The sequence below is a fragment of the Phyllobates terribilis genome, unplaced genomic scaffold, assembly GCF_046119375.1.
Source record: "Phyllobates terribilis strain yellow unplaced genomic scaffold, ASM4611937v1 Scaffold_4__5_contigs__length_816908805, whole genome shotgun sequence".
NCBI classification, from domain to species: Eukaryota; Metazoa; Chordata; class Amphibia; order Anura; family Dendrobatidae; genus Phyllobates; species Phyllobates terribilis.
Genome location: NW_027362764.1, coordinates 408,681,236 through 409,257,951, shown reverse-complemented (window position 1 = coordinate 409,257,951; position 576,716 = coordinate 408,681,236). Strand labels below are relative to the sequence as shown.

General features: G+C 44.7%; 2 protein-coding genes across 4 annotated transcripts; one reads left to right on the top strand and one right to left on the bottom strand.

Moving 5' to 3' along the window:
* Positions 1-114,312: 114,312 nt before the first annotated feature.
* On the top strand, positions 114,313-365,187 carry CTNNAL1 (catenin alpha like 1). Its single transcript, XM_073678608.1, has 19 exons — positions 114,313-114,662; positions 245,423-245,612; positions 254,807-254,994; positions 258,333-258,452; positions 260,713-260,802; positions 263,899-264,069; positions 265,989-266,189; positions 276,602-276,688; positions 287,418-287,576; positions 291,538-291,630; positions 293,135-293,285; positions 302,811-302,848; positions 315,957-316,007; positions 336,838-336,992; positions 356,947-356,995; positions 358,527-358,583; positions 359,403-359,522; positions 363,073-363,156; positions 364,195-365,187. The coding sequence occupies exons 1-19, from the start codon at positions 114,537-114,539 to the stop codon at positions 364,357-364,359; spliced, it is 2,295 nt and encodes a 764-aa protein (XP_073534709.1). The 5' UTR covers positions 114,313-114,536; the 3' UTR covers positions 364,360-365,187.
* Positions 365,188-368,090: 2,903 nt separating this feature from the next.
* Positions 368,091-444,490, bottom strand: ABITRAM (actin binding transcription modulator). Of its 3 annotated transcripts, none has more exons than XM_073678606.1 (7): positions 444,445-444,490; positions 424,079-424,171; positions 385,156-385,207; positions 373,899-374,028; positions 372,282-372,358; positions 371,958-372,027; positions 368,091-370,325 (listed from the first exon to the last, which is right to left on the bottom strand). In XM_073678606.1, exons 2-7 carry the CDS (start codon positions 424,143-424,145, stop codon positions 370,194-370,196), a joined length of 528 nt encoding a protein of 175 aa, XP_073534707.1. In that variant the 5' UTR covers positions 424,146-424,171; positions 444,445-444,490; the 3' UTR covers positions 368,091-370,193. The 3 variants fall into 3 exon arrangements, with proteins under 3 accessions (XP_073534707.1, XP_073534708.1, XP_073534706.1); XM_073678607.1 differs by lacking the exon at positions 444,445-444,490 and adding an exon at positions 427,751-428,185; XM_073678605.1 differs by lacking the exon at positions 444,445-444,490 and adding an exon at positions 428,193-428,340 and having other exon boundaries at positions 368,092-370,325.
* Positions 444,491-576,716: the final 132,226 nt, after the last annotated feature.

Here is a 576,716-nt window from a genome sequence, read left to right as displayed (position 1 = left end):
ACGAGTAGGGTCAGGAAAGCCTTAAAAGGTTTTACCATATAGAGGCCCAAGGGAACCGGACAAAGGTGGATCCCTGGTGGGGATGGCCGGAGAGAGAGAGAGAGAGAGGGGAGCTCAGGACCACGTTCCGGAATTGCCTGGGGGTTGGCCGAGTCCCGCACCTGGTGGACGCAGCACGGCTCGGGTGGTCACTCCCGGCCGAAGTGACTGAAGCAACACCAGTGAGTAAAAACCCTGAAACTGCATCCCACGTCTCTGTGCCTCCTTACCGCACCATCACAACCCCCATCATCTACACCTGCTGCCCTGAGGCCATACCCCTCCCGTTGGGGGTTATACCATCCCCGCTGCACCATCCTTCCACCAGCCTCAGCGGTCTGCTCTGCAGTGGCAGCTCCAAAGCTGCATTCAACGGGTGGCATAGTCATCCAACATCTACTGCTAATAGACTCGCCACTTAGTTTGACTCCCTGGGCACGGACCGGGTCACCGCCACGAGACTACTACCCCCATCTGATCCGGCTCCGGGTAAGCCCCCGTGCGCGCGATGCCGCACGACACAGAAGGCCCAGGGGCGCGTCAGTACCATCCAAGGCTACTGGTATGTTTACACAGCCAACATCCAGCCTCTGCCTTTCAGGCTTCACCAGGCCTCTCCAGGCTAATGGTGTCCCACACGGGAACAGGCCTCACGCCTTACACCTGTCTCAAAACTACCAGGGTTTATATATCTTCCAATGCACACACAGGACCTGTGCTGATGTCACAGTCATGTGATCAGACCTTCTGTGTGCACAGAACCTGTGCGATGTCACAGTCATGTGACCAGTCACCTGAGGGAAGTACATGGTCGGCCAAAACACACCCTGGACCATTACAGTAATGCCGCAACCGCTGCATTACATATTCCCCCCCTCTGTTCAAACTTGTGGGGTTGAACACTAATATACACAATCATATCATAACCCACCATTCATACAGAGACCATGTACTTGACCATTGCGCTGTTCAGCCCTTGGAACATTAGTCAATGACATGAGCCCATTCCTTAGGGACCTACCATCTGTCATTGTCACTGACTTCGTCAAGTCACATTTCCGGGTCGTAACCTTATAAGACCTCCCCCGCTCCCAGCGGTCAGTCGTAACCTTGTCAGACCTCCCCCGCTCCCAGCTGTCAATACAGCAGTGTGACTCACATGCCCTTGTATCAAAAGTCCGGTTCGAATCTGTGCTGTCCCGTCCTCTATTGGGTCGTTTGTATGGGCCACTCAAACCTGAGTTACTGGAGGTCTCACTACCTCTAAACCCACGCCCACTACTCTCAGGACATCTTGAAAGGTCCCTAACTTCAGCTGTAGCTGTTCTGTTATTTAGGGGGCCCTTTCTCTGTCTGGTCTCACAATTTCTAGACGGCTGCCACCTTCTGCTGCTCAGGCGATGCTGCCTTTCCATTTGCAGTCTGGCGAGATTCAACTGTTCTACCTCTCGCAGGTAGGTCACTCGGTACTCCATCAGCATGCGCATATATTCCAGGCATTCCTCCGTTCCTACAGCGGAGAATGACACCATGCCGTCTTCATCTGGTATCCAGTCCTGACGATCACGTGGACTGCTTACTTTCATCACACCAGACTTCTTTACCATCATCTGCATGGCTCGGCCATTTCTCCCAATAAGCTTTCTCACCAGAACATGAGGCACCCGGATGACCTCTTCCTGCAGACTGTGAGCTTTTCTCATAAGCTCCAGTTGTCTAAAGGCTTGTTCCGTCTTCAACCGGAGAAACCGCTTCGTGCGAATACATCGCCAGTGCATGTCAGTTAGGATCGCCACCCTCTTCACGGTGACTTCGGTCGTGGACAAGACCACCAGCTGTTTAGCTTCTGAGGTCGAGTACACCTTACAGGCTCCAACGGCCTTCTTAAACTCTTCATGCACGGACTCACTGGTGCATTCTTCTCTTAAATCCTCAGATACATCTATGAGGCACTTGTACCGAGACGTTTCTGTCTCACCAGTGGTCTCCAAATGATCATCTGGCTCAGGGTTCAGGGGCAACTGACTTTCAGCTTCTTCACCCTGTATGCTTCCCCTGAGCTGACTCATAGCTACAAATTCACGAACTTTCGTCTTGACCACTTCCATTTCATATTTTTCTTCTGTTAACACTCTCTTAGCTCTCCTCAGGTCCACCTTTTCATGGCATAGGGGAGTGAGTGCAACTTGTTTGCCCTTTTCCTTCTCCAAGGAGGCCTCGTTCACTGAGTGATACTTTGCCAGGCAACCTTTGAGCTCGAAAACTTCTTCCTCTAGCTCGGCTACTCGCCTCTCAGCAGCCCATCTCTGAAGCTTTTCCTGCTTCTGACTCGCCCCCTGGGCCGTGGGGCACTCGGAGCCGGGCGATAGGGAAACGATGGGGGTAGTGGTGGCAACCCGGTTCCGTGGCTCAGGGTGGTCAGACCAATGGTAGTCTGCTATGTGCTGTTGATAATGTCCGACTACGCCACCCGTGGATTGCGGCTATTATTAACCGCCGCTGCAAGGTAATCCCCTGAGGCTGATGGTGTGTGCAGCTGAGATTGGATAACTCCCCACGGGAAGAGTGTAGCCCCAGGGCAGTGCAATGGATGGTGGGGGGGACGGTGCAGGGAGTCCCAGTACCGGTAGTGCTGGAGGAGCGAGAAAGTACACAGACAACGTACTGCAGTCCAATGTCTTTTACTCACAGTTCATGTGCTCCGGGTCACTTCGGCACCAGTAGTGACCACCCGAGCCGTGCTGCGTCCACCAGGTGTGGGGCTTGGTCAACTCCCAAGCAATTCAGAAGTCTGGCTCAGGACCCCCTTTTATCCTTTCTCTGGCCTGCCTCACCAGTGACCCACTTTTGTCCAGCTGCCGCAGATCTGCGCGGGTAAACGTGGGCCCCGTTCCCCGCTGTCCTATATGGTGCCTTCCTAGCAGGTTTGATGAGGTGTCGCACCAATAAATGATCACGACCTCCGGTCTTTGGCTGAGGGTTGTTTCTCCTCCACCAACTTGGGATCCGGTACCCTTAATCTGCCTGACCCTTCACCCTGTATTCTCATGAGTTCTTAGGGTCCCTTCCACCTTCTTGTTTCTGAGCCTTTCCACACTTTGGATACTTCTCTTTCTGTTTCTGTTCCTTGCTGTTCCTTTCTGTTCCTTTCTTCTACTCCGGCTGCACTCTAGGCCTGTCTCATGGAGCTGGGCCGAGGCTGAGCCACAGCTCCCTGTCACATCTCCACTCTGCTTCTTCTCTGACTGAACTGACTTCTTCTACTCCCAGAACTAAGATGGTGCCCACCTTATATACCCTTCCCTAGTGTGAGAGCTCAGGTGACCAGCAACCAATGAGCTCCTTCCTATGCTCAGAAACCAACCCCTATCTGCTCCTACACCACTGGGTATTCCTCCCCCCTCCCCACTCCACCCAGGGACATGGTCTGTCGTGCCTGCATTTCTGTCTAATGGGAGCACCGTTGAACTGTCCCTCGGAGATGGAGTGAGTGTGCTGTATGCAGCTAACTGAGCCCTGGTCCACACTCCATCCTTACCCGGGAGTGGACTATCACACCTCTTGCAGAGGTGCAATACCGCTGTAGCGGCCGAGCCCTCCGGGCGCTACACTTCAACTGCTCCTTTAACAGTAGAGTTCTCTCAGGCCTCTCTGTCTCCAATGTGCTCACTCAGCTCTCAACAGCCAGTCTCTCAAGCTTCTCTTGCTTCAAATAGGCTTGTAGCGACTCCTTGAGCTCCTTGATCTCGGCTCTTACATCCACAGAATCATCCGAGCTCACATTATTCATACCTCCCATCTTCAGTGGCCAACTCCTCGCCCTGGTCTGTGGTTTCTCCGATAGACTCCTCCATCTTTTTCCGCTCAGCTTCCATCTTGCTTATTCTTTCCTTAAGGCACGTCTCTGCCCTCTGGAGATTATCACAGAACGTCTGCAGCTCCTTCACCTGAGCTTCCAGACCTAGGGTCTTCCTCCGGAGATCATCATTTTCATCACGGGTGTCCTGCAGGGTGATCTCAACCACTTGGCGCGTGTGCTCTGCATCCGCCTTATCATCCTCTAGTTTTTCTTTAACCCTGATGAGATCCTCATAGTCTCTCTTAATTTGTTGCAGTTCCCGACTGTGTTCACCATATTCCTTCATGGATTCACACAGCTCCCGGTTGAACTGTTTGCGCAGTCGTTCTAGATTTTGTTCACGCCCAGAAACTTCATCCTGCCATGCCTCCTTCTCAAGCTTCAACTACAAAACCTCCTCCTTGGTTTTGCGGCGGTCCTCCTTAATTTCCTGGAACATTTCCTTCCATTGGTTAACTTCCTCGCTGCTTTCTTCCAGTTCTCACTGCAAGTTCCTTACAACCTGGTTTATTTTCTGCCGTTCAGACTCCAGGCTCCGCTGGTCTGAGGACACATTCCCCAGGTTTTCCCTTTGTTGCTGAACGTCACTCTGATACTGCTGCCTGATAGGCTCCAGCTCTTGGTCATGACTGGCCGTCTCCTCTTTCAGGGCTGTCAGATCCAGATCCTTCCATCTCAGTACTGTACCGGAGGTTGCTACTGGCAATGTCACCTCCTCTTCTGCCTATGAAGAAGGATCCACACTTGGAACAAAGGCATACAGCATTATATTTTCTGTATTCTCACTTTCAGCAAAGACTACAGGAGCAACCTTTTTGTGGCCCTTGCGCTGTCGACGACGAGAGGGGGACTCTCTCCCCTCGTCTAGCCCCTCCTGACTGACCCCTCTTTCTACTTTCATAGTGTCACCGTCAGTTGTGGGGTCTGTGTCACTCCCCATGGTGTCGTGGACCAAATCACCTCCCACCTTGACTTCAACCCCCTCCACTGGAGTCACCCTGTTATCAACGGTCAAATTGTCATTTTTAGGGGGTAACAACCCACAACTAGTAACAAATTTTGGTTTTCTATACTCCACGCTCTTGTGAAAATCCGCCCCTTTTTTAGACTCCGCCCCCTTCTGAACAACCACACTGGTAGGGGAATTTTTACACAAAAAATCAGCAATATTCTTAGGACTCAGTTCACAACATCTCTTACCACCTCCCCGGGCACTCTGGGACAATACTGGCGCCCCCGGAGAGTTCACAGAATGATCCACTGCTGCCATTCTATACGGTGCAAACAGCTCCTGCTGCTCTTGCACCATGTCCTATTGCTGTATTTTCTCAAATGCCTGCTGCTGTGCTTTTGACAGGCACTTTAATCGCTCAATAGCTTCAGACTCATTTGCTGCTCCTTTCACAGCCATCTTTATCAGCTCCTGCATTTCTTCAGGACACTCCATCATGCCTAAGAGCGATTGCACTCGGTCACCCAACCACTTCTCCATTCCGTCTGGAGATACTGCTCCATTCATAGTCATCGTGGTACACTGTCCACACTAGACACTTCACCCCGCTCTCCCCGGAAAAAAATTTCGTGGCTCCCCCGAGCCACAGCAAACTAGGTTTGAGTGCGAGGACAATTTTCGTAATCCCACCGAGTTACAGCTAGATGCTTTAATTTTCGTGACCGCGCCGAGCCACAGCAAGATGCCTGTATCCACATTCGTCGTCCTGTGCCGTTGCCCCTAGCAACCGGGCTGCAGTTGCCCCTAGCAACCGGGCTGCCGTTGCCCGCATTCTCGAACCACATGTAAGGCAGTGCTCAATATCATGTTGGGGGACACTCGCTGCACCGGGGCAATTAAAGCACGCCAGTCACGTTTTTCCAGTTTTCACGCTCCAGCAGTTTATTGCACTTCATAACTGCTTATCACCCAGTCCATCTTAGCGGCTCACCGGCAAATTACACACATAACATTCGGGAGCCTTTCAATTGGCAGACAGGCCCACTTGGCTCCAGTTACCGCCTTCAGCAAAGACACTTATATCAATGTCCATATAAGTCCGTGTTTTTACCTTTGCCGGGTTGTAGCTGCTTCAGGTTTATTCTGCCACCGCTGTGGCCTTTACGGCTTCCCAGATGGGGGTCTCCAGCCCTCGTACCATCCAAGGCTACTGGTATGTTTACATAGCCGACATCTAGCCTCTGCCTGTCAGGCTTCACCAGGCCTCTCCAGGCTAATGGTGTCCCACCCAGGAACAGACCTCACGCTTTACACCTGTCTCAAAACTACCAGGGTTTATATATCTTCCAATGCACACACAGGACCTGTGCTGATGTCACAGTCATGTGATCAGACCTTCTGTGTGCACAGGACCTGTGCCATGTCACAGTCATGTGACCAGTCACCTGAGGGAGGTACATGGTCGGCCAAAACACACCCTGGACCATTACAGTAATGCCGCAACCGCTGCATTACAACGCACACAACCATCACAGGTGAGTGCACTGGCACTTTTTAATTTATATAAATAGCCCTGTGAGTCTACACATGCGCCCTTTCCCTTTTCTTTTTGCTCTTTTAAGGGGCGGCTTGGATTCCGGCAGTACCTGCCCAGTAAGAGGGCAAGGTACGGGATCAAGCTGTATAAACTTTGTGAGAGTACCTCAGGGTACACTCACAAGTTTAGAGTTTATGAAGGAAAGGACTCCCGGATTTAACCCCCTGAATGCCCCCCTGTTCTGGGAGTGAATGGGAAAATTGTGTGGGACTTGGTGCACCCACTGCGGGATAAAGGTTATCACCTGTACGTGGATAACTTTTGTACAAGTATCCCGTTCTTCAAGTCCCTCTCTGTGCGACGTACCGCAGCCTGCGGTACTGTCCACAAAAATAAGAGAGGCTTCCCAAAGACGCTAATTGGGCAGCTGCTCAGAAGGGGTGAGAGCAGAGCCCAATGTAGCGACCACCTGCTGGTGGTCAAGTACAAGGACAAGAGGGATGTCCTTTTCTTGACCACGATACATGGTGATGGCAGCACCCTCAGCACTGTACGAGGTTCCACTACACAGGTCTCCAAACCAGACTGTGTAGTGGGGTACAACAAGTACATGGGAGGAGTTGATCTCTCTGATCAAGTCCTCCAGCCGTACAGTGCTTTGAGAAAGGCCAAGGTATGGTATAAGAAGCTTGCCGTGCACATTGTACAGATGGCAATGCACAACGCTTTCCTTCTGTCACAATGTGCAGGCTAGACTTTTTACGCTGTATCTTCACTTCCAGGAGACAGTTATCAAGGCCCTGATACTTGGCAGCGGTGACGGAGCAGGCCCCAGTACTTCCGGAACTGAAGGACCTCGAATTGTACCGGGCCAGCATTTCCCGGGGCAGATCTCTCACAGCGGAAAAAAAGGTAAGTCACAAAAGAGGTGCCGAGTGTGTTATAAAAGGGGAATACGCAAGGACACCATTTATCAATGTGACACCTGCCTCGACAAACCTGGCCTGTGCATGAAAGACTGCTTCAAAAGTTACCATACTTCCATGGACTATTAAATTAATTTCTGACGTATGACAACCTGACGAACACTACACAGCTGACGTCAGGTTGTCATACGTCAGTTGTGTAGTGTTCGTCAGGTTGTCCTACACAACTGATGTATGACACTACATTATAAAATTCAAAAATCAGCTACCACTTCCAAAAAGGGGGCACTTGTTGGGCATTTCCACTGTTTAGGCACATCAGGGGCTGTGAGAAAGTGACATGACGCCCGCAGACCGTTCCATCAAAGTCTGCATTCCAAAGCGTCACTCCTTCCCTTCCGAGCCCTGATATGCGCCCAAACAGTAGTTTTCTCCAACACATGGGGTATCTCTGTACTCAGGAGAAATTGCACAACAACTCTTGCTGTCCAATTTCTCCTAGTACCCTCATGAAAATAAAAATATTGCGGCTAAAAGATCGTTTTTGTGGAAAAAAAAAGATTTTTTTTTTCACGGCTCTACGTCATAAACCTTTGCAAAACACTTGCGGGTTCAAAGTGCTCACCACACATCTAAATAAGTTCCCTGAGGGGTCTAGTTTCCAAAATGGGGTCACTTGTGGGGGGTTTCCACTGTTTAGGCACATCAGGGGCTCTCCAAACGCAACATGGGGTCCGCTGTCAATTCCAGGGAGCTTTGCATTGAAAATGTCAAAAGGTGCTCCTTCCCTTCTGAGCCCTGCCGTGCGCCCAAACAATGGCTTTCCCCCACATATGGGGTATCAGCGTACTCAGGAGAAATTGCAGAACAATTTTTGGTGTCCAATTTCTCCTGGTACCCTTGTGAAAATAAGAATATTGCGGCTAAAAGATCGTTTTTGTGGAAAAAAAAATATTTTGGCTCTACGTCGTAAACTTTTGCAAAACACTTGGGGGATCAAAGTGCTCACCACACATCTAAATAAGTTCCTTAAAGGGTCTAGTTTCCAAAATGGGGTCACTTGTGGGGGGTTTCCACTGTTTATGCACATCAAGGGCTCTACAAACGCAACATGGGGTCCGCTGTCAATTCCAGCGAGTTTTACATTGAAAACGTCAATTGGCACTCCTTCCCTTCCGAGCCCTGCCGTGCGCCCAAACAATGGCTTACCTCCACATATGAGGTATTGGCGTACTCAGTAGAAATTGCACAACAAGTTTTGGAATCCAATTTCTCTTAGTACCCTCGTGAAAATAAAAATATTGCGGCTAAAAGATTGTTTTTGTGGGAAAAAAAAACATTTTTTTTTTTCACGGCTCTACGTCATAAACCTTTGCAAAACATTTGGGGGTTCAAAGTGCTCACCACACATCTAAATAAGTTCCTTAAGGGGTCTAGTTTCCAAAATCGTATCACTTGTGGGGGGTTTCCACTGTTTAGGCACATCAGGGGCTCTCCAAACCCGACATGGGGTCCGCTGTCAATTCCAGCAAGTTTTACATTGAAAACGTCAATTGGCGCTCCTTCCCTTCCGAGCCCTGCTGTGCGCTCAAACAATGGCTTTCCCCCACATATGAGATATTGGCCTACTCAGTAGAAATTGCACAACAACTTTAAGTGTCCAATTTCTCCTGGTACCCTAGTAAAAATAAAAAAATTGGGGTCTAAATAAAATTTTTGTGAAAAAAAGTTAAATGTTAATTTTTTCCTTTCACGTTCAATTAATTGGTGTGAAGCGCCTGAAGGGTTAATAAAATTCTTGAATGTGGTTTTGAGCACCTTGAGGGGTGCAGTTTTTAGAATGGTGTCACTTTTGGGTATTTTCTGTCATAAAGACCCCTCAAAGTGACTTCAAATGTGATGTGGTCCCTAAAATAAATGGTTTTGTAAATTTTGTTGAAAAATGAGAAATCGCTGGTCAACTTTTAACTCTTATAGCTCCCTAATAAAAAAAATTTTGGTTCCAAAATGGTGTGGATGTAAAGTAGACATGTGGGAAATGTTATTTATTAACTATTTTGTGTGACATATCTCTCTGATTTAAGGGCATAAAAATTCAAATTTTGAAAATTGCAAAATTTTCAAAATTTTCGCCAAATTTCTGATTTTTTTGCAAATAAATGCAAGTGATATCAAAAAAATTTTACCACAATCATGAAGTACAATATCTTACGAAAAAAACAGTCTCAGAATCATGCGGATCCGTTGAAGCGTTCCAGAGTTATTACCGCATAAAGTGACAGTGGTCAGAATTGTAAAAATTGGCCTGGTCATTAACGTGCAAACCACCTTGATTTGTAAAGGGGTTAATTAAAGCTTGAACTTTCACCACAGATATTAAGGACCGAACATAATCTTGATCTGTCTGAGGAGGCTTTGATAATGTTAATCAGTCTGGTGAGATACCAGTAGAAACGCTTTGAGAAGCCTTGTGCTATACCAATGACTGTCGCCATAAAGTAGCTACAACCCCAATTTCCAAAACTTTGAGGTGGTGTGTAAAATGAAAAGAAATCAAGAATAGAATAATTTTTAAATCTCTTATAGCATATTATATTCACAACATAACATAGAACACATATTAGAAGTTGAAAGTTAGATATTTTTCCATTTCATTTGAAAAAATTAGCTAATTTCGAAATTGATGGCAGCAACACATCTCAAAAAGTTGGGGCAGCACTAACAAAAGGCTAGAAAAGTAAGTGATACTAATGAAAAACAGAGGGATATTCATTTTCCAACTAAGTCACATGACTGTGTATAAAAAGAGCATGTTAGAGAGGCAGAGTCTCTGAGAAGCAAAGATGGTCAGAGGTTTACAATTTGTGAACAACTGCATCTAAAAATTGTGAAACAAATTAGGAAAAATGTTCATCAATAATAATTTTTATTCCTATAGCGCCAAAATATTCCACAGCACTTTATCAATGTAAAGTTGCAAAGACTTTGATTATCCCATCATCTACAGTAATATCATCAAAAGCTTCAGAGATTCTGGAGAAATCAATGTGCAAAAAGGACAAGATCATTGGTCAATACTGGATTCTCCTGATCTATGGGCCATCAGATGGCACTGCATTAAAAACAGGTACGATTCAGTCGTGCAATTCAGTACATGGGTTCAAATACAGCTTTTAGAACAACATATGCTCCAATACAGACAAAGTCTATTTTAGGGATGGCATTGCATATTTCAGTAAGATAATACTAAATGCTAAATCACATACTGCATCCATCACAACAGCATGGATTCACGGAAGAAGAGTTCAGATGTTGAACTGGCCAGCTGCAGAAAAAAAATTGGTGCATTATGAAACAAAAAATCCAGCAAGGAAGACTCAGGACTGTTGAGCAGCTGAAATCCTACATCAGACAAGAATGGGGCAAGATTCCTCTCCCAAACTCCAGCAGTTGGTCTCCTCACTTCCCAAACATTTTCAGACTGTTGTAAAAAGAAGAGGGCATGCCACACAATGGTAGACATGGTCCTGTCCCAACTTTTTGAGATGTGTTGCTGAAATCAGCATATTAATTTTTTCAAATAAATTGGAAAATTTTTTAACTTTGAACTTCTGATATGTGTTATATGTTCTTCATAAAATATGACAATAAGAGATTTCCAAATCATTGCATTATTGTTTTCTTTGAATCTTACACAGTGTCACAATTTTTTGGGACTTGGAGTTGTAGATCAACACCCATATTTACATTTATAGAGCCCCTGTTTAGAAAGAATTAGCAGTGCTTTCCTGTAATTTCGGGAAACAGGTATCAGACTGTGACATTTCAGAATAATGAGCCTAAAATCTATATAACAGTTCTGAAGAACGATTGTTGAATTTTTAATGCAAAGTTCCTCTATAATAAAACAACAAAATAACACAATCTCTGACTCTCCATTCTTTAAAATAAGGTTGACCTTTAGAAATAAGACCTAATAATGTTTTTCTGTTGGCAATGGAAAGATTACATAGTCATTCTGAACAAAGAATAAGACACCGGATATTGAGAGGGACCTGGATATCTTCCATCTCAGAGAAAATAAGTACTGCATCAGATTGCTATATTAAAACACAGCTCTAGATAGCCTAAAAAGAAAGCACTAGGTAATTTTTAAATTATAGAGAGAAGTTAGGAAAGCAGAATGGTCATCACCAACATATAACAGTAAGGGTATGTTCATAGGAACGTACACTGCTCAAAAAATAAAGGGAACACTTAAACAACAGAACATAACTCCAAGTAAATCAAACTTCTGTGAAATCAAACTGTCCACTTAGGAGGCAACACTGATTGACAATCAATTTCACATGCTGTTGTGCAAATGGAATAGACAATAGATGGAAATTATTGGCAATTATCAAGACACCCTCAATAAAGGAGTGGTTCTGCAGGTGGGGACCACAGACCACATCTCAGTACCAATGCTTTCTGGCTGATGTTTTGGTCACTTTTGAATGTTGGTTGTGCTTTCACACTCGTGGTAGCATGAGATGGACTCTACAACCCACAGAAGTTGCTCAGGTAGTGCAGTTCACCCAGGATGGCACATCAATGCGAGCTGTGGCAAGAACGTTTGCTGTGTCTGTCAGCATAGTGTCCAGAGGCTGGAGGTACTACCAGGAGACAGGCCAGTACACCAGGAGACATGGAGGGGGCCGTAGGAGGGCAACAACCCAGCAGCAGGACCGCTACCTCCGCCTTTGTGCAAGGAGGAACAGTAGGAGCACTGCCAGAGCCCTGCAAAATGACCAGCAGGCCACAAATGTGCATGTGTCTGCACAAACGGTTAGAAACCGACTCTATGAGGGTGGTATGAGGGCCCGATGTCCACAGATAGGGGTTGTGCTCACAGCCCAACACTGTGCAGGACGCTTTGCATTTGCCACAGAACACCAGGATTGGCAAAGTCGCCACTAGCGCCCTGTGCTCTTCACAGATGAAAGCAGTTTCACACTGAGCACATGTGACAGACGTGACACTCTAGAGACGCCGTGGAGAGCGATCTGCTGCCTGCAACATCCTTCAGCATGACCTGTTTGGCAATGAGTTAGTAATGGTGTGGGGTGGCATTTCTTTGGAGGGCCGCAAAGCCCTCCATGTGCTCACCAGAGGTAGCCTGACTGCTATTAGGTACCGAGATGAGATCCTCAGACCCCTTGTGAGACCATATGCTGGTGCGGTTGGCCCTGGGTTCCTCCTAATGCAGGACAATGCCAGACATCATGTGGCTGGAGTGTGTCAGCAGTTCCTGCAAGATGAAGGCATTGAAGCTATGGACTGGCCCGCCCGTTCTCCAGACCTGAATCCAACTGAGCACATCTGGGACATCATGTCTCGCTCCATCCACCAACGTCACATTGCACCACAGACTGTCCAGGAGTTGGCGGATGCTTTAGTCCAGGTCTGGGAGGAAATCCCACAGGAGACCATCCGCAACCTCATCAGGAGCATGCCCAGGCATTGTAGGGAGGTCATACAGGCACGTGGAGGCCACACACAATACAGAGCCTCATTTTGACTTGTTTTAAGGACATTGCATCAAAGTTGGATCAGCCTGTAGTGTGTTTTTCCACTTTAATTTTGGGGGTGACTCCAAATCCAGGCCTCCATTGGTTAATGAATTTGATTTCCATTGATGATTTTTGTGTGATTTTGTTGTCAGCACACTTTGCACAGAACAAAGTATTCAATGAGAATATTTCATTCATTCAGATCTAGGATGTGTTATTTGACTGTTCCCTTTATTTTTTTGAGCAGTGTATTTTCACTGACATCACACAGACAGCACTTGGGCCAATGTGATTCAATTGGGTGGTTTCATTTCTTTCACACAGGCCGAAGGTCTGCGTGAAAAAAATCACAGCATGCAGTAGTATCTTCCGTATTTTGGAATAAGGAATACTAGTCTATGGGAGTTGTTAAAAATCGGAACCCATGTGGATCAACTGTATAGCATTGGATTTCTATGGATGCACTGCAATTTTTAACAATGGAAACTGTATTTGATCTTGTAAGCTTTATTAACTGCTGATGTATAAAAACCGATGCCATACAAATGTAAGAAATAGACATACGGATCCCATAAGGTTGACAATACAGATGAAAAATTGTCTGTTTTTTATGGATAAAAATAGGCTATTTTTTTATAAACTCGGGTAAACTTATGTTATGACTAAGAACCAGGGAGTTCAAAGGTTCGAAACCCGTAATAACTCATATGTCTTATAGACTTCTTGCCTATTTTTTTTTATGGAAAATACACTGATGATGTTTTTAACAATTTTGGAATTAAAATTTATTTTTCCTACTCTGTCCTCTCAACCCCTGATTTGTCAGTTTTGTCACAATTGCCCAGTCCACACCGCAGTTTCCAGAGCACCTCTCCTAATCACTGCTCTAAATTCCCAAGCCATGTGCTTCTTCAAAGGACCTGTTTAAGTATATATGCAAATATATTGATAACAGTGTAGACTTTAGAACAAGCACTGACAGACTTTAGTGTGTCACAGTAGCAGTATAAGCAGAGCAGAAAGACAAAGCTACTGACCAGTACTGTCACTCAAGGGGGAGTGCCCGTGGGCTGATAACACCTCCTGAGCTGCTAGTAAGCACACTCATCCATTCTGATTGGCTGGCTGGTACCAGAGGTCCTAGCTCTACAGGTGTCCATGGCTGGACAGCGCTATCACCATCCAGTGGTATTGGCCAAGATGCCTCCTCAATAACCAGTGCTGCCTACAGTATAATTACAGTTTCTGGTGACAAAAGTAAACAATGCTGGATTTGAGTTTATGTTACGCTGCTATTATTTGGTGGTGTTGAGAAGTCTGGCCCGATCCAGCCCTTGTTCATTTTTATAAGAGTCAGCCTGTCAGCATTTTCAGTTGACAGATGGATGCACTTATCAGTTATAATTCCACCAGCAGCACCAAAAACCTGCTCTGATAAAACACTGGCAGCAGGGCAGGCCAGGACCTCCAAGGCATAGAGAGCCAGTTCATTCCACATATCTAGCTTGGATACCCAATAATTATAAGGCACAGAGGAATCACGGAGGACGTTGGGACAGTTGGCAAGGTACACCCTCAGCATCTTCCCAAACTTTGCACTCGCCCCGCGCCTCAGGGCTTGTGCGATGGGAGGGGCTGAGAAAATTCTCCCAGAACATTGACAGTGTTCTCCTGACTCTGCTGGATTGAAGTTGTGTCTCTCTCGCCTGTACTCCTTGGTTGTCTAGCGAACTGTGACCTCTGCCGCCAGCGTTTTCAGATGGGAATTTTTTTAATAGTTCCGCAAAAAGGACCTTCTGGTACAGCCCCATTTTTGTAGACCTGTCCATCTCAGGAATAAGAGATAAAAAGTTCTCCTTCTAGTGTGGGTCTAGAAGTGTCAGCAACCAGTAATGACTGTCACCCAAAATTTTGAGAACGCGAGGGTCATAGGAAAGGCAGCGTAACATAAACTCAGCCATGCGTGCCAGACTACTAACAGGCAAGACTTCCGTGTCCTCACCAAGAGGATGACTGACCATGCTCTCCTCCTCCTCTATGTCCTCTGGCGGTATGACAGCTGTGCAGGTAGTACTGTCTATAGTGCATGAAACTAGCTCCTGTCCTTCCTCCTTCTCTTCCTCATTGTCACACAATCCACGTTGGGATGAGATGAGGCTGGGCTGTGTGTAATCACCCTCTATGGTTCCTTGCGCCATCTCATCTTGCTCCGCCTGCAATGCATCCTCTTTGATTGTGAGCAGAGATCATTTCAGAAGACTGAGAAGCGGGATGGTGATGCTAATTATGGCGCCATCACCGCTCATCATCTTGGTGGAGTCATCAAAGTTTTGGAGGATGGTACATATGTCTGACATCCATGTCCACTACTGAGGTCTTATGTGTGGAGTCTGAACTGAATACCGATGGCCTTGTTGATGCTGGTACTCAACAACTGCCCTCTTCTGCTCACAAATCCTTCCCAACATCTGCAATGCAGAGTTCCAACACGTGGGGACATCACACACCAGTCTGTGAGCTGGAAGCTGCAAACGTTGCTGAAACACGGCAATGGTGGTGGAAGCTGTAGGTGACTTTCTAAAATGGGCACACAGGCGGCGTACTTTAACAAGCAGATCTGGCAACTCTGGGTAGGATTTGAGAAACTGCTGAACCACGAGGTTAAGTACATGGGCCAGGCATGGTATGTGTGTGAGCTCGCCTTGCTTCAGAGCCGCCACCAGGTTCAGCCCATTGTCACACACGACCATGCCTGGCTGTAGGTTCAGCGGTGTGAGCCACAGATCTGCCTGCTCTTTCAGAGCTATTCATAACGCTTCAGCCTTGTGCAGTTTGTCACCTAAGCATATTAGCTTCAGCACAGCCTGTTGTCGCTTGGCCCAGGCAGTGCTGCAGTGCTTCCAGCTTGTGACTGATGTGGTCATTTCGGAGATGGAGGCTGAAGACGAGGAGGAGGCTGAGGTGCAGGAGCTGTAGACTGTGGGGGCAACCCTGATTGACCAAGGGCCCGCAATCCTTGGCATCGGGAAAACATGTTCCGTCCCAAGGTCCGACTGGGTCCCAGCTTCCACTATGTTAACGCAGTGTGCCATCAGCGAGATGTACCGTCCCTACCCACAAACACTTGTCTACGTGTCCGTGGTTAGGTGGACTTTACCGGTAACTGCGTTGTTGAGGGCACGGCTAATGTTTTGGGACACGTGCTTGTGTAATGAGGGGACGGCACACCGGGAGAAATAGTGCCGGCTGGGGACTGAATACCGAGGGATGGCCGCCACCATCAGGTTGCGAATTGCTTCCGTCTCCACGAGCCTAAAATGCAACATTTCGAGCGCAAGCAGTCGTGAAATGTGGGAATTTAGTAGTGTGGCCTGTGGGGCATTGGCTGCGTATTTGCGCTTGCGTTCCAAGGACTGGAGTATGGACAACTGAACGATGCGCTGGGACAAGGACGTGGACGTGCTTCCTGATGCTGCTACTTGAGAGTGTGCAATGACAGGTGCAGGGCAGGAGGGATCTGTTATGTTCTGCTACCAAAGCTAAGGAAAGAGAGGAGATCTGTCCCTACTATGAGACTCAGCTGAATCCCTACGATGTAACAGGGAACCTGATCCTGCGATCAGACCTGCTAAAGTCCTAATCTAGTCTGTACGAAGACCTATAGATGTGGGGAGGGAATCCCTACAAGTACTAAGGACTGGGAGGAATATGGGACACCTCCTAACAGAAATAGTAGCAGACAGACGAACAAACAAAATAGATAGAACATAGAGGTCCGTAGACCAAGCAAACTAACAGAGTTAGATACAGAGCACAGGCTAGCTAGAAAGTAGATATACAATGAAGTCCAGCAAAGCCAGAAGGGCGGAGCAGGACTAAATAGGCCAACAAGGTCATGTGACCAGCAAAGGAAAAAAAACCTAACAGCAAGGTTCTAACAGTACCCCCCCTTCTAAGAGGATCCTCCGGATCCCCTAGGACCAGGCTTATCAGGAAATCTCCTGTGAAACGCTCTGATAAGTCTGGACGCGGAAACATCATCTGACCTCACCCAAGAGTTATCCTCGGGTCCGAAACCTTTCCAGGCCACAAGATACTGCAAACTACCTCTATACCGTCTAGAGTCAAGGATGCGAGAAATTTCATATTCCCCGTCCTCCACCACTGGAGGAACAGAGGCAGAGGCGTCACCATCCGACACAACAGCTTTTTTTAACAGAGAGACATGAAAGACCGGATTAATTCTCCAGGAGGTAGGAACCTCCAACCTAACAGCAGATTGGTTGACAACCTGAAGCACCTTAAAGGGCCCTACAAACTTGGGACCCAATTTCTTAGAAGGAATCCTCAACCGCAGATTCCTAGAGGACAACCAAACCATGTCACCAACAGCGAACAAAACCTCCTGTCGTTTCCTATCAAAGTAGTCTTTAGATTTTCTGTTGGCCTCCTGAAGATTACCACGCACATCCGTCCAAACTCTTTCCAAATCACCGGAAAAATTCTCCTCCTCAGGCACGGCAGATCCCAACTTGGAGAACGACCCAAACGACGGATGTCTCCCAGAACAACAAAAAAAAGGCGAACAACCAGCAGAAGAAGATGTATGATTGTTCAGAGCAAATTCGGCAAGTGGCAGAAACTCAGACCACCCCTCTTGATTGTCTGCCACAAAACAACGCAAGAACTGCTCAACATCCTGGTTTTTCCTTTCTGTCTGGCCATTAGATTCAGGATGATATCCGGACGAAAACGACAAATGAATTCCCAACCTGTCACAAAAGGCACGCCAAAAACGAGCCACGAACTGAGGACCCCTATCAGAAACAATGTCAGTAGGAACGCCATGAAGTCTGACAATTTCCTTGACAAAGGCCTTAGCGAGAGTTTTAGCGCAGGGCAGTTTGACGAAGGGAACCAAGTGACACATCTTGCTAAAGCGGTCCACGACCACCCAGATGACAGTAAAACCCTCAGAGGGGGGAAGGTCAGTTATAAAGTCCATAGCCAAATGTGTCCAAGGAGCACTGGGGACCTCCAAAGGACAAAGCAACCCCGCAGCAGGAGTATGTGAGGACTTAGATCTAGCACATATAGTACATTGGCGCACCCACTTAATGACTTCCTTCTGCCATCCAGGCCACCAAAAACTGCGACCCACCAGTCTCTTGGTCTCAGAGATTCCGGGATGACCTGCCAACCGAGATTCGTGACACTCAACAAACAAATCTCTCCTAAAGGTCTCAGGCACAAACAACCTCCCATGAGGAGTGTTAGATGGGGCATTCTCCTGAGCTTTAAGAATCTCATCTTCCAAAACGGAGTCTAAAGCAGCTATCACAACACCTTCTTGTAAAATGTTTTCCTCTTTCTCAGCACCGACTATGGGAGAAAAACTGCGAGACAAGGCATCCGCCTTAACATTCTTAGTACCAGGGATGTAAGTAACGGAGAAATTAAACCGCGAGAAAAACAGTGCCCACCTAGCCTGACGGGCATTCAGGCGCTTGGCAGCATCAAGATATATCAGATTTTTATGATCCGTAAGAACCTGAACGGGAAATTCCGCACCTTCCAAGAAGTGGCGCCAGTGTTCAAATGCGAGTTTAATAGCCAATAATTCCCGATTACCAATATCGTAATTCAATTCAGTCTCCGAAAATTTTTTTTGAAAAAAAGGCACAGGGATGTAATCCATCCCCGTTATCCTGAGACAATACTGCGCCAACCCCCACAGAGGAAGCATCAACCTCAACCAAAAACGGCCTAGTAACATCAGGCTGCATAAGGATGGGAGCAGAGGTGAACCTCTCCTTGAGATACACAAAAGCTTCAATGGCCTCAGAAGACCACTGAACCGCATCAGCACCTTTCCTGGTGAGATCAGTCAGAGGTTTGACAATACTAGAAAAAATTTTTATGAACTTTCTATAGTAATTGGCGAAACCCAAAAACCTCTGTATCGATTTCAAACCAATAGGCCTAGGCCATTCCTGCACAGCCTGAACCTTAACCGGATCCATCTCAAAACCTTTGCTGGAGATAATGTAGCCCAAAAAACTAATTCTCTGTACAGCGAACTCACATTTCTCCAGCTTAGCAAAAAGCGAATTGTCCATTAATAACTGTAATACCTCACGCACGCTCCGCCAATGAGACTCCAGATCTGGCGAATAAATCAAAATGTCATCCAAATACACAACCACATTTTTACCGATCAAAGGTCTAAGGATGTCATTAATCAGATTCTGAAAAAATGCAGGAGCATTAGTGAGACCAAAAGGCATAACCAGATTCTCAAAATGACCCACAGGAGTGTTAAAAGCAGTCTTCCATTCATCACCCTCCTTCATGCGCAACAGATTGTATGCCCCCTTAAGGTCAATTTTAGAGAACCACTTGGCCCCCAATAACTGGTTAAACAGATCAGGAATCAATGGCAGTGGGTAAGGATTGCGTACCGTAATTTTGTTAATCTCACGAAAATCCAGACAAGGACGTAAACCGCCGTCCTTTTTTTTTACAAAAAAAAATCCAACCGCCACAGGAGACTTAGAGGGCCTAATGTGACCGGCGGCCAAGCTTGTCTGTATGTATTCCTCCAAAGCCTTCCTCTCAGGAATAGTAAGGTTAAATAAACGACTCTTAGGAAGAGTCGCTCCAGGGACAAATTCAATAGAACAATCATAGTCTCTATGGGGAGGCAAAACCTGCGATTCCTTCTCAGAAAAAACTCTCCAAAAATCCTGAATAGGAACAGGCAATTCTCCCCTATCCAAAGCTGCAATACGCCCGTTACAACACTTGTCATAACATTTATGGCTCCAGGATTTAATTTCACTGGTAGACCAATCCAGTACAGGATTGTGAAATTTTAACCAGGGCAAACCCAATATTACTGGAGAAGGCAAGTTATTCAACACTACCAAATCCAATTTCTCATGGTGAACACCATTAATAGTGAGAGGAAATTCACTGACCTTGAGAGTAATATTCTTCAAAGGGGAGCCATCCACAGAAACCACAGCAATGGGGGATGACAAAGGTTCAGGTTTTAAATTGAGTTTTTCCACGAATCCCCCATCAATTACATTCAGTGTAGACCCGCAATCAACAAACACCCGAAATTCCATTAATTTTTCCTGAGCAATCCTGGAAGCAGCTAAAAATATACCCTTGGAATTTAAACAGGCAATACGGACGTGACTGACCATTTTTTTTTCTTTCTTCATACGAAGCTCACAGCCTTTAATCAAATGACCAGATTTTCCGCAGTAGAAACACAAGCCTTGCGAAAAACGACGGTCTTTTTCTTGAGAGCGAGGTGCCACCGATCCAATCTCCATCGGTTCACCACTGTTAGTACACACATTATCATAACCAGAAACTGACATAGCAGAGGATTTGCTCTCATTAACCCTAGCACGCAGTCTTCCATCCACCCGTATAGCTAATTGCATAGCCTGTTGCAAATCTTCAGGTGTAGGATAAGCAGTTAGCAGGTCTTTAACCCTTTCACTGAGCCCAGCAAGAAATAGACTTTTCAGAGCAGAATCGTTCCACCCTGTTTGAGTGGACCAACGACGAAAATGTGTACAATATTTTTCCACATTACCCGATCCTTGTTTTAGACGTCTCAACTCAGTCTCAGCTGATGCAACACGGTCAGGATCATCATATAATAGTCCCAAAGCAGAAAAAAAACTATCCACTGATCTGAAGCATGAATCACTAGGTTGCAAAGAAAAAGCCCACTCCTGAGGCTCTTTGCGCAAAAGTGACATTATGAACCCTACGCGCTGGGATTCATCCCCAGAGGACTTAGGTCTCAAACGAAAATACAATAAGCAAGCATTTTTAAATGAAAAAAATTCTCGGTGTTGACCAAAAAACAAATCCGGCAAACATACCTTAGGCTCCAAGAAATGTGCTCCAGGACAGTTACTCACGTGCTGACGGAGCTCGGCCACCTCCAGAGAGAGTCCCTGCAGGCGATGAGCCAAATCCTGAACCGACACCATGATGGAACAGAAAAATCTTTCCTTAGAGAATTTGCTGGCTGGACTTACTGTTATGTTCTGCTACCAAAGCTAAGGAAAGAGAGGAGATCTGTCCCTACTATGAGACTCAGCTGAATCCCTACGATGTAACAGGGAACCTGATCCTGCGATCAGACCTGCTAAAGTCCTAATCTAGTCTGTACGAAGACCTATAGATGTGGGGAGGGAATCCCTACAAGTACTAAGGACTGGGAGGAATATGGGACACCTCCTAACAGAAATAGTAGCAGACAGACGAACAAACAAAATAGATAGAACATAGAGGTCCGTAGACCAAGCAAACTAACAGAGTTAGATACAGAGCACAGGCTAGCTAGAAAGTAGATATACAATGAAGTCCAGCAAAGCCAGAAGGGCGGAGCAGGACTAAATAGGCCAACAAGGTCATGTGACCAGTAAAGGAAAAAAAACCTAACAGCAAGGTTCTAACAGGATCTTTGCATGCACCATGGACAGGGGATTGGCTTGCATGCACAACAGCGGAAGAAGCAATGGTGCCACCCGCAGACACTGTTCCTGGAGCCTGGGGTTCGGCCCACAAAGTTGGGTGCTTTGCTGCCATGTGCCTGATCATGCTGGTGGTGGTCAGGCTGCTAGTTTAGCCACCCCTGCTGATGCTGGCCTGGCAGGTGGTGCAAATGGCCTTTTTGGGGTTATCGACAGAGTCTTTAAAAAACAACCAGACTCGGGAAGACCTAACAGTTGTACTGGCAACTTCCTTCATGTTGGTGTTACGGGGAGCAGTTGCCTGCCTTCTGTCTGCGGCCACCACACTGCTTCTTCATGCCTGTTGGAATGCTCTGCCTCCCTCCCTCTGTGTGCTGCTGTCCTCGCACTGCATGTCCTCCTGCCAGGTTTGGTCAGTTACTATATCATCCACCACTTCGTCTTCCACTTCCGCACCCTGGTCCTCCTCTTGACTTTCAGACAATTGTTTCTCATCATCGTCCACCTCTTGTGACACTTTCCCACCGTCACCTTCGTGTGACCGTGGCTGCTCAAATATTTGGGCATCACTACATGCGATCTCCCCTTGTCCCGCTTCAAGTGGACCGGGCAAGAGGCCCGAATCTATAAATGGAAAAGTGAACAGCTCTTCAGAGTGTCCAAGTGTTGGATCAGTTGTCTCCGGGCACTCGGCAGGTTGGGAGGAAGGAGGATCAGGGTGAGGAATATGCGGTTCAGACTCACGACTACTGAGACTTGACTGTGTGGAAGACAGGGTGGTGGTGGTGGTGGTGGTGGCTAAGTGACTGGAAACATTATCCGCTATCCAACCAACAACCTTTTGACACTGCTCTGGGTTCAATAGTGGTGTGCTGCGGTCCCCTAGGAATTGGGACAGGAAGGTCGGGCAAGAAGATGTGGGTGTTTGTTGTGGCACAATTTCAGCTTGCCCACGGCCTCGGCCTCTGCATGCATCATCACCATCACGTCCAGTTCCCCGTCCCTTGCCATGCGCCTTGCCCATTTTAAATGGAGGACAATATCTTCCACGCTCACTACAAATGGCTGAATTTGCAGCGAAGTTATATGTAATCCATGTGATGGAGAAACCACAGTTTTAAATACCTGGCCTGTAGATAATGTAAGGCAGCGCTAGTCATCATGCTGAGGGGCACTCGCTTCACCGGGTCAACTAAAGCACACATGCAACGTCTTTCCGGTATTTCACAATCCAGCAGTTTATTACACTTCATAACTGCTTATAACCGAGTCCATCTCAGTGGCTCGCCGACATATTACACATATAATGTTCAAGAGCCTTTACACTGACAGATATGTCCACTCGGCTCCAGATACAGCCTTCAGCAAGGTAACAATATAAATGTCCACATCAAACAGCGTTTTTACCTTTACCAGGTTTTAGCTGCTTCAGTCAGTTCGGTACTGCCACAGCTGTGGCTCCACGGCTTCCCAGATGGGGCCTCCGGGCCTCGTACCTTCAAAAGTTACTGGTATCTCAAAAACACAGGGGAGATCCAGCCTCTGTCTTCCAGGCTAGCGAAGTCCCACACTGGGACCAGGCCTCTCGCCCTACAAGGCTACTGGCATCCTAAACACAGGGGGAGCCAGCCTTTGCCTTCCAGGCTTCACCAGGACCCTCTTTCTAGGCCTCACCAGGCCAACGGTGTCCCACACACAGGGAACAGGCCTCATGGTTTTTTTCACACCTGTTTCAAAACTACTAGGGTTTATATATCTTCCAGTGCACACAGGACCTGTGCTGATGTCACAGTCATGTGATCAGACCTTCTGTCTGCACAGGACCTGTGCTGATGTCACAGTCATGTGATCAGTCACCAGAGGGGGAGGTACATGGTCGGCCAAAACACACCCTGGACCATTACAGTAATGCCGCAACCGCTGCATTACATATCCCCCCCCACTCTGTTCAAACTTTTGGGGTTGAACACATAATATATACAATCACAATATAACCCACAGTACACACCGAGACCATGTACTTGACAATTGCGCTGCTCAGCCCCTGAAACATTAGTCATCGACATTAACCCATTCCTTAGGGACCTACTATCTGTCATTGTCATTGTCAAGTCACCTTTCCGGGTTGTAACCTTGTCAGACCTCCCCCGCTCCCAGCGGTCAGTCGTAACCTTGTCAGACCTTCCCCGCTCCCAGTTGTCAATACAGCAGTGCGACTCACATGCCCTTGTATCTAAGGTCCGGTTAGACTCCGTACTGTCCCGTACTCTATTGGGTCCTTTGTATGGGCCACTCAAACCTGAGTTACTGGAGGTCTCACTACCTCTAAACCCACGCCCACTACTCTCAGGACATCTTGAAAGGTCCCTAACTTCAGCTGTAGCTGTTCTGTTATTTAGGGGGCCCTTTCTCTGTCTGGTCTCACAATTTCTAGACGGCTGCCACCTTCTGCTGCTCAGGCGATGCTGCCTTTCCATTTGCAGTCTGGCGAGATTCAACTGTTCTACCTCTCGCAGGTAGGTCACTCGGTACTCCATCAGCATGCATATATATGCAAGATTTTCTTCCTTTCCTACAGCGGAGATTGACACCATGCCGTCTTCATCTGGTATCCAGTCCTGACGATCACGTGGACTGCTTACTTTCATCACACCAGACTTCTTTACCATCATTTGCATAGCTTGGCCATTTCTCCCAATGAGGTTTCTCACCAGAACATGAGGCACCCGGATGACCTCTTCCCGCAGACTGTGAGCTTTTCTCATAAGCTCCAGTTGTCTAATGGCTTGTTCTGTCTTCAACCGGACAAACCGCTTTGTGGGAATACATCGCCAGTGCATGTCACTTAGGATAGCCACGCTCTTCACTGTGACTTTGGTTGTGGACAGGACCACCAGTTGTTTAGCTTCTGAGGTCGAGTACACCCTGCAGGCTCCCACGGCCTTCTTAAACTTTTCATGCACGGACTCACTGGTGCATTCTTCTCTCAAATCCTCGGGTACATCTATGAGGCACTTGTACCGAGACATTTCTATCTCACCAGTGGTTTCCAGACTATCAACCGGCTCAGGTTTCAGGGACAACTGACTTTCAGCTTCTTCACCCTGTATGCTTCCCCTGAGCTGACTCACAGCTACAAATTCAAGAATTTTCATCTTGACAACTTCCATCTCATACTTATCTTCTGTTAACACTCTCTTAGCTCTCCTCAGGTCCACCTTCTCATGGTATAAAGGAGTAAATGCAACTTTTTTCTCCTTTTCCTTCTCCAAGGAGGCCGCGTTCACTGAGTGATACTTTGCCAGGCGACCGTTGAGCTCGAAAACTTCTTCCTCTAGCTCAGCTACTTGCCTCTCAGCAGCCCATCTCTGAAGCTCTTCTTGCTTCAACTGCTCCTTTAACAGTAGAGTTCTCTCAGACCTCTCAGTCTCCAATGCGCCCACTCAGCTCTCGACAGCCAGTCTCTCAAGCTTCTCTTGCTTCAAATGGGCTTGTAGCGTCTCCTTGAGCTCCTTGATCTCGGCTCTTAGATCCACCACCGAATCATCCGAGCTCGCATTATTCAAGGAGGTATTTGCTTTATACCTCCCATCTCCAGTGGCCAACTCCTGGCCCTGGTCTGTGGCTTCTCCGATAGACTCCTCCATCTTTTTCTGCTCAGCTTCCATCTTGCTGATTCTTTCCTTAAGGCACATCTCTGCCCTCTGGAGATTATCACAGAACGTCTGCAGCTCCTTCACCTGAGCTTCCAGACCTAGGGTCTTTCTGCGGAGATCATCATTTTCATCACAGGTGTCCTGCAGAGTGGTCTCAACCACTTGGCGCATGTGGTCTGCATCCGCCTTATCATCCTCTAGCTTTTCCTTAACCTTGAGGAGATCCTCATAGTCTCTCTTAATTTGTTGCAGTTCCCCACTGAGTTCACCATACTCCTTCTTGGATTCACACAGCTCTTTCTTCACTTGGTACAGCTCTAACTGTACCAGGGTGAAACGATCTTTCACCTCGCACAACTCATCTTCATACTCCGCTTTGTCAATCTCCAATTGAAAACCCTCCTCCTTGGTTTTGCGGCGGTCCTCCTTAATTTCCTGGAACATTTCCTTCCATTGGTTAACTTCCTTGCTGCTTCCCTCCAGTTCTCGCTGTAAGTTCCTCACAACCTGGTATATTTTCTGCCGTTCAGACTCCAGGCTCCGCTGGTCTGAGGACACGTTCCCCAGGTTTTCCCATAGTTGCTGAACGTCACTCTGACACTACTGCCTGATAGGCTCCAGCTCTTGGTCATGACTGGCCACCTCCTCTTTCAGGGCTGTCAGATCCTGATCCTGCTGTCTCAGTACTGTACCGGAGGTTGCTACTGGCAACGTCACCTCCTCTTCTGCCTCTAAAGGAGGATCCACACTTGGAACAAAGGCACACAGCATTTTATTTTTTTCATTTTCACTTTCAGCAAAGACTACAGGAGCAACCTTTTTGTGGCCCTTGCGCTGTCGACGACGAGAGGGGGACTTTCTCCCCTCGTCTAGCCCCTCCTGACTGAACTCTCCTTCTACTTTCATAGTGTCACCGTCAGCTACGGGGTCTGTGTCACTCCCCATGGTTTTGTGGACTAACAGGTCACCTCCCACTTTAACGTCAACCCCTTCTACTGGAGCTACCCCGTTATCAATGGTCAAATTGTCATTTTTAGGCGGTACCAACCCACAACCTGTAACAAATTTTGGTTTTCTATACTCCATGTTCTTTTGAAAATCAGCCCCCTTTTGAGACTCCGCCCCCTTTTGGACACCCACACCTGTAGGGGGATTTTTACAAAAAAAATCAGCAATAGTCTTAGGACCCAGTTCACAACATCTCTTGCCACCTCCCCGGGCACTCTTGGACAATACTGGCGCCCCCGGAGAGTTCACCGAATGGTCCACTGCTGCCATTCTATATGGTGCCAACAGCTCCTGCCGTTCCTGCACCATGTCTTGTAGACGTTTCTCAAATACCTACTGCGGTTTTAACCAGCACTTTAATCGCTCAATAGCTTCAGTTTCATTTGCTGCTCCGTTCACAGCCATAGCGCCGGCCGCGACCAATCAGCGAACCGTGTTAGTGAGGACCGGGGAGCGGCGCTGCCTGTGCGGGTACTTCCACTACGAGCAGCGGCGCTGCCTGTGCGGGTACTTCCACTACGAGCAGCCAAGAGATGACCGGCTAGCGCCGGTCATCTCTCGGCTGCATTGCCGCTGTCCTCCATGCGGCTACCGTCGGGAGATCAGCGGCAAGTGTGAAGGGAGGACGACCAATCAGCAAACCGTGTTAGTGAGGACCGGGGAGCGGCGCTGCCTGTGCGGGTACTTCCGCAGACCTCCGTGCGGTAGATGAGCCGCTAACGGCCGCCATCTTGTTCTGAAATCCCCTGTCGCTGATTGGCCGCGGCCGGACCAATCAGTGACGCGGGATTTCCTGGACGGACAGACAAACGGGATAAGCCGATTATATAGTAGATGTGATCCATGTGACGGAGAAACCACAGTTTTAAATACGTGGCCTGTAGGTAACTATTTTGAACAGCAAACTGGTGTAAAAAACTTTGCTGACACAATGAAAAAAAATTGGAATGGAGGCCAAAAATGGCAGTATTTTCAGTGCAATTACATGTGAATGTGATCCGTGTGACGGAGAAACCACAGTTTTAAATAACTGGCCTGTAGGTAACTATTTTGAACAGCAAACTGGTGTCAAAAGCTTTGGTGACACAATGAAAAAAAATTGGAATGGAGGCCAAAAATGGCAGTATTTTCAGCACAATTATATGTGATCTGTGTGACGGACAAACCACAGTTTTAAATAGCTAGATTTTAGCACTGTAATATGGAAAGGACTTGGCTGTATTCTGCAGTGCCAACAAGCAAATGGCGCAGAAAAACGGTGTTCTCTGGATTGCTTTTTAAGCAAATAATGAGGATTAAGATCTAAAAAAAATTATTCCTGGCCCCTGAGACCTGGGCCTTTGTCTAGAAATATCTAACAGCAGCAGAAGGCAGAACTGGAATGGAGCCTCTTGTGCTATATGCACTGCAGTGTGCTATATACACTGCCTGCCTGCCTATATAGACTGCCTGCCTGATATCTCTGCAGATGGATTAGTCCTCAGAAGGACTGTTTGTTGAGATGGATATGTGTAATGTACTTGTTTTCTCCCTACACTACCTAATACACAAGCAAATCTCTCCCTAGCTCAGCAGCACCTCTCCCTACACTGCCTGATTGCGGAGTAGACTGACGAGCACAGCGGTGCCAGGTCTGATATAGACCTGATGACGCTGTGCGGCCAGCCAATCACTGTAATGCCACAACCAACATGGCTGCGGCATTACAGTGAGTGGTAGGCAATCCCTGCATGTTGATTGGCGCTCTAAATAGCGCCAAACATGCAGGGAGGGGACCCGAGCATCCGCCCGAGCATCTTGCAAGTACTCGGCAAGCTCCGAGCATCTCGAGTACTGAGATGCTGGGGCGAGTACCGAGTACTTGCGAGTATGCTCGCTCATCACTATTAACTACCTAGCATCTCTCTGATGTGGAAATACCTTAAGCACTGGTGCATCTTACATCTTTGTTAATATGATTATGTGAGTTACGCCTAAGTTGTACCAGATATCGATTTACGTACCTCGCCTGATGTTGAATGACTGGGACATCATACGGGTTTTTTTCAGCATGCTAATAGCAACATGACTGTCTGTATCATCAATATTTGATACTTTTCTCTATATATGTGTGTATTTTTGTTTAGGGGTAAGAAGGGTTATTGAGGGTAATCCGACGTGTAGAGGGGCGCCAAGTTGAATATATCATTTAAAAGTTAATTTTTAATGGGTTTCTTTTGTTTTTCCTTTGGTTTTTGGTTCTAATCTGTTTCCCTAAAGTTCTTTCTGACTTCAGACCAGATAAGCTTTACATTATCTAAACATTTACTATTGAGAATGATACACAAAATGACAGAAAAAATAAAGATTTTTGATGGATTATTGATATTATTAACGACAAACTCAGCCAACTGTAAATATTCCACACAGTCTATGATCTGAGACATGACACTGAAGATATTGCTTGAGTGTCTGATTAAAATGTTCTGTCTGACCATTGATCTATAAATGGCACACAGGAGAAAAAGACGACTCAATATTGACTTATAGTGTGCATCTCACATTTTGGAAATACATTGAGTACCCTGAGGAATACCATGCAGACATACAATATTTCTGATGAATAACTTACAAAAGGATTGGGAATTAGGTAATCTGGAAAATGGAACAAAGTACAACTGTTTACTAAAAGTGTTCCCAATACCCAAATAACTGTTTTCCTGTTAGAAGATGATGGATCAGTAATAAAGTCCACAAACTGATGGATCCAGGACTCTTAGGAATGGGCAAGGGATAAAGTTGCCCGGCAAGACGGGATGGGGGTATTTTGTCTCAAGTCTAGATTCCACCGGTGAGCACATATTTACTACAGTCTCTAGCCATGGTCAACCACCAAAAATATCTGGCTTCAAGTTGAATTGTTATTTATTCAAAGGTGACCAGCAAATACTGTATCATCGGACTTCTGTAGGACTCCTACATAAAAACTGTTTGTTTCTCATTAGCTTTATGTCGGTATATTATATGGAGCTATGTTTTCAGCCTTGATCTAGGAACAGGAGACACAACTATACCCTAAACATGAATCGGAACCTGTGCAGAGACTTCAGTCTGAGAAAGACAGAACGTTTGGGAGAGAGCGTCTGCTTTTACGTTTTTACTAACAGGTCTAATAGTCACCACAAAATCAAATCTAGAAAAAACACGTTCCATCCAGCTTGTATAGGGTTTAATCTCTTGGCTAATTCTAAAAAAAAGTCAGGTTTTTGTGCACTGTGATTTTATTTGATTACCAACAATTCAGGTTTACCGATATTGATGGAAGACAATTTTCATAAAAAGTAGACACACTGAGCTGAGTAAGTGATGGTGTACCTTGTAATGATACTGCTCTAACTCTAATCTCTGAGGCATCTACATCCACTAAAAAAGGACTTACTAGGTTAGATGAACCAATAAAGCGTCAGATGAGAAGCCTTTCTTTAAGGTTACATTCACACATCAGTGTTATTTTTATCATCCATAAGAAATTAATTTTTTCTTCCCAGGTGTTATTTTATTTGCATCCATGTGGTGACTGTTTTTCCTCATCCATTTTTTTTCACTGAAGGAGTGTCTTTGTTCCTAAGCCAATAAAAAAACACCGGAAGGTCAGTTTTTTAATCATATTTATCACTAAGCAATAGATTTGTGAGCCACAAATGCAGATCTGTAGCTTTCCAATTTGCATCCATGTTTCACGGATAAACATAGACTTGTATGACCTATTCTAATCTACAAACAGGGAGAAACATAGGACCTGATCTGATTCAGGTTTCCAGTTGACCACATCAGCCTACTTCATCATCAATAACATAAAAATGGAGATAAAAAGACAGGATATACAGTGGCATGTAAAAGTTTGGGCACCCCTGGTCAAAATTACTGTTATTGTGAATGGTTATGCAAGCTGAAAATGAAATTATGTCTAAAAGGCATTACAATGCCTTTTACAAAAAATATATACTGTATATTGTCATTTTTTACATTTTAAAAATTACAAAAAGGAAAATGGGCCGATGCAAAAGTTTGGGCACCTTTGGAGATTTGTGTGCTCAGATAACTTTGACCAAGGTTTCAGACCTTAATTTGCCTGTTAGGGTTATAGCTTGTTTACTATCATCGTAAAGGCCAGGTGATGCAAATTTCCCATGTTTATAAAAACCCAGTCTGCTCTAACCTTGTGACAAAAATCAGCAGCCATGGGTTCTTCTAAACAGCTGCCTAGCACTCTGAAAATGGTGGAGGCCCACAAAGCAGGAGAAGGCCACAAGAAGATAGCAAAGCATTTTACAGTTGCTCTTTCCTCAGTTTGAAATGTAATTAAAAAATGGCAGCTAAAAGAAATAGTGGAGGTCAAGATAAGATCTGGAAGACCAAGCTAAATTTCAGTGAGAGCTTCTCATAGGATTGCTAGAGAGGCAAATTAGAAAGACCGTGACCTACACTCACTCTCTGAATCCATTCTCCCTCTTACAGGCATAAATTCCTTACATGATGCAGATGTTGCTGCTGCTTTATATAACACCACAACAGCTGCAGCTCTCGATTCGGTTGCCCCTCTGACAAATACCAAAGCTCGCACACTCAATAGGCAACCCTGGCATACCAACCTGACTAAGGAACTGTGAAGAACCTCCAGGGTTGCTGAGCAGAGATGGAAAAGATTACACTCCAAAGAGCATTTCATCGCATTCAAAGAATCCCTCGCTATTTTCAAGTCCACACTCACAGCAGCAAAACAAACATACTTCTCATCTCTCATATCCTCGCTTTCTCACAACCTCAAACAGCTATTCAACACTTTCAATTCTCTCCTCCATCCCCGCCTCCTCACCCTCCTCTCATCTCAGCCGAAGAGTTTGCCTCATTCTTCAAGCAGAAGATTGACACCATCAGAAAAGGCTTTTGCCTAAAGTCTCCACAGCCCCTCCTCATATCTACTCAACCTTCCTCCTCCAAAACCATCTTCTCCACCATTGCAGAAAATCAAGTTTCCTCTTTACTCTCCAAATCACACCTCACCTCCTGCGAACTTAACCCAATCCTGTCCCACCACATCCCTAACCTTACCACAGTCTTCATCCCAACCCTAACCCACCTCTTCAACCTGTCACTAACAACCGGCGTCTTCCCCTCATGTTTCAAACATGCCTCAATAACACCCATCCTCAAAAAGCCCTCCCTTGACTCACCCTCTCTGACTAGCTATCGCCCCATATCACTTCTCCCCTATGCCTCAAAACCACCTTGAACTGTCCTCCCACCTCTCCTCGTGCTACCTCTTTGACTCCTTACAATCTGGCTTCCGACCGAATCACTCAACTGAAACTGCCCTGACTAAAGTCACCAATAACCTACTAACCGCCAAATCCAAGCGACACTACTCCGTCCTCCTACTCCTGGAGCTGTCATCTGCCTTTGACACAGTGGACCATTCCCTCTTACTTCAGACTTTCTCATCTCTTGGCATCACGGACTTGGTCCTATCTTGGATCTCTTCATACCTAACAGACCGGACATTTAGCGTCTCCCACTCACACACCACCTCCTTATCTTGCCCCTATCTGTCCGTGTCCCCCAAGGCTCAGTTCTAGGGTCCCTGCTCTTCTCCATCTACATCCTCGGCCTGGGACAGCTCATAGAGTCTCACGGCTTTCAGTATCACCTCTATGATGATGACACACAGATCTACCTCTCTGGACCCGATATCAACTCCTTACTAACCAGAATCCCACAATGTCTGTTCACTATTTCATCCTTCTTCTCTGCTAGGCTTCTAAAACTCAACATAGATAAAACTGAATTCATCATCTTCTCCCCACCTCACTCAACCCCCCCCCCATCTGACTTATCCATCAAAGTTAATGGCTGCCCACTCTCCCCAGTCCCACAAGCTCTCTGCCTTGGGGTAACCCTGGACTCTGACCTCTCCTTCAAACCACATATTCAAACCCTTTCCACTTCCTGCCGACTCCAACTCAAAAATATCTCCAGGATCAGCACATTCCTCAGCAAAGAATCTGCAAAAACACTAGTGCATGCCTTCATCATCTCCTGCCTCGACTACTGCAACCTCATGCTTTATGGCCTCCCTTCTAACACTCTCACACCCCTCCAATCTATCCTAAACTCTGCTGCCCGACTAATCCACCTGTCCCCCCGCTACTCCCTGGCCTCTCCCCTCTGTCAATCCCTTCACTGGCTCACCATTGCCCAGAGACTCAAGTTCAAGACCCTAACCCTGGCATACAAAGCCATCCACAACCTGTCTCCCCCATACATCTGTGACCTAGTCTCCCGGTACTTACCTACACGCAACCTCCGATCCTCACAAGATCTTCTTCTCTACTCTCCTCTTATCTCTTCTTCCCACTATCGAGTACAAGATTTCTCCAGTGCATCCCCCCCTAATCTGGAACTCTCTACCCCAACATATCAGACTCTCAACTACTGTGGAAACCTTCAAAAGGAACCTGAAGACCCACCTCTTCCGACAAGCCTACAACCTGCAGTAACCACTGCTCCACCATACCGCTGCACGACCAGCTTTACCCTCACCTACTGTATCCTCGCCCATCCCTTGTAGATTGTGAGCCCTCGCGAGCAGGGTCCTCTATCCTCCTGTAACAGTCGCTGACTCATTTTGTTCAAGATTATTGTAAGTGTTTCTGCTATGTATACCCCTTTTTCACATGTAAAGTGCCATAAAATAAATGGCACTATAATAATAAATAATAATAATTTAGCAGACTCTGAAGTTTTGAAGTTGTTGTTTTATTGTTCAGAGACACCTACACAAAGATGGCCTTCATGAAAGAGTCATCAGGAGAAAACCTGTGTCCTCACCATAAAATTCAGAGTCAGAAGTATGCATAAAAACATCTATATATGCCTGATGCATTTTGGAAACAAGTCCTGTGGACCGATGAGGTTAAAATAGAACTCTTTGGCCACAATTATCAAAGGTATATGTAAAGAAAAAAGGCCACAGAATTTTAGGAAAATAACATCTCGCCAACCGTTAAGCATGGCGGTGGATTAATCATGCTTTGGTGTTGTGTTGCAGCCAATGGCACAGAGAACTTTTCATGGGTAGAGGGAAGAATGGATTCAATAAAATTTCAACAAATTCTTGATGCAAACCTAATACCATCTGTAAAAAAGCTGAAGTTGAAAAGAGGATGGCTTCTACAAATGGATAATGTTCCTAAACACACATCAAAATCCACAATAGACTACCTCAAAAGGCGCAAGCTGAAGGTTTTACAATGGCCCTCACAGCCCCCTGATCTGAACATCATTGAAAATCTGTGCCTAGACCTCAAAATGCAAAAAAAACAGGAATCTCACAGAACTGGAAAAATTTTCCAAGGAAGAATGGATGAAAATCCCTCAAACAAGAATTGAAAGACTCTTGGCTGGCTACAAAAAGCGTTTACAAGCTGTGATACTTTCAAAAAAGGTGCTACAAGGTATTAACCATGCAGGGTGCTCAAACTTTTACATCGGCCCATTTTCCTTTTTGTAATTTTTAAAATGTAAAAGATGAAAATATATACATTTTTGTCTAAAATACAAAGCAAATGTGTCATCTTTAACTTTAGCCCTTTCAGAGATCATTTTATCTTTACCTTGCTTAACTGTTCACAATAACAATAATTTTGACCAGGGGTTCCCAAATTTTTACATGCCACTGTATGCTTTTAAAGACAGGAGATAGAATTATGAAATGACAGTGGTCGTTTTATAAAAATGATAGGAGCTCACTAGTGATGAGCGAACGTGCTCTGTGATACTCGGGTATTCCTCGAGTATCTGGGTGCTCAGATGAGCTCGGCACTTGTCGAGCATTGGCTGGTGCTCAGATTTAATGCTTGAATCCCCGCCCAGCATGTTTGGCACCTGTTACATGGCCAATAAACATGCGGTGATTGCCTGCCAGTCACTGTAACGCCGTAGCCATATTGGTAGTGGCATTACTGTGATTGGCTGGCTGCATTACTTCATCAGAGGTTAGAAAAGGACCGGCGCTGCCAGGCTCGGCACACTAATGCCATTGCACAGTTCAGGGACAGTTCTGATTGGAGTGAGAGAGTAGTTTTCCAGGCCTGTGTGCACAGTTTCATGAATCAGACTCCTCTAGTGGTGGTACTATTGCTCAACCAAGATACTGTTGCCTTCTAAGGGATATCCTTGTGTTTGCTGTTTCTATGCGATACATTCTTCATTTAGCCTAGGGACAGCAGCAGGAGCAGTGAGAGTGAAAACAGCCTCTAGGCAGGGCTTAGGGCTTCGCAACCCATTGCTAAATATATAGGGGTCGCAGGTGATCACATTTTTTTTCTTGGGCAAAAAAATTGACTGTATTGTCATCCATATAGTTTAACCTGCTTTGTGTTAAATTACAGTGGTATTCAACAAGAAAAATACCCTTCAAAAAGATTTAGTGTATTGAATTTGTCATCCATACAGTTTAACATGCTTTGTGTTAAATTATATTGATTTTAAAGTAAAAAAAAATCCGCTTTGCCTGCAGCAGGTGACCAAATTTTTTTTTTATTATCATTTTTTATTTTCAATTAATCAAGGAAACTTGTTAGAGACCTATCAATTAAAAAATGTGTAAGTCGTGCAGCAAGGGACATGGAAGTGCTGATGATGGTGCACATAGATGCCAAGGACGTGGGGCAGGTGTGACGGCGCCTGTGGCTGGAGCACAAGAAACATGCCAATCCACGACACATAGCTTCCTGTCCCACTTTGCAGGGAGTCAAGAGACACCACTTGAACAGGTGGTCGGTTGGATAGCAGATAATGCTTCCAGCATGCTTGCCAGCACCATACATGTCTTCCACTCAGTCCAGTCTCACCAGCCAAGAGTCTGGATCACTTAATCCTCCCCTGATCCTCCTTCCTCCCACCATGTCGAGTCCCAGGAGACCAGTGACCCCACACTAGGACACTCCGGGGAGCTCTTTACATCATCATTTGTTGATTGTGGCCTTTCACCCTGCATGTTCCAAGAGGGACAGGAGGACATGCTGTTTAGTGATGCACAAAACTTAGAGCAGCCACGGCCACAAGGAGATGATGGTATTGTTAGAACCCTCCTGTTAGTTTTTGCTATCTTGTGTTTTGCGGTCATGTGACCATCTGCCTATTTATTCCAGCTCCGTCCTTCTGGCTTTGCTGGACTTCAGTGTTGTTTGACTGTCTCTCTAGCCAGGTGTTTCGGTGCCTATCTCTGTCTAGTTCGCTTGGTCCTCTGGGACCTCTAGTACGTTTTGTCTGTTTGTCTTTTGTGCTCTGCATCTACTTCTGTTTAGGAGGTGTCCCATTTTTGTCCCAGTCCTTAGTTCTTTTAGGGACCCCTCCCTTAACTCTATAGGTCTTCGTTCAGACTAGCCCGAGGACTAAGGCGGGTCTGTTCACAAGGAACAAGCAGCCTGCTACATCGTAGGGATTCAGCTTAGTCTTACTATAGGGACAGCTTTCCCCTATCTTTCCTTAGTTTATGTTGCAGATCATAACAGTAAGTCCAGCCCAAAAAAAAAAAAACTGAAAGGAAAGAAATTCGGGAATCAGTATGGTTTCCATCCAGGAGTTGGCTCAACGCCTGCAGGGATTGTCTCTGGAGGTGGTCGAGCTTCAGCAACACGTGAGTAGCTGTTCTGGAGTGCATTTTGTTGAACCCAAGGTAGGACTGCCTGATTTTTTTTATGGTAAACAGCAAGATTTTTTTTCCTTTAAAAATGCTTGTTTGTTATATTTTCGTTTGAGACCAAGATCCTCTGGGAATGAATCACAGCGTATTGGTTTTATTATGCCACTTTTGCGCAAAGAACCACAGGGTTGGGCCTTTTCTCTCCAGCCTAATGATCCATGTTTAAGTTCTGTTGAAGAATTTTTTTCTGCTATGGGGCTATTATATGACGATCCTGATCGAATCTCATCTGCTGAATCAGAACTTAGACGTTTGAATCAGGGTCAGATGATGTTGAAAATTATTGCACACACTTCAGGAGATGGGCTTCAGAAGTTAAATGGAATGATTCTGTGCTAAGATGTTTATTTCTTGCTGGTCTGAGTGAAAGGGTTAAGGATTTGCTAATTGCATTCCCTGCACCTGAGACTCTGCAGGAAGCTATGCAGTTAGCTGTGGACAGGAGACTGAGGTCCAGGGTTAATGATGTAAAAACTCCTGTAACTTCAGGTCCTAGTTCCCAGAAAATCTGCTCTGACAGCGGAGAACCAATGGAGGTTGGGGCAATGTCACTCCGCTCTCAGGAAAGAGATCGGAGATTCGCCGAAGGTTTGTGTCTTTATTGTGGTAAAGATGATCATTTGATTAAGTATTGTGAGCGTCGTTTAAGTAAAGAAAAAAAAAAGGTCAGCTACGCCCGTATAGATCGTTTACGCTCTGCAGGAGTGTTTCTTTCTGGGAGTACTACTCTGCAGGGAGATTTGATTGAATTTCAGGTATTTGTGGATTGTGGTTCAACACTTAATGTGATTGATAAAGGGTTTTTGGAAAACCTTAAATTGAAATGCAAACCTTTGTCATCACCTATTTCTGTGGTTGCAATTGATAACACTCCTTTGAAAGGTATTACTCACAAGACTGCTGCATTTCCTCTCACTATCAATGGAGATTGCCAAGAAATTTTGGACTTGGTTGTTTTGGATAATTTGCCCTCTCCAGTTGTTCTAGGATTGCCTTGGTTAAGACTGCACAATCCTTTATTGGACTGGTCTACTAATGTGATTAAGTCTTGGAGTCCGAAGTGCTATGATAAATGTTGTAATGGTCGCATTGCGGCTGTGGAAAAGGGAGAATTACCTGTACCTATTCAAGATTTTTGGAGGGTTTTTTCTGAGGAGGAGTCGCAAGTTTTACCTCCTCATAGGGATTATGATTGCGCCATTGAGTTTGTTCCGGGTGCTACTCTTCCCAAAAGTCGCTTGTTTAATCTGACTATCCCTGAAAGAAAGGCCTTGGAGGAGTACATATAGACTAGCCTGGCTGCTGGTCACATTAGACATTCTAAGTCACCTGTGGCAGTTGGATTCTTCTTTGTTAAAAAAAAGGACGGCGGTTTACGTCCATGTCTGGATTTTCGTGAAATTAATAAGATTACCGTACGCAATTCCTACCCATTGCCGTTAATTCCTGACTTGTTTAACCAGTTAGTGGGGGCCAAGTGGTTCTCCAAAATTGATCTCCGGGGTGCATACAATTTGTTACGTGTGAAGGAGGGTGATGAATGGAAAACTGCTTTTAACACTCCGGTAGGTCACTTTGAGAGTCTGGTGATGCCTTTTGGTCTTACCAATGCACCTGCATTTTTTCAGAACCTTATTAATGACATCCTGAGACCTTTGATTTGTAAGAATGTGGTTGTGTATTTAGATGACATTTTGATTTATTCACCAGATCTCGTGTCCCATTGGCAGAGTGTACGTGAAGTTTTGCAGTTATTGAGTGATAATTCACTCTTTGCTAAACTGGAGAAATGTGAATTCGCTGTGCAGAAAATTAGTTTTTTGGGCTACATTGTCTCCAGCGAGGGCTTTGAGATGGACCCTGTGAAGGTTCAGGCTGTGCAGGAATGGCCTAGGCCTATTGGTTTGAAATCTATACAGAGATTTTTGAGTTTTGCCAATTATTACAGGAAATTCATTAAGAATTTTTCTGTAATTGTTAAACCTCTAACCGATCTCACCAGGAAAGGTGCAAATACGGCCCAGTGGACTACTGAGGCCATTGAAGCATTTGAGTATCTCAAAGAGAGGTTCAGTTCTGCCCCTATCCTTATGCAGCCTGATGAGACCAAGCCTTTTTTTGGTAGAGGTCGATGCTTCATCAGTGGGGGTCGGAGCAGTTTTGTCTCAGGAGATCAAGGGTGGAGTACATTCTTGTGCCTTTTTTTCAAAAAATTTTTCGGAAACCGAACTGAATTATGATGTTGGAAATCGGGAGTTGCTGGCTATTAAACTTACGTTTGAACACTGGCATCATTTTTTGGAAGGCGCTAGATTTCCTATTCAGGTTTTCACAGATCATAAGAATTTGATCTATCTGGATGCTGCCAAGCGTTTGAATGCCAGTCAAGCTAGGTGGGCACTTTTGTTTTCTCGGTTTCATTTTTCTGTTACCTATATCCCTGGTACTAAGAATGTTAAAGCCGATGCTTTATCTCGCAGCTTCTCTCCTACGGTCGGTGCCGAGGAGGAGGAGAGCATTTTGCAGAAAGGAGTTGTGGTGGCGGCTTTGGACTCCGTTTTGGAGAATGGGATTCTGAATGCTCAAGATGATGCTCCATCTAACACTCCCCATGGGAGGTTGTTTGTGCCTAGAGCCTTTAGGAGAGATTTGTTTGTGGAGGGTCATGAGTCTCGGTTGACTGGTCATCCAGGAGTTTTGGAGACTAAGAGACTTATCAGTCGCAGTTTTTGGTGGCCTGGATGGCAGAAGGAAGTCATCAAGTGGGTGCGTCAGTGTACTGTGTGTGCTAGGTCAAAGGCTTCACATACTCCTGCTGCGGGGTTGCTTTCTGATAGAGGACCTCAGTTTGTGGCTCGCTTTTGGCGTGCTTTTTGTGACAGGTTGGGAGTCCATTTGTCATTTTCGTCTGGTTATCATCCTGAGTCGAATGGACAGACTGAAAGAAAGAACCAGGATGTAGAACAGTTTTTGCGTTGTTTTGTGGCGGACAATCAAGAGGTGTGGTCTGAGCTTCTGCCTCTCGCACAATTTGCTCTTAACAATCATACATCCTCCTCTGCTGGGTATTCTCCTTTTTTTTGTTGTACTGGGAGACATCCATCTTTTGGTTCATTCTCCAAATTGGGGTCGGCGGTGCCGGAGGAGGAGAATTTTTCCGGTGATTTGGAGAGAGTTTGGACTAATGTACGTTGTAACCTGCAAGAGGCTAACAAGAAGTCCAAGAAGTATTTTGACAGGAAACGTAAAGAGGTTTTGTTTACTGTGGGTGACATGGTTTGGTTGTCCTCGAAGAACCTGCAGTTGAGGATTCCCTCTAAAAAACTGGGTCCTAAGTTTGTGGGTCCATTTAAAGTGCTTCAGGTTGTTAACCAGTCTGCTGTGAGGTTGGATGTCCCTACTTCCTGGAAGATTAATCCTGTGTTTCATGTTTCCTTGTTGAAAAAGGCTGACGTATCTAATAGGGACGCCACTGTCACAGTTCCTCCTGTGGTGGAAGACGGCGAATATGAAATTTCTCGTATTTTGAATTCTAGATGGCATAGAGGGAAATTAAGGTATCTTTTCTCCTGGAAGGGTTTCAGTCCCGAAGACAACTCCTGGGTAAGGACGGATGATGTCTCTGCTCCTAGGCTTGTTAAAGCTTTCCACAGGAGGTTTCCTGATAGGCCTGGGGCTGGAGGATCCGGAGGATCCTCATAGAAGCGGGGGTACTCTTAGAACCCTCCTGTTAGTTTTTGCTATCTTGTGTTTTGCGGTCACGTGACCATCTGCCTATTTATTCCGGCTCCGCCCTTCTGGCTTTGCTGGACTTCAGTGTTGTTTGACTGTCTCTCTAGCCAGGTGCTTCGGTGCCTATCTCTGTCTAGTTCGCTTGGTCCTCTGAGACCTCTAGTACATTTTGTCTGTTTGTCTTTTGTGCTCCGCATCTACTTCTGTTTAGGAGGTGTCCCATTTTTGTCCCAGTCCTTAGTTCTTTTAGGGACCACTCCCTTAACTCTATAGGTCTTCGTTCAGACTAGCCGAGGACTAAGGCGGGTCTGTTCACAAGGAACAGGCAGCCTGCTACATCGTAGGGATTCAGCTTAGTCTTACTGTAGGGACAGCTTTCCCCTATCTTTCCTTAGTTTATATTGCAGATCATAACAGGTATGACAAATTTTGTCTAAGGACATAGATGATGAGACACCGTTGCTGATAAGTCATGTTGTTGATAAGTCACCAAGTCAGGAGAACCAGGGTGAGGCAGTGAAAGACGAGGTGGTGGATGACGAAGTCACTGACCCAACCTGGGAAGCTGGCATGCAGTGCGAGGACAGCAGCTCTGAGGGGGAGGGATTGGCATCACTGAAAAAGGCAGGAAGAGGCATTGGGGTGACCAGAGGGAGAAGGAGGGCAACTAATCCCAGGGGGGTCCAAAACTCATGAATTTCTCCGTCAAAGAGTTAGGTGTTCCCCAGTCTGGGACTTTTTTAAAGAGAGTTCTGAGACAAAAAAAATGGTCATTTGCAACCTGTGCCATGCCAAGATCAGCAGGGGCCTGACCACTAAGAGCATAACCACCACCAGCATGATCAGGTACATGTCATCTACGTACCCACCTTGGTGGGCCGAACGCCTGGGTCCACAATTGGGGCCAAAGAGTGACACCTGAACTGTCCCTGAACTGTGATGCCTCTTCCACTGTGCTAAGTGCTTGCCAATCCCCTGTCCATGACACTGGCGCAAATGCCTCCGGCCGTGCACCTGTCTTTGCACATTCTGAGGCACCATGAACAGGTACTTCCAAATCTTTGTCCCAGCACAGCAGTAAGCTGTCCCTACATCAGACCTTGGAACGAAAAAGAAAGTTCCCAGCCACCCACCCATAGGCCCAAATGCTAAATAGGTACATTTCCAGGCTGCTTGCCATGGAAATGTTTCCATTTAGGCTTGTGGACACAGAGGATTTCTGCCTATTCATGGCAGCAGCCGATCCTCGGTACTCGGTCCCCAGCCGCCACTATTTCTCCTGGTGTGGTGTCCCCACCTGTACCAGGAACATCACCTGTGCCCTTACCAACGCAGTTACTGGGATTTTCCACTTACCAACACGTGGACAAACGGTTGTGAACGCTACAATTCCCAGACGGCACAAGGAGCGAACCTTGTGGAGGCTGGGGATGAGTCCCACCCTGTCACGGCACATGTGCTACCGACGCCCAGGATTGCTGGCCCTACTTCTATCAGGTTTCCTCCACCTCACACACCAATTCCTGTGCCCCCTGCTGCTCCTTCTCATGCTCCATCTCCAATTTATCTCAGAGCATGTCGTCCACATCAGCCGGAAGCTCTGCAGCACTGCCTCAGGTCTCTTGTCGCTGAAACTACAACCAGGCATGGCCGTGTGTGATAATGGCCTTAACCGTGCGGCAGCTATGAAGCTTGCAAAGCTCACACACGTACCATGCTTGGCCCACGTGCTCAACTTAGTGGTTCCACGGTTTCTGAAAAGCTACCTAGATTTGCCAGAGATACTTGTCAAGGTGTGCTGCATGAACATCCATTTCCGCAAGTCAGCTGCCGCCGCTCAGGCAGTGCTTCACCAGCGCATGCAAGTGCCAGCTCGACTGGTGTGTGATGTGACCACGCGCTGGAACTCCACATTGCACATGCTGGCAAGGTTTTGTGAGCAGCAAAGGCCAGTTATTGAATACCAGCTCCAACACGCCCGTCGGTATTCTGTTAATCCTTTGCACATAACAACTGAAGAGTGGGCATGGATGTCTGACATTTGTGCGGTTCTCTAAGACTTTGAGGACTCCACAAAAATGGTGAGTGGCGATGACGTCATAATCAGCGCAAAGATCCCACTTCTGTGCCTACTTAAACAGTCGCTGCTCACAATTAAACATGAAGCTTTGCACGCAGACCAGATGGAGATGGAGGAAGACATGAGACAGGGAAATACTATTCAGCCTAGCCTCATCTCATCTGCTCAGCGCGGATTGGGTAACAATGAGGAGTAGGAGGAACATGAGCTGGCTGCTAGCACAACAGAGCCTAGTACCCATACAAGCTTCAGTCCATCTCTCCTACGTGGATGGAGTGAGGAGGTGAATGAGGAAGAAGAGAGGGAGAAGGAGGAGGAGATGGAGAGTTGTCATCATGGTGGAGAAAGGGAAGTGTCGGCTGTAAGGAGCTTGGCACATATGGCCAACTTTATGTACCGCTGCCTTTCCCAAGACCCTCGCGTTATATTCATCTTGGCCAAAAAAAAGAGTACTGGTTGTTCACCCTGCTAGACTCATGCTACAAGGAGAACTTTGCATCTCTCCTTCTTAAGGCAGAGAGGTCTACTAAAATGGTGCTGTACCAGAAGGCCATTGTGGAAAATATATTGAAAAATTCCCATCAGACAATGCTAGAGGCAGGGGGCAAGCTTAGTTTTCCAACCATGGAGGAGAGGCGAAGGAGACACATACCAAGTACAGCAGAGGCACAGTTACACTGTCAAAGGCCTGGGCCAATTTCATGACACCATCCCAGCATCCAGGCCCTGATGACCTGGTCTTTTTGACAAGGAGGGAAAAGTTTTTAAACATGGTCAAGCAATACCTGGCCGACCAAACCAGCTTACTCCCTAATTCCTCTGCGACCTTCAAGTATTGGGACCTTCAGCTGAACATCTGACATGAGCTGTCCCTTTATGCCTTGGAAGTGTTGTGCTGCCCCGTCGCTAGCGTCTTGTCTGAGCGTTTTTTTAGTGCCACCGGGGGATGTCATAACAGACAGGCGCTTTCGGAAGTCAACAAAAAAAAGTTGATAGGCTCACTCTGATAAAAATGAACAGTCTGGATAAGCCCCGACTTTGCTCTGTGTGCAGTGCCTTTATGAGTATAGGAGTATCACAACTACACTGTCTTAATATTTCAATGAGGCCTTCCAGTTGTTGCCTTCAAGGGTCTATGGATGACCATGCTTATATTTTTTTCTGGCTTTGCACTGTGTGCAGAGCCTTTCTGAGTGTAGGAGTACCACAACTACATTTTGTTCACAATATTTGAATGAGGCCCTCCAGTAGTTGCCTTCAAGGGTGTATGGCTGACCCTGCTTGTAATTTTTTGCTTATAATTTTTTTCTGGCTTTGCATTGTGCGCAGAGCCTTTGTAAGTGTAAAAGTATCACAACTACACTGTCTTAATATTTGAATGAGGACCTCCAGTTGCTGCCTTCAAGGGTCTATGGATGACCCTGCTTATAATGTGTATGAGGCCCTCCTTTATGTCTAATACAGAGTGTATCTGAGTCCCTCTTCCATCTAATTTTTTGGCAGTTCTTGCTTCCTTCATAAATTACACTGAAATTTCCAATTTTTTTAATAAAAATTTCAATTTGGTTTACTTAAATTATTATTTTTTTTAAATCCTTTTTAAATTTTGCCTTATATACAAGTCATTATACAGGAAAGAATGTTTCTTAACATTTTTTTTCCTGTAAAATCCAATTTCTCTGCAATTTTGAATGTTTTATTGTCAGTCCTTCAAGTGGAGTAAAAGTGTGACACCATTGTTCTTAGCAGCAGTCTGGGAGGCCAAGATGCTTCCAGCGGTCTTCCCCATTATGTTCTCCTTCCCATCATCACTTTTTCCATCCATTTCAACATTTTCCCTGCTTCCCAGACCTCCTTGTTGGGTCTGCAGGAAAAATGCTCAGATTTCACATTGACTTCCATTATACTCGTTACTCGAAACAAGCATCCGAGCATTAGGAATTGCTCGGTTCGAGTAACGAGAATCCGAGCATTTTATTGCTCACTCATCACTAGAGCTCACCTCTGACCGCAGTATTCTTTATGAGTGGAGACTCCTACAGCTCTTCCTAAAGAGGTACAGTGGGGAAAAAATGTATTTAGTCAGCCACCAATTGTGCAAGTTTTTCCACTTAAAAAGATGAGAGAGGCCTGTAATTGACATCACAGGTAGACCTCAATTATGAGAGACAAAATGAAAAAACAAATCCTGAAAATCACATTGTCTTATTTGTAAAGAAATTTTTTTCAAATTTTGGTGGAAAATAAGTCACCTGCAAAAGTTAATCTCAATACTTTGTTATTAGTGTTGAGCGAGCATGGCCGACACTGCTCGGTACTCGCCCAAGCATCACGCTACTTGGGATGTTCGGCGAGCACCGAGCATTTCCGGGTTACTCGGGCGGGAGCTCGAGTCTCCGCCCTGCATGTTTGGCGCTCTTTACAGAGCCAATGAACATGCAGGGATTGCCAGCCAGTCACTGTAATGCTGCAGCCATGTTGTTTGTGGGCATTACAGTGATTGGCTGGCCGCACAGCATCACCTCGAGTATTTAAAACCGGGCGCCGCCATCTTGGACACAGACGCTCCGGATCAGACAGTGTAGGGACAGCGCTGCTGAGCTAGGGAGAGATTTTTGCTGCGAAATAGTTAGTGTAGGGTCTGTAAAGGCTGCCAGTACAAACAAACAGTCCTTCTCAGAACTAATATCCATCCTAGATATCAGGCAGGCAGGCAGGCTGTATAGGAGACGCAGTGGTTATACCAGCAAACGCTGCATTACAGTCCTGTGTGCTCCGGTTTCTGAAATTGCTGGACTTAGCTGCAGGTCTCGGGGGCCAGTAAAAATCCTTTTTTTTCATCTAAATCCTCTTTTTTTTTTCCTCCTACACACTGTACAAATACCCGCCTTATTAACCTATTGGTGTCTCCCCCCCCCCCCCCCCCCAAAAAAAAAGTGTGTCTCTCATTTTTCAGACACAAATATATCTGTTGAAAAGAGTCTGGTATAGGCCACAGAAACAGAAGTGTGGTTTTGCAGTCCAACGGGTAAAATCTGTGTAGTATCCAGTTTTGGGCCTTTGGTATGTAAAAAAAAAAACAGTTTGAGTGTGTCGCTCACTGTTCAGCCGCAAATCTATATATTTTAAAAAGTCTGGTATACACCAGTAAACAATAACTGTGGTTTTGCCATTCCACGGTAAAAAATCTCTATTATTCAGGTTTTGGTATTTTTTCCGTAAGGAAAAACAGTAATAGTTTATCCCTGATTGTTCTGATTGTTTAAAAGAGTCGGGTGTAGGCCAGAGAAATAGAACTGTGGTTTTCTCTTCCACGGTTCTAATCTACTTTTTATTACCCTTTTTCCATTGATAGTGTGAGTGTAAGCTATTTTACTTCCTTTACAATGGGCAAGAAGCATGGCAAGGGACGTGGAACTGGACGTTCTGGTGATTGTTATGAACTGCTACAAGCACCTGGCTAGCTTAAGAGTAAAAGTAACACTGAAGTCCAGCAAGGCCAGGAGGGCGGAGCTGGATTATATAGGCAAAAAGTCATGTGACCAGCAAAAAGAAAAAACTAACAGGAGGGTTCTAACAGTACCCCCTCTTCTATGAGGATCCTCCGGATCCTCCAGGCCCAGGTCTATCAGGAAACCTCCTGTGAAACGCTCCGACAAATCTAGGGGCAGAGACATCCTCCGCCCTTACCCAGGAGTTATCCTCGGGACCGAAACCTTTCCAAGCGACGAGATACTGCAATCTCCCTCTATGCCATCTAGAATTAAGAAAGCGAGAAATTTCATATTCACCGTCTTCCTCCACCGGAGGAACAGAGACAGTGGCGTCCCTATCAGAAACATCAGTTTTTTTCAATAAGGAAACATGAAACACCGGATTAATCTTCCAGGAGGTAGGAACCTCCAACCTAACAGCAGATTGGTTAACTACCTGAAGCACCTTAAACGGACCTACAAACTTCGGGCCCAATTTCTTAGAAGGAATCCTCAACCGCAGATTCCTAGAGGACAACCAAACCATGTCACCAACAGTAAACAAAACCTCTCGACGTTTCCTGTCAAAGTACCTCTTGGATTTTTTGTTATCCTCTTGAAGGTTATGACGTACATCAGTCCAAACTCTCTCCAAATCACCGGAAAAATTCTCCTCCTCCGGCACAGCCGATACCAATTTGGAGAATGACCCAAACGATGGATGTCTCCCAGTACAACAAAAAAAAGGAGAACACCCAGCAGAAGAGGATGTATGGTTGTTAAGAGCAAATTCAGCCAGTGGCAGAAACTCAGACCACCCCTCTTGATTGTCAGCCACAAAACAACGCAAAAACTGTTCAACATCCTGGTTCTTTCTTTCTGTCTGTCCATTAGACTCAGGATGATAACCAGACGAAAATGACAAATGGACTCCCAACCTGTCACAAAAGGCACGCCAAAAATGAGCCACGAACTGAGGTCCCCTATCGGAAACAATGTCGGTAGGAACGCCATGGAGCCTGACAATTTCTTTAACAAAAGTCTTAGCGAGTGTCTTGGCGCAGGGCAGTTTGATGAAGGGAACCAAGTGACACATCTTGCTAAAATGGTCCACGACCACCCAGATAACAGTGAAACCCTCAGAGGCAGGAAGGTCAGTAATAAAATCCATAGCAAGATGCGTCCAAGGAGCACTAGGAACCTCCAGAGGGCAAAGCAACCCCGCAGCAGGAGCATGTGAAGACTTAGATCTAGCACACACAGTACATTGACGCACCCACTTAATGACTTCCTTCTGCCACCCAGGCCACCAAAAACTGCGACCTACAAGTCTCTTAGTCTCCGAAATTCCTGGATGACCTGCCAACCGAGACTCATGACACTCCACAAACAAATCTCTCCTAAAGTTCCTAGGCACAAACAACCTCCTATGGGGAGTGTTACATGGGGCATCCTCCTGGGCTTTCAGAATTCCATCTTCCAAAATGGAGTCCAATGCTGCTATCACAACACCTTCCTGTAAAATGCTCTCCTCCTCCTCGGTACCAACCATGGGAGAAAAACTGCGAGATAAAGCATTCGCTTTTACATTCTTGGTACCCGGGATGTAAGTAACAGAAAAATTAAACCGCGAAAAAAAAAGTGCCCACCTAGCTTGACGGGCATTCAAGTGCTTGGCAGCATCAAGATAGATCAGATTCTTATGATCAGTAAAAACCTGAATGGGAAATTTAGCACCTTCCAAGAGATGACGCCAATGTTCAAATGCGAGTTTAATCACCAGCAATTCCCGATTACCGACATCGTAATTAAGTTCGGTCTCAGAAAATTTTTTTGAAAAAAAAGCACAGGGATGTACTCCATCCTTGTTTTCCTGAGACAAAACCGCACCGACTCCCACCGAAGAAGCATCAACCTCGACCAAAAAAGGCTTGGTCTCATCAGGCTGCATAAGGATGGGGGCAGAACTGAACCTCTCCTTGAGATACACAAAAGCTTCAATGGCCTCAGTAGTCCACTGGACCGTATTCGCACCTTTCCTGGTGAGATCGGTCAGCGGCTTAACAATTATAGAAAAATTCTTAATGAATTTTCAGTAATAATTGGCGAAACCCAAAAATCTCTGTATTGGTTTCAAACCAATAGGCCTAGGCCTTTCCTGCACCGCCTGAACCTTCACCGGGTCCATCTCAAAGCCCTCGCTGGAGATAATGTAGCCCAAAAAACAAATTCTCTGCACAGCGAACTCACATTTCTCCAGCTTAGCAAAAAGTGAATTGTCGCTTAACAACTGCAATACCTCACGTACGCTCTGCCAATGAGACTCCAGATCCGGCGCAAAAATCAAAATGTCATACAAATACACCACCACATTCTTACCGATCAACGGTCTTAGGATGTCATTAATAAGGTTCTGAAAAAACGCTGGTGGTAAGACCAAAGGGCATAACCAGATTCTCAAAATGACCCACTGGAGTGTTAAAAGCAGTTTTCCACTCATCACGTTCCTTCATACGTAACAAATTGTATGCCACCCGGAGATCAATTTTAGAGAACCACTTGGCCCCACTAACTGGTTGAACAAGTCAGGAATTAATGGCAGTGGGTAGGAATTGCGTACTGTAATTTTATTAATTTCGCGAAAGTCCAGACATGGACATAAACCGCCGTCCTTTTTTTTTACAAAAAAAAATTCAACAGCCACAGGTGACTTAGAAGGTCTAATGTGACTGGCGGCCAAGCTTGTCTGTATGTATTCCTCCAAGGCCTTTCTCTCAGGGATAGTAAGATTAAACAAGCGACTCTTGGGAAGAGTAGCTCCAGGGACAAACTCAATAGTACAATCATAGTCCCTATGAGGAGGCAAAACTTGCGACTCCTCCTCAGAAAAAACCTTCCAAAAATCCTGAATAGTTACAGGCAATTCCCCTCTTTCCACAGCAGCAATGCGACCGTTACAACATCTATCAGAACACTTAGGACTCCAAGACTTAATTTCATTGGTAGACCAGTCCAGTACAGGATTGTGCAATTTTAACCAAGGTAACCCCAAAACCACTGGAGCAGGCAAATTATTTAATACCGCCAAATCCAAATTCTCTTGGTGGATACCATTAATGGTGAGGGGAAATTCAAAAACCTTGTGAGTAATACCTTTCAAGGGAGAGCCATCAACAGCAACCACAGAAATAGGAGATGACAAAAGTTTGGATTCAAATTTAAATTTTTCCAAAAATCCCTCATCAATCACATTGAGTGTAGAACCACAATCCACAAATACCCGAAATTCAATCAACTCCTCCTGGAATGAGGTGCTTCCAGAAAGAAATACTCCTTTTGAGTTTAAACACGCTATGCGGGCGTAACTGACCTCTTTTTTTTTTCTTTGTTCAAACGAAGCACACAGTTCTTAATAAAGTGGTCAGATTTACCGCAATAAAAACACAATCCTTTAGCAAACCTGCGGTCTTTTTCCTGAGAGTGGGGTGACATCGCCCCAATCTCCATCGGTTCTCCACCCTCCGAACAGACCCTCTGAAAACTAGGAGCTGCCATAGCAATAGATTTCTCTTCATTACTCCTAGCACGCAGTCTCCTGTCCACACGTATGGCTAATTGCATTGCCTCCTGCAAGGTTCCAGGTTTTGGGAAGGTAATCAGCAGATCCTTAACCCCTTCACCTAGAGCATCAAGAAACAAACATTTTAATGCTGAGTCATTCCATTCCACTTCAGCCGACCATCTTCTGAAGTATGTACAATAACTTTCCACATCACCTGATCTCTGCTTCAAACGTCTTAATTCAGTTTCAGCAGATGAGACTCGATCAGGATCATCATACAACAACCCCATAGCAGAAAAAAAATCCTCAACAGATCTAAAACACGGATCATTAGGTTGAAGAGAAAAGGCTCATCCTTGTGGTTCTTTGCGCAAAAGTGACATTATAAACCCAATGAGCTGTGATTCATTCCCCGAGGATCTGGGTCTTAAACAAAAATATAATAAACAAGCGTTCTAAAGGAAAAAAAATCTTGCCGTTTACCATAAAAAAAATCTGGAAGTCCTACCTTCGGTTCAACAAAATGCGCTCCAGGACAGCTACTCACGTTTTGCTGGAGCTTGGCCACCTCCAAAGACAGTCCCTGCAGGCGTTGAGCCAACTCCTGAACCGACACCATGCTGAAATCAGGATTTCTTTCCTTAGAGTGTTTTATTTTTGGGCTGGACTAACTGTTATGAACTGCTACAAACACTAAGGAAAGATAGGAAAACTGTCCCTACAATAGGACTAAGCTGATTCCCTACGATGCAGCGGGGGACCTGTTCCTTGTGAACAGACCCGCCTAAGTTCTCGGCTAGTCTGAACGCAGACCTATAGATATAAGGGAGGGGTCCCTACAAGAACTAAGGACTGGGATATAGTTGGACACCTCCTAGCAGAAATTGTAGCAGAGCAAAGACAAACAAAAAAACAGATGAACTAGTGGTCAAAAGACCAAGCGAACTACAGAGTAAGGTACAAAGCACCTGGCTAGCTTAAGAGTAAAAGTAACACTGAAGTCCAGCAAAGCCAGGAGGGCGGAGCTGGATTATATAGGCAAAAAGTCATGTGACCAGCAAAAAGAAAAAACTAACAGGAGGGTTCTAACAGTGATGGTGCGTGCAGAGGCCAAGGTGAAAATGTGCCACAACCAACAGCCACATCTTCTCGCTCCCACTTCTTGACCGAACTACTAGGGAAGCACAGAACAACACCAGTATTGCGAACTGATCAGTGTGAACAGGCTATTAATTGGATAGCAGATAATACTTCCAGTTACCTGGGCACCACCACCTCCGGTCTGTCTTCCACACGGTCAACTCTTAGTAGCCGTGAATCTCGATCGCATACTCCTCCTCACCCTGATGCTCCTTCCTCGCACCATGCCGAGTGTCGTCAGACAGCAATTGATCCCACACTTGGACACTCTGAAGAGCTGTTCACTGGTCCATTTCCATATTTATGCCCCTCGCGTGCTACGCTTGAAGTGGTGGAAGAGGAGATCCCATGTAGCGATGCCCAAATATTTGAATTGCCACGGCCACAGGAAGTCGACGCTGGCAATTTGTCACAAGAGGTGGACAATGACGAGACACAATTGCCAGGAAGTGAGGAGGAGCATCGTGGTGCGCAAGTGGAAGTGGAGGAGGTGGTGGATGATCTAGTAACTGACCCAACGTGGCAGGAGGACAAGCAGAGTGAGGCCAGCAGCACACAGGGGGAGGGAGGCAGAGTACCCCAACAGGCAGGAAGAAGCAGTGTGGTGGCCGCAGACAGAAGGCGGGCAACTGTTCCCCGTAACACCAACACGAGGGACGTTGCCAGTACAAGCGGTAGGTCTTCCAGAGTCTGGAATTTTTTTAAAGACTCTGCTGATAAGGCCATTTGTACCACCTGCCATGCCAGCGTCAGCAGGGGTGACAAAACTACCAGCCTGACCACCTCCAGCATGATCAGGCACATGGCAGCAAAGCACCCGACTTTGTGGGGCGAACCCAAGGGTCCACGACCAGTGTCAGCGGGTGTCACCACTGCTTCTTCCGCTGTTGTGCGTGCAATAGAACCCCCTGTTGTGTGTGCAAGGCAATCCCCTGTCCATACTGCATGTAAAGATGCCCCCTCCTCTCAGTCTTCACTTGTTATGGCAGTTTCTCAAGAAACAGCATCAACGTCCACGTCCCACCGCAGCGTTCAATTGTCCATATTCCAGACCTTTGAACGAAAGTGGAAATTGGCAGCTAACGCCCCATAGGCCACAGGCCTAAATTCACACATTTCACGACTGCTTGCGTTGGAAATGCTGCCTTTTAGGCTGGTGGAGACGGAATCCTTCCGCAACCTTATGGCGGTGGCCGTCCCTCGGTACTCGGTCCCAAGCCGTAACTATTTTGCCCGGTGTGCCATCCCCGCACTACACAAGCACGTGTCCCAAAACATCTGCCGTGCCCTCAACAACGCAGTTACCGGGAGAGTCCACCTGACAACGGACATGTGGACAAGTGCTTGTGGCCAGGGACGGTACATCTCCCTGACGGCACACTGGGTAAACATAGTGGAAGCCGGGACCCAGTCGGACCTTGGGACGGAACACATCCTCCCCACACCGAGGATTGCGGGCCCTATGTCAGTCAGAGTTGCCCCCACAGTGTACAGCTCCTGCGCATCATCCTCCTCCTCCTCCTCCTCATGTTCAGCCTCCATCTCAGATATCACCACATCAGTTACAAGCTGGAAGCACTGCAGTACTGCATCCGCCAAGCGGCAACAGGCTGTGCTGAAACTCATAAGCTTAGGTGATAAACCTCACACTGCTTGTAAGTTGTGGACAGCTGTGAAAGAGCAGGCAGATCTGTGGCTGAGACCGCTGAACCTACATCCAGGCATGGTCGTGTGTGACAATGGCCGTAACCTGGTGGCGGCTCTGAGGCGAGGCGAGATCACACACGTACCATGCCTGGCTCATGTGCTTAACCTCATGGTTCAGCGGTTTCTTAAATCATACCCCGAGTTGCCAGATCTGCTCGTGAAAGTACGCCGCCTGTCAGCTCATTTTCGCAAGTCGGCTACAGCTTCCGCCGCCCTTGCTGTGTTGCAGCAGCGTTCGCAGCTTCCGGCACACCGACTGGTGTGTGATGTCCCCACATGTTGGAACTCTACCCTCCACATGTTGCAAAGGATTTGTGAGCAGAAGAGAGCAGTTGTGGAGTACCAGCTGCAACAAGGCCGTCGATATTCAGGTCAGACTCCACACATAAGACCTCATGAGTGGACCTGGTTGTCTGACATATGTACCTTCCTGACAAACTTTAAGGAGGCCACCAAGATGGTGAGTGGCGATGACGCCATCATTAGTGTCAGCATCCCACTTGTCTGTATTTTGCAACGCTCTCTGCAGAGAATTAAAGAGGAGGCATTGCAGCCAGAGTATGATGAGATGGATCAAGAAGCCGTAGTGGGCGATTACACACAGCCCAGCCTCATCTCATCCCAACGTGCATTGGGGGACAATGAGGGAGAGGAGGAGGAGGAGGAAGAACAGGAGCTGTTATCATGCGCTGTAAAACGGTAGTACCTGTACAAGTGTCATACCGTTGGTTCAGCGTGGGTGGCCTGAGGACAGGGGGGAGGAGGAGGAGGAGAGCATGGTCAGTGGTCATCTTGGTGAGGACAGGGAAATCTTGCCTGTTACCAGTCTAGCACGCATGGCTGACTTTATGTTACGCTGCCTTAACCGTGACCCTCGCGTTGTCAAAATGTTGGGTGACAGTCATTACTGGTTGGTGACACTTGTAGACACCCGCTACAAGGAGAACTTTCACTCTCTTATTCCTGAGGTGGAGAGGTCTGCAAAAATGGGCCAGTACCAGAAGGCCCTTGCTGCAGAACTGTTAAAAAAATTCCCATCTGAACACGCTAACGGCAGAGGTCACAGTTCGTTGACCAACCAAAGCGTACAAGCGAGAGAGAGGCAACTCCAATCCAGCAGAGGCAGGGGAACACTGTCAACGTTCTGGGACAGTTTTCTCAGACACTCCCTTCGGATAGACCCTGAGGCGCGGGGTACTCTCACAAGGAGTGGAAAGTTTCAAAAGATGGTGAGGGAGTACCTTGCTGACTGTACCAGCGTCCTCCGTGATTCCTCTGTGCCTTTTAATTATTGGGTATCCAAGCTGGACACTTGGAATGAACTCGCTCTGTACGCCTTGGAGGTCCTGGCCTGCCCTGCTGCTAGCGTGTTATCGGAGCGTGTTTTTAGTGCCGCAGGGGGAATTATAACTGATAAGAGCACTCACCTGTCAACTGACAATGCTGACAAGCTGACCCTTATCAAAATGAACAAGGGCTGGATTGGGCCAGACTTCTCATCACCACCAAATGACAGCAGAGTAACATAAAGTCAAATCCACTGTGTTATTTCGGGAGGTGTATTCACATGCACCGCTTCACACCCACACATGGGTATACGCTTCCTCATTTCGGCTGTTTTATGTTCTTCTCCTTATCCTCAGCCTCCACCACCACTATACCACCAGGGTGACCGTGGTCCGTGTTGCCATTATTGAAAGTTCCTCGGTCCTTAGTTTTGTCAGCTTTTGCTTGGAAGGCAAAAGCAAAGACTGTGGGAGACCCACTCCCCAATAATGGGAATAATATTTTTAAGATGCTGTAATGTATGGCTCTTTTAAGGGGCATTAAAAGCGTCTTGTTATACCACTCTGACCTCCACGTCTCTTCTGAGGGGCATTAAAAGTGTCTTGTTATACCACTCTGACCTCCACGTCTCTTCTGAGGGGCATTAAAAGCGTCTTGTTATACCACTCTGACCTCCACGTCTCTTGTAAGGGGCATTAAAAGCATCTTGTTATACCACTCTGACCTCCACGTCTCTTCTGAGGGGCATTAAAAGCATCTTGTTATACCACTCTGACCTCCACGTCTCTTGTAAGGGGCATTAAAAGCGTCTTGTTATACCACTCTGACCTCAACGTCTTTTCTGAGGGGCATTAAAAGCGTCTTGTTATACCACTCTGACCTCCACATCTCTTGTAAGGGGCATTAAAAGAGTCTTGTTATACCACTCTGACCTCCACGTCTCTTCTGAGGGGCATTAAAAGCATCTTGTTATACCACTCTGACCTCCACGTCTCTTGTAAGGGGCATTAAAAGCGTCTTGTTATACCACTCTGACCTCCACGTCTCTTCTGAGGGGCATTAAAAGCGTCTAGTTATACCACTCTGACCTCCACGTCTCTTTTAAGAGGCAGTAAAAGCGTCTTGTTATACCACTCTGACCTCCACGTCTCTTCTGAGGGGCATTAAAAGCGTCTTGTTATACCACTCTGACCTCCACGTCTCTTGTAAAGGGCATTAAAAGCATCTTGTTATACCACTCTGACCTCCACGTCTCTTCTGAGGGGCATTAAAAGCGTCTTGTTATACCACTCTGACCTCCACGTCTCTTCTGAGGGGCATTAAAAGCGTCTTCTTATACCACTCTGACCTCCATGTCTCTTGTAAAGGGCATTAAAAGCATCTTGTTATACCACTCTGACCTCCATGTCTCTTCTGAGGGGCATTAAAAGCGTCTTGTTATACCACTCTGACCTCCACGTCTCTTGTAAGGGGCATTAAAAGCGTCTTGTTATACCACTCTAACCTCCACGTCTCTTGTAAGGGGCATTAAAAGCATCTTGTTATACCACTCTGACCTCTACGTCTCTTCTGAGGGGCATTAAAAGAGTCTTGTTATACCACTCTGACCTCCACGTCTCTTCTGAGGGGCATTAAAAATGTCTTGTTATACCACTCTGACCTCCACGTCTCTTGTAAGGGGCATTAAAACTGTCTTGTTAAGCTACTGGGACCTCCACAAGTCTTCGAACGGGCACTGCATTTCCTCCTAATTTTTTGAAGCTTTTGCTTGGAAGGCATAAGCAAATACTATGGGAGACCCACTCCCCAATAATGGGACTTATGTTTGTAATATGCTGTACTGCATGGCTCTTGTAAGGGGCATTGCAAGTTCCTTATAATTTTTGGAAAGCTTTCCATTCACTGCTTAGGCTAACAGTGTACAGGAGACCCAGTTGGTATAAATGGAAAAAAAGGTTTAGTTAAGGCCCTCTGACCTCCATGTCATTTCCAAGGGGCATTGGAGTGCCTCAAAATTTTTGGTAGGCATTGCATTCACTGTATGCCTTATAACTGTGTAGCCGAACCGCTCCTTTTGTTACAGAAACATATCCTACAAGACATATGTGGTTGACTGGCCTGATATTGATGTGAATGGTCCCTGTTCCTCCTGCTCTTTCTCCTTTGCCACTACCTCATCCATCATTTATCACCTGAAGCTTTGTTTTAACGGGAGTCATAGAACTGGGATAGTAGAAGGAAAACATCCAGCAATCCTCGGAGGAGGTAGGATATGCGCCAAAACGCTGACCACATCAGGCCTAGCCGCTACTACATACATGCGCTTGCATTCCAAGAAAACAAAGCAGATGCTAACTTCTATCATCATCATCATGCTCCTCACCTTGGCACTCTCAACTCCCCTGATGGAGAAGCCAGGGCCCACCAGAGGAGTCTGGTTCTCTGGTGGTCTCGTCCAATGCTGCCCTAAAGCAGGCCGGGCTAAGAAAAGTGCGTGGGGGGAAGTTGACAGGAGAAATACGGGCGGCTGGGGACCATTTATGGACACCCGGCTGCCCCCAGGCGGCTGGGGATTGTGTGTGGACACCCGGCCGAGGGACGGCTGGGGACCGAGTATGGACGCCCGGCCGCCCCCTGGCGGCTGGGGACCGAGTGTGGACACCCGACACCGGGCGGCTGGGGACTGAGTATGGATTCCAGGCCGCCAACACAGCCATGACGTGGTGGCCAGATTCCGCCTCCACATGCCTGAAAGGCCAAATTTCAAGTGCAAGCAAGCAAGCAGTATGGTATTGCAGCCTGGGGGTGGGTGGGTGTCAGGCTGCATACTTGCGCTTGCATTGCAAGGAATGGGAGAGGTGCAATTGAACACTGCCCTGGGACAAGGACTTCAACGGGGATAGTTGCAAGTCTGCAACGACAGGTGCAGGGTGGGAGGCATCTTCGCATGTACCATGAACAGGGGTTTGGCATGCACACACTACAGCGGAATAGTCTGTCCTTCCCACTAAATACATTGGGGAGGGCAAAGGTAATGTTTTGGTATACGCGCTTAATCTTATGTATAAGGCACACCGGGACAAATAGGGGCAGTTAGGGACTGAGTATGGATACCTCGCTGCCGAAGCAGCCATGTGGTAGTGGCCAGCTTCGGCCTCCTCCAAACTAAAAGGCCCCATTTCAAGTGCAAGCTAGCAGTATGGCATTGCAGCCTGGGGATGGGTGGGTGGCAGGCTGCACACTTATGCTTGCATTAAAAGAAAACAAAGCAGATGCTAACTTCTATCATCATCATCATGCTCCTCACCTTGGCACTCTCAACTCCCCTGATGGAGAAGCCAGGGCCCACCAGAAGAGTCTGGTTCTCTGGTGGTCTCGTCCAATGCTGCCCTAAAGCAGGCCGGGCTAAGAAAAGTGCGTGGGGGGAAGTTGACAGGAGAAATAGGGGCGGCTGGGGACCGTTTATGGACACCCGGCTGCCCCCAGGTGGCTGGGGACCGTGTGTGGACACCCGGCCGCGAGGCAGCTGGGGACCGAGTATGGACACCCGGCCGTACCCTGGCGGCTGGGGACCGAGTGTGGATTCCAGTCCACCAACACAGCCATGACGTGGTGGCCAGATTCTGCCTCCACATGCCTAAAAGGCCCAATTTCAAGTGCAAGCAAGCAGTATGGTATTGCAGCCTGGGGGCAGGTGGGTGGCAGGCTGCATACTTGCGCTTGCCTTGCAAGGAATGGGGGAGGTACAATTGAACAGTGCCCTGGGTCAAGAACTTGCACAGGGATAGTTGCAAGTCTGCACCTTCTGATGCGGCAAGGATGACTTCTGATGGGCACACTTTTAGGCAGTGACCTGGGTGTCAGAGATGCTTCCAGGGGTCTTCCCCATGCTGTTCCCATGTCTTTTCAGCACTGTATGCATGTGTCACACAGCACATGGCCAGATAAGGTTGTAAAATGTTAAAATGACATTTCCCGGTGAATGCATTTGTCACGGTTGAAAGCAATACAAAAGTGCAAAAACGCATAAAAAATGCTACTTGTTAACATAGCCCAAGGTGTGGAGGAGTATTTTTTGGGGGGGGTTATTTATTTTACCTTATACACAAGTCTTTACCCTGGAAAGGCAGTTCCTTAACATATTTCACAGGAAAGCAGTTTCAGTTTCGTTTTTGAACGTTTTATTGTGAGCCCTTAAAAGTGGCTTAATACCTCTGACCACATTGTTGACAGCAGTGACCTGGGCGTCAGAAATGCTTCCTGGGGCGATCCCCATGCTGTCCCCATGTCATTTGAGCACTGTCACTATCGTTTTGGGCACTTTTTAGGCTTTTAAAAGACTGCCGGGGGTGCCGCCGCAAAAATGCTCGAGTCTCCCATAGTCTAACATTGGGCTCGTTGCTCGGGTCGAGCACCCAAGTATCACGGCGAGCTCGGCTCGAGCTTCGAGCACCCGAGAATTTTAGTGCTCGATCAACACTATTTGTTATATATCCTTTGTTGGCAATGACAGAGGTCAAACGTTTTCTGTAATTCTTGAAAGCAGAATGAAAAGAGTAATGGGCTTAATAGTTTACAACCTTTGAGGATTCTGTAGCTACAAACTTCCTGGCTTTTATCAGTTTGTAACCAAAATTGGATCACAAAACCCATAATAGATTTCTACTACAAAATTCAAACACTAGAAAGCACCAATAAATATGCAATATCATACAAATTGCAATTACTGTCAAGCCCAAAACAGTTATAATAGAATGTCAAAGACCATAAATTCATATTTATGCAAAAATACAAGCTTTTATAATACAAACATTACACACAATTGTCAAAACAAATATATTAAAAACACTCCATTAAAAACCCATTAAGGAATTGTGGTCGCTGGTCACATATAGTATCCAAACAGCATGATACAATAGCTGTACACAACAAATATATCATTAAATCAGTGGGTACAAAATATTAAAAACTACACAAAACAATTACAACAGTCATGATATTACCGATTAGAAATGCATTATTTTACTGGCAAAATATGAACCATAAACCATAGAACCATTTAATATAATACCAATCTGACATACAGTACAGACCAAAAGTTTGGACACACCTTCTCATTTAAAGATTTTTCTGTATTTTCATGACTATGGAAATTGTACATTCACACTGAAGGCATCAAATCTATGAATTAACACACATGGAATTATATACTTCACAAAAAAGTGTGAAACAACTGAAAATATGTCTTATATTCTAGGTTCTTCAAAGTAGCCACCTTTTGCTTTGATGACTGCTTTGCACACTCTTGTCATTTTCTTGATGAGCTTCAAGAGGTAGTCACCGGAAATGGTTTTCACTTCACAGGTGTGCCCTGTCAGGTTTAATAAGTGGGATTTCTTGCCTTATAAATGGGGTTGGGACCATCAGTTATGTTGTGCAGAAGTCAGGTGGATACACAGCTGATAGTCCTACTGAATAGACTGTTAGAATTTGTATTATGGCAAGAAAAAAGAAGCTAAGTAAAGAAAAACGAGTGGCCATCATTACTTTAAGAAATGAAGGTCAGTCAGTCCGAAAAATTGGGCAAACTTTGAATGTGTCCCCAAGTGCAGTTGCAAAAACCATCAAGCGCTACAAAGAAACTGGCTCACATGAGGACCGCCCCAGGAAAGGAAGACTAAGAGTCAACTCTGCTTCTGAGGATAAGTTTATCCGAGTCACCAGCCTCAGAAATCGCAGGTTAACAGCAGCTCAGATTAGAGACCAGGTCAATGCCACACAGAGTTCTAGCAGCAGACACATTTCTACAACAACTGTTAAGAGGAGACTTTGTGCAGCAGGCCTTCATGGTAAAATAGCTGCTAGGAAACCACTGCTAAGGACAGGCAACAAGCAGAAGAGACTTGTTTGGGCTAAAGAACACAAGGAATGGATATTAGACCAGTAGAAATCTGTGCTTTGGTCTGATGAGTCCAAATTTGAGATCTTTGGTTCCAACCACCGTGTCTTTGTGCGATGCAGAAAAGGTGAAAGGATGGACTCTACATGCCTGGCTCCCACCATGAAGCATGGAGGAGGAGGTGTGATGGTGTGGGGGTGCTTTGCTGGTGACACAGTTGGGGATTTATTCAAAATTTAAGGCATACTGAACCAGCATGGCTACCACAGCATCTTGCAGCGGCATGCTATTCCATCCGGTTAGCGTTTAGTTGGACCATCATTTATTTTTTAACAGGACAATGACCCCAAACACACCTCCAGGCCGCGTAAGGGCTTTTTGACCAAGAAGGAGAGTGATGGGGTGCTACGCCAGATGACCTGGCCTCCACAGTCACCAGACCTGAACCCAATCGAGATGGTTTGGGGTGAGCTGGACCGCAGAGTGAAGGCAAAAGGGCTGCATCTCTGGGAACTCCTTCAAGATTGTTGGAAGACCATTTCCGGTGACTACCTCTTGAAGCTCATCAAGAGAATGCCAAGAGTGTGCAAAGCAGTCATCAAAGCAAAAGGTGGCTACTTTGAAGAACCTAGAATATAAGACATATTTTCAGTTGCTTCACACTTTTTTGTTAAGTATATAATTCCACATGTGTTAATTCATAGTTCTGATGCCTTCAGTGTGAATGTACAATTTTCATAGTCATGAAAATAAGAAAAATCTTTAAATGAGAAAGTGTGTCCAAACTTTTGGTCTGTACTGTACATAATTAAGGAATAAAAAAAATGTATCAAAATTAATAATTTCAATACCTCAGCATTTGTAAGCCAAAACCAGGAGTGGAACAGTCAGAAGAAAAGTATAATAGAAACAAGTCAACACTTCTGTATTTTTTACCCATTCCTGGTTTTGGCTTACAAATTCTGAAGTAAAAAAATCACCAAATATTAAATGTGTGCACATGGCTGAAGATTACATGATTATATTGCAGCTTCCCAATTGCACTCATTACTAGTAAACCATTGTGTAGACTATGGGGTCAATTCATCAAAGTGTTTTTTATGGATTGCTGGCATAAAACACTTTGAAAAGTTGCAACAATATTGCGCAATATGGAGTTGTGCAAAAATGTTGCTATTTTCACATGAGTTTGAAGCAGCTCCACCGAAATTGGCGGACTTGGTGATGAGCCTAAGGGGTGTGTCAGCATTTTGCACTCCAGAAATGTCACTCTAGTCCTTGACTGGAGTGACATTTCTGGCAAAATACAAGGAAGTACATGCCACTGAGAAGATGCTCAAATTCATTAAGTGGTGTGCGCCTCTTAATGAATTTGGTGCATTGTGAGCCCTTCAAAAAACTGGTGTGCACAATGCCAATCTTAATGAATTGGCCACTATAAGTCAAAAGAAATATTGCATACAGTGCTGCTCAACATAATTGGTACCCCTTCATTTTTTCATAGACTGTACAATATCTTCAGAAATAAATGTAAATGTACCAAAGTTATATCCTCAGGATTTTTTAATTACCATATTTTTCGGACTATAATACGCACCCCAAATTTTGGGGTGGAAAATAGGAAAAAAAATATTTTTTAGAAGATGGGGGTCCATCTTATAATCTGAATAGGTATCTTACCTGGGGGGGCGGTGGAGCGGGAGTCACAGGAGGCAGGGTCCGTCAGGAAGCTGACGGAAGTAGATGAATGCTGCGGACCCTGGATGCGAGAAGCCGGTACTCCAGCAGCGGGGAATAGTGGTGGAGCAGGATCATAGGGCCCTCAGTTCTCTCTCTCAGGAACCTGGCGGCTGCAGCAGAAGAGGTGAGATGCTGCGGGGCCGGGGCCTGTAGTGGGGCCAGGGCCTGTGGTGGGGCCTGGGGTGGTTCCTGGGCCTGTGATGGGGCCTGGGCCTGTGGTCTGGCTGGGCCCTGTGGTGGGGCCTGTGGTCTGGCTAGGGCCTGTGGTGGGGCCGGGACCTGTGGTTGGGCTGGAGCCTGGCTAGGGCCTGTGGTGAGGCTGGAGCCCGGCTGGGGCCTGTGGTGGGGCTGGAGCCTGGCTGGGGCCTGTGGTGGGGCTGGAGCCTGGGCCTGTGGTCTGGCTGGGGCCCGGGCCTGTGAGCGGCATGCGCTGCTGTCCGGTGACCACAGCTGTGCAGCGGTGCGGCTTTCTGGTGGCAGCGGCCATCTTCATGAAGCTGTGATCCACAGAAAAGTGGCCGCCCGAGCTCCCACACGGAGCATGTGACTCGCCCCCTGGGCCGTGGGGCACTCGGATCCGGGCAGTAGGGGAGCGATGGGAGTAGTAGTGGCAACCCGGTTCCGTGGCTCAGGGTGGTCAGGCCAGTGGTAGTCCGTTATGTGCTGTTGATTATGTCCGACTACGCCACCCGTGGATTTGCGGTCATTAGGAACCGTCGCTGCAAGGCAGACCGCTGGGGCTGATGATGTATGCAGCTGGGATGGTGTGACTCCCCACGGGAAGAGTGCGGCCCCAGGGCAGTGTAGTGGATGGTGGGAGTGATGGTAGTGAGAGTCCCAGTGCTGATAGTGCTGGAGGAGCAAGGAGCACGCAGACAACAGGTTGCAGTCCAGGGTCTTTACTAGAACAGGTAAATTGACCCACAAACAGTCCCAGCTAGGAGGGGACCTGGATGTCTGAGAGCAACGGGGAAATTGGCCCTGGTAAGGGTGAGGGTGTAGGCCTACCGTGCTTTCTGTGCTCCTTCTGGCTATCTCCTCGTTATAGGGTAACAGCCCACGTTTCCGAGCTTTCCGTGTATTCTCGCCTGTATGGCCTGCGACGTGGGTTCCTTTCTGCTCCCAGCCTGGTACGGCTGTGCTGGTCCCTTCTGTTGTGGCAGGGCCTCCAGGCTTCTTAGGCCAAGGAATATACAGTCCCCTGCGGACTGGTTATCTGCTGTAGGATGTGGAATCCTCCCAGCCTCAGACACCAAAGTCTGGTAAACTAAGTCCGTTATCTACCAAGACAGGCTCACTTCGCCTCTTGTCTCTGGCTTGTGGCTCTCCTCCTGCCACACTTCCTCTTAGGTGCAATACCACTTTCTGTCCCTGCTCTGCTCCGGGACACGTCTCAGTGCTGAGACAGGCCATCCAGTTCTCCCTAACCCTGCCCCCAGTACCAGCTTTTATAGGGGCAGCCTGCTCCCCCTACTAGCCTGAGACAGGAGGTACTGCATGCTAATGTTCCCCTGACTAGAGAACCTCCCCCTTGCTCTCAGACACAGCTTTATTACATTTTGTGGCATCCAGGCCAGGGTGACACACATGCACTGGCTTGGGCGGCCATTTTCCTGTATAATCACGCCGCACAGCCGCTCTGCCTCGCTGCCGCACCCACCGCCGCTCTGCCTCACAGTTGCACCGCCGCTCTGCTGCATCGGCCCTGCAATCCTGCTACACCACCACCGCAAGTATCCGGTAAGGTTCGGACCATAAGACACACTCCCCATTTTCCTCCAAAATTTGGGGGAAAAAAAGTGCGTCTTATGGTCCGAAAAATACAGTAGTGGTCCAAAGTAATACAACAATAAAACATTATTTTTCAACTTCCATGTTGCAATTTCAAAGAAGAAACAGAGTAAACAGCATGTGCAGCAATAAAGGCACTCCTAATTAATACTTGGCTGCACAACCTTTGCCATTGATGACAGCCTCCAAATGTTTCTTGTAGCCATCTATAAGCTTCTTGCACTTCTCAGCTGGAGTTTTCTCCCACTCTTCCTTTGCAGTTTTTTCAAGCTATTGAATGTTTGCAGGGTTCATTTTCCGAATGGCAGATTTCAGCTCACCCCGAAGATTTTCAATGGGATTGAAATCAGGACTCATTGCTGACCATTTTAAAACAGTCCATTTTTTCTTTTTCAACCATTCCTATGTACTTTTGGATGTGTACTTTGAGGCATTGTCTTACTGGAGGACCCATGATCTCTGACTCAAACCAAGATTTCTTACACTTTTTTAGGACATTTCGCCCTAAAATCTCTTGATAATTCTCTGATTTCATGATTCCTGTGATACGATCAAGGCCTCCAGTACCAGACGCAGCAAAACAACCCAACAGCATTATGGATCCTCCATCATGCTTAATTGTTGGTAAGCTGTTCTTTTCCTTATAAGCTTCATTGCGCTGTCTGTAAACAAACTGTTGCTTTGCATTTCCAAAAGCTCTATTTTTGTTTCATCTATCCACAGAACATTTTTCCAGAAGTGTTGTGGTTTGTCAAGGTACTTTTTGGCAAAAATCAGTCATTCCTCTTTAGGTCTTTTTTTCAGCAATGGTTTCTTCCTTGGCCTTCGCCCATAAAGCTATGCTTGGTTTAGTTTGTGGCGTATGGTACTTGTTGAAACCATTACCCCACACTGTTACAGGTTAGCCTTCAGGTCTTTGGATGTTTGACGTGTTTTTTCAACCATTTGCACCAATCTTTGAAGACATCTCTTGTCAATTTTCCTTTTTCCCCAACGTCCAGGGATGTTCTTAACCGTTCAATGCTTGGCAAACTTCTTAATAACATTGCGCACTGTTGAAACTGGGATACCAATGTCTTTGGAGATGACTTTATAACCTTTGGAAGTCTTGTGTTTGCTAATAATAGCAGTTCTGACGTCCTCAGACAGCTCAATTGTCTTCACCAACGTGACAAAGGAACAGGGTGTAACAAGTGGCTTTTTAAAACACTGAAGTCATCATTTATTGGCTAATTCATGTCACATGGGCACCGACAATTAATCACAGGAGGATCTGTTTTGTGATTTACCACAGGCGAGTCGAAATATGTTTCCATACTAAATGTGAAAGGTGCCAATACCAGTGACACAGCAACCTTTAGGTTTATCTGTTTTTCCCTCCCATTGTTTTTTGTTTTAAATTATTGTTTATCATTTGCTCTTTTGTATTTAACACGAGTGCTCTATACAAAAAAACAGTTTCACTTGATTCATTTTTTTCAGGAGATATTTCACATTTTATACTTAAACTTCATGGGTGCCAATATCGATGAACAGGACTGTATGCTACCCATTGCCAGTGGATAAACTGACATACATTGCCGAGTACCATGAGATGCGTTTTGTGTATAGCTTTGTCAGGGGGTCTACTATTTTCAAAATTTTGCTGAAACTAGAGGTGAGATTTAATTAAGCTGTAAAATGCAAGACATACCAAGACCAACAGACACACCATTACTGCGGGGCTCACCTGATGAAGTAGATCCACTAATCCACAGGTCAGGGTGGACACATGGACATCGGCATAGCAGGTTGTCAGGCACGTGGTACGATGACAACTCGAATAACTGGAAATGCGAATAGCAGACAATCTGGGAATGCAGAACACACTGGAAGCCATTGACGCAGCAGGACAGAATTAGGAAAATAGCAGGTCTGAAGCCGGAGCACAGGTGAAGGTAATGCAAACCACCTCCAATAACAGTTCAGGATGTTCAAAGCAGGGAGTGAGTTACATGGCCGCAGGCGCAGGTATTGCAAACAGACTTCAATAATAGGTCAAGAAGCAAATTGCAAAGGATGAGTTAGCCTGCTGCAATGATGAAGTGTTTGAAGAAGACTTGAGAAGACAACAGGAACCGAGGACTTGGATAAAGTCAGAGACCAAAACACAAGTCTGTAGAACAGAGTTCTGATTTAATGTTCAGACACAGGGGTATGTCCAAACAGTTGCACGCCAGGACACTTGTAAAACTCCAGGTGGAGAACAACAGAGAACAGCTGCCATAGAGGAAGGAGGTGGAGCACTGGCAAGTCGAGACAGATACGTACCAATTACATTTTATTTTAGGAGAGTTTTGTTCGCTTGGGCAAAACTACAGTATATAAATTTGATAGCAGAGTGAAAAGAGTGATGGGATAAACAGTTTACAACATTTGAAGCTTCTGTAGCTACAGCTTCCTGGCTTTTATCAGTTTGAGTCATATTCCTTTTTTAAAAGAATTTTAAAAGATACTCTAAGCTATACTATTTTAAGGTGTTCATTGTAAATTTCATTTGTTACTATAAGATCTGTATTGAGTCTTTTCAGACTCAGTGGCTATAATTAAATAAGAAATCCATGGTGATAATGTAATTGATCAAAAGTAGTTGAGACTATAACAAGCTGTGGCAACACTGTATCCAATTTATTCAGTGTGCATGCAATTCTTATGGACTATAAAAACATAGTACATTAGGAACAGAATTAAAAAGAAAGACCAATACAAAGTATAGCTATTTAACAAATATAAGTAGTAGTATTCATAAAGTCAGTGTCATTCAATAATTTTGTACTGTGCTAAAATAACAACATTACTAAGTGCTTCAATAATAAACAATCTTGTGTCCAAACAACAGTGCCATAAAAAGCTCTAATAATACTGTCATATACTGTACATTGCGTTCTAAATTATTATTCAAATTGAATGTAAGTTTCATATATATTACATTTTTTGTTTTTCATATAAACTCATGGATGGCATTGTGTCTCAAGGCTCTTTGGATCACTGAAATCAATCTCAAATAGCTGTTGTGGTAATGATACTCACTTGGCTGCTACTGAGGTAGACACAGAAACACTTGAGGTTAAAGTCCGTGGCTTGTTTATTCATAAACCAGTGAAAACAAAATAGTAACAAAAAACGGCCCTCCCTGACATAACTGAAAATAAACAGCAGGTAGGAAGTCTTTTCCAATGTGGCTCCAGCCTTGTGGGAAACAACAAATTGCAACTCACACTTGAGCTCCAGACGGGAAACTCTCTTCCTCCCAACACACAGACTTCCTCTCTATTTAAATCAACTCAGTGGCCGAACATTTACCTCCCGAAACCACACACTTGGGGTGGAGATATGGTGAGTAGCCGTCCCACCCATCTCTTACAGCTGCTTAGAAAAAAAACAGCCCTGTCGTGGCCGAGTAACCCCTCAGCACATAACATGCTGGAGAGAAACTTCTGGGTTTCAAACCATGGAAGATAGCAACTGTTATGATCTGCTACAAGCACTAAGGAAAGACAGAAGATCTGTCCCTACAATAGAACTAAACTGGGTCCCTACGATGTAACGGGGAACCTGATCCTGCGATCAGACCCGCTAAAGTCCTCGGCTAGTCTGTACGAAGACCTATAGATGCAAGGGAGGGATCCCTACAAGAACTAGGGACTGGGATAAAGTTGGACACCTCCTAGCAGAAATTGTAGCAGTCAAAGACAAACACACAACAAAGAACATAGAGGTCCGAAGACCTAGCAAAACTAACAGAGAACGGTAACAGAGCACCAAGCTAGCTCAAGAGTAGTAAATACAATGAAGTCCAGCAAGGCCAGGAGGGTGGAGCCGGATTAAATAGGCAAAAATGGTCATGTGACCAGCAAACTAGAAAAAACCTAACAGGAGAGTTCTAACAGTACCCCCTCTTCTAAGAGGATCCTCCGGATCCCCTAGGACCGGGCTTATCAGGAAACCTCCTGTGAAATGCTCTGACAAGTCTGGAAGCAGAAACATCATCCGCCCTCACCCATGAGTTATCCTCGGGTCCGAAACCCTTCCAAGCGACGAGATACTGCAAACTCCCTCTATACCGTCTAGAATTTAGGATACGGGAAATTTCATATTCCCCGTCCTCCACCACCGGAGGAACAGTGGCAGAGGCGTCACCAACCGACACATCAGCTTTTTTCAACAGAGAAACATGAAACACCGGATTAATCTTCCAGGAGGTAGGAACCTCCAACCTAACAGCAGATTGGTTAACTATCTGAAGCACCTTAAAGGGCCCTACAAACTTGGGACCCAATTTTTTCGAAGGAATCCTCAATCGCAGATTCTTAGAGGACAACCAAACCATGTCACCAATAGCAAATGAAACCTCTTGCCGTTTCCTATCAAAGTACCTCTTAGATTTTTTGTTAGCCTCCTGAAGATAATCACGCACATCCGTCCAAACTCTCTCCAAATCACCAGAAAAACTCTCCTCCTCCGGCACAGCCGATACCAATTTGGAGAATGACCCAAAAGACGGATGTCTCCCAGTACAACAAAAAAAAGGCGAACACCCAGCAGAAGAGGATGTATGGTTGTTAAGAGCAAATTCAGCAAGTGGCAGAAACTCAGACCACCCCTCTTGATTGTCTGCCACAAAACAACGCAAGAACTGCTCAACATCCTGGTTCTTTCTTTCTGTCTGGCCATTAGACTCAGGATGATATCCGGATGAAAACAACAAATGAACTCCCAACCTGTCACAAAAGGCACGCCAAAAATGAGCCACGAACTGAGGTCCCCTATCAGAAACAATGTCAGTAGGAACGCCATGTAGTCTGACAATTTCCTTGACAAAGGCCTTAGCGAGTGTCTTAGCGCAAGGCAGTTTGATGAAGGGAACCAAGTGACACATCTTGCAAAAACGGTCCACGACCACCCAGATGACCGTGAAACCTTCAGAGGGGGGAAGGTCAGTAATAAGGTCCATAGCCAGATGTGTCCAAGGTGCACTAGGAACCTCCAGAGGGCAAAGCAACCCCGCAGCAGGAGCATGCGAAGACTTAGATCTAGCACACACAGTACATTGACGCACCCACTTAATGACTTCCTTCTGCCATCCAGGCCACCAAAAACTGCGACCCACAAGTCTCTTGGTCTCAGAAATTCCTGGATGACCTGCCAACCGAGACTCATGACACTCAACAAACAAATCTCTCCTAAAGGTCCTAGGCACAAACAACCTCCCATGGGGAGTGTTAGATGGGGCATTCTCCTGAGCTTTAAGAATCTCATCCTCCAAAACGGAGTACAAAGCAGCAATCACAACACCTTCTTGTAAAATGCTCTCCTCCTCCTCCTCAGCACTGACCATGGGAGAAAAGCTGCGAGACAAAGCATGCGCTTTAACATTCTTGGTACCCGGGATGTAAGTAACGGAAAAATTAAACCGCGAGAAAAAAAGTGCCTTGGCAGCATCAAGATAGATCAGATTTTTATGATCAGTGAAAATCTGAATGGGAAATTCAGCACCTTCCAAGAGATGACGCCAGTGTTCAAATGCGAGTTTAATAGCCAGCAATTCCCGATTACCAATATCGTAATTAAGTTCAGTCTCAGAAAATTTTTTTGAAAAAAAGGCACAGGGATGTACTCCATCCTTCCTTTCCTGAGACAACACCGCACCAACCCCCACAGAAGAAGCATCAACCTCAACCAAAAACGGCTTAGTCACATCAGGCTGCATAAGGATGGGAGCAGAGGTGAACGTCTCCTTTAGAAACACAAAAGCTTCAATGGCCTCAGAAGTCCACTGAACCGCATTAGCACCTTTCCTAGTGAGATCGGTCAGCGGTTTGACAATAATAGAAATTTTTTTTATGAATTTTCTGTAATAATTGGCGAAACCCAAAAACCTCTGCATCGATTTCAAACCAATAGGCCTAGGCCATTCCTGCACAGCTTGAACTTTAACCAGGTCCATCTCAAAACCTTCACTGGAGATAATGTAACCCAAAAAACTAATTCTCTGTACAGCGAACTCACATTTCTCTAGCTTAGCAAAAAGTGAATTGTCCATTAATAGCTGTAAAACCTCGCATACGCTCCGCCAATGAGACTCCAGATCAGGCGAATAAATCAGAATGTCATCCAAATACACAACCACATTTTTGCCGATCAAAGGTCTAAGGATGTCATTAATAAGATTCTGAAAAAATGCTGGAGCATTGGTAAGACCAAAAGGCATAACCAGATTCTCAAAATGACCCACAGGAGTGTTAAAAGCAGTCTTCCATTCATCACCCTCCTTCATGCGCAACAAATTGTATGCCCCCCGGAGATCAATTTTAAAGAGAACCACTTGGCCCCCACTAACTGGTTAAACAAATCAGGAATCAATGGCAGTGGGTAAGGATTGCGTACAGTAATTTTATTAATCTCACGAAAGTCCGGACAAGGACGTAAACCGCCATCTTTTTTTTTAACAAAAAAAAATCCAACAGCCACAGGAGACTTGGAAGGCCTAATGTGACCGGCGGCCAAGCTTGTCTGTATGTATTCCTCCAAAGCCTTTCTCTCAGGAATAGTAAGATTAAATAAACGATTTTTAGGAAGAGTCGCTCCAGGGACAAATTCAATGGTACAATCATAGTCTCTATGGGGAGGCAAAATTTGTGACTCCTCCTCAGAAAAAACTCTCCAAAAATCCTGAATAGGTACAGGTAATTCCCCTTTTTCCACCACAGCAATACGTCCGTTACAACACTTGTCATAACATTTAGGGCTCCAGGACTTAATTTCATTGGTAGACCAATCCAGTACAGGATTATGCAATTTTAACCAGGGCAACCCCAATATTACTGGAGAAGGCAAATTATTCAATACTACCAAATCCAAATTCTCTTGATGAACACCATTAATAGTGAGGGGAAACTCACAGACCTTGTGAGTAACACTCTTCAAGGGAGAGCCATCAACAGAAACCACAGCAATAGGGGATGACAAAGGTTTAGGTTTTAATGTAAGTTTTTCCAAGAATCCCCCATCAATCACATTCAGAGTAGAACCACAATCCACAAATACCCGAAATTCAATTAATTCATCCTGAGCAGCGGTAGTAGCAGATAGGAATACTCCCTTTGTATTTAAACAGGCAATACGGGCGTAACTGACCATTTTTTTTTCTTTGTTCATGCGAAGCACACAGTTCTTAATAAAATGACCAGAATTTCCGCAATAGAAGCACAAACCTTCAGAAAGCCTGCGGTCTTTTTCCTGAGAGCGGGGTGTCATCGCCCCAATCTCCATCGGCTCTCCTTTGTCAGCACAGACCCTCTCAAGACTCGGAGCTGACATAGCAGAGGATTTGCTCTCATTAACCCTTGCACGCAGTCTCCTGTCCACCCGTATAGCTAATTGCATAGCCTCCTGCAAGTTTCCAGGTGTGGGATAAGCAATCAGCAAATCTTTAACCCTTTCACCTAGCCCCGCAAGAAACAAACTTTTCAAAGCTGAATCGCTCCACCCCACCTGGGCAGACCACCGACGGAAGTGAGAACAATACTTTTCCACATTACCTGATCCCTGCCTCAAACGTCTCAATTCAGACTCAGCAGATGAGACACGATCAGGAACATCGTACAACAAACCCAAAGCAGAAAAAAAACTATCCACAGATCTAAAGCACGGATCACTAGGTTGGAGAGAAAAAGCCCATCCCTGAGGATCCTTGCGCAAAAGTGACATTATGAACCTGTTATAGCAGAAGATGGAGTCCCTCAAGTTTAAAGACCCCATCTATGCTATATAAGTCTGACAGTTATTTTAGGTAAAAAAACAGCAAGCTGAAATGTTCCTTCTTGTATCAATAGCGTGTCCTTGCTAAAAAGATAACATGTACTCCCTGGCCAGATATTTCATCTTGTAGCAATAATGTGTTCTTGCAAGAAGATAAAATGGCCTTGCTAACCAGATAAGTCTAATTAAATATTTTAAAACATACAGAAACTAGCTTTTTTCGCTTGTTCAGCTAAACTGTATAATCGAACCATATATGGCAAATCCGTTTCCTGCCTTCAGGGTGTATATTAGCCCTGTGTTTTGTAATAAAGGTTAGAGTATGTTTAGACACAAACATCCTGTCCTGTGTCTTCTTCTCTCCGATATCGTAATCCAAAGGATAGAAGACCAAGAATGCAGTGACGACAGCTGGCGCCTCGAACAGGGACCTTGAGTTAATCTACCCAGGGGTGCTCGACCGGTCCGAGACGTGGGACGAGTGAAGCTCTCTGTTGGTGATATATACAGCACTGAGGTAAGAATAACTGTTACATTCTACCTACTTATATCACTGCATAGAAGAGACTCCCTCACCCCCGAGCGGTCGGCTCCCCAGGTAATTCACAGATTGTTGTCTGGCTCAGGTCCCTTTGAACCAGTAGAATCCCCTCAGATCAGTCCTGCCTTCTATCCTTTGGAGAATTTAAGAATGAAAGTATGGATCCGATGATTGTGTTGTGGATGTGTCCCGGGATTGATGTTTTTGGTCTGTTTTTCTGGCTGGCGTATAAGTCCTAGAGAGGCTAGTAGTGGAATGGTTCAGAAACCTTTGTGGCCCATTGTCTAAGTGACCATTGTCTAAGTGACTGAGGAGTCTCTTCTAGGTGAGGAGAACCGAAAAAAATGGGGAACCAAAATGCCAAGGAAGGCATTATAGCCAAAGACTTAGTAGTACGCAGAGAAGGGAAACAGGCACTGATTGGAATTGACAAAATATTGTGTAAAGCGGGAATGAATGAAAATGGAGAGATGGAGAGAAATGGAAATCCTTCTTTAACTCCTATCATGGATGGCTGAAAGATAAGGGTCTGTTAGGAACAGTAGATGTATGGATGAATGCATGCGCTTATTTTGAAGGAAAGATTGAAAAATTAGGAGACGGACGTTACAGACTGACAAAAACCGGAATGACAGATTTTCCTCCCTGTCCGCTCCCGACGTCACCCCCACCCAAGTACCAGAATTCCCAGGAACCTAAATGTTGGGTTTGCCCCAGATGTGGACAGCAGAACCCCTTGACAGTAGACATCTGTGTGGCATGTGGAGGACCGAGACCCCACCCAGCTAGACAATTCCCAATGAGGATGGTAGTTGTGCCAGGAGCACCGGGAGCAGCAGCAGCAGCAGGGGGGGATGCAGTGGTTCCAGGTCAGGAAGCTCGTACAATGTTAATGTATAGACCATGGAGTCCTTCAGAGCAGTTGGCACTGATCTCCCAGCTGCCAGACCCATCCCAGTCCCCTATGGGTTTCGCTAGAATGATCACCACCATACAGGATACGTACAATGCCACTAGAATAGATCTGCAGGGGGTAATTAAGGGAAAATTGGCAGATGAAGCCCGCTATGATAGGTTGATAGATGAGACAAAAAAACAGTATGCCAATAGGACCGGACCCGTAGATGCAGAATCTAATGATGCAGCAGCTGGAGTCCTATTCGCAGCACCGTTGGTAAAAGCATGTCAAGACAGGCAAGCAGAAAAGCAAGTTACACTAGAAGATAGAGTGCAGGGGAAGGAGGAAGATCCTAAGGATTATTTCTATGCACTAAAGAAAACCTGGTCAGAAATGGGGTTCAACCCCGGGAATAAGACTAGTGAGAGGGTATTAGCAAGTGCTTTCATGAATGGACTAAAGAAAGAGATTGCAGAGAAGGTAAAAGGAAGTAGACCGGACTGGAGATCAGTGAAGGCAGAAGATTTAGCTAGAATAGCTCAGGGGGCACAGCATGACATAGCGCAGGCAAAAAGAGCTGCCAGAATACATATAGTAGAGACGACCCCCAGAAACAACAGAGGCAGAGGACGGACTGAAGGAGGAGGACAGAAACTGTGTTACGGATGTAAAAAGCCAGGACATTTTAGAAAGAACTGTAGGACCAACCCGTATCCAAATGCTCAGAGTACGGGTCCTCCAGCCGACCAAACAACGCCCCCATAGGATGAGGGTAGCTTGCACATGAACCCCCTCATCTCCTTACCCCCAACTCCCAGTTGTATAGTGCAGGTGAACCTACCAGGGGGACATGAAATCGATTTCCAAGTAGATACGGGGGCCGACAATTCAGTAATTACGCAAGGTGATTGGCCATATACTGACACTGATTTTTCACATCATGTCATTGCCACCCCCTTCAATTCCCCGTCTGTCCTGCTTCCTGTCACCAAGAAAATTCCCCTGCAAATTCAAGGAGCTACTGTACATAGCCAGCTCATGGTATCGCCCCGAGGCCAATGTAATCTATTGGGAAATGATGTGTTGTCCCAATTACAAGCACATATTGAGTATCATCCCGATGGCACTGTCACCATGACCCCAGGTTTAAAACCAAGTACCCTTTGCAAAATTATGTCACTAGATATTGCCAGCATAGAAGAGACAAATGAGTTTCCCCCGATATTAGAGCATGTTTTACCACATGATTTTTGGGCCTCAGACAAAACAGATGTTGGTAGGTTAAGAGTTCAACCAGTAATGGTAAAATTAAAACCAGGAGCAATCTTACCTCAACAGAGGCAGTATCCCCTTAGCTCGGCTCAGGAGAATGCCATAGCCCAGCAAGTCCAAAAATTACTACAGAGAGGAGTCCTAGTCAAAACCCAGTCCCCTTGCAACACTCCCCTGTTCCCAGTAAAGAAAAAGAGCGTGCCAGGACAACCAGCCGCATATAGAATGGTCCATGACCTCCGGTTGGTTAACAAAGCCACAGAACTTCTAACACCAGTTGTGCCCAACCCGCATACTCTTCTGTCACAGATACCTTCTAACTCTCTTTGTTTTTCAGTGGTCGATTTGGCAAATGCATTTTTCAGTGTACCATTACATCCTGACTGCCAGTACTTGTTTGCTTCACATTCCAGGGTAGTCAATATACATGGACAGTGTTGCCACAGGGTGCCCAGAATTCACCCACAATGTACACTGCAAGTCTGCAGGAAATACTGGAGGGATGGTCTGAACCACATATCGTTGTTTTGCAATATGTCGATGACCTGCTCATTTGTGCCCCCTCCAGGAAACAATGTCATAGTGCAACTATATCGCTTATGTTGTTTCTCTATCGCGCTGGCTGCAAGGCATCGAAAGATAAGCTTCAGTTTTGTAAATCTTCAGTCACCTTTTTGGGACATTGCATTACACAAGGAGTTCGTCATTTAACAAATGCACGTAAACAAGCAGTACAGGCATTCACCGTCCCCATTAATGTTGCAGCCCTCAGAACTTTTCTTGGACTGGTCTCCTATTGCAGACAGTGGATTCATGCCGTCTCTGTTTTAATGCAGCCCCTCTATGACTGTCTTACTCCAACACCTTTTGTACTAACATCAGAGGCAATAGACTGTTTTTATTCTCTCAAAAACCGTATTTTGGCTGCTCCAGCTTTGGGTACCCCTAATTATGAGCTCCCATTTACTCTGTACCTTCATGAACAAGCTGGACATGCAGCAGGAGTTTTAACTCAAACACACGGTGATAATCAGAGACCTGTTGCCTATTTTAGTGGCAGATTAGACGCGGTAGCCAGAGGTGCACCATCCTGCGTACGTGCTCTGCATGCTGTTGGACTATTACTCCATAAATCCGCAGACATTGTTCTAGATCACCCGCTCACCGTTCTAACACCTCATGATGTCTATACTATATTGAATCAAGTGCAACCCGCTCACCTCTCAGCAGCACGTCATCTTAGGTTACAATGTGCACTGTTAATGTCTCCCAATGTTTCTTTACAGAGGTGTACTACCCTGAATCCAGCAACTTTGTTATCTCTCTCGGATCTAAAGGAGGAGTCAGGTACTGTGCTTTTTAAGGAAGATCCAAGAGAGGAAGTTCCTCATGACTGTGTACAAATGATGGCACAAGAAACGGCAGGTTTACCTACTGTATTTGAACATGAATTACAAAATGCAGATTTTGAATTTTTTGTAGATGGATCCCGTCACCAGGACGATTCAGGTACTTTCCATACTGGATATGCAGTTGTCTCCCTCAATGTAGTAATCAAGGCAGAACCAATGCTCCCACACCAATCGGCTCAAGAAGCTAAACTTAGGGCCCTAACCGAGGCCTGTAAACTAGCGGAAGGTAGTATTGTTAACATTTACACAGATTCTAGGTACGCATTCGGTATATCGCATGATTTTGGTCCCATATGGAAGTCAAGAGGTTTCCTGATGGCAGCAGGACACCCCATTAAGAATGCTGATGCGGTCCAGCAGTTAATTGATGCGCTACAACTACCCAAACAAGTAGCTGTCATAAAGGTAAGAGGACATACCAGACGCAGCGACCAGGTAAGCGGAGGAAACGCGATGGCAGATGCAGCGGCAAAAACAGCAGCCTGTAAGCCGCAACAAGGGTCAACAGTATGTCAGTTAAGTGCCCCTAAAAACCCCTTTGTGTCGGAGGACATCTTATCCCAAATGCAGGCTCAGGCTCAAAAGGAGGAGGTTGATAAGTGGTTAAAGGAAGGTGCATGCCTGAATGAAGCAAATGGGATATGGGGGAAAGGGACACAACGATGCCTTCCAAGGGCACTGTACCCAGCAGCTGCCCAGATACTACATGGGCCGACACACCAATCTAAAACGGGTGTGATGAGTGTGATGCAGAAACATTGGGTGGCACCAGGATTCTCCACCTGTATTGAAAACCTGGTACAAGGGTGCATGATATGTGCTACACATAATCAGGGTAGAGTAGTTAAAACACCACCCAAAAACACCCCCCGGCCCTCTATCCATTCCAGAGACTGCAAATTGATTATATTTAGCTGCCAAAGTCAGGATCATGGGAATATGTGTTGGTCTGTATTGATTTGTTCTCAGGATGGCCAGAGGCTTTCCCGATTGCCAAAGCCACGGCTGCGGCAACCGCAAAGAAACTGCTTGCGGAGGTGGTCTGCAGGTATGGGGTACCAGAGGTAATTGAGAGTGACAGAGGTACACACTTCACAGGTGAAATAATGAATGAAGTCATGTCAGCTCTAGGAATTCAACAAGCATTCCACACCCCATATCACCCACAAAGTAGTGGTAAAGTGGAAAGACTGAATGGGACATTGAAATTAAAAATTCAGAAAGCCATGGCTGAGACAGGAAAACCATGGCTGGACTGTTTACCGCTTGCTCTGTTTTCAGTAAGATACACGCCTAATAAAAAGACTGGACTCTCTCCATATGAGAAATTGTTTGGCAACGTACCCAGCCTAGGGTGTTTCTATCCGCAAGCATTAGAAATGAGCAACCATGTGCTAAGTTCCTACGTGAGGGCTTTACACAAAAAGATTAAGCAAGTACATGATAATGTCTTCAGTTCTCTTCCAGATCCAGATCAAGACTCTAGCAGCCATACGCTGCAACCTGGAGACTGGGTGGTTATAAAAAGACACGTGAGGAAAAGCCTAGATCCACGGTTTGACGGACCCTTTCAAGTTCTGCTGACCACAAGTACAGCCGTTAAGCTAGAGGGAAAAGAGACCTGGATCCACGCGTCCCATAGCAAAAAGATACTAGGAGAACCAGCGGACAAAGAATGATGACATTGTTTATACTTACCTGCATACTTGCGACCACAGGCGCATGGACTAGATTGAGCGCCACAGATGGAGACGACAATAGATTCATTAAACACCATCTTGCTCTAATCGATGGACTAAAGGAGCAAAACCAGACCATTGCTAATTGTTGGATATGTACACATGCCCCTGTGACGTCCACTAGCATACCCTTTCTCGCTGTTCCAGTCTCATGGGAAGAGATAAACTTTTGGGAGACCTGTTCAGATACTTTGGCCAATAATTCCACACAGAGATTTTCCTTTCTAAATCCCGCAAATTGGTTTAAAGGTATCGGTGGGTGGTTGGCTGGTATAGTGCAAGCTATTTTACAGGTTTTGCTAATGTGTCTTGCGGTTTATTTGGTTTTTAAGCTTTTTCTAATGTGTATTCAGCGTTGTACTAAAAGAAAACATAGAGATTCGTATTGATAAATGAAGGAACAAAAGGATGGAATGTTATAGCAGAAGATGGAGTCCCTCAAGTTTAAAGACCCCATCTATGCTATATAAGTCTGACAGTTATTTTAGGTAAAAAAACAGCAAGCTGAAATGTTCCTTCTTGTATCAATAGCGTGTCCTTGCTAAAAAGATAACATGTACTCCCTGGCCAGATATTTCATCTTGTAGCAATAATGTGTTCTTGCAAGAAGATAAAATGGCCTTGCTAACCAGATAAGTCTAATTAAATATTTTAAAACATACAGAAACTAGCTTTTTTCGCTTGTTCAGCTAAACTGTATAATCGAACCATATATGGCAAATCCGTTTCCTGCCTTCAGGGTGTATATTAGCCCTGTGTTTTGTAATAAAGGTTAGAGTATGTTTAGACACAAACATCCTGTCCTGTGTCTTCTTCTCTCCGATATCGTAATCCAAAGGATAGAAGACCAAGAATGCAGTGACGACAAACCCTATGTGCTGTGATTCATCACCAGAGGATCCGGGTCTTAAACGAAAATACAATAAACAAGCATTTTTAAAAGAAAAAAAATCTTGTTGTTCACCAAAAAATAGATCAGGCAGACGTACCTTTGGCTCTACCAAATGTGCTCCAGAACAGCTACTCACGTGTTGTTGGAGCTCGGCCACCTCCAGAGAGAGTCCCTGCAAGCGTTGAGCCAAATCTTGAACCGAGACCATGATGGAAACTGGAGGTCTTTCCTTAGAGAAATTTTTTAGGCTGGACTTACTGTTATGATCTGCTACAAGCACTAAGGAAAGACAGGAGATCTGTCCCTACAATAGAACTAAACTGGGTCCCTACGATGTAACGGGGAACCTGATCCTGCGATCAGACCCGCTAAAGTCCTCGGCTAGTCTGTACGAAGACCTATAGATGCAAGGGAGGGATCCCTACAAGAACTAGGGACTGGGATAAAGTTGGACACCTCCTAGCAGAAATTGTAGCAGTTAAAGACAAACACACAACAAAGAACATAGAGGTCCAAAGACCTAGCAAAACTAACAGAGAACGGTAACAGAGCACCAAGCTAGCTCAAGAGTAGTAAATACAATGAAGTCCAGCAAGGCCAGGAGGGCGGAGCCGGATTAAATAGGCAAAAATGGTCATGTGACCAGCAAACTAGAAAAAAACTAACAGGAGAGTTCTAACAGCAACCTTTGTGACACATATCTCCCCTCAAATACACTGCCAGTAACCCTGTCACACTGTGATAATTAGTTTGCCAGGGGAGCCTAATTAAAGGAAAACAACTTAAAAAGGACATTCCATATTATTAGGCGGGCCACAGGTTTCAAGCGATATGGGAAAGAAAAAGGATCTTTCTGCTGCCAAAAAGTAACAAATAGTGCAATGTCTTGGACAAGGTATGCAAACAGTAGATATTTCACGAAAACTTAAGTTATCATCGTACTGTGAAGAGATTTGTGGCTGATAGAGATCACAGATGGGTTCATGCAGATAAAGCCATAATTAGGAAGGTTTTTGCCCAATTCATTGGATTAGGAGAGCATCTATTAAAAAATCATTACAAAGCAGCAAACAGGTTTTTAAAGCTGCTGGTGCCTCTGGAGTGCCGCAAACCTCAAGGTGTAGGATCCTCCAGAGGCTTGTAGTTGTGTAAAACCTACTATTCAGCCACCTCTAAACAATGCTCACAAGCAGAAACGATTGCAGTGGGCTCAGGCATACATGAAGACTAATTTTTAAACAGTCTTCTTTATTGATGAGTGCCGTGCAACCCTGGATGGTCCAGATGGATGGAGTATCAGATGGTTGGTGGATGGCCACCATGTGCCAACAAGGTTGCAAAGTCAACAGGAAGGTGTCTGAGTCATGTTTTCAGCCAAAATAATGGCCTTGTAGGGCTGATAGGCCTTTTTAGGGTCCTTGAATGTGAGAAAATGTCCTCGGCAAAGTATATAGAGTTTCTGACTAAACACTTACTTCCATGGTACAAAAACAAGAACTGTGCCATCCATAGAAAAATCATCTTCATGAATGACAATGCACCATCTCATGCTGCAAAGAATACTTCTGAGTCATTGGCAACTATTGGCATAAAAAGAGATAAATGAATGGTGTGGCCAACGTTCTCCTCTGACCTTGACTTTTTGAGAATCTTTGAAGTATCCTCAAGCAAAAGATCTATGAGGGTGGGAGGCAGTTCACATCAAAACAGCAAAGAAATTCAAGGAGAAGCTATTGAAAAACTCACAAGTTTAACTGATGCAAAAATTGTGAAGATGATAGCAAAGAAGGGGTCCTATGTTAAAATGTCACTTTATCAGTTGAGATGTTTGCGATTGAAAAAGCTTGTGATTTCAGTAAATGTGACCTCTTAATGCTGCAAATTCAACAAATGACCATTTCAGTTGTTTACAACCTATAAAATGTTTCGAAACTCTGTTGAGCATAATATTTGGAACAGTGCATTTTGAGTTTTTTAGAGTTTGAAAAAAATATCGTTCGGAGGTTTGTCCAATAAAATTTGATTTATACTCTAATGGTTGATCATTTGAACATTATACTTACTCACTTGCATCAACAATTTAGTAAAATCAGAGAAAAAATAGCATTTGCATACTAATTTGGAACGCGGTGTAGTGTTAACACTGTATATTAGTGACAAACAGAGCATAAACAACGGTTCCATATAGTAGCCAAAACAATGATGCATTGTGCAAAAATGACAAGGTTCTGTATAATAATATTATGCATAAGAAATAATGTAAAAATGAAAGACTTAATTTATGTAGAAAAGGTGATGCCAAGTAACAGACTGAGTGTGGACACACAGGATATAATAATGGAGAATTAAGTAACATCATGTTGGATGAAAATCAGTGGATTAATTCCTATAGCAACTGCAAATATGCCGAGTTGTGAGAGAATTATCTGTTATTAGTGCTAAGTAAGACAAAAATTTGTCACACATTAATGGGGGAACTTCTCTTTTGCCTACACCTATGTTCTTCATTCTTTATGGGATTTTTTTGCAGTGTCACGTCTACCAAAGTCATTTTTCCCTGTTGATGCATTCAGTTGATCAGTAAAGCTGATTCCATTTGCATATCATACAGCCCAGGCTATAGACAGATAGTATTCCGGCACTTACTGTTTTATAGTGTGTTACATATTGTTTTTTTTAACAATTATGGAAGCACTTGTTCTTTCTGCCTATGTAAGCTAAAACAACTAATCATATTTAAAAGCTGGTCAGAAAACAGGAGAACATCGACTGTATACAAAGTTGATATTGTGCCTGGAAAAGTATCATATCCACAGATTATTTTTTCTGTCAATTGACATTTGCACTTAATTGTTTTTAAAGATGATAATAATAATAAGATCTGAAACCAGTGGCCACCCTAAAGAGACTTCACCAGAGACACAAGAGCAAGCCCACCAGCCCTTACATTAAAGCCGCATTTACACTGAAAGAATATCATGAACAAGAATTCTTATTGCTCGATAATCTTCCAGTATAAATAAGCTTCCAATCACCCGATGAATGAGTAAAATGCTTGTTCGGGTGAAAAAAGTGCAAAAGATCATTGTTCTTGGGGGTGCATTTTCCTGTGGTAGCCTATGCGTAATAAATGATCTATTATAGATCACTCATTGCAGATTGTTTACCTTGGTCAGCCTGTGTGAACAGGATATTAAACGAACACTGATCAGTAAATATTTACCAATCGGCAGTATTCGTTTAGTGTTGCAGGTCAGTCCATGTAAAGGGACTCTAATGGTATGTGTCCACGATGCAGATTTGAAGCAGAAATTTCCTGACCGTTTTTGTCTCTCCCTGGCAGAGAAAAACTCATGCGGATTTACATGCGTTTTTTGAAGCGTTTTTGAGCATCAATGAATGATTTTTGGAGCTAAATAAAGTTAGTGGTGTTAAGGGGACGGTTGCAGACAACTTTATTATAATGGAACGCAACCGAACTCGGGGTCCGCGATGCAGCCTGATGGACTGCTGCCAAACACCTTCTGGGTGTGAAGGAAAAACTAACTGAATAACAACCCCTCCGTGTTACAGCACACTGGAACGGGTATAGGAATTCGCACTATCTCCGTTAGCAGCGCGAAAGATATGCGGTAAAAAACTATTTGTAGTCCTGTTACAGCACAGGGACTACACTGACGGTGCTAGGATGCGTGTGTGACTACGCCGACGGATACACGTGCCTCCAGCCGGCGTGCTACCGGACTGAAGGGTACTACTCCACGTGGCTGACAGGCGATAACCGTAGATAGGACGTCTGCAGGCTGCTCGGGGTGTTAGGTGACCCCTTTGGCAGAGCCAGACTGCTAGACGAAGCTACCTGCCTATTTCCACTAGCCTGCCTATTTCCACTACACCTGCATATGGAAACTACACGTGGAACACAGTCGTCCATACAACAGCATCACTGCTCAATGATCAGAGCGCGCCGCCATGTTTGTGGGCGGGTCTTTTAAAGACTAAGCCCTGCCCACCTTCGCACTGTTGGTGGCGTCACCCGCGACCAATCAGGCGGTGCCAGGTCACCGGATCAGCTGATTCCCAAACCACCAATCACGGTCCGCCATGTCACGGGCATCCTCAGTAGAGATGAGCGTTGTTCTACTCGAACTGTTCGCCAATCTCAAATTCGAGCTGTTTTGGGCGGTGTTCGAGCCGTTCGGCGAACACGAACGATTTGAGAAAAATTCGGCTGTTCGAGGTTATGTTCGATAACTGTTCGTGCACCAAAATCATAACTGGATTTTTTCTCAGTAATGATGAAAATTAATGTTAATACGCAGTTTGAGTGTACAGCGGGGTGGGGGGAGGGGCAGGGGATGGATCTCTGCAGGAATAATGAAGAACTCCATTTTTTTTTCTCTTTCCCGCATTTACAGTGGGGAGGTGCAATCTGTCAGCCTATCAGCAGCGCACACACGGAGCGAAGTGCTTGTTTTCACACAAGCAAGGGCATGTGTCATTGGCAGTGTATGTCACATGTCCTTGCCCTATAAGACCAAGCCATTTTCCCCGTCGCCACCATTTTCTCACTGCTGCAGCTGCGTGTTAGACGGCACCGCTGTTGCTGTGTGCGCTATACCTTGTTAATTTCAAGCCAATTTTCGCACAAATCTACAGATAGCTTGGGAGTAGGGAATAGTTGTGATTGCAGTCCTTTTAAGGACTAGGTTACAGCATTTCCTACGACTTTTATCAGGCAGGTCTGTGCTCTTAAATAGATAGATTGTGGGAGTAAAGACTAATTGTAATTGCAGTCCTTTTCAGGACTAGGTTACATCAGTTCCTATCAGTTTTTGCCAGGCAGGTCTGTGCCAGTGCTGTGCAAGTTTTTTTCACAGCATTTGGCTGAATCTAGCAAAGCTAATCCTTTTTGGCCTATTGCAGAGTGTGTTAGTCAGTGGAGTAGCCTATCTGTGTTGCAAGACATACCACCTATGTATAGAATACCAATTTTTTTACTGCACCTAGTGAAGTAAAATCTTTTGGGCATAGCATCATTCTATTAGTCCATCTATACTGACCTCCATCAGGTTGCAAATTGAATATAATTTTTTTCTGCATCTAGCTCTGAAAAAATATTTGGGCTTCTAGCAGTGTGTGGGTCTTGGTCTATTAGTCCATCTATACTGACCTCCATCAGGTTGCAAATTGAATATCATTTTTTTCTGCATCTAGCTCTGAAAAAATATTTGGGCTTCTAGCAGTGAGTGGAACTTGTTCTATTAGTCCATCTATACTGACCTCCATCAGGCTGCAAATTGAATATAATTTTTTTCTGCATCTAGCTCTGAAAAAATATTTGGGCTTCTAGCAGTGTGTGGGACTGGGTCTATTAGTTCATCTATACTGACCTCCATCAGGTTGCAAATTAAAAATAATTTTTATCTGCATCTAGCTCTGAAAAAATATTTGGGCTTCTAGCAGTGTGTGGGACTCATTGTATTAGGCCATCTATACCAAGCTCCACCAGCTTTGAAATTAATAATAATTTTTAGCTGCATCTAGCCCTGAAAATAATTTTTCCCAATAGTGGTAGCAATAGAAATATGGGGCGCGAGCCTGGCTAACAAAAATATACGCTTCATAACACAAAACACCAGCCTAGCGCACTGCATTAATAAGATGGCATCATCGTCTCTCCCAGTGCTAGGCCTACTACGCAGGCTAGCATTCCTGTGCCTAAAACACAATGTATGGGTCCGCGCTAGCCACTATGCTGAGGGGTATAAAGCTGCTGCTAACGCTTTATAACAATTCAATTGGCAAATTTTCACAGAGCTCTTCCACAACGCCCACCCATCGGGCAACAGTTGCCCACCCTCCCTATGGGATCTAGTGGCGAATAGTTGATGCCATTAATCAGAGCGTCAGTTGCCCCGTCAACGTGGCAAGCATACGGTAAGGCATGGGAAGAGTGGACACGACTAGTAGCAGGCAGACGGGTTGACCAATGTGAACAAGCCAGATCACAAGTCACCATAGAATTTCTCCACCAGCTAATGATGAGGGGCATATCAGGAGCGTCAGCGCAGCGGTGTCTGACCGGAGTAGCATTTCACTTCCAACTACTGAATTGGGGAGATGTGACAAAGATTCATCATCAGACAATCCATAAAAGGGTGGAAAAGGGGTCAGCCAAGTCAGGAATGTAGACGTCCCGTCCCATGTCACTAAAACTGATTTCTCACATCATATCCCTAACACCATTAACATGACACTCACAATTTGAAGCAACACTAATGTCTACTGCATTTGTGATCGCCTTCTTCGGGGCGCTATGTATAAGCGAATTAGTCCCTCAATCCAAAATTACCACCAGTGGAGGCTTATTACACCAGGACGTAGTCATAGCCAATAATGCAATACGTCTACGCATACACCAATCGAAAACGGTTCCAGCGGGCAGGGGTACTTGGGTACTTCTACAACCCACAAACGGTACACTGAGTCGGGTAACAATAGTAAAAACATATCTAACCATCAGATCACAAAGTAATTTCTTCCTATCACACATTGATGGAACGCCATTATCAAGATACCTGTTCCAAGCTATATTTAATAAATGCATAACATCGGCAGGGAACCACCCCAAAGATTACGGGACACACTCATTCCGCATAGGTGCGGCCACGGATGCAGCAAGAGCAGGACTGTCAGAAACGGAAGTTCAGAGGATAGGGAGATGGCGATCCACGTGTTTGGCGAGATACATAAGACCGGACTTGTTATCCTAACGTGGTTTGTTTCTTTTACAGGTGACGCTAAGCCAACAGTGTGAGTGATAGGCCACTCGTATATATATTGGGCACAAAAAATGGCGAAAGTCCACCCAGGGGGGAGGAAATTAGAGTTTCATAACACATATTTCAACTGGAGAGGTATTAGAGGCCTGCTATGGCCACAGGTACTAATGGAGGTAATCAAGGTAGGGAGAGAGGCAAGAGGTCCGGTCATCTTAGTTATACAGGCCGGGGGAAACAACCTAGGTCATCACAAGAGCGCATAACTAATGGCAATAATGAAACTAGACACTGAGCGCTTCAGAGAATTTTTCACAAAATTAGCTATAGTATGGTCAGAGATTGTGCCGATAGCGGTATGGCAAGGTGCGCGAGACATCATGGCCATCGAATGGACAAGGCGGGTAATAAATATTCGGATGGCAAAATTTAGAAGAGACAGAGGCGGTGTAGTGATACGACACCGACAACTGGAAGGAGATAAAGCAGGCCTCATACGGCCCGACGGTGTTCACTTAATAGATATTGGACTGGACATATTCCTGTCAGGACTCCAGGACGGAGTGGAACAAGCGTTAAGAGTGATGGGTGGGGGTCAGAGTCCTGCATACGAGTACGCTGGATCCTCCGTGGCCTGGAAATAGAAAGGACATGTTGGAGAGTTACACTTGTTGGCCAACTTGCCGGAGTGGGGACCCAGGGCATGCTGCAACAAGCTGAATTATTTTAGAAATAAAATGCCTTTCTAATGGAATGAGTATAAAGAGTTAATAAAGCTGTGACCGATCCTCACCCATCCAGTTGTAAGAGTTACATTATTGTATTGTCCATGAAAGGGGGGCGGTAGGGGGGCTGAGCGTCTGGGTTTGGTTGGGGGTCCCCACAGTCTGCCTAGGCTAGATTCATTTAAAAATTCTTATTAGATACACAGGCGGTGCAGCTTGCTTCGCAGCTGGGCTACTACGCCCAAAGTATTGCCTAGGCTAGATGCAGTTAAAAATTCTACGCTGACTAGCAGACACTGAAGATTTGGAGCAGACCTCTGAGTAAACAGCTCTTCAGACTCAACCATCTGTGTTACCCCAAGCCATAGTGTATGTAGTTTCTTACAGTTAAAAGGGGGGGGTGCGACCCAACCCACCTGGAATTGACGATGCCAACGTCACGTAAGACACAGCAAGGGGACTCCCAAAATTGTGGCACAGACACCACTTAACCCTAGAACGCATACCTGTGGCCTTGCAGGCCCGCCCAGTTAATTGTTTTCTATTTTCTGCAAGATTACTTTAGTTAGAATTTTGAAACTCTAGGTATTCTTCATGTATATAGTTGTTTGTCATTTGAGTTTGAGTTATTCCATGTTATTTGCACACGGGCCTAAAGGGCCCCAGGTATGTGAAAGTGTAGATTTTTATGGTCATGCGTTCTAGGGTTAAGTGGCATCAATTGCCCCACTGTTGCTTAAAACGGTTGGTGAGGTGATTTTACCAAATCCCCAAGCTTTTAGTCTCCCAAGGATGACACAGGGGTAGAAATGTCCTTGCGAATCCATGATTTGTTCATCTTTATGAACGTGAGTCTGTCTACATTCTCAGTGGACAGCCGCGTGCGCTTATCTGTCAGCACACCACCAGCAGCGCTGAACACACGTTCAGAGAGAACGCTGGCTGCATGGCATGACAAGATCTCCAAGGCGTGAGTGGCGAGCTCCGGCGATTATTCCAGATTGGAATACCAAAATGAGCAAGGGTCCAGTGACACAGTCATGGCTTCGATGTTCACTTGGAGATTCTCCTGTACCATCCTCTCTAGGCATTGACTATGTGTCAGACTTCTTGTCTCCTGTGGCCTTGCAAAGGATGGTCTAAAAAAGTGGTGAAACGATTCCACAAAATTGCTGTTACCAGCAGATACTGTGTTACTGTTACTGTTTGAGTGATGAAGACTCGACAGTCCCACCGTTGGCAAGTTAGAACTGTGAGATTCACTACGTGCACCACTGGTGTTTTGTGGAAAAGCACATGTAAGATTCTGCAACAACGTCTGCAGATACTCCTGCATTCGTCAATACCTTTTTATGGCAGGAATTATTTCGGCAAATATACTTTTGTACCGGGGATCTAAGAGTGTGGCAACCCAGTAGTCGGGATTACTTCGAATTCTGACAATCCGGGGGTCATGTTGCAGGTAGTGCAGCAAGAAGGCACTCATGTGTCTTGCGCATCTAGAAGTACCAAGTCCTTGTTGTGTTGGTAGCGAGGTAAGAATCATGCTTCCTTCCTCTGCCCTCTCCCTCCAACCTCGCACAACAGAAATGTGATCAAGGTCTCCCTCATCTGATGAGTCTTCCATGCCCATCGCCAGTTCGTCCTCCACTTCTTCCTCGGCTCCTGCACCTTCCTCAACAGTTTGGCTGCTACCATGCGCCCTGGTTAATCCCTCTCCCCCACCCTCCCATGCCTGCCGCCTTGGTGCTGCCAACCGTCTGGACCTTGGAGATGTTATGCCTTCCGCATACGACTCCTCCTCTACTTCCTCCACCTCCTCTTGTCCCACCACCTGACTCTGAATTCTGTTTAATGTGTGCTCCAGCATGTAAATCACCGGAATAGTCATGCTGATAATGGCATCGTCGTCAGCACTAAACATCTTCGTCGCCATTTCAAAACTGTGCAGAAGGGTGTGTGGCGCCCCTGAGGGTTCAGTCGCCACAGAGTTACTGCATCTCACCCAGAGGTGTGGTATCTCACCCTCAGGTAAGGAAGGCGTATGGCTCGGGACCCTGACTCCTGCATCCAACACATACCCGCAGTGGGGGTAGGGCGAGATTGCTCCTAAGGGAGAGCACAGTCCCAGGTCCCTAGCTGGTTTGAGGGTCCTATGTAGTGGGTGCTTAGGGGAGCAACTTAGGGGAGCACATGACAAGGAGAGTATAAATAGGAAGCCATCTTAGAAAGAGCAAGCCAGACAGAGGAGGAAAAGTGACAGGAGCAGAGACTAGGCATGAGCTCTGCTCCGGAGGCGGGCCTAGCCTGGGAGGCCCAGGACTGAAGGAGAGAAGACAGGAGTGGGAGCTGGAAGGCTCCAGGAACCGAAGGGACCCTACGGCTACGGGCCGTGCAGAAGCCCACCCGTACTCCCGCTGCTACCAGGAGGTAGAGGGGTCAGGCCAGATAAGGGGAACCGGTCCCTCAACTAGCGGAGAAACAGCAAGGCTCAACTAGAAGCCGGAGGCTGCTGCATTTCATGTACTGCAGGCCAAAGTCCACACCAGTCTCACTAAGAAGGTAGCCACATAGGACCCAGGGGACGGAACACACGTCACCCGCCAAGGCCCGAGGATACCGGATAGAAGTGTCACTGGGTGTGAGGTGCAGGGAGAAGGCCAGAGAAAGGACACACAGAAGGGGGTCCTGCTAAGTACTCCGGAGCTATCTGGGGGTGGACTGAGCCCCTCACTGAGTATGCACAGCACGACGGGGGAGATTGCTCTGGTACCTGTAATCTGGACTACAACAACTGTGAGTAATATCTTGAGACGGCATCACACGGACTCTGTGTTCATTACTGACTCCCTGCACTACAACCACCATCATCCACCCACACTGCCCTGAAGCTACACTCTTCCTGTGGTGAGTAATAATACCGTTGCTGCAAAACCACCAGCTTCAGAGGACTGTTCCGCAGCGACGGCCCCTTTGGCCGCACTCCACAGGTGGCGCAGTCAGACATTATAAAACCCATATATACAAATTACCCTTGGATTGACCGCCCTGGGTCACGGACTGGGTCACCGCCACAGTGACTACAACTCCCAGCATCTACCGGCTCGGCTCAGGGTACCCCATGGCCCAGGGGGCGCGTCAACTTCATAGGTCCCTGATCTGAGACCACTCCTGCAGTGTGATTTGCCCCACCTCTGGATCTCGTTGGCCCAGGCTATACGTCAGAACGTATTGCACCAGGGCTTTTCGGTGCTGCCACAGTCGCTGCAACATGTGCAGAGTTGAATTCCACCGTGTCGGCACATCGCATTTCAGCCGGTGAACTGGCAGGCCCAACGACTTCTGTAGAGATGTAAGTCGTTGAACTGCGGGATGCGAACGGCGGAAGTGAGCACACAGCGACCGTGCCCTCTGCAGAAGGCCATCTAGTCCGGGATAGTGGGCTAAAAATTGCTGGACAACCAGGTTCAACACGTGAGCCATACAAGGCACGTGTTGTAACGGGTCTGGGAGGCGGAACCTCTGAGCTACTATACAAGGGGGCGGCCCTTGTAAGGGAGCGGGTGGCAGTCTCTGGATGAACGGACAGGGAGATACGGCAAGTGATCAGGGCAGTCTCTGGGTAAAGGGTAGGTACGACCTGTGATGGCAGAGCCTCCGGGTAGGCTAGCAGGCAGATGGTAGATGTGTGCTCCCAGGTGAGCAAGCGAGAGTCTCTGGAATAGCAGGTGGTCACGGCACGTGACGGCGGAACCTCCGGGCTGGCAAGCAGGCAGGTAACGGAGAAGCGCTCCCAGGTGAGCGGACAAGAGTCTGAAGTAGCTGATGGTCACAGCACGTGACAACGGAGCCTCCGGGCAGGCAAGCAGGCAGGTAACGGAGAAGCGCTCCCAGGTGAGCGGGCAAGAGTCTGGAATAGCTGGTGGTCACAGCACGTGACAACGGAGCCTCCGGGCTGGCAAGCAGGCAGGTAACGGAGAAGCGCTCCCAGGTGAGCGGGCAAGCTGGTCCATAGACAGACTGACCGGAGTTGTAAGGCAGACCGTCGGACCTCAGGAAAGCAGGCAGGTAGCTGATGTGCGCTCCCAGGTGAGCGGGCAGGCTGGTCCTTTAGACAGACTGACAGGAATAGTAAGGCAGACCGTCGGACCTCAGACTGGCAGACAGGTAACAAGTATTCAGGCAGGAATCAGGCAGGTAACTGGCAGGAAACTGGCAGGTAACTGGCAGCGGGACCTGAGGGCTGAAGCACAGGTGAGACACAGGTGCAAACAACATTGCTCGGGCACCTCCATTTTGGAGGAGGTGCCTTATATATGATGAAGTCCTCCGGCCATTGGCCGGGGACTCCTTAGGACGGCGCGCGCGGCCCCTTTAAGAGGAGGGGAGCGCGCGCGCGCGCGCCCTAAGCACAGGGGCCGGGAAGGAGCGCGCGCTGAGAGCAGAGCGGGAGGAGGACGCCGGGAAGGAGCGCGCGCTGACAGCAGAGCGGGGAGAGGACGCCGGGCACGGAGCAGAGCGGTGAGGGGAGCAGCGTCCCTGCCTAGCAGAGGGCAGGGACGCCAGCGCTACAGTACCCCCCCCTTTAGGCCCCCCCTTTTTTAGGCCAGACAGAAATTTAGCTAGGATGAGAGGGGCATGGATGTTCTCCCGGGGCTCCCACGTTCTCTCCTCAGGACCAAACCCCCTCCAATCTACCAGAAAAAAGGTCTTTCCTCTTACCCTTTTGGCGGCAAGAATGTTCTCTACCTCAAACTCGTCCTCAGCAGAAACCGGAGCAGGAGGCGTACCTGTAGACTTGGAAAAAGAGTTAAGTACCACAGGTTTGAGGAGAGATACATGGAAGGAGTTAGGGATCCGTAAGTTGGCCGGGAGTTTCAATTTATAGGCCACCGGGTTGATCTGACTGATGACCTCCAGTGGGCCGATGAACCGAGGCCCTAACTTATAGGAAGGGATCTTGAGTCGGACATATTTGGACGAGAGCCAGACTTTATCCCCAGGACGGAATTGAGGAGGGTCCAGACGTTTTTTGTCAGCGTGTCTTTTCATACGCTCGGAAGACTGAAGGAGTGCGGATCGGGTACTCTCCCAAATGGAGGAAAATTTGCTAACGAGAGATTCCGCAGCCGGGTTGTCCACCGAGGTGGAGACAGGAAAAGGAATCCGAGGATGCTGACCAAAGACTACAAAAAACGGGGATTTGGAGGAAGATTCGCTCTCGTGATTATTGTAAGAGAACTCGGCCCATGGTAGGAGATCCACCCAGTCAGAATGGTGGGCATTAACGAAGTGCCGGAGGTAACTGGTCAGGTTCTGATTGATCCGCTCCACTTGACCATTGGACTGTGGGTGGTAAGCGGAAGAGAAGTCCAGGGTGACGTCTAGTAGTTTACAAGTGGCTCTCCAGAAGCCTGAGGTGAACTGTACCCCACGATCCGACACGATGTGGAGGGGCAGGCCATGAAGACGGAAGATGTGACGAATAAAGTCTCTAGCTAGCTCGGGTGCAGACGGGAGGCCTGGCAGGGGAACGAAATGAGCCATCTTGGAGAAGCGGTCAGCGACCACCCAAATGACCGTACAACCGGCAGAGAGTGGGAGGTCAGTTATGAAGTCCATTGCAATATGCTGCCAGGGGGCAGCAGGTACTGGGAGCGGAAGGAGGCGACCGGCTGGCAGATGTCTCGGAACCTTGTTGCGGGCGCAGGACACACAGGCAGAAACAAAGTCTATTACATCCTTGTGCAGGGTAGGCCACCAGTAGTGCCGGGAAATAAGCTGGAGGGTCTTCTTCTGACCAGCGTGACCAGCCAGTTTAGACGAGTGACCCCAGTGAAGGATCTTCTCCCGATCAGGTACTGATACGAACGTCTTTCCGGGAGGGAGACGATTTAGACTCACGGGAGCCACCTGTATTACTCTGGCGGGATCGATGATGTGTTTTGGATCTTCCTCGAGATCAGATACCAGAAAGGATCGAGACAAGGCGTCCGCCTTGACGTTTTTGTCAGCCGGGCGAAAATGAAGGACAAAATCAAAACGAGCAAAAAACAAGGACCACCGGGCTTGGCGCGGGTTAAGTCTCTGGGCATGCTGGAGGTAAGCCAAGTTCTTGTGGTCAGTGTAAATTATTACCGGGTGAAGAGCCCCCTCAAGCAGGTAACGCCACTCCTCCAATGCCAGTTTGATGGCCAATAACTCTCGATCTCCTATGGAATAATTGCGCTCTGAGGAGGAGAAGAGTTTAGAGAAGAAGCCGCAAGTTACCATCCTCCCGGAAGAAGATTTTTGAGTAAGTACCGCTCCAGCTCCAGAGGAGGAGGCGTCCACTTCCAGGAAGAACTGCTTGTTGCCGTCCGGGCGATGCAGCACCGGGGCGGAAGAGAAGGCCTGTTTTAAGGAAAGAAAGGCTTCTTCTGCTTCGGGCGGCCACTCTTTGGGATTAGTGCCCTTACGGGTGAGCGCGGAAATTGGGGCAGTCCGGGAAGAGAAGTGTGGTATGAAGAGGCGGTAGTAGTTGGCGAAGCCCAGGAACCGCTGAATGGCCTTCAGCCCCTCCGGTCGAGGCCATTTCTCGATGGCAGACAGTTTCTCTGGATCCATTCGTAGGCCGGTCTGAGAAATAATGTAGCCCAAAAACGGAAGCGAGGACTGCTCAAAGAGGCACTTCTCGTATTTAGCGAAGAGGTGATTCTGCCTGAGCCTGAGCAGAACCTGACGAACGTCCCTCCGGTGAGTCTGGAGATCCGGAGAGAAGACCAAGATGTCGTCCAGGTACACCACTACGCAGGAGTAGAGAAGGTCCCGGAAGATGTCATTGACCAACTCTTGAAAAACGGCAGGAGCGTTACAGAGACCAAAGGGCATTACCAGGTATTCATAGTGGCCGTCCCGGGTGTTGAATGCCGTCTTCCATTCATCCCCTTGACGGATACGAACCAGGTTGTACGCCCCACGGAGGTCTAGTTTGGTGAAGATTCTAGCCCCCCTCAGACGATCAAATAATTCTGGAATGAGCGGAAGGGGATACTTATTCTTCACCGTGATCTGGTTTAGGCCTCTATAGTCTATACAGGGACGGAGAGAGCCGTCCTTCTTTTTGACGAAAAAGAAGCCCCCTCCCGCCGGGGAGGTAGATTTCCGGATGAATCCCCTGGCCAGATTCTCCTCAATATATTCGGACATCGACCGGGTCTCAGCAGCGGATAAAGGATAAATACGCCCACGGGGAGGAGTAGTACCGGGTAACAGGTCGATGGGACAGTCGTATGGTCTATGAGGGGGTAATGTCTCTGCCTCCTTTTTATTAAAGACATCAGCATAAGACCAATAAGGAATTGGAAGTCCAGGTAGATTAGCTGGGGTAGGAGAGGGACGGACGGGATGGACGGGAACCAGGCAGGTCTTATGACAGTCTTGTCCCCAGCGAAGGACTTCTCCGGTTTGCCAGTCAAGCACGGGTGCATGTTTCTGGAGCCAAGGCAGACCTAGCAAGAGGGCGTGAGAGAGTCCAGGCAGAACATGAAAGGAGATACTCTCAGAATGTAGCATTCCCACCTGCAGAGTAATGGATTCGGTGATGAGTTGGATGGGGCGTGGTAAGAGCCCCCCATCCACGGCAGCCACAGACAAGGGTACAGCCAGAGGTTTGGTGGGGATGCGGTATTTCTCTACCAGGGACTGTGAAATAAGAATCCCGGCTGCTCCAGAGTCCAGTTGGGCTAGTTCGAAATAACGGTTCTCCCCATAGACGATTGAAACTGACAACAGCAGGGATGGAGAGGATTTATTCTTGTCTAGGTGGACCTCTCTGAGCGAACCTAGACACAGGCGTTTCCCGACCTCTCCGGGCAGGCACGGATCCGGTGCTCCTTACTGCCACAGTAGAAGCAGGTCCCCTCGGCACGGCGTAAGTCCTGACGGGTCTTGACAATCTTGGTCTGGTCGACCTGCATAGGCTCAGGAGGGTGTACCTGGTTAGAGACAGAAGGAGTGACGGGTTTCTGAAAAGTAGGAGCTAGACGTGGTAACCTCCTCTCACGGGTGACCTCTCTGGCACGCTCCTGGAACCGTAGGTCAATCCGGGTGGCAAGAGTTATTAAGTCATCGAGAGTGGTAGGAATGTCCCGACCGGCAAGTTCATCTTTAATACGGCCGGACAGACCCTCCCAGAAGACGGAAACCAGAGCGTCGTTATCCCAGGCCAGCTCCGAGGCAAGGGTACGGAACCGTATGGCATATTGGCCCACGGTGAGACTCCCCTGACGGAGGCGTAGCAACGATGATGCAGATGAGGTCTTCCGTCCGGGTTCGTCGAAGACTTTCCGGAAAGCCGTGAGAAAAGCAGGCAAGTTGGACACCAGGGGGTCTCCTCTCTCCCATAGAGGATTCAGCCAGGCCAGGGCCTCCCCGGTGAGATGGGACATGATGAAGGCAATTTTGGCCCGGTCGGAGTTAAACTGGTAGGACAAAAGTTCAAAATGCAGGGTGCACTGATTTAAGAAGCCCCGAGCCTGGACGGGGTCGCCTCCGAAGCGAGGAGGTGCAGAAAGCCGGGGTCCGGGGTAGGATACCATAGTATTAGTGGGCAGCGGAGCTGCCGGATTGCAAGATATGGCACTGGCGGAGGTTGTTGGTGGATCAGACAGAGTGTTCAGGCGAGTATTAACATTCCGCAGGTGACCCAGGATGGCCTCCTGTTGGGACCTCTGACGGGACAGTTCAAGACAGAGGTCCGAGAGCGAGGGAGCTTGGGTGCCACCGGGTTCCATGGCCCGAGCAAACTGTAACGGGTCTGGGAGGCGGAACCTCTGAGCTACTATACAAGGGGGCGGCCCTTGTAAGGGAGCGGGTGGCAGTCTCTGGATGAACGGACAGGGAGATACGGCAAGTGATCAGGGCAGTCTCTGGGTAAAGGGTAGGTACGACCTGTGATGGCAGAGCCTCCGGGTAGACTAGCAGGCAGATGGTAGATGTGTGCTCCCAGGTGAGCAAGCGAGAGTCTCTGGAATAGCAGGTGGTCACGGCACGTGACGGCGGAACCTCCGGGCTGGCAAGCAGGCAGGTAACGGAGAAGCGCTCCCAGGTGAGCGGACAAGAGTCTGAAGTAGCTGATGGTCACAGCACGTGACAACGGAGCCTCCGGGCAGGCAAGCAGGCAGGTAACGGAGAAGCGCTCCCAGGTGAGCGGGCAAGAGTCTGGAATAGCTGGTGGTCACAGCACGTGACAACGGAGCCTCCGGGCTGGCAAGCAGGCAGGTAACGGAGAAGCGCTCCCAGGTGAGCGGGCAAGCTGGTCCATAGACAGACTGACCGGAGTTGTAAGGCAGACCGTCGGACCTCAGGAAAGCAGGCAGGTAGCTGATGTGCGCTCCCAGGTGAGCGGGCAGGCTGGTCCTTTAGACAGACTGACAGGAGTAGTAAGGCAGACCGTCGGACCTCAGACTGGCAGACAGGTAACAAGTATTCAGGCAGGAATCAGGCAGGTAACTGGCAGGAAACTGGCAGGTAACTGGCAGCGGGACCTGAGGGCTGAAGCACAGGTGAGACACAGGTGCAAACAACATTGCTCGGGCACCTCCATTTTGGAGGAGGTGCCTTATATATGATGAAGTCCTCCGGCCATTGGCCGGGGACTCCTTAGGACGGCGCGCGCGGCCCCTTTAAGAGGAGGGGAGCGCGCGCGCGCGCGCCCTAAGCACAGGGGCCGGGAAGGAGCGCGCACTGAGAGCAGAGCGGGAGGAGGACGCCGGGAAGGAGCGCGCGCTGACAGCAGAGCGGGGAGAGGACGCCGGGCACGGAGCAGAGCGGTGAGGGGAGCAGCGTCCCTGCCTAGCAGAGGGCAGGGACACCAGCGCTACACGTGTGTGACATTGCCCCGGCGAAGTGCCGCACCCAGGTTTGCAGCATTGTCGCACATGGCCTTCCCTGGTTGCAGGTCCAGTGGAGACAACCTTTCATGAAACTGGGTCTCCAGAGCTGACCACAACTCCTCAGCTGTGTGACTCACATTTCCCAGACATTTCAAAGTAAACACTGATGCTGTTGAGCCCTGCTGCCAGCATAGTAAGGAGGTGTGCAGGATTCCTTCTGTGCAGTTAGAAAGCAGGTGGCATTACCAGACAGGCTTTGGGTGCAGGTGGAGGACCGAGAGGAGGTTGAGGAGGCAGAAGCAGTGGAGGAACTTCGAGATAAAGAGGATTGACGCACAACTCGTGGGGACGGTAAGACTTGGACAGCAGCCCCTTGTCCTGCTGTCACCATAGTTACCCAGTGCCCAGTCAGCGACATGTAACGCCCCTGTCCATGCCTTCTCGTCCAAGTGTCTGTGGTGAAGTGCACCCTGTCACACACAGAGTTTCTCAAAGAAGCGGTGATGTTGTGTGCGACATGCTAGTGGAGCGCAGGCACACCTTTCTTTGAGAAGTAGTGCCGACTGGGCATCTGGTACTGGTGCACTGTGACGGACATAAGGTCTTGAAAATCCTCTGTGTCCTCCAGGTGGAAAGGCAGCATTTCTGTAGCCAACAGCTTGCAGATGGTGAAATTCAACCTCTTAGCTTACTCATGGCTAGGAGGAAATGGTCTTTTACTTTTCCACATCTGAAGGACCGAGGGCTGGCTGTTGTGCTTAGACGGTGTTGAGTAGGGTGTCCCCGGCAAACTGCCGGTCTGTGAGGAAGATGCAGGCGGACATGTTAGGTTGCCTTGATCCAAAGGTGGTGCTCTCGATGTCGGAGAGCGCTCAACACTAGCAGGTGTTTCCACTTCCCAATGAACTGACGACCTGCCAATCACACTGGCTGTTGCGGGTAAAGAGGTGGCAGGTCTGCGTCCAAAAACATGTGTGACTGCTGTCCCCCCAGTCACAGAGGATGAAGAGGCTGCGGATGCACAAGATGGGGCAGACGGTGGTTGGCCCAGCCGGCTAGGCCGCATTGTAGCACAGTGAGCTTCCCACTGCAACTTATGCTTCATATCCATGTGACGGTACATGCATGAAGTACTCAAACTATGGATTTTTTGGCCTCTACTTAGCTTTTGCTGACAAATATTACAGATAACACGAGTTGGGTCATCCTTATCGATCTGAATAAATGCCCAGGCTATGCAAGGCTTAGAGCCCATGTGACCTGAAGAGCCACTACGACTTGGGGTCAGAGGCAGAGTTGTGGTTGAGGATGCAGTTGTTGACGTGCTTCCAGTACTCCGTCTCTGTTCAGGAAGGCGCAACCTAACCTCGTCGTCAATAGCATCTGTGATGCCCCGCTGCGCTTGGTATCACAGATCCTAGAAGAGTGCATTGATGGAATCCTCCACAAGAGGCCCCCATAAACATTCACACATCTCCACCTTCCACCTCAGACCAGCAGAGGGAGCCCGTTAGGGATATAAATAGGGAAGGTGGAGCTAGGCAGTTCAGTTCATCTGAAGAGTTCCTGCAGTAGAGAAGCCTAAGAGAGGTCAGTCTGCAGTGGAGCTCAGTCTAGTCTAGAGAACGCAGTTAATAGTTCAGCAGTGGAGCACGAGGCTCCTGCTTGCTAGATTCAGGGAGCCCAGATAGAGCTTAAGGTGTGCCGGTGCCGTAAGATCAGTGAAGAGCGGCAAGCTGCCGTTAGTGTGTATAGCCTAGTGAGGGCCCGAGTAGACCGAAGGCGAGTGGCGAGTTAGTACATAAGGGGCAGAGGAGCTTAACCAGCTCACCCCGAAGCATTTACCGGACACAGGATCCGAGCTTACTGGTATCTCTATGACCCAGTAAGGCATAACCGGAATCCATGGAGAACTACAAGTCCCAGGATCGCTAAGGTGCTGATATGTAACAGAGCCAGGAGACGCTTAGGCCCCGCATACTGGGAGCGTGAACTCCAAGAGAAGGCCCTACCACAAGGTCAGCCAGCGCAGGACAGAGACAAAGTTAGGCCTAGCTCCAGGCAGGTCAGAAACTTACTACGCAGAGGCAAGAAACAGGAGGCCCTACAGCCGCTCATTGGGGAGGATCCTGATATGCACCCTTCACCCTACAGTGCTCCGGGATGTGCCTGAATTTCCACCAGTAAAAGGTACTGAAGTGACTACCGTGTCCGTTCCCGTTCTTGCTCTGACCCAGCTGGGTCTCGCCTGTCCTGCATTCCCCCTGCATACGCTGCCCTGAGACCTAGGTCCACCTGTGGGGAGCTATACCATCGAGCTGCCTTATCACCGGCCTCAGTGGACTGCTGCAGCGCTGGTGCTTGTCACCAGATACCACAGGTGGCGTCATGAACTCTTATAAAATTAACAATTATCCACCCTTTTAAAGAGAGACCCCAGGGTACGGGCCAGGAAGCCGACCACCGCGACATCCCCAAGGCCAGGTAAATGCCCGAGTACCGAGTCATCCCCATCCCCAGGGCTAGTCACATCCTCCTCCACCTCCTCTGCTGACCTCATCGACTGGCTGACTGTGGGTTGACAGTAAGTGGGATCTCCAACCTCGTCATCATCACCCTGTATGTTATCACACCCGTCGTCCTCAGAGCCAACCTCTTCCTGCCCTGACCGAAAAGTCAAGTTGTCGCTCCAATCAGGTATTTGAGTCCCATCATCGTCTTCATCATTGTCTCCACCAACAGGAGTTACAGTTTGGGAACAAGGGTCTACATTATGCTCAGAACCTTCTTCATCTGGTCCTGGATCCGACTTATAAAGATTCTGGGCATCAGATCAGATCATTTCCTCATCTGGATTAACAGAAGCTCTGGAGCAGACCTCCGTTTCCCAGGCTATAGTATGAGTAAACAGCTGTGCAGACTCAACCATCTGTGCTACCCCATACTCAGACGGGCAGCTGGAGACTTGGGAGCTGTGAGGAAGCAAGTGCGATTGGGGTGACACCTCTGAGGACTGGAGTATTTGTGATGTTGAAATTGAGGTGATGGAGAGCCCACTTGAAGGAGCACTTGATATCCGTTGAAGCACCTGCTGTTTTTGTGCCTCATTTAGAATTTGTAGCAATAGGCGTGTCCGTAAGAATGGGATCGTATCACATTGTCCACGAAAAGAAGTCGACATCTTAGTTTGGCTGGAAGATGGTCTTTCTTCTGCAGATGTTACTCCCCCCCCCACCGTGGGGGGCCTCATACCCACCGGCGGACAGGCACCAGTATTGGGATAGGGGGGCTGGCCGTCAGGGTCCACCGCGGCTCTGGCACAAACCCGGCGACACAGAGGTGGCACGGGCAGGAACGGACTGGCCGTGTCGGCTTCTCACTTTTTGGATTTTAGAAGGGCATGACATGCCTATATCTGTGTCTCCCCCTCCTTTTACTCCTCCACCTCTTTTCTTTTCGCATGACTATATGTACTTGTCACTTTTCCATGTGTTAGTTGTGTCTTCTGAGCAGTTTGTCAGCTTTTGGACACCTTTGAAGGTGTTTTCTATGTGTTTCTATGTGTTTTTGTTTGCCTGCCATTGGTTTTAACGGTGTTCGAAGGTGTTCGACGAACAGTTCGACGAACAGTTCGGCGAACACACGGGTGTTCGACGAACCGAACCGAACTCGAACACTACGGGGGTGGCTCAACACTAATCCTCAGTACCGAGAATCCTGGACTTAGGCCCCAACAGCCCTGTCTCCCTCCGCAACCTATGCTTAACATTGTTAGGCACAAACACCCAAGAGACAATCTGTACATCTCGTGGACCAGCTAGGCGTTGGGGCTGATGACGATGCTGAGCACCATCAGCCCTGGCTCGACTGGAATGGGAAACCACAGAAGGCTCTGGACACATTTCGAATCCAGCAACAGCCCGACACCTAACAGGTGGGACATTGCTTAAGCCCTTGGATTACCATAAGAGCTGGGGTGAGTATATTGGACTCTTTAAATGATTAAAGAATGTGTCTGTTGCATTTCAGATAAAGTCTTTACTTTGTTTGGTCATGAAAAGGTCTGATTGACACCTTGACATCACCAAACGAAAGAGCTGGGTGTCAGCTAGTCCCATTCACCCAATCTTCATTAGCATTTATATTCACGTAATTTATGCGACTGCTGTGAGATGTTTTTTCTTAGCCTGGGAAGGTGCCATTAAGCAAACATTTCCCTGGCCATAATTAACATCTCACAGCTGGTTCGTTAGCCACTACATCCCCCTATCAGCACTCAGCAGCGCTTTGGACACAACGTATTTATGTTGCATCCAAAATTCTGTGTTCTAATGCCGCACTTTTGTTGTCGTTACATGTGAATCCACCACATATAATGAAACTTCAATCGGTCAAAATCTGCAGCGGAGACTAGTGTGTCCGCTACAGAAATTGATGCGCTGCGGGTGAGTTTGGGTACGTGGCCACGGTCAGGAGCTGCTGCAGGTTTGACGCTGCGTGTATATACAGCGTCACACCCGCAGCGTCCAGATGTTACAGCATAGTGGATGGGATCTCTAGAAATCCCATGTCTGCTATGCATGCATCAGAGGCTGCGAATCACCCGTGGACACTGACATGCCGCGCGTCTTTCAGGACCGCAGCATGTCAATTTTTCTTGTGGGGTCACTAGTCTCCGCAACAGAAATTTGACCACTAGAAAGTATTGAATGCGGCAAATACACATGGTTCAGTGAACACATGTGGATTTACCTGCGTTCAATAGAATGCAATGTTTTGGACGCAGCAAAAATTGGTGTCCAAAGCACTGCCACGTCTGAATTATGGGCACAAAGACTAAAATTAAAGAAAAAAAATGGCATGGGCTCCCGCGTCACTTTTATAACCAACAGAGGGAAAGCTGACCGCTGGGGGCTGATCTTAGTAGCTGCGGAAGGGACCATTAGCCAACAATGTTCCCTGGCTATTAATATCAGCCCACAGCTGTTTGTTTAGCCTTTACTGGCTAGATTACAGGGGGACCCCAGAAAAAAATTGATGTGGAGTCCCCCTATAAAATCTAGCCAGCAAAGGCTAAACTAAACAGGTGCGGGCTGATATTAATAGCCAAGGAAGGGGCCATGAATACTAGCCCCCTCTGCGGCTATTAATCTCACCCCTCAGCAGTTCCAGAAATGACGGATCCATAAGATGCGCCAAATCTGGCGCCTAGCCTTGCTCTTCCATGCTGCCATGTAGCAGTGGCAGGTGGTAATGGGGTTGGGGTTCATATCAGCCTTGTATTGGCGGCTGACGTGAAGCCCAGGTTAATAATGGAGGACATCTATAAGACGCCCCCATTACTAACCGCATAGTAAAATGGTCGGCACATTTTCAATAAAAGACACGGCCAGAATAAAGAATTTTAATGAAATAAAATAGACACGGTTCTACAATTTTTTTATTACCCTCCTCCGCGAAGCCCTCGATCTCCTGAAAAAAAGTAAAAAAACAAACAACAATATTCCTCACCTGTCCGCTGTCAACGACAAAATCCACATAACGCCAAGGTCCCACGATGATCCGGATCATTTCTACAGCTGTGACATCAGCAATCACTGCTTCTATTTGACACAACGTAAACTCACCAGCGGCACAGCTTTACGAGCCACAGCATGTCAATTTCTGTTGCGGAGACGCTAGTCTCTGCAACAGAAATGTCCTCAGTTGAATGTACAGGGTGCGGTAACTCCGCATGTGTGTGATCGGACGCAGCGCTTTGGACACAGCAAAAATAGGCTGCGTCCAAAGCGCTGCTATAGTCTGATCGTGGGCACATAGCCTGAGAGTCAGGTTGGTTTTCAAACAATTCGAGACAATCTAACTTGGCTGACGGAATATCCAAATAGATTACTGGTATGTTGCAATTTTAAAATATGCTTGATTGGAGAATAACAGCATAAACATATGAATAAGGAATTATCTAACACAAAGGTATAATAACTCTATGAAACCATAGGAATTTGTTATAAACTAAATTGAGGGTGGTGCTAGGGGGAAGTGGAATAGGCTTGTTTAAATACAAAGGAAAGTTGATGCAGGGACTTACCTGATTTATGAATGTTAGTAGTCAACCTCAAGATTAAAGAGTGTTGCTATCCAATTTACAGATCGACAAAAAATGCTCCAAATGCACTGATAGTCTTGATGAACTTGAAAAGTTAATCATTACTTTTCCGAGAACAAAATGGTCTCAATTTCTTTAATTTTTGGGGTATTAGAATGCACTGATTCAATTTATTACTTGCTTGCTCGCTTTTTGAATGTGCTCAAGCCTACTAAGTTTTTCTTTTTGCACTGGTGGCCAAAATTACACACAATTCTCTACATGGGGTCCAACTGGGACTCTTTTCATGGGCATATATACCTCTTTTGGTGCAGCCCACCTTCTTATATATCTTAACAGCAGCTGACTGATTCTGGATGCTGCAGTTAAAGAGGATCTTTCACCAAACTTTTCATGTTGATCTGGACACACTATAAATAGGCGATACAGAACACAATAAACATTTTTTTGTTTGTTTTATTTCACCTCCCTGTTGTGGAGATATTAGCAATCAAAGTATTTGGCACCTAAACAATTATTTTTTTTAGTCCAACTGGGGATTACCCGAGAGATTTAACTGGGGGTGTATACTTCTTCTGTTTCCTAACAATGACCAATCATAGGTAGGCAGCAACACACTGGGGAAAGAAGAGTACACCTCCACAAACATTGAGACTCGTCTCTGCAGCACTAGCCCCTCCACTCACACGAACTGCCAGTGATGAGAGTTTAAAGTAGTATTCCCAGCTCCAAGATCCTATCCCAATAAGTAAGGGTAGGTATCCGTGTTTACTCATATAGTGAGTTAGTTAGTGGCTAGTGGTCGTTGTCTCGGGTATACCGCGACAGAGAGGGGCCAGAAGACCGCGGTGACTGGTTTCACGTACTCCTGCACTGGTTAGAAGCACTTCACCATCGTATTAAACAGTGCAGTTTTTTTCCTCCCTAGCTGCAAGAGTTAATCTGTTCTGTTGAAAGCTCCTGGAAATTTCCTGCTTAGATGGTATCAGCTGTTTAGTGTTGGTCACTCCCCTCTGCTATATATTCTCACCTCTGTCACTTAGGGATTGCCAATGTTAGTTCATTCTGCCTGGTTCTGGAGTTGGAAGTGTAGTTTGTAATTGGAGGTGGCGTTTGGAGATTTGTTCAGAAGATTATTGCTTGGAGTTTTTGTGTGCACATCCTCATCCTCTCCTATTTGGCTTCTCCTTCCTTTAACTCCCTGGTGTTCCACTCTGTTGTTTTGTGAGTGCATTTTTTATGATTGGTATTTTTATTTATCCCTGTCTGTCTTCCCTTGTTTGTCTGGTTAGTGTATTCCTATACACTTGAGCTTGCCACCTCCCTGGGTAGGGAAGGGGGCAGATAAGGGTTGATATAGGAGCATAGCAAGGCATGTAACCCCGGAGTCTTCACCATCAGAAGTAATCCGGGGGACAGGGATAGACTAGGTTGCCCCCTAGCTTGAGGGATAGGGAAGGAGCCCCTTTTCCCTGAGAAATCCTGCAACAGTGCCATGACAGTTGTAACCATGTATACCTGAGTTACTGCAATGCCCTGAACATGGGGTAAGTGATATAATGAATCAAAAGAACTATACTACATTTCTAATTGGAGGTAATTGCTATTGTTATTATTATTACTACACCTACTACATATTGGGATAGAATCTTGGAGATGGGTATATGCTTTTAAAGCCATCAGTCAATCACACTCAGCTGTGCTGTGCTCCAACACATCATCACAGTGAAGCAGTGTGCCCCGCCAGTCAAGTGAAATATAAATAAAATAAAATTTTTATTCTGCTCTCAAGTGGCAATTACATTGGTTAAAGGTCCTCTTTAATTTATTAAACATTAAAATTCTTAAGTCCTTTTTTGGTTCAATTTTACTCAGTATTTTCCCATTTCCTAAGTGATTTTGGCATGTATTTTCCCTTCCCATGTGCATAACATTGCATTAATTGATTTTGAAGAGAATCTGTCATGTGAAAAAACACTATTAACCAGCAGATACGAGGATAATCTGCAGGTTAATAGCGTTCTGAACATGCCTGGCGCCGGCACTTAGACCCCTGCTACTGGGAGGAAATTAACTTTATTCCTCTTGGTAGCATTCAGATTTCAGTCACAGGGGGTGGCACTGGCACGGGTTCAGTCACTGCTGTGTATAAAGAGCTGTGGCTATAGCCGCGCCCCAGCAGTGACTGACAGCAGCTCAGGGCACCGAGGGAGCAGTTACAGCTGCCGCTTTTTAAACAAAGAGCAGTGAGGGAACCACCGCCGGTGGCAACCGCTTGACTGAAACAACGCTTCCAGGAGGAATAAAGTTAATTTCCTCTAGGCAGCTGGGGTCTAAGTGCAGGCGCTGGGCAGGTCCAGAACGCTATTAAACTGCAGATTAACCCTATATCTGCAGGTTAATAGAGTTTTTTCAAGTGACAAGTTCCCTTTAACCCTTCTTTGCAGCACTTCTGTCTTACTCTCCAACTTATCTAAACCACAAAAAAGTTTTGCTATCTTTTATTACTTTATGCAGTTTAGTGTCATCCGCAAATTATATTTTGATAACTTGATATCTTATTATGCAAACGCTCTTACAGGACCAACACAGACCCATGTGGTGCCATTAGTAACTTTTACTTGATATGAGTATGTTGACCCTAATCTGAATATAAAATAATGGCACAAGAGAAACAATGGCTTTCAGCTAAGTTTTCCTTTAACAATGAAGATGACCAAACACATTAGATAGATGTTGATGGTGGAACAACCACTAAGTGACCAACTGTTAATCACTTGCACCTATACACACTTTAGTTCATGTTTACCATTACATGTATTCAAACTTGACATATATGTTCAATGAAAAAAGAAAAGTCTGAAAATTGTCTGAAAATTCAAACACATTCAACTTTATTTTAGACAACGATGATCAGATAAAGCAATTGTTTGTTGGTAAATTTCATCTGTAATTATGGTTAAAATAATCAATCAACTTTATTCTAATGTGTAAAAGGCCTCATGGATACCTATGCTTGAAGATACATACCCTGCCCTCACATACTGAATTGTCACAGTGGCAAATAGAAGATAGATTTTAATAATTTCCTTTGAGAAAAATACAGAAAACTAAACAAGATTTTCTCAACATGTTAGAAAATATCCTTATGAATTACTTAGGTCTTCTGATCAGTAAAATATGTTTCACACCATAGATCGTGCAAATCACAGAAACATTTCATTATGTATAGCCAGTGTAAGGCATTGTTTAGTCTCGCCCTTAGTCAGTCACCTCGAAGTGAGGAACTCGTGTGCAAAGCTGAATAAAGCATTCCTCAAATCCTTTCTACTTGGACACAATTTCAAAGCACATACACAATTTTCCTTTCTAGTATGCGTTGTATTTTACCCAATATAACGGTATGAGCCATTCAAACAGAGGACTACATTTCATGTTAACATTCAGAGTAACGATCTGTCTTAATAATACAACCAAATGTGGATAAGCATTTTTAGTCTTAAAGGGGTGGAGTAATGATCTGTTTTACTAAAAACCACCAAACGTGGATAAATATGTTTACTCTAAGGCTAAGGATTTGATGCAGAAATTTCTGCAGCGTTTCTGCATCTCCTTTGCAGGAAAAGCGCTGCGGAAAAAACATGCGGTTTTGCAGCGTTTTTTTAAGCATTTTTTTACATCAATGAATGCTATTTGGAGCTAAAAAAAGTTAATTTGGTTGGACATTGCTTTAACCCTTGGATTACCGTCATAACTGGGGTGAGAATATTGGTTAATTTAAATGATTAAAGAATGTGTCTGTTGTATTTCAAATAAAGTGTTTACTCTGTGTCTGTGTGTTTATTTAACTCTTTACTTTACTTTAATTAGGTTTGGTGATGAAAGGGTCTGATTGACACCTTGTCATCACCAAACAAAAGAGCTAGGTGTCAGCTAATCCCATTCACCCAATCTTCATTAGCATTCCCATTCATGCAATTTCTGGGGCAGCTGTGAGCTACTATTTATAGCCTAGGAAGGTGCCATTAGGCAAACATGGTCCCTGGCTATTATTAACAGCTTGCAGCTGTTTCGTTAGCCGCTATGTCCCCATAAACACCAACAAGCAGCGCTTTGGACGCAGCGTATTTTTGCTACGGACAAAAAGCTGTGTTCTAATGCCGCACTTGTGTTGTCGGTACATGTGAATCCACCACATATAATGAAACTTCAATCGGTCATAATCTGCAGCGGAGACTGGCTTGTCCGCTACAGAAATTGACATACTGCAAGTGAGTTTGGGTACATGACCACGATCAGGAGCCGCTGCAAGTTTGACGCCGCGCTTTTATACAGCGTTAAACCCGCAGCAGCCAGATGTTACAGCATAGTGAATAGGATTTCTAGAAATCCCATGTCCACTATGCGTGCATCAGAGGCTGCGAATCACCCATGGACACTGACATGCGGAGAGTCTTTCAGGATCGCAGCATGTCAAATTCTCTTGTGGAGTCATTAGTCTCCGCAACAGAAATTTGACCGCTAGAAAGTATTGAATGTGATAAATCCGCATGGTTCAGTCAACACATGCAGATTTACCTGCGTTCAATAGAATGCAATGTTTTGGACGCAGCAAAAATATACGTCCAAATCGCTGCTACGTCCGGATCGTGGGCAAAGAGCCTAAAATTTTAAAAAAAAAGTGGCGTGGGCTCCCGCGTCATTTTAATAACCAGCAGAGGGAAAGCCGACCGCTGTGGGCTGATATTAGCAGCCGGGGAAGGGGCCATTAGCCAACATTGTTCCCTGGCTATTAATATCAGCCCACAGCTGTTTGTTTACCCCAAATTTTTTTTACGTAGGTTCCCCTATAAAATCTAACAATAACAGGCAGCTGTGGGCTGATATTAATAACTAGGAAAGGGGCCATGGCTACTAGCCCCCTCCGCGGCTAATAATATCCCCCCTCAGCAGTCCTCGAAATGAGACATCCATAAGATGAGCCAAAGCTGGCGCTTAGCCTCCGCTGTTCCCACTGCCCTGTACTGGTGGCGAGTGGGGTAATGGGGTTGGGGTTCATGTCAGCCTTGTATTGGCGGCTTACGTGAAGCCCAGGTTAGTAATGGAGGGCGTCTATAAGACGCCCCCATTACTAACCGCGTAGTAAAGTTGTCACCGCTTTTTCAATAAATACACGACCAGAATAAAGTATTTTAATTAAATAAAATGACACACGGTTTTAATTTTCTTTTTATTGTATGCTCAGTCCCCGAATTCCTCGTCTCCTGAAAAAAAAGTAAAATAAAAAACAACCATATCCCTCACCTGTCCGCCGTCACGACGTAGTCCATGATAACCACAGTCACGATTGTCCCTAGGCGATCCGGGTCACTTCTACAGCAGTGACATCAGCAATCACTGATGTCACTGCTGTAGAAGACAGCAATGTATACTGACAGGAGTGTAAAATTACTCCTGGGCGTATGCACCGACGGGGCAATACACTATAGTAGTACAGACAGAGCGAAAGTGTGCTCTGTAGTGCATAATTTTCGGCGTGTACGCCTACAGGAGACGGGCATTCAGATGGAGTAGAATGGGTGTTGGTTTATCTCAGTGCCCAGGGAACATCTTCAAATGGACTAGTGGCTGACAACTAGCCATCTGTAATCACTAGAGAGTGGCTTTCTGCCTCATAGAGTCATACTAGACTTAGCCTACATTATCCAGATTCATCTCCAGTTGTAATTTTGCAGAAGTAGCTGAGGACTTAAAGAATTGTCCACTACTTTTACATTGATGCCCCATCCGTAGGAGAGGGCATCAATGTCTGATCGGCCGGGGTCCTGCACCCGGTACCCCAGCTGATCAGCTGTTATCGGTGCCGGCGGCGGCCAGAAGTGCTTACTTGCGCAGCTTGGCCGTGAAGTTGTAGTGGCCACCGAGGGGTACTGCACGTCTGCCTTCAATTTAATTCAATTCAATGGGAGACTGAACTGCAGTACCCCACGGCGGCCACTACAATTAGACGGCCAAGCGCCGCAAGTAAGTACTTCCGGTCGGCGGCCGCCGCTGACACCAATAACAGCTGATCGTCGGGGATGCCAATAGCAGCACAGAGGAATAACGTCACTGCCAGCTGCAGAGTAGCTGGCAGCTGAACACATTCAGAGCCAGCTATGGTGTGACTGCCGGCTGCAGACACTTGGAAAGCTGTAACAGCTGACTTTGCCATTAATATTACCATCCTTTAGCGTTTCAATGTGACACGCATATCATATTGTCTCTGCCTACCTCGGCACTATGCTTTGATACGTCACTTCCGGCATCGCGTTCTAGCGTGACACGCACGCTGCCCCATACATGAACCTGTATAGGAAGTGGTATTACGTGTCCCCGTACATCATTTCCAGTGGTGCAGTCCATCTTGACATGCACGATCTACAATATCCAGGGATTTCCTCTACTCCTATCCTCATGTCTTCACCATTTAGTGGAGGTAATTATGTCTTAGGCTTGCATGTCTTGCATATTGCCTATATACAGTGCTGGCCAAAAGTATTGGCACCCCTACAATTCTGTCAGATAACACTCAGTTTCTTCCTGAAAATGATTGCAATCACAAATTCTTTGGTATTATTCTCTTCATTTAATTTGCTTGCAAGGAAAAAACACAAAAGAGAATGAAGCAAAAATCAAATCATTGATCATTTCACACAAAACTCAAAAAAAGGGCCGGACAAAAGTATTGGCACCCTCAGCCTAATACTTGGTTGCACAACCTTTAGCCAAAATAACTGCGAACAACAGCTTCCGGTAACCATCAATGAGTTTCTTACAATGCTCTGCTGGAATTGTAGACCATTCTTCTTTGGTAAACTGCTACAGGTCCCTGATATTTGAAGGGTGCCTTCTCAAAACTGCCATTTTGAGATCTCTCCACAGGTGTTCTATGGGATTTAGGTCTGGACTCATTGCTGGCCACCTTAGAAGTCTCCAGTGCTTTCTCTAAAACCATTTTATAGTGCTTTTGGAAGTGTGTTTTGGGTCATTGTCCTGCTGGAAGACCCATGACCACTGAGGGAGACCCAGCTTTCTCACACTGGGCACTACATTATGCTGCAAAATTTGTTGGTAGTCTTCAGACTTCATAATGCCATGCACACAGTCAAGCAGTCCAGTGCCAGAGGCAGCAAAGCAGCCCCAAAACATCAGGGAACCTCCACCATGTTTGACTGTAGGGACCGTGTTCTTTTCTTTGAATGCCTCTTTTTTTTTTCCTCTACACTCTATGTTGATGCTTTTTCCCAAAAAGCTCTACTTTTGTCTCATCTGACCAGAGAACATTCTTCCAAAATATTTTAGGCTTTCTCAGGTAAGTTTTGGCAAACTCCAGCCTGGCTTTTTTATGTCTCGGGGTAAGAAGTGGGGTCTTCCTTGGTATCTTACCATACAGTCCTTTTTCATTCAGACGTCGACGGATAGTACGGGTTGACACTGTTGTACCCTCAGACTGCAGGGCAGCTTGAACTTGTTTGGATGTTAGTTGAGGTTCTTTATCCACCATCCGCACAATCTTGCGTTGAAATCTCTCGTCAATTTTTATTTTCCGTCCACATCTAGGGAGGTTAGCCACAGTGCCATGGGCTTTAAACTTCTTGATGACACTGCGCACGGAAGACACAGGAACATTCAGGTCTTTGGAGATGGACTTGTAGCCTTGAGATTGCTCATGCTTCCTCACAATTTGGTTTCTCAAGTCCTCAGACAGTTCTTTGGTCTTCTTTCTCTTCTCCATGCTCAATGTGGTACACACAAGGACACAGGACAGAGGTTGAGTCAACTTTAATCCATGTTAACTGGCTGCAAGTGTGATTTAGTTATTGCCAACACCTGTTAGGTGCCACAGGTAAGTTACAGGTGCTGTTAATTACACGAATTAGAGAAGCATCACATGATTTTTCAAAGGGTGCCAATACTTTTGTCCACCCCCTTTTTTAGGTTTGGTGTGGAATTATATCCAATTTGGCTTTAGGACAATTCTTTTTGTGTTTTTTTCATTGAAGACAAATTAAATGAAGAGAATAATACCAAAGAATTTGTGATTGCAATCATTTTCAGGAAGAAACTGAGTGTTATCTGACAGAATTGCAGGGGTGCCAATACTTTTGGCCAGCACTGTATACTGGATTTTCATTCTGCACTAGCATTTTACCCGTGAGGAAGCCACATTTTTGTGGCATAACGCGTGCAGCCTCTGACTTTCTCCCATTCTCATCTCCTATTGGGTTGCGCACCTCGTGGTTCACACATGCATTCAGGATTTTATATTCTTTTGGGTATTTACTTTATTGACATATTTCTTTATCCTGTTTTTGTTTCACTAAGTTTATTTCATTAGTATCTTTTGCTATACAGAGGTATCCTAGTATATTTAATACTTTATTTATATTGCCTTTATGTTTGGATCAACTATTATCATCTTTGCATATTTTATGTGCAATTTTGTTCTTAGCTACCTTGGTTTATTTATTTGTACTAAGTTATTTAGCAGATTGTCTTTTTCTTCATTTTTATTGTAATATGGAGATTGCCATCTTAACAAAAAGTATCCCCCTACTTTTTGTTTTTTAATTGATTTTATGTCTGTTCTTGTGCACTTTGAAGGATTAAAAAGAATATTTTTCATTTTTGACATTACTGAAAGCATTAGTTTATTCTGGGTGCCAGATATGACTGACTTTTTGGTGTATGGCACAGAACCCTTATTTACTTATTTGCAGTGCCGATCCATTCCTCTGCTTTTTACATTTGGGGAAGTTTTTTCTTCCCGTTTTGGGATGAAGGCATGCAAAATATATGATTCCTCTTTAATTTGATTTTTAAATATAAATTTTTTCTATTTTAGTTCTCCAATATGGTGTTTGACTTTGAGGCCAAAGAGGATCTCTGGAGAAATCAGGTCTCTTCAATCTTCCAAACTTCAGCCCCTATGCAAAATTATCTATCATTTCTAGGGATCTACGTGTACAAATCTTCTCTGCTTGGGAGGTAGACCAACAGTTTAAAGAGCCCTGGGAAAGAGGTTTGATACAATGTTCTCAAATTATTTTAAGAATGTTAGCTTGACAGTGTCTTATTGTCACAAATCAAGGAACAGATAAAAATGTTATCTAAAGTTGAATTCTTTTGACAAAACCACTCTGGTTCAACCTTTCTCCACCAAACTTAAGGACACCATTGACCACTAAGAAAGAGATCTAAGGCTATGTGCCCACGATGCAGAAATGCTGCATATTTTTTACGCTTCTCCCTGGCAGGAAAAACGCATGTGGATTTTACATGCGTTTTTCCCGCCAGGTAGAAGCGTTTGTCAAGCGTTTTTGCATGCATTTCTGCATGAAGGTTATCAAGCGCTTTTTCAAGCGATTTTAGCATCACTTGGAAAAGTGCTTAACAACTTGGTCACACTACATAAATCCATGCAACCGGCATGGATTTATATAGTGTGACCAAGTAATAGTTAAAAAAAAAAGAATAAGAATGGTGAAAAATAACAAATAAAGATTATACTTACCTTCCGATGGCCCCCGGTCTCCTTCTCCGCTCCGTCCAGTCTTCCCAATGTCTCGCGGTGGTGTGAAGGACCTGCGATGACGTCATTGAGTCATGTGACAGGTCACGCGACCGCCGACGTGACCTGTCACATGACTCAATGACGTCATGTCAGGTCCTCACACAACCGTGAGTCGCCCAACAACACCACACGCATCGCTGAGGAGGCCGGGGGACATCGGAAGGTAAGTATAATCTTTATTTTTTATTTTAAATTCTTTTTTTTACAGTTTCTATGGTACCCAGGTCTGGATGAGAGTCTCCTCTTCTCCAGGCCTGGGTACCATCCGCACATTGAATCGCTTCATATCCGCGTGTGCACATGTATTGATGTGGATATGATGTGTTTCAATGCAAGTCAATGGCGGCAATTACGCTGCGTGTCCGCAAAATTAATGGACATATACGTTTTTTTCCGCAATGATAATCCGCAGCGGAAATTTCTGAAGCATGTGCACAGCTCATGCGGATTACCATTGGGGACCATGGGGCACGTATTACCAAGCCTTTTTTAAGGGTTTTCGCTGCGTAAATTCTGCGGCAAAAACGCTTGAAAAATGCATAGTGGGCACACAGCCTAATTGCAGGCAAGAAGTATAAATTCCAAAGGGACAGATGGAACTTCGATAACCAGAAAGCCTTTTAGTAGATTAATTCAGTCAATAAGAGGACACGTTTATCTACGGCAAAACGGGTGCTTATTCAAATGATGGCAAAGCCACTTCCAGCGATTTTTTGTCAACAGATACGAGCGACCAAGAAGGTGCACCAGACGTGGGGGTCGCAGGCCAAAGAAACATAAGGAAACCCAGACACAGAACTTTCTCCCCACCATACAATCGTCTCAAGAACAAGAACAAACGACACTGTGGATAGTTTGAAGGATATGCAGATTATCCATCTATCTTCTTATACATAATCAAACGCAGAAACTTCAGTTCTTGAAAAGGGTCTGACTTTTTCTCCTATGCAAACTATAGACAAGTTCACCTTCATCAAAGTGCTGTATAATATGATGATTGCAATATATTAAGAGGATAAATATCTTGATGGGAGTGCTTCTTTAATCTAAAAAGTACACACTTTGGACAGAAATTGGTTAAAAACATTCTATAGATTTTTGTCAGATGCAGTCATTAGCAACAATAAAATGCTTTTCATGTTTAAACATCTCAGATTACATTTTTGCATTGATTTTCGTGAAGACGTGCAAAATGTTAGTTTCATCCTATAATTTTACCCAAATTTATACAAACACACACAATTCAACCACAAAGTGTGGATATTTCTCGCCTGGAAGACTAAATAGCATAAAACGTTTTTGTCCAAAATTAAAACCTTCACAGACCAACAAGGAGGGCGTACGGGGTACTGTTGCCTTTTTCTTCACAAGGTGTATCTCAGGTGAGGTGTCTTTCTTTCCCTCAGCCGTGTTTCCGTAAGAGCAGCAAGAGCTATGCCACCCCTATGGGCAGGGAGAGCAGAGAAATAATGATCACTTTCTCCCTGCCCTACCACTCAGCGTTCTTTAGGACACATGCTGCTTTAGACCTGCAGCCTACAGAATGGTAGGTACATACACACACCACCAAAGTCATGGCGCAGGTGGTGTGATGACATCACAGCTCCACTCCTCCTGCTTGGGGACACAAGCTGTGTGAGCTGACTAGCCAGGATCTGGGGTTATGAGAGTATATTGTGTTTAGTTTAGCACTTGTAGGGATCTTTTGTGCCATCATACTGTTTCATGGAGACGACTGTGAAGCCATCATACTGTGTGGGGAAATCTACTGTGGGGGCATGTACTGTGGTAGAATCACAGTGTGCGGAAATGTGCTGTGGGGACATTATACTGTTTGTGGGTGACTAAGGGGTCATCACACTGTATGTGTGTAGTTAATGTACTTTTAAAGACTGTGGCTTGGAAGGAGGAGAATAGTGTCAGTCACTCACACCGCTCAGCACTCTCTCTGCCTGTGCTCGCGCTGTCGCTCCCTTCCTACATTCAATTGTATTCGTATCTGTAAGATGGTTATGAATAAGTCACCAGAACAATCATCACTACATGAATATGTCACCAGAACCACCATCAGTACAGGAATATGGCACCAGATCCACCATCAGTACAGGAATACGGCACTAGAACAATCATCACTACATGAATACGTCAAAAGAACCACCTTCCGTACATGAATATGTCACCAGAACCACCATCAGTACAGAATATGGCACCAGAACCACAATCAGTTTTGTTGCAAACTGTATTTGTCCATGACAGACGTAAAAACCATCATATGTATCCCTTTATCTAAATGGGGTCTGTTTAGTTTCCAGTAGCAATGCTGCACCTTAATTGAAACCAAACAGCTCCCAATATTAGAAAAATACAAGAAAAAAACTCACCTTGTAATATGCCGTATAGTTGCTCTCATTAAATTTGCCTAGCTCCAAATCCGTTGACCATCGCTAACGGATAAGAAGAAAAAAGGATCCGCATAGCAAAGTCATAAAAAGTATTCCATGACTATGGGCTTCGGCCAGAAAGGAATCAGAGAATGGGCACGGTTTTTAACTCTCTTGGATATCCCATCTTTTAATCACATGGAATAAAGATTATACTTTTTATGACTTTGCCATGCGGATCCTTTTTTCCTTCTTATGAGCCCCCATTATAGTTAAGCTATATACGATAAGTTTTCATGACCGTCCTTGGATCGGACATATAAAATATAGGATGTCAGGGATGGATATCGCTATTTGTCCCTTGTATTGTGTAAATGGTATACAAACAATGAATGATTCTATATCTAACTCTGAGATATATCCCTGTTGAGCCTCACCCCTAAAGTACACCACTTTTTTTTTTTTTTACTTTTGCTGGTATTCTTGGGTGAAAAAGCTAAAAATTCTAGTGGAAGTGGTCGTCAGAGCTTGGTACTCCACCCACTGGAAGATGGGGCGTTAGGGGACCAATTACTTTAGTCTCTGACTCATTCCTTTACTTGTAGGCCAGGGGTTCATTGGGGGAGGGGGGGACCATTGACTTCATCAGCCTAGGGCATAGAAATTCCTTGCCTCGACCCTGGTGAGGGGAGCATCATACTGTTTGGGGGTGGCTATGGGGTCATCAGTGTGTGGGCCCATGCGCACTGTGATGTCATTACAAGACACCATCACATCTGGAAAATGAGTGTTGGGTTACCCCGGGAACATCTTCCAGGGGACTAGTGACTGACACCTGCCAATCTGTAATCACTGGTGACCTGCTGACCCCAGGCCTGAAATAAGCCCCATAGTCATACTAGACTTAGCCTACATTACCCAGGCTCCTCTCCAGTGGTGATTTCGCAGAAGTAGATGAGGACTTAAACGGAGTAATATGATTTCTCTATAAAACATACACAGGAACACAACTATATGTCAGCAGCACAGAGGAATAACGGCGCTGCTGGCTGTACAGTGACCGCCGGTTGCAGACACTTGGACAGGGCTGCACAGTGACAGCCAGCTGCAGACACTTGGACGGGGCTGCACAGTGACCGCCAGCTGCAGACACTTGGACGGGGCTGCACAGTGACCGCCAGCTGCAGACACTCGGCCAGGGCTGCACAGTGACCGCCTGATGCAGACACTCGGACAGGGCAGCACAGTGACCGCCGGCTGCAGAGATTCGGACAGAGCTGCACAGTGACCGCCGGCTGCAGAGATTCGGACAGAGCTGCACAGTGACCGCCGGCCGCAGACACCTGGACAGGGCTGCACAGTGACCGCCGGCTGCAGACACTCGGACAGGGCTGCACAGTGACCGCCAGCTGCAGACACCTGGACAGGGCTGCATAGTGACCGCCGGCTGCAGACACTCGGACAGGGCTGCACAGTGACCGCCGGTTACAGACACTCGGACGGGGATGTACAGTGACCGCCGGCTGCAGACACTCGGACAGGGCTGCACAGTGACCGCCGGCTGCAGACACTCGGACAGGGCTGCACAGTGACCGCCGGTTGCAGACACTCGGACAGGGCTGCACAGTGACCGCCGGTTGCAGACACTCGGACAGGGCTGCAGAGTGAAGGCCGGCTGCAGACACTCGGACAGGGCTGCACAGTGACCGCCGGTTGCAGACACTCGGACGGGGATGCACAGTGACCGCCGGCTGCAGACACTTGGACGGGGCTGCACAGTGACCGCTGGCTGCAGACACTCGGACAGAGCTGCACAGTGACCGCCGGTTGCAGACACTTGGACGGGGATGCACAGTGACCGCCGGCTGCAGACACTTGGACGGGGCTGCACAGTGACCGCCGGCTGCAGACACTCGGACAGAGCTGCACAGTGACCGCCGGTTGCAGACACTTGGACGGGGATGCACAGTGACCGCCGGCTGCACGGAACCTGCTTTGTATTATCTGACATAAGAATTGGAGAAGAGTGAGAAAGTTGGCGGCTCACAGTCGGTTTTCCCGGGGGGCGGGGATCCGGGCGGGGCTTTGGCGGGAAGGCGGAGTGCAGTGTGGAGGGCGCTCCTCCGCAGCGTGGATCTGTGGCGGGGATGTCTCTAGTCCTGGACTTGTAGTTTGGAGCCTCTCGTCATTACCGAGGTGCTCTGCTGAGCCGGACGTCCATCGGGAGCTGCGAGCAGACGGACAGTAGGGACATAGTGACTGCAGCACAGAGAGGACAACGCACGGACTGCTGGCCCTCCGAGTCATGGCTACTTCTCCGTGCAGCAGCAGTGGGGTCTCCTCGTCCTCCTCCTCGGGCTTCAGCATGGACGGCGGACTGGAAATCAAGACCAAATCAGTGGAGCAGACCCTCGTCCCCCTCATCTCTCAGGTATTGTGCACACTACAAACTGCGGAGAGCGGCTGTGCTGCTGATCCCCGAGGGGAAAGTCTCCGCGCATTGTGTCCTGTGCTGGGGACTCCGGAGAGCTGAGCGTGTGCGAGGAGGCACTCCACACAGCCCCCGATATACCGCGCTGTGTGCTGTAGTGATGTCTCTATGGCATAGTATACAGTCAGTGCCCTGATATACAGCTGTATGTGTGTAGTGATGTCTCTATGGCATAGTATACAGTCAGTGTAGTGATATACAGCTGTATGTGTGCTGTAGTGATGTCACTATAACATAGTATACAGTCATTGCCCTGATATACAGCTGTGTGTGTACTATAGTGATGTCTCTATGGCATAGTACATAGTCAGCCCCTGATATACAGCGGTGTGTGCTGTAGTGATGTCACTATGACATAGTATACACAGCCTGTTCCCTGGTATACAGCTGTATGTGTGCTGTAGTGATGTCACTATGACATAATATACAGTCAGTGCCCTGATATACAGGATACACTGTCAGTCCCCTGGTATACAGCAGTATGTGTACTGTGCTGATGTCACTATGCCATAGTATACAGTCAGTCCCCTGATATACCGCTGTGTGTGTACTATAGTGATGTCACTATGATATAGTATATTCTGTCAGTCCCCTGTTATACAGCTGTCTGGGTAGAAGGGGCATGTCACTATGGCATAGTATATACCAGCAGTCCCGTTACACATCTGTTTATCAGTGTGGTAGTATGCTGATATATCACATACTTAGGACCCGCAGTTGGTTCTCTGTTACCCTGTTATACAGCAGTATATATGATATAGATGGATAATGTGTATAACAGGGCACTGGCAGTAAATTCTATCTATCTATCTATATGACATGCATACGATAATGTTTGTATCATGGTGATATTACTTTATGACCTAAATACGCTCTACCCGCATGCCCAGTGATAAAGAAGTGTGTATATACGTAGCAGTCTGTAGTCTGGGGATGCCATGGTGTGACATTGGTAGAATTTACTGTCAGTTATCAGCTGTTTTGTATTACTATTTGCAGCATGGTAATATTACTCTACAACATATGTAGGTCCCAAAGACCCCTGTTATACAGCTGTGTATGTGTAGTGTGGGGATGTTACAGTATGAATTACATAAACTATACACGCAGAAAAGAATCCTGCACTCCAAAATCAAAGAAAATCTTGAATTTCTTGTGTACAATCCAGTATTGTGCATGTGTGTGTGATGTTTCGGTCAGTCAGACCTTTCTCAAACTTGCACAAGGTAGCTGGAATAAAGGGAGTCGATTATAATCAAAAGCGCAACAGGAATGCGACAGCGTCGCTGCGGGTATGCACAATGCTGGATTGGACACAGTACATTCAAGATTTTCTTTGGTTTTGGAGTGCCGGATTGTTTTCTGCGTATATTACAGGGTTGGACCCTATCCGAGCGCCCTCCTGATTTTGGAGTGCTATACTTGCCCGTTGTATTCCTAGTCTATACAGTCAGTCCCCTGTTATACAGCTGTATGTGTAGTATGAATGCATAGGATATACAATCAATACGGTATATCCCACCTAGGATCTCTTGTCCGCCCCCTGTTATACAGCGGTGTATATGTGCAGTACTGTGGGGGGCTGTGTGATGTGAGCGAATATCATATGCAGGCTCTCTATTCACAAGCTACATGGACTCGGCCCCCTTATGCTCTACTAATGCAAATTTCGTACCACTCTCTTTCACATATGAGAAATTTGTCTGAGGTGCCAGAAGTCTTGGATGAGGTGGGGTCTACATGACTTATGGAATAGGATGTCTTCACTATCAATCTGTAGTAGCTAAAGGACCACACACAAGACCCCTGCACTGCTGTTCCCCCATGATGAGAACCATGCTTCTATCAGCCGGTAACCTGCAAACACCACAAGAAGCAGTTATGTTGGCAGCATGACAATTGGTCTATGATGTAACACAGTATGGTGTCTGTAGTGCTACAGTTGTCTGTATGTGGTCCAAGCCTAATGATACGGCCTGTATAATATGGGGCATGGTCTGTTCCCTTCTGGTGGGTTTGTGCCCTGCTTGAGGAGACCATATACACATACAGTATGTGTCCGCTACATGCTTTTATATTCCTGCATAGTTCAAACATTCAAGCAAAGTGGATGTGATGTCATGAAAGCTGTTGAATTGTGTATTTTTGGTGCGTGTTTTCCCTATAGGCTTCTATATAGAGACCGAAAACGCACATGTAAAAGACAAAGTTACAGTGTTGGGTGGAGAAACCCATTACTACTGCTATAAATAAACAAAAAAAATGAAACAAAAGCTTCTTCAATTCTGCAGTAAAAACATATTAAAAAGGGAAAATGCATTAAACGCTGCAATGATCAGAGCAGATTACTAACGTATTTTGGTGCTGACACCTAGGGGGAAGAAGCTGTGTGTTTGCACGTGGATACATGGCTTAAGTCATGTATTTCGTTATTTGCACTGAAGTTTACTGGTAGCAGTTTTCATACACTTTTCCAAATAGCCAAACCATCATGTTTTATAAAGCTGTTTTTTATTTAGTTAACGGATAAATGTGCATAAAGCAAACGCAGACTGGCATAATGTAAAACATTCGGTGCAAGAAGTAACTCGTGATCCAGCTCTATAGATTTAATTTCTTAGAAATTGTGCAATCCTTTCATTGTTCTCAGTTCCCCGTTATCTGTAATAAACAATGACTGTATCCACGTTTCCTGACATGGAGAAGGGATGCTGAAATATAGTTATATTAGCAGTCTAGCCAGTATTTTATGCAATAACTTAATGGTAAGTCACATTTTGTATATACTATTATATAGAAGAAGTGTTAACTTAATTATTGTGATACTTAGGCTATGTGCCCACGTTGCGGAAATGAAGCAGAAAATTTCTGCTTCATTTCCACATGTCCTCTCCCGGAAAAACGCATGCTTAATTCCGCGCGCGTTTATCGCGCCTTTTCGACATGCGGAATTGCCTTGCGTTTTTTCATGCATTGAATAAGGCAATTCCGCATGCGGAAACGCAAAATTAATGAACATGCTGCGGATTTTTGAACGCAGCATAAACGCTGTGGAAAAATCCGCAGCATGGGCATAGGACTTGCGGATTCTCATTGGGACCATGGGTGCTTATTAACAAGCGTTTACGCTGCGGAAAATCCGCATCAAAAACGCTTGTAATCCGCAACGTGGGCACGCAGCCTCAGTAGTATTTTATTGCTACAAGGCTGAGCTCTGCCACACTTAAAGGGGTATTACCATCTTGGACATTTATGCCATAAATGTCTGATAATGCAGGACGAACCTAGATGTGAAGATTAGTGGTCCCCAAGTCATGGATGTGCCTGTTGAGGGGGCCAATGGTGTCCTCCCATTAGAAAATAAATGTAGGGGTGGTCCCATTCTTTACATAGATCTGGGTATCAGAGGATGGACGTGGATCTTTCAGACATAATATATATCTGTAGGATATGCCTTAGGGAATACTTGTCAAACTCTGGCCCACGGGCCAAATCTGGCCCTAAGGGTGATTTATATTTGGCCCGTGACACCATATGGAGGACTATGTGGGGCAACTATACTGTGTGGAGGGCTGTGTGGGGATCACAGTTGGGGCATCCTACTGTATTGGGGTTACATACTTTGCCAGGTGAGTTGAGGGGGGGTACAGAAGCCTCATCATACCGTGCGCGTGTGGAGAGTACTGTGGAAGAATTAACTCTGGGAGTATCATACTGTGTTTGGAGCATTTTTGTTGGCATCATACTTCATGGGGGCAATGAAAGAACGATCTACGGGCTTCAATAGGAGGAAAATTACTTTGTAAGAGCTGCAAAGTTGTGAGATATGCTCTTCTTTGACCCCACCGAATCTTACGTTTTTTTTTTTTTTTTTTTTTTGGCGGGGCCCAATTAAAACTTCTGCTATGGGACGCCATGATTTCTTTGTGCGTCCCTGACCACAAGGAAATACTCAATGCTACTATCATGTGGTCTGGCTCTCAAGATTTATTAATTAAAATGTACTTTGTTTGTGGGACAGCCCCTTTTAAATTTGTTTCCATAACAGATAAGGAAATATGTCCTCAATTGTAGACATTCTTTTAAATAAATATCAAGGTTGGCCCTCCACTCTGTCCAAGTTTTTAATTTTGTCCCTCTGTGTATTTGAGTTTGACATCCCTGCCTTAGAGGGTCATGTGCAGGATATGCCCTTACTGACTGGTAATGAGAGTCCCACCTCTGTGACCTGCTCCTATCTAGAGTATGGGGGTCACCGACCCCTGGCTGACAATTGCTGTCACACTTGTGGCGATCTCCTTTTGCTTCTTTAGGAGTTCTGTAAATAGCCGGCTGTTTTTTGAAAACTGCCATAGAAGTGAATAGAGAGAGACATGCTTGCATGTCCACCTTTTTTTCACAACGGTCATGAGATAATGATTCCGGGTGTCCTTTTTTATTTATAGTTGTGGGTCTTCTAACTATATGAAGAACAGGACTTCTTGAGTTGAACAACCTAGAGGTTGGATCTGCATGTTTCAGACATTTATGGCTTCTCCACATGACATGCCACAAATATCTGATAGGTGCAGATCCCTGAATGTCTGACATGGGAATAAACTTTTTTTTTTTTTTTTTTCAACTTTTGCATTCTCAGTCCATTTTCCCCAAACTGAATACAGTGATATTTAGAGACTGCTGAATACACAATTTTATTCTTGAGGAAACTTGAGGCACTCTTTCTGGTTTTGGGAGAAAAATAGAAAACCTCTCTTATGTAATGTGGGAGAAATGTGGCTTAATTAGTTAATGTTTTCATTAAGAAAGGAATAGCTGGCAGGTTTGTGAAAAATGGCTTCCTTGTAACTGGCGCTTGTAATAAAAATGCATATTTCCTACTTAAATCTTGCATAAAGCTTTTATTGCAGAACTATCTTGCAGTTAAATCACACTGTAATGGGCTTTAAATGACATTCCCTTCAGGACAAGGGTTGCCTGGAAGAAGTGTTGTGGATCTGTAGGGTGTGTGAAGGAACTTTGTGCTATAGCTGCTTTTCAGAGGCAATCACTGATTAACAGGTTCACACACTGAAGCAGTCACATCTTAGGTCTCACACTTGTGTCTGAGACGAGACAGAACCTATAAACTAGGAAAGGATAACTGTCCTTATGCTTATAAATGGAACGAGGGCTCGGTGTGAATATTTAGGCGAGCATACCCAAAATAGGAAAGAGGGACGTAATAAATTCTGGGATGCTGTATATCAAAACCTTCTTGCTACCATGTATAGAAATCTTTCTATTGGTTACTTTATTCATAGATACAATCATGATTTTGTGGGAACTGGTTCCTTAAATTCAAAGCCATTTAGAGGAAATGAAAATGAAGGAGGATTTCCTTCCTGAGGTTGTGTTATACACTGATAATGGCCAGAGAAAGAATGACACAGTTTATGATGTTGTGATAAGGTATAATACTTAATACTACACGTATGCTATAAGCTCAGCCAAAGTCTATAGATCTTTAGTGAACGAGTGAAATGTGCAAGTCCTTCCTTTCTCTTGATTGTCTCTTCAGAGAGGAAGGGGACTTGAACTGTAGTGCCACCTATAGGAAGTAGCAATCCTAAAAGTCAATAGTGACCCTTTAATGAGCCATGTCACATGACTTCGGATAAAAGCCTGAACCAGAATCTCATTTTGCAGACATTGTGTTTCATGGTACTGCCCCTCATCAGTGCAAAGTGTGAGTTCTGGTTTGGCTGAGTGAGAGGCGTCAGATCGGAATCCAAGGGGTAACGTTTCTCCTTGACGAGAGTGACATGTTAATTTGAGGAACAATCAGTGAATGTGAATAGCGGTATCAGAGCGCCAATAACAGCAAAAATTTAATTAAAATGACTGATTTATTAACGCACACAACGCGTTTCGGTGGACAAGGCCACCTTCATCAGGTCCCACTGCAGGGAGTGGTGGTGAAGCTGGGCGTCCATCTCGGCGGAATGCGCAACTAACCTGATCACATGACTCACCATCGCGAGATCAGGATTTGTGAACACCGCTGAAAGCAGATGACAGCCACGAAAGGAGCGCAGCCTGTGGAGCTTTACACTGGGGTTGTGCAGAGGTGCACAACTCCATAAGGTTAGTAGCCATTCCCACACCCCTCTACATATTTTATTACTGAGTCACCCATTGTGCCCTGTTCTCCTTTTTTTTACATGTTAAGGTGAGGAGACTTTTAAGCCACAATGCTCCTCTGGGAAATATGCAAATTGTCTCTTCAGAGAGGAGGAGGACTATAACTCTAGTGCCACCTATAGAAAGTATCAATCTTTATTGAGGAGAAATTCACAATTGTTTGTGCAGAGTATATATTTATACTTTACACATCCAAACTGGGCTTCCTGTCTGACTATAAAGAGGTTTATTGACTCTTCAAGAAGTTGTATCAACTTGATAACTAGGGTTTGTAGGCACTATTGGTAAAAAATACTTCTTTGATGTGATCTTATGCATAGCTTAGAGGGGTATTCCCATATCCAAGATCCTATCCCAATATGTAGTAGGTGTAATAATAATATTAGCAAATACATCCACTTAGAAATGTAGTATAGTTCTCCTGATTCGCTATGTCGCTTAACCCATGTGCAGGGCATTGCAGTAGCTTAGGTATCCATGGTTACTCATATAGTGACAGTTAGATAGCTGTTAGTGGTTTTAACCATGGATACCTAAGCTACTGCAATACCCTGCACATGGGTTAAGCGACATAGCGAATCAGGAGAACTATACTACATTTCTAATTGGAGGTATTTGCTAATATTATTATTATTACACCTACTGGATCTTGGAGATGGAAATACTCCTTTTAAATTAGTGCTGTTGTCCAATTGCATGTGACTGCGGATGTTACTTCTTTACCCCATATATGTTGTATTGTACTATTAATTTACTACAATCATCTCCAGTTGTACCACAATTGCATAATACAATTCTGTGTAGACAGAATCCTAATATAGTACTGTTCAGCGGTAATCCTGAGTATTACCTGAAACATGCTGATTAACCTTTCTATAGAAAAGATGTGAATGATCAACGCTGTGCTGACATCCCAGAAGATAAAATCAGATAGGCAGTGGTGAAACCTTTGGCCTGAGGACTTACGAATCCTTGTTCGATGGATTTATAAAAAAGCATCCATAGAAATCTGTAGACCCATACTTACCTGATTGCAGAAAATATAATAAAATAAAAACCCCTCTGCTCACCTTCTAAATTGTAAATGCGATGTCGCTCCGGAGGTCCCCATTGGTTTTGGTAGTGACAAACAAAGGAGTTAAGGTGGCGTGCTGTTGGGAGGTTACTAGTGACAATGATGGGAATGTTATTGTGTGACGAGACCCACTTGCCTTATCTATGAACTGCTGCACTTTCCCCCTTCCTGGTCATGTAACTGATCAGGTTTGGATGAATGGATTGCTGGTGTGCTGGTATAACATGCTTGCGTTGGGCAGCGCACGTGTTATTCCAGCAATCCATGCCCTGATTTTGGTGGCTGGCTGGTGACCAGCTCATGCAGCTTTGAATTAACTACACTCCTCTTGTTGGAATTGTTGAAATATGTTACACCGTATTGTCTGATATTGTTTGTTCATGTGCCCCCTTAAAGGGAATCTGTCAGTAAGACCCTGCGGGTCTCTGAAAACTAAATCCATTGTCAACTTTATATCTTCTATCTGTCGCTGCATTTCCAAGAAATCTGTGACCTCACAAATGGTGGGATCTATCATTTCTATACACCTTCCCATCTGCTTGTTTCTCCCTTTTTCTCTACCCTTCTCTGACTATGAATTTAGAGCTGTCAATCAAAGTCGAGGGGGTGGATATTGAGGGAAAACAAGGTGTTAAGGTGGATTTAAATTATTGGCCCCACTGTGAAGCACGGAGCGGTGGGACTTAGTTTGAACAGTCATCCTGTGCTGACAGTCCCTTTAATTAAGAAAAAATCCAAATATAATCAGTCAAGTCACATTAAACTGACATTGAAGTATATGGAAAATGAGTTGTGCGTGACCATTAAAAAAATTTGGAAACATTTGCAGGTAGCAATATGACCCCATAAGTAACAACTAGATGCAATGTTGCTATATGATACAGTGATTTTAATGTTACATGACACACATTGCCATGTAGTCCCATCCTTCATGTTTTGTGAAACGCTCTTTTTTTACAGTGTTGGTAATGTATCAGCAATCATTGCAGTTATTAAGTTGCGCTAAACAACTGCAAAGTGGATCGTCTTGTAGTGTAACTGCCTGAATTCATATGGTTATCGGAACTATGTCATCATTGTCTATTGTAGTGTGGCGGTGTTCACACTGTGTGGTAATGAGGCAGGGACCCATGGAAAGTTCAACTTAAATGTCTTTATTTGCAAAACTCACAACTCAAATTCAAAAGCTGTCCTCCGGATCGCAGCCAGGTGATCCAAACAGTCCGTGTAAACCTGTTACCGTGGGAGACTAAGGCGCCGTTTTAGTTGACGTGCGCCAGTTACGTTGCCTTCACAGTCCTGTGTTATGCCTTCACACAGGCTTGCAGTGCACAGAGCCTCCTGCTCTGCAGCTACCAAACATACCACTGACACACCCAAACCTTTTCTGCAGGTTTTTAAATGAGAACTGTGGACATGAGCCACTTGTAAGACCCAGCTGGAGGGAGTGAACCGGCCCACTGCTATCCTGTAGATAGCTCCAAAAATAAAAGCCCATGCCGGGTTTTCTTAATCCGACTTGTTCCAATGGATTGACCAAGTCCAAACTTACTTTTATTTTGCACTGCAACCACAGCTATGTCTGTGATCGCAATGCACTTCAGCGGGTTCAGTAATCTTCTATGCGCATCCTGGGGGATACATACCATCCCTCGAATATGATCTCCCTCACTGCCTCACACTAGTGGTAGTTTTATTAAGGGAGCATTTTTCCTTTTTTATGGAACTCTGCTTAGTAACATTATGTGTGCGTATGTACTTATGGCCTTTTTTCTGTGTTCTATTTTTGCTGACTTCCTCATCAATATGCTTGTTCCTGTGTGTATTATATAAACATAGTATTACTAAGCCCTCCATTGTAGGATCTAGGTGCTGCATGGAATCCACCACTATGATCTTCATATGGCATAGGTTGTCCTCATCAAATAACCTCCTTAATATGAATTTGCCTAAATCAGTAGGATTCCATGAAATGTTGTATTTCTCCCCACAATTCTAGTAACTAAGTGACATTTCTTTTTTTTTTTTTTTTTTGCAACGCGGACAATGTAAAATGGTCATTTTGACAATATGACTTCTATAAACTGCTCAACCCTATAATTGGTTATGTAGGGGAGGAACACTTTTGGCCTTCACACACTGCAGATTTGATCAGTAATTTTCAATTAGTAGTTTGAAGCCAAATTGAGGAGTAGATGCACAGAATAGAAAAGGTAGTAGTCTTTCTATTGTATTGCCCTATGTTTAGTATCCATTAGTATCCACGCCTGGAGTTTGCTTATAAAAAAAACCTTCACACATGCTGTATTTTTGCATTAGTATTGTATGTGGATGTGATTATTTAGGTTCTGCTGTTATGGGTAATATCTTATTAATATTGTCTTTGATGCCATAGGTTTCCGTTCCGTTTGAGGCCTGTAGTATAGTATGTAAGCTGTACATTCTTATTCTGGATACAGCAGCCCTATAAGATATCACTTGCTATACCCTAGATCAGAGGTCCCCAACCGCCGGTCCGCGGACCAGGACCGGGCCGTTGGGGTTTTTCAGCCGGTCCGCGGGGAGAGGGGGCCCCTCCAGCCTCCAGCAGGGCCGCCATCAGGGCATGACTGCCCTGACTCCAGTATGGGGCCCGGCCGGTAGGAGCCCCCTCGGAGCCCCCCTCTTGTGCGTCTCTCTCCTCATGGGGCCCCCGGCCGCATGCTAAGCGCCGGGTCCGGGACATCTTAGCGCTGCGCTGCTGCGGCAGCACCTTCATGATTCCCCTGACTTCCGGTCATGTGACGGCGCCGTCACATGGCCGGAAGTCAGGAGAACCTGGTGTCAGCGATTTGTACGAGCGCCAGGATTCTGCAGGGATCGCATGGGGGTAAGTATAACAAGTTTTATTTTTTTTTAAATACAATTAACTAGGAGTGGGGGGAATGGGAGATGCACAAGGGGGAGGGGAGAGATGAGAGATCCACATGGGGGGGAGGGGAGAGATGAGAGATGCACATGGGAGGGAGGGGAGAGATGAGAGAAGCACATGGGAGGGAGGGGAGAGATGAGAGATGCACATGGGAGGGAGGGGAGAGATGAGAGATGCACATGGGAGGGAGGGGAGAGATGAGAGATGCACATGGGAGGGAGGGGAGAGATGAGAGATGCACATGGGAGGGAGGGGAGAGATGAGAGATGCACATGGGGGGAGGGGAGAGATGAGAGATGCACATGGGAGGGAGGGGAGAGATGAGAGATGCACATGGGAGGGTGGATGAGAGATGCACGGGGGGTGGATGAGAGATGCACGGGGGGTGGATGAGAGATGCACGGGGGGTGGATGAGAGATGCACGGGGGGTGGATGAGAGATGCACGGGGGGTGGATGAGAGATGCACGGGGGGTGGATGAGAGATGCACGGGGGGTGGATGAGAGATGCACGGGGGGGTGGATGAGAGATGCACGGGGGGGTGGATGAGAGATGCACGGGGGGGTGGATGAGAGATGCACGGGGGGGTGGATGAGAGATGCACGGGGGGTGGATGAGAGATGCACGGGGGGGTGGATGAGAGATGCACGGGGGGGTGGATGAGAGATGCACGGGGGGGTGGATGAGAGATGCACGGGGGGGTGGATGAGAGATGCACGGGGGGGTGGATGAGAGATGCACGGGGGGGTGGATGAGAGATGCACGGGGGGTGGATGAGAGATGCACGGGGGGTGGATGAGAGATGCACGGAGGGGGATGAGAGATGCACGGGGGTGAGCTGCACATGGGGGGGTGAGAGATGCACATGGGGGGGTTATGTTTACATAACTTTGTTGCCTTATGAAGGGCGGGGGGGGCCCCCAAAAATTTCTTGCACAGGGGCCCACTACAGTCTGTGTCCGCCCCTGGGATGAAGTAAATGCAGCTGAACAGCAGCTGTCAGGACAGCTGCCCTGTCCTGCTGCAGGGCGTGATGGGGCCTCAGTGATGCGGCTCCTGGCACAGCACATTATGTGGGGCTCCTGGCATAGCTCCTGGAGGGGACCTGGTCTACACTATATGATAAGTATGCACTAAACTCCAAATCCCTCCATTACCCCGCCCCCATATGACCAAAGCCCCGCCCACCCCAACCCCTCCTTGCTGGGCCATGGAAAAATGATCTTGCTTCAAGCCGGTCCCTGGTGCAAAAAAGGTTGGGGACCACTGCCCTAGATCACAGGATATCCCCAGGCCAGTGGCCATGACCGGCACTAGTTATATTGTGGAGGCTAGATTAGTAATGGTTCTAGCTTGTCCATGAAGAGTTCTGACATCTCCAGTGCCATGATACATCTTCCATGTCTCTGGATCGTCTCTCTGCTCCTTGTGATAGTGAAGCATTAGTATGATTTTTGAGGAGTGAGAGATCACAAAGCTGAAGGCCTTTTTATTTCTATAATACATGTACTTCTTACCTTCAGATCGCTCTCCTGATTGGATGACGTCTTCTCCGGTGCATGTAACGCCTATACTTAGGGTGTTACTATTACTGAGGGCTATCAGGTTGTCAGAGGAATGTTCTGCAGGCACCTAGCACACTGAGCCTGTACTAAATATGCTTTATGGGCTGCTTCTGAAAGCTTTTTTCAGAGGGAATTTGTGTAGTTAGTGGGATATGTGCACATTTTAGAGCTAGAAGCTTATAAATAAATGGCAGGTTGTATTTCTGAGCTGGTCCGATGCTGCTGACGTGACCATGCAGACTGTAAATAATCCTCACCAATGTTCTTAAGTGCTGCAATGCTTATTTACTACCGTCGTGCTGGATGCCTTCCATAACTATATCCGTTTTAGACCCAGTATCTGGTTTACACTTCCACAGGTATAGTAATAACTAGGGGAAAGCAATTTGTCAGTGCTCATTGTCATTGGTTATTATCTAAAAAGCAACAGGAAAAGCCAAGGTTTCGGCTAGATGCCTAGGTATAATGTACACAATGTACCTCTTGTAGCTAGTAATATGTGATATTAATGGATGTGATGGGCAGTCTACAGAGCCTCTTCATACCTGTTTTTATGTTTTTCAGAGCCCTGGTATCCAGATCAATGGGGGGGCCAGTGGTCAGACCCCCAGTGATCAGTAAGTTATCCCTATCGTATGGAAAGGGGAAAAACAATTAACCCTGATAAACCCATTTTAAAGGGGTTGTCTGTTACTTTAAAAAAAAATGCCACAGTGTTTTAATGATAAATACAACCTTCTTTCTAATTACCATGCACTGCTGATACTGCCTGTGAGCGGCGCTATCGGTGGCCGCTCACAGGCATCATGTGACCCCCCCCGCTGACGTCACGACAAGTGAGGCACGACTCAGCGCTGGGGTCCCTGCGGTGGCTTCTGGGTTGTGGGCGGGGCTACCCTGCGCATCACACCCGGCATCCACCATGCGCTTTCCCAATGAATGGGGACAGGGAGAGCATGCGTTGGATGCCGGGTGTGACGCGCAGGGTAACCCCGCCCACAACCCAGTAGCTACCGGTGGAACGTGGAAGAGGGACCCCTGGCTAAAGCCGCAACTTGTCGTGACGTCAGTGGATGTCAGCGCCCTCTTCAGCCGGGGGTCACGTGATGCCTGTGATTGGCCACCGATAGCGCTGCTCACAGGCAGAAGCAGCACCAGGAGGTAATTAGAAAGAAGCTTCTATTTATCATTAAAACACACAGCCATTTTTTTTAAAAAACACTAGACAACCCTGTTAAGAATTCTATATTTTAAGCACCATTATACATGAAAGACTTAGGAGAAAGTGAGTGGGTTTAGCACTAGAACTACTGATGGAGTCATTTTGACTCCTTTCGTTTTTTATTTCTCTTCTGTGACTACATTTTTCAGAATTCCGGCTTGAAACTCGGTGACTTTTCCTCAAATATGATGTGAAAAAAGATTTTGTGAGAATAAATAATTTTGGTGAAAAATTTGCGCGTTTTTTTCAAAATTTACCAAGAACTACTGAAGGGAGTCATTTTGACTCCCTACTATATTTTGAGGTCCTTTTGTCACTAAATGTTGCTATAAAGTTTTGTGCATAATTTTTTCACTCTGTCTTATTTATCCTGATGTTCATATAGATGTAGTTCAATTTACATGTCAACTTTTCACATTTTCCTTGTGTTTTACCTGCTTGTATTACTGTGTAATGCTGAACAAACTCTATCTGATGAGGAGCTAGATGCATTCATTGCGATATTCTATGCTCGTGGAATATCTGGCACGAACCGTCACTCGATTAGCAGTATTTGGTGTAATGACTGGGGAATACCGTTTTGCAAAGCGACAATGTCTAGGGACCACTTTGTTGAAATTATGAGGTTTCTCAGATTTGATGAGAAATCTACTCGATCGGAGAGACTGCAAACGGACAAGTTTGCTCTATTTTCTACTGTGTGGGACAGGTTTATTGAAAATTGTATTGCGTGTTACAAACCTGGCCCATACATAATGGTGGATGAGCAACTTTTCCCAAGCAAAACTAGGTGTCCATTCACGCAGTACATGCCTTCCAAACCAGATAAATATGGCCACAAATATTGGCTAGCTGTTGATAAGAGGAGCAAATATCTGGCAAATGGCTTCCCTTATCTAGGCAAAGATGACACACGCCGTGCTGAGGACCGTTTAGCTGACCATGTGGTAATGAAGTTATTGGACCCGTTTTTGAAAAAAGGTCGCAATGTTACAACCAATAATTATTTTACTTCAGTAAAATTAGCTAAACAGCTAAAAAGCAAAGGAACAACCATCGTGGGAACACTGAACAAGATAAGGCGAGAAGTGCCTAAAGAAATAAAATCCATGAAAGAGGAATTGTACAACACTAAATTGTTTAGAAATGAAGACAATTTTACACTTACAGTATATCAAGGAAAGCCCAACAAAAATGTTGTCATTTTGAGTTCCGTCCATCCAGATGTTGTTGTTGCATCTGATTCCGCTAAAAAAACTCCAGAAACGGTAAAGTTTTACAATGAAACAAAATATGGAGTAGATGTAGTGGATCAGATGGCACGAAAATATACCACACGAACATGCACAAGGAGATGGCCTGTTCATGCATTTGAAAATGCCTTAGACTTTGCGGGTATAAATGCATGGATAATATTCAAGGAGATTACCCACCAAAAAATGTCACGCAAGGCATTTTTGCAAACGCTTGTGAGAGAGTTGAGTGGTCCTTATGTCACAGATAGGGAAAAGGGTTCCACGTCCCAAGTTTCTACATGCTCAGAAGTGATGGTTCAAACAAAATTTTGCCAGATCAAAGAAAAGTGCAAGAAAAATAGATCTGTCGGAAATTGTAAGACTTGTGGTAAGTCTTTGTGTGGGCAATGTACTGCCATAAATCAAAGGCAATGCCTAAAATGCGAAACACCAAATGTTTAGAAGGTGAATTCTGCGCCATATTTTAATTTTTATGCTCCTCCACCTACATTTTCTCTGCTTTTTGTTCTTCAGTTGTTGTTTATATGTGTGCACTTGAATAAAAAAAAATGTTTGAAAAACGTCTATTATAATTATTGTTATTTTCTGTAGAAAAATAAGAAAAGCAGAAAAAAAACAATCAAAAGCATTACTGTTGGATCTCACAATAATAATACATTACAAAAAATATAATTATTAATAAATAACCACAAATGAAACTCTAAAAATAAACGAAAACAAGCAAGGAGTCAAAATGACTCCTTTCAGTAGTTCTAGGCGTGGTCACGAGTCCAGTAGTCCTAGTGTTAAAGCCAGGCTTCTAAAGCAATAGTTAAAATGGGTGAACTACAGTACCCAGAAAGATTTATTCAGTTTAGAAATAATAAAATGTAGGCTGTGCCGGACCTAATAACTGTGGTCACATGTATCAAAGATCAATACAGATTTGTGATTGTTTTTCTTTTTATAACTTGTGATTGGAAGCTGCCTGGAGAATGGTCAGGTCGCTTCTTTTAACCCCTTAATAACATCTGACGTACTAATACGCGTCTGTGCCCTGGGACTTAAGAGCCAGACCCGTATTAGTACGTCATCGCGATCGCGCACGCACACAGGCTGTGCGGGCGCGATCGCCGCCGGGTGTCAGCTGATTGTCACAGCTGACACCCGGTACTATGTGCAGGGAGCGGTCACGCACCGCTCCCAGCACATTAACCCCCGCGATGCTGCGATCGAAGTCGATCGCGGCATTGCGGGGGAAGGGGAGGTGATCGGCGATACTCACCTCCTCTTCCTGCTTCCAGCGCAGTCTGCAAAGGCTTCCCGGGTGTTGCCATGACGACCCGATGTCGTCATGACAACATCCGGGTCACCAGAGAGCAGGAAGATTGCTTGGACATGCGCAGTGCATCTCCAAGCAATCTTCACACTGTGCACTTCTGACAGCCTTCATGGCATAGGGATGGTGCTCCATTCCTGTGCCATGCAGGCGATCAGAAAAAAAAAAGTGAAAGTCCCAGAGTGGGACAAAGTAATAAAGTGTATAAACTGTGTGAAAGTGGAAAAAAAAAAAAAAAAAAAATGTGCAAAAATATTATAAAAAAATAAAAAAAATAATACACCAAAAATAAAAATATAATGTACCCATCAATAAATATTACTATAAAAAAAATAAAAAAAAACAATAAAAGTACACATATTTGGTATCGCCGCGTCCGGAACAACCTGACCTATAAAACTGTCCCACTAGTTAACCCCTTCAGTGAACACGGTGTAAAAAAAAAAAAAAAAAAACAAGCAAAAAACAATGCTTTATCACCATACCGCCAAACAAAAAGTGGAATAACACGCGATCAAAAAGACGCATATAAATAAAAATGATACCGCTGAAAACGTCATCTCGTCCCGCAAAAAACAAGCCGCCATATAGCTCCATCAGCCGAAAAATAAAAAAGTTATAGCTCTCAGAATAAAGCGATACTAAAAAATATTTTTTTCTATAAAATAGCTTTTATTGTGTATAAGCGCCAAAACATAGAAAAATGATACAAATGTGGTAACGCTGTAAACGTACTGACCCGAAGAGTAAAGCTGCCTCATCAATTTTACCACACGCGGAACAGAATAAAAAAAAAAAAAAAAAAAACAATTCCTGAATTGTTGGTTTTTGTTTATTCTGCCTCCCAAAAATCGGAATAGAAAGCGATCAAAAAATGTCACGTGCCTGAAAATGGCACCAATAACAACGTCAAGTCATCCCGCAAAAAACGAGCCATCACATGACTGTCTGCCAAAATCTGGAAAAATTATAGCTCTCAAAATATGGCGATGCAAAAACTAGATTTTACAAAAAATGCGTCTTTTAGTGTGTGACAGCTGTCAGTCATAAAAACCCCATATGATTCTGGCATTGCTGTAATCACACCGACCCGAAGAATAAAGTCGTCTAATCACTTATACCGCACAAGGAACGGCGTCAAAAATAAACTCTTGGGTTAGGATTGGGCTAGGGTTAGGGCTGGGTTTGGGGCTAGGGTTGTGCTGGGGCTAGGGTTGTGCTGGGGCTAGGGTTGTGCTGGGGCTAGGGTTGTGCTGGGGCTAGGGTTGTGCTGGGGCTAGGGTTGTGCTGGGGCTAGGGTTGTGCTGGGGCTAGGGTTGTGCTGGGGCTAGGGTTGTGCTGGGGCTAGGGTTGTGCTGGGGCTAGGGTTGTGCTGGGGCTAGGGTTGTGCTGGGGCTAGGGTTGTGCTGGGGCTAGGGTTGTGCTAGGGTTAGGGCTGGGGTTGGGATTTTTTTCAAAAGTAAGAAAAAAAAGATGACGATATGGCGACTAGTGTTGAGAGCAAGTGCTCGCTACTTGAGTTTGCATCGGGTGCTCTGGTATGCATTTAGTATCGTGGGTATTTGAGTGACATGCTCGAGTCTCTGCCCCATATGCTTCGCGGCCAAAAAACTTTACGGGGATTGCCTGCCATGCACGAGCGATCCCCGCATGTTTTTTTTGGGTGTATAATAACCGTGAAACATGCGGAGCAGGGACTCGAGCATGTCACTCGAGCACACGCTGTACATGGTGCATACCTGAGTACCCGATGCAAACTCAAGTAGCGAGCACTTGCGCTCAAGAATAATGACAACTTATTCAATATAATGACCTAATGTAAACAAATAATGTGCCGTACCTCTGGGTTCAAAATGTTCACTATACACCTTAATAAAATCTTTGAGGGGTATAGTTTCCAAAATGGGGACACTTGTGGGGGAGCTCCACTGTTTAGGCACATCACGGGCTCTCCAAACGCGACATGGTGTCCGCTAACAAATTGAATGGAAAATCGGCTCAAATTGTTAGCGGACGCCATGTTGCGTTTGGAGAGCCCCTGTGTGCCCAAATATTGGAGCTCCCCCACAAGTGACCCCATTTTGGAAACTAGACCCCCCAAGGCACCTATCTAGATGCATTGTGAGCACTTGGAACCCTCAGGTGCTTCACAAATTGATTCATAAAAATGAAAAAGTGTTTTTTTTTTTCACTTTTTCATTTTTAGAATGGTGTCACTTTTGGGTATTTTCTGTCATAAAGACCTCTCAAAGTGACTTCAAATGTGATGTGGTCCCTAAAAAAATGGTTTTGTAAATTTTGTTGGAAAAATGAGAAATCGCTGGTCAACTTTTAACCCTTATAGCTCCCTAACAAAAAAAAATTTTGGTTCCAAAATTGTGCTGATGTAAAGTAGACATGTGGGAAATGTTATTTATTAACTCTTTTGTGTGACATATCGCTCTGATTTCAGGGCTTAAAAATTCAAATTTTGAAAATTGCAAAATTTTCAAAATTTTCGCCAAATTTCCGTTTTTTTCACAAATAAACGCAAGAGATACCGAAGAAATTTTTCCACAATCATGAAGTACAATATGTCACGAAAAAACAATCTCAGAATCAGGGGGATCCGTTGAAGCGTTCCAGAGTAATTACCTCATAAAGTGACAGTGGTCAGAATTGTAAAAATTGGCCCGGTCATTAACGTGCAAACCACCCACGGGGCTTAAGGGGTTAACCAATCATGTTTGTAAAGCAATAAAGACTGCACATAGGCCCAGCAAGCTGTGTTTAGGTTTCAGTGCATGTGTTCATTCTTTTTCATGACTAGTAAGCTCTTTTTCAGGCTGGTTATGGAGCGTACACGCCGTGTGCACAAACCTTTTAGATGTTCAAAAGTATATGAAAAAATCACTTTTGCCTCATAGGGGTTTTTGCATTCCTCTTGATCAATATTGCAGAAATTTCGGATATACTGGATGAATTTGTATCTATTTTCAGCCTTCCAATTTAGTGCATAGTTATATTACTTGCAATGGCATCACTATATATGTTAAGACTTATGCCAAGAAATGGTATAGTATGTCATCATTTTCACCATGTTTAATACATTTGGTACAGTTAGTCCCAAATTAAATAGGTTGCTTGCCTTTATACAAAAGTAGTGAAGTTACAAACTTATCTTTTTTGGCTATTGATGGTTTCCTTAAGAAGGAATTGTTTAATAAGGAGATTTTGTTCCCATCTTTCCTGACAATATGGTCATTTCCTGTAGATCCTGATTGGACATGGTTTGGCAGCACAGGTTGTCTATTTTATAGCCATACAATATTCATTACAGTAAGAGGTTAAAGGGGTTGTCCGGTCACAATGTAATGATGACCTACCCCATGGATAAGTCATCGATTTGTTGTGACCAGACTTTCCCTTTAAGTGTGGCTTGCCAACTGTAATACTCCATAGATTTGCTGTGAATGGATCTGGTTACTATTTATATGACCATATTCTAATTTGTGTGATGTTTATCATTATTTTCATATAAAAAAAAAAAAGGGCTTCAGTAAAGTTGAAAATAAAGCCAGTGTCAACAGGATTTCTATATATTGCATGTTTACTATTTGCTTTTCTCCCATTGATGTTAAAGGGGTATTCCCATCTAAAAGATCCTATTCCCAATATGTAGTAGGAATAATAATAATATAATATTTATTATTAATAATATTTATTATCAAATACTTTCAATTAGAAATGTAGTGTAGTTTTTCTGATTCGCTATGTCACTTACCCCATGTGCAGGGCATTGCAGTAGCTTAGGTATCCATGGATATGACCACTAACCGCTAACTAACTGTTACTATGAGTGGTCGTAACCATAAATACCTAAGCTACTGCAATGCCCTGCATGAGGTAAGCAACATATTATTATTATTATTATTAATAATACATAGTTAGTAAGTAAAGCCGAATAAAGACTTGCGTCCATCAAGTTCGACCTGTTAGTTCTGTAATTGCTAAAGTTGATCCAGAGGAGGGCAAAAACCCCAAATGATTTAGCCAATCTTCACCTGAGGAAAAATTCCCTCCCGACTCTGAAACCAGCAGTCAGAATAAATCCCTGTATCAACCTACTATTTTATTTTATTTTTAAGTATATGCAGAAATCTGCCTGGTATCTAGAAATGCATCCAGTCCCCGCTTGAACTGGTTTAGTGAATCCGACATTACCGTCTCCTCACTCAGTGAATTCCATATTCTCACTGCTCTTACCGTAAAGAACCCCTTCCTATGCTGGTGCTGAAACCTTTTCTCTTCCAGTCTTAGTGAGTGCCCTCTTGTTACCGTAATATTCCTCCTTTTGAACAAATCCCGGCCAAGGTCTCTATACTGTCCCCTAACATATTTGTACACATTTATTATGTCCCCCCTCAACCTTCTCTTTTCCAGGCTGAATAGTCCTAGTTTTGCCAACCTCTCTGGGTATTGCAGTCCCTCCATTCCCTTTATTAATTTTGTTGCCCTCCTTTGTACCTTTTCAAGCTCATTTATATCCTTTCTATATAGTGGGGCCCATAACTGAGCACAGTATTCCAAGTGTGGTCTGACCAGTGCTTTGTACAGTGGAAGAACAATGTTCTCATCCTTTGCAGCTATACCTCTTCTGATACATCCCATTAACCTGTTTGCCCTTACAGCAGCCGCCTGACTTTGGGCACTCCAATTTAGTTTGCTATCAATCAAGATGCCCAAGTCCTTCTCCATATCTGAATTCCCCAATGATTTCCCATTCAGTGAGTACTGGTGACTTCCATTTTTCCTTCCCATATGTATGACCTTACATTTCTCCTCGTTAAACCTCATTTGCCATTTAATGCTCCACCTACCCAGCTTATCCAAATCCCTCTGTAGGTCTGCACTGTCCTCTTTTGTATTAATTGTTTTACATAACTTTGTGTCATCTGCAAATATTGATATTTTACTATTTATCCCGTTGACTATGTCGTTAATAAAGATATTAAATAACATTGGGCCTAGTACAGACCCCTGTGGTACCCCACTAGTGACGCTTACCCAATCTGAGTATATTCCATTTATAACCACCCTCTGCCTTCTATCCTTTAGCCAGTTAGCTACCCACTTGCAGACATTTTCCCCCAGCCCCATCATTCTCATTTTGTATACCAACCTATTATGTGGCACGCTATCGAACGCTTTTGAGAAGTCGAGATACACGACATCCACTGGTTCCCCCTGATCTACTCGAGAGCTAACCTCCTCGTAGAAGTCAATCAGGTTTGTTTGGCAGGAGCGATTCCTCATGAATCCATGTTGGTTCGGGATTAAAAGATTATTAGCATCAAGATGCTCCGTAATTGCCTCTTTAATGAAGCTTTCAAAAATTTTGCCCACAACGGACGTCAGACTCACCGGCCGATAGTTTCCGGCGTCACTTTTCGCTCCCTTTTTGAATATTGGCACTACATTCGCCTGTCGCCAATCAAGTGGCACAGACCCAGTCTCAACAGAGTCCTTAAATATAAGATATAAGGGTCTGTCTATCACATTACATAGTTCCCTTAGTACCCGTGGGTGTATGCCATCAGGTCCTGGTGATTTGTTTATTTTAATGTTACTGAGGCGTTTCTGTACCCCAGCTTGGGTTAGATTTGTCATACTTAGTGGAGGATTAAGTTTGTCACTTCTCATTTCGCCTGTTCGTTCTTTTTCCTTTGTGAAAGTTGACGAAAAAAATTTATTTAATAGATTAGCTTTATCCTCATCTTTCTCTATGATTTTGCCTTCATCACTTTTTATCGGTCCAATATTATTCGATTTAATCCTTTTACTATTTATATACGTAAAGAACAGTTTGGGATTTGATCTACTTTCCCTAGCAATACGTCTCTCTGTTTCCTCCTTTGCTATTTTTATTTGTTTTTTGCAGGTTCTCGTTTTTTCCTTGTAACACATTAGTGCCTCCTTGCTGTTTTCCTGTTTTAATCTCTTGAATGCCTCTATTTTGCTATTTAATGCCCCTTTTACGTTCTTGTTCAACCATATTGGTTTCCTCTTATTTCTGGCCCTTTTATTCCCATACGGTATATACCTCTCGCACTGAGTATTCAGAATTCTTTTGAAGGTTTCCCATTTACTATTCGTATTTCCTTGATTAAGAACTTTGTCCCAGTCTATAAGTTGAAGGTTTTCTTTCAGCTGATCAAACTTCGCCCTCCTAAAGTTTAATGTTTTAGTTGTTCCCTTATTGATAACCCTACTGAAGGGCATTTTGAAATTGATAATATTATGATCACTATTACCTAGGTGCCCCCCTATCTGTACCTCAGTTATTCTATCAGGCCTATTAGTCAATATTAAGTCCAACACTGCCTTCCTTCTCGTTGGTTCCTGCACTAGTTGGGAGAGATAATTATCCTTGATATTTGTCAAGAACCTTTTTCCTTTCTGCGATCTACAGGTTTCTGTTTCCCAGTCAATATCCGGGTAGTTGAAGTCCCCCATTACAATCACCTCATTATGTTTTGCTACTTTGTCTATTTGTCCTAATAGCAGTTTCTCATTCTCCTCTGTTATATTGGGTGGCTTATAGCAGACCCCCAGTAATATTTTATTATTATTTTTTGCCCCCTCTATCTCTACCCACATGGACTCGACCCCCTCTTCTCCCTCTCCTATATCTTCCCTTAGTCTGGGCTTTAGACGTGACTTTACATATAAGCAGACTCCTCCGCCCTTCCCCTGTTTCCGGTCCCTTCTAAATAAACTATAATCTGTTAAATTTACCGTCCAGTCGTAGCTATCGTCTAGCCAAGTCTCTGTTATACCTACGATGTCATACCTCTCCTCCGATATAAGCGCCTGCAGCTCATCCGCCTTATTGGTCAGTCTTCTTGCGTTGGTCAGCATGCAAGATAAAACTTTGGGGTTATTTAGCATCCTATTCTTCTCTAACGATCTAACTGTACTATCCCCACCCCCCTCTCCACCCTCATTATATTCACTTCTCCCCTTCCCCCTTGCTTGCCTCACATCCCACCTATTTCCTTGGTTTCCCCCCCCCCCCGTCTCTAGTTTAAAAACTCCTCCAACCTATTAGCCATCTTCTTCCCCAGCACCGCTGCACCCTCCCCATTGAGGTGCAGCCCGTCCCTACGGTAGAGCCTGTAGCCGACAGCGAAGTCGGCCCAGTTCTCCATGAACCCAAACCCTTCTGCCTTGCACCAACTCTTTAGCCACTTATTCACCTCCCTAACCTCCCGTTGGCGCTCCTGTGTGGCTCGCGGGATTGGTAGTATTTCTGAGAAAACTACCTTGGAGGTCCTTGCCCTAAGCTTCCTACCTAGATCCCTGAAATCATTTTTAAGGACCCTCCATCTACCACTCACTTTGTCATTGGTGCCAATGTGGACCATGACCGCTGGGTCTTCGCCAGCCCCACCCAGTAACCTGTCAACCCGATCCGCGATGTGCCGGACTCGAGCGCCAGGGAGGCAGCACACCGTTCGGCGATCCCGGTCTTTGTGACAGATTGTAATAAGTAGGTGTAATAATAATATTACACCTACTACATATTGGGATAGGTTCTTGGAGATGGGAAACCCCTTTAATTGTGGTTCTGTACAGTGCTGTATATATAAATCCCATTGACCTAAATTGGAGAAACAGAATAGCACAGCATCCTGTCCGACCCTTGTGTGACCGCCACATGGAGATATTTATAAGCCATAATGGACCCTCCAAAGGCTGAACAAACGCTGAGATAATACCAGTGAGTAACCTTTACATCTAAATGTCGCTATAAGGACCACCATTTGTAGAAGCAAAAGCTGTTCTGCTCTTTAAAATGGTTTTCTGTTTAAGCTTTGTGACTTATTTTGTTATAGCACTGCAGCAAATCCCTTCAGACATGTAGTTTGTATTGCAGTGTGAATCCAATGTTATCACCGCGCAGTGGTTAGCACTGCAGCCTTGCAGCGCTGGGGTCCTGGGTTCAAATCCCACCAAGGAAAACATCTGCAAGGAGTTTGTATGTTCTCCCCGTGTTTTGCGTGGGTTTCCTCCGGGTTCTCCGGTTTCCTCCCACACTCCAAAGACATACTGATAGGGAATCTAGATTGTGAGCCCCGAAGGGGACAGCGACGATAATGTATGTAAAGCGCTGCGGAATATGTTAGCGCTATATAAAAATAAAGATTATAGATTATATATACTTTGTGCTTTTCATGAATATATCACCTGGTAAGTCTATTCTACTGTAACTTCTGTACAGTAATGTCATTCACTGTCCAGCTGCAAATCTGATTTAATGACTATAGGCCCAAATCTTCAAGACAGACGATGTACCTTCCAGCCTTGATGAGGTGACGTGGTGGAGTCAGAGGCAAATGCGTTAATAAATCAAGATGTTCTGGGCCCCTCGCCAGAAATCTTATTCCTGTCAAACTGGTGTGTAAAAGACACCAAAAGTCGCACCATTTTATTTCACAACCTCGAGTTGCACAAAAAAATATGCCACTTTTCAAAGTGTTTTGCACCAGAAATCTGGCATAAGCCCAGGGCATTTGTGTCTGTTTGCTACCAATAGTATTCCTACAGGTTGGCAGTTTGAGCAATCTTCAGCTTCCTTCATCTTAAGGGATTTGCTGCTTACCATGGGGGTACTTGGCTTTTTGTGTCATGACAGTTTGTCACTATGCTTTTTTTCTTGTGTGGGTGTGGGTGGTCTCATTCAGATGTCCGTGTTTCTGCACTTGCACAAAAACAATTAGTGTCGTCAGTGTTTCATCAGTGATTTTCACATATGGATGAATGAATAAATTGCAAATGTTTCTCCTCTACTTTGTAGTGTTAATCATGGACTACACATGGTGTGTACACAGATGCCATCCGTGATTTTCATTTACCCATAGACTTGTATTGGTATTTTTCACCTGTGATGCCAGTAAAGACCAGGCATGTCACCATGATTCCTGCACGTATACACGGTCTGCAAAGAAGCAAGGTCATGTCATCAGCCCCATAGACTCTAGTGAGAACGTTTCCTATGCGAGAAAATCACTAATAGAACACGTGCTTGAGAAACAGATGTCTAAATGAGGCCTTAAAAACAGAGTTGCGCAAAAAAGGTTTACAGGAGTCTGGTCCAGTAGCCACGTCAATAGTCTGCAGCCTCCGGGCCACAGCCCTGCAAAACTTCTCATGCCTGCCCACATACCCAATCTTCTCATTAGTAGATGTGATGTCATGTGTGCCACAATGATGGCCTGCCAGGCTTACTAGATACAAGCTAAACATTGTATGAGCTGCGCTTATAACAAAACAGAAACCTAACTACTATATACCATTGTGAAATTTCTGTGCCACATGCATTTATATGTGCGGGAAATATATTTATCCCAATGCATTATTAATTTAATCCATGCTTGACAAATCTGTGGCCAGCTTGCCTGCAAGAGGAGTATGCCGTGCATGAAGCCGTGCCCTCTTTTAGGCCATGCTCCTCATTAGTCTCTCTGCACCAGTATGGATGACATGACTGGGTACTCTGCACTTATACTGAACAGTTTAGTAACTGGTCACGTGATCCTTTTCCATTAATGCTCTGCAGTCACACACTGCTTAACACTCCGCGTGCGCCCTTACGAACCCCAAGTCGAAAGCTTGGTTGTACACGTAAGGGGACCTTCAGATCCCCTCTCCTGCTGTCTTCATCAAGCTCAACACCATAATCGCCCTGTATGCTGGCAGTGGGCAGAAGAGAAGGTTGTGCTGGCCGGGCACCACACCATGTACTACAATCTTTTCATCTCAATCTAAAGACTGTTATTGAGCAGAGCTGTAAAATCTGCGCGGCAGCAATGGTTTCTAGGGAGGCAGCTGCATTTTAGATTTCTTCTGCAGAAAGACAAATTGTCTGTGTTTTTCCAGTACTAATAGATGAGACAACTTGTAACACCAGTCAGACCAAATTATCTCTAGACATTTCTTCTGCTTTGCATTTTTTTTTCTTGTCTTTTTCATTCTAGCCAGCTTTATTTTGTACATGGGTGTGGAACAAATGCCAATGTATACCCTTGTCTGTCAGACTTATTTAGTTTTGTATTTCCGAGCGGTTTCTCCTATAAGATGTGTGATTGCTTGTCTTTTCTTATTTCACGTGTGTCCCCTAGCATGACTATGTATATAAAATGATTATTCTGAGGATTTTACGTATTGATGTAAAAGCTATGTAAACTACTACACATGAAAAGTCAAGCAGATGAAGCAAAGGATCTCCTGTAAGAATATTGCATGGGGAATGTGTCTGAATGTTCTCTTCTACATCTACTTGGTCCATGAAGGAATTAATCCTATGTAATGGAGATTACTTTATGTTGTAGAAACACCACGCACTAGAGGTTTATACCTGAATAACCAGATATGGTTCAGTATCCACAATCTTTCCTTGGCCAGTATGTCCAATTTCCATTTCCCTGTTTAGTTGTTGGTCAACATACTCCCATTTGACAGCTACTTCTTCCAGAATACTCTGGTTCATTACAGTCAGTTGCTCGTATATTTGCGTCAGGGCTGCGGAGTCGTAAGCCAAACCACCAACTCCGACTCCTCAATTTCCCTGACTGACTCCACAGCACTGCCTCACTACTGAGCGTGTACATAAAGTGCAGCACAGATTCATCTCAACTAAAAGCCGACATCCTTAGATCAGGAATAGAACAGACATTTATAGGACATTTCATAACTTTCCTAAATTCTTATGAAAACATTTACAGCACATACTGCATTGTACTGCTGTACCCAATTTATTATATATTTTAGAAGTCAGTCCATTTTATACCGACTGCAAAAAAAAGTACACGGACTCTGACTACACAGCCCTGATTTGCATATATTTTTTTAATTGTCAAAAATATTAACTCCATTTTCTTTCCGGTAGAAGAGAGCTATTTACATTCATTGTAATAAAAATTACTTTTCATTTTCTTCATGTTGAGCATCCTGATGTTTTCACACTCTTCATAGAGGCCATACAATGAGTCATTGACTATTGCACTCCTTTAGGCCTCATTTAGACGTCCGTGTGTCACATATGATACATGTCCTATCCATATATATATAATGCGCACTTGGCTATTAATTTGTCTATTTTTTGTTTAAAACTGCGTGTCTGCAAAGAAATCACAGAGACATGTCAGTTTTCGAGCCTCAAAATCACCCGTACATGTCTGGGTCTGTGAAAATCATGGCCAGCACATGGATGCCATGCCTGTTTTTAACATTGTAATGGGTGGGAAAAACGTCACAAATTATTTATTTATTTTTTATTGGCAAGCAAGAAAATCACCAATGGTAAAAACAAACATACTGACCAAACACTGAGGATGGATATCGGATATAGCACACTGATAGCCGTTATGTTTTTCTTGTATGTGAGAAAAAATGGATGGTTCTCTCTTGTATAAGCGGAAAAACTGAAGCTTTAATTGTATTTCCTAAAGTAACCTTGAATAATACCTCTGTATTTAATGTGCCCAGCTTTGTAGGTTGTTAAAGCCTAACCCAGATACTATGCAAGATGTCTCCATCTTTGGGAAGGCTCATTCTAAATATGGAAGTTGCGCTTTAGTCCTGGCACTTTATTTATGTGCAATGATGGCACAATTTGTGGTCTTGTTGCTTCTCTTCTGTTTGTGATCTGTCTGTCAATAAACTTTGTAAATTTCAGCTATGAATGAGCCTGGCATGCGTTTTAAATGGCACCCTGTTCTCTCCTTACAAGCATGTTACTGATGCAGTAAAGAACCTCTGGCCAACTGTGGTATATGCTGTGTATAATTATCCTCTGTGTTATGTCTAAAATAAGGTGTCAGTAAAAACATTCTTGAGATCTAACCTTTAAAGCTTGATTTTATTAGCATGCAATGTTACTGAAAGTGTTTGTAGATGTGCGGGTGTTATCCTTTTAAAGGAGTTATCTGGTACTTTGTTTTTTTATGGCTATGGAGCTAAGAACTTACCGGTAGTTGCTAAGTACCTGCTTGTTCTGCCCTTCGACGGTCTGTTCCCACTCAAAGCTGTCAAAGACTAATTGTGTGGAGCCTGTTGTCAATCGGCATGACGTCGGCAGAGACACATCGTCGATAGCAACACGTCGTCGATAGAGCAGAAAGTGAAAATGCTGCTCTGTTTACGTGAGGTCAGATTAAGCCAGGTAATCCCAGTTGAGCCAAAGCACAACGTTGCAGGGCAGAACAGGCAGGGAGTTAGCAATTACCTGCTGGTAAGTTCTTAGCCCTATAGCCAAAATACCCCAAAGTCCCTTTAACCATGGCTTTATCTATTGTATTTCTATTCAATGATATATAATTAAGGAGGGTATTTCAAGAATAGGCAAACTGTAGGAAGTTCTTCCACACAAACTTTGTCACACACTCTTCACTGAAATTCTGCTCTTGTATTTAAAAGAAAAATCCTGGTTTATTGTCAGTTTTTATATACATTCTTTATTTTTGAATGATGTCATTTTTTTATTAAGACAATTGGCTCATTAGGTAGATTAGCCACATAATGAAAGAAATGTCATCTCATCTGGATCCTAAAACTGGGACTGCAGGCGCTTGAGATTAATTGCTAACATATTTACAACTGAAATTAAAGATATTTGCTCAAGTCAGCCAAAATTGTAGTCGTCAATGATGTTTCCATGAATTTAAGGTGTTTTGAGGATGATGAAGCCAAAAATATAATTAGTATTACTTAAAGGGACCGTCCTAAGGCAAAGTATTTTTTCTAATAACTCCTTATCTATTTGATGGCATAATCTAAGCTATTTTCTAATATATTTGTATTAAAAATTCCTTACTATTCCCTAAATACGCTATCTAACAGCTATTCTATTTTTTGTCTATTTTAGGTCTGATGACTATTCGTTTGAGTACCCCAGTGTATGCTGGGATACTCAAAGGAAGTGTCATCAGGGGGCAGAGGCTGCTGTCACTCCCGCAGCCCATGCCCAGTCATCAGTGATGCTTGTTTCTGGGGCTGCACCGTCCTTGCTGTGTTCCTGCTGTGCCTCATCTGTGCACAGCATCCAGTCTGTTGTCAGCTTAGATGAATAGTTATAATCCGACAGCAGAGCAGTGACGTCACCTGAGGTGGTGGCACTAGTCTCCTGCACCGCTGGTATAGTGACACCGCTCTGTTGCCTGCTTAGTACTATTCATCTAAGCCGACAACAGACCGGACTTTCAAGGCGAAACACGACTACCGTATATGTGCAGAGAACATCAAAAATACACCATTGATTGATGGGAAAAACCTCATTCACTATTATTCCATAAAATGCTGGGACTGATAACATTAAAATACATAAAAATGGTTTAACATTAAGATTGCTTCACTTATATTTTTAGATCATTCTCTGGACTGACTATTGAAAACTAACATGTTCAATCTATGATTTAAGCTTCACATATTACGAAAGATGTTGCAGTTTCATGCCAGCCTTAATGAGGGGGAGTGCTGGAGTCATACACTCCTGATTCATTAAGAGACGCATGTCTTTTAAAGGGTACCTGTCATGTCCTAGCTACTATGTACACTGCCCCCATTACGCTGTTAGTGATGCAATATGCATCACGAACACTCTTTTTTCATTAAAATTGGTGCAAAGATAATAAGTATGGTATATAACATTTTTATGTACTTATAATCATAGGTGTGTGATCCTCGTATTCAGTCATGGGTAGCACGGCATTCAGTCAGGGCTGGCGCCGCCCACATATTTGAATTTTGCTCCAAGCGAGCGCTGAAGTCATGTGGCGCTTGCGCAGTATGGCACAGCCGGCAGTGAAGCTTGCGGCGCCGGCAGTAAAGCTTTCGGCGCTGGGAGCCGCACATGCGCTGTGATGAGCTGCCCCCCGCATGTGCGCAGTGTAGTTCCCAGCTTCACTGTGTGCGGTCGGAGCCACTCGTCACAGCGCATGCGCGGCTCCCAGCGCCGTAAGCTTTACTGCCAGTCCTATCATACTGCACAAGCGCCAGATAACTTAAGCGCTCTCCGGGAGCAAAATTCAAATACGCCCTGACTGATGTGGCGCCACCCATGACTGAATACGAGGATCACACCCCTATGACTGAACGAGCAGGTATGATTATAAGTATATAAAATGTTATATGCTTATTATATTTGCACAAATTTCAATGAAAAGAACGTGTTAGTGATGCACATTGCATCACTAACAACGCAATGGGGGCAGTGTAGATAGTAGCTAGGACGTGACAGGTTCCCTTTAATGAATACGGAGCATTGGATAAGTGGCATGCACTCACCACACATCCTACTACAGTTTCTGCTGGAATGGAATAAAATTTGTGGCACAGGCAATGCCACTGCTCGTCATGAATTTGAATGATGTGAGAACCCCAAAAGTCGCAAAAATTTTACCTCTGCTTTGAGTTGATGGCACATGTTGGCTGGCTACTATTGAACTATTATTTGTGATTATCTAAATTAGCTTACTTTGTTATTCTCTTTTTGTGCCTAATACAGCACCATTGATTGTTTTGATGTTGTCTTTTTTATGAGTAGAGAAAATATCCACGTAATTTGTGAATAGGGCATGCCTGAATCAGAAATATTTCACCATATTTGATGTTTCATGGTTAATCTCAATTTTTCAAGCCAGTTTAGCATAACTAGTGCCATATTCGGAATTGGCACTACGAAGTTACCCTAAAACACTGTAATATGAGTAACACTAAAGTTGCTGATAAAGTAGAAAAAAAAAGTTGTGATAAATACAGTACACATGAACACATGGTCAGAAAAACCTGGAAACAAATACTTGAAATATCCTTTTTCTGTGTTCATTTTTCTGTTTACCACAGCAGTTTTTATTATTTTGGCTAAAAAATGTTACATGATTCAGCAGTGATGTAGCAGACATGTGAAGTGTACAGTAATTTGTCACATCGTGAATTCATTTTCAGGGACTCAATATTCACAGTAAAAACCAAAAAGACACAACAGATGCTATATACTATGACTAAGCTAACTGCCACCCAATAACTAGATCTTTCTGTTTTTAGTTATCACATAAATTATATAGTATTGAGAAGAGTGTGCACTTCTCATCAGATGTCAGTAGTGACCCATCCAATTCACACAGGCAAAGATTAGATGTCCATAAATTAAAGAGAATCTCAAAGCAGGATTTATCACTATAAAGTAAAGACATGGCTATAATGAGGCTGTTATACTGATTAAACTGATACCTTTGGTGAAGAAAACCAAAATCTGGTTCTTGTTTAATTAACATTACACGAAAACTTTAGAGGCTATCTGTGGGCTTCGGGGCGAGACTGGAGGTAGGGTCTTCTTCTGCTCCTCCTCCCCACCAGCTACCTTCAGTCATATGCCTCCTTTTTTGCATTCCGCGCTTCCGCTTTGATTTGGATGGGTGCCGCTTGCGCAGTGGGATTGCACGGCCGGCTTTCAGGTCTTCAATAAAATGTCACCAGAGGTGGCGCAGGCGCAGATTGAGATCTTCTCTCAATAATGTCTTCATTCATAATCTTATTTCATATTTCTAAATCCTGTTGACAGGTTCTTTTTAAGTTATGTGTAATAATGAGAAATGACACAGGGAAAAAGTATTGAACATGCTTACTTAAATGTAATAGTTGTACAAAAGCCTTTGTTGGTGATGACAGCTTCAAGATGTCTCCTGTATGGAGAAACAAGTATTATGCATTGCACAGGTGTGATTTTTGGTCCATTCTTTCACACAAACACTCTTCAAATCCTAAAGGTCCGTGGGCTCCTTCTTTGAATGCTTTAGTTTGTTCCATAAATTTTCTATTGGGTTCCGGTCAGGAGATTGGCTGGGCCACCCTAGCAGCTTTATTTTCTTTCTCTGAAACCAATTGCTTTTCCTTGGCTGTGTGTTTGGGATCATTGTCTTGCTGAAATTTCCACCCTCAATTCATCTTCATCATCCTGGTAGATGGCAGCAGATTTTTATCAAGAATGTCATGGTACATTTGTCCATTCATCCTTCCTTCAATTATATGAGGTTTACCAGTGCTGTATGCTGAAAAACAGCCCTGCACCATGATGATCCCACCGCCGAACTTCACTGTTGGAATGGAATTTTTGGGTTGATATGCAATGCAGGTTGAGCAAACTTTAAACGCGCTTGGAACATGCTTTTTGTTCAGCAATGGAGTTTTGCTTGGTGAGCGTGCATACAGGCCATGGAGATTGAGGGCAGTACTTTCTTTGAAAGAATTGTACCTGCTGTTTCCAGGGCTTTCTGTCGCTCTCCACGGTTGGTCATTGGCTCTTTGACAGCTCTTCTGATAATTCTTCTAAGGCCACGGCCCCACTATTAGTATTTGATCAGTATTCAATCAGTAATTTTTCTCAGGAGTGGGAGCCAAAGCCAGGAGTGGGTGATAAATGCAGAATTGGTGCACTTATTTCTATTATACCTTTTCTCTGATTGTTCCTCATCTGGTTTTGGCTCCCACTCCAGCGAAAAAATACTAACTGAATACTGACCAAATACTGATAGTGGGGCCGTGGCCTAACTCCTCTGTCTGAAATCTTAGGGGGAGCACCTGGTTTGGGCTGGTTTATGGTGAAATTATATTCTTTCCATTTCTGGATTATGGCCCCAACAGTGCTCACTGGAACCTTCAGTAGTTTAAAATTCTTCTATAACCAATGCCTTCAGTATGTTTTGCAACAATAAGGTTGCGAAGGTCTTGAGATAGTTAATTGGTTTTACCCATTATGAAATGTTTCTTGTATGGCACCTTGGTAATGAGAAACCTTTATATTGGCTAAGTGGCAGGATTGCTTTCTAATTACTGATAGATGTCAGCTGTTGTCATGACTTTCCATGGCATTTTGCACCTCTTTCTTCATGTGGTTAAATTCTTTTTTTCTCTTTGTCATTTCTTATTATTACACATAACTTAATTTATGGACATCTATGGTTTGCTTTCTTTGCCTGTGTGGATTGGATGGGTTGTTACTGACATCTTGTAAGAACTTCATGTCAATAGCACCTTTAGAAATAAATGTACTTAGAAAATTGGTGACGTGTAAAATACTTATTTTACCTATATTATATCTGTGTTTAATTTACAATATCTTGGATAGTCTTTTGTAATGACTAACTATCAGTGACCAATGCTATTCTAACTTTTACGTGGATGCGGTCACCATTATTATTATTATTATTATTTATTAATTTATATAGCACCATTGATTCCATGGTGCTGTACATAAGAAGGGGTTACATACAAAATACAGATATCACTTACAGTAACAAATAAACAATGATAGACTGGTACAGTGGGAAGAGGACCCTGTCCTTGCGGGCTTACGTTCTATAGAATGAAAGGGAAGGAGACAGTGGGTTGGGGGGGTTGCAGAGCTCTGGTGGTGGTGAGGCGCAGATCTGGTGTTGGTAAGGCAGCAGCTCCAGTGGTGTTGAGGAGGCAGCGTTGTCATGGAAGGCCGTAAGCTTTCTTGAAGAGATGAGTTTTCATGTTCCGTCTGAAGGATCCGAATGTGGCGGATAATCGGACTTGCTGAGGCACAGAATTCCAGAGGATGGGGGATATTCGGGAGAAGTTTTGGAGGCGATTAGGTGAGGAACAAATAAGTGTGGAGGAGAGGAGGTGGTCTTGGGAGGACCGGAGAGTACGTGAGGGAATATATCAGGAGATTAGTTCAGAGATGTACGGAGGAGAAAGGTTATGGATGGCTTTATAGGTCAGTGTTAGCAGTTTAAACTGGATACGCTGGGCAATTGGAAGCCAGTGAAGAGATTTGCAGAGGGGGGGGGGGGTAGCAGAGGAGTAGTGAGGAGAGAGATGAACTAGCCGGACGGCAGAGTTAAGGACAGACTGGAGAGGGGCAAGAGTGTTAGCAGGTGGGCCACAGAGGAGGATGTTGCAGGCGGGAGATGATGAGGGCATGCACAAGCCGTTTAGTAGATTGGGGGTTGAGGAAAGGACGGATTCTGGAAATACTTTTGAGATGGTGGCGACAGGAAGTGGCAAGGGCTTGGATGTGTGGTTTGAAGGACAGAGCAGAGTCGAGGGTTACTCCGAGGCAGCGGATTTCTGGTACAGGGGAAAGAGTGATGTCATCTATTGTGATAGATGGATCAGATGGAGAAGATACACGAGATGGAGGAAAGATGATGAGTTCAGATTTGTCCACATTGAGTTTGAGGAGGATATGGCTGATAGACACGCTGGGATTCTGGACAGCAGAGAGGTGACGTCTGGGCCAGAGAGAGAGATCTTACATAACTTCAGGGGAGAAAAACAACATCAGAAGTTATTTACGATATATTGCTACTATTTTACAGAATAGCACAGAGGAAAAAAAACAGCCTTACCAACACCAGGTCAGATTACCAATGCACTAGCATGATGCAGCAGACCCCCACGATAAAGGCAGGGGCAGCACAGGTGCAAAATACTGATGCAAACAGACCTACCATTTCATGCAGGGGGTGGCATTTTGCAGGATGCAGCCAGACCCTTTAGTGTTGGTTGGATAAATTGGGGCGTTTCTCTTGTGGGGTGCACTTATATATTACTGGCCAGCCTGCCTGATCTAATAGTATGTATACTGTGCATCACAAGTATCTGTGTGACTGGCGTCCTATGCAAGCCTCATCTGTGTGCATTTTTAATACTACACAACCACCTCCTCCATGAACTGGTAGGTCTGTGAGTGGCTGTTTGCATCAGTATTTTGCACCTGTGCTGCCCCCGCCTTTATCATGGGGGGACCTGCTGCAGTAAGGCTGTTTTTTTTTTTTTTTACTCCATGATGTTTTTTTGAATCTGTTGTCTAGTTAGCCATTTTTTATTTTACAGAATAGCTAATATATAAGTACTTCTATTCAGGGCTTCGGAGTCGGTATAAAATGGACTGACTCCGACTCCTAAAATAATAAATTGGGTGCAGTAGATCAATGCAGTTTGTGGGGAATATTTTTTCATAGGAATTTGGGAAAGTTATGAAATGTCCTATGAATGGCTGTTCTATTCCTGATCTTAGGCTGCGTGCCCACGATGCTTTTTTCATGCGTTTCCGCTGCGGAATTTCCGCAGCGGAAACGCATCAAAAACGCTTGGTAATCCGCACCCCATGGTCCCCAATGGCATTCCGCAATGTCAATGCACATGCTGCGGATTTTTCCGCAGCGTTTCTGCAGCGCTCATAAATCCGCAGCATGTTCATTAATTTTGCAGAAGCGCAGCGGAAGCGCCGCCATTGACTTGCATTGAGACGCATAATATCCGTGTCTGTACATTTGTACACGTGGATAATATGCGTTTCAGTGTGCGGATGGTACCCAATTCTGGAGGAGAGGAGACTCTCATCCAGACCTGGGTACCATTGTACCTGTGAAAAAAAAGAATAAAATAATAAATAAAGTTTATATTCACCTGTCCGGCGGCCCCTGCAGCGCTTCTCCTTCCAGGACCTGAGAGGACATCGCGGTCATGTGACTGCAGGCTGTCTCGCGAGAGCCCGGCAACCAGGAAGAAGCCAGGACGAGCACAACAGCACACGCGGCGGGGCATCGGAGGTGAGTATAGCTTTATTTTTTTATTTTTACGGTCACACTATATAAATCCATGCCGTTTGCATGGATTTATATAGTGTGACCTAGTTGTCAAGCACTTTCCAAGTGATGCTATCGCCTGGAAAGTGCTTGTCAGTCCACATGCGGAAACGCATGTGGAAACGCATGTGAATCCGCATGTTTTCGCATGTATTCTGCAGGAAAAACGCATGCACAATCTGCATGCATTTTTTCTGCCAGGGAGATGCAGAAATTTTCTGCTTAATTTCTGCATCGTGGGCACATAGCCTAAGGCTACATTCACACACAGCGTTTTTGCTGCGTTTTTTTGAGTATACGTTTTTCAGCTGCAAAAGCAGATCAGCTTTTTAAAAAACCGCATCACCTGAAAGTTTTTTGAGCTCATAGATAATGTTTTCAATAGCAAAAGCAGATTAGAAAAACGCCGAACAAACTGACATGCTCATTCTTTGTGAGGATCCGTTTTTGAGCCCAAAAACGGATCCTCACAAAACGATGTGTCTGTCATATCTTGAAACCCATTGACTTTGCTGGGATGCCCAGAGACACTGAATTTTACTGCAAAAAATGGATCTGCAAAAACGGTGTGTGTGAATCATGGCCATAGCCAGCGAGGGGCAGGGGGGCAGCTGCCCCCCCCCTAGAAGCAGGGGCACGCACCTATCAAAACTCCAGACTGCAGATGGCAATCTCCCCTCCTCTGTCCTGTCTTCTGCCGTCTTCACCAGAGAGAGGAGGGGAGGGGTGCCTGCCCTGCACAGGATCTGATTCCTGGGCCCCGAGCTGGAGAAAGTGAAAGTACTACTGCTCATCTCTGTCACAGGAAGGTAACTAATGCTAATATTGTAGGTGATTATTATGTGCTCTCTGTACAATGTGTGTGAACTATATGTGCGATATGTGCAATGTACTATTTGCTGTCTGTAGCTGTCCTCTCTCTATCCCCTCCACTCATCTATCCCCTCTACCTAAATATCTTGATTATTGTATCATAAAAATGATTAAATGTCTGATGTTCACATTGTACTACAATAAATTTTTCACTTAAATATAAGCAATATATGTCGGAGTCGGTGTAAGGGAAATTGAGGAGTCGGAGTCGCTGGTTTGGCTTACCGACTCCACAGCCCTGCTTCTATTATCATGTCCTATAAATCCATTGGTTTAGTTTTGCGAAGCTTCTATCAAAATAATATTATCCAGTTATCTGTACAGCATTATTTTAAAACCATTGCAAGTGTTTAAAGTGAGTCTCTCAGCACAAACCAAGTACAGGCGCTCAATGCATGGCATGGCCAAACATTGCCCACCTTCTTGTTTTCCCTCTATTGTCACCCACCCCCAGCTATTTTGACTTGACAGCTCTGCCCTTATAGAGTCAGAGAAGGTTGGAGATAGGTGGAAAGGTGCCCTTAAAAAAATAAAATAAATACTCTTTATTTCATAAATCAGTAGTACCCATGATTATCATAGAAATCTGCTTCTTACTCCTCCTGGACTAATTATTAATTTTCAAAATGCTCAGTTCACGGGTAAAATCCAATTCAGATTCTTATATACTGAGATCCCTTTCTGTCAGTAGCATTTTAGTGGTTTCATCCAGAGGGTGTCTGTTATGGTAAGCACCTTTAGCAAAAATTATATGAGGGGCTTAATAAACAACGACAACCATAAGAGAAAAGCCCCCTAAAAAATAACTTTTAATAATTTAATATAAAAAGGACTAAACAATCCATAAACAAACAGTGATACTCCTAATGGTAGGACACCAAAGTCAGGTAGTACACCGACAGGGAGGGAATACAGATTAATCCTGTCCCTATTTTATCCCTAATTCCTCTCCCTTCCTCACAGAGGAGGTTGGCACCCTAATTTGTACTTTGTGGTGCCCCCGCTCCACGTCGTTGTCCCTTATGTCCCTACAAAAACCCTTATCTTAATATTAACAAAATCACAATGGTGAGAAAGGGTAGAAAAAACTGAACGTATAAGTTAAGAAGCCGATCGTCAATCGTCAAAATTCGGTAAAAGTGCGGGAAATTATTTCATTGCCACTAAAGTATTTCTATCACTTAAGGCTAGGATAGTAGTGGTGTATGATGAGCGAGGGGAATGTGTTTGATGAGAGGAGGGGGTTGGGAGAGCTCAGAGGCGCAACGTGCTTGTAATCTTTTTTTCTTTCCTATGTGTGTAAATTGCAGCTAGCCAATCAGGGAGCAGGAACCATCCACAATGTCCAGACACAAGGGCTTGTATCATTGGCTGCTGAAATCACATGTCTGCTCTTTATATAGAGAGGGACATGTTCTTTTAGCGCCATTTTGTGACTAGGAGCAGACCAGGATCTGCTCCTGGATTCATTAGAGATTTTAGCTAGTTGGCTAGGCGGTTGCTTCTAAGTCAGATAGTTTAGATAGCTAGTGTCCTGTGTGGCTGTGAAATTGACCAAAGATTTTTTTTCTTGTGCAATTAGTGAGGTCCAGACAAAGACAGCAGGGCGCATTTCAGCATAGAACTCTGTTGTGCACTGTCAGGGCTGTGGATTTGGTAAGCCAAACCTCCGACTCCAAGTCTGACTCCTCAATTTCCATGACTCCGACTCCCTCATACATGGCTCATGTTTAAGTGATTAAATTTATTGTAGCACATATTCATCTCTGCTAAAAGTCTAGACCCTTAGATCAGGAATAGGACAGACATTTATAGGACATTTCATAACTTTCAGGGCTGTGGAGTCGGAATTGGAGTCTTTATAAAATGGACCGACTCCTAAAATATATAATAAATTGGGTACAGTAGTTAAATGCAGTTTATGGGGAATATTTTTTTCATAAGAATTTGGGAAAGTTATGAAATGTCCTACTCCTGATCTAAGGGTCTAGACTATTAGCGGAGATGAATCTGTTCTACAGTAAATTTATCACTTTAACATGAGCCATGTATGAGGGAGTCGGAGTCGTGGAGTTGGAGTCAGTGTCATGGAAATTGAGGAGTCAGAGTCGGAGGTTTGGCTTACCGACTCCACAGCCCTCATAACTTTCCCAAATTCTTATGAAAAAAACATTCCCCACAAACTGCATTTAACTACTGTACCCAATTTATTATATATTTTAGGAGTTGGAGTCGGTCCATTTCATACTGACTCCGACTCCACAGCCCTGGCACCGCTGCTATTGTACTACATGAACTAGTACACCTTTAAAAAATCTATTTTTTTTCTGTTGCTACGTGATACAGCACGCCATATCTCATTTTGTAGCGCTGAAATTAAGCTGTATGCAGAGCAAAAAATAAATAATTTTTTTTCTGTTACAGCAGGCTAGATCTCAGTTTTTTTTAATTTCTTGGAGCATTATTCTATTGTATACAGGCCTAATCCACAGTAAAAAAATAAAAAATACTTTTTTCTGTTACTAAGGTGATACAGTAGGGGAGATCTCAGTTTGAAATCGTTAGGAGCATATATTGTATGTTATACAGGCCTCATCCGGAGTAAAAAAAAAAAAAAAAAACGACTTCTGTTAGTAACGTCATACCGCAGGCCAAATATACGCAGGTCATTGCCCAAAGAACACCATCAACACAGGAAAACATGGTGGCGGCAGCATCATGTTGTGGGGTTTTTTTTTGGCAGCAGGGACAGGGAAAATGATTGAGTCGAGGGGAAGATGGATCATGCGATATACAGGGTTATTCTTGAGCAAAACCTGTTTCATTGTGTCAGTGATTTGAGACTGGGACCAGAGGTTCACCTTCCAACAAGACAATGGCCCAAAGCAGACTTGAAGATTGCTGTTCACTAGAGGAAACCATCTAACTTGAAGGAGCTGAAGCAATTTTACCTTGAGGAATTGGCAAAAATCCCAGTGGCAAGATGTGGAATGCTCATAGAGATTTATTCAAAGTGACTTGCAGCTGTAATTGCCGTAAAATGAAGCTCTACAAAGTACTGACTTTAGGGCACACTGAAGTTTTCAGTTATTTTGTCCTGTTTGTTGTTTGCTTCACAATAAAATGAAAATCAAATGTTCACAGTTGTAGACATGTTCTTTACTTGAACTAATGCAAACCCTCAAAAAAAACAGTGAAATTCCAGGTTGTGAGGTAGCTAAGCACGAAAAATTGCCTAGGGAGTGATTACTTTTGCAAGCCTTTGTATTGCTCTCTCTGGCACTAGCAAAAACAAAACATGAAAAATGCCTAGGGTGTGAATACTTTTGCAAGCCACTGTATTGCTGTCTCTGGTACTAGCAGATACACAAGTATTCTGTATAAGGCTATGTGCCCACGATGCAGATTTGAAGCAGACATTTCCTGAGCATTTCTGCATCTCCTTGGCAGAAAAAACGCATGCGGATTTTACATGCGTTTTTTCAAGAGGTTTTCCAAGCGATTTTGAGCATCACTTGGTCACATAATATAAATCCATGCAACTGGCATGGATTTATATTGTGTGACCAACTTATGAGATTTTTGCTTCAAATCGTGCATCTAGTGTAAATAAAAATAATTAAAAAGTAAAAAGAAAAAAAACACCTTATACTCACCTCTCCAACGGCACCCTGATGGTCACGTGACCGCTGACGTCAGTGGTCAGCTGATCGTTGCGTGACCATCAGCTGACTAAATGACGTCACCGCAGGTCCTGCCAGTACGCCATGGGCCGCCGAGGAGAGAGGATGCGGCCGGGAGGAGACCGGGGGCCGTGGGAGAGGCGAGTATGAATATTTTTTTTTTTTAATTTTTACTTTATAATTCTTTTTTAATTAGCAGGTACGATGGTACCCGGGTCGGATGAGAGTCTCCTCTTCTTCCAACCCGGGTACCATCCGTGCATTGAACCGCATAACATCCGCATGTATACATGCGGATGTTATGCGGTTCAATGCAAGTGAATGGGCGCGATTTCGCCGCGAAATCACGCTCAAATTGGTTGTGATGCGGATTTTTCCGCAATGATAATCCGCAGCGGGAATTTCCGCAGCATGTGCATAGCACATGCGGATTATCATTGGGAAACATGGCAGACAACTTAACAGGCGATTTAAATGCGTTAAATCGTAGGCACACAACCTAAAGCTAGTTAAAGCATATCTGCCTTGTAATCAGTCATTGACAGGTTGAAATCACATTAGTCCACTGTTTATTCATCTTGTATTGAAGTCATCAAAAGCCTGTGTTATTGACCTTTCTACTGTTATTAACTGACAGTTTATTTTATCTGCATGTATAGTCGTGGGCTTTATGGGAAGTAGTTGGCTTAGAAGATCTCCTTAATAATGCACATGAAGAGTTCTTGAACAAGAAAATAGTTGCTATTACAGTGGAAAGCTTCAGGAGTACGAAGTCTCACATTTCCACGTGTCATATTGCTGCTGCTTGGCAACCTAGGAAAAATATTCCACCTGATTCTTCTTCTGAATTAAGGGGAAAGCAACCAACAACAAAAAAGATGCAAAATCTATCTTTTATTTGAAAGATAATCTTTTTAAACTTTCACGTTGTAGGTATAAGATTATTTTTCTAATATGATAGATTTTTCTGTGCAAGGCTATAAATCCACAATTATTTATGCTCCGCATTAAAAGATTGCTTACATTTTTTGACAGCAGGGATGTGTTTAAAAAAATAAAACACTAAATCAGACTTTGCTTCTCTAACTCTCACCACAAACAGCACTGTCCGCTCCCACATTCAGCATTGGAAAAAAAAGCAATCATGACCTTTCCCTCGATTGCCTGAGGCCTGTGATTGCTTGCAGTGGTCAGGTGATGGCAACGATGCATCATCAGAGGCTGCCACCTGACTGTTGCAGCCAATCACAGACCTCAGTTGGTGAGATGACTGGCCAGTGTTGGATCCTGCGGGTTAGAGTAAGTATGACTGACTGGTTTTTATTATTTTCAAATCCTCCCTGCCACAGGTAAATTTTGTGTAGAGGATAAGGCTGTGTTCACATCTGTGTATGAGGCAACACTGATCATTATATGCTTATCAGAAAAAATAGCTCAACATGCTCCTTTTATTTTAATAGGTAAAATCCAACAATTCTAGTGAATAGGGTCTGTACAGAGTCGTTAGTGTCATGTGAAGGATCTCCATAAGCAATTCCAGTGTGATCCTTGTGTGGACCAATATATTAATTAACCTGTGATTTATTTAAACAGAAGAAAAATGATACATCTACAGTACAGACCAAAATTTTGGACTCACCTTCTCATTTAAAGATTTTTCTGTATTTTCATGACTATGAAAATTGTACATTCACACTGAAGGCTTCAAAACTATGAATTAACACATGTGGAATTATATACTTAACAAAAAAGTGTGAAACAACTGAAGATATGTCTTTATATTCTAGGTTGTTCAAAGTAGCCACCTTTTCCTTTGATGACTGCTTTGAACACTCTTGGCATTCTCTTGATGAGCTTCAAGAGGTAGTCACCGGAAATGGTCTTCCGACAATCTTGAAGGAGTTCCCAGAGATGCTTAGCACTTGTTGGCCCTTTTGCCTTCACTCTGCGGCCCAGCTCACCCCAAACCATCTTGATTGGGTTCAGGTCTGGTGACTGTGGAGGCCAGGTAATCTGGCGTAGCACCCCATCACTCTCCTACTTGGTCAAATAGCCCTTACACAGCCTGGAGGTGTGTTTGGGGTCATTGTCCTGTTGAAAAATAAATGATGGTCCAACTAAACGCAAACCGGATGGAATAGCATGCCGCTGCAAGATGCTGTGGTAGCAGTATGCCTTCAATTTTGAATAAATCCCCAACAGTGTCACCAGCAAAGCACCCCCACACCATCACATCTCCTCCTCCATGCTTCACGGTGGGAACCAGGCATGTAGAGTCCATCCGTTCACCTTTTCTGCGTTGCACAAAGACACGGTGGTTGGAACCAAAGATCTCAAATTTGGAGTCATCAGACCAAAGCACAGATTTCCACTGGTCTAATGTCCATTTCTTGTGTTCTTTAGCCCAAACAAGTCTCTTCTGCTTGTTGCCTGTCCTTAGCAGTGGTTTCCTAGCAGCTATTTTACCATGAAGGCCTGCTGCACAAAGTCTCCTCTTAACAGTTGTTGAAGAGATGTGTCTGCTGCTAGAACTATTTGTGGCATTGACCTGGTCTCTAATCTGAGCTGCTGTTAACCTGCGATTTCTGAGGCTGGTGACTCGGATAAACTTATCCTCAGAAGCAGAGGTGACTCTTGGTCTTCCTTTCCTGGGGCGGTCCTCATGTGAGCCAGTTTCTTTGTAGCACTTGATGGTTTTTGCAACTGCACTTGGGGACACTTTCAAAGTTTGCCCAATTTTTCAGAATGACTGACCTTCATTTCTTAAAGTTATGATGGCCACTCGTTTTTCTTTACTTAGCTGCTTTTTTTTGCCATAATACAATTTCTACCAGTCTATTCAGTAGGACTATCAGCTGTGTATCCACCAGACTTCTGCACAACACAACTGATGGTCCCAACCCCATTTATAAGGCAAGAAATCCCACTTATTAAACCTGACAGGGCACACCTGTGAAGTGAAAATCATTTCCGGTGACTACCTCTTGAAGCTCATCAAGAGAATACCAAGAGTGTGCAAAGCAGTCATCAAAGCAAAAGGTGGCTACTTTGAAAAACCTAGAATATAAGACATATTTTCAGTTGTTTCACACTTTTTTGTTAAGTATATAATTCCACATGTGTTAATTCATAGTTTTGATGCCTTCAGTGTGAATGTACAATTTTCATAGTCATGAAAATAGAGAAAAATCTTTAAATGAGAAGGTGTGTCCAAACTTTTGGTCTGTACTGTAGGTATAAATAAAGAAGAATATTAAATTCTCTCTGAATAACAGATATTCATCCAGATGTTTCCTTTCATAGAATACTATTGCTATTGTTTTACCTAATGCATTTGGCATCCAATGTGTAATATAGTATGTGAAGTGTAGCAGACTTTATTCTTGTTTACTCATTTTGTGTTAAAGCTCTAACAATTTTGGCATGAAAACCAATGCTATGTAGTACCCAGCTGAAGTGGGTTGTACAGCTTAAATCACGTGATTCAATTTTACACAATTCAATATTCCTTTTGCCTTACAGTGACAGTTTCCATTGAATTCTATAAGGTGCGTTTAGTAGCAGTGACAGCTGTGTCCTATGGACACAGTCGGGAGACTTTGGGCTCTGCGATGTCTTGATGGCAGCGAATGTTGTAAAATGAGCATTTGGCCTTCAGTCTTTGAATTGTGCCTTCCTGTTATGTAGTTAGGCTGATGATGTCCTCTGAGTGTTGTTCTAAGCTCTGTTCACCCCTTTGAAAACATTTCATTAAATCCTCTCTTACTTTCTGCTTTGCCTCCAGCGCTTTTAATTGTACCTAGTTTACTTTGAAGAACCATTGAGCATTCTGTGCTCATCTGAACAGATCTGGACACCTGTTGAATCCATAAAATGATGTAAGCTATAGATTCTCTAGGACTATATTTTAAATTTCCCTGTGTTTCATTTAAATTAATCAAACTCATTTGAGAATTGTTGCAATAACTAATTTACTACATTATGTAACATTTTCCACTTTGATCATGTAATTTTACAGGTACACGCATTGTACGGAATGTTACTAATCCCATATCCTGAGGTCTGGTTTTATGTACCACGTATATGTCAAACACTTCTACTGCATCCACCAATATAAGCACAGTTCATGTTCTAAGCTCTCCCGGTGAGGTGAATTCTTTAAGTCCTATGTCTGGGTGAGCAGCACGGACTGAATGCAATGGTGCCTTGAAGCAGGTCTTGCCAGATGGCATGTGTTTTAGTGAAGACCAAGACAGCAAGGTATGCATGATGGCTGACAAACAAGCTGATCAGGTAGGACAGATGAGGTAAAGCCAGGTGTATGGATACAACCAGGAACCGTAACGATTTAGAGAACTGCTATCTTCCGGCAGAGAGACAGTTAATCATAGGAGTAACAAAGGAGATGATGTAGTTTGACATCTTCCAGCAGGGCAATGGCTAATAGAAGCAATGTATGCGAACTGCGACTAGTTAAAGGAATTGGTTAACTGCAGGAAATCTGTGAAGTATATACAAACTCGAGACACTCTTCAAGTGATATTACCTTGTTGTAACGGCCAAGTTTGAACAGGCCTGAGAACAATTGTGAGAATTTGATAACTTGCATGCTGAGAAGTGAGCGTATACAACACGTATCAAGAGGTTCTGATTTTGGAAATAACACTTGTTGTATAACGAAAGTCAGAAGTAGCATAGTTGGATGATTAGCCTGGCTGCAGGTGAGCCAAGTGAAGCAAGAGCAAAACTCCTGATAAACTTGATGAATCTGTGAACAATGCTACTTAATATTCAAGTACCTGACCTCTGCCTTAGCCAGCCTAGTGTAGTCATATCATAAGAGTTCACAGGTTACTTGAGAAACCCAGCGTGGACTACTGCAAAGGCCATGGGAGAAAGAAGAAAGGCCTGGTGCTGGTGCTCAAAACAGGTGAATAACCAGTTCATTCCTATTCTTATTCCTTAAAGGGAATCTGTGAGCAGGTTTTTGCTACCTCATCTGACAGTAGCGTAACGTAGGTAAAGAGAAGCTGAATCCAACGATGTATCACTTAGATTACTGGGTGCAACAGTGCTGACACAATCAGAGCTTTTATATTTAGTATAAAGCAGAGCTGAGAAGGCTAACCCCACCCCCACCAGGCTCTCAGTGTACATAGCTATAGACCGTGAGGTGCTTAATCTCTTAGTGATAAATCCTTCAGTTAGTAATCAACAGCACTTTGACAAGTGACACATCCCTGAATTCTGTGTTTCAGCTTCTATTTCCGGCTGCCTTCACATTTAAGGGAATCCTTACCCCCTGTGACTTTTCAGACCTCTAATATGGACATACAGGTGATAGAAATGTACAGTGCCTTGTGAAAGTATTTGGCCCCTTGAACTTTTCTACCTTTTGCCACATTTCTGGCTTCAAACATAAAGATATAAAATTCTAATTTTTTGGGGAAGAATCAACAAGTGGGACACAATCGTGAAGTGGAACGAAATTTATTGGATATTTTAAACTTTTTTAACAAATTAAAAACTGAAAAGTGGGGCGTGCAATATTATTTGGCCCCTTTACTTTCAGTGCAGCAAACTCACTCCAGAAGTTCAGTGAGGATCTCTGAATAATCCAATGTTGTCCTAAATGACTGGTAATGATAAATAGAATCCACCTGTGTGTAATCAAGTCTCCGTATAAATGCACCTGCTCTGTGATACTCTCAGGGTTCTGTTTCAAGTGCAGAGAGCATCATGAAGACCAAGGAACACACCAGGCAGGTCCGAGATACTATTGTGATGAAGTTTAAAACCGGATTTGGATACAAAAAGATTTCCCAAGTTTTAAACCTCTCAAGGAGCACTGTGCAAGCGATCATATTGAAATGAAAGGAGTATCCGACCACTGCAAATCTACCAAGACCCTGCCGTCCCTCTAAACTTTCATCTCGAACAAGGAGAAGACTGATCAGAGATGCAGCAAAAAGGCCCATGATCACTCTGGATGACGTGCAGAGATCTACAGCTGAGGTTGGAGAGTCTGTCCATAGGACAACAATCAGTCGTACACTGCACAAATCTGGCAGAGTATGTGCTCTGTACGATATGTTTGGCTTAAAAGCAACACAGCTAATCACCCTCAAAACACCATCCCCACTGTCAAACATGGTGGTGTCAGCATCATGGTGTGGGCCTGCTTTTCTTCAGCAGGGACAGGGAAGATGGTTAAAATTGATGGGAAGATGGACGGAGCCAAATACAGGATCATTCTGGAAGAAAACCTGTTGGAGTCTGCAAAAGACCTGAGACTGCAAAAGACCTGAATCCAATCGAGAATCTGTGGAAAGAGCTGAAAACTGCTGTTCACAAACGCCCTCCATCCAACCTCAACGAGTTAGACCTGTTTTGCAAGGAAGAATGGGCAAGAATTTCAGCCTCTCGATGTGCAAAACTGCTAGAGACATGCCCCAAGAGACTTGCAGCAGTAATCGCAGCAAAAGATGATGCTACAAAGTATTAACTCAAGGGGGGGGAATAATATTGCACGCCCCACTTTTCAGTTTTTAATTTGTTAAAAAAGCTTAAAATATCCAATAAATTTCTTTCCACTTCACGATTGAGTCCCACTTGTTGATTCTTCCCCAAAAAATTAGAATTTTATATCTTTGTTTGAAGCCAGAAATGTGGCAAAAGGTAAAAAAGTTCAAGGGGGCCAAATGCTTTCACAATGCACTGTGAATGTATTCATACCTGTATGTCCCATATTAGAGGTTTGATTGCTTTCAAATTGCTTTTTATTAAAAAATTTTTGACTTGCTTCCCGTCCGGGGGATGCGAAGAAATCTCTGCCTATTAACTTAAATTTCCATATCTCCCCCTCCTGCACATCACAGTGCCCTATGGCGTGCAGTTCCCATGGCCGGATCCCGTGCCTGCTCAATTTACCTTGTATGGAACGCGCAGTAATCCCTGCCATCTGTGTAGCCTTGTGGAGTAGGAAACATGTTTGCAGGCGCTGGTGAGTCACTCTGCCTTCCTGGCGCCTGCGCACAAGTTTCCTGCTCCACAAGGCTACACAGACTGCAGGGATTACTGCGCCTTGCTTACAAGATAAATTGCGCTGGATCCGGCCACAGGAACTGCCTTGCAGAACGTCACGTAGGTGTAGAGAGCAGGTCCGTAGTACGTGCTCCATCTGACGTAATGTGACGCCAGGCGGGAGGCGGGGGTGTGGATCCATCATAAGTGGTGGCAACAGCGAGATTCTGCGGGGTCTCCCTGTTGCCGTTTCTTCACAACTTCTATATTTACAGGATCCATAAGGGATATAACAGATACGTTGTGATCCACCAAGGCTGGGTCAATGAGCTGTGTTTCCTTTTTATAACCAAATAGAATAACATTCCTTACACATTCAATGGAAAAGAACAGAACCATAGCCCTTCCTTTCATACTTGCTAAAACTGCTCTGTGTTAAGGCCAGTACAATTTTTGCTATTCTCACTTTAGGTAGATGACTCGATTTCCTGGGAATATTCTTTGTTGGCTCATGACACCTAGCTCCTGCTATACCAGGAACAGCCACTATTAAAATACAGCGCTAAGTCTAGTGAACACAAAGCCAGCACTCAATTGATGGACCCCTTATTGAAGTAACATTTCTGGCCAGATAAACGGTGACATTCCAGTATTAAGATGCACCTAGCCATTAAGTGGCAAGCGTCTAGTAATGATTTAGGCGCGTATTACTCGTGCACCTTCAGTCTTAATAAATTGGTCCTATCCTCCCTGGCAGGCTTTCCACAGTATGTGTACCCTGAAATGTCACGGATTCAGAGTAAAAAGTATTTGGCTGTAAGTGAACAGAGCGACTGATTCCTGCTGTCTTTGGTTCAGGGGGCATTAATCTGATAACATTTTAAGGGTACAGTCACTGTTTTTCCCAAGCAGACTTTGCATCAAAATTTATGTCAAAACCATATTCAAAATGAACTCCTAGAATCATAGAATGGTAGAGTTGGAGGGGACCTCCTGGGTCATCTGGTCCAACCCCCTGCTCAAAGCAGGATTCACTAAATCATCTCAGACGGAGATATCTGTCCAGCCTCCTTTTGTTTTCAATGGAATGTCCATATTGCTGCAAAATTGGAAACCATTTCAGTCTCTCCTAGTAAAGCAGTTTCCATTTGGAAATCACGTAGGATTAGCCCCTTTTGGCTTAGCCCCAATGCAGTTAATTTTTGTGCTGACCCACAAATTGACATTAGAAATCTGAGATCATCCAACATAAAAGGTCTCTTTCTACCACTCTATATTTCTGTAAATAGGATTTCTCATGTCTTGATACAGCACAGTCCATCACTATATACTCCCAGTATATCAAAATCTAGTTTTTTCAAGATGCAATTAACTCTGTGATTAACTCTTGATTAAATAAAGATCTAGTTTTAATTGATAAAGCTGTAATCAAGTGATGTTTTCACTACATGGGAGAGAGGCAATGATGCCTGTGTACAGTGGAGTTTTGGCTGCCTGTTATGCCCTCAGGCTATAAGCTTTGGTGGTCCCCATTAGAGCGTTAAGCTCTCCAGCATTGCTTATTTGTATGCCATGCATCTCTGAAAAACACTAGGCGGCTGACATCTTTGCTTCACATAATAACCAACTAAATCAAATGCCTGTTTAGTCCCTTTCTTATGTTAATAATCATGAACCAAGATGACTGTAAAAGGTCATATGATCCAAGCAATGAATTATAGTCTCCCATGTTTCCATTGTCTAAGAATAATATTAGCTGCTTAGATTTTACAAACCATGAAGCTGTTGAATCCATATTACTGTGTTATTAAAGGGGACCTGTCGGCACCTTATTACTTATGGATATAGTGGTATGGCTGCATAGACACTTTTTCTTCAATAAAAATTATACATTTTGTGATCCAGTATGTCAGGAATGAGAAATCTAGCATAAAACCATATGCAAATCAGGCTGGGGGTTCCCTTGGGGAGTGTCTGTGCACTTGAAGCAGACCTAATGCACTTTCAGCCTGATTTGCATATGGCTTCTATGCTAGATTTCTCGTTACTAGAAAATCTCTACAAAAAATATATAACTTTTATTGGGGGCTATACCACTCTATCCATATGTAAAATGCAGGGCTGTGGAGTCGGAATCAGAGTCAGTATAAAATGGACCGACTCAGACTCCTAAAATATATAATAAATTGGGTACAGTAGTTCAATGCAGTTTGAGTGGAATATTTTTTCATAAGAATTTGGGAACGTTATGAAATGTCCTATAAATGTCTGCCCTATTCCTGATCTAAGGGTCTAGACTTTTAGCTGAGATGAATCTGTTCTACAGTAAATTTATCACTTAAACATGAGGCATGTATGAGGGAGTCGTGGAAATTGAGGAGTCGGAGGTTTGGCTTACAGACTCCACAGCCCTGGTAAAATGTGCTCACAGGTTTCCTTTACGTTTGATCCTGAACATTCTTTATGTATTTAGTATGGAATTCAGCTTCCGTAAGAAATCTGTGTAAGATCTGACCAACAGGTCCACCAGCAAGGCCTAACCCTAATTTCAGTCATTTCTAGTTAGCATTTAAAAATGACAGTTATAATTCCTGGTCCACTTCAATGCAAATATGATAGAAGTGTTGGGTAAATGTAAGATCAAGATTTTGTAGGTCTCATTCTATGAAATGTATAGGTTTGGAACACAGAGCTCATACAAGTTGATTGTTCACTCATTCATTGCCTGAGGCTGAAGCAAATGTGACATAATTATTAAATCCATTGAATTGGACCACTGTATGACTGGCAAAAATTGTTCCTAAGCCAATTGTTGTGGTTGGCGAGGTATTCTGGGACATATTTTTTATCAGTCCTAGATATAATAATTGTACTTGTAGATGTAATACTTATAATTCTGCTTGTAAATGCAGAACTCAGACTGACATTCAGATAGTAATCTGTAAAAGCATCTTATTGATCAAGGTTTGTTAACCTGTAAAATGTGTAACCCCCACTAGTTTAACATCACTTTGCTCTAGGATATCTGATTTATATCTGAAGGAAGCTTTAAAGTGAACCTGTCACCAGAAATAAACCTGCAGGTATTCTGTTAGTCTGCAGTTTAACAGTGTTATTATGCTGCCCGACGCCTGCACACAGCCAAATGCTGCGGGGAGAAAATGAACTTTTTTCTCCCACCAGCATTCAGGTTCTGTCACCGCTCGAAGTATACAGAGTGGCAGCTGTAACCGCAACCCCGGCCCTGCCTGACACTCCATTGGGGCTGGCTGTCGGTCAAGGCGCGTATTCTCAAAGCGTTGATTGAACCCGCGGTGCCCCGGCCCCCATAACTGAAACTGAAATGCTTGTAGGGAGAATAAAGTTAATTTTCTCCCTGCTGCAGTCAGCAGGCGCCGGGCAGCGTAATAACGCTGTTAACCTGCAGATTAACCCTATATCTGCAGGTTCATAGAGTTATTTCTGGTGGCAGGTTCCCTTTAATTGTGTACTGGTACTATATGCTTTATGAGAGTCTGAGCCTTTTTAAAAAAAAAAAAAAGTGTAAATAGACAACCCCAGAAAGGTGGCAATACAGACTAGACTAATGTCGGTTAAACCTGCTCGGCCTGGACTGGCATATATATGTGTTAAATGTTTTGTTTTTTTTGATTGATCAGAAAATGTCTTTCTGTTTTTCCTGTGCTCTCAGGGAAAATAAGCTGCCCCCAGAATTGATTACTACAAGGTTCCAGACCTCCTCTGGTATTAACATCAGAATAAAAATTGTGCACAAGATGCTTCGTGGCATGAGTTTCCATTGGTGAGAAATTGCATGCAAGCCTTACATCACCAAGCACAATGCCAAGAAATCGGCTTTATGTAAAGCACACTGCCACAGAACTCTAGAGCAGTGGAAATGTGTTCTGTGAAGTGACGAATTTCACTTTTCTATCTTGCAGTCTAATAGCCAAGTCTGGGTTTGGCGAATGTCAGGAGAACATGACCTACCTGACTGCATTGTGTAAAGTTTGGTGGGTAAGGAATAAGACAGTGGGGTTGTTTTTCAATGGTTGGCTTAGGCCCCATAGTGAAGGGAAATCTTAATGCTTCAGCATGCTCAGACATGCGAAGACATTGAGGACAATTGTTCACTTCCAACTTTGTGGGAACAGTTTGGAGAAGGCCTTTTTTGATCCAGCATTATTGTGCCCCATAATGACATTGTTGGATGAGTTTGGGTTGGTAACACTTTACTTGCCAGCCTCTAAGCCCTAAGCTCATTACAATCAATCATCTTTGTGATGAACGACAATGGAAATTGTGACTCTTCTGTATAATTAAAAAAAATCCCACAGAAACACTGCAAGATCTCATAGAAAGCTATTCCAGAAGCTTGAAAGGTGTTCTGCATAAATGTCTATGGATGTAAAATAGGATGTCATCAACGTTCCCATAGGTGTCACAATACTTTTGTCCATATAATGTATTTGGTCACTTATTACGCATTGGCTGTTTATAGGACATAGAAGTTTTATTGCTTTTAAATATTCGATTTCCAATTGTCTAATGATGTAGGTGATAATCGCACCTATATATTTTTTTAAAAATTACGTTTTTATTATGGATGATTATGAATTGTAAAAGAAATGTTTCGATGAACTATGTCCATTGTGCATAAAATTGTCAGTTTTACATCTTCATTTTGATGTGGCCGTAAAATTAACCACACTGTCATTTTAATAAATGAAAGATTATGACATTTGGTCTTTCGGTTATTGAGAAGCACTGACCCGTGGTGACACGACTGTCCAGGTCTGGGGTAGAATTTATCAGCCATCACATGACAGCAGAGAATGGCAAAGATCTGACCTACACCAGGCATTTCAAAAATGTGTCGTGGGAAAGCCGACCTTGGCAAGTGATAAGAGCCAGCATTTCTCCCTACGTAAGACCAGAGCTTTGCTTGGTAATTTGTTTGTCCCAAGACAAGGGACTAGAAGAAGTGCTTTGTCAGACCTAGTGACTCTTGTAAATTTGCTATTGTTCTCTCCGGGTTGCTGGCTGAACTCCTATTTTATTGTCATGTAGCAATGCTGATTATTTGTATGTCTTTTTCACATGACTTGCAGCACTAACAATGTGTATAAGGTCAGAGGAGTGCAGATGTACACTAGGAATAATGGAAAGATTCACACCTTGTAGCCCCTCCACATTCCCATGTATGGTTCCCATGTACTGCTCAGTTTTACCATTCTGCAGCCAGGAAGCTTATTTAACACAAATTTGACAGATGCACTTTGGGCTTGGAGTTGACCTGTTAATTATTTGCCCACTTTGAGCCTTTAAGATAAAAATTTTATTTTTCTCCTTGTCACTTCTCAATATTTTTATATTTTCATCGTCATATGTCTATATGGGCTTGATTTTTTTTTTACGGATAAGTAGTATTTTTCGCTGGCAGCATTTTGGGGCACATATAACTTATTACCTAACTTTTTATTGTGAGAAATGGAAAAGAAAAAACATAAGTTGTGTTGATTTTATTTTTAAAATTTCCACTATTAATGTGATACACAAAAATTGTGTTAACTTTATTCTGTGGGTCACCATTATTATGGCCATGCCAAATTGATGTCCTTTTATCTTACTACTTTAAAATATGTTTTAAAGTTTTTGTGCCGCCATAGTCTGTCATATGATTTGCAATTTGATATCAATGGAACTGTATGAATGTGTGCCTGTTTTTCCCACCTGCAAAGTATGGAGAGGTCTGCCAATTTTTTATCGTAGGTACACTTCACCTTTGATAGGCAGAATCTAAAAATAAAATCCAGAAAATTACATTGTATAATTTTTTACATTACTAAAATAAATAAATAAATAAATATATATACAGAGTGGTCCAAAAGTAGGTGGCCAGAAAATAATAACATTTATTTTGATTTATATATAAAATTATATTTTACTAACACAAGCATAACATTGACAATTAAATTTTATTCTGAACAATAATACAAAAGCCCTTAAATTTTATCAACACAGGTGCTCAAACTGTTTTCCATTACAGTTTGCACAGCTTTGAAGTCGCCTCTTACGCTTCAACAAACTTTTTCGCACAAGTCTCTTTGGGTATTAATTTCTTGAAATGCATCTCTTATGTAATTTTTCAAATCACTGACCCTTTTTGGTTTTTGACTATAAATTTGTCCTTGAGTACTCCCCAAAAGAAAAAATCCATTGGTGTAAAGTCTGGTGAACGTGCCAGCTAATCAAGTGGGCCTCTTCGGTCAATCCATTTATTGGGAAATGTTTCATCAAGATACTCGCGGACCACTTTTGAATAATGTGGAGGGGCCCCATCTTGTTGGAAATAAAGGTCATTTGAATTAGGCTGTTGCTGTAACTGGGGAACAACTTGATTCATTAGAATTTCGAGATACTTATCTCCTGTGACTGTTCCATCAAAAAATATTGGTCCTAAAACATCAAAACTTGAAATACCACCCCAAACATTGACACCAGGCTCATTTAGTTGTTGCTCTAATGTTAAATGTATGTTCTCATTATACCAGTAAATACAATTATGTCTGTTAATATGGCCGGATAATTTGAAAGAAGCTTCATCACTCCACATAATGTTATGTAAAATTACTGGATTTTCTTCAATTTCGTTAAGCATAACCTCACTAAATTGCAGCCGCCTGTCCGGATCATCCTCCAATAAACCATGAATTAGACGTGGACGATAAGCTTTCCACCCAATAGATTTCAGGATTCGCATGATAGAAGCTCGTGAAATTCCCAATTCCAAAGAGGCTCTTCTGGTGGACTTGTGAGGAATGAAAAGTGGAATCTGGTTGCTAAGGGCAACTGAGCCAGTTTCACTTTACACCACGTTTGATAAACACTTAACCCCTTAAGCCCCGCGGGTGGTTTGCACGTTAATGACCGGGCCAATTTTTACAATTCTGACCACTGTCACTTTATGAGGTAATTACTCTGGAACGCTTCAACGGATCCCCCTGATTCTGAGATTGTTTTTTCGTGACATATTGTACTTCATGATTGTGGAAAAATTTCTTCGATATCACTTGCGTTTATTTGTGAAAAAAACGGAAATTTGGCGAAAATTTTGAAAATTTTGCAATTTTCAAAATTTGAATTTTTGAGCCCTGAAATCAGAGCGATATGTCACACAAAAGAGTTAATAAATAACATTTCCCACATGTCTACTTTACATCAGCACAATTTTGGAACCAAAATTTTCTTTTGTTAGGGAGCTATAAGGGTTAAAAGTTGACCAGCGATTTCTCATTTTTCCAACAAAATTTACAAAAACATTTTTTTAGGGACCATATCATATTTGAAGTCACTTTGAGAGGTCTTTATGACAGAAAATACCCAAAAGTGACACCATTCTAAAAACTGCACCCCTCAAGGTGCTCAAAACCACATTCAAGAACTTTATTAACCCTTCAGGTGCTTCACAGGAATTTTTGGAATGTGGAAGAAAAAAATGAACATTTAACTTTTTTCACAAAAATGTTACTTTAGACCCAATTTTTTTTATTTTCACAGGGGTAACCAGAAAAAATGGACCCCAAAATTTGTTGTGCAATTTCCCCTGGGCACGCAGATACCCAATATTTGGGGAAAAAACACTGTTTGGGCGCACGGCAGGGCTCGGAAGGGAAGGAGCGCCATTTGACTTTTTGATTGTAAAATTTGCTTGAATAATTAGCGGACGCCATGTTGTGTTTGGAGAGCCCATGTGTGCCCAAACTTTGGAGCTCCCCCACAAGTGACCCCATTTTGGAAACTAGACCCCCCAAGGCACCTTTCTAGATGCATAGTGAGCACTTGGAACCCCCAGGTGCTTCACAAATTGATTCGTAACAATGAAAAAGTGAAAAAAAAAACACTTTTTCATTTTTATAAATCAATTTGTGAAGCACCTGAGGGTTCCAAGTGCTCACAATGCATCTAGATAGGTGCCTGGGGGGTCTAGTTTCCAAAATGGGGTCACTTGTGGGGGAGCTCCAATGTTTGGGCACACAGCGGCTCTCCAAACGCAACATGGTGTCGCTAACAATTTGAGCCGATTTTCCGTTAAATTTGTTAGAGGACACCATGTTGCATTTAGAGAGTCCCTGTGTGCCCAAACATTGGAGCTCCCCCACAAGTGACCCCATTTTGGAAACTAGACCCCCCAAGGCACCTTTCTAGATGCATAGTGAGCACTTGGAACCCCCAGGTGCTTCACAAATTGATTCGTAACAATGAAAAAGTGAAAAAAAAAACACTTTTTCATTTTTATGAATCAATTTGTGAAGCACCTGAGGGTTCCAAGTGCTCACTATGCATCTAGATAGGTGCCTTGGGTGGTCTAGTTTCCAAAATGGGGTCACTTGTGGGGGAGCTCCAATATTTGGGCACACAGCAGCTCTCTAAATGCAACATGGTGTCCGCTAACAAATTTAACGCAAAATTGGCTCAAATTGTTAGCGACACCATGTTGCGTTTGGAGAGCCGCTGTGTGCCCAAACATTGGAGCTCCCCCACAAGTGACCCCATTTTGGAAACTAGACCCCCCAAGGCACCTATCTAGATGCATAGTGAGCACTTGGAACCCCCAGGTGCTTCACAAATTGATTCGTAACAATGAAAAAGTGAAAAAAAAAACACTTTTTCATTTTTATGAATCAATTTGTGAAGCACCTGAGGGTTCCAAGTGCTCACTATGCATCTAGATAGGTGCCTTGGGTGGTCTAGTTTCCAAAATGGGGTCACTTGTGGGGGAGCTCCAATATTTGGGCACACAGCGGCTCTCTAAATGCAACATGGTGTCCGCTAACAAATTTAACGCAAAATTGGCTCAAATTGTTAGCGACACCATGTTGCGTTTGGAGAGCCGCTGTGTGCCCAAACATTGGAGCTCCCCCACAAGTGACCCCATTTTGGAAACTAGACCCCCCAAGGCACCTATCTAGATGCATAGTGAGCACTTTGAACCCCCAGGTGCTTCACAAATTGATTCGTAACAATGAAAAAGTGAAAAAAAAAACACTTTTTCATTTTTATGAATCAATTTGTGAAGCATCTGAGGGTTCCAAGTGCTCACAATGCATCTAGATAGGTGCCTTGGGGGGTCTAGTTTCCAAAATGGGGTCACTTGTGGGGGAGCTCCAATGTTTGGGCACACAGCGGCTCTCCAAACGCAACATGGTGTCGCTAACAATTTGAGCCGATTTTCCGTTAAATTTGTTAGCGGACACCATGTTGCATTTAGAGAGTCCCTGTGTGCCCAAACATTGGAGCTCCCCCACAAGTCACCCCATTTTGGAAACTAGACCCCCCAAGGCACCTATCTAGATGCATAGTGAGCACTTGGAACCCCCAGGTGCTTCACAAATTGATTCGTAACAATGAAAAAGTGAAAAAAAAAACACTTTTTCATTTTTATGAATCAATTTGTGAAGCACCTGAGGGTTCCAAGTGCTCACTATGCATCTAGATAGGTGCCTTGGGTGGTCTAGTTTCCAAAATGGGGTCACTTGTGGGGGAGCTCCAATATTTGGGCACACAGCGGCTCTCTAAATGCAACATGGTGTCCGCTAACAAATTTAACGCAAAATTGGCTCAAATTGTTAGCGACACCATGTTGCGTTTGGAGAGCCGCTGTGTGCCCAAACATTGGAGCTCCCCCACAAGTGACCCCATTTTGGAAACTAGACCCCCCAAGGCACCTATCTAGATGCATAGTGAGCACTTGGAACCCCCAGGTGCTTCACAAATTGATTCGTAACAATGAAAAAGTGAAAAAAAAAACACTTTTTCATTTTTATGAATCAATTTGTGAAGCACCTGAGGGTTCCAAGTGCTCACTATGCATCTAGATAGGTGCCTTGGGTGGTCTAGTTTCCAAAATGGGGTCACTTGTGGGGGAGCTCCAATATTTGGGCACACAGCGGCTCTCTAAATGCAACATGGTGTCCGCTAACAAATTTAACGCAAAATTGGCTCAAATTGTTAGCGACACCATGTTGCGTTTGGAGAGCCGCTGTGTGCCCAAACATTGGAGCTCCCCCACAAGTGACCCCATTTTGGAAACTAGACCCCCCAAGGCACCTATCTAGATGCATAGTGAGCACTTTGAACCCCCAGGTGCTTCACAAATTGATTCGTAACAATGAAAAAGTGAAAAAAAAAACACTTTTTCATTTTTATGAATCAATTTGTGAAGCATCTGAGGGTTCCAAGTGCTCACAATGCATCTAGATAGGTGCCTTGGGGGGTCTAGTTTCCAAAATGGGGTCACTTGTGGGGGAGCTCCAATGTTTGGGCACACAGCGGCTCTCCAAACGCAACATGGTGTCGCTAACAATTTGAGCCGATTTTCCGTTAAATTTGTTAGAGGACACCATGTTGCATTTAGAGAGTCCCTGTGTGCCCAAACATTGGAGCTCCCCCACAAGTGACCCCATTTTGGAAACTAGACCCCCCAAGGCACCTTTCTAGATGCATAGTGAGCACTTGGAACCCCCAGGTGCTTCACAAATTGATCCATAACAATGAAAAAGTGTTTTTTTTTCACTTATTCAATTTTACGAATCCATTTGTGAAGCACCTGGGGGTTCCAAGTGCTCATTATGCATCTAGATAGGTGCCTTGGGGGGTCTAGTTTCCAAAATGGGGTCACTTGTGGGGGAGCTCCAATGTTTGGGCACACAGGGACTCTTCAAATGCAACATGGTATCCGCTAACAATTTGAGCCGACAATTTGTTAGCGAATACCATGTTGCATTTGAAGAGTCCCTGTGTGCCCAAACATTGGAGCTCCCACACAAGTGACCCCATTTTGGAAACTAGACCCCCCAAGGCACCTATCTAGATGCATAATGAGCACTTGGAACCCCCAGGTGCTTCACAAATTGATTCGTAAAATTGAATAAGTGAAAAAAAAACACTTTTTCATTGTTATGGATCAATTTGTGAAGCACCTGGGGGTTCCAAGTGCTCACTATGCATCTAGAAAGGTGCCTTGGGGGGTCTAGTTTCCAAAATGGGGTCACTTGTGGGGGAGCTCCAATGTTTAGACACACAGGATCTCTCCAAACGCGACATGGTTCCAATTTGTTAGCGGACACCATGTTGCGTTTCGAGAGCCCCTGTGTGTCTAAACATTGGAGCTCCCCCACAAGTGACCCCATTTTGGAAACTAGACCCCCCAGGGAACTTATATAGATGTGTGGTGAGCCCATTGAACCCCCAGGTGCCTCTCAGAAAATCATAATGTTGACTTGTGAAAATAAAAAAAAAACATTTTTTCCACAAAAATGCAAAAAAAAATATTTTCACAAGGGTACTAGGAGAAATTGCACCCCATAAGTTGTTGTGCAATTTCTCCTGAGTACTCATATACCCCATGTGTTGGAAAAAAACTACTGTTTGGGCGCATGTAAGGGCTCGGAAGGGAAGGAGTGACGCTTTTGAACGCAGACTTTGATGGAATGGTCTGCGGGCGTCATGTCATGTTCTCAGAGCCCTTGATGTGCCTAAACAGTGAAATGCCTAACAAGTGCCCCCTTTTTGGTAGTGTTAGTTGATTTTTGAATTTTGTAATGTAATGTTATACATCAGTTGTGTAGGACAATCTGACGAACACTACACAACTGATGTATGACAACCTGACGAACACTACGTCAGCTGTGAAGTGTTCGTCAGGTTGTTATACTTCAGAAATTAATTCAATAGTCCATCGAAGTATGGTACCTTTTGAAGCAGTCTTTCATACACAGGCCAGGTTTGTCAGGGCAGGTGTCACATTGATAAATGGTGTCCTTGCGTATTCCACTTTTATAACACACTCGGCACCTCTTTTGTGACTTTCCTTTTTTTCCGCTGTGAGGGATCTGCCCTGGGAAATGCTGGCCTGGTACAATCCTTGGTCCTTCAATTCCAGAAGTACTGGGGCCCTCTCTGTCACCGCTGCCAAATATCAGGGCCTTGATAACTGTTTCCTGAAACTGAAGGTACGACGCAGAAGTCTGGCCTGCACATTGTGACAGAAGGAAAGCATTGTGCATTGCCATCTGTACAATGTGCACGGCCAGCTTCTTGTACCACACTCTGGACTTTCTCAAAGCACTGTATGGCTGGAGGACTTGATCAGAGAGATCAACTCCCCCCATGTACTTGTTGTACCCCACTACACAGTCTGGTTTGACGACCTGTGTAGTGGAACCTCGTACAGTGCTGAGTGTGCTGCCATCACCATGTATGGTGGTCAAGAAAAGGACATCCCTTTTGTCCTTGTACTTGACCATCAACAGGTGGTCGCTACATTGGGCTCTGCTCTCACCCCTCTTGAGCAGCTGCCCAATTAGCGTCTTTGGGAGGCCTTTCTGAATTTTGCGGACAGTACCGCAGGCTGCGGTACGTCGCGCAGAGAGGGACTGGAAGAGCGGGATACTTGTATAAAAGTTATCCACGTAGAGGTGATAACCTTTATCAAGCAGTGGGTGCACCAAGTCCCACACAATTTTCCCACTCACTCCCAGAACAGGGGGGCATTCAGGGGGTTCAATCCGGGAGTCCTTCCCTTCATAAACTCTAAACTTGTGAGTGTATCCTGAGGTACTCTCACAAAGTTTATACAGCTTGATCCCGTACCTTGCCCTCTTACTGGGCAGGTACTGCCGGAATCCAAGCCGCCCCTTAAAAGAAATTAAGGACTCATCCACACAAATGTCCCTTTGGGGCACGTACACTTCACCAAACTTGTTGTTGAAGTGTTCGATGACCGGCCGAACTTTGAAAAGACGATCAAAGTTCGGGTCATCGCGTGCAGGACACCTTGCATTATCTTGGTAATGCAAGAACTTGTAGATGGCCTGAAAACGTGTCCGGGGCATGACCATTCGGAACACTGGAGTGTTATACAAAACGTCAACACTCCAGTATTGCCGAAGCTCGGGCTTCTTCAAGATCCCCATAAGAAGGACCAGGCCCCAAAACTTCATCATTTCTACTGCGTCTACAGGAGACCAGTTAGAAAATGATGAAGAGGGGTTTTGTTCTAAAAATTGATGAGCGTATAAATTAGTTTGGCCCACCATGAGGTTTATAAAATCCTCAGAGAAAAAGACTTTGAAAAAGTCTATTTCTGTGAGGCCGGTGGTGTCAAACTTGATTCCTGATTCCGCTACGAAATCAGGAATCAGCGGCTCATAATTTTCAGGGGGCGAAGTCCATATAGGCTCAGTAGTGGGGGGCGCTGGAACATCTCTCCTGCGACGACGGCGGGGCGGGCCAGCAGAACCTGAGGAAGAGGAGGAAGAAGAGAAGGAGGAAGACGACGAGGAGTCGGAAAAACAAAGAAATGTGGGATCCTCACCCTCACTGTCAGTGTCGGAGGCAAGAATAGCGTATGCCTCCTCCGCTGAATAATGAGTTTGGGATGAGCTGGACATTGTTTGTTATGTATGTGCTGCGTGTGTGTCAATTCTTTGAGAGTGTGTGTGTGTCAGTACTTTATTTAGAGTGTGTGGAAAAAGGAAATACTGTATGTGGTGCAAACAGCGAGCACGAGTGTGGATTGGTGAACTATGCCACCGATCAATACTCGGCGGCTGCTGGATGTGCGCACAAATGTGTGGGGAGTGGGAAGAGGGGAATTAGGTTGGATGAGGGGAGATCAGATTACTTACCAAAGTCCTCTCTGTTCTTTCAGGACCGGGAGCCCGTAGCAGGAGCCCGGCGCTGGTGACCGGGAGCCCGGCGCAGGAGACCGGGGGCCCGGAGCAGGAGACCGGGGGCCCGGAGCAGGAGACCGGGGGCCCGGAGCAGGAGACCGGGAGCCCGGAGCAGGAGACCGGGGGCCCGGAGCAGGAGACCGGGGGCCCGGAGCAGGAGACCGGCGCTGGTGACCGGGAGCCCGGAGCAGGAGACCGGGAGCCCGGAGCAGGAGACCGGGGGCCCGGAGCAGGAGACCGGGAGCCCGGAGCAGGAGACCGGGGGCCCGGAGCAGGAGACCGGCGCTGGTGACCGGGAGCCCGGAGCAGGAGACCGGGAGCCCGGAGCAGGAGACCGGGGGCCCGGAGCAGGAGACCGGGGGCCCGGAGCAGGAGACCGGCGCTGGTGACCGGGAGCCCGGAGCAGGAGACCGGGAGCCCGGAGCAGGAGACCGGGAGCCCGGAGCAGGAGACCGGAGCAGGAGACCGGGAGCCCGGAGCAGGAGACCGGGAGCCCGGAGCAGGAGACCGGGAGCCCGGAGCAGGAGACCGGGAGCCCGGAGCAGGAGACCGGCGCTGGTGACCGGGAGCCCGGAGCAGGAGACCGGTGGCCCGGAGCAGGAAGACGGGAGCCCGGAGCAGGAGACCAGGAGCACGGAGCAGGAAGACGGGAGCCCGGAGCAGGAGACCAGGAGCACGGAGCAGGAGACTGGTACTGGAGCTGGAGATCAGAAGCAAAAGAATTAACAGGGACACTGGGGTGAGGCGGATTGGGATGGGAAGGAGGGTAAAAAGACAGGGGAGTGGGAAGAGGGGTAAAAAGACAGGAGAGTGGGAAGAGGGGGATTGGGGTGGATGAGGGGAGATCAGAGATGGACTTACCAAAGGGTCAGCAGGACTGGAACAGAAGACCCAGAGCAGGAGCCCGGGAGCCTGGAGCAGGAGACCAGGAACCCGGAGCAGGAGACCAGGAGCCCGGTGCAGGAGACCAGGAGCCCGGTGCAGGAGACCAGGAGCCCGGTGCAGGAGACCAGGAACCCGGAGCAGGAGACCAGGAGCCCGGTGCAGGAGACCAGGAGCCCGGTGCAGGAGACCAGGAGCCCGGTGCAGGAGACCAGGAGCCCGGTGCAGGAGACCAGGAGCCCGGTGCAGGAGACCAGGAGCCCGGTGCTGGAGCTGGAGATCAGAAGCAAAAGAATTAACAGGGACACTGGGGTGGGAAGGGGGGTTAAAAGACAGGGGAGTGGGAAGAGGGGGAAGAGGGGGATTGGGGTGGATGAGGGGAGATCAGAGATGGACTTACCAAAGGGTCAGCAGGACTGGAACAGAAGACCCAGAGCAGGAGACCAGGAGCCCGGAGCAGGAGACCAGGAGCCCGGAGCAGGAGACCAGGAGCCCGGAGCAGGAGACCAGGAGCCCGGAGCAGGAGACCAGGAGCCCGGTGCAGGAGACCAGGAGCCCGGTGCAGGAGACCAGGAGCCCGGTGCAGGAGACTGGTACTGGAGCTGGAGATCAGAAGCAAAAGAATTAACAGGGACACTGGGGTGAGGCGGATTGGGATGGGAAGGAGGGTAAAAAGACAGGGGAGTGGGAAGAGGGGTAAAAAGACAGGAGAGTGGGAAGAGGGGGATTGGGGTGGATGAGGGGAGATCAGAGATGGACTTACCAAAGGGTCAGCAGGACTGGAACAGAAGACCCAGAGCAGGAGCCCGGAGCAGGAGACCAGGAGCCCGGTGCAGGAGACCAGGAGCCCGGTGCAGGAGACCAGGAGCCCGGTGCAGGAGACCAGGAGCCCGGTGCAGGAGACCAGGAGCCCGGTGCAGGAGACCAGGAGCCCGGCGCAGGAGACCAGGAGCCCGGCGCAGGAGACCAGGAGCCCGGCGCAGGAGACCAGGAGCCCGGCGCAGGAGACCAGGAGCCCGGCGCTGGTGACCAGGAGCCCGGCGCTGGTGACCAGGAGCCCGGCGCTGGTGACCGGGAGTGGAGCTGGAGACTCGGACCAGAGCTGGAGACCGCTGCAGGACGCAGAAAAAAAAGGTAAGGGGGGGTAAAAAGAGGGGGGAGGGGGGATTGGGGTGGATGAGGGGAGAACAGACTTACCAAAGTCTTCTCTGCAGGATCAGCAGCAGGCTCTGGAGCAGGAATCACAGCAGGTCAGGAGCAGAAGATCCAGGACGCAGGAACAGAAGATCCAGGACGCAGGAACAGAAGATCCAGGACGCAGGAACAGAAGATCCAGGACGCAGGAACAGAAGATCCAGGAGCAGCGGCAGCAGCAGCAGCGACTGGAACAGTGAGAATATTCTGTGGCACTACAAGGCCCAGAACAGACACATCAGATGTGATCGCTCTGTAGAAATCCTCACCAAATGTGAGGGTCTGCAGGGCGGTCACAGGGTGATGATGGGGTGGTGACAGGTGGAGGTAATCTGATTGGAGCAATCATTGATGACATCGATCGCTCCAATCAGAGTACCTGAATACAGGTGACCAGGCGGTCACAGGGAGGTGTCACCCCTCTGTGACCCCCTGTGGTGCATGTTGTGCCCCAGCCATCTGATTGGTGACACTGATTGCACCAATCAGACATGGCTGGAGCAGAGCACGCACCACAGGGGGTCACAGAGGGGTGACACCTCCCTGTGACCGCCTGGTCACCTGTATTCAGGTACTCTGATTGGAGCGATCGATGTCATCATTGATCGCTCCAATCAGAGCAGTCTGGGGGCTTGAGTCACATTACAGGGGGTCATGGGGCGGTGACAGGCAGGTCACAAGCCGGTCACCGCCCCATGACCGCCCTGTCACCGCGCGGTCGCGCTACGATCGGTGCGATCGATGTGATCGGCGATCGCACCGATCATAGCAGTCCGGGGCCAGGGCTGGGGTGTCCTAGCAACAGTCTAGGATCGGTGCTCATAGGAGCACCGATCCTAGGCTGCAGATCACTGTTTCTGGCAATCACATTGCCGGAAACAGTGAGAAATGCTGTGATTGGCTGTTCAGATTTGAACAGCCAATCACAGCGATCGCTGGTGCGGGGGGGCGGCGACAGCCCCCGGGATGATGACGCCATCTACCAGGAAGTAGGATGGCACCGTAACTTTAATGCTGTCACCGCGACTTAAGTCGCGGTGCCGCATTAAAGATATGACGTACTAATACGGGTCTGGCTCTTAAGTCCCAGGGCACAGACGCGTATTAGTACGTCAGATGTTATTAAGGGGTTAATGTCCACCTACTTTTGGGCCTCCCGGTGCATGCATGTGTGTGTGTGTATGTATGTATATATATGTATATATATATATATATATATATATATATATATATGTATATATATATGTATATATATATATATATATATATATATATATATATATATATATATATATATATATATATATATATATATATATATATATATATATATATATATATATATATATATATATACGCGCACACACACACTACAGACCAGAAGTTTGTACACACCTCATTTAAAGATTTTTCTGTATTTTCTTTTCTATGAAAACTGTACATTCACACTGAAGGCATCAAAACTATGAATTTACACATGTGGAATTATATACTTAACAAAAAAGTGTGAAACAACTGAAAATATGTCTTATATTCTAGGTTCTTCAAAGTAGCCACCTTTTGCTTTGATGACTGCTTTGCACACTCTTGGCATTCTCTTGATGAGCTTCAAGCGGTAGTCACCGGAAATGGTCTTCCAACAATCTTGAAGGAGTTCCCAGAGATGCTTAGCACTTGTTGGCCCTTTTACCTTCACTCTGCGGTCCAGCTCACCCCAAACCATCTCGATTGGGTTCAGGTCTGGTGACTATGGAGGCCAGGTCATCTGGCGTAGCACCCCATCACTCTCCTTCTTGGTCAAATAGCCCTTACACAGCCTGAAGGTGTGTTTGGGGTCATTGTCCTGTTGAAAAATAAATGATGGTCCAACTAAACACAAACCGGATGGAATAGCATGCCGCTGCAAGATGCTGTGGTAGCAGTATGCCTTCAATTTTGAATAAATCCCCAACAGTGTCACCAGCAAAGCACCCCCACACCCTCACACCTCCTCCTCCATGCTTCACGGTGGGAACCAGGCATGTAGAGTCCATCCGTTCTAGTGTTGAGCCACCCCCGTAGTGTTCGAGTTCGGTTCGGTTCGTCGAACACCCGTGTGTTCGCCGAACTGTTCGTCGAACTGTTCGTCGAACACCTTCGAACACCGTTAAAACCAATGGCAGGCAAACAAAAACACATAGAAACACATAGAAAACACCTTCAAAGGTGTCCAAAAGCTGACAAACTGCTCAGAAGACACAACTAACACATGGAAAAGTGACAAGTACATATAGTCATGCGAAAAGAAAAGAGGTGGAGGAGTAAAAGGAGGGGGAGACACAGATATAGGCATGTCATGCCCTTCTAAAATCCAAAAAGTGAGAAGCCGAGACGGCCAGTCCGCTCCTGCCCGTGCCACCTCCGTGTCGCCGGGTTTGTGCCAGAGCCGCGGTGAACCCTGACGGCCAGCCCCCCTCTCCCAATACTGGTGCCTGTCCGCTGGTGGGTCGAGAGAGCCCCCCTGTGGTGGAGGCAGCTCTAAGCTTTTTAATTTAAATTGTCCCTCTAATTTGAATGAATACACTTTAAATCCATTTACAAGGATCTATTGGAGGGCAAGTCTCATGCCAGCAGCCGCGTAATTCCAGCTCCAGTATCGTCCACTAAAGCTGCTGCAGTTAAAAAGCTTTTATAAGGATCGAGCTCGGCTGTCCACCGCAAGGCATCCTAGTGCCAGTCCCAGCCCCTATGCCTTGGGGTGCCTCCTGATGCTCTTCACTGAGTATCCCGTGGTCCCGAAGCATTTCCTTTGAAAAAATTAAGTGTCCAAACTACAGGTGGTGTAGCTTGCTTAACAGCCGGGATAATCCGCTGACTAGCAGACACTGCTACTAGGCACAAAGTATTTCCTGGGCTAGATGCAGTTAAAAATTTGTAAGTAGATACTCTCGTTGGATGCTGAGAAAGCATTCCATAGAGTCTCCTGGCACGCCATATATGATTCTCTTAAAAAGCTTGGGGTAGGGGTCTAGGGGACCCTTTTATAGCCAAAATCACGGCCCTGTATCACAATACGTCACCTAGGCTGAAGATAAATGGAACTGTAGCACCGAGGGCTCGGTTGCTACAGACGTATTGCACCTCACCCAGAGGTGTGATATCTCACTCTCAGATAAGGATGGAGTGTGGATCAGGACCCGACACCTGCATGCATTACACCACATTGCCGTGGGGCAGGGTGACCAATATGCCCCTGAGATGGGCACGACAGTCCCTGTCCCTGGCTGGAGTGGGGGGAGGGAACACTGAGGAAGGGGAACCCTGCAGTGCAGGAGCAGGGAGGAAGCAGTTCCTGGGTGCATTGAGAAGGGAGTATAAAAGGTGGGCACCATCTTAGTTCAGTGCAGAGAAGTCTGAGCAGAAGTGGCAGGGAGCAGGGGCTCTGCATGAGCTCTGCTCCGGAGGCGGGCCTAGTAACAGAGGCCCAGGCCTGCAAGAGGGAGAAGGAAGGAAGAGGAGCGGAGAAGGCTCCAGGAACGAGGAATGAAGGGATCCCAGGGGTGCGGACGGGCGAGTCGCCACCGCACGCCCGAATCCACCTGCGTGGAGGGGTCAGGCCAAAGGGGGAGACCGGTCCCCGAACTAGTGGAGGCAGGAAACGACCCTCAGCTAGAAACCGGAGGCTCTGACATTTTATGTGGCGCAGCCCCTTGCTCCACCCGCTAGGAAGGCACCACATAGGGTCAGGGAAACTGGCGCCAAGTTTACCAAGAGGAGGCCCGAGGCAGCCGGACAGAAGTGTTGGTAAGAAAGGCCAGACAAAGGACACACAAAGGGGGTCCTGTGAAGCGCTCCAAAGTTATCTGGGAGTTGTCTGAGCCCCTCACCTGGTGAGCACAGTACGACGTGGGCAGCCGTTACCTGCAGACGTGGTCTGGATAATAAGAACTGTGAGTAAAGGCCCTGAACTGCATCACTGACTCCGTGTCGTTACTGCTGCTGCCCTGCACCATCACCCCCATCCTCCGCATACACTGCCCTGAGGCTATACTCCTCCCGTGGGGAGTTATGCTACGCTCTGCTGCACCCACAACACCAGCCTTAGCGGTCTGCCCTGTAGCGGCGGTTCACTCTGACCGCAATCCACGGGTGGCGTAGTCGGACATTTAAACATCAAAACCACATAAATAGTTCCGCCACTGGTTTGACCGCCCTGAGCCACGGAACCGGATCGCCGCCACGAAGACTACAACCACCAGCATCCACCAAAAAGGGTCCGGCTCCGGGTGTCCCAAGGCCCAGGGGGTGCGTCAGAACATTTTCATCACCTTTCACAATCACCAATGGGACAAGGCAGGGATGTCCTCTGTCCCCTCTCTTATACATCCTAGTGACGGAGCACCTGCTCTCATCAATTCGCCATAACCCCAATATTAGGTGGATTGAGGTGGGAGGCACCGAGTACAAGTGCTCTCTATTTGCTGATGATGTCCTAGTATATATCACTCAATCACATATATCCATCCCTGCTGTTATGGCTGAAATAGATCACTTTGTTACATGGTAAAATTTTAAAATCAATGCAGCGAAGTCTGAGGCCCTCGATGTCTCCCTCCCCAAATCCATATAGGATTCCATCCAGTCCAACTTTCCCTTTGCCTGGCCCTCACAGGGTATCAAATACTTAGGAATTCCTATTCATAGAGACCTCTCCCATCTATGTTATCTTAATTTTGGGCCCTTTATTGAACAATTCCATACATACCACGGTTGGCAAGTTAGAACTGTAAGATTCACTACGTGAACCACTGGTGTTTTGTGGAAAAGCACATGTACACCGCGTTCCAAATTATTATGCAAAAAGTGTTTAGGAGTGATAAGGGAAGAATTTTTGTTTGTCAGTTAAACTCATTGATGGTGATGTGTGTCAGGGCTCTTTATATCACTGTAAGCAATTGCAGACACTTGTGCTAATTAGTTTGGCAGGTGTGTCCAATGAAAGGCAAGACTACTTAAGAAGGCTCTCTCACATTATTAAGCAGCCTACATTTTCTGCCAAAATGGGAAAGAAAAAGGATGTGTCGGCTGCTGAGAAGCAACAAATTGTGGAGTGTTTAGGTCAAGGCATGACTACAATCAACATTGTGCGATGATCAGGATGAAGTGTCTTGGCAATCAAGAAGTATGTAGCTGATTCACAGTACACACGTGTGCGTGCTGATAAGGGCAAATTGAGGACTCTTTCCTACAGGCAATTACGTCAGGTTGAAAGAGCAGCGGCAAAAAAGCCTTGTCATAGCAGCAGACAAGTTTTTGAAGCTGCTTGTGCCTCCAACGTCCCCCGAACAACAAGATGCAGGGTCCTTCAGAGGTTTGCAGCTGTGCATACGCCATCCTGTCGACCTCCTCTATCCACTTCACACAAGCAGAAACGGCTCCAGTGGGCCAAACATTACATGAAGACTGATTTCAAAACTGTTTTGTTCACGGATGAGTGCCGTGCAGCGCTCGATGGTCCAGATGAATGGAGTGGAGGATGGCTGGTTGATGGACACCCCACGCAAACACGGCTACAGCGCCAACAAGGAGGAGGTGGAGTAATGTTTTGGGCTGGAATCATGGGGAGAGAGATTGTCGGCCCCTTTAGGATCCCTGAAGGCGCTAAAGATGAACTCCATAATGTATGTGGATTTTCTCAAACAGCACTTCCTGCCATGGTTCAAGAAGAAGAACCGTGTATTTCACAGCAAGATCATTTTTCTGCATGATAATGCACCATCTCATGCTGCACATAAAACATCTGCATCTCTGGCTGATATGGGCATAAAAGGGGACAAACTTATGGTGTGACCCCCATGCTCCCCTGACCTCTACCCCATTTAGAACCTTTGGAGCATCATTAAAAGGAGTGTCTATGATGGCGGGAGGCAGTTCACATCTAAGCAACAGCTCTGGGAGGGTATTCTGTCCTCATGCAAAACAATTGAAGCAGAAACCATCCAAAACCTGACAAATTCAATGGACGAGAGAGTTCAGAAGCTCCTTTCGAACAAGGGGTCCTATGTGAAAATGTAACATCACCTAGAATAAAGTTTTGAGTTGAAAACTGTTTGATTTCAGTTTCTAACAACCTGCTAATGCTTATAATTTCAAAAATGACCATTTTTTTGGTCTTTATTAAAATGAAAAGGTTGATCGAAAAGTTTGGGGGATCTAAGAGTGTGGCAACCCAGTAGTCATGATTACTTCGAATTCTGACAATATGAGGGTCATGCTGCAGGTAGTGCAGCAAGAAGGCACTTATGTGTCTTGCGCATCTCGGAGCCCCAAAATTATTTTCCGGGCTAGATGCAGCTAAAAATTATTTTTAATTTTATATCTGGTGAAGCTTATTATAGATGGCCTAATAGGATCAGTGCTGCACACTGCTACAAAGCCCAAATTATTTTCCAGTCAAGATACAGATAAACATGATTAGTAATTTGAAAGCTTAAAACGGTTGGTAGGGTGATTTTAACCAATCATCAAGCTTTTACTCTCCCCAGGATGACACACGGGTAGAAAAGTCGTTTCGGATCCATGATTTGTTCATCTTTATGAACGTGAGTCTGTCTACATTATCAGTGGAGAGCCGCGTGCGCTTATCTGTCAGCACACCACCAGCAGCGCTGAACACACGTTCAGACAGAACGCTGGCTGCGGGGCATGACAAGATCTCCAAGGCGTAAGTGGCTAGCTCCGGCCATTTATCCAGATTGGAAGCCCAAAAAGAGCAAGGGTCCAGTGACACAGTCGTGGCTTCAATGTTTACTTGGAGATACTCCTGTACCATCGTCTCTAGGCGTTGACTATGTGTCAGACTTCTTGTCTCCTGTGGCCTTGCAAAGGATGGGCTAAAAAAGTGGTGAAATGATTCCGCAAAATTGATGTTACCAGCAGATACTGTGGTTCTGTTACGGTTTGAGTGCTGAACACTTGACGGTCCCACGGTTGGCAAGTTGGAACTGTGAGATTCACTACGTGCACCACTGGTATTTTGTGGAAAAGCACATGTAAGATTCTGCAACAGTCTCTGCTGATACTCCTGCATGCGTGCATCCCTTTCTATGGCAGGAATAATTTCTGCAAATTTACTTTTGTACCGGGGATCTAACAGTGTGGCAACCCAGTAGTCAGGATTATTTCTAATTCTCACAATTCGAGGGTCATGTTGCAGGTAGTGCAACAAGAAGGCACTCATGTGTGTTGCGCATCCAGGAGCACCAAGTCCCTGTTGTGTTGGTGGCGAGGTAACAATCATGCTTCCTTCCTCTGTCCTCTCCCCCCAACCTCGCACAACAGAAATGTGATCAAGGTCTCCCTCATCTGATGAGTCTTCCATCAGTTCGTCCTCCACTTCTTCCTGGGCTCCTGCACCTTCCTCACTAGTTTGGCTGCTACCATGCGCCCTGGTAAAATCATCTCCCCCACCCTCACATGCCTGCCGCCTTGGTGCTGCCGACCGTCTGGACCTTGCAGATGTTAGCCCTTCCGCATACAACTCCTCCTCCTCTACTTCCTCCACCTCCTCTTGTGCCACCACCTGACTCCGAATTCTGTTTAACATGTGCTCCAGCATGTAAATCACCGGAATAGTCATGCTGATAATGGCATCGTCAGCACTAAACATCTTCGTCGCCATTTCAAAACTGTGCAGAAGGGTGCATAGGTCCCTGATCTGAGACCACTCCTCCAGCGTGATTTGCCCCACCTCTGAATCTCGTTGGCCCAGGCTATACGTTAGAACGTATTGCACCAGGGCTTGTCGGTGCTGCCACAGTCGCTGCAACATGTGCAGAGTTGAATTCCACCGGGTAGGCACATCGCATTTTAGCCGGTGAAGTGGCAGGCCCAACGACTTCTGTAGAGATGTAAGTCGCTGAGCTGCGGGATGCGAACGGCGGAAGTGAGCACACAGCGACCGTGCCTTCTGCAGAAGGCCATCTAGTCTGGGATAGTGGGCTAAAAATTGCTGGACAACCAGGTTCAACACGTGAGCCATACAAGGCACGTGTGTGACATTGCCCGGCGAAGGACCGCACCCAGGTTTGCAGCATTGTCGCACACGGCCTTCCCTGGTTTCAGGTCCAGTGGAGACAACCATTCATGAAACTGGTTCTCCAGAGCTGACCACAACTCCTCAGCTGTGTGACTCACATTTCCCAGACATTTCAAAGTAAAAACCGCCTGATGACGTTGAGCCCTGCTGCCAGCATAGTAAGGAGGTGTGCAGGATCCCTTCTGCGCAGTTAGAAAGCGGGTGGCATGACCAGACAGGCTTTGGGTGCAGGTGGAGGACCGAGAGGAGGTTGCGAAGGCAGAAGCAGTGGAGGAACTTTGAAATAAAGAGGATTGACGCACAACTCGTGGGGATGGCAAGACTTGGACAGCGCCCCTTGTCCTGCTGTCACCATAGTTACCCAGTGCCCCGTCGGCGACATGTAACGTCCCTGTCCATGCCTACTCGTCCAAGTGTCTGTGGTGAAATGCACCCTGTCACACACAGTTTCTCAAAGAAGCGGTGATGTTGTGTGCGACATGCTGGTGGAGCGCAGGCACACCTTTCTTTGAGAAGTAGTGCCGACTGGGCATCTGGTAGTGGGGCACTGCGACGGACATAAGGTCTCGAAAATCCTCTGTGTCCACCAGGCGGAAAGGCAGCATTTCTGTAGCCAAGAGCTTGCAGATGGTGAAATTCAACCTCTTAGCTTTCTCATGGCTAGGAGGAAATGGTCTTTTACTTGTCCACATCTGAGGGACCGAGGGCTGGCTATTGTGCTTAGACGGGGTTGATAAGGGTGTCCCCGGCAAACTGCCGGTCTGTGAAGAAGATGCAGGCGGACATGTTAGGTTGCCTTGATCCAAAGGTGGTGCTATCGATGTCGGACAGCGCTCAAGACCAGCTGGTGTTACCACCTCCAAAGAAAATGATGACCTGCCAATCACGCTGGCTGTTGCGGGTAAAGAGGTGGCAGGTCTGCGCCCCAAAACAGGTGTGACTGCTGTCCCCCCAGTCACAGAGGATGAAGAGGCCGCGGATGCACAAGATATGGCAGACGGTGGTTGGCCCGGCCGGCTAGGCCGCATTGTAGCACACTGAGCTTCCCACTGCAACTTATGCTTCATGTCCATGTGCCGGTTCATGCATGAAGTACTCAAACTATGTATTTTTTGGCCTCTACTTAGCTTTTGCTGACAAATGTTACAGATAACACGAGTTGGGTCATCTTTATCGATCTGAAAAAATGCCCAGGCTATGCAAGGCTTAGCACCCATGCGACCTGAAGAGCCACCACGACTTGTGGTGAGAGGCAGAGTTGTGTTTGAGGATGCAGTTGTTGACGTGCTTCCAGTACTACGTCTCTGTCCAGGAAGGCGCAACCTGACCTCGTCGTCACTAGCATCTTCCTCCACCTCCTCTGCTGACCTCATCTCTTGGCTGACTGTGGGTTGACAGTAAGTGGGATCTCCGACCTCATCATCATCACCCTTTGCGTTATCACACCCGTCGTCCTCAGAGCCAACCTGTTCCTGCCCTGACAAAAAACTAAAGTTGTCGCTCCAATCAGGTATTTGAGTCTTATCGTCTTCCTCATTGTCTCCACCAACAGGAGTTACAGTTTGGGAATGAGGGTCTACATTATGGTCAGAACCTTCTGCGTCTGGTCCTGGATCCGACTCATAAAGATTCTGGGCATCAGTGCAGATCATTTCCTCGTCTGGATTCACAGAAGCGCTGGAGTCGACCTCTGATTCCCAGGCTATAGTATGAGTAAACAGCTCTGCAGACTCAACCATCTGTTCTACCTCATACTCAGACGGGCAGCTGGAGATTTGGGAGCTGTGAGGAAGCAAGTGCGATTTGGGTGACACCTTTGAGGACTGGAGTATTTGTGATGTTGAAGTTGATGTGGAGGAGAGCCCACTTAAAGGAGCACTTGATATCCGTTGAAGCACCTGCTGTTTTTGTGCCTCATCTGGAATTTGTAGCGATTGGCATGGCCGTAAGAAAGGGATCTTATCACATTGTCCGCTAAAAGAAGTAGACATTTTAGTTTGGCTGGAAGATGGTCTTTCTTCTGCAGATGTTACTGTTGCTTTAACACCTACCCCACGGACACAACCTTTTTTCCCCTTCCCAACACGCCTATTCCCCTTTCCACCAGCAGCAGGCCTTTTTCCACTCATTCTGGTGGTTAACTAATTCACAACTCTGGAGTTGTTTGCACAAAAAAACAATGGATGGGAACCGAGCAGAGCTGAGTGGCCAAACTGTGGTATTAGGCCAAAACTATTGGCTGGGTTAGATGCAGAAAAAAATTATATTCAATTTGCAACCTGATGGAGGTCAGTATAGATGGACTAATAGACCAAGTCCCACACACTGCTAGAAGCCCAAATATTTTTTCAGAGCTAAATGAAGAAAAAAAATTTTTAATTTGCAACCTGATGGAGGTCAGTATAGATGGACTAATAGACCAAGTCCCACACACTGCTAGAAGCCCAAATATTTTTTCAGAGCTAGATGCAGAAAAAAATTATTTTTAATTTGCAACCTGATGGAGGTCAGTATAGATGGACTAATAGAATGATGCTATGCCCAAAAGATTTTACTTCACTAGGTGCAGTAAAAAAATTGGTATTCTATACACAGGTGGTATATCTTGCAACACAGATAGGCTACTCCACTGACTAACACACTCTGCAATAGGCCAAAAAGGATTAGCTTTGCTAGATTCAGCCAAATGCTGTGAAAAAAACTTGCACAGCACTGGCACAGACCTGCCTGGCAAAAACTGATAGGAACTGTTGTAACCTAGTCCTGAAAAGGACTCCAATTACAATTAGTCTTTACTCCCACAATCTATCTATTTAAGAGCACAGACCTCCCTGATAAAAGTCGTAGGAAATGCTGTAACCTAGTCCTTAAAAGGACTGCAATCACAACTATTCCCTACTCCCAAGCTATCTGTATATTTGTGCGAAAATTGGCTTGAAATTAACAAGGTATAGCGCACACAGCAACAGCGGTGCCGTCTAACACGCAGCTGCAGCAGTGAGAAAATGGTGGCGACGGGGAAAATGGCTTGGTCTTATAGGGCAAGGACATGTGACATACACTGCCAATCACACATGCCCTTGCTTGTGTGAAAAAAAGCACTTCGCTCCGTGTGTGCGCTGCTGATAGGCTGACAGATTGCACCTCCCCACTGCAAATGCGGGAAAGAGAAAAAAAAATGGAGATCTTCATTGTTCCTGCAGAGATCCATCCCCTGCCCCTCCCCCCGCCCCGCTGTACACTCAAACTGCGTATTAACATTAATTTTCATCATTACTGAGAAAAAATCCAGTTATGATTTTGGTGCACGAACAGTTATCGAACATAACCTCGAACAGCCGAATTTTTCTCAAATTGTTCGTGTTCGCCGACCGGCTCGAACACCGCCCAAAACAGCTCGAATTTGAGATTGGCGAACAGTTCGAGTAGAACAACGCTCATCTCTAATCCGTTCACCTATTCTGCGTCGCACAAAGACACGGTGGTTGGAACCAAAGATCTCAAATTTGGACTCATCAGACCAAAGCACAGATTTCCACTGGTCTAATGTCCATTCCTTGTGTTCTTTAGCCCAAACAAGTCTCTTCTGCTTGTTGCCTGTCCTTAGCAGTGGTTTCCTAGCAGCTATTTTACCATGAAGGCCTGCTGCTTAAAGTCTCCACTTAACAGTTGTTGAAGAGATGTGTCTGCTGCTAGAACTATTTGTGGCATTGACCTGGTCTCTAATCTGAGCTGCTGTTAACCTGCGATTTCTGAGGTTGGTGACTCGGATAAACTTATCCTCAGAAGCAGAGGTGACTCTTGGTCTTCCTTTCCTGGGGCGGTCCTCATGTGAGCCAGTTTCTTTGTAGCGCTTCATGGTTTTTGCAGCTGCACTTGGGGACACTTTCAAAGTTTGCCCAATTTTTCGCACTGACTGACCTTCATTTCTTAAAGTAATGATGGCCACTCGTTTTTCTTTACTTAGCTTCTTTTTTCTTGCCATAATACAAATTCTAACAGTCTATTCAGTAGGACTGTCAGCTGTGTATCCACCAGACTTCTGCACAACTCAACTGATGGTCCCAACCCCATTTATAAGGCAAGAAATCCCACTTATTAAACCTGACAGGGCACACCTGTGAAGTGAAAACCATTTCCGGTGACTACCTCTGTAAGCTCATCAAGAGAATGCCAAGAGTGCGCAAAGCAGTCATCAAAGCAAAAGGTGGCTGCTTTGAAGAACCTAGAATATAAGACATATTTTCAGTTGTTTCACACTTTTTTGTGAAGTATATAATTCCACATGTGTTAATTCATAGTTTTGATGCCTTCAGTGTGAATGTACAATTTTCATAGTCATGAAAATACAGAAAAATCTTTAAATGAGGTGTGTCCAAACTTTTGGTCTGTACTGTGTGTATATATGTATATGTATGTATGTATGTATATATATGTATGTGTATATATATATATATGTATGTGTGTATATATATATATATATATATGTATATATATATATATATATATATATATATATATATATATATATATATATATATATATATATATATATATATATATATACACATATATATTATAAAAAAAAAAGCTTTATTATTATATATTTTTACTATTGAAAAAAAAAAAAGATCTTTTTGGGTGTTCACCATATACCAAGAACCCAAACTGCTTTATTTGTTTTATTAACAGACTTGTTTGAGGACTTTTTTTTTGCAGGACAAGTTGTATTTTTGACTGGTACTGGTATTTTTAGGTACACCTTTTTGATCACTTTTTTTCTTATTTAATTTTTTTTGAGAGGCTGGATGAGAAAAATCCTGAAATTCTGGTATTTTTTTTTTTTTTCTTATGGAATAAATAATTGACACAGTTTTAATGTACAGGTCAATATGATTACAGTGAAATCCAATGTATTTTACTACAAAAAAAAAATAATTTCAACAAAAATATATTGTTTGCATCATGTCCAGAGAGCCATACCTTTTTTTATTTTATTTTTTTTCATTTACAAGGTTGTATGTGAACTTGTTTTTTACATAACCAGTTGTAGTGTTTGTTGGTAATATATTCAGATATGTAGAACTTTTGGGTCACTTTTTATTTATTTATTTTTGTGTGTTGTGGGATAATTAAAAAATTGTAATTAAGACGTTGTCTTTTCTAAATTTGTAAGCGATAAACATTTGTCGTCATGGATAGACGGTTTTTGTGCTACATATACTATTTTTCTGGATTAAACAATTTTTTTAACTTAAAAAACTGGGATTTGTGGAACGGTGTTTAATTTATTATATTTTTTAACACTTGAAACAATATTTATATGTTACATTTTTCCAATATTAATCCTAAATGGGACATTAAGATGAGATCTTAAGATCGTATTAATAATACACAGCACTACTTGAGTCTTGAGATGTATACAATTCCTCAGGCTACCTATCAGTCAAGGACTATGGTCCGGGCTCTGATAGGCTGTAGAGTATGGCAGACCCCAAGGCATTTTTGTCGGGCCCGTGATGACCATAGTAAGCCACCAGCACCTTGCGATCATGCTAGAAATATAAAAATGAACGTAAAAAAAAAAATAATAATCCAATTTATGAAAGAAAACCGCACCAACACATCATCAGTTAAAGAGAATATCTGTTTAAGAGCATACCTGCGCAATTATTCAAACGGTGGTGCAAGAAAAAAATTCACAAATTCATATGATCGATAGATAAATCGGCACTCACCATTTAATTTAAAATAGTGTCCTTTATTTCATGTGGCAGGACAGTCTTTTTAGAAAAGCATAGGGAGCGGGGAGATGGATCAGAACAACAAGTTTCCCGCCACATGAAATAAAGGACACTATTTGTAATTAAATGGTGAGTGCCGATTTATCTATTTTTGCTATTGATCATTTAAAAAAAATTAAACTGTAATTGGTTCCTGAAAGCGGCATCGCTAAAAGCAAGCCATTACTGCAAGATAGGCCTTTTGGCAAAGAGAGAGAAACCCACCAGTAATTAAGTGGTTCATTTGAAATCCCAATACATAGCAAAATTCACATGTACTTTAAGCAAAATGGACCCCATACACTTGCAGGCCTGTAAGATAACAAAGCCAGATAGTAGTCAACCACTCTTGCGTCGGCTCTCTGCTGCTGCTCCAGTCTGTGTTTTTGGCTTTCGTGAAGTGTTGTATTTCCACTGCAGCCAGTCACTGAGCTGAGCAGCTTCTTCAATGTAGATGCAATGAGCCACTGAACTCAGTGATTGACTGCAGTGATGATGCTTAATGTCGTTGCAGTGTTTTCACTGCAGCCAAAACACAAAGTCCAGAGCAGCAATGGAGAACCAGCGAGGGAGAGGGTGATTACCATCTGGTTGTATTTTCCAGATCTGCAAGCATTAGGGGTCTACTTTGCTGATAATGGAAAATCCTTTAATTTAGTTGTGCTGCAGTTTCCCGGCCAAACTGGGTACCCGGAAGTGTTACCATGCAAGAAAAACAATGGAGGGGGCACTGCACTAAACTACCACTGGGTCCCAAGTGTCCAACCCCACCAATCATTAAGGGATGGAAAAATGCTGAACTTTCCCACTATAGTGTTAGACCATAAACGCCTCGTGCTAAAATGCCTTCATCTTACATGATGGGAATAACTTAGATTTCATTAAAGTGCAGTACAGTAAAGTGCAGCTCTGAGATAGTGATGTCCTCACCACAGTGGATAGTAATGCTACTTTATACAAATGGTTAATGCTATTACATTTTGTTCAAAACTTGGGCATGCAGTTAGTGCATTTCTTAGATCAACCATTAGATTGGGCAAGAATGGAAAATCCTCCTTTTAAGTCCTGTTCGGAAGGACCATTAATTTTTTATGTCCCTCTAGCTAGCACACTGTCAAAGCATTATGTTCTCTGCCCATCCATCAATGTAATTAAGGCATATGGAGTATCGCATTATTTTCTTTCCTACATCTGTGCATCCCTGGCCCTGTAATTTTCACTAGCTCAGGTGACTGGAATGTATGTATATTTTATGTTCCTTCCTCTAGTTCTCTTGTGTCACTGATCTGGGAACATTTAACTCCTTCACCACTGCACAGATGACTACAATTTCTTTTTATCAATATTTTGCTTTTAGCCAATGTATTATTTGGCTCTAGCTTTGCGGTATATAATGTGAATGTACAGTGCTGGAAATGTAAACTTAGGACCCAGCACAGAACATGGCTGGACCAGGCTAAAAAGTGAGTCCGAAAAGCAAGTATAGTCCAGGCGCCTACAATTTATTAATTTATTACCTACAGTTATGCTGTAAAACTATTAGAGGTGCAAGGCTGAACAGTTTATGTATCTCATCTATATTTTTCATTGTTTAATTCTGAAGCGAGTGCAAGAAAGAGAAGAGGTATGATTAATTCCTTTTTATTTTATATTTAATATCTATTCTTGATTTTGGCTGAAAAAGGTGGCACTTTATCCAGAGGAGTTTGAATAAAAAGGTGGTCATACAGGTGCACAAAGCCCTTTTCCTGATCTTTAGATCTAACAATGATAGCGGAGCTCCAGACTCGTGCATGACTCATTTCCATTATAATTCCTATGTCATGTAGCCTGTTCTAGTAATTTTTTGTGGTGGGGTGGGAGGTAGGTGGTAGAGGGGAGCAGTGTTCATACAGTTATCACCTAGTGACTGAGGCCAGTCTTGCTCTTTTATTTGGGCTGATTTTCAGCAGTGTGGCAGATCACATCTTCAGCAGTGTTCGGTCAGTGTCTCCATTCTTCCCATCAGTATTTTATAATTTTTTCTTTTTTTTTCTTATACAAAAAATCATTTCAATCTTCTCCTAGCCAACAGTCAATGAAAAACGGCCAGCACTAAGATGCCATCAGTATGCTGTCTGGGTTTTACATGGACCCATAGGCTTGTAGATGAGAAAGACCTGTGATTAACCCCCATTTATTGGGTACATCTTTTATACAGTGAGCACATATGAAAAAAATTAGAAGTGTGAAAGGGGCCTAAGTCACATTTTTTGCTCACTCTCCGTTATAGGTCTGAATTGGCATAAGTCACATATAAATGTCTCTGCACATAAGCCCATTTTTTTTGTGTGGAGAAAATATTTTTTATAGAAATTTTAGCAATAAATCAGCTGTATTTGAACATACTCTTCAAGAAACTGCAGTGACAGATAAAACCATCTGCATAGGTGTGAACAAGTAAATTGAGTACACTGTGTCTGCTGAACTGTTGGTTTTACTAGTAGTCTGGTCTTATTTAATTCTTGCATGTGTTGCTTAGACAATTAAGAAAATATTTTCTTAACTGCGCTTTTACAGACTTGGATTCCTAGAATTCCTTTTTGCGAGGTCTCATTGACAAATAGGTTCGGAGATCTATAGAAAAATCAGAACAAATGCTATGTTTCACAGGAGTTTTGTGATTTGCGGCAATTTTAATTTAAAGAAACTCTTAGTAAAATGTATCTTTAGCAACCGTATCTGCAGTTTAGCTTCTTTTTTTTTTAATCTCCCATTGGAGTTTGGAGGGTAAAGCACACAAGTTTCCAATGCTTTTTCTGATTCAGTAATTACAGAGCCTCCAAACCTCTTCTGGCGTAAACCTCAGCCATAACCTTGTGTTCCGGGAGTTTTATGGCATGGGTTTCCATGGCCAAGCGACTGCGTGCAAGCCTTTCATCACCAAACACAATGCCAAGCTTCGGATGGAGTGGTGTAAAGCACACTGCCACTGGGTAATGGAGTAGTGGAAACCTTTTATATTAAGTGACAGTTCGCTTTGCGTTTTTATATCTGGTGAACCCGGCTGGGTTTGGCGAATGTCAGGAGAATATTACTTGCTTTGTTTGTAAGAGGAGGTATAATGCTATGGGGTTTATTTTCAGGGGTTGGCTGAAGCCCCTTATTTCTAGTGAATGGAAATCTTAATACTTCTGTATACCACAACATTTTGGACAATTCTATGATTCCATCTTTGTGGCAACAATTGGAATGCACTTTTCTGTTCCAGATTGACTGTGCCCCCCAGTGCACACAGTAAAGCCCATAAAAGCATGGCTGGGTGAATTTTTAGTGTGGAAAAACTTGACTGGCCTACACTGAGTCCTGACCACTCCATAGAACACCTTTGGGATGAATTACTATGGAGATTGTGAGCTAGGTCATCTCTTCCAATATCAGTTTCTGAATGAATGGATATAAAATTCCCAGACAAACTAAAATATCTTGTAGAAATTATTCCCAGAAAAGTAGAAGCTGTTGTAACTGGAAAGTGGAGACTATCTCTGTAAGGCTACGGCCCCACTATCTGTATTCGGTCAGTATTTTTTTTTCTGGAGTAGGAGCCAAAACCAGGTGAGGAACAATCAGAGAAAACGTATAATAGAAACTAGTGCACCAATTCTGCATTTATCACCCACTCCTGGTTTTGGCTCCCACTCCTAAGAAAAAATACTGACCGAATACTGACCAAATACTGATAGCGGGGCCGTGGCCTAATTACGACTCTTCAGTAGCTGCCCCACAATGTCAGAAATGTCTGACTTTCTGACATGTATACGTACTGTTTAATACATTGAAGAAGTATGGTTTATAAAGCTGGTTGCAGTGTAGTGAAAGCTGTGTTACATGCTGTACATTTTGCATTGTCTCTTTAATTTCTCCCACGGTTGAGTGTGTTTCATTGAATTAGATGCAAAAGACACATAATGTGGCATTTGTTGACTGCGCAGGAAAATGTCAAGAAATTATAACTGACATAAAGCAACCACAAAAGACTGATTAGTGATTAGTGAAACTGATTATGACCGCAGCCCATTTTTACAACATATTAGGATGATGAAGAAGTGATTCTTCCCCCCAGGGCTTTCATACTGTGGCTCATTAACTGCAGATTCAGGGTACTGTATTTGCTGATTTTACAGTGTTCCATAAATGGAGCAGCGCTTAAATAGTGCTATAATAACTTAATAACAATGCTGCAATGTTCTGTCTTTTACATATAGAGAAGTCCTAATCTGTCTATAGGTTACAGGGTATATATGAAACAATTTGAGTCCTTTTGCTATTTTATTAGTCAGACTAGAAGCATTTTTCGTTTGTGTTTTTCTCTCTAATAGCTGGTACAGGTCCTAGGGAAGAATAAAAAAATTCTACTAAATATTGATTACTCCAAATTCTGAGTTTTAAAAGACATTAAGGGTGTAATCCACTACTGGACAACCCCTGCATACTCACCATTCACAATGGCACATGTCCTGTAATGTCAATGACGAAATTCCAGGGATGTGCAATTTAATGTTCCAGAGGGGCCACATGAGAGACCATGACTGTTGTGGAGGGCCGAACCAATAGGCTTAAATTAATTACATTCAATATGAATATCAATATATTTATTGTAATTATTATATCACTTAATATTCAGCAGAATTAAGTATGCTGACAAACTGCTATATACCGTTTGAACTCGAATACAGCCACCTCTATATATCGTATTAGCCCCCCCCACAGTGCCTTATTTACCATAAGAGGCCCCACACAGCCTCCCCATATCCAGCAGGAGAGCCCCACACAGCCTCCCCATGTCCAGCAGGAGAGCCCCACACGGCCTCCCCATGTCCAGCAGGAGAGCCCCACACGGCCTCCCCATGTCCAGCAGGAGAGCCCCACACGGCCTCCCCATGTCCAGCAGGAGAGCCCCACACGGCCTCCCCATGTCCAGCAGGAGAGCCCCACACGGCCTCCCCATGTCCAGCAGGAGAGCCCCACACGGCCTCCCCATGTCCAGCAGGAGAGCCCCACACGGCCTCCCCATGTCCAGCAGGAGAGCCCCACACGGCCTCCCCATGTCCAGCAGGAGAGCCCCACACGGCCTCCCCATGTCCAGCAGAAGAGCCCCACACGGCCTCCCCATGTCCAAAGAAAATGCTACAAAAAATATTCATGGGCAAATGAACTCTATGCATCAAACTTTTAAAAGTGCTCTAGGAAATTAAAAGTTCCCAAAGGAGGAGCGTTTTTTTTAAGTGGTTTTCACAAGAAAATGTATTGTTTTTGACAGCCTAAAAAAACAAACAAACATGTGTGCACATACCCCATTTCAAGTGCTTTAAGGCTGTGTGCACATGTTGCAGATTTCCATGTAGATTTGCTAGCAAAACCTGAAACTATCCTGATGACCGCAAGGTGAATGAGAAACCTAAAGTATCATGCACACGTTGAGTAATTTTGACTTGCAGATTTTGTGCAGAACACAATCTGCAGCATGTCAATTCTCTGTGTATTTTTGCCTGAGTTTTTCACCCACCGAGTGCACTGAAAAAACACAGGCAAAATCGCTGCAAAAACGCAACGTTTTTGAGGCTGCGTCTTCCTGCCAAGAGATGCAGAAATGGTGCGGAAATTTTTGCACACAAAATACTCAACGTGTGCACATACCCCATAACAATTATCTATAATATACTTGCCTTGTAATGTCTTCACATCCTATTCCGTCCAGATGTGTCCGGATCCCAGAATTCCAAGCGGCGGAAGTTTGTTGACCGCCATATTGGGAACCCAAGTGATGGGTGTCTCAATATGGAAACCGCGGGTGGTTCCAGCCTCTTGTGCGGTACCACAAGCGGAACACAGTCGCGCACACGCCGCCGCCGGGATCAGGCGAATGATTCACTGACCGCCGCCATCTTTGTACAGGAGGAACGCATGCGCAGTTTTAATGTGACCGCTGTTATCTGCCTGCACAAAGATGGCGGCAGTCTGATTTATGGACCGGGGAGACAGCTAAAACTAGAGAACACATGAGGGAAGAAGACAGAACAGGGGTGGAGAGAGACAGCAGACAAGAGGGAGCGCACATGGGGTACACAGGTCAAAGATCACATGAGCGGAGAATCAAGCATCGGGGGGAGAGAGAGACAGAGCACAGGGGGGAGACAGCTTATACTGGACATCACATGAGGGGAGAACACAGCACAGGAAAGAGAGAGACAGCAGACAGGTCAAAGAAGAGAGCACAGACGGGAGAAGTCAGCTCATGGGGGAGAGAGAGGTGGTTTCCACAATTGGATAAGGTTCTTAAATCATGCCTTGTTTAACAATGTGCTATGTCGCACAAATTTTTAACAATTTTTACCCCTTTGATTCCCAAAATGTATGTACTTATGTGTTGAAACATCTTTCAGGGAACAACTAGTAATTTGTATTACTAAGGTCCTATGCCCGTCACAGTATACACCACATGTTGGTGGTACAGGTACTTCTCACAAAATTAGAATATCATCAAAAAGTTAATTTATTTCAGTTCTTCAATCCAGAAACTCATTTATAGAGTCATTACAAACAGAGTGGTCTATTTCAAGTGTTTATTTCTGTTAAGTATGATTATGGCTTACAGCCTATGAAAACACAAAAGTCATTATCTCCATAAATTAGAATAATTAACAAAAAACACCTGCAAAGGCTTCAGATACTTTTAAAAAGGTCCCTTAGTCTGTTTCAGTAAGCTCCACAATCATGAGGAAGACTGCTGACTTGACAGATGTCCAGAAGGCAGTCATTGACACACTCCACAAGGAGGGTAAGCCACAAAATGTCTTTGCTAAAGAAGCTGTCTGTTCAGAGTGCTGTATCCAAACATATTAATGGAAAGTTGAGTGGAAGGAAAAAGTGTGGTAGAAAAAGGTGCACAAGCAACCGGGATAACCGCAGCCTTGAAAGGATTGCTAAGAAAAGGCCATTCAAAAATTTGGAGGAGATTCACAAGGAGTGGACTGCTGCTGGAGTCATTGCTTCAAGAGCCACCACACACAGACATATCCAGGACATTGGCTACAAGTGTTGCATTCCTTGTGTCAATCCACTCATGACCAATAGACAACACCAGAAGTGTCTTACCTGGGCCAAGGAGAAAAAGCCCTGGACTGTTGATCAGTGGTCCAAGGTGTTGTTTTCAGATGAAAGATGATTTTACATTTCATTTGGAAATCGAGGTCCTAGAGTCTGGAGGAAGAGTGGAGAGGCACACAATCCAAGTTGCTTGAGGTCTAGTGTGAAGTTTCCACAATCAGTGATGGTTTGGGGAGCCATGTCATCTGCTGGTGTTGGGTCCACTGTGTTTTATCAAGACCAAAGTCAATGCAGCCGTCTACCAGGAAATTTTAGAGCACTTCATGCTTCCCTCTGCCGACAAGCTTTTTGGAGATGGATATTTCATTCTCCCGCTGGACTTGGCACCTGTCCACACTTCCAAAAGTACCAATACTGGTTTAAAAACAACAGTATCTCTGTACTTGATTGACCAGCAAACTCGCCTGACCTTAACCTCCTAGAGAATCTGTGTCACGCCTGGTGTGGGAAAGACTTAGTGCAACACAGAGGGAAAGGGGGAAGTGGAGACCTAGTATGGTCTAGTGTCACCCTGTCTCAACTACTGTCCCTATATTGACTCTTCAACAATCGCTGCACTCATTCCTCGCCCTGACTTTCCCTGGTTTATGGCTAAGGTTAGGGAAGGAAGGAGATGAGCACTAGTCGATCTCCACTAAACTCTATAGACAACAAGGGTAGACAAACTGGGAAATTGCTTAGCTTTAGACGACTCCAGACAAATGCGCACACCGCCTCAAACTCCAGAGAGGACTAAGTACTGCTCTTGATAAAGCCTCACAAGTAGTGTTGAGCAAATTTGTTCGGCATTTCAAATTCGTGTTCGGGGTTCCGACTTGTTCGCGCCAAAAGTGGGATTGGAGCCTACTCTTTCCATATGTGCATATGAGCCTGTAAGTTCGGTTGGGAGACCCAAAGTTTCATCATTGCATTGTAGACCATGCAATAGGCTAGTGTGAACCTGGCTAAAAGAAAGACATTTTCTTTTAAAAACATCCTAAATATCACATTTATCTTATTTAACTTGGAAATCTATCTCGAACCTCCTTAAACCTTGAACCCATACTCTTCTTATCTATCCTGGTGTGATTAAATTGGGGTTCGGAAGAAAAGGTAAGTGGTCTGCTAGTGTCTGCCTACTGGAGTATGATGCACCAGGAGATAGACTGCAAAGGCTGTAATGTTCCATAGAGCTTAGCCTTTACTCACTGAGAGGACACATTCAGACGTCTGTGCAAGTCGGTCCGAGATTGGACTGCAATGCATTGGCTGGCTGTGGGTCACCCGAACACTACAGCTTCATTTATTTCCATAGAGCTGTCACGCTCAATTTGCATGTATGCCTGAATGTGCCCAGAGGTTCAGTGCTTGGCTGTTACACAATTCAGGTTCAAACTCTTGGTCTTGCAATTATTATGCATAGTTACGTAAAATTGCTATAGCCGTTTAGGTTGATGCTAAAGGTGGTGGTGGCTAAAAAGGCAAATTCTAAACTTTAAGCCTCATTCACACATACGTATTCTATCCATGTTTTTCACAGGTAGAAACACATACCCATTTAGTCTGTTGAGCTGTTCACATGTCCATATTTTTTGCGGAGCATATGTCCACTAAAATAACTGATCCAAAACACTGATGTACAATGGTCCATGTTATGTAAAAGTCACAGACGTCTGAATACATTTTTGAATCATTTTAATTATGCTAATCTACAAAAAAGAATGCCGACGCCACAATATTGTAAATGCTCTAAAAACTAAACTCTCCTAACTGTGGCAAATTAGCTTTTTTCTGTATGTGCAGTGCACCCCCTTTAAAACAAAAAAATAAAAATAAGCCCTTATGCTTCTGCATTAATGACATAGTTCATGGTTCTTTGTGTCCTAAACGCCTAAAATAGCCTCATACTCTAGTTATAAAGTTCTAAAAGCTTTAAAATAAAAACACTTTATGCTCTCACATTAATATAAAAGCAGTGTTCCGTGTTAAAACCCTCCCCAAACATCTGCAGAAGTTGGCGTTAGAACTTTGTGCCTATAATTGTGCCTTCTTTTCTTGGCCAGGATGCGTTGTAGAGCGATGGAATTTCGCAGCTATTACATTTCTTTACAGGAGTGATTCACATCTGCATTAATAAAACATAAGAAGGAATACATTTTGTGTTCTGCAAGCATGTTATCATTTATTTGATCTCCTGCCGTGTGTTGTAATTTGGTTGGATGGGTACTGAACATTGTATGGACTAAGGAAATTCTTACCGTTTTCCTGCCCCAATATTGGCTTTTTTGAAGATCATGGCCCTTAATGCAAAAAATTTACAATATTTTTCCACATTAATTCACCATGTGTTCGCATCATTAATAACTTACATTTCTTATCTCTGTTCCTGTGTTGGGGCTTGTTAATCGGTTATTCCTATTTTCAGAAAGGGTAAACTGAATAAAATGTTGTGTGTTCTGTATGGATCACGGTATCCTCCTTTTATCTTAGGGAGATCTTGAGTTTGATTTATAATAGTAATTTTTTTTTTTGGTGGGGTTCATGTAAAAATATGTTTAAAGGAGCGACAAAAGAAAACTTCACAAAATACAATCTTAGCTGTTTCTTCTTTCATTTCCTCCTTTTTTGTCTTAATCCTATTTTCTTATACACTAAAATGAAATGTTACTGCAGCAGGAGTCTCCCCCCTCTGCCCTCTCCGCAGTAGTACACAGATTGGTAAGCATTCCCTGTTTTGTTAGTCCCGCTCCTTGGGTTTTCACCCGCCATAAATTGAAGAGATCAGCAGGAAGCCACCCTATTTTTGCTGCAGGATTTCTTCAAGACTGTAGCAAGTACATATAGAAAATCTCCCAGACTCACATGTACGTTTTTCTGGTGTCTTAACTTCATCATTCATTTTTAGGGTTACTTCTATTTACCATCAAGTACGTTTTCAGATTAAGCAGTCGTGTGTACGTGTGGAAAACCTTTATCAATGGCCTTTACATGACTTATATCCTGCATGTTTACCAGTTTTCCCTACACAAATTCTAAGATATAAGATAAAAATAGGAGCTCTCCATAGTGTAAAACTTATGGTGCAAAAATTTGTATTAACAAGCGATTATTGCACTTGCTTAATGAGTTGTGCAAGGAATAGGCAAAGCCTGGTAATGGTATGACTAGGAAAAGTCCACACTGCTGCACCACCCTTTCATCCCCAAAAAAACTCCCAACAGATGGGAGGTGAAAAAGAAAAAAACAACAGTTAATACCTGGCCAGTCTATCGAACTGCAAGAGCCATCAAGTGGAGATGAAAAAAGTAGTATCGTTTTTTGGAAAAGTAACGTTTTTCTAAGTCAGTCTGACTTCTTCATGAGAGATGGTAAACTGGACAATTGCACAACTTTTTAAAGATTGCAATGATGTACCAATCACTTAATCATTATCAATAAAAATTGATTAAATAGCAACATGAAGCATACAGCTCTCAACATAAATAGCACGTGAAATGTGAACAACTATGTAGCATTAAAATTTCAAACATATTTTATGTGGAATTGTTTAGCAAAACCAAAAAAGGGAGAAGTCCTGGATGAGGGGATTCCCAAACAATTCAGTTTATTCACTGAAATATATAATTAAAGAAGCACTCCTCCCATCAAAGTTTTTATCCTCTTATCATATTATACAGCGTTGTGTTCCTACAATTGCTCATTTTGCCTTTCTACCCAGATAACTATTCTCTTTTCTCTCTGCTCTTTGTAGAAACAGGAAGTCTTTTTTTTCCCCTACAAAAATCATTCCCCTCTTCAACTCTTGACCCAGCTGCTCAGCTCCTCCCTCCTGCCAGAGACTTTTGCAGGGAAAACTGACCTCCTGTTTCTACCTAGAGACTAGAAGGAATTCAGCTAGTCAGTTTAAAAATCACGTGATGTCGTAGACGTAATGGAAAACAGAAGATTTAACTAGGTAGAAGTGCCAAATGAGCAATTGTAAAAAATTGTAATTGTTCACACTAGACTTTTTTTTATGCAAATTTTCAGCTGTGTTTTACAGTATCTGCTAAGTCTGAGATTTCAGAAATCTCATGCACACATTGTTTTTTTTGTCATCAGTATTTTGTGCTTTGCATGGTTTTCTGCACAATAGAGCATGTTGCTTCTTTCAGCATTTTTTTTTCTGCGTTTTTTCAGCGATTTTCACCCATTGATAGTAATAGGTGGTGAAAAATGCTGAAAAAAACTCCGGCATCAGGTTTTGCAGCGTTTTTTGTGCCAAAACCTCATTAAATTGAATAGGCCATTTTTATTGTTACTAAACTTTATCAGCATGCATGAAGAGACAAATGGACAGTGACAAAAACGCAGCAAAAAAAAAAAAAAGCAAAATTGCTTTTTTTGAGGCACAAACTTTACTGCAAAGAGATCAGGTTTTGCAGCAGAAAAAAAACCCTGAAAAATGCCTAGTGTGAACATACCTTAAGTACACAGTGCTATATAATATGATGACTGCAATGTATTAAGAGGATAAAAACTTTGGTGGGAGGAGGAGTGCTTTAATGGCCAAATAGAATGTTTTATTTAATGTGTGTTTTCAGCTATCTCATTTAACTCAGGAGCAAAGGTGCATAATTTAAAAATCCAATAGGACTTGCTATTAATTTTTGTTCCAATATATTTTTGATTTCAAACAGCAACGGGTTTTATTATATTCAAAATAATGTTTTTATATTGTCTATTGCTTATTCATCATCTTTCTCATATCCTGAATAGATTTCCCAAAATATTGCAATTTGCAACTACATTTTATCAAACCAAAAAAGACTAGCCACAATTAAAACAAAAAAAAAAAAAGAAAAAAAGATCAATATAAAATACATTTTCAGTAACAAAAGAACAAAAACTGTTGTATCCATGTAAAATCATAGCAAAACACTGACATTTAGAGACCACGCATTTAAAACAACCCCCTCAAATTTGGGAATGGTGACAAATTAATCATTTAGTTTGAGATCTTTTTCCCCTCGTTTTTGATTCAATACGTTCAGGTTGCAAATACATTTTTAAGGTCTTTTATAGGCAATACCCTTTTTTGCAGTAATTTTAATTAAAATGGGATCACTATAAATAATAAACTATTGTTTCAATAAAAATTTTCTAGTGAGTTTGGTGTATATATTCCCGTTAAGAGGTTACTTTTTCTTTTTATCTGGATCCGTTCATAGTTAAAGCAACCTTTGAAGCTTTCTCACTGGCTCCTAATTTTACAGTATGATGCCAGTCATGATATACTTTTCATTGGTATCATCAATGAAAATCTGCATTGAATGTGTTGAATCTAATGGTACAAAATGCTATATAAACTATTGTGCACAGTATTTTTTACTTTTCTAGTGAGTACACAGAAATTGTATTTTTAGAAGTAACTCAGGGCAAACACATTATCTGAGCTTTAAGGCTATGTGCCAATGATGCAGAAATGCTCCGGATTTTTTCCTGACCATTTCTGCATCTCCCCTGGCAGAAAAAACGCATGCGGATTGTACATGCGGATTGTACATGCGTTTTCCTGCCAGAGACAATCGGAAGTGAAGCGTTCTTCACATGCATTTCCGCATGCGGGTTGTCAAGCGATTTTAGCATAACTTGGAAAGTGCTTGACAACTTGGTCACACTATATAAATCCATGCAACCGGCATGGATTTATATAGTGTGACCAAGTTGGTTAAAAAATAAATAAAAAAAAAAATGGTAAAAAAAAAACCAACAACAACAATATACTCCCCTTTCGATGGTCCCCGGTCTCCCCGGTGTCTCGCGGTGGTGTAAAAGGACCTTCCATGACGTCATTTAGTCATGTGAAAGGTCATGCGACCGCCGACGTCAGTGGTCGCGTGACCCGTCACATGACTAAATGACGTCATGGAAGGTCCTTTTAGACCATCACGAGCTGCCGGAGAGCCAGGACGCATCATATAAATAGGAGACCGGGGGCCATCAGAAGGTAAGTATAATGTTTTTTTTTTTCTATTTTAAATTCTTTTTTTTTCACAGGTACTATGGTACCCGGGTCTGGAGGAGAGTCTTACGCAAAATAATTGGTAGTGCTGCGGATTTTTCCGCAATGATAATCCGCAGCGGAAATTTCCGCAGCATGTTCACAGCACATGCGGATTATCATTGGGGAACATGGCAGGCCTTCTACCAAGCGTTTTTTAAGCGTTTCTGCAGCGGAAGTGCCGCTGTGGAAACGCTTAAACGCATCGTGGGCGCACAGCCTTACTGTAAATGAATTTACTGTAGTGGCTTCTTAGCTCACGGCACAAGTATTTGCCTACATTGTCTGTTACTGATTTGTGAAAGGCTGTTATGTTGAGGAAAGATGCAAATTTGAATAGATTTCATAAAGAAGGGGACTTTAATAAAAACGGGAGAAAAATGCTCACTGCAGTGAGCATATAAACAACGAAGCGGTTTTATTATAGAAATTAATAGGTAGAGTATTTCAAGCATTTTGTGAGTGTTTTTATTCGAGTTTTTAAAGTGGATCTGCTAAAAAAAAAAAAAAAAAAAAAAACCTCAGAAAACTGTATGCATGTAACCTTATACTGGCAAATGCAGCCTGCTAGCACTGTGGAAGCCCCCGCAGTCATGGAGTCACGCTGTGTTGAATGTGAATATGAAGGCATATTTTGAGTAGCAAGGCTGCAGTTTTCACATTGTTGCCTTGCTTCTAAAAGGTCCACACTTGTCTTCTTTATTATGCAACTGAGAGCTGTTTCACTATGAAATGTTTATTTCCCAGCTCAATGGAATTGTCTACTTGTATGATCCTTAAATTACTAATATTTCTAGTTTATTTTCTCTCACTGACATTTGCAATTTACGTGTCTCTTCTGCCACTGTTAAGTCAATCAATTTTAGAAAAGCATTTTTCTGTATGTTTTAGGACATTTGTTATATGGATGTGGATTTGTATTTGGTGCACAGAATTATTTGCAGATTCCTTTTCTTTTTATGGCCATTATAGGGAATTTCTCAGCATGATTTCATCCGTTTAAACTATTTAGTTGCGCTTGTAGCTCTTTCAAACACAAGCCCAGCAATACCTTTACATGGCCAGTCCATTTCTCCGTTAAATGAGATCTGTAGATCTGAAGCCTCCGTCACTGCAGCTCTATTCTCCACACATAGCTCCGACTCCTTCTACTTGACTGCCCTCTCCTTTCCCTGAAGTCATTCAGAGCTACTTGTGCATACAAATTGTTTGGTGTATACCAGGGGTGGGGAACCGTTTTTTCTGCCGGGGGCCATTTGGATATTTATACCATCCTTTTGGAGGCCGTACAAATCGTGTGCTAACTCCGCCCACAAAGTACGTTCTGATGCTGGCACTGGTGTCAGGGCGTAATCTTTCACTGCACATGCCTCAGCATGCACTGCGTGCATGTGCTCACAGAACAAGAAGCAATTAAAGGGACGACAGCCATCAAAACACAGCTGCCGGCCCAAGCACTGTGGTCCTGAGAATCTGCCCAGGGGCCGGAGAAAAGGTAATTGAGGGCCGTAAATGGCAGCGGGCCTGAGGTTCACCAGCCCTGGTGTATAGGGTGAAATCCTGCTGACGCATTCTCTTTAAGTGTTCTGCTGTATGCTTGTTTTGTCTGTAAAGCGCTGTGGAATTAGTGGCGCTATATAAGTGAGTAAAATAAATGTATATTTTATGAGTATTCAATGTAAGTAGTGGCCATGTCTATCTTCTGGCTGTGATCTATCTTCTGCGGAGAGCAGCAATGAGTGCATATATGGTACATGCCAACTACACACTTCTCAGCACGTGATGTGGGGTGCTACTACAAGGTCAATTTATCTCCTCTGACTTAATCTTGTACTTAGCCTCTATTATAGGCTGCAAAGTGAGCATAAATCACACACCCCGGATACACAACACTCTGCTATCATTCATCAAACACATGGAGTGCTAAGTCCCCAAAATATATACTGCTGCTTGACAGTCAAAAGGCCTCACACACTCTAAAAGGCTATGGATTCTTTAGATAATACAAGAACTAAATTTATTAAAGTTTTAAGCTTTAATATAAAAAATACAGTGCTTGCAAGAAAAGGTAAAAGGCTATGTGCACACAATGCTGTTTTAATGCTTTTTCACGGCTGTTTTTCCACTGCGGAAAAGCATTAAAACCGCTTAATAGGTCTGCCATGTATAGAAATGGTAATCCGGATGTGCTGTGCACATGATGTGGAAATTTCCGCTCTGGATTACCATTGCGGCAAAAACCGCAGCATTACCATTGTTTGGGCATTTGCGCCACGAATTCGCTCCCATTGACTTGCATTCAATTGCAGCAAACTTGAAGGTATAATATCTATACTTGCGGATTTGCTGTGTTTCAATGAAAGTCAATGGGTGCGAATTCGCATCAGAAACGCGCTGCAGGTGGTACCCGGGTCAGGAGAGGAGGCTATTACTCCACTCATCTGACTGCCGCTCTGGCTGATAACAGCGAGAGCGGCGTGGATGGTGGGAGCAGTAGTTTGCTCTTCCTTCCCCGCAGTAAAAATAAAAAAATAAACCTCTATACTCACCTGTCCGGCGGCCCTCGGTGTCCTCCTGGTCCCCAGCGGTGTTGTCTTCAGCCCGATGGCCAGCTCTACACTGTATACTGTGCTTCCAGGACCTGCGCTGACGTCAGCGATCAGCTGATGGTCGCGTGGTCATCAGCTGATCGGTGATGTAACCGATCAGTTCATGCTCACCTGACCCTGGGAACATTCGCAAGAATGTTCCCAGGGTGGTAAGTTCACCGGGCTGATCAGCTGATCTTCAGCTGATCAACCCCAGTGACCTCCTGCACAGCAATATACACTGACCAGGGTGATTTTACACCCCTGTCAGTATACAGTGCTGTATTCTACAGCTGTGACATCAGTGATGGCTGATGTCACTGCTGTAGAAGTAACCCAGTTCGTCGTGGGACACTCGGTGGTACGTGGACTGCATCGTTGATGTTAACAGGTGAGGAATATGGTTGTTTGTTATTTTACGTTTTTTTTTTCAGGAGATTGAGGGCTTCGTGGAGGCATACTATAAAAAAAAAATTAAAAACAGTGTTTTTTATTTAATTAAAATACTTTATTCTGGCATTGTTTTTATTGAAAAGGTGGCGACTATTTTATCACACGGTTAGTAATGGGGACTTCTTATAGACGAACTCCATTACTAACCTGGGCTTCACGTTAGCCGCCAATACAAGGCTGACGTGAACCCCAACCCCATTACCCCACTCTCCACCACTACAGGGCAGTGGGAAGAGCGGAGGCTAAACACCAGGAGAGTGGAGGCTAAGCGCCAGATTTGGCGCATTTTACGGATGCGCCATTTCTGGGACTGCTGAGGGGTGATATTAATAGCCACGGAGGGGGCTAGTATCCATGGCCCCTTCCATGGCTATAAATATCAGCCTGCAGCTGTCTAGGTTAGCCTTTGCTAGCTAGATTTTATAGGGGGGCCCCACGTCAAATTTTTTTCGGGGGTCCCCCTGTAATCTAGCCAGCTGTGGGCTGATATTAATAGCCAGGGAACATTGTTGGCTAATGGCACCTTCCCCGGCTACTAATATCGGCCCCCAGCGGTCTGCTTTTCCTCTGCTGGTTATAAAAATGACGCGGGAGCCCACAGCATTTTTTTTTTAATTTTAGCCTCTATGCCCATAATTCAGACTAAGCAGCTCTTTGAACGCATATTTTTTCTGCATCCAAAATGTTGCATTCTATTGAACGCAGGTAAATCCACATGTGTTCACTGAACCATGATTATTTACCGCATTCAATACTTTCTAGTGGTCAAATTTCTGTTGCGGAGACTAGCGACTCCGCAACAGAATTTGTCAATTTCTGTAGCGGACACGCTAGTCTCCGCTGCAGATTTTGACCGATTTGAAGTGTCATTATATGCGGTGGATTCACATGTACCGACAACAAAAGTGCTGCATTAGAACTTTACGTTTTGGACGCAACAAAAATACGTTGTGTCCAAAGCGCTGTTGAGTGCTGATCGGGGGGACTTAGCAGCTAACGAACCAGCTGTGAGATGTTAATTATGGCCAGGGACCATGTTTGGGCACCTTTCTAGGCTAAATATAGCCGCTCACAGCTGCTGCACAAATTACATGAATAGAAATGCTAATGAAGATTGGGCGAATGGGACTAGCTGGCACCCAGCTCTTTTGTTTGGTGATGACAAGGTGTCAATCAGACTTTTTCCTGACCAAACTTAATTAAAGTAAAGAGATAAATAAACACACACACAGTGTAAACACTTTATTTGAAATACAGCATACATATTATTTAATAATTTAAATGAACCAATATACTCACCCTAGTTCTTATGGTAATCCAATGGTTTAAGCAATGTCCCACCAAATAACTTTATTTAGCTCCAAAAAGCATTCATTGATGTACAAAAACGCATCAAAAATACATGTAAAATCCGCATGCGTTTTTTCTGCAAGGGAGAGGCAAAAACGCTCAGGAAATTTCTACTTCAAATCCGCATTGTGCGCACATAGCCTAAAAAAGAGAAAAATAAAGCAACAAGCAAATATTTTAAAATAAAAGTGGAAAAATAGCAGAAATGCATAAACATTTCTCTTTAAAGTTGTTATTCTTCAGTTTCCTTGAGGGTAGGTGAAAGTGTTTATGGATCACATTCAGCTCAGGCTGACCCCCACATGCAAACACCTTTCCATTGAATTGTAAAGCGCTGCGGAATGTATTGGCGCTATATAAATAAAAAGATTTATTATTATTTTGTAGCCCATCTTGTGTATGCCAGGTCCTGGGCTCAAGTTTGCATGCCTGCCTAGATTGTAATGTTGAAACCTATGTCTATAACTTGACCGTGGGCTAATTGGGGGCGAACACTTTCCATATTAAACGCCTTCTTTCTTCCAGTCACCCCCCTACCTATAGTGAATTGGAAATTTCCAGCCTGGCTCAATACTGTTTGTTTTGTTAATGTATGTTATATTAGTATATTGAAAGTACACATTCCCTCTTCTCAGAAAACCAATTTGTATATCTAGGGATTTACATTGGTAACTCTGAAATCCTGCTTTACATTCCTACTGGAGAAACATTCAAAATAAATGTTTATTTCAACATTTTTTTCCCATTTAGCTAATTGATTTAGTTAATGATGCTTTTCAAACCGTTTTGCAATGATATGTTTTATAATGAGCTGCAGCAATAATCCTAATGACCTCAAGCAAGTCTCTAGTGTGTACCCTTTCATTACAAATTGTAATGCTTTCCGCCACTGATCATTACCAGTATGCTCTGTACAACCACTACATGTCATGGTCTTTTAGAAGTACAGAAGGAAATATTGAGAAGTAACCAACAGATTCAAATGTTCCTGAAAATCTGTTATTAGTGAAGAACAACGTAATGGACATGGATTATGAGTGTACAATGCTGTAAAAAAACAAAAACTTAAGTTGTGATGTATTTTTTGTACCAAGGTACATTGATATGTGGAAGAGGTCATGTGATGTCACACAAGCTCAATGTGTGTCAGACTGATCACAGGATTCTAAACTTGTAGGAATGGATGATCTACAGAAACAAAGTAGTTTTTCCTCCAGAAAGTTTTTAAGCTCACTATAATGAATACATGACCCAATATTATGTATTACAGACCACATTTCACAAATTTATGACTAATCAGATTTCTGTTAACGTTATTAGTTCTAAGAAACGGATGTTTTTTTCTTTCAATTTTTTTATAGAGGTCAAGACAGTTATTGTCTATATGACTTATTAGAGCATATGGGTGTCCGAAATGGGCTACTCAAGACTATTAGACAGTAAATGAGAGAGATGCCCTACTAGTGGTTTTGGCTACTTGTTATATGATTAGCGCTTATAAATAATAAACTTTTTTGTGTTTTTTTTTTTGTTTTTTTTAACTCTAGAGAATACCCATATTAAAGCCCCTAATGCTGAATTATTAATCCACATACCTGACATCAACTCAGTAAGGGACAGAAGAATATCTGTAACATAATTACAACACTCCATACGTCATAATACTGCTCTCTTTTAGGAAAAGGCATATATACCATTGAAGAAATTGATACAAATTTTATATAGAGCTGCTCTTCCAGTTTTCACTTATTTTTATGCTCCTATTTAAAACCAAAAACTAATTTAAATTGATCCAGTTAACTGATCATTTCTTAATTTCTCCAGAATTGTAACTGATCCCAAAGAGCTGAAAGAAGACCTGTCAAAAGTGACTAGGTTTTGTTCTTATTTTATTCTCGCCGATGCCCTAAGTATGCCATTCTTTTCATCCTCCATACTCAGCCACAAAAAAATTGGGCTTTTTCGTTCTGTGCTAACTTTTAAAGTCTTAAATAAGGGGGTGTTGCTCACAGGATCCTCTGGGGTGCATGTCTTCAGAGTGTTTTGCATTATTACCCTGTGAGTCATGCCCCCTTGATAAAAAATGAGCACATAAGAGTCCATATGTGTGAAACCAAATGGCGGATTTAAAAAAAAAAAAAAAAACTTCACATAAGGGAGAAGCAGGAATAAATTTAGAAAAAAAATTTGTCACTTTTGACCTAGTGACATCTTATTTAAAGGGTAGCTACTTTCAAGTAACTTTTTTGAATAAACTATTTTTTAAATAAACTGTTTTGTGTATGTATATGAGGAATAACACTATCTTTTGCCACTATATTACTTGTAGCCTACATTTTCACAAATTTCCCCTTCAAATTTATTAATTTGAAATGGACTCTGAGCTGGTAGGTGTAGAGTGGTCTTTGTGGTCTCTCTCATACAAAGAACAACACACAGGGATGGATTACATGATCTTTCCTTTTTAGAACACCTAGAAGCAGCAGCAGCAGCTGATGATGTCATATAATAGCGCTAAGCAGCTCTGCGATGAGGTAAAAGACTTGTTACAAAGCTCAGCAGAATATTTCTGTGTCTCACTCTCCCTGTTTTCACTCTCTACTCACATCTTCTCCCTCCTCACCTCTCCATAGAGTGTAATGGGCTGTAACTGACTGCACAGGGAACTGACAATCCATCTTTTCTGAACAAAATGGAGTTGAACTGTTTTTTTTTTGTTTGTTTTTTTTAAAGGGTTATTGTTATTTTAAGGGGGAATGAAGTGGCTAGTAAGTGAGTAAAGAAATTAATTTCTCTGAGATACATTACAAAGTTTCTTATATTCTCTTTTACTATTGATTAGGCAAAGTTTATTTTAACCCTCAACTGAGGTGGGGTTTTTGTCACACAACTGGTGATGTGGGGTTTTCTGTACCCCAGTGTTTAGAAATCCCTTACTTTTACAGAAAATGCAAAGATCACGTTTGTTTTAATCGTTTTCTTATTGGCAATTGATTACACATGAGTATAACAAATATTTTTGACACCCACAAATGAATGGAAGCTAGTGAGACACGTATCCTCATACCAGCATTTTTCAAAGAATGGCAGCCGAACAAAAAATCCCTGGGGTGTGGCAAACCCCACCTCACCAGTTGAGGGTTAAAGTACATCTCCCATTTAACTTTTCATTAGCTTTTATACGCCTATGCACTAGTTGTTATCAGTTCTATTGGGTCTTTTTTTTCTTTCTTACATTGTTATACTTTTGTTTTTTATATGAATTTATATTAAATATGTTGCTATTTTATTGAGCAAGCAATACAATAAATAGGAGAATGATTTAACAGTCGCAAGATGTCATTTCTTTAGGGTTCCTTTAGGTTAAAACAATGTTAGTGTAACATACCTGGCGGCGTCCTTGCATAGTGGTCCATCTCCCACTGTGCAAGAGCGCGCACTTGATCTCCTGTCCAGAATGTCTCTCTGGCTTCCCTCCATGCTGTCTTTGTGTCTGTTTCTGCTGCTTAAGGGCGGCGCCCGATCACTTCCTGCTTTTTGTACCTGCTGTGGGTCACACCCCTTGTGCGTCCTCAGCCTATTGCTGTCTGTCACCTGGTATATAGCTCAGCTGCCCAATCATTCCCTGCCTGAGCATAGTGTTTCATTCAGTGTGTGCTTGCACTCTGAAGGTGCCAGGTCCCATTCTTGTCTCCTGCCTTGCGGTATCAGTTCCCGTGTCTGAACTGAGTCCTGTCTTTGTCTCCTGCCTTGCGGTATCAGTTCCCGTGTCTGAACTGAGTCCTGTCTATGTCTCCTGCCTTGCGGTATCAGTTCCCGTGTCTGAACTGAGTCCTGTCTTTGTCTCCTGCCTTGCGGTATCAGTTCCCGTGTCTGAACTGAGTCCTGTCTGTGTTCTCTTGTCTGCCTATCCTGGAGGCTGTATTTCCAGGCCTGTCTGAACACGCTCCTAGCCTGTTCCTCCCGCCTTCTAGGGGCCGATTACCTAGACCCGCTCCTGTATCTTGTCTGTCCTTTTTGAACACGCTCCTTGCCTGTTCGTCCTGCCTCTCTGGGGGCCGTATTCCCAGACCCGCTCCTGTATTCCGCTGCAGTGTCGGTCTCCTCCGTACACTCAGTTCCAGTCTGAACTCTCTCCTATCCTTTACCTGTTTTGCCTCTATGTCCGTTCCCTTCCTTTTTCTGCAGAGTCTGAACTCGTACCTTACTCCTGCTTGTTGTCTCTGTACTCCCGTTTGTGAGTTTGTGGTCCACTCGCTACTTCACTGCAAGTACCCTGTGGGTATCTGGCTCTGCCTTTCCCTTCCTGTCTGTTCCGTGTGAACAGAGCCCTGTCCCCCCTGCTCAGCCTTGCCTGCTCTGACTCCTTTGCTCACCGCTCCGGCGGTTCTAGCCTGCTCTTACTCCTTTGCTTACCGCTCCGGCGGTTCTAGCCTGCTCTGACTCCTTTGCTCGCTGCTCCGGCAGCCTTGCTCCGCTCTGACCCTTTTGCTCACTGCTCCGGCAGTCTCGCTCCGCTCTTATCCTTTTGCTCACTGCTCCGGCAGTCTTGCTCCACTCTTGCTCACCGCTCCAGGCGGTCTCGTCCTGCTTTACTCTTGCTCACTGCTCCGGCAGTCTCGCTCAGCTCTGACCCTTTGCTCACCGCTCCTGGCGGCCTTGTCCTGCTCTACTCTTGCTCACCGCTCCTGGCGGCCTTGTCCTGCTCTACTCTTGCTCACCGCTCCAGGCAGGCCTTGTCCTGCCCTGTTCTCGCTCACCTGTCTGGGCGGCCTCACTCTGCTGTGTTTGTCCGCCACATCTGTGGTTCTGTTCCTGAGTCCCAGTGTGTACTGGGTTCTATCCCGCCAGTGTCCCTACCTGCTAGTGCCTTCCTTTCTGTACTCTAGCTGTGCTCGCCTGTACCCCTCTGCCTGTATTGTTCCTGAGTCCCAGTGTGTACTGGGTCCTATCCCGCCTGTGTTCCTACCTGCTCGTGCCTCCCTGTCTGCACTCTAGCTGTGCTTGCCTGTACCCCCCTGCCTGCATACCCGCCTGCCTGCATACCAGTCGTGCCTGCCTATACCCACCAGTCTGTGCGCCAGCCTAACCAGTCTGTTCCTGTATTCCCCTGTGTGGGTCAACAGCCGTGTCCGGGGTCTGTCCTGGAGTAGCACCTGGTCCCTCTGCTCGGTTCCTCCTTGGTGCACTGGCGTCGTATGCCGTCGTGCGACCCTGGTCGGATCGGGTGAATACCTAGTTACGCCCCTCCAGGCATTCACTCTCCGGCACGGTCCAGTGGAATCACACGCACACGCCGCTCAGCCCGGGCGTGTGCATTACAGCTAGAATGTGGCTTTCTGAGAAGTTTTATAGAGCAGTGCTTGGCCATTTCCCAGTGCCTATACTTGATTATCAAGATCTGAACTTCATCGTAGGATTGCGTCCAGTGGTATAATGCCATGCTCTGCTTGACATCGTTCATGCCACTTTTATCAGCCTATTTACTCGGTCTTGAACATGGACTCAGTCTTTACAGTACAGGTGAATTTGCCCTATTAACAAATGTGCAGAAATAAAACTTTCCTGGGTTCTTGCATCTCCCCTACACTATATTCATGTTTATTCTGCTGCAGCCGTGCTTACTGAATGATGTAACCATTTTTAAGTTTTCAAAGTGTTCTTTAATGAGTTGCAGCAGTTTCTAGCTTAAGCACACCAGTCCCTCGCTGCATCTTCTAATTTCCATTACTGATGGAATAATCTACTCACTAGAGCAATATGTTCTTGCTGCTATCTGACTAGATTCTAGGATCACAATATACTCCTGTTTTACTTAACTGCTTAATTGTGAACTGATAATGAAGAACTAAGAATAATCATCAAAGGACAATATTCTATTGGGACTCTTCTGGATATTGTATATTTTAAATTAGAAATGGCTTGTTTTAATGATCTGCATAACAATACTTGGGCAGATTTACTAAATGAGTTTGCCGGGGAATATAAATTATTTTTAATGGCTTCAGCCTGCTTAAAAACAAAAGGTGCTTCCATGAAGTTCCCAATCCAGAGCTTGGCTGGTCTGTGGTGCTTCCTGGTTCCATTCTTGACACATAGGAAATAGCTGTGGATACTTGCTCACCCAGCCACTATTTGAGCTTGGTCATAGCTGCAGCCATTGATGAGATGAGTGGCTGTTTCTTATTTGTCAAGGTTGATATAAGGAAGTATAGACTATCAGGGACTGGGTAGTAGGGTGCTGGGATAGGTGATGCCGAGTATCTTTTATTTATTTTTTAAGCATTCTCAGGCATCTGAAAAAACATTTCTATCCCTTGAAATTACTTGAGTAAATGAGGTCCTGAAAACTTGATCCATGTTCATCAAATGGCTTAAGCAGAAAAGTACTTTTATGATATTATTAATTTCATCCTTCAAAAAGGGAAGAGTCTAAGTTAAAGCATAGTTGTCATTTCAAGGCAACTTTTCCAAATAAGCTCTGTGTGATCATAAGGAATAACCCTATTTTTGGCCATTATGACTTGCATCTCGCATTTTTTTTTCATTAGTTTTCCTCCTTTGTAGGCTCTATCTCTAATTTTCAGGTTTCTCTGAACTAGAGGGTGGAGCTGCTCTGATATCTCCAATATACAGTACACAGAAACTGAGGGTTCCAATTCTGTCTGTTTAAGACGTGTTCAAAAGTTGCAAAAGCATTGAGAATGAGAAGAATGTTGTAGCAGGTATATTATGTATGTATGCTTGTATGTAAATATAATGCACCGGTCTACTCTACATTGGAGATTCAGTGAGTTCTTAAATAATTTTTTTGAATGCCTTCCGAGCTCTTTGATACCATACTTTTGATCATTCACTTAGGGATATTACACAGCCATTGGATTATTTGACATAAACAGCATTGTCAGATGTTGTTAGAATAGCACTAATTCTGGAAAACTGTGCACATTAATATGGATTGCAGAGAGGTAGAGCTGGGAATGAGTTGGTATATGCCAGATAGGATCAAAACATAGATCATATTCCAGTTATTTAATCTGGTCCTTGCTAACGCCTATTGGCTTGTGTTCTACTAGTACACTGTAGAAAAGTTGAAAACGTTTTTCAGTGTTTTTATCTAGGGGATTGTTGCTTATAGATCAGCAATATTTTTTTTTAGATCGTTCATTTATTCTTCATGCTATGTCGGTCAATTACCAGCGCCTTCTGCAATATGCAATATACATGCGGTAGCCGTTATTAAATATCAATATTCATTTTCTTTTCTCCTGGGCTGCGGTTGTTGTATTGTGCGAGCTGCATGGTGCTTTGTGATTGATTGCTGTTCTTCATGTTCTGCTTCTGTTTCTTCCCTTTTTGTACCAGCAAGAGCCATCTGCTCAGGCTAATGCAATAAATATTTTCCAAGCAGCCAACCTGTTGCTGGGTTTCCTTGTTGACAATGATTGTACATTAACCTGAAGTTGACAAGTAGTTGTATAGAGGACAATGGAAGTAGTCCTCTTAGCTGTGATATTGCAAATTGTTCCTTAAAGAATGCAATGTGATGGACACATGTGATAGGAAGACTATGTATACAAGGCTTGTATTTGCATAGTGCATAAAATTACATTTGTGTGACATTCCTAGGAGACGTTGTCCACAGCTGTCTGTGCCTTCTTCAATTTAGAATGGAATTGATTAGTTTAATTAAACCCATGATCCACCAATGCTGCTATTGTTTTTTCCCGAAATTAAAATAACACGATCAATACTTGCCTTAAGGATTGGCTTTTCAAATCTTGACAATAAAACAATAACCAAAATAAAAAATGTACATTAAGAAAATGTAAAACCTATTAGAATCTTCTTTCCTAACTTTTATAACGTAAGCATAAAGAATCTCCATAATTGGTGTTATTAGGAGTATCTTCAAGTTGAATAAAGTAATTCACATGGGGAAAGATGACACCGCACACGGGTTTTAAAACACTTCAGTAGCCACTTCATGTTAAACTATGTAGGCACATCGGCCAGGGGCAGAAAAACGTAATTGTTGGTTTGCAAATATAGCTTAAAAGGAGTTTCAAATAATTCAGTGGTCATACTGAATAAATTATAGTGCTAAGTGAGAGGAAGGCTGATTGCTCATTTCAGTAGCGAAGTCCATGCCCCTTCTAAGTTCTGACTGATGCACAGACCAAGAAGGAGACTGGCTTAGCTATTGGTAGTTATTGAAATAAGCCAGTCAACCTTTGTCGATCCCACACAGCTCTTATGACATGCAGTATCGGGATACTGACCAATGTTGAGCACAGTGCCAGAACTATGGTTTCCAAACCTAGGACCAGAGCCGATAGCTAAAATTTGGAAAACTTGTAATAATAAAAACTTGTATATTACTTACTATTTTAAGCAGACTTATAGGGAATATGTCAGTAGGATCAGTCCTCCTAAACAGTCTACATGGGCAAGTAGGTCATAAGAAGTTGAATAAAATGATACTTTGATATCTATCTTCTGAATGCTTATTCCAGAGAAATCCATTTTTTTCCCTATATATAAATGGGCTGGACATTGATCTGCATGAGAATCCGTCTCCAGAGGTTATTTTAAATGAAAGTGGGCATCACCAGTGTGTCATCACAGAATAGTAGAACTGAACTTTGTCTTTTTACAAACACATTTGCTGCCGCTCTCACAGCTCTGCTGTACTGCAACCCTGTCTGCCTGTGAGCTGGAAGCTGAACCTGCAGATGTCAGGTATAACCACACACCGCTCTGCAGTGAGATCAGGAAAGCGGCCAGTACATCACACTGGTAACACCTCCTTATATTAAAAAAAAAGAAAAATAAGCTCTGGAGGCAGACATGCAGGGAGATCAGTGTCCGACCCATAGACCTTAACAGCTCATTTACATATAAGAAAATGTGGTATAAGACATTTGATTTGACATGTTATAAGATATTCGATCACAGACATCGAGGTATCCTATTCAACTTTCTATGTCATGCATGCCAACATAGACTGTTTAGGAGGGTTGTTTCTGTTGACAGATGCCCTTTAAGTAGTCTGATTCTGCAATCATTTTGTTCTTGATTTATCCCTTACTGTTTGCTAACCTACCTAATGTATGCTATAAAGTAGTCGTAACCAACTTATTGCAGTATCAAACTACTGTACATAGTTTCATAGATTTGCATATGAACAGTAGATCCAAATGATAGCAGATTTTTTTGACTGTTTGCAAAGTTGCCTAATTTTCAGTGCATTTTTATATTAAATAAAAATTGATTTTAGAGGTAGGCCTTCACCATGAATACATCACATCAGCTGGCACTGCACAGACGTAAAACTCTTGCCTACCTATAAATATTTCTGCACTTTTGCTGCCTGTCTGCACTAATGTATTTTTTTTATTTTCTTGTTACTACATTTAGTGCAGCCAACAGATGGCTTTAAACTGATTAGGAGACACTAAGTTCCCCAGAGGCAAAATTATGAATAAATTATTACAAATAGCACTAATCAAGAGTTCATTAAACTGCAATCTGCAAAAAATGAACTCTGGCATCAGAACTTGTTTGTGTTTATTACATTGGCATTTTGTAATAAAATGTTCATTGCTTATTAGACTGTATATGCTTAAATGACAGTTTTTTTGTGTCCTAGTATTTGTATTATTCTGTTTAGCAACTTGTAATGCTAGTTATTTATAAAATATTGGAAAGACTTCCTTAAAAGGGTGGCTGGCACCTAAAATGTATTTCCTAACTATCTATACTTACAACCTAACCACTTTTATTATTTGCTTTATTACACAATACCCTACACTTTTCCCTATTTAGCTAATGCCTAAATATGATTTTTTTTACTGTACTTCCTGTGACGATTCATTTGAGAGCAGTCTTATTGTGAGCAACATGGTGGCTCACTGGTTAGTACTTCAAATCCCTCCAACATCTGCAAGGAATTTGTATGTTCTCAGCATGTTTGCGTGGGCTTCCTTCGGGTTCTCCAGTTTCCTCCCACACTCCAAAGACCTACTTGTAAGGAATGTAGATTGCGAGCCCTATTGGGGAAAGGGGTGCAGATGTCTGTAAAGTGCTGTGAAATATGATGGCTCTATATTTATTTTACTCACTTATATATCACCATTAATTGCTCAGCCTTTACAGACCTTATTGAATAAATAAATGAGTCTCAAACATGAGGTCACAGGAGGTTGGATTTGCACTCACTCCCTGCAGCATCCATTGCCCTTCCTGGAACAGGACGTCAGCGCTGCAGTCACTCACTAATTAATTTCATTGTCACCCTCTGAAGACATTCTGGGTGATGGATGCTGTGGGAGATGTGAGTGCAGCAATGACTCACTGCTTCCATCGCTGCCGCCATAACTTCTGTAAAAGAAGACCTCATCAAGGGCCAGATAAAGAAGCCTTGAATGACACCAGCGCCGCCCCACAGCTTCTAGCACTACCCTGAAACGATTAGTCATCAAGGGATGGTAATAGAAGCAGTGAGTGATGCCAGCATTGCCCTCAAATGAATAATCACCAGGGGGTGGCCCTTGTGTCATTCACTGCTTTTATCTCCACCCCCTGATGACATCTTTTAAAAAAGCTATGACAGCCGATATAGAAGTAGAGAGCCGGCGCTGCACTCACATCTGCCAGAGTCCTTCAACCAGGATGGCTTCAGAGGGTGGCGATGCAAGAAACTAGTGAGTAACTGCAGCATTGCCCCCTGATGATGACCTGTTTCAAAAGAAGTGATGGACGCTGCAGGGAGTGCAGCCCCAGCCTCCTGTGATGTCACGTTTGAGACTCCTCCTCCTCCTCCTAGAGTTCGAAAAGACATATAACAGCATAATGAGTGTGCTTTATATTATACTATACTTTACTGTTCAGTTCTGTCTGCTAATATAGCACTAAAAATACCCATTTGAGATGTCCAAATCAGAACAGGAATAAACATTGTTTTTTACTGAAAAAAAAAAAAATCTATTTAGATTATAGTGAGGGAATCCATGCAATAATAGGGACATGAGTACCCTTCTTCCTGGTTAATGTGTTTTCTCAGCTTTATTTATGTTTCATGGTGATATACAGTGCTGCTCACCATTTTTTTCATAGACTGTATCTTCAGAAATAAGTGGAAATGTACCAAAGTTATATCCTCAGGATTTTTTAATTAGTGGTCTAAAGTAATACAACAATAAAACATTGTTTTTCAACTTCCATGTTGAAAATTTCAAAGAAGAAACTGAATAAACAGCATGTGCAGCAATAAAGGCACCCCTAATTAATACTTGGTTGCTCACCCTTTGGCATTGATGACCGCCTCCAAATGTTTCTTGTAGCCCTCTATAAGCTTCTTGCACTTCTCAGCTGGAATTGTCTCCCACTCTTCCTTTACAGTTTGTTGAAGCTCTTGAATTTTTGCAGGGTTCTATTTCCCAATGGCAGATTTCAGCTCACCCCAAAGATTTTCAATGGGATTGAGGTCAGGACTCCTTGCTGGCCATTTTAAAACAGTCCATTTTTTTATTTTTCAACCATTCCTGTGTACTTTTTTGCAGTGTGCTTTGGGTCATTGTCTTGCTGGGGGGACCCATGATCTTTGACTCAAACCAAGTTTTCTTACACTGGGTGGGACATTTCACTCTAAAATCTCTTAATTATTCTGATTTCTTGATTCCTGTGATAAGCTCAAGCCCTCGAGTACTGGATGCAGCTAAGTAACCCCACAGCATTCTGGATCCTTCACCTTGCATAACATTTGGTAAGATCTTCTTTTCCTTATAGGATTCATTGTGCCGTCAGTAAAGAAACTGTTGCTTTGCATTGCCAAAAAGCTCTATTTTTGTTTGTTCGGTCCACAGAACATTTGCCCAGAAGGATTGTGGTTTGTCAAGGTACTCTTTGGCAAAGATCAGTATTTTCTTTTTATGTCTTTTCTTCAGCAATGGTTTCTTTCTTGGCCTTCGCCCATAAAGCTCTGGATGTTTTAGTGTACGGCGTATGGTACATGATGAAACAATGACCCCAGACTGTTCCAGTTTTGCCTTCAGGTCTTTGGATGTTTGATGTGATGTTTTTTTCCACCAACCTTCGAAGACAACTCTTGTCGACTTTCCCACATCCTGGGAGGTTCTTGACCGTTTCATGCTTGGCAAACTTCTTAATAACATTGCACTCTGTTGAAACAGGGATACCAATGTCTTTGGAGATGGCCTTATACTCTTTGAAAGTCTTGTGTTTGCTAATAATAGCAGTTCTGATGTCCTCAGACAGCTCATTTGTTTTCACCATTGTGACAAAGGAACAGGGCCTACCATGTAGCTTTTTAAAACACCGAAGTCATCATTCATTGACTTAATTCATGTCACATGGGTACCGAGTATCACAGGTGAATCTCTTTTGTGATTTACCACAGACGAGTCAAAATATGTTTCCATACTAAATTAATGTAAAGGGTGCCCATACGTGTGACACAGCAAGCTTTAGGTTTTTCTATTTTTCCCTCCCATTGGTTTTTGTTTTAAATTATTGTTTATCATTTTCTCTTTTGTATTTAACACTAGTGCTCTATACAGAAAAACTGTTTCACTTGATTATTTTTTTTATGGATATATTCCACATTATGTACTTAAACTCCATGGGTGCCAATAATGATGAGCAGAACTGTACACATTTTCAACATTTGTTTAATTGGTTAGTTTATTTTTTAACCGCTTGGGATTGATTTATTAATATTTTGTAAGTAAAGTTTTGAAGATTCCTTTCATTAAATATTTTTTCCCATGAACTCCTCTCTGGAGCCATTCTCTGTACATAATGGTCCAGGTCCAGCATTAATATAACCCGACTGTATGTTGTGCATTAGTATGCCGCCCTCTGTGCTCTGCATTCCCTTTTTTACCATTCATTTCTGTGTGTTCTGTTTAAGGCAATAGAAGTCTTTGGATATGGAGCATGCAGAGTAATATACAGAGCACATCTCAGCAAGTTGAAAGACTTCCTTCTAGGCATGTGCAGAACTTGACGCTCCAGCTACTTTTGTATTTCAGATCCTAAAATATGTTTAATTAAATTGTGGGAAATTTACACTACAAAAATTAACTTCCTAAAAAGAAACTTTATTAAAGCCATTTATGCTAATAGAACACTAAAGTATAAAATAACTTTGTCCTTGTTAAGATAATTTCCAATCAGTCTTATGCTGCAGAGCTATGAGCAACAAGGTCTATGCTGCTGTAGAAGGATATGTGCATACAATATCTTCTAAATGCTGGCGTACCCACATAGTTTTTGAAGCAGAAGATCCTTCAGGAAAACGCTGGTGGTGGTTTTTCTGAAGCATTTTGTTTGCTATCTTTTCAGTTGTTTTTGCGACTTTTTTTTATATTATATATGTAGTGGTGGCTTCCAAATGGAAGCTGCCTGAAGAATGCTCATGTCACTTCTTTTAGCTGCTTTCGAAGAATGACGTGCTTAAAAGAAATACGGAACATGTGCACTGCAACTTATTTTGACATTGCAGTGTATGTGTTCATCGTTTTTAATGTTTAAGTGTTTTTCTCAGGCAGGTTTCACCTGTAAACACACCTGAAAAAGCAATGTACCCATACCCCAATAGCACTGTAATTAACGGATTTAGAAAATAAGGATGTTCACTCTAAGGCTGTGTTCTGACATGTTGTATTTTGCTGCATATTTGGCAGCAGATTTTTATGCAAATTTTCAGCTGCGTTTTGCAGTACCAGCAAAAGTATATGAGAAACCAGAATTCTCTGTTCACACATGTTGCTTTTTGTTTGCTGCGTATTTTTTGCCTTGCTTACATTTTTGGAAAATAGAGCAATGTCACTTCTTTCAGCGTTTTTTCACCCATAGGAAGTAATGGGTGGTGAAAAAAACACAGTGAAAAAAGTTTTTTGCAGAGTTTTTGATGGCAAAATAGAACGGGGTTGTTTTTTTTCACAGAACTTTATGTACATGCCTAAATAGAGACAGAAGAACAGTGAAAAAAACACATAATGCTGCAAAACCTGCATTTTTTGACGCAGCTGTTTTCCGGTCAGAGAAAAGTTGTCAGCAGATTTGGCTGCAGAGAAAAACACGTGTGTGAACATAGCCTGAAGAGAACATGTCATTAGGTTTGTGCTATCAGAACCACAAGCAGAATGAATAGGACCCTGGCTGTGCGATTGTAGCCAGGTATGTTTTTATTTTGAAATGCTGCCGTGATCCAGAGAAAACAGTTGAAAAATATAGGGAGAAACCGAGCTAGTGTCCTGCCTCCTTCCTGCCTCCTTCCTGCCTCCTTCCTGCCTCCTTCCTGCCTCCTTCCTGCCTCCTTCCTGCCTCCTTCCTGCTGCACTTCAGTTAATTGACTGGTCTCTCCCTAAATTCACATATGTGAGAGACCTGTTGACTGGAGCAGGGTGAGGAGAAGCTGGATGGGGACTGCGTTGGACTAGTCAGGTCTTTTCCTACAGTTCCCAGTCAGCTTTTGAAACTGTTTTAGCTGAAACGCTTCTTTTTTTCATCGCAAAACTGGCTGCAATCACGCAGCTTATGTCCGTGGGATAGGTATCATAAATCTAATGACAAGTTTCCTTTAAGCCGTTTTACTGAAGCCTAAATCCTATATAGTGCCTGTATGGAGTATTCAGTCTGCTTATTTACACCTAGCGTTGCTGAATTTCCTAATCCTTACCACTTCAGTTAAGAAATTGGTGTATTTTTTTTAATACTTTAATGTTCTTATTTTCTTAGCTAATTATCATGTTCATAGTTTATTTTGCAGCTTCTTTTACTATGATTTTTGAGTTCATAGACTTGATGTCTAAAGTAAAGTGTTATCATCATTCTAGGACTACCTATTATGGAATTACTTAGATTTCAATGTCTCTCTTATTTTTTTAATTATTCAGCTATTTTTCCTCACATTTTCAGCATATGCAGAATCTTTTATTATTCCCTAAAGCATGGTGAGTTAGATTTAACAGTACAGAGACAAATTCTAGTTCTGTATAAAAGCTTTCATTTCATCACCGGCTATGCCATATTAAAGATTTTTTAACGTAGCTTTGCCCCTTTTTGTTTTGTTTTGGTGTATATAAACCGTATACAATAAACTCCCTCCAGTGGTGGCCCCATTCAGCTCACATTTTATTATTTAACAATATATGCTTAAATATAAGATATGACATTCCGTGTTACAATAATGGAGTTATTGTGGCCATTTTTATTATAGAGTAAATCACCACATTTTTAGTCTGTTTCTGGTGCTCATGGTAAGATATTCACTTCAGGCATCTCTACCTCTACAAGTACGGTAATTCATTTCTGCTTTCTTATGATCCAAAATACTTCTTAAACTGGCCTCAACTTCTGGTTCCCTCAACACTGGAATTAAAGAATTCTGTATTACTTGAAATGACCAGTTTCATGTTACCTTAGTACACTGTTTGTATACAATCTGTTTTAATAATGGGTTCAATTCCCTTAGAGGAATAGACTTGTATGGTTAAGGGTCTCTGTGGACCGTGTGGAGTAATTTGGCTGATCAGTCACCCAGAAGAGGCTTTCCATTGACTCTTCTCGAGTGGATCAATCAGTGCAATATTACTGAGCATTTGTAAATCTTCATTAGTCACAGGTCTGATCTGCACACTTTGCCCAGAACTGTCCTGAAGGAGCTCTAATAAAAACTGCATGATTCGGTTTCTTTAAAGTGGTTTGTCCTGAAGGCAAATGGCAATGAAAGCATGGTTATCGTTAAATTTGCCCAATCATTTCACCTGTAGCAAGCAATCATTTACAATGGACGTTGTGTTGTAAAGCGGATGCTCTGTTCGCGTTCAGTCGGCAGTATGATGGGAAGTGATGTACACTCCTGAGGCTTGTAATAAACACTTACCCAAGCCTAGAAACAGATGTGGGATTCTGCATCATTTTCCTCGTTCTGAGTTACTAAGGCAAACTTTGCAATATTTAAAGGACTGCATTCTTCCTTTCTTTTGGTATTAATAACATTTTAAGCCTCCTCCTGTATTATTTATAACAAGCCGTTTTGTGGATTTTGATGTAGTAGTTTCAAACCAATATACTGTAGGCGGCAGCCTTATATCAGAGGATGGGCTGGTCATCTTACAGTGATTTTAGGGTACCTGTTGGTTATGTCTGTTTTTAATACAGTTACTTGATCTATATATTGACTGCTATTAAAAGGACTGATCCTAAATGTTGTGAAAGCGGATGTCATATGTGAGCTCTTCTCCCTGTAGCGACTTCTAGAAATCATTCCCAACTTGCTAATACTTTGGGAACAGATAATGCAACATGCAACATAAATTCAAGTGTGAAGATAGAAACTAAAATCATGGAAACCTTGATAGGTCTTCTGCATCAATGGAGGAGAAATCAGGCATACATCCAGTCTTGGGTACATAGAAATGAAATTATTATTCTTATTTTATAGTGCCAGCATATTCTGCAGCACTTTACAATTCAGAGGGTACATGTACAGATATTACAGAGTAATATATAGTTTTACAATTTAAATAAGAAGAGTGAAGGCCCTGCTCACAAGAACATACAATCTATAAAGAGGTATGGATATCACAGAAGGTAAAAAGTGCTTGTATTGTATGGCCCAGCCATCATTATAATAAATAAGGGTATTCAAGTAGAGCTGCATGAGCCGGTCATCAGCCACTGTCTTATATGTCCAGATACAAAGTACTAATGGGTGCATGAAGGGTGTGGTATAGCAAAGAGGACCATATTCTGAGGAATATTTAGGAAAGGAAAGCAGTTAGTGAGATAATGTGACAGGCTTGTCTAAAGAAATGGTGTAATAGAACACAGTTAAAACTGTTGGTACTGGGAATTAAGCAGATTGTCCAGAATAATGCATTCCAGAGACCTGGGGCAGCACAAGAAAGGTTTTGGAGACTGAAGTGGGAAGATTGGATTATGGAGCGTTAACCTTAGAGCAGTAGCAGAGAGCACAAAGGCAGGGTAATTTAGTCGACATAAATAAGGATATCGATGTAATGCACTGCAGAGATGTGTGAGCTTTTTGTGCGAGTGTGGTAAGTTTACGTTGTGTTCTGTAGCTAATGAGCAATCAGTACAAAGACTAACTGAGGGTAGAGGTATTGGTGTAGTAGCTGTACGGACATACGACTCTGGCTTCTTCATTCTGGATAAATTAGAGATGGTAGTGGTAGAGGTTTGGCAAAAGGGAGACTGATCAGTAAAGAGTTGCAGTAGTCCAAACAAGAATAAATAAGAGCAACAGTGTTTTTGTCTTTTCAAAGGTAAGAAAAGGTCAGATTTGAAGTATGTATTTGAAATGCAGGTAACATACTGTCAATCTGGTCAAAGCTTTTCATAAGCTCACTAATGATAGACCATGTTTTTCTGTAAAATAGTTTTCAATTCCCCTTTTATCTATATTGAACGCCCTTCTGGAAAATTATTTTCTACAGCAACTTTAGATGCTCATCTCTAAGGTTATTTATTTGTAACATAGGGTAAGCATCAAAGGGGTAGATTAGGTTATTAAATGGTCTAGCAGTGGCCACGATTATTTTGGATAGTGCCACAATTTTCTAATGTATCTTCTTTACACCCGTGTAATGTAATTTTTCATAAGAAATTCTAAATGTGGTCTTAAATGGAAACTTTCACTAGATTCACATTGAACCACGAGCTGCTTTAACTCTGCAGCGTATCCGAGTAAGCACACTTTGAAAAGCTGGTAGCAGACTGTGTGTTGGCTGACTAGTCTAAGGCCGGTCCCCATTCTGTCTTCTCCCTGCCCTGTTCCATTGACTGACCGGTCTCTCCCTATGAACATACAGTGGGGAAAATAATTATTTGATATGCTACCGATTTTTCCCACCTACAAAGAATGGAGAGGTCTGTAATTTTTTATTGTAGGTACACTTCAACTGTGAGAGACAGAATCTAAAAATAAATACCACAGAATCATATTGTATTTTTAAATTGAATTTTATTGCATGAAATAAGTATTTGATCACCTACCAACCAGCAAAAATTCTGCCTCTCACAGGCCTGTTAATTTTTCTTTAAGAAGCCCTCCTACTCTTTCATTACCTGTATTAATTGCACCTGTTTGAACTTCTTACCTGTATAAATGACACCTATCCACACACTCAATCAATCACACTCCAACCTCTCCACCATGGCCAAGACCAAAGAGCTGCTTAAGGACAACCGGGACAAAATTGTAGACCTGCACAAGGCTGGGGTGGGCTACAGGAAAATAGGCAAACAGCTTGGTGAGAAGGCAACAACTGTTGGTGCAATTATTAGAAAATGGAAGAAACACAAGATGACTGTCAACCTTCCTCTGTCTGGGGCGCCATGCAAGATCTCACCTTGTGGGGTAAGGATGATTCTGAGAAAGGTCAGGAATCAGCCCAGAACTACACGGGATGACTTGGTCAATGACGTGAATAGAGTTTGGACCACAGTCTCAAACATTTCTGCTATGTTATGATATTAAAATCCTGCAGGGCACGCAAAGTCCCCTTGCTCACGCCAGAACATTTCCAGGCCCTTTTGAAGTTCGCTAATGACCATCTGGATGAAACCTGAGGAGGCGTGGGAGAAGGTTGTGGTCAGATGAGACCAAAATACAACTTTGTGGTATCAACTCTACTCACCATATTTGGAAGAAGGGTGAGTAAAACCCAAGAACACCCCAACTGTGAAGCTTGGTGGGGGAAACCTCTTACTTTGGGGGTGCTTTTCTGCAACGGAGACTGGACAACTGCACCGTATTGAAGGGAGGATGGATGGGTTTCTGTATCGCGAGATTTTGGCCAACAACCTCCTTCCCTCAATAAGAGCATTGAAGATGGGTCATGGCTGGGTCTTCCAGTATGACAATGACCTGAAACACACAGCCAAGGCAACTAAGGAGTGGCTGTGTAAGAAGCATTTCAAGGTCCTGGAGTGGCCTAGCCAGTCTCCAGACCTGAACCCAATAGAAAATCTTTGAAGGAAGCTGAAACTCTATGTTGTCCATCGACAGCCCCGAAACATGAAAGATCTGGAGAAGATCTGTATGGAGGAGTGGGCCAAAATCCCTGCTCCAGTGTGGGCAAACTTGGTCAAGAACTACAGGAAATGTCTGACCTCTGTAATTGCAAACAAAGGTTTCTGTACCAAATATTAAGCTCTGTTTTTCTATTGCATCAAATACTTTTTTCATGAATAAAATTCAAATTAATTATGAAAAAATCATACAATGTGATTTTCTGAATTTTTTTAAGATTCTGTCTCTCATAGTTGAAGTGTGCCTACAATAAAAATGACAGACCTCAATATTACAGAAACCAATATTTACTAGTGCTAGAAGGATGGGAAGAGAACAGAGTGAAGAAGGAATGATCTGAGCAGATGCTGTCAAACTGATAGGACAGTACATAAGGATAAAATTTACCCCAATAGTAACCCAAGAGCTTCTTCGTGTAATGGAATAGTGTTCAGTAATAGTTCCTTGACCTCAGTCTGGTCATCACTGCAATCACATCTTGAGATCTTTTGTTTCAAATGCATTTTCTGGTTTACAGATGCGAAATTAGGACTTGGTGACTCCAAAAACCGAATCCTTTTTCTGTAATAATAAAATGCGATATTATCCTAATTTTCCCAGTATAGTGTGCTAGTGCAGTTACATGGAAAGCCTCCTGTGTGGTATCCTCAGGCCTCTTCAGTGACATACTGTACATGTGAGTTTACTATAATTAGAGTAATTCTCCCGGTCTTACACCATGTAACGCTCTCCTGTGGATATACACGTGTTCTAATAAAAGGAGTCGTTCACACCTTTTGGTGAGTGCTGTATCATCTATTTTTCTATAATATACATGTAAGATTGCTACAATTGCAGTAACTTAATACACAGCTGTATGTTACTTCTTACCATATGGCTTATGTTAGACATTTCCATGTGTGTAAAGCCACCCTTCCTGCTGAAACGCTGCCATCACTCAGAACCCTGATGTGTATGAGACCTGGTTAGCGCATGGAAACGTTCCAGTTGTAACAAGTGCCAGTTTTCATTACCTTCCCTGTCACACTCTGCGCTTTTTACTGACAATCTGTTCTTCTGCAAACACGTCTATTTTTATTAGAAGCTGTTGACAACAAGTGTAATGCTGTCCATGCCTGAGCAAATAGAGAAGGGGATAGCGGTCCGTAGAGATTCCTAAACTTCATCTTGCAGAAATCAAGTTCATAACTGTTGGTGAAACAGCATTAGTGGAAGGACAAGTGAAAGGCATACCCGGATAAGTTTCCGAGACTTCCTCTGTTTGCTTTAACTGTTTACATACCGATCTTTTCTTCCTTTTAGCCTTACATCTTTGCTGCAATTGTTTTGATTTTCATGCCTGCAAAAATATTTGCTGTTCCAAAACCTTCTGACTGAACTTGGTGGGGGGGATTTTAATCGTTTTTTTTTTTTTTATCTTCACATAAAGCATTTGTACTGATCGTTGATAGCTATAAAAAGTTTGGTTTGATCATTCTCCTTAAACATTTCCTATTGTTGGAAATACGCTATAAGAGCAAAGTATCTATAGGCCTAAATCAAGTTTTTTTTGTTACATGAATTAAACAAAAAAAAAAAATCTTTATTAAAAAATAAGATTTGTAATCTTGCAATTTTCACACTGGTCACCGAGCCTGTTTTAGACTTCTGTGCTTTAAGGAAGAGTTTTCAGCAGGCTCCATATTACCAGAGACAGAATTGCAATGACAGCTGAAAATGCTGGATCCACCAATCACTATGTGATGTCACAGCTGACCTGCTCCCCCTCCCTTCACAATAAGCTTTGCACACGCTCATTAGATGCTTCAATACAAAAGATAAGGTCAGAGGCAGTCTATGGCTTTTTATGTACGTGTTATTTCCTTACGCAACAACAAGTTATAGTCTAAAAAATCCCCAGTGGCCAGTGTGAGAATTACAAGATTTCTGGTTTTAATAAAAAATTTGTGATTTGTTGTAAAAAAAAAAAAAAAAAAATACATTTATGACGAAAACCTGGTTTAAACAATGTTATTTTTGATGACCCATTCCCTTTAATTTTACCTGATGAATGCATGTGTAGTATGTGCTTTGCATAAACATACGATAAATGTTAGCATTTCTTGCTGTTTGAAGCATCAGTGTCTGGCAGCTGCCCCTTCCTCTTTCATACCCATTGATAGTAAAAAAAAAAAAAAGAATAAATTAAAATATCATTTCTAGCATAATTTGACAAAGTGAAAAAAAGATAAAATTCTGCTGAAAGTTATCTATGTTCATCACTGATTAAGTCGACAGAAACTCCTGTCAGGGTGCTTTCTATAGGCCTTGATTCATTTTGTAGTGAAGTGCGCTGTACGCAGCAGGTGCATGTTCTGGTGGATGGAGATGGAGCGGATGTTGGGCCATATACATAGTATTATGTTTTTGAGTGGAAGCAGCTGCTTGGAGATCTGGGATTGCTGCACTTGTGGAGAGGCAGAAATATTTAACATGAACCGTTATTGACAAGACTGTTTATTTTGGATAAGTAGTTATGTTAGGTTCTCCTACTTATGTTAGGTGTTTGCTCTACAAGCTACTGATTGATTTTAGAAGTCTACATGTTGCATCTAAAACGGTTTATCGAGCTGTATAAAAAATTCTTAAATCATCATAGAGAATTCTAAAATAAAATAAAAAATCCTACATGATTCCCTGTGGACCCATGAGGCAGGGACTGGTAAGGTGCGTGTGACAACTTTTTTTTAATACTCTTATTTTCTAACACTAAGCCGTTTTCAGATTTTTTTTAATGGTTGGACAACTTTAAGATGTTTGTTCTGAGGGTGAATATGTATGAATACATTAAAAGTTAACATGTAACAAAATGTGTTGTTTTTTTTTGTTTGTCAGGTACTAGATGGGGGCCCGATTCTAACGCATCGGGTATTCTAGAATATGTATGCGGCCGACCGGGCGCAATCAGCAAAGCAGTGTTTTAATTTGGCACCAATATTGCTGATTGGTCGCGACCGCTGATCTCCCGACGGTAGCCGCATGGAGATCAGCGGCGCCGCTGGTCGGGGTCCTTCTGCTGTGAGCAGCCGGGAGATGACCGGCTAGCGCCGGTCATCTCCCGGCTGCATCGCCGCTGACCTCCGTGCGGCAGATGAGCCGCTAACGGCCGCCATCTTTTTCTGAAATCCCGCTTCGCTGATTGGCCGCGGCCGGACCAATCTGCGACGCGGGATTTCCTGGACAGACTGACAGACAGACACACAGACTGACGGGATAAGACGATTATATATATTAGATGACAGATAATGTCGAACACTTTGAATACAAATTCCTGATCGTTTTGTTCTCTTAGAAGATAAGCTGCTGCCTGATGATGACAATTTCTCTTCACTCCCCTTTGAAAATGTATGAATGTTCATCCGAGCGTGCATGTGTATGATGTGGCCAGGAGAGATGGCTATATAATCCTAACCCCTTTCTGACTTTAAATCCCATTCCCGAAGTGTGAAATAAGAGTACGACACACGTCGGATGTCGCTGTATGGAACTGGCTCAGGAGCTAAGCCCATCAGTTGTGATTGCGATGTGCTAATAGGAGGTCTTGGCAGCCAGGTGCATACAGAGCACTTCCATGGCTGTCAGCTGTGGCTGGGATTCATATAAGAATGTCATTTTGGAGGGACATGGCTAGCTTATGGTGGGGTAAAACACCCACACTCGGAGCTCCATGCCTGATTCACCCCTAGAGCCACTCTAAATCTGAGATATCGCTCCAAAACATCCATGGGCAAGACCAGAAGACTTACCAAGTCTAGCACAGATGCGGGAGGTGACCCAAACCGCATAGACTTCAGACCAAAATCCAGCGAGTGAGGAGACTCCAGCGATGTGGTGTAATTAAAATTTCCATTTATTTGAAGAATGATAGTTCCATAAAAAATGCACTTACAAAAAGAGCCCATTCACACCATGTGGGCAAACAGAGTAAAAAAATCGCATAGACTGTTTCCTGGCCTCAAACACTCCTCCCCGACTCTGGAACACAAGGCCTAAAATGTCGCTGGCTGAGCAGCCAGATATCTCGCCGGATATCAAGCAACCCTCATTGTACACTGCCTGATAACTCTAGTGAGGACAGCGAAGACTCATAGGATTTGAATCTTCATGATCTAAGCAAGCACCTTAGAGCACTACCTAACAGGAAGGACTTTGAAAGATTTGCATGGCGCTTGAAGACACATGCAAGCGTGAATTCCAAACGTGCAAATCAGAGTCCACTACCAGGGTGGAGGATGTCGAAAAAACACAGGATTCTGTTGTACAAGAACTCTAATCACACAGAGAAGTCATTCTCTACCTTTCTATCAAGCTGGAGGAGAAAGCCTCAGGGATTGAGGATCTTGGGAATCGCAACAGATGAAATGACATCGGTATTCATGGATTACCATTAACCCATCTGAATTGGACCCTACCACACAAGCTCTTCTTACAAAACTTTTATAGAGTCAGACCTTATAGAGCTAGATCGTATCCATAGATCCCTGGGCCCGAAACTTACCACCGCAATGCATCCTAGAGATGTAATATGCAGAGTCCATTTTTTTTAAAGCTCAAGAATCTATCATGGCTGCTGCAATGCAAAGAGAGATTATTGACTTTTCAAGGTTCTCAAATATTGCTTACAGCTGAGGAGGGCATTGAGGCCTATATTGTCGCTTTTGAAGGAGAAAGACCTCACTTACAAATTCCCCTTTCTACTAATTGCATCAAAAGACGAATTCAGTGATCTTCCGTAAACTGGGAGACCTTGCCAACTTCTTGGGAACTTACAAACTCCAGGCGGTAGACTTACTGGAATAGCCGAGAACACGTCACCTCTCAATCGCACCTCCTAGGTGGCAATATGCCTCGCGTCTGAAGAAACAGAAGTGTGCCGGTGTACAAACTAAAAACACTTGAGAAGTCTTTGGCATGTTTTAGTTCTGCTTTCCTGGCCTTCGCTACATAGACGATAGAATCTGAGTATATCTGGTCCTATAATGATAGTTACGACGCTATTGCTAATTATATACTACCTAGCCCCCTACTTACCCATGGGGCTCTCATATTACGTGATACACACATTTTCTTGATAATATGGTATGTGTGGGGGGTCCCCCCCCTCCCTTTCTATTATACCTTGGAGTACTGTGTTATAATTGGTTCTAGGGTTTAGGGTGGACAACAGGGGGCTCTTTCCTGCTATTAGTTTTTACCCTTCACCCTGGTGCAAGCGTTAGTCACCATTTAATTATGCACATACGACTTACGGGGTGTTAAACCCCATATATTTCTCTCCTGCTTAACCTTCTACTCCTTTTATTTCTCACTCCTTTTCTTCTCCACCTCTCACCTAGAATGGTTTACCACTCTCCACTTCCTTTCCAGCTGATCCAAGACCAATATAGATAAGCTCAAGTTTTGCTCCTTTATTGTAAAGGGACTCGACCTACCAGAAAAAAATGGGGCAAATTGCATACTCCAATCACAAACAACGAGTTTCAGTTCTAATGATCCAAGAGACTCATTTTCGATCTGACTCTGTTCCTAAGGTTATGTGCACACGATCTGTACAAGCAGCTCCTTGAACGCAGCATGCTTTATGCTGCATCCAAAGGGCTGCGTTATATGCACGCAGGTGAATCCGCATATGTTCATTGAACCATGTAGATTCACCATATTCAATACATTGTAATGATCTAATTTCTCTTGCGGAGACTAGCGACTCCACAAGAGAAATTGACATGCTGCGGTCTGGAAAAACGCGCCGCCTGTCCTTGTCTGCGGGGGATCCGCAGGTGCATGGAGACGCATAGTGGACATGGGATTTCTACAAATCCCATCCACTATGCTGTAACATCTGGCCGCAGTGGGTTTGCCGCTGCATAACATGCAGCGTCAAACCCGCTTCGGCTCCTGACCTTATGCACATCCCCTAATTGTATCTCCAAATATAATCCGACCTGATTCCACAGTACCAACCCTGATTCCAAATTTAAAAGGGTGCCAATGGCTCTCCACAAATCCTTTTTTCCTGTAGTTCTAAATTATCTCATTGATGGGCAGATATGTCTTTCTACAAGTATCCTGGGCCTCCCATAGTTTTCTGATTGCTAACGTGTATTTTCCCAATCTGGGTCAACAGAAATTTAGCTCTGACTGCCAGAAATCACTGGAGGAGTTTGCCTGTTCCTCTCCTGTGATATTGGGCGGCGATTTAAATTTCCCTATTAACCCATCAATTGTATCTACAGGTAAGTCCTCTCATCCTGTCTCTTCCATACAAGAAATCAAAAGACAGTTATGCAGCATGAGGTTGGTTGATGTGTGGAGGATCTTTCATCCAGAGACTAAGGACTATAATTTCTGTTCACCAGCCCATTGTGTATACAGCAGAATAAACTATTTCTTAATTTCCCATTCATTTCTTGACCTCCAGGTGGAGATGGAGATGGTCTATACTATGGTCGGATCATGCCCCTATACATTTCTCAAAGCAGCTTGGCTCTCATGTGAGACCCAGCTACACATGGTGCCTAAACGAGAACCTTCTCCAAGATACTCTCTGCCTCGCAAAACTTAAGCAATCTCTCCTGAACTTTGTATCTGACCATGAAGGCGACCCTACTTCTCCCTGGGAGGTGCTTAAGAGTGTCCTGGATATGTCACACGCCTTAAGGAGGAAAGCGCTGCAGAGATAACTGCACTCTCTTCTCAAATTACTCTATTAGAGCACCAACATAAGTGTCATCCCTTCCCTATATCTATGCTAAACTCTCTACCACCTGTCATAAACTCCTGACCATTCTAGATAAAAAAACAAAAACCTGATGCCTTAAAGAATGCATTAGAAGTCGCTTTGACCATTTAAGTAGCAAAAGCACTGCACCAGCATACTTTAATCACTTACATCCCCCTTATTAACTCAGAAGGGAAAAAAAGTACATAGTGCTCAAGATATTCTGTCTAGCTTCAGTGACTGTTATAAATCCCTCTACAATATTAGGAATCTCTATACGATCTCCCCATACCTCAACTTCGGGAGAAAAAAAGATCTTAGCTGCTCACGCATAAGCTCCTCCCTTGCTGTCAGAGGTACTGATGAGTCTCAAAGATGATTTAGCCTTCGAGAAGGTGACTGCAGTCATTGGAGAGAGAAAATCTGGAGAAAGCCCAGGCCCAGATGGTTATACAGCTGGATTTTATAAATTATCTTCAGACTCCGAGTCCACTACTATTATCAATGTGTAACCATATTTCTTCAGGGGGCTCATTCCCACCCCAAGCTCTTATGGCACATATTACAGTTCTCCTCAAACCTGGGAAGGATCCCTCACTCTGTAGCAGCTATTGCCCGCTATCTCTAATCAACACTGAGTTATATGCAAAGCTAATTAAGGCTGCGGTCCCTCTTGCTCATGGTGATAAACCAAGACTAGGTAGGGTTTGTACCTGGCCGTGAAGCCAGAGATAACACAATTCGAACTATATCTCTCATAGATGGAACCAGGACATCTGGCCTTCCCATGTGCATCCTGTCGATTGATGCTGAGAAAACCTTTGACATAGTGCACTGGGAATTTGTTTCAGGCTCTTCGGAGCTTTGGTTTGCAAGGGATCATGCTAATAGAATATCCGCCATCTATACTTCCACCTCAGCCCAAGTCACAGTCAATGTTTCACTTTCAAATACTTTCCAAATACATAATGGCACTCGCTAGGGATGTCCTCTATCCCCTTTTTTGTACTTGCTGATTATGGAACATCTGGCAGTGGCCCTTCGCAATAACACCTCAATCGAAAGGCATCCCAATACGAACAAAAGAATATAAACTTGCTTTATTCACGGATGACCTTCTTCTCTACATATATTCCCCTATTACTAGCTTTCCAAACTTATCTGAACTACATCAATTTGGTTTCAAGATAAGTTCCCACAAATCTGAAATGCTCAATATCTCATTTCCCTCAACATTAGTTGCTCAGTTGCATTCTTTGTTTCTCCTTTGCTGGCAAATAGACTCCCTTACCTCCGAACCTATATAAGTATTAAAATAACCCCAGATCCCTCTATCTCTCTAGCACCAACCTTCTTTGCCCATTACGCAAAGTTGAGTCGAATCTCGAAAAATGGAATAAGCTCTAGTTATCATGGTTCGGAAGAATCTAAGCTATTATACTTTTTCCAAACCATACCCCTTTACTTACCCGCCTCTTTTTCTCCCATCTTAAAACCGCAATAACTAGATTCATGTGGCCTTACCTTAAAAGTGAAAATAAACTATTATATTTTTCCTCTACTCTACGTCCTCTGACTACCCTTTATGATAATCCCTTGTTTCCACGTGGCCTCAATAGACCAACCTTTCTGAAACCGAAAGACCAACGTCTTATCTTGCATGATTTCCTGACCTATCCCTGTACTTGACCCTTACATACTTTTTTTTCCCTAATTACCCCAGACTCGCTGTTTTTCTATGAGCAACTAAGGAGCTTTATAAAATCTGTCTGCACAAGCCAACCTTTTTAGACCACTCACCTCCTTTGAAGATTTCTGCCTATTGAAGAATCCTCCAGACCACACCTTCTCGCTACTGTATGGGATTTTTCAGGACTACCAGACTTCTAATGCAGATACCGACCCTCATTTTTCGCTAAATGGGAGGAAGAGCTAGGAAGACCCCTTTCATCAGAGGAATGTTCCAAAATACTTGCGCATAAATCCTCACTTTGTTAATTGTCACAGGAGAGAAACTACAAAATCCTATCTAGATGGTACAGCTCCTTGGCTATCCACACAATATTTCCCTCAGCCACATGTTGGAGATGTCTCAGTAAGGCTGGTTCTTATGGTCATTCCCCATTAGAAGTATTTTGGGGAAACCGTGTTTGAACTGTTCAATAAAATCTTTATAAGCCTGTGTGCCCACTATGCATTTTTTAAGTGTTCCCGGAGTGGCAATTCCGCTGCAGAAACGCTTAAACGCTTGGTAGAAGGTCTGCCATGTTCCCCAATGATAATCCGCATGTGCTGTGCACATGCTGCAGAAATTTCCGCTGCGGATTATCATTGCGGAAAAATCCGCAGCACTACGAATTATTTTGCGGAAGCGCTGCGTTTTCGCCGCCATTGACTTGCATTGGAACGCATGGAATCCGCATCACTGCATCTGTACATGCGGATTCCATGCGTTTCAATGTGCGGATGGTACCCGGGTTTGGAGAAGAGGAGACTCTCCTTCGGACCCGGGTACCCTAGTACCTGTAAAAAAAAGAATAAAATAAATAAATATTATACTTGCCTTCTGGCGGCCCCCGGTGTCCTTGTCTCGGCTTGTCGGCAGCTCGCGGTAGACTAAAGGACCTGCGGTGACGTCATTTAGTCATGTGACGTGTCACGCGACCGCTGACGTCGGCAGGTTCTTTAGTCTACCACGAGTCTACACAGACACCAGGGGCCATCAGAAGGTTAGTATAATATTTATTTTTTACCATTCTTTCGGTCACACTATATAAATCCATGCCGGTTGCACGGATTTATATAGTGTGATCAAGTTGACAAGTACTTTCCAAGTGATGCTAAAATCTCTTGAAAAGCGCTTGTCAACCCGCATGCGGAAATGCATGTGAAGAACGCTTCACTTCCGCTTGTCCCTGGCAGGAAAAACGCATGTACAATCCGCATGTACAATCCGCATGCTTTTTTTTTGCCAGGGAGATGCAGAAACACTCAGGAAAAAATCCGGAGCATTTCTGCATCGCGGGCACTTAGCCTAACTAAGGTACAGTTATCTATGTCCTCAGCCCTTCTATCACTTGGCGATATTCTGGCTACTGGCTTTAAAAAGGGTCTGTTAAGACACTTCCTGTTGGCAGCTAGGAGATTGATCCCTAGACATTGGAAAGAAAAGGAACCCCCTACTCATGCAGAATTTGTGATGGAACTAAATGATACCCTTAGAATGGAGGAATTAATTGCTCAATTCTCTGGTACGGTGGACCAAGTTTTAGGCACTTGGGCACCTTGGATCATGATCAGAGAGTAACAGGAATTAACAACTTGGTTGACTCCTACATAAGGTCTTCTGCCTCCATATCATGTTACACTTTCCTTTTCATACAAATAATAGACTGGTAAACATCTATGTGAGAATCCCTTTTTCCCCACCCACCCAACTCCTTATTTAGAATTTCACCAAATCTGACCTTCCTCCCCCTTCCATTTTCCCCCTTTTTCCCATTGCTCTTATTTCTTCTTCCACTCTCCTTTTATATTTGGTCAGGACGCAAAGTTCAATAAGATTGTTTGAGATAGTTGTTATGAATGTATAATGGGAACTCTACATTGTACAACTGTTTTTATTATTGCACTTTATCACCTCACTTTGCTGTTTTGATCTACCATGTAAAACTCAATAAAACTTCAATTTACCCAATGAATGTAATTTCAACTATATTGACGATATACTGCAAAGCCTCCTTAACCGTCTAAAAACAAAAGTAAAAGCTAAAAAAAACATCATTTAAAAAATATATAAAAGCATAAAACCTCAAATCGCCTTCCTTTTCACCCTTTAAACATGTTTGGCATCTCTACATCCATAAAACTTAGATCTATCAGAACAAAAAATGACTTAAAATTAAAAAATGTCAAAATTTAGGTTGTTATTCCTCCCTAAAAGAATAAACTAAAAAGCGATCAAAATGTAGGTATGTGCCCCAAAATGTGTCAGAGACACTGCCTAGGAGCAATTGAACAGTGCGCAAAGAATCGAGTATCTGTCTTATTGTCACTGTATGTGTGTGCCCAGTGAAAGATTGGGCAAGAGACAAGTAAAGTGACACTTTAAATAAGTGAATGTTTTCAATTTTTTAAGTCTCCTAATAAAAATCAATTGACAAACGTGTTTACATGGGAAAATGTGAATGGATATTAATATTGTCCTGGTACTGTCTGTCATATATTCCTGAGCCTGGTACCCATTTTCCTGCTTTGTTCTGCAAGAATTCAGCCTAGTTCTTGGCATGAAATAATAAGTTACCCATCAATACTAGACGAGAAGACTGACTCATGCAGACCGACAAGTAATGGTTGAGAAGAAGCTGGATAATTGTAAACTGCTGTATGCTTGCAGTACAAAGAATAACAATGGGCTCTTTCTTGGACTTTATCTACTCTATGACTAAATGTCTGGATACACACTTCTGAACATACCCACTGTTGAATATAATAGTGTAATACACCTTTCTGTTGTGAAAACTAAACTATGCCCTTATTATAGGAAATGAAGTAAAGAGGAAATTTGAAGAAAACTACAAAATAGATCAAAGTTGATTTTATTTTAAAAGTTAGTTTGACAGAGAGTGCATCGGATACAGTAATAAACCTACGGTAAATGTGAACAAATGGTCATATATAATTATCTGACAGCACGCAGTCTAATGTTTCACCCACCTTGAGTACATGCCGGGCATTAGCCATGCGCAGTTCATAGAACCCCTTTCTGCTTTGTGTATTGTTTGGTACCATCAGACCACTGCCATACAGGATCTATGATTGGACCTATGCATACTAGCAGGAATAAAGTCAGCACGGTCTGTGCTCACTATAGCTCCTGGGAAGTGGCATGAGGATGATCAGAATGAGGGAACACAGAAAAATAAATAGAAAAACATGTTTAAAAACATTGCAAAAAATGTTCAACCGTGACCTTAAAGAATAGTTCTAATAATGGTGTATCTACTATGTATAAGAATTCCAGCCTGGTATATGTTGGTATAGTTATTTGGCTTTTGTAGCATTTCGCAATAACTGTTTATCCAAGAACCACACTGCTACTAATACAATAAATTCTCTAATGAATTAGTTTGAATTTCATTTTAGCTTTTGGTTTTCAGCAGTTTTTTTTAAATCTTCCTCTGGCCAACCATATTGAAGACCGGCTTTATGGCAGCTGACATGATTGAGAGATGTCAGAGAATTATCAGTAGATAAGTTGTGATGTAGGCCAACTGATCATCTATCCACAGGATAGCTTATTAATTGCTGATCTCTGGGATCCTTACTGATCCTGAGGACAGGGCTCTGGATTTCCTTGGTCCTGCATGTGTACCACTTCTTTTCAATGCACTATGTCTGTGAGTCCTAAAGGGAATGAATGGAGTGATGGTGCACATATGGGACCATCTCTGCATTTGAATTAGTGACTCTTGAGCCCTATTCTTGACATCACTGGGGTCCTTGCAATTACACACCTATCAATCAGACAATCTGCGGATAGGTGATAAGATGTTATAGTGGGCCAATTCCTTTAATAGTGTATTTAGGATATAATGGAGTACATCCTCTCCAGAGAGCGGAGTGACGGAGGAGCTGCTTTCAGATCTTTGTCATCGTGTATAGTGTTTCTATCCTACCATATAACACTTCCAACAGTACAGCAAAACTGTTTTTTAATTTCCACACCCTCTTTTTACTGTGTCTAAATCTACTCTGCACACCATAATATTGCCTTGTGGAGGCAACTTAAAGGGGTTCTCCAGGAATAGAAAAAGAAATAACTCAAGGAAATGTCATTATAACAATTCTTAAATGCTGAACTTTTAATTAGTGAATCACTATTGTTTTGTCTTGGGAAGTAATCACCATAGAATTAATATGGCCAATGCATTGTTACAGTGACAGAAACATGTCCTACAGTAGAATATTCGGACTGGTGCCTGTGAGTATGTGTAGTAGGAAGCTTTGCTGCTGTAACCTGGAGATACCTATAACGTGTACTGTCATGGAGGAAAAAACGGTAGACCGCAGTGTAAGTGACCTCTTACCTCAGCACACCTGATATTTCCAATATTATATTAGAAAGATATGGTGGACAGCAGTGTGAGCAGCCTCTTCTTACCTCAGCACCCCTGGTATCTTAAGTATTAGATGAGTTAGACAGGGTGGACAGCAGTGTGAGCAGTCTCTTCTTTCCTCAGCACCCCTGGTATCTCCAATATTGGATCAGAGTATCCCCTCAGAGCACATCAATCCTACACATGAAGGAAGAAGACTGAGCTTCCACTGCTCGCTGTCACCTGTCCTATTAACATTCTAGGACAGGTGGTCTTATCAGTGCAACAAGATGAAGGTCATTTTAACTCTACAGTGATTTCCTGCTCTAGACAAAACAATTGTGATTTGAAAATTAAAAGTAAAGTATTTGGGAATGTATTTATTTTATATTTATTTATTAGATGAATAGGTGAGTATAGTTTGTTTTGTTACTTTAGAAGATATGCTGTTTTTCCTTTTTGTTTAATGGCCATTAATGAAAGCAACAAAATACGGTATGAATTATTGAGGTCAATAATTTGTGCCAACTTAATGCTAGAAATATTAAACTCTTGTGTATGTCAGTAAGTTGGGGTGATTGAGTGAAAATACTGAAATCTGATCAATAACTTATTGAAACAATGTGTGTGGACATTTACCTTGTTTTTCCATTAGTAAAATTTTGGAATTTGGAAGTGCAAATAGGTTGATTCACGCATTAAGTATGCTGGGAAGACTGTACACACCTTTCCTTATGGCATTAAAATTCCTGACATTTTTGTGACTAGAAGACTGCTTTATATGCTGTGTGTACACAGTACGTAGGCTGGTGGCGAGACAATGCCGAAATGGAAAAGAAAATATTTGCTGTTGTATGGCCTTTGAAAATATTTTTGCCAATGCAGACAGCCGTTCTTTTTAACTACACTTTGATGTAATGCTGTTAGTCTTACATTGCGAAAACTTGGATTGTGCTGATATTGTAAATGTCACCTATATTCTTCAAATTGATTCTTTTTTTTTTCTTGTGTGTTTAATCAGTGGATGCTCCTAACTGGTTATCTACAGTGCCTTGTGAAAGTATTTGGCCCCCTTGAACTTTTCTACCTTTTGCCACATTTCTAGCTTCAAACATAAAGATATAAAATTCTAATTTTTTGGGGAAGAATCAACAACAAGTGAGACACAATCGTGAAGTGGAACGAAATTTATTGGATATTTTAAACTTTTTTAACAAATTAAAAACTGAAAAGTGGGGCGAGCAATATTATTTGGCCCCTTTACTTTCAGTGCAGCAAACTCACTCCAGAAGTTCAGTGAGGATCTCTGAATGATCCAATGTTGTCCTAAATGACTGATAATGATCAATAGAATCCACCTGTGTGTAATCAAGTCTCCGTATAAATGCACCTGCTCTGTGATAGTCTCAGGGTTCTGTTTCAAGTGCAGAGAGCATCATGAAGACCAAGGAACACACCAGGCAGGTCCGAGATACTGTTGTGGCGAAGTTTAAAACCGGATTTGGATACAAAAAGATTTCCCAAGTTTTAAACCTCTCAAGGAGCACTGTGCAAGCGATCATATTGAAATGGAAGGAGTATCAGACCACTGCAAATCTACCAAGACCCGGCCGTTCCTCTAAACTTTCATCTCGAACAAGAAGACTGATCAGAGATGCAGCCAAAAGGCCCATGACCACTCTGGATGAACTGCAGAGATCTACAGCTGAGGTTGGGAGAGTCTGTCCATAGGACAACAATCAGTCGTACACTGCACAAATCTGGCCTTTATGGAAGAGTGGCAAGATAAAGCCATTTCTCACAGATATCCATAAAAAGTCTTGTTTGAAGTTTGCCACAAGCCACCTGGGAGACACACCAAACATGTGGAATAAGGTGCTGTGGTCAGATGAAACCAAAATCAAACTTTGGCCACAATGCAAAATGATATGTTTGGCTTAAAAGCAACACAGCTCATCACCCTCAAAACACCATCCCCACTGTCAAACATGGTGGTGGCAGCATCATGGTTTGGGCAAGCTTTTCTTCAGCAGGGACTGGGAACATGGTTAAAATTGATGGGAAGATGGACGGAGCCAAATACAGGACTATTCTGGAAGAAAACCTGTTGGAGTCTGCAAAAGACCTGGGACTGGGAAGGAGATTTATCTTCCAACAAGACAATGATCCCAAACATAAAGCAAAACCTACAATGGAATGGTTCAAAAATAAACGTATCCAGGTGTTAGAATGGCCAAGTCAAAGTCCAGACCTGAATCCAATCGATAATCTGTGGAAAGAGCTGAAAACTGATATTCACAAACGCTCTTCATCCAACCTCAATGAGCTCGAGCTGTTTTGAAAGATAGAATGGGCAAGAATTTCAGCTTCTCGATGTGCAAAACTGCTAGAGACATACCCCAAGCGACTTGCAGCTGTAATCGCAGCAAAAGGTGGCGCTACAAAGTATTAACTCAAGGGGGCCAAATAATATTGCACACCCTACTTTTCAGTTTTTAATTTTTTAAAAAAGTTTAAAATATCCAATAAATTTCGTTCCACTTCACGATTGTGTCCCACTTGTTGATTCTTCCCCAAAAAATTAGAATTTTATATCTTTATGTTTGAAGCCAGAAATGTGGCAAAAGGTAGAAAAGTTCAAGGGGGCCAAATACTTTCACAAGGCACTATATTTAATCTTCAGCTTTAGCTTTTGATATAATGGTTGTCCCGTGGTCTCTTAATTTCTGATCCTGCCTTGACAGTCAAAATTTGCTAGGAAATGAGACGGAACCGGAATGAAGAGACCAATTGGAATCCAGTAAGAGCCAAGAATGGATCGCTGACATGTGATTCACTTCTGTTCTTTTCCTTTTTAAACCATTTTGAACCCTTTGAAAAAAAATCTTTCATTTTATAGCTGTTATATTCAAGAGAGAAGTACTAAATTATGAAGCATTCTGCACTAATAATGTTGAATATTTTGAATTTCATTGTATTTAGCTTTCTTATTTATGTACATTTTTTCCAAGCACGTATGAAACAATAATACAACAACATTTAGGGTTAGGTGAGAAAGGGGAGATGAGCACCATACCTTTTTTGGAAACATGTTGATCAATGGAGTGTGTGCACCGTTAGGCTAAAGTATTACGCTTTATATACATAAAACTAGAATAAGTGTAAACCGTACAGTCAACAAGTTCCGGAGTATGTCACGGTCATAGAATGTATATTTATATTTCAGCTTGCCTACGAGCTGAGGATTTGGAAAGTTTTGAAACCTAAGAAGTTCTTTGTAAAATGTATTATCTGAAAAGTTCTAGTTCTTAATCTCCATGGGGCCAGAGCTGTGATTACACGTGCACATGCTACATACTCAAGGTTCAAATTCATGTGCTAAACTCCTATTCTTTTGAATGATTGTTTTGTTGTGATGTTTTCTTTAGATCTCCCAATGAAAGTCAAAGGGGTAAATCATTTTTTTATTTTTTTTTTAATGCTGCGTATTTTCGGAAAAAAAAATGCCAGTAACCTATTTTTACTTAATAGGTGCGGAAAATCTTCAACATTAAAAACTCACCAGAAATCTCATTTTGGGAACGTAGCCTTTAAGACCAAGTTTCATTTTTTTCCACCCCTCATTCAGCGACTGAAACATGACAATTCTGACATTCCAATTCCTTTTTCAGAGTTTATCATATGGTTTATATAACTTTATAATTTGATGGTTCTTTTTTAGACACTACAATGCCAAATGTTTATTTTTTTGTTACAAAAAAAAAAAAAAAGAGAAATTATAAAGTGATTTAGGTGGGAGATTTTAAACTTTTTTATGTATTTTTTTTTTTTTTTTTAATAGTCTCCCTAGGAGACATGGACTTGTGTTCATTTGATTGCTTACACTTTGTACTACAATACAATAGTATTGCAGTATGTAGCAAAATCGCAGTTCTCCTATGAAGCCCAGCCTGTGTCTGAGTGTCACAGAAGAACTAATGGTAGTTGCAGTTGCGGGGGCCTTCAGCAGGCACTGGGCTGACATGGAACCCCGTGATTGCATTAATGGGGCTTGATGGGAGCCAGTGGGCGCACGCATCGGTAATGATGTCATTTAAATGTCGCTGTCAGAAATTGACAGCGACATTTAAATAGTTAAATTGCTTCGATTGGTGCCAGCTCCTGAGACGAGACTTTACTTGGCGAACTTTGACAAAACTGTACATCTTTGGTCATTAAGCAGTTAATGCACAAAAGTAATAATCCAGAAATAAAACACATTTATGCCATAAATGTACTGAGCCACAGAATAACACCTTATTTGCGCAGTATAGTGAACGGCATAAAATTTTAAATGTAATAAAACAATGTCAGATTTTTTTTCTTTTTTTTCCCCTAATGCCGTCCCATTATGAGTCAATAAAAGTTTTTTAATAACTTATGTATACACCAATATGTTGTCATTGATGAATACAACTCATCCCACTAAATAAAAGGCCTCATATACTTGCGTTGACCGAAAAATAAAAACGTTACAGCTCTTAGAATGTGACGGAGGAAAAAAAAAACAGCATGGTTTGTCACTTGATATATTGATGTGTGTACAGATGATCACTGTAATGATTTACTTTGATATTATATAGTGCGGTATTAAAAAAACACATGTCCATCAGGTTCAAGATGCGTTAGATTTCTTATCCGAAGCGCTAAAAAACTGATGGTAATGTCATTCTCAGAAGTGTTGTCAAGACTGCTAATGTCAACCCTATGTTGTCTCTTCTTAGATAACAACACTCATTAACCACAAAGAAAAACCAAAGAAATCAGAGAAGACATTGCAGGCCATCCAGCGAGTGGGTCAAGCCGTAAACCAGGCAGTCGGGAGGTTTGTGACTGTAGGAGAGACTATAGCGAATGAGAACCGAGAGCTGAAAGAGGAAATGGGCTTAGCCTGCAGCGAAGCAAAGCGAGCTGGTAAGTGGCAGCTATACCTGTATCTTACACATCTTCATTACTGATCTGCCAAGCTATTTTTTTACCTGGGTACATCCAAAAGACTTGTTGGATCATTTACTTCTGTCATACACTGCATGTTTTTTGTCTTGGGATCTAGGTAAATCATTAAGTTAGAGGTCTATTAGCTTTTATTTGTTACCCAGCACCCTGGGAGTGCGCCTGATTGAGCCTGTATAAAAGCTGTAGAAACGTGTCCGGCGCTGCAGAGGATGAGGGTCATAGTTCATTACCGAGGACAGCTTGGTACTGCCCTTGAAATGAGCGTAGTCAGTTTCTTTGAAACCAGTAGGTAACAAGCCAGCACAGTTTTGGGTATAACTGGGTAAGTAGTCGAATTTTACCATCATACATGATATCCTCAAACTGAGCAGAAGTCTAGTAACATAGGAATGGCTGTCAGAAGCGGGGTAAGACTGTTCCTTAATTCATTTACAGCGTGACAGTTATACAATGTGATAATCTGGTAGACAGGATCAGAATATACAGTACATAACCAGGCCATCAGGGGATACTGTTGAACACCTGGCTCAGATTTTTTTTATTATTATTATGCTTGTGTTTGTGTGAATAGTGTGTGACAGAGTCCTTAAACACGTCAGTGTGTCCGGTACATGTGGTGACCGTTTCCACAAGTACTGGAGACAGTGACAAACGTAGACCCATTCAAATGAATGGGTCTGCGGACATATCAGTGTGTTTCCACGGACTGCGTGATCCACACGTAGACATGTCAGTTTTTGACTGGCAGCACGGATCACAAGGACCCATTCAAGTCAATGGGTCAGTGTAAACACGTACTGCACATGGATGCAATCCGTGGGACACATACCGGCGCTTGGGAATCAGCGGTACAGTCAGCGCTGTTCCCAAGCGCCGGGTGCTGAACACTGCACTCATCGTTGTCCCCTGCCAGGGCTATGATCAGCACCAGCAGGGGATAATGATGAGAGTTGTAGTCTGCTCCCACTGTCTCCACCTGTAAAAATAAGAATAAAATAAAACAATCCATATACTCACCTGTCCTAAGTGTCCCCTGCTGTAATCCATGTGACCGCTCATGCTAGGGAGAATGACTCGTGCAGCAAGCAGGCCCCGGAGCTGCACTCAGCAAGTGGTGTCCTGTCACTCGCTGAGCTCAGTGCAGTTGTGGGGCTCAGCGAGTCATTCTCCTTGGCGTGAGCAGTCGCATGGATTACAGCAGTGGGACACTTAGGACTGGTGAGTATATGGATTTTTTAATTTTATTCTTATTTTTACAGGTGTAGAAACCGGGAGCAGACTACAACTCTCATCATTAACCCCTGCTGGTGCTGATCGCAGTGTCGGCAGGGGACAATGATGAGGGCAGTGTTCAGCACCCGGCGCTTGGGAACAGTGTAAACTGTACCGCTGATTCCCAGGCGCCGGTACGTGTGCTCCTGATGCGGCACACATGTGCCTCACAGGTACACACGGACACGGATATCTCAGGTACTGTTTTTTCCGGTACCGGAAATATCAGGACGTGTGAAAGAGCCCTAGTATACACATACATAGATATCAAAATTTAGAGGGAAAAAAATCCTGAAGCTGCATAAAACACTTTTTTTTTTTGCTTAAACACTTGATTTCAACAATTTTTGTGACACTACAGTCACTATAATTCATGATTAGTCAATTGAAAGGGCATTAAACAACAGGAGATTAAGCACATCCTGAAATTTGTTTTTATTGGAAAAATAGATATGTAATAGTGCGTCATACAGCAGATAATCTGGAAAAGTCAAATCTGAGCCGAATAAACAGCGGGATGTGAAAGTTGCAATGCATGGGTATTATTAAGACTAGGATCACTCTAGCTTTAGAAGTCCTGTTTTTTTAGGAACAGAAAAATGCAACTCCTACTAGAAATGGGTCCATGCTATGATGAACATAAACTGCACCATTAACTATAATTGGGTCCGCTTGGTATCTGTTCTGGTGGACATCACTTTACCAAAATCAAAAATAGAGCAACATGCCTATTAACTGAAAAAAGATGTTGGAATTTGCAATGTAGTCGCCTAACAAAGGCTTCTAGTCATTATAGCTGTTTAAAGCATGTGCCAGGTATTAAAGGAAAGTATTCTCTCCTAAAATGTGCTATTTATATCAACTTTATATGTTAAAAATGAAGTTAACCCATCTCCTCCCACTCCCTGCACAGTGACAAATGCACATGTTGTGGAGCATGACCATAACACTTTCCCATAGAAGTCAATGAACCCTTCTCCAGATCATTACCGGCTCTGAAGCAAATCTCTGATCTGCTGTGCGGAGTAGTGGGGGGGGGTACTTCAGGCAAAATGGTTGCTGCAAGAATTATGTGCTAATTATATAAAATAAAAATACTTAACCGTTTCTGGTTTACATTTGTAAAAGAAATGAAGGTAATTAATTCCTTTTTATTAGGCGAAGCTCTGTAGGTAGATATGTGTCTGTGTATCTATACCGGCTGTGCCTTTCAGTAGTAGATGACTGGGTCACCCTGTATATCCTTTTATGCCATTATCTTTGTACATCCAAGGATAAATGCCCTCGTAATCTTTTATTCATGTCTTTACTAAACATTTGTCATCGTTGAGCATTTGTTTTGTATGACTTTATTAGAGAGTCTTTCCTTCATTACTTGTGTAAATAAATTCCCAGTAACGGCAAACAGTTCTCTATGCGCCAATATTTATTCCTTGTACATCGTTCATTACTAATACAGCAGCTAAGATGTGGCTTTGCTGATAATTCTAAGACAAACAGCTGCTGTATTCTGCATGAATTACATTTCAGCATTTCTGGCTTCTAGAAGCTGGATGGTGGGGTGGCCGGGTGGCCTATTCTTTGTGACCTGCACTGCAGTCAAGTTATCTTGCCAAACAGCGAATCCCATTGTTCTATTTACACGCTGAAATTGATGACACATCCGAATTTACAATAGTACTTCGACTTTAATATGCTGCATACGGGCACTGAAATGATGACATTTGAAGCACTTTTATATCTGCTAACATCCAATAGGTTGAAAAACTATTTAAGGCTTTTTTAAAGGGAAAAAAAATGAAACTACCAGAACCAAAATAAGATCATAAATACAGTATAATAAATTTCCCAAATAATGCCCCTATATGGTGCTTAAAATTAATATGTAATAATATTATGCTTATATAGCGCCATCATAATCCGCCACACTTTACAGACATTATCACTGTCTCCATTGGGGCTCACAATATAAATTCCCTATCAGTATGTCTTTGGAGTATGGGAGGAAACCAGAGAAAACCCACACAAACACAGGGAGAACATAAAAACTCCTTGCAGATGTTGTTTGTGGTGGGATTTGAACTCAGGACCCCAGCGACGCAAAGTAACCGTGCTAACCAATGAGCCACCGTGCTGTCATGTAGTGCTTATGTACTAGTGAGGCAGTACCAAAATAAGATCACCATGTACTGCCCAGGGAAGAGCTCTGCTCAGTTCCTACATAGCAGAATTAGACTCTACTAAGGGACCCTAATGAAGAAGACCGCAGGGCGCATACTCCTTTTGCCCCCACTATAATCTGCCTAAGTCCTGCTGATTGTGACATAATTTTGTTCCTCCTCTGTCTATTGGTTATAGCTCATACATGTCAAACTCTGGCCCGTGGGCCAAATCTTGCCAGCAGGGTGGTTATATTTGGTTCGCGACTCCAGAACCGCCACCCCTATGTGGGCCCATTATTCTGTATGGAGGACTATGTGGGGCCCATTATTCTGTAATGAGGACTATGTGAGGCCAATTATTTTGTATGGAGGACTATGTGGGGCCCATTATTCTGTATGGAGGACTATGTGGGGTCCATTATTCTGTATGGAGGACTATGTTGGGCCCATTATTGTGTATGGAGGACTATGTGGGGCCCATTATTGTGTATGGAGGGCTATATGGTGCCCATTATTCTGTAATGAGGACTATGTGAGGCCCATTATTTTGTATGGAGGACTATGTGGGGCCCATTATTTTGTTGGAGGACTATGTGGGGCCCATTATTCTGTATGGAGGACTCTGTAGGTCCCATTATACTGTATACTGGTTGGCATGCGACTTTGTCCAAGTTTTTCATTTTGGCCCTCTGTGTGTTTTGAGTTTGACATCCCTGATATAGATCCATAATCACATTTGTCCGTGCCCTGAAGACTTTGTGTAACCAGGCTACGTATTTCTCTTTTTTTTATTATTACCACCATCTGGATGTTATTACATATTACAAGAAATCTGCCCATTTCTTCCTCTGAACATGACCCTGTTGAGCAGAACATTTTCTGGCCCCAGTAATTTCCTTATTCCCATGTGGTCCCTCAGCTGAAGTGTTGCATGCAGAACTGTGATGGAGGCCGATTAATCCAAATTTCTTGTACATTAGAAAAGCCCTGGAATCAGACTGCTGCATTCCCCTCATAACTTTGAGGTCTGCTGATTTCTTTGGCTCATGTTCACTTTCTCTCATCAACGGCAAGCAGACTGTCAGTCAGGATTTCATTCAATAACAATCCCTTTTTCCGCTTCTGGGCTATTTCAAAGCCTCCCCGTGCTTCAGTGGCCTCAGGGTGGGTTGTGTTTCCAGGCTTCTTGCCAGGAATGGTCATATTTTGTGGATTACATTGTTTTGGCTCATTTTCTTTGTGACAGTATGACGAGCAGGGATTTGTGACGCGATGTGTTTCGTGTGTTTGTCAGTTCTACATGTTCCACAAGCTAACCTTTAGTAAGCACAGGTATCTCAATGCCACTCAACCCCAATAGGCAGCTGGCTCTAGGGCTTCTCCGTACACCCACTCATTACATGGTTCTTGTCAGAAGCTATGCAGAAAAGGAATACAGTCTCTGTTGATTCCCTGTGCATATAATAAAGCATAATTTAAATTTACCATAGGTGGGCATTAAGCAGGCTGTAGACAATCCCCCCTCCATAGTGAGCCTGACCACTCTGTCTTCAGCTTATCTTCCCTGAGGACAAAAGGTCCCCTCCACAATGGCAGATGTAGGCAGCCACTACACACTTTAGATCAGGTTTGCACTACTTTTTTGGTCCGAGGGCCCCAATGTCAGACTGATCCAATTCTAAGGGTTGCAATAAAACGTAAAAGGTTATTACTATATGAGAGATTTATGGCATCATTAAATATGTGTCATAAATGTATGGTAGGTGCCGGTTCCACTTCCAGGACTCCAACCTTCCTGTAAATGGACAAGCCCTTCTCTGTTCACTCTCTAGAAAGGTAGAGACCATGTGACGCGCCCCCTGGGCCAGTGCTGTTTGGGTGATACCCGGAGCCGGATCAGATGGGGGTTGTAGTCTCCGAGTGGCGGCGACCCGGTCCGTGCCCAGGGTGTCAAACTCAGTGTGTGGCAGTCTTGATAGATGTTATTGATGTTCTTAGTGTCGACTACGCCACCCGTTGATTTGCGGTCAAAAGGCTGCCGCTGCAGAAGGGTCCGCTGAGGCTGGTGGTATGTGTGCAGCTGTGGTAGTATAACCCCCAACGGGAGGGGTATAGCCTCAGGGGGTCAGATGTAGAGGATGGTGGTTGTGAAGGTGCAGGATGATCAAGCAAGAAGACTCAGAGTCGGGCTGTGCAGTTCAGGGGTTTTTTACTTACGGGTGTTCTTATGGTCACTCTGGCCTGAAGCGACCACCCGAGCCGTGCTGCGTCCACCAGGTCCTGGACTCGGCCAACCCCCAAGCAATTCTGGAGCGTGGTCCTGCGCTCCTTTCTGACTGTCCTTTCTACTGGCCGTTCCCACCAGGGATCCACTTATGTCCGGCTCCCTCGGGTCTCTTGTTGGTCAAGCCTCCTCTGGGCTCCCTGACCCTATGCTTGGTATGCCTTTCCAGTGGATTTGGTGAGGGTCGTGGCAGATCCTGCCCACGACATCCGGTTCCTGGCTAAGGTGTGCTTTTCTCTCTGCCAGCTTGGGATCCGGTACCCTGGGTGCCAACCCTTCACCCTGCTGTTTGTATTCTGGGGTCTTGGGGTGCCTTCTTCTTCTCTCTGGGTCCTTCTGACTCCTCTCTCTCTCTCAGACTTGGCCTTGGAGCTAGGCCCAGCCGGAACCACAACTCCCTGTCAGCCCTTCTGGCTGAGCTTCTCTGCTCTGCTCCTCAGGCTAAACTCTGACAGACTGACCCTGATCTAAGATGGTGCCCACCTTATATACTCCCTCTATGTGTGAGCTCAGGTGACCAGCACCCAATGAGCTCCTATCTTTACCCAGACTACTCCCCCTATCTGCCCCTACACTACTGGGATGTTCCACCCCCCTCCCACTCCAGCCAGGGACAGACGCAGTCGTACCTGCACATATACTGGTGGGAGTACCGTCGTTCTGTCCCCCGGAAATGGGATGTATGTAGTGCATGCAGCCTACTAGCTCAGTTCCACACTCCATCCTTACCCGGGAGTGGAATACCACACCTCTGGCTTGAGGTGTAATACCCCTGTAGCAGCCGAGTCCTCAGGGTGCTACACATGCATGGGGCCCTCTCCATATTAAATTACTTTCTACTCCAACTACTACTTAAGTAAAACAATAATGAACATGGCGCACAAATACATTGCCGACTCTACTCCTCACTGGAGTGCCACTCTGGTCAGGAGACCCCTATTCTGCAGATATACGAGGACCCCGAAGATGGCCACACAGTGCTACATTAGTGCATACCCATCCCTGCTTCCACACTACATACCACTCTTCTTCTCTGTGACATGGACAATACATATGAGCAGGCAGCAGTCCTAGACAAGCAGGCCTGTGACCAGATGGTTGGGAGGCCTTATACAAGATAATCATTGTGCACCCCTGCAGTAGTAGACAGTGAGCTGTCATTTTTCTAATGTGTGCGACCATTTTTAGGCTGGTGCTACACCGAAACAGTCTCACTTCATTTAAAAGGCTGTTATATCGCTATCTGTTAGCATGCAAGGAGCAGTTTCAAAGTTTTTAACACTGGACTCCCCTTTAGTGTCCTTTAGGAAACGTCTTCCTATGGACAGGTACACCATGGTGATTTGGTAGGCACTAAGATCAGTAAGAGACCTCAGCTTAACTGACCACCAGTGTTGTCTGAATCGATTCTGGTTGGTAAACCCTCTAGATGCTGCGGGCAATAGTGATTTTTAGATAGACTTTTAGACCGTTGATGGGAGCGAGCTCTTTCACCTCATTACCCTCCTCTCCTCCCTGTGCCTAGCTTGCGGGGTGCTGATGATGGCTATGGCAACCAAAGGTCAAGTACTGGCCTTGTGATCTGCTAACGTCGGTGGACTATTATCCTTTACCATTAGTAGGTTCTAATAGGCTGTAAGTGTAAAACTGACAGGCCTAATACATAAGTATTAGTTTATCATAATCACCGACATCAGCCTACTTAATATTTGCTATTAAAAATGCATTTTTTTACGTAAAAAACAAAAATAAGAAAATATTTCTGTATGGATTCTGGAGATGTCTTTCTCCCATTGTTTGGAATTCTGTAGTCGCTTTCAGTCTGCATGATAATGACATACTGTAGATCCTTCAGGGGAAGTTGACCTTGACTGAAGATGTGTAGATGACAGGATGAATTAAACCCCCAACCTCTGAAATCTCCTACCTATGAAGGAGTACAGGTTAATGCTGGATAAGTATATAAGTATTTTAGGTTAACGTTCATAAAAATGGTGAATATTCGATAAAATATTCATGGTACAGATATTGTTGCTCTTTAATTATTTACAAGAAATAAATACAAGATATAAAATGTATAATACAAGTGCAGCAAATGTTAATATACGTATTGCCTTTCCATGGCGTAAGGCCCTACACAAGGAGATGTGTCTGCGCACTGACAGTTCAGGGATGTCGAACTGCAGTTTTTCACGCTGCTGTGTGCGAGTTAAAAAGAAGCGTCTAATACACACAACTCTGCTGGAAACTAATAGGCTGAAGCTTCCTAGAGAGAGATCCTTTCACTTTACTCTGCGGAAACGGAAACTCTGTGTTATTAACAAGAAAACTAGCAGACAGCATAGAATATACAAGGAGAAATGGCCTCATCAAAGCTCACATACAAAGCAAAATATCTACACTTAGGATGTATGGTGTATAGATAAAGATATTGCCACTGAAATGGCTCACTGGGTTTGAAAAATGTACTTTTTTTTTCAAAATGATGCACGTTCTTATACCTCTAATAAAATAGGGATACTTTTTCTCTTTTTCCCAACTCTGGTCTTATGATGATTCAGCCTCCGCTTTTAGACAGGGAATGAATGAAGAGGTGTCTGCTCATATAAATTACAGAAACGTTATAACGTAACAATTTAGGTGAAATAAATGGGGATATTGCGCTAGTCATGACTTTTGGCTATCATACGTAATGTTAAGTAGTGTAAAGGCACGCATAAGCAGACTAACATCGGTTGAGCCCCTGATAGTCTAATGTGTATGGGGCCCTGACTGATGTTCTTGCATGTGCTATTTTATTTTGCTCTCTAGGGTATGTTCACACAATAAGTATTTGCTGCCTTTTTGGTTGTTTTTTTACCATGCAGTTTTGTCAGAGGTTTCCCAGTGTCGGCAAAGTGAATGAGATTTCTGAACTGTCGTGAAGATTTTGCGTATTTTTTTCCTTGCAGATTTGAAGCAGTTTCAAATCTGCATCATGTCCATTCTTATGGCATTTTTCACCTATTTTAATGAATGGGGAAAAAACACAGCAAAAAAGCACATGTTTTATGCTGCGTTTTTCCTGTCAACACTTCAGTATTTGCAGTAGAAATGTCTGCAGCTAATACTTAAAGGTCTGCATGCACCCTAAGAGATAGCACAGGAGCACTCAGCAGAGCGAGCACTCGTGTGTATGGGAGAGACATTCGACATAGCTGCTAACCAAACAATCGGCTGTTCCATCATTTGGCTTTAATTAGAACGAATAGCAGTACCGAAGACTAAGCACACTATATGTAGTGAATAAATACGTCTAATAAACGGCACAATTACAAGAGTCATTGCAAATGTCTTTATACATCTACTGTATATGCTGGTATTTTTATTCTTCACTGTGCATGTGATCTAATGAAAATTGAATTTGCAATCCTAAATGTCTTTTCTTTTTCCAGGGGAAACTATAGCACAATTGACTGATATGAACATTGGGGAACATCATGACCCTGATGGGCGAGTAACCATTTTTACTGATAAGACTGGTGTGGTAAAAGCTGCTAGACTTCTGCTTTCTTCAGTTACGAAGGTGCTGGTGTTGGCAGACAGGATCGTCGTTAAACAAATTATCACTTCCCGAAACAAGGTACTTAAGTTTCTTTTAATGGGCACAATCCATTTGCAGAAGAAAGATGTGTTTGTGCAGTTTTATCGATGACATCAGATTACATTTTTTCTGTGTAAACAAGCAATCATGCAATTATCTTTTTAGATTAGTGATGGGGCTTCCATGTTGGGCATTTTAAATTATAATGTTTCATTATGAAGAATATTAGCGCAACATTAGAGCTTTTTATTTATTTAAAGTCCTTGCCCAGTGTATAGATTACAACTTGAACTTTTATAATGCTGCATTCTGAAATCATTGTGATTCACCATTACTCTTGCCACTTAATGTGAGGGGGGGGGGGGTACAATCAGAAACCACCCATTCCGTTATTTGGAAAGTGGCTTCAAATGGTGATGATAGGCATGACATCTCTAAGCCATCTATCATAACTTTGACATGTTTATTCAACTGGTTGTATAAAAAGAAAGAAAGAGGTCCTTCTACGGTTACTGTCCAATATCCACTTTGGATATCTGACCATAGAGCATCAGTAATAGATGGAGAAACCTGGCATTAAGTTCTTTCTTATACAACAGTGCCATCATAGAAAAATTCAGCATTTATCACCCACTCCTGGTTTTGGCTCCCACTCCTGAGAAAAAATACTGACCGAATACTGACCAAATACTGATAGTGGGGCTGAAGAGAAAATTCAGACGTCCGTCCAAATCGGTCTGAAATCGGACCACAATGCACTGACATTCTGCGGGCCTCCCAACCTGAGTGTGACAGCTTTATATATTTCTATGAAGCTATCACGCTCGGGTCGGTGTACATGGCGGTTTGATCTTGGACCGATTTGTATGGACGTCTGAAAAACATCCTCACCCGAGTATGGCTGTGGTGCTGTTTTTAACGTTACATTAACACTGAATGAATGTCAATCATCCAACAAACATGAAAATGGTAGTTCTTCAGGTAAAGTGATCTTTTCTGCTGCACAAAAATCATCATTTTTTGGTAGCCCATCATCCTGTGTAAACAGGACTTGTACTGCCAAGAACAATAGTATCCTACATGCAATGAGCGATCATCGTTGGAGTGGTCGGGCTGTGTAAACAGGCTATTATATGACTGCTGATCAGCAAACCAGTTGCTGATCGGGAGTCGTTTTGTGCTGCCGCTCACGTCTTGTAAACTAAACTTAATTTTGGATAACCCGAGATAAGACGCAAGTCATGTATATTCTTTTTTCTCATCTGTAATTTCATTTACTAGAACCCAGTTTACGGCAGCCTAGAGCCACTTGCTGTTTCATTGAGCGCTGAACGCAGGGATATCCCTTGTAATACACGGACATCACCCAGCTGGACTATTGATTGCAGCTGTTGGATATGTGAGTGCGGATCACAGAAACCTTGTTCCTGCAGATTGGATACTACTTTATTACTAAATTCTATTGATTCAGAGCTGCATTGATGCTTGTACTGGATTTCCAGTGACCCCCAAGACATCAGAAAACATTGTTAAACTCTTTGCTATAATCTGTGGAAGCTGTAAGAGATTAATCACTACTTCAACATCAACCAATGACATTATATGTGTTCTGGAATGACCGAAAGTTCTTAAAGGGAACCTGCCATGTTGAAAATGGTATCTGATCTGCAGGCAGGATGTTATAGAGCAGGAGGAGCAGATCAGATTTATTATACATGTTTGTAGCAAAAGTTTCAGAAAACCTTGTATTTCATTGTTTGAAACCTCTGGTGTTTGTGTTCATATGAGTCCAGTGGGAAGTCTTGTTCAGTGATTGACAGTCTTCCCTGTATGACTGTGCATGCGGAGATAGCTGTCAATCACTTGTAAGACCGCCCACTGGACTCGTATGCATAGATACACCAGAGATTTTGATGAAAAAAATACAACTTATAATCTTGTCCAACAAACCTGTGTATTATTTTGCTCATTTAGCACCTGAAAGATGTCATATGATAAAAGCATTTCTTCTGAAGCTCCTGTCTACTACACAAAAGTTTGCTGTTTGCAATCAATTTTCAGGGCACTTAGAATGTTTCGGATCTGCGTTTTGTCAGGGTTTGGTCAGTGTGTCAGTTTTTTACCATCAGAATTTCAGCAGTGATTTTTACTTATGGATAAATAAATTACAAACCTTCCCTTCAGTGCAATGTTAATCGTGGACATCATACAGCTTGTAGACTGACGTCATCTGTGTGCTGTCCGTAATTTTCATTGAGTTTTATTGGTACGTTTCATCCATGACTCGGAACAAAATCTGACATGTCTCCATGACTTTTGCGTGGGTAAGCGGTTTGCATAAAAACACCGGCATGTGAGCAGCCTCTTGTACTATAATGGGTACATGCTTAATCTGAGATTTTCATGGACGTCTGAACGTCTTAAAAGTATTGTAAATTAGCAATATAGTAAGATATCCTATGCAATGCACTGGATGGTGACCGATATCCGTACAACAGTCGAATGCAATGACTGGTTATTTGCTGTATTACCGTATGTTTGTTATGTGTGTGAGATTTCCCATTGCATTTACAGACTTTAGATGAATACATAGTGAGAAGCAGAGTATATATAACATGCTTTTCTCTTTTGGCAGCCCATTGTCTATTAAATGCCAAGGGATTGTAATTGACCTCTTAGTCTCTAAACCAATATTAAATTTAATGAGTAGCAAAAAGTAAAGTAAAGACCACAAAAACTTTAGAAGACCAATGTGATTTTTTACAATACTGGCATTATATGTGGCTAGTATTATTCTTTATTGGTCGTTGTATCACAGAGCACAATATGGAGTTGTTTTTTTTTTTTCTTTTTTATATTTTGTAGTCTGCACATAAAAAACCCTATAGTTCCATGTTAAAATGTGTACGTTTATAAGAAAAAATTGCAGTCACTATGCCCGAATCCATGTGATAGGGATTGTAAATATGATTGTATGCTTGAGCCCTTAAGCCCCTTTTATTTTATTCTGTTACTTTTGCTTAGAGGGTTTTTAGTACAAGAACCTTTTGACCTGAGTTTCCCCACTGGGATCACAAAGCAAATCACTCCACAACATCCTTCAGATATTCTAGATCACGTGTAACCCTGACAAAGATCATTAATCCATCCCGGTAATTGAGTATAGTAATACATTTCCCTACCTGACAATGGATAAAAATGTATCACTCTAGTGTAAATGATTGTGTTTTGTTAGCACGCATTTTATCACCCAAAAAATAGACATAATAAAATTATTTTGTAAAACCTTTGTGTCTAGAAGCTTTGGCAGGTAACATATTGTAGGAATGTGGACTGCTTTGGTACAAAATAAATGAATAAATCTGTTTTTCTTCCAGGTTCTTGCAACTATGGAGTATCTTGAGAAAGTGAGCAGCTTTCAAGAATTTGTTCAGATATTTAGTCAGTTTGGGAATGAAATGGTGGAGTTCGCTCACCTTACTGGAGACCGGCAAAATGTATGTAAAACAGTTTGCACTTGACCTGGGGTAGAAACTAAGAACAATTAGAGACTATTGCATTTCAGACAAATATAGAATTACAATAACCAACAGTGCTAAACACGTACCATTTCTGCACGGTGGCATTACCATTATGCTTAACCTGCTATAACGTGCCTTAATTTTTTCTGCGCCATTAAACATGGTAGAAGCATAGAAAACAGTGCCAACTCTTATTAAACATAGAACATGTTAGAACAGTGAACTGAATGGTGGTTTCACTATACCTGTACCTCAGAGCCATAGAGGAACATATAATGTCATGATCGGCTTACCAAGCTAATGGTTTTGTATTGTTATTAACAATATTCATTAGAGCCTTAAGTGTTCTCCACAATGTGCACTAATAACATTTCTATTACATATTACATGAATGACTATTTGGTGGGATCCAATCTCTGTGGCTTTGCCCATCAGATGTTAAAGGGAACCTGGCACCAAGAATCTCCAATATAAAGTACAGCCACCATTTCTAATGCCTATTTTACAGTATTCTAGTAAGTTGTTTGTCTGTCCCCAATCCCCGCTGCATAGCTCAAAAAGACGGTCCGGTTCGGTCCGATGGGCATCTCTGGTCTTGATCTGGCGACTCTTCTCTCCCTACAATTGCCATCCTCCTTCACTGCTTCATGTGGATGAGACATCCTACGTCATCCACAAAGTGTCCTCCAATCGTGCTAATGGGTAGGCGTACTTCTGTCTGCCTTGTTGAGGGCAGAGCAAAGTACTGTAACGTGCGTGCTCCGGGAAAGAGCGCCAATGACCGGAAGTAAAGCCGGCGCATTCTCACTATAGTACTTTGCGCTGTCCTGTTGGCAGGTAGTACCTGGTTGCCACCTACATAGGGCTAAGAGCCTCTGACAACATACACCAGTCCATTTATTCTTTCTATGCAAATACTAATGTACAAGCACGTTCTATAGTAGCTATTTCACTGATTGATATCCATCTATTATAAGGGAACTATGATACTCCGTCATGCACTTTAATATTGTATTACAATCTATCTTTTTGTTTGTTGGCTCTTCATGTGGGAAAGCTATATGCTGTCTAACTACCTGACCGCTTTAATAGCAAATAACATTCTTCTCTGATATGCACATGCACTTTGAATGTATCCATCCATATAATGGTTAGATTTTGTAACGGTGGCGGATACTATGCATTGACAGTTCTTATTTGGTTTTTCTATGCTATCTATAATGGTGCATTTGAAAACGATACTGGACTGGCACTCTTTGCGTCCCTTACACAAGTCATGTTTTTAAATTGATTGATTGTTAGTCATTGTATTAAGATATTTTCAATAAAAATATATTGTTGTATATCCCTGCCCAGGTGTTCACTTCTGCTTTCTTGGCCCCCTTGGTTGAGGATTTCGCTGAGTAGCATTGTTTGGTTTATAATCATCAAAACTGCCTAATTCTTGGACAACTTAGACCAGACAATTTTAGAAGCCCCCCTTTTGTGCTGTGTGGCCACCAGGAGGCCTGAAGGAATATGCTGGAGCAATGGTTCATGAATCTGGTGTAGGAGTGCGGTTCCAGGCTTCTCCCTGCAGTGACACTAGAGCTTTCCCCCCATTATTACTCCAGACTCCTATGTCTGGTATATTTGTTAGGGCTACAAGTAGCCAAACAGCACCACAGCTTTTGGCTATCAGGAGTAAAGACCTGTTGCTGGAAGCTGACACATCTGCTTTAAAATGACCTGTATGTGCTCCGTTTTAGTGAACATCTAGAACGATAGAAAATCTTTTCTTAGAAATTTGTTTTGTGCGCGTCCTCTCTTATTACTCCTGAGAGGGCAAATGAATTGACAACTGGGAGGGGTTATCATTTCCCTTGTCAGTGACACATGTCTCTATTCACTGCCTGAAACTGCTCAATCAGCCTGCTAGTGTAGGAAACCCCTATCAACAAGGAGAATGGAAACACTCAGTTGCTATTTTCATAGATTTCCAAGAGGAGTAACTTGGGAACAACACAATGCAAAGCTCGTAGAAATAATGCACTCATTTTGTTTTATGGTGAATTCAAATATTCACTGAAACACAATGGCAGAAGGACTGTCGGGTACATGTATTATACTACTCTATAACATATGCAATAGTATACAGAGCTGTTTCTGTACAGTAGCGGCAGCTTTAAGAATGGTTTATTGTAATTATTGTGAAAATATTCTCAAGACAAAAACATGTTGTCAATATTTTTTTAAGGACTTGAAAAGCGAGAAGAAAAAAGCAAGTATGGCGGCTGCCAGGGCGGTGCTAGAGAAATGTACGATGATGCTGCTCACAGCTTCCAAGGTAAGATGGCTGCATTTATCCACCACGCTCTCTAGAGGCGAGTATTGTTACACAAGATATCGCAAATAATAAAAAACAGGACATGGTTATTTTTTCTACATCAAAGAAAAAACAGATTACAATATAGAAGTGAGTTACATACCAGATAGTAACTATACATAGGTTATGTATACAATTCTATCTCCACGTTTTGCCCAAAGTAGATAGCAGTGTGTAATTTTTTTGGATCTTTGCATGTCATGTAGTAATCATTCTGTAAAGTGGGGCTTCATTTAACAGCTTTTATAGAGATTAAGTCTACCTTTAGGCATTGGCTCAGTTGCTGTATCATCAGACTCCCCACCCTTTTTTATATTGTACAATTTCTGCCATGAATGCCAAGTCTGTGTATAAGAGACCCTATGGCTGCATATTAGTAAGAATGCTTAAAGGGAACCTGACAGCAAATTCTATCTGTCTGCTTCACAGGCAGTATGAGTCCGAGTCTAGGCCCTTCATTTCAGCCAGGTTTCAGAGAGAACTTATATTTAAAAGCTGTCTGGATACCATGCTGCTCAGGTGATTAGTCGAAGAGGCTGGCCCATGGTGGGTTCTCCCCACCAAGCTCCTTTTGAGTGACTGGCCTCTCCCTAGATGTATGTATAAAGAGAGACTAGGCTCTCAGACAGGACAGGGTAAAGCCTCTGAGGTCTGAAGCCTTGGAATAGTCAACTGAGCAGCATGGTCCATGGACGGCTCTTAAAATGTATGTTTTCTCTGAAATGCCACAAATTTTCAGTATAAGGGTATATGTGCACAGTCATTTGCAGGTGGATTATGCATGGAAACTGCCTTATAAAGCACTAAAAAAATAATTAAAATATGACCAGCAAGTTGTTTTTACATTGCTGTGCGCATGTTCTATCTTTTGCAACTTCTTTTAATCACTTTAGGCTTTGAAATTATTGTTTTCTGGCGGTAGACAACCTCAACACATGCGGGGATTGCCTGTTTGTTCACAGGGAGACAACCATATTAGCCGAGTATGCCGAAGATACTCAGATAAGACTAAGCATGCTCGTATAACACGTTATCCGAGCACGTTCGTTCAACGCTATTTGAAATCCATTCTTCAGTCGGTTACCGCTTGGAAGCTGTCACTGTCTCATATTAAAAAAAATTAAAATAGATGTCGGCAGCAAAGCTGCCACAGAAACGATGAGAAAGATGCTGAAGGAAAAACACTGCTGGCATTTCCCTGAACTTGCTCAGTTATTTCAGATAGGGTAACCAAACTGACTAATATAAATAAGCCCTTTCAAAAACCTATACTTAAATAAAAAAAAGTTTCTCCAAAAGAAATTGTGTAGTAATATTCACATATAAGTTACCTGATGGCACAGGTATTGGGGACCTATCTTCCCCTAATGTTTTCCTGGTGTCCGCCCTATCTGGCCTCGGAAGTTTGCACCCTTAAATCTAATGCAACTGGCACGCCCCGCTCACCCTCACCCTATTATACCATAGATACTACATTAATACCAGATATTTAACAGACTATTTGTATATAGAATACATAATGCTGTAACTGATCTCCAGCCTCTATGGTAAGGGTGTGGGCTGTACAACCTGGTGTGTTTTAATTAGATGCCCAGGCTAAGGTTACCTTAATTGCCAAACATAATAAATATATACAGCATGTGTCCTGACTAATGTCCAGCATTTATCTGGGTCCCATGCTGTCATTTTCCTGAAATGTCTTCTGCTTTATAAACTATGCAGGTACTTTGACATCTAAAAGATGCCCTATGCACATACCTTCAATCATACCGGCCTGAAGTGAGCGAGCCAGACTGTGATTCATTCCTGCTCGTGCTTCAGGCAGCATAAGACAGCTGTCAGGTTCACTTTAGATGATATTTTTTTCTCAGTTGGACAACCCCTTTCCATATCCTTACCCCACTCAGGAACCTCTAGAGAGAGAGGGCACCTAGCTCAACCACTTTTTCTTGGTTTCTCATTCATTTTATTGACTGGTTTTGAACACTACATTTCCAAGAAAATGTATTTTATAAGTCATATCAAGAGTTGTTCCATTGAGGGCTCATTCAGGCGTCCGATTATCTTGCGTATGAAAAAATTGGACTGATTGTTCTGATCAGAGTGTGGTACGAGTGTCATCTGATTTTCTCGTATGTGGGGGAAAAAAAAATAATTTTCTCCACCTTCTTCTTCCAGTTCATGAAAATCAGATTTGCAGTCCGATTTTTTTCCACGGACCCATTGACTTGCATTGCAGATTTTGATCAAACCCTCTGATCAAAATTGGACATATCTCCATGATTTCCCTCAGTTATTAGTGCTATCCCTGGAAATCACAGATAGCACTCATACGTAATGTGTGTAGGTCGATGTATATCTATATATCTATCTCTATATCGACCTACACACATTACGTATGAATACATACAGTGTATAATGAATTCACTAACTTTTGGCAGCGCTTAAGGGCAGGCAGAAGCAGCAGTTAATTGATTAAATGTGAAGATTTATTTTAGGTTCCTAAATCTTCCAGAATAAACAGCCGTGTCTTGGCCCAAAATAAACAAAACGGTCCATATACCTTCCATGGGTTTCTCAGATGCCGTCAGCCTCTTGCTTAGTTGATCAGTGTTTCCACCTCTACATCCAGACACCAAATGCGGCAGCTGAACTGCCTTAAATAGCCCGTTCCAAGCCCTGGAGTTAAGGCCATGGCCAATCCCACCCGGCTCTATAGCCATTCCTAAAACCCGAACCCAAAATCTGGGCCTTGGTGACATATACCTCTTGGAAAGGCTGTTGTTAATCGGTTAATGCGACTACTGGACTCCTAAGCAGAGAAGAACAGGGATTCCAATCAGTTACAACAACTTAATTCAGAAAAGAAATAGACATGAAGTAATGAAAAAAAAAATACTTAAAGAAAATCATATGAAAAACACTTAATTTAACAATTAACTATTTTGTTTCTCGTTCTCTTAGAATACATTTCTTAGCAACTCACTATTTAAATAAAAGCTCTTTTCACACTAAGGTTACCTATAACTTGAACTCGTCCAATCTATTTCTCCTCAGACTTGTCTAAGGCATCCTGATTGTGAGTCAGCACGGATCAATAAAGAAGGAGTCTTCCAAAGAATGAGAGTGGCATTAGAGCAGGTCATTGAAATTGTTACCGACACACGACCTAATGGTGAACCTGAAATTGCACCGTGCAGTATCTACACAGGAATTAGAGAATTTAAGGTGAGAAAATGTCATTTAAGAAATAAAAAATTTTGAACGCTGAAAGTTAGAATTTACAAATCCATTCACAAAATTAGTAAGACCTTGATGTTATTAAAGAGGCAACACTAAACTAATAAATGAGTTAATGAATTATTGTGCTAGTCAGATTTTTTTACGTACATTTTTACCTTTAGAGCAATTGCATTTCTATATTCAGGTAATGGAAACCAGTTTCCCTTCTATGTGTCACTTTTTCAGTATCTTCTCAGCGGTTCATGACATCTACTGCTGCTTGTCCTGTTAAAAACTGAGCAGAAGTCTGTTGTGAGTTCCATAGGAGCTAGCTGGAAAATTGATGCCAACGTGGCTGTAACTTTGTCATTCGTTATTTTGAAGTGGCATTATGGTTAATTTTTCTACTCTTTACTATTGTGCTTGTTCTAGGACTACTGGGTTTGCTTCAACATACTTTTTAATAGTAGCTTTTTATGTCCCCTCCACGTATAGGAACGCATTTTCAAGAGTGAGGTTCACACATCCGGATGTCAATGCTCAGAAGAGTAATCCTGTAGTAGAAGAACACGGCACTCATGAGTAGTGGCGCACAAGTAGGGGCCCAACACGTAGTAATAAATGGAGAAAAACTTGGCACTCTTAGAGTTGTGATTCAAGAAGATTTATCCGTTAATGCAATCCACAGTGAAATAATGTTTCAGTCAATTCATAGACCTTCCTCAGATGCACTGTGCAAGGAACCAAATAATATAGAAAAAATGACATGTATAAGGAAATATATATACAAACAATGTAACAATAAAAAATGGGTATATAACTAGAGTACAATATGGATAATCATTATGTAGAATCAGTATAAGGGTTCATTGCTGAGACTTGAGATGTTGGGCAAGAATAATGTCAATTAAAGCACACCTTGTCAGCAGGATTGTGCTCAGTAAACCACATACACTGTCAGGTGGGCGCCGTTACACTGATTAATATGATACCTTGGTTGATGAAATCCATCTTGTGGTTCTTAGAATCTTTATTTTCATTTCTGACATAATGACATGCTCGTGCTTCGGGGCGGCCTTTGGGGAGGGGCTGTAACTGATGCTCTGCTAATGTATTCCACTGTATGCCTTCTGATAGGTCACTGTGCCTTCAGTGATCTGCCTCCTATTTTAAATGCGGCATGTGTAATTCTGTGGTACAAATCCAGAAATTTGCCTGCACCAATATGGCGCCGACCCCCACGCATGCGCATTACCATATCTCGTTTTCACCATTATTGGTTCCATCTCTTTAGTGGCACTTATGAACATACCCAGGATTTCTTTACTAATCTTATAATTCTTAATTGACCTTATTCTTGCCCAACATCTCTACTCTTAGCAATGCACCCTAATACTGATTCTACATAATGATTATCCATATTGTACTCTGGTTATATACCCGTTTTTTATTGTTACATTTTGTTTATAGATGTTTCCTTATATATGTCATTTTTCTATATTATTTGGTTCTGTGCTCAGTGCATCTGAGGAAGGTCTATGAATGGACTAACATTATGGTTTCACTGTGAATTGCATTAACGGATAAATCTTCTTGAATCACAACTCTAAGAGTGCCAAGTTGTTCTCCATTCATGCTCAGAAGAGTTGATGCATTAATGCTACCATGGCAATCACAAAACAAGCAAAATATATAATCTATTGTTTTTAAGGAGAAAGTAAGAACAGAAAGACCAGATTATTTTTTACACTTTATTTTACACAGTTGCTACAATTTTGCAATCAAACGGGATCACAATTTTCATTTTTTTTAAAACTGCACTGAAAATAGCGAAATATGAGCTTTTTTTCTGGTGACAATATGCAGACCAAGGATAGAGGTGTATTATAGTGCTCTTTACGGTGTCTTTATTTTTTCCCTCCTAGGGTAAAGTTGAAGGACTTAGAGATAATCTATATTTCCTCTCGAAGGAGAATCTTTCCACGATGTTAGAAGTTATATTGGAGCACACAGAGGACTTCACGGACTCTGCTTACACCAGCCATGAAAATCGAGAACGTATTCTGGAATTGTCTAACCAAGCCAAGATGGAGCTAGAACAGCTGGTTTCAGTGTGGATGCAAGCTGTAAGAGCTTTTTAACAAAGTAATTCTTTTTATATTCTGACAAATCCTCTTTGTACCTGAAACTTTACTGTTCTTAGTTTGTGGAAAATGTGGTACAGTGAAACCTCTTCAAAACCTCATCCCTTTATGCAAACCATATTTTATACTAATTGAAGGACCACCGTTCTGAGATCATTCTTAATGCATTTTGTTTAGTTCTGTTTCACGGTCTTTTTTTCTTGTACGGACAAGAGGAGCCCTTTTTCTGGTAAACCAAGGTTATTGGATTTTGACCTACAGGAAAATGTTACCCAAAATGTTACATTCTTAGTTATTTTGTCCAGAAGTTATCTGCTGCATCTACTAGGCATTCCTGGATATATTTTATAAACCATTTCAAGTATACAAGTTAGTGAGGACTGCAATTGGTTGCTTCAGAATGTATTCAATGGGAGGATTTCTTATTCTCCTTTATTATGTGTGTCAATATTTGGGCACCTTTTCTGAACAGTTGCCCCTTGTGTAACATTCATAACATTGCCCCGGGCACATTTCCTTTTCTACTGTCTGCTGTTCTTTATTTGGAGACGGCAGACCTCTCTGCCAATATTTCACGTGGAGCAGTCATTTGATTTCTAAAGATGGAAATACAGAAGGACACAAGTATTTGCAGAGAACGGTTTTACAGTGTGATTCTGTTTCCTATCATGCAGAGTTGTAACTAATAAAAAAAAATATATATATATTCTTTATACAGCTACAACGCCATAGTGCAGTCACATGGTTACAGTAGACGTCAGGAGAATATTGAAGATGAATCTCCTAATTCTTCTGATCTGCTAGGCGTTGAGAAGCAGCGTGCTTCACAGTCTTACTAGAAACACTGCTCAGCGAGCAGCTCACTGTCTTGTGGCTACTCGTTATTTCTTTCAATGATGTGTCGTCGTACATTTATATGAGATAATGTTACTAGTTACTGGTGTGTGCAGTCTGACTATGTGCTTTCAGCTCTGCAGGCTGCTGCGGCAATGCTGTCTGAATTCCAAAGGACTTCTAGAGAAGAGCATTTAGCCCTGCTCCATTGTCTTGACTTTGCTCTATGACTATGTCTTTGTTTTTATAGCTTAGTTGTGCAGTTTAGTTTGCTCATCAATCAGGGGGGACCAGTTTGATTACCATATGAAAGCCATTTGGCAACTAGCCTGAAACAAGTTCTGGCCTGTGACACTTCCATAGCAGATTGCAAAGCCATCATCATAAAGTGCAATACCCATAACAAAAGACCAAGGCATGAAAGCACATTTGGGCTAAGTGTAGGACCAGTTTTGACCATCTTATCTTTTAATATGTTGTCATTTAGTATGCTGTATTATTGAACATCTAAAATTTTCTCAGCAGGATTTCACCCCCCCAAACTGTTTATATGCACATGTGGCTCTTTCATAGACAAGCCCAGCAATACCTTTACATGGCCAGTCCATTTCTCTATTCCTGAGAAATCAGTGTTTGGATATATGTGCAAATGAGGTTGTAGATCTAAAGCCTCCACCACTCCAGCTCTATTCCCTGCCGGGTGCTGCCTCTTCCTGCTTGATTGACGTTTGCTTTGCTTGAAGTCACACAACAGAGAGGTTGTCAGTTAATGTTGTTCTTTGAGTCAGGACTAATACAGCAATTGAAATTTCTATAGTTTTTATTATTTTTTTCCTAATTTGCAAAATAAAAACCCTTCAAAAAATTGCTGCCATATTGTGAGTCATAACTTTTTTTTACTTTTTCCTGTGGCGTAAGCTGCAGTTCTTGGATTGTGTGTGACTTTTTTAATAACTTTTTAACCAGGTTTTTAGGCATTGAGGTCACCCAAATTTTTTTTTTTTTTAAATAAATTATCAAAACCGCATTAAACAAAATGATAAATAGTCTTTTATGGATGCAGTGATAAGAATTATTGACATTTGTATGCTTGATTTTTTTCTAATTATACTCAACATTGAAATTGCAACATGTCAAATTATGAAAATCTCAAAATCGATAGACTTGTTAATGATGTTCAAATGATTAAAAAATGGAAACCATTTTCAAAACCTCTTGATTCATTTAGTATTGAGTTTGAGAACCATGCGCAGAATTTCAGACACCTTGGCATGCTATCAATGAGGTTATTAATGTTTGTCTGAGGAATGTTATGTTCGGAAATTGCAAAGGTAGCTAGCAGCAGCAGATCTCTTATGATTTGCGTTCACAAGTACAGTGTGGCAGAACATTCCTCAGACAACCATTAAGGGGGTTGTCCATTACTTTGACAACTCCTTCTGAATCCCTATGTTTTCCCCCCAGTAAAATAATAACACTTATACTCACCTCCGATGCAGTCCAGTGACATCGGCACTTGTTCTTCTCGGGACTTGGGACTTGTCACATTATTATGTCATGTGATCTCTGCAGCCAATCCGCGCTAGCTTCACTCTCCTCTCTTATGGACATAATTGACATCCGGAGGGAGTGAGAGAGCAGCCACAGCTCTGACTTTTTTTTTTCCAGAAGTCTGATTTGGCCGAAGGAGGTGAGAGTGAAGCCACTGCTGATTGGCTGCAGGGATCCCGTGACATAATCTCAAGTGAGCACCAGAGGAGCAAGTGCTGACATTGCTGTAGTGGCAAAAGAAGTGAGTAAGTGTTATTATTTTACTGGGGGGGGGGGAACATAGGGATTGAGAAGGGGTTATTTGAGTAGTGGAAATCCCCTTTTAACAACCTCAGTGATGGCATAACAAGTCATAGGAGTGTGTGTATTTTTGCGTGTGATGCTCGTACATGATACTGAATAAATTCAGCTCTTTTGCTTCTATTTTCAATGCTTCCATATCATTAACATGTCTATCAATCCTGGGATTTTCATAATTCCACAACTGTGCTTCTTTGTGTTGCAATATCAATGTTGAGGAGTGTATAAGGGACTTTGTAAGGATTTTTTTGTCCCAGTTGTTGATTTAAATGTGTTATCTTCTCATCGCTTTTACAATACTCTGCAATACTGTATTAGTGTTTAATGCCTGCTACTTAGGATTTTAGGCCCGGTTTCTAATAGACTTCCGTACTTGGCATTGAATCAAAGTTTGGTCTAACGTTGGCAGTGACAGTTATATGTTACAGCTGACATTGTACTGATGGTGTAGGCCCAGCTGAGGTCCTGAGCCGGTGCCATCACCACTCCATACATTATAGTGTAGGTAGTAAAAATGCATTTAATACAACATTAGAAAACTTAACCATGACATGGCTATCACTAGACTGAAAGTCCACATTGAGTAAACACCACCCAAGTTTAGCTGATCTAATATTTTCTTGTGTTTGTCTCCTAGTGAATAAGCATTTTAGGTGAAGAAAAACACATTTAGTTGTCTTCTTTAATGTTTTGATTTGGTAGAGGTGGCCTGCAGGGACGTTATTTCCTGAGAAATGGTGCTTGGCTTAATTAAGTGTGTTAACCGTAGCATTTCAATATCTAACATAACAGCATGACTTGGGTATGTATAAAAATGTTTGAAATATATTAAAGTCTTTTTTTTTTTTTATTATTATAAAAGAATAAAAAATAATCTAGGAGCATAGATCATATGAAGCATTTTAACCTGTGCTTCCATACCCCTCTCTAAGCCAAGTATGTCCGTGACTAGGCCCATAGTATTATTCACTTACAGGCCTTGCCATAATGCATAAGACAGTAGCCATAATCTCATCATTGGCCTGGACTTTCTTTCATCACAAGGACCAATGAATTTTAAAGATGTCATAATATATTGGTCACTTTGCTATGAAATCATTGTTATGAGATGATAAACTATTGGTAGACTTTTTTTTAGCAATATATGCTTTTTTATCACTGCTCTCTTGCGTTTAGTAAAAGTATCTATGCGCAAATTCTCATAGGGATCAAAACCTGTAAGTATGAAGCACGTGTAGACCGTAATCCTATACCTATGTGTTCACACTGTGATACGTGTATTTCTATAGGTACGTATCATCTCTATAAAGCAGGGGTGGATAGCCTGTGGTTTGTGCTGTCATTTCTGGAACGCTTCATGTGTAGGGACTCCTCTCTGATACTCTGGAGAGGACTGAATGATTGAGAGGTAGCTGCTCTTGAGCGCTGTTCTCTGTATTGTATTTTTTTTTAGAACTTTGATATGCAACTTCATCTTTAAAATTATTTCTCCCTGATGTGCTGCCTCATCTGTTTGCTTTATGAGGATATTTTCTGCTGCTTCCATTATATTTGGTGACTTATCATAGCCTCATCTACATTACCATGCCGCATGGATTTTAGGTGCAATTTTACTTACAACCTCCCTTATTTGTACAGTCATTCCTGAGCAGTCTGCAGCCCTGTTAATTAACAGCCCAGTCATATCTCTCGTCCAGCCATGTCTTATCCTCACCACATCATAATAATCTTCCAACAATATTAATTGTATTCCTCCATCTTGTTCATGAGGCTTCTGGCATTAGTGTACATGCACTTTATGTATTTTTCTATATCGCTATTCCTTCATAGTGTACGAAGTGTTCTATACCCCATGCCACCCCTGCTTTTATTACTTATCTTCCACTCCTGTACAGTAATTGACCCTCTCCCTGTCCATATTTAAACGCTCCTCCAACCTTTTTAGCCATCTTTTCCCTCCCAGCACAGCTGCACCCTCCGCATTGAGGTGTGGCCCATCCCTTCTGTAGAACCTGTAGCCAATAGATAAGTCAGCCCAGCTGCGGATGTATGTGATTTTCATACTTGTGCTCACGTGCCGCCAACCCTCGCCCAGCTTACCTTAATGAAAGAGAACAGAGAGAATTGTTGGAGTCTAGTCTGTGCATCACACACTGTCACAATTCTGCATCTTGTAATCACATATAGTGACCGCTTTTCATTTTTATCCAGACAACCTCTTTTAACTCCTTTAAACTAATATAGAGATAACGGCGGTAATGAGTGCCGCCTTCTTCTCTCCTCCGTGCTGTAGTGCCAAACTGGGGATCAGTGGATCTCCATTCTCTAAATGGACCCTTCACCTATAAACTGTTAAGGCATAAATTGTCAATATGCCATAAATGTGTCAGATGGGAATACCCATTTAATCTTTATTGTGACTCTTAATCAAAAAGAATGAGCACCCCTGTTTAGATGGTTCTTTCTCTTTTCTTTGTTCCAGCACCTAATAAAGTTTCTTAGTTGAGACTTGTAAATACTTTTCTTTACTGTGATAGCTATAGCTATAGTGATAGTTATAGCTGTGCCTTCAAGTTATTTCTTGTTGCCTCTGTATACATAGCTGCATTTGCAGCTTTAAACTCTGTGGTCAGTTTAGCTCCATTCCTCCTATCTTAATGTGAGCTCACGGCTTAGTTCAAGTTATCTCAACTCCCTCAATCCACTGCTGTTTGGTGACAGGAGTCCTGCTGAAATTTCTATGGTTATTTCTGTCTGAAAATCCAAAAACATGTACCTGTAATTACCTTTGTGGCACAACATCTGTAAATTAAATTATTTACAAAGTTCTTCAATTTTTCGTATAGACTTTATTTAGACATTAGTGAAATTTTCCTTCCTAATGCACCATCACTTGACTACTTTTTTTTGCAATTTTAATTTCTCCTACCCACCTCCCAAGCGCCATACCTTTTATGTTACTTTTCCATCATAATAGATCTTGTTTTTGTGGGTGCAGTTGTAGCATTATCTATTTTTTGTTTTTTTAGGATGTTTGTTTGTGGCAACAAACCTGGTAACTTTGTTGTATGAGTCAGTACAATTATGGTGATAGCAGATTTCTATAGTTTTTTTTTCTCTTGTTTTACTGCCTAAAACATACCGGTATTTGTCTTCAGTTGCCATATCCTGAGAGCCAAAACTTTTAGTATCCTTCAGTTGAGACAGAGATGTATTAGAGCTTGTTTTTTTTGTGGGGAAAACTCCTGTTTTTAGGGAGTTGATGTAACTAAAAAACATTAATTGATTCTTATATATATATATATATATATATATATATATATATATATATATATATATATATATATATATATATATATATATATATATATATATATATATATATATATATATATATATATATATATATATATCTCTATCTCAGCGTTCATCGCAGGGCTGTGGAGTTGGTAAGCCAAACCTCCAACTCCTCAATTTCCATGACTCTGACTCCACGACTCCTACTCCCTCATACATGGCTCATGTTTAAGTGATAAATTTACTGCAACACAGATTCATCTCCGCTAATAGTCTAGACCCTTAGATCAGGAATAGGACAGACATTTATAGGACATTTCATAACTCCCAAATTCTTATGAAAAAATATTCCCCTCAAACTGCATTAAACTACTGTACCCAATTTATTATATATTTTAGGAGTCTGGGTCGGTCCTTTTTATACCAACTCCGACTCTACCAAAATGGGCTCCAACTCCACAGCCCTGGTTCATCGTACAGGATTAGTATTTTTTAGATTTGAATAATTTTGAGCATTAGGCTGTGTGCCCACGATGCGTTTTTTAAGCATTTCCGCAGCGGCAAAAATGTTGCAGAAACGCTTAAAAAACGCATTGTAGAAGGTCTTCCATGTTATCATTGCGGGAAAAAACGCAGCACTACCAATTAGCCACTTATTTTGCGGAAGCGCTGTGTTTTTGCCACCATTGACTTGCATTGGAATGCATGGATTCCACATCACTGTATATGCAGATGCGCATTCCATGCGTTCCAATGTGCGGATGGTACCCGGGTTTGGAGAAGAGGAGACTCTCCTCCGGACCCGGGTACCATAGAACCTGTGAAAAAAAGAATAAAATAAAAATTATAAGTTATATTTACCTTCTGACGGCCCCCGGTGCGCTCGTCCTCCCATGCCGGCAGATCGCGGTGGACTGAAGGACCTGCGCTGACATCATAGTCATGTGACGGGTCACGCGATGCTGATGTCCGCAGGTCCTTCAGTGTACCACGATCTGCCGGCAGCTAGGACAGAGGGAAGCAAGACACCGGGAGCCATCGGAAGGTAAGTATAGATTTATTTTTTACCATTCTTTTACAGTCACACTATATAAATCCATGCTGTTTGCATGGATTTATATAGTGTGACCAAGTTGTCAAGCACTTTCCAAGTGATGCTAAAATCGGTTGGAAAGCGCTTGTCAACCCACATGCGGAAATGCATGTGAAGAACGCTTCACATCCGCATGTCCCTGGCAGGAAAACGCATGTACAATCCGCATGTACAATCTGCATGTACAATCCGCATGCGTTTTTTCTGCCAGGGAGATGCAGAAACGCATTTCTGCATCGTGGGCACATAGCCTTACACATTCGGTGATACCAAATGTTGCATATGTTATTTTGGATTTTGCTATTTGCTTTATAGGAAAATGGTGACTTATATTGTTAAATTTGTTTTGATGTGTTTTTTTCTTTTATATTTTTCAATGTTTGTTGTTTTTTTTTTTTCTTAGTCCGAACCTGCGATCACTTAATTTTTGATTTGATAGTCTGCAATTCTGTAGTATTGCATTGTTTTGTATAATTCAGGGATGGGGATCATAAGGTCCGCAGGCCATTTACGGCCCTTGATGACCTTTTATTCGGCCCATGGGCAGATTTCCGGGGACCACAGTGCCTGGGCCAGCAGCTGTATTTTGACGGCCACCGGCCCCTTAATTTCTTCTTGCCCTGTGAGCAAGAGCACGCAGTGTTCACTACTGAGCGCTGAGACACGTGCAATGAAAGATTATGTCCTGATACCAGTGCCAGCGTCATGACGTACTTTGTGGGCTGAGTTGGCACAATTTGTACCTTCCCCGAAGGATGGTATAAATATCCAAATGGCCCTTGGCAGAAGAAAGATTTCCCACCCCTGCTATAATTACTGGTATCCTATTAAGCCCAGCCAGCAGGAGTAGTAACATGACAGACATAGAGACCTTCATTAGGCACCCTTCAATCCCATTACAGTGGGGTTCATTAGTTGCACCATTGCTGTGTCAATCATTTGGCACCCCACAATCACATTACAAGAGTGGTAGGGGAGATGGGAGTCAAAGGCTGCCCCAATTATTCCCAACTTCTTAAATGCTGCTGGCAATAGGTATGCTGTAGTTCTGATTACACCGCTGCATTTTGTGACTGCAGTTCTGTACTAAAGAGGATTGTCCTGTTGATATATTTAGTGCACATGGGATTGCTTACACCTTGTTCACATCACTTCAGTGCCTTTAGACCAGATGTACAACCTGTGGCCTGCAATGCTGCTCTGTGCGACCCCAAACCATCTGGTCATAGGCATTAGTGTCTGCGAATGTTGGCTTCTGACATGTATATTCCTTGCCAGAGAGAAAAGGTTATGTGAAGTGCAGAGCAAAGATAAAGAAGGTCATATTGTTCACTATGGGTCCATCTCTGGAACCCACAAATATTAGCATCATGGAGGTCTCTGGAACCCTGCATAGCACTGCAGAAATGAGGAGATGACATGGACAGGTGGCCTACATGAATGAGACTCGATGTAGATTTATGGACGTAGTGAAACACATTTTAGAAACTGAGGTTAATGGGAGCCTGTCACTCTGTTCATTCTGCCCAAACCATGGGCAGTATTAATCACAGCCTGGCTGTGTGATTCCTGCTAGGTACAGTTTTCTCTGAAAGAGAGCTTTAAGAACTGGTCGTGTACCATAGGAGTAGATGATACTTGTCTGCTACTGCCCCCAGCAACTTCTGCCCACTCCACTCTACTTGTTTGGCAGGTCTCTATCTTGTGTGTCCATAGGGAGTGACCTGCCATTGAGATAGAATGGAGCAGGGAAGACTGCGTCGGACTAGTCTCATCTATACCTATGGTCCCAGGCTGGCTCTTCAATTTCCTCTGAAATACTAAAGCAATCTTGCAGCCAAGATCTGATTTCATGCTGCCCATGGTTTGAGCAGCATGTATCAAGTGACAGGTTCCCTCTGAGAACAGTAGAAGGAGCAGCATGCATACTATCTTTCTTTCTAGGATGACTCCTCATTTTCATGATGGGTGGGAGTCCCGGAATTGTAATTTGCATATATCTCACATTTCTGGAACTTAATATTTTATAAATTTCCCAGATCATAATGTCTTTTTTTTTTTATTGTCTCTAGTCTGATCATTTGGCCATTGGACCATAAAAGGTTGTGCACCCCTGCTTTAGATAGAGGTATAGGTTTGGATTATTTCCTAAAGTAGACAGCACCACCACTGAAGGGCTCTGACTTATGCTACCATATAGGCATACAGTAACCTATAAAAAGAGAATTACACTTTTTGTTGGTTGCCTCTGCATGGAAAAGCTTAGTGGAGTATGGACTATACTGCATGCCAAAAAGAAAAAATATAGCACCCATTCACACATCTGTGTTTCATGTGCAGTTTTTCCATGGTTTTCCCAAATTGTACACAAACCTCAAATAGTCAATGGAGTTGTTCACGTGCCCTTTATTTTGCTGACTGACTGCAAAAAAAATGGAGATCTGTCCGATGTTGCATCCTACTAATGTCCATTTCTTTGCTGATTAAATGGTAGAAGCTTGGAAACTTTTTTTTTTTCATATGATAAAAATGAATGCTACATAAAATTTTGATAAAAGTCATTGCTGGAAAAAGAACAGTTTTTCTTGTACACAAAAAAAAAAATCTGAGAGTGTGAAAGAGCCCTTCTATTGGTATGGGGTATGAAATTTTCTGCTTTAGGGAGTTGGCGGAGTTTGTAAACACAAATTTTCCAATTCGTTAACAGCCTGACAAGATCCTTAAATAATTTCGGCATTGAAACTCAAAATATATTGTAAAGTTGCTAAATGTTTCATTACAGTGATGGCCAGTCTGTTCCTCCTTTCCTGAGAAATCAGTGTTTGAATTGCTATGCAAATAGGGCTGTAGATCTGAAGCCTCTGTCACTCCAGCTCTATTACCCGCCCAGTGCCGCCTCCTCCTGCCTGACTGACAGCATCTATCTTGTGTGACTTCAGGCAAAGGATTCGTCAGTTAAGCAGTAGGAAGTGGCGCTGTGCGGGGAATAGAGCTGGAGTGACAGAGGCATCAGAATTATAAATAGCTCTTCAGCCTCATTTGCATATCAGTTCAAATGCTGATTTCTCAATAACCAAGGAACAGACTGGCCATGTAAAGGTATTGCTGGACTTGACTTTGAAAGCGCTATAAGCACATATAAATAGTTTAAGGTGTGAAATTCTGCTGGCAATTGTATGTTATAGAAACCCAGTTAATGTTAAAACTGTATTTGTTATGGAAGATCATATAGGCTTATGCTATACAATTATATCGTAATCTTATTAGCAATGATTTTAGTAGTAGATTGAGTTCACCTGTCTGTGTGCGTCTTCTGCAGCAAACACACAAGACTAAAGACATTGTGGAAGATTTGGAGTTGGCGATACTGAAAACAAGTCAATGCATTACAGAACTGAAACGAGAGGTAAGTTTTATGGCAATAGTCTGCAGTTTTGAAATTTACTGTTGCCTTAAGATGCTGGATGAATTGACCAAAGCATTAAAATGTTTTTCTGAAATGTAAGATCATTATCTTAAATACTTGTTTTTAAAATGGGAAGTGGTAAATTTTTATTTGATGGAAATCGAACATGGCTGCAAATGCCTTTCATGATAAATGACATGAAACTATATGGAGAATAATAATAATAATAATTTTCTATAGCGCCAACATATTCCACAGAGTAAGGCCACGTTCACACATTCAGCATTAGGTCCGTATTTTACATCAATATTTGTAAGCCGAAATAAGGAGTGGGTGAAATATGCATACATGTGTTTCTATTATACTTTTCCTCTGAGTTTCCCACTCCTGGTTTTGGCTTACAAATGCTGATGTAAAATACTGAGCAAATACTGAACATGTGAACGTGGCCTAACTGTTATTTTATTTTATTTTTTTTTATAAATACATAGTACTCTTATCAGAGAAATCTGTTTCTTTCTCCTTCTGGACTGATCTTTCATTCTCAATATCCTCAATTCACTGACAAAATCTGTCTTCAGTGAACTTAGATTTTCCTACTGTTATGCACACGCCCGGACTAACTGGCGTGTGCGGGTGTTGTGGTTCCACTGGACCATGGACCGGAGAGTGCCTGGAGGTGCGTGACTAAGTATCTGGCCGATCCGACCAAGGTGGCACGACGGCATACGACGCCAGTGCACCAGGGAGAAACCGGGCAGAGGGACCAGGTGCTACTCCAGGTCAAACTCCGGACACGGGGGTTGACCCACACTGGGATTACTGTAACAGGCAGGTTAGGCTGGCACAGACTGGTGGATGTAAGCAAACACGGCAGGTATGCAGATGGGTGGATACAGGCGAGTATGCAGGCAGGGAGGTACTGGCCGAAAGGACGGGCTGGAGCACAGAAAGGTTAAGACCCAGTACAGACTGGGTCACAGAACCGCAGATGCGGTAGACAACCACAGCAGAGAGGGAACGCCCGAAGCGGTGGGCAAGAACAGAGCAGGACGGGGCTGCAGGAGCAGCGGGCACAAGCAGGGCAGGACAGGACTGCCTGAGCAGCGGGCAGAAGCAGGGCAGGACAGGACTGCCGGAGCAGCGGGCAGAAGCAGGGCAGGACAGGACTGCCGGAGCAGCGGGCAGAAGCAGGGCAGGACAGGACTGCCGGAGCAGCGGGCAGAAGCAGGGCAGGACAGGACTGCCGGAGCAGCGGGCAGAAGCAGGGCAGGACGGAGCAAGGCTGCCGGAGCAGTGAGCAAAAGGGTCAGAGCGGAGCAAGGCTGCCGGAGCAGTGAGCAAGGAGTCAGAGCAGGACGGACAGGGCTCTGTTCACACGGAACAGACAGGAAGGGAAAGGCAGAGCCAGATACCCACAGGGTATTTGCAGTGAAGTAGCAAGTGGACCACAAACTCACAAACTGGAGTACAGAGACAACAAGCAGGAGTTAGGTACGAGTTCAGACTCTGCAGAAAAAGGAAAGGAACGGACATAGAGGCAAAACAGGTAAAGGATAGGAGAGAGTTCAGACTGGAACGGAGTGTACGGAAGAGACCGACACTGCAGCGGGTCTGGGAATACGGCCCCCAGAGAGGCGGGACGAACAGGCAAGGAGCGTGTTCAGACAGGACAGACAAGATACAGGAACGGATCTAGGTAATCGGCCCCTAGAAGGCGGGAGGAACAGGCTAGGAGCGTGTTCAGACAGGCCTGGAAATACAGCCTCCAGGAAAGGCAGCAGGCAAGAGTACACAGACAGGACTCAGTTCAGACACGGGAACTGATACCGCAAGGCAGGAGACATAGACAGGACTCAGTTCAGACACGGGAACTGATACTGCAAGACAGGAGAAATAGACAGGACTCAGTTCAGACAGGAACAGATACCGCAAGGCAGGGACACAAACAGGACTCTGTTCAGACGGGAACAGATACCGCAAGGCAGAGACACAAACAGGACTCTGTTCAGACGGGAACAGATACCGCAAGGCACAGACAGGCAGATCTAGGAATACGGCCCCTAGAAGGCGAAAGAACAGGCAAGAAGCGTGTTCACAAGAACAGACCACAGTTCAGACACAGAACTGGAAAACAGGCAGGAAAACAGGATAGGACCTGGCATGTCAGAGACAAAAAGCCGACTGACAGGACACAATGCTCAGGCGCCATCTAGAGGAAGAAGGTGGTATAAATACCCAAAGATGGACAGCAATAGGCTGAAGGTGCAACAGGGGCGTGTCCGCAGAAGGTACAAGAAACAGGAAGTTCAGCGGGCGTCGCCCTATGCAGCCAAAACAGACAAACAGACAGCAAGGAGGGAAGCCAGAGAGACATTCTGGACTGGAGATCAAGTGCGCGCTCTTGCACAGTGGGAGATGGACCACCATGCAAGGACGCCGCCAGGTATGTTACACCTACTACTGATATAGGAGATGATAGTTGGTGCTCATAAAGTTCTATGGAGAGAGGAAGGAGGAGCTAGAGGAAAACAGACATTCTGCTGCAAGTTCTCCTGAAGCAGTAACACTTTGAATAGTTTTGTTCACCAGTAGTTGAGTTGGAATCATTATGGTTGTTCCTTTATAGACATTGTTACTCTTGACCGCTGCTAAATCTAATTCTCAGAAGGCCGGACAATGACTGAATCCCAGTCACATAGCAGAGGGTATTGCTCCAAACAGAAAATAGGACAGTATTCTAGATGCTCTTTAACTAAATATAATGAGACAGCTCTATGCACGGGTGATAACAAATGTGTCAAGAATACACTCTGTCTGTTTTTGCTGTCATTTTTTTAGTCCTCCACACTAGCCTGCATGCCATGTCTAATGTTCCCTGAGTTTACACTTACCTTTTTATTTTTAGAAAGTGATGGTCATCTTCAACCTTCTCAGCTCTCACAGCCTTAATAGTGATTTCTAAATTAGGGTAGTGAGACGGTGCTACTGTAATACCATCCTGTTTCTTCGAACTGTTCATTCATAAATATGATGTTACTTGGTGTAGATGTATTAGTTCTTATGTCTACCCTCCATATGTGAAAGGCTTTGTGAAGCTGATGATTTAGTTGTTCAGTTGTCTTTAATCTGCCCTTAGGATACAAGTCTGCAGTCACAGCACACTGTGAGGATTTTCTGATGCTGGCGCTTTGAGCGAGTTGTCATGTATGAAATTTACATACTACCAGGCACATTCCGACTAAACGTGTCCGGCCTCGCTCAATTCACTTGCATTGAGTGAGGCAGCGCATGTCTAGTTGGCATGTGACTGCATGTATGCAAATCGTTTACTTGCGGTCACTCGCCACAGCACCTGGCACTGGCATTGGAGAATCCTCACAGATTGGAGCGCACAGTCACTTCAGACTTGTACCTTGAGGCCGGACAACCCCTTTAATATTTCATTATAACCCCCTAGTTAGTAACTGTGTCATCTGCATCATGATCATAATGGAAACCTGCCACATGATTCATGCTTCCTGAGTCACAGGCAGCCTGAATCAGAGACTGGCTCGTGTACTCTAAACATCTATGCTTTACTCTGAAACGCTGGAGCTTTTCAGATAACAACCTAGTTGAAATTGTGACTGGGGACAAAGTGACTAGTGCAAGCAGTACAGTATGTCTCCGCTGACTTCTCCCCACCTGCTTAGCTACACACATAGGGGGAGACATGTCAGTTTAGCTGACCGGCGCTGAGAAGCCAGTGGGGACACATTTCTTGAATCAGCCACCTCACCCCCGGCTATGCTCGCAACTGTTTGGTATGCAGAGATCAGTCTCGGATTCATATTGTTTCCTATATTTACTAATTGACTTTCTGAAATTTTCTATAGAAAATATTTAATTCATGTAATTCTTACAAACGTGTAATTCTTTATAACTGGCGGATTCCATAATAATAGGAATCAAGCGACAACGGCAATGTCACCCTGTTTGGCTTGGCATAGCAAACAACTCACTGGCTCCAGAACTGATTATATCTCCTCATCCATTGCTTGTGTTCTTGGGATCCAAAATGTTTACAGTTTAGCTCAAGTTTTTTCTTGTTGTTTTTTGATATTTTAATAAATTTCTTACAGCAGCAAATTATTTACCTTTTTTTATCTTTATTATCTATTATTAATTTTGCTATTGGAATTCTGAGAATTAAGAACTATGAATAACCCGGTCTGGTTCCTAGCTTCTTCTCTAGTGCACTCCCTGTTAGTACAATAACTGAATGAATGTTAAGATAACCCTCTCTGTTTGGTAATTTTGACAAAACCTCTTGGATAGGTTTAGAGAGGAGGGAGAGCTGGTAGTGACGAATCTGAGACACAGAAATGTCATTGTTGAAAAAATGTGTGCAACCGAATTGGTGGAACTAGTGACTAGTTATGATGGCAAGAATTTGGGTATGTGCCCATGATGAGGAGTCGCTGCGGCCCAGACGCTAAAGAATAGCCGCACCACTTCCGCCCTCATTATGCAAATGAGCGTCTGCAAATTTTTTTTCACATGCAGACTTTCCACATTGATGTTAGTCTATGGGGAAAGTCCACATACGGACCCGCAAGAGAAACTGACATGCTGCGGATCGGAAAGGCACGCCGCATGTCAGTTTCCGCGGGTGATCCGCAGGTGCACAGAGATGCATAGTGGACATGGGATTTCAAGAAATCCCATCCATTATGCTGTAACATCTGGACGCTGCGGGTTAAACATGCAGCGTCAAACCCGCAGCATTACCTGATCGTGGGCACAGCCTTTAGATGTGACCAGTTTTCTGGTATTTTCCGAACAGTCTGCTCTGAACCATACGCTTTGAGCTGTGTGGATTTTCTACCCGGCCTCTGAAGCCTTCAGCTCCCAGTCCTAATACTTTCTGGATGATAAACACAACATTTTAGAACTTCTTAAAGCAAATTAATGGCTCGGTTAGAAGCACATTAAAATGATCAAAACCCTTTGTTCAATGCAGCCTCCAATTAATACACGATTAACTGTAAACTTTGCATGCATGAACTGTTTGGCATAAATGAGTGAAGCTGAAAAGAAACCCTTTCATTTATGCTCACTCCGGCGGAGGGAATATTAAATTACTTTTGGGTCTCTGTAGTATGGCTGCAGTTAGGAAACAATTTTCCTTCTTGCTGGCCCCTGCTGCAAAAGAATGTTTTTAATACATCTTGTTATTAAAGTATTTTTTTGCTTTTAAAAAGACAAAATGTCTGCATTTTATGCACATTAACTCTTATAATACTAGAATAAAGTTATAATTCCATTTTTGTAACTATTTTTAGATTTTTCTACTTTCTAAGCTCAATGAACACAAGAGGGCCTTTATCACTTTTTCTGTCCACAAGTCAATGTATTTATAATTGTAATAACCATTCCAAGTCCGGTTCTTTGTCCAGGTAAAGTGAGATATACCATGTAGTATGACACTCCAAGGTCAGAAGGAAACGGACACAATTAGCACAGACATACAGTCTCTCAATGACAGGCAACTGGATATTTACAATGTATTAAGATTTAACCCTTATAGGCCTAATTTTGTCATTCATTTACTTTGGAGATTGGAAATGTGCTGTTTACAATGTATGAACCCCCAAAAAAAAACAAAAGTAGAAGACAACATAATGACTTAATGTGTGAACTGAATCAAATACATTTCTGACAGCTTTACTTTAGAGGTGTAACTGATCTTGCATGTGCCTTTTATCTTAATACGCCCTAATGTTTAGATTTAAGGGAACCGGTCAGGAGATTTTATGGTATATACCCAGGTGCCATATCTGCTGTGAAACTTCCAGTCTGGAAAAGCGAGAGCAAGCCCACAAATGTGGGACCACATAGAATTGAATTAATGGTGACATCTGCAGTATAAATTGGCACACACCGGATTTCAAATCTGCAGCTCTTTTCAGTTCATTCTGTGGATTTTCTCTGAGTGAGATTTCTTGAGATCTTATTGACAACACTACTAATGTAACATGCCCAGGGATTTTCTGCACACGTATTCATAGTGTATGAATGGCACTCTACCCTTTAAGTATAACATCCTGTGCAGAAATGGTTATTTCATCAAAGACAAATAACTTTAATCCTTTATGTAAATGAAGCTGAAAGTGCACTGAGGGCGGGCCGATTCTATCCAGCTCATTGATTCTCTGTCTAGCTCCATCCTCATAGTGTTGACATCTCTTCTGCATTGTTAATCAGCGATGAAATATCTATGTTGCCAAGAAAGTACGTTTTGTAGGAATTATTTTTTTCATAATCCCTGACATCTCCCAAGAGAAAAGTAAAGATTTCTCACATGAATGGCCTCCCACTTCTGTGGAGTTCTAGAGGAGGTTAGAATCACAGTGCCGTGCAGAATACTTAAATTGCCACTGCGTTTTTCCATTTGTATCAAGCCATAGAGTGCCAACATTTGTATTATGAAGAGATTGTGACAAGGGTTTAGGTCGCGTTCACTTATCCACGTGACTAGTCCGGTGATGACTGTTTTTATATCAGACAGCAAACTGACCCATAGAGTTCCATTCATCCATACACGCAGCTGTTTTAAAAATGGGTCCATGTGTCTGGTCCATGAGACTCAGAGCATGTCCTGTTTGTCCTGTTTTGTGGATCAGACTCTGCTATTAAAGTGATATGGGGATCCATGAAAACTGATGACTCACTAAAGACATCCATTTTACTTTAGAGTTCCATCCTCCTCTCATCTGTCTTTAACTAATCCTTTGCTAAAAGTTTTTGGCATTTATAATACAGCAAAAATGACCTAACAATATCATTTTTCAGGTCAGTAACATCGGGAATTTGTGCACTCACTGATTGGAAATTATGTAATTGAAATATTACTGTCAGTGATTGACAGGACATGTAATTGGTTAAACAGCAGAGATACGAGCAAGCTCCGGCTACTACTGTAACAGGCCTATGCTGGCTGTATTACACAGCTGGCATCTGCCAGGTATGTTGCGGGCTCAGTTCCTCAGCTTGCTCCATACACCTGCCATGACTATATGACTTAATTTGACGTTATGTGGTTGCAAGTGGGTTAATCCTAAAGCGCATCTGTAGGATGAGGTAGTATGTCAGTAACCCCTCCAAATTTCAATAAATGTGAAAAGCTATCCTGTCCTCATTGATGTTAATTCTTGCAGCAGAACTTTACCACGTAGAATACATGGTTTTAAAGACCAAAGGAGGTCCAGTGCACTAAATGTCTCTAATAAACATATAAAGTGCCATGGAATTAATGGTGCTATAATTATAAATAATAAAGTGGCCATTCGGTATATTTCATTAAAAGTGGCAACACAGTAATCCTATTACCCAACATTGTCTTCTGAGACTTGAAACTTCTGAGACTTGAAACAGTAGCAGTGCCCTATGCCTCAGAGTGACATGGGCACCATTTTTCCATTACACAATTTAGAATAGTTTACCGCCCATGTATTAATACTTTTCTGGAGGTTATCACAAATTGAATCTGTAGAAAGCTGGACCATGGTATATCAGTGACGTATTGTGTAAGAATCTGCAACCACAATATAATTTTTTTTTTTTTTTTCTTAATCAGATAAATTATTATTAAACATAAAACTTGGAACATAAATTACATGACAATACTCTTTTTACAATATTACAGTAAGTCCCCCCCTCTTCTCCCCCCCTCCCCCTCCACCATGGAGACCTTTCTTTCTTTTTTTTTTTTTTTTAATTCCTCCCTTCTTTCCTTTTCTTCCTTACTTTACTCCTTTTCTTTCCTCCCCCTACTCCCTTTCCTTCTATTCCCATTTTCTTCTTTCCTTCTTCCCTCTCCACTCCGCCATGCAGTTTACCAAGAGTTTTACTCTTCAGTAGTATATATAGGTGTACTCTAATTAATCTTATCCAACCATGGCTGCCATAATTTATGGAAGTATTCCTGCTCATTCCTCCTGTTGTAAATACTTTTTTCTAGTTGAATTATATAGTTCGTTTGGGCAATGAATTTGCGGCTGATATAAATTCTTTAAGTGAAAAAAAAATATTAGCTTCCGAGAAAGCAGTGTGGATGTGTCATTGAATAGCTGATCCGGAAGCCCAGAATAGATCCAGTTTTGCTAAACACATATTTTACTTTGCCAGATCCCAACAGGAAACAAATGCCACTTATTAGATGTACCGCTCAGGCGATAAATATAGGCCAGTGTACCCAGCCTCCGTCCTGTCACAATTCAGATATGGCTTTCACGCATGCAGTCACTTTATTATATTCCTTCTGAGCTCTCAGCATAAAATGAAGCTTGTAATTATAGAACGGACAACAGAAAGGATCTATAATTTCCCTTATTGTTTTTTTTGCTCTTTAGATTGTTTAATAGCCTTTTGTGAACAGAAGCACTATGAATGCATCTTAACTACTGTTTGGATCAGCTAAGGCTCTGTTCACATGTCTAGTGCTTATTTCCATTTTGGGATCATAAAAACAGAAATAAAATGTTCCAGTTAAGGACCCAATCATTTGAATGGAATAGGAAGCGTTATCTGCTCTCCAATTTTTAGCCAGAGCAAAAAAACCTAGCCTGCACAATTTTTTTTTTTCTCTTCCCAAAAAAGAAAAAAATGGATATAAAACAGATAATTTATTTATTGATATGAAGGAATTGATCATCAATGCTCATCTGTTGTCATCCATTAATGGATCTGTATTTTAGCACTGCCAGAATACTAGAGGTGAGACTGATCCATTACAAACTGAGCAAAAACAGATGCAAAATAGAAACCAAAGTTTTTTGTTTTTTTTTCTCTTATAAATGCTGGTACTGGATCCATTACGGACGACAACTGAATATGTGAACAGAGCCTAACTGGAACAGTCACAGTGCCCTATTTAAAGAGGACCTTTCACTAAATTTTTCATGTTCCAACTGGACACACAATGTAAGGCCGGTTTCACACGTCCGTATATTTCCGGTACCGGAGATATCCGTGTCCCGTGTGGCAACCGTGTGCCGCATCAGGATCACACAGACCAGAGCCTGGGAATCCGTGTACAGTTAGCACTGTTCCCAAGTGCCGGGTGCTGAACGCTGCCCTCATCATGGTTCCTGCTGGCGCTGTGATCAGCATCAGCAGGGACAATGATGAGGGTAGTAGTAGTCTTCTCCTGCAGTGTCTCTGTGTAAAAATAAGAATAAAATAATAAAATCCATATTCTCACCTGTCCAGTGATGTCCCCCGCTGTAACCCTCTGTCCGCTTATGCCGAGGAGACTGGGAGAATGAGCCGCTGCAGCGGCGCTCCCTGGATTGGCTCCTTCTCCCCGACGTCACCGGTCAGAGGATTTCAGCAGGAGACACTTAAGACAGGTGAGTGTAAGGATTTTATAATTTTATTATTTTTACACAGGGACACGGCGGGATCAGACTACTACTACACTCATTGTCCCTGCTGGTGCTGATCGCAGCGCCGGCAGGGAACCATGATGAGTGCAGTGTTAAGCACTCGGCGCTTGGGAATAGTGCTAACCATAGCGCTGATTTCCAGGCGCCGGTACGTGTCACACTTATGAGACACGGATGTCATCCATGTGGGACGTTTTGCGGACCGTGCATCCGCAAAAAAACTGACATGTCAGCGTGTGAAGCACACGGGGACACGGTCTGTGGAAACACACTGACGTGCACACACCCATTCATTTGAATGGGTCTGCGTGTGTCAGTATCTCCAGTATTTGTGGAAACTGTCACCACACAAACCGGACACACGGATGTGTGAAAGAGCCCTAATAGTGGCTGCAGAGCTGAATAAAACTTTTTTTGTTTTGTTTTAAATTTCATCTTTCCATTGCTGAGATATTAGCAGTCATAGTCTTTGGCACCCAATGAGGTAATGTTTCTAAGTCCAAATGGGTGTTATCAGTTTTCACTTGGCTCATATACTTTTTCTACCTATATGCGCCGGCCAATCATAAACAAGCAACAACACTCAAAGGAAAGAAGAACACGCCTTTACAATAGCTTAGAGCAGGTTCTCAGTGTGTGAGATTTATTCACACTTATGCCTGCTGTGCTCAACCAACTTGGGATCTCTCTGCAGTGAGAGCAGATCAGGCTGTCATTACTTCTCACACAGGGGCAGTCAGTCTGGACAGGCAGCGTAGGTGGAGGGGCAGTACACTGGAGGAGACAGTCTAGAAGAGGAGGAGAGATAATAGAAGGGTTTGTAATGTGACACACCTAAAGTCAGCTGCACTGCCCCCTCTCTCTCCCTCCCCCATTGACTTATGCAGGATGTTATACCTGGAGATCAGAGCTGTATCATTACAGTTCACACAGTGAGAATCTTAAGCTATGGTAGGAGCGTCTTACTCGTTATGTTCCAAATACATTACCAATATCTCAGCAATGGAGGTGAAATTGGAAAAAAATGTTTATGCCACTCGGCAGCTACTATTACATTGTGTATCCTGTTCATTCAACATGAAAAATTTGGTGAAAGGTCCTCTTTATAAATAGATAAATAAAACTGGACAGTGTTGCCAATATGAGGTCACTCTTACTGTTTTTACTAGATAATATATCTACAGTGTTTATACATTTTTCAAGTTAGCCCAGGAGCTGTAAGTTTAGTTTCTGACTAGGTATAATTTTGTGCATATGTACGAATGTAACTGGTAAAAATAAATTGTGTTTACTTCCAGCTTCACAATGCAGCTACAACACTGGCATCTGACTTATTAAAATACCATGCTGACCACATTGTCCTAAAAGCACTGAAAATTTCTGGAGCAGAAGGAAACCTGGAAGCCGTGGCAGAGTATACCTGCAAGTTGTCAGAACAAAAGGAACAACTCGTAGAGGTAAGTTTCAGCTTCTGAATGAATCACTGTGTGACTGTTTTATTACTTTTAACCTGTATGTGTCTGCAGCTATGTTGTCCCACAACCTACCGATTTTGTTGTTTGTGGTTAAGAACCGAGATACAGGTGCTTCTCACAAAATTAGAATATCATGAAAAAGTTAATTTATTTCAGTTCTTCAGTCCGAAAAGTGAAACTCATTTGTAGAGTCATTGCAAACAGAGTGATGATTGTGGCTTACAGCCAATGAAAACACAAAAGTCATTATCTCATTAAATTAGAATAATTTATAACAACAGCTTGAAAAATGATTTTAAAATCCAAACTGTTGGCCTACTGAAATTTATGTTTAGTAAATGCACTCAATACTTGGTCGGGGCTCCTTTTGCATCAATTACTGCATCAATGCGACGTGGCATGGAGGCGATCAGCCTGTGGCACTGCTGAGGTGTTATGGAAGCCCAGGTTGCTTTGATAGCAGCCTTCAGCTCATCTGCATTGTTGGGTCTGGTGTCTCTCATCTTCCTCTTGACAATACCCCATAGATTCTCTATTTGGTTACGGTCAGGCGAGTTTGCTGGCCAATCAAGCACAGTGATGCTGTTGTTTTTAAACGAGGTATTTGTACTTTTGGCAGTGTGGACAGGTACCAAGTCCTGCTGGAGAATGACATTTCTATCTCCAAAAAGCTTGTCGGCAGAGGGAAGCATGAAGTGCTCTAAAATTTCCTGGTAGACTGCTGTGCTGACTTTGGTCTTGATAAAACACAGTGGACCTACACCAGCAGATGACATGGCTCCTCAAACCATCACTGATTGTGGAAACTTCACACTAGACCTCAAGCAGCTTGGGTTGTGGCCTCTCCACTCTTCCTCCAGACTCTGGGACATTGATTTCCAAATCAAATGCAAAATTTACTTTCATCTGAAAACAACACCTTGGATCACTGATCAACAGTCCCGGTCTTTTTCTCCTTGGCCCAGGTAAGACTCTTCTGGCGTTGTCTATTGGTCATGAGTGGCTTGACACAAGGAATGCGACACTTCTAGCCCATGACCTGGATATGTCTGTGTGTGGTGGCTCTTGAAGCAATGACTCCAGCAACAGTCCACTCCTTGTGAATCTTCCCCAAATTTTTGAATGGCCTTTTCTTAACAATCCTTTCAAGGCTGCGGTTATCCCGGTTGCTTGTGCACCTTTTTCTACCACACTTTTTCCTTGCACTCAACTTTCCATTAATATGCTTGGATGCAGCACTCTGTGAACAAACAGCTTATTTAACAATGACCTTTTGTGGCTTACCCTCCTTGTGGAGTGGGTCAATGACTGCCTTCTGGACATCTGTCAAGTCAGCAGTCTTCCCCATGATTGTGGAGCCTACTGAAACAGACTAAGGGACCTTTTTAAATGCTTAGGAAGACTTTGCAGATGTTTTTTGTTCACTATTTTAATTTACTGCGATAATGACTTTTGTGTTTTCATTGGCTGTAAGCCATAATCCTCAACATTAACAGAAATAAACACTTGAAATAGATCACTCTGTTTGTAATGACTCTATATAATATGAGTTTCACTTTTTGTATTGAAGAACTGAAATAAATTTACTTTTTGATGATATTCTAATTTTGTGAGAAGCACCTGTATATTTTCTTTTTAAGTAACTTTAAAGTGGATCAGTCCTCTTAACATGCTGCCATATGTAAGGACAGCACAGTGTAACTACGTGTTTGTATGCCTGGTAGTAAAGATGACTGAAAAAATAGCTGCCCTATTTGGCTACTAGGAGTGCTGAAAGAATACCTAGTTCATGGATTCGGTTTAATAGATGACGCCAGTACACTCAGTGCTACCTTTTGGCCCTCAGGGTCATGGTTGTAGTTAGTAGTTCAGCCTGTCCGTTACTGCAAAGAGAGGTAGGGGAGAGCTATTCTCATGAGTATGCCAGGCTCCTCACTATTTTCATGCTTTCCAGTAGCCTACACAATATGCTTGTGCTTTTTGGTGACTAGAAGTACTAACCCATATGTGTAATATGCTGCCCTTATGTAGGGCAGTATAATAAGCTGACACAGATATGCCCGAAGCATCACAGGTAATGTAATTAGTATATACTTAGGGCAACTTTGGTTCAATTTTGAAAATTTGTCTTTTAGCTAAAGCCAGGGATGGATGTAGAAAAAAAAGTAAAATCAAAATGAGACCAAATGATTTCACTCAAATGACAAAAAGAGAAGCTAGGACTCCCAGATGACTTGGATCACAGAGATGTAACGTCATGTTGTTCCCCACCCCCTTTTCTTTTTATAGCAATTTACATAGTTGACTTGCTGTGATATTTAAATGGGTTGCTCTACTTTTGCGAACATCTATTCTTCTTAACTTAAAGGGGTTTCCCATGAACAAAGTACATTTTAATGAATAGATCTTGCAATAAAAATAAGTTCCACAATTAGATGTGATTAAAAAAAATGTTCCTGTGGTGAGATAATCTTATAAATGTGCCCCTGCTGTGTACTGTGTAATGGCCGTGTCTGATCATACCACAGCTCCTGGCCAGGGGAGGAAGCAATAGAGTATACAGCTAGCACAGCATGGGATCACAGCTGATTCTTTCTGTGAGGTAAAACATTTCCCTGCCTGTTTTTAAGCAATGTTTTACCTCAGAGAAAAAATCAGCTGCAATTCCATGCTGTAATGTCTGTATACTCTTCTGTGTCTCGTCCCCCCTGCCCAGGAGATGTGGTATGATCAGACCATGTTCCTGCACAGTCAGACACAGCCATTACACAGTACACAGCAGGGGCACATTTATAAGATTATCTCAGCACAGGAACATTTTATTTAAACACATCCAACTGTGGAAGTTATTATCATTCCAAGATCTGATCAAAATGTTGATTAAAATTAACTTTGTTCATGGGAAATCCCCTTCAAATGCATGAATTTGGGGCTAAAAATCAATTTTTGCGTTAAAAATTTGAAACAATTTGGCATTTACAAGCTCTTTGCATGCCTGCACATTTAATTTTGTTGTTGTCTGTGATCATAAGTCAGTTGGTAGGTGCTCCTGAAAAAGACAGATATGGATGTCTGCACACGATGGCTTTTAGACATCCACATAGCCACTGAGTTTTACAGGAGGAAGATGCTTCAGGACACGCCAACATCTTTTTTTTTTCCCTGATCTTTTTTAGGTGTCTTTTCACTCATTTATTTGGCATTTTTGCGTCATTATTTTTGATTTTTTTTTTCTATAGGGTGATGCCGCTTAAAGTATAGTCTGGTCACTTCTTTAAACCGCTTTGCTTCTTTCAAAGCCGTAAGTTGGTAAAAGAAGCTCAAAAGCTGAACATAGGTTCAGCAAGTTATGTTCACTTTGCCGTGCATATGTTTAGTCTTTTTTTTAATTTATTAACATGAACCTGACAGCTGACATGCAGCCCACAGGCCGCATGTATCAGGCACTGGCTGTTTGATTTCAGCCATGTATGCTTGACTGTGAGACGCTGCGGTGTTTCAGAGAATAACATAGCTTGACAGTGGGCAGGGAGAAGCTGTTGGGAACCCACCTGTCCGACTAGTCTCCCATCCGGCTCGGTCCCGGCGGCTTCTCCCTGCCCGCTGTCCTGGAGTGACGGGTCACTCCCTGAGAGAACAACATTTTCAAAATATGACATAATTTCAGATTTTCTACTTTTGTTTTTTCTTTTTACAAATGCTGGATTGTTACTCAGTGTAACACATTACCATTGTACTGCTGACATGTGGAATGTACTGTTGGAGTAAGATGATATTGTTCCTGTTAAGCTCCAGACAGTTGAAGATACCACTGTAAATGATGGGGGTAACAGTTATGACCTAAAGCTATATTAATTGTTTATGTCTTGGTGCTTCATACTGAATCATAACATAAGGGCATAGACATTTTTCATTACTAAGGAATTTCTGCTTTTGCTTGCAGACTTGTCGGCTGTTGAGACATGTTTCGGGCACAGAACCTTTGGAAATCACATGTATTCATGCGGAAGATACGTTTCAGGTGACTGGTCCTCAGGTATGGAAACCTATGAAATAATGTTTTGCCTTTTTCACATTATATAGAGAAATAAAGAGCAAGCGAAAAGTTAATATGAGGTGACACTGCAGTCTTTATCAACAGCAAAAGAAAATCTAATTAAAAAGACTCAACAACGTAAAACGTCTTTGTTTATGCAGCAACCCGACTTTAAACAATGACCGAATTTACCAACGGGTAATTACGGATTTTACTAGTCAGAATCACTGCCAAAGTGTATCTATCCTAGCTGAAGTGCTTTTAATGAGAAGAAACATGTAACTGGAGCCCAGGAGCTGGCACGCTGCAAATGGTGCAGGAACATAATGTGGCCTGGCCTAAAGGGAAAGAAGACCGTTTTATTAATTCCGTCAGATTATATCCTGTCTTATGGAGGCCAATAATGTGAATATTTTCGAGTTACCTGATATCTCTAGAATTGCTTCTTACCAGAAGGCACAGACCCCTCTATTCATCTGGTCATACAGGAGTAGATAAGGGCAGCACAATCATTGTTCTTCATGTTTCCTTTTTGGATCTAATTGCTACTCTTATTTATCGTTATACATGACTACATACAGTGATATAAACCATGATATGTTAGCTGTGCTGATCATTAGCGATATTCTTTGTATTCTTCGTGCATTATGTTGTTCAAAATTCTGCTATACATGAAAAACAGCACTAAAGGTGGCGGCTTTCCCTGGCCAACTTTATTGGCGATATGCTTTTCTCCACCCCCAATATGTGAGCCATTACTGGCTTCAGTGATATTGTATATTTTCTTTTTCATGCTGTGGTAGAGTCGCTTGCTCTGCTACACTTGGACGTAGATACAGGGCACTGTCTCTTTAAATGACTTAGTGGTATAATGTAGGAAGCAGCAAGTGCATAACTTAAACTTAGCCTTTCTGGCATAACAGGAAACAAAAAGGAAAAAGGTACAGAACAGTCCTTACTTCGGTCGAGGTTCCCCGCCCTGGGGTGGAGATATGGTGAATGGCCTCCCGCCGCACTGCAGCCATCCACCTATAAAACATGCCCTTTGTAAATGGCTGTTTAACCCTCTCTGCACCTACTATGCAGGAGAAACTTCTATGTTTCACATCACTGAAGCGAACAGCCTCATTGAAACATATCTCCCCCCCCAGTATTCTGCCAGTCACTTTGTCACAATGCCCATGCATTTACCCATGCAGGGTATTCTTTTAAGTTTTGGGTTATTTATTAGTTATTATACAAATTGTAGGCGTCATATTTTTTTCTAGCGATTCTAGCTTGTCTCTTGTGTGTTTGCTATATTATAACGTATGTGTGATCTTTTTTTTTTTTTTTTGGAAGTGGTGATGGGGGGTCTATTCTGTAGAAGCTGTAATGTCATTCTTAAAGTTGGCAGCCTTACACCAGTTTTCTGGCATACATACAAAACATTGATAAATTACCAAAGTATAGAAAATCACAGAATGTTTTTTTTTCGCACCTCACCACATTTTCTAATTTTCAGATTGTGTCCGCAGCAGAAACGCTAGCTCTACATCCAACCAGTAAGATTGCTAAAGAAAACTTGGATGTCTTTTGTGAAGCCTGGGAGTCTCAACTGAGTGATATGTCCATTTTAGTGCGGGAAATTAATGATGTGTTCGAGGGAAGACGAGGTAAAAAAATATATTGTCTGCCTACTAGAACGTGCAATGGGAGTATTCCCATCGCCAAGATCCTATCCCAATGTGTAGTAGGTGTAATAATAATATTAGCAAATACCTCCAATTAGAAATGTAGTATAGTATTTTTTTTTTAACTGTAATTTTTATTGAATTATAAAATAGAATAATAATAATAATACAAATAACACCTTACATTGTAGTCTGATAATAGAATGGAAAACCAACAAACATTCCTATAGCTAGGAAGACCTTCTTTATCCTATTATAGTATTTTTGATTCGCTACGTCTCTTTCCTCATGTGCAGGCATTGCAGGACCTCAGGTATCCATGGTTACGTCCACTGATAAAGTGACAGCTAGCTGCTAGTGGTCGTAACCATGGATACCTAAGGTCCTGCAATGCCTGCACATGAGGTAAGTGGCATAGCGAATCAAAAATACTATACTACATTTCTAATTGGAGGTATTTGATAATATTATTATTATTACACCTACTACATATTGGGATAGGATCTTGGAGATGGGAATACCCCTTTAACTCTCCGGGTGACTGCTTATTTCATTTACCCTTTGCTCTAATAAGTTTTTCCTTGGGACCAATCGTCCAGTAGCTGGAAGTATAAGAAGTAGATGGTATTTTACTTGAATTTTACCACACTAAACTAGTACCGTAATACGGATTTGCCAATTTCTTGCAGAGGCAATATACAAACGCCAATATGTGCAGTTGATCTTAATCATAATTAATTTTACTTTATCTTGTTTAAAAGTTTCTCTGCTTTAGACTTTGCATAATGTTTATAAGGGTTACGTTACAATAAACTGATCGCAATTGTGTCCCCTTGCTGGACCCCCAGCAATCTGCTTTAACCTCTTTGCGCATATGGATGTAACAGAATGTCCTTCCCTGCAGTGACCACATGTTGAGGAGTCTCAGGAGCTGGGCTCCCTCCATGTGGATTAGAAGCTGGCAATATTATGTAGCTGGCATCTGAGTCTAATCTATATCTGTGGCGGCTTGAGCTGAGAAGCGGCCGCGGCTGTTAACCATTTAGATGCTGCTATCAATCTGAACTAACTGCCATAAGAAGAAAAATAGAGGTTTTTGAAATGACACTCAGCTCTGCTTTTACACTGTATCTGCAGAGAGCAGAGCTGTCTGCCATTACTTGTCTCACAGGAGAAAGCCTGCTTGAAGCTTATGTAGGGGACGTGTTAATTTTTTTCCCCATGCCTCATGGTTATGATTGTTCAACATTAGGCCGGGGGAAACATACCCGTCCCCAGAGAAGAATCTCTGCTATTGCCCACTTAGACTTATTAATTAAAGCCTAAAATTTACTAGCTAATATTTGTGCAACAGAAATGTGAAATTAAAAAATAAAACGTTTTATTCAGCTCAAACCAAATACATCATGGAGGGCCCAATCATTTAGATACACCTTATCACCTGCTTGGTTTCCCTCTATCTCCACCCTTCCCTGGCTCTATGAAGCCAGAGCTGACAATCAAAGATGAGGGGGTAGATATTGAGGGAAAACAAGCTGGTGGGAAGGTGTATTTAAATGAGACGCCTCGCCGTGAAGCACCAAGCGGCGAGACTTTGTCCCTTTTTAAGTAAAAAGAGATTAAAAACATAAATAAACATGTGGTGTTGCTGTCTCTGTAAAAGTCCGGTCTATCAAAATATAAAGTTAACTAAATTGTATAGTAAACACCGTAAAGAGAAAAAAAATTGAAATGCTGGAAATGCATTTTTTTTCTCAGTCACCACATCACCCTAAAAAAAATATAGTGAAAAACATCCTATGGACCCCATATCAATCAAAATGTCAGCTTACCATACAAAAAACAAGCCCTCACCTGGATACATCTTAAGTAAAATACATACATTACGGGTATGTATGAATGATGAGTGAAATTGAATTCTACTCGAATTCTACAAAAATCTGCATTCACCAAAATGCAGATTTTTTTTTTAAATAATTTGCAATCACGTGCATTCACCTATATGGAGGCTGTTGGCCGCCATTTTTCTGAACCGTAAAAGGCCATCAGAATGTTAGATAGAAAAACATACTCTTATATTCACTTCTCTGGTCCCTCAACTACTCACTGCTACCTGTCCACTTCTCGTCGCATATTCAGATTAGCATCGGTGGCACTCTGAAATCTTTTGAGGCTTCCGGTTTGCTAGGCCTCAGAGGGTTCAGCTCATGCGTTCACATAGGTCACGGCCCATGATGTCATGGTGTGTGCCGCCCCCCAACTGCCCTAGCAAACCCAGAAGCATCGGCCTAGCAACTGAGGCCCCAGGGATTTCATTGCCACCCATACTGATGCGAAGAGGATTGGACAAGTGGCGATGAGGAGTCGGAGGGGCTCATGGGGTGAGCATAAAGATTTTTATTTTTTACAAATTATGATTATTATGTTCTGGAGAGACCCCAAAGCATAATATGGGATATTAAATTAGAATCGAATTTCATGAAAAAAACTTTGCGACTAATTACGAGTCTTGGAAAATGGCGATACAAGCCAAAATTAATTATTTTTTACAAATTTCTTCTCTTTTTTTTTTTCACGATTTAGAAAAATAAATAAATAACTATGTAAGTTTGGTATCACCTTAATCATACTGAAATGGAGAATTGTGTGTACAAGGCATTTCTACCATACAGTGAATGCCGTAAAAACAAATATTCTGTTGTGTGTGTATAGAACTGTCGACCTGTCTAAAAGGCCATGAAACCTCCAACAATCAGCAGTCGTTTAATGGACACAGTCAGCTCCTCTAAATTGGCCCTTAACAAGTGGAAACATCTAACAGTAAGGGCGATGTTTGAGATGTCCATTATAATCGGTCCTGATGTTGGATCGGAATGCATGGGCTGGCCTCGCTTGAGTGTGACCTGAGTGTGACTGCTTCATAAAAATATATGAAGCCATCATGCTCTAATTAGGAGATGTGCGGCCAGCCCGTGCATTCTGATTCAACATCGGACCGACTATAATGCACATCTCAAACAGCCCGAAGGGTTCAGTTTCCCTGCGCCACCACAGGGAAATTTAACCCCTTAATAACCGGAGCATTTTCCGTTTTTGCGTTTTCGGCTTTTGCTCCCCTTCTTTCCAGAGACAGAACTTTTTTATTTTTTGTTTAATATGGCCATGTGCAGGCTTATTTTTTGCGGGACGAGTTGTACTTTTAAACGCCATCACTGGTTTTACCATATTGTGTACTGGAAAACGGGAAAAAAATTCCAAGTGCGGTGAAATTGCAAAAAAATGCAATTCCACAGTTTTTTTTTTTTGTTTTTTTTACCACGTTCACTGAATGCTAAAACTGACCTGCCATTATTATTCTCCAGGTCATTGCGAGTTCTTAGACACCAAACATGTGTAAGTTCTTTTTTTATTTAAGTGGTGAAAAAAATTCCAAAGTTTGCTTTAAAAAAAAAAAAAAAAAAAAAAAGGCGCCATTTTCCGAGACCCGTGGCGTCTCCATTTTTTGGGATCTGGGGCCGGGTGAGGGCTTATTTTTAGCGCGCCGGGCTGACGTTTTTATTGATATTATTTTGGGGTAGATCTGATGTATTGATCGCCTGTTATTGCATTTAATTGCAATGTTGCGGCGACCAAAAAACATAATTCTGGCATTTGCAATTTTTTTCTCATTACGCTGTTTACCGATCAGATTAATTCTTTTTTTATTTTAATAGATTGTGTGATTTTGAACACGGTGATATCAAATATGTGTATGTGGGGTTTATTTTTAATTATTTTGAATGGGGCAAAAGGGGGGTGATTTAAACTTTTATATTTTTAAAAACATTTTTTTTACACTTTTTGCTTGCTTCTATAGTCTCCATAGGAGACTAGAAGCGGCAGCTGTCCGATAGCCTCTGCTACATTGCGGCGATGAGCAGAACGCCTCTATGTAGTAGAAATGCTCACTTGCTATGAGCACCGATCACTGGGTGGCGCTCATAGCAATCAAGACATGAGAACCACAGAGGTCTGCTGCAGACCCCGGGTTGTCTTGCCAACCCATCGGTGACCCACGATCACGTGACTGAGCGGGGCGGGGCCTAGGACTCGCTTCCCGTAAGTGCCCCTGTCAGAGATTAACAGCGGCATTTAACTGGTTATCAGCCGCGGGTGGATCGCGATTCCACCTGCTGCTGTTGGGGGCACATGTCAGCTGCCCGATTCAGCGTGAGCTCAGCGCCGGAGCCCCCGCTGAACCGGCCTTTCCGACGTGGTGTGTACTATTACTGACCACGTCGGAAAGGGGTTAAACTTAACACGTAATCATTCATGTAAGTTGTTTGTCAATGTAATGAAGAACATTACAAGTCTTATAGAGTGAGGATCCCAACCAGAAGATCCCTCATTAATTCAGAATATTCTAAGATAGTATATTGAAGTATTTTTTTTCTAACCTAGGCAACCCTATTATGGTTTTTGCCTTAATCATAGACAATGGTATTTTATACATCAAGTCCTTGTGCTCAATGGTAAATTTAGCATATGGGCAGTAGTAACACCGCGTTCCAAATTATTAGTCAAATGCTAGATTTCCTCAGATTTTCCTAAATGATCGAGTAAATGAATAAGTATAATATTCAGATCATCAACCGTTAGAGCATAAATCAAATTTTATTGGACAAACCTCCCAATAATAGTATTTTCTCCAAAACTAAAAAAAAGCTCAAAATGCACTGCTACAAATTATTAATCACAACAGACACAGGAACATTTTGTAGGTTGTAAAGGACTGAAAATGGTCATTTCTTGAATTTGCAGCATTGAGGTCACATTTACTGAATTTTTCAATGAAAAACATCTTAACAGGTCAAGTGACATGTTAACATAGGACCCCTTCTTTGCCATCATTTTCACAATTCTTGCATTCATTGAACTTGTGATTGGACAGTTTCTGCTTGAATTTCTTTGCAGGATGTCAGAATAGCCTCCCAGAGCTGCTGTTTTGATGTTAACTGCCTCCCAGTTCTCCCTAGATCTTTTGCTTGAGGATACTCCAAAGGTTCTCAGTAGGGCTGAAGTCAGGGGAGGGTGGTGGCCACACAATTACTTTCTCTCCTTTTATGCCCATAGCAGCCAATGACTCAGAGGTATTCTTTGGTGGTGCATTGTTGTGCATAAAGATTTTGCTACGGATGGCAAGATTCTTCTTTTTGTTCCACGGAAGAAAATAGTCACTCAGAAACTCTATATAGTCTGCTGAGGTAATTTTCACACCTTCGGGGACCTACCAGATCTCTCCCCATGATTCCGGCCCAAAACATGACTTCACAACCACTTTGCTGACGTTGCAGCTTTGTTGTGACTTGGCCATCCACCAACTATCCACTACTCTATCCATGTGGACCATCCAGGGCTGCAGGGCACTCATTAGTAAACAGGACTGTGTTAAAATTAGTCTTCGTGTATGCCTGCGCCCACTGCAACCGATTCTGCTTGTGAGCACTGGTTAGAGGTGGCCAAATAGGTTTATGCACAATGCAAGCCTCTGGAGGATCCCACACCTTGAGGTTCGCGGGACTTCAGAAGCACCAGCAACGTCAAAAAGCTGTTTGTTTGCTTCTTTGTAATGATATTTTAGCAGCTGCTCTTTTAATCCAATGAATTTGTCTGGCAGAAGCCTTCCTCATTATGCCGTTATCTGCATGACCCCACCTGTGCTCTGTACCAGACACAAATTTCTTCACTGTATAATGATCACGCTTACGTTTTTTTGAAATATCTAATGTTTTCATGACTTGTCCAAGGCATTACACTATTTGATGCTTTTCGGTAGAAGAGAGATTCTTTTTCTTTCGCATATTGCTTGCAACATGTGACATAGGTCTTTATTCAACCTACATTACTATGAAATGTGGAAAGTCCTTCTTAAGTAGTTTTTCTTTAATAGTGCTCACCTGGCAAACTAATTATCACAGGTATTTGAGATTGATTTCAGTGACACAATGCCATCCATGAGTTTATTTGAAAAACAAAAAATTACAACTTTATGACACTTAAATCCAATTTGCATAATAATTTGGAGCCTGGTGTATACAGAATCTAATATCTGGTGATCTATGGTATAGTCACTACCCACTACCAATTCACTCTCTTTTGATGACATTTCTTGTGGTCCAGTTTCTGAACGTGGTATTACCCGTGGCTTGGTAATTAATATTCCTTCCAGGAAGCAGTGTGTCTGCCTTGCAGAGCAGTCGCTGAGCAAGGTGCACAAGCTCATTCACTGATCGATCGTGCTGCTTAGCAGTTTCCTTTTCCACTTTGAGGTCAATTGCAAAAATTACTTTGCACTTTAAAGGGAATCTGTCAGCAGGTTTTTTCTATGTAATCGGAGGAAAGCATGAGGTAAGGGTTAAAACACTGAATTTAATGATGTGTCATTTATTAGGCTGTGTGCTGTTGTTTACTTACAATGAAGGTTTTATCACTACGAGATAATCACTGCTGGACTACAGCTTGCATGAGCCCTGGTCCGAATATGCCCCCTCCTCTTATAAGCAGCTCACTGTCCATAGACAGTATACATATAAAGTTGTGGTGTTGATTGGGTTAGCTTTCTCAGCTCTGCTAAATGCTACACCTAAAATCTCAGATTGTCACAACTGCTGCACCCAGTATACTAAGTGATACATAGTTGGAATCAGCTTCTCTTTTCCTACATTATGCTGCTCCCAGATGAGGTAGCAAAAACCTGCTGACAGATTCCCTTTAAGAGGTGATCGACTGTTAAAAGTATTTAAAATGAAGAGCCCCCTGGAATTGTCTGGCTGCAGACACGTTTGCACACAGGATTTTCTGAACTTTCTTATTATACTGTAGAGAGAGCACATTTATGTTCAGCAAATGTCATAACATACACTTTACTATTTAACACAGTATTAAATATTTATTCAGCAGGAATTTTGTGTGCGACATAATGTCAGTGTACTCCTCTCTGGCAATAAAATACAATGCTTCTTTCCTTTTCTGTGTTGTATCAGTTTAGATTATTTTTCTTTTTTTTACTTGTTACATAACTAGTTATTGGCCGGAACAGTGATGCATTTTACTCCATTCAATATTCATCTTAATCAAAAACGGGAAGCAGCATGGGCTTCCATTATTGCTTTGATAACTGCCTCCGAAAGTACCATTCATGCAGATACTGCCATAAAGATCACTGTTCCAGGACGGCAGGACTTTTTATGTAAAGAAATGTTATAAACTGCATAAGATAGCATGGCAGACTCCTTACTTTTTAAACCCCGGACAGCGGCCCTCTTGAAACCTTTTTACCAGGCTTTGCTTTGTGTTATTTCCCTGACTTTACTGACCAGACATGCACAAGAGGCTAAGATGTGGAGATGTGTGTTTTTTTTTCCCCTGTTCAGCCTTCTTAATTTCATTGTATTCAACATGCCCCCACCCACTATACAGAAAATGTGTGGCTTCCTCTCCCGCGCAAGGGTGGTTGGTGTCATGTGACCACTGCAACCAATCAGCGGCGACTGGTTGGCTTGATCGGTCATATTCTGTCTGAGCTGGAAGAATGAGCTAGGAGGCCATTGGTGGCCGTTCAGTCAAATGATTATTCATGTAGTCCTATGACTTCTTTAGTCTAGCAGAAAGGGAACCACCCATACAGTGGTTGCCTGTTCTGCCGTTGAGAGTGGGGTCTCAAGCAAGGAACCCTGCTTCCTGATGACTAAAAGCCATAGTAGCTGAAATGAGAAAAAGGAGCAACCTCTTTAGATTAAAAGAAAAAAGATTATGGGATCTTTGATAAAATATGGGGATGAAAACACATAGATGTGGTTAAAGATGAGCAAATATATTGTCACTAATATGTGGCTGTCGGGAGCCCTGCAAATTGCCTCCTCCTACCTGCCAGCATCCCTGTATAGTCTTTTGATTAGCCGGCCTGTATGACCCCATTGTTGCGGCATGGCGCACCCGTGACTTCACTCCAGGCTGGCTAATCAGCTTGATTTGCTTTATAACTGTGGTGCTATAAATATTTTTGGATTTGTGATTTAATCTCACTTGTCACTTGGTATTTGGTCTTGCTTGTTACTAGAGGAGCCATCAGAATTTATCTAGCTGTGTACAGCTGAAGAAACCATTTTATCCCCATTATCTTTCATTTCCCGTTTAATATTTAATGAATTTTGTTATTTTATTGCAAGAAAATATGACCAGTCTAATTTAAATAAATATACATGACTGCCAGCACAATCACTTCACATGAAGTATTACAAACCCGTGATTATTTTTCACATAGAATTATGTTCTCTAACTTGACTGCAATTATTTTGAAGAGAGTAAATTATTCCTACATTTTCACATCTCGGTGCATAGGGAAACTGAGTGAGGAAAATATAAATTAGGACTGGAACTAATTCAGCACTTGGTAAGCATCAGGAAATACCTCTGCTTGCCCGAGTCTCCTATGACTCTTAATTACCCGCTATATCTTGTATGTGTATTCCGGCAGATCTGGAACAGATTAATTAGATATTGTTAGGTACCACACTTAGCAGTCTGCAAACCTTTAATGCTGGTTCAGGCATCAGGGAACACTTGGGGAAATATATTCTACATTACACTATTGACCCATTTTACACACAAGTCTACAGAGTTTGCAACTACACCTGGATCAGGCAGCATTTATCAGCTGTCAGGTTCACTTTAAGAATTAGGTTTTGTTCACATATCACTTTTTTTAATGACCATTCTGGGTAGCATAAAAAGAATTTAAAGAATTTGATCAGCTACAAAACTCTATTGAACGGGTATTATTTTCCCTAATCTATCATCAGTTTGCATCTTTTCCTTCTGCTGTCCGTCTTTTGGATAACCTCAGGAAAAAAACAGGTGAAGCGGACATGTCAGGTTTTCTTCAAGTTTATGGGAGACGAGTCATAATGTATTATGTCAGCCATTTAACGGATGAGTTTTTAAGCACTGCTCGTGTCCAGGACCGTAGAGGTGTTCAGAGATACCTGCAATAGAATCAGTTCTGAACAAAAATGGGCAGCACGGTGGCTCAGTGGTTAGCACTAGTGATGAGCGCCAGTGCTCTTTGCTTGGGTATGCACTGAATATTGTGGGTGCTCAAGTGACATGTTCGAATCCCTGTGGCTGTATGTTTCACGGCTATTAGACAGCTGCAAAACATGCAGTGATTGCCTGTTTTGAGGCTAACAGCCATGAAACATGCAGCCACGCGGACTCTAACATGTCACTTGAGCGCCCACAATACTCTGCATACCCGAGCACTTGCGCGCATCACTAGTTATCGCCAAACATGTGAACATTGCCTTACACAGCATGGACGAATATGCTCCATTGTCTTGGATAGTTAGCATGCCAGTATATGTTAATCTTTTGTAAAAAAGTGTGGGTGTGAATAGGGAAGGCATACGTATGTTAGAGTAGCAAAACTGAGAGAGTGATTTATATTCATAGGTCTTTTTATTTTGGCAGGAGACAAGCGTGCATATCTTTCTCTACCAAGACCAGGGGTAAGTTATTTGATATTGTCGATTTAATGCTTTATATTTTATTAGTGTCTCCATCTATATTAATATAAGTTGTTACTTGTTAATACTCATTCATGCCATACAGTTAATGATGAACACAAATACAGGTAATACATACATAAATGACTTCTGTATATTTTGGATCATTAATAATTCCGAGCATGATAATGTATACTGTCCGTACAGCTTGTACCCCATGTGTAAAGTCCAATTAAAGCAGGAATACAGCAATTTTTTTTGCTATATTATTGCCTGTAGAGTATAGCTATTATTAAAGAAATGGCTGATGTCTATGTTAATATATGTTGATTCCGCCTATCCTCAAAAAATCAAGTTAGCTTGTATCAACCAGATAGGGGAGAAGTTGCTGGGGGTACAAGCGCTGGTGCCCTCCGGTGAACCAGAGACCTGGGCTCTGGAAGCTCAAGAGTGGAGCTCTGCAGCTCCATCCCTAATGAACTGGAGGTGCGCGCCCTGCACTCCATGGATTTTGTGGGACTGATGAAAATAGTTGAGCAATGTACTCAGCTGAGCCGCCGCGTCTCTTGTATAGATCTGTTCATGGGATTTCAGAGCTCTAATCTTGGGATTGATGTGGTTCCCATAGGTAGGACCCCAGTAAACACCTAGTTATCCCATATCCATTACTTAATTTTTGAGGAGAATCACTGATTTAACATGGTATCCTTAATGCAGCTTACATTTCCAATGAAACCTCAGGCTTTGCTCTGCTCGGGGCACTATTTGAGGGTAGTGGCGATGGATCAGTGACATAGAACTGCTATCCCATATCTCACACTACAGAAACTCTGTATCCTATGTGATGCAGCTTCCGGCCCCCTGCTTGTTTTTTTTCCATGTCGCCTCCTACAAACTGAAGACAGTGTGAAGCTGCATAATGTAGAATAAACTGGAGATCCTGCACACAGCACTCAGACTGCATAGACAATGTGGGTCTGAGGAATATGATAACTCTTTAGGGATATCACTGCTCCACTTACATAGGGCAGGAATTGGGTCTACAGCTGTATAGGGGACATGTTGAAGAACAAGTGCTGGGTGGGGAGAAGTCTAAGAGCCGCTAAGAGGGATGTCATAGGCGATATAATTTACAGGTAGTCAGAGACTGACTTATCTATACAGGAGAGCATGACAAAACTGCCATTAATGAAATTGTTTAATCTGGATGTTACTGAGCTCTAATAAAGCAAGCTATAAATTTAGAATATTGTTACTTTCACCTCTTGCTGACATGTGCCATACATGTACGGCACATATTGGATAGAACGGGGTCAGAGGTTGAGCATACACCATACCTGGCTGATGCGGACTGCGCTATTTAGTTTGCATTTGCTGTCCATTCTGTGTTCCCTTCTCATCTCGCCACTGCGACTTGAGTTCTCCTTTGAATCCCAGCCTTAAGACACTGTAATTTCAGCTTTATACTGCAGTTTCACATCCCTTAAAGGAACTAAAAAGGGAAAAAAATGAAATCATGATCCTTTCCCTTAATAAAAATAAAGATCTTAAAGATTAGAAGAAAAAAAAATTGGTATTACTGCATTTGAAAAAAATCCAGTGTATCAAAATATAAAGTTGGTAAACACAAATAATTCCCTGTATAATTTTATCACTGTAATCATACTAAAGAATAATTTTTCCCATACAAGAAATTAAGTAATTACAAAACCTAAGAAAAAATGTCAGAATTGCAAATTTGTTTCACGATTTCACTGCACTTTGGAATTTTTTTCCCCCTGTTTTTCAGAAAAGTTCATGATAAAACAAATGGTGTCATTCGAAACTAAAGTTCTTCTTGCAAAAACTAAGCCCTCATATGGCTATGTAGACATAAAATAAAAAAAAATGTTGTGGCTCTTGTAAAGAGTGGAAAAAACAAAAATTGGTTGCAACGGGAAAAGGAATGTGTTTACCTTTGACATAATCCAATACTGAACTTATTTCCTCTTTATGTGCTTTCCTCTGTAGCCTGCTTTCTGTGCCTTCCATAAGACTTTAGATACTTTACCCTCTTAAAAACAGAAACAGGTAGACTGGCGGGTACATTTTTTTTATCCATTGACATCCATTAGCAATGGATCAGTGTAGGAATATGGATGGAGCTCTGCCAAAGTTTAATTTGTTTTACACAGATCCCGATAGACCTTAATGGCCAAGTTTGATCCGCAAAATGGATGAGAATAGGACCTGCTGGTTTTAACACACAGATCCGTTTTTTAAAACCATGTGAATGGGTCAATGTGCTGTCCAACATAAGAATAAACAGCAGATGGCCGTGTCAAACGGATGTGTGAATGTAGCACATCTGTGTGACACGTCCAAGTGTTGTCCTTTTTATTGGACAGTACTCGAACCCATAGAGTAGAATTGATGTACTCACATTAAGCCATTCTCGTAAATGGAGGTAACTATACATCCAAATTGTGGGTTATTTCTCGTGATTGAGTGCACAGTTACAGTGATATGTAAAAGTTTGGGAACCCCTGGTGAAAATTACTGTTGTGAGCAGTTAAGCAAGTTGAAGATGAAATGATCTCGAAAAGGCCTAAAGTTAAAGATAACATTTCCTTTGTATTTTAGGCAAAAATATATATATATATTGTAGTTTTTTACATTTTAAAAAGTACAAAAAAGAAAATAGGCCAATGCAAAAGTTTTGGCACCCTTGGAGATTTGTGTGCTCAGATAACTTTGACCAAGGCTTCAGACCTTAATTAGCCCGTTAAGGTTATGGCTTGTTCACTATCATTGTTGGGAAAGTCCAGGTGATCCAAATTTCCCAGCTTTAAAAGAATCCAACCTCCTCTAACCTTGTGCCAAAAACAGCTGCCATGGGTTCTTTGAAGTAAAACATTGTTTAAAAACAGGCAGGGAAATGTTTTACCTCACAAAAAGAATCAGCTGTGATCCCCAGCTGTAATGTCTGTATACTCTTTTGCTTCCTCCCCTGCCAAGGAACTGTGATATGATCAGACTGTGTTCCGTACATGGTCAGACGCAGCCATTACACAGGGGCACATTTATAAGATTATCTCCGCACAGGAACATTTTATTTAAACACATCCAATTGTGGAACTTATTATTATTCCAAGAACTATTGATTAAAATCAACTTTCGTTCGTGGGAAAACCCCTTTAACAGGAGCAGTGGAGATCAAGATAAGGTCTGGAAGACCAATCAAAATTTCAGCGAGAGCTGCTCATAGGATTGCTAGAGAGGCAAATCAGAAAAATGGCACAGAATTTCAAGAAAAGAACATCTTGTCAACCATTAAGCATGGGAGAGGATCAATCATGAGTTGTGTTGCAGCTAATGGCATGGGGAGCATTTCACAGGTAGAGGAAATAATGGATTCAATGAAATTTCAACAAATTCTTCATGCAGACATAAAACCATCTGTAAAAAAAGCTGAAGTTGAAAAGAGGATGGCTTCTACAAATGGATAATGAGCTTAAACACGTCAAAATCCACAATAGACTACCTCAAAAGGCACAAGCTGAAGGTTTTACAATGGCCCTGACAGTCCTCTGAGCTAAACATCATTGAAAATCTGTGGTTAGACCTCAAAATAGTGCATGCAAAACGACCCAGGAATCTCACAGAACCGGGAGAATTCTCAAAGGATGAATTGATGAAAATCCCTAAAACAGGAATTGAAAGACTCTTATTTGGCTACAAAAAGCGTTTACAAGCTGTGATACTTGCAAAAGGTGGTGCTACTAGGTATTAACCATGCAGGGTGCCCAAACTTTTGCATCGGCCCATTTTCTTTTTGTAATTTTAAAAATGAAAAAAATTACAATATAATACATTTTTTTGCATAAAATGCAAAGTAAATGTGACATCTTTAACTTTAGGCCTTTTAGAGATAATTTCATCTTCAACATGCTTAACTGTTCATAATAACAGTAAATTTGACCAGTGGTGCCCAAACTTTTACATGCCACTGTATGTCTAATGGATGGCACGGGCACCAGACTTGTGCCCTTGCCATACGCAACAGGAGCTGTAATACATAGCGAGGCTCCTGCTTCTTGTGCTGAGACCTCAAATGACTATGTTGCTGAAAAAATAAAAAACAATATGGCTCCTGGAACGCAACAATAGAAAAGTGGGAAAAAAAGGTCTGTCATAAAGGCCAAAACTGTCTGTGACACGTCTCGGATAAAATCAAGGATTCTTCAGGGGAATCCGTGTGACTCGGAGCATGTCCTATTCTGATCCGATTTTGCACATCAGAATTCGCTTTTAGAGTTTATGGGGATCAATGAGACACGGGTGGAAATTGGTAGGTTTTCGAATTTGCTTCAATTTTGCATCTGTATCACACAGATAAATATGACTTTGCAAGGATTTGTATTAGCTTAGAAGCATATAACCTCTTCAGTGAAGAAAAAAATGGTAGAGAATAAAACTGCAGCAGCTAGGATGACACCTGTAAGAAAAATCGTTATGTTTCTCTTGGATATTCACACATGGGTGTTTGAACCTAACTCTAAGACCAGGTACACACAAGCATATAAAAAATTAAGCTTTTCATCCAGAAAACGTGGACCATTTTTTTCTAGCTTGTGATTCCAGTGTAATCTGATTTTACAGCAGATATTAAAGGGCATCTGTCACCACTTTGGAGTTATCAGACCTCTACTATGAGCATACAAGGTATAGAAAAGTAAATCTATACATACCTATATGGCCCATAGTAGAGGTCTGATTGCAGAGAAAAGCGCTTTAATCAGTTCTATTTTGTACAGGCTTGGCGTCTGTGGGACGCCAAGCAGTCCCCGCCTATGTGCTTATTATTCCCCTAAATCCCACCTATATGCTCAATTATCATATTCCCCACTTCTCCTGCACTTCACAGGGCCCTGTGACATGCACTTGTCTCCCTGACTGCCCAGGCATGCGCAAAGCGTCGCTCACATAGAGTGCACTTTGCTTCATTCTGGCCCGTCTCTCCCCGGCGCCTGCGCAATAGAAACCTGCGGTGCAGTGCACGGAGAGACGGGCTGCAAAGTGCGCTCTATGTGAGCGGTGCTTTGCGCATGCCCGGGCAGTCAGGGAGCACAGTGCACATCACAGGGCCCTGTGACGTGCAGTGGAGTGGGGGAATATGATAATAAGCATACAGGCGGGGATTTCGAGGAATAATAAGCACATAGGAGGGGATTTCTTCCCGTCCTGTACAAGCCTGTACAAAATAGAATTGATTTATAGCGCTTTTCTCTGCAATCAGACCTCTACTATGGGCCATACAGGTGTGTATAGATTTACTTTTGTATACCCTGTATGCCCATAATAGAGGTCTGATAACTCCAAAGTGGTGACAGATTCCCTTTAATAATTTATCAGATTTACAGTTTCCTATGTTACAGAATTGCAATGTATCCGTAAAAATTGGATGCTATACTGTGGCTCCATATGACTGATTTTTTTTTTCCCATCCATAGACTTGAATGAGCGATTTACAGAATAAACTAGTGCATGCTGCGATTTTTTTCACACGCAGATTCGAACAGTGAAATAAATCGCTGATCTGCACTGCCCCATTGAATAACATATATGTCTGAGTGCTGTCCATTTTTTTTCATGGACAGCAAACAGGACCCAAAATATTGTCGTGTGAACGAGACCTAACCGTGAGAGAAAGGTGGGGGAGCAGAGAGCCATCAGAAGCAGGAGCTCTGACGGGTTTGTTACATTTTTGCCTTGCAGATATTAGCTAGCTATTAGTGTTGAGCGAGTATGTTCTGTTAACCCTTTCGCCAAGTACGCTCGGGCCGAGCTCCGAGTATTTACAGCTGCTCGTTGATATGGTTGAATCGCTCCCGTGTGCATGATTTGCAACTGTTTGACAGTTTTATTACATGTGAGGAATGTCTATTTCTTACACATTCCTCCCATGTAATAAAGCTGTCAAACAGTTGCAAATCATGCACACGGGAGCGATTCAACCATATCAACGAGCAGCTGTAAATACTCGGAGCTCTGCCCGAGCATACTCAGCGAAAGGGTTAACAGAACATACTTTCTCAACACTACTAGCTATAGAACTAACAGACTTTGCAGCAACTACAGGGTAGAGATTTGTTTTAATGAATTCTATTTAGAAAGTTGCTTAACTTTGCATTTAACAAATAAACAATACAATAAACAAATGTCAGTGAAGGTGTACATAGCCTTTAAAGCTATATGAGTTTCCTTAAATATTTAAAAAGGAAGTGTGATGACATTTTACATGTGTTATTTGTATCTACCTTTTGCATTATAATCCAGCGCTGATTAATTTGATATTATATATTTCTAAGATATGACCGCTGCTTTATCTTTACGCAAATCTCCAGTTGTCTACATAGATGGAGGTAAAGGGAACCTGTCACTTGATTCATGCTGCCCAAACCTCACACAATAGCAGTAAGGTATGTTAAGCTTTGAAACACTCATGATTTTCAGAGGAAATATACTTTACTTTAATGTACTTTAAAGATCCATCCGGCTACTCTAGCCGGAGATGAGACTAGTCCTCCCCCACCCCAGCTGACTCCTCTCTTGCTATGGGAGAGACCCTTCAATCACCTGCACCAGTGCTGGGAGAAGCCGGGCTACTCTAGTCTTTGATTACGGTCCCTGTTTTTTTTCTGAAACATTCTAGTGTTTCAGGGAAAAACATACCAGGCAGCAATTGTGCAGCCTGGCTCTTCTGATTAATGCTGCATGAATCAGTTGACAGGTTTCCTTTAATTTATAAAACATGGTCTACCTGCAGCCCACCACTAGGGGGAGATTATTAAAGATCAATTTATACTGCTCCATTCACCATGCTTCAGTTAATGCTTATGCGCCATCTAGTGGACAGTTGTATTATTTAAAAGGTTTATTTCCAACAAGCCTTTTTTGGAAGGATTCCCTACCATTGTCAGTGCCCCTGACATGCAGCCTGAAAGAAAGTAGGCAGTACAAGTTTAGTCGTGAAACTAATACTTATTCATAAATGCATAGATGTGCCTTATCATTAGGAGAAAGATGATGTTTCTAGGTGCTCTGTTCTGGCCTTTAGATGGAGTCACCATTTCAATAATGTGTCCTATGTGTATTTGGATACAGGACGGGAGCAGTGAACTAATTTTAGTAAGTAAAAGAAAGCTACGGCTGCATTATCAATTCAGTTTTTATGAAAGGATTAAAAAAAGGATCCCTAAAAAAGCCAGACCACTCCGAGGTGTGAAAGTAAGTAGCAGATAGAAATCCTACCGCTACCTCTATAACATGAAGCTGGTCTGCATCTGCACAGAGTGTGCTCTTTCCTTTTCCATATATAGAATGTAAAATACCCGAATATATAAGCAGCCTAGGGATGTATAAAGCCGTAGCGTGCCACTCCGTTAGCGTTAGAACAGTGCAGCCATTAGTAGTGTGCCGGATGGGAGCTTGTTTTTTGCTTCCTGGCACTGACAGCGCTTTTTCCCCATGTTTAAACCCACTGACTTTCCTAAAATGTATTTGTTTCCGATCCTCTTCCTCCTTTGAGTAACGCTATAATATATTATATTTGTATTGTACATCCTTCGAGTAACGTTATCTGTAATGAGCAATGCTACTTTCTGAATATTGCTTTCAAGCACTAGCAAGCAGTTAATCACGTGAATGTTAGGAGAACATGTTGACTTTAGGCAGATGAATATTCCTGGTTCTGCTTCTGGAAGCAGATTTGCTTGTCTTCTGCCGGTGAGAAATGTGTGTATTGCACCAACCGGCGCTGTTGATTACTAGTGTTAGCCGGGCCATCTGGAAACACGTGCATTTGTCAGCTCTGATTACCGCATATTAATCCTTGCCAGCAGGAAGGCTGATAACTAGATGCAGCGGAAATGAAAGCTATGAAACCCTGGGTCCATTAGTTACAAGTATGATCTACTGAAGGGTTTAGTAATAATGTGTGGAGTGGATGTAGCAGAGGCTATGGACGTAGCCTGTAGCTTACTATAGGATCAGTTCCTTGCAGTGTACAATTGTAATCATTCTGGGTTTTTTCGTTTTTTTCCTTCATGTAGTTCTTTCCAATTAATACCATATTACCTCTGTAGTGTCACCAGTTGGAAAGCTGACACTAAAGTGTTTTCTAGGAGGGCAAATGTCCCGTAGGTAATTAATAACTGATCACCCATGTACTGTAGGATGCAGCAGTGCTATACCCACATATATGGGCACAGTTATCCCCTGCTGCTTCTTCCTGATTAGTACATCTCGCACACATTCATGATTACCTGGAGACGTGACGTTGCTGATAGACTCCATGCCTTTGGAGGTTTATCAGTAAGGGTAGATGCTTCTGCAGCAGATGAGCTTTTTCAGGCATAGATACGTATCGTACAGAATGAATCAGATTTGTAATTGGATGGAACATGTCTTCCTCACTTTGTACTGTTTTGCTTCCTGTGTCCGTACAGGTCAAATTGTTTTGATGTATGAGACGGATTTATGCCGTGTAATAAAGGGAGATGGTCTGAGCACTGCACAAACTTCTGTGACAGGCAAATCATCCTGATTCACCGTACACCGCAGCAGCAGCGCCAGTCAGGCCCATCACTATCATTAATTCATTGTGCTCCCAGGAATTACTGCCCTATTTATCAATCACTCAACATTAGTTATGTGGAGAAAATCACTCAGATATTTCCAGAACATAAAATCCATGGCTTGTACTGCATGCTGCAAGGGATATGCGCTGCCTTCAGTACAGTTCTGCTTTCCGAGACACACATTGCATTACAAGCCATATTCAAGAGGCCATTAACTTTTATGGAACAGTCTGATGCGGTGGCCACAGTCCAATATCCGTTTTATACTGTGTCCCTAAAATACAGAATTCCTTATCTTATTATTTATTTATTTTTCATTTTAAGATTTGATTGTGCACACAATTTTACAGACAAGGCCAGATAGCGCAGCTGTGACGCGGCCATGGCACTATCAATGCTGTCAAAAAAGTGTGCAATTTACTGCATGCAGATTTTACATTAACAAATTTACATGACACAAATTTAGTAAGGTTTAATTAATGTTGAAACCTCTGTGGTAATGTCTATTCTAAAGAAGATGCTAGTAGAAAATGCTCTTAGCATGTTTGTTTAGACCAAAGCCTTTTTGACTGCATTAACTGATTAATGACCACATCACAGTTGTGCTGTCTGACCTTATACTATGGCCATATTCGCACATGCAAAATCGCTGCTTTTTTGTGTAGCATTTTTACTGCAGGTGTCCATACCAAAACATGCAAGAGCAGTTTGTACTTATTTTATTTTTGTTGATTTATTTGTGCATATTATCCTCCTTTTTTAATGTAGAATTGTTGAGTTTCCACACTTAAAAACATAATTGTGTTTTTACATGTATTTTTTTTAATGTTCCATATAAAAGCCCAGTGGGCAAAAACACACAGTTCCACAACATCTTTAAATGCACAATGGTCATGAGTAGTGATGACCACAAGTGCTCGTTACTAGAGTTTGCCTATGGTGTTCGAATATGCACAGATTATCGTAGGTACTCGAGTGACATGTTCGAGTTTCAGCGGCCACCTGTTTCGCGGCTGTTGGACAGCCACAAAACATGCGGAGATTGCCAGTGTTTGTCAGGAAATCCCTGCATGTTTTGTGGGTGTCTAACCGCCGCGAAACATGCGGCCACTGAAACTCAAACATGTCACTCGAGCACCCGCGATACTCAGTGCATGCACGAGCACCATAGGCAAACTCTAGTAACGAGCACTTGTGCTCATCACTAGTGTATACATAATCTCCTTAAGGCCACATTCACATGTTTAGTATTTGGTTAGAATTTACATCAGTATTTGTAAGCCAAAACCAAGAGTTAGAACAATCAGAGGAAAAGTATAATAGAAACACGTCACCAATTCTGTATTTATCACCCACTCCTGGATTTGGCTTACAAATACTGATGTAACATACTGACCAAATACTCAACGTGTGAACATGGCTTTACACACATTCTGTCAAAAAAAGTAGCCTTAAAGCCAAGGCTGTGGAGTGGGAGTCATGGAGTCGGTGTCCATTTTGGTGGAGTCGGAATCGGAGTCTTTATAAAATGGACAGACTCCTAAAATATATAATAAATTGGGTACAGTAGTTCAATGCAGTTTGTGGGGAATATGTTTTAATAAGAATTTAGTAAAGTTATGAAATGTCCTATAAATGTCTGCCCTATTCCTGATCTAAAGGTCTAGACTTTTAGCTGAGATGAATCTGTGCTGCAGTAAATTTATCACTTACACATGAGCCATGTACGAGGGAGTCGGAGTCGTGGAGTCGTGGAAATTGAGGAGTCGGAGGTTTGGCTTACCGACTCCACAGCCCTGCTTAGAGCGATGGGACACAAACTCATCCTAAATAGTTATCTTGTACTTTCTAACTGTAAACTCCTTTTGATCCATTGCTTTTGGAGATTTTCTTTTATTCAGACAGATAATCTAGCCTTTTTCCCAAATGATTTTCCACTAGACTGAATTTTTGATTGACATACTGAGTTATAGTATTTAAAGGGGTTGTCCAGACTTGAGCTACAAGTCTGCAGTCAGTCTATATGATTGTAAACTTGTGAATTCTCATTTTGAGTTCAGTTACACGCTGTACAGATTCTCCAGGTCCTGGAGCAGGCGATCATGTGACCGCAAGTATGTGATTTGCATACTCCCAGCCAAATTCCGACTAGACTGTTACTGCCCGCTCCCAGCTCCGGAGAATCCTCACAGCATGCAGTGCAAGCACACTGGAATGACTGCAGACTTGTAGCTGAAGACTGGACAGCCCCTTTAAAGTTGCATAAATATTAGACCTCAAGAGTTCCTGTCACTGCAGACCCAGCTAGGTGCCCAGCAATATTTAGGTTCATGCTTATAAAGCCGAATACATTTGTATCCATAGCTAATAGGCTTTTTATTGAAAGCTGAGAATTCTTGTATAGTTCAACAAAATATTTTTTTCCTTCATGTATTATCATTCTCCTTGGATACTAGGTGTTCATAAAAATGTAGATTTTTATGATAATGCTAAGGCGAGATTGCGGAAGTGAGTATGAAAATGGATGAGAATATTTTTGGCTCTCCTTGGATATCCAGAATCCTCAGAGATAAGGGTAACTTGATTTTAGGAGAAACACTCAGTGGACTGGAAACTGCAGATGAAGTTTGAGACGCTTTGCAAATACGGGAATATTTATCTGCTTTAGGCTACTTAAAAATAAGGAAATGTATCATTCTGTACAACATTAATGTAGAAAGTCGGGCTAGACCAGGAGCAATGTACCACCCATGCCGCATACTTCTCTACCAGCCCCATCTATGGCATCTATGACTCCATACCCATTGCTTCCAGGCTCTATAAATTTTGGTAATTGGATTGATATGGATTAATCAGGTCAGAACTATTATAGAATTAAATTGTGTACAATTCCCTAATGTATTGTTAGTCCTGCTACAAATTCCTTGCAGCCTATTAATAATACATTGGATCTATCAGAAACCATCACAAAAGTCTGTGTATATTTATGGCCTTAGAATCCCTGGCACCTAAAGAATTATAAGGTACACCGGGGCACCTTGCATCCACAATTATGTTATATGGTATCTGTTGCATGGCCAGGATAACTAGGCTGACTGTTCTTTAAACTAATGTAACTCCCAATAAAACGATAAGAAAACGTTTATATTCTGTCACTCAAGCTCTGTTCATGATTCTAGTTTACTATATGAGACTTCCTTCTGTTTTTCACATACATGTCCGGTTTATGGTTTTCACGGATAGAGCACGTAGCGATTATAATCTTTTTTTTTTTTTTTTTTTTTTTTTTTTTTTTTTTTGTGGACTGTGTGTCTGCCAAAAAAATCACAGACATGTCTATTGTTGGTGTCACAGATGGAAAGTAGCAATACAAGTCTATGGGTCATTGAAAATCAGACAGCACACTGACTGCATTAGTGTGCAGTCTGTGTGCTGTCCGTGATTTTAACCTCTTTCCGACGTGTGCCGTAATAATAGAACACACATCGGCCCCTCCCTTTAGTGTGGGCTCCGGCCCTGGACCCTATCTTTCTGGGCACATGACAGCTGATCTATACATCTGACATGTGCCCCTAACAGCCACGGGTGGAATCGCGATCCACCCGCGGCTGTTAACTAGTTAAATGTCGCTCTCAATCTCTGACAGCGGCATTTAACTTGCGCAAACCGGATGCGCGTCACTGCCTCCGCCCATCGGCGACGTCACGTGATTGAGGGTCGCCGATGGGTTGGTTGTCATTGCCAGATTGCTATGAGCGCTGCCCAGTGGTCGGCGCTCATGGCACGTGAGCATTTCTGCTACACACAGACGATTTGATCATCGCCTGTGTGTAGTAGAGGCGATCAGATAAATGCAGCTTCTAGTCTCCCATGGAGACTATGGAAGAATGCAAAAAGTAAAAAAAACAAACAGTTTTTAAAAATATTAAAATAAACGTTTAAATCGCCCCATTGAAAATAAAACAAAAAAAAAATCACATATACGCATATTTGGTATGCATTCAGAATCACCCGATCTATTAATATAAAAAAAGAATTAATCCAATCGGTAAACGGCGTAAAGAAAAAAAAAAATTAAAAACGCCAGAATTAAAAATTTTTTGGTAGCCACAACATTACAATAAAATGCAATAATGGGTGATCAAAACATCATATCCACACCAAAATTATATCAATAAAACCGTCAGCTCGGCGCGCAAAAAATAAGCCCTCACACGGCCCCAGATCCCGAAAAATAGAAATGCTATGGGTCTCGGAAAATGGCGCCATATTTTTTATTTTTTTTTATTTTTTTTTTAACAAACTTTGGATTTTTTTTTCACCTGATGGTAAAAAGTGATTCACTGAAAGTCAAATGCAAAACACTGATAACACTTGTACCATAAATCAGGGACATTTGAATGAGGCCTAATGTTGATTGCCGAATTTTTAATTTGATTAAACAGTTAATATGATTTTATAATATGTATCTTAATCTGATTGCTTTGTAGAAACATAGTGGGAATCTGAAAACTATGAAACCTGTGAAGCTTGATGGAGAGGTAAGCCAGGATGCTAGATTCTTGAAACGATAATTTATTTTTTTTTTTTTTGGGGGGGGGGGGTGGGAGGTGTTGAAAAAAGTTAGAGGATGGTGGGTTGAGGTTTCAAAAAAACATCACTGAAAAATAAGCATCTTTATTTACTAACACCGGTCACAATACTAATGCATTACAGGATACAGCTGACCCCCATGATGAAGGGTCAGGCAGCCCAGGTGCAAAATACTGATGAAGCAGCCACTCGCCTGCCTACCAGTCATGGTGTGGGGGGTTGACTAGTATTAGAAATAAGCACTGAGGCTTGTATAGGACACCAGTCACACAGATACTTGTGATGCACAGTGTCTGGCTTACAGCCTATCAGGTCAAGCAGACTACCCAGCACCATATAAGAATTCCAGCAATATACGGATTCTCTTACTGTGTTTCACATATTAATGTACTCATCGCCTAATCACTTTGTGTGTTTTATGTACTTTTGATATGTGTTTTGATATACAAACTTTTGCACTTTATTTTCATAGATCTGCATATTCACATATTTGCTTTTTGTGGTTCCTTAGAATTACCTTCTGATTAGTGTTGAGCCACCCCCGTAGTGTTCGAGTTCGGTTCGGTTCGTCGAACACCCGTGTGTTCGCCGAACTGTTCGCCGAACTGTTCGCCGAACTGTTCGCCGAACTGTTCGTCGAACTGTTCGTCGAACACCTTCGAACACCGTTAAAACCAATGGCAGGCAAACAAAAACACATAGAAACACATAGAAAACACCTTCAAAGGTGTCCAAAAGCTGACAAACTGCTCAGAAGACACAACTAACACATGGAAAAGTGACAAGTACATATAGTCATGCGAAAAGAAAAGAGGTGAAGGAGTAAAAGGAGGGGGAGACACAGATATAGGCATGTCATGCCCTTCTAAAATCCAAAAAGTGAGAAGCCGAGACAGCCAGTCCGCTCCTGCCCGTGCCACCTCCGTGTCGCCGGGTTTGTGCCAGAGCCGCGGTGAACCCTGACGGCCAGCCCCCCTCTCCCAATACTGGTGCCTGTCCGCTGGTGGGTCGAGCGAGCCCCCCTGTGGTGGAGGCAGCTCTAAGCTTTTTAATTTAAATTGTCCCTCTAATTTGAATGAATACACTTTAAATCCATTTACAAGGATCTATTGGAGGGCAAGTCTCATGCAAGCAGCCGCGTAATTCCAGCTCCAGTAGCGTCCACTAAAGCTGCTGCAGTTAAAAAGCTTTTATAAGGATCGAGCTCGGCTGTCCACCGCAAGGCATCCTAGTGCCAGTCCCAGCCCCTATGCCTTGGGGTGCCTCCTGATGCTCTTCACTAAGTATCCCGTGGTCCCGAAGCATTTCCTTTGAAAAAATTAAGTGTCCAAACTACAGGTGGTGTGGCTTGCTTAACAGCCGGGATAATCCGCTGACTAGCAGACACTGCTACTAGGCACAAAGTATTTCCTGGGCTAGATGCAGTTAAAAATTTGTAAGTAGATACTCTCGTTGGATGCTGAGAAAGCATTCCATAGAGTCTCCTGGCACGCCATATATGATTCTCTTAAAAAGCTTGGGGTAGGGGTCTAGGGGACCCTTTTATAGCCAAAATCACGGCCCTGTATCACAATACGTCACCTAGGCTGAAGATAAATGGAACTGTAGCACCGAGGGCTCGGTTGCTACAGACGTATTGCACCTCACCCAGAGGTGTGATATCTCACTCTCAGATAAGGATGGAGTGTGGATCAGGACCCGACACCTGCATGCATTACACCACATTGCCGTGGGGCAGGGCGACCAATATGCCCCTGAGATGGGCACGACAGTCCCTGTCCCTGGCTGGAGTGGGGGGAGGGAACACTGAGGAAGGGGAACCCTGCAGTGCAGGAGCAGGGAGGAAGCAGTTCCTGGGTGCATTGAGAAGGGAGTATAAAAGGTGGGCACCATCTTAGTTCAGTGCAGAGAAGTCTGAGCAGAAGTGGCAGGGAGCAGGGGCTCTGCATGAGCTCTGCTCCGGAGGCGGGCCTAGTAACAGAGGCCCAGGCCTGCAAGAGGGAGAAGGAAGGAAGAGGAGCGGAGAAGGCTCCAGGAACGAGGAATGAAGGGATCCCAGGGGTGCGGACGGGCGAGTCGCCACCGCACGCCCGAATCCACCTGCGTGGAGGGGTCAGGCCAAAGGGGGAGACCGGTCCCCGAACTAGTGGAGGCAGGAAACGACCCTCAGCTAGAAACCGGAGGCTCTGACATTTTATGTGGCGCAGCCCCTTGCTCCACCCGCTAGGAAGGCACCACATAGGGTCAGGGAAACTGGCGCCAAGTTTACCAAGAGGAGGCCCGAGGCAGCCGGACAGAAGTGTTGGTAAGAAAGGCCAGACAAAGGACACACAAAGGGGGTCCTGTGAAGCGCTCCAAAGTTATCTGGGAGTTGTCTGAGCCCCTCACCTGGTGAGCACAGTACGACGTGGGCAGCCGTTACCTGCAGACGTGGTCTGGATAATAAGAACTGTGAGTAAAGGCCCTGAACTGCATCACTGACTCCGTGTCGTTACTGCTGCTGCCCTGCACCATCACCCCCATCCTCCGCATACACTGCCCTGAGGCTATACTCCTCCCGTGGGGAGTTATGCTACGCTCTGCTGCACCCACAACACCAGCCTTAGCGGTCTGCCCTGTAGCGGCGGTTCACTCTGACCGCAATCCACGGGTGGCGTAGTCGGACATTTAAACATCAAAACCACATAAATAGTTCCGCCACTGGTTTGACCGCCCTGAGCCACGGAACCGGATCGCCGCCACGAAGACTACAACCACCAGCATCCACCAAAAAGGGTCCGGCTCCGGGTGTCCCAAGGCCCAGGGGGTGCGTCAGAACATTTTCATCACCTTTCACAATCACCAATGGGACAAGGCAGGGATGTCCTCTGTCCCCTCTCTTATACATCCTAGTGACGGAGCACCTGCTCTCATCAATTCGCCATAACCCCAATATTAGGTGGATTGAGGTGGGAGGCACCGAGTACAAGTGCTCTCTATTTGCTGATGATGTCCTAGTATATATCACTCAATCACATATATCCATCCCTGCTGTTATGGCTGAAATAGATCACTTTGTTACATGGTAAAATTTTAAAATCAATGCAGCGAAGTCTGAGGCCCTCGATGTCTCCCTCCCTAAATCCATATAGGATTCCATCCAGTCCAACTTTCCCTTTGCCTGGCCCTCACAGGGTATCAAATACTTAGGAATTCCTATTCATAGAGACCTCTCCCATCTATGTTATCTTAATTTTGGGCCCTTTATTGAACAATTCCATACAGACCACGGTTGGCAAGTTGGAACTGTGAGATTCACTACGTGCACCACTGGTATTTTGTGGAAAAGCACATGTAAGATTCTGCAACAGTCTCTGCTGATACTCCTGCATGCGTGCATCCCTTTCTATGGCAGGAATAATTTCTGCAAATTTACTTTTGTACCGGGGATCTAACAGTGTGGCAACCCAATAGTCAGGATTATTTCTAATTCTCACAATTCGAGGGTCATGTTGCAGGTAGTGCAGCAAGAAGGCACTCATGTGTGTTGCGCATCCAGGAGCACCAAGTCCCTGTTGTGTTGGTGGCGAGGTAACAATCATGCTTCCTTCCTCTGTCCTCTCCCCCCAACCTCGCACAACAGAAATGTGATCAAGGTCTCCCTCATCTGATGAGTCTTCCATCAGTTCGTCCTCCACTTCTTCCTGGGCTCCTGCACCTTCCTCACTAGTTTGGCTGCTACCATGCGCCCTGGTAAAATCATCTCCCCCACCCTCACATGCCTGCCGCCCTGGTGCTGCCGACCGTCTGGACCTTGCAGATGTTAGCCCTTCCGCATACAACTCCTCCTCCTCTACTTCCTACACCTCCTCTTGTGCCACCACCTGACTCCGAATTCTGTTTAACATGTGCTCCAGCATGTAAATCACCGGAATAGTCATGCTGATAATGGCATCGTCAGCACTAAACATCTTCGTCGCCATTTCAAAACTGTGCAGAAGGGTGCATAGGTCCCTGATCTGAGACCACTCCTCCAGCGTGATTTGCCCCACCTCTGAATCTCGTTGGCCCAGGCTATACGTCAGAACGTATTGCACCAGGGCTTGTCGGTGCTGCCACAGTCGCTGCAACATGTGCAGAGTTGAATTCCACCGGGTAGGCACATCGCATTTTAGCCGGTGAAGTGGCAGGCCCAACGACTTCTGTAGAGATGTAAGTCGCTGAGCTGCGGGATGCGAACGGCGGAAGTGAGCACACAGCGACCGTGCCCTCTGCAGAAGGCCATCTAGTCTGGGATAGTGGGCTAAAAATTGCTGGACAACCAGGTTCAACACGTGAGCCATACAAGGCACGTGTGTGACATTGCCCCGGCGAAGGGCCGCACCCAGGTTTGCAGCATTGTCGCACACGGCCTTCCCTGGTTTCAGGTCCAGTGGAGACAACCATTCATGAAATTGGTTCTCCAGAGCTGACCACAACTCCTCAGCTGTGTGACTCACATTTCCCAGACATTTCAATGTAAAAACCGCCTGATGACGTTGAGCCCTACTGCCAGCATAGTAAGGAGGTGTGCAGGATCCCTTCTGCGCAGTTAGAAAGCTTGTGGCATGACCAGACAGGCTTTGGGTGCAGGTGGAAGACCGAGAGGAGGTTGAGGAGGCAGAAGCAGTGGAGGAAAAATGACATAAAGAGGATTGACGCACAACTCGTGGGGACGGCAAGACTTGGACAGCAGCCCCTTGTCCTGCTGTCACCATAGTTACCCAGTGCCCAGTCAGCGACATGTAACGCCCCTGTCCATGCCTACTCGTCCAAGTGTCTGTGGTGAAATGCACCCTGTCACACACAGAGTTTCTCAAAGAAGCGGTGATGTTGTGTGCGACATGCTGGTGGAGCGCAGGCACACCTTTCTTTGAGAAGTAGTGCCGACTGGGCATCTGGTACTGGGGCACTGCGACGGACATAAGGTCTCGAAAATCCTCTGTGTCCACCAGGCGGAAAGGCAGCATTTCTGTAGCCAAGAGCTTGCAGATGGTGAAATTCAACCTCTTAGCTTTCTCATGGCTAGGAGGAAATGGTCTTTTACTTGTCCACATCTGAGGGACCGAGGGCTGGCTATTGTGCTTAGACGGGGTTGATAAGGGTGTCCCCGGCAAACTGCCGGTCTGTGAGGAAGATGCAGGCGGACATGTTAGGTTGCCTTGATCCAAAGGTGGTGCTATCGATGTCGGACAGCGCTCAAGACCAGCTGGTGTTACCACCTCCAAAGAAAATGATGACCTGCCAATCACGCTGGCTGTTGCGGGTAAAGAGGTGGCAGGTCTGCGCCCCAAAACAGGTGTGACTGCTGTCCCCCCAGTCACAGAGGATGAAGAGGCCGCGGATGCACAAGATATGGCAGACGGTGGTTGGCCCGGCCGGCTAGACCGCATTGTAGCACACTGAGCTTCCCACTGCAACTTATGCTTCATGTCCATGTGCCGGTTCATGCATGAAGTACTCAAACTATGTATTTTTTGGCCTCTACTTAGCTTTTGCTGACAAATGTTACAGATAACACGAGTTGGGTCATCTTTATCGATCTGAAAAAATGCCCAGGCTATGCAAGGCTTAGCACCCATGCGACCTGAAGAGCCACCACGACTTGTGGTGAGAGGCAGAGTTGTGTTTGAGGATGCAGTTGTTGACGTGCTTCCAGTACTACGTCTCTGTCCAGGAAGGCGCAACCTGACCTCGTCGTCACTAGCATCTTCCTCCACCTCCTCTGCTGACCTCATCTCTTGGCTGACTGTGGGTTGACAGTAAGTGGGATCTCCAACCTCATCATCATCACCCTGTGTGTTATCACACCCGTCGTCCTCAGAGCCAACCTGTTCCTGCCCTGACAAAAAACTAAAGTTGTCGCTCCAATCAGGTATTTGAGTCTTATCATCGTCTTCCTCATTGTCTCCACCAACAGGAGTTACAGTTTGGGAATGAGGGTCTACATTATGGTCAGAACCTTCTGCGTCTGGTCCTGGATCCGACTCATAAAGATTCTGGGCATCAGTGCAGATCATTTCCTCGTCTGGATTCACAGAAGCGCTGGAGTCGACCTCTGATTCCCAGGCTATAGTATGAGTAAACAGCTCTGCAGACTCAACCATCTGTTCTACCTCATACTCAGACGGGCAGCTGGAGATTTGGGAGCTGTGAGGAAGCAAGTGCGATTTGGGTGACACCTTTGAGGACTGGAGTATTTGTGATGTTGAAGTTGATGTGGAGGAGAGCCCACTTAAAGGAGCACTTGATATCCGTTGAAGCACCTGCTGTTTTTGTGCCTCATCTGGAATTTGTAGCGATTGGCGTGGCCGTAAGAAAGGGATCTTATCACATTGTCCGCTAAAAGAAGTAGACATTTTAGTTTGGCTGGAAGATGGTCTTTCTTCTGCACCTACCCCACGGACACAACCTTTTTTCCCCTTCCCAACACGCCTATTCCCCTTTCCACCAGCAGCAGGCCTTTTTCCACTCATTTTGGTGGTTAACTAATTCACAACTCTGGAGTTGTTTGCACAAAAAAACAATGGATGGTAACCGAGCAGAGCTGAGTGGCCAAACTGTGGTATTAGGCCAAAACTATTGGCTGGGTTAGATGCAGAAAAAAATTATTTTTAATTTGCAACCTGATGGAGGTCAGTATAGATGGACTAATAGACCAAGTCCCACACACCGCTAGAAGCCCAAATATTTTTTCAGAGCTAGATGCAGAAAATTTTTTTATTCAATTTGCAACCTGATGGAGGTCAGTATAGATGGACTAATAGACCAAGTCCCACACACTGCTAGAAGCCCAAATATTTTTTCAGAGCTAGATGCAGAAAAAAATTATTTTTAATTTGCAACCTGATGGAGGTCAGTATAGATGGACTAATAGACCAAGTCCCACACACCGCTAGAAGCCCAAATATTTTTTCAGAGCTAGATGCAGAAAAAAATTATTTTTAATTTGCAACCTGATGGAGGTCAGTATAGATGGACTAATAGACCAAGTCCCACACACCGCTAGAAGCCCAAATATTTTTTCAGAGCTAGATGCAGAAAAAAATTATATTCAATTTGCAACCTGCTGGAGGTCAGTATAGAAGGACTAATAGAACAAGTCCCACACACTGCTAGAAGCCCAAATATTTTTTCAGAGCTAAATGAAGAAAAAAATTATTTTTAATTTGCAACCTGCTGGAGGTCAGTATAGAAGGACTAATAGAACAAGTCCCACACACTGCTAGAAGCCCAAATATTTTTTCAGAGCTAAATGAAGAAAAAAATTATTTTTAATTTGCAACCTGATGGAGGTCAGTATAGATGGACTAATAGAATGATGCTATGCCCAAAAGATTTTACTTCACTAGGTGCAGTAAAAAAATTGGTATTCTATACACAGGTGGTATATCTTGCAACACAGATAGGCTACTCCACTGACTAACACACTCTGCAATAGGCCAAAAAGGATTAGCTTTGCTAGATTCAGCCAAATGCTGTGAAAAAAACTTGCACAGCACTGGCACAGACCTGCCTGGCAAAAACTGATAGGAACTGATGTAACCTAGTCCTGAAAAGGACTCCAATTACAATTAGTCTTTACTCCCACAATCTATCTATTTAAGAGCACAGACCTGCCTGATAAAAGTCGTAGGAAATGCTGTAACCTAGTCCTTAAAAGGACTGCAATCACAACTATTCCCTACTCCCAAGCTATCTGTATATTTGTGCGAAAATTGGCTTGAAATTAACAAGGTATAGCGCACACAGCAACAGCGGTGCCGTCTAACACGCAGCTGCAGCAGTGAGAAAATGGTGGCGACGGGGAAAATGGCTTGGTCTTATAGGGCAAGGACATGTGACATACACTGCCAATCACACATGCCCTTGCTTGTGTGAAAAAAAGCACTTCGCTCCGTGTGTGCGCTGCTGATAGGCTGACAGATTGCACCTCCCTACTGCAAATGCGGGAAAGAGAAAAAAAAATGGAGATCTTCATTGTTCCTGCAGAGATCCATCCCCTGCCCCTCCCCCCGCCCCGCTGTACACTCAAACTGCGTATTAACATTAATTTTCATCATTACTGAGAAAAAATCCAGTTATGATTTTGGTGCACGAACAGTTATCGAACATAACCTCGAACAGCCGAATTTTTCTCAAATTGTTCGTGTTCGCCGACCGGCTCGAACACCGCCCAAAACAGCTCGAATTTGAGATTGGCGAACAGTTCGAGTAGAACAACGCTCATCTCTACTTCTGATGTCTCATCAATTCTGCATATTCTTTTTTCATACACACACTCCTGCACTTCATTCAAATATATCTATATACACTGCTCAAAAAAATAAAGGGAACACTTAAACAACAGAATATAACTGCAAGTAAATCAAACTTCTGTGAAATCAAACTGTCCACTTGCGTCTCCATGCAACCTCGGATCCCTAGCGGACAAGGACAGGTGGCGCGTTTTTCCAGACCGCAGCATGTCAATTTCTCTTGCGGAGTCGCTAGTCTCCGCAAGAGAAATTAGATCATTACAATGTATTGAATATGGTGAATCTGCATGGTTCAATAAACATATTCACCTGCGGGCATATAACGCAGCCCTTTGGATGCAGCATAAAGCATGCTTTGTTCAAAGCGCTGCTTGTACAGATCGTGTGCACATAACCTTAGGAACAGAGTCAGATCGAAAATGAGTCTCTTGGATCATTAGAACTGAAACTCGTTGTTTGTGATTGGAGTATGCAATTTGCCCCATTTTTTTCTGGTAGGTTGAGTCCCTTTATAATAAAGGAGCAAAACTTAAGCTTATCTACACTGCTCAAAAAAATAAAGGAAACACTTAAACAACAGAATATAACTCCAAGTAAATCAAACTTCTGTGAAATCAAACTGTCCACTTAGGAAGCAACACTGATTGACAATCAATTTCACATGCTGTTGTGCAAATGGAATAGACAATAGATGGAAATTATTGGCAATTATCAAGACACCCTCAATAAAGGAGTGGTTCTGCAGGTGGGGACCACAGACAACATCTCAGTACCATTGCTTTCTGGCTCATGTTTTGGTCACTTTTGAATGTTGGTTGTGCTTTACTCTCGTGGTAGCATGAGACGGACTCTACAACCCACAGGAGTTGCTCAGGTAGTGCCGCTCATCGAGGATGGCACATCAATGCGAGCTGTGGCAAGAAGGTTTGCTGTGTCTGTCAGCGTAGCGTCTAGAGGCTGGAGGCGCTACCTGGAGACGTGGAGGGGGCCGTAGGTGGGCAACAACCCAGCAGCAGGACCGCTACCTCCGCCTTTGTGCAAGGAGGAACAGGAGGAGCACTGCCAGAGCCCTGCAAAACGACTTCCAGCAGGCCACAAATGTGCTTGTGTCTGCACAAAAGGTTAGAAACCGACTCTATGAGGGTGGTATGAGGGCCCGGCAACCACAGATGGGGTTTGTGCTCACAGCCCAACACCGTGCAGGACGCTTGCCATTTGCCACAGAACGCCAGGATTGGCAAAGTCGCCACTGGCACCCTGTGCTCTTCACAGATGAAAGCTGGTTCACACTGAGCACATGTGACAGACGTGACACTCTGGAGACGCCGTAGAGAGCGATCTGCTGCCTGCAACATCCTTCAGCATGACTGGTTTGGCAGTGGGTCAGTAATGGTGTGGGGTGGCATTTCTTCGGTGGGCCGTACAGCCCTCCATGTGCTCGTCAGAGGTAGCCTGACTGCCATTAGTTACCGAGATGATATCCTCAGACCCCTTGTGAGACCATATGCTGGTGCGGTTGGCCCTGGGTTCCTCCTAATGCAGGACAGTGCCAGACCTCATGTGGCTGGAGTGTGTCAGCAGTTCCTGCAAGATGAAGGCATTGAAGCTATGGACTAGCCCAACCGTTCCCCAGACCTGAATCTGATTGAGCACATCTGGGACATCATGTCTCGCTCCATCCAGCAACGTCACGCTGCACCACAGACTGTCCAAGAGTTGGCGGATGCTTTAGTCCAGGTCTGGCAGGAGATCCCACAGGAGACCATCCGCAACCTCATCAGAAGCATGTCCAGGCGTTGTAGGGAGGTCTTACAGGCACGTGGAGGCCACACACAATACTGAGCCTCATTTTGACTTGTTTTAAGGACATTACATCAAAGTTGGATCAGCCTGTAGTGTGTTTTTCCACTTTAATTTTGGGGGTGACTCCAAATCCAGGCCTCCATTGGTTAATAAATTTGATTTCCATTGATGATTTTTGTGTGATTTTGTTGTCAGCATATTCAACTTTGTACAGTACAAAGTATTCAATGAGAATATTTTATTCATTCAGATCTAGGATGTGTTATTTGAGTGTTCCCTTTATTTTTTTGAGCAGTGTATTTACACTTTGGCGTCACATTAACTTTAATTGCCTCATCAAAATTTTTTGCACATTTCTCTGTATTCACTCTGACACACATTTTCTTTTTCACACTTATTTTTCTTCCTTTTTCTCATCTTTCCCCTTTTTTTATTTCTCCATACTCTACTCCATGTAATTTAAACTTCATTGCACCTCCTTCCGCTTACTTTTCTTTTCCCATTGTTCTTATTTGTCCTCGCTCCCTGTTGGCACATGTGTGCTGTCCCTTGTCAGGCACAACTATTCCCTTGCCCTGGCGGCAATGCGGGTCATGTGTCATCCATCTCGTGTCTGGAAATCTGCTCCCATGACCTTCACCACACTCTGGCTGACGCTGCATGTGATGTGCCAGCCTCTCATCGGGATTCGCTGCATGCACCACCAGTCAGCGGGGGTTAGCACACTGGGCTACATTGCTTATTGGCCAATGAGAGATTTAATTATGTGTCCTGCTGGTCTTGTGCCAAAACACATGAGTTGGGGCTGGCGCTATTCCAGCAGGAGGAGTACTCATTGGGTACACATTGCTACTTTCATCTGTGCATCTGTTTTATTTCATGTACAGTATTATTTCTGATATACTTACCTCATTTCAGATGCCCAGTATTTGTTGTGTACACCATTTTATAGCTCCTTGTTATATCACTTTATTTTCTATGGTACTTCCCCATAGTTACTCTTTATTATTGATTACATACAACATTGGTTATCTCCTCCTACTGTGTATGTCGTCCTCTATGCGATTCCTCCACTTTTAACCTTCTTTTGTATTTTCTTTTAATAAACAATTATCTATATTTCACATTGGGCTATGTACTATTTTTTGTAGGTAACCTTGGATCCTGACATTCTCGTGAATGATACTTTGACACATATCACCTGCTTAAACATTGTGGACTAAGTACACCCCCTCTTGGTATTGGTTTTCCCCAGTAGCAGTGGCCTCTTTTAGCAAGATATTTATTGGGGGGGAATTTATTATTGCCTCTACACCAGTTTTCCTGCACAAATTGTGCCGCATGCCATGTTTACGCCATGATTTGCAACTTTTTCTCTTGTTTTTTTTTCCCCGCAACATACGGTACTTTTTATAAACAGTAGGATGGGCTTAGTTGACAGGACAGGGTTACACATGAAAAAGTTCCTTTAATGTGTCAGAAAGGGGCATACAGTAGTAATAGCAGTCCAATATGACTAACCAGATTAATCACTGTTTTTGGTATAAATTTACATTACGACATGTCAAAACATTTTACCAGTTGGTGCAGTAGATTCTAATAAAACCAACAGACTCAGCATTCATGATCTACATGTTTTTGAGTCTGTGTTTTTGAATAATTAATTGAAAGGGGGTGTGTTCAAAATAATAGCAGTGTGGAGTTCAATTAGTGAGGTCAATCATTCTGTGAAGAAACAGGTGTGAATCAGGTGGCCCTTATTTAAGGGTGAAGCCAGCACATGTTGTACATGCATTTCTCCTTGAAAGCTTGAGAAGTATGGGTTGTTCGAGACTCTGTTCAGAAGAACAGCGCACTTTAATTAAAAAGTTAATTGGAGAGGGTAAAACTTATATAGAAGTGCAGACATTGATGGGCTGTTCAGTTAAAATTATCTCCAATGCTTTAAAATGGAAAGCAAAACCAGAGAGACATGGAAGAAAACGGAAGACTACCATTCGAGTGGATCGAACAATAGCCAGAATGGCAAAGACTCAGCCAATTATCAGCTCCCGGATGATCAAGTACCATCTCAAGTTACCTGTGAGTACTATGACAGTTAGAAGACGCCTGTGTGAAGCTAATCTCTTAGCAAGAAGTGCCTGCAAAGTCCCACTGTTAAAAAAGACATGTACTGAAGCGGATACAATTTTGCAAAAGAACACATCAACTGGCCTAAAGAGAAATGGAGAAACATTTTATGGACTGATGAAAGTAAATTGCTCTTTTTCCCCTCCCCCATGACAGCACACCTTGAGAGAGAGGATCCGCCCCACCAAGGACAGGAAACCGTCTGAAATAAAAGGGCGGTACCTCTCCCTCGCTTCAGTTGGTTTCCTGTCCTTGATGGGGAACCTGTCTGGAAGAAAGAAGACTTACCTGGGGCTGTCCCGGTGTGGAAGAGCGGGCACTGGCCTGTGCACCGGGTTCATTATCCCAGAAGCGCCGTCCGCAGCTTCCCCTGGGGTCTCTGCGCCGAGCGGGGCGCACGCGGTGAGGCAGGCTCTGTCCTCCCGGAGACCGCGGCGCCATCCTCCCCCCTGCAGTGTGGAACGCTTCCGGGTGTGACGCGCCTGACGTCACGGCGCAGGGCACGCTGGGAGCGGCGCGCTGGGTGACGTCAGGAGGCGGCGCCGATCCAAGATGGCGGCGCCCATCGGAGCGTCCCAGGCCGTTTTTTTTTTTATATATATATTTATTTATTTATTTTTTTATTTTTTTTTTCAACGGAGCTCCGGCCTGAGGAAGGGGGAGGGCCCACAGACCGGAGGAGGCTGGATGGCCCTATATTTAAGGGGGGGGAGCTATCCTGGAAGCGTGGTGCGCTTCTGAGACATGGCTGATCCAGATAGCCAGGAGCAGCAGCAGCTTACCCCCCCACCTCAGCAACAGAAAAAGCAGAGGGATGCATCGTATACAGACAGCCGCTCGAGTAATCGTAGTGGCAGCCGCAGGAGTAAGGCTTCGAGTGCCTCGGGACCATCCAGAATGGAATCATCGGTTCCACGACAGCCTCCGAATCCGGTACCCGTTTGTGACCTCCGAGGGTGAGTGAGCTTCGTGAATGTCACTGGTTAATAACGGGAAGTCTCTTATGTGCTTCCTTTTTTTTAGGAGCCTAAGAAGAGTAGTGCCAAGCAAAAGCATAGAATGTGTGCCCTTTGCCAAGCTTCTCTCTCAGTAGAGTGGCAGAAACCACTTTGCCAGGGCTGTGTGACCAAAACCATAGCTGAGAATTCCCGGGATTTTGCTGCAGATTTAAAGTCCATAGTACATGCAGAAGTTCAGGGGTCCGTGAAAGGGTTCCTTAGAGGGAAGAAAAGGCCCCGTAGAGAGGTTTCCCCCGTCTCTGATTCCTCCCAGTCCGAGGAGCAGTGGGATTCATCGTCCTCTTCCTCATCGGGGGGCGGTAGACCCTGCTTCCCCATTGAGAATACAGACAGGCTGGTTAGGGCAGTAAGATCAACCATGGGTCTGGAGGAAGAGAGAGCATCTAAATCCCGGGAGGACATCATGTTTGCGGGCTTGGGAGAGAAGAAGAGACGCTCATTTCCGGTTAACAGTAAGATTCAGGGCCTCATTGACCGGGAGTGGAGGAGACCTGAGAGATCAGGGGCTTTACCCTACTTCTCCAAAAGAAGGTACCCCTTCGAAGAGAAAGATGCGGAACCTTGGGATAAGATCCCCAAGGTGGATCGGACTGTGGCAAGGTCATCGAAAAGGTCTTCCCTGCCCTTGGAGGACTCTGGCGTCCTAAAAGATGCCCTGGATAAAAGAGCTGACTCCTTCCTGCGCCACACGTGGGAGGCGGCGGCAGGTGGCCTAAAACCAGCGGTGGCTAGCACCTATGTGGCGAGGTCCTTGATGGTGTGGCTCCAACAGCTGGAAGACCAGCTTAAAGATAAAAAGGTCTCCAGACAGGCAATACTTGCAGAGCTACCTCTAATACAAACAGCATCGGCCTTCCTGGCCGACTCTTCAGCTGACTCGGTTAGACTGTCAGCTAGGGCAGCGGGACTATCCAACGCAGCCAGGCGGGCCTTGTGGCTCAAAGGTTGCCCAGGCGACCTACCTTCGAAACAGAAACTGTGCTCCCTCCCATGTGATGGTAGACTCCTGTTTGGCCAAAAGTTAGAAGACCTGTTGGAAAAAGCAGGCGATAAAACCAAAGGGTTCCCGGGATTTTCGGGGGAACCAAGAAGATTTAGTTTTCGGAGGAGAAAATTTAACCGGGGTCGTCCTCCGGGAGACAAAAAGAAATGGGAAGCCAAGTCCAAAAAAGAATCGGGCTACATGTTTGGAGGACCATCCTCGAGTTCGAAGAGATCCTCCCAATGACGCCAGGCTGGAAGTGGGTGGAAGGCTTTCCCACTTTCTTCCAGCTTGGGATGCGATAACAGCAAACCCCTGGATTCTGAAAATTATCAGTGGGGGCCTGAAGATCCGGTTCAGCCAGACCCCCTGGCGGACCTTTGTGGTTACCCCCCTACGAAAGGTCCAGGAAGAACAATTAGCCCTGGAAACAGAAGTGTTAGTTAGTAGCAAACGGGTCCTTAAGGACCATCATCAACCTCAGGAGTCTGAACCAAGTAGTAGAAAACCAGACTTTCAAGATGGAGTCAGTAAGCTCGGCAGTGAAGCTCTTACATCGCAACTGCTTTATGGCTGTAATAGACTTGAAGGACGCATATTATCACGTCCCAATCCATCCGGAGTATCAGAAGTATCTGAGAGTAGCCCTGTTTATTCAGGGGAAGCTGAGGCATTTTCAGTTTGCTGCCCTACCCTTTGGCCTCTCCATTGCCCCGAGAATATTTACGAAACTAATAGCAGAAGTGACAGCCTTCCTACGGATCAAGAATGTAGTGATCGTGCCATATTTACACGACTTCTTGATAATAGGGAAAACAGAAGCCCACTGCTCCAGTCAGCTCCTAGTGGTCACGGAAGTGTTGCATCAGCTGGGGTGGTTAGTAAATTTCCAAAAATCAAGACTAACCCCCTCCAGGACTCAGACCTTTCTGGGTCTAATCCTAGACTCTCGTCGCCAAACCTGCTTCCTCCCAGAGGACAAAATCTGCAGGTTGATTGCATTAGTCTCGAAGGCCATTCAAGCTCCAGAGATGTCTCTGAGAGAGGCAATGTCCCTCCTGGGTTCTATGACGGCCTGTCTCCCAGCAGTAATGTGGGCCCAGGGGCATATGAGGCGGCTTCAGTGGGAGGTCCTGTCAGCACAGAGGTCCTGCAACGGGCATTTAGAAGGCAGGCTCTCTCTCTCCCCACAAGTAGTAGATTCCCTTTCGTGGTGGACAGTCAGGGGAAATCTAACCGCAGGCGTTCAATGGTCCAGACCAGTAGATCGGGTAATTACGACCGACGCAAGCAGTTCCGGATGGGGGGGTCATCTGGCAGAACTCGCAATACAGGGTCACTGGGCTTACCACGAGGGGGGAGCATCCTCAAACTTAAAGGAGCTTTGGGCCGTAGAAAGATCCCTCAGGGCCTTCCTCCCTCACATCCAAAATCACCATGTCCAGGTCAGGTCCGACAACCGGACAACAGTAGCCTATGTGAATCACCAAGGAGGGACAAGGTCACGCCCTCTGATGGTGGTGGCAGACAGGATCCTTGGTCTAGCAGAGCGAAACCTCCTATCCCTCTTCGCCCTTCACATAAAGGGGATAGAAAACGTGAAAGCAGATTTTCTAAGCCGCCATACCCTAAGACAGGGGGAGTGGGGGTTGAACCCGGAGGTCTTCCATCAGATTGTCCAGTTATGGGGGCAGCCAGACATAGACCTGTTCGCCACAAGGGCAAACAGAAAGGTGCAGAGATTTTGCTCCCTAAATCCGGCAGAAAATCCCCATGCCGTAGATGCCCTCCAGATTCCTTGGGGGTTCAGGAAGGCCTATGCCTTTCCGCCATTAGTGATGATTCCAGTAGTGGTGAGGAAGATCCGGGAGGAAGGCGCCAGGGTGATTTTGATAGCCCCTTTTTGGCCCAAGAGGCCTTGGTTCTCTCTGCTTCGGCTAATGTCGGTGTCAGATCCCTGGATTCTACCAGAGAGGCCGGACCTTCTCATGCAGGGACCAGTATTCCATGCCCAGGCCAGGGGGTTCCATCTTTCGGCATGGAATTTGAGAGGTCGCTATTGAGTAGCAAGGGGTTTTCACCAGGCTTAGTTTCTACTTTATTGGGGAGCAGAAAACCAATTACAACTAAGATTTATAGCAGGGTTTGGGGTAAATTCCTAGAGTTTATAGATATCCCGCTATCGAGCAAACCTCCGATCAGAGGGATCCTGGAATTTCTGCAAAAGGGGCGGGACCTGGGTCTAGCTACAGGGACCCTTAAGGTTCAAGTTTCAGCTTTGGGAGCACTCTACAATTGTAATCTGGCTGGGAATAGGTGGATCTCGAGGTTTATCAAGTCCTGTGCCAGAGCAGGACCGGTTAGATCCTTGGGTGTTCCTCCTTGGGACCTGAACTTAGTCTTGAACGCTCTTACTAGTGAACCATTTGAACCTCTACACAAGGTTTCTCCAAAAATTCTCACCCTTAAGACCATCCTCCTAGTGGCCTTAACGTCAGCCCGTAGGGTGGGTGATCTGCAGGCCCTTTCGGTTAATCCTCCTTACACACAAATCTTTGAGGATAGGGTCACCTTGCGGCCAGATCCAGCATACCTTCCCAAGGTGGTATCTAGATTTCACCGTAGTCAGGAGATTGTGCTACCCTCGTTCTGCAGCAATCCCAAGAACCCAGGGGAAGTCAGGTTCCATAGCCTAGATGTTAGGAGGTCCCTGCTACAGTACATTCACATGACTAGTCTGTGGAGGAAAGACGGTTCTCTGTTCCTGGCCTTTCAAGGGTGTAGGAAAGGTCACGGGGTGTCCAAGGGTACCATCTCTAGGTGGCTCAGGGAGGCCATTTGCTTAGCCTATACGTCCACAGGGGTTCCAGCCCCGGACAATGTGAGGGCTCATTCCACCAGAGCCGTTGCAACCTCCTGGGCAGAGAGAGCAGACGTCTCGATCGAGCAGATATGTAGGGCTGCTACTTGGTCTACACCATCCACCTTCTTTAAGCACTATCGGTTGGATCTATCCTCTTCTGATCTCACCTTTGGGAGAAGGGTACTTCAGGCGGTGGTCCCTCCCTAGGGTGCTCATAAATTCTCCAAAATTCTCTCAAGGTGTGCTGTCATGGGGGAGGGGAAAACACCAAGGTTACTTACCGGTAGCCGGTTTTTCCTGAGCCCATGACAGCACCCGTAGTTTCCCCCGCTTATTTTTTCTATGTTTCTCACACCCTGGTGTGCACTGTTTGGGGTGGTGTGTATATGTATATTGTGGTGTTGGTTATGTGCCTAACCTGTTTAGGGAGGTCCTCTCAATGCTCTGTAAAGAACTGAAGCGAGGGAGAGGTACCGCCCTTTTATTTCAGACGGTTTCCTGTCCTTGGTGGGGCGGATCCTCTCTCTTCAAGGTGTGCTGTCATGGGCTCAGGAAAAACCGGCTACCGGTAAGTAACCTTGGTGTTTTGGGTCTAAGGGCTATGGACAGTTTGTCAAACTACTCCCAAACTCTGCATTCAAGTCACAGTAAACACTGAAGACAGTGAAGCATGGTGGTGCAAGCATCTTGATATGGGCATGTTTCTATTACTATGGTGCTGGACCTATTTATCGCATACCAGGGATCATGGACCAGTTTGCAAATATTAAAATACCTGAAGAGGTCATGTTGCCTTACAGTGAAGAGGATATGCCTTTGAAATTGGTGTTTTAACAAGACAACGACCCTAAACACACCAGTAAATGAGCAAAATCTTGGCTCCAGTTCAACAAAATTGAGGTTATGGAGTAGCCAGCCCAATCCCCGGACCTTAATCCGATAGAACACTCGTGGGGTGACATCAAAAATGCCAAAAAAATTGTGGGATGTAGCCAAAGCATCCTGGGCTGGAATAACAGTTGACAGGTGCCTACGACCCCAAACAATTATTCAACACTTTTAACTCTCTCCTCTGCCCTCCACTGCTCCCTCCGACCTCCGTCATCTCTGCTGAGGAGTTTGCCACACACTTCAAAAACAAGATTGACCAAACAAGGCAAGTTTTCACTGTCCAACCACTACAACCCTTTAGTTTTCCTGACCATTGCCCTTCCCCCATAGCCTCCCTGTCCAACATCATGGAAGGAGACCTTATTCACCTCCTCTCCAAATCACACCTCACCACTTGTGCGCTCGACCCCATCCCATCCCACTTCCTCCCTAACCTCACCCTCACACTCATCCCATCCCTAACCCATCTCTTCAACCTATCACTAACTTCTGGTACCTTCCCCTCTGCCTTCAAACATGCCACAATCACACCCATCCTCAAAATGCCATCCCTCAACCCAACTTGTCCAGCTACCGCACCGTATCGCTGCTCCCATTTGCCTCCAAACTCCTTGAGCAAACACGTTCACGCTGAACTTTCCTCTCACTTCTCATCTAACTCTCCGACAACCGACAATCTGGCTTCCACCAAATCTGCCCTTATCAAAATTACTAATGACTTACTTACAGCCAAAGCTAACAGACAATTCTCTGTACTCCTTCTTCTTGACCTGTCCTCTGCCTTCGACACAGTTGACCACTGCCTCCTACTACCGATCCTCTCTTCCTTTATCGTCAAAGACCTTGCCCTATCTTGGATCTCCTCATACCTCTTTTACCGCACATTTAGCGTCTCCCACTCCCACACTGCCTCCTCATTCCGCACCCTCTCTGTTGGAGTCCCCCAAGGCTGTGTCCTAGGACCCCTACTCTTCTCAATCTATACCCTTGGCCTGGGACAGCTCATAAAATCCCATGGCTTCCAGTACCATTTGTACGCTGATGACACCCAGATCTACCTCTCTGGCCCAGATGTCACCTCTCTGCTGTCCAGAGTCCTAGCATGTCTATCAGCCATATCCTCCTTCTCCTCTCGCATCCTCAAGCTCAATGTGGACAAAACTGAACTCATCATCTTTCCCCCATCTCGCATATCTTCCCCACCTGATCTTTCTATCACAATAAATGACATCACACTTTTCCCTGTAACGGCAATCCGCTGCCTCGGAGTAACCCTTGACTCTGCCCTGTCCTTCAAACCCCAGATCTAAGCTCTCACCGCCTCCAGCTCAAAAATATTTCCAGAATCCGTCCTTTCCTCAACCCTCAATCTACTAAACTGCTTGTGCATGCCCTCATCATCTCCCGCCTCGACTACTGCAACACACTCCTCTGTGGCCTACCTACTAACACTCTCGCACCCCTCCAGGTCATCCTTAACTCTGCTGCGCGGCTAGTTCATCTCTCACCTCGCTACTCCTCTGCTACCCCTCTTTGCAAATCCTTTCACTGCCTCCCAATTGCCCAGCGTATCTAGTTCAAACTACTAACATTGACTTACAAAGCCATCCATAACCTTTCTCCTCCGTACATCTCTGAACTAATCTCCCAATATATTCCCTTACGTAATCTTCTGTCCTCCACACTTATTCGTTCCTCACCCAATCGCCACCAAGATTTCTCCCGAATATCCCCCATCCTATGGAATTCTGTGCCTCATCACGTCCGATAGCCTCCACATTTGGATCCTTCAGACGGAACCTAAAAACCTATCTCGTCAAACAAGCTTACAGCCTGCCTTGCTTGCTGCCACCTCAACAACACTGGAGCTACTGCAACCCCCCCAACCTACTGTCCCCTTCCACATTCCTGTAGAATGTAAGCCCGCAAGGGCAGGGTCCTTTTCCCCCTGTACCAGTCTATCATTTTTAGTTTGTTTAAGTGATATCTGTATTTGATATGAAACCCCTTCTTATGTACAGCACCATGGAATCGATGGCGCTAAATAAATAAATAATACTGCAAATTATAGTGCAAATTGCTCGCCTGATTTGATTTTATTTGGTGCACGCACAGCAAGAGATGCACCTACTTTAAGTCGTGTGCCTGTTATGTTTGATCTGTGTGTGCCATAATTGTATCCTGGATGCTGTTTCCTAAGTGAAATTGTGCTTCATTATGGCTATAAAATATTTGCAATCCCACAACCTGAAAATGTATTGAAAGATGTTCTTATGTCCTGACCTCTACAAATAGGATGTGTAACCTTTCTCCTCCTACATAACTCATTCATCTTCTTCCACCATAGAACACACTCCATGCCACATAAACCAGTAGTGTTAGGAATATTAGTGTTTCAGTACCTGTAAGAATGGACAGTTTCTATGAGCAGGTTTCACTGCATCATTTCCGGTTGTACAGCCAGCTATTCATCTGGCAATGCTTCTCAAACGGAGAGGCTGCCCTCACCACTGAGGTGCCCCTAGTTGGTGGCGAGATGCAGCTGAAGGCAGTTTTGGTTTATGGCAGCCGCAATCATGCTTGACTTGATTTTGTACTTATTTTAATGTTATACTGGGATCAGAAGACTAAAAAAAGGAAAATGGAGTTATTTTATATTTGAATATCCAACTTTCACTACATGCATCATCTTGGTCTGTCTGACGAGGCCCAAGTAGAAAACATTTGAGGAGCCCTGATCTAAAGCATAAGATAAAATGAAGTTATGTCTACTTGCCTGTACTACACTTACTAATAGAATGTATTTTCTTACAGGAGCAGGCAAAAATCTCCAAGCAAGGATTAGAGCTGCGTTTACTCACCTCAGATGTGGATTCTGAAGCCGAAAAATGGGAAGACCAAGAGAATGAGCTAGTTAGGCACGGGCAGACCATGTCTAGTATGGCTTACACGATGTACCTATTTACAAGGTACGCATATATTTCACTTTAACCTCTATATACAAATATCATTTAAATTCCGCTTGGACTTTTGTTTTTGAAAACGTACTGTTATCAAAGTAAATCCTCATTGGGGCCAATTTTTTCGTACATGCTTAAGAGCTCCAAAATTTTTGCTCGTTTGGATATTCAAAGAAATTTTGCCTCCTTTTTTATATATGGAGTGTATTTTTGTCAATTTTATATAATTTTTTTTCTTTTTCTTTTTATTAATTTTTTAAAAAATAAAGAAAATAAGTCTGTTTTTCATATTTTTTTATGACCAAAAAGAACCACTAAAATAAATTTCAATTCATGTTGCACTTTCTGTAACAATTATATTTATATGGATACATGTTTTGTTTATGCACTGCGTCTGTAGTGATCAGGAAGGCAGAGTTGGTAATAAGCTCTCCTCTCCTGCAGCTGTACAATGTCTGTGCAGCTGCTTACTCAACAATGATGTCCTAAAATGCCACTGCGGAGCAATATGCAGACCCCTTGATGTTGTAAGTCGTTGAGTGGTTTGTAGTAGTTAATCTTTTTCTGTTCATTAGCTGTAGTGTAGTGTAACCAGAAAAGTGTATAACCGGCATTTAGAGTCTCTTGACTTTCCTCTGATGGTTTTCTAAAGAGGATGCCGCTTTACCTAATAAAATATTTTCCGTTTCATATGATCATGCTTTGCATTACAGTGTTTCAAGGCTCTTTTATGAGTCTAACTGAAAAAACAGTTTTCTTCCTATCTTCATAATAAACTCAACATTGAAATTGCAACCCCAAGAAGTCATGGAGTTATAGAAATCACAGGATTGATGATGAGGGAATGGAAACAAGATTTTCCAAACCTCTCAGTTTATTCTATATCCTGTATCAGGGCCGTATGCAGAAAAACAAGCACTTAGACATCTTGGCTGATCCCAATGGTTGTCTGAGGAATGTTCTGCCACGCTAAATGCACTTGGGGAAATCATCAAGATCTGCTGCTGGCAGCTCTTTGCAATTGCCGCCCAATGACGTCCCAGATGTGTTGGATGGGAGACCAGTCCGGAGACATTGCAGGCCATGGAAGCACATACCACGCAGGCTGCTCACAGTAGCACAAGCAACATGTGGTCTGGCGTTGTCCTGTGGAAAAATAGCTGTTAAGACACTCTGAAGAGTTCAAAAGAGTGATTTCAACACTTATATTTGATTGATAACTCGGAGAGGTGGGGCTAGTGAGAAGCACACAAGAGGGGGGTACAAGAAAGTAACTAATTTTATTAAGGCCAACCTATTGAATTCATAATAATCATTTACTGTGCTTTGTTAAAATTAATGTGATTCTGAGATTAATCCTTTAATATTTTTTTTGTTTGGTTTTTCGTTTTTACCTTAATTATGGCAGTCGTACAGGTACAGAGCCCGCTCCATGCAGCACAGGTGTGTGCTTGCTGTGATACATAGTTAGCACCCTACAGCCACTGATGTGGTCTGAAATAGCTCAGATTGTATCAGTTTAACCTCTTAAATCCCACTTTGAAAAGTGACAGCAGCATTAAACAGGCTTCAACATGCTGACCACATCATCTGATATTGTTGCATGTGTAATTGCCTGAACTAATAAAATATAAAAATATTTATCCCGTAAAGGTGAACTCCAAAATGGAAAAAAAATATTTTTAGACTCCTCACTCCCCCCCCCCCCCCCCTCCAAAAAAAAATAAAAAGAAACTGGCCTATTTACCCTGTTGCAATCACCACTCGCTCATGACACCTGTTCCTTGGATACAACTGTAAGCTTCTCACCCGTTCGTCCACTCAGCTATCGCAATGGGACCGTTTGTGGGCTTTGCTTAGCTCATTTTTGGCCTTGCATCCACACCACACTTTGCGCTGCTATCACTCGCCATTTTACCAGGCCAGCGAGACACTGCACACTGTTTAACATGTTCACCCAGCTTTCCCAAGCTCCTGAACGGTTCACCACTTGTGTTATCTTGTAGCCATAGTACAGCAAAGCTATTTTATCTTCTCGAAATCATGGGTACGTTAGAGCAGTGAGGGACGAACTTATTAAAATTTTGACTTAATATTAAAAAAGTACAGTGTTTAAAAGGTTGGAAAGGGTGAAATAAAAAGACAAAAACAGTATAAAATAAAAGGTAAAATCGTCACTACACCTGTAAATTCACAAAGGGGTATAGTTTCCAAAATGGGGTCACTTGAGGGGGAATTCTGCTTCTTCTAGCACGTAGGGGCTCCGTGTATGGAGTCCGCAAAGTAATCTGCGCTCCAGTAGGTAAAAATCACTCCGTCCCTCCCGAGTCTCGCTGTATGGCTAAGCAGTACTGCCTAGCCACATATAGGGTATTTCTAAATTCAGCAGAAATTATGGGACAAATTTTGGTGCCATTTTTACCTATTTCTCAGTGTGAAAGTGTGAATTCTGGGGCTAAAACAAAATTTTGGTGGTAAAAATTGAATTATTTTTTCTTCACTGCCCAATGGTATAAAATGCTGTGACACACTGGTGGTGTCCATATGATCACTGCACCCCTAGATGAATTCACTGAGAGGTGTAGTTTGTAAAATGGGGTCACTTATGTGGGGTTCGGCTGATCTGGAACCTCAGGGGCTCTACCAATGTGACATGGCACCCTCAAACCAGTCCAGCAAAATTGGAACAATATAGCGCTTCTTCCCTTCTGAGCTTTGCATATGGGGTATCTGCGTACTCAGGAGAAATTGCACAACACATTTTCGGTCCATTTTCTCCTGTTACCCTTGTGAAATTGCAAAATTTGGGGCTAAAAAATATTCTTGCCAGATTTTTTTTTTATTTTTTTTTCACGGCTCAACGTTATAAACTTCTGTAAAGCACATGTGGTCTCAAGGTGCTCACAACACATCTAGATAAGTTCCCTGATGGGTCTAGTTTCCAAAATGTTGTCACTTGTGCATAAACAGTGGAAAACCCCCACATCAAGGGCTCCCCAAACGCAACATGGCATCCGCTAACTATTCCAGAAAATTTTGCATTCAAATAGTCAAATGGTTGTCCTTCACTTCCAAGCCCTGCCGTGCGTCCAAATAGTAGTTTTCCTCCACATATTGGGTATCTGCATACTCACAACTTGCACAACAAATTTGTTACCCTTGTGAAAAAAAAAATGGTTTTGTAAATTTTGTTGTAAAAAAGAAATCGCTGGTCTACTTTTAACCCTTCTAACTTCCTACCCAAAAAAAAAATGGTTTCCAAAATTGTGCTGATGTAAAGTAGACATGTGGGAAATGTTATTTATTAACTACTTTGTGTGACACGACTCATGACATGAAGTTAGAAAATTGCAAAATTTTCACAATTTTCGCCAAATTTCAGATTTTTTCACAAATAAACGTAAGTCATATCAAATAAATTTTACCACCATCATGAGGTACAATATGTCACGAAAAAACCGTCTCGGAATCACCGGTATCCGTTGAAGCGTTCCAAAGTTATTCATAAAGTTCATAAAGTGACACTGATCAGAATTTAAAAAAATAGGCCTGGTCAGGAAGGTAAAAACAGGCTTTGGGTGAAGGGGTTAAATTCAGTCAGGAAAAAAAACAAGCATGTGCTTGAGACTTGTGAAATCTAGTAGCTTTTGTTGGTACAAAAATGCTGCATGTAAGTATAGCTTAACTTGTCCTGCAAAAAATCAAGCCCTTGGACTGCAATATTCACTGAAAAATAAAAAAAAGTTTTAGGCTGTTGGAAAAGGGGAAGGGGGGGGACGACAAATTGAAAATGCCAAAATAAAAATCACGTGGCCTTTAGGGGTATAAACTCTTATACATATTTGTTACATGTTTTTAAATACATTTATTAATACCTATTCGCTTTATTTTTTAGTTCCACAGGAGAACTTAAACGTGATCATTTGATCGCTTGTATTACAATGCAATACTACAGCAATGCAGTATATTGTGAAATTGAGGATCTACTATGAAGCTCAGCCACAGAGTAAGATTCTGGCTGTAGAACAACTGCCCAAACTGCTAAGCTCCACAGCCCTCTCTATACATACAATGCCTTGAAATAAGTATTCCTACATCATGTACTTTTCCTCATTTTTTACGTTACACCCACAAACTTAAATGTATTTTATTGGGATTTTATGTGACATACCAACACAAAGTAGCAAGTATTTGTGAAGGAAATTATACTTGGTTTTCTAATTATTTAAAAAACATAAATCAGAAAATTGTGACTTGCATCTGTATTCAGATCCTGCAGTCTAATACCTCTAAATTAAAATCCTGAGTGGCCATTTGTATCCAGACGACACATAATTAGTAAATTGAGTCCATCTGTGTGTAATTTATTCTCACTATAACTACAGCTGTTCTGTGAAGGCCTTAGAGGTTTGTTTGAGAACATTAGGGATCAAACAGCACCATGAAAACAGAGGAACACATCAGATTGGTCAGGGATAAACTTGTGGAGAAGAGTAAAGCAGGGTGAGGTTATAAAAAAATATAGCCCAAGCGCTGAACATCTTACAAAGCACTGTTCAGTCCATCATCCAAAAATGAAAGGAGCATGGCACAACTGCAAACGTACCAAGGTATGGTCATCCACCGAAACGGACATCCTAATCAAGGAAAGCACCAATTAGAGAAGCAGTAAAAGGCCCCTGATCAATCTAGAGGAGCTGCAGAGATCCACAGTTCAGGTGGGAGAATCTGTCTACAGTACAACTATTAGTTGTATACTGCACAAAAGTAGCATTTATGGAAGAATGGCAAAAAGAGAGCCATTTTTAAAGCAAGCCATAAGATGTTCCCTTTGCAAAAATCCATGTAAGGGACACAGAATATGGAATAAGGTGCTCTGGTGAGAAAAGACCAAAGTAGAATTTTTGGGGCTAAATGCAAAACACTATGTGTGGCGGAAAACCAACACTGCATATCACCCTGAAAACACCATCCCAATAGTTCAGCATGGTTGTGGCAGCATCATGCTGTGGAGATGCTTTTCTTCAGCAGGGACAGGGAAGCTGGTCTGAGTTGATGGGAAGATGGATGGAGCTAATTACAGGCAATCCTAGAGGAAAACCTATTAGAGGCTGCAAAGACTTGAGACAAGGGTGCGGGTTCACCTTCCAGTAGGACATCGACCCTAAACATAGTGCCAGAGCTACAATGAAATGGTGTAGATCAAAGCATAGTCATGTGTTTGAATGGACCAGCCACAGTCCAGACCTAAATCCCATTGAGACTCTGTGGCAAGATGTGAAAATTGCTGTTCACAAACGCTCTCCATCCAATCTCACTGAGCTAGAGCTAGTTTCCAAAGAATAGAAAAAAAGTCAGCTTCTCTAGATGTGCAAATCTGATAGAGACATACCCAAAAAGACTTGCAGCGAAATGCGGTCCTACAAAGTATTGACTCATGGGGGCTGAATACAAATGCACGTCACAATTTTCAGATTTATATTTTTAAGATATTTAGAAAACAAAGTATCATTTTCTTTACACTTCACAAATGCGTCCTACTTTGTGATGGTACATCACATAAAATTTCCAAAAAAATACATTTAAGTTTGTAGGTGTGTGACGAATATGGGGGATAATTTCATGCCAATTGACTGTATCATACCCGGTCTGAGATGACAATTCTCTGGCTCAGCAGGTGGTCCAGCCTCATCTGCTTTAAAGAAAAAACCCACCCCCAGCAGGATAGCTTGTACCAAAATAAGGATAGCTCCCTGCCCTATGCTGTGTAACTGCTTTAATCAAATTCAGTCAGATGGGAATTACATAAGGAGATTATGGAGTTATCGTATGTCCTAGCTGTACACCGGTTAAATTTTCAAGATCTCTGGAACATGCCTGCCAGGGTCTCAATCCGTTCTAGCACCCCAGGGTGGGGGAGATATGTAGAACGGCTCGTAGTAGCCAGGTAGCGAAGCCGTGTTTGGTCTCCAAGCGTTACGGGGGCCCGGCCGGATCTGACTACGCCAAAACAGCCACCCTATGACCTTCCCTTGAAGTTATACTCAATCATAGGTTTTGCAGTTTCAGCTACCAGAACCCAGGGGAGTGGGAAAGCAAGTGACCGACCAAGGGGTTAAATACTTATGTAAGGGCATGTGGCTGTCTCTCTTCCTCTCTCTTGCTGTTCACTTCTGAGGGGGTCACAATGAGCATAGTGTTGGAAGGAACCGGAAACCCCTGGCACCCCACACCCTCTATTTGGTCAGCTCATAAGGCCAAACATCAAGCTGGTAACTGACATGTTTCACCTTCTTATACCTTGTGTACTACCACCTGTATTTGCATATCTGACCATTGTGTATGTATAACCATTGTGTATGTAGTAATATAGTGTTTTGTCTAGTGTGCCCTTAAGGTGATTAAATATATAATTTAACCTTGGGCTTCTCTTTTATCTCGATCCACAAATCCAAGCGTCCGTGTTCTCGGTTTAACTTCACATGCTACCGGGGCTGGTTTCTGGCCCAATATTAACACATTGATGGATCGGTCTTATATCTAAGAAGGAACTAGTGGCAGTTCTACCAGGCTGGCAGGGCTCTGTCTCACTGGTGCTAGTGAAAGGGGTCTCTCAGCCTGTCAGGATTGTGAGCGAGCATTGTGCCACACCAGCTGCTGCTTGGGCTTCCCTCTCTCACTTCCCGTGCCTTCCTGTGCCCGTATTGACAGGGGGTGTCTGTTACACAAGGTCATCTTGGCACAGTTTATCCCCAGGTGGTGTGGAACATCATGTTGGTGAAAGTGGGGAGACCGTACCGTGTGATCCCTCCGACATAATAGTGACATCAGGCGGGGCTGCGAAGTGCGGTTCATCACAGGGTGTAACAAAAAAAAATGTGGAAAAGTCCATGGGAGGTATAAATACTTTTTTAAGGTACAGTATCACTTGTGTGTACGTACTCACACAAGTCTGCTTTGCACACTCTTGGCATTCTCTTGATGAGCTTCAAGAGGTAATCACCAGAAATGGTCTTGGTCTTCCAACAATCTTGAAGGAGTTCCCAGAGATGCTTAGCACTTGTTGGCCCTTTTGCCTTCACTCTGCGGTCCAGCTCACCCCAAACCATCTCGATTGGGTTCAGGTCTGGTGACTGTGGAGGCCAGGTCATCTGGCGTAGCACCCCCACTCTCCTTCTTGGTCAAATAGCCCTTACACAGCCTGGAGGTGTGTTTGGGGTCATTGTCCTGTTGAAAAATAAATGATGGTCCAACTAAACGCGAACCGGATGGAATAGCATGCCGCTGCAAGATGTTGTGGTAGCCATGCTGGTTCAGTATGCCTTAAGTTTTGAATAAATCCCCAACAGTGTCACCAGCAAAGCACCCCCACACCATCACACCTCCTCCTCCATGCTTCACGGTGGGAACCAGGCATGTAGAGTCCATCCGTTCACCTTTTCTGCGTCGCACAAAGACACGGTGGTTGGAACCAAAGATCTCAAATTTGCACTCATCAGACCAAAGCACAGATTTCCACTGGTCTAATGTCCATTCCTTGTGTTCTTTTGCCCAAACAAGTCTCTTCTGCTTGTTGCCTGTCCTTAGCAGTGGTTTCCTAGTAGCTATTTTACCATGAAGGACTGCTGCACAAAGTCTCCTCATAACAGTTGTTGTAGAGATGTGTCTGCTGCTAGAACTGTGTGGCATTGACCTGGTCTCTAATCTGAGCTGCTGCTAACCTGCGATTTCTGAGGCTGGTGACGCGGATAAACTTATCCTCAGAAGCAGAGGTGACTCTTGGTCTTCCTTTCCTGGGGCGGTCCTCATGTGAGCCAGTTTCTTTGTAGTGCTTGATGGTTTTTGCAGCTGCACTTGGGGACACTTTCAAAGTTTGCCCAATTTTTCGGACTGACTGACTTTCATTTCTTAAAGTAATGATGGCCACTCGTTTTTCTTTACTTAGCTGCTTTTTTCTTGCCATAATACAAGTTCTAACAGTCTATTCAGTAGGACTATCAGCTAAGCTTGTGTTGTGCTTGTGTTGTGCAGAAGTCTGGTGGATACACCAGACTTCTGCACAACACAACTGATGGTCCCAACCCCATTTATAAGGCATGAAATCCCACTGACAGGGCGCACCTGTGAAGTGAAAACCATTTCCGGTGACTACCTCTTGAAGCTCATCAAGAGAATGCCTAGAATATAAGACATATTTTCAGTTATTTCACACTTTTTTGTTAAGTATATAATTCCACATGTATTAATTCATAGTTTTGATGCCTTCAGTGTGAATGTACAATTTGCAAAGTCTTGAATACAGAAAAATCTTTAAATGAGAAGGTGTGTCCAAACTTTTGGTCTGTACTGTACTGTGCGTGCGTGCGCGTGTATGTATGTGTATAGATAGATATGAGATGTGCTCGATTGGATTCAGGTCTGGGGAACGGCCTGGCTAGTCCAAAGCATCAATGCCATCGTCATGCAGGAACTGCTGACACACTTCAGCCACATAAGGCCTAGGATTGGCATGCATCAGAAGGAACCCAGGGCCCACTGCACCTGCATAAGTCTCACAGTGTGTCTGAGGATCTCATCCCGGTGCCTAATGGCAGTCATGGTACCTCCTGGCTTGCACATGGAGGGCTGTGCAGCCCTCCAAAGAAATGCCTCCCCACACCATTACTGACCCACTGCCAAACCGGTCTTGCTGGAGGATATTGCAGGCAAAACATTCTCCACGGTGTCTAAAGACTGTCACATGTGCTCAGTGTGAACCTGCTCTCATCTGTTAAGAGCATCGGGCGCCAATGTGGAATCTGCCAATCTTGGTGTTCTCTTGCAAATGCCAATCACCCTGCACGATTCTGGGCTGTAAGCACAACACCTACTTGTGGACGTTGGGCCCTCACACCACTCTCATGGAGTCTTGTTTCTGACAGTTTGAGCAGACACATGGATGTTTAATGGCCTGCTGGAAGTCATTTTGCAGGGCCCTGGCACTGCTCCTCCTTTCACAAAGGAGGATGCACCAGTCCTGATGCTGGGTTGTTGCCCTGCTAAGGCCCCCTCCACGTCTCCTGATGTACTGGCCTGTCTCCCAGTATCTGCTCCATGCTTTGGACACCGTGCCCTTCTTGCCACAGCTCTCATTGATGTGCCATCCTGGATGAGCTGCACTACCTGAGCAACTTCTGTGGGTTGTACTGTAGACACCGCCACATGCTGTACCTCTAGAGGTGAGAGCAATGACAAAATGTAGAAGTGACCAAAACGACAGCCAAAAAGGATGAGAAAAAAAAGAAATGGTCTGTGGTCACCACCTGCAGAACCACTCCTTTATAGGGGTTGTTTTGCTAATTGCCTATCATTTCGACCTGTTGTCTGTCCCATTTGTACAACAGCAGGAGAAATTGATTCACAATCTGTGTTTCTTCATAACTGAACAGGATGATTTCACAGAATTGTGATTGACTTGAAGTTACATTGTGTTGTTTAAGTGTTCCCTTTATTTTTTGAGCAGTGTGTGTGTATATATAATATATTATGTAAACTTTTCTGTGTTCATTCAGTGCAGCGCTAGCTGGCTCATGCAAGGGATGATATCCTCATGTCAGCATTGTGTGAACCCTAAATCAGCTGGTTGGACGGAGCTGATTTAAGTTGTAAGAAGAATGTCTCCAAGTATATTCATAGTGTTGGTTGGCTCCTATGCAAGGAGTGCGATCTTCATGCCAGCTCTGTGAATATACCGCAGCATCCCTCTTGCCAGTTATTTCAGCATTCACACAGCATTGGCATGTTATGCCTTGCATAAGAGCCAGCCAGTGCTGCACTGTATGAATGCAGAAACAGATGATAGAAGGGATGTCTGTATGTATATTTACAGTGCTGGCATGGAGATGGCATTCCTTGCATAAGTGCCAGCCAACACTGTGAATATACTTGGAGATATCCCTGCTTACAGCTGATTGAAGTGCGCTCTCCAATCAGCTGACTTCTCACCATTAATACAGCGCTGGTCTGCAAACTCTAGGCTAGCTTTGCCTTGTATTAACACACGGTACAACTACAGCAGCAGAATTTAAAGGTTTACTGCGCAAGTACTGGAATCACTTCCAGTGTTTGTGCAGGTGAAGCAGTGCTGTAGTATGGAGGTCTGCCTGAGACTAGGCTGCCAGTTGTGACATTACGACTAGTCTCTAGACATTAAAAGATTAGTCGGTATGTGACAGAATCATCCAAAATAAAGAATGAGGATAGTCACATGCGAAGTTTGGTATCTAGTCAATAATGGTGACAGTGAGTAAATTACAAACTGTCAGCATTCTGCAGCACTAGGTACAAATACAAAGTATATAAAAAGACCAGCCTTGTAACCACAGTAGTGTCTTTGGAGGAAACCTGTATAACTGTAGTGAGCGTCTGAGACAATATTCTTATGATGTTGGTTAGTAATGTTTCTTGTACATATTGTACTTGTTTACTATGGGAAGAGTGCGAGGGAGGCTAGTCCTGATCTGCCACACTCCAATAAGTTTGCAAAGTCAGAAGATGAGGGAGGTGTCATTTCAGGGGTAGCACTGCAGCAGCAAGGCATGTCCTCTGGTAGCCGGAGGAGTGTCAGCTCCAGTAAGGGGAGAAATAGGAGAGCAGGGCAGGCCAGGCAGGTGTTGGTAGTGGGGGACTCAATTATTAGGGGAACAGATAAGGCAATCTGTCACAAAGACAGGGATCGTCGAACAGTGTGCTGCCTACCTTGCGCTCGAGTCCAGCACTTCGCTGATCGGGTTGACAGATTACTGGGAGGGACTGGTGAGCACCCAGCAGTCATGGTGCACATTGGCACAAATGACAAAGTTAGAGGTAGTTGGAAGGTCCTTAAAGTTGATTTCAGGGAATTAGGTTGCAAGCTTAAAGCAAGGACCTCCAAGGTGGTTTTCTCTGAAATACTGCCTGTACACGTGCCACACCAGAGAGGCAACAGGAGATTAGGGAGATAAGTGGCTCAGGAATTGGTGTAGGAAGGAGGAGTTTGGGTTCCTGGAGAACTGGGCCGACTTCTCAGTTGGCTACAGGTTCTACGCTAGGGATGAGCTGCACCTCAATGAGGAGGGTGCAGCTGTGCTGGGGGAGAAAATGGCTAGAAGGTTGGAGGAGTGTTTAAACTAGGGATTGGGGGGGGAGGTATTCATTTTATAGGAGGGGAAGATAGTGCAGGTAGTGTCCACACAAACAAAGAAATGGGGGTGGGGTTAGAACAGTCAACATAGAAGGAAAACAGGTACAGAGAGATACATAAAATGCATGTACACTAATACCAGAAGCCTCACCAACAAAATGGAGAAATTAGAATTAATTTTGTTGGAAAATAATTATGACATGATGGGGATATCTGAGACATGGCTGGACGAGAGCCATGACTGGGCAGTTAATTTACAGGGCTATAGTCTGTTCAGAAATGACCGTACAAACAAACGAGGGAGGGGGGGGGTGTTTATATGTAAAATCATCCTTAAAAATAGAATTAGTCCTTACTGGTAATTCAGTTTTTAGAAGCCTTCCACGACGGCATTGGAGGATGTTGTCCACGCCCTATTGGGGGAAAGGAACATAGAGAGTTTAAAAGCCCCTCCCCACCATCAATCCCCAGTGTTTACCAAGATCACCTGGAAAATGGTTACCTGACAGTTATATGGAATCCATAGGGATGGAAATTCGTGCTGTCGTGGAAGGCTTCTAGAAACCGAATTACTGGTAAGGACTAATTCTATTTTCTCAATACGCCTTCCACGACAGCATTGGAGGAATACCAATGATATTTTATTAGGGAGGGACAATAGCTTGTAGGACTTTCCTACCAAAAACTAAATCCCTAGTGGATGTTAAGTCTAATCTATAATGCTTAGAAAACATATGAAGAGAAGACCATGTAGCCGCCCTGCAAATCTGGTCAGTAGAAGCGCCCGCTCTTTCGGCCCATGAAGTTGATGTGGATCTGGTAGAAGGCATTCCGTGGATTCATCTTTTTTGTTGTTATAGGCTTCCCCAATTGCCTTTTTGATCCAGTTTGCTATAGTGGATTTAGCTGCCTTCCTTCCTCTGTTCTGCCCTGAGTGCTGTATAAATAGGTTCCCATCCAATCTCCAAGACTCAGTTTGTTGAAGATAATAAAGGACAGCTCTGCGGACATCTAGGAGGTGGAATTCTGCTTCCTTTGAATTGGAAGGTTTCTGGCAGAAGGAGGGAAGGATGATTTCCTGGGAACGATGGAAATCCGTAACTACCTTTGGGAGAAAGGAGTGTCCCGGCGAAGAATAATTCTATCATCGATCACATTCATGTAAGGTTCTCTGATAGAAAGGGCCTGTAGTTCTCCTACTCTCCGTGCTGAAGTGATGGCTACTAAGAAGGCAGTCTTATGAGAGAGAGTCTGTATTGTGCTAGAGGATAGAGGCTCAAAGGGAGAGAGGGTTAAACCCTTGAGTAACACATTTAGATCCTATGGGATGGGACCTGAGACTGAATTCTTGGGTGAAGTCTGAGTGCTGAAGTTATGAAACTCTTGATCTACCTATGAGAGGCCAAATCTTGGTCGAATATGGAACTTAGGGCTGAAATCTGCACCTTAAGAGTGCTGGGTTTGAGACCCAACTCCAATCCACTCTGTAGAAAATCAAGGATCCGAGCAATGTTGGGATGTGAGGTATCAGGAATATCCGGGGCTTACCATGATAGTAATTTTTTCCATATTTTGCCATCTATTGCATTGGTTACTGGTTTCCTACTCTGAAGAGTTTTTATAACTTCTTCCGAGAGACCTTTGGATCTTAAGATCTCGGCTTCAGTAACCAGGCTGCCAGGTTTAGCCACTGAGGATTGGGATGGAACAGCGGGCCTTGAGAGAGAATGTTGTTGACCTGTGGTAGTACCACCAGACCCTCTAGGCAGAGTTCTGTGATGGCCCCGAACCAAGGCCTTTTGGGCCACAGAGGGGCCACCAGAATTGTTGCCACTCTCTAACCGGACTTTCTGGATGGTTCTTGCTATCAGAGGTATTGGAGGAAACGCATAGACTAGCTTGAAATGCCAGGGATGGGCTAGTGCATCCAAATTCATGGCATTGTCTCGTCTGTCCAATGAAAAGAAGAGGGGAAGTTTTGCGTTTAACCGACTGGCAAAGAGATCTACCTCGGGGAGACCCCATTTTGCTACTAGTGACTGGAAAATCTGAGGATTCAGGCTCCATTCTCTTGGCTGGATATCTTTCCTGCTTAGAAAGTATGCTTGAACGTTGTTTGAGCCTTTCAGGTGGATTGCTGAAAGTGATAGATGTTGTTCTGCCCAAAAAAATATTTGGCTGCAATCTGTTGAAGGCTGTGTACCTTCGTACCTGCTTGATGACAAAGGAAGGCAACTGCAGTCACGTTGTCCGAGAGAATCTTGATGTGAGAACCCTGGATTAGGTTGACTGCCGCTCTGAGCGTTTTTTCTACCGCCATTAGCTCCCTGAAGTTGGAAGATCTTGCACTGATCTCGGGATTCCATCTGCCTTGAAGGGGAATCTGGGCCACCATAGCTCCCCAGCCTCGTAAACTGGCGTTTGTTGTCAATGTAATTAGAGGGTCCTGGGTCCAAGAAATCTTCCTCTGAAGAGTTCGGGAACTTAGCCACCAAGAAAGAGAAGCTTTTATCTGACCGGGGGTTTTGAACCGTTTGTTTAGTGAGTCCCCTTTGTCTGTTCCAGGATCTTAGGATATGATCCTGGAGGGGCCTTGAGTGGGCCTGGGCCCACGACACCGACTGGATACAAGCTGTCATAGACCCCAATACAGACATTGTCGCTCTCAACGTTGGATTCTCTTGGTGTCTGAAATTTGAGATTTTCGATCTGAGAGCTGTCTGATGCTCCAATGGTAGAAAGGACATCTGTTTGTTGGAGTCCAGTAAGACACCAAGGAATTTCCTCCTTGATGAAGGGAGGAGTTCCGACTTTTTTAGGTTTGGAACCCAACCTAATGACCGAAGGGTTTTTAAGGTTATAGAGACGTGAAGATTGAGAGTCGCCACTGAACGAGCGACAATCAACAAGTCGTCCAAGTATGGAATTATGCAGACGCCCTGTTTCTGGATGAGTGCAATGACTTCTTCCATAATCTTAGTAAACACCCGGGGTGCTGAAGAGATGCCGAAGGGCACTACGTTGTACTGGTAGTGAACTGTTATATTGTCCCTGAGGACTGCAAACTGCAGGAACTTCCTGTGGGACGGATGAATCGGCACATGCTAGTACGCATCTTTTAAATCTATGGTCGCTATGACGAAGTCTTTGCCTATTAGGGGAATAGTTGATTTTATAGACTCCATCTTGAATCGTTTGTATTTGATGTGATGGTTTAGGGACTTCAGGTTGATTATGATGTGTGGGGTCCCTGATGGTTTCTGTATTAGGAATATTTTTGAGTAGTGACCCGTCTCCTCCCGGCCAGGGGGGACCAGAGACACCACTCCCGAATTCAGAAGGTTTTTTAGGGCGACCAATAGTTTCTGAGCCCCCCGAGAAGGAAAGGACGTGACCCTCAGGATCTGAGGGTGATGATTCTCGAATTCCGATAGAAGACCCTCCTCGATGGTATTGAGGATCCACTGGCACGAAGATATTGTCCGCCACTGGGGAAAGAAATTTGAGAGACGCCCCCCTACACGGACCAAGTCATTGCCTGTCCTGCTGCTGGTGTTGTTGCTGGGGTACAAGGATGTTGCGGCCCTTGCCGCCTTTAGGATAGCTCCAGCGCCTAGATTTTCCCTTTCCTCTATACTGTGAGGGGTGACTTTGGGAAGGCCGAAAGAAACGTTTCTTAGCCTGTTTCTGTTCGGGAAGGGTTTTCTTCCTGTCCAAGGCCTTTTCCAGGATTTCATCCAGGGCTGGGCCAAATACATATTTTTCTTGGAATCGAATGGAACAGAGCTTAACTTTACACTGTGTGCAGAATTATTAGGCAAATGAGTATTTTGATCACATGATACTTTTTATACATGTTGTCCTACTCCAAGCTGGATAGGCTTGAGAGCCAACTCCCAATTAAGTAAATCTGGTGATGTGCATATCTGTAATGAGGAGGGGTGTTGATTAATGACATCAAAACCCTATATAAGGTGTGCTTAATTATTAGGCAACTTCCTTTCCTTTGGCAAAATAGGTCAGAAGAGAGATTTGACGGGCTCTGAAAAGTCCAAAATTCTGAGATTTTTTGCAGAGGGATGCAGCAGTCTTGAAATTTCCAAACTTTTGAAGCGTGATCACCGAACAATCAAGCGTTTCATGGCAAATAGCCAACAGGGTCGCAAGAAGCGTGTTGGCCAAAAAAGGCCCAAAATAACTGCCCATGAATTGAGGAAAATCAAGCGTGAAGCTGTCAAGATGCCATTCCGCCACCAGTTTTACCATATTTCATAGCTGAAACGTTACTGGAGTATCAAAAAGCACAAGGTGTGCTCTACTCAGGGACATGGCCAAGGTAAGGAAGGCTGAAAAACTACCACCTTTGAACAAGAAACATAAGCTAAAACGTCAAGAATGGGCCAAGAAATATGTTAAGACTGATTTTTTCAAATGTTTTATGGACTGATGAAATGAGCGTGACTCTTGATGGGCCAGATGGATGGGTCAGAGGCTGGATCAGTAAAGGGCAGAGAGCTCCACTCCGACTCAGACGCCAGCAAGGTGGAGGTGGGATACTTGTATGGGCTGGTATCATCAAAGATGAACTTGTGGCACCTTTTCGGGTTGAGGATGGAGTGAAGCTCAACTCCCAGACCTACTACCAGTTTCTGGAAGACAACTTCTTCAAGCAGTGGTACAGGAAGAAGTTGGTATAGTTCAAGAAAAACATGATTTTCATGCAGAACAATGCTCCATCACATGCATCCAACTACTCTACAGCATGGCTGGCCAGTAAAGGTCTAAAAGAAGAAAAAATAATGACATGGCCCCCTTGTTCACCTGATCTGAACCCCATAGAGAACCTGTGGTCCATCATAAAATGTGAGATCTACAGAGAGGGAAAACAGTACACCTCTCGAAACAGTGTCTGGGAGGCTGTGGTGGCTGCTGCATGCAATGTTGATGGAAAACAGATCAAGCAACTGACAGAATCTATGGATGGAAGGCTGTTGAGTGTCATCATAAAGAAGGGTGGCTATATTGATCAGTAATTTTTGGGGTTTTTGTTTTTGCATGTTAGAAATGTTTATTTCTAAATTTTGTGTACACATATTGGTTTACCTGGTGAAAATAAACAAGTGAGATGGGATTATATTTGGTTTTTATTAAGTTGCCTAATAATTCAGCACAGTAATAGTTACCTGCACAAACAGATATCCTCCTAAAATAGCCAAATCTAAAAAAAAAACACTCCAACTTCCAAAAATATTAAACTTGGATATTTGAGTCTTTTGGGTTGGTTGAGAACATAGTTGTTGTTCAATAATAAAAATAATCCTCTAAAATACAACTTGCCTAATAATTCTGCACACAATGTACTGTCGGTAAAATCCTTGAGTGTATTCTAAGAGATGCTATACTAGAGTATCTGAAGAAGAATAACCTCATGACCCAATATCAACATGGGTTTACGAGGGACCGTTCCTGTCAAACTAATCTGATCAGCTTTTATGAAGAGGTAAGTTCCAGACTGGGCCAAGGAAATGCAGTGGATGTTGTGTATATGGACACTTCAGAAGCTTTTGATACGGTTCCACACAAAAGGTTGATACATAAAATGAGATCAATGGGGATAGGGGAAAATATATGTATGTGGGTTAAGAACTGGCTCAATGATGGGAAACAAAGGGTGGTTATTAATGGAACACACTCAGACTGGGTCACAGTTAACAGTGGGGTACCAAAGGGGTCAGTATTGGGTCCGCTTCTTTTTACCATATTTATTAATGACCTTGTAGGGGGCATACAGAGTAGTATTTCAGTATTTGCAGATGACCCTAAACTCTACAGGGTAATCAATACAGAGGAGGACAATTTTATATTACAGAAGGATCTATGTAAACTAGAAGCTTGGGCTGATGGCAAATGAGCTTTAATGGGGATAAATGTAAGGTAATGCACTTGGGCAGAGGAAATAAAACGTATAATTATATGCTTAATTGTAAAACACTGGGCAAAACTGTCACTGAAAAAGACCTGGGTGTATTGGTATACGACAAGCTCACGTTTGGTGGCCAGTGTCAGGCAGCTGCTGCAAAGGCAAATAAAATAATGGGATGCATTAAAAGAGGCATAGATGCTCATGAGGAGAACATAATTTTACCTCTATACAAGTCACTAGTGCGACCACACTTAGAATACTGTGTACAGTTTTGGTCTCCGGTGTATAAGAAAGACATAGCTGAACTAGAGCGGGTGCAGAGAAGAGCGACCAAGGTTATTAGAGGACTGGGGGTCTGCAATACCAAGACTGGCTATTACACTTGGGGTTATTTACTTTGGAAAAACGAAGGCTTAGGGGTGATCTTATTACTATGTACAAGTATATGAGGGGACAGTACAAAGACCTTTCTACTGATCTTTTTACTCTGAGACGGGGTCAAGGGGGCATCTTCTTTGTCTGGAGGAAAGAAGGTTTAATCATTACAAATGCGGATTCTTTACTGTAAGAGCAGTGAGACTATGGAACTCTCTGTTGCATGATGTTGTAATGAGTGATTCACTGCTAAAATTTAAGAAGGGCCTGGATGCCTTTCTTGAACAGTACAATATTACAGGTTATAAATACTAGATTCCTTGATAAGGCGTTGATCCAGTCTGATTGTCGTATGGAGTCAGGAAGGAATTTTTTTTCCCCAATGTGGACCTTAGTGTTTGCCGCATGTTTTTTTTTTGCCTTCCTCTGGATCAACATGTTAGCCTTAGGCTATGGGTTGAACTAGATGGACTATGTGCCCACGATGCAGAAATGCTCCGGATTTTTTCCTGAGCGTTTTTGCATCTCCCTGGCAGAAAAAATGCATGCGGATTGTACATGCGGATTGTACATGCGTTTTTCCTGCCAGGACAAGCGGATGTGAAGCGTTCTTCACACGCATTTCCGCATGCGGGTTGTCAAGTGCTTTCCAAGCGATTTTAGCATCACTTGGAAAGTGCTTGACAACTTGGTCACACTATATATAATTCCATGCAACCGGCATGGATTTATATAGTGTGACCTTAAAGAATGGTAAAAAATAAAAAAATAAATCTATACTTACCTTCCGATGGCCTCCACAGTCTTTATTCGCTCCGTCCTGGCTTGCCAGCAGCTCGCGGTACACGACACTGAAGGACCTGCCGTCACATGACTAAATGACGTCAGCGCAGGTCCTTCAGTCCACCGCGATCTGCCGGCAAGCAGAGCCAAGCACACTGGGGGCCATCAGAAGGTAAATATAATATTTATTTTATTCTTTTTTTTTTTTACTGGTTCTATGGTACCCGGGTCCGGAGGAGAGTCTCCTGTCCACCAGACCCGGGTACCATCCGCACATTGAAACGTTTGGATTCCGCATCTACATATACAGTGATGCAGATTCCATGCTTTCCAATGAAAGTCAATGGCAGTGAAAACGCAGGTCTTCCGCAAAATAATTGGTAGTGCTGCGTTTTTTTCCGCAATAATAAGCCGCAGCGGAAATTTCCGCAGCATGTGCACAGCACATGTGGATTATCATTGGGGAACATGGCAGGCCTTCTACCAAGCGTTTTTTAAGCGTTTCTGCAGCGTTTTTGCCGCTGCAGAAACGCTTAAAAAACGCATCATGAGCATACAGCCTTAGTCTTCCTTCAACCTTAAAACTATGTTACTATGTATACCCCTTTTAAACATGTAAAGCGCCATGGAATTAATGGCGCTATAATAATAATATAGTACAGAACCTACAGCAGATCCTCAATATACAAATGCACATGAATAGTAGAATAAAATACATAATTTTTTTTAATAAAGCAGTGACACACAAATATGCACATTAAAAACAAGGAGGGAGACCAGTGTAAAAATGGTAAAATGGAGATCACAATGCCCAAAAGCACAACATTGTGTTAAACAAATAACACTGGATACTAAAGGGGAATGTATTTATTTATGGTTTTACACCAATTTTTCTGACATCCCAAAGTTGTACACAGGGCTGTGGAGTTGGAGTCTTAGAGTTGGAATAAAATGGACCAACTCCAACTCCTAAAATATATAATAAATTGGGTACAGTATTTCAATGCAGTTTGGGTGGAATATTTTTTTCATAAGAATTTGGGAAAGTTATGAAATGTCCTATAAATGTCTGTTCTATTCCTGATCTAAGGGTCTAGACTTTTAGCGGAGATGAATCTGTTCTACAGTAAATTTATCACTTAAACATGAGTCATGTATGAGGGAGTTGGAGTCGTGGAGTCGGTGTCGTGGAAATTGAGGAGTCAGAGTCGGAGGTTTGGCTTACAGACTCCACAGCCCTGGTTGTACATTTTATATAACTTGCATTTACGGAAACATTTTGTGACATTGTGGTTTTAGGCTGACCTTATGATCCTTCCAAATAGTAGGTGGGGCTTACTGGAACGAGGCTTGACCTCCTGCTGCCTTACAGATTTACTATAACTAGTATCATAAGTTATTATGCAAATCTACAGAAGATCAGAACTGGGTTATATTTCGGTTTCTGCCACACTGATAGCAAAGCTGATCTAAAAATCTATTTATCTAACATGTATAGAACAAGTCCTAGCTCTGGGACACACCATTTTTTACTTACTGCAGTTTTAAGACCTAAGACGCATTAATAAATCTTCTGCGCAGTATATAGTAGCGGTTATCGAGAGCCTAGAGAGGCTGCAAACATACTATTTATTACAAATATAGAACAATCATTATCCCAATTACCAAAACTTTTTTTTCACTATATTTTATTATGAACATGCTTTTGCTTTGATCTGCAGGGGTGAAGGGTTATTAAAGACTACCCAGGACTTATTTCATCAAGCAGAGGTAAGCCTGATCCACATTGCTTCTTCATTCAAGGATGGGCATTGTTCACATATGCACCAGAGGCTCTATTACCAGTCTAATTGCAGATTGTATCATACTTAACCGACATGTATGATTAAGTTGACAATAGTGTTACCATCGTCCAAATAGTGTGTCCCCACATATTTTCACCTTATCAGCACTTATTGGACAGTGTCAGAGTGTCGGGACATGCCCTATTGACAAGGCAAATGGCAACACCCATTTGTCAACTCAGTCATGCATTTCTTAGAGCAATACAAGAAGATATAACACACAAAACATGTTATATGTGGGTATTTGGTAAATGGAAAAAAAATCATATGAAGACAGGCTATGGCTCTACTGCCCTGTCTTTGTTCACCTCTTAAACACGACCTGTCACCAAGTAAAAGTGGCCAGTTTTTGCTCATATTTAATTCCTGCTGCACCACTTTTTTATTTTTTCAGGTAATTATGCAGAGCAGCCTAAAGACACCCCCTCCCCCCCCAAAGAAATCATGTAAGCAGTGCCCCCCATTAAAAACTGTCCATATCTCTAGACTCATATGACAGATTAAATGGGAAAAAAACAATTCATGCAGTCCCCGACTTGAGAGCTAGATCGGTTCTGTAGGTTTGTAACCCTAATTTGTATACAAGTTAGAACATGACAAAATAATAGCTAATACCTCATCGCTGACCTCTCTCCGGTTCTCTGTTTTCCACCACATTTAATCTTCGCTATAGGCTTGGACTTTGCCAACGTCCAAGCCTTTGAGGTCACTGCGTGTCATAAGATCGTGCTACGTGTCTTATCTCACAACGTCGCAGCCTTACAACATGCCTGGCCTATAATGAAGAGGCCAGAGAGGCGGTGTGTGACTGAGGATGGCGAGAAATCGTGCTGTCGGACAATTTGCTATTAATTTTTTGGTGCGTTTTTACATCTTACATCTCTAAAAATGAGTCGTATGCAAGTCGGATGTTCATAAGTCAGACTGCTTGCACTTCTAGTATTAGCAGTAATAAAATAAGAACAAAAACTGGCCATGTTTAACCTGGTGACAGGTCCTCTTTAACTTGAGGGGGATGGTGCGGTGTTGGCACGTTACAAACTTATTTGATGTTTTATGTTGAGCCCGACAAAAGCAAGAGAACTGTACTGTATATGTAGATCACCTGTCACTGTGCATTGTAAGAAGTGGGGAATACATGATGGAGACTCATAAATGACAAGAATGAACTTTGCAAAAGCATCTCTGTCTCTTTTCTGGTCATTAATTGGAGCGCAGCTCACAGATCCTCACTCATTGTCTCATCATTGCTCATTCCTTACTTTATCCATTATTTCTTTCCTTAATATTTTCCACATTTGTTGCCATTGATCTCTCCTTAACCCAGTAAAAAGGTGTTTTAGTGGGAAACATGCAGAGCTGGTTATTAATCACATATAATCCTTTTATGGTATAGTTTATCAACCCGCAGGTTACAGAATATAAAATTAAAGTTCTTTTTTTTGCTTTTTTCTTAGGTTTTTGCAGCAGCCGGGTTAAAGCTTTCATCAGTTCTCCACACTTTTTCTAATCAGGTGATTAAATATTAGTGTGCATTTTCTACAAGCACATACATGTATGCCAGGTTGATAGAGCAGTGTAGTGTGGTTACACATGGCACTTTTATCATTTGATAAATCCGCTGCATTCCCTATACCTTCACACATGAATACGACATCTCTTTTGAATGCTACTCTTTTCAGATCCATGAACATTGCAGTGAAAAACCTTTCCCACAGAATGGAGTCATTGACTTTTGCCCCAAGACCCTAGCAGGATATTACCAGAATGTAGATACATTAGATCCACAAATCCTGCAGTTTCACTGTATTAACTTTACAAATAGAATTTGCCCAGTGCACGTCTTGTCCTCTAAATTATAGCGGTATTGCCCTCCTCTTCTCCCTAAATAGAACGGTGTTCTGCTAGCATGCTCCATGAAGAGCTGGTATTATTGGTCTGGCAAAATGAATCAAAGCTCTTGATCAACAAAGGGCAATTCTTTATTGCTAGGTTCCTGAGGAGGAAACTCCCTCACTGGGGCTGCAGTCATCCTAATAATGCACTGCGATGTGAACCTATGCAGAAAAATATTTTTATTTCAGAACATTATTGATCATGAAAATGAGTGTGATGTCCCATTGGATGTTTTGAACGACAAGAACTCCATTCTACAATACACTTTTGGTGTGCATCCTCTCAACAGTGGCCCTAATATTATGTTTTAGGCACTTGGGAATGTTCAGTGGAGTACAGTGCAAATAAAAGGATTTCTTCCTTGTTATACCTGTAAGGGTTGGGAGCCCATGTGCCTCGCAATTGTTTGTAAAATTCTATATCTTACGGCCACACAGCTTGAAGATGATGACAAACCTTTACTCTTGTTGGAGATTGAGAAGCTAGTTCCACTGAGTCAGCAGCTTCAGATAACGTCAAGAACTCCTGTCCAGGGCAAAACTGCCACCTTCACCAAGGTATATGACATATTCTGTATTATGTGGGAGCTTCGAATTGATTGTATAGTAGATCACATTGTGATTACATAAAGCTGAGTTGATTCTAAGCTGTAGGATCTCTCTTGGAGATTAGAGAACCAAGTCACAACTAGTTAAAGCACAACTCAGGCGTGTTTTTTTTTATTTTATTGCTGCTCCTAATCTAAGGTTCGTGACCTTAGTCTTATACTTGCCTGCCGCCGTCTTCACCTTCTATCGCCACCGCTCCAGTTGGTCTTCAGCAATTTGTGACCTGCCGGATCACCACAGTGTTTACTGGAGAGAGCCGGCGGACACTTTTCAATGCAAGTTTGGGAGCCTCGTACTGACTCTTAGACTTGAGAGCTTGTGACATTACTTCTGGCCAGTCAGACGTTGTGGTCACAAGATGGCGCCACAGTACCAGAGCAGCACCAACAAAAAGGTGTAGACAGTGGCAGGTGAGTATAGTAGGTGGCAGGTGAGTATGGACCTTAAATTCGAAGCACCTCTCCAGCACTGAAAAAAACAAAACGCTGGAGTGGTGCTTTAAAGGGAGTGTGTTACGTCCCCAAATGCTGTTAATCTACAGGTTAATTATTTTACAATGCTGCAAGGCCAAATTACTGAAAGCGCACCTACTGGGAGAAAATTAACTTAATTACTCCCAGGAGCCGCCAGCTTGCAGTCATAGAGGCGTCCCCGCTCCGTACATAATGAGCAGCAGCTGTAAGCACTTGACAGATCGCTTGCTGAGTGTGCTATCAAAGTACCAGGGCATATTTACAGCTGCTGCTCACAATTCTGTGAGCAATGACTGTAGGTATCCTGCCTATGACTGAAAGTAAGGCAGCCGCAAAGCATTGTAACGCTATTAACCTGCAGATTAACCCTATATCTGCAAGTTAATAGCGTTTCGGGACATGACACATTCCCTTTAAGAAAAAGTTTTATTTTAACTCTGTCCAACAGTATTTCTGAATGATAATTCAATTATAGAGCAGATGTGATAAAGTAAAATTGGTTATTTGGATGCTTTATTAAAGCGGTTGGCTGCAGTGGTTACGACATAGCACTAGACACAGGTGAACTCACTAATGAAAATGCTATAGCTACCGATGTCACTTGATGGCATGGGTCCCTAGTGTCTCATAAGTATATACACTGCTCATAAATGGTTCTGCTTCAAAACTAAGAACAGTGCTGCTGTTCATAGCCTCCTAGTTATATACACTGCTCAAAAAAATAAAGGGAACACTCGAATAACACATCCCAGATCTGAATGAATGAAATATTCTCATTGAATACTTTGTTCTGTACAGAGTTGAATGTGCTGACAACAAAATCACACAAAAATCATCAATGAAAATCAAATTTATTAACCAATGGAGGCCTGGATTTGGAGTCACCCCCAAAATTAAAGTGGAAAAACACACTACAGGCTGATCCAACTTTGATGTAATATCCTTAAAACAAGTCAAAATGAGACTCAGTATTGTGTGTAGCCTCCACGTGCCTGTATGACCTCCCTACAACGCCTGGGCGCGCTCCTGATGAGGTTGCGGATGGTCTCCTGTGGGATCTCCTCCCAGACCTGGACTAAAGCATCTGCCAACTCCTGGACAGTCTGTGGTGCAATGTTGGTGGATGGAGCGAGACATGATGTCCCAGATGTGCTCAATCGGATTCAGGTCTGGGGAACGGGCGGGCCAGTCCATAGCTTCAGTGCCTTCATCTTGCAGGAACTGCTGACACACTCCAGCCACATGAGGTCTGGCATTGTCCTGCATTAGGGGGAACCCAGGGCCAACCGCACCAGCATATGGTCTCACAAGGGGTCTGAGGATCTCATCTCGGTACCTAATCACAGTCAGGCTACCTCTGGCAAGCACATGGAGGGCTGTGCAGCCCTCCAAAGAAATGCCATCCCACACCATTACTGACCCACTGCCAAACCGGTCATGCTGAAGGATGTTGCAGGCAGCAGATCGCTCTCCACGGCGTCTCCAGAGTGTCACGTCTGTCACATGTGCTCAGTGTGAACCTGCTTTCATCTGTGAAGAGCACAGAGAGCCAGTGGCGACTTTGCCAATCCTGGTGTTCTGTGGCAAATGCCAAGCGTCCTGCACAGTGTTGGGCTGTGAGCACAACCCCCATCTGTGGACGTCAGGCCCTTATACCACCCTCATGGAGTCGGTTTCTAACCGTTTGTGCAGACACATGCACATTTGTGGCCTGTTGGAGGTCATTTTGTAGGGCTCTGGCAGTGCTCCTCCTGTTCCTCCTTGCACAAAGGCGGAGGTAGCGGTCCTCCTGCTGGGTTGTTGCCCACCTACGGCCCCCTCCACATCTCCTGTGTACTGGCCTGTCTCCTGGTAGCGCCTCCAGCCTCTGGACACTACGCTGACAGACACAACAAACCTTCTTGCCACAGCTCGCATTGATGTGCCATTCTGGATGAGCTGCACTACCTGGGCAACTTCTGTGTGTTGTAGAGTCCATCTCATGCTACCACGAGTGTGAAAGAACAACCAACATTCAAAAGTGAACAAAACATCAGCCAGAGAGCATTGGTACTGAGATGTGGTCTGTGTTCCCCACCTGCAGAACCACTCCTTTATTGAGGGTGTCTTGATAATTTCCAATAATTTCCATCTATTGTCTATTCCATTTGCACAACAGCATATGAAATTGATTGTCAATCAGTGTTGCTTCCTAAGTGGACAGTTTGATTTCATAGAAGTTTGATTTACTTGGAGTTATATTCTGTTGTTTAAGTGTTCCCTTTATTTTTTGAGCAGTGTATTAAAGGAAAACTAGCTGCAGGATTTCACACTCCAAAAACTATTTATATTCGCATGTAGCTGTGTGAAAGACAAGTCTAGTATTACCTTTACATGGCCAATACATTCCTCCTTTACTGAGAAATCAGTGTTTGAATTGATAAGCAAATGATTATGGTAGATCTGAAGCCCCTTACTCCAGCTCTATTCCCCACCCAGTGCTTCCTCGTCCTCCTCCTCGTCCTCCTCCTCGTCCTCCTCCACCTCCTCCTCCACCACCACCACCACCTCCTCCTCCACCACCTTTTTCTCTGGGTGCGTGTACTTTAATCACTCCCTCCTAGACACTTTCAAACACAACTCAGCAATTGAAGTAGCGGTCTATCAATCTTGGACTAAACAGAGCAATGCCTGTCAGCTTCTGAAAGCGCACACATGCACAGAAGACTGTGCAGAGATTTCACAGTGTGCAACAAATGTGCATATCTCTGAAATGGGGTGATGCAGCAGAACCAAGGGAGACCAGGGATTTTTATAAGGTATTTAAGTCATGTATATGTATTTTAACAAGTGACAAGTCCTCTTTAAGTTGTTTTTTTTGTTTAATGACATTGTGAAGCCCTTGTACATGCGTTCTTGGATTCTTAGCAGTCAACAAAAGAGAAATCTTTCATAGCTACACCCAATGGTTACATGTACTGAAGTGAGGAATAACAAAACTTTTTTTTTTTTTTTGAGTGAATAATTTATTTATTTCAATCATGTAGGTTGACACGTGTATTCAGAAATCAAAGGCAGTCATGATGATACTAGCTCAAGTTCTTCCAATTTGCTGCAAATTACTAAGAAAGGTGAGTAGCTGATGCTGAAGTTAGAACATCCATTACCTCTGCTTTTTTCACAGATCTGTATTCATCTTCCTCTCTGGACTAAGAGACTGGTACAAATTAAAACAACCTAAGTATTATAAACAAATCTAAATTTCCTTTCATACTTGGGATGTGGAGTGATAGGTCAGTAACATGAATATCGGCATTATGAAGACGAATACATTTATACCAATAAGGGTTGTACAAGATCGGTTTAATGTTTGTTTTTTGTTACCTGTGACCATAAATGTCTTTAATCAGGTTTGTAGAATTCCAGTATTTTTATTTTTTTTTTACTTTGCTCATCTTGCTTCTTCTGAGATTAGAACCTCCGTCAGTTCTTTGATTATTTTTTTTCTCCTCTCTTGTTCATGTGCTCCCTAAATGCAAATTTTGTAATATACAGACGTCGCCTACCACAAAATCTCCATTGTGCGATTTATACATGGATCTGAGGATTAGTGAGCATGAATTGTTAACCCTTTCGGGGGTATTCTGCAAGCACCAGAGCGTGCTCACCGAAAGGGTTAACAATTCATGCTTGCTCATCACTACTGAGGATGGCGCAAGGGGCAGGACTGCTGTTTACTTATTATTGCCAGCAATTAGTATATTAGGTGTTAAATCTCACAGTGAAAGAGTGAGATTTGGATCATCACACTAACCCAGCACTGCCACTTTAATAAGCTGATACCCAATGGTAGACACTGTTACCGAACAGTAACATCATTGAAGTACACGAAAACCCTAGTTTAGTGTTATGGAAGACTGGTAAATTCTGAAAAAAAATAAATAAATAACACATGGCGATACATACATATGGCCTACTGGACATGGTGGTGTTGCCTTTCATTTTTTGATCCAGCAAAGACACTGCCAAAAGCAGCTCCTGAAATCTTTGCTAGTTTAGTTTCTTTTTTCAATTTCCACTGCCTACTATGGGTCTATGGAATATTAAAATCTACTCTACCTCACTATGTAGTATTTTAATTTGACACAAAGTATTCTCTTACTTTGCAGTGTAAAGTGGGTAATGGATGCTACCGACCTCCAGGATCCTGGAAAGAAAACAGGATACAGAATGTTTCAAATGAAGATGGTCTAGAAGGAAAAACAGTAGAAGCCTTTGGAGTAAAGTCTTTGGAACACCACGTAGCTAACCTGACATTTTTAGAAAGTAAATAGTAAAGTTCCTGGAAGACGGAGAGGATGTCAATTATTAAGCTCCACATGTTTCTTTTTGTGTTTTGTTCCACGTCGTACTGGTACCACTTTTATTTCTTACACATTTGCTCGGTCAGGTTAAAAACTTTGCTAAATGTGAATGTGTGTATTCTTTTCCTCTCACCAATCACACTGTTATAAACGGTTATTAAAAGCGCTGTTGTGAATGTCTTAATGGAAACCTAAACCCAAAGATGCTGCTATGGTTTGTATACGTGTAATATCCAGAAATCCTGATTTCTCTTTGCGGTGTTCCAAATTTGCCGTCAACATTGTATCATCCTTGCTGGTTTGCTTTTTTCAGTTGTATTGTGTTTACCTGTATCAGGGCAATGTTTTGTGGTCTGAAGCACTGATCAGCTCCTGTCTTCATGTTCACAACCAAGAATAAACCGCACACTATATCCACATGTAAAACCTCCACCACTGTCCCCGCACCGTTTGAACTGTAAATTTGCTGCTGAGCTCTTTAAATTTATTGGAGATTTTCTCATAAAGAACTATTTTCTGAGCTAGTTTTGATTGCGCATTATGTTTTTGGATTTGAAGTGGGTCCTCTAATTAGCTGCTGGAGATGGCAACTCGGTGACACATGCTGATGGTTTCCCTGGGTTTGTTGTCACTCTCATAGATTTATAAAGCTCACCTAGGATTTAAAATGCATGTTAAAGAAGACGACTATATCTTTTCTCAGAATGTATACCATATTTAAGTTTCATGAAAATGTAGTTTTTTTACATTAACATTTACAATGTAAGATTCTATTTTTAAAATAAAATTCCAATGAATCATGTGTGTCTGATTTGATATATAATAGCACAAATATTTCCTCACAGTATGGATTTTTTTATGTTTGCAACTGTAAAGAAGACTTGTTATATTTGCCACATATTTCTTGTAAAGAAAATTGGATTTAATGATTAAAAGGACCCAACTTTCTACCAAAGTCAGGCCTGACCTTCTGGGTTGTGGGATCTCACAACTTTCCATGACCTATCTTGTGCTTTACCCAGTGCTGCCACTTATTTTACGAAGTTGTTAACGAACAGTAATCGCTCTGTTACTGTTCAGTAACCGCTTCGTAAAGTAAGCAGCATTGGCTTATTGTTATGGAAGACCGGTAAATTGATAGTTGAATGGACACTGGTTTTGCCTTTCATTTTTTTTATTTAACAAAAGACACTGCCAAAAGGCAGCCTCTCAAATCTTTGATATTTAACACAAATATTACCATCAGTTGTTTCTTCACCGTAGTAATTTTTAAGATTCCAATTTTAAATAATACTTGTTACTGTATTTGCAGTGTTCCCAACCAGATATTTCTTGTCAGGAACAAAAACTGATATAATCATTCTTAATTCCTAGTAAATCTTCCTCTATTTTTGTTTCCCATTTACTGCTAAAACAGGATTGGATTGGATCATATAATGCAGCAGGAAAAAAACATACCATTGGAAAAGTTGCTTCTTCGCTATAGTGCTAAAAATAGAATTAGGACCTACTAAGGGATCGTTGTGAAGTTCTGCATGTTTGACAGCTCCCCAGCGATCACAAAACGACTCTCCAGCGATCCCAAAACCGTGACGTAATAACGATCTCACTAGCGATCTCGTTATGTGTGACAGGGCCTTAAGACATGCTGATCTGGTGCCTGCTTACATGTCCATGACAAAAAGGAGGAGTGACACACAGGCAGTAGCTGTGATGGTATATATTTTTGGATCTCTGTCATACTCCAGTCTAGGCAAAATAGAGCTCTCCTACTCCTTTTTACATGCCACATGTAGGTAACGGTGATGACCATATGTTAGTGCTGTTTCTTAGTTGTACTTTTACTCGCATTCAAGTGATTATCTGGGCATAGGTAGCAAATAGTGTTGAGCGAGTATGTTCTGTTAACCCTTTCGCCGAGTATGGTCGGGCAGAGCTCCGAGTAGTTACAGCTGCTCGGTGTTATGTTTGAATCGCTCCCGTGTGCATGATTTGCAACTGTTTGACAGCTTTATTACATGTGAGGAATGTGTAAGAAATAGACATTCCTCACATGTAATAAAACTGTCAAACAGTTGCAAATCATGCACACGGGAGCGATTCAACCATATCATCGAACAGCTGTAAATACTCGGAGCTCAGCCTGAGCGTACTCAGACAGAACATACTCGCTCAACACTAGTAGCAATGACTTATCCACGCAATAGGTCAATAGAAGATTAGCACCACCACCTACTCCCTTCCTGGTTAGCTGTTATCAGCTGATTGGTTTGGGTCAGGCTCCCCCCACCAATCTATTATTGATGACCTATCTTGTGGCTAGGTCATTAATAATTATGACTGGACAAAGCCTTTAATGGTTTCCACGATCTGTTCCTTTCTGGCACAGAGGAGAAGATGATCCTTACAATTGATAAGTGCTAGTTGCATTTCCACCATATAATGTCTTCAAACATAATAAACACTTTTCTGCTCTAAGAGCTGCAATGAAATGTAAAGGGTATATTTCAGATAAACTGCATTTGCATTGCAAATGTTACAATATAATGCCCAGCAGCCCATAGCACAACTGCAACAAATTTGTTCCACTGCTTATGAGTACAGTTTCAAGGGACAGGTTTCAAATAAAGCAATAGCTATAATAAAGTTTAATGTCAGTATAAGTTAGTAAAGCGATAATGTATTGCGTATCCTCAGCGGCAAGTAGAAGGTGCTATGGAGGAGAATTTTTTTTTTTATGATTGGATTCAGAAGACAATGTGGAAGAAGGCTGTCGGAATATTTGGAGCTCTTATCATCCAACCTATGTGGAGCATCAGGGGTGGGTTGGGCCTGGGGGGCAGAGGTGCATTTGCACCCTGGGCTGGTCCTCTAGTTGCATCTTGGGGCCATTCAGCCACACATTGCTTTAGCAGATGCACAGCACCTTTACCTGCTCTTCCAACCTAGCCGCATCATGCTGATTTGTGACTGGTGTGCTTCCTCCTCTGATTAGTGGAGCAACTGAAACTAGAGGCTGACAGCCACTCCACCAATCAGAGTGCCGTGTGTCTGCGTGCATCTGTGGTGACGTGTTTGTATTGAGTGTACTTGGTGACGTTTGTGAACGTGTAAATGCTGACAAATAGTAGCAAATCTCTACCCTCCTGACCATTCGCAGTAAGCTGGGTGTAGACACCCCAGCTTCATCTGCGCATTTCGTATGCCCAGTGAGGCAGATGTGAAACAGGAATCAGTCAGCCATTAGTGCCAACTCTGCAAATATCACTGTTGCCTCCCTGGGAATTCACAATGAAGCCATGATGCATACACCCGGTTTCACTATATCTGAATCCTGCTGGTTCTCCTTCTGTTACTGCCCTGTGGATCTGCAGCCCTGTACATCCAATCTTAGTGGAAGATTGCAATACAGAAATGACAATTGCCAAAGAAACTTCAGTATTGTTTGAGTACTGAATCCACTATATGGTGTCATACATTGGGTCTCAGGTAGCATTTGTTGTCTAACACATTAAAGGTATGGCCGCTAAGAAGACGGATTCAAGTTGGGTTCTATGAAATGGCTTCTTGGCACCCGCACCTCGGATGCACACTACACACGCTGAATGGTATGTGAGACCATAGGCCAGCACTCTTAGGTCAGTGCTTTGTGCTTAACAACCCCCCCCCCCCCCCCCCCCCTTCAGGCTTAGGTTTGCTAGCCAGCCTGTATGGACCATACAAGCAAGTCAACTACACTGCTCAAAAAAATAAAGGGAACACAAACAGAATATAAGTCCAAGTAAATCAAACTTCTGTGAAATCAAACTGTCCACTTAGGAAGTAACACTGATTGATTGACAATCAATTTCACATGCTGTTGTGCAAATGGAATAGACAATAGTTGGAAATTATTGGCAATTATCAAGACACCCTCAATAAAGGAGTGGTTCTGCAGGTGGGGACCACAGACAACATCTCAGTACCAATGCTTTCTGGCTGATGTTTTGGTCACTTTTGAATGTTGGTTGTGCATTCACACTCGTGGTAGCGTGAAACGGACTCTACAACCCACAGGAGTTGCTCAGGTAGTGCAGCTCATCCAGGATGGCACATCAATGCGAGCTGTGGCAAGAAGGTTTGCTATGTCTGTCAGCGTAGTGTCCAGAGGCTGGAGGCGCTACAAGGAGACAGGCCAGTACACCAGGAGACGTGGAGGGGGCCGTAGGAAGGCAACAACCCAGCAGCAGGTCCGCTACCTCCGCCTTTGTGCAAGGAGGAGCACTGCCAGAGCCCTGCAAAATGACCTCCAGCAGGCCACAAATGTGCATGTGTCTGCACAAACGGTTAGAAACCGACTCCATGAGGGTGGTATGAGGGCCCGACGTCCACAGATGGGGATTGTGCTCACAGCCCAACACTGTGCAGGACGCTTGGCATTTGCCACACAACACCAGGATTGGCAAAGTCACCACTGGCACCCTGTGCTCTTCACAGATGAAAGCAGGTTCACACTGAGCACATATGACAGACATGACAGAGTCTGGAGACGCCGTGGAGAGCGAGCTGCTGCCTACAACATCCTTCAGCAGGACCGGTTTGGCAGTGGGTCAGTAATGGTGTGGGATGGCATTTCTTTGGAGGGCTGCACAGCCCTCCATGTGCTCGCCAGAGGTAGCCAGACTGTGATTAGGTACCGAGATGAGATCCTCAGACCCCTTGTGAGACCATATGCTGGTGTGGTTGGCCCTGGGTTTCTCCTAATGCAGGACAATGCCAGACCTCATGTGGCTGGAGTGTGTCAGCAGTTCCTGCAAGATGAAGGCACTGAAGCTATGGACTAGCCCGACCGTTCCCCAGACCTGAATCTGATTGAGCACATCTGGGACATCATGTCTCGCTCCATCCACCAACGTCACGTTGCACCACAGACTGTCCAGGAGTTGGCGGATGCTTTAGTCTAGGTCTGGGAGGAGATCCCACAGGAGACCATCCGCAACCTCATCAGGAGCATACCCAGGCGTTGTAGGGAGGTCATACAGGCATGTGGAGGCCACACACAATACTGAGCCTCATTTTGACTTGTTTTAAGGACATTACATCAAAGTTGCATCAGCCTGTAGTGTGTTTTTCCACTTTAATTTTGGGGGTGACTCCAAATCCAGGCCTCCATTGGTTAATAAATTTGATTTCCATTGATGATTTTTGTGTGATTTTGTTGTCAGCACAATCAACTTTGTACAGAACAAAGTATTCAATGAGAATATTTCATTCATTCCGATCTAGGATGTGTTATTTGAGTGTTCCCTTTATTTTTTTTGAGCAGTGTATATAAGCAGGAGGCTATGAACAGCAGCACTGTTCTTAGTTTTGAGGCAGAACCATTTATGAGCAGAGATCTGGAACGACTGAGCACCTCTGATTATGAACATAAGATACAGTTAATTAAGCAGATATAACCAATCCCATAATGCATAGTTTGATAATGAAGACCATTTATATCTGGTGTGAACTTTCATGTTTTTCAACACTTCAAAGAAAACAATTCATAAAAGCTGAAATGAAACATATCAAGGCCATGAACTGTTTTGGCTGTCCCACTACCTCCAACTGTACTATGCCATTAAGATGATCTGTTTCTTGAACGAACCCCAAATAAAAGTATAAAAAAGCAACACATGTACGTTTTGATGCCAAATATTATTTACAGTCAATAGTGCAGAATGGGCATTAGTCTCCACATCCTAATCTTCAGATGTTGAATACAAACACCAGCAGCTCTGGCCTATATGGTCCTTTCGTGTAGAGGTAGGTTTTAAATCCGGCTATGAATCCGGAACACATGTCCGTTTTAAAAGGATTTCTTCATACTGCTTTTCAGAAAGAAGTCCCTCTGTAACAGTTTTGCTTTCTTCAAATTTTGGTAGCACAACTGCAATGTAACCTTCTGTCAATGGCTGAATTGGAGAGAAGAAAAAAAAACACTACATAAATACAGTATTTTTCAGACTATAAGACGCACCTAGGTTTTAGAGGAGGAAAATAAAAAAATAAAAAAATTTAAGCAAAAAATGTGGTCATGATGCACTTTTAAGGGGGAGGGGGGGATCTTCTGCTGACACTGGCATAGGGGTAATGTCCCCCAATTCTGACAATATCCCCCATCCTGGTATATATGCCCCCTCCCTTCCTTTTATACGTGGTCCCCATCTCCATCCTGGTATGCCTGGCATCCCTCCATTCTGGTATGCATGGCACCTCTCATCCATGTCCTGGTATGCATGGCACCCCTCATCCCCATCATGCTGCACATAAAAAAAAATAAACACTCCTACTCACCTCACCTCTATTCTCTCCTCCAGCGCTGCATCCTGCCTGTCTGCACTGATCTCTCCATGTGAGCCGCGCATGACGTCACTGCCATGCGTGGCTCACAAGGAGAGATCAGCTGCCGGAAGTCACTGCTCACCTCGCCGGGTCTGTGTGCGCAGGGAGCAGTGACTTCACTATCCTTCATAGCCGGCACACAGCGTAGCTGAGCTGCGGCTCCTGCTGCTGCCGGCTAGCTCGTGTGCCCGCTCATTAAAGGGCATGAATATTCACCCCCTCCCCACGCCCATGGGCGTGGAGAGAGGTTGAATATTCATACCCTTTAACAGCGGGCAAAGGCGATTCCGGGAGCCGCAGCGTGGCTACACTGTGTGCCGCTATTAAGGAGCATGAATATTCAGTGCTCCACAAGCCCCATGGGTGTGGGGAGCAGTGAATATTCATTTTCTTTAGCAGCGGGGACAGTGTAGGCTGCAGCGGGCGCTGCCTCCTGTGCCTGGCTCCTCCCCCGCTAAAGATAGATAGATATATATATATATATATATATATATATATATATCCCCCAACATTCGGACTATAAAACGCACCCCCCATTTTCCTCCAAAATTTTGGAGGAAAAAAGTGCGTCTTATAGTCCAAAAAATACGGTAGTTGGCAAAAGAAGTCTGTTATGCTCAGTGGCACCTGTGCCAGGGTTCTGTTAGCATGCCTCACTAGTATATAGCCACTGTGCTCCCAGCACTGTTACACAGATCTGTGATTGAGCACAGCAAAAAATAAATCTTACAACACCAATATGAAAGATACAATTTCATATTTACATCTGGCCTTTCAATTTTAATAGAGGGCACAATTTAACCAATTAAAAACAGTACAATGGGAACAGTTAGGAGATGGTTTCTATCTTTCAAATAAATATGAAATGCTAAAATTAAGGCCGTTTTCATATTCCACCTACCTACCATAACATTAGATGTCCTGGTTAATTTTTGGATGTATAACATTGGATAATGTTCCCTTTATTTGCCAATTATTTTTCTGCTCATTATCCTACTAGAAGAGAAGTCCTTAATTAAGATTATGAATAAGCATTAATTACCTGATGTGATTAATACCACTGGCTTATTAACGTTACTGAACCTAGAGGAAAACTATGTATACACCCCTTTTGGTTTTTCCACTAATCTATTTGTTTAGCAAGGTTAAACAGGCAACCTTATACTATGAGACATCAATGTTTTCAGCAATGCGCTAGTTACCTTTTCTTTCAGCAATTCAGGATTGTGCAGAATATTTTCATTTACTTCCAGTAACCGTCCTCTAATACAACTAGGAGAACAGAACAAAGTAAAGCAGATAATCTAGAGATTTGAAAGGCAAATATAAAATTCCATCTAAAAATCCTTCCCCCTCTTATTATACAATTCTTCTGTACATTTTATAGGAATCAGTTTCTATGTCAACTACTTAGCCACTACCTATTCTACTTCAAAGGAAAGTAATCTCCTAATAATGAAAATAATCTCTTGGGCCAACATATTAAATATGTCTTAAGTAGTTTAATGTAATGGAAAAATGTGCACCTGTAAATGGTAAATTCATCACCGTCACAGCAGGTTATCCGACACAAAGGTGCAAACTCTGTTAAGAACTGAGCCCCCTGGGTACAAAAAGAAAATAACAAAATGTGTATTAAAAGCAATGTATTCAATTTGTTGCATCATTATTATGAATATTGCATAAAGTCAATAATACCATTCACTGTGTTCCTAGGGTGCCATATTTTTTTTTAGCCAAAATGAGAAGCAAAAAGGTCAAGCAAGAAGTTGTTTTTGTTCTCTTCCTTTCAAGTAAAAATGGTTTTGACAAAATATGCACAGAAACACAGAACAAAGACCAGCAGAGTACAAACAATTGCCGAGCCTGATAATAACGCTACGCTGTAATCGAGGGGCTTGTGTGCAACCCCAATAACAGCAGTATGGTTATCATTTGGGTTGGAGGTAAAGCTATCCAACAAAGTGGACTTGTTTGTAGAAGCGTTAGTCTAGATCAGTGTTTCCCAAACTCCAGTCCTCACGGCCCCCCACAGGTCACGTTTCCAGTTTCTCCTTAGTGTTGCACAAATGAGAGGATTCCTGATGCCTTGATGATAATTCCATCACCTGCGTAACACTAAGGAAATCCTGAAAACATGACCTGTGGGGGGCCGTAAGGACTGCAGTTTGGGAAACACTGGTCTAGAGCCATATGCATGTACTCTCCAAATGCTACCATGTAACACTAAACAGCACCATATTCATTTGGATTCACATGGAGCATGTATAGTATAGAAAGTCATGAGTGTCAAGGTACATGTCATACTTTTATAGGGCTGTAAATAAAGTGTACAAAAAGTTCTAATGGCCAAATGTTCTACAGTATAGGCTACAGAGAACTGTGCTATGCCTTACAAGTGGAGGAGACCTATGGATGATTCTACTTTTTTTATCAAAAGACCACACTACCCACCCCCTCGCCCTGGTCATAGGTTTATTTTTCTCATTGCAGCATTTACACAAAATAATTCTATAAATAATGAGGTTGTTATATAGCGCAAAGGTATACTTAACACCTATCATTTACATCTATGGCTAAACTATGTGCTGATATTGTAATCGCCCTTCTTATATGAGCATCAAGGTGCCTGTCCTGATAAAACAAAATATACTTAAAAATTTGACTAAAATATCAAGGTCTACAACTTACGAATAAACTTCATTTATCCTAAGTGCTTCAATCTGAGGCTCTCTCTTCCTTTCCTGGATTCCATCAGACCCAGGGGTAGCTGGCTCATTTCAATAGATAAGCTGAGTCCTTCTCTGTCTAAGCAGCTATTCCTCCAATGTATAACTGACTTTTGCAACTGCAGTGTTTTGCCCACAGCCATCCATGTATTTAAAAAAACAAACTCTTTTTCAGTATATTTTTGGAGGAATGCTCCTGCAGTCCATCAAGAGCACTTTCCTGTACTAAAAGAGAAATTGTACTAACATCTTCCGGGATTCCAGGGATTTTGGAGAACAAATTACACTCTTAGCTTCCATTGGGTAAATGGAGGCCTGTGTGTGAACATAGCTAGATATCAAACATGAACCGTAAAGTGATAATTATGAGCATGATCAGCATACTCTACTGGGCAAGAAACGTCATCTACTTACTCTTTTAGCCTTTCCTGATACTTTATTCTGTAGCCTGCTGCAGTTGGCACTGATTTGATAGCTAATACTAGAAATATTTTTGCCACTTTGAAGGACTGGGTGGCATTCTGCCAGTGTAATGACACAAATTCTGAAAAGAGATAAATAAGGAAAATAAGAGAATACCAAATAGTTATTAGATGGTTAACCACTTACGGACACAGCCAATTTCCATTTTTTTTTCCTACCCTTATTTAAAGAGCCATATTTTTCCATCAACTTAGCATTATGGGGGCTCATTTTTTTGTGGGACTAATTTTAGTTTTGAATGACTATTCCTTTTCTCAAATAGTGTATGAAAAAATCTGAAGAAAAAAAATACAAGTGAGGTGAAATAGCAAAAAATGCAATTCCACCATTGTTTTTTCTTCTACGTTTTTAGAGCGTTCATTGTGTGGTAAAAAGGACCTAGCAACGTGATTCTTCAGGTCAGGGAGATGAAGGTAATACTAAACATTTAGAGGAATTTTTTTTGCCATTTAAATGGTTTTAAAAAATTCACAACTGGTTTGTGTCACCAGTTTCCAAAACTCATAAAACTTATATTTTTCCATTAAAAGATACTGTATGATGTAGTTTTTAACTGTATAATTTTGGGGTGCATAACTTTTTTAACTACTTCTTATTGCATCTTAGTGGACATCCATAAAACCAGAAATTATATAGTATTGCTTTTTTATTTCTTTACGTTTACTGTATTTGTTCAACTATTTCATATTTTGATAGATCAGACTTTTATTTGATAGTAGCAAACATGCTTATTTTTATATTTCTTTTTTCACTGGGGAAAAGGGCCGGTGATTTGAATTTTTGAAGTTTTTTTTTATATATTTTATCTTTTACCTTTAAACTTTTTTCTTTGAATCTGGGAGCGTTTATCTGCTTTTATTGTATACTGCAACGCTAGAAAATTGCAGTATATAGTCCTCTTATGAAGCCCCTTAAAGTATGGGTGAACCGATTGATGCCTGGAATGGACACCTGGGCAGGATTAGATGGCTTAAAGGGGTTGTGTCACCATAAAGAAAACATTTAACTAAGCATGAAAGGTGGAAATAAATGGTTTTGTAATTTACAGTTAATGATGATGCTCCATTCCAAAAATTACAAGCTTTTATCTTCTGAAGTATGCTCCCTGGCGCTATTCCGTCCTCCCAGTAGCCGAGCTTGTGCAGTTCCTGTCATCATAAGAGTACCCCCCCCAACTCTCCACCCCCCCAGTGTAAACAACGCACTCTCCCTGCGCTCAAATTTTTTTGTTATATTAAAAAAAAAAATGCATAAAAACTATTAGTGGCAAAAGTATGATCCAAATAAAGAAAATTACCATACTACCTTCAAATAAACATTTATCATGTGCAGAGTCCATACATACCACTTTGGCCTAGTCTACATTTTATAAAATCATCACGGGAGAAGCTAAAAGTCTGGTTTGACACTGGAAAATTCTGGTATTTGCAACTTTAGGTAACAATAACTTTGAAATGCTTTTATGTATCCCAGTGGTTCGAAGACTTTTTCTCTTTTGTGACACATTGAACTTTATGTTAATAGTAAATGTAGATCAACATGTTATTTCATTAAAATCTTTAAAAATGTGCACTTTTCTAACTTTTAACCCCTGCTTGTACATTTATGGCACAGCGGGCAAGAAACTCCCGAAAAGCATCCATACATATACAGAGTGATGACGTAATCAGAGCAGTCACCATCAGCAGCAGGAGTCAAATGTACTGTATATTACAGCTGACACCTTTATGCAATGGCTGAGATTGGTGCTAGCACCGATCGCTGCCATTTAACCCCTTATATGCCACTGATAATAGTGACTGACATCTGGGTGTTAAACAGCTCAAAAATGCCCAAGAAGTGTGCAGCTCAGGAGATAGGAGGGTATAGCTTTCTACTGCATCCATACTGATATATGTGTGCACTGAGGTAGGAGCTATACGCTCCTGTCTCTCCAGTTACACATTTCTTGGAGTGTTTCTGAGTGATCAGTGGGGGAAGTCTCATGACTCGGATTTCCACCCATCTGCTTGCAATTAAAAGAACATAGAAAAAATACAAACATTTAGTTACTCTAACTTTTTTTTTTTACGCTGTTCACTGTGTGGTAAAAGTGATGAGACAACTTTATTATTAAGGTCAATCCATTACAGGTTATATAATTTAGATATTTTGCTATTTTTTCATATTAAAACACTTTTATTCAAAACTGCATTTGTTTTTGCTTTTCCAAATGTTTAGTTGTTCCTTAACCAGTTCAGGATAGGCCATTTACCCTGCTCCTAATCAGACAAACTTTCTTTCATACATGCAGTTTAAAGAGCTGCAAATTTTGTTTTTTTATTTGGAGGGCAGCACGGTGGCTCAGTGGTTAGCTCTGTAGCCTTGCAGTGCTGGGGTCCTGGGTTCGAATCTCACCAAGGACAACATCTGCAACCCCGTGTTTGCGTGGGTTTCCTCCGGGTTCTCCGGTTTCCTCCCACAGTCCAAAGACATACTGATAGAGAATTTAGATTGTGAGCCCCAATGGGGACACCGATTATGATGTCTGTCAAGTGCTGTGGAATTAATTGTGCTATAAAAGTGAGTAAAATAAATATGCAAATAATTTTGGCATTTTTATTTCGCGATACATTGACTTCTGCTCTCTCCCTAGAACCAGTGACCACATGACCATTGGGTCCAGAGGCGGAAGTGCAGATAGTGGTTTCTATACTTTCTACATACTTGTATACACATATACAGCAAGCAGGAAGGCAGAGATGGTAACTAACCATACCCGCTTGGAGCTCGGCTATATTTGACAGCCAGATGCCCACTTGCACAGCCGCAAGCGATTTTGAACATTTTAGAAAGTCACTGCAGTGTAAAACATGGACCACCTGGAAGTTTCAAGTCTATGGGTGGTCAGAAAGTAGTAAAAGATCATTCCTGAATTGTTCTTTATTCGGTCATCATATCTCCAAAGAGTCAAAATAAAAAGTAATTAAAACAATATTATGAACCCAAACTCACCTCTCAAAAAACAAGTACTATTCAGATGTCCACAGAAAAATAGAAGTTTTCCACATCACTAATCGCTTACAGGTGTTGAAAAAGAGATGTGAAGCCCCTGTGCCCAATCCACAGTTAATGTTGACATGTATGGCATTGCTGCAGAGTGGAGAACTGACTTAAAGGAGTTCTTCAGGACTACATTGATTGATGACCAATTAATTAAGTGAAAGTCGAAACTAAGCTATGTACAGGTTAAACACAGAAGTCCCATACACATTGCTCAGTGGCTAAAGCACATCTTTTCCATTTAAGTGAATGTATTGCAGTACTCGGCAGTAGCCATTAAGAAATGTACAGTGTTGCTGTGTGCCGAATGTACATTGCTCCGGCACTGGCCAGAAATAAACAAAATACAGCCGGAACACAGCAACTCTGTGCATTGTTTAGTGTCTGCTACCAAGTAAATCAAAACATTCACCTCAAATGGGAGAAAAAGCATATTACTTGGCAGCAGCCATTAACAATACATGGTGTTGCTGTGTTCTGGCTGTACATCACTTATTTCTGGCCACTGGTGGAGCAGTTTTCAGATGATCACTGGGATGTCGGACCGCTACCGATCTCAGATTGAGAGGAGTCATCAATTGCCTGGACAACCTATTTTAACAATTTACAAGTGCTAGTCTCCAAAAGCACAAGCTGGCAAAATGTATTGGGCACTAAAATTGCATATTTCCAATTTTCACTTCAACATCCACTGTGCACTAATTTCTGTAAAACACCACTGGGTTAAAACAGGGGCTATACATGTAGATAAATTCCCTGTGTGTAATTTACATAATAAGGCCATATTTTAGGGATTTTCACTGTTTTGGCAGCTTAAGGGCTCTGCAAATGGCACGCACCATAAGTTCTCCAGAAAAATCTGACTCCAAAATCCAAATAGTGCTCCTTCTCTTCTGAGCCCTCCCCTGCGCTCAGATAATAGTGTATGACCATGTAGAAGTTATAGCTGTACTTGGGAGAAATTGCATAATAAATTACGGGACAAATTTTCTTACTAGCCAGGTTAAAAATCAAACATTTTAATCCAAATCTACTTATTGTAACAAATGCACCTGCAAACTATTCCAGACAAATTTGGATTCCAAAAGCAAAACAGCGTTTCTTCCTTTCTGAATCCTGCAGTGTGTCCAAACAGTGGTTTTCGACCACACATAGGGTATTGTTGCGTTTACTAGCCATTGCTTTATAAATTATGGGGTTTATTTTCTCCAATTAACTCTTGTGAAAATTAAAAATTTGGGGCTAAAGTAACATTTTAGTGTACAAATAAGTATTTTTTTTTTCCACGTCTTCGCTTTATAAAATTCTGTCAAGCACCTGTGGATTCAAAATAGTCGTTACACCCCTAGATGAATTATTTTAGGGGTGTAGTTTCTGAAATGGGGTTACAGTGACCACAATCTTTTCTGGTCAAAACTGCATTACAAAAGTCAAATAGCATTCCTTCTTTTCCATGTGTCCAAACAGTAGATGACGGCAACATATGGGGTATTCACTAAAAAAAAAAAAAAAAAAAAAAGTGTCCATGGCACCAGAGCAATGCCGTAGTTAATTTATTAATTAAAATACATAAATCAGCATAAAATGGTATGTAACATTTCAGCCACAATACGGCCTTTATAAAGTCAAAATGTAAGCTACAGCATGGGAAAACTACAAGACAAACACATGGGGTACTGCCGCGTTCAGGAGAAATGCTGTGTCCAAGTGCCTAAACAGCAGCTTCCAACCAAATTGGGTTTTAGCAGAGTTTGGGAGAAATTGCATAGCAAACAATTGGGTGCATGTCTCTCATTAACTCTTGTGAAAATGAAAAAAATGAGGCTAAATAAACATTTTAGTTGAAAGTGATTTTTCATTCACCATTGTATTAATTCCTGTGAAGCACTGTAAATATCCTGATTATGCTTTTGAATATTTCAAGGGTTGCAGTTTTGAAAATGGCATAACATTGGGGTGGGGGGTCTCAACATTCTTTAACTTAAAAACTGAATAGGTACTTAAAAAAATTGTGGAAAAAATGAAAATTTGGTGCTAAACTTAACATCCTAAAAACATGACCTGTACTATGGCCTTCCAGGATGAAAAAATGGCCTCCAAATTTCTGAACGGGGTTGCAAGAGTCGAACAGGTCTGATACCATCCAACCTTTCAGATTAGTAAGACAGAAGCACAATTTCCTCATTAACATGAAATGAAGAGATCAGCTTAGGGAGAAAAGAGTATACCGGACAAGGAATGGAGAGCGCCAAGGGAAATCCGCCAGATTGGTGCCTAGTTTGATCGCTATTACTTCTATCAGGTGAGCCTATCAGGAAAAAAAGATCAGAAAGATGCCTTTGATCAAGTACTGAATGACGTAGAAAAACCCAAGTCGAGTTCACCTGCACCCTGAGGTGGGGAGGGGAGGGGGGGGCGATACAGCTGTGCAAAATCGGGTGGAAGGAGTCCTGGGAAAGTATATCGAGATGCACCAGGTGGCAGCTGTTATGAAGAAAGAGAGTCTTGGTCCTCTTATTAGCGGTGATTAAATTCTTATGCCGAAATGGGACAAGAAAATGTCTTCCCGAAACTAACTAGGATTCCACTTTAACCCGTTCACGAAAAATGACGTACAGTTACGTCATAATATATATATATATATATATATATATATATATATATATATATATATATATATATATATATATATATATATATATATATATATATATAGTGTTCCTGACTGATGCTGGCCCGCATCTTTCCTGGCAGAGGATTTAATCAGCCATCATGAGCCTCTAACAGGCTTTGTTGCACACATGGCTGTTAACCAGTTAAATGTCAATCTCTGATAGCGGTATTTAACACGCGCCGGCAGGGGGGCGCATCATTCCATGCAACCATCAGTGTGCCTGTTATGTGATCACGGGGTGCCGATGGTTTGATACGACAGCTGTGGGTTTGATACGACCTCTCTGCTTGTCATGACGATTCTTCAGTGAAAGCAAGCCTATGAAGCTGGCGTTCATAGAAGATATTGATTTTCACTATACATAGCAGTGCTGATGAAAATAATTGAAGCTTCAAGTCCCCTAAAGGGACAATTACATACAGTGAAAAGTTTTAAAAAAAATATGGGAAAAAAAATACAAAAGTCCAAATCACCCCCCTTTTAAAAGTAAAACAAAATAAAATACACATTTGCTATTGCTGCGTTGGTAAAAGTCTGATCAAAATACAAAATAAATTATTCCGATCTGTAAAAGGAGTAAAAAGAAAGAAAATCTAATTGCCAGAATTACGTTTTTTGGTTGCCGCAACATTGCAATAAAAGGTGATCATCGTATCTACCCCAAAATGGTATCATTAAAAATGTCCGCACAGGGTGGAAAAATTAAGTCCTCACACAGCCCCGTATCACGAAAATTGAAAACATTATGGATCTCAGAAAAAGGCGACACACACAAAATTTTAAGAATCATATTGTCAGGTCAGTTTTACCATATAGTGAACATAGTAAATAAACAACCCAAAAAAAATAAATTTTGCAATTGCACTTTTTTTTGCAATTTAAACGCACTTGGAATTTTTCTTCCTGCTTTCTAGGGTATCACATGATAGAATGAATAATCTCATTAAAAAGTAAAATTTGGCCCACAAAAAAAAACAAACCCTCATACGGTTATGTGGATGGAAATACAGTACAGACCAAAAGTTTGGACACACCTTCTCATTTAAAGATTTTTCTGTATTTTCATGACTATGAAAATTGTACATTCACACTGAAGGCATCAAAACTATGAATTAACACATGTGGAATTATATACTTAACAAAAAAGTGTGAAACAACTGAAAATATGTCTTATATTCTAGGTTCTTCAAAGTAGCCACCTTTTGCTTTGATGACTGCTTTGCACACTCTTGGCATTCTCTTGATGAGCTTCAAGAGGTAGTCACCGGAAATGGTTTTCACTTCACAGGTATGCCCTGTCAGGTTTAATAAGTGGGATTTCTTGCCTCATAAATGGGGTTGGGACCATCAGTTGTGTTGTGCAGAAGTCAGGTGGATACACAGCTGATAGTCCTACTGAATAGACTGTTAGAATTTGTATTATGGCAAGAAAACAGCAGCTAAGTAAAGAAAAACGAGTGACCATCATTACTTTAAGAAATGAAGATCAGTCAGTCCGAAAAAAATTGGGCAAACTTTGAAAGTGTCCCCAAGTGCAGTAAAAACCATCAAGCGCTACAAAGAAACTGGCTCACATGAGGACCGCCCCAGGAAAGGAAGACCAAGAGTCACCTCTGCTTCTGAGGATAAGTTTATCCGCGTCACCAGCCTCAGAAATCGCAGGTTAACAGCAGCTCAGATTAGAGACCAGGTCAATGCCACACAGTTCTAGCAGCAGACACATCTCTACAACAACTGTTAAGAGGAGACTTTGTGCAGCAGGCCTTCATGGTATAATATATGCTAGGAAACCACTGCTAAGGACAGGCAACAAGCAGAAAAGACTTGTTTGGGCTAAAGAACACAAGGAATGGACATTAGACCTGTGGAAATCTGTGCTTTGGGCTGATGAGTCCAAATTTGAGATCTTTGGTTCCAACCACTGTGTCTTTGTGCGATGCAGAAAAGGTGAACGGATGGACTCTACATGTCTGGTTCCCACCGTGAAGCATGGAGGAGGAGGTGTGATGGTGTGGGGGTGCTTTGCTGGTGACACTGTTGGGGATTTATTCAAAATTGAAGGCATACTGAACCAGTATGGCTACCACAGCATCTTGCAGCGGCATGCTATTCCATCCGGTTTGCGTTTAGTTAGACCATCATTTAATTTTCAACAGGACAATGACCCCAAACACACCTCCAGGCTGTGTAAGGGCTATTTGACCAAGAAGGAGAATGATGGGGTGCTACGCCAGATGACCTGGCCTCCACAGTCACCAGACCTGAACCCAATCGAGATGGTTTGGGGTGAGCTGGACCGCAAAGTGAAGGCAAAAGGGCCAACAAGTGCTAAGCATCTCTGGGAACTCCTTCAAGATTGTTGGAAGACCATTTCCGGTGACTACCTCTTGAAGCTCATCAAGAGAATGCCAAGAGTGTGCAAAGCAGTCATCAAAGCAAAAGGTGGCTACTTTGAAGAACCTAGAATATAAGACATATTTTCAGTTGTTTCACACTTTTTTGTTAAGTATATAATTCCACATGTGTTAATTCATAGTTTTGATGCCTTCAGTGTGAATGTACAATTTTCATAGTCATGAAAATACAGAAAAATCTTTAAATGAGAAGATGTGTCCAAACTTTTGGTCTGTACTGTATAAAAAAGTTATAGCTTTTGGGAGAAGGAAGAAAAAAAAAATCTCTAGGTCATCAATGGGGTAAATGTGGAAAGCTTGAGACCACAACCCGGAACCAGTGACCTACTGAATTAAACTCTAATGGAGGAGGTAGGCATCCTGCATGACCGTCAGGGATCACAAACTCACCAAACGCCCTGGGAGGTTATGGCAAAAGCTACAAAGGTGGAATGGTCTAAATGACCTGCTTCAATTCTCGAACAAGATGGACCTACCCGGGACCAAACAAGCAGATGAGAAAATGGAGAACATTGCTAGATTTCTCAGACCCCAACATCCAGAACTCTAGGGAGAAAAAGCTAGGATAAGATGGAGATCACCTAAAGAATGTCGCGACTCTGCTTTTGATTATCCCGGGACTATGGGCTCCTTCCCTGTTCCTAAAGCTATGGCGCCTTAGATGGCCCTGTTCCCCTGGATTACTTCTGAAGGTGAAGATGCCGGGGCCATGTACCTTGTCTGTGCTCCTCAATCTCAATCAATCAAATCGCAGTCTGTTCCCTTCTCCCCCCACCCACGGAAGAGGCAAGTAGTAGTGTATGGCAATACACCAACCAGACTAACAAGGTAATACAAAAGGAAAATACCAATCATACAAATCTATGCACACAAACAGAGGATAACATCAGGGAGTGGAGGACGGGGAAAACCAAAGTAGGAGGAGATGATTAACACACATCCAAAACCACGCAACAGTGTGAGCTAAATCCACTAAACGCCTTCTCAAACAACAACAAACCACCAAACTCCTAACCATGCAGCAACGAAGCTAGCTCTGGCAATGACTGCTATCCAGAGTCCAGCATATATAGGAGCGGTGAGTGGCTAACAGTTATGAGCGTTAAAGAAGTTGTCCGGTACTTTAGATTTATCCCCCAATATATCCCCCCAGCGCCCCTAAGCCTTTTTGTAAATACCTTCCATTGCAGATAATGCCTGTGAGCGGCTCTATCGGCGGCCGCTCACAGGCATCACGTGACCCCAAGCTGACGTCACGACAAGTGAGACGTAACTCAGCGCTGGGGTCTCCGCGGTTGCTGCTGGGTTGTGGGTGGGGTTACCCACCACGTCACACCCAGCATCCACTGCGCGCTTTCCCAATGAATGGGGAGAGGCAGAGCGCGTGGTGGATGACGGGTGTGACGCAGGAGGAAGGGGGTGGGGGTAACCCCTCCCACAGCCTGGCATCCACCTGGAACCAGGAAGAAAAAGACCCCCGGCTGCTGCCAGCACTTGTCGTGACATCAGTGGATGTCAGAGCCGGCTGCAGCCAGGGGTCATGTGATGCCTGTGAGCGGCCAGTGATAGCGCCGCTCACAGGCATTATCTGCAACGGAAAGGCTTAGGGGCCCCGGGGGGGGGGGGGGGGGGATAATCTAAAGTAGTGGTCAAACCCTTTAAGGCAGGAAAGTTTCCAGGAGCTCTCAACTGAGATTAACCCATGCACTGCTAAAAGAAACCTGCACCGTTTAATATGAAGGTGAAATGCTTCTAATGAGTGCAGGAGTAGGAGGAATCAGACGCTGCGGTCTTCTGGCTCCTCTCTGTTGCAATAAACCCGTGACAACGGACATATAGAATGAGCGCTGTATGGACGAACTGACCCAGCCATCTAAAGTGGAGGCCTCATCAGGATATCAATGCTTCTTTCAGTCACACCTAAAAAAAAAAAAAAAATGCTGTGTCCACTTGGGAAGAGGAGCTGGGGATCCACCGAAAGAGGAAGATAGATGGAAAAGAGGATACAGAGTGACCTGACAATAGGGCTCCTGGGGAAGTTTATTCCAGTGTTTCTGAGCTGTAGTCAAAGATATGATAAAAGGGACTCTTAACTGTAGAAGCCTCTAAGAATGCATGAACAGTGGCCCCTGTTCCTGGAATTAAAGAAATGGTCCCTGTTGAGGTCGTAATCAAAAATGGAAAGGGAGTTATCCTCCGACAGCAAGAAAAGCTGGAGCAAAGCTAACCGGACTGCTTGAGGGCCTCACTAATCTGAGAGGCTACTGAAGGCTCATCAAATTGAGAAAGCTCAGTTGATAGGCCTGACACTCCCTTGGAAGTGGTCAGAATAGCACCCAGTTCCCCTGTGCCACACAGAGGGGTCTCAGTTTCCTAGACTTACTTGTCTAGACAGAGGCCAGACGACAGTCTGGTTTGTTTGTACCAAAGGTCCTACTGAGCGGTTTCTTCTAGATGGTTTCACCACTATTCCAGGGCGAGTTAGAATACAGTTTGGATCAATTGCATGATACTTTACGCTGAGGGGTTTCCGCATGATGGTCTGACTCATAGCTGGAAGTCGTCAGAGTCCTGTCGGGTCCAGCAGCGCGTTATGCCATACTATGAGGGCATGTTTGTTGTACTGATTCACTCAGGGATATGTCATACTGAGAGATCTCAGCATGTAGGGTTGACTTATTTTGATAAATGGTCTGTGTAACACATGGTTCACTTTCAGTATATATCATAATACTGAAAGAAAACATTGATTGATGGTCTGATTCACTTAGGGGAATAGTCAGAATATCATGTGGTTCGATTGTTAAGTTATGTCATACTGAGAGGTCTAGGCTTGAAGGTCTGACTCTTCTGGGTAGTGGTCAGAGTACGATAAGGGAGCACTCTGTCTACTAGTCCGACTCCTCCTCCTGGGAAGTGAATAGAGTACAGTCAAGTTCGCTTACGAGATACGCCATACTGAGTAAAGCACTCAGCTTGATTGGCTCCTCTGAGAAGTAATCAAAGCACAGTCATTGGCTTAGCTTATTGAGATTTATTTTTAATTTTTCTGTTTTACCTGTTGGAATGCTGCAGTATGCAGTAGTCTTCATGGAGCTTCCCCTTCACATCTGGAATAGAAATAGTGATACGACCTTTATCATGTGCACTTATAACAAGATAGAAAAACAGGAAAACAAAAAAACAAGAGGAAATATTTTCAAACATTAATATTACAATCACACAACATATGTCGTAAAAAACACTTCAGTAGTGTGAGATAAGAAACAGACCCCGGTAGCTTTTAAAGTACGTTTCTCTCTGAAGCGCTTCAGTGTTTCAGAGTCATACATACCTGGCTGAGATTATACAGCCAGTGCCAGATACATGCGGCCTGTGAATCGGGGGGCATGTACCAGCGGTCAGGTTCACTTTCAGTACTAAAGGTGCTTTAAAGTTGTCATGAACGGGTTAAATAATTGTAAAACTACACTAGTCATTATAATGGCATTTTATTCAGCTTGATGGAAAAGGCGAAGGCTCTCCAGGAGCTAAAAGTTGTGACAGCATATACTTCTCTTTGGGATACTTCATGGAATCCAAGCCTAAGCCACTTAGAGAACTTTTATGGGTGGAAACAAAAAGTTAAGTCCTTCTTGAAGCTGCTTTGAATAAGCTCACATCGACTTCTATAAGTTCTTGCAGCTGTGACACGCTCATCAGACAGAGTCACAAGAGGTGACAGGAAAACTACCCCTAAATAGTATAATACAACACAATTTCAGCATAGTCATTTCACTGTAAGTCATAGCTATGCATATTGATAGCTGCTAGATTTAGGGTTATCAAAATATCAAATACAAAAGTAAAGAAAAATGGGAAGTGGACATAGGGCAGATAGAAGAGGGACAATGGAGAGAAATTTTAGAGAGGGTTCCCTGCCTTTCACATAGGCACGTCAACCTTTATATAAATTGCCTACGCTTGAGAAGTGACTCCTTATGCACTGGATGCAAGTCACAATTTGGAGGATCTGCTCCACATGTTGTGATCCAGTCCAGATCTAGAAGGGTTTTGGAAGTGACTAACAGATGTAATTAATAATGTCTATTCTGTAAATGTTTCCCTTACTTAATTGGAGTGAATTCTGAGTTAGCAGTGCTAAGACATCTGCTCTGTGTATAACCCCCCGCCCACACCCCTGACTGGCAGATTCCTGTGTATACTGTGCATTGTCAGCAAGATGCTACTCAGTGGTGGGATAACGCAGATTAGCCTGACTGTCTGGCACAGAAGATGTAGTCCTGCAGTGTTAATTTCCTGCTGACAAAACACCAATTGTATTGAAACTACAACACAGCCTAATAAGTGCCACATCCCTGTAATCCAACTCTTCTTCCCTATATTATGCTGCTCTCACATTGAATAGCAAAAACCTGCTGAGATTCCCTTTAAGAGGAGGACCTCAAGACTGACAAGTCACCAAAGACTGCAAGAATGCTTTATATGGCCTCTCTTTGCAGAGCAGACTAACCAGCAGCTCAGCCTTTCTCAGCACACTCCACTGTAAAATAATCCAGCTGAGGTTAAAAGGCTTTAACACAGGGGCGGACCTACCGCCTGTGCAGCCCGTTCATTGAACGGGGGCCCCTCCAGCAGGGCCGCCATCAGGGCATGACTGTCCTGACTCCAGTATGGGGCCCGGCCGGTCGGGGCCCCCTCGAAGCCCCGTTGGTGCCTTCCTCTTGTGGGTCTCCTCATGGGGCCACCGCAGGGCCGGGGTCAGCACCCGGCGCACCCGGGCAGGTGCCGGGGCCCTGAGCAGGCGAGGGCCCTCACCGTCGGGCACCCCGCGCGCTATGGGACCCGTGAGCGGAGGAGAGCGGTGTCAGCGCCCGCTCCCCCCCGCTTGCTCAGGGCCCCGGCACAATACTTACCCCTCCCCGTGCCTCCGCAGCAGCTCCTGCATCCTCCGCGGCTGCTGCACTGTGACGTCTCAGGTCAGAGGGCGCGGTGACGTCTTTACATCGCGCTCTCTCCTGAGCAGTCACAGCGCAGAGCAGGATGAGGCCGGCGACGCTGGTCTCCGGAGCAGCAGCAGCAGGTGAGACGTGAGGGGAGTATTTAAATTTTTTTTTTATTGTATGGAGGCCTGTGGCAGTATAAGGGAGGGGGGGTGAGGTGGGGGTGTGTGACATCCTGCATGGGGCATTATAAGGGTGGGGGGAGTGTGTGACATCCTGCATGGGGCATTATAAGGGAGGGGGGCGGTGTGTGACATCCTACATGGGGCATTGTAAGGGGGAGGGTGACATCCTGCATGGGGCATTATAAGGGAGGGGGTTTGTGTGACATCCTGCATGGGGCATTATAAGGGAGGGGGGGTGACATCCTGCATGGGGCATTATAAGGGAGGGTGTGTGTGTGACATCCTGCATGGGGCATTATAAGGGAGGGGGGGGGTGTGTGACATTCTACATGGGGCATTATAAGGGAGGGGGTGTGTGTGACATCCTGCATGGGGCATTATAAGGAAGGGGGGCTGTGTGTCATCCTGCATGGGGCATTATAAGGGGGGGTAACATCCTATATGGGGGGGGGGGCAGCCTGCATGGAGCGTTATATGGGGGCCAGTATCCTTAATGGAGCGTTATATGGGGGCCAGTATCCTGCATGGAGCGTTATATGGGGGCCAGTATTCTGTATGGAGCGTTATATGGGGGCCAGTATTCCGTATGGAGCGTTATATGGGGGCCAGTATTCCGTATGGAGCGTTATATGGGGGCCAGTATCCTGTATGGAGCGTTATATGGGGGCCAGTATCCTGTATGGAGCGTTATATGGGGGCCAGTATTCCGTATGGAGCGTTATATGGGGGCCAGTATCCTGTATGGAGCGTTATATGGGGGCCAGTATTCCGTATGGAGCGTTATATGGGGGCCAGTATCCTGTATGGAGCATTATATGGGGGCCAGTATCCTGTATGGAGCGTTATATGGGGACCAGCATCGCCATATTTTGAGAGCTATAATTTTTTCATATTTCGGCCGTCATATAATGGCTTGTTTTTTGCAGGATGAATTGACGTTTTTATTGGTAACATTTTCGGACACGTGACATTTTTTGATCCCTTTCTATTCTGATTTTTGGGAGGCAGACTGAACTAAAAAAGCAATTCAGAAATTGTTGTTGTTTTTTTTTATGTCGCTCCGCGTATGGTAAAATTGATAAGGCAACTTTATTCTTTGGGTCAGTACGATTACAGCGATACCACATTTATAGCGTTTTTTATGTTTTGTTGCTTTTATGATTCCCCTGACTTCCGGTCATGTGACGGCGCCGTCACATGGCCGGAAGTCAGGAGAACGTGGTGGCAGCAACGTGGACGAGCGCCAGGATTCTGAAGGGATCGCATGGGGGCAAGTATAACAAGTTTTATTTTTTTTAAATACAATTAACTAGGAGTGGGGGGGATGAGAGATGCACGGGGGGGTGAGATGCACGGGGGGGGATGAGAGCTGCACATGGGGGGGATGAGAGCTGCACATGGGGGGGGGGATGAGAGCTGCACATGGGGGGGGATGAGAGCTGCACATGGGGGGGGATATGAGAGCTGCACATGGGGGGGGGAATGAGAGCTGCACATGGGGGGGTGGATGAGAGCTGCACATGGGGGGGGTGGATGAGAGCTGCACATGGGGGGGTGAGAGCTGCACATGGGGGGGTGAGAGCTGCACATGGGGGGGGATGAGAGCTGCACATGGGGGGGGATGAGAGCTGCACATGGGGGGGGATGAGAGCTGCACATGGGGGGGGATGAGAGCTGCACATGGGGGGGGATGAGAGCTGCACATGGGGGGGGATGAGAGCTGCACATGGGGGGGGATGAGAGCTGCACATGGGGGGGATGAGAGCTGCACATGGGGGGGGATGAGAGCTGCACATGGGGGGGGATGAGAGCTGCACATGGGGGGGGGATGAGAGCTGCACATGGGGGGGATGAGAGCTGCACATGGGGGGGATGAGAGCTGCACATGGGGGGGATGAGAGCTGCACATGGGGGGGGATGAGAGCTGCACATGGGGGGGGGATGAGAGCTGCACATGGGGGGGGGATGAGAGCTGCACATGGGGGGGGGATGAGAGCTGCACATGGGGGGGGATGAGAGCTGCACATGGGGGGGGATGAGAGCTGCACATGGGGGGGGATGAGAGCTGCACATGGGGGGGATGAGAGCTGCACATGGGGGGGATGAGAGCTGCACATGGGGGGGATGAGAGCTGCACATGGGGGGGATGAGAGCTGCACATGGGGGGGGATGAGAGCTGCACATGGGGGGGGATGAGAGCTGCACATGGGGGGGGATGAGAGCTGCACATGGGGGGGGATGAGAGCTGCACATGGGGGAGGATGAGAGCTGCACATGGGGGGGGATGAGAGCTGCACATGGGGGGGGATGAGAGCTGCACATGGGGGGGGATGAGAGCTGCACATGGGGGGGGATGAGAGCTGCACATGGGGGGGGATGAGAGCTGCACATGGGGGGGGATGAGAGCTGCACATGGGGGGGGTGAGAGCTGCACATGGGGGGGGGATGAGAGCTGCACATGGGGGGGGATGAGAGCTGCACATGGGGGGGATGAGAGCTGCACATGGGGGGGATGAGAGCTGCACATGGGGGGGGATGAGAGCTGCACATGGGGGGGGATGAGAGCTGCACATGGGGGGGGATGAGAGCTGCACATGGGGGGGGATGAGAGCTGCACATGGGGGGGGGATGAGAGCTGCACATGGGGGGGGGATGAGAGCTGCACATGGGGGGGGGATGAGAGCTGCACATGGGGGGGGGGATGAGAGCTGCACATGGGGGGGGGGATGAGAGCTGCACATGGGGGGCATGAGAGCTGCACATGGGGGGCATGAGAGCTGCACATGGGGGGCATGAGAGCTGCACATGGGGGGGGGATGAGAGCTGCACATGGGGGGGGGATGAGAGCTGCACATGGGGGGGGGATGAGAGCTGCACATGGGGGGGGATGAGAGCTGCACATGGGGGGGGTGAGAGCTGCACATGGGGGGGATGAGAGCTGCACATGGGGGGGATGAGAGCTGCACATGGGGGGGATGAGAGCTGCACATGGGGGGGATGAGAGCTGCACATGGGGGGGATGAGAGCTGCACATGGGGGGGATGAGAGCTGCACATGGGGGGGATGAGAGCTGCACATGGGGGGGATGAGAAATGCACGGGGGGGATGAGAAATGCACGGGGGGAATGAGAAATGCACGGGGGGGATGAGAGCTGCACATGGGGGGGGGTTATGTTTACATAACTTTGTTGCCCTATGAAGGGCAGGGGGGGGGGGGCAAAAATTTCTTGCACAGGGGCCCACTACAGTCTGTGTAAGCCCCTGGGTGTGTGACATCCTGCATGGGGCATTATAAAGGGGGGGTGACATCCTGCATGGGGCATTATAAGGGAGGGGGGTGTGTGACATCCTGCATAGGGCATTATAAGGGAGGGGGGGTGTGACATCCTGCATGGGGCATTATAAGGGAGGGGGGGTGTGACATCCTGCATGGGGCATTATAAGGGAGGGGGGGGGGTGACATCCTGCATGGGGCTTTATAAGGGAGGGGGGGTGTGACATCCTGCATGGGGCATTATAAGGGAGTGGGGGGTGACATCCTGCATGGGGCATTATAAGGGAGGGTGTGTGACATCCTGCATGGGGCATTATAAGGGAGGGGGTGTGTGACATCCTGCATGGGGCATTATAAGGAAGGGGGGCTGTGTGTCATCCTGCATGGGGCATTATAAGGGGGGGTGACATCCTATATAGGGGGGGGGGGGGGACGACAGCCTGCATGGGGCATTATGTGGTGGGGGACAGCCTGCGTCGGGCATAATGTGTGGGGGAACAGCCTGCGTGGGGCATTATGTGTGGGGAACAGCCTGCATGGAGCGTTATATGGGGGCCAGTATTCTGTATGGAGCGTTATATGGGGGCCAGTATCCTGCATGGAGCGTTATGTGGGGGCCAGTATCCTGCATGGAGCGTTATGTGGGGGCCAGTATTCTGCATGGAGCGTTATATGGGGGCCAGTATCCTGTATGGAGCGTTATATGGGGGCCAGTATTCCGTATTGAGCATTATATGGGGGCCAGTATCCTGTATGGATTGTTATATGGGGGCCAGTATTCTGTATGGAGCATTTTATGGGGGCCAGTATTCTGTATGGAGCATTATATGGGGGCCAGTATTCTGTATGGAGCATTATATGGGGGCCAGTATCCTGTATGGAGCGTTATATGGGGGCTAGTATTCTGTATGGAGCGTTATATGGGAGCCAGTATTCTGTATGGAGCGTTATATGGGGGCCAGTATCCTGTATGGAGCGTTATATGGGGACCAGCATCGCCATATTTTGAGAGCTATAATTTTTCCATATTTCGGCCGTCATATAATGGCTTGTTTTTTGCGGGATGAGTTGACTTTTTTTATTGGTAACATTTTCGGACACGTGACATTTTTTGATCCCTTTCTATTCTGATTTTTGGGAGGCAGACTGAACAAAAAAAGCAATTCAGAAATTGTTTTGTTTTTTTTTAATGTCGTTCCGCGTGTGGTAAAATTGATAAGGCAACTTTATTCTTTGGGTCAGTACGATTACAGCGATACCACATGTATAGCGTTTTTTTATGTTTTGTTGCTTTTAGGATTCTTCTGACTTCCGGTCATGTGACGGCGCCGTCACATGGCCGGAAGTCAGGAAAACCTGGTGGCAGCGACGTGGAGGAGCGCCAGGATTCTGCAGGGATCGCATGGGGGTAAGTATAACAAGTTTTATTTTTTTTAAATACAATTGATTAACTAGGAGTGGGGGGAATCAGAGATGCACGGGGGGGGGGGGGTGAGAGATGCACGGGGGGGGGGGGTGAGAGATGCATGGGGGGGGGTGAGAGATGCACGGGGGGGGATGAGAGATGCACGGGGGGGGGGATGAGAGATGCACGGGGGGGGGGATGAGAGATGCACGGGGGCGGGATGAGAGATGCACGGGGGCGGGATGAGAGATGCACGGGGGCGGGATGAGAGATGCACGGGGGCGGGATGAGAGATGCACGGGGGCGGGATGAGAGCTGCACATGGGGGGGATGAGAGCTGCACATGGGGGGGATGAGAGCTGCACATGGGGGGGATGAGAGCTGCACACGGGGGGGATGAGAAATGCACGGGGGGGATGAGAAATGCACGGGGGGGATGAGAAATGCACGGGGGGGATGAGAAATGCACGGGGGGATGAGAAATGCACGGGGGGGGGGGTTATGTTTACATAACTTTGTTGCCCTATGAAGGGCAGGGGGGGGGGGCAAAAATTTCTTGCACAGGGGCCCACTACAGTCTGTGTAAGCCCCTGGGTGTGTGACATCCTGCATGGGGCATTATAAAGGGGGGGTGACATCCTGCATGGGGCATTATAAGGGAGGGGGGTGTGTGACATCCTGCATAGGGCATTATAAGGGAGGGGGGGTGTGACATCCTGCATGGGGCATTATAAGGGAGGGGGGGTGTGACATCCTGCATGGGGCATTATAAGGGAGGGGGGGGGTGACATCCTGCATGGGGCTTTATAAGGGAGGGGGGTGTGACATCCTGCATGGGGCATTATAAGGGAGTGGGGGGTGACATCCTGCATGGGGCATTATAAGGGAGGGTGTGTGACATCCTGCATGGGGCATTATAAGGGAGGGGGTGTGTGACATCCTGCATGGGGCATTATAAGGAAGGGGGGCTGTGTGTCATCCTGCATGGGGCATTATAAGGGGGGGTGACATCCTATATAGGGGGGGGGGGGACGACAGCCTGCATGGGGCATTATGTGGTGGGGGACAGCCTGCGTCGGGCATAATGTGTGGGGGAACAGCCTGCGTGGGGCATTATGTGTGGGGAACAGCCTGCATGGAGCGTTATATGGGGGCCAGTATTCTGTATGGAGCGTTATATGGGGGCCAGTATCCTGCATGGAGCGTTATGTGGGGGCCAGTATCCTGCATGGAGCGTTATGTGGGGGCCAGTATTCTGTATGGAGCGTTATATGGGGGCCAGTATCCTGTATGGAGCGTTATATGGGGGCCAGTATTCCGTATTGAGCATTATATGGGGGCCAGTATCCTGTATGGATTGTTATATGGGGGCCAGTATTCTGTATGGAGCATTTTATGGGGGCCAGTATTCTGTATGGAGCATTATATGGGGGCCAGTATTCTGTATGGAGCATTATATGGGGGCCAGTATCCTGTATGGAGCGTTATATGGGGGCTAGTATTCTGTATGGAGCGTTATATGGGAGCCAGTATTCTGTATGGAGCGTTATATGGGGGCCAGTATCCTGTATGGAGCGTTATATGGGGACCAGCATCGCCATATTTTGAGAGCTATAATTTTTCCATATTTCGGCCGTCATATAATGGCTTGTTTTTTGCGGGATGAGTTGACTTTTTTTATTGGTAACATTTTCGGACACGTGACATTTTTTGATCCCTTTCTATTCTGATTTTTGGGAGGCAGACTGAACAAAAAAAGCAATTCAGAAATTGTTTTGTTTTTTTTAATGTCGTTCCGCGTGTGGTAAAATTGATAAGGCAACTTTATTCTTTGGGTCAGTACGATTACAGCGATACCACATGTATAGCGTTTTTTTATGTTTTGTTGCTTTTAGGATTCTTCTGACTTCCGGTCATGTGACGGCGCCGTCACATGGCCGGAAGTCAGGAAAACCTGGTGGCAGCGACGTGGAGGAGCGCCAGGATTCTGCAGGGATCGCATGGGGGTAAGTATAACAAGTTTTATTTTTTTTAAATACAATTGATTAACTAGGAGTGGGGGGAATCAGAGATGCACGGGGGGGGGGGGGGATGAGAGATGCACGGGGGGGGGATGAGAGATGCACGGGGGGGGGGATGAGAGATGCACGGGGGGGGGTGAGAGATGCACGGGGGGGGGTGAGAGATGCACGGGGGGGGATGAGAGATGCACGGGGGGGGGGATGAGAGATGCACGGGGGGGGATGAGAGATGCACGGGGGCGGGATGAGAGATGCACGGGGGCGGGATGAGAGATGCACGGGGGCGGGATGAGAGATGCACGGGGGCGGGATGAGAGATGCACGGGGGCGGGATGAGAGATGCACATGGGGGGGGATGAGAGATGCACATGGGGGGGATGAGAGATGCACATGGGGGGGATGAGAGATGCACATGGGGGGGGTGAGAGCTGCACATGGGGGGGGTGAGAGCTGCACATGGGGGGGGGTGAGAGATGCACATGGGGGGGGTGAGAGATGCACATGGGGGGGTGAGAGATGCACATGGGGGGGTGAGAGCTGCACATGGGGGGGTGAGAGCTGCACATGGGGGGGTGAGAGCTGCACATGGGGGGGTGAGAGCTGCACATGGGGGGGGTGAGAGCTGCACATGGGGGGGTGAGAGCTGCACATGGGGGGGTGAGAGCTGCACATGGGGGGGGTGAGAGCTGCACATGGGGGGGGTGAGAGCTGCACATGGGGGGGGGTGAGAGCTGCACATGGGGGGGGGTGAGAGCTGCACATGGGGGGGGGTGAGAGCTGCACATGGGGGGGGGTGAGAGCTGCACATGGGGGGGGGGTGAGAGCTGCACATGGGGGGGGGTGAGAGCTGCACATGGGGGGGTGAGAGCTGCACATGGGGGGGTGAGAGCTGCACATGGGGGGGTGAGAGCTGCACATGGGGGGGGATGAGAGCTGCACATGGGGGGGGATGAGAGCTGCACATGGGGGGGGTGAGAGCTGCACATGGGGGGGTGAGAGCTGCACATGGGGGGGTGAGAGCTGCACATGGGGGGGTGAGAGCTGCACATGGGGGGGGTGAGAGCTGCACATGGGGGGGGTGAGAGCTGCACATGGGGGGGTGAGAGCTGCACATGGGGGGGTGAGAGCTGCACATGGGGGGGTGAGAGCTGCACATGGGGGGGGTGAGAGCTGCACATGGGGGGGTGAGAGCTGCACATGGGGGGGTGAGAGCTGCACATGGGGGGGGGATGAGAGCTGCACATGGGGGGGGATGAGAGCTGCACATGGGGGGGGATGAGAGCTGCACATGGGGGGGGATGAGAGCTGCACATGGGGGGGATGAGAGATGCACATGGGGGGGATGAGAGATGCACATGGGGGGGATGAGAGATGCACATGGGGGGGATGAGAGATGCACATGGGGGGGATGAGAGATGCACATGGGGGGATGAGAGATGCACATGGGGGGGGATGAGAGATGCACATGGGGGGGATGAGAGATGCACATGGGGGGATGAGAGATGCACATGGGGGGGATGAGAGATGCACATGGGGGGGATGAGAGATGCACATGGGGGGGATGAGAGATGCACATGGGGGGGATGAGAGATGCACATGGGGGGGATGAGAGATGCACATGGGGGGGATGAGAGATGCACATGGGGGGGATGAGAGATGCACATGGGGGGGATGAGAGATGCACATGGGGGGGATGAGAGATGCACATGGGGGGGATGAGAGATGCACATGGGGGGGATGAGAGATGCACATGGGGGGGATGAGAGATGCACATGGGGGGGATGAGAGATGCACATGGGGGGGATGAGAGATGCACATGGGGGGATGAGAGATGCACATGGGGGGGATGAGAGATGCACATGGGGGGGATGAGAGATGCACATGGGGGGGATGAGAGATGCACATGGGGGGGATGAGAGATGCACATGGGGGGGTGAGAGATGCACATGGGGGGGATGAGAGATGCACATGGGGAGGGATGAGAGATGCACATGGGGGGAGGAGAGATGCACATGGGGGGAGGAGAGATGCACATGGGGGGGAGGAGAGATGCACATGGGGGGGAGGAGAGATGCACATGGGGGGGGAGGAGAGATGCACATGGGGGGGGAGGAGAGATGCACATGGGGGGGAGGAGAGCTGCACATGGGGGGGAGGAGAGCTGCACATGGGGGGGAGGAGAGCTGCACATGGGGGGAGGAGAGCTGCACATGGGGGAGGTTATGTTTACATAACTTTGTTGCCCTATGAAGGGCAGGGGGGGCCCCCAAAAAATTTCTTGCACAGGGGCCCACTACAGTCTGTGTTCGCCCTTAACCCCTGAACTGGATCGTAGGATCGACTTTTCCCAGCCAAGTTCTTTTAGTAACTCCCAATCCTCGAACCAAATCCAGTCACATTAAATCCTCTCATCACATTACCAATACATATCTACTATCCAGGACCTTACCTCCTGCTTTCTTACAGCATGCTAAATGATCAGTAATTGCAAAATGTATGCATCAATACATCTGGAATGGCTTCTAAAGAGTTAATTAATCAGCAACCATACTATCTGTTCTTGTCACAACAGTATTTTTAGACTCTCTCCAATAAATTTACCCAGAGTCAGGCTTTGTTTCTGGGGTAATCTAGTACCCTATAATCCCGAGTTCTGGGAACACTTGTCCAAGCTGTACTCTATGTCCATCCCTCCAGATCAGGGCGCCATTGACGCATTTCTTCCTAGGCTAATCCCTTCTTTGTCTGAGGGTTTAGCTCAAGTAATTACCGTATTTTTCCGACTATAAGACGCACTTTTTTCCTCCAAAATTTTGAAGGAAAGTGGGGGGGTGCGTCTTATAGTCCGAATATATATGTATACTATGACTGTGGGTGGTGGGGATAGTGGGGGGAGCGTCAGCGGAGGGGGGGCACAGGAGGTAGTAGCCGCCTGCTGCAGCCTACACTGTGCCTGCTACTAAAGAAAATGAATATTCACTGCTCCCCACGCCCATGGGTGTGGAAAGCAGTGAATATTTATTTTCCTTAATAGCGCGCACACTGTACCCGCAACGCGGCTCCTGCTGTGCTCGGCGGTCATGTGTGCCCGCTATTAAAGACCATGAATATTCACTACAACCCACTCCCATGGGTTGTAGTGAATATTCATGCTCTTTAATAGCGGGCACACATGACCGCCGAGCCGCTGCAGGAGCCGAGCTACGGGTACAGCGTGAGCGCTATTAAGGAAAGTGAATGGTCACTGCTCCCCATGTCCATAGTCCCGGCGTGGGGAGCAGTGACTATTCTGGCAGAGCATTTCACAGTGTGAGGGCGCAGAGCAGTGATGCCATGAGCGACTCACACAGTGAGATCAATGTCGGCAGCAGAGCAGGACGCAGCGCTGAAGCAGAAAGGAGGTGAGGTGAGTATAATTGATTTGTTTTTTTGTGTGTGTGCAGCGTGATGGGGATCAGGGGGTACCAAGTATACCAGGATGAAGGGGTGCCAAGCATACCAGGAAGAGAGATGAAGAATGCCATGCATATCAGGAAGGGGGGGGGGGGCATGCATACCAGGATGAGGGGTGCCATGCATACCTGGGTGAGGTATGGGGGGTGCCATGCACACCTGGATGAGGGATGGGGGGTGCCATGCACGCCTGGATGAGGGATGGGGGGTGCCATGCACGCCTGGATGAGGGATGGGGGGTGCCATGCACGCCTGGATGAGGGATGGGGGGTGCCATGCACGCCTGGATGAGGGATGGGGGGTGCCATGCACGCCTGGATGAGGGATGGGGGGTGCCATGCACGCCTGGATGAGGGATGGGGGGTGCCATGCATACCTGGATGAGGTATGGGCGGTGCCATGCATACCTGGATGAGGTATGGGCGGTGCCATGCATACCTGGATGAGGTATGGGCGGTGCCATGCATACCTGGATGAGGTATGGGCGGTGCCATGCATACCTGGATGAGGTATGGGCGGTGCCATGCATACCTGGATGAGGTATGGGCGGTGCCATGCATACCTCGATGAGGTATGGGGGTTGCGATGCATACCTCGATGAGGGATAAGGGATGCCATGCATACCAGGATGAGGGGGGGCCATGCATACCAGGATGAGGGGGGGCCATGCATACCAGGATGAGGGGGGGCCATGCATACCACGATGAGGGGGGCCATGCATACCACGATGAGGGGGGCCATGCATACCACGATGAGGGGGGCCATGCATACCACGATGAGGGGGGCCATGCATACCACGATGAGGGGGGCCATGCATACCACAATGAGGGGGGCCATGCATACCACAATGAGGGGGGCCATGCATACCACAATGAGGGGGGCCATGCATACCACAATGAGGGGGGCCATGCATACCACAATGAGGGGGGCCATGCATACCACAATGAGGGGGGCCATGCATACCACAATGAGGGGGGCCATGCATACCTGGATGAGGGGGGCCATGCATACCTGGATGAGGGGGGCCATGCATACCTGGATGAGGGGGGCCATGCATACCTGGATGAGGGGGGCCATGCATACCTGGATGAGGGGGGCCATGCATACCTGGATGAGGGGGGCCATGCATACCTGGATGAGGGGGGCCATGCATACCTGGATGAGGGGGGCCATGCATACCTGGATGAGGGGGGCCATGCATACCTGGATGAGGGGGGCCATGCATACCAGGATGAGGGATGAGGGGGGGCCATGCATACCTGGATGAGGGATGAGGGGGGCCATGCATACCTGGATGAGGGATGGGGGGGTGCCATGCATACCTGGATGAGGGATGGGGGGGTGCCATGTATACCTGGATGAGGGATGGGGGGTGCCATTCATACCTGGATGGGGGGTGCCATTCATACCTAGATGAGGGATGGGGGGTGCCATTCATACCTAGATGAGGGATGGGGGGTGCCATTCATACCTGAAGGATGGGAGGTGCTATTCATACCTGGATGAGGGATGGGGGGTGCCATTCATACCTAAATGAGGGATGGGGGGTGCACATTCATACCTGGATGAGGGTTGGGGGGTGCCATTCATCCCTGGATGAGCGATGGGGGGTGCCATTCATACCTGGATGAGGGATGGGGGTGCACATTCATACCTGGATGAGGGGTGCACATTCATACCTGGATGAGGGTTGGGGGGTGCCATTCATACCTGGATGAGGGATGGGGGGGTGCCATTCATACCTGGACGAGGGGTGCTATGCATACCAGGATGAGGGGTGCCATGCATGCCAGGATGAGGGGTGCCATGCATACCAGGATGGGGATCAGGGGGTGCCATGCATACCAGGATGGGGATCAGGGGGTGCCATGCATACCAGGATGGGGATCAGGGGGTGCCATGCATACCAGGATGGGGATCAGGGGGTGCCCTGCATACCAGGATGGGGATCAGGGGGTGCCCTGCATACCAGGATGGGGATCAGGGGGTGCCATGCATAATTGGGGGACATTACCCCTATTACAGTGTCAGCAGCAGGCCCCCCTCCCCCTTAACAGTGCATCGTGACCACATTTTTTGCTTAAATTTTTTTTCTATTTTCCTCCTCTAAAACTTACATGTGTCTTATGGTCTGATGCGTCTTATAGTCCGAAAAATACAGTAGTTCTCCAAAAGTTGAAGTAGCAATTGAGCACTTTTAGCTTCATAAGCTTCCTGGTCTCAACAAATTTACAGTCCTTTATTTTGAAAATCTTAAGCATTATTTTAACTCATTAGGAGACAACAAACTCACTGATCTTTTCTTTTTGTTGACTGTTATGTGCACACGGTGCGGATTTGCTGCGGTTTTGATGCTGCAGAATTTCTGCACCATTTCCGCACCTAATATGCAAATTAGGTTACTTGCGGTTTTTGGTGCGGTTTTTACATGTGGTTTTGCCAAATGCGTTTTTCATGTCTTCATGTTGAAATTAGAGAATAGTATTTTTTTTTAAACAAACTTTATCGATCCCCCGCGTCACACCCAGCATCCACCGCGCGCCTTCCCAACGAATGGGGAGAGGCAGAGCACGCGGTGGATGCCAGGTGTGATGCGGGGGGTAACCCCGCCCACAGCCTGGCATCCACCGTGGAACGCACAAGACAGAGACCCCCGGCAGCTGCCAGCACTTGTCGTGACGTCAGCGGATGTCAGAGCTGGCTGCAGCCGGGGGTCACGTGATGCCTGTGAGCGGCCAGTGATAGCGCCACTCACAGGCAGTATCTGCAACATAAGGTAATTACAAAAATCCTTAGGGGCCCCGGGGGGATAATATAAAGTACTGGACAACCCCTTTAAGAAATCAAGTTGTTTTCCACAAAAAATGTACTTTTAGCCCCTTTTTTTTTATTTTCACAAGGGTAACAAGAGAAAACTGACCCCAAAAGTTGTTATGCAATTGCTCCTGAGTACGGACATACCCTGTTATCTGTTATGTAGGGGAAAACTATTGTTTGGACGCAGAACAGGGCTTGGAAAGGAAGGAGTGACGTTTGGAACGCAGACTTTGATGGAATTTTCTGCGGGTGTCATGTAGCGTTTGGAGAGACTCTGATGTGCCTAATCAGTGGAAACCTCGACAAGTTACCCCATTTTGGAAACTACACCCCTCAAGGATTTTATCCAGGGGTATAGTGAGAATTTTGAACCCAAAGCTATTACACAGAATTTGATAACATTAGGTGGTCATACTGAAAATTTTCATTTTTTTCACAAAAATATAGTTTTAGCCCCAAATTTGTAATTTTTGCAATGGATAATACAAGAAAACGGACCCCATAATTTGTTATGCTATTTCTCCGGCACGCGATGATGCCCCATATGTCATCAGAAATTACTGTTAGGCCACACGTCAGGGCTGAGAAGGAAGGAGCACTATTTGGCTTTTGGAGCATAGATTTTGGTAGAATAGTTTGTGGGCGACATTTGTGGAGCCCCTTAGGTGCCAGAACAGCAGAAAAACACCAAAAGTGACCCCATTGTAGAAATTGCACATCTCAATGAATTCATCTACTGCTGCAGTGACTATTATGTAACAACCACGCCAGGCTTTATTTTAATGAATGTTTAGTGCCCATACATTGTGCCCCCATAAAGTGTAGTGCCCCCATACATTTCTCCGGGTGAGACAACCCATAAATTAAGTGCTCTCCCCGCTACAATAATGCTAAACATGTGGCCGCTTACTGCGGTTTAGGCACAGTGGAGCTCAGAAGGAGGGGGCATTTGGATTTGAGAGCACAGAATTCACTGGATTTTATTTGCGGGGGCGGGAGCCATGTCGCTTTTCCAGAGTCTTTGTTCTACCAGTAATGTGCGACCCCACATAGTCCCAGTAACAGATGACGGACCTGAGAGGGGGCTGGTTTTGTGTGGGATAAATTAGGGGGTTTATTGGTAACATTTTGGGGTACATAATTTTCGATTGCTTCCAGAATAAGGCTGGATCACATTTTTGTGTTCTACGCTGAGCACTTATGTTGGGGTTTCCGTGTCAATCCCACAAAAATGCGATTCAGACGAAACCCCCAAAACTCCATCTTTTTAGGTATACACAGATCTGTGGTCGTCCACACTTGTGCGCTAAAAAAAGCCTAAAATGATGGTACGCCGCCGGAACAGAGACCAGTCCAAAGGGACTCCATCGGCCTCATAAGTGAGTGGCTCCATCTGGGTTTTGTATGAATTGCGGTTTTGGTGAATTTACACGGAAACCCCAGTGTAAATGCTCAGCGGAGAGCGCAAGACAAACGTGAGCTGAGCCTTATTATGATTTTTTTGGAGGCAGAATGAAGAAATAGACATCAGTACCAGAATAGTCCTCATTTTTATTTTTTCGCAGTTCACCATGCGGTATAAGTGATAAAGCGGATTTATTCTTGGGGTCGGTGCGATTACAGCGATACCAGATTTATATGGGTTTTTTTTAGGCTTTGCTGCTATTGCACAGTAAAAATGCTTTTTTTTTTTTTAATAAAAAGTAGTTATTTTCGTCGCCATATTCTGAGAGCTATAACTTTTTTTATTTTTTGGTGAACAGAGCTGTATGAGGGCTTATTTTTTGCGGGACGAGTTGCAGATTTTTTTGGTAATATTTTGGGGCACATAGTAATTTTTGATCGCTGTTTATACAGATTTTTCAGACACAGAATGCATAGGAGAGACAATTCTACTGACAGATTCACTTTATTCATAGGAGAATAAGAAAAAAAGTGTCTATTCTTAACTAATGCAGTTATTGTTTTTATTTTTTATTTTCTGCGCCGTTCGCCGTGCGGTAAAAGTGATAAGACCGATATGTTCATGGGGTCGGTACGATTACAGCGATACCAGATTTATATATATTTTTTTATGCTTTGCTATTTTTACAGACTAAAAACAGTATTTTACAAAAAAGAATAGATTTTTTTGCGGGACGATTTGGTGTTTTTAATTTATATAATTTTTTTCCGCGCAACTTTTTGATCGCTTTTTATTCACTTTTTTTGTGAGTCAGTATAATGAAAAAACGTCATTTTCGGCGTATTTTTTATTTTTACGGCATTTGCCAAACGGACTAAATAATGTGACAATTTTATAGAGCGGGTCGTTCCGGATGCGGCGATGCCAATTATGGGTACATTTTTTTGTTTATTTTTGTTTTATCACAAACGCTGCGTTTCGAGCAAATTTTAGTGATTTGTGTGCACTTTTTTACATATTTTATTTAACTTTTTTTTTTTTTTTTTTACTAAGTCCCACTGTGAGACATGTGTGATTGTCACTTTTATTGCTGATCTCATACACTGCAGTACCTCTGTACTGCAGGTGTATGATAACTGTCAGTGAGTCATGTCTGACTCACTGACTCTGCCTGTGAAAGCCAGCTTATTGCTGGATCTCACAGGCCACCGTACCCTGAGATCATCACATGATGTCAGGGTACCATGGTAACCATCGGGACCGCGATTCTCATTGCGGTGGTCCAATGGTTACTAAGGGGGTCGCAAGACCCCCTTGTAACAACTGAAATACCGCTGTCACGATTATTAAGGGGTATTTAAGGGGTTAATCGGCCCCGATCAGCATAGAGACCGGCCGGGGCCGATACTGCAGGGTGTCACATTTTCACAGCGCTGAGGAATAAGTACCCTTAATGACCGCCGTGAAGATGCGTTACGGCGGTCATTAAGGGGTTAAATTAAGCCTGATATGTGTGGTATTAAAGAGAACCTGTCACTTACCAATGCTATTTTGCAGCAAATATAGCGTCATAAGTAAATGGTGTTTTAATCATGTGTGGCAGAATAATTGGAACAGTGGCTACAAGACGAAAATTAAAGTTACATTCTGCATAAGGCTATTTGCCCAAGATGCAGAAATGCTCAGGTTTTTTTCCTGACGTTTTTCCGCATCTCCCTGGCAGAAAAAAACGCATGCGGATTGTACATGCAGATTGTACATGCGGATTGTACATGCGTTTTTCCTGCCAGGGACATGCGTAAATGAAGCGTTCTTCACTGGCATTTCCGCATGCGGGTTGTCAAGCGCTTTCCAAACGATTTTAGCATCACTTGGAAAATGCTTGACAACTTGGTCACACTATATAAATCCATGCAAAAGGCATGCATTTATATAGTGTGACCGAGAGAATGTCAAAAAATAAAAAAATAAATATACACTTACCCTCCGATGGCCCGTGCTGTCTTGCTTCAACGTCCCGGCTGCCGGCAGTGGTACACTGAAGGACCTGCTGACGTTAGCGTCGCGTGATCCGTCACATGACTCTGACGTCAGCGCAGGTCCTTCATTCCATCACGAAGTGCAGGGAAGCAAGGAGGAGCGCACCGCGGGCCGCCAGAAGGTAAGTATATATTTATTTTTTATTTTATTCTTTTTTTTACAGCTTTTTTAATGGTACCTGGGTGTGGATGAGACTCTCCTCTTCTCCACACCCGGGTACCAACCACACGTTAGAACGCGCCAATTACGCAAGAACAGATGCTGCTTTGTGGAATCGGCGCGTTCTAATGCAAGTCAATGGCAGCGAAAACGCAGCACTTCGGCAAAATAATTGGTAGTGCTGAGTTTTTTTCCGCAATGATAAGCCGCAGCGGAAATTTCCGCAGCATGTGCACAGCACATGCGGATTATCATTGGGGAACATGGCAGGCCTTCTACCATGCGTTTTTTAAGCGTTTCTGCAGCGTTTTTGTCGCTGTGGAAACGCTTAAAAAACGCATCGTGGGCACACAGCCTAAAAATGTGTTTGCAAGAAGACAAATTTCATTTCTCCTGTTCTGTTACTTGCCTCACTGGTAACTCCTCCCTCATGATATAAGTTCTAGAGGCAGAGTTGTCTTTCAGGCAGCGTCCTCCCCAGAGCCTGGAAGAGGTCATTTACATATAAGAAAAACGTGGCTTTCTCTGGAAGAAGACATCAGATCTCAGATATAAAAGATATCATTTTATTAAGCTTCCTATAACCTACATGCCCATATAGACTGCTTAGGAGAGACAATTCTACTGACAGATTCACTTTATTCATAGGAGAATAAGAAAAAAAGTGTCTATTCTTAACTAATGGAGCAATCCACTTAATTTTGCTGGATTTTACGATCAGATATTATTTATCATGGAATACTACTACTAAATATAGCACTCAACTGCTACAGATGCCATATAAGTCATACTAATGTTTGTGAATGTGAAAATCTACGAGTAGTTCCAATCTCAACCATCTTTGTGTGAACAATTTTATCCCTTCTGCTAAAATAGATTTTCCTAATTCAGTGTTTTATTCTTGTTCTTTCTTTGCAGCTGGACATGTAATGAGATATAAGAAAAATGATGCAAGTTTGATCAAAAGTAATTTGTATTGTGAAGCCAAACTTAACGTCTCTCATGTAAAAGAATAAATAGAATCAGCAATTTACCCCCAGGCAAATAAGATTCACTTGGAAACCTGTCACCATCTGAAAGATCATAGAAGACTAGAAATGTATGCAAATCAATTTACAGCAAATTTCCAAGCCTAGAAAAAAGGGCCAAATAAAAAGGTCAGTGAATGACTCCTGATCTATTCAAGTGAGATGACCTAAATTAGAAACCACAAATACACAAGAGGCAACTCTTATTAACTGTAAACAGTTTGTTTTTTTTCAGTCAGAAGCCCAGCATCCTAACCAGTGACATCTGTATGTGTTTGAAACCAAGGAGCTTGTTTGTGAAATCATGACTGTTAATCCTTTCTCTGCCAAGGACGTATCTTAGGGTAATGTGCTCACTGTCTGGAGCCAGCTGCGGCCTGGACGCTCTGGAATAGCCGTGCGGCTTCCACTCATTATGCAAATGAGCGGCACCATTTTTTTTTTTTTTTTTTTTTTTTTTTTTTTTCTACCTGTGGACTTTCCTCATAGAGGTTAGGTCTATGGGGAAAGTCCACATACGGACCCGCAAGAGTAATGGACATGCTGTGGCCTGGAAAGATGCACCGCATGTCAATTTCCGCGGGTGATCCGCAGGTGCACAGAGATGCATAGTGGACATGGGATTTCAATAAATCCATCCACTATGCTGTAACATCTGGACGCTGCGGGTTTGACGCTGCATAACACGCAGCGTCAAACCCGCAGCGGTTCTGGATCGTGTGCACATACCCTAACACTTCCTTGCAGGACAGCAACTCGGTAGCCAAAGACATATGAGATGCACCCTGGCTACGAATTGCCGTATCTCAGCCTGGATGGCAGCTACAACAGTTATCCATGTCTCAAGATCCATGGGCACAAGATCTCATGGGTTAAAGTGAGGGTTGCACATGTCTCACTTTAACCAGCGACATCATGGGCTGGATCACGACTACAGTGGCGATTCAGATCCAGGTGTAGCTCCTGTGTAGAGCTGGGCGATAGGGCCTCTATTCACTCCAAAATATTTGGACAAATGTCTTTTTTCTTTTCTCCTTATGAACCTCTTGGAAAAAGTGAGGGGAAACACGCCAAAACTGCAACCTGTATATACACCCCTGAAAACTAAGACGAGTACACAAAGGTAATGAGGGATTATGCACATATTTTCTAAATATTGCCTGCATTAGGCACATATGCAGCTTGATTAATCCATATATCACATACCTTACCCCTGATATATTCAGCTCTGGCAAAAATTAAGAGACCACTGCACAGTTTCTAAAAATCACCATCTCTACATGTCTGACAGCCATTCCATTCCAGCGTCAGTTGAATTCCAACCACAGTCCACCTCATTCTACTTAATGTGTTTCTGATTAGGTGATCACCTTAACCAAATCTTATGTAACGAGGGAAAGTATAAAAAACACTGCTGTGGTCTTCATAATCCTCTTGCAATAGGACAAGCTGGATGGCAAAACAAGTGCTAGGAATAGCCCAAAAGTAATTTGAATTAAAAAATAACTTTTAACCATTCCAAAGGAGTTGAAAAGAAAAGTCTTGAGTGAGTAAAAGAAGGGCTTAATTCTGGCTTTACTAGGAGAAGGATACAGTGAGGTCATGTTGCCTCCATCCTTAAAATTTCTAAGACTGCAGTCCATTGCAACAAGGTGAAGCAGCAGACATTAGGGACAACAAAGCTACAGACCGGCAGAGGGCGAAAGCGACTCTCCACTGACCGGGATGACAGTCATCTTATACGAATGTCACTCAGCAACCACAGGAGGACATCAAGTGACCTACAAAAGGAATGGCAAATAGCTGCTGGGGTGAACTGCATGGCAAGAACAGTTTGTAACAGGCTCCTAGAGGCAGGCCTCAAGTCATGTAAAGCTAGAAAAAAGTCTTTCATTAATGAGAAGCAAATGAGAGCCAGGCTGACGTTTGCCAAAGACCATAAGGATTGGTCCATAGAGGACTGGAGTAAGGTAATCTTCTCTGATGAGTCTAATTTTCAGCTTTGCCCAACACCTGGTCGTCTAATGGTTAGACGGAGACCTGGAGATGAGTACAAGCCACAGTGTCTTGAACCCACTGTGAAATTTGGTGGAGGATCGGTGATGATCTGGGGATGCCTCAGCAAGGCTGTAATTGGGCAGGTTAATCTTCGTGAAGGACGTATGAATCAAGCCGCATACAAGGTTATCCTATAAAAACACTTGCTTCCTTCTACTCAGGCAATGTTCCCCAACTCTGAGGACGAGTTTTTCCAGCAGGACAATGCCCCATGCCACACAGCTAGGTCAATCAATGTGTTGATGAAGGAGCACCACATCAAGACCCTGTCATGGCAAGCCCAATCTACAGACCTGAACCCCATTGAAAACCTCTGGAATGTAATCAAGAGGAAGATGGATAGTCACAAGCCATCAAACAAAGAAGAACTGCTTAAAATTTTTGTGCCAGGAGTGGCATAAGTTCACCCAAAAGCAGTATGAAACACTGGTGGAAAGCATGCCAAGACGCATGAAAGCTGTGATTAAAAATCATGGTTATTCCACAAAATATTGATTTCTGAACTCTTCCTGAGTTAAAACATGAGTATTGTTGTTTCTAAATGAATAACAACTTGCTTTCTTTGCATTATTTGAGGTCTGAAAGCACTGTTTTTTTTATTATTTTGACGATTTCTCATTTGCTGCAAATAAATATTACATTTTTAGCTTTGAATTTCAGAGACATGTTGTCTGTAGTTTATAGAATAAAACAACAATGTACATTTTACTCAAAAATATACCTATAAAGAGAAAAATCAGAGAAAATGAAAATTTTGCAATGGTCTCAATTTTTGCCAAAGCTGTATATTAGGATTAGGGCATCAACCACTGCTGTCAGAGAGGGAGAGCGGTTAGGGACAAAAGGGGGCTAGAATTAGCACCCTAGAGGTTGTTAGGTCTCTTCTTTACCTTTATTATATGTATTTTTCTCCTCTACTACAGAAAAACTTATTTAGATTTTTTAATTTGAGGGAAAGAGTGACCTTTATAAGGCTTTCTTTTTTTCTCTAAAGCTCCCATATACCTTAGATGGCTGTTGGAACAAATGAAAGTTCAGCCAGATGCGATCTTGGTCATTTCTCCCATACACAGAAATGTGCATATTGCAGAGCACTCCTATGTTATGTCTGCTACTACCAGACATCTCAGGCGGGGGCTTTGCTCAAGAACAAAATGATATGCAATCTGAAATCAGACATGTCTGTTCCTTAAAGGGGTATTCCCATCTTCAAGATCCTATCCCAATATCTAGTAGGTGTAATAATAATAATATTAGCAAATAACTCTAATTAGAAATGTAGTATAGTACATTTGATTCGCTATGCCACTTATCTCATGTGCAGGCAATACAGGACCTTAGGTATCCACGGTTACGACCACTAGCAGCTAGCTAACTAACTGTCACTTTATCAGTGGACGTAACCATGGATACCTAAGGTCCTGCGATGACTGCACATGAGGAAAGAGACATAGCGAATCAAAAATACTATACTACATTTCTAATTAGAGTTATTTGCTAATATTATATTATTACACCCACTACATATTGGGATAGGATCTGGGAGATGGGAATACCCCTTTAACTCCCCTGTTAATCATCTGTCCGGGAACCCCACACACATAAAAACTACCCATCAATATCGGCCGATGTTAGTCTAATATTGTATAGGGGGGCTTAAGAATTTAAATCAGATAGAGTCCTCTATCTTGGACTGGCTGCAGGGACAGGAAAGTGATGATGTATGATCTCCTCCTGTCTGTGGGTAAAAGTAGGCATGAGTCATACCAGCAAAGTAAAAATCAAAACAAAAGAAATGCTTTAGAAAAATAAAAGACTATTTAATTTTTTACCGTATCTGTATCAACCCAAATTACCACTAGATTGCTACTTCGCGCCACCTGAAAAAGCCATTTATTTTTTTCTAAAGAAAAACCGAGTTGTTAATTTTTGCTGACTTTGTCTCAAAAAAAATGTAAAAGCAATCAAAAAATCTGCAGCGCAAAAATGATACCAACTAAAATTGTAGTTTGTCCCTCCAAAAATAAGCCCTCATACATCCCAGCAGACGAAAAAATAAAATAATTATGGATATTAGAATATGGAAATATAAAAAAAAAGTTTTTATTTAAATAGGATTTTATTGTAAGAAAGCATAAATAAACAATATATATTTGGACATTTCGCACAGCTGTGTCCATAACAACCCATACTACCAAATTAGTTTATCCTGCCCAGTAGATGTCTTTTAAAAAAAATGTTCCTGTGCTGAGATAATCTTATAAATGTGCCCCTGCTGTGTACTGTGTAATGGCCGTGTCTGACTGTGCAGGAACATGGTCTGATCATACCACATCTCCTGGGCAGGGAAGGGCACAAAAAAAAAAAAAAAAAAAAAAGAGTATACAGACAATACAGCATGTGATTACAAATGATTCTTTGATATGAAACACTGCTTAACCCCTTCCCGACATTTGCAGTATATACAGCTGTGCTCAAAACTTTACATACCCCGGCAGAATTTTTCCTTTCTTGGCCTTGTTTCAGAGAATATAAATGATAACAAAAAAACTTTTTCTCCACTCATGGCTATTGGTTGGGTGAAGCCATTTATTGTCAAACTACTGTGTTTTCTCTTTTTAATTCTTAATGACAACCAAAAACATCCAAATGACCCTGATCAAAAGTTCACATACCCCAGTTCTTAATACCGTGTATTGCCCCCTCTAACATCAATGACAGCTTGAAGTCTTTTGTGGTAGTTGTGGATGAGGTTCTTTAATTTCTCAAATGGTAAAGATGCCCATTCTTTTTCGCAAAAAGCCTCCAGTTCCTGTGAAACTCGATCAAAAAGACGAATATGAATAAAAATGGTACCGCTGAAAACATCATCTTGTTCCACAAAATACAAGTCGCTATACAACTCCATCAGCAGAAAAATAAAAAAAGTTATAGCTCTCAGAAAAAAGCGATGCAAAAATAATTATTTTTTCTATAAAATAGTTGTTATTGTGTAAAAGCACCAAAACTAAAAAAAACTATATAAATGTGGTATCGCTGTAATCGTACTGACCCGAAGAATAAGGCTGCCTTATCAATTTTACCACTTGCGGAGTGGCATTAAAAAAAAAAAATTCCTGAATTGCTGGTTTTTGTTCTGCCTCCCAAAAATCAGAATAGAAAGCGATCAAAAATTGTCACGTGCCCGAAAATGGTACCAATAAAAAAGTCAACTCGCCCCGCAAAATCCAAGCCCTCACATGACTGTCAGTCATGACAGCCATGACTGGCAGCCAAACATAAAAAACGTAATATAAATTGCTATCGCTGTAATCGCACCGACCCGAAGAAAAAAGTCAAAATCAAATCAACAAAAAAAAAGCAAGTCCCCACTCAGGTTCGTCATCGGTTATCGGAAATATAGGGGGCTTCCACGTTACTGGTAGCATAAAGGCTCTGGAAAAGCGCAATGGCTCCTTGCCCCCAAAAGAAATTCAGCAAATTCTGCACTCCCAAATCCAAATGGATTTCCATATGGAATTATGCAAACATGCGGACTTCTGATGTACTCCATGACCTCTGCCATGATTTTCGTGAAGATCTGTGGTGCAGATCAAATTCCAAACGGGAAAACATTGAACTGGCAGTGTACTGTTCGTTCTCCCTGGGCAATCGCAAATCTCATCGATAGGTCGGGCGAATAGGGACGTGATAATATGTGTCCTGAAGATCGATTGTAGCCATGACAAAGTTGTGGCCTAATAGGGGAACCTGTTGACCTGACAGATTTCATCTTGAATCTACTGTATACTGTGTGCTGATTCAGAGGTTTCAAGTTGATCATAATCCGATTAGATCCGCTTGTTTTGTTTTTTTACCAGAAAGAGCTTGGAGTAGTTTCCCTGTTTCTTTCTCCTTCTGGAATTAGGGAGATTACTCCCGAGGATAACAGGCTTTCCAGACCAGCTATTAAGGTGGATTGCAGTTCTGGAGAGGAGAATTGCGTTGTTCTTACTCTCCATGGGGGATAGGAAGAAAATTCTATTTCTACTTCCACTTCAACCAATTTTAGAGTCCACGGGTCTGTGCATATTTTGCCCCATTGGGGAAGAACCCTCGAGATGCGACCACCTACTGTCTTAGCGTCATGGCTTGTTCTGACGCTGGCCCTGGGAGAGAAAAAGATGTGTGCCCATGTAGGGGGCTAAGGGTGATGAAGACGTCGGGTCAAGAAGGGGTTAAGTGTTTGTGTGTTATATGGGTATGTAGTTTCTGATAAAGTGTTTGCTGTGGCCGTTATTGTATTCGGTTCTCCATAGGACCTGCCTAAGGCCGTCCCTGGGATGCGCGAGGTCTGAACAGAGGGGAACTATACAATAGACAGGGATTCAGCTGCACAACATTGCTTGGACACCAGAGAGTTATGATATAGGTCACATCATCAGTTAGGGGGAGTTACAGCATAAGAACAGTTTTTATAGAAAATCATTTCCTGGTTACAGAGAGTGGGGGGAGAGTGAGGAGTGAGGAACATTAGACAGTGTACGCCTGCCTTAGGAGAGGCCTGTGCCAGGCAACTCCAATCCTGGGTTCAAGACCCGAGTGCACAGAACCGGGGTAGGTTCTGTTCCCATACACAGAGAGAGACGGCGTGAGGAGGACGAAGGAAAGCAGACTACAACAGCAGTATCAGCATTGAAGAGGTGTTTTCCTAGTGCAAGTTATCGGAACACAATGAGGACACATTTGAGACAGAATCTGGACGCTGGCTATGTCCTAGGCTCATAGCCTGTTAGAGGTGCTCAGTGAGAGGCCTCTGTTTCCCTAGAGGGGAGTCTCTCAGCCGGGTCCCAGAAGATGTGGAAGATGTTGAGTCTCAGGAAGGGACGAGAACAGACACTGGAAAGGCATATTACTAAGGGGGCTTCACTAACCAAAGATCTAGTCTTGATCTGTATACTGCAGCCGTGTATGGAAGAATTGCACAGTAAAATTGAGTCTGTTAACCCGGATCTACGATATCCTGTCTTACTTGTGGTCGGTGTCGGTTCTGGTCCAAGGGACAGCGTAACAGTGAGTACAGCAAATCCTCCATTGCAGCACACACTCCGGTCTCAGTCTTTAATAGTAGAGGGGGCATTGGGCGAAGTTCCGGCACACAGCGTGATGGTAGAGGCCCTGTGTGCGCCCCTCTACACCCTGTCCACCTATCTGATAGTTCCATTGGCCCGACTTCCCTTTTCCTCTATACTGAGGAGTCTGCTTTTGGGAGGGTTGAAAGGGTCTTTTCTTAGAGCTTCTAGGTTCAAATAAAGTTTTCTTTTTATGTGAGGCCTTCTCCAGTAGGTTGCCAAGGGCTGGCCCGAACATGTACTTCCCCAGAAAAGGAATAGAGCAGCTTCATTTTTGAAGTCACGTCCCCACTCCAAGATTTCGACCAAAGTGCAAGTCTCACAGAGTTTGATAGGCCATACACTCTTGCTGATGCTCTTACTGATTCCACAGATGCGTCTGCTAGAAATCCCGTTGCTTTCTGGAGAAGAGGTAAAGATGTCAGAATGTCTTCTCTGGGAGTACCTGAGGCCAGAAGTTCTTCCAGCTGATTGAGCCAACGGGACATCGATCGTGTAATGCACGTGGATTAGGCATGTGTTCAGCAGTGCTGTTGAAGTTTCCCAAGACTTCCTTAAGAGTCCATCCATCTTGCGTTCCAAGGGGTCCTTCAGCTTGGAGAAATACTCAAATTGTAAGGTCGTTTTCTTGGCCACCCGTACAATCAGGATGTCTATTTTTGGTACTTCTGACCAGCATTCTGCTGTCTCATCGTTCACCGGGAGCCTGTCCCTTAGCTCAGCGGGAGTGTTCAGACTCTTTTCCGGGAGTGTTCAGCTTCTTTTACGGGGAATCCCATTCCTCCAGTAATAGGTCCCAATGTTCTTGTGTATGGGAAATACTAGCTTTTTCCTTGAATGTAGACCACCGAACATATCTTCCTGTACTGTCTGGGAAGTCTTCTCCTCCTCTACCTCCATGGTTCTCCTTAGCGCCATAAGGAGCTCTTCCATGTTCTCTGAGGAGAAATAATATTTTTTATGTTTGAAGTCGTCTGGGCTTTGCTCACCTTCCTCTGGAAGTTCCTCTGGAATAGACATCTCCTCCTGAGAGTCCCCGTCCAGGCTAATCTTCCTCTTGTTAGCTGCTGGGGGAGGTTGTGGGTTGGGAGAAAGAGGCCAGGGAAGATTTAATCTCTTGGCAGACAATTCCCTTAGTCTGTTCCATTAAGGAAGGTTGTTCTTCCCTGATGATCTTCTCCGTGCATTCTTTACATAAGGGTTTCTTATGGGAAGAAGCCAGTTTCTTTGTACAGACTGCACATCTACGTGAGGTTTTGGATCTGCTTCCAGGTGCAGGTTCCTTGTCCCCCTGAAAGAGAGGGGAGAAGGAATAAAAGGCTATAATATCTTATACCTGCATACTGGAGACCGACTTCCAGTGCCATATTACTTACTGGGACTGGAACAGCGCCGGATTCTGCAGATGCAGAGAGGGAAAACCCTGAACCTTTCATGGTAACATACAGGATTGGTCCTATCTTAAGGTGTCTTCTTATTCTGGGCTCTTATATGAGTGACCAGATTACAGCACACTCCTCTCATTAGAGTGTCTCCTCCCCCCCCATCCAGGTGAAAACTGATTAGTTTTGCAATCACCGGCAATCATTGCCATTTCTCATACTATATGCGATGCGTTCCAGAGCGGAATGCAAAAATTCCGGAAGGGACATCATCCGCCGCCCGGCGTCTGACGTCATTTCAGGCGCCACCATGATGCGCGCGCTCCAGTGCGAAGTACGGAAATCACCCAGGAGACCAGCGCTTCTCTCCTTGAGAGGAGGTGGGAGGAAGAGATGGGCTAGAGAGCGCAGACAGGCTTCTACCCTGAAGACTCCTCAGACCTTGCCCGAAGGTGCGGACTGGAGGGGAGTCCCGCGTCCTCTATGGAGATGGGAGCAGCGTTTGGGGAGGAGTGGCAAGCCCACTCGGCCCCCTACTGCCTGGTTATTCTGCTTTTCCCTAGGTGCCTGCCGCCAGAGCAGCACACTTTCGGATGACCTCTCCATCCCTGATAGGTACAGGAAAAAACCCTGGAGGGAGGATGTGGGAGAGGTATTTAACTTCTTCATGTTTCCTGTCCCTATTAGGGTGGGTTTCCATCCTCCAGTGTGCTGTCGTGAAGGAGAGGGGGGGGGGTTATTAGAGAAAAAATGGTTTTGTAAATTTGGTTGAAAAAAATGAGAAATTGCTGGTAAACTTTTAAGCCTTATAACTTCCTAACAAAAAACTTGTGACATACCATCATGTGTGACATATCTCTCTAATTTAAGGGCATAAAAATTCAAAGTTTGAAAATTGCAACATTTTCGCCAAATTTCCGATTGTTTCACAAATAAACGCCAGTCATATCAAATAAATTTTACCACTATCATGAAGTACAATATGTCATGAAAAAACAATCTCAGAAACAGTGGGATCCGTTGAAGCGTTCCAGAGTTACTACCTCAAAGTATAAATCTGCGTATGAAAAATAGCTGAGATTCTCATCCAGAAAAGTTGGAGAGTGTCAGGCTAGTGTCATGTGTTTTTTTTCTCATCTAGTCTACCCTAGAATCCGTATGCCATGAGTGTGTGCTTTTTTTCCCCTCACCTAGCATCCGTATGACATGTGTATGCAATGCGGTTTTAACATCAGCTTTTACATACATACAGTAATTCTCTGTCATTTCAAGCACGGTAGAAGGTCTGCCATGTTCCCCAATGATAATCCGCATGTGCTGTGCACATGCTGCGGAAATTTCCGCAGCGGGTTATCATTGCGGAAAAAAACGCAGCACTACCAATTATTTTGCGGAAGCACTGCGTTTTCGCCGCCACTGACTTGCATTGGGACGCTAGGATTCTGCATCACTGGATCTGTACATGCGGAATCCATGAGTTTCAATGTGCAGATGGTACCCGGGTCTGGAGGAGAGGAGACTTTCCTCCAGACCCAGGTACCATAGAACCTGTAAAAAAAAGAATAAAATAAAAAATAAATATTATATTAGCCTTCTGACGGCTCGCGGTGTGCTTGTCTTCGCTTGCCGGCAGATCGCGGTGGACTTAAGGACCTGCGCTGATGTCATTTAGTCATGAGATGGGTCACGCGACGCTTACGTCGGCAGGTCCTTCAGTGTACCGCGAGCTGCCGGCAAGCCAGGAAAGATGGATTAAAGACTCCAGGGGCCATCAGAAGGTAAATATAGATTTATTTTTTTATTTTTTACAATTCTTTAAAGTCACACTATATAAATCCATGCCGTTTGCATGGATTTATATAGTGTGACCAAGTTGTCAAGCACTTTCCAAGTGATGCTAAAATCTCTTGGAAAGCGCTTGACAACCCGCATGTGGAAATGCATGTGAAGAACGCTTCACATCCGCATGTCCCTGGCAGGAAAAAAGCATGTACAATCCGCATGCGTTTTTTCTGCCAGGGAGATGCAGGAATGGTCAGGAAAAAATCCGGAGCATTTCTGCATAGTGGGCACATAGCCTTAAACTGTTGATGATCTAAATATTATACTGACTCATTTTCATCGACCATTTAGGAAAATCGGGAAAAAAATATCATTTGCAAAATAATTTGGAACGTGGTGTATACATACGGATTAGGCAGGGCACTGCCATCTCAAAGGTTTGTAGGGAAAAAGTGAAAAAAAATGTGAATAAAATTGCAACTGAAGTTAAAGTAAAGCATCAATCTAGGGTTTAATACATCACTTTAAGGGATTGTTCACACAACTGTATTTTCTGTTCAAGTGCTGTCCGTGCAGATGAGCATTTTTTTTTTTCACTGACCGAATCTGCGCGTGGGGGGTGGATTCGTAGAATGCAATATTTTCTGCCACAAATCAGATGAGACTTGCCCCCTACTCAAGTCTATGGGTGTGCAAAAATAAATTGGATGCCATATGGAGCCGCAGTATAGCATCTGATTTTTACAGATACACTGCAATTCTGTAACAGAATAATAGAAAAATGTAAATGGTCTTGTAAATGATTAACACCTGCTGCAAAAATAAACGGACTGCACACAGGTGACAAATGAGAAAGACCATTGTCCCATTTTCAGACTGAAACTGAAGGATGTTTAATACACTCGTGTGAACCTACCCTGGATCAACAAAATAGGTTACAAGGCTATGCGTTTCAGCGTTGTACAGACACCTTCCTCAGGCCAATTAGGTGCAGAAAGAGACAAGAGCAGTTTAAATAGGGAAAAAGTGGGGGAAAACATGGATACAAGGCCATTTTAGTATTGGGTATAAAAAAATAATCTAAAAAATTTTTTTTGCTAAGTAACCAAATGCTATAGCGTCTGCTAGCCAATGGATAACACTAAACTGTGTGTGTGACGATTGGGCAGATGGACGGGGCCATGAGCCAATGAGAAAGCACCAGGTGATAACAGGGATTTTGGCTGATTGACAGGGCTGTGAGTAAATGAGGAAGCACCAAGCTTTTACCGAGATCTAGGCAGATAAGACAGGTCTGTAGACCAATGGAAACACATTAGGCTGCAAAAAGTAGCTGGACATGAATGTAAACCAATTAAATAGTACTAGGTTATAACAAGAGGTTATGCAAATAAAAATGAGGACCATAATAAACAATAAAACTGTGGATAATACACTAACACAAATAATACTATACAGTACAATAATGGAAAGTAATACAATGCTTGATAAACAATAAAACCTAAATGGTGACATTATATGTTGCTCTGATACAGAGCTCCAAATACCTACATAACATTTTATGCCTGGGGTTGATGCTGCAGTGGAAGGAAATAAATCAGTATTCAACAAGCTTCCTCTAGTAGTAGCCTTAGGCTAGCAGAATATTGTCATTTAACCCCTTAAGGACTATCTGAATGGACAATAATTTTTTGTTGTTTTTCACTGCAGCACTCCAAGACTCATAAGCTTTTCATATTCCATTAAGGCTATGTGCGCACGTTCAGGATTTGAAGCAGAAATTTCTGCAGCATTTCTGAATCTCCTTGGCAAGAAAAACGATGCGGAAAAAACATGCGTTTTGCCGCGATTTTGACATGTTTATTGAATCGTTTTTTAATGCGTTTTTGTACATCAATGAATGCTTTTTGGAGCTAAATAAAGTTATTTGAAAAGGAACGTGAGACATTGCTTTAACCCTTGGATTACTGACAGAACTGGGATGAGTATATTGGTTAATTTAAGAATGTGCTGTTTTATTTCAAATAAAGTATTTACTCTGTGTGTGTGTGTGTTTATTTAACTCTTTACTTTAATTAGGTGTCTGATCAACACCTTGTCATCACCAAACAAAAGAGCTAGGTGTCAGCTAATCCCATTTACCTAATCTTCATCAGCATTCCCATTCATGTAATTTTTGGGGCAGCTGTAAGCTCCTATTTTAAGCCTAGGAAGGTGCCATTAGGCAAATATGGTCCCTGGCTATTATTAACAGCTCACAGCTGTCTTGTTAGCAGCTACATCCTTTCAATCAACAACAAGCAGCGCTTTGGACACAGCGTATTTTTGCTTCATCCAAAACGCGGTGTTCTAATGCCGCACTTTTGTTGTAGGTACATGTGAATCCACAGCATATAATGACACTTCAATCAGTCAATCCGCTACAAAAATTGACATGCTGCGGGTGAGTTTGGGTATGAAATCCCATGTCCACTATGCATGCATCAGAGGCTGTGAATCACCCATGGACACGGACATGCAGATCATCTTTCAGGACGGTAGCATGTCAAATTCTCTTGTGGAGTCGCTAGTCTCCACAAATATTATACCTGCGGATTTGCTGCAGTTCAATTAGGCTATGTGCCCACGATGCAGAAATGCGCGTTTCTGCATCTCCCTGGCAGAAAAAACGCATGCAGATTGTACATGCGTTTTTCCTGCCAGGGACAAGCGGATGTGAAGCGTTCTTCACATGCATTTTCGCATGCGGGTTGTCAAGCGCTTTCCAAGAGATTTTTGCATCACTTGGAAAGTGCTTGACAACTTGGTCACACTATATAAATCCATGCAAACAGCATGGATTTATATAGTGTGACCGAAAGAATGGTAAAAAAATAAATATTATATTCACCTTCTGAAGGCCCCCGAAGTCTTTATCCGATGCGTCCTGGTTTGCCGGCAGATCGCGTAAGATCATAGATTTAAATCATAGATTTAAGGACCTGCCGACGTCAACAGTCGCGTGACCCGACACATGACTAAATGACGTCACCGCAGGTCCTTTTAGACTACTGCGAGCTGCCGGCAGGCCAGGTAAGTATAATGTATATTTTTTATTTTATTCTTTTTTTTTTTTTTTTTTTTTACAGGTTCTATGGTACCTGGGTCTGGAGGAGAGTCTCCTCTCCTCCAGACCCGGGTACCATCCGCACATTGAAACGCATGGAATGCGCATGTACAGATGCAGTGATGCGGATTCCATGAGTTCCCATGCAAGTCAATAGCGGCGAAAACGCAGCGCTTCCGCAAAATAATTGGTAGTGCTGCGTATTTTTCCGCAAGGATAACCCGCAGCGGAAGTTTCTGCAGCATGTGCACAGCACATGCGGATTATCATTGGGGAATATTGCAGACCTTCTACCAAGCGTTTAAGCGTTTCTGCAGCGGAATTGCCGCTGCGGAAACGCTTAAAAAAACGCATAGTGGGCACACAGCCTTAAGGTCAATGGGTCGGAAAAGCTGCGGAAACGCTGCATAGAAAGGACCTGTTGTGTTTTTTTCCGAAATGGCAATCCTGAGCGGAAATTTCCGCATCATGTGCACAGCACATCAGGATTGCCATTGCAATAGCTGGCAGACCGATTACCAAATGTTTTTGTTGCGTTTCCGTGCCACGAAAACGCTTTGAAAACACTACGTGCACACTTAACCTAAAGATGCCTTTATGAAAGCATGCTCTCTTCTTCAGTTTCTAAGGCTACCATTTTGGTGTACATATTTATCGATTAAATGTATTTTTGGAGCAGATGGAACAAAAAAAAAAGCAATTAACCTAATGTAACTCTAGCAGGTGTGACTTCGTCTTTGAAATCTATGGGCAGCAGTGAATTGTGGGAAGTCAATTTGCTTTACAAATGCCATAAATGTTACAACTTTTAAGGCCACATTCACTTGCATAGTATTTGGTCAGTATTTTAAATCAGTATTTGTGAGTCAAAACCAGGAGTGGGTGATAAATACAGAAGTGGTGACGTGTTTCTATTATACTTTTCCTCTGATTGTTCCACTCTTGGTTTTTGCTCACAAATACTGATGTAAAATATTGATCAAATACTGAATGTGTGACCGTGGCCTAAAGGAAATGTTGCTACTGTTAACAAATATGATATACTAATTACATGCTCTAAACAAGTGTCATCACTTACACCTCTTCGTGAATCAGGAGTGTCTGACTAAGGCACTGACTAAATACTTTATATTTATGCATTGTTTTATGTTGTATGTAAAAATTATTATTATTTTTTTATATAATCTAAAATATAGGGTGGTAGATGACAATATATCCTATGAAGTATTAAGATTATAGGATTCACAAGTTGTTGTTTTTTTACAGCGAATCCTTTTTATAAGAACCCTATATGCTTCATTAGGCATTATTTTATAACAATCCTTTTTACTCTATTGAGCATATATGAACTCAAGGGGTTAATATAGAGGTATTACTCTGTATCTGGCCCCGCCCCTTTTAAGTAATTGTATACCTAGTCAAATGTATATAATGATCAATTGTTTGCTGCTTGTCACACCTGATGAAGGTGGCTGTGTCCACCGAAACGCGTTGTGTGTATATTAATAAATCAGTCCTTTTAATATTTTTGCCCTGTTATTGGCGCTCTGGTACCGCTATTCATATCCATTTATTGACTAAGGCCGGAGTCACACTACACGTGGACAAAATCGTTCCGATTCTCAGTGCTGAGAGTCGCACGAGTGTTGTCTGTATGGTAATCCGTGTGTAATGCGATTGCAAAACGATGATGCGATATTTTCTCACCCATGTAGCCATATGACATCCGTATGAAATGCGTTTTTTTCTCTACGACTATTATTCTCCTATCATTTACAGGACCATTTACAGTGTTCTATGCTACAGAATGATAATGTATCTGTAAAAGTTGGATGGCATGCGGATGGTTCGTGTGGCATCTGATTTTTTTCTCGTATCCATAGGCTCGCATTGGCGAGTCTAGCACGATATACGTATACAATCTCTTCATGCTGCGATTTTGCACAAACGCCAAATACGCCTGAAGAAAAAAAAAAGGTGATCTGAGCTGCCCCATAGAATAACACTTGGCTGAGTGCTATGCAATGTTTTATCACATAACACTCGTCCGTGTTATACGGTAGTGTGACTCCGGCCTACAACATGCCCCTTATTAAGAACGGCGAGAACAATGGAATTGGCAATTGGCTTTTGGAGCACAGGTTTTGCAAGGCTTGGGTTTTTTTGGGTAGAAGATATTGTTTTGCCAGCGTTTATAGCTACATTTTGCCGCTAACCGATGACGGACCGGAGTGAGGGTTTGATTAGGTTTACAATTATCCTATGAGATACACTGAGAACTGACATCGGGTTTTCCATCTGAATATGAGAAAACCGGCATTCATACAGAAGGGTGATTGCTTTTTATATTTTGTGTGCGGCAGTATTATAATAAAAAACAGCATTATTAGCATTGTTTATTTGTTCTTTTCTACGGTGTTCACTGATTGAATTAAATAGTGTATCAATTTTATGGTTTGGGTTGTTACACAAGTGACAATACCAATTATATGCACATTTCTTAATTTATTTTTGTTTTTACATAAAAGATGCGTTTTTAATGGCAAAACATTTATGATTTTTTTCAGGTTTTGGGTATTTTTTTGTTATTTTTACAAATATTATTGAACTTTTACTTTTTTTTTACTTAGTCCCCTTATGGGACATAAACATTTAGGCTATGTTCACACACGTGTTTTTTCTGATGCAAATCTGCTGCTAACTTTTCTCTGGCAGGAAAACAGCGGTGTAAAAAATGCGCGTATTTGTAGCATTTTTTTGCTGCGTATTTTTGACCACCCATTACTTCCTCTAGGTAAAAAAACGCAGCAAATACGCAGCAAAAAGGCAGGTGCGTTTTCTGCTGCAGAAAAGGTGAAAGAAGTGCCATGCTCTATTTTCCAAATACGCAAGCAAGGCAGAAAATACACAGCAAACAACAAGCAACATGTGTGAACAGAGAAGTCTGGTTTCTCATACATTTGCTGGTACTGCAAAACGCAGCTGAAAATTTGCATAAAAATCTGAGCTGCAAAATAAACCGCAAAACACAACGTGTGAGAACATAGCCTTACACCTTGATCTAATACACTACATCTATATTGAAGTTCACTAGACATGTCAGTTTCACACTGAGATATGGCTTGTTAGACACTGCTTATGGTATCACCTAACAGGAGCCTGAAGCTGGCAGACCTGCAGGCCATTGCATGTCCTTGAGCTACCATAGCAACCATTGGCACCCCATAATCTAGCTCCTTCGCTCTCACCAAGTGTAGATGCCACCATTGTCATGTTACTTCAGGCGGTGATCGTGCGTACTTGATCATCATGTTGTGGGAACTCCACCAGATCATGATATATATGGTCAAATGTTTTGAAGGGGTTAAGCATGGCTTTTTATTCTCTTTATTATTGTATTATCGTCTAAATAATAAAGTAACAAAAAATTGACTCTCCTTTTGCATCTATTTTTTTATAAACACTTTATCTTTGTCTTATAAGGTTACTTGAAGTTTTGTGAGCCTTATCACTCATAATACACAGCAATATTTCTGCATAGCAGTGCATTATGCCTGTCAGCATGCTGTGTAAGGCAGCAGGGTCTAATAGGAGCATTAAAGGGAACCTGTCACCAGAAAAACGCTATTAACCTGCATACATGGGGTAGCTGGGAGAAAATTATGTTTATTCCTCCCAGCAGTGTTCAGCTTTCAGTCATAGGGGTGGTGCCGGTCCAGCTGTAACCGCACCCCTTGCCCTGACTGACACTGGCTCAGCATTGGAGCCGGCTGTCAGTCAGAGCCGAGGGGGGGGGGGGGGGTGTTACAGCCGCTACTCTGTATACTCACAACAGTGAGTGAACCCAAGCCGGCACCGGCCCTATGACTGGAAGCCGAATTCTGCAGGGAGGAATAAAGTTCATTTTCTCCTTGCTAAGTGCAGGCGTCGGCAGGTTAATAATGCTATTAACCTCCAGATTAACACCATATCTGCAGGTTAATAGCGTTTTTTCTGTTGACAGGTTACCTTTACATGCAGCAATGGGAGTAATTGTTAGGCCTCTGGGTGCCATGACTGTGCATTAAGGGAAGATCAGTGGGCTGATGGAGGGAGCCCCCTCACTCTATGCAAGCAATTAAATGCCACAGCCACTAGATAAGCATGACATACAATACTTTGTCTAAGTTTTAGGCCGTAGTGGAGAAAATGCAGCAAAGTGATAAGTGTTAATAGTTCATCTTTATCAGTAATGTCTCTCCCAGGCAGATTTCAAAGCATACTGGTGTTTCTAGATGTGCTCTTCAAGCTCTTTCTAAGAAGCAGCAACAAATAGGCAACGGAAAAGCAGTGGTCGGCTTACTTCACTTCATAATCAACATCAATCAATGGGATCCAGCTACACCCATCTACTATTCGGAGAAATCTTGCCAGAAGTGGTCATCATAAAAAAAAATTGCGGACAAAAAACAAAACAAAAAAAACATACCCTCGACATAGAAACAAGGCCAAGTGATTGAACTATGTGCAAACAAATAGGACCTGGTGTGTAGAAGTAGGTGCTTTAGACTGAGGAGTCAAAATATGAAATATTGACAGGACTGCGGAGTCGGTAAGCCAAACCTCTGACTCAAACTCCTCAATTTCCCTGACTTCCGACTCCACAGCGCTGCCTCACTACTGAGCGTGTACATAAAGTGCAGCACAGATTCATCTCAACTAAAAGCCGACATCCTTAGATCAGGAACAGAACAGACATTTATAGGACATAACATAACTTTCCCAAATTCTTATGAAAAAATATTCAGCACATACTGCACTGAACTACTGTACCCAATTTATTATATATTTTAGGAGTTGGTCCATTTTATAACAACTCCAATTCCATAGCCCTGATTGAACAATTTGCCTTCTGTTGTGGGCAATGAAGGGCTGGAGAGCGGTATAATAATGAGTGTCTGCAGGCTACAGTGAACAATGTGGTTTGGGTCTGAACTTCAGTAAATGAAGTTGGGGATTTGGTCAACATTAATGATGTCCATAATGCTGAGAAATATAGGCAGAAACTTATCCATCATGCAATACCATCAGGGAGGTGTCTGATTAGCTCCAAATATATTCAGCAGCAAGACAAACCCAATTATACACCCAATGTCATTAAGAACTAATCTTCAGTGTAAAGAAGAACAAGGAGTAATTGATGTAATGACACCCACACCTGCCTAAAACTTTTGCATAATACTGTATTTAGTCATCATAAAGCTAGAATTAAACCATACTTGGCACGGATATATGATCGAGTATTAGGGGTTTAAAATGAATAAAAGATATGAAAATACTTTTAAAACTAGGGCAAAGTAGAAGAGGACTTGAAATACTACAACCTATAACTTTTTCCTTGTTGAAAAAAGAAAAAAAAGAGATATACCTGTTAGTAAAAGCTCTTTTATCTCTACAATCTCCACAGCAGCCTGTACAATGAGATACGCTGTACAGACTGAGGAAAGAGTGGAAAGTGTAATGTTAGCTAGCAGGTAGTGACCAGCAGCCCCTCCATATCTGTAACATGGTAGAAAAGGAGCAAAACTGTCTGTAAGGAAAAGCACCATTTTGACCACAGCAATTGTTGGCAACAATGGGAACATTACTATGGAATACAATTTCGCCCCGTTGGATTTTTCTTTTAAGCTGATGTAATACACACACGCAAAGTCTGCAGAGCTTTTTTCGGTGCAGCTGTTTGCTCTGGATAATAGAGAGAGGGGACCCTTTTATTTTTTTACTTCATACACATTGATAGGCATAGTGGGTTTGCATTGTTTGTGCACTTTACCTGATTTATACCATCTTGTAAAATAACGATCAACCACAGAAGGGAATAGTTGAGATGCTTCAGCCATATAAATGTCACCAATAGCAAAGGAACCTAAAAAAAATAGTGGGAAAACATATTAACTACAAGCAAAACAGAGCTTTGGTTTGATTACCAGAAAACTCAGAACGGACTACATGGTCCTGGGACTTTGAGGAGTGTCAAGGATTCACAATCCTAATACAAGAGTGCAAGTCATATTAACAGATTCTGGAATGTGCACACCAATATCACCCAGTGTGTCCTCAAGACTAAAATGTGGAATTTTATGTGGTCCTAAAGTAAGAAAATGAAATTTGTACCTCCTATGAGCAGGTCCAGATTTGCGCAAAAATTTGAGACATTTTTACTTAAAAAAAAAAATCTGTCTAAAAGTTGTCAAGTTCTGGCAATCATGGTACAAAAATCCCAAACTTTGTGCATTCTATATTTTTGTTCACAATTTGCAACTTTAACCCAGATTCATTAAGACTGGGAAATTTTATCGTTGTAATCGCACCAACCCGAAGAATAAATGCGCTTTATCGACTATACCGCACGGTGAGCAGAGCAAAAATAAAAATAAGAACTATTCTTGTACTGCTGTCTATTTGTTCATTCTGCCTCACAAAAATCGGAATAAGGCTCGACTCACATTTATCCTGCTCTCTCCACTTAGTGGTTACGTCGAGATTTCTGTGTAAATTCTCCAAAACCGAGATTCAGATGAAATCCCAGACGGAACCTGTCACTTATCAGGCAAATGGAGTCACTTTGGACTGGTTTCTGTTCCGGCGGTGTCCCATCATTTAAGGCTATGTGCACACAGTCCGGAGCCACCTGCGGCCCTGACACAGCACAATAGCTGCCGGCGGCTTCAGCTCATTTTATGCAAATGAGTGGCGCCATTTTCTTTCCACATGCAGACTTTCCTCATAGAAATTAGGTCTATGGGGAAAGTCTGCATGTGAACCCACCGGAGAAATTGATATGCTGCAGTCTGGAAAGACGAGCCGCATGTCAGTTTCCTTGGGTGATCCGCAGACGCATAGTGGAAATGGGATTTCTACAAATCCCATCCACTAAGCTGTAACATCTGGCCGCTGCGGGTTTGATGCTGCATAAGTCCGCAGAGTCAAACCTGCAGTGGTTCCGGATAGTGGGCACACAGCCTTAGGCATCTTTTTAGCGCACAAGTGTGGGCAACCAGAGATCTGTGCACGCCTGAAAAGATGGATACCACCGGAGAACTTCTGCCTCATTATGATGGGTGGTTTCGCATTTTTGTGGGATTTACACGTAAAAAAACAACCCGACATAAGTGCTCAGCATAAAACACAAGAAGGCAATCCAGTCTTATTCTGGAAGCGTCAAAATAAGTATTATATACCCCAAAATGTTTCCAATAAAATCCGTAATTTATCCAGCACAAAACCAACCCCCTCTCAGGTTCGTCAACTGTCACTGGAACTATAGGGGGTTCCCACGTTACTGGCAGAACAAAGACTCTGGAAAAGCGACATGGCTCCCACCCCCTTAAATAAAACTCAGTGAAATCTGGGCTCCCACATCAAAAGCCCCAATGTGCCTAAACTGCAGTAAGCAGCCACATTTGGTATTATTGTAGCGGGGCGAGCACTTAATTTACGAGGTGCGTGTCGCCAGAAGCACAAGCAGGACACAATGTATGGGGGCGCTACAATATATGGTGGCACAATGTATGGACATATTTGCAATTCTACAGTAATGGTGGTTGGTACAAAATAGTCACTGCAGTCGCAGATGAATTCATTGAAAGGTGGAATTTACACAATGGGGTCACGTTTGGGGGTTTTCTGCTGTTCTGGCTCCACACGTGGCCCCTAAAATATTCTAGCAAAATTTGTGCTCCAAAAGCCAAATAGTGCTCCTTCCTTCTCAGCCCTGAAGTGTGGCCTAACATTAATTTCTGAAGACTTATGGGGCATCACTGTATTCTGGAGAAATTGCGCACTAAATTATGGGGTCCAGTTTCCTATTAACCCTTGTGTACCTGACAAATTTTCAGCAAATACAAAAATTACATTTTTACCACAAAAATGTCATATTTCTATGTCTCAATGTTATAAAATTCTGTGAGGCACCCATGGGTTCAAAATACTCACTACACCCCTAGATGAATTCCTTAGGCAGTGGAGTTTCCAATATGGGGTCACTTGGGGGGTTTCTGTTGTTCTGGCACCTCAGGGGCTCAGCTAATAAAGCCCACAATCTATTCAAACAAAATCTGCGTTCTAAATGCCAAACAGCGCTGCTTCCCATCCGTTCCCTGCCAACAGTAGGGTTCAACCACATATGGGGTACTGCCACATTTGGGAGAAATTGCATAACAAATTGTGGGGTCCAATTTCTCCCATTACCCCTTGGGTAAATTATAAATTTGGTGCTAAAACAGTATTTTAGTGGAAAAAAAAATAAATTTTTTGTTCTTGAGTGTAAAAATTATCAATTTTCGTCAATCACTTGTAGGTTAAATATGCTAAGTACACCCTTAGATGAATTCCTTGAGGGGGGTTTCTGCTGTTTTCACATGTCAGGGGCTCTTCAAAGGCATTTACAATCTCTTCCAGACAAATAGCGCTCTTTTCTTTCCAAGCCCCGCACGTGCCCAAACAGAAGTTTATGACCACGTGTAGGGTATCACCCCATTTAGGAGAAATTGCATAATAAATTTTGGGGTCCATTTTGTCCTGTTACTCTTGTGAAAATAAAAAAATTGGGGCAAAAAGTATATTTTTTGTGGAAAAAAAAATTGATTTTTTTATTTTCATGGCTCTACGTTATATACTTGTGTGAAGCACTTGAGGGTTCAAGGTGCACACCACATAGATATGCACTCCTTGAGGGTTCTAGTTTCCAAAATGGGGCCACTTGTGGGCAGTTTACACTGTTTAGGAACATCAGGGGCTCTCCAAACGCTCTTGATTCCAGCCATTCTTGCATTCAAAAACTGTGCTCCTTCCTTCCCGAGCCCTGCTGTGAGCCCAAACAGTAGTTTTCCCCCACGTATGGGGTATCTGCGTACTCAGGAGAAATTTCACAACTTTTTCCATTTTCTCCTGTTACACTTGTGAAAATAAAAAAAATTGGGGCTAAAGTAAACTTTTTGTGAAAAAATTGCTTTAGCTCCAGTGAAGCACCTGAAGGGTTAATAAACTTCTTGAATGTGGTTTTGAGCACCCTGAGGGGTGCAGTTTTTAGAATGGTGTCACTTTTGGGTATTTCCTGTCATATAGGCCCCTCAAAGTCACTTCAAATGTGCCTTAAAAATATGGTTTTGTAAGTTTGGTTGGAAAAAAATCGCTGGTCAACTTTTAACCCTTATAACTTCCGAATAAAAAAATATATATATAGGTTTCAAAAATAATGCAGATGTAAAGTAGACATGTGGGAAATGTTAACCATTTTGTGTGACATATCTCTCTTATTTAAGTGCATAGGAATTAAAAGTTTGAAAATTGCAAAACTATAAAAATTTTCCCCAAATTTCCGATTTTTTCACAAATAAACACAAGTGATATCAAAGAAATTTTACCACTATCATGAAGTACAATATGTCACGAAAAAACAATCTCAGAATCAGGGGGATCCGTTGAAGCGTTCCAGAGTAATTACTTCATAAAGTGACAGTGGTCAGAATTGTAACATTTGGCCTGGTCATTAACGTCAAAATTGGTTCGGTCACTAAGGGGTTAAAGCAGCAGCAGCACTTCACCGCTTCCATACATATTACTGTGCTGCATGATCCCGGTGACATCCCAATACCTGTATTGGAAGAACAGCAGGGTTATACTGCTGCTTAGTGGGGGCTGCCTGGTGAGACCCCACTAATGCCAAAAATTCTATAGGCGATCTTGCCAGAGAAAATGACCCTATCAGGAAGGTAACATGTCAGTAAATCCAGTAACGCTGTTCCCAGAGGAACACTCTTCTCGCAATGGCCTTTCCTCAGAACTGCTCCAGTATTTAGGCTTTGCTGGGACTTGTAGCTCCACCACAGCAGGTGACTACAGAGCTCCGGCAGGCAGCACAGCTCGCACTCAGTCACAGCTCTCACCTCACGTGTTCTGCGCGCTTACACCGGGGCTGGGACAAACACCAGACTATTTCCGGGATGCACTTTCGTCTCGGAGAGCGATGAAGATCAACTGAACATTAGCGCTGGCTGATTCCTCACTGACTATGGCACAGCTAAGCGCTGCGGCGACCGCAGTAGTGCAGGGGGAACTGGAGGTTGTGCAGCAGTGTTAGTGCAGGGGGCGCTGGAGGTTGTGCAGCAGTGTTAGTGCAGGGGGCGCTGGAGGTTGTGCAGCAGTGTTAGTGCAGGGGGCGCTGGAGGTTATGCAGTAGTGTTAGTGCAGGGGGCGCTGGAGGTTGTACAGCAGTGTTAGTGCAGGGGGAACTGGAGGTTATACAGTAGTGTTAGTGCAGGGGGCGCTGGAGGTTGTACAGCAGTGTTAGTGCAGGGGGAACTGGAGGTTGTGCAGCAGTGTTAGTGCAGGGGGCGCTGGAGGTTGTGCAGCAGTGTTAGTGCAGGGGGAACTGGAGGTTGTACAGTAGTGTTAGTGCAGGGGGCGCTGGAGGTTGTACAGCAGTGTTAGTGCAGGGGGAACTGGAGGTTGTGCAGCAGTGTTAGTGCAGGGGGCGCTGGAGGTTGTACAGCAGTGTTAGTGCAGGGGGCGCTGGAGGTTATGCAGTAGTGTTAGTGCAGGGGGCGCTGGAGGTTGTGCAGCAGTGTTAGTGCAGGGGGAACTGGAGGTTGTGCAGCAGTGTTAGTGCAGGGGGCGCTGGAGGTTGTGCAGCAGTGTTAGTGCAGGGGGCGCTGGAGGTTGTACAGTAGTGTTAGTGCAGGGGGCGCTGGAGGTTATACAGCAGTGTTAATGCAGGGGGCGCTGGAGGTTGTACAGCAGTGTTAGTGCAGGGGGCGCTGGAGAATGTACAGTAGTGTTAGTGCAGGGGGCGCTGGAGGTTGTACAGCAGTGTTAGTGCAGGGGGCGCTGGAGAATGTACAGTAGTGTTAGTGCAGGGGGCGCTGGAGGATGTACAGCAGTGTTAGTGCAGGGGGCGCTGGAGAATGTACAGTAGTGTTAGTGCAGGGGGCGCTGGAGGATGTACAGCAGTGTTAGTGCAGGGGGCGCTGGAGGTTGTGCAGCAGTGTTATTGCAGGGAGCGCTGGAGGTTGTGCAGCAGTGTTAGTGCAGGGGGCGCTGGAGGATGTACAGCAGTGTTAGTGCAGGGGGCGCTGGAGGTTGTGCAGCAGTGTTAGTGCAGGGGGCGCTGGAGGTTATGCAGCAGTGTTATTGCAGGGAGCGCTGGAGGTTGTGCAGTAGTGTTAGTGCAGGGGGCGCTGGAGAATGTACAGTAGTGTTAGTGCAGGGGGCGCTGGAGGTTATACAGCAGTGTTAGTGCAGGGGGCGCTGGAGGTTGTGCAGCAGTGTTATTGCAGGGAGCGCTGGAGGTTGTACAGTAGTGTTAGTGCAGGGGGCGCTGGAGAATGTACAGTAGTGTTAGTGCAGGGGGCGCTGGAGGTTGTGCAGCAGTGTTAGTGCAGGGGGCGCTGGAGGTTGTACAGCAGTGTTAATGCAGGGGGCGCTGGAGGTTATACAGCAGTGTTAATGCAGGGGGCGCTGGAGGTTATGCAGCAGTGTTATTGCAGGGAGCGCTGGAGGTTATGCAGCAGTGTTAGTGCAGGGGGCGCTGGAGGATGTACAGCAGTGTTAGTGCAGGGGGCGCTGGAGGTTATGCAGCAGTGTTAGTGCAGGGGGCGCTGGAGGTTGTGCAGCAGTGTTAGTGCAGGGCGCGCTGGAGGTTGTGCAGCAGTGTTATTGCAGGGAGCGCTGGAGGTTATGCAGCAGTGTTATTACAGGGAGCGCTGGAGGTTATGCAGCAGTGTTATTGCAGGGAGCGCTGGAGGTTATGCAGCAGTGTTAGTGCAGGGGGCGCTGGAGGATGTACAGCAGTGTTATTGCAGGGAGCGCTGGAGGTTGTACAGCAGTGTTAGTGCAGGGGGCACTGGAGGTTGTGCAGCAGTGTTATTGCAGGGAGCGCTGGAGGTTGTACAGCAGTGTTAGTGCCGGTGGTGCTGGAGGTTGTGTGGCAGTGTTATTGCAGGGAGCGCTGGAGGTTATGCAGCAGTGTTATTGCAGGGAGCGCTGGAGGTTGTACAGCAGTGTTAGTGCCGGTGGTGCTGGAGGTTGTGTGGCAGTGTTATTGCAGGGAGCGCTGGAGGTTATGCAGCAGTGTTATTGCAGGGAGCGCTGGAGGTTGTACAGCAGTGTTAGTGCCGGTGGTGCTGGAGGTTGTGTGGCAGTGTTATTGCAGGGGGCGCTGGAAGTTATACAGCAGTGTTCGTGCAGGGGGCGCTGGAGGTTGTACAGCAGTGTTAGTGCCGGTGGTGCTGGAGGTTGTGTGGCAGTGTTATTGCAGGGAGCGCTGGAGGTTATGCAGCAGTGTTATTGCAGGGAGCGCTGGAGGTTATGCAGCAGTGTTATTGCAGGGAGCGCTGGAGGTTATGCAGCAGTGTTAGTGCAGGGGGCGCTGGAGGTTGTACAGCAGTGTTAGTGCAGGGAGCGCTGGAGGTTATGCAGCAGTGTTAGTGCAGGGGGCGCTGGAGGTTGTACAGCAGTGTTAGTGCAGGGGGCGCTGGAGGATGTACAGCAGTGTTAGTGCAGGGGGCGCTGGAGGTTGTACAGCAGTGTTAATGCAGGGAGCGCTGGAGGTTGTACAGCAGTGTTAGTGCCGGTGGTGCTGGAGGTTGTGTGGCAGTGTTATTGCAGGGAGCGCTGGAGGTTATGCAGCAGTGTTATTGCAGGGAGCGCTGGAGGTTGTACAGCAGTGTTAGTGCCGGTGGTGCTGGAGGTTGTGTGGCAGTGTTATTGCAGGGGGCGCTGGAGGTTATACAGCAGTGTTCGTGCAGGGGGCGCTGGAGGTTGTACAGCAGTGTTAGTGCCGGTGGTGCTGGAGGTTGTGTGGCAGTGTTATTGCAGGGAGCGCTGGAGGTTATGCAGCAGTGTTATTGCAGGGAGCGCTGGAGGTTATGCAGCAGTGTTATTGCAGGGAGCGCTGGAGGTTATGCAGCAGTGTTAGTGCAGGGGGCGCTGGAGGTTGTACAGCAGTGTTAGTGCAGGGAGCGCTGGAGGTTATGCAGCAGTGTTAGTGCAGGGGGCGCTGGAGGTTGTACAGCAGTGTTAGTGCAGGGGGCGCTGGAGGATGTACAGCAGTGTTAGTGCAGGGGGCGCTGGAGGTTGTACAGCAGTGTTAATGCAGGGGGCGCTGGAGGTTATACAGCAGTGTTAGTGCAGGGGGCGCTGGAGGTTATACAGCAGTGTTAATGCAGGGGGCGCTGGAGGTTATACAGCAGTGTTAGTGCAGGGGGCGCTGGAGGTTGTACAGCAGTGTTAATGCAGGGGGCGCTGGAGGTTGTGCAGCAGTGTTATTGCAGGGAGCGCTGGAGGTTATGCAGCAGTGTTAGTGCAGGGGGCGCTGGAGGTTGTACAGCAGTGTTAGTGCAGGGGGCGCTGGAGGATGTACAGCAGTGTTAGTGCAGGGGGCGCTGGAGGTTGTGCAGCAGTGTTAGTGCAGGGGGCGCTGGAGGTTGTGCAGCAGTGTTAGTGCAGGGGGCGCTGGAGGTTGTGGGGCGCTGGAGGTTGTACAGCAGTGTTAGTGCCGGTGGTGCTGGAGGTTGTGCGGCAGTGTTAGTGCAGGGGGCGCTGGAGGTTGTGCAGCAGTGTTAGTGCAGGGGGCGCTGGAGGTTATGCAGCAGTGTTAGTGCAGGGGCCGCTGGAGGTTGTGCAGCAGTGTTAGTGCAGGGCGCGCTGGAGGTTGTGCAGCAGTGTTAGTGCAGGGGGCGCTGGAGGTTGTGCAGCAGTGTTAGTGCAGGGGGCGCTGGAGGTTGTGCAGCAGTGTTAGTGCAGGGGGCGCTGGAGGTTGTGCAGCAGTGTTATTGCAGGGAGCGCTGGAGGTTATGCAGCAGTGTTATTGCAGGGAGCGCTGGAGGTTATGCAGCAGTGTTAGTGCAGGGAGCGCTGGAGAATGTACAGCAGTGTTAGTGCAGGGGGCGCAGGAGGTTATACAGTAGTGTTAGTGCAGGGGCGCTGGAGGTTATGCAGCAGTGTTAGTGCAGGGGGCGCTGGAGGTTGTGCAGCAGTGTTAGTGCAGGGGGTGCTGGAGGTTGTGCAGCAGTGTTAGTGCAGGGGCGCTGGAGGTTATGCAGCAGTGTTAGTGCCAGTGGTGCTGGAGGTTGTGTTGCAGTGTTAGTGCAGGGGGCGCAGGAGGTTGTGCAGCAGTGTTAGTGCAGGGGGCGCTGGAGGTTGTGCAGCAGTGTTAGTGCAGGGGCGCTGGAGGTTATGCAGCAGTGTTAGTGCCAGTGGTGCTGGAGGTTGTGTTGCAGTGTTAGTGCAGGGGGCGCAGGAGGTTGTGCAGCTGTGTTATTGCAGGGAGCGCTGGAGGTTATGCAGCAGTGTTATTGCAGGGAGCGCTGGAGGTTATGCAGCAGTGTTATTGCAGGGAGCGCTGGAGGTTATGCAGCAGTGTTAGTGCAGGGGGCGCTGGAGGTTGTACAGCAGTGTTAGTGCAGGGGGCGCTGGAGGATGTACAGCAGTGTTAGTGCAGGGGGCGCAGGAGGTTATACAGTAGTGTTAGTGCAGGGGCGCTGGAGGTTATGCAGCAGTGTTAGTGCCAGTGGTGCTGGAGGTTGTGTTGCAGTGTTAGTGCAGGGGGCGCTGGAGGTTGTGCAGCAGTGTTAGTGCAGGGGGCGCTGGAGGTTGTGCAGCAGTGTTAGTGCAGGGGGCGCTGGAGGTTGTGCAGCAGTGTTAGTGCAGGGGGCGCTGGAGGTTGTGCAGCAGTGTTAGTGCAGGGGGCGCTGGAGGTTGTGCAGCAGTGTTAGTGCAGGGGGCGCTGGAGGTTGTACAGCAGTGTTAGTGCCGGTGGTGCTGGAGGTTGTGCAGCAGTGTTAGTGCAGGGGGCGCAGGAGGTTGTGCAGCAGTGTTAGTGCAGGGGGCGCTGGAGGTTGTACAGCAGTGTTAGTGCCGGTGGTGCTGGAGGTTGTACAGCAGTGTTAGTGCAGGGGGCGCAGGAGGTTGTGCAGCAGTGTTAGTGCAGGGGGCGCTGGAGGTTGTACAGCAGTGTTAGTGCGCCAAAAGCAGTAAAAAAAAGAAAAAAAAACTGTGCTAAGTGCATTTAGGCAAGAGCCTTTTTAATTAGCCTCCTTTAACCTATCGATTTTTATTGTTTGTTCTTTCGTTCATAACTATCTCACCATGGCTGTATGAGGGCCTGTATTATGTGAGACGAGTTGTAGTTTTTCATAGCTCCGCAAAATGGTGAAAAAAAGTGCCATTTCTGCCGTTGTTTTTGGGTTTAGTTCTTAAGGCGTTCATTGTGAAATAACATGGACTGGCCAGCGTGATTCTCCAGAGCAGTCCGATTATGGAGAAATCAAACTTATAGGGCATTTTTTTCTTTTACAAGGTTCTGAATTTTTCATAACCACAAATATATTAAATTCCTTGTGTGGCCAGTTTTTATTTTTACGTCGATGGTGCTATGTTAGGACTGTTTTTGTTTATTTTGTGCACTGAGCTGTAGTTTTTATTGACATCTGTTTGAGATATAAACTGTTTTGATTGCTTTTTATCACATTTATTTATTTTGGGAAGTGCGACAAACTGTTTAATTTTTTTTATTTTTTTTGCTTTTCAGCATTTAACGTGTCTTTTTAATAATATTATATTTTGTTAGATTACGCTTTTATAGACACAGCAGTGCCAAATGTTTAGTACTTAAAAAAAAAAATTCTTTATTTTTGAAGGGGATAAAAAGGGGTGCTAAATATTTTTAGATATTTTTTTAAGAGACTTAGCACTTATAAAATTCTTACCAGCAGTTATACATTTTAGTGTATTAGACGCTGAGAGATCAACTTTTAATCTAAATGTAAAGGAGGGGGGCATCCATGCGCACTTGGCGTGGCCAAGTACTCAATGCACCGTTAACTCCCCTTGATCCTCATTGACAGCCCTCCCTAGCCCAGAGCAAGTGATGTCTGAATTCAATCTGCATCCTTGCACATTAATGGAATGACATTGGGAGCCCTCACCACCTACTCTCTGAAGACACTTGCTCACTTGCAGGTGTATCGGCTTAGCGAGCAGGGACGAGCATCACATGACAGGTCTTCAGATAGAGTTCAGGCAGAACGCAGTCTGGGCAAGTGAGTTCTGTCAATCAGAATTGAGCAGCTAAAGATGCAAACTGGGTAGGGGTATAACAGTACACCAAGCCCTTGGCCAAGTGAAAGGTGCACAAAAGCTCCCTTATTTGCATATACGTTAAAAGTCAATATCTCAGTTGCTAATAAACTAAAACGTATACTGCTCTTCTGATTTGATGCATAAGTCCTCTAACTAACTAAGTAGTATATTTTGCATTTGGGGGTGAAGACTCCCTTTAATAACTGTAGAGTAAAAATAAAAACACGGGTGAATATTTACCAATACTATCTAAATCCTAGACAGCTCAAACTTAAAGTAGAGTCTTAACTTGTGGCAGATTTATCATATTGGGTCATGCTCTTTGATAAATGTGGCATAATTTAAGACTGGCTAGTCTAAGTTTACACCAAATATTAGTTGGTTTACTTTGTGCCAGAAATTTCAGCGACGCGTGTCACATAGGTGGCCACATGCCTTGTTGAACAAGTCAGAAAGTGTCTAAAACACATAATAAATACGGTGCAAGTCATAAAATACAGTTTTTTGGTGAAAATTATTAAAGTATTCTCAGTAATTTAGCCTGATCAATATGTCCCACTGTATTTTTACCTCCCAAACCAGCTGCAGCTGATCAGCTCAGTGCTTCGGTTATACTGTTATTTTGGGCTGACACACTCCATTTAAGACATAGGGAGCTATAAGCCAATGCCAGACCCCTCTAGCAGTGCTTATGTCCTGTAGTAACCAAGAATCAAGCATATTGCATTCCTATGGTAGTACTGAAACTTATTTTTGGCACAACTGATTCGGCTGACTTTAAGGGCTGTTTCACACGTCAGTATTTTCAGTACGTGTGGTGACAGTTTCCACACGTACTGGAGACACTGACACGCACAGATCCATTAAAATCAATGGGTCTGTGCACATCTTAGTGTGTTTTCACGGACCGTGTGTCTGTGTGCTCCACACGGAGACAAGTCCGTTTTTTTTGCGGATACACGGTCCGCAAAACGTACCACACGGATGACATCCGTGTGTCATCAGTGTGACACGTACCGGCGCCTGGGAATTAGCGTTACATTTAGCCCTGTACCCAAGCGCCGGGTGCTGAACACTGCCCTCATCATGGTTCCCTGCTGGTGCTATGATCAGCACCAGCAGGGACAGTGATGAGGGTAGTAGTGTCTGCTCCCGGTGTCCCCACCTGTATTAATAAGAATAAAATAATAAAATCCATGTGCTTCTCCTAGGTATTCCCCTGCTGTAATCCATGCGACTGTTGACACAGTGGAGCCGGGGAGAATGAGCCGCTCTGGAGCTGCAGCTCAGGAACGGTGTCCTGTCTGTTAGAACCCTCCTGTTTGTTTTTTCCATCTTGTGTTTTGCGGTCACGTGACCATCTGCCTTTATATTACAGCTCCGCCCTTTTGGCTGTGCTGGACTTCAGTGTTTGACTGTTTCTCTAGCCAGGTGCTTCTGTGCCTTTCTCTGTCAGTTCGCTTGGTCCTTCTGGGACCTCTAGTACCTTTTTGTCTTTTTGTGTTCTGCAACTACATCTCTGTTTAGGAGGTGTCCCATTTTTTGTCCCAGTCCTTAGTTCTTTCAAGGACCCCTCCCTTTATGCTATAGGTCTTCGTTCAGACTAGCCGAGGACTAAGGCAGGTCTGTTCGCTAGGAACAGGCAGCCCGCGACATCGTAGGGATTCAGCTTAGTCTTACTGTAGGGACAGCTTTCCCCTCACTATCAATAGAGTTCACCAAGAAATTTTGGACTTGGTTGTTTGAGATAATTTAGCCTCTCTGGTTGTTCCAGGATTGCCTTGGTTAAAACTGCACAATCCTTTACTGGACTGGTCTACTAATGTGATTAAGTCTTGGAGTCCAAAGTGCTATGATATATGTTGTAATGGTCGCATTGCGACTGTGGAAAAAGGGGAATTACCTGTACCTATTCAAGATTTTTGGAGGGTTTTTTCGGAGGAGGAGTCGCAAGTTTTACCTCCTCATAGGAATTATGATGTTGGAAATCGGGAGTGGCTGGCTATTAAACTCGCGTTTGAACATTGGCGTAATTTTTTGTAAGGCGCTAGATTTCCTATTCAGGTTTTCACAGATCAGAAGAATTTGATCTATCTGGATGCAGCCAAGCACTTGAATGCCCGTCAAGCTAGGTGGGCACTTTTTTTTTCTCGGTTTCATTTCTCTGTTACCTATATCTCTGGTACTAAGAATGTTAAAGCCGATGCTTTATCTCGCAGCTTCTCTCCTACGGTCGGTGCCGAGGAGGAGAGCATTTTACAGAAAGGAGTTGTGGTGGCGGCATTGGACTCCGTGTTGGAGAATGGGATTCTGAAAGCTCAAGATGATGCTCCATCTAATACTCCCCATGGGAGGTTGTTCGTGCCTAGAGCCTTTAGGAGAGATTTGCTTGTGGAGTGTCATGAGTCTCGGTTGGCAGGTCATCCAGGAATTTCGGAGACTAAGAGACTGATCAGTCGCAGTTTTTTGTGGCCTGGATGGCAGAAGGAAGTCATCAAGTGGGTGCGTCAATGTACTGTGTGTGCTAGGTCAAAAGCCCTCTGGAGGTTCCTAGTGCGCCTTGGACGCATCTCACAATGGATTTTATTACTGATCTTCCTGTGTCCAAGGGTTTTACTGTCATCTGGGTGGTCGTGGACCGTTTTAGTAAGATGTGTCATTTGGTTCCATTCATTAAGTTGCCCTGCGCCAAGACACTCGCTAAGGCGTTTAAGGAGATTGTCAAGCTCCATGGCGTTCCCACGGATATTGTTTCTGATAGAGGACCTCAGTTTGTGGCTCGCTTTTTGGCGTGCTTTTTGTGACAGGTTGGGAGTCCATTTGTCATTTTCGTCTGGGTATCACCCTGAGTCTAATGGACAGACTGAAAGAAAGAACCAGGATGTTGAACAGTTTTTGTGTTGTTTTGTGGCGGACAATCAAGAGGTTTGGTCTGAGTTTCTGCCTCTCGCAGAATTTGCTCTTAACAATCATACATCCTCCTCTGCTGAGTGTTCTTCTTTTTGTTGTACTGGGAGACATCCGTCTTTTGGTTCGTTCTCCAAATTGGGGTCGGCGGTGGCGGAGGAGGAGAATTTTTCCGGTGATTTGGAGAGAGTTTGGACTAACGTACGTTGCAACCTTCAAGAGGCTAACAAGAAGTACAAGAAGTATTTTGACAGGAAACGTAAGGAGGTTTTGTTTACTATGGGTGACATGGTTTGGTTGTGCTCGAAGAACCTGCGGTTGAGGATTCCCTCTAAAAAACTAGGTCCTAAGTTTGTGGGTCCACTTAAAGTGCTGGATGTCCCTACTTCCTGGAAGATTAATCCTGTGTTTCATGTTTCCTTGTTGAAAAAGGCTGATGTATCTGAAAGGGACGCAACTGTCACAGTTCCTCCTGTGGTGGAAGACTGCGAATATGAAATTTCTCGTATCTTGAATTCTAGATGGAATAGAGGGAGATTACAGTATCTTGTCTCCTGGAAGGATTTCAGTCCCGAAGACAACTCCTGGGTAAGGACGGATGATGTCTCTGCTCCTAGGTTTGTTAAAGCTTTCCACAAGAGGTTTCCGGATAGGCCTGGACCTGGAGGATCCGGAGGATCCTCATAAAAGAGGGGGTACTGTTAGAACCCTCCTGTTTGTTTTTTCCATGTTGTGTTTTGCGGTCACGTGACAATCTGCCTTTATATTCCAGCTCCGCCCTTTTGGCTGTGCTGGACTTCAGTGTTTGACTGTTTCTCTAGCCAGGTGCTTCTGTGCCTTTCTCTGTCAGTTCGCTTGGTCCTTCTGGGACCTCTAGTACCTTTTTGTCAGTTTGTCTTTTTGTGTTCTGCAACTACTTCTCTGTTTAGGAGGTGTCCCATTTTTTGTCCCAGTCCTTAGTTCTTATAGGGACCCCTCCCTTTATGCTATAGGTCTTCGTTCAGACTAGCCGAGGACTAAGTCGGGTCTGTTCACTAGGAACAGGCAGCCCGCTACATCGTAGGGATTCAGCTTAGTCTTACTGTAGGGACAGCTTTCTACTTCTTTCCTTAGTTCATGTTGCAGATCATAACACTGTCACTCACTGAGCGCAGCTCCAGCTCATTCTCCCCGGCAGCAGTGGTCGCTTGAATTACAGCCGGGGACACCTAGGAGAGGTGAGTACATGGATTTTATTATTTTATTCTTATTTTTACAGGTGGGGACACCGGAGCAGACACTACTACCCTCATCATGGTCCCTGCTGGTGCTCATCGCAGTGCCGGTAGGGAACCATGATGAGGGCAGCGTTTAGCACCCGACGCTTGGGAACAGCGCTAACTGTACACTGATTCCCAGGTGCCGGTACGTGTGATCCTGATGCCGCACACGGATGTAAAACGTAAAACACACACAGATATCTCCGGTACTGTTTATTCCGGTACCGGAAATATCCGGACGTGTGAAACCGGCCTAACAGTATCTACTGTGTATTACCAACTTCAGAGAGATTACTTGAAGCTCCGGGTCCCCAATGCTAAGTCTGTAACAATGATCTCCACCAAACATGCTATTACAATATTGGTGTCTTTTTATTTAACAGCTACTATGCATTCTCTATACTATGCATTCTCTATGCCTATGTCAGGTTTATATTTGTACCAAAAAAAACAATATTTTCACTGTAAATGGTTGCAAATGAATTCTGGGGCACATTGTGAATCTGTTTTTTAACTTAAAAAATCTATAACGCAATATGCCTCAGGTCATGTAGAGGATTATATATTCAACTGTCCTTCTAATTACCCAGTCGGTTGACCATGGTAATTTCTTTCTTACTGATAGGCTCATGAGTCAAACTGATGTAACAGTCTGTGTCCTGGAGCTTTGTTTAAAGTTCATTGTGGATACAAACATTAATAATGACAATCTGCACCCTGCTTTCTGTTGGCCTTATTAATGTCATCGCTCTGTAAATATCTAAAGAATGTACTTTTGGGAATTGATGTTATTAGACAACATAGAAAAACAGTTATTGTATGTAGTGTGTAAAGCCTTCTATTTTACAAACCTCCAGCATCAGTTATGTACCTTGTTTTCTATCCATAAATATGGTCACAGTGATAGATTAGACATTGGCATTATTATTATATAATGCACCGGAGAATCCTCACAGCGCGCAGTGCGCACGATGTGAGGATTAACAAGTCTGCAGTCACATAGAGTGACTGCAGACTTATAGCCTAAGGCCGGATCACCCATTTAGTTCTTCAGTTTTTTCTGCTTGTGGTTTTTCAATTGAGGCAGAAAAAATATAGCAAGTGTAAAAAAGCGATACAAAACATAATTTTTTTTTATAATTTTGAAACCATAAAAATCCACATAAAAAACTTTGTGTGCATGAACCCTTAAAGGGGTATTCCGATCTCCAAGATCCTATCCCAATATGTAGTAGGTGTAATAATAATAATATTTTCAAATACCTCCATTTAGAAATTTAGTTTAGTATTTTTGATTCAATATGCCACTTACCTCATGTGCAGTTATTGCAGGACCTTAGGTATCCACAGTTACGACCACGAGCAGCTAGCTAATTTACTATAACTTTATCAGTGGATGTAACCATGGATACCTAAGGTCCTGCAATGTCTGCACATCAGAAAAGAGACAGAGCGAATCAAAAAAACTGTACTACATTTCTAATTGGAGGTATTTGCTAATATTATTATTACACCTACCACATATTGGGATAGGATCTTGGAGATCGGAATACCCCTTTAAGCACAAAAAAAGAACTTCAACACTCCAATACTGGATTATGTTCCAGATTGCCCACAGTCAGCTTTTTCTTTTTCACACACATGGGAACAAGTCATAAAACAAAGCAAAATTAATACCTATGCCATCTGGCCACTAGCTAAACATTGCTCACGATTCCTCATCTAATAGGCTCTCATTCATAGTTTCACAGTTAATGCTGTTGAAAAAAGACAATGTCCATCAAATTCAACCAAGGGATGGGAGTTGCCAAGCAACTCACAACAAAAACAGTCCATAGTTATTTAGGATGGTAATGATCTAGATGGGTCCTAGATACCTTTGCACAGCCTGGGATCAATATGTGCACAGCTAAGACCTTATTTCAAGAGTCCTCAAAGCCAACCGCTAATGAAGCTCTCTATGCAGCCCAAGTCCTGAACTGCTCTTCATGGAAGGAAGCCTTTTCTTTTCCTCCACTCCAGCAAGACCTGAAATACCAAAGCGCTAAAGTGGCACAATTTAAAGCATAAATGTACCCCAGTCCATGACTGGAGTACATTTCTATCTCTGATGCACTGCAGCTGAAAAAGCTAAATTCAATAAGAAGCACATCTTACTCCAGTGAACTCTGCATCCAGACTGGTGTACAAAAGGCCAGTCTTGATGAATCGTCACTCACGGGGGAGACACTGGTCTTGCACACCGAGTATTCTCACAACGCACACTGACAGTGCACTCTCCTGACGGCTCGTTACTGCTGATTAGAGCCATCAAGAGACTGACACTCGGATTCAATACACCGATGAACAACGATCAGTGTTTTTACGTACGAGAAGATCACGGAAGTCTGAATGAGGCCTCATCACATATTTCCCCCTCTGCCCAAAGCCGTAGGTTTTGGCACCTTCAGTCACCAAACATGTAAGTCTAAACTGGGCATCTGCGTTACTGTGCAGCTTGTGTTCCACATGAAAGATGAAGACCTACAAACCCGAGTTTCACCTCCTTGAATGCCGTCCCTGCTTCAAGATGCCATTTGTCCATTGACATCTTCGTGCTCTTAAGAAGATCTGACAGGGGTGTGGCTATCACGGCGAAATTCGGGATACACGGCTGATAGTATCTCACCATTCCCAGAAATGCCTGAAGCTGTTTCTTAGAGACCGGTTTCGGCCAATTTTGGACTGCCTCCACCTTATTCACTTGCGGCTTTTCTTTGCTTCTTCCAACGATGTACCCCAAGTATTTTCCCTTCTTTTCCCAATGGCACACTTCTTTGGGTTTATGGTAAACCCCCCTTTCCTCAGCGCATCCAGCACGGCCTGGACCTTCTGCAGATGACTTCCCCAATCCGGGCTGAATATCAAAATATCGTTGAGGTAAGTTGTGGCGTACTTTTGTGAGAGGATGAGCCGGTCTATGGCCCTCTAGAAGGTAGCTGAGTCTCCTTGCAGCCTGAATGGGCTTCTGGTATACTGGGACCAACCGTCAGGTGTAAAAGAGGCCGTCTTCTTCTTGGCAGTTTGAGAGAGGAGGATTTGCCAGTAACCTTTCGTTAGGTCCAGAGAGGTGATGTACCCGCTGACCCTAGCTTCTCTATGAGTTCATCGTCATGGGGTATCGGATACATGTCAAATTTAACCCCCTCCTTTGAAATCACCTTGCGGCGGGCTTCTTGGGTTCTAAATGGCTCTTGGTTCACCTGTACATGTGGTTCCGTCAGGATTCCATGTTCACCAATCTGTGTCTGTCTTGGCAACTCTGAAAACAGGTCCTGGTTCTGCTGAAGCACTTCTCAGCACTGTTGTTTCTGGGCCGGTGACAGTATCTCTGCCATGGTGACAACCTTAGTGTCCTCTTTTGGTCTGTCCAGCCAATATGGAGTTTTAACGTGGTTTTTCTGTGGTCCTGCCTTGATGGATAGCGGCACAACAGGATTTTGGAAGGGAGAGATGGTAGCGGTTAACTGGCAGGCGAGACAGGACTTGCAATATCTTAGGATTTCACGGTGACATCTGGGCCAACAGTACCTCCACATGACCCGTTCTTGAGTTTTGTCCACTCCCAGCTGGCCACCCAATACATGTGAATGGGCCCTGCCAACACCCTTTGTCTATAGGGTCCTGGTAGCAACAATTGCTCCACTATCTCCTCCCTCACCTTACTAACCCGGTACAACAAGTCCCCACTCAGCATGAAATAGGGAAACCTAGTGTCAGCCCCACTCCTGTGCTAAGCCGTTTATAAACATTGCCTTATTGAAAGCTTCTTTTAGAGTTAAGTCCCTATGTTGGGCGAACCAAAATTTTTTTCTGGTCAACCCTATCTCAGGAATGTCTGCCTCAGGGGGTACTACTTTCTTCTCTTCTCCCATTACACAGAAGTGAATCCCGTCAGGCTCTGGGGTTGGTGATACTTTTTTAGGTCCAACCTGTTTCTTACCCGAGTAATCGAGGTCTCCGCCCCTCCCACAAGTCCCAAAACAACACAAAGTCCTGGCCTATGATAATTGGATGCAACAAATCTGAGACCACGCTGAACTCATGGGACTCAGTAATTTGGGCAGACTTGATGACCATTCTGGCCACCGGATAGTCTTTAGCATCCCCATGAATGCAGCAGATGCCAACCTTCTTCCCAGGGATCAATTGGAGAGGAAGTGAGGCCCTCACGAGGGTTACTAAACTCCCTAAGTCTAGTAGTCCAGTCATTTGCAGGCCATTCACTTTTACAGGACAAGTTTGTGGCCCCTTGCCAGGTGGACAGTCCACACTGCAAGCTGGATATGCATAGAAGGAACACTGGCGTCCCATGCTACAGTTCATTTGCTTGGTGGTTAGGGCACAATGGGCTGCTATATGACATGGGCTGTGACATCTCCAGCAAATTACATTCCCCGATGAGGGCCTTGGCATCGCCCGCTTGGACTTCGCCAGTGACTTTGTCACAATATATTATATATAATATATATATATATATATATATATATATATATATATATATATATATATATATATATATATATACAGTAGGGATTGTACTCACTCAGGTGCGATGTGAGACAAACAGGAGGCATGTTCCTTTAAGTGTTCAAATCAGTTTATTGGCTTCATAAACCGGTCAGAAAGTAAAATGCATACAAACAGCCTTTAAGACAGACAAAAGCAAAGAAAACAGTACTTTAAGCAAAGTCTTTGGTAAACTGGACCTGCGGTCACACAGGTTGGTATGTAATCCAGCACACAGCTCAGTCTGGAGACAACACACACAGGAGGCCTTCTCCCTCCAAACACAGACCATGTGCCAAACAACAGTCTCCATTATATAGGCAGCTAACCACACCCAGAGGGGAGGTATGTGGGTAGCTGGACCCGCCCATTCTCTCCTAGCAACCCGTAACCCGTCTCCCAGGTGCACCAAACGATCCTCTTAGTGCTTATGTGCACTAGAGAAATACTCCGGGCTAAATCACAGAGACCAGCCATCTCACATACGTACCTCCCATCGACTATGCGACCATTAGCCACCTTACAATGTATATACACATATACATAAACACAGGTAGAATATACCCATATACTATATATGTTATATATATGTATGTGTGCATACTTGATCTTTATGAGTATTTATTGTAACTGTGTGTGTATAATACACAGGTACAGAATTTCTGTATTAATATACAGATTCCACTGCATGAGGGGCAGGGGACAGAGATGAGACGTAGCCTGGATTCATCACAACAGCAGTGACAAGAGGCCGCCCTGTCAGAGGTTAGAATCCATGATATGGTGACCTTGTGTTCAGAGCTCCATGCTGGTCGAGCTGTGAGGCTGAGAAACCTGATCCTGCACCCAGAAGCATGAAGCTCCGAACACACAAAGTCATTATATCACTGTAAAGGTAAGTGCAGACGATAGGAATTGGCTGCGCTTTGAACGCAGCATACTTGACACTGCCTCCCAAGCGCTGCACACGGGTGAATCCGCATGTGTTCATTGAACACATGTGGATTCACCTGCGTGCACCGCAGCCTATACATTACACTGATAGAATTTCTCTTGCGGAGGCTAGCGTCTCAGCAAGAGAAATTGACATGCTGCGGTCTGTGAAGACGTGCCGCATGTCCGTCTCCGCGGGTGATCCGCAGGTGCACGGAAACGCATAGTGGACATGGGATTTCTACAAATCCCATCCACTATGCTGTAACATCTGGCCGCTGTGGATTGCACGCAGCGCAGGTGTGCTGCATCCAATCCGCAGCGTTTACTGAACGTGTGCATGCACCCTAAGCCCAGACTCTGCGACCATCCTGCTGTAAAGGAGCTGACAGGCGGCAGGAAGCATTCTCACCTCCATCAGTAGAAGAGTCCTTGGATGAGTGAGGGAGAACATGCTGTTCAGCACAGGCTGGAGGGAGGAGGCTCTATGGTTGAAGTCTGAGGAGAGCAGGAGGTGGGAGGAGGAGCAGCCTGCAATGTGTGAGTACAGCTGAGCTACACAGCATTGCTGTAGCAACCTAGCAACACTCCTGACTATCGGGCCAAATATAATTAGCCCGGGGGCCAGAGTTTGACACGTGTACAATGGATATTGTCTTTACTTACTGATTATAATGAGAGCTATATACAATTATATGTGCAGAATATTTACTTTAACTGGGCTGATCAAACTATCTTGATTTATATGTTAAATAACAGCATATTTTACATATATACAGTACAGACCAAAAGTTTGGACACACTTTCTCATTTAAAGATATTTCTGAATTTTCATGACTATGAAAATTGTACATTCACACTGAAGGCATCAAAACTATGAATTAACACATGTGGAATTATATACTTAACAAAAAAGTGTGAAATAACTGAAAATATGTCTTATATTCTAGGTTCTTCAAAGTAGCCACCTTTTGCTTTGATGACTGCTTTGCACACTCTTGGCATTCTCTTGATGAGCTTCAAGAGGTAGTCACCGGAAATGGTCTTCCAACAATCTTGAAGGAGTTCCCAGAGATGCTTAGCACTTGTTGGCCCTTTTGCCTTCACTCTGCGGTCCAGCTCACCCCAAACCATCTCGATTGGGTTCAGGTCTGGTGACTGTGGAGGCCAGGTCATCTGGCGTAGCACCCCAACACTCTCCTTCTTGGTCAAATAGCCCTTACACAGCCTGGAGGTGTGTTTGGGGTCATTGTCCTGTTGAAAAATAAATGATGGTCCAACTAAATGCAAACAGGATGGAATAGCATGCCGCTGCAAGATGCTGTGGTAGCCATGCTGGTTCAGTATGCCTTCAATTTTGAATAAATCCCCAACAGTGTCACCAGGAAAACACCCCCACACCATCACACCTCCTCCATGCTTCACGGTGGGAACCAGGCATGTAGAGTCCATCCGTTCACCTTTTCTGCGTCGCACTAAGACACGGTGGTTGGAACCAAAGATCTCAAATTTGTACTCGTCAAACCAAAGCACAGATTTCCATTGGTCTAATGTCCATTCCTTGTGTTCTTTAGCCCAAACAAGTCTCTTCTGCTTGTTGCCTGTCGTTAGCAGTGGTTTCCTAGCAGCTATTTTACCATGAAGGCCTGCTGCACAAAGTCTCCTCTTAACAGTTGTTGTAGAGATGTGTCTGCTGCTAGAACTCTGTGTGGCATTGACCTGGTCTCTAATCTGAGCTGCTGTTAACCTGCGATTTCTGAGGCTGGTGACTCGGATAAACTTTATCCTCAGAAGCAGAGGTGACTCTTGGTCTTTTTTTCCTGGGGCGGTCCTCATGTGAGCCAGTTTCTTTGTAGCGCTTGATGGATTTTGCAACTGCACTTGGGGACACTTTCAAAGTTTGCTCAATTTTTCAGACTGACTGACCTTCATTTCTTAAAGTAATGATGGCCACTCGTTTTTCTTTACTTAGCTGCTTTTTTCTTGCCATAAAACATATTCTAACAGTCTATTCAGTAGGACTATCAGCTGTGTATCCACCTGACTTCTGCACAACACAATTGATGGTCCCAACCCCATTTATAAGGCAAGAAATCCCACTTATTAAACCTGACAGGGCACACCTGTGAGGTGAAAACCATTTCCGGTGACTACCTCTTGAAGTTCATCAAAAGAATGCCAAGAGTGTGCAAAGCAGTCATCAAAGCAAAAGGTGGCTACTTTCAAGAACCTAGAATATAAGACATATTTTCAGTTGTTTCACACTTTTTTGCTAACTATATAATTCCACATGTGTTAATTCATAGTTTTGATGCCTTCAGTGTGAATGTACAATTTTCAAAGTCATGAAAATACATAAAAATCTTTAAATGAGAAGGTGTGTCCAAACTTTTGGTCTGTACTGTATGTGTGTGTGTATATATATATGTATATGCATATGCATAGTGTGATGAGATATTTTACTATGCCCTTACACCTATATGTGTCATGTATTTTCCTGATACACTTATAATTTTACATGCAATATGTTTTAATATTTCTAATAAATAATATACTTGATTGGGAACTGGTACATTATTACAGGATTTATAGTTTATTTGTACACATCTACTTTTTTGCATTGTGAATGGGATTTCTAATATGTATATTTTCCATCCAGTGCTTCATCTTTATAGATTTTATGTAACTGAAATGTTAATTGCCATTGTTTTTTCTGGAGATCCACCAGTGACAAGCAGACCTGCCAGAGTCCTTGTGAAAGTGCCAGGAATGGGTTGCATTGTGGCGCATTACATTTCTTGAAGAGCAACTACAACTTTTTTTTAAGTTTTCATTGCATAATCTGCTCCTGTACATTTCAAGTTTTAGCGTGCGTGTAAACTCAATGATATATATATATATATATTAGTCGGTTCTTTGTAGACATCTGCTGGCTGAGGGTGGAAGTGCAACTGGAAATTTATTGCTGCAGTTACATCCTGACTGATATATTTTTTCTTATTATTGTTTCACCCCTTAAAAATATTTTAAGATAGATATACATCGCGTGCAGAATTATTAGGCAAATGCGTATTTTGCTCACTTTGATACTTTTTATACATGTTGTCCTACTCCAAGCTGCATAGGCTTGAGAGCCAACTACCAATTAAGTATTAAGTAAATCTGGTGATGTGCATCTCTGTAATGAGGAGGGGTGTTGACTAATGACATCAACACCCTATATAAGGTGTGCTTAATTATTAGGCAACTTCCTTTCCTTTGGCAAAATGGGTCAGAAGAGAGATTTGACGGGCTCTAAAAAGTTCAAAATTGTGAGATGTCTTGCAGAGGGATGCAGCAGTCTTGAAATTTCCAAACTTTTGAAGCGTGATCACCGAACAATCAAGCGTTTCATGGTAAATAGCCAACAGGGTCGCAAGAACCGTGTTGACCAAAAAAGGCGCAAAATAACTGTCCATGAATTGAGGAAAATCAAGCGTGAAGCTGCCAAGATGCCATTCGCCACCATTTTTGCCATATTTCAGAGCTGCAACATTACTGGAGTATCAAAAAGCACAAGGTGTGCGATACTCAGGGACATGGCCAAGGTAAAGAAGGCTGAAAAACGACCACCTTTGAACAAGAAACATAAGATAAAATGTCAAGAATGGGCCAAGAAATATCTTAAGACTGATTTTTCAAAGGTTTTATGGACTGATGAAATGAGCGTGACTCTTGATGGGCCAGATGGATGGGCCAGAGCCTGGATCAATAAAGGGCAGAGAGCTCCACTCCGACGCCAGCAAGGTGGAGGAGGGGTGCTGGTATGGGCTGGTATCATCAAAGATGAACTTGTGGGACCTTTTCGGGTTGAGGATGGAGTGAAGCTCAACTCCCAGACCTACTGCCAGTTTCTGGAAGACAACTTCTTCAAGCAGTGGTACAGTAAGAAGTTGGTATCGTTCAAGAAAAACATGATTTTCATGCAGGACAATGCTCCATCACATGCATCCAACTACTCCACAGCGTGGCTGGCCAGTAAAGGTCTAAAAGAAGAAAAAATAATGACCTGGCCCCCTTGTTCACCTGATCTGAACCCCATAGAGAACCTGTGGTCCATCATAAAATGTGAGATCTACAGGGAGGGAAAACAGTACACCTCTCGGAGCAGTGTCTGGGAGGTTGTGGTGGCTGCTGCATGCAATGTTGATCGAAAACAGATCAAGCAACTGACAGAATCTATGGATGGAAGGCTGTTGAGTGTCATCATAAAGAAAGGTGGCTTTATTGATCACTAATTTTTTTGGTTTTTGTTTTTGCATGTCAGAAATGTTTATTTCTAAATTTTGTGCTCTGATATTGGTTTACCTGGTGAAAATAAGCAAGTGAGATGGGATTAAATTTGGTTTTTATTAAGTTGCCTAATAATTCTGCACGGTAATAGTTACCTGCACAAACAGATATCCTCCTAAAATAGCTAAATCTAAAAAAAAAATACACTCCACCTTCCAAAAATATTAAGCTTGGATATTTGAGTCTTTTGGGTTGATTGAGAACATAGTTGTTTATCAATAATAAAAATAATCCTCTAAAATACAACTTGCCTAATAATTCTGCACACAGTGTATAAATATCATCACATTATCAGGTATTGTGTAGTTTTCACTTACTTATAATTACATAACATAATGCATCATTTCCCCTGCAAAATGTGTTGTAAAAGAGGTCCTGTCCTCTGCAGAGTGTGGCACCACATGTAAGACACAAATGCCAATACAACTATTTATCATATCACTGCAACAGATAGTAGTTATAACTTTAAAATAAACTGGTTTTAGATTTTACATCAAAATATGTATTGCTCATGTAAAGTATTTTCAGAGATTGAGTGCGGGATTGAAAGTTTTAGGCCAGTTTCACTCATCCATCAAACACGGACTATGCTCGGATCAGAATGCATGGCCCGATTGCCAGATCTCCAGAGCTGAGCAAAAGTCCTCATAGGCATATTTGAAGCAGTTAGCTCGGGTCGGGAGAGCCATTAATGCGGGCCGGGTCTTCTGATCCAAGACCGGTCCATGTTTCACAGATTTATGAAACTGGCCTTTCAAATGTGCCGCTTCTGTCTAAAAAGACACTACATGGTAATCCCACCTATAACGTGCCTTGCCACATCATATCAAAGGTGCTGTACAGAGCTGGACAAGGTAATGAAAATAAAAAATAATTACTTCTGAGCACTGGCGGACACAGACAGAAAAGGGCCCCTGTTCCAGAACAATATATGGGCCCTTTGCAGCCCAAGAGCTCCTTAAAAATGCTAAATTGTACCTGCTTTGAAGGTAGAAATGGGCCCCTTTACCTCTTGGGCCCCTGTGCAACCGCACAGGTTGCACCAATGATATATCTGCCCCTGCTGAGCTTTGGTGTAATCATTTGTTGGGCATTCAGTCACACTGAAGTACTTTTCTGTATTGTTCTGTAAAGGGAACTTGTCATGTCAGTTGGATCATGTATACTGCCTCCCGGTTGTTGTTAGTGATGCAATGTGCATCACTAACACACTTTTTGCATTAAAATCTACGCTATAATCATCAGTAAAAAGCACCTTATCTATTTATATCTTACTTGCTCGTTTAGTCATAGGGGTGTTCTTCACTTTATTCAGTCAGGCTTGTCGCCGCCCATTCAATTTGAATTATCCTCAGTTTGCACCGACATCACATGAATATTCTTGTTCAAGTCCCACACTTGCGAACTGTAAACTGTCACCCATTCTTGCTCCCATGTGTGCGCAGTAACAAGCGGCTCCCTCTCCCAATTGCGTGCTCGGGAGCTGCTCGCCACTGCGCATGTGTGACACCCCAGGGGTCTGGTTGCCACAGTGATAGAGATATGATGTCTGAGAGCAGGTGGGAGGTCCTTTGGTCAGGGATCCTGTGCATGCCACACCTCCTGCCCAGTCTTGGGAGGGGAAGAACTTCCCCTATATAAACCCGGGGCTGAAGCAGGGTTAGCAGTCAAGGAGAGTAGAGACAAGAAATAGCAGAAGCAATACTACTACGAGTCAGGGGCTGGCAGCTGCAGAGCTCGCCCTGACTGAGAAGCTTTCTTACCGGACCCGGCGTCCGAGGCTGTGGGGACTAACTCTTACCCAGCAGCAGAAGCCGACCGGCAGGGGATTTCAGGTCCTCAGGCCCAGAAACCCGAAGGCACGGTCACACGCGTGGGACCAGCACCGCCATCGTGGAGCGGAAGCCATTAGAAGGCCCCGAGTCACCGGCCATACGGGTGAGCACCACACGGTACACTCAGGGACGTGGGCTACTTATATCCGCTTCTAGCAAGGTAGCCAGAAGAGTACAGTCAGTTTGGGAGGCCTACAACTCCGCCTGGCCAGGGGAGATCCCATCTGCTCAAGGACTGACCAGGCCCCGTTCACTAGCAAGTACTCCGGGAGGGTCTATCGTTGTTACCAGTAAAGACCCTGAATTACACCGCACCGTCTCTGAGTGGTTCCTGCTACCCCCATCATCCACATCTGCTGCCCTGAGGCCATACCCCTCCCGTTGGGGTTATACCATCTACGCTGCACCATCCATCCACCGGCCTCAGCGGACTGTCCAGCAGCGGCAGCTCCATAGCTGCATTCAACGGGTGGCGTAGTCGTCCTACATCTACCGCTGTTACATCGCCGCTCAGTTTGACTCCCTGGGCACGGACCGGGTCACCGCCACGAGACTACAACCCTCAAGAGATCCGGCTCCGGGTAAGCTCCCGCGTGCGCAACGCAGCGCGACACAGGCCCAGGGGCGCGTCAACTTTGGCGTAGTCGGCAGGATTTCGTGCCCGCAACCACCGGGTACTGCGTGCCTGAAAAAGAGACTTTTCAAACTTACCTGTGGTGAAGATTCCCGCCATCCGGCGCCATCTTCAGCCTTCTTCCCGCCATCGGTGAAGTTTCCCGCCATCCGGCGCCATCTTCTGCCTTCTTCCCGCCATCCGTGGAGTTTTCCCGCCATTGGACGCCATCTTGAGGACGCCGCGCGGGAAGAAGAGGGGCGTGGACTCCGAAAGCGCGCGAGAACTGAAGCCCCGCCTCACGTCCGGACGTTGCGTAAGGTCCTGGAAGGAGCCCAGCAGACGCCGACGTCACAGGAGCGCGACGGAAGGTCCTCAACCCTGACGATCCACTGCGGAGCCGCGGCCTACGGAACAGGATCATCGCAAGGTAGGCCACGGTCCACTAGGGGGGAGGAAGATGTCGGATACGGAGGAGAGCTTCACTGCCTCAACCCCCGCCAGCGCTACCGCTGCTGCAGTTATGCCCTTCACCATGCCCTATATCCCGGGAGCAGCTTGGCTACCCCAGTACTCAGGGGAGTCACATACCCTGCATGACTTTAGAGAAAAGCTGGATAGCCTCTTCCAGGTGTACCCCCTCACAGAAGAGCAAAAAGTGAGCATCCTGGTGGCCCAACTAACCGGGGCAGCCAAAAGGGAAGTAAAATCCTGGCCACCTGGGAGGAAGACTGTCGCAGGGATACTCACCCGGCTGAAGGACACCTTTGATACCCGCACCTCAGCCGAGATTAAGCTTAGATTCTACGGGTGCAAGCAGCGAGCGCATGAGAGTATAAGGGACTATGCACTAAACCTACAAGAGGCCCTGAGGGCCATTAAGCAGACCGACCCTGATGGAGTGGGAAACGAGGACAGGCTGTTGACCGAACAGTTTATAGAGGGACTGTATTGTAATACCCACCGAACCCAGTTGCGGGCAATGGCCTTACAGGATCCCCATCTGGGCTTTGCACAGTTCAAGGACAGAGCCATCCGGGTGCTCCGAGAACCGGCACCGGGTGGCGTTGTGACCCACAAGCGCCCTGCTATCACTTACCACCAGGAGGCGGCGCCCTTGTCGGCAGGGCCTGTGGGAGCTGATGCGCAGGCTTTGGACAATGACCCGGCTCCAGACCTACACCATCAGGTCCAAGAGCTAGCTAAGAGCGTTGCTGCGCTAACCCGAACTGTGCAGTCTTTACAGGCTTCCACCCCAGGGAAGATCCAGCTGGCATCCGGACCGGAGGACATCCCGTGGCGTCGACCAAGGAGGACCCCACCGGCCAGAGGAAGACCCAGTGACCGATACAGCGAGGACGGACGACCCATCTGCCGCCGCTGCAATCAACCTGGACATATGGCAAGGTACTGTTCTTTAAACGGGCACAACCTGGGGTAGAGGGCCAACCCCCAGGAAAAAGATCACCAGGCCCATCGAACTGGCGCGACAGATATGTGGGAGGACGTCCAGTCTTGCCTGTGGTACTGGATGGCATTCCCATGAGTGCCCTACTGGACACCGGGTCACAGGTCACCACCATCCCGTACGTGCTCTTTAAGCAGTACTGGAATGACTCGGATATTACCCGCTACCCTGACGACGACTTGAGTATCATCGCCAGCAATGGCCAGCCCGTGCCACAGATCGGATTTAAAGAGGTGACCATCAAAATCGGTAGAGTCGAACTGGCAGCACAGGGACTGATCATTGTAGATATTGACAAACATGAGAGTCACCCAAAAATAACTCTAGGAACTAATGTAATTGAAAATTGTCTTGCAGAGGTGATTTTCCTTTTACAGCAGGTTGCCAAGAACGCCAGCTCCGGCGAGCAGCGGGTGCTCCAGAAAGAGATCCGGTCACTGATGCGACGGCAACAGGTGGAACTCTCCGGCGGTGAGATTGGTAGCGTAAGAATGTGTGACCCTTTTCCTATTGCCATGCCCCCAAAAAGTGAAATGATGATTTGGTGCCGGGCAGCTATTGGTCTGAGAGGTAGAGATTACCAGGCAATGGTAGAACCAGTTTACTCAGACAGTAGGCCCACCATTTTGACAGCACGGGGGGTGGTCAATGTACGCCATGGGAGGGTGCCCGTTCGCATAATCAATATCGGGGAGAGGGAAGTGTACCTGCCCCGGTATGCCACGCTAGCCAAATTATATACCATCAACCAAAACTCTATACAGTCTGTGGAACCCTTGCCTCCATCTCACCCGGAGGAAGGTAACGGCTCTAAGAAAGTAATGGAGGATTGGTGTCAGCAACTACACTTGGGAACTGACTCCACTCCCTCCCACCAGAAACAGGGAGTCTACCTGGTGGTTCAAGAGTATGAGAGAGTGTTTAGTAAACACCCGTTAGACTTCGGGCGAGTCAAGGGGGTAGAACACCGCATCCCCACGGGAGATCATCCTCCCATAAAAGAGAGGTATCGACCCGTACCCCCTGCACATTACCAACACGCCAAGGGGATGCTTAGAGACATGAAGGAGGCTGGGGTAATCCGGGATAGCTGTAGCCCCTGGGCAGCCCCACTAGTTTTAGTCAAAAAGAAAGACAACACTATGAGGATGTGTGTAGATTACCGGAAAATCAACCGTATCACACACAAGGATGCGTACCCTTTACCAAGGATAGAGGAGTCTTTGGCTGCTTTAAGATCTGCTAACTTCTTCTCCACCTTGGATCTCACTAGCGGGTACTGGCAGGTTCCTGTAGCAGAGGCGGACCGGGAGAAGACCGCATTCACCACCCCGATGGGACTTAGTGAGTTTACCTGCATGCCTTTTGGACTTTGTAACGCACCAGGAACCTTCCAACGATTAATGGAGTGCTGTCTGGGACACAAAAACTTCGAGACGGTCCTGTTGTACCTGGACGATGTCATCGTATATTCCAAGACTTATGAGGACCACCTGAAACATCTGGCGGAAGTGTTCAAAGCCCTGGCAAGTTACGGCCTGAAGGTGAAGCCCTCTAAGTGTCACCTCCTGAAGCCAAAGGTGCAGTACCTGGGACACGTGGTGAGCGCTGACGGAGTGGCTCCCGACCCTGATAAGATCACCGCAATTAAGGAATGGCCAAGTCCCTCCAGTGTAAAGGAAGTGCGGCAGTTCCTCGGGTTGGTAGGCTATTACCGCAGATTAATCCCCGGTTTCACCAAAAAGGCAGCACCTATGCAGGACCTCCTGATAGGCCAGTCCCGGAAGGCCAAGAACCAGAAGCCGCCCTTCAAATGGGAGGAGCTGGAAGAAGAGTCCTTCCGCCAGCTGAAGATGGCCCTCACGGGGGATGAAATCCTGGCGTACCCGGATTATAGCCAGCCCTTTATCCTCTACACCGACGCCAGTAACATCGGGCTAGGAGCCGTACTGTCCCAGATCCAGCAGGGGAAGGAACGAGTAATCGCCTACGCCAGCCGAAAACTGCGACCCACCGAAAGGAACCCCGAGAATTACAGCTTATTTAAGCTAGAGTTCCTGGCCGTAGTATGGGCAGTCACCGAGCGCTTTAAGCATTACCTCGCTTCTTCCCGGTTCACCGTGTACACGGATAACAACCCGTTGACACACCTGGACACGGCAAGACTCGGTGCCCTGGAGCAGAGGTGGATGGCCCGTCTGTCCAACTACGAGTTCACAATCAAATACCGGGCAGGACGCTCCAATACCAACGCGGACGCCCTGTCCAGGATGCCCAACCTGCCGGACGGAGGAGAAGATCCGGAGGGACTGGAAGAAGTTGAACTCCCTGCGTTCCACCGTCATGGGACTATTCAGTATTCCCACCAGGTAAGGAGTAAGCAGACTGCTACGTTGAACCCCTTACCCCACTACAACTGGGCGGAAACGCAAGACAGCGACCCTGCCGTCCGACTGGTGAAGGAGATGCTGACTCGGCCGGAGGCTCGCCTTGAACCAGACGCTCCGGAGGAAGCCAAACAACTATGGGCAGAGAAGAGTCGACTGTTCCTTTACAAGGGGAAGTTGTGCCGCAGAATGGTTAACTCCCGGACGCATGAACTACTCTGGCAAGTAGTGGTGCCATGAAGAGACGCAGCCATGGTGATGGAGGCATACCACGACGGAGCTGGACACTTCGGGTGGAAGAAGCTGGAGTTCCTGCTGCGCGAGCGATTCCACTGGGTAGGCATGAGGGGAACCATTGAGAAGTGGTGCAGAGACTGTGGCCCGTGCAACCTGAGAAGGAAGGACCGTGCCAGCCAGAAGACTCCCCTGCAGTCCATCGTCACCCGGCAACCGTTGGAACTGGTAGCCTTGGATCATGTAAAACTGACCCCAAGCAGAAGTGGCTACGTCTACGCGTTAACCATCGTGGATCATTACTCCCGGTTCTTGGTTGTCGTCCCCGTCAAGGACTTAACGGCTCAAACAGCAGCTAGAGCCTTCCAGCAGCACTTTTGCCGTCCACACGGGTACCCGGACCAAGTGCTGACGGACCAGGGACCTGCCTTTGAAGCGGAGGTCTTCCAGGAATTCTGCAATCTGTATGGCTGCCGGAAGATAAGGACGACACCCTACCATCCGCAAACTAATGGACTTTGTGAGAAAATGAACCAGGTGGTAATGGATCTTTTAAAAACGTTGCCCCTGGAAGAACGCAGTCTGTGGCCTGAGAAGTTGCCCGATCTGGTGGACCTATACAACCACATCCCGGTAGGTTCCACCAACTGTACCCCGGCTTACCTAATGAGGGCAAGACCTGGTAAGTTACCTGTTGACCTGGAAATGGGAGTCCTGACACCCGAGGACACTTCACCAGAAACAGACTGGGACACGGAGAGGCAGCAGCAGTACCGGAGAGTACAGGAGAGCGTGGAGCGAAGTCTCTGTCAGGCTAGGGAAAGACAAGAGAAAACTTACAACCAGTATGCTCCCGCTGTTCCCCTGGTACCCGGAGAGCAGGTCTTGAAGAGGAAGAGACGGCTCCACAAGTTGGACGACCAGTGGGAAAAGGACCCGTACACCGTACTGCCCTCAAGCCACGAGAACCCGAAGGTTTGTACCATCAGTAAAGACGGAGGGGAAACCACAGCTATTGTATCCCGGGACCACCTGAAGAAGTGTCCCGAACAACTGAGGAACCCTGAAGAGGAACAAGAAGACCATCGACCCGTAGAGTAAAGGGAAGATATGGTTAGTACTGTGCTCGGGGACTTCCCTCGGTCTTGGACTCAAGTCAATGGTGCAGTTGTGGTACCCGTACTCACCTTCCTCCAACCAGCATCCCAAGCACCTACGGAGCAACAGGTAGAGCTGGAAGAACAGCCGGTCCAGGAGGCAGAAGACTCCACACAAGCAGAACAGGAGGATCAACCCTCTGCTTATAGTGAGCCTGCCGTACCCCTAGTGAGACAAAGAGCCGGTAGACAGCTGCCCAGTTTACCCTTGACAGCTCCTACACCCTGTAGTTCAGGGCCAGACAGTCAGCTCCGTAGGTCCACTAGGGCCACTAGAGGCCAGTTACCCGCACGGTGGAGGATTTGAAGTGTATAAATTGTTTTATTTATGTTTACCTGTGTATTGTTGCTTGTGTATAATTTTGTGTTTCTAGTTATTTGTAGGAGTCCTTGGTGGATTTACCGGGAATCCTTGTACATAGTTGGAGCGTAACCCAGGACGGACTAAAGACTGTTAAGGACTCGGGGTAGGACAAACCCCTACCTGGTTACGTCTCCCTGTTTTGGTGAAATGGACACCTTGCTTTCTTCAAAGACTGCACCCGGTTACGGACATGCCGTGACCACCTTTATGTGTTTCTTATTGTATTGTTATTGTTATATCTTGTTATGTTTTTCTAAAATATGTTTAGTCCCGGAGTACTAAATTTCACTAGGGGGGAATGTGACACCCCAGGGGTCTGGTTGCCACAGTGATAGAGATATGATGTCTGAGAGCAGGTGGGAGGTCCTTTGGTCAGGGATCCTGTGCATGCCACACCTCCTGCCCAGTCTTGGGAGGGGAAGAACTTCCCCTATATAAACCCGGGGCTGAAGCAGGGTTAGCAGTCAAGGAGAGTAGAGACAAGAAATAGCAGAAGCAATACTACTACGAGTCAGGGGCTGGCAGCTGCAGAGCTCGCCCTGACTGAGAAGCTTTCTTACCGGACCCGGCGTCCGAGGCTGTGGGGACTAACTCTTACCCAGCAGCAGAAGCCGACCGGCAGGGGATTTCAGGTCCTCAGGCCCAGAAACCCGAAGGCACGGTCACACGCGTGGGACCAGCACCGCCATCGTGGAGCGGAAGCCATTAGAAGGCCCCGAGTCACCGGCCATACGGGTGAGCACCACACGGTACACTCAGGGACGTGGGCTACTTATATCCGCTTCTAGCAAGGTAGCCAGAAGAGTACAGTCAGTTTGGGAGGCCTACAACTCCGCCTGGCCAGGGGAGATCCCATCTGCTCAAGGACTGACCAGGCCCCGTTCACTAGCAAGTACTCCGGGAGGGTCTATCGTTGTTACCAGTAAAGACCCTGAATTACACCGCACCGTCTCTGAGTGGTTCCTGCTACCCCCATCATCCACATCTGCTGCCCTGAGGCCATACCCCTCCCGTTGGGGTTATACCATCTACGCTGCACCATCCATCCACCGGCCTCAGCGGACTGTCCAGCAGCGGCAGCTCCATAGCTGCATTCAACGGGTGGCGTAGTCGTCCTACATCTACCGCTGTTACATCGCCGCTCAGTTTGACTCCCTGGGCACGGACCGGGTCACCGCCACGAGACTACAACCCTCAAGAGATCCGGCTCCGGGTAAGCTCCCGCGTGCGCAACGCAGCGCGACACAGGCCCAGGGGCGCGTCACATGCGTGGGAGCCGCTCGTCACTGCGTCGAAGCGGGAGCCGCTCGTCACTGAGAATGTGAGGCGATGCGCAATGACACATGGCTTTACAATACACATTGCGCAAGCGTGGGTGACAGCATACAATGTGCAAACGCGGGATTTCAACAAGACTATTCATGTGATGACAGCGCAAACTGGGGACAATTCAAATTGAGTGGGCAGTGACAAGCCTGACTGAATAAAGTGAAGAACACCCCTATGACTAAACGAGCAAGTAAGATATAAGTTTATAAAATGCTTTTTACTGAAGATTATAGTGCAGATTTAAATGCAAAAGGCATGTTCTTGATGAACATTGCATCAATAACAACAATCTGGGGCAGTATACATGCTCCAACTGACATGACAGGTTCCCTTTAATCACTGGCGGACACAAACAGTAAAGGGGCCCTGCAAGAATATATGGGCCTTTTGCAGTCCAATAGCTCATTATAATGCACAATTCCACATGTTTTGTAAGCAGAAATGGTCCCCCTTACCTCCTGGGTCACTATGCGGCTGCACAGGTTACACTAATGATATGTCCAGCTCTGCCTTTAACCCAGGGGTGGGAACCTCAGGAACGTGGGCCACAACAGCCTATGATGACATTATTTCTGACCCCCCGGGCAGATTCCTGGGGAATGCAGTGCTCGGGCCGGCAGATGCGTTTTGATGGCTTCCGGCCCTTTAATTTCTGCCTACCCTGCGAGCATGTGTACACAGCGTTTACTACTGAACACAGCGTGCTCCTGCAATAAAAGATTAAGTTCTCACGCAGGCCAGTGTCAGGACGTACCCTGTGGATGGAGTCAGCGTGTGATGCGCTCCCGTCCAGCAGCCCCAACTCTCCTGTGATGTGAAAATAAAGAGAGGTATTCAAAGAGAAGAAGAATGCCTTTTTTCCATATTTATCTTTATTTTCATTTAGTTTATCTGGTATGCTGCAGGTTGATCTCTTTGTATAGGGTGATGCCCTCTATTATCCAGTTATGTCTCCTGCCACAGCCCCACGTCACCTGTGATGTCTATGCCGCAGCCCCAGCGTCTCCAGTGATGTCTATGCCCCAGCCCCATATCTCCTGTGATGTATATACCGCAGCCTCCATATCTCCTCCTGTGATGTATATACCGCAGCCCCCATGTCTCCTCCTGTGATGTATATATCGCAGCCCCCATGTCTCCTACTGTTTTGTACACTGCTCAAAAAAATAAAGGGAACACTTAAGCAACAGAATATAACTCCAAGTAGATCAAACTTCTATGAAATCAAACTGTCCACTTAGGAAGCAACACTGATTGTCAATCAATTTCACATGCTGTTGTGCAAATGGAATAGACAATAGTTGGAAATTATTGGCAATTATCAAGACACCCTCAATAAAGGAGTGGTTCTGCAGGTGGGGAACACAGACCACATCTCAGTACCAATGCTTTCTGGCAGATGTTTTGGTCACTTTTGAATGTTGGTTGTGCTTTCACACTCGTGGTAGCATGAGACGGACTCTACAACCCACAGAAGTTGCTCAGGTAGTGCAGCTCATCCAGGGTGGCACATCAATGCGAGTTGTGGCAAGAAGGTTTGCTGTGTCTGTCAGCGTAGTGTCCAGAGGTTGGAGGTGTGGCGCCCCTGCGGGATCAGTCGCCACAGAGGTACTGCATCTCACCCAGAGGTGTGGTATCTCACTCTCAGGTAAGGAAGGAGTACTGCCCGGGACCCTAACACCTGCATCCAATACTACACTACTCCAGACCAGCAGGAGGGGCAAGATGCGCTGCTCCTCTGCTGAGCCCTGTCCCTGGCTGGAGTGGGGGGAACCAAAGTAGGGGGAACCATGTAGTGGGTGTGAGTGGAGGAAGCAGTTTCAGGGAGCACTTGAGAAGGAGGATATAAAAAGGGGAAGCCATCTTGTGAGGAGTGGTCAGTCTGATGAGTTCAGTCAGAGGAAGAGAGTGTGTGGAGCAGGAGCTCGCAGGGGCTCTGCTCAGGAGGAGGGCCTAGTGAGAGAGGCCCAGGACAGAAAGAGGAGAGGAGCAGGAAGGAAGGCTCCAGTAAAGCAGAAAGGATCCCAGGGGTACGGGCAGTGCTGGAGGCCACCCGTACGCCCTAATCTACCAGGCGGTGGAGGGATCAGGCCGCAGAGGGGACCGGCCCCTAACTAGCGAGAATTGCAACGTTCAACTAGGCAACCGGAGGGTGCAGCATTTCAGGTGCTGCAGCCAAAAGCCACATCTAACTCACCAAAAAGGTGGCCATAGAGGACCTAGGAGACAGAGAAGACGTCGCCCGACAAGGTCCTCGGTCACTGGCTTGGAACACTGGGTGTGAGGTGCAGGGAGACGGCCAGAAGGAACACACAGAAGGGGGTCCCGTTATGTACTCCGGAGGTACCTGCGGGTTTGCTGAACCCCTCCCTGAGTAAGCACAGGACGACATGTGAAGTTACCCCGGCCCTGGTAACTTGGAGTCTAAAAATCGTAAGTAAAACCCTGAAGACTGCATCCCACTGTCTCTGCGAATTATTACTGCGTCATCATCCCCTGCACTACACTGCACAGCAACATCTATAACATCACCATTTCCTGCCCTGGAGCTAAGCTCTGCCTGTGGAGAGCTGAACCAACTCTGCTGCACTAACATCAGCTCCAGAGGACCTGCAAAGCAGCAGCGGCTCCCTTTTGCCGCATACCACAGGTGGCGTCACGAACATTAAAATATCTATAAATACCCTGTAAATAGCCCCTTTTATTGACCGCCCTGGGTCACGGACCGGGTCACCGCCACTGTGACATCTCCCCTAGCAACGACCGGCCAGTCTAACGAGTACCCCATGGCCCAGAAAGCAAGTTATAGGCGCTAGGAGGAGACAGGCCAGTACACCGTGAGACGTGGAGGGGGCCGTAGGAGGGCAACAACCCAGCAGCAGGACCGCTACCTCCGCCTTTGTGCAAGGAGGAGCAGGAGGAGCGCTGCCAGAGCCCTGCAAAAATGACCTCCAGCAGGCCACAAATGTGCAGGTGTCTGCACAAACGGCTAGAAACCAACTCCATGAGGGTGGTAAGAGGGCCCGACGTCCACAGATGGGGGCTGTGCTCACAGCCCAACACCGTGCAGGACGCTTGGCATTTGCCACAGAACACTAGGATTGGCAAAGTCGCCACTGGCGCCCTATGCTATTCACAGATGAAAGCAGGTTCACACTGAGCAAATTTGACAGACGTGACAGAGTCTGGAGACGCCGTGGAGAGCGATCTGCTGCCTGCAACATCCTTCAACATCACCGGTTTGGCAGTGGGTCAGTAATGGTGTAGGGTGGAATTTCTTTGGAGGGCCGCACAGCCCTCCTTGTGCTCGCCAGAGGTAGCCTGACTGCCATTAGGTACCGAGATGAGATCGTCAGACCCCTTGTGGGACCATATGCTAGTGTGGTTGGCCCTGAGTTCTCCTAATGCAGGACAATGCCAGACCTCATGTGGCTGGAGTGTGTCAGCAGTTCCCAGGAGTTGGCGGATGCTTTATGCCAGGTCTGGGAGGAAATCCCACAGGAGACCATCTGCAACCTCATCAGGAGCATGCCCAGGCATTGTAGGGAGGTCATACAGGAACGTGGAGGCCACACACAATACTGAGCCTCATTTTGACTTGTTTTAAGGACATTACATCAAAGTTGGATCAGCCTGTAGTGTGTTTTTCCACTTTAATTTGGGGGTGATTCCAAATCCGGGCCTCCATTGGTTAATAAATTTGATTTCCATTGATGATTTTTGTGTGATTTTGTTGTCAGCACATTCAACTTTGTACAAAACATAGTATTCAATGAGAATATTTCATTCATTCAGATCTAGGATGTGTTATTTGAGTGTTCCCTTTATTTTTTGAGCAGTGTATATACGGAAGCCCTGTCTCCTGTGACGTCTGTGCCACAGCCTCCCCGTCTGTTGTGATATCTATACCGCAGCTCCACTGTCTCCTCTGATGACTATGCTGCAGTCTCACTGTCTCCTGTGACGTCTATGCTGCAGCCTCACCGTCTCCTGTGAAGTCTATGCCGCAGCCCCACCTTTTCCTGTGATGACTATGCCGCAGCCCCACTGTCTCGCATGACATCTATGCCGCAGCCTCACAGTCTCCTGTGACCATCTCTAACACAGTTCCTCCATCTCCTGTGACGTCTATGTCGCAGCCCCACTGTCTCCTGTGTCATTTATGCCATAGCCCCACAGTCGCCTGTAATGTTTATGCCGCAAGCTCACCATCTCCTGTGATGACTGTGACGCAGCTCTAGCATCTCCTGTAATGAATGTGCCGCAGTCCTAGCATCTCCTGTGATGACTGTACTGCAGCTCCATGTCTCCTGTGACATCTATGCCACAACCCAAGTGTAGCGTTGGCGTCTCTGCTTTCTGCCCAGCAGAGATGCCGATCCCCTCACCGCCGCGGCTCTGGTCCGCAGATCCCCGGGCACTGTACTTAGGGCGCGCGCGCACTCCCTACCTCTTAAAGGGGCCACGCGCGCCGTCCTAAAATGTCCCCGGCCAATGGCCGGAAGACTTCTGTTATTTAAGGCACCTCCTCCAAAATGGAGGTGCCTTTGCAAAGTACACTTGCTCCAGCCCTCAGATTCCAGTGCTGCCCACCAGCCTGTCTCTCAGCTGTGCCCACCAGCCTGTCTGTCAGCCGTGCCTGCCAGCCAGTTTATCAGCTGTGCCCGCCAGCCAGTCTATCAGCCGTGACCACCTGTCTGTCTTCAGCGCTGCCTGCCTACCAGCCGAGCTCATCTGCCAGCCCATCTGCCGTGCCTGTCTGCTTCAACTGTCAGTCCCATGGGAGTCGCCTGCTCTCACATGAGGATGGTCCCAGTGTGGCACCTGGTTCACCTTCCCGGTCCCTCCTTGGTTCACAAAGTCGACTAAGCCACTGTGTAGCCAGGGTCGGTCCAGGTAGGCACTTAGTTATGCCCCTCTGGTCCCTCCTTGTACCACGGCACAGTGGTTCCACCATCCGGACCCGTAACAGGTTGCACAGACCATGGAATCCGGTGGCTCCCAGGCTCCCTCGCTCTCAGACCTGTACCAAGAGGTCTCGCACCAGAGATCTCAACAGGATATGATCCTGTCCCATCTGCGGACTGTTAACTCCCGCTTGGATGCACTGTCCACCCCAGCCGTTCCCGCCTCTAACCAAGCGGCATCCGCATCAGCGGCACATCAACCCAGTGGTGATGTGGCACCCATCTTAGGACCCCGACTATCTTCTCCACCACTCTTTTGCGGTGATCCCGCTCTATGTCAGGGCTTCATCAACCAGTGCATGCTGCACTTTGAGCTCCTGGCTCATCAGTTCGCTTCTGACCAGGCTAAAGTGTCAACCCCCTATGGGAGAGAGGAGATCCTCTGGTGTCTAACCTCCAGGCTTTTCTTGCGGCCTTCCGGAGGGTTTTCGAAGAGCCCGTCTGCACATCCTCGACTGCGTCCTCTCTTCTTTGTCTTCACCAAGGGAGCCTCACAGTGGGCCAGTATGCTGTGCGTTTCCGTACCTTCGAGTCTGAACTGGCCTGGAACAACGAGGCTCAGGTGTCTACCTTTTGGGAAGGCCTTTCTGGGCGGATGACCTGGTGTCTTTGGCCGCACGGATCGACATCGGGTTCCAGGGGCGTTCTAAGGAGGTGATCCGTGAGAGAAAATCTCTGCGCCTTGCACCAACCTTCCAAAGACCAGTCTCTCTACAAGCCTCTGCCTCGGCATCCACCCCAGAAGCTATGCAGATAGACCAGGTAAATATGGTCAAGTCTCGCCAGGAGGTCCGCCGCTCTGAGGGAAGATGTTATTACTGTGGCAGCTCGGAACATTTAATCCGCTCTTGCCCAGAGAGACTGGGAAACTCCAGTGCCTAGGATTGCTTGGAGAGGTTGTCCTGGGCAAAAATACTTTCTCTCCATCCCTGACTCTGTCTGTATTGATAACCTGTGATACATTTTTTCGAGACTGCTTATTTGGATTCCGGTGCCACTGGGAATCTCATCCAACAGGCCATTGTGGAGCAGTATCAGATCCCTATTCAACGTCTTTCGGATCCATTAGCGGTTTCCTCCGTGGATGGGAGGCCCTGTTCAGAGTCCATCTTTTTCATCATCGAGCCTGTAGTTCTTCAGATAGGAATGCTACACTCTGAGAAAATCTCCTTCTACGTCCTGTCCAGCCTCTCACTCTTTACTGCTTGCACTGCCCTGGCTTCAGACACACGAGCTGGTTTTGAATTGGAGTTCGGGAGAGGTGCTCCGCTGGGGTCAGGAGTGTCACAAGACCTGCTTGGTTCCTGTCCATCCTGCTCGACCTCCGTCCACTCCAGCTAACTTGCCCGGCTTGCCAGCATCCTACTGATCATACGCTGACGTCTTTGACAAGAAGGAGGCTGAGACACTACCTCCTCATAGGCCGTATGACTGTCCTATCGACCTCATTCCTGGTGCTTCACCAACCCGAGGTTGAATTTACCCCCTGTCTTTGGCCAAGACCCGTGCCATGTCCGTATATATCGAAAAGAATCTTGCTATGGGATTTATCCAGAAATCCACCTCTCCGGCTGGAGCAGGATTCTTCTTCGTCAAGAAGAGGGATGGCTCTCTTCGCCCGTGTATCGATTATAGGGGTCTAAATCAGATCACTATCAAAAACAAGTATCCTCTGCCTCTCATCTCCAAGTTGTTTGATACAATCTTATCCGGATGATAAGGGTGACGCGTGGAAGACGGCATTCAACACTCGGGATGGCCACTACGAGTACCGTGTGATGCCCTTCGGAATCTGCAATGCACTAGCAGTCTTCCAAGAATTGGTGAATGACATCTTCCGAGATCTTCTATACTCGTGCGTGGTAGTGTATCTGGATGATATCCTGGTGTTCTCTTCTGAACTACCCTCACATCGAAGAGACGTTCGACAGGTATTGCTGAGGCTCAGGAAGAATCGTCTGTATGCAAATTCGAGAAATGCGTCTTTGAACAGACTTCTATTCCCTTCCTGGAATACATAATCTCGGAGACCGGGCTTAAGATGAATCCCGAAAAAGTGTCTGCCTTTCTAAAGTGGCCCCGACCTGATGGGTTGAAGGCTATTCAGTGGTTTCTGGGGTTCGCTAATTATTACCGCCTGTTCATTCGTCATTTTTCCTCCCGGACTGCTCCCATCTCTGCTCTAACCCGCAAAGGGGTTAATCCCAAGGAATGGACTCCCGAGGCGGAAAATGCCTTCGTATACTTGAAACAAGCCCTCTCTTCTGCCCCATTGCTTCATCGTCGTGACTGTAGCAAGCAGTTCTTTCTGGAAGTTGACGCCTCTTCCTCTGGGGCCGGAGCAGTTCTTATCCAGAAATCATTGTCCAGGCGAATGGTAACCTGCGGCTTCTTTTCCAAGCTCTTCACTGCTTCAGAGTACAATTATTCCATTGGAGATCGAGAACTGCTTGCTATCAAACTGGCGCTGGAAGAGTGGCGGTTTTTGCTAGATGGGGCCTTCCATCTAGTGGTCATCTACACGGACCACAAGAATCTTGCCTACTTGCAGTCCGCTCAACGACTTAATCCTCGTCAAGCCAGATGGTCTCTGTTCTTTGCTCGCTTCAACTTCACTCTCCAATTCCGTCCAGCAGACAAAAATATTAAGGCAGACACGCTCTCCTGCTCATTCCTGTCTACCGATCAAGAGGAGGAGTCTCTACACATCATTGACCCCTCCAGAATAATGACTGTCTCCCCATTTGACATGTCTCATCTTCCTCCAGGTAAGACCTTTGTGGCTTCTCCGGATAGGAAGAGGGTCTTACTCTGGGGTCATTCGTCCAAACTGGCAGGACATGCCGGTCAGAGGAAGACACTTCTGCTAATTTCCCGACATTATTGGTGGCCGACCCTGCGCAAGGACGTTGCAGATTTTGTCTCTGCTTGCTCTTCCTGTGCCTGTAACAAGACGCCTAGGCAACTTCCGACTGGTCGTCTTCTTTCTCTACCTGTGCCTTCCGCTCTGTGGCAACATATTGCGATGGATTTAATCACGGATCTTCCTGTATCGGCTGGTTGTACTGTCATTTGGGTGGTCGCTGACCGCTTCTCCTAGATGGCCCACTTCATCCCCTTGCCAAGTCTTCCTTCTGCGCCAGTACTAGCTAAAGACTTCATCCTTCACATCTTCCTTCTCCACGGCCTACCTCTTCATATCATCTTGGATAGAGGAGTTCAGTTTACTTCATGCTTCTGGAGAGACACATGTAAGCTGCTGAATGTCGCATTGGATTTCTCTTCAGCTTATCATCCTCAGTCCAATGGTCAGGTTGAGCATATCAATCAGATCCTCACTAGCTTCCTTCCTCATTTTGTCAACGCTCACCATAGCAACTGGGTGAAGCTTCTGCCGTGGGCCGAATTTTTCTACTATAACCATGTGAGTGAATCCTTAGCCAAATCTCCGTACTTCATGGTGTATGGTCAGCATCACAATATTTCGTTTCCTGTTTCTACTTCTGTTGACAATCCTGCTGCAGAGTCTTTCGTCAGAGACTTTTCGGTGATTTGGGAGGACACTAAAATGGCGCTGCTGCAGTCCTCTGAGCGGATGAAGAAACATGCCGATAAGAGATGTCTGGACCTGCCTCTATTCTGTCTGGGGGACAAGGTCTGGCTTTCCTCTAAGTATGTCCGTCTCAAGATACCATCATACAAGTTGGGTCCATAGTTCATCGGTCCTTTCGAGATTCTGAGCCAAATAAATCCAGTGGCGTACAAGTTGAAACTCCCTGCCTCGTTACGGATCCCCAATTCCATTCATGTGTCTCTCCTCAAGCCTGTAGTCCTCAATTCCTTCTCTGACGATCCGGGTACCACTCCAGCTCCAGTCTCCGCTGAGGACGTTTTTGAGGTAGGGAGCATTTTGGCACCAAAAGGGTAAGAGGAAAGACTTTCTTTCTTGTGGATTGGAAGGGGTTTGGTCCTGAGGAGAGGTCCTGGTAGCCCAGGGAGAACATTCATGCTCATCTTCTCCTAGAGAGATTTCTTGCGGGCTTGAAGAAGAGGGGGCGTAAAGGGGGGGTACTGTAGCGTCGGCGTCTCCGCCTCCTGCTCGGCAGAGATGCCTATCTCCTCACCTCCACAACTCTGGTCTGGCGTCCTTCGCTCCTCCTTCCGGCTCCGTCGCCGCATCTGCCTGGGGTGCGCGCACCACGCGCAGATCCCCGAGCACTGTATCAGCCGTGCCTGCCAGCCTGTCTATCAGCCGTGCCCACCAGCCTGTCTATCAGCCATGTCCGCCAGCCTGTCTATCAGCCGTGCTCGCTAACCTATCAGCCGTGCCTGCCAGCCTATCAGCCATGCCGCCAGCCTGTCTTTCAGCCGTGACCACCTGTCTGTCTTCCAGCACTGCCTGCCTACCAGCCGAGCTCATCTGCCATGCCTGTCTGCTTCAACTGTCAGTCCCGTGGGAGTCGCCTGCTTTCACACGAGGTCGGTCCCAGTGTGGCACCTGGTTCACCTTCCCGGTCCCCCCTTGGTTCACGAAGTCGACTAAGCCACCGTGTGGCCAGGGTCAGTCCAGGTAGGCACTTAGTTACACCCCTCTGATCCCTCCTTGTACCATACCACAGTGGTTCCACCATCCGGACCCGTAACACCCAGTATCTCCTGTGATGTATATACTCCAATCTGGGTGTATCTTATGTGATGTATATACTCCAGCCTAGGTGTCTCCTATTTGATGTATATACTACAGTCTCAATGTCTCCGATGTGATGTGTATACAGCAGTCTTGGTGTCTCCTATATTATGTACACTGCTTAAGTTCTATCAATGTAACATGAGCAGTGATGGATTTCCCACTGTGAGTAGACATGCAGTGTAATATACATCTGAGATCAGTTTGATTTACTGCTATGAGTTTTTTCCAAAACTTATCGCAGATAGTCACCTGCGTTCCAGACCGACGCAAATCTGGAAAAGCAGTTACGAGTAGCAACATCATCATTATCACCTAACATCACTGCCGCACCAAAGAGAAGTAGTTCTAGCCATCATATTAGAGGTGAGTTAATTAACTGTTTGACCAAATATAGCCGAGTAATTTTCAAGTTGAAAATTTTTGTATGACCCCCGAAGGATGGAGTAAATATTTAAATGGCCCTTGGAAGAAAAAAGGTCCCCCCCCCCTGCTTTATCCCTTTATCGACATATGACGTACCAGCTCCCTAACTTTGATGCAGGCTCGCACACCAACTCCGCATCTTTCCCTGCACATGACAGTAGCCATCATGTGCCTCTAACAGCCGCCTGAGGAGAGATGCTCTGCATTCGGCTATTGACCTGTTAAATCCCGCTATCAGACATTGATGGCGATGCACCAATTGGTTGTCATGACAGCTGAGGGTCTGCTGAAGACCCATGTTACTGTCATTATGAGCCTCCTATGAAAGCTTGCCCGTGGCTGGCTTTCATAGGAGATTGTGATTTCTGCTATACATAGCAGTGCTAATGCACTGCTACGTATAGCACAAGCGATCGTTGTCTAAAGGGACTACTGAGTGCAGTAAAAAAAAAAAAAAAGGTTTAAAAAAATATGAAAAATGAGAAAACACCAGTTCAAATCACCCCCCTTTTGGCCTCATTAAAAATAAAAAAAAACAAAAAACAACAACACATATTTGGTATTGCTGCGTTTGTAAAAGTCTGATCTCTCAAAGTATAAAATAAATTAATCCGAACAGTAAATGGCGGAACGAGAAAAAAATCAAAAATGCCAGTAATACGTTTTTTTGCCTGCCGCAACATTACAATAATATGCAACAAGAGGCGATCAAAACATATTATCTACTCCCAAATGGTTTCAGTAAATTTTCTGCTCAGAGTGCAAAAAATAAACCCTCACCCGAATAATGAAAATGTTATGGGTCTTGCAAAATGGCGAAAAAATATAAACATTTTTCTTACAATTTTCTGAATTTTTCTGAAATATATTTTACAATGGATGACAATGTGTAGCTTCTATGGCCGGCGCCCCCACATGGTTCCCCTTCTCCCTCCATACGAGGACACCGACATACTCACCGCTCCAGCCTCGGCAGCGTATCTGCGCTTCCCTCCCTCCTTCCTCAGTGCATGTCCTGGCAGTGCGCCTAGTGCGCACGTGCATGCTCTCCCTGCTCTTAAAGGGACCGCGCGCACATATGGTGAATGACCCCAGCTAACAGCTGGGAGGCATTTAGTTATTGTGAACATCTGCAAAATGTCTCCCAGCCAGTAGTTGGGAGGCATCTTATATAAAAGGCACCTTCCCCAATAGGGAGGTGTTTGAGCAATCCCTATAGTTAGTCTTAGTGGTGTTGGCATGTGCAATTGTATGTTGCCAGCTCCCACTTCCTTAGTCTGTTAAAGTTATTCCTGTATCCTGTGTTCCCATTAGTCTAGTTTAGTTTGTCCGTGTTCCTGTGATCGCTTCGGTGGTATCCTAACCCTGAAACCGCGTCGGCGGTACCTAAACCAGAATCCCTGGTCCTGGTGCGGTCAGTCCTGAGTCCTGGTCCTAACGGGGCTAGCTCCAGAACTGTTTCCTGATATCTACGTGTGTGAGCAAGAACCTATCTTCTAGATTCCGGTAACGTCTTCCCATGTCAGCGAACCTAACCACTTGGGATCGGCAGCTGCAGTACCGAGGTCTGCCTGGGAGTGACTTCTGCAGCCCAGTCTGTCTCCACCATCAGGAACTCCAAAGAACACCCGGTTGCCGCTTAGCTATGCCCCTTCCCAGACAGATCCGGTCCTGTGGCACAAGTGGGTCCACAAACCATGTGCGCTACCTGCGGGCGTGACACAATGACAGTCTGTTCAATATTTAAAGCTATTGCAGAGTTTTATGATATGCATTTGCATACATTTTAAGAAAAAAATTACTGTATTCTGACATATGTGATTCGGTCGACAGGAGTAGGGGTACTCGGATACTGGGATGGATGGGTTACTTCTGTGGGGATCACGGTTGGTCGGTTGCCGGTTCCGTGCCCTGGACCGGCAGTAAAGGGATGGGGGTGAGGATGATGGGAGTATTGTGTCCTGACGCCTCCTGTGGTAACTGGTAAAATCGGTTACAAGCGCTGTGTATGGTTGCTGAGGTGATGGGCATACAGCTTGTACGAACGCTATAGGCAGTAATGTCAAAGTAGGCACACACACACATTAAGTCTTTGTTTCAGTACCTTTCTTTTACTGATGTCCGGTAACAGGTACAGTTCAGGAGGGTAACCAGGTTTTCGGTGCAGGTAGAGATATTCACCGTGGAGATTTGTGAGGCCTCCTCTAACAATGTGTGCGTTGTTTGGGGTCAGTCCTGCCTTAAGCTGAACCTGCCACCTTTTACTTTCTTTGGGGTCCTTCTCCACAACTGACAATGAGGACCTTTCCTTGGGGCTACAAATTCTCTTTGTGGGCCCCTGGTCCTATACTTGGTCAAGTTTGGCAACTTTTTCCCCTTCTTCTTCAGGGGGATTAGATCCTCCTGATCTGTCCGGGTTTTCTATGCTATTCCTGAATTAATAGCAATCTCGGACTCCGGTGTCCGAGTGAGCTAAAGGGATAATAGTTTTATCTCTTTCTTTCTCCTTCTAGCCTCCGTCCCTCTCTCTAGGACGCTTCACAACACAGACCTGTTTCCTAGTTCAGGGCTTAACTGGTCCCCAGCCAACAGCTCTCTGTCTCTCTCCTCCTTCACACCTCTCAAGACTAACTGCAGCTTTTGCTGTCTCCCTGGAAACTGACTCCTCCCCTCAGACTTGGGGTGGAAGGTGTTGTGTGTGCCTAAGTGTACATCTCTCCCTGCACCTATGGATCCTGTGGTAATCCCCCGCAGGGGTGCCACATTCCCCCCTAGTTAACTTCAGTCCTCCGGGACTGAAACATTTTTTTTTTTAACAAAGATAACATAACATTAACATTTATATTTGTAATTTTAACAGAGTCTCAAAAATAAAATTTACAATAACCAGGAAAATGGGAAAAACGGATAACCAGTCCATACAACGCTAGTCGATCTGCTGCAGGCTGTTAAAGGGAAAGTGTTTTTGCCACCACCAGTCCTGTGGTTTTGGTCCATTCTTAAAAATTTTCAAAAAGTTTCAGACGTCCAAACAGGTAAAGTCTCTTTAGGCTTAAAGATTCAAATAGACTTAATAATTCACAATACACAACAAAACATTTATTACGTGTGCCTCGGCGCAAGGGTCCTAGGTACTGCAGGGGCCTCTCCCGGTCATAAGCACTGTAGGCCCTTTGGCCCTGGGGTCACCTATTGGCCAAGATTTTGCTCTCCCTAGACAGCTTCTTACGCCAACTCTACTCACCCCTTTTTTTATGTTGTGTACCTGGTATAACCTGTTTTGGTCTACTCGTCACCCTTCTATATACTGACTTTAACTACATATTTACATTTTTGAACCTATTTACATTTCCCTTTTGTTATGGTTTACTCCCTGTATCTGAGTGGTGGGTGTCCAAAATTAATACGTGATGACCTCCGTAAAACTGGTATCCCACTGGTGCGTAAGCCTGGTGTGGAGTGAACACTACTTACTGACTTATGTGTTGGTCTAAGTAGCACAGGTATGCCGGAGTGTCTTCCCACTCCCCTAGTGGGAATGGCAGGTACACCGATTGCAGGATTCCCTAGCTCGGCTGCAGCAGGTGGTTCTTCAGCTCTTGATCCTTCTACTGGTTGTGGGAATGTCAACATGGGAATTAAATATGCTCCTTCTATTTGGGGCCAATCTGCGGGTAACTCTCCTAAGATTGTCTTAATTGTCCTTGGCGTCTCTTCTTCTGGTATGGGACAAGGGATACCTTCTTTTTGTTGTAAGGCTTGAGGACACTTCTTTAAGTGGTCTCGGGACACTGTTGCTGTTGTTTTTCCGTTATCCTTGCTAATTAGACAGGTTTTCTGGTTGTCAAAATTGGATGGTAATACAGTGTATGGTTCTTCTTCCCATTGATTATCTAGCTTATGATGTCTCTTTTTCCTTTTCAAAACCAATTCTCTGGGGGTTAACGGGATTCCTTGTGCATTTTTATTGAAATTGGTTTCTTGTCTTTCTCTGGATTTTGCTAGACTTTTCTCATCACACTCTTGTATTTTCTTGTATTGTTCTGTTCTTCTAGTATCCCAATCTGCACTTGGGGGGTCTTCCTCAGGAACTATAATGCCCATTTCAAAGTCCACTGGCAATTTTCCTGGTCTCGCTCTCATCAAGTATGCCCGGGTGCAATTAGTTGAACTTACTGGGATGTTGTTATAGGTGTCAATAAGATCTGGTAATTTCTCTGGCCATCTGTTTCTGTCTTCCAAAGGCAGAGTCTTCAGCAATTCTATTACCACGTGATTCATTTTTTCGCACATTCCGTTAGTTTGGGGATGGTAAGGCGTGGTACGAATTTTCTTGCATCCATACAAGCTACAGAACTCTTGAAATATTTCCGCTTCAAAGGCAGGACCCTGATCTGTCAATACCTGTTCTGGATATCCATGTGGCCTGCAGAAATAAGCTTGAAAGGTTCTTGCTGCTGTCTGAGCTGTCAAGTCCTTCACAGGAGCTACCACTAGGAATCTGGAATAGTGGTCCACCATGGTAAGAGCATAAGTATAGCCTGATCTACTGGGTGTGAGTTTGACATGATCCAAGGCTACTAGTTCCAAGGGCTGTTTGGTTATGATAGGCTGGAGTGGTGCTTTCTGGTTGTTACGATCTCCTCTTAATAAGCATGGGCCACAATTTTACACCATTTTTCTATGGAAGACCTCATGCCAATCCAATAAAACCTCTCACGTAACAGTATTTCCAGTTTTCTCCATCCAAAGTGTCCTTCTCCATTATGGTACGCTTCCAATACCATTTGGACGTCTCTCTTTGGAACCACAACTTGCCATACCATTTCATGTGTCCTTGGATTGATATACCGTCTGCACAATTGGTTTTTATAGATAAATAACCTGCTTCTTTCTTTCCACAGGTATTGGGCCTCTGGGCGAGCATTCTTCTCAATTTTGGAATCCGGTTGGGTTACCAGCCTCTTCACTAGGCTCACTGCCGGATCGATGTCTTGGGTTTATTTCCATCCATAATGAGGCAGCGGGTTTAGTGCAACATCCTGACGGTTCTGGTAGATATGTGTTTCTGTCATTTTCCATTTTCTACTTTTATGGAAAGCTGGAAGTTCTATTTCCTCCAAGTCATCTGTTTCTTCTACAAGCCCTTGCAAATGTACTTGAGGGTTTCTGGAGAGGGCATCAGCATTTGCAATTCCACGGCCTGTTCGGTACTTGATGGTAAAGTCGTAGTTCGATAGCCGGGCCATCCAGCACTGCTCCAATGCACCAAGCTTTGCAGTATCCATGTGTGTTAGCGGATTATTGTCCGTAAAGATGGTAAATTTTGAAGCTGCTAAGTAATGCTTGAACCTCTCCGTGACTGCCCAGACCAAGGCCAGGAACTCCAACTTAAAGGAACTGTAATTTTCTGGGTTCCTCTCGGTAGGTCGAAGTCTTCTACTGGCATAGGCAATTACTCTTTCCTTGCCTTCTTGTATTTGGGACAGTACTACTCCCAGGCCTACATTACTTGCATCCGTGTAGAGGACAAATGGTAGGTTATAATCTGCGTACGCCAAGATTTCCTCACCAGTCAGGGCCTGTTTCATTTGTTGGAAGGAGTCTTCTTGTTTCTTTCCCCATTCCAACGGCGGCTCTGCAGACCTTCTCTTCTTAGCTTGGCCTACTAGAAGATCTTGTAGGGGCGCTGCCATCTTCGTGTAGCCCTTAATAAATCTTCTGTAATACCCAACCAAACCTAAGAACTGACGTACCTCTCTGACGGTGGTCGGCCTCTGCCAGTCCTCGATAGCTGTCACTTTTTTTCGGATCTGGCGCTATGCCATCCGCGCTGACCACATGCCCTAGGTATTGGACTTTTGGCTTCAGCAGGTAACATTTAGATGGTTTGAGCTTCATTCCATATTTTGTTAGAGCTGTAAATACCTCCACCAGGTGTTCCAGATGTTCTTCATAGGATTTGGAATACACTATGACGTCATCCAGGTATAAAAGTACCGTCTCAAAATTCAGGTGTCCCAGGCAGCACTCCATGAGTCTCTGAAACATCCCCGATGCATTGCATAACCCAAATGGCATGCTATTGAATTCGCATAGGCCCATTGGTGTTGTGAATGCTGTTTTCTCCCAGTCTTCTTCTGCAACGGAGACCTGCCAATACCCACTAGTGAGATCTAATGTGGAGAAATACTTAGCAGTCTTTAATGCAGCAAGAGACTCCTCTATCCGCGGTAACGGGTAAGCATCTTTGTGAGTGATCTTATTGACCTCCCTGTAATCCACACACATCCTCATAGTGCCATCTTTTTTTCTGACTAAGACTAAGGGGGCCGCCCAGGAACTGCAGCTATCTCTTATAACCCCGGCCTCCTTCATGTCCTGCAGCATCTCTTTAGCACACTGGTAGTGGTTTGGTGGGATGGGTCTATGTCTCACTTTAATCGGGGGATGATCTCCTGTGGGTATGTGATGGTGTACCCCTTTTATCCTCCCAAAATCTATGGATGCTTACTGAATACTTGGCTAAACTCTTGTACTACCCAGTGGTCAGCAGTGGCATCAGTCCCTATGTACAACTGCTGACACCACTCCTCCAGCTGTCCCTTGGGGTTGTTGTCCTCCGCCTGACTTGACGGGGGCAAGGGCTCTAGTGTCTGTATGTTGTTATTACTGACAGTGTACAGCTTTGCTACAGTAGCATACCGGGGTAGTTTCACTTCTTCCTCACCACAATTCAACACACGGATTGGTACTCTTCCCTTGCGTACATCCACCACCCCTCTAGCTGTCAGCAGTGTAGGTCTATGCTCTGAATATACCGGTTCTACAATTGCCTGGTATTCCTTTCTTCTGATACCCATAGCTGCTCAACACCATATCATCATTTCACTGTTTGCTGGTAATACAATGGGAAACGGGTCCGTTACCCGCGCACTGACAATCTCCCCTCCAGACAGATTTACCTGTTGCTTGTGAATTAAGGCATGGATTTCTCTTTGAAGGACTCTCCTCCGCCCAATGCCAGCAGTCTCTGTAATCTGTTGGTGTAAAAACAGCACTTCAAGGCAGTTTTCAATCACATTAGTACCAAGCACCATGTAAGGATATTTGTTATTGGGGTCATCTTCTACCACACATAACCCTTGGTCCCTCAACTCCACCCTCCCCAGCTTTATTGTCACTTCTCTAAACCCCACCTGATTCAGTTGTCGACCATTAGCTGCTAAAATGACAAGACTAGAGTCTGGGGGGCTAAGATAAGCATCAGACCAAAATTGCTTGTAAAGGATATGTGGGATGGTGGTGACTTGTGACCCAGTGTCCAATAGGGCCAATGTGGAAATTCCTTCTAGCGTAATGTTGAGATACGGACGGCCTCCCACATACCGACTACACCAGTCATATGGGCCCTGCCATTTTATTCCTGGGGATTGGCCTGCGGACCCAGGAATCTCGGGTTTAAACGACATCCTCTTGCAAAGTGGCCCGGTTTGTTGCAACGAAGGCAAACAGGTTGTCCTGAAGAATCCGTGTGGTCGGTGGCTCTGCGTCGGAATGATGCGTTTGTCCCCTGAACGGGCGACTTGTTGATCCCCTCCACGGGCGACATGGCTCTGCGTCGGAATGGTGCGCTGGTCCCCTGCACGGGCGACATGAGCTTTCTCCTCATCCACGGAACATCCTCAGGGGATTCAGCTAACTGGATTTTGCTTGGTGGTTGTGCCTCCAGTCTGGCTTGCAAGAGTTTTAGCACGTAGTCCATGTTTTTGGTTAGTTGTAACACTTGATTACATAGGTCACCAGCAGGTTCGGGTACGACAGCTTGTCCTACTGCTTTTACAGAGTCTTTAGGGGTAGGCTCTAAGTTCATGTGAGAGGTATTAACCTGCCAGGATGGGATTGCAGGTTTTGCAGGTAATGGGTCTCATAGTACAGTTATAGCACGGTCCTTTAAGGTATTAAAATCCACATCTGGATGATCTAGGACCCACATGTGCAACTGCTGACGTTGAAAGTCTGATCTCAACCCATTCATAAACTGTTCTGCAAGCAATTTATCTTCGTCTTGCACACTTGCTGGATCTACCTGTTTTATGGACCGGAGTGCCGCTTGTAAACGTAGGGCAAAGTCTCTGATGGTATCTTGCGGTCTCTGCTTGCATTGGTAGAATAGCATCCTTAGTTCAGACTGTGTGCGTTTTTCAAAAGCAACTTTGAGCTTATCAAACACATTTTCTATAGAGTCTCCATCAGCATCGCTCCAAGTCTCAGCTTCTAGCTCCGCTGCACCTATTAATTGTCCCTGCACAACGGAGGCTCGCTGCTTTCCTGTCATTGCATACATGTCCAGCACCGCACACATTTTACGTTTGAAAGCTGCTAAGGTACCGGGTTTACCTTTATACGTCGGTAACCATTTGGCCCCCGGTACATACGGCAAGGCAATTGGCATTATCGGGGCCATCGCTCCAGATGCTGCGGCTCCTTCACCAGCTGATGAACCGGCTGCTGCTGCGTCTTGGGTGTCCCCTCCCTCAAGGTCTCGGACATTGTTTGCTTCACTCATGACGGTGCCCCCCTAGTTAACCGTTGCCAGCCGCTACGATCAACTCCTTCAGTCACCGGTGACTCTAAAAAAAAACAGTGGGGCTATCCTCGCGCTCCTTTAGCCGCGCCCCCGCGACTCTCTTCGCTCTGTGACGCAGTTTAATTTCTCTATGACGCAGTAATGACGGCCCGTTTTACAGTACACAAACTTTCAATAAAGTCCAATTTAAGCACACAGTACCCGGTTCTACCAGGCCTTCGTATCCTGTTCGCAACGCCAAACTGAGTCGGTCGACAGGAGTAGGGGTAACATAGTAACATAGTTTGTAAAGCCGAATAAAGACTTGCGTCCATCAAGTTCGACCTGTTAGTTCTGTGATTGCTAAAGTTGATCCAGAGGAGGGCAAAAACCCCAAATGATTTGGCCAATCTTCACCTGAGGAAAAATTCCCTCCCGACTCTGAAACCAGCAGTCAGAATAAATCCCTGTATCAACTTACTATTTTATTTTATTTTTAAGTATATGCTGAAATCTGCCTGGTATCTAGAAATGCATCCAGTCCCCGCTTGAACTGGTGTAGTGAATCCGACATTACCGTCTCCTCACTCAGTGAATTCCATATTCTCACTGCTCTTACCGTAAAGAACCCCTTCCTATGCTGGTGCTGAAACCTTTTCTCTTCCAGTCTTAGTGAATGCCCTCTTGTTACCGTAATATTCCTCCTTTTGAACAAATCCCTGGCAAGGTCTCTATACTGTCCCCTAACATATTTGTACACATTTATTATGTCCCCCCTCAACCTTCTCTTTTCCAGGCTGAATAGTTCTAGTTTTGCCAACCTCTCTGGGTATTGCAGTCCCTCCATTCCCTTTATTAATTTTGTTGCCCTCCTTTGTACCTTTTCAAGCTCATTTATATCCTTTCTGTATACTCGGATACCGGGATGGATGGGTTACTTCTGTGGGGATCACGGTTGGTCAGTTCCTGGTTCCGTGCCCTGGACCATCAGTAAAGGGATGGAGGTGAGGATGATGGGAGTATTGTGTCCTGACGCCTCCTGTGATAACTGGTAAAATCGGTTACAAGCGCTGTGTATGGTTGCTGAGGTGATCGGCATACAGCTTGTACGAACGCTATAGGCAGTAATGTCAAAGTAGGCACACACACACATTAAGTCTTTGTTTCAGTACCTTTCTTTTACTGATGTCCGGTAACAGGTACAGTTCAGGAGGGTAACCAGGTTTTCGGTGCAGGTAGAGATATTCACCCTGGAGATTTGTGAGGCCTCCTCTAACAATGTGTGCGTTGTTTGGGGTCAGTCCTGCCTTAAGCTGAACCTGCCACCTTTTACTTTCTTTGGGGTCCTTCTCCACAACTGACAATGAGGACCTTTCCTTGGGGCTACCAATTCTCTTTGTGGGCCCCTGGTCCTATACTTGGTCAAGTTTGGCAACTTTTTCCCCTTCTTCTTCAGGGGGATTAGATCCTCCTGATCTGTCCGGGTTTTCTATGCTATTCCTGAATTAATGGCAATCTCGGACTCCGGTGTCCGGGTGAGCTAAAGGGATAATAGTTTTATCTCTTTCTTTCTCCTTCTAGCCTCCGTCCCTCTCTAGGACGCTTTCACAACACAGACCTGTTTCCTAGTTCAGGGCTTAACTGGTCCTCAGCCAACAGCTCTCTCTTTCTCCTCCTTCACCCGTCTCAAGACTAACTGCCGCTTTGCTGTCTCCCTGGAAACTGACTCCTCCCCTCAAACCTGGGGTGGAAGGTGTTGTGTGTGCCCAAGTGTACATCTCTCCCTGCACCTATGGATCCTGTGGTAATCCCCCGCAGGGGTGCCACATATGCATTATTTACTGTTTACTTCCTCATTTAGTACAGCCGACTGCAATTTAAAATTATTAGGCTGTGACAGATTTTAATTCCACAGACTTGAATGTGTTTGTCAAGCATGTGATGAAATGTCTCTGCTAGTTATTATGTGGGAAAGGAAGCAGTGGTTGAGATTGTGCAATCTACTGAATGTTAGAAATGTATTCTCATATGATGTTGCTCTTGATCAGGGCTGGATTGGCCATCTGGCAAATCCCAGCTGGGCCAGTCCAGCAATGGACCGCATTGAACCACAGCATTATTAACTGTATCTGAGTCCTCAGGACACAGGTACTATTAGCAACATTAGCAGAGGAGAGAGCCGTTGTTTGCTCTGCCACTTACTCAAGCATGCTGATTCGGGCCTGCTGCTGCACAATGATGTCACTTAAATAGGTTCTCCAAAAATATAATAAAATGGCCCCTATCACATAATTCAGATGGCAGGCAGTCTGTTATGCTCCTGGATTCGATCCCTTGAGTTTGTGTTCTGTGCTTGGCTTCTCTTTCTGCCGAGCCACAGGAGACACCTTTTCTCTGGGTGTTCGGCTTCTGTTATTCTGGCTGCTGTCTGTCTAGCTTAACACAGGTGTTTTTATGTGTCTGCCTATCACCTTTTGGGTGCGGTTTTATATTATGTCTCCTTGCTGGCGTTTCCTGCTGGTGATTGATTCATTTGGATGTTCTGACATTCTATTGATGTTTCGAGCCATTCTGTGAGATTCCAGATAAGGGTTTTTTGCTTTTCTGTTTTTTTTGCTATACTTTGGACCTATCTTCTGTTTATCATTAGGAAGTAGGCAGTATATTTGTTAGCAGTACTTGCTTTATTCTTTGTTTGGTATTTTGTTATTTACTTTTACATACTTTGGGATATGTCCTTTATTTACCACACTTCTCTTCTTGCAAGTTATTCACACTCTGCTCTGCCCTCTGGTTCTTTAGGAGGAATGTGAGGCAACTCTTCGGCCTTTTAGGCAGTTTAGGCCACAGTTGCCATCTCCTCGTCTGTGGTTAGGTCTATCTCTGCACCCGCAGGTACCACTTGGGACTGCGGAGTCAGGATACCTAATCTGTACAGAACCAGCAGGGTCAGTTGCAGTTTTTAGTGTATAATCTATTTTCCCGAGTGAGTTTCTACACAGGCATAGCTATACTAGGAGCTGTTAGGAGCATTCAGGATGAGCCGCCATCGAGTGGGGGCGCTATAGCATTATCTCAGGATGCCAACCTCCGCTCTCAGGTAGGGGCAGACCAGGGTCAGAGTAGGGCTTTTACCAGTCTGAACAGGGATCTGTCAGGTTCAGATATTTTCCCCCCTGGTTTGTATGCTATCCGTGTGCATGTGCTACCCATGTGCATTTTTCTCCTGGTTTGTTACAGCTTGTACAGTCAAAACACTGTCCTAGTCACGTCAGGATGGTCTGCAGTCTGAAGAAACACAGCTCCCAAGACCTGTGTCTCAACTGACAGGAGCTGAAATGTACATACTTACATGTCTTGGCATGCTATTAATGAGGTTATTAATAATTTTCTGTGGAATGTTTTGTCATGCTTAATGCATTTGGGCTTGCAAATCATCAAGATCCTCTGCTGGCAGGTCTCTTTGACATTGCCAACCAATGACATCCCAGATATGTTAAATGGGAGACAAGTCCAGAGATGCTGCAGGCCATGGTAGAACGTTTAGGCCATGAATGGTGCTCAAAATTTCATGAGAAACATGCTTTATTGTGTTGATTGTCAAGGTGAGGAGGCTTTTAAGCCACAATGCTCCTCTGGGAAATATGCAAATTGTCTCTTCAGAGAGGAAGAGGACTAGAACTCTAGTGCCACCTATAGGAAGTAGCAATCCTAAAAGTCAAGTCTCATGCTTAACATGTCACTCTCCACAAGGAGAATCGTTACCCCTTAGGTCCAGGGTAGATGCCTCTCACCCAGCCAAACTAGATCTCACACTTTGCACTGATGAGGGGCAGTACCCCGAAACACAGTATCTTCAAACTGAGATTCTGGATCTGGCTTTTATCCTAAGTCATGTGACAAAGGATCGTTAGAGAGTTGAATTGACTTTTAGGATTGCTACTTCCGATAGGTGGCACTAGAGTTCTAGTCCTCTTCCTCTCTGAAGAGACAGTTTGCATATTTCCCAGAGGTGGCTGTTTATTACATTCTGCAGAGATGAGTCATGGATCTAAGAACGGCTAACGGTGGTCTAGGCCAAATGGTAAAGAGAAAGGAAAATGCAAGACTATGGTCAGTGAGAATATCACCGGTGAGTCACTGGATTTACAGTATCTGTATTATATGCACTTAGGCTGTGTGCCCACTATGCATTTTTGATGCGGATTTTCCGCAGCGTAAACGCTTGCAAAACGCTTGGTAATCTGTGCCCCATGATCCCCAATGAAAATCTGCATGTTCTGTGCCCATGTTGCGGAATTTTCCGCAGCGGATTTTCCTTGCGGAAAAATCCGCAGCATGTCCATTATTTGTGCATTTCTGCATGCGGATTTGAGGTCCCAATTAGTGTTGAGCGAGTATGTTCTATTAACCCTTTCGCCGAGTATGCTCGGGCCGAGCTCCGAGTAGTTACAGCTGCTCGGTGATAAGGTTAAATCGCTCCCGTGTGCATGATTTGCAACTGTTTGACAGCTTTATTACATGTGAGGAATGTCTATTTCTTACACATTCCTCACATGTAATAAAACTGTCAAACAGTTGCAAATCATGCACACGCGAGCAATTTAACCTTATCACCGAGCAGCTGTAAATACTCGGAGCTTGGCCCGAGCATACTCGGACAGAACATACTCGCTCAACCCTAGTCCCAATGTGTCGCGCCCCCGGGGCCGTGGGGTACTCGGCAGTAGTGTTGAGCCACCCCCGTAGTGTTCGAGTTCGGTTCGGTTCGTCGAACACCCGTGTGTTCGCCGAACTGTTCGTCGAACTGTTCGTCTAACACCTTCGAACACCGTTAAAACCAATGGCAGGCAAACAAAAACACATAGAAACACATAGAAAACACCTTCAAAGGTGTCCAAAAGCTGACAAACTGCTCAGAAGACACAACTAACACATGGAAAAGTGACAAGTACATATAGTCATGCGAAAAGAAAAGAGGTGGAGGAGTAAAAGGAGGGGGAGACACAGATATAGGCATGTCATGCCCTTCTAAAATCCAAAAAGTGAGAAGCCGACACGTTCAGTCCGCTCCTGCCCGTGCCACCTCCGTGTCGCCGGATTTGTGCCAGAGCCGCGGTGAACCCTGACGGCCAGCCCCCCTCTCCCAATACTGGTGCCTGTCCGCTGGTGGGTCGAGCGAGCCTCCCTGTGGTGGAGGCAGCTCTAAGCTTTTTAATTTAAATTGTCTCTCTAATTTGAATGAATACACTTTAAATCCATTTACAAGGATCTATTGGAGGGCAAGTCTCATGCCAGCAGACGCGTAATTCCAGCTCCAGTAGCGTCCACTAAAGCTGCTGCAGTTAAAAAGCTTTTATAAGGATCGAGCTCGGCTGTCCACCGCAAGGCATCCTACTGCCAGTCCCAGCCCCTATGCCTTGGGGTGCCTCCTGATGCTCTTCACTGAGTATCCCGTGGTCCCGAAGCATTTCCTTTGAAAAAATTAAGTGTCCAAACTACAGGTGGTGTAGCTTGCTTAACAGCCGGGATAATCCGCTGACTAGCAGACACTGCTACTAGGCACAAAGTATTTCCTGGGCTAGATGCAGTTAAAAATTTGTAATTAGATACTCTCGTTGGATGCTGAGAAAGCATTCCATAGAGTCTCCTGGCACGCCATATATGATTCTCTTAAAAAGCTTGGGGTAGGGGTCTAGGGGACCCTTTTATAGCCAAAATCACGGCCCTGTATCACAATACGTCACCTAGGCTGAAGATAAATGGAACTGTAGCACCCTGAGGGCTCGGTTGCTACAGAGGTATTGCACCTCACCCAGAGGTGTGATATCTCACTCTCAGGTAAGGATGGAGTGTGGATCAGGACCCGACACCTGCATGCATTACACCACATTGCCGTGGGGCAGGGCGACCAATATGCCTCTGAGATGGGCACGACAGTCCCTGTCCCTGGCTGGAGTAGGGGGAGGGAACACTGAGGAAGGGGAACCCTGTAGTGCAGGAGCAGGGAGGAAGCAGTTCCTGGGTGCATTGAGAAGGGAGTATAAAAGGTGGGCACCATCTTAGTTCAGTGCAGAGAAGTCTGAGCAGAAGTGTCAGGGAGCAGGGGCTCTGCATGAGCTCTGCTCCGGAGGCGGGCCTAGTAACAGAGGCCCAGGCCTGGAAGAGGGAGAAGGAAGGAAGAGGAGCGGAGAAGGCTCCAGGAACGAGGAATGAAGGGATCCCAGGGGTGCGGACGGGCGAGTCGCCACCGCACGCCCGAATCCACCTGCGTGGAGGGGTCAGGCCAAAGGGGGAGACCGGTCCCCGAAACTAGTGGAGGCAGGAAACGACCCTCAGCTAGAAACCGGAGGCTGTGACATTTTATGTGGCGCAGCCCCTCGCTACACCCGCTAGGAAGGCACCACATAGGGTCAGGGAAACTGGCGCCAAGTTTACCAAGAGGAGGCCCGAGGCAGCCGGACAGAAGGGTTGGTAAGAAAGGCCAGACAAAGGACACACAAAGGGGGTCCTGTGAAGCGTTCCAAAGTTATCTGGGAGTTGTCTGAGCCCCTCACCTGGTGAGCACAGTACGACGTGGGCAGCCGTTACCTGCAGACGTGGTCTGGATAATAAGAACTGTGAGTAAAGGCCCTGGACTGCATCACTGACTCCGTGTCGTTACTGCTGCTGCCCTGCACCATCACCCCCATCCTCCGCATACACTGCCCTGAGGCTATACTCCTCCCGTGGGGAGTTATGCTACGCTCTGCTGCACCCACAACACCAGCCTCAGCGGTCTGCCCTGCAGCGGCGGTTCACTCTGACCGCAATCCACGGGTGGCGTAGTCGGACATTTAAACATCAAAACCACATAAATAGTTCCGGCACCGGTTTGACCACCCTGAGCCACGGAACCGGGTCGCCGCCACGAAGACTACAACCACCAGCATCCACCAAAAATGATCCGGCTCCCGGTGTCCCAAGGCCCAGGGGGTGCATCAGAACATTTTCATCACCTTTCACAATCACCAATGGGACAAGGCAGGGATGTCCTCTGTCCCCTCTCTTATACATCCTAGTGACGGAGCACCTGCTCTCATCAATTCGCCATAACCCCAATATTAGGTGGATTGAGGTGGGAGGCACCGAGTACAAGTGCTCTCTATTTGCTGATGATGTCCTAGTATATATCACTCAATCACATATATCCATCCATGCTGTTATGGCTGAAATAGATCACTTTGTTACATGGTCAAATTTTAAAATCAATGCAGCGAAGTCTGAGGCCCTCGATGTCTCCCTCCCCAAATCCATATAGGATTCCATCCAGTCCAACTTTCCCTTTGCCTGGCCCTCACAGGGTATCAAATACTTAGGAATTCCTATTCATAGAGACCTCTCCCATCTATGTTATCTTAATTTTAGGCCCTTTATTGAACAACTCCATACAGACCACGGTTGGCAAGTTAGAACTGTAAGATTCACTACGTGAACCACTGGTGTTTTGTGGAAAAGCACATGTACACTGTGTTCCAAATTATTATGCAAAAAGTGTTTAGGAGTGATAAGGGAAGAATTTGTTTGTTTGTCAGTTAAACTCATTGATGGTTATGTATGTCAGGGCTCTTTATATCACTGTAAGCAATTGCAGACACCTGTGCTAATTAGTTTGGCAGGTGTGTCCAATGAAAGGCAAGACTACTTAAGAAGGCTGTCTCACATTATTAAGCAGCCTACATTTTCTGCCAAAATGGGAAAGAAAAAGGATGTGTCGGCTGCTGAGAAGCAACAAATTGTGGAGTGTTTAGGTCAAGGCATGACTACAATCAACATTGTGCGATGATCAGGATGAAGTGTCTTGGCATTCAAGAAGTATGTAGCTGATTCACAGTACACATGTGTGCGTGCTGATAAGGGCAAATTGAGGACTCTTTCCTACAGGCAATTACGTCAGGTTAAAAGAGCAGCGGCAAAAAAGCCTTGTCATAGCAGCAGACAAGTTTTTGAAGCTGCTGGTGCCTCCAACGTCCCCCGAACAACAAGATGCAGGGTCCTTCAGAGGTTTGCAGCTGTGCATACGCCATCCTGTCGACCTGCTCTATCCACTTCACACAAGCAGAAACGGCTCCAGTGGGCTAAACATTACATGAAGACTGATTTCAAAACTGTTTTGTTCACGGATGAGTGCCGTGCAGCGCTCGATGGTCCACATGGATGGAGTGGAGGATGGCTGGTTGATGGACACCCCACGCAAACACGGCTACAGCGCCAACAAGGAGGAGGTGGAGTAATGTTTTGGGCTGGAATCATGGGGAGAGAGATTGTCGGCCCCTTTAGGATCCCTGAAGGCGCTAAAGATGAACTCCATAATGTATGTGGATTTTCTCAAACAGCACTTCCTGCCATGGTTCAAGAAGAAGAACCGTGTATTTCACAGCAAGATCATTTTTTTGCATGATAATGCACCATCTCATGCTGCACATAAAACATCTGCATCTCTGGCTGATATGGGCATAAAAGGGGACAAACTTATGGTGTGACCCCCATGCTCCCCTGACCTCTACCCCATTCAGAACCTCTGGAGCATCATCAAAAGGAGTGTCTATGATGGCGGGAGGCAGTTCACATCTAAGCAACAGCTCTGGGAGGGTATTCTGTCCTCATGCAAAACAATTGAAGCAGAAACCATCCAAAACCTGACAAATTCAATGGACGAGAGAGTTCAGAAGCTCCTTTCGAACAAGGGGTCCTATGTGAAAATGTAACATCACCTAGAATAAAGTTTTGAGTTGAAAACTGTTTGATTTCAGTTTCTAATAACCTGCTAATGCTTATAATTTCAAAAATGACAATTTTTTTGGTCTTTATTAAAATGAAAAGGTTGATCGAAAAGTTTGGGGGATCTAAGAGTGTGGCAACCCAGTAGTCATGATTACTTCGAATTCTGACAATATGAGGGTCATGTTGCAGGTAGTGCAGCAAGAAGGCACTTATGTGTCTTGCGCATCTCGGAGCCCCAAAATTATTTTCCGGGCTAGATGCAGCTAAAAATTATTATTGATTTTAAATCTGGTGGAGCTTAGTATAGATGGCCTAATAGGATCAGTGCTGCACACTGCTACAAAGCCCAAATTATTTTCCAGCCAAGATACAGATAAACATGATTAGTAATTTTAAATCTGGTGGAGCTTATTATAGATGGCCTAATAGAATCAGTGCTGCACACTGCTACAAAGCCCAAATTATTTTCCAGCCAAGATACAGATAAATATGATTAGTAATTTGAAAGCTTAAAACGGTTGGTAGGGTGATTTTAACCAATCATCAAGCTTTTACTCTCCCCAGGATGACACAGGGGTAGAAAAGTCGTTTCGGATCCATGATTTGTTCATCTTTATGAACGTGAGTCTGTCTACATTATCAGTGGAGAGCCGCGTGCGCTTATCTGTCAGCACACCACCAGCAGCGCTGAACACACGTTCAGACAGAACGCTGGCTGCGGGGCATGACAAGATCTCCAAGGCGTAAGTGGCTAGCTCCGGCCATTTATCCAGATTGGAAGCCCAAAAAGAGCAAGGGTCCAGTGACACAGTCATGGCTTCAATGTTTACTTGGAGATACTCCTGTACCATCGTCTCTAGGCGTTGACTATGTGTCAGACTTCTTGTCTCCTGTGGCCTTGCAAAGGATGGGCTAAAAAAGTGGTGAAATGATTCCGCAAAATTGATGTTACCAGCAGATACTGTGGTTCTGTTACGGTTTGAGTGCTGAACACTTGACGGTCCCACGGTTGGCAAGTTGGAACTGTGAGATTCACTACGTGCACCACTGGTGTTTTGTGGAAAAGCACATGTAAGATTCTGCAACAGTCTCTGCTGATACTCCTGCATGCGTGCATCCCTTTCTATGGCAGGAATAATTTCTGCAAATTTACTTTTGTACCGGGGATCTAACAGTGTGGCAACCCAGTAGTCAGGATTATTTCTAATTCTCACAATTCGAGGGTCATGTTGCAGGTAGTGCAGCAAGAAGGCACTCATGTGTGTTGCGCATCCAGGAGCACCAAGTCCCTGTTGTGTTGGTGGCGAGGTAACAATCATGCTTCCTTCCTCTGTCCTCTCCCCCCAACCTCGCACAACAGAAATGTGATCAAGGTCTCCCTCATCTGATGAGTCTTCCATCAGTTCGTCCTCCACTTCTTCCTGGGCTCCTGCACCTTCCTCACTAGTTTGGCTGCTACCATGCGCCCTGGTAAAACCATCTCCCCCACCCTCACATGCCTGCCGCCTTGGTGCTGCCGACCGTCTGGACCTTGCAGATGTTAGCCCTTCCGCATACAACTCCTCCTCCTCTACTTCCTCCACCTCCTCTTGTGCCACCACCTGACTCCGAATTCTGTTTAACATGTGCTCCAGCATGTAAATCACCGGAATAGTCATGCTGATAATGGCATCGTCAGCACTAAACATCTTTGTCGCCATTTCAAAACTGTGCAGAAGGGTGCATAGGTCCCTGATCTGAGAACACTCCTCCAGCGTGATTTGCCCCACCTCTGGATCTCGTTGGCCCAGGCTATACGTCAGAACGTATTGCACCAGGGCTTGTCGGTGCTGCCACAGTCGCTGCAACATGTGCAGAGTTGAATTCCACCGGGTAGGCACATCGCATTTTAGCCGGTGAAGTGGCAGGCCCAACGACTTCTGTAGAGATGTAAGTCGCTGAGCTGCGGGATGCGAACGGCGGAAGTGAGCACACAGCGACCGTGCCCTCTGCAGAAGGCCATCTAGTCTGGGATAGTGGGCTAAAAATTGCTGGACAACCAGGTTCAACACGTGAGCCATACAAGGCACGTGTGTGACATTGCCCCGGCGAAGGGCCGCACCCAGGTTTGCAGCATTGTCGCACACGGCCTTCCCTGGTTTCAGGTCCAGTGGAGACAACCATTCATGAAATTGGTTCTCCAGAGCTGACCACAACTCCTCAGCTGTGTGACTCACATTTCCCAGACATTTCAAAGTAAAAACCGCCTGATGACGTTGAGCCCTACTGCCAGCATAGTAAGGAGGTGTGCAGGATCCCTTCTGCGCAGTTAGAAAGCTTGTGGCATGACCAGACAGGCTTTGGGTGCAGGAGAGGAGGTTGAGGAGGCAGAAGCAGTGGAGGAACTTTGACATAAAGAGGATTGACGCACAACTCGTGGGGACGGCAAGACTTGGACAGCAGCCCCTTGTCCTGCTGTCACCATAGTTACCCAGTGCCCAGTCAGCGACATGTAACGCCCCTGTCCATGCCTACTCGTCCAAGTGTCTGTGGTGAAATGCACCCTGTCACACACAGAGTTTCTCAAAGAAGCGGTGATGTTGTGTGCGACATGCTGGTGGAGCGCAGGCACACCTTTCTTTGAGAAGTAGTGCCGACTGGGCATCTGGTACTGGGGCACTGCGACGGACATAAGGTCTCGAAAATCCTCTGTGTCCACCAGGCGGAAAGGCAGCATTTCTGTAGCCAAGAGCTTGCAGATGGTGAAATTCAACCTCTTAGCTTTCTCATGGCTAGGAGGAAATGGTCTTTTACTTGTCCACATCTGAAGGACCGAGGGCTGGCTATTGTGCTTAGACGGGGTTGATAAGGGTGTCCCCGGCAAACTGCCGGTCTGTGAGGAAGATGCAGGCGGACATGTTAGGTTGCCTTGATCCAAAGGTGGTGCTATCGATGTCGGACAGCGCTCAACACCAGCTGGTGTTACCACCTCCAAAGAAAATGATGACCTGCCAATCACGCTGGCTGTTGCGGGTAAAGAGGTGGCAGGTCTGCGCCCCAAAACAGGTGTGACTGCTGTCCCCCCAGTCACAGAGGATGAAGAGGCCGCGGATGCACATGATATGGCAGACGGTGGTTGGCCCGGCCGGCTAGGCCGCATTGTAGCACACTGAGCTTCCCACTGCAACTTATGCTTCATGTCCATGTGCCGGTTCATGCATGAAGTACTCAAACTATGTATTTTTTGGCCTCTACTTAGCTTTTGCTGACAAATGTTACAGATAACACGAGTTGGGTCATCTTTATCGATCTGAAAAAATGCCCAGGCTATGCAAGGCTTAGCACCCATGCGACCTGAAGAGCCACCACGACTTGTGGTGAGAGGCAGAGTTGTGTTTGAGGATGCAGTTGTTGACGTGCTTCCAGTACTACGTCTCTGTCCAGGAAGGCGCAACCTGACCTCGTCGTCACTAGCATCTTCCTCCACCTCCTCTGCTGACCTCATCTCTTGGCTGACTGTGGGTTGACAGTAAGTGGGATCTCCAACCTCATCATCATCACCCTGTGCGTTATCACACCCGTCGTCCTCAGAGCCAACCTGTTCCTGCCCTGACAAAAAACTAAAGTTGTCGCTCCAATCAGGTATTTGAGTCTCATCATCGTCTTCCTCATTGTCTCCACCAACAGGAGTTACAGTTTGGGAATGAGGGTCTACATTATGGTCAGAACCTTCTGCGTCTGGTCCTGGATCCGACTCATAAAGATTCTGGGCATCAGTGCAGATCATTTCCTCGTCTGGATTCACAGAAGCGCTGGAGTTGACCTCTGATTCCCAGGCTATAGTATGAGTAAACAGCTCTGCAGACTCAACCATCTGTTCTACCTCATACTCAGACGGGCAGCTGGAGATTTGGGAGCTGTGAGGAAGCAAGTGCGATTGGGGTGACACCTTTGAGGACTGGAGTATTTGTGATGTTGAAGTTGATGTGGAGGAGAGCCCACTTAAAGGAGCACTTGATATCCATTGAAGCACCTGCTGTTTTTGTGCCTCATCTGGAATTTGTAGCGATTGGCGTGGCCGTAAGAAAGGGATCTTATCACATTGTCCGCTAAAAGAAGTAGACATTTTAGTTTGGCTGGAAGATGGTCTTTCTTTTGCAGATGTTACTGTTGCTTTAACACCTAACCCACGGACACAACCTTTTTTCCCCTTCCCAACACGCCTATTCCCCTTTCCACCAGCAGCAGGCCTTTTTCCACTCATTTTGGTGGTTAACTAATTCACAACTCTGGAGTTGTTTGCACAAAAAAACAATGGATGGGAACCGAGCAGAGCTGAGTGGCCAAACTGTGGTATTAGGCCAAAACTATTGGCTGGGTTAGATGCAGAAAAAAATTATATTCGATTTGCAACCTGATGGAGGTCAGTATAGATGGACTAATAGAACAAGTCCCACACACAGCTAGAAGCCCAAATATTTTTCCAGAGGTAGATGCAGAAAAAAAATATATTCAGTTTGCAACCTGATGGAGGTCAGTATAGATGGACTAATAGAGAAAGTCCCACACACTGCTAGAAGGCCAAATATTTTTTCAGAGCTAGATGCAGATAAAAATTATTTTTAATTTGCAACCTGATGGAGGTCAGTATAGATGGACTAATAGAGAAAGTCCCACACACTGCTAGAAGGCCAAATATTTTTTCAGAGCTAGATGCAGAAAAAATTTATATTCAGTTTGCAACCTGATGGAGGTCAGTATAGATGGATTAATAGAACAAGTCCCACACACAGCTAGAAGCCCAATATTTTTTCAGAGGTAGATGCAGAAAAAAAATATATTTAGTTTGCAACCTGATGGAGGTCAGTATAGATGGACTAATAGAGAAAGTCCCACACACTGCTAGAAGGCCAAATATTTTTTCAGAGCTAGATGCAGAAAAAAATTATATTCAGTTTGCAACCTGATGGAGGTCAGTATAGATGGACTAATAGAACAAGTCCCACACACAGCTAGAAGCCCAAATATTTTTTCAGAGGTAGATTCAGAAAAAAATTATATTCAGTTTGCAACCTGATGGAGGTCTGTATAGATGGATTAATAGAACAAGTCCCACACACAGCTAGAAGCCCAAGATTTTTTCAGAGGTAGATGCAGAAAAAAAATTATTTTTAATTTGCAACCTGATGGAGGTCAGTATAGATGGACTAATAGAGAAAGTCCCACACACTGCTAGAAGGCCAAATATTTTTTCAGAGCTAGATGCAGAAAAAAATTATATTCAGTTTGCAACCTGATGGAGGTCAGTATAGATGGACTAATAGAACAAGTCCCACACACAGCTAGAAGCCCAAATATTTTTTCAGAGGTAGATGCAGATAAAAATTATTTTTAATTTGCAACCTGATGGAGGTCAGTATAGATGGACTAATAGAGAAAGTCCCACACACTGCTAGAAGGCCAAATATTTTTTCAGAGCTAGATGCAGATAAAAATTATTTTTAATTTGCAACCTGATGGAGGTCAGTATAGATGGACTAATAGAGAAAGTCCCACACACTGCTAGAAGGCCAAATATTTTTTCAGAGCTAGATGCAGAAAAAAATTATATTCAGTTTGCAACCTGATGGAGGTCAGTATAGATGGACTAATAGAACAAGTCCCACACACAGCTAGAAGCCCAAATATTTTTTCAGAGGTAGATGCAGATAAAATTTTTTCTTAATTTGCAACCTGATGGAGGTCAGTATAGATGGACTAATAGAGAAAGTCCCACACACTGCTAGAAGGCCAAATATTTTTTCAGAGCTAGATGCAGAAAAAAATTATATTCAGTTTGCAACCTGATGGAGGTCAGTATAGATGGACTAATAGAACAAGTCCCACACACTGCTAGAAGGCCAAATATTTTTTCAGAGCTAGATGCAGAAAAAAAATATATTCAATTTGCAACCTGATGGAGGTCAGTATAGATGGACTAATAGAATGATGCTATGCCCAAAAGATTTTACTTCACTAGGTGCAGTAAAAAAATTGGTATTCTATACACAGGTGGTATATCTTGCAACACAGATAGGCTACTCCACTGACTAACACACTCTGCAATAGGCCAAAAAGGATTAGCTTTGCTAGATTCAGCCAAATGCTGTGAAAAAAACTTGCACAGCACTGGCACAGACCTGCCTGGCAAAAACTGATAGGAACTGATGTAACCTAGTCCTGAAAAGGACTGCAATTACAATTAGTCTTTACTCCCACAATCTATCTATTTAAGAGCACAGACCTGCCTGATAAAAGTCGTAGGAAATGCTGTAACCTAGTCCTTAAAAGGACTGCAATCACAACTATTCCCTACTCCCAAGCTATCTGTAGATTTGTGCGAAAATTGGCTTGAAATTAACAAGGTATAGCGCACACAGCAACAGCGGTGCCGTCTAACATGCAGCTGCAGCAGTGAGAAAATGGTGGCGACGGGGAAAATGGCTTGGTCTTATAGGGCAAGGACATGTGACATACACTGCCAATGACACATGCCCTTGCTTGTGTGAAAAACAGCAGTTCGCTCCGTGTGTGCGCAGCTGATAGGCTGACAGACTGCACCTCCCCACTGCAAATGCGGGAAAGAGAAAAAAAAATGGAGATCTTCATTATTCTTGCAGAGATCCATCCCCTGCCCCTCCTCCCACCCCGCTGTACACTCAAACTGCGTATTAACATTAATTTTCATCATTACTGAGAAAAAATCCAGTTATGATTTTGGTGCACGAACAGTTATCGAACATAACCTCGAACAGCCGAATTTTTCTCAAATCGTTCGTGTTCGCCGAACGGCTCGAACACCGCCCAAAACAGCTCGAATTTGAGATTGGCGAACAGTTCGAGTAGAACAACGCTCATCTCTACTCGGCAGCCGGGCCCTCAGATGCTTGGGGGATATCACGGTGGCTGGCCCGGTCCGTGGCCCAGGGCGGACAACTGAAAAGAGGGGAATGTATATTGGGATAATAGGTTTGTAAATGTTCGTGACGCCATCTGTGGTGTCTGGTGAGGATCACCAGCGCTGCAGCAGTCCACTGAGGCCGGTGTTGTGGCAGCTTAGGTTGTATCGCTCCCCACAGGTGGAGTAGGGCCTCAGGGCAGCATAGGTATAGGGAATGCAGGGACGGATGGGACCCAGTCAGGTCAGAGCAAGAACAGGGACAGACACGATAGTCACTTCAGTACCTTTTACTGGTGGTATTCAAGGCACAATCCGGAGCACTGTAGGGTGAAGGGTGCACATCAGGACTCTCCCCAGTGAGCGGGTGTAGGGCCTCCTGTCTTTGCCTTTGTGTAGTAAGTTTCTGACCTGCCTGGAGCTAGGCCTAACTTGGTTTCTGTTCTGCACCTGCTGACTTGGTGATAGGGCCTTCTGTTGGAGATCACTCTCCCTATACTTTGGGGTCTCCGTGATTCCTGACCCTGGTACGTATCAGCTTTTGGTGATCCTGGGACATGTAGTTTGCCAGGGGTTCCAGTTGTTTTCTACTGGTCATGAAGATCCACGTAGACTCGGACCCGGTGTCCAGTATATGCTTCTGGGGTGAGCTTGTACAGCTCCTCTGCCCCCTATGTTACTCACTTTCCACTCATGTTCGGCCCCGCTCGGCCCTCACTAGGCTACACTCACTGCAGCCGGGACGCTGCTCTTCTTCGCCGATCTCAGAGTGTCGGCACACTCCTAGCTCTCTATCCTGAGCTCTGTGAGTTCTAGACTGGACTCACTCTACAGACTGTACTGAACTCTTTCTGCAGGAACTGCTAGGCTCTGGCTCCACTGCACTGACTCCTTTTGTGTCTGAGCAGGAACTGCTGAATCACTCAGCTGCCTAGCTCTACCTTCCCTATTTATATCCCTATCGGGCTCCCTCTGGTGGTCTGAGGTGGAAGGTGGAGGTGTGTGTATGCTGTGGGGGCCTCTTGTGGAGAAATCCGTTAATGCACCCCTCTAGGATCTGTGGTACCAAGCGCAGCAGGGCGCCACAAATGCATTTGAAAAACGCAAGTCAAATCCACATGTAAAAACGCTGCAAAAACGCGTGCAAAATCCGCAAGCATTTTTGACTGTCAAGAACATGCAGAAATGCTGCAGAAATTTTCTGCTTCATTTCTGCATCGTGGGCACATACCCTTACACGATCTACAGGACACCGCTGTAGAACTAATAACTACCATTATATGGTCACAGTATTGTGGTAATATCAGTCTTAGAACGGTTTTTTTTTTAATGATCAGCATAGTCATATATTTCAGTCATTATTTGTTAATCCTATATAGCGATATAATTGGTAATATTCTTGGTATACTGGGTTTTTGTTCAGGAACAGTATGGTGAAAACCCTTTTAGGGTATGTGCACATGTTAAGTATTTGATTGCAGAAATTTCTGCACCATGTCTGCATCTCTTGGCAGGAAAACACAGCCTCAAAAACATTGCATTTTTGCAGCGTTCTTGCCGCGCTTTTTGACTTTTTTTTTTGCCTGTGAAAAATACTCAACTTATGCGTGACACTTCAGGTTTCTCATTCACTTTGCTGGCATCAGGTTTTACTTCAGATTTTGTCACAAATCCGAGCAGAAAAAAAACATGACAAAAACTCACCAAATCTGCAACCAAATCTGCAACGTGTGCACACAGCCTAAGCCTGTGTTCACACACTCCTGTTTGCACATTCTGTATGTCTGTCCCATTTAACAGAGCAGACAAATGGAATTAATGTCTAGAATAGAGCCATTGCATTAGTTATGCAAACAGAAGCAGAGATACCATATTGTTTGTTATTGGTTCCATTATGTGTTAGTTTTTAGAATGGAAGAAAGAGCACAGAAGAACTTTTGTTTCTGTTTAAAAACGGTCACATAACCAATCTCACACAAACCCCATAACAACCAATGGGGCCCTCCGCTCGCATTTGCTTCACTCATTCAATGGATCCATTTTACACCTGAATTTAGTTTGCCTCTTCATTTAAATGAAATGTGTCAGTAGAAATGTATTATTTTTTCAGGATGCAGTGCAGAATTCTTTATAGACCCTAGCAGCACTCATGCATTCAAGCAACATGCTGGTTGTGATAGTGGTACCCAGGTCATAGGGCTCCAGTTATTCCTCTGATTTTTTGGCTTCTGAACTCACCCGATCCCTACACCATGCATCATTAAGCAATGCATTATTTTGTTACAGCAAATTTTTATTTCCTTCATTAGCCTATGCTATATTTGTAATAGAGAAGTGGGTTAGCATGGACCTGTGTGCTTTCAATTTGCAGGGCTGAATTTAGTCACAGGCTGACCTTGCTCTTCACAAATCTTTTTCTGTTTGGTTTTAATTTTTTGTTGTCATTTTTGCCTAAATGCATTCCAATACCCATAACATTTGTAACCTATTCCTAACGTGAAACATACATTATACAGCTGGCGTCTGCTTTTAGCTGCAAGGATGACATCTAGCTTTGCTCACTTCTGTTCAGTCACTTCGATGCTTAGAACTTTGACAGTGGCATTTAAGTGGTTTGATGCTAGGGGACTCTGTTAGGAGCTGTCGTGCCCCTCGTCCTGTGCAGTAATGATGGCTTACCATGTCACCTGGGGGCCTACTGAAAGTCAAGATTACTACTATCTTGGTACTCCTATGAAGCCCATGCTGAGGCTGGGCTTCATAGAAGCTAGTGTCACCTAGTATTAAAGGGAACCTGTCAGCAGGTTTTTGAACGGCAAACTAATATAATCTATGTTACGGGCGCTATAATGCTGAACAAATCCATACTTTTGTCTTAGGAATTCATGTAACTCTTTCAGAGAAATCCCTTGTCCAATGTTTATGTGAATAAATTGCAAATGCTGGTGGCTCTCTCCTTCTTTCCCCGGAAACAAACACATATTGCTAAAAATTAATATAGTTGATATTAGTTATGTGTGCAAAAACCTACTGACAGATTCCTTTTAAAATCAATCCAGGTTGAAGTCCCCTAGGGGGACGAAAAATATAAATGTTAAAAAGTTAAAAAAAACATTCAATTAAAAAATATACAAAAAAATAACTAAGTATTTAATAGCATCCATAAAAGTTGAATCTATCAAAACCTAAAATTAATTCATCCATATGCTAAATGCTGCAAATATAAAAACAATCACTTTTTTATGAAGTTCTGAATCTTTTAAAACCCGTAAAATGTAAAACAAAAATGTTTGTTGTTATCATAACCATACTGACATGCATGCAGAATCATGTTGACGGGTCAATATTACTCCACAATGAATACCGAAAAACAATACCCCAAAACTATGTCCAAATTGCTTTTTTTCACCATTTTACCCCACTTTGAATTCTTTTACATATTTCCATCCTATTTATAATAAAGTGAATGGTGTCATTCAAAAATACAACTCGTCCAATAAAAAAGCATCCTTCATGGCTATGTCAACAGAAGCATAAAAAAAGTTATGGGTTTTGAAAGAACGGAAGGAAAAAATTAAAAGCATAAAATAAAAAAATACAGCACTGGTGAAAAGTTTGGATACACTGCTTCATGCAATGGTTTTCCTTGTTCTTATTGTAATGTGCACATTAAGGCTGAGTTCACACGATGCGTATTTAATGCGTTTCCGTGGCGTTTTTGCAGTTGCGTAAACGCCGCGGAAACGCATGAAAAACGCATGGTAGAAGGGCAGCAATGTTCCCCAATTGAAATCCGCATGTGCTGTGCCCATGATGCGGATTTTTCCGCAGCGTAAACGCTGCGGTCAAAATTCCGCAGCATGTCAATTAATTTTGCGGAAACGCTGCTCTTTTGCCGCCATTGACTTGCATTAGACCGCATGGAATCCGCATCACTGTATATGTTGATGCGCTTTTCATGCGGTCTAATGTGCGGATGGACTCTCATCCAGACCCAGGTACCATTAAAAAAAAAAGAATAAAATAAAAAATACATATATTCTCACCTTCTGATGGCCCGCGCAGTGCTCCTGCTTGGTTCGCGGCACTTCGGGGTAGAATGAAGAAGGACCTTCGCTGACGTCAGAGTCATGTGACGGGTCATGTGACGCTGACGTCGGAAGGTCCTAAAGTCTTCACTGCCAGCAGCCGGGACCGAGCGAAGCAGGACACCGGGGGCCATCAGATGGTAACGTATAGATTTATTTTTTATTTTTTGACATCACACACTATATAAATCCATGCCGGTTGCATGGATTTATATAGTGTAAAGTTGACAAGCACTTTCCAAGTGATGCTAAAATCGCTTGGAAAGCGCTTGTCAACCCGCATGCGGAAATGAAAGTGGAGACCGCTTCATTTCCGCATGTCCCTGGCAGGAAAACGCATGTACAATCCGCATGCGTTTTTTCCTGCCAGAGAGATGCAGAAACGCTCAGGAAAAAATCCTGAGCATTTCTGCATCGTGTGCACATACCCTTAGGCCACAGCCCCACTATCAGTATTTGGTCAGTATTTTTTCTCAGGAGTGGGAGCCAAAACCAGGAGTGGGTGATAAATGCAGAATTGGTGACTTGTTTCTATTATACCTTTTCTCTGATTGTTCCTCACTTGGTTTTGTCTCCCACTCCTGAGGAAAATACAGACCGAATACTGACCAAGTACTGATAGTGGGGCCGCAAAACCATGAGGGAACGCATATGGAAACAAGGAGTAAAGAAACAGCTGATATACAAACCAGAACCCGCTTTAACACACTTTGCCTGAGCTGGATGAAAATGGTGTGAGAACACCATAAGTGGCAAAATCTTAGTTGCACCAAAATTTTGCAACTTTCAAAGCTTTTTATGCAGGAATTCTGATGTACAAGCTTTATGAATCAGGCTCTTTGAGTACCACTCCTTGAAACTTCCTTGGAACAAAAGTGAGAAACTTTACAGATATAACATTAGCAACTTTTTTTCTGTTGTCAGGAAAAATTATATTACCTTTGATCTTTCTTATTAAGAAGCTTTTTTTTCCTCTAAGCTTTAAGTCAGACTGCTGACATCTTACTCTTTCCAGTTTTCACATGATACTTTAGTAGTCACTTGACTGGTACACAAGAACCCTACACTGTGTGCTTTTTAATGTACCAGCTCAGTTTTATTTAGTCACAGATGAATGAACACAGAATATATGTTCAATATCAATATGCCTAGCATCACAGTATTGCAAACAAGCAGAGAAAGAAAGGATAGAAGGAAGGAACAAAGAGAAAAAATAAATCAGTAAAATATTTAACCCTTTGATGACTGCTGCCAGTAAAAAAATGATCTGTTGTTGCCTGTGCTACTTTTATCTCTGCTAGTGATGGATATATTTATATGCAACTGTTGGAATCAGCAATAGCTCCGTTCTCAGCGCTTCAGTGAACACATGCGGATTTACCTGCATTCAATAGAATGCAGCGTTTTGGACGCAGCAAAAATATGCTACGTCCAAAGTGCTGCTACGTCCGGATCGTGAGCACATAGCCTAAGTGTTTGCTGCGGATTTTAAGTATGGATGTTTTAGACAGATCTTCAGCACATTATACAACTAGTTTTGTGAATGAGATTTTATGAAATCTTATCCATGCGCTGTAAGGAAAAAAATGGGTATGTGAACATGTTAAGTATTTGGTGCAGAAGGTTCTGCACCATTTCTGCATCTCTTGCCATGAAAAACACAGCCGCAAAAATGTGCATTTTTGCTGCGCTTTTTACTTGCGTTTTTGGTGCAGATTTTTCCTCACTCGTTGATATGGGTGACATCAGCAGCAAAAATCCTGGAAGAATTGACATGCTGCAGATTTAAATCTGCACCAAATCTGCAAGTCAAAAATAAGCAATATGTGCATGAGGCTTCAGGATTCTCATTCATTCTGCTGGCATCAGGAACCCTTCAGGTTTTGTGATAAATCTGCACTGAAAAAACATAGCAAAAATGCAACGTGTGCACATGGCCTGAATTGAACTGTGCAGCATGTGTGCTGTGGATATTCACCGTAGAGTTTACTCTTTGCTGTGAAAAGGGCCATGTCTACGGTGTATCCGCAGCATTTCTGCAACAGAAAACGCAATGAAATGCACACAGTTTAGTGTAGATTTTGCCACTGACAATTTGCTAAGAAATGTTTGATGCAGAAATTCAGCGGCAAATAGGTGAAATATGGACATATTCTAACAGTATATGAGGGTTGTTTCTGTGAGCCCATCAATGCCCCACAATCCAGTCACAGGTAGTGAATTGGCATGGCAGGCTGAGGTGTAACAATGGACCCCATGTCTGTCAAGGTTATGTCTCTTAGGTCATTTCAGATGTATGGCCCGAGTAGATAAACCCTAATAGAGTGCCAATAAAGTAACAAATTGTTCTGAAAAGCAAGTGCTCATACAGTTAAAGAGAACCTGACAGTTCCCCTAAGCGTTTGGAAACTGGCATTATAGTCATTCACTCCTCAACATTGAAATTGCAACTCTAAGGCCACAGCCCCACTATCAGTATTTGGTCAGTATTCGGTCAGTATTTTTTCTCAGAAGTTGGAGCCAAAACCAGGTGAGGAACAATCAGAGAAAAGATATAATAGAAACAAGTCACCAATTCTGCATTTATCACCCTCTCCTGGTTTTGGCTCCCACTCCTGAGAAAAAATACTGACTGAATACTGACCAAATACTGATAGGTGGGCCATGGCCTAAGAATGAAAAAGTCATGGAATTATGGAAATCACAGCATCATTACAGGGGCAGACATACCATTGGTGTAACACGTGCAGACACACAGGGGCCCAAGAGGTAAGGGGACCCACTTCTATCGCCAAAGCAGGTGGAATTGTGCATTATGAAGGGCTATTGGACTGCAAGGGGCCCATACTCTATTCTTGTGCTGGGGCCCATTTCTGTCTGTGTCCACTTACAGATGGATAGACAAGTTAATGATATGCAAATGATGAAAAATTAAAACAAAATTTTCAAAACATCTCGATTTATTCCGTATCGCCGATGAGCGCCACCTGCAAAAGTACATGCACTTACATGCCTTTGCGTGCTATTAATTACAGTAGGTTATAATTGGTTGCCTGAGGAATGTTCTGCTATGCTGAATGCATTTCCAATCATAAAGATCCACTGCTGGTAGCTCCCTTTTTAATTGCCGACTAATGACGTCTCAGATGTGCTTGTTGAGAGATAAGTCTGAAAACCAAGGTAGCACATTTAGGCCAGGCCATGCAGGCTGATCACAGTAGCATGAGCAACATGTGGCTCTTCATGGTTCTGTTGTGTTTCTGACGCGCCCCTGGGCCTGTGTCGCGCTGCGTTGCGCACGCGGGAGCTTACCCGGAGCCGGATCTGTTGAGGGTTGTAGTCTCGTGGCGGTGACCCGGTCCGTGCCCAGGGAGTCAAACTGAGCGGCGATGTATCAGCGGTAGATGTTGGACGACTACGCCACCCGTTGAGTACAGCTATGGAGCTGCCGCTGCAGGGCAGACCGCTGAGGCCGGTGGTAGGATTGTGCAGCGTGATAGTATAACCCCCAACGGGAGGGGTATGGCCTCAGGGCAGCCGACGTGGATGATGGGGGTAGCAGGAACCACTCGGAGACGGTACGGTGTAGTTCAGGGTCTTTACTGGTGACAAAGATAGACCCTCCCGGAGTACTGGCTAGCGATTGGGGCCTGGTCAGTCCTTGAGCAGATGGGATCTCCCCTGGCCAGGCGGAGTTGTAGGCCTCCCAAACTAACTGTACTCTTCTGGCTACCTTGCTAGAGGCGGGTATAAGTAGCCCACGTCCCTGAGTGTACCGTGTGGTGCTCACCCGTATGGCCGGTGACTCGGGGCCTTCTAGTAGCTTCCGCTCCACGACGGCGGTGCTGGTCCCATGCGTGTGACCGTGCCTTCGGGTTTCTTGGCCAGAGGACCTGGAATCCCCTGCCTGACGGATTCTGCTGCTGGGTAGGAGTTAGTCCCCACAGCCTCGGACTCCGGGTCCGGTAAGAAATCTTCTCAGTCAGGGCGAGCTCTGCAGCTGCCAGCCCCTGACTCCTTGTAACACTGCTCCCACAGAGCTCCTGATGTTCTGTTCCTATATTTGCTTCTTTTCTCTGTCTCTACTTCTTCTCTACTCACTAACCCTGCCTCAGCCCTAGGTTTATATAGGGGAAGTTCTTCCCCTCCCAGGACTGGGCAGGAGGTGTGGCATGCATAGGATTCCTGACCGAGAGACCTCCCACCTGCTCTCAGACATAACATTGCTGTTACTGTGGAAACCAGATCCCTGGGGTGCCACATTTCCAAGACCAAATCAATGTAAAACGAGTTATTTATGTACCATTGAATGAAGACTAGATGGGCAACTGTATATTATGTCATCCCACACTATAATCCTAGGCAGGGGTGGATTAAGAGTAGCAAGGGCCCCGGGCAGTTTAGAAGGCACGCCCCCCCCCCACCTGATTTATCATGTGACATGTCACATGATCCCCTGTGATAGATCATGTGATAGTTCACAGGAAATTAATTTGGCACAATATTAATTGTGCTGCCCCATCTGAGAGCAGCACAATATAGGGGCAGATACCCTGATTCCAGCGATGTGTCACTTTTTCAGCTGCTTGTTGTCATTTTGAGAAAATCACCGTTTTATCTGCTGCAGATCTAGCAGCTCTCTGAATGCTGCGCTCTGTATAGCCCCGCCCACACCACTGATTGGCAGCTTTCTGCCCATGCTCAGTGTACACAGAAATCTACTGATCAGTGATGGGGGTGGGGTCCTACAGAACTTACTAGTCAATTACCTTCTGACAAATCAATGATTTTATCAAAACAACACTAAGCAGCCCAATAAGTGACACATTACTGGAATCAGTGCCTCTAACCCTACATTATGCTGCTCTCAGATTAGGTGGCAAAAACCTGATGACAGATTCCCTTTAAAGGAGCTGTAAAGACAAAAAAGTTTGTATTAAAAAAAATACAAGCCATTTGTGAAATTAACTTTTTTTCATTGTTACTTCACGTTAGACTGTATCTTCAACACTTTTGTCAGCAGGTCTTATTACAGACTCTGAATAGGGCAGCTCTCTCCCTCTCCCTCAGCAGAAAGTCACAGCATGGTTAAAAAACGGGATCTTTTATGATTTTCTCATAAATAAAAAAGGACATGCAAGTCCTCCAAACTATTTTCCGTTTCTGTATAGGGGAGGTCCTAAATCTTTCTTGTTCTTTAGTTGATCACATGTCAAAAAGGCAAAGCATTTACTATGAACTCGCCTAAAAAAATATACACTGGGAGAGTAATATCATCATCTGCATGTAAATATTTCTTGACTCTAAGGGCTCTCTCACACTGTCGTATAACACGGCCGAATGCTATGTGATGTTTTATCAGATAGGACTCGGTCCTATGTTATACTATGGGACAGTGCAGATCTGTGATTATTGGCATGAGAAAATAATCTCATTCGATATTCGGACCATGTGCACCCATACAAGTCTACGGGTGCACTCAGATGTCATCCAAGTGCAGTCCGATGAACACTCACAGAGACTATGGAGAAGATGGAGAAATTAAGTTCTCCATCTTCTCCATATCTGTGCTGCGAGAGAATCGGATCACACTCAGTTGAAGCTCTGACAGAGTTTGAGCCGAGTGTCATTAACATAATTGGCCCTATTCTCTTGCATGAGAGAATATATGGCTTAGTGAGTGGACCCTAAAACTGAATAGTAGTGACGGACAGGCACCTCACAAGCGGGATCCATGTAGCTCTCAGATGTCATGTAGGTAGGGCTTCATTCCATGGGGTAGGGCTTAATTTCAAGGTATATAAAAAAAATGGACTTCAAATAAAAATTAAATGAACACAAAAAGCACTAATTGAATTATTTTTTTCGGATTTATGTTTGCAGCCCCTTTAAAAACCCTTTGAGGACCAAGGCACATATACAGTCATATGAAAAAGTTTGGGCACCCCTATTAATCTTAAGCTTAATGTTTTATAAAAATTGGTGTTTTTGCAACAGCTATTTCAGTTTGATATATGTAATAACTGTTGGACACAGTAATGTTTCTGCCTTGAAATGAGGTTTATTGTACTAACAGAAAATGTGCAATCTGCATTCAAACAAAATTTGAAAGGTGCATAAGTATGGGCACCCTTATCATTTTCTTGTTTTAAATACTCCTACCTACTTTTTACTGACTTACTAAAGCACTTTTTTTGCTTTTGTAACCTCATGGAGCTTTGAACTTTATAGCCAGGTGTATGCAATCATGAGAAAAGCTACTTAAAGTGGCCACTTGCAAGTTGTTCTCCTGTTTGAATCTCCTCTGAAGAGTGGCATCATGTGCTCCTCAAAACAACTGTCAAATGATCTGAAAACAAAGATTATTCAACATAGTTGTTCAGGGGAAGCATACAAAAAGCTGTCTCAGAGATTTAACCTGTCAGTTTCCACTGTGAGGAACATAGTAAGGAAATGGAAGAACACAGGGACAGTTCTTGTTAAGGCAAGAAGTGGCAGGCCAAGAAAAACATCAGAAAGGCAGAGAAGAAGAATGGTGAGATCAGTCAAGGACAATCCTCAGACCACCTCCAGAGAGCTGCAGCATCAACTTGCTGCAGATGGTGTCACTGTGCATCGGTCAACTATACAAGGCACTTTGCACAAGGAGAAGCTGTATGGGAGAGTGATGCGAAAGAAGCCGTTTCTGCAAGCACGCTACAAACAGAGTTGGCTGAGGTATGCAAAAGCACATTTGGAGAAGCCAATTTCTTTTTGGAAGAAGGTCCTGTGGACTGATGAAATCAAGATTGAGTTATTTGGCCATACAAAAAGGCGTTATGCATGGTGGCAAAAAAACACAGCATTCCAAGAAAAACACTTGCTACCCACAGTAAAATTTGGTGGAGGTTCCATCATGCTTTGGGGCTGTGTGGTCAATGCTGGCACTGGGAATCTTGTTAAAGTTGAGGGACGCATGGATTCCACTCAGTATCAGCAGATTCTTGACAATAGTGTTCAAGAATCAGTGATAAATATGAAGTTACAAAGTGGATGGATCTTTCAGCAAGACAATGATCCAAAACACCGCTCCAAATCTACTCAGGCATTCATGCAGAGGAACAACTACAATGTTCTGGAATGGCCATCCCAGTCCCCAGACCTGAATATCATTGAACATCTGTGGGATCATTTGAAGAGGGCTGTCCATGCTCGGCGACCATCAAACTTAACTGAACTGGAATTGTTTTGTAAAGAGGAATGGTCAAAAATACCTTCATCCAGGATCCAGGAACTCATTAAAAGCTACAGGAAGCGACTAGAGGCTGTTATTTTTGCAAAAGGAGGATCTACTAACTATTAATGTCACTTTTCTGGTGAGGTGCCCATACTTATGCACCTGTCAAATTTTGTTTGAATGCAGATTGCACATTTTCTGTTAGTACAATGAACCTCATTTCAAGGCAGAAACATTACTGTATCCAACAGTTATTACATATATCAAACTGAAATAGCTGTTGCAAAAACACCAATTTTTATAGAACATTAAGCTTAAGATTAATAGGGGTGCCCAAACTTTTTCATATGACTGTATGTCCCATAGTTTTAAACTGGAAAAAAATTTGATTGAATAAAATTTAAGGTCCTCCAAGGTTTAAGTAGGTCATAAATTCATATGAATACTTGCTCATACAATTGTACATGCCAAAAGATGAAGAAGAACAGAATCAAAAATATGACATTAAGTGGAGCACTTACAGGTATTCAAGGTGAAAGAGACCAGCAAAGGCATCGTCTCGAATGACAGTAAATGAGTTAGAATTCAGCAAGCTGAAAATGAAGACTGCAGGTTAGAAGCGAACCAGACTTTATGGTGCTCAGAATTAGTCAAGCAGAATTTATTGACTGCTGTTGCAAAGCACTGAGACTCCTGCTGTGTATAGATGGCGCCGTGCGGCCTCCCGCTGTGTATAGATGGCGCCGTATAGATGGCTACGTGCGGCCTCCTGCTGAGTATACGTGTATAGATGGCTACGTGCGGCCTCCTGCTGAGTATAGATGCCGCACGGCGCTCCCCCCAGAGACAGCAGGAGGCCGCACAGCGCCATCTATACTCAGCGGGAGACCGCACGTAGCCATCTATACACAGCAGGAGGCCACACGGCGACATCTATACTCAGCGGGGGGCCGCACGTAGCCATCTATACACAGCGGGGGGCGCACGTAGCCATCTATACACAGCGGGGGGCCGCACGTAGCCATCTATACACAGCGGGAGGCCGCACGGCGCCCCCCCCAGAGACATCAGGAGGCTGCACGGCGCCAACTATACTCAGCAGGAGGCCGCATGCAGTCATACACACACACAAACATATACAGACTCGCATAAACACATTTGAAACACAAAAATACATACAAACAGACATCACACAATGACATCTGCCCACACACACACACACAAACAGACAGACATCACACACACACACACACACACACCTGCCCACACACACACCTGCCCACACACACACACATCTGTGTGTGTGTATGTATAGTGTGTGTGTGTGTGTGTATAATGTGTGTGTATGTATAGTGTGTGTGTATGTATAGTGTGTGTGTGTGTATAATGTGTGTGTGTATAATGTGTGTGTATGTATAGTGTGTGTGTATGTATAGTGTGTGTATGTATAGTGTTTGTATGTATAGTGTGTATAATGTGTGTGTATGTATAGTGTGTGTGTGTGTGTGTGCATAATTTGTGTGTGTGTATTTTTTTTTTAAGTTAAAAACAAGTAAAATGCATAGATATAAGGGCCTATTCACACTGAATTTTGCAATGCATTCATCTCCTCTTTCCAGGCTTCTATTTAAATCCCTGAAAAATGGCATTCAGATGGGCCTTGACATAGCCATTGATTTGAACAAAGGCAAACCGAGGCTAAAGTCTGAATCTTTAGGCTCCATTTGCTCTGCTTTCAGATGTCTCATTTCAGACAGCACAATCCTGAATTTCAGGGATTCAGTTGAACGCCTTGTGTGAAGACCTGAATGCAGCGCTGAATGTAGTGTGAATAGGTCCTTACATCCTACACCACCTCAGGGGATTGTTGTTATGGAGTATTGCCCCTGGGTGGCCGCAGTTATGACCACCACCAGGGCTCGCGGTCACCCACCCTAGATTTGGTATTCTGGGGAGCTGGTATAATGAATATCTGAGAAGAGCCCTAGAGAAGCAAGAACATTGGACAACCAAGAGGTGGTGGCCTCAAGTCAGGTGTAGTGCTCAAGAGGGTAAGACTTTGTAACCTGCCCACACACACACACACACCTGCCCACACAGACACCTGCCCCCAAACACACACACACACACAAACACACACACATACACACACACACACACACAAACATACATACATACACACACACTCACCCTCCCCCGGCTCCATTCCTCCTGCCTGCTCTGTCTCTTTTCCGGTGCAGCACTGCAGGCCGGGGCGCACTGCGTGACGTCACAGCTAGGAGACACAGCCGCGCACAGGGCCGTGTCTCCTAGCAGTGACGCGGCCGGGCCAGCACAGGGAAGTTAACTGCTGCAGTGCTGGCCCGGCCGATGAAGAAGTAGCGGCGGCCGCTGCTGGGGGAACGGTCCGGGCCCCCCCCTCCCGCCACTGCTAGCGCTATGTGCCGCGGCGGCCCGCACTTATAATGAGGGCAATCCGGCATTAGACACCCCACCTGGAGCCGCGGGCCCCCTGCCGGCTCGGGGCCCCGGACGGTCGCCCGGATTGCCCTCATTATAATCCGCCTATGATCCTAGGAGTAGAACAGATGTGGATAGACCTCCAAGCCAGCCTTCATTGCTTTCTTACTCTGCACCCTGTCAACTTTTGAGAGTGGTCGCATGAGGTCAATGGTACACATGTAGCTGGACGTCTAGCTCATGACCCAATGTCATGCAAATACCTTCTGATGGTTTGTATAGACACAGTTTGATGACTTAAACTTAGTATGTGAAGTCAAACTTCACTTGCAGTACTGAATGGGTCATTCGTGAAACCAGTGGAACGGCCAGGGGCGTAACCACCGCGATCGCAGCGGTTGCCGCTGACCAGGCCCAACGACGGCAGAAGCTTCAATTGGATGTTCATCTGAGGATGCACATCCAGTTGAAGTGTATTGCTGCAGACAGACCCATTGGGACCGTCTGCGTCAATACACACTGCCGGCTAATCAGAGGCCAGCAGCTGATGTCGTCGTGCATGTGACAGGGCGCATGGCAGTAACGTCATGGTCTCCCGTCGCAGGCCGAAGTCAGCTGCCGGCTTCACAGGAGGATACGCGCGGCAGCGAAGGAAAGGTGAGTAGACTATTTATTTTATTTTTTAAAATAGGTGGCCATACTGCTACATATGACTATGGGGTGCATTATACTGCTATATTTCACTATGGGGTGCATTATACTGCTATATATGACTATGGGGTGCATTATACTACTATATACAGTACAGACCAAAAGTTTGGATACACCTTCTCATTTAAAGATTTTTCTGTATTTTCATGACTATGAAAATTGTACATTCACACTGAAGGCATCAAAACTATGAATTAACACATGTGGAATTATATACTTAACAGAAAAGTGTGAAACAACTGAAAATATGTCTTATATTCTAGGTTCTTCAAAGTAGCCACCTTTTGCTTTGATGACTGCTTTGCACACTCTTGGCATTCTCTTGATGAGCTTCAAGAGGTAGTCACCGGAAATGGTCTTCCAACAATCTTGAAGGAGTTCCCAGAGATGCTTAGCACTTGTTGGCCCTTTTGCCTTCACTCTGCGGTCCAGCTCACCCCAAACCATCTCGATTGGGTTCAGGTCTGGTGACTGTGGAGGCCAGGTCATCTGGTGTAGCACCGCATCACTCTCCTTCTTGGTCAAATAGCCCTTACATTGTCCTGTTGAAAAATAAATGATGGTCCAACTAAACGCAAACCGGATGGAATAGCATGCTGCTGCAAGATGCTGTGGTAGCCATGCTGGTTCAGTATGCCTTCAATTTTGAATAAATCCCCAACAGTGTCACCAGCAAAGCACCCCCACACCACCACACCTCCTCCTCCATGCTTCACGTTTGGAACCAGGCATGTAGAGTCCATCCGTTCACCTTTTCTGTGTTGCACAAAGACACGGTGGTTGGAACAAAAGATCTCAAATTTGGACTCATCAGACCAAAGCACAGATTTCCACTGGTCTAATGTCCATTCCTTGTGTTCTTTAGCCCAAACAAGTCTCTTCTGCTTGTTGCCTGTCCTTAGCAGTGGTTTCCTTGCAGCTATTTTACCATGAAGGCCTGCTGCACAAAGTCTCCTCTTAACAGTTGTTGAAGAGATGTGTCTGCTGCTAGAACTCTGTGTGACATTGACCTGGTCTCTAATCTGAGCTGCTGTTAACCTGCGATTTCTGAGGCTGGTAACTCGGATAAACTTATCCTCAGAAGCAGAGGTGACTCTTGGTCTTCCTTTCCTGGGGCGGTCCTCATGTGAGCCAGTTTCTTTGTAGCACTTTATGGTTTTTGCAACTGCACTTGGGGACACTTTCAAAGTTTTCCCAATTTTTCGCACTGACTGACCTTCATTTCTTAAAGTAATGATGGCCACTCGTTTTTCTTTACTTAGCTGCTTTTTTCTTGCCATAATACAAATTCTAACAGTCTATTCAGTAGGACTATCAGCTGTGTATCCACCAGACTTCTGCACAACACAACTGATGGTCCCAACCCCATTTATAAGGCAAGAAATCCCACTTATTAAGCCTGACAGGGCATACCTGTGAAGTGAAAACCATTTCCGGTGACTAACTCTAAAAGCTCATCAAGAGAATTCCAAGAGTGTGCAAAGCAGTCATCAAAGCAAATGGTGGCTACTTTGAAGAACCTAGAATATAAGACATATTTTCAGTTGTTTCACACTTTTTTGTTAAGTATATAATTCCACATGTGTTAATTCATAGTTTTGATGCCTTCAGTGTGAATGTACAATTTTCATAGTCATGAAAATACAGAAAAATCTTTAAATGAGAAGGTGTGTCCAAACTTTTGGTCTGTACTGTATAAATAAGGGATGCATTATACTACTATATATGACTATGGGATACATTATACTACTATGTATGACTATGGGATGCATTATACTACTATGTATGACTGGGATGCATTATACTGCTATGTATGACTATGGGATGCATTATACTGCTATACATGACTATGGGGTGAATTATACTACTATATATGACTATGGGATGCATTATACTACTATATATGACTATGACATGCATTATACTACTATATATGACTATTGGATGCATTATACTACTATATATGACTATGGGGGTGCATTATACTACTATGTATGACTATAGGGTGAATTATACTACTATGTATGGCTATGGGGTGCATTATACTACCATGTATGACTAAGGGGTGCATTATACTTTATGTATGACTATGCGGTGCATTATTCTACTATGGATAACTATGGGGTGCATTATACTACTATGAATGACTATGGGGCGTGAATTATACTACTATGGATTACTATGAGCTCTACAATTATATTTTATGGATGACTATGGGCTGTGCATTATACTTTATGGATGACTATTTGCTGTGCATTATACTATATGGGGGATTATGAGCTGTGCATTAAACTACATGGATGACTATGGGCTATGCAGTATATTATATGGAGGAATATGGGCTGTGCAGTATATTATATGGAGGACTATGGGATGCATTATACTATATGGAGAAATATGGGGAGTTCAATGTACTTCTGCTATGGAGCCCCATGACTTGTACGTACGCCTCTGATGAGTATAATATAATGATTTATTTTTTTCTATACATTAAAGAACAGTGGCAGAATGGGAGACATATACCAAGATGGGGGATATATATACTAAGGTATGAACCAGGATAGAGGGTGCACATGAATAATATATATATATATATATATATATATATATATATATATATACAGGGTGGTCCAAAAGTAGGTGGACAGAAAGTGTAATAAGGTTATGAAGGGGGAGATTTATCAAACACTAAATTGCAGCCGCCTGTCTTGATCATCCTCCAATAAACCATGAATTAGACGTGGACGATAAGCTTTTCACCCAATCGATTTCAGGATTCGCATGATAGAAGCTCGCGAAATTCCCAATTCCAAAGAGGTGGACTTTTCTGGACTCTGAACAAATGTTTCAGCAACAAGTTGTTTATTATCTTCTGTACAGACTGTTTTGGGTTGACCAGTTTTTGGAGCATTAAGGATTGAGCCAGTGGCATTGAATTTGTCACGAATGCGGTAAATGGTTTGTCTCTTTGGGGCTTGAGTACCAAATGTTTCAACCCAATTTTGCTCTAACGGTTTCAGCATTTTGAGCTTTCCAATACTCTGTTAAAATCCATTCTCTTTGATCTGTATTTAAATTATTTGCCATTATGTGTTATCTGAATTATCTGAAAGGAAAACAGCTTTGGGGGAGATCTATCTGTGAAAACTAGATCTGTGAAACTGGCTCAGTTGCCCTTAGCAACCAATCAGATTCCACCTTTCATTTTCCAAAGAGTCTGTGTAGCATCGGCGTCCCTGCCCTCTGCTAGGCAGGGACGCTGTTCCCCTCACCTCTCTGCTCCGAGCCCGGCGTCCTCCTCCCGCTCTGCTGGCAGCGCGCGCTCCTTCCCGGCCACTGTGCTTAGGGCGCGCGCGCGCTCCCTCCCTCTTAAAGGGGTCGCGCGCGCCGTCCTAAGGAGTCCCCGGCCAATGGCCGGAGGACTTCACCATATATAAGGCACCTCCTCCAAAATGGAGGTGCCCGAGCAATGTTGTTGCACTGTTCACTACTCTGCTTCAGCCCTCAGGTCCCGTTGCCAGTTACCTGCCAGTTACCTGCCTGATTCCTGCCAGAGTCCTGCCAGTTTGCTGTCTGTTTCCTGCCTGATATTCCTGCTACCTGCTTGCTAGCCTGAGGTCCGACGGTCTGCCTTCCTACTCCTGTCAGTCTGTCTATGGACCAGCTTGCCCGCTCACCTGGGAGCGCTCCTCTGCTACCTGCCTGCTAGCCTACCTGGAGGCTCCGCCGTCACGTGCTGTGACCACCTGCTATTCCAGAGACTCTTGCCCGCTCACCTGGGAGCGCTCCTCCGCTACCTGCCTGCTTGCCTACCTGGAGGCTCCGCCGTCACGTGCTGTGACCACCTTCTATTCCAGAGACTCTTGCCCGCTCACCTGGGAGCGCTCCTCCGCTACCTGCCTGCTTGCCTACCTGGAGGCTCCGCCGTCACGTGCTGTGACCACCTTCTATTCCAGAGACTCTTGCCCGCTCACCTGGGAGCGCTCCTCCGCTACCTGCCTGTTTGCCTACCTGGAGGATCCGCCGTCACATGCTGTGACCACCTGTTCATCCAGAGACTCTCGCTTCCTCACCTGGGAGCACACATCTTCCATCTGCCTGCTAGCCTACCTGGAGGTTCAGCACTCACAGGTCGTACCTACCCTTTACCCAGAGACTGCCCCGGTCACTTGCCGTGACCTCCAGCCCGTTCATCCAGAGACTGCCCAGGTCACTTGCCGTGACCTCCAGCCCGTTCATCCAGAGACTGCCCCGGTCACTTGCTGTGACCTCCTGCCCGTTCACCCAGAGACTGTCCCGGTCACCTGCTGTGACTGCCTGCCCGTCTTCCCTGGTCGCCACCCGCTCCCTTACAAGGACCGCCCCCTTGTATAGTAGCTCAGAGGTTCCGCCTCCCAGACCCGTTACAGTTTGCTCGGGCCATGGAACCCGGTGGCACCCAAGCTCCCTCGCTCTCGGACCTCTGTCATGAACTGTCCCGTCAGAGGTCCCAACAGGAGTCCATCCTGGGTCACCTGCGGAATGTCAATTCTCGCCTGGACACTCTGACTGCTCCACCAGCAACCACCGCCAGTGCCATGACTGGCAACCCGGCAGCTCCGCTGCCCACCAATACCATGGTATCCTACCCCGGACCCCGGCTTTCTGCACCTCCTCGCTTCGGAGGCGACTCCGCTCAGGCTCGGGGCTTCATAAATCAGTGCACCCTGCACTTTGAACTCCTGTCCCACCAGTTTAACTCCGACCGGGCCAAAATTGCCTTCATCATGTCCCATCTCACCGGGGAGGCCCTGGCCTGGCTAAATCCTCTATGGGAGAGAGGAGACCCCCTGGTGTCCGACTTGCCTGCCTTTCTCACGGCTTTCCGGAAAGTCTTCGACGAACCCGGACGGAAGACCTCATCCGCATCATCTCTGCTACGCCTCCACCAGGGAAATCTCACCGTGGGCCAATATGCCATACGGTTCCGTACCCTTGCCTCGGAGCTGGCTTGGGATAACGACGCTCTGGTATCTGTCTTCTGGGAGGGTCTGTCCGGCCGTATTAAAGATGAACTCACCGGTCGGGACATTCCTACCACTCTCGATGACTTAATAACCCTTGCCACCCGGATTGACCTACGGTTCCAGGAGCGTGCCAAAGAGGTCACCCATGAGAGGAGGTTTCCACGTCTAGCTCCTACTTTTCAGAAACCCATCACTCCCTCCGTTTCTCCCCAGGTACACTCTCCTGAGCCTATGCAGGTCAACCAGACCAAGATGGTCAAAACCCGTCAGGACTTACGCCGTGCCGAAGGGAGCTGCTTCTACTGTGGAAGTAAGGAGCACCGGATCCGTACCTGCCCGGAGAGGTCGGGAAACGCCTGTGTCTAGGTTCGCTCAGAGAGGTCGACCTAGACAAGAATAAATCCTCTCCATCTCTGCTACTGTCAGTCTCTATTATCTGCGGGGAGAATCGTTATTTCGAACTAGCCCAACTTGACTCTGGAGCGGCCGGGAATCTTATTTCACAGTCCCTGGTAGAAAAATACCGCATTCCCACCAAACCTCTGGCTGTACCATTATCTGTCGCTGCTGTGGATGGGGGCCTCTTACCACGTCCCATCCAACTCATCACTGAATCCATAACTCTGCAGGTGGGAATGCTGCTTTCTGAGAGCATCTCTTTTCATGTTCTACCTGGACTCTCTCACGCCCTCTTACTAGGTCTACCTTGGCTCCAGAGACATGCACCCGTGCTTGACTGGCAGACCGGAGAAGTCCTTCGCTGGGGACAGGACTGTCATAAGACTTGTTTGGTTCCTGTTCATCCCGTCCATCCTTCTCCTACCCCAACTAATCTACCTGGACTTCCGATTCCCTATTGGTCATTTGCTGATGTCTTTAATAAAAAGGAGGCAGAGACATTACCCCCTCATAGACCATACGACTGTCCTATCGACCTGTTACCCGGTACTACTCCTCCCCGTGGGCGTATTTACCCATTGTCCGCTGCTGAGACCCGGTCGATGTCCGAATATATTGAGGAGAATTTGGCCAGGGGATTCATCCGGAAATCTACCTCCCCGGCGGGAGCAGGCTTCTTCTTCGGAAAAAAGAAGGACGGCTCTCTCCGTCCCTGTATAGACTATAGAGGCCTTAACCAGATCACGGTGAAGAATAAGTACCCCCTTCCGCTCATTCCAGAATTATTTGATCGCCTGAGGGGGGCTAGAGTCTTCACCAAACTGGACCTCCGTGGGGCGTACAACCTGGTCCGTATCCGTCAAGGGGATGAATGGAAGACTGCATTCAACACCCGGGACGGCCACTATGAATATCTGGTAATGCCCTTTGGTCTCTGTAACGCTCCTGCCGTCTTTCAAGAGTTGGTCAATGACATCTTCCGGGACCTTCTCTACTCCTGCGTTGTGGTGTACCTGGACGACATCTTGGTCTTCTCTCCGGATCTCCAGACTCACCGGAGGGACGTTCGTCAGGTCCTGCTCAGGCTCAGGCAGAATCACCTCTTCGCTAAATATGAGAAGTGCCTCTTTGAGCAGACCTCGCTTCCGTTTTTGGGCTACATTATTTCTCAGACCGGCCTACGAATGGATCCAGAGAAACTGTCTGCCATCGAGAAATGGCCCCGACCGGAGGGGTTGAAGGCCATTCAGCGGTTCCTGGGCTTCGCCAACTACTACCGCCTCTTCATACCACACTTCTCTTCCCGGACTGCCCCAATTTCCGCGCTCACTCGTAAGGGTACTAATCCCAAGGAGTGGCCGTCCGAAGCAGAGGAGGCCTTTCTTTCCTTAAAACAGGCCTTCTCTTCCGCCCCGGTGCTGCATCGTCCGGATGGCAACAAGCAGTTCTTCCTGGAGGTTGACGCCTCCTCCTCTGGAGCCGGAGCTGTACTTACTCAAAAATCATCTTCCGGGAGGATGGTAACTTGCGGCTTTTTCTCCAAACTCTTCTCCTCTTCTGAGCGCAATTATTCCATAGGAGACCGAGAGTTATTGGCCATCAAGCTGGCATTGGAGGAGTGGCGTTACCTACTCGAGGGGGCTCTTCATCCGGTAATAATTTACACTGACCACAAGAACTTGGCTTATCTCCAGCATGCCCAGAGACTTAACCCGCGCCAAGCCCGGTGGTCCTTGTTTTTTGCTCGCTTTGATTTTGTTCTACATTTTCGCCCGGCTGACAAGAACATCAAAGCGGACGCCTTGTCCCGATCCTCTCTGGTATCTGACCTCGAGGAGGAACCTAAACATATCATCGATCCCGCCAGAGTAATGCAGGTGGCTCCCGTGAGTCTAAATCGTCTCCCTCCTGGTAAGACGTTCGTATCGGTACCTGATCGGGAGAAGATCCTACACTGGGGTCATTCGTCTAAACTAGCTGGCCACGCCGGTCAGAAAAAGACCCTCCAGCTTATTACCCGGCACTACTGGTGGCCTAACCTGCACAAGGATGTAATAGACTTTGTTTCTGCCTGTGTGTCCTGCGCCCGCAACAAAGTTCCGAGACACCTGCCAGCTGGTCGCCTCCTTCCTCTGCCAGTACCTGCTGCCCCCTGGCAGCATATAGCGATGGACTTCATAACTGATCTTCCCGTCTCTGCCGGTTGTACGGTCATTTGGGTGGTCGCTGACCGCTTTTCCAAGATGGCTCACTTCATTCCCCTGCCAGGCCTCCCGTCTGCACCCGAGCTGGCTAAAGACTTTATCCGCCACATCTTCCGTCTTCATGGCCTGCCCCGTCACATCGTGTCGGATTGTGGGGTACAGTTCACTTCTCTTTTCTGGAGAGCCACTTGTAAATTGCTAGACGTCACCCTGGACTTCTCCTCCGCTTACCACCCACAGTCTAATGGTCAAGTGGAGCGGATCAATCAGATCCTGACCAGTTACCTCCGGCACTTCGTTAATGCCCACCATTCTGACTGGGTGGATCTCTTGCCATGGGCCGAATTCTCGTACAACAATCACGAGAGCGAATCCTCCTCCAAATCCCCGTTTTTTGTAGTCTTCGGTCAGCATCCTTGGATCCCGTTTCCCGTCTCCACCTCGGTGGACAATCCGGCTGCGGAATCTCTTGTTAACAAATTTTCCTCCATATGGGAGAGTACCCGGTCCGCACTTCTTCTGTCATCCGAGCGTATGAAAAGACATGCTGACAAAAAACGTCTGGATCCTCCTCAATTCCGTCCAGGGGATAAGGTCTGGCTCTCGTCCAAGTATGTCCGGCTCAAGATTCCTTCCTATAAGTTAGGGCCTCGGTTCATCGGTCCTCTGGAGGTCGTCAGTCAGATCAACCCGGTGGCCTATAAATTGAAACTCCCGGCCAACTTGCGGATCCCTAACTCCTTCCATGTATCTCTCCTCAGACCTGTGGTACTTAACTCTTTTTCCAAGTCTACAGGCACGCCTCCTGCTCCGGTTTCCGCTGAAAACGAATTTGAGGTAGAGAACATTCTGGCCACCAAAAGGGTAAGAGGGAAGACCTTTTTTCTAGTAGATTGGAAGGGGTTTGGTCCTGAAGAGAGAACGTGGGAGCCCCGGGAGAACATCCATGCCCCTCTCATCCTTGCTAAATTTCTGTCTGGCCTAAAAAAGGGGGGGCCTAAAGGGGGGAGGTACTGTAGCGTCAGCGTCCCTGCCCTCTGCTAGGCAGGGACGCTGTTCCCCTCACCTCTCTGCTCCGAGCCCGGCGTCCTCCTCCCGCTCTGCTGGCAGCGCGCGCTCCTTCCCGGCCACTGTGCTTAGGGCTCGCGCGCGCGCGCTCCCTCCCTCTTAAAGGGGCCGCGCGCGCCGTCCTAAGGAGTCCCCGGCAAATGACCGGAGGACTTCACCATATATAAGGCACCTCCTCCAAAATGGAGGTGCCCGAGCAATGTTGTTGCACTGTTCACTACTCTGCTTCAGCCCTCAGGTCCCGTTGCCAGTTACCTGCCAGTTACCTGCCTGATTCCTGCCAGAGTCCTGCCAGTTTGCTGTCTGTTTCCTGCCTGATATTCCTGCTACCTGCTTGCTAGCCTGAGGTCCGACGGTCTGCCTTCCTACTCCTGTCAGTCTGTCTATGGACCAGCTTGCCCGCTCACCTGGGAGCGCTCCTCTGCTACCTGCCTGCTAGCCTACCTGGAGGCTCCGCCGTCACGTGCTGTGACCACCTGCTATTCCAGAGACTCTTGCCCGCTCACCTGGGAGCGCTCCTCCGCTACCTGCCTGCTTGCCTACCTGGAGGCTCTGCCGTCACGTGCTGTGACCACCTTCTATTCCAGAGACTCTTGCCCGCTCACCTGGGAGCGCTCCTCCGCTACCTGCCTGCTTGCCTACCTGGAGGCTCCGCCGTCACGTGCTGTGACCACCTGCTATTCCAGAGACTCTTGCCCGCTCACCTGGGAGCGCTCCTCTGCTACCTGCCTGTTTGCCTACCTGGAGGATCCGCCGTCACATGCTGTGACCACCCGTTCATCCAGAGACTCTCGCTTGCTCACCTGGGAGCACACATCTTCCATCTGCCTGCTAGCCTACCTGGAGGTTCAGCCATCACAGGTCGTACCTACCCTTTACCCAGAGACTGCCCCGGTCACTTGCCGTGACCTCCAGCCCGTTCATCCAGAGACTGCCCAGGTCACTTGCCGTGACCTCCAGCCCGTTCATCCAGAGACTGCCCCGGTCACTTGCCGTGACCTCCTGCCCGTTCACCCAGAGACTGTCCCGGTCACCTGCTGTGACTGCCTGCCCGTCTTCCCTGGTCGCCACCCGCTCCCTTACAAGGACCGCCCCCTTGTATAGTAGCTCAAGGTTCCGCCTCCCAGACCCGTTACAGTCTGTGAGGAATGAAAAGTGGAATCTGATTGGTTGCTAAGGGCAAATGAGCCAGTTACACTTTACACCATGTTTGATATAACTCCCGCTTCATAACCTTATTACACTTTCTGTCCACCTACTTTTGGACCACCCTGTATATATATATATATATATATATATATATATATATATATATACACTGCTCAAAAAAATAAAGGGAACACTTAAACTGTTATGATCTGCTACAAGCACTAAGGAAAGAAAGGAGATCTGTCCCTACAATAGAACTAAGCTAGATCCCTACGATGTAACGGGGAACCTGATCCTGCGATCAGACCCGCTAAAGTCCTCGGCTAGTCTGTACGAAGACCTATAGATGCAATTAAGGGATCCCTACAAGAACTATGGACTGGGATAAAGTTGGACACCTCCTAGCAGAAATTGTAGCAGTAAAAGACAAACACACAACATAGAACAAAGGTCCGAAGACCTAGGAAAACTGACTGAGAAAGGTAACTAAGCACCAAGCTAGCTTAAGAGTAGAAATTACAATGAAGTCCAGCAAGGCCAGGAGGGCGGAGCAGGACTAAATAGGCAAAAAAGGTCATGTGACTAGCAAGATAGAAAAAACCTAACAGGAGAGTTCTAACAGTACCCCCTCTTCTATGAGGATCCTCTGGATCCCCTAGGCCTAGGCCTATCAGGAAACCTCTTGTGAAACGCTCTGACAAGTCTGGAAGCAGAAACATCATCCGCCCTCACCCATGAGTTATCCTCGGGTCTGAAACCCTTCCAAGCGAGGAGATACTGCAAACTCCCTCTGTACCGTCTAGAATTTAGGATGTGGGAAATTTCGTATTCCCCGTCCTCCACCACCGGAGGAACAGTGGCAGAGGCGTCACCATCCGACACATAAGCTCTTTTCAACAGAGAAACATGAAACACCAGATTAATCTTCCAGGAGGTAGGAACCTCCAACCTAACATCAGATTGGTTAACTACCTTAAAGGGCCCTACAAACTTGGGACCCAATTTTTTAGAAGGAATCCTCAACCACAGATTCTTAAAGGACAACCAAACCATGTCACCAATAGCAAACAAAACCTCTTGCCGTTTCCTATCAAAGTACCTCTTAGATTTTTTGTTAGCCTTCTGAAGATTACCACGCACATCCGTCCAAACTCTCTCCAAATCAAAGGAAAAAACTCTCCTCCTCAGTCACAGCCGATACCAATTTGGAGAATGACCCAAAAGACGGATGTCTCCCAGAACAACAAAAAAAAGGCGAACAACCAGCAGAAGAGGATGTATGGTTGTTAAGAGCAAACTCAGCAAGTGGCAGAAACTCAGACCACCCCTCCTGATTGTCTGCCACAAAACAAAGCAAGAACTTCTCAACATCCTGATTCTTCCTTTCTGTCTGGCCATTAGACTCAGGATGATATCCGGATGAAAACGACAAATGAACTCCCAACCTGTCACAAAAAGCATGCCAAAAACGAGCCACGAACTGAAGTCCCCTGTCCGAAACAATGTCAGTAGGAACGCCATGTAGTCTGACAATTTCCTTGACAAAGGCCTTAGCGAGTGTCTTAGCGCAGGGCAGTTTGATGAAAGGAACCAAGTGACACATCTTGCTAAAACGGTCCACGACCACCCAGATGACCGTGAAACCCTCAGAGGGGGGAAGGTCAGTAATAAAGTCCATAGCCAGATGTGTCCAAGGTTCACTAGGAACCTCCAGAGGGCAAAGCAACCCCGCTGCAGGAGTATGTGAAGACTTAGATCTAGGACACACCGTACATTGACGCACCCACTTAATGACTTCCTTCTGCCATCCAGGCCACCAAAAACTGCGACCCACAAGTCTCTTGGTCTCAGAAATTCCTGGATGACCTGCCAACCAAGACTCATGACACTCGACAAACAAATCTCTCCTAAAGGTCCTAGGCACAAACAACCTCCCATGGGGAGTGTTAGATGGGGCATTCTCCTGTGCTTTAAGAATCTCATCTTCCAAAACGGAGTCCAAAGCAGCAATCCCAACACCTTCTTGTAAAATGCTCTCCTCCTCCTCAGCACCGACCATGGGAGAAAAGCTGCGAGACAAAGCATCAGCTTTAACATTCTTGGTGCAAGGGATGTAAGTAACGGAAAAATTAAACCGCAAGAAAAAAAGTGCCCACCTAGCCTGACGGGCATTCAAGCGCTTGGCAGCATCAAGATAGATCAGATTTTTATGATCAGTGAAAACCTGAATGGGAAATTCAGCACCTTCCAAGAGATGACGCCAGTGTTCAAATGCGAGTTTAATAGCCAGCAATTCCCGATTACCAATATCGTAATTAAGTTCAGTCTCAGAAAAAATTTTGAAAAAAAAGCACAGGGAAGTACTCCATCCTTGTTTTTTTGAGACAACACCGCACCGACCCCCACCGAAGAAGCATCAACCTCAACCAAAAACGGCTTAGTCACATCAGGCTGCATAAGGATGGGAGCAGAGCTGAACCTCTCCTTTAGAAACACAAAAGCTTCAATGGCCTCAGTAGTCCACTGAACCGCATTAGCACCTTTCCTGGTGAGATCGGTCAGTGGTTTGACAATAATAGAACATTTTTTTCTGTATCGATTTCAAACCAATAGGCCTAGGCCATTCCTGCACAGCTTGAACTTTCACCGGGTCCATCTCAAAGCCCTCGCTGGAGATAATGTAGCCCAAAAAACTAATTCTCTGTACAGCGAACTCACATTTCTCCAGCTTAGCAAAAAGCGAATTGTCAATTAATAACTGTAATACCTCACATACGCTCCGCCAATGAGACTCTAGATCCAGTGAATAAATCAAAATGTCATCCAAATACACAACCACATTTTTGCCGATCAACGGTCTAAGGATGTCATTAATAGAGATGAGCGTTGTTCTACTCGAACTGTTCGCCAATCTCAAATTCGAGCTGTTTTGGGCGGTGTTCGAGCCGTTCGGCGAACACGAACAATTTGATAAAAATTCGGCTGTTCGAGGTTATGTTCGATAACTGTTCGTGCACCAAAATCATAACTGGATTTTTTCTCAGTAATGATGAAAATTAATGTTAATACGCAGTTTGAGTATACAGCGGGGTGGGGGGAGGGGCAGGGGATGGATCTCTGCAGGAACAACGAAGATCTCCATTTTTTTTTCTCTTTCCCGCATTTGCAGTGGGGAGGTGCAATCTGTCAGCCTATCAGCAGCGCACACACGGAGCGAAGTGCTTTTTTTCACACAAGCAAGGGCATGTGTCATTGGCAGTGTATGTCACATGTCCTTGCCCTATAAGACCAAGCCATTTTCCCCGTCGCCACCATTTTCTCACTGCTGCAGCTGCGTGTTAGACGGCACTGCTGTTGCTGTGTGCGCTATACCTTGTTAATTTCAAGCCAATTTTCGCACAAATATACAGATAGCTTGGGAGTAGGGAATAGTTGTGATTGCAGTCCTTTTAAGGACTAGGTTACAGCATTTCCTACGACTTTTATCAGGGAGGTCTGTGCTCTTAAATAGATAGGTTGTGGGAGTAAAGACTAATTGTAATTGGAGTCCTTTTCAGGACTAGGTTACATCAGTTCCTATCAGTTTTTGCCAGGCAGGTCTGTGCCAGTGCTGTGCAAGTTTTTTTCACAGCATTTGGCTGAATCTAGCAAAGCTAATCCTTTTTGGCCTATTGCAGAGTGTGTTAGTCAGTGGAGTAGCCTATCTGTGTTGCAAGATATACCACCTGTGTATAGAATACCAATTTTTTTACTGCACCTAGTGAAGTAAAATCTTTTGGGCATAGCATCATTCTATTAGTCCATCTATACTGACCTCCATCAGGTTGCAAATTAAAACTAATTTTTATCTGCATCTACAGTACCTCTGAAAAAATATTTGGGCTTCTAGCTGTGTGTGGGACTTGTTGTATTAGTCCATCTATACTGACCTCCATCAGGTTGCAAATTAAAAATAATTTTTATCTGCATCTACAGTACCTCTGAAAAAATATTTGGGCTTCTAGCTGTGTGTGGGACTTGTTGTATTAGTCCATCTATACTGACCTCCATCAGGTTGCAAACTGAATATATTTTTTTCTGCATCTACCTCTGAAAAAATATTTGGGCTTCTAGCTGTGTGTGGGACTTGTTGTATTAGTCCATCTATACTGACCTTCATCAGGTTGCAAACTGAATATATTTTTTTCTGCATCTACCTCTGAAAAAATATTGGGCTTCTAGCTGTGTGTGGGACTTGTTGTATTAGTCCATCTATACTGACCTCCATCAGGATGCAAACTGAATATATTTTTTTCTGCATCTTCCTCTGAAAAAATATTGGGCTTCTAGCTGTGTGTGGGTCTTGTTCTATTAATCCATCTATACTGACCTCCATCAGGTTGCAAACTGAATATAATTTTTTTCTGCATCTAGCTCTGAAAAAATATTTGGCCTTCTAGCAGTGTGTCGGACTTTCTCTATTAGTCCATCTATACTGACCTCCATCAGGTTGCAAATTAAAACTAATTTTTATCTGCATCTACAGTACCTCTGAAAAAATATTTGGGCTTCTAGCTGTGTGTGGGACTTGTTTTATTAGTCCATCTATACTGACCTCCATCAGGTTGCAAATTAAAAATAATTTTTATCTGCATCTACAGTACCTCTGAAAAAATATTTGGGCTTCTAGCTGTGTGTGGGACTTGTTGTATTAGTCCATCTATACTGACCTCCATCAGGTTGCAAACTGAATATAGTTTTTTTCTGCATCTACCTCTGAAAAAATATTTGGGCTTCTAGCTGTGTGTGGGACTTGTTGTATTAGTCCATCTATACTGACCTCCATCAGGTTGCAAACTGAATATATTTTTTTCTGCATCTACCTCTGAAAAAATATTGGGCTTCTAGCTGTGTGTGGGACTTGTTGTATTAGTTTATCTATACTGACCTCCATCAGGTTGCAAACTGAATATATTTTTTTCTGCATCTACCTCTGAAAAAATATTGGGCTTCTAGCTGTGTGTGGGACTTGTTGTATTAGTCCATCTATACTGACCTCCATCAGGTTGCAAACTGAATATATTTTTTCTGCATCTACCTCTGAAAAAATATTGGGCTTCTAGCTGTGTGTGGGACTTGTTGTATTAGTCCATCTATACTGACCTCCATCAGGTTGCAAACTGAATATATTTTTTTCTGCATCTACCTCTGAAAAAATATTGGGCTTCTAGCTGTGTGTGGGACTTGTTGTATTAGTCCATCTATACTGACCTCCATCAGGTTGCAAACTGAATATATTTTTTTCTGCATCTACCTCTGAAAAAATATTGGGCTTCTAGCTGTGTGTGGGTCTTGTTCTATTAATCCATCTATACTGACCTCCATCAGGTTGCAAACTGAATATAATTTTTTTCTGCATCTAGCTCTGAAAAAATATTTGGCCTTCTAGCAGTGTGTCGGACTTTCTGTATTAGTCCATCTATACTGACCTCCATCAGGTTGCAAATTAAAACTAATTTTTATCTGCATCTACAGTACCTCTGAAAAAATATTTGGGCTTCTAGCTGTGTGTGGGACTTGTTTTATTAGTCCATCTATACTGACCTCCATCAGGTTGCAAACTGAATATATTTTTTTCTGCATCTACCTCTGAAAAAATATTGGGCTTCTAGCTGTGTGTGGGACTTGTTGTATTAGTCCATCTATACTGACCTCCATCAGGTTGCAAACTGAATATATTTTTTTCTGCATCTAACCCAGCCAATAGTTTTGGCCTAATACCACAGTTTGGCCACTCAGCTCTGCTCGGTTACCATCCATTGTTTTTTTGTGCAAACAACTCCAGAGTTGTGAATTAGTTAACCACCAAAATGAGTGGAAAAAGGCCTGCTGCTGGTGGAAAGGGGAATAGGCGTGTTGGAAAGGGGAAAAAAGGTTGTGTCCGTGGGGTAGGTGTTAAAGCAACAGTAACATCTGCAGAAGAAAGACCATCTTCCAGCCAAACTAAAATGACTACTTCTTTTAGCGGACAATGTGATAAGATCCCTTTCTTACGGCCACGCCAATCGCTACAAATTCCAGATGAGGCACAAAAACAGCAGGTGCTTCAACGGATATCAAGTGCTCCTTTAAGTGGGCTCTCCTCCACATCAACTTCAACATCACAAATACTCCAGTCCTCAAAGGTGTCACCCAAATCGCACTTGCTTCCTCACAGCTCCCAAATCTCCAGCTGCCCGTCTGAGTATGAGGTAGAACAGATGGTTGAGTCTGCAGAGCTGTTTACTCATACTATAGCCTGGGAATCAGAGGTCGACTCCAGCGCTTCTGTGAATCCAGACGAGGAAATGATCTGCACTGATGCCCAGAATCTTTATGAGTCGGATCCAGGACCAGACACAGAAGGTTCTGACCATAATGTAGACCCTCATTCCCAAACTGTAACTCCTGTTGGTGGAGACAATGAGGAAGACGATGATAAGACTCAAATACCTGATTGGAGCGACAACTTTAGTTTTTTGTCAGGGCAGGAACAGGTTGGCTCTGAGGACGACGGGTGTGATAACACACAGGGTGATGATGATGAGGTTGGAGATCCCACTTACTGTCAACCCACAGTCAGCCAAGAGATGAGGTCAGCAGAGGAGGTGGAGGAAGATGCTAGTGACGACGAGGTCAGGTTGCGCCTTCCTGGACAGAGACGTAGTACTGGAAGCACGTCAACAACTGCATCCTCAAACACAACTCTGCCTCTCACCACAAGTCGTGGTGGCTCTTCAGGTCGCATGGGTGCTAAGCCTTGCATAGCCTGGGCATTTTTTCAGATCGATAAAGATGACCCAACTCGTGTTATCTGTAACATTTGTCAGCAAAAGCTAAGTAGAGGCCAAAAAATACATAGTTTGAGTACTTCATGCATGAACCGGCACATGGACATGAAGCATAAGTTGCAGTGGGAAGCTCAGTGTGCTACAATGCGGCCTAGCCGGCCGGGCCAACCACCGTCTGCCATATCTTGTGCATCCGCGGCCTCTTCATCCTCTGTGACTGGGGGGACAGCAGTCACACCTGTTTTGGGGCGCAGACCTGCCACCTCTTTACCCGCAACAGCCAGCGTGATTGGCAGGTCATCATTTTCTTTGGAGGTGGTAACACCAGCTGGTGTTGAGCGCTGTCCGACATCGATAGCACCACCTTTGGATCAAGGCAACCTAACATGTCCGCCTGCATCTTCCTCACAGACCGGCAGTTTGCCGGGGACACCCTTATCAACCCCGTCTAAGCACAATAGCCAGCCCTCGGTCCCTCAGATGTGGACAAGTAAAAGACCATTTCCTCCTAGCCATGAGAAAGCTAAGAGGTTGAATTTCACCATCTGCAAGCTCTTGGCTACAGAAATGCTGCCTTTCCGCCTGGTGGACACAGAGGATTTTCGAGACCTTATGTCCGTCGCAGTGCCCCAGTACCAGATGCCCAGTCGGCACTACTTCTCAAAGAAAGGTGTGCCTGCGCTCCACCAGCATGTCGCACACAACATCACCGCTTCTTTGAGAAACTCTGTGTGTGACAGGGTGCATTTCACCACAGACACTTGGACGAGTAGGCATGGACAGGGGCGTTACATGTCGCTGACTGGGCACTGGGTAACTATGGTGACAGCAGGACAAGGGGCTGCTGTCCAAGTCTTGCCGTCCCCACGAGTTGTGCGTCAATCCTCTTTATGTCAAAGTTCCTCCACTGCTTCTGCCTCCTCAACCTCCTCTCGGTCTTCCACCTGCACCCAAAGCCTGTCTGGTCATGCCACAAGCTTTCTAACTGCGCAGAAGGGATCCTGCACACCTCCTTACTATGCTGGCAGTAGGGCTCAACGTCATCAGGCGGTTTTTACATTGAAATGTCTGGGAAATGTGAGTCACACAGCTGAGGAGTTGTGGTCAGCTCTGGAGAACCAATTTCATGAATGGTTGTCTCCACTGGACCTGAAACCAGGGAAGGCCGTGTGCGACAATGCTGCAAACCTGGGTGCGGCCCTTCGCCGGGGCAATGTCACACACGTGCCTTGTATGGCTCACGTGTTGAACCTGGTTGTCCAGCAATTTTTAGCCCACTATCCCAGACTAGATGGCCTTCTGCAGAGGGCACGGTCGCTGTGTGCTCACTTCCGCCGTTCGCATCCCGCAGCTCAGCGACTTACATCTCTACAGAAGTCGTTGGGCCTGCCACTTCACCGGCTAAAATGCGATGTGCCTACCCGGTGGAATTCAACTCTGCACATGTTGCAGCGACTGTGGCAGCACCGACAAGCCCTGGTGCAATACGTTCTGACGTATAGCCTGGGCCAACGAGATTCAGAGGTGGGGCAAATCACGCTGGAGGAGTGGTCTCAGATCAGGGACCTATGCACCCTTCTGCACAGTTTTGAAATGGCGACAAAGATGTTTAGTGCTGACGATGCCATTATCAGCATGACTATTCCGGTGATTTACATGCTGGAGCACATGTTAAACAGAATTCGGAGTCAGGTGGTGGCACAAGAGGAGGTGGAGGAAGTAGAGGAGGAGGAGTTGTATGCGGAAGGGCTAACATCTGCAAGGTCCAGACGGTCGGCAGCACCAAGGCGGCAGGCATGTGAGGGTGGGGGAGATGGTTTTACCAGGGCGCATGGTAGCAGCCAAACTAGTGAGGAAGGTGCAGGAGCCCAGGAAGAAGTGGAGGACGAACTGATGGAAGACTCATCAGATGAGGGAGACCTTGATCACATTTCTGTTGTGCGAGGTTGGGGGGAGAGGACAGAGGAAGGAAGCATGATTGTTACCTCGCCACCAACACAACAGGGACTTGGTGCTCCTGGATGCGCAACACACATGAGTGCCTTCTTGCTGCACTACCTGCAACATGACCCTCGAATTGTGAGAATTAGAAATAATCCTGACTACTGGGTTGCCACACTGTTAGATCCCCGGTACAAAAGTAAATTTGCAGAAATTATTCCTGCCATAGAAAGGGATGCACGCATGCAGGAGTATCAGCAGAGACTGTTGCAGAATCTTACATGTGCTTTTCCACAAAACACCAGTGGTGCACGTAGTGAATCTCACAGTTCCAACTTGCCAACCGTGGGACCGTCAAGTGTTCAGCACTCAAACCGTAACAGAACCACAGTATCTGGTGGTAACATCAATTTTGCGGAATCATTTCACCACTTTTTTAGCCCATCCTTTGCAAGGCCACAGGAGACAAGAAGTCTGACACATAGTCAACGCCTAGAGACGATGGTACAGGAGTATCTCCAAGTAAACATTGAAGCCACGACTCTGTCACTGGACCCTTGCTCTTTTTGGGCTTCCAATCTGGATAAATGGCCGGAGCTAGCCACTTACGCCTTGGAGATCTTGTCATGCCCCGCAGCCAGCGTTCTGTCTGAACGTGTGTTCAGCGCTGCTGGTGGTGTGCTGACAGATAAGCGCACGCGGCTCTCCACTGATAATGTAGACAGACTCACGTTCATAAAGATGAACAAATCATGGATCCGAAACGACTTTTCTACCCCTGTGTCATCCTGGGGAGAGTAAAAGCTTGATGATTGTTTAAAATCACCCTACCAACCGTTTTAAGCTTTCAAATTACTAATCATGTTTATCTGTATCTTGACTGGAAAATAATTTGGGCTTTGTAGCAGTGTGCAGCACTGATCCTATTAGGCCATCTATAATAAGCTGCACCAGATTTAAAATTAAAAATAATTTTTAGCTGCATCTAGCCCGGAAAATAATTTTGGGGCTCCGAGATGCGCAAGACACATAAGTGCCTTCTTGCTGCACTACCTGCAGCATGACCCTCATATTGTCAGAATTCGAAGTAATCATGACTACTGGGTTGCCACACTCTTAGATCCCCCAAACTTTTCGATCAACCTTTTCATTTTAATAAAGACCAAAAAAATGGTCATTTTTGAAATTATAAGCATTAGCAGGTTGTTAGAAACTGAACTCAAACAGTTTTCAACTCAAAACTTTATTCTAGGTGATGTTACATTTTCACATAGGACCCCTTGTTCGAAAGGAGCTTCTGAACTCTCTCGTCCATTGAATTTGTCAGGTTTTGGATGGTTTCTGCTTCAATTGTTTTGTATGAGGACAGAATACCCTCCCAGAGCTGTTGCTTAGATGTGAACTGCCTCCCGCCATCATAGACACTCCTTTTAATGATGCTCCAAAGGTTCTGAATGGGGTAGAGGTCAGGGGAGCATGGGGGTCACACCATAAGTTTGTCCCCTTTTATGCCCATATCAGCCAGAGATGCAGATGTTTTATGTGCAGCATGAGATGGTGCATTATCATGCAGAAAAATGATCTTGCTGTGAAATACACGGTTCTTCTTCTTGAACCATGGCAGGAAGTGCTGTTTGAGAAAATCCACATACATTATGGAGTTCATCTTTAGCGCCTTCAGGGATCCTAAAGGGGCCGACAATCTCTCTCCCCATGATTCCAGCCCTAAAACATTACTCCACCTCCTCCTTGTTGGCGCTGTAGCCGTGTTTGCGTGGGGTGTCCATCAACCAGCCATCCTCCACTCCATCCATCTGGACCATCGAGCGCTGCACGGCACTCATCCGTGAACAAAACAGTTTTGAAATCAGTCTTCATGTAATGTTTGGCCCACTGGAGCCGTTTCTGCTTGTGTGAAGTGGATAGAGGAGGTCGACAGGATGGCGTATGCACAGCTGCAAACCTCTGAAGGACCCTGCATCTTGTTGTTCGGGGGACGTTGGAGGCACAAGCAGCTTCAAAAACTTGTCTGCTGCTATGACAAGGCTTTTTTGCCGCTGCTCTTTCAACCTGACGTAATTGCCTGTAGGAAAGAGTCCTCAATTTGCCCTTATCAGCACGCACACGTGTGTACTGTGAATCAGCTACATACTTCTTGATTGCCAAGACACTTCATCCTGATCATCGCACAATGTTGATTGTAGTCATGCCTTGACCTAAACACTCCACAATTTGTTGCTTCTCAGCAGCCGACACATCCTTTTTCTTTCCCATTTTGGCAGAAAATGTAGGCTGCTGAATAATGTGAGAGAGCCTTCTTAAGTAGTCTTGCCTTTCATTGGACACACCTGCCAAACTAATTAGCACTTGTGTCTGCAATTGCTTACAGTGATATAAAGAGCCCTGACACACATCACCATCAATGAGTTTAACTGACAAACAAACAAATTCTTCCCTTATCACTCCTAAACACTTTTTGCATAATAATTTGGAACACAGTGTACATGTGCTTTTCCACAAAACACCAGTGGTTCACGTAGTGAATCTTACAGTTCTAACTTGCCAACCGTGGTCTGTATGGAGTTGTTCAATAAAGGGCCCAAAATTAAGATAACATAGATGGGAGAGGTCTCTATGAATAGGAATTCCTAAGTATTTGATACCCTGTGAGGGCCAGGCAAAGGGAAAGTTGGACTGGATGGAATCCTATATGGATTTGGGGAGGGAGACATCGAGGGCCTCAGACTTCGCTGCATTGATTTTAAAATTTGACCATGTAACAAAGTGATCTATTTCAGCCATAACAGCATGGATGGATATATGTGATTGAGTGATATACACTAGGACATCATCAGCAAATAGAGAGCACTTGTACTCGGTGCCTCCCACCTCAATCCACCTAATATTGGGGTTATGGCGAATTGATGAGAGCAGGTGCTCCGTCACTAGGATGTATAAGAGAGGGGACAGAGAACATCCCTGCCTTGTCCCATTGGTGATTGTGAAAGGTGATGAAAATGTTCTGACGCGCCCCCTGGGCCTTGGGACACCGGGAGCCGGACCCTTTTTGGTGGATGCTGGTGGTTGTAGTCTCCGTGGCGGCAACCCGGTTCCGTGGCTCAGGGCGGTCAAACCAGTGGCGGAACTATTTATGTGGTTTTGATGTTTAAATGTCCGACTACGCCACCCGTGGATTGCGGTCAGAGTGAACCGCCGCTCCAGGGCAGACCGCTGAGGCTGGTGTTGTGGGTGCAGCAGAGCGTAGCATAACTCCCCACGGGAGGAGTATAGCCTCAGGGCAGTGTATGCGGAGGATGGGGGTGATGGTGCAGGGCAGCAGCAGTAATGACACGGAGTCAGTGATGCAGTCCAGGGCCTTTACTCACAGTTCTTATTATCCAGACCACGTCTGCAGGTAACGGCTGCCCACGTCGTACTGTGCTCACCAGGTGAGGGGCTCAGACAACTCCCAGATAACTTTGGAGTGCTTCACAGGACCCCCTTTGTGTGTCCTTTGTCTGGCCTTTCTTACCAACCCTTCTGTCCAGCTGCCTCGGGCCTCCTCTTGGTAAACTTGGCGCCAGTTTCCCTGACCCTATGTGGTGCCTTCCTAGCCGGTGTAGCGAGGGGCTGCGCCACATAAAATGTCACAGCCTCCTGTTTCTAGCTGAGGGTCGTTTCCTGCCTCCACTAGTTTCGGGGACCGGTCTCCCCCTTTGGCCTGACCCCTCCACGCAGGTGGATTCTGGCGTGCGGTGGCGACTCGCCCGTCCGCACCCCTGAGATCCCTTCGTTCCTCGTTCCTGGAGCCTTCTCTGCTCCTCTTCCTTCCTTCTCCCTCTTCCAGGCCTGGGCCTCTGTTACTAGGCCCGCCTCCGGAGCAGAGCTCATGCAGAGCCCCTGCTCCCTGCCACTTCTGCTCAGACTTCTCTGCACTGAACTAAGATGGTGCCCACCTTTTATACTCCCTTCTCAATGCACCCAGGAACTGCTTCCTCCCTGCTCCTGCACTACAGGGTTCCCCTTCCTCAGTGTTCCCTCCCCCCACTCCATCCAGGGACAGGGACTGTTGTGCCCATCTCAGGGGCATATTGGTCGCCCTGCCCCACGGCAATGTGGTGTAATGCATGCAGGTGTCGGGTCCTGATCCACACTACATCCTTACCTGAGAGTGAGATATCACACCTCTGGGTGAGGTGCAATACCTCTGTAGCAACCGAGCCCTCAGGGTGCTACAGTTCCATTTATCTTCAGCCTAGGTGACGTATTGCGATACAGGGCCGTGATTTTGGCTATAAAAGGGTCCCCTAGACCCCTACCCCAAGCTTTTTAAGAGAATCATATATGGCGTGCCAGGAGACTCTATGGAATGCTTTCTCAGCATCCAACGAGAGTATCTAATTACAAATTTTTAGCTGCATCTAGCCCAGGAAATACTTTGTGCCTAGTAGCAGGGTCTGCTAGTCAGCGGATTATCCCGGCTGTTAAGCAAGCTACACCACCTGTAGTTTGGACACTTCATTTTTTCAAAGGAAATGCTTCGGGACCACGGGATACTCAGTGAAGAGCATCAGGAGGCACCCCAAGGCATAGGGGCTGGGACTGGCAGTAGGATGCCTTGCGGTGGACAGCCGAGCTTGATCCTTATAAAAGCTTTTTAACTGCAGCAGCTTTAGTGGACGCTACTGGAGCTGGAATTACGCGGCTGCTGGCATGAGACTTGCCCTCCAATAGATCCTTGTAAATGGATTTAAAGTGTATTCATTCAAATTAGAGAGACAATTTAAATTAAAAAGCTTAGAGCTGCCTCCACCACAGGGGGGCTCGCTCGACCCACCAGTGGACAGGCACCAGTATTGGGAGAGGGGGACTGGCCATCAGGGTTCACCGCGGCTCTGGCACAAACCCGGCGACACGGAGGTGGCACGGGCAGGAGCGGACTGGCCGTGTCGGCTTCTCACTTTTTGGATTTTAGAAGGGCATGACATGCCTATATCTGTGTCTCCCCCTCCTTTTACTCCTCCACCTCTTTTATTTTCGCATGACTATATGTACTTGTCACTTTTCCATGTGTTAGTTATGTCTTCTGAGCAGTTTGTCAGCTTTTGGACACCTTTGAAGGTGTTTTCTATGTGTTTCTATGTGTTTTTGTTTGCCTGCCATTGGTTTTAACGGTGTTCGAAGGTGTTCGACGAATAGTTCGACGAACAGTTCGGCGAACACACGGGTGTTCGACGAACCGAACCGAACTCAAACACTACGGGGGTGGCTCAACACTAGTCATTAATAAGATTCTGAAAAAATGCTGGAGCATTGGTAAGACCAAAAGGCATAACCAGATTCTCAAAATGACCCACAGGAGTGTTAAAAGCAGTCTTCCATTCATCACCCTCCTTCATGCGCAACAAATTGTATGCCCCCCGGAGATCAATTTTAGAGAACCACTTGGCCCCCACTAACTGGTTAAACAAATCAGGAATCAATGGCAGTGGGTAAGGATTGCGTATAGTAATTTTATTAATCTCAGGAAAATCCAGACAAGGACGTAAACCGCCGTCCTTTTTTTTAACAAAAAAAAATCCAACAGCCACAGGAGACTTGGAAAGCCTAATGTGACCGGCGGCCAAGCTTGTCTGTATGTATTTCTCCAAAGCCTTTCTCTCAGGAATAGTAAGATTAAATAAACAACTTTTAGGAAGAGTCGCTCCAGGGACAAATTCAATGGTACAATCATAGTCTCTATGGGGAGGCAAAATTTGTGACTCCTCCTCAGAAAAATCTCTCCAAAAATCCTGAATAGGTACAGGTAATTCCCCTTTTTCCACCGCAGCAATACGTCTGTTACAACACTTGTCATAACACTTAGGGCTCCAGGACTTAATTTCATTGGTAGACCAATCCAGTACAGGATTGTGCAATTTTAACCAGGGCAATCCCAAAACTACTGGAGAAGGCAAATTATTTAATACTACCAAATCCAGATTCTCTTGGTGAACACCATTAATAGTGAGGGGAAATTCACAGACCTTGTGAGTAACACTCTTCAAGGGAGAGCCATCGACAGAAACCACAGCAATATGGGATGACAAAGGTTTGGGTTTTAATTTAAGTTTTTCCAAGAATCCCCCATCAATCACATTCAGAGTAGAACCACAATCCACAAATACCCGAAATTCAATTAATTCTTCCTGTGCAGCAGTAGTAGCAGAAAGAAATACACCCTTAGCATTTAAACAGGCTATACGGGCGTAACTGACCTTTTTTTTTTCTTTGTTCATACGCAGCACACAGTTCTTAATAAAATGGTCAGATTTCCCGCAATAAAAGCACAAACCTTCAGAAGACCTGCGGTCTTTTTCCTGAGAGCGGGGTGCCATCGCCCCAATCTCCATTGGCTCTCCAATGTCAGTACAGACCCTCTCAAGACTTGGAGCTGACATGGCAGAGGATTTACTCTCATTAACCCTTGTACGCAGTCTCCTGTCCACCCGTATAGCTAATTGCATTGCCTCCTGCAAGTTTCCAGGTGTGGGATAAGCAATCAGCAAATCCTTAACCCTTTCACCTAGCCCCGCAAGAAACAAACTTTTCAAAGCTGAATCGTTCCACCCCACCTGGGCAGACCACCGACGGAAGTGAGAACAATATTTTTCCACATTACCTGATCCCTGCCTCAAACGTCTCAATTCAGTCTCAGCTGATGAGACACGATCAGAAGCATCATACAACAAACCCAAAGCAGAAAAAAAACTATCCACTGATCTAAAGCATGGATCACTAGGTTTGAGAGAAAAGGCCCATCCCTGAGGTTCTTTGCGCAAAAGTGACATTATGAACCCTATGCGCTGTGATTCATCACCAGAGGATCTGGGTCTCAAACAAAATTACAACAAACAAGCATTTTTAAAGGAAAAAAATTCTTGTTGATCACCAAAAAATAAATCAGGCAAACGTACCTTTGGCTCCACAAAATGCGCTCCAGAACAGCTACTCACGTGTTGTTGGAGCTCGGCCACCTCCAGAGAGAGTCCCTGCAGGCGTTGAGCCAAATCCTGAACCGACAGGGGTATCACAAGAAAGAAGACAGACATCAAGTCAGCAGGGACAAGGAGCAGCATGGCAGATGTGACAACCTACATGGTGAGCTGCAACATGTGCTACATGTTCACAGATCGACCAGAAGCTGAAACCAACTTCACCTGCCAGAAGTGTAGACTACTGGCTCTTTTAGAAGAAAAGGTGCGGGGACTGGAAGAAAGAATTGCGACATTAAAACTCATCAAGGAAAATGAAGACTTCCTGGACAGAACAGAAGCGTCACTACTGATCACGGAAAGTGAAGGAAGCGTCAGAGAACCTCCAGAGGCAGACAAGTGGAGGCAAGTGACCAAAAGAAGCAAGAAGACCATGGAGACACCACCAACCACACAACTGAGAAACAGATTCCAAGTACTTGTGGAGGACGAAGATGGCACACCTAAGGATGAGGAACTACCAGCAAGCAAAAAAGAAAAGAGCACCCAGAAACACCCAGAAGCGACAAGAAAAAGTACAGCCAAGAAGGGAAGAAGAGTGGTGGTGGTGGGAGACTCATTACTGAGAGGAACAGAAGCAGCTATCTGCAGACCGGACATAACCGCAAGAGAAGTATGCTGCCTCCCAGGGGCGAAGATCAAGGATGTTACCGATAGGATACCGAAGCTCATCAGTTCCAAGAATGTCCACCCATTTCTTCTGATACATGTTGGCACCAATGTCACGGCAAAGAAGGACCTACCGACAATCTGCAAGGACTTTGAAGCATTGGGGAAGAAAGTAAAAGAACTGGATGCGCAGGTAGTTTTTTCTTCTATCCTTCCAGTAGACGGGCATGGCATCAGGAGATGGAACAGGATCCTTGATGTGAACAACTGGTTGAGACGATGGTGCAGACAACAAGGATTTGGATTCCTGGACCACGGTGTGAATTACCTCTATGACGGACTCCTTGCCAGAGACGGACTACACCTCAACAAACCCGGGAAACACACATTCGCCAGGAGACTCGCAACACTCATCAGGAGGGCGTTAAACTAGAAGAAGAGGGGATGGGAAGAAAAACGCCGGACACGAACATGCAACCAGAGAACATACTAATGAAAGATATGAAGTGCGACAAAGAAGGTCCAAGACAAGATACTTGGAAGGGAGGTAAGAAAATTTCTAATACAATCCACAGGGAGAAGATTGGAACAAAACAAAATTGTGTAAACTGCGTGCTAGCAAATGCCAGGAGCCTGACAAACAAGATGGATGAACTGGAAGCAGAAATATCTACAGGTAACTATGACATAGTGGGAATAACCGAGACATGGTTAGATGAAAGCTATGACTGGGCAGTTAACTTACAGGGTTACAGTCTGTTTAGAAGGGATCGAAGAAGTCGGAAAGGGGGTGGAGTCTGTCTATATGTAAAGACGTGTCTAAAGCCTACAATACGGGAGGATGTATGGGAGGGAAATGAGGAGGTCGAGTCCTTATGGGTGGAGATACATGGGGCAAAAAACAATAATAAAATTATCATAGGAGTCTGTTATAAACCACCAAATATAGCAAAAGCCACGGAAAGTCTATTAATGGGACAAATAGACGAAATAGCAAAAAAAAACGAGGTGATTATTATGGGGGACTTCAACTACCCCAATATAGACTGGGAAACCGAAAGCTGTAGATCTCAGAAAGGAAACAGGTTTCTGTCAATTATCAAAGACAATTATTTGTCACAACTTGTGCAGGAACCAACTAGAGGGACGGCCCTTTTAGACTTAATATTAACTAACAGGCCAGACAGAATAACTGAGGTGCAGGTCGGGGGGCACCTGGGAAATAGTGACCACAACATTATACAATTCCACATGTGCTTCAGTAGGATGCCCAGCAAGGGAGTCACAAAAACACTGAACTTCAGGAGGGCAAAGTTTGATCAGCTAAGAGATGCCCTTCACCTTATAGACTGGGATAGTATCTTTAGTAATAGGAGCATGGATAGAAAATGGGAAATTTGCAAAACAGTCCTACATAGTCACTGTAGAAGGTACATACCTTATGGGAATAAAAGGGCTAGGAATAGGAGGAAGCCAATGTGGCTAAATAAGGAAGTCAAGAGGGCAATGAAAAACAAAAAAAGGGCTTTCGGTAAACTTAAACAAGAAGGCAGCGAGGAAGCGCTAATATCTTATAGGGAAAAAAACAAAATCTGTAAGAAACAAGTGTAACGGGTCTGGGAGGCGGAACCTCTGAGCTACTATACAAGGGGGCGGTCCTTGTAAGGGAGCGGGTGGCGACCAGGGAAGACGGGCAGGAAGTCACAGCAGGTGACCGGGACAGTCTCTGAGTGAACGGGCTGGAGGTCACGGCAAGTGACCGGGGCAGTCTCTGGATGAACGGGCAGATGGTCACGGCAAATGACCGGGGCAGTCTCTGAATGAACGGGCAGATGGTCACGGCAAGTGACCGGGGCAGTCTCTGAATGAACGGGCAGATGGTCACGGCAAGTGACCGGGGCAGTCTCTGGATGAACGGGCAGATGGTCACGGCAAGTGACCGGGGCAGTCTTTGGGTAAAGGGTTGGTACGACCTGTGGCGGCTGATGATAGACGTGAGCTCCCAGGTGAGCAGGCGAGAGTCTCTGGATGAACGGGTGGTCACAGCATGTGACGGCGGAGCCTCCAGGAAGACCAACAGACAGGCGGCAGATGAGCGCTCCCAGGTCAGCGGGCAGAAGTCTCTGGACAGGCGGGTGGTCACAGCACGTGACGGCAGAGCCTCCAGGTAGGCTAGCAGACAGGCAGCAGATGAGCGCTCCCAGGTGAGCGGGCAGGAGTCACTGGACAGGCAGGTGGTCACAGCACGTGACGGCGGAGCCTCCAGGTAGGCTAGCAGGCAGGTAGCAGATGTGTGCTCCCAGGTGAGCAGGCAAGCTGGTCCATAGACAGACTGACAGGAGTTGGAAGGCAGACCGTCGGACCTCAGGCAAGCAGGCAGGTGGCTGAAGTGCGCTCCCAGGTGAGCGGACAGGCTGGTCCTTAGACAGACTGACAGGAGTAGTAAGGCAGACCGTCGGACCTCAGACTAGCAGGCAGGTAGCAGTTAAGCAAGCTGGCAGGAATCTGGCAGGTATCTGGCAAGTAACTGGCAACGGGACCTGAGGGCTGAAGCAGAGTAGTGAACAGTGCAACAACATTGCTCGGGCACCTCCATTTTGGAGGAGGTGCCTTATATATGGTGAAGTCCTCCGGCCATTGGCCGGGGACTCCTTAGGACGGCGCGCGCGGCCCCTTTAAGAGGGAGGGAGAGCGCGCGCGCCCTAAGCACAGTGGCCGGGAAGGAGCGCGCGCTGCCAGCAGAGCGGGAGGAGGACGCCGGGCACGGAGCAGAGAGGTGAGGGGAACAGCGTCCCTGCCTAGCAGAGGGCAGGGACGCCGGCGCTACAACAAATAAGAATAGCAAAAGAGGAGACAGAGAGACTAATTGCCAAGGAAAGTAAAACGAATCCCAAACTGTTCTTTAACTATATAAACAGTAAAAGGATTAAAACTGATGGAGTTGGCCCATTGAAAAATAACCTGGGTAAAATCATAGAGGGCGATGAGGGTAAAGCAAACCTACTCAATAGCTTCTTCTCCACTGTTTTCACAAAAGAAAACAATTTATCGGAGGAAATGCAGAGTGATAAAGTAAACCCTCCGCTAAATATCACCCACCTAACCCAGGAGGAAGTTCAGAAACACCTAAATAATATCAAAATAGACAAGTCACCAGGCCCAGATGACATACACCCCCGGGTATTAAAAGAATTAAGTAATGTGATAGACAGGCTGCTGTATCTTATATTCAAGCACTCTTTATGGACAGGGACTGTCCCACTAGACTGGCGCCAAGCAAATGTGGTACCAATATTCAAAAAGGGGTCTAAAAGTGACCCTGTGAACTATAGACCAGTCAGCTTAACGTCTGTTGTGGGTAAATTGTTTGAAGGATTTCTTAGAGACACTATTGTAGAATATATTAATGATAATAACTGTCTAACTCCATATCAACATGGATTCATGAGGGATCGCTCCTGCCAAACAAACCTGATCGCCTTCTACGAGGAGGTGAGCTCACAGCTGGACCGGGGAGAGTCAGTGGATGTTGTATATCTTGACTTCTCCAAAGCGTTTGATACCGTGCTACACAAAAGGTTGGTATATAAAATGAGAATGCTTGGTCTGGGGGATAATGTGTGCAAGTGGGTAAATAGCTGGCTGAGTGATAGAAAGCAGAGGGTGGTTATCAATGGAGTAAGCTCAGGGTGTGTCAGGGTTACTAGCGGGGTGCCTCAAGGGTCTGTCTTGGGCCCTATATTATTTAATATATTTATTAATGATCTAGTGGAAGGGTTGCATAGTAAAATAGCAATATTTGCAGATGATACTAAACTTTGTAAAGTTGTTAATACAGATGAGGATAGGGCACAGCTACAGGAGGATTTAGATAAATTGGAGAGTTGAGCCAAAAAATGGCAAATGGGGTTCAATGCCGATAAATGTAAGGTCATGCACATGGGAAAGAAAAACAGCAGTCACCCATACATATTAAATGGGAAACCGTTGGGGAAATCTGACATGGAGAAGGACCTGGGCGTCTTGGTTAATAGCAAATTAAATTGGAGTGCCCAGTGTCAGGCAGCAGCTACGAAGGCAAATAGAGTCATGGCATGCATCAGAAGAGGAATAGGGGCATGTGATGAGAACATTGTTCTTCCTCTGTATAAAGCGCTGGTAAGGCCGCACTTAGAATATTGTGCACAGTTCTGGGCTCCGGTGCTCAGGAAAGACATATTGGAGCTAGAGAGGGTACAAAGGAGGGCGACTAAGGTAATAAAGGGAATGGAGGGACTAGAATACCCAGAGAGGTTGTCAAAATTAGGCCTATTTACATTGGAAAAGAGAAGGCTTAGGGGAGACCTCATAAACATTTATAAATACATCAGGGGGCAGTACAGAGATCTCTCCCATGACCTGTTTATACCAAGGATGGTGACAAAGACGAGGGGGCACACTATGCGTCTGGAGGAAAGGAGGTTCCTGCACCAGCATAGAAGGGGATTCTTTACGGTCAGAGCCGTGAGACTCTGGAACTCTCTGGGAGAGGAAGTGGTGATGTCCAACTCACTTAAAGAGTTCAAGAGAGGCCTGGACGCCTTTCTTGAGAACAATAAAATTACATTTTATGCTTAGTTAATTAATCCAGGGATTTAATCTGACTGCCAGATTGGTGTCGGGAAGTGAATTTTTCCTCAATGATGTAAATTGGCCTATACCGCATGGTTTTTTGTTGCCTTCCCCTGGATCAACGCTGCGGAATAGCTGCAGTGCACAAGAAATAAGCTGAACTGGATGGACGCTTGTCTTTTTTCGGCCTTATAAACTATGTAACTATGTAACTATGTATGACACCATGATGGAAACTGGAAGTCTTTCCTTAGAGATATTTTTGGGCTGGACTTACTGTTATGATCTGCTACAAGCACTAAGGAAAGAAAGGTGATCTGTCCCTACAATAGAACTAAGCTAGATCCCTACAATGTAACGGGGAACCTGATCCTGCGATCAGACCCGCTAAAGTCCTCGGCTAGTCTGTACGAAGACCTATAGATGCAAGGAAGGGATCCCTACAAGAACTAGGGACTGGGATAAAGTTGGACACCTCCTAGCAGAAATTGTAGCAGTAAAAGACAAACACACAACATAGAACAAAGGTCCGAAGACCTAGGAAAACTGACTGAGAAAGGTAACTAAGCACCAAGCTAGCTTAAGAGTAGAAATTACAATGAAGTCCAGCAAGGCCAGGAGGGCGGAGCAGGACTAAATAGGCAAAAAAGGTCATGTGACCAGCAAGATAGAAAAAACCTAACAGGAGAGTTCTAACATAAACAGCAGAATATAAGTCCAAGTAAATCAAACTTCTGTGAAATCAAACTGTCCACTTAGGAAGCAACACTGATTGACAATCAATTTCACATGCTGTTGTGCAAATGGAATAGACAATAGATGGAAATTATTGGCAATTATCAAGACACACTCAATAAAGGAGTGGTTCTGCAGGTGGGGACCACAGACCACATCTCAGTACCAATGCTTTCTGGCTGATGTTTTGGTCACTTTTGAAGGTTGGTTGTGCTTTCACACTCGTGGTAGCATGGACTCTACAACTCACAGAAGTTGCTCAGGTAGTGCAGCTCATCCAGGATGGCACATCAATGCGAGCTGTGGCAAGGCGGTTTGCTATGTCTGTCAGCGTAGTGTCCAGAGGCTGGAGGCGCTACCAGGAAACAGGCCAGTACACCAGGAGACGTGGAGGGGGACGTAGTAGGGCAACAACCCAGCAGTAGGACCCCTACCTCCGCCTTTGTGCAAGGAGGAACAGGAGGAGCACTGCCAGAGCCCTGCAAAATGACCTCCAGCAGGCCACAAATATGCATGTGTCTGCACAAACGGTTAGAAACCGACTCCATGAGGGTGGTATAAGGGCCCGACGTCCACAGATGGGGGTTGTGCTCACAGCCCACACCGTGCAGAACGCTTGGCATTTGCCACAGAACACTGGGATTGGCAAAGTCGCCACTGGCACCCTGTGCTCTTCACAGATGAAAGCAGGTTCACACTGAGCACATGTGACAGACATGACAGAGTCTGGAGACGCTGTGGAGAGCAATCTTCTGCCTGCAGCATCCTTCAGCATGACCGGTTTGGCAGTGGGTCAGTAATGGTGTGGGGTGGCATTTCTTTGGAGGGCCGCACAGCCATCCATTTGCTCGCCAGAGGTAGCCTGACTGCCATTAGGTACTGAGATGAGATCCTCAGACCCCTTGTGAGACCATATGCTTGTGCGCTTGGCCCTGGGTTCCTCCTAATGCAGGACAATGCCAGACCTCATGTGGCTGGAGTGTGTCAGCAGTTCCTGCAAGATGAAGGCACTGAAGCTATGGACTGGCCCGCCCGTTCCCCAGACCTGAATCTGATTGAGCACATCTGGGACATCATGTCTCGCTCCATCCACCAACGTCACGTTGCACCACAGACTGTCCAGGAGTTGTCGGATGCTTTAGTCCAGGTCTGGGAGGAGATCCCACAGGAGTCCATACGCAACCTCATCAGGAGCAAGCCCAGGCGTTGTAGGGAGGTCATACAGGCACGTGGAGTCCACACACAATACTGAGCCTCATTTTGACTTGTTTTAAGGACATTACATCAAAGTTGGATCAGTCTGTAGTGTGTTTTTCCACTTTAATTTTGGGGGTGACTCCAAACCTAGGCCTCCATTAGTTAATAAATTTGATTTCCATTGATGATTTTTGTGTGATTTGTTGTCAGCACATTCAACTTTGTACTGAACAAAGTATTCAATGAGAATATTTCATTCATTCAGATCTAGGATGTGTTATTTGAGTGTGCCCTCTATTTTTTTGAGCAGTGTATATAAATAAATATAAATATATATATATATATATATAAATATATATATATATATATATATATATTATTCAAGATGGGGGGGCACCCCAGTCTAAATCTTGCACCGGGGTCCATCAGACTATTTACGCCACTGAGTACGGCCATTTGTCCAAACTGTCCCAGGAGCCATTTTTCAAAACAATGCCAAGCCCCATGTTATTGGTTCTACTGTCAGCAGCCTGCATGGCCTAAATTTGTTACCATGACCTGCAGCGTCTCTGGTCTTGTATCCCATCGGAGACATCATTGGTTGGCAATTGCAAAGGGAGCTGCCAGCGGTGGATCTTGATTATTTGCACAAATGCATTCAGTGTGGCAAACATTCCCCAGGACAACTATTAGTAACCTCATTGCTAGCATGCCAAGACATGTAAGTGTATAAGTGCATGTACAGTGGGTACGGAAAGTATTCAGACCCCTTTAAATTTGTCACTCTTTGTTTCATTGCAGCCATTTGGTAAATTCTAAAAAGTTCATTTTTTTCTCATTAAAGTACACTCTGCACCCCATCTTGACTGAAAAGAAACAGAAGTATAGAAATTTTTGCAAATTTATTAAAAAAGAAAAACTGAAATATCACATGGTCATAAGTATTCAGACCCTTAACTCAGACACTCATATTTAAGTCACATGCTGTCCATTTCCTTGTGATTCTCCTTGAGATGGTTCTACTCCTTCATTGGAGTCCAGCTGTGTTTAATTAAACTGATAGGACTTGATTTGGAAAGGCACACACCTGTCTATATAAAACCTCACAGCTCACATTGCATGTCAGACCAAATGAGAGTCATGAGCTCAAAGGAACTGTCCAAGGAGCTCAGAGACAGAATTGTGGCAAGGCACAGATCTGGCCAAGGTTACAAAAGAATTTCTGCATTACTCAAGGTTCCAAAGAGCACAGTGACCTCCAAAATCTTTAAATGGAAGAAGTTTGGGACCACCAGAAGTCTTGCTAGACCTGGCCGTCCAGCCAAACTGAGCAATCTTGAGAGAAGAGCCTTGGTGAGAGAGGTAAAGAAGAACCCCAAGATCACTGTGGCTGAGCTCCAGAGATGCAGGTGGGAGATGGGAGAAAGTTTCACAAAGTCAACTATCACTGCAGCCCTCCACCAGTCGGGCCTTTATGGCAGAGTGGCCCGAATGAATCCTCTTCTCAGTGCAAGACATATGAAAGCCCGCATAGAGTTTGCTCAAAAACACATGAAGGACTCCCAGACTATGAGAAATAAGATTCTCTGGTCTGATGAGAAGAAGTTAGAACTTTTTGGTGATAATTCTAAGCGTTATAGGTGGAGAAAAACAGGCACTGCTCATCACCTGCCCAATACAATCCCAACAGTGAAACATGGTGGTGGCAGCATCATGCTATGGGGGTGTTTTCCTGCTGCAGGGACAGGACGACTGGTTGCAATTGAAGGAAACATGAATGCGGCCAAGTATAGAGATATCCTGAATGAAAACCTCTTCCAAAGTGCTCTGGTCTCAGACTTGGCCGAAGGTTCACCTTCCAACAAGACAATAACCCTAAGCACACAGCTAAAATAACAAAGGAGTGGCTTCAGAACATCTCTGTGACCATTCTTGACTGGACAAGCCAGAGCCCTAACCTAAACCCAATTAAGCATCTCTGGAGAGACCTGAAAATGGCTGTCCACCAACGTTCACCATTCAACCTGACGGAACTGGAGAGGATCTGCAAGGAAGAATGGCAGAGGATCCCCAAATCCAGGTGTGAAAAACTTGTTGCATCATTCCCAAGAGTTTCATTTGTGGGTGCAATGGCACAGAACATTCTTATATACCTTTGTAGTATGCTGATCTTTCCTTTTGTTTCAATATTTTTTATAAAACGCATTAAAAATGACAATATTTTTTTCATTATCAAGTGTTTTTCATTATTATTTTTTAGCAATTTTATAGGCTGGAAAAATCTCTTATTCTACCTCTAGGATAAAAATACATTCTGTACATTGTACACAGCAGTGTATTTCTATCAGTACATTCAGCCTAGTCAGATCCTGCAGTGCAGATCAAGTAGACAGAACTCTCCTAATGAAAATGCTAGAGCTTGTGGCTCAGCAGCTTAAGTGTCTGTATCAATAATGATTTAAGGTTGTGGGTTCAAGACCAGGGACTTGGAAAAAAAAATACATTTTTGTAATTGCTCATGAATTTACTGCTTTTATAGGACCAAAAAAAACATTTTTTTCAGCTCAGTATACTGGTACCATAAAAATACATTGTTATACACAATGTATTTCTATGGAGATGTATACTGTGCTTCTGGACTCATTGCCTGCATTGTAGAGTCAAGAGAACCAAATTCTCCTATGTTCATCATTGAGGGCTGTAGCTCAGTGGTTTGAGCTACAGCCTTTGGACACTGAGTTCCCAGTTAATGTGAGGTTGCTAATTAAATTTATTTGCTGACCAGCAAGCAGCCCCACCCCAAGGAGGAGGAGCTACAGAGCAATTAAAACATCAGAGAGGTGAGTATAAATAGAAGCCGGGAGAACATATGAGCCGTGATGGGACGCGTGACTGAGATCTCAAAATACATACTTTTCTGACTTTCATACAGCCCTAAACATTGAAATTGCAACACCAAGAAGAAAAAGTTTTTTATTTATGGAAATCACAGGATCAATAGACATGATAATAATATTTTATTCAGTATTGAGTATGGGTGCTATGCGCAGAAATACAGTGGGTACGGAAAGTATTCAGACCCCTTTAAATTTTTCACTCTTTGTTTCATTGTAGTCATTTAGTAAATTCTAAAAAGTTATTTTTTTCTCATTAATGTACACTCTGCACCCCATCTTGACTGAAAAAAAGAATGTAGAAATCTTTGCAAATTTATTAAAAAGAAAAACTGAAATATCACATGGTCATAAGTATTCAGATCCTTCGCTCAGTATTGAGTAGAAGCACCCTTTTGAGCTAATACAGCCATGAGTCTTCTTGGGATAGTCCTGCATTAAGGTCGCACATGTGATATGTATTTTGTATGCATGACAGTTTTACTTACATGCCCTTTTTAACATGTTATATGTACCTTAATATGCATGTTTGTTATACTTGTATGCAGGAGGCATTTGCTGCAAAAAACCTGTGTGTACAACCAGGGTCGGACTGGGGTGTCTGGGGCCCACAGGGAGAACTGACTCTAGGGGCCCACCTACAGCCATATGCAAATATCTGTTATTCGCTATCCCTGTTATAGTGGAGCATTGACTGGCGACTCCTGCACATCTACTGTGCGACACTAACTGGGGTGTACAATTACGGTAGTTTGCATTAAAGGGCTTCTTTGGTTAAAACAAGTTATCACCGATCCATGGGCTCTACAGGATAGGTGGTAACTTATTGATCGTTTGGGTCCGAACATTGGAAAACGCACCTATCAGAAGAATGGGGAAGTTTTATCCCTGACAGGACACTTAGTCCCATTTTAAAATGCAGCGGCAGGTGGGACGTCTGACCACAGCTCCATTCATTCTCTTGGGGGCTTCCAAAAAAGAGCAGCGCTCACAGCCACTTTAGGAATGAATGGATCAGTGGTCGCATCTCACATGAGCTCCAGTCTAATGGGGAGAAAAACTCCACATTCTGCCAATTGTGTCCCAGCAGTCAGACCCCCACCAATCAATATTATCACTGATCCTGTGGAGAGGTGATTACTTGTTTTCACCGGAGAACCCCTGTAAGTGCATCTCTGCCGCTCTGGTCCAAGTATTTAATCTCTAAGGCCACGGCCCCACTATCAGTATTTGGTCAGTATCCGGTCAGTATTTTTTTTTCAGGAGTGGGAGCCAAAACTAGATGAGGAACAATCAGACAAAAGGTATAATAGAAACAAGTCACCAATTCTGTATTTATCACCCACTACTTGTTTTGGCAGCGACTCCTGAGAAAAAATACTAACCAAATACTGATGGTGGGGCTGTGGCCTAATGGAAAAAAATCTTTTCCTAGTTAATATCAGCAAGAACAAAATGACCGCCATACACAACACAGTTCACTATATCAACACCAATAATACCACATACAAAAGGGACAAATATCGCCACACCATGACTAGATCACATATTACCACCACATAGTGACTGAATAATACCACATACAAGGAACAAATACGTCCACACCATGACCAGACCACATATTACCACCCCAAAGTGACCAAATACTACAATACTGATCATGAATACAAACCACAATACTAACAACACTGTTATTGCCACCAGCGACATTATACACAGGAGCTCTGTATATAGTGTTAGTGTACAGGTAACACAGTGATCACCAGTGACATTATACACAGGAGCTCTGTATATAGTGTCATTGTACAGGTAATACACTGATCACCAGTGATATTATACACAGGAGCTCTGTATATAGTGTTCGTGTACAGGTAATAAATACAGTGATCACCAGTGATATTATACACAGGAGCTCTGTATATAGTGTCAGTGTACAGGTAACACAGTGATCACCAGTGACATTATAAACAGCAGCTCTGTATATAGTGTACAGGTAATACAGTGGTCACCAGTGACATTATACACAGAAGCTCTGTATATAGTGTATACGTAATACAGTGATCGCCAGTGACATACACAGGAGCTCTGTATATACTATACACACACGTGATCAGAATTGTTGGTATCCCTCGTTTAATGAAAGAAAAGCCCACAATGGTCACAGAAATAACTTGAATCTGACAAAAGTAATAATAAATTTAAAAATCTATGAAAATGAAGAAATGAAAGTCAGACATTGCTTTTCTGCTTCCACAGAATTTAAAAAAAAATTAAACTCATGAAATAGGCCTGGAAAGAAATTATGGTACCCATGAAAATAATGTGACAAAAGGGACATGTTAAATCAAGTTGTGCCCACTAATTAGCATCACAGTTGTCTACAATCTTGTAATCAGTCAGTGGGCCTGTATATAGGGCTACAGATACTCACTGTGAGGTTTGGTGACATGGTGTGTACCACACTCAACATGCACCAGAGGAAGCAAAGGAAAGAGTTGTCTCGGGAGATTAGAAAGTTATAGAAAAGCATGTTAAAGGTAAAGGTTATAAGACCATCTCCAAGCAGCTTTATGTTCCTTTGACTACAGTGTCACATATTATTCAGAAATTTAAGATCTATGGGACTGTAGCCAACCTCCCTGGAAGTGGCCACAGGAGGAAAATTGATGACAAATCAAAGAGACGGATAATATGAATGGTAACAAAAGAGCCCAGGATAACTTCTAATGAGATTAAAGGTGAACTTCAAGCTCAAGGAACATCAGTGTCAGATCGCACCATCTGTCATTGTTTGATCCAAAGTGGACTTCATGGGAGACGACCAAGGAGAACACCATTGTTGAAAAAAAATATAATAAAAAAGCCAGACTGGAATTTGCCAAACTACATGTTGACAAGCCACAAAGCTTCTGGGAGAATGTCCTATGGACAGATGAGACAAAAATGGAAGTTTTTGGCAAGGCACATCAGCTCTATGTTCACAGACAGAAAAATGAAGCATATCAAGAAAAGAACACTGTCCCTACTGTGAAACATGGGGGAGGCTGTTATGTTCTGGGGCTGCTCTGCTGTATCTGGCACAAGGTGTCTTGAATCTCTGCAGGGTACAATGAAATCTCAAGACTATCAAGGGATTCTAGTGAGAAATGTGTTGCCCAGTGTCAGAAAGCTTGGTATCAGTCACAGGTCATGGGTCTTGCAACAGGATAATGACCCAAGAATGGCTAAGAGGAAAACATTGGACTATTCTGAAGTGGCCTTCTATGAGCCCTGACCTAAATCCTATTGAGCATCTTTGGAAAGAGCTGAAACATGGAAAAGGCAACCTTCAAACACGAGACAACTGTAGCAGTTTGCTCATGAGGAGTGGGCCAAAATACCTGTGGAGAGGTGCAGAAGTCTCATTGACAGTTACAGGAATCCTTTGATTGCAGTGATTGCCTCAAAAAGTTGTTCAACAAAATATTAAGTTAAGAAGAACCATCATTTCTGTCCAGGCCTATTTCATGAGGTTAATTTTTTTTTAAATTCTGTGGAAGCAGAAAAGCAATGTCTGACTTTCATTTGTTCATTTTCAAAAGTTTGTAATTTATCAGATTCAAGTTATTTCTGTGACCATTGTGGGTTTTTCTTTCATGAAACGAGGGGTACCAACAATTTTGACCACATGTGTAGTGTAAGTGTACATGTAATACACTGACTCACCAGTGACGTCTCTAGGTGAAGTCCTTCATCTTCGCTTTTCTTCTTCATCAGGCACAGACGGCCATCACTTCTTCCAGCCAGGAATCGACTATGCAGAAAATAACACACAGTTATCAATAACTGATCTCTTCTAGAGAATATTCCCACTCCCCCCGACTTCTACACTACACCAGTTGAAGAAAAAAAGCAACATAGTGCCATCCAGCACAGTAACAGGACTCCTCTTTTGTCCCATCCCATGGAAAACAGTTTCCTAAAAAGTAAATTATATTACTGAAGTAATAATGTAATAATAATAATTGGAATCTAAAGTAATAATGTTCCCCACTGGCCACCATAAACTAATAAAGTACGGTATGTTCCTCAATCTGGCCCCCAAACAGTAATTAAGTCCCTTGTCCAGCCAGGCACCCCCATATGTCCCTTCTGGCCCCCATATGTCCAGGGTGGCCTCTCCATATATTTATCCTAGCCCACATGTATCGAGCCTGCCCTCCCCCCTCCATATATCCATCCTAGTCCCCATGTGGCCAGACTGCCCCCCCCCCCCACATATCCATCCTTGCCTCCATGTTTCCAGCCTGCCCCTCCATATATCCATCCTGGACTCCATGTATCCATCCTGACACCCCCCTGCATATATCCCTTCTGGCCCCCATTTGTCCAGTTTGACCCCTCCATATATTTATCCTAGCACACGTGTATCGAGCCTGCCCCCTCCCATATACCCATCCTAGCCCCCCATGTGGCCAGCCTGCCCCCCCCACATATCCATCCTTGCCTCCATGTTTCCAGCCTGCTTCCCCATATATCCGTCCTGGACTCCATGTGTCCAGCCTACCCTCTATATATCCATCCTGCCCCCCCCCTGCATATATCCATCCTGACACCTCCCCATATATCCATCCTGCCCCCCATATATCCATCCTGGACTCCATGTGTCCAGCCTGCCCCACCCATATATCCATGTGTCCTGCCTGCTCCCCCTACATATCCATCCTGGCCTCCATGTGTCCAGCCTGCCTCCTCATATATCCATCCTGACACCCCCCATATATCCAGCGTGCCCCTCCATATATTTATGTTAGCCCACGTGTATCAAGCCTGCCCATCCACATATCCATCCTAGCCCCCATGTGTCCAGCCTGTCCCCCCCCATATATCCATCCTGGCCTCCATGTGTTCAGCCTGCCCCCCCCCCATAGATCCATCCTGGCCTCCATGTGTTCAGCCTGCCCCCCCCCATAGATCCATCCTGGCCTCCATGTGTTCAGATTGCCCTCTCCCATATATCCATCCTGGCCTCCATTAGTCCAGCCTGCCCCCCCATGTATCCATCCTGGCCTCCCATGTGTCCAGCTTGCCCCCCCATATATCCGTCCTGGCCTCCCATGTGTCCAGAATGCCCCCCCATATATCCATCCTGACCTCCATATGTCCAGCCTGCCCCCCATATATCATCCTGGCCTCCATGAGTCCAGCCTGCCCCCCCATATATCCATCCTGCCCACCCCCCCTTTGCCTGGGTCCAGCCAGGGTCCCCCCTTGTGTGTCCAACCAGGGTCCCCCCTTATGTGTCCAGCCAGGGTCCCCCCTTGTGTGTCCAGCCAGGGTTCCCCCCTTGTGTGTCCAGGCAGGGTTCCCCCTTGTGTGTCCAGGCAGGGTTCCCCCCTTGTGTGTCCAGGCAGGGTTCCCCCTTGTGTGTCCAGACGGGGTTCCCCCCTTGTGTGTCCATACGGGGTTCCCCTTTGTGTGTCCAGCCGGGGTTCCCCCCTTGTGTCCAGCTGGGTTTCCCCCCTTGTGTGTCCATCCAGCTGGGCTTCCCCCCTTGTGTGTCCGTCCAGCTGGGCTTCCCCCCTTGTGTGTCCGTCCAGCTGGGATTCCCCCCTTGTGTGTCCGTCCAGCTGGGCTTCCCCCCTTGTGTGTCCGTCCAGCTGGGCTTCCCCCCTTGTGTGTCCGTCCAGCTGGGCTTCCCCCCTTGTGTGTCCGTCCAACTGGGCTTCCCCCTTGTGTGTCTGTCCAGCTGGGCTTCCCCCCTTGTGTGTCTGTCCAGCTGGGCTTCCCCCCCTTGTGTGTCTGTCCAGCTGGGCTTCCCCCCTTGTGTGTCTGTCCAGCTGGGCTTCCCCCCTTGTGTGTCTGTCCAGCTGGGCTTCCCCCCTTGTGTGTCTGTCCAGCTGGGCTTCCCTCCTTGTGTGTCTGTCCAGCTGGGCTTCCCCCCTTGTGTGTCCGTCCAGCTGGGCTTCCCCCCTTGTGTGTCTGTCCAGCTGGGCTTCCCCACTTGTGTGTCTGTCCAGCTGGGCTTCCCCCCTTGTGTGTCTGTCCAGCTGGGCTTCCCCCCTTGTGTGTCTGTCCAGCTGGGCTTCCCCCTTGTGTGTCTGTCCAGCTGGGCTTCCCACCTTGTGTGTCTGTCCAGCTGGGCTTCCCCACCTTGTGTGTCTGTCCACTGTCCAGCTGGGATTCCCCCCTTGTGTGTCCAGCCAGGGGCCCAGACCATTACATACACACACACACACACACACACACACACATACACCTCTTACCTTCCTGCGATCCCGTGCGGCGTCCTCCTTCTCCTGAGTTGCGCGCCTTCTTCACAGCAGGCGCATGACGATGACGTCATAAGCCGGCCGGCGAAGGGAGACGCGCAGCTTCAGCTGCTTCACAGGGACGTGCGCCGTGGTGGCTCAGGTAATGAACGCCGCGTGCGTGCGTCCCCGCATACACTGTGCCTGCGCTTTTAAAGGGCCCGTTCCCCTTAAAACCGCAGGATTTTTTTTTTGCTCTCTTCTCCCCCTCTCCTCTCCAGCAGGGGGCGGGGCCCACCGGGAAAATTCCCGGTATCCCGCCAGCCCAGTCCGACCCTGCTGTACAACCAACTTGTCATTTGTACTTGCAATCTTGTGATTAGTGTCTTACACAGAGATGGAAACTTCACATGTACTCACACTTCCTCATTGAGGTTGTTGTTTGTTTTCAATTGTTTTTTAATGATGTCCATATGTTTACCTAATAAACTTTGTATATACTTTTTGGCTAACTCATGGTTTTATGGGCTACATTTATTGGTACTATAGAAATATTTTATGTTCCGGTGCTTCATATTGCACTATAGTAGTAATAATAATTAGAGATGAGCGTTGTTCTACTCGAACTGTTCGCCAATCTCAAATTCGAGCTGTTTTGGGCGGTGTTCGAGCCGTTCGGCGAACACGAACGATTTGAGAAAAATTCGGCTGTTCGAGGTTATGTTCGATAACTGTTCGTGCACCAAAATCATAACTGGATTTTTTCTCAGTAATGATGAAAATTAATGCTAATACGCAGTTTGAGTGTACAGCGTGGTGGGGGGAGGGGCAGGGGATGGATCTCTGCAGGAATAATGAAGAACTCCATTTTTTTTTCTCTTTCCCGCATTTACAGTGGGGAGGTGCAATCTGTCAGCCTATCAGCAGCGCACACACGGAGCGAAGTGCTTTTTTTCACACAAGCAAGGGCATGTGTCATTGGCAGTGTATGTCACATGTCCTTGCCCTATAAGACCCAGCCATTTTCCCTGTCGCCACCATTTTCTCACTGCTGCAGCTGCGTGTTAGAAGGCACCGCTGTTGCTGTGTGCGCTATACCTTGTTAATTTCAAGCCAATTTTCGCACAAATCTACAGATAGCTTGGGAGTAGGGAATAGTTGTGATTGCAGTCCTTTTAAGGACTAGGTTACAGCATTTCCTATGACTTTTATCAGGCAGGTCTGTGCTCTTAAATAGATAGATTGTGGGAGTAAAGACTAATTGTAATTGCAGTCCTTTTCAGGACTAGGTTACATCAGTTCCTATCAGTTTTTGCCAGGCAGGTCTGTGCCAGTGCTGTGCAAGTTTTTTTCACAGCATTTGGCTGAATCTAGCAAAGCTAATCCTTTTTGGCCTATTGCAGAGTGTGTTAGTCAGTGGAGTAACCTATCTGTGTTGCAAGACATACCACCTGTGTATAGAATACCAATTTTTTTACTGCACCTAGTGAAGTAAAATCTTTTGGGCATAGCATCATTCTATTAGTCCATCTATACTGACCTCCATCAGGTTGCAAATTGAATATAATTTTTTTCTGCATCTAGCTCTGAAAAAGTATTTGGGCTTCTAGCAGTGTGTGGGACTTGGTCTATTAGTCCATCTATACTGATCTCCATCAGGTTGCAAATTAAAAATAATTTTTATCTGCATCTAGCTCTGAAAAAGTATTTGGGCTTCTAGCAGTGTGTGGGACTTGGTCTATTAGTCCATCTATACTGACCTCCATCAGGTTGCAAATTGAATATCATTTTTTTCTGCATCTAGCTCTGAAAAAATATTTGGGCTTCTAGCAGTGAGTGGGACTTGTTCTATTAGTCCATCTATACTAACCTACACCAGGTTGCAAATTCAATATAATTTTATTCTGCATCTAGCTCTGAAAAAATATTTGGGCTTCTAGCAGTGTGTGGGACTTGTTCTATTAGTCCATCTATACTGACCTCCATCAGGTTGCAAATTGAATATCATTTTTTTCTGCATCTACTTCTGAAAAAATGTTTGGGCTTCTAGCAGTGTGTGGGACTTGGTCTATTAGTCCATCTATACTGATCTCCATCAGGTTGCAAATTAAAAATAATTTTTATCTGCATCTAGCTCTGAAAAAATATTTGGGCTTCTAGCTGTGTGTGGGACTTGTTCTATTAGTCCATCTATACTGACCTCCATCAGGTTGCAAACTGAATATCATTTTTTTCTGCATCTACCTCAGAAAAAAAATTTGGGCTTCTAGCAGTGTGTGGGACTTGTTCTATTAGTCCATCTATACTGACCTCCATCAGGTTGCAAATTGAATATAATTTTTTTCTGCATCTACTTCTGAAAAAATATTTGGGCTTCTAGCAGTGTGTGGGACTTGGTCTATTAGTCCATCTACACTGACCTCCATCAGGTTGCAAATTAAAAATAATTTTTATCTGCATCTAGCTCTGAAAAAATATTTGGGCTTCTAGCAGTGTGTGGGACTTGGTCTATTAGTCCATCTATACTGATCTCCATCAGGTTGCAAATTGAATATCATTTTTTTCTGCATCTAGCTCTGAAAAAATATTTGGGCTTCTAGCAGTGAGTGGGACTTGTTCTATTAGTCCATCTATACTGACCTCCATCAGGCTGCAAATTGAATATAATTTTTTTCTGCATCTAGCTCTGAAAAAATATTTGGGCTTCTAGCAGTGTGTGGGACTGGGTCTATTAGTTCATCTATACTGACCTCCATCAGGTTGCAAATTAAAAATAATTTTTATCTGCATCTAGCTCTGAAAAAATATTTGGGCTTCTAGCAGTGTGTGGGACTCATTGTATTAGGCCATCTATACCAAGCTCCACCAGCTTTGAAATTAATAATAATTTTTAGCTGCATCTAGCCCTGAAAATAATTTTTCCCAATAGTGGTAGCAATAGAAATATGGGGCGCGCGCCTGGCTAACAAAAATATACTCTTCATAACACAAAACACCAGCCTAGCGCACTGCATTAATAAGATGGCATCATCGTCTCTCCCAGTGCTAGGCCTACTACGCAGGCTAGCATTCCTGTGCCTAAAACACAATGTATGGGTCCGCGCTAGCCACTATGCTGAGGGGTATAAAGCTGCTGCTAACGCTTTATAACAATTCAATTGGCAGATTTTCACAGAGCTCTTCCACAACGCCCACCCATCGGGCAACAGTTGCCCACCCTCCCTATGGGATCTAGTGGCGAATAGTTGATGCCATTAATCAGAGCGTCAGTTGCCCCGTCAACGTGGCAAGCATACGGTAAGGCATGGGAAGAGTGGACACGACTAGTAGCAGGCAGACGGGTTGACCAATGTGAACAAGCCAGATCACAAGTCACCATAGAATTTCTCCACCAGCTAATGATGAGGGGCATATCAGGAGCGTCAGCGCAGCGGTGTCTGACCGGAGTAGCATTTCACTTCCAACTACTGAATTGGGGAGATGTGACAAAGATTCATCATCAGACAATCCATAAAAGAGTGGAAAAGGGGTCAGCCAAGTCAGGAATGTAGACGTCCCGTCCCGTGTCACTAAAACTGATTTCTCACATCATATCCCTAACACCATTAACATGACACTCACAATTTGAAGCAACACTAATGTCTACTGCATTTGTGATCGCCTTCTTCGGGGCGCTATGTATAAGCGAATTAGTCCCTCAATCCAAAATTACCACCAGTGGAGGCTTATTACACCAGGACGTAGTCATAGCCAATAATGCAATACGTCTACGCATACACCAATCGAAAACGGTTCCAGCGGGCAGGGGTACTTGGGTACTTCTACAACCCACAAACGGTACACTGAGTCGGGTAACAATAGTAAAAACATATCTAACCATCAGATCACAAAGTAATTTCTTCCTATCACACATTGATGGAACGCCATTATCAAGATACCTGTTCCAAGCTATATTTAATAAATGCATAACATCTGCAGGGAACCACCCCAAAGATTACGGGACACACTCATTCCGCATAGGTGCGGCCACGGAAGCAGCAAGAGCAGGACTGTCAGAAACGGAAGTTCAGAGGATAGGGAGATGGCGATCCACGTGTTTGGCGAGATACATAAGACCGGACTTGTTATCCTAACGTGGTTTGTTTCTTTTACAGGTGACGCTAAGCCAACAGTGTGAGTGATAGGCCACTCGTATATATATTGGGCACAAAAAAGGGCGAAAGTCCGCCCAGGCGGGAGGAAATTAGAGTTTCATAACACATATTTCAACTGGAGAGGTATTAGAGGCCTGCTACGGCCACAGGTACTAATGGAGGTAATCAAGGTAGGGAGAGAGGCAAGAGGTCCAGTCATCTTAGTTATACAGGCCGGGGGAAACAACCTAGGTCATCACAAGAGCGCATAACTAATGGCAATAATGAAACTAGACACTGAGCGCTTCAGAGAATTTTTCACAAAATTAGCTATAGTATGGTCAGAGATTGTGCCGATAGCGGTATGGCAAGGTGCGCGAGACATCACGGCCATCGAATGGACAAGGCGGGTAATAAATATTCGGATGGCAAAATTTAGAAGAGACAGAGGCGGTGTAGTGATACGACACCGACAACTGGAAGGAGATAAAGCAGGCCTCATACGGCCCGACGGAGTTCACTTAATAGATATTGGACTGGACATATTCCTGTCAGGACTCCAGGACGGAGTGGAACAAGCGTTAAGAGTGATGGGTGGGGGTCAGAGTCCTGCATACGAGTACGCTGGATCCTCCGTGGCCTGGAAATAGAAAGGACATGTTGGAGAGTTACACTTGTTGGCCAACTTGCCGGAGTGGGGACCCAGGGCATGCTGCAACAAGCTGAATTATTTTAGAAATAAAATGCCTTTCTAATGGAATGAGTATAAAGAGTTAATAAAGCTGTGACCGATCCTCACCCATCCAGTTGTAAGAGTTACATTATTGTATTGTCCATGAAAGGGGGTCGGTAGGGGGGCTGAGCGTCTGGGTTTGGTTGGGGGTCCCCACAGTCTGCCTAGGCTAGATTCATTTAAAAATTCTTATTAGATACACAGGCGGTGCAGCTTGCTTCGCAGCTGGGCTACTACGCCCAAAGTATTGCCTAGGCTAGATGCAGTTAAAAATTCTACGCTGACTAGCAGACACTGAAGATTTGGAGCAGACCTCTGAGTAAACAGCTCTTCAGACTCAACCATCTGTGTTACCCCAAGCCATAGTGTATGTAGTTTCTTACAGTTAAAAGGGGGGGGGGTGCTACCCAACCCACCTGGAATTGACGATGCCAACGTCACGTAAGACACAGCAAGGGGACTCCCAAAATTGTGGCACAGACACCACTTAACCCTAGAACGCATACCTGTGGCCTTGCAGGCCCGCCCAGTTAATTGTTTTCTATTTTCTGCAAGATTATTTTAGTTAGAATTTTGAAACTCTAGGTATTCTTCATGTATATAGTTGTTTGTCATTTGAGTTTGAGTTATTCCATGTTATTTGCACACGGGCCTAAAGGGCCCCAGGTATGTGAAAGTGTAGATTTTTATGGTCATGCGTTCTAGGGTTAAGTGGCATCAATTGCCCCACTGTTGCTTAAAACGGTTAGTGAGGTGATTTTACCAAATCCCCAAGCTTTTAGTCTCCCAAGGATGACACAGGGGTAGAAATGTCCTTGCGAATCCATGATTTGTTCATCTTTATGAACGTGAGTCTGTCTACATTCTCAGTGGACAGCCGCGTGCGCTTATCTGTCAGCACACCACCAGCAGCGCTGAACACACGTTCAGAGAGAACGCTGGCTGCATGGCATGACAAGATCTCCAAGGCGTGAGTGGCGAGCTCCGGCGATTATTCCAGATTGGAATACCAAAATGAGCAAGGGTCCAGTGACACAGTCATGGCTTCGATGTTCACTTGGAGATTCTCCTGTACCATCCTCTCTAGGCATTGACTATGTGTCAGACTTCTTGTCTCCTGTGGCCTTGCAAAGGATGGTCTAAAAAAGTGGTGAAACGATTCCACAAAATTGCTGTTACCAGCAGATACTGTGTTACTGTTACTGTTTGAGTGATGAAGACTCGACAGTCCCACCGTTGGCAAGTTAGAACTGTGAGATTCACTACGTGCACCACTGGTGTTTTGTGGAAAAGCACATGTAAGATTCTGCAACAGCGTCTGCAGATACTCCTGCATTCGTCAATACCTTTTTATGGCAGGAATAATTTCGGCAAATATACTTTTGTACCGGGGATCTAAGAGTGTGGCAACCCAGTAGTCGGGATTACTTCGAATTCTGACAATCCGGGGGTCATGTTGCAGGTAGTGCAGCAAGAAGGCACTCATGTGTCTTGCGCATCCAGAAGTACCAAGTCCTTGTTGTGTTGGTAGCGAGGTAAGAATCATGCTTCCTTCCTCTGCCCTCTCCCTCCAACCTCGCACAACAGAAATGTGATCAAGGTCTCCCTCATCTGATGAGTCTTCCATGCCCATCGCCAGTTCGTCCTCCACTTCTTCCTCGGCTCCTGCACCTTCCTCAACAGTTTGGCTGCTACCATGCGCCCTGGTTAATCCCTCTCCCCCACCCTCCCATGCCTGCCGCCTTGGTGCTGCCAACCGTCTGGACCTTGGAGATGTTATCCCTTCCGCATACGACTCCTCCTCTACTTCCTCCACCTCCTCTTGTCCCACCACCTGACTCTGAATTCTGTTTAATGTGTGCTCCAGCATGTAAATCACCGGAATAGTCATGCTGATAATGGCATCGTCGTCAGCACTAAACATCTTCGTCGCCATTTCAAAACTGTGCAGAAGGGTGTGTGGCGCCCCTGAGGGTTCAGTCGCCACAGAGTTACTGCATCTCACCCAGAGGTGTGGTATCTCACCCTCAGGTAAGGAAGGCGTATGGCTCGGGACCCTGACTCCTGCATCCAACACATACCCGCAGTGGGGGTAGGGCGAGATTGCTCCTAAGGGAGAGCACAGTCCCAGGTCCCTAGCTGGTTTGAGGGTCCTATGTAGTGGGTGCTTAGGGGAGCAGCTCAGGGGAGCACATGACAAGGAGAGTATAAATAGGAAGCCATCTTAGAAAGAGCAAGCCAGACAGAGGAGGAAAAGTGACAGGAGCAGAGACTAGGCATGAGCTCTGCTCCGGAGGCGGGCCTAGCCTGGGAGGCCCAGGACTGAAGGAGAGAAGAGAGGAGTGGGAGCTGGAAGGCTCCAGGAACCGAAGGGACCCTACGGCTACGGGCCGTGCAGAAGGCCACCCGTACTCCCGCTGCTACCAGGAGGTAGAGGGGTCAGGCCAGATAAGGGGAACCGGTCCCTCAACTAGCGGAGAAACAGCAAGGCTCAACTAGAAACCGGAGGCTGCTGCATTTCATGTACTGCAGGCCAAAGTCCACACCAGTCTCACTAAGAAGGTAGCCACATAGGACCCAGGGGACGGAACACACGTCACCCGCCAAGGCCCGAGGATACCGGATAGAAGTGTCACTGGGTGTGAGGTGCAGGGAGAAGGCCAGAGAAAGGACACACAGAAGGGGGTCCTGCTAAGTACTCCGGAGCTATCTGGGGGTGGACTGAGCCCCTCACTGAGTATGCACAGCACGACGGGGGAGATTGCTCTGGTACCTGTAATCTGGACTACAACAACTGTGAGTAATATCTTGAGACGGCATCACACGGACTCTGTGTTCATTACTGACTCCCTGCACTACAACCACCATCATCCACCCACACTGCCCTGAAGCTACACTCTTCCTGTGGTGAGTAATAATACCGTTGCTGCAAAACCACCAGCTTCAGAGGACTGTTCCGCAGCGACGGCCCCTTTGGCCGCACTCCACAGGTGGCGTAGTCAGACATTATAAAATCCATATATACAAATTACCCTTGGATTGACTGCCCTGGGTCACGGACTGGGTCACCGCCACAGTGACTACAACCCCCAGCGTCTACCGGCCCGGCTCAGGGTACCCCATGGCCCAGGGGGCGCGTCAACTTCATAGGTCCCTGATCTGAGACCACTCCTGCAGCGTGATTTGCCCCACCTCTGGATCTCATTGGCCCAGGCTATACGTCAGAACGTATTGCACCAGGGCTTGTCGGTGCTGCCACAGTCGCTGCAACATGTGCAGAGTTGAATTCCACCGTGTCGGCACATCGCATTTCAGCCGGTGAACTGGCAGGCCCAACGACTTCTATAGAGATGTAAGTCGTTGAACTGCGGGATGCGAACGGCGGAAGTGAGCACACAGCGACCGTGCCCTCTGCAGAAGGCCATCTAGTCCGGGATAGTGGGCTAAAAATTGCTGGTCAAGCAGGTTCAACACGTGAGCCATACAAGGCACGTGTGTGACATTGCCCCGGCGAAGTGCCGCACCCAGGTTAGCAGCATTGTTGCACATGGCCTTCCCTGGTTGCAGGTCCAGTGGAGACCACCTTTCATGAAACTGGGTCTCCAGAGCTGACCACAACTCCTCAGCTGTGTGACTCACATTTCCCATACATTTCAAAGTAAACACTGATGCCGTTGAGCCCTGCTGCCAGCATAGTAAGGAGGTGTGCAGGATTCCTTCTGCGCAGTTAGAAAGCAGGTGGCATTACCAGACAGGCTTTGGGTGCAGGTGGAGGACCGAGAGGAGGTTGAGGAGGCAGAAGCAGTGGAGGAACTTCGAGATAAAGAGGATTGACGCACAACTCGTGGGGACGGTAAGACTTGGACAGCAGCCCCTTGTCCTGCTGTCACCATAGTTACCCAGTGCCCAGTCAGCGACATGTAACGCCCCTGTCCATGCCTTCTCGTCCAAGTGTCTGTGGTGAAGTGCACCCTGTCACACACAGAGTTTCTCAAAGAAGCGGTGATGTTGTGTGTGACATGCTAGTGGAGCGCAGGCACACCTTTCTTTGAGAAGTAGTGCCGAATGGGCATCTGGTACTGGGGCACTGTGACGGACATAAGGTCTTGAAAATCCTCTGTGTCCTCCAGGTGGAAAGGCAGCATTTCTGTAGCCAACAGCTTGCAGATGGTGAAATTCAACCTCTTAGCTTTCTCATGGCTAGGAGGAAATGGTCTTTTACTTGTCCACATCTGAGGGACCGAGGGCTGGCTGTTGTGCTTAGACGGTGTTGAGTAGGGTGTCCCCGGCAAACTGCCGGTCTGTGAGGAAGATGCAGGCGGACATGTTAGGTTGCCTTGATCCAAAGGTGGTGCTCTCGATGTCGGAGAGCGCTCAACACTAGCAGGTGTTTCCACTTCCCAATGAACTGACGACCTGCCAATCACACTGGCTGTTGCGGGTAAAGAGGTGGCAGGTCTGCGTCCAAAAACATGTGTGACTGCTGTCCCCCCAGTCACAGAGGATGAAGAGGCTGCGGATGCACAAGATGGGGCAGACGGTGGTTGGCCCAGCCGGCTAGGCCACATTGTAGCACAGTGAGCTTCCCACTGCAACTTATGCTTCATATCCATGTGACGGTACATGCATGAAGTACTCAAACTATGGATTTTTTGGCCTCTACTTAGCTTTTGCTGACAAATATTACAGATAACACGAGTTGGGTCATCCTTATCGATCTGAATAAATGCCCAGGCTATGCAAGGCTTAGAGCCCATGTGACCTGAAGAGCCACTACGACTTGTGGTCAGAGGCAGAGTTGTGGTTGAGGATGCAGTTGTTGACGTGCTTCCAGTACTCCGTCTCTGTTCAGGAAGGCGCAACCTAACCTCATCGTCAATAGCATCTGTGATGCCCCGCTGCGCTTGGTATCACAGATCCTAGAAGAGTGCATTGATGGAATCCTCCACAAGAGGCCCCCATAAACATTCACACATCTCCACCTTCCACCTCAGACCAGCAGAGGGAGCCCGTTAGGGATATAAATAGGGAAGGTGGAGCTAGGCAGTTCAGTTCCTCTGAAGAGTTCCTGCAGTAGAGAAGCCTAAGAGAGGTCAGTCTGCAGTGGAGCTCAGTCTAGTCTAGAGAACGCAGTTAATAGTTCAGCAGTGGAGCACGAGGCTCCTGCTTGCTAGATTCAGGGAGCCCAGATAGAGCTTAAGGTGTGCCGCTGCCGTAAGATCAGTGAAGCGCGGCAAGCTGCCGTTAGTGTGTATAGCCTAGTGAGGGCCCGAGTAGGCCGAAGGCGAGTGGCGAGTTAGTACATAAGGGGCAGAGGAGCTTAACCAGCTCACCCCGAAGCATTTACCGGACACAGGATCCGAGCTTACCGGTATCTCTATGACCCAGTAAGGCATAACCGGAATCCCTGCAGAACTACAAGTCCCAGGATCGCTAAGGTGCTGATATGTAACAGAGCCAGGAGACGCTTAGGCCCCGCATACTGGGAGCGTGAACTCCAAGAGAAGGCCCTACCACAAGGTCAGCCAGCGCAGGACAGAGACAAAGTTAGGCCTAGCTCCAGGCAGGTCAGAAACTTACTACGCAGAGGCAAGAAACAGGAGGCCCTACACCCGCTCATTGGGGAGGATCCTGATATGCACCCTTCACCCTACAGTGCTCCGGGATGTGCCTGAATTTCCACCAGTAAAAGGTACTGAAGTGACTACCGTGTCTGTTCCCGTTCTTGCTCTGACCCAGCTGGGTCTCGCCTGTCCTGCATTCCCCCTGCATACGCTGCCCTGAGACCTAGGTCCACCTGTGGGGAGCTATACCATCGAGCTGCCTTATCACCGGCCTCAGTGGACTGCTGCAGCGCTGGTGCTTGTCACCAGATACCACAGGTGGCGTCATGAACTCTTATAAAATTAACAATTATCCACCCTTTTAAAGAGAGACCCCAGGGTACGGGCCAGGGAGCCGACCACCGCGACATCCCCAAGGCCAGGCAAATGCCCGGGTACCGAGTCATCCCCATCCCCAGGGCTAGTCACATCCTCCTCCACCTCCTCTGCTGACCTCATCGACTGGCTGACTGTGGGTTGACAGTAAGTGGGATCTCCAACCTCGTCATCATCACCCTGTGTGTTATCACACCCGTCGTCCTCAGAGCCAACCTCTTCCTGCCCTGACCGAAAAGTCAAGTTGTCGCTCCAATCAGGTATTTGAGTCTCATCATCGTCTTCATCATTGTCTCCACCAACAGGAGTTACAGTTTGGGAACAAGGGTCTACATTATGCTCAGAACCTTCTTCATCTGGTCCTGGATCCGACTTATAAAGATTCTGGGCATCAGATCAGATCATTTCTTCATCTGGATTAACAGAAGCTCTGGAGCAGACCTCCGTTTCCCAGGCTATAGTATGAGTAAACAGCTGTGCAGACTCAACCATCTGTGCTACCCCATACTCAGACGGGCAGCTGGAGACTTGGGAGCTGTGAGGAAGCAAGTGCGATTGGGGTGACACCTCTGAGTACTGGAGTATTTGTGATGTTGAAATTGAGGTGATGGAGAGCCCACTTGAAGGAGCACTTGATATCCGTTGAAGCACCTGCTGTTTTTGTGCCTCATTTAGAATTTGTAGCGATGGGCGTGTCCGTAAGAATGGGATCGTATCACATTGTCCACGAAAAGAAGTCGACATCTTAGTTTGGCTGGAAGATGGTCTTTCTTCTGCAGATGTTACCCCCCCCCCCACCGTGGGGGGCCTCGACCCACCGGCGGACAGGCACCAGTATTGGGATAGGGGGGCTGGCCGTCAGGGTCCACCGCAGCTCTGGCACAAACCCGGCGACACAGAGGTGGCACGGGCAGGAACGGACTGGACGTGTCGGCTTCTCACTTTTTGGATTTTAGAAGGGCATGACATGCCTATATCTGTGTCTCCCCCTCCTTTTACTCCTCCACCTCTTTTCTTTTCGCATGACTATATGTACTTGTCACTTTTCCATGTGTTAGTTGTGTCTTCTGAGCAGTTTGTCAGCTTTTGGACACCTTTGAAGTTGTTTTCTATGTGTTTCTATGTGTTTTTGTTTGCCTGCCATTGGTTTTAACGGTGTTCGAAGGTGTTCGACGAACAGTTCGACGAACAGTTCGGCGAACACACGGGTGTTCGACGAACCGAACCGAACTCGAACACTACGGGGGTGGCTCAACACTAATAATAATAATAATCTTTATTTTTATATAGCGCTAACATATTCCGAAGCGCTTTACATACATTATCGTCGCTGTCCCCTTCGGGGCTCACAATCTAGATTCCCTATCAGTATGTCTTTAAAGTTATAGTTATAGTAGGTTACAGTTCAGGAGTAGTGTTGAGCGAACATGCTCGACACTGCTCGGTACTCGCCCGAGCATCACGCTACTCGGGATGTTCGGCGAGCACCGAGCATTTCCGGGTTACTCGGGCGGGAGCTCGGGTCTCCGCCCTGCATGTTTGGCGCTCTTTACAGAGCCAATGAACATGCAGGGATTGCCAGCCAGTCACTGTAATGCTTCAGCCATGTTGGTTGTGGGCATTACAGTGATTGGCTGGCCGCACAGCGTCACCTCGAGTATTTAAAACCGGGCGCCGCCATCTTGGACACAGTCGCTCCGGATTAGACAGTGTAGGGACTGCGCTGCTGACTTAGGGAGAGATATAAACTGCGAAATAGTTAGTGTAGGGTCTGTAAAGGCTGCCAGATCAAACAAACAGTCCTTTTCAGGACTAATATCCATCCCAGATACCAGGCAGGCAGGCTGTATAGGAGACACAGTGGTTATACCAGCAAACGCTGCATTACAGTCCTGTGTGCTCCTGTTGCTGAAATTGCTGGACTTAGCACCAGTTGTCGGGGGCCAGGAAAAATCCTTTTTTTTCATCTAAATCCTCCTTTTTTTTCCTCCTTCACACTGTACAAATACCCATCTTATTAACCTTTTGGTGTGTCCCCCCCCCCCCAAACAAAAGCGTGTCTCTGATTTTTCAGACACAAATATAGCTGTTGAAAATAGTCTGGTGTAGGCTAGAGAAACAGAAGTGTTGTTTTGCACTTCCACGGTTCAAACCACTGTAATATCCATTTTGGGCCATTTGTATCTAAAAAAAAACCCAGTTTGAGTGTGTCGCTCACTGTTCAGCCGCAAATATCTCTATTTAAAAAAGTGTGGTATACCGAAGTAAACAATAACTGTGGTTTTGCCATCCCACGGTGAAAAATCTCTATTATTCAGGTTTTGGTATATTTTCCATAAAGAAAAACAGTAGTGTCTCCTGACTGTTGTGACACAAAAATATATCTGTTGAAAATAGTCTTGTGTAGTGCCGACATCCCAGTGTGGTTTCACAGTTCCACGGGTCAAATCGCTGTACTATCCAGTTTTGGGCCTTTGGTATCTAAAAAAAAAGCAGTTTGAGTGTGTCGCTCACTGTTCAGCCGCAAATATCTCTATTTAAAAAAGTGTGGTATACCCCAGTAAACAATAACTGTGGTTTTGCCATCCCACGGTAAAAAATCTCTATTATTCAGCTGTTGGTAGTTTTTTCCGTAAAGAAAAACAGTAGTGTCTCCTGACTGTTGTGACACAAAAATATATCTGTTGAAAATAGTCTTGTGTAGGCCCGACATCCCAGTGTGGTTTCGCAGTTCCACGGGTCAAATCGCTGTACTATCCAGTTTTGGGCCTTTGGTATCTAAAAAAAAAGCAGTTTGAGTGTGTCGCTCACTGTTCAGCCGCAAATATCTCTATTTAAAAAAGTGTGGTATACCCCAGTAAACAATAACTGTGGTTTTCCTCTTCCACGGTTCTAATCTACTCTTTATTACCCTTTTTCCATTGATAGTGCAAGTGTAAGCTATTTTACTTCATTTACAATGGGCAAGGCGCGTGGCAAGGGACGTGGAAGTGGACGTTCTGGTGATGGTTCGTGCAGAGGACGGGGCCGTGGCCAAGGGGAAAATGTGCCACAACCAACAGCCACATCTTCTCGCTCCCACTTCTTGACCGAATTACTAGGGAAGCACAAAACAAAACCAGTATTGAGAACTGATCAGTGTGAACAGGTTATTAATTGGATAGCAGATAATACTTCCAGTTACCTGGGCACCACCACCTCCGGTCTGTCTTCCACACGGTCAACTCTTAGTAGCCGTGAGTCTCGACCGCATACTCCTCCTCACCCTGATGCTCCTTCCTCCCACCATGCCGAGTGTCGTCAGACAGCAAGTGATCCCACACTTGGACACTCTGAAGAGCTGTTCACTGCTCCATTTCCATATTTGGGCCCCTCGCCTGATACGCTTGAAGTGGTGGAAGAGGAGATCCCATGTTGCGATGCCCAAATATTTGAACAGCCACGGCCACAGGAAGTCGACGTTGGCAATCTGTCACAAGAGGTGGACGATGACGAGACACAATTGCCAGGAAGTGAGGAGGAGGATCGTGGTGCGCAAGTGGAAGAGGAGGAGGTGGTGGATGATCTAGTAACTGACCCAACGTGGAAGGAGGACATGCAGAGTGAGGCCAGCAGCACACAGGGGGAGGGAGGCAGAGTACCCCAACAGGCAGGAAGAAGCAGTGTGGTGGCCACAGACAGAAGGCAGGCAACCGTTCCCCGTAACACCAACACGAGGGACGTTGCCAGTACAAGCGGTAGGTCTTCCAGAGTCTGGGATTTTTTTAAAGACTCTGCTGATAACCCCAAAAAGGCCATATGTTCCACCTGCCATGCCAGCATCAGCAGGGGTGACAAAACTACCAGCCTGACCACCACCAGCATGATCAGGCACATGGCAGCAAAGCACCCGACTTTGTGGGGCGAAACCCAGGGTCCACGACCAGTGTCAGCGGGTGTCACCACTGCTTCTTCCACTGTTGTGCGTGCAATAGAAACCCCTGTTGTGTGTGCAAGGCAATCCCCTGTCCATACTGCATGTAAAGATGCCCCCTCCTCTCAGTCTTCACTTGTTATGGCAGTTTCTCAAGAAACAGCATCAACGTCCACGTCCACGTCCCACTGCAGCGTTCAATTGTCCATATCCCAGACCTTTGAACGAAAGCGGAAATTCGCAGCTAACGCCCCACAGGCCACAGTCCTAAATTCGCACATTTCACGACTGCTTGCGTTGGAAATGCTGCCTTTTAGGCTGGTGGAGACGGAATCCTTCCGCAATCTTATGGCAGTGGCCGTCCCTCGGTACTCGGTCCCCAGCCGACACTATTTTGCCCGGTGTGCCATCCCCGCACTACACAAGCACGTGTCCCAAAGCATCTGCCGTGCCCTCAACAATGCAGTTACTGGGAGAGTCCACCTGACAACGGACACGTGGACAAGTGCTTGTGGCCAGGGACGGTACATCTCTCTGACGGCACACTGGGTAAACATAGTGGAAGCCGGGACCCAGTCGGACCTTGGGACGGAACACATCCTCCCCACACTGAGGATTGCGGGCCCTATGTCAGTCAGAGTTGCCCCCACAGTGTACAGCTCCTGCGCATCCTCCTCCTCCTCCTCATGTTCAGCCTCCATCTCAGATATCACCACATCAGTTACAAGCTGGAAGCATTGCAGTACTGCCTCCGCCAAGCGGCAACAGGCTGTGCTGAAACTCATAAGCTTAGGTGATAAACCTCACACTGCTTGTGAGTTGTGGACAGCTGTGAAAGAGCAGGCAGATCTGTGGCTGAGACCGCTGAACCTACATCCCGGCATGGTCGTGTGTGACAATGGCCGTAACCTGGTGGCGGCTCTGAGGCGAGGTGAGATCACACACTTACCATGTGCTTAACCTCGTGGTTCAGCGGTTTCTTAAATCGTACCCCGAGTTGCCAGATCTGCTCATGAAAGTACGCCGCCTGTCAGCTCATTTTCGCAAGTCGGCTACAGCTTCCGCTGCCCTTGCTGTGCTGCAGCAGCGTTTGCAGCTTCCGGCACACCGACTGGTGTATGATGTCCCCACACGTTGGAACTCTACCCTCCACATGTTGCAAAGGATTTGTGAGCAGAAGAGAACAGTTGTGGAGTACCAGCTGCAACAAGGCCGTCAATATTCAGGTCAGACTCCACACATAAGACCTCAGGTGCGGACCTGGATGTCTGACATATGTACTATCCTGACAAACTTTGAGGAGGCCACCAAGATGGTGAGTGGCGATGACGCCATCATTAGTGTCAGCATCCCACTTGTCTGTCTTTTGCAACACTCTCTGCAGAGAATTAAAGAGGAGGCATTGCAGCCAGAGTATGATGAGATGGATCAAGAAGCCGTAGCGGCGATTACACACAGCCCAGCCTCATCTCATCCCAATGTGCATTGGGGGACAATGAGGGAGAGGAGGAGGAGGAGGAGGAAGAACAGGAGCTGCTATCATGCGTTGTAGACGGTATTACCTGTATAAGTGTCATACCGTCGGTTCAGCGTGGGTGGCCTGAGAACAGGGGGGAGGAGGAAGAGGAGGAGGAGGAGGAGAGCATGGTCAGTCGTCATCTTGGTGAGCACACGGAAATCTTGCCCGTTACCAGTCTGGCACGCATGGCTGACTTTATGTTACGCTGCCTTAACCGTGACCCTCGCGTTGTCAAAATGTTGGGTGACAGTCATTACTGGTTGGTGACACTTGTAGACCCCCGCTACAAGGAGAACTTTCACTCTCTTATTCCTGAGGTGGAGAGGTCTACAAAAATGGGGCAGTACCAGAAGGCCCTTGCTGCAGAACTCTTAAAAAAATTCCCATCTGAACACGCTAGCGGCAGAGGTCACAGTTCGTTGCCCAACTAAGGCGTACAGGCGAGAGAGATGCAACTCCAATCCAGCAGAGGCAGGGGAACACAGTCATCGTTCTGGGACAGTTTTCTGACACCCGCCCAGCTTACAGGCCCTGAGGCGCGGGGTACTCTCACAAGGAGTGGGAAGTTTCAAAAGATGGTGAGGGAGTACCTTGCCGACCGTACCAGCATCCTCCGTGATTCCTCTGTGGCTTTTAATTATTGGGTATCCAAGCTGGACACTTGGAATGAACTCGCTCTGTACGCCTTGGAGGTCCTGGCCTGCCCTGCCGCTAGCGTGTTATCGGAGCGTGTTTTTAGTGCCGCTGGGGGAATTATAACTGATAAGTGCACTCGCCTGTCAACTGACAATGCTGACAAGCTGACCCTTATCAAAATGAACAAGGGCTGGATTGGGCCAGACTTCTCATCACCACCAAATGACAGCAGAGTAACATAAAGTCAAATCCACTGTGTTATTTTGGGAGGTGTATTCACATGCACCGCTTCACACCCACACATGGGTATACGCTTCCTCGTTTCGGCTGTTTTATCTTCTTCTCCTTATCCTCAGCCTCCACCACCACTATACCACCAGGGTGCCAGCATTGCAAGTTCCTCCGTCCTTATTTTTGGCAGCTTTTGCTTGCAAGGCATAAGCAAATACTATGGGACACCCACTCCCCAATAATGGGACTTATGTTTGTAATATGCTGTACTGCATGGCTCTTGTAAGGGGCATTGCAAGTTGCTCCGTCTTAATTTTTGGCAGCTTTTGCTTGGAAAGCATAAGCAAATACTATGGGACACCCACTCCCCAATAATGGGACTTATGTTTGTAATATGCTGTACTGCATGGCTCTTGTAAGGGGCATTGCAAGTTGCTTCGTCCTAATTTTTGGCAGCTTTTGCTTGGAAAGCATAAGCAAATACCATGGGACACCCACTCACCAATAATGGGACTTATGTTTGTAATATGCAGTACTGCATGGCTCTTGTAAGGGGCATTGCAAGTTGCTCCGTCCTAATTTTTGTCAGCTTTTGCTTGCAAGGCATAAGCAATTACTATGGGACACCCACTCCCCAATAATGGGACCTATGTTTGTAATATGCTGTACTGCATGTGACGCGCCCCCTGGGCCGTATGTACACGTGTGTGGGATACCCGGTGCCGGGTCTCTGGGGTCTGTAGTCTCCGTGGCGGTGACCCGGTCCCATGGCTCAGGCTGGTCAAACCAGTGGCAGTCTTTCTTAGGTTTTGAGGTTAATTGTCCGACTGCGCCACCCGTGGATTGCGGTCAGGGAGTACCACCGCTGCGAGGCAGACCGCTGAGGCTGGTGTTGTGTGCGCAGCAGAGAATGGGATAACTTCCCACGGGAGGAGTATAGCCTTAGGGCAGTGAGTGTGGATGTTGGGAGTGATGGTGCACGAGCGCAGCAGGAACGACTCAGTGTCTTTGCAGTGCAGTTCAGGGTCTTTACTGATGATTATAAGGTAGACCCCCCCCGGGAGTACTGGCTAGCATAAGAGGCCTGGTCAGTCTGTGAGCAAGCAGGAGTTCCCCTGGCCAGGTGGAGTTGTAGGCCTCCCCGTCTGTCTGCACTCTTCCTGGCTACCTTGCTGTAAGCGGGTAGAAGTAGCCCATGTCCCTGAGTGTGCCGTGTAGTGCTCACCCGTATGGCTGGTGATTTGGGGCCTTCTGTTAGCCTCCGCTCCACGACGGCGGTGCTGGTCCCTTGCTTGTGACTGAGCCTCCGGGCTTCTATGGCCAGAGGACCTGAAATCCCCTGCCGACTGGTTTCTGATGCTGGATATATAAGTCCTCACAGTCTCGGACTCCTGTGTCCGGTTCCTATTGTCTTCTGCCAGGGCGAGCTCTGCTCAGCTTCCAGCCCCTGGTCTTTAGCTCCTAGCTCCTACAGAGCTCCTTGCTGTTACTTTCCCTTGCTCTCACTCTGACTCTGACTGTTCTCTGACTCACTCAACCCCGCCCCAGATCCAGTGTATAAAGGCAGAATTCTCCCCTCCCAGGACTGGGGCAGGAGGATGTTGCATGTTTAAGGGATCCTGACCAGGAAACCTCCCACTTGCTCTCCGACGTAATATCTCTATTACTGTGGTGACCAGACCCCTGGGGTGCCACACATGGCTCTTGTAAGGGGCATTGCAGTTCCTCATAATTTTTGGAAAGCCTTCCATTCACTGCTTAGGCCAACAGTGCACAGGAGACCCAGTTGCTATAAATGGAAAAAAAGGTTTAGTTAACGCCCTCTGACCTCCATGTCATTTCCAAGGGGCATTGGAGTGCCTCGAAATTTTTGGTAGGCATTGCACTCACTGTATGCCCTATAACTGTGTAGCCGAACCGCTCCTTTTGTTACAGAAACATATCCTACAAGACATATCTGGTTGACTGACCTGATATTGATGTGAATGGTCCCTGTTCCTCCTGCTCTTTCTCCTTTGCCACTACCTCATCCATCATTTATCACCTGAAGCTTTGTTTTAACGGGAGTAATAGAACTTGGATAGTAGCAGGAAAGCATCCAGCAATTCTCGGAGGAGGTAGGATATGCGCCAAAACGCTGACCACCTCAGGCCTAGCCGCTACTACATACATGTGCTTGCATTCCAAGAAAACAAAGCAGATGCTAACTTCTATCATCCTCATCATGCTCCTCACCTTGGCACTCTCAACTCCCCTGATGGAGAAGCCAGGGCCCACCGGAGGAGTCTGATAGTCCGGTGGGCTCGACCAATGCTGCCCTAAAGCAGGCCAGGCTAAGAAAAGTGTGGGAAAGGTTACCGGGACAAATAGGGGTGGCTGGGGACCGAGTATGGACACCCGGCCACCCCCTGGAGGCTGGGGAGCAAGAGGGGACACCCGGCCACCAGGCAGCTGGGGACTGAGTATGGATACCAGGCCGCCGACACAGCCATGGCGTGGTGGCCAGATTCCGCCTCCACATGCCTAAAAGGCCCAATTTAAAGTGCAAGCAAGCAAGCAGTATGGTATTGCAGCCTGGGGGTGGGTGGGTGTCAGGCTGCATACTTGCGCTTGCATTGCAAGGAATGGGAGAGGTACAATTGAACACTGCCCTGGGACAAGGACTTGAATGGGGATAGTTGCAAGTCTGCAACGACAGGTGCAAGGTGGGAGGCATCTTCGCATGTACCATGAACAGGGGTTTGGCATGCACACACTACAGCGGAATAGGCTCTCCTTCCCACTAAATGCACTGGGGAGGGCACAGGTAATGTTTTGGTATACGCGCTTAATCTTATGTATAAGGCACACCAGGACAAATAGGGGCGGCTGGGGACTGAGTATGGATACCTCGCTGCCGAAGCAACCATGAGGTAGTGGCCAGCTTCGGCCTCCTCCAAACTAAAAGGCCCCATTTCAAGTGCAAGCTAGCAGTATGGAATTGCAGTCTGGGGGTGGGTGGGTGGCAGGCTGCACACTTACACTTGCATTAAAAGAAAACATAGCAGATGCTAACTTCTGTCATCATCATCATGCTCCTCACCTTGGCACTCTCAACTCCACCGATGGAGAAGTCAGGGCCCACCGGAGGAGTCTGGTTCTCTGGTGGGCTCGTCCAATTCAGCCTAAAGCAGGCCGGGTTAAGAAAAGTGTGTGGGGGGATGTTCCAAGGAGAAATAGGGGCGGCTGGGGACAGTTTATGGACACCCGGCTGCCCCCAGGTGGCTGGGGACCGTGTGTGGACACCCGGCCGCGGGGCGGCTGGGGACCGAGTATGGACACCCGGCCGCCGGGCAGCTGGGAACTGAGTATGGATTCCAGGCCGCCAACACAGCCATGACGTGGTGGCCAGATTCCGCCTCCACATGCCTAAAAGGCCCAATTTCAAGTTCAAGCAAGCAAGCAGTATGGTATTGCAGCCTGGGGGTGGGTGGGTGGCAGGCTGCATACTTGCGCTTGCATTGCAAGGAATGGGGGAGGTACAATTGAACACTGCCCTGGGACTAGAACTTGCATGGGGATAGTTGCAAGTCTGCATCTTCTGATGGGCAAGGATCACTTATGATGGGCACACTTTTAGACAGTGACCTGGGAGTCAGAGATGCTTCCAGGGGTCTTCCCCATGCTGTTCCCATGTCTTTTCAGCACTTTATGCATGTGTCACACAGCACATGGCCAGATAAGGTTGTAAAATGTTAAAATGACATTTCCCGGTGAATGCATTTGTCATAGTTGAAAGCAATGCAAAAGTGCAAAAACGCATAAAAAATGCTACTTGTGAACATAGCCGAAGGTGTGGAGGAGTATTTTTGTTTTTGGTCATTTATTTTAACTTATACACAAGTCTTTTCCCTGGAAAGGATGTTCCTTAACATATTTCACAGGAAAAAAGTTTCACTTTCGTTTTTGAACGTTTTATTGTGAGCCCGTAAAAGTGGCTTAATACCTCTGACCACGTTGTTGACAGCAGTGACCTGGGGGTCAGAAATGCTTCCTGGGGCGATCCCCATGCTGTCCCCATGTCATTTGAGCACTGTCACTATCGTTTTGGGCACTTGATAGGCTTTTAAAAGACTGCCGGGGGTGCCACCGCAAAAATGCTCGAGTCTCCCATAGACTAACATTGGGCTCGTTGCTCGGGTCGAGCACCCGAGTATCACGGCGAGCTCGGCCCGAGCTTCGAGCACCTGAGCATTTTAATGCTCGCTCAACACTATTCAGGAGTTTTATAAAAAATAATGAACATCACAAATCCGCAAATAATACGGAGACATTTGCTGTCCCTGTAATCGTAACGACCCGCATAACACAGCAATCAGATTATTTACGGGGATCGGTAAATGACGTAAAAGAACAATGTGATTGATATTTTTTCAGTATTAGGCTGCGTGCCCACTATGCGTTTTTGAAGCGTTTTTGATGCGGAATTTCCGCACTGTAAACGCTTGAAAAAACGCTTGGTAATCCGTGCCCCATTATCCCCAATGAAAATCTGCATGTTCTGTGCACATGCTGCGGAATTTTCTGCAGCGGATTTTCCTTGCGAAAAAATAAGCAGCATGTCCATTATTTATGCGTTTCCGCATGCGGATTTGAGGTCACAATGCATTTGAAAACGCAAGTCAAATCCGCATGTAAAAACACTGCAAAAATGCTTAAAAAACGCGTGTAAAATCCGCAAGCCTTTTTACTGCCAAGAACATGCAGAAACGCTGCGGAAATTTTCTGCTTCAGTTCTGCATCGTGGGCACATACCCTTAAACCCATAAAAAATGTAATAAAACTGCAATGCTGAGGCCTTGTTCACACGTAGCGTAAATGCTGCGTTCTTTCTGCTGCTTTTTTTCTACAGGTGTCCGCACCACATAACGCAATAACAATCTTCTCTGATTATTGTGTGTTTGCTGCTTTTCTTTTATGCATTTTCCCGCTTATTCAATGCGATTTTGGGACAGATATGAAGCAGAGTTTTTAACGCTTTTTTAACAGTACAGAAAAGCTTTGATTCTGCACTTAAAAATGCAACAGCGTTTTTTTTTTTCATGCGTTTTTCTCACAAGAAGCCTATAGAGAGAAAATGTACCAAAACCACAGAGTTCAGCAGCGTCTTCAGACCACAGAGAGCGGAGAATTCATGGAATCACGTCCACTTTGCTTCAAAATTTAGTCCATGTTCACATGTAGTGTAAATTCTGCGTGTTTTCTGCTGCATTTTTTGCACAAAAATCCTGCTGCGTTTAATTGTCGAAGCAAAGTGGATGTGATTTCATGAGAACTGCGCCCGCTATTAGAATTCAACAAACAGTATTTTACATTATTTGGAAGTTAATATTTATCTATATTCCTGTCTCTCCAGCTGTTTTTACAGGCGTTCTTCCTTTCCCTTTTCTTTTCTTGCCTTTCCCGCTCCTTTTCTTCCCCTCTTCCCTCTTCCATGTTTTCTATATAAGGTATCTTGTATATGTATCATAACCCTTTTCCCTTGCCTATTCTGTGCATACCAATCTTTTTCATTTTCCTTCTATCCCTTTAATTTTTTATTTTTCCTTGTTTCCCATTTTCCTTAATAAACCATATTTTTCCTTCCCCCTCCTCATCCTTAAACCTTTCTACCCTTTATTTTGCCTATATCTTTCATCCCTTTAAATTTAGCTTTTTTGCTTTTATTTTGCTGTTGTTTGCTTCTATATTGCTGTTTATTTATAATAAGTCTCCCCCCATTTTTCTTTACCCCATTTATGTAAAAATCCTTAAAGAGGTTGTCCACTACTATATAAAATGTCCCAATGTATTTAAATGGTGGAGATAAGTGTTTTTGTAAATACCTTCTGCTGTACGTCTTGCCTGTGAGCGGCGCTATCGCTGACCACTCACAGGCATCACGTGACCCCTGGCTGCAGCTGGCTCTAATGTCACGTCACGTCAAGTTCCGACTGTGGCGGGGTGTGACACAGTGACACTCTCCCCATAATTGATGGGCTGTGGGCAGGGTTTCCACGCGCATCTGTCACACAAGGGGTGGGAAAAACTAAGTGCAACACAAAGGGAAAAGGGGAAGGGAGCACAGAATAAGGGGAAGGGGGAAGTGGAGACCTCCTAGGCTGATCTGATATCACCCTGTCTCCCCTAAAAGTCACTAACTGGTTCCTCACCAATCGCCGCACAAGAACCTAGACCCTGTATTTCCCTAGTGCTTAGCCCTGGATAGGGAAGGGTGGATGAGCACTAGTCAATCCCCACTAATAATTAAAGACAACAAGGGAGACAAACACAGAGGAAAGTAACATGGCTTTAGCCGACTTCAGAGAGATAACTCAATACGTACTCCTAGCACCACAGAGAAAGTTAGCAGTCTGAGAGCTCCAAGCATTCACAAGGAAACATGTGAGTATCACCAGTGTCTCCCTGCTACAAAGTGAAACTATTTATACACCCAGACCTGGGTGTCAATTAGAGCAGGAGGGAGGTGGCTGCTGGGTCCTAGCATGAGACAGATTTAGGAAGATGTCTGTAATGCCGAAGGGATCTTCTGCAACTAACTGCAGGGGGACTGTCTGTCACATCTGACACACCAGTGACAGTACCCCCCTTCTACGGAGGGCCTTCTGACACTTAGGACCAGGTTACTCAAGATAAGAGGTATAGAATGAACAAACCAACCTGGGAGCATTAACCTCTGATGCTGAAACCCACATCCTCTCCTCTGGACCATGACCCTTCTAGTTCACCAAGTATTGTAGGGAACAACGTTGGAGAAGAGGGTCTACAATCCTTGAAATCTGAAACTCCAGATTACCATCAACCATTACTCAGGGCGGCGGTAGAGGTGAGGGCTCAAGAGGTTCCACATATTTCTTGAGTAAGGACTTGTAGAAAACATTGTGGACCTTAAGGGCCTAAGGAAGCTCAAGACGAAACACTGCTGGGTTTGTGATGACGATTATTTTATAGGGACCAATAAACCTAGGTCCCAGCTTCCAAGAAGGAACTTTCAACCTTATATTCCTGGTAGACAACCACACAAAGTCATTCATATTTAGGTCCGGACCTGGCAGACGTTTTCTGTCAGCCATGCGTTTATTCCTGTCTCCCATGATCTTTAAATTACTCAGAACCCGCCGCCACACCGAGGTGAGAGATGAAGCAAAACGTTCCTCCTCAGGAACTCCCGAAGCTCCTCCCCCACTAAAAGTACCAAACTGTGGATGGTAACCGTATGCACAAAAAAACAGTGACCTGTCAGTGGATTCTTAACGATGATTATTATTGGCAAATTCTGCCAGCAGTAAGTAGGATGCCAAAATTGGATTTTCGGAAATTAAACACCTGAAGTACTGTAGGTCTCCAAATTCTGATTGACACACTCGGTCTGTCCATTCGACTAAGGATGGAAGGCAGAAGAAAAGGACAACTGCACCCCCAGTTGAGAATAGAATGCTTTCCAGAACTTGGAAACAAACTTGGTCCCCCGATCTGACACCACATCGGAGGGAACCCGGTGAAGCTTCACAATCTCATTTATAAACACCTGAGCAAGTGTCTTGGCATTTGGAAGAGCAGGTAAAGTGACGAAGTGAACCATTTTACTGAACCTATCTACAACCACCAAAACCACCATTTTGCCTGCAGAAACCTGTAGGTCAGTAATAAAATCCATGGACAAGTGTGTCCATGGCCTGCTAGGGATAGGTAACGGAAGAAGAGTACCAGACGGACGGGTATGCGATACTTTACAATGCGCGTAAATACTACAAGCAGATACGTGTTCAATTACATCCCGATGCAACCGCGGCCACCAAAAACGACAAGCGAGGAGGTCCGCGGTTGCCTTAACAACTGGATGAACAGCAAGCACAGTATTCTGATGTTCCTTAATCACTTTGCGGCGCAGATTGAATGGCACAAATAACCTTTCTGAAGGGCAGGGGGCAGGGGCATCCCCCTGAGTCTCCAACACCTCACCCTCCAGTTCAGGAAGCAATGCCGAAATGACTACCCCTTTCTGTAATATCGGAGGCAGGGTTCTCATGGTCACCGCCACCAGGCAAGCTCAGGGACAAAGTATCAGCCTTGAAATTTTTGAGACCTGGACGAAAAGTGACAGTAAAATTGAACCTAGTAAAAAACAGGGATTATCTGGCTTGCCAAGGTTGAGACTGGAGATATGACAGGTTCTTATGGTCAGTAATAACAGTAATAGGATGGACAGCCCCCTCCAAAAAATATCGCAATTCTTCGAACGCCAATTTTATCACCAAAAGTTCCCTATTACCCACGTGATAATTGCTCTCAGCTGAAGACAATTTTTTAGAAAAGAAAGCGCATGGCCGCCATTTACCAGGGGACAGACCCTGAGACAGCACAGGCCCAACCCCACCTCAGACGCATCAACTTCCACAATAAAGGGCTGGGAAACATCGAGTTGGCTGAGCATAGTTACCGTGTCAAAACAATTCTTTAAGGAAGAAAAAGCCTTGAGGGAGGCCTCCGACCATTTGATAAATCAGACCCCTTTCTGGTCATGTCAGTAAGGGGTTTCACGATTACTGAGTCATTTTGGATGAACTTCCGATAACAATTAGTAAAGCCCAGAAAACGGTGTAGAGCCTTCAGGTTCTCGGGGCGGTCTCAATCAAGGACTGCATAGATCTTCTCCGAGTCCATCCAAAAACTCAAGGAAGACAACAAGTACCCCAAAAACTGCACCTTCTGATCGGCGAAAACACATTTTTTAGTTTGCCATATAGTTTGTTATCCCTTAGTATCTGGAGCACCTGTCTAACATGCCCCCGATGTGTCTCAACATCAGGTGAGTAAACCAAAATATCGTCCAGATAGACCACCACAAACTTCCCCACCAAATGAGGAAAAATATAATTTATGAAATGCTGAAACACCGCAGGTGTATTGGTCAAACCGAAAGGCATAACCAGACTCTCAAAATGCCCTTCAGGGGTATTGAACGCTGTTTTCCATTCATCCCCTTCTCTGATTCTAACCAGATTGTAGGCTCCCCTTAAATACAACTTGGAGAATACCTTAGCTCCCACAACCTGGCTGAACAAATCAGGAATCAGAGGAAGAGGGTATGGATCGCGGATGGTAATTTGATTTCATTCCCGGAAATCTAAACAGGGATGTAGACCGCCATCTTTTTTCTTCATGAAGAAGAACCCTGCCGCCACAGGCAAAGATGAAGGCCTAATGTGTCCTGTAAAGATCCGAGGTTGTGGGATGTAAGTAATCACCTAGGCAGATTAACGATGCAACAATCTTTTATTGATCACAGCCATGGTAATAAGCAATTCCAGGTAAATGGCCAAAAAACAGTTCTCTCAGTCCTCAAATTCCCAATCTGGGTTCAGTAGTTCCACTGGCTTTGTATAAGGCCATACTCATTGTCTCCATCCTCTTCCTTCAATCCTTCCACCCCACTCTCCTAAAACATGTCTGTGGTTTCTTCCACTGGGCTCAGTCCCCTCCCAGCTCAGAAGTGATCACACCCTCCCCCTTAAACATTCACTGTTTGCTAAACAATGAAGAATATTCTAGAAGCCTTCATCTGAGACTGCATGTAAGACCCCCTGTGGGGATGGCTCCACTGTGTCTACAATCTACACACACATAACAAGATTATTGGCTATTGCAACAATGGTTAGATACTCCTGAGATACAGATTAGTGGAATGCTGGACATTTTACAAGTGAATCTAGTGCACATACTGACAAGTTAGCAGAACTATATAAAACATAACAAGTAAATCACTAATAAAACACAATAATAATATTAACAAAAATGGTGGTCCGTTGCTGGAAAAGTATCATAGTCTTTAGAAAATGGGCAGCTCCTCACATGTCCCTTCTCCAGACTTTCCGCAATGAAATCCTTCATGGCTTGTCTCTCAGTGCCAGAAAGATTATACAGTCTGGACTTGGGTAGTTTAGCTCCGGAGGTCAGGTTAATAGGACAGTCATATGAACGATGAGAAGGCAAATCCAGACACCCTTCTCAGAAAAAAAGTCCTCAAAACCAACCAGAAAAGCAGGTAATATTTCAGTAGAGACTGTAGCAAAGGAAATATTCAAACAGTTTTCATGGCAGTAATCTCCCCATTCAAAAATTTCCCTGGTTTGCCAATCCACCAACGGGTTATGTTTCACCAACCAAGGGAGACCCAAAACAAGTGGGGTGGGGAGGCTGTCCAGGACTTAGCAAGGGATTATCTCACAATGATCCGACCCCATCCTCAGTTTTACATTATGTACCATCTGGGTTAGTGCTTTCTGTGCAAGTGGCGCTGAGATGATGGCGAAGATGGGAATAAGCTTAGTTAAAGTACAGCAAGCAAGACCATAAGCTTTCACAAACTCAGCATCAATCATGCTGACTCCAGCACCACTGGCAACAAACACAGAAATGTTCTCGGTTCTGCTTTAGCACCACCTCTGCCGTCAGGACAAAGCGGGAACTGCAGGTTGGTGAAAAAAGCACCCCTTGCTTTTCCAACTCCAGGCTACCAAGGGTTAATTGAGTCTCCTTTTGCTTAGGGATTGAAGGACAGACCCCAATAAAATGTCCCTTTTCCCACAAAAAAAATATGCCTTTTTTTCTTGCGAATCTCAGGGGAAATGTATGATGCAGAGGCACCCCCCAACTGCATGGTTTCTCCACCTCTCACAGCACTGGTTCACCACCAGAGCGCTCCCCGGCAGAGGTACCCAACCCCGACAAGGAGACCCCGGAGAAGGTGGTCTCACACGCCTATCCAGAAGGTGTCTATCAATACATATAGCCAATGACATGGCAGCCTCCAAGGACTCAGGAGTTTAATATACTGCCAAAGCATCTTTCAACTTTTCAGTAAGACCCTCACAAAATTGGCTTCTAATGGTTGAGTCATTCCATTTAGAATCCCTTTCCCATATACAGAATTCAGAACTGTACGTCTCCACTGAACCAATTCCCCTGCTAAAGGCGACGTAGCCTAGACTCAGCCAAGGCGACTCGGTCAGGATCATCATAGATGAGGGCCAGGGCCCCAAAAAAAACCTCCACAGATTGGAGACAAACCAAATCCTTCGGTAAAGAAAAAGCCCAGGATTGTGGATCTCCCTGCAGCAGTGAGATCACGAT

Coding starts and splice junctions, on each gene's coding strand:
- ABITRAM (XM_073678606.1), bottom strand. CDS start 424,145: ATGGCTGAAGCATCTCAACTATTCCCTTCTGTGGTTGATCGTTATTTT. Junction 385,208..424,078: donor TACAAGATGGTATAAATCAG/GTAAAGTGCACA, acceptor TTTCTATTCCAG/ATGTGAAGGGGAAGCTCCAT. Junction 372,028..372,281: donor GATGAATTTACCATTTACAG/GTGCACATTTTT, acceptor CTGTTCTCCTAG/TTGTATTAGAGGACGGTTAC.
- CTNNAL1 (XM_073678608.1), top strand. CDS start 114,537: ATGGCTACTTCTCCGTGCAGCAGCAGTGGGGTCTCCTCGTCCTCCTCC. Junction 254,995..258,332: donor TTATCACTTCCCGAAACAAG/GTACTTAAGTTT, acceptor TTTTTCTTCCAG/GTTCTTGCAACTATGGAGTA. Junction 276,689..287,417: donor TTACAGAACTGAAACGAGAG/GTAAGTTTTATG, acceptor GTTTACTTCCAG/CTTCACAATGCAGCTACAAC.